The following is a 438,023-nucleotide window of genomic DNA, read 5'->3' on the forward strand; positions in this document are numbered from 1 at the left end:
AGCTGATGTTGATGCTTTTAAAGCATTCATGTCGTTGGATGTTTGAGCTGATAAATGGTAGGTCTGAGATCTCTAGATTATTGCAGAGTGCTTGTTCTACATCTAGCCAAGGTTCATCTAAGAGGGTGTGTTTTAGCCATCCTGAGATAAACTGAAGCCTGTTGGCTAAGAAGTAGTGCTGAAAGTTAGGCAGTTCTAGTCCTCCTTTATCCTTGGTCTTTTGTAGTGTTTTTAAGCTTATACGTGGGGGTTTATTTTTCCAAAGGAATTTGGACATACATGAATCTAGAGATCTGAACCAATCTTGTGGCGGTTTAGTTGGGATCATTGAGAATAAATAATTTATTTTTGGTAAGACCATCATTTTTATAGCGGCAACCCTTCCCATGAGTGATATGGGTAGACATTTCCATCTAGCCAGATCATCTTCTACCTTCTTTAAAAGTGGGATATGGTTTAATTTAGTTAGATCTGCAAGATTGGGAGAAACATTAATACCTAAATATTTTATATTTCCCGATTGCAGTGGTGTAGAAGAGGAATTATGGAGGGAGCAATTAATCGGTAGAACTGTAGATTTTGACCAGTTAATTGAGTAATCTGATATTCTTGCAAAAGAGTTTATCAATTCAATCACCCCAGAGATATTGGTTTGTGAATTTTGGAGAAAGAGTAACACATCATCCGCATAAAGGCTGATTTTATGTTCCACGTTCTTGCATTTTATGCATTTAAATACTGAATTCTGTCTAATTGCTGCTGCTAGTGGTTCAATAAAAATTGCAAACAGTGAAGGGGAAAGTGGGCATCCCTGCCTGGTGCCCCTCAAGAGACAGAAGCTGGAGGATGTCTGGTCATTTGTTCTAACACAAGCTGTTGGGGAATTATATAATATTTTTAACCAGTTTATGAAAGAGGATCCAAAACCAAATTTGTGTAAAGTTGCAAATAGAAATTTCCAGTTAACTCTGTCAAATGCTTTTTCTGCGTCTAAAGAGAATATTGTAGTTTCTAGGTTTTTACTGTATGAGTAGTCTATCAAATTAAGTAATCTACGTGTATTTGTTGATGAGTGCCTACCTTTTATGAAACCAGTTTGGTCAGGATGAATTAAGAGGGGGGTTATTTTCTCCAGTCTCTTTGAGAGAGCTTTGCAGATTATTTTAAGGTCTACATTTATAAGGGATATTGGACGATAGCTTGAGGGATATACAGGGTCTTTGCCTGGTTTTAGCAGGAGATTAATGTTTGCAGAATTCATATTTGATGGAAGTCTGCCCTTTTCTTTAATTTCCAACAACGTTCTGTAGAAAACTGGTGCTAGAATCGACCAGAATTCTTTGTAGAATTCTGCAGGAAAGCCGTCTGGACCTGGAGCCTTATTATTGGGCATACTTATCAGGGCTTCCTGGAGTTCACCTGGTGTCAGTGGTGAATTCAGTGCCATTGCTTGAGTATCTAATAATTTTGGAAGAGTTATGTTGTCCAAAAACTGATCAATTTCTTTTTTAGATGGGTTTATTTTTGGTGAATACAACGTTTTATAGAAATCCCTGAAAATGTTGTTTATTTGTATCGGATCATATATTGTGTTCCCAGATGAATCTTGAACAGCACATATAGTTGTTTTTTCTTTATTTATTTTTAGCTGGTTTGCTAGAAATTGACCGGATTTATTACCATGTTCATAATTTTGTAGGCGTAGTCTTTGTACTAAGAATTTTGTTTTTTTATCAATTATCTCATTTAATTCTCTGGAGAACTTCAAGACATGTTGGGAAGGTAATTTATCCATTTAAATCAGCTGTGATGGATCTAAAACCTGCAGGGACACCGGCCCTCGTGGACTGGGATTGGGACCCCTGATGCGTGGGTTCTCTCCGGGTACTCCGGCTTCCTCCCACCGTCCAAAGACATGCAGCTTGTGGGGATAGGTTAATTGAATAATCCAAATTGCCACTAGGTGTGAATGTGCGAGTGAATGTGAGTGTGAATGGTTGTCTGTCCCTATGTGTTAGCCCTGCGACAGACTGGCGACCTGTCCAGGGTGTACCCCACCTTTCGCCCTATGACAGCTGGGATAGGCTCCAGCGCCCCCCGCGACCCTGAAAAGGATAAGCGGAAGCGAATGGATGGATGGATGGATATATTTCAATACATTTCATGTTTTACTTAACAATAGTATATTGTTAAGGATCACAACATGTGCATTAAGTGCTTACAGTTAACTGATTTTTGATAGCTGATTCACACATGAGGTGTTTAATGTATTTAAAGCTCTTATTTACCACATTTACAAGTTACAAGCTTCTTCATTATAACATGAGTATACTTTAATGTGATACGTGCCTGGTGTTCAAGTTTACATGTTTAATCCTGACCTGCGATGAATCTTTATTTTCTGCAAGCCAGAATCTAATGTAAATTATCACAGTATTACAAAACAAAGTACATAATAACTTCATTCATCTGTTTAAAAACAAATTGCATGACTATAGGAAGTGTTCCACTCAGTGCTGTCTCTTTGTGTTTTAATGAAGCCTTGTCTTCATTTTTGTCGATGAAGGTGACAGTAATCCAAGCTGAAAGTATTCATTAAGGTTTCATTTTTAGTTTGAAAAAGGAGTAGTTGTATGTACTCCTTATATGTACACATATATATAAATATCTTTTTAGGTTAGTATAATTATCTGTTATTTAAATTTGTGCACTAACTGTAAAATTGTTGTCATGACCCTGTGCCTTCTCGGCTGACTGTATGGCTACAAGTGTTTTTGTTGTGCTGCATCTCCCTCTCTCCCCTTCCGCGCACTGCGCTCTACCGGGGTGGAGTCATGACGGCTCCAGCCCCTGGCTCGGACACCTGCAGACAATCATCTCACTCACTTCTTAAGGCGGCTGCTGAGAGTGCTTCCTCGCTGGATTATTGTGTAACACTCGTCAGTGTCATCACCTATCTGAGCCTTTTTCCGAGTTTCTGTCGTGCTACTACTTACCTGCCTTTCCTCTCTGTGCCAGATTTCTCGCCAGCCTGAGGACCGCCGTTCGGTGACCTAAAGACCGGAGCCCGAGCTGCCTGAGCTTCAGTGGATTGTGTATATAGCCGTTCCCTTCCCGTGCCTGTGTTCCCCGGAGACCCTCTTCCTGTGCCCCCTCACTTGTATATACCCGCACCTGGTGTCTACGTGTAAATAAAATTGTGAACCTTAGTGACGGTCTGCCTCCGAGTCTCTCCTGAGCCTGACAGAATAATCCAGCCACCGCTATGGACTCAGCAGGCCCAGCCTCGGCAGCGACAGCCCCCATGTCTCTGGAGGAGCTTCTGCACTGACACGAACAAATGCTAGTGAAGCTCAGCGGAGACGTGGTCTCTAACGCAGGCCTTCGCCCAACGGATTCCGCTGGCCGAGGACCAGCCTCCTGCGGCCCCTCCCCAGGTAACACACGCTCCTGCCATCACTACAACAGCCACAGCTACCCAGGCTGCTAGCGGGAAAATGGGAAAATGTGCGGGATTTTTGTTGCAGTGTTCTATGCACTTTCAATTACTGCCCCATGTGTTTGTTTCTGACGGGGTTAAGATCGCTTACGTCACCCAGCTACTACGTGATCGAGCCCTGGCCTGGGCCCAGGCCCAGCTGCAGGCTTGCCCCGGAATGTCTTATGACGACTTCCTGTCGCGCTTCAAGTCGGTGTTTGATAAAGGCTCTAGTATGGAGGCAGCTGGCTATCGTTTGATTAATCTGAAGCAAGGTAGGCGAAGCATGGCTGACTTTTCTGTTGATTTCTGGACCCTAGCTGCACAGACCAAATGGGGACCTGAGGCTCTGAAGACCACTCTGTTAAATAATATCCGCGAAGAGCTCAAGGATGAGATAATGATGCGGGAGCTTCCTGCCTCTCTGAATGCTTTAATGTCCCTGTGTATTCAGGTGGATGATCGCCTGCGGGCGCGCCAGAGCTCACGAAGGCAGTAGTTTCGCGAGCCTCTGGCGTCTCGGGAGCCCCAACCCGACGCACGGGAGGCTAGAGCGTTTGGAACTGAGGAGGAGGTACCCATGCAGCTGGGACGTTCTCGACTCACTCCTGCGGAGCGACAACGCCGGTTTTCCGCGGGTGAGTGTTTGTATTGTGGTCGCAAGGGGCATTTCATCTCTGCCTGCCCGGCGCTGGCAAAAGGAGGCGCTCGCCAGTATTTGAGAGGGTACTGGCGGGCGACCTGTCCAGCAACAAGCCTCTTCCCCGTCTCTTGCTGCCTGCAAAACTCACCCTCCGGTCGTTGTCCCATTCTCTCTCTGTGTTAATTGACTCTGGTGCAGAACAGAATTTCATTGATGCGTCCCTAGTCTCCAAGCTCAACATTGGCACACGGCCACTGCCTCATCCTCTTCACGTGTCCGCCCTGTCCGGTCACCGGTTGCCTGACATAACGCACATCACCCTACCTGTCACACTCACTCTCTCCGGTAACCACGTTGAGAACGTTTGTTTCTGTGTGTTTAAGGCACCAGTGACCCCGCTTGTACTAGGTTATCCATGGCTTTCACAACACAACCCACACATCGACTGGAAGAAAGAGCAAGTTATGGGGTGGGGTATGGGCTGCCACATGACCTGCCTTCGGGCCGCCACGCCGTCTGCTCCCTCTTCCCCACCCGGGAAGCCTTCAAAGTCGCCAGAGCTATCTTCGGTTCCTTCCGTCTATCATGACCTCGCAGCAGTTTTTAGTAAGGATGAGGCAGGCTCGCTTCCCCCACACCGGCCCTATGACTGTGCCATTGATCTTCTCCCTGGGGCGCCTCTCCCCTCTGGCCGCCTCTACAGCCTCACACAGCCTCACACAGCCCGAAAGGGAAACCATGGAGAGATATGTCAACGACTCTCTGGCTGCTGGGTTAATTTGCCCGTCATCCTCCCCCGTGGGGGCAGGATTCTTCTTTGTTGCAAAAAAAGACAAGACGCTCCGGCCATGTATTGATTACCGCGGCCTCAACAAGATCACTGTAAAGAACAAGTACCCTCTCCCCCTCCTGAATTCTGCTTTCGAGCTACTCCAGGGGGCCACGGGTTCAGCAAACTAGACCTGCGAAACGCTTACCACCTGGTGAGAATCCGGGAAGGAGATGAGTGGAAGACCGCTTTCAACACGCATATTGGACACTATGAGTATCTCGTTATGCCCTTTGGCTTAACCAATGCGCCCGCGGTCTTCCAGGCCCTAGTTAATGATGTTCTGAGGAATTTTATTAATCGATGTGCTTTTGTGTACCTAGATGACATTCTCATTTTCTCTAAGTCCCAGGCGGAGCACGAGAGCCACGTGAGGCAGGTCCTGCAGCGCCTCCTGGAGAACCGGTTGTTCGTGAAAGCGGAGAAATGTGAATTTCACGTCGACACGGTGGCCTTCCTGGGTTATATCATCTCACGGGGGGATCTCAAACCTGACCCCGAGAAGGTCCGGGCCGTGGTGGACTGGCCTCAACCGCCGAACCGCCAGCAACTCCGACGGTTCCTAGGATTCGCCAACATCCGCCGACGCTTCATAAAGGACTACAGTAAGATTGCCTCACCTCTCACTGCACTTACCTCCCCCAAAGTTCCTTTTCAGTGGGACCTCTCTGCTCAGGAGGCTTTTTCCCTGCTAAAGGAGAAGTTCACTACCGCCCCCATCCTCCGTCAGCCCAACCTCAGGCAACCGTTCGTGGTGGAAGTGGATGCTTCGGACTCTGGAGTGGGAGCAGTTCTGTCGCAGCGATTTGAAGGTACGCTCCATCCCTGTGCATTCTTTTCTCGTCGTCTCTCACCCGCAGAACAGAACTACGGCATCGGTGATCGGGAGTTGCTAGCGGTCAAACTGGCCCTGGAGGAGTGGAGGCACTGGCTTGAGGGCGCGGAACACCCGTTCATCGTGTGGACCGACCATAAGAACCTTGAGTACATCCGGTCCGCCAAACGCCTAAATTCACGACAAGCCAGGTGGGCCCTCTTCTTCACAAGATTCAACTTCTCCATCACTTACAGACCAGGGTCGCGCAACGTGAAGCCCGATGCACTCTCCCGTCAGTTTTCCAGTACGGAGGGAGACTCCGATCCAGAACCGATTCTTCCAGCTACCTGTGTTATTGGCACTGTCACATGGGAGATCGAAGCTCTCGTGCGCGAGGCCCAGGATACTGACCCCGACCCGGGCACGGGCCCCCCCGGTCGGTTGTTTGTCCCTAGTGCTGTCCGACCTCAGGTGCTCCACTGGGGCCACACTGCCCGGTTCACCTGTCATCCAGGAGCCCGCCGCACCATCACCTTCCTCCAGCGATTTTTCTGGTGGCCCTCCTTGGACAAGGACGCCAGGGAGTACGTTATGGCGTGCACCACATGTGCCCGGAACAAACATCCCAACCAACCACCCGCCGGGCTTCTTCAACCGCTCCCCACGCCAGGACGGCCCTGGTCCCACATAGCGCTGGACTTCATTATGGGGCTCCCACCATCATCAGGTAACACCACCATCCTCACTATCGTTGATTGTTTTTCCAAGGCAGCTCATTTCATCGCCCTTCCGAAGCTCCCTACAGCCCTGGAGACCGCCCAGCTGCTCACCACCCACGTCTTCCGGCTTCATGGCATTCCGATGGACATCGTTTCAGACCGGGGACCCCAATTTACCTCTCGGGTTTGGAAGGAGTTCTGCATGCAGATCGGCGCCGCGGTCAGTCTCTCTTCGGGCTTCCACCCTCAGAGCAATGGACAGGCCGAGCGTACCAACCAAGAGCTCGAAGCGGCACTCCGCTGTGTCGTCTCTCTCAACCAGACCACTTGGAGCGAGCAGCTCCCCTGGATTGAGTACGCCCACAACTGCCTGACCTCTTCAGCCACTGGACTGTCGCCGTTCGAAGCCTCACTGGGCTACCAACCACCCCTGTTCCCGGCCGTGGAAGGTGAGCATACCGTCCCGTCAGTACAACATCATTTCTGCAGGTGCCGCCGGGCCTGGCGGTCCACCCGAGCCGCTCTGCTGCGGACGGCGGAGCGCAATAAGGTGCTCGCCGACCGCCGCCGGGTCCCTGCACCTGCCTATACAGTTCAATGTTACTGAACCAACAGGTATGGCTCTCCTCACGCTTTGTTCCCATTCGTGCCGAGTCAAAGAAACTTTCCCCGGCATTCATCGGTCCGTTCGAGATTGAGGCCCTGGTCAATCCAGTATCCGTCCGTCTGAAGCTGCCTCGCAACATGCGTATCCATAATGTTTTCCATGTCTCCCAGGTCAAGCCCGTGCTCTCCAGCCCGTTGTGCCCTCCTTCCAGGCCCCCTCCGCCCGCCCAGCTCGTGGATGGGCAGGAAGTGTTTAATATCACCCGCATTATGGACTCTCGGCGGCGGGGGAGGGGCGTTCAGTACCTGGTGGACTGGGAGGGCTACGGGCCGGGGGAACGTTCCTGGGTGCCCCGGTCGGCGGTTCTGGCTCCTGGTCTGCTCCGCGAGTTTCACCGGCGGCATCCGGGTAAGCCGGGTGGGTCGCCGAGGGGCTCCCGTTGAGGGGGGGGTACTGTCATGACCCTGTGCCTTCTCGGCTGACTCTGTATGGCTACAAGTGTTTTTGTTGTGCTGCATCTCCCTCTCTCCCCTTCCACGCACTGCGCTCTACCGGGGCGGAGTCATGACGGCTCCAGCCCCTGGCTCGGACACCTGCAGACAATCATCTCACTCACTTCTTAAGGCGGCTGCTGAGAGTGCTTCCTCGCTGGATTATTGTGTAACACTCGTCAGTGTCATCACCTATCTGAGCCTTTTTCCGAGTTTCTGTCGTGCTACTACTTACCTGCCTTTCCTCTCTGTGCCAGATTTCTCGCCAGCCTGAGGACTGCCGTTCGGTGACCTAAAGACCGGAGCCCGAGCTGCCTGAGCTTCAGTGGATTGTGTATATAGCCGTTCCCTTCCCGTGCCTGTGTTCCCCGGAGACCCTCTTCCTGTGCCCCCTCACTTGTATATACCCGCACCTGGTGTCTACGTGTAAATAAAATTGTGAACCTTAGTGACGGTCTGCCTCCGAGTCTCTCCTGAGCCTGACAATTGTAACTGTAACTGTAATATTGTTATGGTTGCATAATGACAATAAAGAGTCTTAAGTGTTTTTTTTATTTAAATGCCAATATATTACATGACCTGATATAAATGTTTGTGTCCATGGTTATGTATCCATTAAAAAATGTGACTAACTGTAAATTTTCTCCAGTAGCAATAACAAGCCAACCCAGTTATTTGTAGATAGTTTGTGCAGCAGAAAATATCATATAAATAAATGATGTGCAGACCTATATCTGACATTCACTCACATTTTGTTGTTGTTTCTCCTGTGAGAAATATTTTGCTATAAGGATGCTATAACCAGTTATTTTAACACGTCCAGAGGCAAACTCAATTTTGCCTCTGGACGTGAGGCAGATGGCGAGCCAACCACTTTAAAGAAAATCACCACGATAGACACGTACACACTCATACATACGTTCACTTAGAAGGACCTTTGAAGTCAGATGTTACTGAACCAACTCTTAATTCTTTAAAGGGCCCTGACGAATACTTGTATTTCATTTAAGTGTGCACACTATTCATCCTATTTCTGACAATTAGGGTCATTTTTTCGATTTTTCTTATGCATTATAACAATATAAGAGCGGCTACTCAGAGTCATTATTACTGCTCAGCTCTTTGGCTCCTTACGAATTTGGTTTCTTCTGATTCCAGCCAGGTTCTTGTTACTAGTTATTGTGCTGTAATTCACTTTTACATCTCTAAAATTGGTTACAATAAAGTCAGCCCAGTGACGGCTGCACTAAACAATTAGGGCATGTGATACTGCAAATTTTGGTATTGATCTGATATCAATACCAATACAGATCCTTTTAACCTATAAAAGCAGTAAATCATAATTTTTCAATTTCAATTTCAATTTCAATAATCGTTAAACCGCTATCATTTTAGTTTTCCACAATAATTAGATAACACAATACCTTTTTTTCTGAATACTATCATCTCATTTAGTGCGGGATGAAATGGTATAAAATGTGTTTCCTAAGGAAAGTGCAAAAAAAAAAATTTAAAATTCCACCCATTTCTTATTGGTGCAAAAGTGTGCCATGTTGACCAATAAAAAATTATATGCCAACATGAGGGATTTGGTTATTTAGGAAGAGGGGAGAGTTTTGGGAATGACAGCGAGCTTTGAGATGTGAGAGATTTGTGATGTTTCGCATGTCCGGAGTTTGTAGTTTGGGTGTTGTGTTGTCTTGTGTGGTCGATGTGTAGTGTAGCTGTTTGTTTTGTTTAGTGCTTCATAACAATGAGGGCAGTAGCGATTGTCACAGTTTCCGCTAAAAAGCCACCGAAGGCAGATTGTAATGTAAACACCGTCTCCAGGTGGAAAAACAGGAGGAGTGATGCACCTCCTGGCGTCAGGCCTGCAGGGTTTAGGCCTGTGGTGTTCTCACATGTTTAATGTAACTGAAATGTTTAATTATCTGGGCTAAAAAAATTAAGTTATAGACTATATTTATATGAAACGTGTATACTTACTGCATTTGATGTGTTTTAAGCATATATAATGCATATTACAGGATGTAACACCAGCATGTGTAAAAGCATGGCTTTCATTTTGTCACCCCATTTGATTTCCGTGCCACGCTAAGAAAATTTCTCTAAATCCGCCCCTGCATTTAACAACATTTCTCAGCATTCTATGGATGAACAAGATCCACCTATCTTTAAATGAGAAGATTTGGAGGTACTCCTCAGTATGTGGCTTCATGGCTTGGTAGGGTGATACATTTCCTCCACATGATGATCTCTGGTTTGAGACCAGGAGGAGACAGTATACCCAGGAGGATTGTGTCAGGAATGGCATTTGATTCAAATCAAAGGTGCAAATCTATCTGCTGTGTCAACCCCTTGTGAATAAAGGGGCAGCTGGTAGAAGTTTAAGATGTACTCCAAGGCAGGTTTAGTTACCTTTGGACAGAACGAGGTCAGCTGTTTGCACCACCAGTTTTTCCCCTTCAGCTAACTGGGTGCTGGCCTTATATTTAGATCACAGACAAAAACACGGCATTAATCTCTTCTATGTCGACTTATTCTTTTAACATCTGCGAAAACCAAACCATGTGTTTTCACCATGATATAATATAGGTATAATTTTTAAGTAAGCTCAGACCGTGTGGACCACTATAATAATATAGCTCAGTCTGCAGAGTGGTATTAAGCTCAGAACGAAGCAATAAAGATGTTCAATACTTCATATGTATTGTGATAATCAGACACTTTACTATTCTACTTCACACAGAGATTCTGCACAAATGGGCCTCTTTAGACTTAACTTATTTCCATATTTCTGCTGAAAATTTGCATCTATATGCTCACTTTAATCAGGATGAGTCCATTTTGCACTACATCAGGACTTTGTTCTATTTCCCATCCACTTCTTGAGTAATGATGCGATCTGATGGATGACTAGTCGACCCTTTTGCTCTGAGACAAAAAAATAGGAAAAAAGGAGAGGAATGACCAGAGTCTCTGGCCCTGTCTCACAGGACATTGGTGCACTGTTTCTGTGGAAACCAGCAAAATGATAGCATATTTTACCCAAGGAAGGTCTAGAGCATATATATGTGCTCATATATGTTCTCAGGACGTAGCATAGTGGTGTCATGGCCTACAGGCAAAGATCGTGTTTCGTAAAGAGTCACCTCAAAAACTGACACTTGAAGCTGAGACTAATCTTAACAAAAGGTGAGCCATTTATTTCAAGGCTTCACTAAAATACACGACAGAAACCAAAAGAAAAGTGAGACTCTTACTAACAGGAAACTAAACTGGGCAAATCTAAACACTGAGAACAAAGAACATGGAGTGTGAAATGTGGAACACGGAGGGAGAAGAAGTGATGTTCTTGCACAGGATAAGGGGAGACTGCTACACAACAGGAAGATTAGGGACGTGGAGGCAGCCAGAAAAGCAGGAGGAACGAATCAGGCATAACGAGACAGGGGAAGCGAAACTGAACACAATGCACTTGAGATGAGGGACTGACAAAATAAAACAGGAAGTATCACGCACACCAAGACTCAGACAAGGATACCCAAGCATGACACCAGCACAGTGAAAAACATAACCAAACATGGGAAGAAGAACATAGTAAAGGAGACAGAACATAGGGACATGAGAAGGAGAGGGGGAGGGCCAGGGAGCAGAGAGTGAGGGACACAGAGAGAGGGAGACAAATGGGGGAACGCTAAGGAACAAAACACAGAGATGAAGACTAAGGCTGATGTGGTAAAGGAGATACTGTCACCACTTTGAAGAACACTTACAGCAGAGTGTGTGACAACTACGAATGTTTGGTTACAACTTTATGTGAAAATGGAACCTTTTAGATACATCTCTGCACTGGGTTATATTTTATATTCAGAAAAATGCTGTTTTGTTGCTGCGATGATGACAAGTGTTGAGAGTGTGTTATGCTGGGAGATGTGAAAGAAGACTTCAGACTTTCCTAATCGGGATGAATTTGCATCAAAATATGGACTATTTTTGGTCTGTGAGCGACAGCAATTTAGCAAAATTTGTCACAGTTAAATTTGTGTAAGTAGACAAAACAAACTGTTTTAAATGCCACAGGTTTCAGACCAACTATTTACTTGCAACTGAATATTTCAAAAGTTAGTTAAAGCAACGCTAACTGAATGTGAGTTGTAGACAGGCTGACAGATGAGGTCAGGCGGAGTCTCCATGGACTATGCTGTATGATGCACATGACACCGTGACCTATAGTGAGAGTAGGGAGCAGGTAGAAGAGAGCCTGGAGAGGTGGAGGGATGAAAAGATGTTCAAGTGAACTGTTGATCAGCGGTTAGGGAGAAAAGATGAACGAAAGTCAATAGAAGTTAGACAGAATGCAGGTGTGTGAATGAAAAGGATGCAGGTGAAATGGTGAAGAGGTAGTGAAGGTGGATGGGTTTAAATACCCGGGGCCAAACAACGGACAGTGCGCAAGAGGCATGAAGAAGAGAATGCAGACAGGCAGGGTGAAGCAGGTGAAGAGAGACGGGCGTGACAGAAGGATGGCAGCAAGAGTGAAAAGGAGTTTTTACAAGATGTTATTGAGGCCTGCTATGGTACATGGCACTAGCAAAAAAGATAGGAGGCAGAGCTCTCAGTGGCAGTGGCAGAGTTGAAGATGCTAAGATTTTCATTGGATTAGAAGTGGGTATATCAGAGAGACAGCTCAGGTCGAGTGCTTTGGAGACAAAGTTAGAGAGGCAAGGGTAAAATGGTTTGGACAATTGCAGAGGAGGGATAGTGGATACATTTGGAAAGGGAGCTGCCAGGCATGGGGAAAAAGAGGAAGACCACGGAGCAGACTCATGGATGCAGTGATAGAGGACATGCACAGGGCTGTTGTGACAGAAAAGGATGATAGGAATAGAAGGAGACGGAGGCAGTTGATCCTAACGTGAGCAGATGAAAAAAGAAAGACACATAAAGTAGCACTATTTGTTTGGGTAATTCATAATTATCAAATCAGTAATTTGTGATGAATAGTCAGCTCATGTAAATTAACAACTTAAATTCCTTGGTGGTTTAATAACTGAACCTCTCACGTGTGAATAACTAAATTGTGGTCTGTTTTACAGATTACTGTGGACATAGAAGGGTGAGACTCTCAGACACTTGAAAGAGAAAAGGAAATTAATCCTTTTTAATAAAGGCAGTGACAAGGAACATTTTTTTCTTGCATAAAACAAGACAGACGAACTCTTCCCCAGTAAATCAAGCCTGAGTATTGTAACAAATAGGCTTGTACTTGTTAGCAATTAAGTGACTTACTCATTGCAGTGGGATTGCATTAAAGCGAGTGGCCTCCATTAATTACCCCTTAAACATCAGATTAATTTGCAGCCTAAGAGTTTTAGCCTAAACAACTTTCTCACATCTCTACTTACATCTCACTCACCTCAGCGAGGTCCGGCGGGTGGCATTTAACTAAAAAAATAAATTATCCAGAAATGTGACTCATGCTGTTTCACAGTTGTTTGTGATTTCAGCCCTTTAACGACACAGAAACACAGGAAGAACTGAAATGACTCCATCAGATCCAAGTCAACAGGTTGCTACTTACAGATCGGTTCCTCGTGTTCTGATAACGGGCACTCTGAGATCCAAAGTGCTTTTGGGAGTGGGTGGTGTGTGTGTGGTGGGGGGGTTATTCATTAGCTGTCAGCATTACTCATGAGTTAAAGTGAGGCTATGCTCAACATTTTTTAATTAAGTGCATCTTAATTAATGCTGCTCGCCCTCCAATTGAAAGGTGCTGAAACGATGTTCACTGGGTTCCATAATAGACGATTTTCTAATGGCATGTACATTTTGGGACGGTGTTAGTACACTGCACAGTTCAGCTGACAGGAACATAATAAAAACAGCTACATGTGCGGAGAAACATAGGCTACATTATGCCTGTACACAGTCACATGCAGTATATCGATGGGGGTCTGCGGTAATAACATATTTGCCCCAGAGCAAAAACAAATATAATAACTGCACATGTTGCTGCGATGTTTCTTATTATTAGCCCTCTGACTAGGAGAGTTGTTAATTTCAGCTGTGCATTAATCAGATGCCGATGTCCTAGATGTGACTAAGAGCGAGGTGAGGACACGGCATGTGCGTGAGCCGAATGACGCGTGACTCACGGCCGCTTTAAATGCTTATCATTGAGTTGTCGAAGGTGTTTGGTGAAAATCTCCCCACCCTGTCCCCCCTCTCATTGCAGCGCTAATCACAAAATCCGCCCACTCGCAGCACCCCGAGCACCTGAAGAGTTGTTTTAGATATAATTCCGTGTTTCAGCACTCACCCTCAACGCTTTTCAGCTCTGTTTGTGGGCAGAAAGCAGTTCATAAAAAAGAACAAAAAAGCTTTCATTAAATGCTACTTGGTTTTGTTTTTATTTCATTTACATATTTTGTTGCGTTTATAGTAAATGCCAAATGCACCAGCATGTTTTCCTGCCTGACTGTCTTATTAAAACACTTCACTTTAGATGCTTTCAGGAGTTTAATACTGGTGCAGAAATATTAAACTGCTTCCTGCCTGGACTATACAACAGATAATGATGAAAAAACTATAGACATAACCAAGAATCCAATGAAATACCAGAGTAAAGTGAGGTCAATTGTGCCGACTTCATACATAAAACCTTGCAGATAATGGAGACACATTTTTACCTCAAAGCTTTATCCAGCGATTTGAGAAACCCTCTAAAACATCTAAACTAACCCAATGAAATCATAACTCGAGCACGACTCACCGTGCTTAACAACACAGGCAGTATATGCTTGTGAAATGTTTGTACATGGCTGCTTAGGTTTCATTTTTTATATAGGAGCTATACATGGATTTTGCCAACTTACTCACAGTGTTCTCTATCTGTCTCATTTAGATGGTGCAGATGTCTGAAAACATAATTTCACAGCTCATGGGGTTTTATTTGAGTTCTGCACTCCTGTTACCTCGTTTGTCAGGGTTCTCACCGATTTCATTTTTCAGAATGACATCAAAATAAGTGTTTTTGGCTCTGTACTCATAATCAGATCTCCAGGTGTTTGTATTGCTTTATACACTCAGCAAAATGGGCACGCCATGATTGTATGTGATGAGTATGTGTATGAGGAGCATTGTTCATCATCAGGGGGAAAAATAAGTAATTTCTCTGTGATGATTTGCCGTACAGCTACTGGATTTTTTCCTTCTTTTTTTTTGCTTTTCAGACTTTTTCACAAAATGAAATGCTTTCGTGTGCTTGTGTTTTTAAAAATGCAGTGATATGAGGGGAGATTAAGAGAGATAGATGGAGCGGGAGCATGAAAGAGCGGGAGATGGAGCGAGACGAGAGTGAGTGAGTGAACGCTGGCGCTGTAATCCTTCTCATCTTGGTGGGGAAGTTCTGTGTTTGAACAGAGAGTGACGAGGCAGGGCACAAACCTCCAGGATGGATCTCTGAGATTAAAGTGCCCCGATCGCTGCACTCACATCACATCCCCTAGCATCAGGGGGGAATTCATTTACTCACACAGAAAGACGGGGCAACTGAGAGTGTGGAGAACTGACAGAAAATGGAAAGCAAAGCCTGTCTGGAGGCTTTGTAGGAATTGAAAGCAGTTGAACTCTCTGAGGGCCTGTGGTTCAGCTAAGAGACGACATACTGAAGGGAGACGCACGGCGCTGTATGCAACTTGACTTATGAGTATGTTTTCTTACCTCTACAGACAAAACGACAGCACCATAACCGTAAAACCTTTGGAGACAGTACAACAATAAAAAGCTTAAAGTGGGCTTATATATCCATAGAATCAAAAATGCACATCCAAAGAATGTATTTTATAGGTTCACTGGCTATTTGGCTCTGCAACACTCTGATCAATAGCGAGCCAGGCATATGTAAGTGTATGGTAAGAAGTGCTGGGGGTGTTTTTTGTTATGGAATTATCCTAAGGTGACACAAGCGCCTCACTCTGCACTGCATACTGTGTTATATTCACTGATGGACTTTTTATTCATTTATTCAAATGTATTTGGTACCCAGGAATTTTCCCACTGTGAACTGATAAAAATAGTCTGCATACATATTGGATTCAAGCAAAATGTCAATAATTAGCCAGTGTCAGAAATATCAACTTACAGCTTGCTACTGAGTGTCAATTATACCAGTAATGATGGAGTGAGTGAATGAGGGAGCGATTTCAGCTCTGGTTTTTACACACCCACTCATGCCAGCTTCATGCCATGCCATTTAAACCATTATAAGTAGCCTGGAATGAAAAAAAAAAAATACCATTCAGCTTCTGACTTGCAGCTCAAAAAGGAAACTGTGAGGAATTTATGACAGCAATGGTATCGCACTTGGTGACAAGAACTGCGTGCATGTCAGCAAAGCTTTGGCAGAATGTCCTTAAATGTACCAAAGCGTGCAGTTACATTAAAATGCAACCCAATATGACACTGATTCAGTTCAATTCAATTTTATTTATATATCACCAGATCACAAAAATGTCAGGTGCTTTATACAGGGATGGCTGTAGCTCAGGAGGTAGAGCAGGTCATAAACTAATTGGAAGGCTAATAGATGTGGATAAGATACTAACCTCAAGATGCTCTCCAATGCATCCACCACAATATGAATTCATCTGAATGTTGGATAGAAGCATAGAAAAAAGAGCTTAGATGAATGGGTCTGAATGGGTGAATGAAACATGTTGTATAAAGCGCTTTGAGTACTCAGGTATAGTAGAAAAGCGCTATATAAGAACCAGCCTATTTGTACTGTAAGGTAAAGCCCTTACAGTAATACAGAGAAAACCCCAACAATCAGATGATCACTTACATCTTCAACGAGTCCCTGGCGAAGTCTGTGGTCCCCACATGCTTCAAAAGATCCACCATCATCCCTGTGCCCAAGAACAGCAAACCCTCATCCCTGAACGATTACCGGCCAGTTGCACTGACCTCGGTAGTAATGAAGGTGTTTGAGAGGCTGCTGAAGAACATCATCTCCTCCTCCATCCCAGACACCACAGATCCGCTGCAGTTCGCCTACAGATCCAACAGATCCACAGAGGATGCCATCGCCCACGTCCTACACACCACTCTCAGCCACGTGGACAAGAAACAGGGTAACTATGTGCGAATGCTGTTTGTTGATTACAGTTCAGCGTTTAACACAATAGTGCCCTGCAGACTGTTCACAAAGCTGAGGGATCTGGGACTTAACAGCCGTCTGTGTGCATGGGTGTTGGACTTCCTCACTGGCAGAACTCAGGTGGTGAGGGTGGGCAGGTGCTTCTCCAACAGCATCACCATCAACACAGGAGCACCTTAGGGATGTGTCCTCTCGCCACTGCTCTACTCCCTCTACACTTCAGACTGTGTGGCCACCCATGGCTCCAACACCATTGTGAAGTTTGCTGACGACACAGTGGTGTTGGGTGCCATCTCCAACAACGATGAGGCGGCCTACATGGATGAAGTGAAGAATCTGGCATCGTGGTGCCAGGACAACCACCTCCAGCTGAACGTCAGCAAGACCAAGGAGCTGGTGGTGGACTTCAGAAGGGGTCAGCACAGAGACTACAAGCCCATTATCATCAATGGAGCTCCAGTGGAGAGGGTGCAGTCCTTCAAGTATCTTGGTGTCCACATCTCCTCAGACCTGACATGGGCCGCCCACATTCAGGTCCAGACCAAAAAGGCTAGGCAGCGCCTGTATCACCTACGACAACTGAGGAAGTTCAGGGTCTCTCCAAAGATCCTCAGGATTTTCTATACAGGCGCTGTGGAGAGCATCCTCACACAGAACATGACATCGTGGTTTGGGAACAGCTGTGTGAAGGACCAAAAAGCTCTCCAGAGAGTGATCTGTACAGCAGAACGCTGCTGCAGGATTGCTCTCCCCCCCGCTTCAGGACACCTACACCAGGAGATGCCGAACTAGAGCAGCGCAGATACTGAAGGACCCGTCCCATCCAGGCAACAAACTGTTCCAACTTCTGCAATCTGGTAGAAGGTTCCGCATCTTCCGGGCAAGGACAGAGAGACTCAAGAGGAGCTTCTATCCCCAAGCCATCCGTGCCCTAAACACACACACCCGCCCTCTCACATCATCTATAATTGACTGAGACAGGACTCTTCCAGACACTAAACCAAGGCACAATGTACATTTCAATTCCTTTAATTTTAAATATGTTTATATTGTCTATCCTGTAAAATAGTCAGATGTCTATTCATATTAATGTACAGAATTCACCTGCTTGCTGCTACTACTGCACATTCACCCAATGTATATATATATATATATATAATGTTCCTCCTCTACACCCCCCCCCCCCCCCCCCCCCCCAATTTGCACATGTCGAGGAGCGTGTCAGGCTACATTTCACTGTGTGTTATACTTGTATAACTATGCATGTGAGAAATAAAGAACCTTGAACCTTGAACCTTGATCCTGTATGAGAAAGCACTTGGTGAGAGTGGGAAGGAAGAACTCCCTTTTAACAAGAAGTAAAATCTGAATAAACTCCAGCAGAAACAGGCTCAAGTACAGGCAACTATCTGCCATAACTGGTTGGGGGTGAGGGGCGGGAAAAAAGACACACTGTGGAAAACAGCCAGAGATTAATAATAACTAGTGATTAGAAGCTAAGTGCTGTATAAACACAAAGAGTGAAGAAAAACTGTTGTTGGAAAAGCTCGAACAACAAAGACCTATCGAGGTTCAGGGTCGCCTGATCCAGCTCTAATTATATAGTTCATCAAAAAGGAAAGTTTTAAGCCTAATCTTAAAATTATAGGGGTTATCTGTTTCCTGAATCCAAACTGGGAGCTGGTTCCACAGAAGAGGGCTCTGGAAGTTGCAGGCTCTGCCTCCCATTCTACTTTTAAATTTCCTAGAAACCACAAGTAAGCCAGCAGTCTGAGCGTAAAGCACTCTAATGAGGTGGTTATTCAAGACCTTGTGATATAATCCATTTAGTCCATCTTACTGAAGTTGTATACGCTGTCTGTGTCTGGTTTCACTTGGTAACAAACTACTGTGAAAATATACCATAATACATTTGGATTCTAATTTAAGCTGTTTGGAATAATGTGAGTTCACATTATAATCTACAGTACATATGTGGCAACACTTCATGTTAAGGCCTTTACAACAGCTATTGATTAATAGCAAATTTTTCCTTTGTATTAGCCCTTATTATATATTAATAAACTACTATATGTTAATAATAGCACCACAAACACTTTAGCTGTTTAAAAGACACTGCAGAAGTACCCTGATAATGCATGTCGATGATCACAATCAACAAAGTGTTTGCAGTTATGTCTGCCAGCAGGGCTGCCTGCAACCGTTGATTAATAGAAAGAAAATCACCCATTTCTCTATTTGGGTTGAGTAAATAAAACATACAAATTCCTATTTGTTCACAGAACCTATTAATACAATGAAATCATTACTAGCTCTAACTTTAATTTATGGTTAAAATTAAACTGGGAGTTAGTAACAGTCCTGTTTTGCATTCGAGTTTCATTATTTTAGCTGTGGGGGAGAAACCCGAATCCTACTGTGTGTCAATGTCTCTCTCTCTCTCTCTCTCTCTCTCTCTCTCTCTCTCTCTCTCTCTCTCTCTCTCTCTCTTTGTGTTTGGTTCTGTGCGTAATTGATTTTGTATTATTAAACTTGCTTTGAACTGGAGCAGCTTTGCGGCACCTCATATGTCATAGGTGCGCCATGGTCGAATTTAGGGATGGTAACAGGCACATTAATAAGAACTTATAACACACCACAATGAAAATAAAAACCTGAATTATCCAATAACAACGACTCACTAATCCATATTTGTTCCCTGTAACAAGAGCCTGAAAGCAAAGACACTAAAAGCAAATCAGACACTCTTGGGTTTTGTTGTTGTTGTTTTTTACTATGGTGTTTGCATGTGCTCACACAGGTATAAGAAGAGGTCAAATCAAGCATAATTAGTAACAACAACAACAGTATGCTGCGGGCTTTAAATATAAATACACAGCATAGTGTGTATGTTACTTTGTTACTTTGTAGTTACTTTCATGGTCCACTACAGGTGGAATAAATACACAGTTTACTTTCATTATTTATGTTTTGACATTTTTAGACAAAAGAAACAAACATATAGGACAGCAGTGTATTAGGTATTAGCATAAATGGGCAAATTCATAATGTATGCATGTTTGCTGGTAATCAGATCGTTTTACTGTGTGTGTAAGTTGAGCAAGGAAGCTCTGCATTCCCTCATCTGTCGGCTTTCGTGGGTGTTCAGGCTGTCGGTCTATTCTTTACATAACTTCCTCTTTCCCACGCTGTCAAACTCAATACTGACATCATTTCTCCGGTCCAATAATTTTCTTGCCTGCCCTCTGTGAGCGAATCAGCCTCTGTTCTGCGCATTTTAAATCTCACTGCTCTCTCACTGTCATTCTGCCTGTCAGACTCTCATTCGTGCATCTCGCGTACCTCCTCCCATGGTCACTCAGAGCCCCATCTAAGCCTCCGTCTTCCTCTTCACCACCATCAGCGACTAGACTCACGGGTGGTCTTGTCCTAATTCCTGCCATCGCTGAGAGTCCGTTCTACTGTGACAGTTGGTTCATCAGAGTCTAATCACCAAAAAGCTTATTAATCAAATTCTGTATCTCATAGAATCATGTACAGTTTTTTCCAAATGATCTCTCCTTATTGAACTGATGATGGGAAGTTTCAGCTATCTGAATGCAAATGGAAGAAGAACTCGAGGCTACAATCTGATGGATAAATGCAACTTTGAAGAGATCTGAACCCATTCATGAAGTGTATGTTGTATCTGTTATTGGATGATTACAGTGCAGCCTGTCAGAATCAGTAACTGTTACCTTGCAGCTTGTGACAGTGTGAGCCCATAAAAAGAGGGGAGACACCATTCCCCAGAGGGCAGTCATAGCGGCAAATGACTTGTGTCTACACACACCAAAAATGAGCGGATACCAGATGTGTTTTTATGGTATTATCATGACTGACAAAATAACTTATCTTGATCAACTGTATTGACGCACTCCTCTGTAGTGGTGGAAATTTACCGCAGGAGCTCGAATGGCCCTAAATTATCTTGAGCTCTTCCTTTCATGCTGCAACTTCCTGCAATCTGCTGACCTTTCATCTCAAACCTCCCAGTTTTGGCACACAATAAGCCCTTCACACTACAAATCCCCAGGTGAGCTCCCTTTGGTTTGGGCTAGTCTCTGAACCGTAGAGGGAGTAGACTCCCATGCTTTCTCAGACATGGTTTTGAGTTTCAGCTGAGGCACATGGCAGTGATATTTCAGTGCATTTCAGTGTACAAGTGAAATAGCTCTTACTATTATTTTCTTTTCCTGAATGACTTTAAAAAAGCAGTGTGCGACTTCATTACAACTCTCATTAAAAAGACAGTCAGACTCTTGCTTATGATTTTATGTTAACTCCATGAAAAATGTTTTTTTAAATTTATAGTTTATCCATTTAATGACCTGGTGAAGTTAAACCTGGTAAGTGATTATATACATTTCCTTGGCAAAGCAGGGAAAAACAACCTGAAAGGCATCGACTACCCTGCACCATTTCCTCTAAGCAGAGATAAGAGAGCGACTCACTCTGCATCAGCCCTTGTGTCTGAGCTTTATGAAAGCAGCCTTAAGCACTTTCAGGTTGCAAATGCGTACGTTAATGTTTAAACTTTGCATTTTTCACACACGCAGCAGGCAGTGCGGTTGTAAGTTTAAAACTGGAAGACACTGAGTGCGCAATAAGACACAACAACAGCCGTTCTGTAAAAAACTCCCACTCACCACTACACATTACACATGACTCATCTCTTGCTGAAACGTAACGCAGTGTGATTCTGTAAGACTGAGGCCAAACACGGTGAGACCAAGCAAGCGCTCATTCCAGCTAGACATGTTATATGAATGCCATTATTCAAAACTCTATTGTTGCTCTGTTGCCTGCAAAATCCTGCCCCATCGCGATACTCACTACGCGCCATGAAGCAATTAAAATCACTGATGTGTGGCTCAAACTACCAGTAAGTGCTTTCTTACTGCCTGCCACCTGTAATTAATTAATGGCAATACCATAAAATCAAAGATGAGTTTGAGTCCACAGGGTTGGATTGGTGTTATATATATTTAAGAGCTTATTTCCTAGTACGGTACATCACCGCTTCTTTTAACAACGCTGCAAATGTTTGGTATAGTTATAATAGTTTGATGCTTCCTTTGGCTTTTTTTAGTTCCTAGTCCAGAACAAATTTTCAGTAGGTGAGGTGGGTGAAGACTCTTTTTTTAGTTTGTGCTGTCGTGTGCAGCAGGGTTATTTTCATTAAAATACTAATCTAAACTAATCTAAAAACTAGGGCTAGATTTTGTTCACTACAATAAAGATAAAAACTACACTTTAGAAAAAATTTGGAAAACTATCCATCCATTTGCTTCCACCTATCCTTTTCAGGGTCGCGGGAGGTGCTGGAGCCTATCCCAGCTGTCTTAGGGCGAGAGGCAGGGTACACCCCGGAGTACCCGGGGTGAACCTATGCAAAATCCACACAGAAAGACCCTGGTCTGATGGTGGAATTATAAAAAAAATACAAAATTATAATAACTCTGGTGTGCAGAGTGTGATTTGCTATTATCTTGCTCAAATAAGCAAAACCTTCCCAGATTGAAAAAAATTATATGGGGGCATTTGTTGCACCAGAACCTACCTGTATCGTTTAACAACCAATCATGTTTGCCACGTGCACAAGTGCACGTTTATGGTAATATTAAACTGGACTTACCACATTAAGCCCATAAGCTTATTGAAAGCTTGTGCATATATTCAAATTCTGTGGCACAGTTTTACCTTGTATTTTGTAATGCGGTGAAGAATCTTGTTCACTTACGATGCTTTTTAGAAAGCCCATGTAGTGATGTCCACTGCCTGTTTTTAATGTGGTGCTGCCTGAAGGTGTGAGGATCACAGCCATTCACTGCTGGTTTTCAGCCTTGTCCCTCATGGACGGAAATTTCTGCTGCTTCTCTGGTTTTTTAAATCACATTATATACCCCAGATTCTTTTTAAATGTTATTCCTATTTATCTGAATTCTTGCCGAATTTTTGGCACAAGTAGTAAGTCACGTATCTTTACTTCTGACAGACTCTCTGGGCTGCTTTTTTGTAATACTTAATCATGTTACCTCATTAGATACTCCAGCAGGATTTTGCCAGGCATTCCTGTCACAAGTTTTTCAGAAAGTGTTGCTCACATTAAATGTGCAACAAGGTTTTATTTAAAAAAACATCTCACGCTTAACATCTGAAATGTTCTGTTTGTATTATTTTAAATTAAACATAGCCTTTGAACGGTTTGTAAATGACTCTTCTGTTTTTATGAATTTATGCAGCATCCCAGCTGTTTTTTTTTCTTTTCTTTTCGTTATGTGGTTGTAACTTAGCTGATACAAAACACAGATAAACATTAGAAAAAACAAGTTTTAATTCAACATTTTCCCCAATTTTGCCCAAAACATGCTTGTATCTCTGTAGCAGAAATCGGCAAGCGGTAAGAGAGCACTCACCAGCATTCTGAGTAGCACATTTATGAGTTTAAATACTTCAGATTCCAAAAATGCGGCATAATGGAAAACACTATGAGACCAAGTTATCAAAGCAAAAAAACATTTTGATGGAAATGCGGCAGCCTTGATGTCTGGGTGGAATGCACTCATGCACGCGTTAGATTGGTAAGGCTGTGCGCTATTTAAACTATTCTCCACAGGTAAGGAGGTGGGAGAGTGTGCACCTGTCAAACAAACAAATGAACAACCAAACAGTGAGCCTTTCTGAGGACTTTTTAAAGTCTATTAAATTTCAATGACTGATGTGATGCCACACCTACCAACCCAGATCTGGATCTGTCTAACTGGTACCAAGAGGTTTTAGAGGCTAAATGGTGATATTTATGAGCATTTATTCTCCTCAAAATATTCTGATGCGTAGCTCCTCTGTTTCTGTTAGATATGCTTGGCATACATCTCTATTTTCTTAGGCACATAAATCACTGCCAGGGAGGGTGCCTAGTGATGACATGCTCTCTTAATTAGTCAAAGCCACTGCTCCCAATTTTCTGTCTGCTTAAGCAGTGAATGAAGCACACACCCAGATAGGCAGCAAAGTTGGACATGACACAGTCAGTGCAGTCAGACTGCACCTGATGTGTGGTGCCACTGCCACTGCAGGATCTTCCTCTGCTCAACAGCAGATATAAAAAAGGCTATCAGCATCTTGTTCCAGTGCCTGGGCAGAAAGACATGATAGGAAAGTTGGCAGCAGTATCTTCTAATTTTCATGCTTTTGCATCACCTCAGATGCAGTGTTTTGTTTTGACTAAAGCAGCAGTAGTTGTTAAGGATTAAAAAAAAATGCAATAATGAGCTGCAGTTGCATCTAAAATCCAAAACTATTTTTAGTTCTTGCTGGAGATAAAAAGTCAAGCATATCACATAAAAAGGCACTCTAAAGATATACGTCTCCGCGGCAGTTTAATGCCCCCAGAACCATAAATAATTGCCCCCGCTCATTGTTTATGTTTATTATACTCAGCTATGTCTTTAGGGCATATAAGTAAATTAGTGTGTGAGCCTGGCCTGCTCACATAACAGCTTCTGAGTAGTTCAGCAGACAGATGAGCTGAGTCCTAATGTGGGAAACTTCTCAAACCTATAGTCACATTAGAAAGTCTAAAGTCAAACTAGGAAAGTTGTTATGAACCTGAATACATTACATTTTGCTCGCTCCCAGCTACATATTCAGATTTATAGACTTTGCATGAGTTGCAGTTCAAAATAATCCTTCTTTATCTCATACTGGGGTTAGTGCAGCCCCTTAGTACGTGAAAATATACTTTAGCCCCTCGCCTTTTAAAGCCACCCTCACTTTAAGTCTTCAAGTGAAACTGAATGTAGAAGATGCTGTGCTCTGAGCCAGAGCTGTGCATCTGAGACGACGACATTAAAGATATCTAATATCTCTGACTTAACACAGATCAAAGGAACAACCGTCTGAAAACAAGAATTCATGGATTACATCTGCAGCTAGTTCTAACTTCCTCATTCGAAACTCTGGGCCTTGTTAATGTGTGTCCTGTTTTGTAGGACAGAAAACTTAAAAAATAAAGATAGGTCTCAGTTTTATTTTAATTCAGTTTAGTGATGGGGAGATATAAACATCTCCAGGGCTGCTCTATTTTATTTTATTTTATTTTAGTTAGCATGCTGGAATTTGCCTTTTTTATTGAAGGGCTGTTCAGCTGCCTTTTGTAAGCACGCTGCATATTTTGCTTTTAGCATGCCTCTAAGAAGACAGAGTGTTGTGGCCTCCGCTCTGCCTTATTGACTTATAGTTTTTGGATTATGTCCATGCCATAGTGCTGAAGGGCCTGCAGGTCTGCGTAATCAATCTCTTGTACATTTTGAACTTAATTGACTGATTTTCTCTGGACATTCAATGCTGGGCGGGATGATGATCGGTCCTCACAAATCTCAGTCTGTATCGCTGCTCTGGGAAGCTAAATGCAAGGTAGCTGCTTTGTCAGCAGTGACTGTTGATCCTTAGATGGAAAAACATGTATGGGAATACAAGTGAGAAACATATAGATAAAAAGCAAACAGGCTTTTACTTGAAATGTCCATTTTACACTTTCTCTGTATATGAGTAATGGTGTTTGTGTGTATTTTGCTGTCTGTATGTATTACTAGTCTGATTATCTTTGCCAAACCAATCACGGGAGCAGTTTTTAAACTTGTTTAATAAACGTATAAATATGAAAATTCAAATATAGTTACTCAGTGGCATTTTCATCAATACTGCAAAGTGTTTATTGAGTTTGTGAAGTAATTAACTGGTTCATAGTTGTGAAAGAAAGTATTCAGCGTATTGTTAGTGTGTGTTGTAATAATGTGTTGCTCGATCAATACAATTAAAGGCTCATTTAATTGCACACTGTGGGATGCTGAACTGTCACCACAGCCCCCCCCCAAAAAAAAAATCATGCAATTATTAACAGTCTTTTGCAGTTTATTAGTTGTAAGACTGGCTTCAGTGGTTAAGTAATTAAATCATATTTATCTGAAAGCTCACAGATCTGTCAATGCAAGAAATGTGTGAAAACTGTGTGCAAAAGAGGCGAAGCACTTGCATCATACCAGTCATCATTTTTGCTGATGTGTGTGTTCATTAAAAAATACGGGCAAAAAAAGTTGCTTTTATGTTTGATTGATGATGCTTCAGAAATGGCAGCGGCTGAAGGAGTAAACAAACTAAATACATGGTCAATATACATAAAACGGCAGATAACATGAGAAAATCAGTCATTTTTCTGTGTTTTTCCTGCATGTGTTTACTCCTAGTGGGTGCATGTGCTGATGACAGCTACATTTTTCTCAGTTGAAATCATTACTGCCGTCTCTGAGATGTTAACTCAGTCTGCAGTCTTCCTCAATAGAAGATTAATGATAATGATTTATTGAGGTAACAACAAACACTCATGTAAGAAGATTTCTGACTTAAAATTTAATATTTCATCAACATTAAAATGTAATGGCATACACTGCATAAACTAGAGGCGCTTTCATAGAAAGCAAAATGGTTAAGCATCCGCATTAACACACGAATGTCTGGCTGATTACTTAACGTATTCAGAATATCAGCCTTCAAAGACATCAAGTCTTTGCTGATTTTACCATCGCAACCTTCTTTCCTTTTAAACTTTGAGTGCCTATTTATGACATGTTCATCCACTCATTCTGTATACTGTCTATTAGGGGTGGGGGAAAAATTGATACTGTGTAGTATCGTGATATTTTGTTTGCTAATAATGTATCGATACAGGGACAGCAGAAATCGATATTTTGTTACAAACAATTTTTTCTCTGAAGTCAACATGCTCTGGAGTCAGAGCATGTTGACTTCAGAGCATGTTGATCCTTTTTCTGAGCAAGAATCCTGACATTCCTTCACTGTCCAAATGTGTTAAACTTTTTTTTTTTGGCAGCAATAAACATGACAGTTTACTTATTTTAATTTAAGACATGTTTAATTTTAATTAAGTTTAAAACTTTTTTATTTAATGTAAAATTATATATATTTTTAAATTTACTTTCAAATTCTTCAGTTGCTGAATGGGCTGCATAGTTTTCATAAATTGCATAGTTCAGAATAGCTATAATTGTACCAGATGGTTGCACTCAGTTAAGTTGGACTAGACTGTAATACAAACCGTTCAGTTTGTCAACAATAAAACTGACTGAAATGAGAGAAAGACTGAGTGTGAGACTTTGATATTAGATAAAATGAATATTGATAAAGTTTACCTTTATGTGCAGAATTTAAATATCGCAAAATATTTAAAAAAATCGCAATAATATCGTATCGTGCGTTAAATATTGTGATAATATCGTATCGCAAGTTGTATGGTGATTCCCACCTCTACTGTCTATGGCATTGGCACTTGTCAAAATGGATGAGGACAAATGATCCTGTTTGTATTGAGCCTGGTGCAATCAAAGAGCTGAGTACTGCTGTGATTCACGTCTGATTAACTGAGGACACGGTTTCTGTGAGTCACTTCTGAAAAACTTCAAACCTTTAAAAAAAAAATACATAGTATACATGTGAGAGAACAAGAAAGAAGATGAAAAAGAAGGAAGTACTGCCACAAATCTTTGGTTGTTTCTCTTGCTTATCAAATAAAAGCAGAAGAAATGTTGAATAATCAACGTGTAAATATAGGAGCTGTAGTGCCTTATGTCTAGTAGCTGCTTTTTCTATATATGATTGCTCCTTCCTCTGACAGGCTTTGCTGATGGATACCACTTAAGGTGAGTGCTCTCAGAGACAAATCTCAAGACTCAGACATGTACCTGTAAGTCCAAACAGCTGACTAGGCAAGTGAGCAAAGCCACAAGTTTAATCCCAAAAAGTTGATTCTCTTCATCTGGACGTAGCATTTTCAGTAGGAGAAACATTTCATCAACTTCATGATTCTATCACACCATCTGCAGTGGCTAACAAGACACCCAACACAAGGCCTCATCCTGTAGATCTGTGAGCAGTAGAAGGTTCTTGCCATTGTTGATGGATATGTATTGATGTACCTGTCCTCCCAAGAGCTGGTGATCAGGGCACAGACATTCTGGATCATGGAACTCACCTCAGCTGGCAGCAGTTATTCTCTCAAATTCTCCCTGTCGGCTGTCACACCACGATTTACTGCTGCATCCCTCCACCACTTACATTTGAACCAAGACTGAGAAGCAGCATCATCAGACAAACTTCCTATGCAGAAGGACTCACAGAGGAGTGTCAGCTTGAGCTGACACTTGCAGCAAAGCCCTGGAATACATGTGTAAGGGGGTCTGTATTTTGTGTCTGGGCTGTGGGAACCTCTTCTGCTGTTAGCCTTTGCACCTGTGGTTATTTCACCCTGCGACTCAAAGAAATCCAGTGCCCGTGCCGTGCTTGCAAGTCAAAAACATTGCTAGCTAATTAGAATGCTAGCACGATGAAATATGCAAATGCACACATGCCCTCTTTCTCCGGCAGAGAGGTCAGTAGGCAAGACAATAGAGAGGCCTTCCGGGAACTTTCACTTTCATTGCTATTGGACTGCTGTGGAATGTACAGGCAGACTCTGTGAGTTGCTGTTCAGTAACCCCGGGGGAAGTTTTCTTGCAAGCGATGAGGTGTAGATAAAACGTTCTCTTCCTCTTTTCCTTGACTTGCTTGTACACATCGTAGGATACCTCGGGGTGGCAGATCTTTGTTCTGTGCTCTTGATGCATCTTCCAGAGCAGGGTGGCTAGTAAAGTGCTGGAGCTGAGAAGTGTATGCCCGGTACTTTTAAAGGGGAATGCTCAGACCTACCTGAATGTGCAGAATGTGCAGAGATATTTCTTCAGGTGCTGAAATAGAACCTCAGGGGGATTAACCAAGATGGAAGCACAGAACATGCAGTGAATGTTTGAAAAAGAAGGGGCAGGTAAGTCATTATAATGTACTGGCATGAGCAACTGCAGGATATCCACTAAGTGTGATGAACGCGTCATTAATAGACTTGAGCTTTCCAAGCTGTGCCAAGCTGTGCCAAGCTGTGTCAAAATGCTGTGAAAAAAAGTAGCTTAGTGGTTGCTGTGAAGAGTTAAACAGTTCAGTGAAACGTGCATTTAGCTATGTTTTTGTCAACTATAGTAGTAGTCTAGTAGTCAACAACTACAAGACCTGCTGTGCTTTAAATTATATCCTCCCTTATATTCTGTCACTGTGGAGCAAAGGCAAACTTAATTTGGGATCGCATTGGAATGAAATTCATAAAAGCTTCTCTGTCCTGTTTTCAGAAGAGGTCAATAAAACCATGTAGAGCTCAAATACACTGCTCATGACTCTAACGGAGCCATGTTTGCATAAGCTATTTGGTTTTGTTGTTGTTTATGGCCTCAAGGCAGGCTGCATTATGTCTGTGGCCTTCTTTGATTTTATTTGTATAAGAATTGAACACCCACACTGTCCTGGCATCTAGATTTTCACAATTTTTATTTATTTATTTATTTTTATCTATGATGCACACCAATACACGGATATGGAAACCATGCAAACATGCATACATTTCCTCTGGCTGTAATATCTTTTTTTAAAATGTAATTTTTAATAACATATACCTCCTGAAGCCTTTGTACATTAGGATGTTCAAAGTTTATTTTTTCCCACTGAGATCAGTTTCCATTTCAGCTTTGTAAACCGGCGGTCTGACAGTGACTTTCCCTGGCCTGACGTGAGGAAACAAATCTGCTGCACTGTCAGCTTGACAGCAGCCTATGCCAGAGAAAGGCAAAGTGAAAGGTCTGTCAGGGCCAGTCAAATTATTTCTCCTGCCCTGATGCACTTGCAGACAGATAAGCTGTCCTTACACACTTCCCCTCCTCAACTCACCTCTGTCCTCCCCAGGCTCCGTGCAAACACTCAAAACCTGTGATTGATAGAAAAGTGCAGGCACAAGAATATTGTCAGCACTTGTTGCCTGGCAGAGGTCTCCATCAGTGGCATAGCTAACACAGGTCCTCCATCCATCGCTGAGAGACTCCAGACATCACAGGTCTCCAAACAAATGTCACAAGAGTCACTCTTCCCTGTATTTCCATTGTGTGCGCTGTTATGGAGTTCTGCCAAGTGCTGACAGACAGTCAGTGCGGACAGGAAGACACTGTGAATATAGAGGAGTTAAGCCTCAGTGTTGACATTTTGAAAATGCTTGTTTTGTTGTTGGCCCGCAGTCTGAAATTGTGGCTCATCCAACCTTTAAGACCCCTGTGCTGTGTCTGCAGAGATGTCAGCGCTGTTAACAATGTGTCAAGCTCGCGCACCGGAGCTAAAGAAAACACATCCACCTTCATTAGGTGCGCTGACTGGGAATATGATTAGTAATTTTAGTAAGGAACTTGCTAGGACTGATTTCTAGCGCTCAGGCTTCAGCAGGGTCATAAATGTAATCAGTGTTTACAGTTTTGTGGTAAAAGTGCTCCTCCAGGATCCATTTGCTCTGAGTGAAGTTAACATGCCGCTGTTACTTGAAAACCGTAATTCACATTTACCAGGGCTTTGGAAAGGAGACTCATTTGTCATTTATTTATCATATGACACACATGTAAATGGATTATATAGCTGAGGCTTAGAGTCCATTCTCTCCTACTGCTCCTCCACAATCCCTCATCCCTCACTCCCACCGTCTTCCCTCCTGTCACCAGAGCTGTGCTCATATCCATTACACGACTCCACTCCTGTGATAAATCTGTCTGTCAGCAAGACATCATAATCAAATTGTTCCAGAGGTCATTTAACATTGCAGAGGAGGGACTTCACTTTAGCCCTTGGAAGATCCGGCTTCAAATACAATTAATGTGTCAGAGATGAATTGCGGAATGAAGCATTTGCAGAGAAAATGAACTGTCTTGCCGACTGAAATAGCCTCGTTATGGCCAACTGTGTCACTTTATCTGCTAACTTCCATCTCTGGTATTTAGTTGCTATTCCTGCTCTCACAGTATCGGTTGTTTTAATAATAATAAATGATAAAGCAGTTGCTGATGACAGATTCGAGATGACTTTTAGGGATACTGCACCAAGTTCCCTATATTCACACCAATATACAGAAATTACAGTACAATCACATCGCTAACAAAAAAGCTGCACATTGATTTTTGTAACAGTGCACAAGTTGGGCCTATAAATACAGGTGGGGTCTTCTAATGAGGCCTCTGCATATGTATTTGGTTTCTCTTTAGAATTAAACTGAGTTTTCCTTGCTGTACAAAGCCTGCATGTTATTAAATACCTCAAACACAATCACAATGTCAGAGTTGTGCTCCCAGCTGGGAGTGTGCTTCAAATAACTGGATATGAAGGCAATTGGTACACATGCCTTTTACCTTTGTGTTTTTATTCAATTCACCATTCCTGGAATATCTTTGCTGAGCATCTCTGACATGAGGATTCTCCACAGGGTTACATTGGACTCCTTCTAGTACTACTAATAACAATAATAATCACCATCATGTCCACTGGTGATTCACATACACGGTTGATACAGAATAAAAAGGAAACATGCAGATACATGCAGATGCGACTGTCCTCTGAATCTGGACCTAAATTATCTGGTCAATTAACTGATTAGTCAGTCAGCAAAGAACTAATCACCCTTCATCACATTTAAGAACAGCGTCAAACATTTCCAGTTTCTCATGGGAAAATGGTGTTTTCCTTATTTCATTAAATATCTTTATGGTTTGTGCTGTTTCTCAGAAGGCACAGAAAAAACAGATTTAAATGTCTGTATACTCAAACAGTCACATAAATAAATAAATATTAAATAAATGAATCATCTTTAAGCGTTTGCATCGGTTTAATGCGGCACATCTGTTGGCCCATGTCTGCCTGTATTGCTGGATGAGTGGGTTCTCCTTGATCTTCTATTCTTTTTGTCATTTCTACTCTCCTTGTTTTCCATCCATCCAGTGTATCCCAGCTGTTGTAGAGTGGGCAGATGGCCAGTTTAGCTCCAAAAAAGGGAGAAAAACAACCATTCATGCTCACATTCACACCTATAGCCAACCTACCACTTAACCTAACATGCATGTCTTTGGACTGTGGAAGGAAGCTGGAGATCCTACAAAGGCACAGGGAGTACATGCAAATTGAACACAGAGAGGTGGCTTGTGGATTCAAACTCAGGACTCTCCTAATGTGAGGCGAGGTCACTATCCTCTGTTCCCCATTCTATTCTCTCATATTGTCTTCCAGCTTCTTTTATTGTACAGCCAGTTCCACCTTATCCTGTATGTTTTAGGTGGGTCTTCCCCAAAGCCACCACTCTCTGTAGGTCCTATTCTGTTTCAACGCTGCTCTGCTAAGTTGCTTAATCTAATTCAAATAAACAGAATACCTTCATTACACAAATCCTTCCCATGAATAAGCAGAATAAATTGTATTATTTACGTATCACTTCTTTGTCGAGCACAGATTAAACAATATTACCAGCATTAAGTAATTATCAGCTGCATTCTAACATAGCTCCCCTGAGTTTACAGTGCAGACCTATTTCTTCTATTTCACAGGGCTTTGCCTTCTACCAGGTTACACAGGTTTAGGGAGCTGAAGCTGAACAAATACATTCTTTATGACACAAACAGAGTGCAGACTGTGCAGACAGTCTCTGTGCTGACTGGCTGACCTGTGCTGATTGCAGAACTGCTATTTCATCATGCTGTATTACTCATTCAGTTCCTGGGGAGGGAAAAAGGAAAAAAGGATGCTGAGTTAGGTCAGAGTAGACAGGTGAAGACACTGTGTGCACTTACTTTTAGCTCAGCGGCTAACACTGTGATAGTGATATGCACATGTATACTGAGTAGTAGGGGTGCAACGATACACAAAATTCACGGTACGGTTCGATACTTTGGTGTCACGGTTCGATATTTTTTCGATACAAAAAAAATGTTCATGCCTTTTTAATTTGTCATTTATTAAATTTTCACGGCACATTCCGCACCACATCTCTGTGCGTTCATCATTTGTTTGAAGCCAGCTCACCTCCTGCAACTACTTTTCCGAGAATACGTGCTTCTTTTGTGGTTCGGACTCCTTCTGACATTTCTTTGGAGGTGGAGGAACATCACAGTAATTGCTTAAAGGAGTTGGCTTCTTCGACATCTTTAAGAGTTCTAAACAAATGTCTGTCCTCCTCCTGAAAATCTTATGTACGCAAACACGCATTGCAACTTCTTATCTTGTGCGCGTTTTTTTATTTTGACAGCGAATGCGCACCTGCGGACCACTTATGTGCAGCCCTGGTTATTTAGCTCATCATATCGCAGCCACAGAAATTCTTTTGTCCATGAAACCATAAAGCTGCACTTTCTTTTTGCCTTATAGTCTGATTTGTCATAACTTCTCCGTTTTGTGGTAAGCTTTTCTTTGGCGGTCACTTCTTCACCCTGACCTGTCTTATTTGGCTCAGCAGAACTAAAATATAAATCCTGCTGCTTTTACACACGCACTCACATAACGCTCAGCGATCCTCTGCGTGATCAACCTCTCACATGTTTAAGCTGCCGGAGATTTCACTTGTCATGTTTGCATAGTAAGCTAACGATTGATAAGACGATGTCAGAGAAATTGGTGCGCAAATTATCGTCACTCACCAATCAGTGCTGTTGCTCTCTATACACAGTTCGCGCGATTGCAAAGTGAAAGCAAAAAACAAGCGCAAATTCAAACGCGATTTCAATATGTCACATATAGACAGTGGCTCACCGATGCCAATGACATAATTACCCAGCTACATTTCAGCAAGAATGCAAAAGCATTGACATATATTTTTCTTTCCTACGATAGCCCGACGGGCAGGGAAAAGATAGATTTTGGTAGCCCGACTGGAAAAATCGCTAGCCCCGGGACGTCGGGCTAGCGATTTTGCGAGCCCTGTATCTGATTGAGGAATCACTCATCTTTGGAAATGAGAGTTTATTACAGAGAAATGGCTCTTTCCAAAATAAAAGCTACACTATACGCTTCTTCTGGGCTATATTCTCAGCAGTATATTAAAGATATCAGGTCCCCATAAGGAGAATCATGTGCTAACGGCTGTCTAAATGACTCGGGTAAAGTTTGTAGCATGCATGCTTGTTGTTTTTGTCTGCTTCCACTTGTCTTTGCACTAGGATGATGTCGGCGTAAATATGCAGTCATATTCGTTGTGTTCCCACTAGTGCTGCCGGCGTAAATCTCGTTGAAATGACGTTAACGCCACAACACGGCAAATCTCCGTTAACGAGCTACCCCTGATCACCCCGTGCATGGGGCTGGACGGCCAACACGTTAACGAGCTAACTGCGCTAACACACTAGCTCCCACCCATGTAATTGAGCATTGCGTGGCACATCCAACATACTGTTTTACTTTAGTTCATGACGCGCTTACCTTCAGGGTCATACGTCACATGAAAACCAAAATAATTCCAAACGCCAGATCTGAATGAGGGTGGGGGAGGTTCAATTTGCCATGCTGCAAGGAGAGCTTAACTTCTGTCTCACTAGCTTGCCCTGCGCTCAGTGAATCTGCGTTTGACTACTCCGCCTAGGCTGCACTGTCGAGCGCAGATCCACTGAGCGCTCAACACAGACAGCATCGTCAGAAGGAAAGTTGATAAAATAAATTTAAAATTTTGTATTGTTCGATACATATGCTGTCACGGCTGCCGAGGCGAGCCGTGTGGAGTTGGAAGAAGGACCCAAGATGCAGGCAGTGGATGAGATACCGGCGGTTTTATTTACAGAGGTGTAGTGCCAAACAAACAGTGGGGCATAACAAATAACTAAAGACACCTAAACTGGGAGAACTAAAAATAACAGACCTGGGAGCATATGACGGGATGAGAAGCAGAGAGACGCAGACGAGGAACAGGACACCGTGGAACACAGGGTAACAGACTGACACGGAGTTACACAGACGAACCGGCAACAGGCAGGAAAACACACAGGGCTTAAATACACACACCAGTAATCAGGGGATGAGAGACAAGAGGGCAACACAGCTGGGAGGAATCTGGGCTGACGGGACAGGGGAAACGTAAACTGATCACACTCACATACGACACGGACCTTCACAATAAAACAGGAAACTCAGACACATGGAACCAGACAAGACATTGAACTAAACAGACAGATTCACAAACAGATGGGGTGACACCATAGACAGACAGATACAGACGCAGACTCAGAGGCAGACCGAATATAACACAGAACCTAAACAATCATCTAGAAAATGATAACAAACTAAAAGCGCTGGGTCACCGACCCAGGACCATGACAGTACCCCCCCCCCCTCCCCCCCTCAAGGGCTGGCCCCAGACAGCCCAGCAGAAACACAAAAACAGACCAAAACAAAACAGAAAAGGACCCGACCAGGGCGGGCGGAGGGGGCCCAGGACGGAGGGACAGAGTCCAAAAAGGCCCAGATGGCCAAGTTCAGGAGGCCGACCATGCGAATGGCAGCGGGGCAGGTCCGGATGCCGGCCACGCAGTAGGCAGTGGCGCGGAAACAGTTCTGGGGGCCGACCGTGCAGACAGCAACAGCCGCATGGAAACAGTTCCGGGGGCCGACCGTGCAGACGGCAACAGCGGCGTGGAAACAGTTCTGGGGGCCGACCGTGCGGATGGCAACGGCGGCGTGGAAACAGTTCTGGGGGCCGACCGTGCGGACGGCAACAGCGGCGTGGAAACAAGTCCGGAGGCCGGCCACGCGGAAGGCAGTGGCGGCGTTCAGGAGGGCGTTCAGGAGGGCGTCCACGGTGGCGGAGATGCCCAACAAGCGGCCTGGCAGATGACCGACGATGTGGAGGTGGTAGTAGGGGACCTGAAGGCTGCGTGGCCCCTGCAGCCCCAGGTGAAGCGGAGGCTGGACCAGATGAGGCGGAAGCGGAGGCTGGACCAGACGAAGCTGATGAGGACGCTGAAGCAGAAGCTGGACCAGGCGATGCTGATGCTGAAGCTGAAGTTGGACCAGGCGATGCTGATGCTGAAGCTGAAGTTGGACCAGGCAACGCTGATGAGGATGAAGACACAGAGGCTGGACCAGACGAGGATGATGAGGATGCGGAGGCTGGACCAGACGAGGATGATGAGGATGCGGAGGCTGGACCAGGCGAGGCTGAAGCGGATGCGGAAGCTGGACCAGACGAAGAGGCTGAAGCAGAAGCGGAGGCTGGACCAGGTGAAGAGGCTGAAGCAGAAGCGGAGGCTGGACCAGGCGAAGAGGCTGAAGCAGAAGCGGAGGCCGGACCAGGCGAAGCAGCTGATGAGGATGCAGAAGCGGAGGCCGGACCAGGCGAAGCAGCTGATGAGGATGCTGAAGCAGAGGCCGGACCAGGCGAAGCAGCTGATGAGGATGCTGAAGCTGGAGCCGGACCAGGCGAAGCAGCTGATGAGGATGCTGGAGCCGGACCAGACGAGGATGAAGCAGTGGCTGGACCAGGCGATGCTGAAGCAGATGCTGAAATCGGACCAGGCGAGGCCGAAGACTCTGAGGCCGCAGCAGGCGAGGATGATGAAACTGCAGCAGGCGAGGGTGATGAGACTGCAGCAGGCGAGGGTGATGAGACTGCAGCAGGCGAGGGTGATGAGACTGCAGCAGGCGAGGGTGATGAGACTGCAGCAGGCGAGGGTGATGAGGATGCGGAGGCTGGACCAGGCGAGGCTGAAGCGGATGCGGAAGCTGGACCAGGCGAAGAGGCTGATGAGGATGCAGAAGCGGAGGCCGGACCAGGCGAAGCAGCTGATGAGGATGCTGAAGCAGAGGCCGGACCAGGCGAAGCAGCTGATGAGGATGCTGAAGCAGAGGCCGGACCAGGCGAAGCAGCTGATGAGGATGCTGAAGCTGGAGCCGGACCAGGCCAAGCAGCTGATGAGGATGCTGAAGCTGGAGCCGGACCAGGCGAAGCAGCTGATGAGGATGCTGGAGCCGGACCAGACGAGGATGAAGCAGTGGCTGGACCAGGCGATGCTGAAGCAGATGCTGAAACCGGACCAGGCGAGGCCGAAGACTCTGAGGCCGCAGCAGGCGAGGGTGATGAGACTGCAGCAGGCGAGGGTGATGAGACTGCAGCAGGCGAGGGTGGTGAGACTGCAGCTGATGGCTGGACGGGCTCCTCGGGCCCCCCAGCTGACGAGGCAGAAGGCTGGACGGGCTCCTCGGGCCCCCCAGCTGACGAGGCAGGACACTGGACGGGCTCCTCGGGCCCCCCAGCAAAAACAGTCTCAGAACCAGTGGGCACTGGAGCCCCTGGCACACACAGAACAGAACCAGCAGGTGCGGAGACCTCTGGCAGGAACGCAACAGAACCAGCAGGCACACGGGCCTCTGGCAGGAACGCAACAGGACCAGCAGGCACACGGGCCTCTGGCAGGAACGCAACAGGACCAGCAGGCACACGGGCCTCTGGCAGGAACGCAACAGGACCAGCAGGCACGCGGGCCTCTGGCAGGAACGCAACAGGACCAGCAGGCACGCGGGCCTCTGGCAGGGACAGAACAGGACCAGCAGGCACGCGGGCCTCTGGCAGGGACAGAACAGGACCAGCAGGCACGCGGGCCTCTGGCAAACACATAGCGGCCTGCAGCTGCGCAGAGCATTGACCCTGCTCAGGCAGCGACAGCCGGGTGCAGTCCTCAGCTGGCTTCTTAAACTCCAGGGGTCCAGAGTCTGATGGGGGCTGAAACCCAGCCTCTGGGGAGGCCCTGGAGTGCATCTCAGTCTCAGAACTGGCCAGCCTTTGAGGAATGTTGACATTATTATTAGATTTGTCTCTCTGCTTGGAATGGATGGGCGAGGAATAGTGTCTTTCGGGTAGAATTGACTTATATTGTTTTACAGGTGAAGCAACTGACACAGGATGCAGGGCTGGTGGCTGCTGAACAGGAGGCTGAACTGAAGGTGACTGACATAATGGTTGTGATGACAACGGTGGTGAAGTTGGAGACTGAACGGAGGATAAAGCTGATGATTCTTCTGCCAACTGAGCTACAGACCGGGCTATGGATTGTAACATGGTTTGTAATAAGTCCGGCTGTGACTGTAATTGAGCTCTGGATTGTGAGGCTGAATGTGGCGGAGGTGGCGACTGGGCTTCTGGCCGGGCGGCTAACTGAGCTTCTGGCCGGGCGGCTAACTGAGCTTCTGGCCGGGCGGCTAACTGAGCTTCAGGCGATAAACAGTTTTTGTCCTGTGCCATACAGAACATCACCCCTGAGTAAAAGGTCCCACAGTTCAGACCAACAATACTGTCCTGTCCACTCACCACAGCTGGCCGCTCGGAAATCCCCAGGTCCGACTGTGGCGAGGAGCGTCGGCAGCGTGAGCGCCGTTTCCCCCTTGAAGGCTGGGTTGACGGGCCGGGCAGAACATCCTCTGTCAGACCGGGCAGTGAAGCATGAGTTGCAGGGTGGGTGGTAGCAGCCGGGGGGTGAAGACGGAGTCCGTTCAGAATGAAGTTACACAGACGAACCGGCAACAGGCAGGAAAACACACAGGGCTTAAATACACACACCAGTAATCAGGGGATGAGAGACAAGAGGGCAACACAGCTGGGAGGAATCTGGGCTGACGGGACAGGGGAAACGTAAACTGATCACACTCACATACGACACGGACCTTCACAATAAAACAGGAAACTCAGACACATGGAACCAGACAAGACATTGAACTAAACAGACAGATTCACAAACAGATGGGGTGACACCATAGACAGACAGATACAGACGCAGACTCAGAGGCAGACCGAATATAACACAGAACCTAAACAATCATCTAGAAAATGATAACAAACTAAAAGCGCTGGGTCACCGACCCAGGACCATGACATATGCGTACCGAACCGAAAGCACTGTATCGAACGGTTCAATATCGATACGAATATCGTTGCACCCCTACTGAGTAGTACACCTATTCTTCCTGAATGGAGATGCATCCAGTGTAGTCTAGATCAAACTTAATCATGAGCTTCAGCTGCTGAATTAGCTTCTCTCTAGAGCTGAAAATTACAAATTAAAAAGCTAAATAACCAGTAAGCTGTACAGCGCCAAGAGCATTCAAAGTAATAAAAATGTAGCTCCAGAAAGCATCAGGCCTTTGACTCACACATATATTTTCATTTATCTGTGCGGCCCATTAGGACCTCATCAGCAGATTTATTGTATGATATTGCTAAATAAATCAGCACAGTGATGCCAAAGCAAAGGTTCAACAGTTCACATGGTGATTATGGAGTTTAGTTTATAAAATTAACAATTACAAGGTTTGGAATTTAATAGTTCAAATCATTTGATAATGACGTAAATCTCTTTCACAGTTCATGTCTGTGCCCTGAGCCCTGGAGCACCACCAGCAGTTCTGTTTACAGAAGTAATTTTTTAACCTTCTGCTGCCGTGAAACACCTCGACGTTGTTCCAGCACTTTCACTGAATGAGTGAACTGTGATAAAGTTTGCAGTGATGCACTGTGCTGGACCGGTCACTCGTTGACGTAATCTGTTACATCAAGCGGAGCAGACACCAATTTATATTTAAGGTGATGATACTGACAAGATTCACTCACTGAATTTGATCATTTACTCAAGCTTTATAGATTCTGTGAGTTGGAAATCAGCGATGTAGCTCACGTAACATCTGCTTATATCTTGCTGAATTCAGTTTGGCTGAATACACAAAGAAGGCAATGATTATCAGCAGCACAGGTCAGACGATCACAGTCTGTACACAAAGACAAATCAACTGCAGCTCACAAACAAGTTACTATATCACTTATTTCCAAGTAATTCTTTTCCCCCACGCTGCACAGCTACGCCTGCTCTTAGGATTCACCCACCTGCCAAATCCCTCTTTTGACCTGCACTCATGGCTGTTTGCAGCGCTATTGTTCACTATATTGTTTGTACTTCTCTCAGGCATTTCCAAATAAGTGATTCATGATATTCACAGCCAGCCTTATATAAATATATGTCGACATAAGAGATGCTAATTTGGGCTGAGCTGTTGTTGCAAAACAATCAAGTTCTTGCTTAAACTTTTGAACCGCTTTTCCAAAAGGTCCATTGTTTTCCCTTTTGGGAGCAATTACCCCTCCACATAAATATGTTGGCTGGATAGCTTTTACAGTATTTGTAACACGGACTGACAGCATGCATTTGTTGGTAATTGCTGTTTATTTATTCCCCACTGTAGGACAGTTCTGTGTAACTTCAAAACAGAAGTGGAAACTTCCAATGGGGGCATTGTGGGTGTGGGTTACTGCAGGAACAGTTTTTCCAACATCAAGGCCCATGTCATGCTTGTTTTGAAGTGAAATAAATATTTACAAATGAATAATTGATTATATCTGTATTATTTTGGGGGAAGGAATAAGGAAATGTGCATGTTTTGGGTTCTTCAAAGACATACCTAATGCATAAGTAATGCTTTCTACTTTCAAGTGTAAAGTCCCACTTTTGCCTTAGGTATTTCGGTTCCCTGTGTTTGCATCTTCCCCTCCATTCTCCGCAAACACAAATCAGAGTGAAATGAGGAGAGGAAAGACATGGAAATGCACATCAAAGACGTGATCGTATGACACATTAAGTATCAAATGGCACTTCTCCTCATTAAAACATTGCATGCTTTCTACTTTTGGCAGCCACATTTGCACAGCCGTCAACAACACGGTGACAATACACACACACACACAAAATGAAAACCCGCTGCTGTCCTCTGAGGTCATGTCGAATTATTCGACTGCAAAAACGACAAGTGATTACGCAAAAGCTGCCAGCCCTCTTGTGGCTTGTAAACAGGTCAGCAGGTATGGGGCCATGATGGCGGAAATGTAATTCTGTTGAGGAGATTGGATTCAGGCTGCTTAACCCTGAGGCAAAGCTTAGCTCTCGGCGTTGCACATCTGTTTGGACATTAATTGGCTCGTGTGGTTCAAGAATAGCACAGCAGCGAGGGGGGGGGGGGGGGGGGGGGGAAACAGAATAATAATAAACTGAGTGTGGCCCTTTCCTAATCGATGTTATCCTTGAGGCCAAACTCAGAGTTACAAGAAGCAATCATGAAAACAATGGCAGGTACAAGAGTGATTTTGTGGGACAGCAGCTCTGAAGATGGGAGGGAGGGGGTGGGGTGTTAGAGGAAGAGGAAGGCAATCTGAGGCAATGGTAACATGAAATCTGGCAACAGTGCTGTGCAAAAGTCTAGAGCCCCCATTCACATGTACAAACCTACATGTGAATAAGGCAAAAACAGAGTTTGTACAGTTTTTACAAACTTAAAAGTCAATATTTGCTACGACCACCTTTATCCTTCAACACAGCCTGGACTCTCTGAGGCAAGCTTTCTTGTAATTTCTTTAAATAGTCTTCAGGAATAGTGCTGTGTTTATGAAGTTTGACAAGATCCCCAACGCCACTGGCTGAAATGCAGCTCCACACAGAGCTTCCATCGCATTTTACAGATGGATGTAGATGCCCAACTGTTGTTCCTCTCTCCTGACTTCCTCTGTACCTCCTCACTGGCATACATCAGCCTCCCCCCCCCCCCCCCACCGTTTCTTAAGGACATGTTAGATACTCATCATCCTCTGCAGATCGATTTTAGGGCTGCCACTTCTTCTTGTGTCCTCTTTGTAATCTTTCCTCAAATTTTTGAGGAACACACTGCATACCAAGCCAAGTGACATAGGTCAGTGTTACTGGCTTATTCACTAATCTGAAAATAGTCAGCTACAACAACTGGTCAGAAAATGCCCAAAGAAAGTCCTTGAAGAACTTCAGAAAGCCTGGAGAACTATCTCTAAAAAAATATTTAAAAAGTAGTACAGTAAATTTGCATTTGAGCTTAGACATAAAAATGAATACTAACTGAAACTGAATTAAAAAAATTCCCATTTTCATGCTAAAAGTTGTGCCTTGAAACAGAAAACAGGCCCATGCTCCTCATTGCTGCTTTCAATCTACTGCCTCACCTCTGTATGTTTTCCTTCCAAACATTAATTAAAATGCTACTGCTGAAAAAACAAAACACTGTTGTCTTATCTCTCACAAAAATGCAAACAACCAACTGTTTCTTTTTTATAGTGTGACTAATTGCTGGCTGGAGTATGCTTGGAAACCTCTTGATTTAGTTACCTGAGACGCTCACAGTGCCTGGCAAATTATCACGGGGCCTCTTACAAATGTACTATCTGTGTGGATGTAGCTGTGCTTCAGAAAATGCATTAGTGGAGAGAGATGTAAATAGAATTGAGAACACAAGTGGAATGATACTTTTTTTCAGCTTCAGTGAACAAAACTGAAGAAGTAGAAATGTTACTGTAGGTAGCTTGGAAGAAAGCCAGGACAATGAGAGCAGGGCTTCCTATATTCTTAGTATAGTAGCCATACCTAAAGGACAGCCTTTTTTATTATTGCATTCATAAATGACTGATTTATTCAAATAATGAATAAAAATGACCCTCAGTAATTATTTATTAATTAGTGAGATACATTGTATAATTTTGAGCTCAGTTGGGTTTGGAAGATATTTATTCATTTCTTTCAGAGGGGATTTACTCAGGACGATGCGTGTGTGGGTGTGGGCGGTGTTAGAGTAAGATAAACAAGGCTGACTTATGTTAAGGTTGGGCTAAGTGTTAAGGTTTATTAAGCATTCGAAAAAAGCTATGGAATCCACAGTAGGTCCTTACAACTGTACAACCATAGCATGATGCGTGTGTGTGTGTGTGTGTGTGTGTGTGTGTGTGTGTGTGTGTGTGTGTGTGTGTGTGTGTGTGTGTGTGTGTTTATGTCTGTATGATTGCCTTTAAAAAGTCTATTCGAAGAATGCTGCTGATTGGACAGTGTGTGTCAACAGTGAGCACCTGCATTGACTTCTGTCACGTCAGAATTGGTTTTGGTCCGAGGGGAGTATGTTGAGATCCACTCGGTCGATTATTTAGCTCACCCAGGGAAGTGCATATCCTGCCAACGCGAGCACTCAAGCAGAATATATATGAGCCAAATGTCTCTGTGATAGTGACTAGAAGCCAAAGAATCATGTAAGCTGCCAATCACCGGATCCACTTTATTAATGACAGTTCAGCGCAGAGACCTGTAGGGAAGAAGGTAAGGTGAGAAGGTTACATTTTTACTTTCAACGTTTTATTAAATTTTTTATATTTTTATTGGAAGATTTAATTAGGAACCCCATAAAGCAGGAGTCCTAGGCGGCCAGCCTGAGTTCTATACAGCCTGACTTGATTTGTTATAAGGAGACTGCTGTAATAGTTGCCAGCATAGCTCATCACACTGCAGAAGCCTGCATCAACTTCAGCACCATGGACAGATCCTTGAACCTGAGCTGTAGCTTTACACTGTATGACAGATTCAGCTCTGAATAAATATCTTAATCAATAGGCTGAACTGCTTTCATCATAGTAAGTAGAACATCTCATTTAATAAAACACTGGCTGACTCATGACATCTAAGTGTGTTGGATATAATGAAATATCATTTTAAGTCCACTTTAACGGTATGTTAATGGTCTGTAGGGGTCCGTGTGGCACACAATACGGCACATTAAAAAAGCAAACGAAGGAATGGTTGTGACTGTATCATAATGTGGCGTGAAACATTCAACATCATTATTCTCAGGTAAAGATCTGCTCTGCTCAGTACAACGCTGGCTCCCACCCACGGCACAGACGAGTTTATTAAAATACCTTTCTGCTCTCACTCCAGCAAACTGTGTAATTATATTCATAGAGGAGATTTTCTTGCTTTTTCAATATTCAAGGTCATTTTGATGGAAAATTATGTTACATAAATGAATCGTGTGTATTTTTTTTTCTTGTCTTGTTTTTTTGTTGTTGCAAACTGCAATCTCTGAATGGAAGCTATTTGCATGAGCACTGAGTGTTTGAGGAAAATTACTGTCTTCTGAAAATTAAAAGAAAAAAGTCAGCAATACCTCTTTCTATTTGCAAGACCGAACCAAGATTTTACAGATTTTATTTACATGGAATCAACAATAATAGGACAATAAAAGTGTGTACAGTCAGACTGAGAAGTGAGGTGAAAACCTGAACCGTTGTTGTTGTTGGAAACAGTAAAGAAAGTAACTGTTCCTGCATTTTAAAGACAAATAATTCCAGATAGGGTTAAAAAAAAATATAAGAGTAGCAGAAAGCGGAGAATCACAGAAACCACACAGGTCTATTTAATTTAGATGACGCTGGGTGGAGGAAAAAAGGGTTCTGGGTAGCTGTGTAACAGTCTGAAAACAGAAGCGCCACGAGCAGTGCAAGATGTCCAGGGTGATGACCCTAGAAGAGTATTCTAGCTATAGACCTAATGAGGCCTGCTCACTAGTGTCTTATCCTTATTACTTTTGGTTATAATGAGGGTCAGGCTGTTAGGCCATTCAGCTCTGATCACCCTTATTAGGAACCAACAGAGGGAGAGACAGAGCGAGAAGAAAAATCGAGTTTGTTCACAGAGAGAAGAGGTTTTATACTCCCCTGGTTGTGGACATATGTTTTTGTCTGGACACAGGATACTTTGAAAGCCTCTGTTTGATTCTGTACTAGCAATTAAAAGAGGGAAGAAACTTGACACTTAAACTGGGCTTCTTACACGCCTGCACGCACACAACTGTCTGCCACAAGATTAAAACCATCTGTATAATGTTGTACAGGTCAACCCCATGCCCTGTATTTTTTGGACATGTGACCTCTGTGAGGGTGGAATTGGTCCTTAGTTTTTTGATGTGACCTCTGGGTTTTGCTTTTTGTTGTGCTCCTGACGTTACTCCTGACCCACTCTCCTGTACTTTCTTATTCTCTATTTGGCTGTTTCAACGATCAGTGAAGCAAGTTGTGTTACTGAGGCTACAACCTGAAAAACACATGGAGTAATTCTGTTGCTGTGATAATTGCTCAATAAGAGTGTCTTAACATACAAGACAATCAAAGTAGAAAAGGTGTGAAGGAGCAAAACAGATTATGAAAGCTGAAGAAGTTTGTCAAAACCTTGACATCATCACAATTCAGACATTTTTTATTCCTAACATTTAAAAAGTCACCCAACAAAAGATGTACAAAACCTGCACTAATGCTGGTGTGTAACATTTCCTCTAGACATCACCCTCCACGCACACATTCCTTTCCAAGTACTAATAACTTTTTTTTTCTTGTCATTGAGATATCATTGATATGATGACCTTGAACGCTGACTATCACAGATGAATGTGCATTAGCTGTGCATCAGGCGTCAGCCCACACATCTCCACTCCTTCTCCGAAAGCTTTTATCAGTGTCACTTGATCCGGAGCAAGGTGAAAGTAGCTGCAGTCTAGAGGGTCTTTGTGGTTTTGGAATGAAGGAGGACTGATGCCCCCACTTTGAAAAGCCAAGATCAAAACAAACTCTACAGTAGGCTACATGTTGGCACATCAGTACTGTGTGGCATATGCTGGAATGAGTGCGCCTTGAAAAGAGAAATATTCAGAGAGCTATCGTGCTTTGCTTGGGTGGAAACTTCAAGAATAGCGTCGAATAGCTAACATACAGAGGACGAAATGTACACTTCAGACAGGTGATATACAGTAGAAGAGGAAAGAGAAGAAGAAGAGGCCAGAGCGCCTTTACTTTCAAATTACAAAAAAACCCTTGAAGCACGCTCAGGAGCACCAACTGGGGAGTAATCCTGACTCTTTTCCATTTGGAAGGAAAGGCAAAGGCATATGGTAAGGCAGCTGGTTGCCTTCCCTAACATGTGGGGATGGCGTTGAGCACAGGGTGAGAGGGTAAATTTGCAGAGGACTGCTCTGGATCTTTGTCATGATGGGCTAATTACACTCTAATTACAACCTGTAAACGGTCACTTGAGCGAGTGAAAAACTTGTGATTTTTTTTTGGCCACTTGGAAGCAGTTAAAAAAGTTGCAAATGTAATAACAAAATATCCGTCTATTAAGCCCATGCCTGAACATTTGCACCTTGATTACTTACATATTAAACAGAGACATTTATATAGCGAATCGGATTTGTGATGTGGCTTTGCTTATCAATATTTGTGAAATTACGTTAATACGATGTTATCCTTTATTCGCCGCCTGAAGGGAGGGAGATTGTAATGGGTTCAGTGTGTTTGTCTGACTGTTTATTAACAGTCTAGTGTCCACAGTTGTTATAGATATCATTTTGAAATTTTGTGTGATGGAAAATACCAATAACAGCTCGAGCTGATTTAATTTTGGTCAAAATCGGGTCAAAGTCAGTAGAAATCAGTGGAAATCACTAAAATTTTTATATTACCCACAATTTTTATGGATTGTTTTCAAGCTTTACAACAAAATATTAGACCTTGGGGGCGGCATTACTACCTAGATTGGCTAAGCATTTGACCTTGACCTTAATTGCTGATGCCCAAGGTCAAAGCTGACCTTGAAGAATAAGTAATTAGTAATATATCATATGAAAGGATGTGGAGAGAGCTGTACAACACACTTTTTATTTTTATTTCTTCATTATGACACAATATTGTCATAATAAATAATTGACAATAATGCTGTAAAAGACTGTTGTCATCATATTGTAATAAAAACAGACTCAAGTTAGTATGTTTTAATAATAACTTCACAAATATCCCATTTTTAGAGTAGGCCTTGCCCCGAGTGCTCTTGTCTCACTCCGTAGTGATTTTCTCTTGGTTACCACATTCCTGTACAACACCGAGGTCTGCTGCTCTCCATTTCAGCCACTAGATGCCTTCAGTCTGCCCTGACATGCCATGATCACCTGAGCGCTAAGACTTGCCAACACAGCTGTTCCCGTTGCCTTGTTAGTGTTAGCTCAGCCGCTACTTAAACTCTACCAGCTTCTTTCATGCTGCTTTGTCAAAAGAGCTTCTGATCATCCAGTCACTGCATCTACCTGTTCCCGCCTGCCATCTTTACCTGTCTGTCATTAAACTGACTCGACTTTTCCTGCCAGCCTGGACTGCGTCCGTATTTGGCCAACAGCCCTGTTTTCTGTACACACTCGATTTGACACACACACAAGTGACTGGACATGATGAAACAACATGTGCTTTACATCCTGCTACAGAGTCACTCTGTATTTTTGCTATATTACTTTTCCATTTTACATCTCTGCAGAATTACGGGGTGTAAATGGAAAGGCGGTGTGTGCTATTTTGCACCAACGCTCATTATTTTCTGAACTAGTTTCTAATGTTGTATTTATTTGCAACATATTGCTGTATATTTTCTATCTCTCAATCATATTTCCAGTAGTAGCTGGCAACAGTGAACTTAATGAGAGTAATATGTCCTCCTTGTCTTCATCACATGACAGGAGATTGGGCTGTATTGCTTTTAGGTAATTCATCTTCCAATGGGGAGATGCTGAAACATCATTTCTTTTCTTTTTGTATGTTTTCATGCATTCCTAATTTATTTTATGTAAGCTTAGATGCAGCATCTTAAAAATACATGCACAGTAAATGCCACAGCTTCCACCGAGAAAGACGAAAAACAGAGTTATTTCAGTGTGAGAATAGTGTGGATTGGTCCTTGGATTGTCTCTTGGTATTGTTTGACCTGTGGGCTACCCTATTGATTGAGTTTTCATTAGTGGTCCGTGACTCCCAGTTGTTGTAGGTATGTGAGTGAGGAAAGGGCATGTGCGTATTTGTTCATATAAACCTGAGGATTTCTGAACAACCATCATCCTTTGAGCTGCAGAGAGGCATGTTTAATATTGACTAACTCACGGAAGCAGAGTGGAGGTAGCAGCCCGAGGCCACCGTATCCTGATGTCTCCTCTCTAAAGCGGGGAAATGAAATAGGATAAGTGATGGAAGGAAGATGCCACTCATCAGGCCTGGCCCCACCATCTTCTTATCACCAAAAGCAGCTCGTGGCTGGAGGGCCCCACACAGATGAGAACTTTGGTGGTGCTGTGGCCATAGGGCGTCCACCAATGCATTCTCAGGCTATGAATGATGTATGACATCTGAGCGGAGCTAACTCAAAGTCAAAACAGACTCAAACTGCTAAAACTTGTGGTTATTTGAGGTTAAAAGTTTTGGGGTAGTCTAAGAAGGCATATGGCGAGCGCGTGAAAGAGGCCAAAGGTTAATTACCTTTGCAGCGGTCTGTTTGATGGACTGTTGTATTCAGTGAATTGTGTTTCATGAAAACTGAACAGCAATCCTGCGTCTCTATCTCTCCTCTCCCTCCCTCTTTCTCTCTTGGTTTCTGCATTGCAGAGCACAGCGGTGTGGGAGGATATTACCACTGGCATTGCAATGGTGAGTTGACCAATTTCAAAACACATCTGTTCAATTATACCTGAGAACCTCGAGATAATTAACTCTCTTCCCTCTGGCTTCTGCTGAATTACTATTGATTCCAGCAACTTAAGAACCAGCCTAAGCTCTTCTCTGCGGGATTGTGTATGCAAAGAGATTATAAAGTCATAAACTCGTCGTTTGTGTTTTTTCAGCTTCGAGATCGTCAGACTTTGAAAGCTTAATGAGCGCATAAAACCATTCATCGAGGATTTTATGGAGCTAAGGAATGAATGTGAGAAGTTTAACAGCTCTTTTAAACAGAGTAGCTTGTGCAGATAGATGGATGGAGAGACAGGCAGGGCGAGCAGTCCTTGAATACACCATAGGTTCAGTCTAATCTCTGACTGGTCTGTGTCCTATGGGCCACATTATTAGTTACCCTAGAAACGAGCTGCATTGAGTTTTGTCGTTGCAAAAGCACAAAGAAACCCTACCTCACATCTTGTCATAACAATGCATGAAAGCTGTTGCCTTTGTGAGGACTGAAGTGCAGTTGCACTAGACCCGTTGCCATGGCAGCCTTCCTACAATCACTCCAACAATGACTAATAACTTTAAAATGAAGTGCTAATTGTTCAGAAATGCCTTCATATAATCGAGGGAAGTGAAATGAGCAAAACTGTAGCCACTCCATCGATGGGGACCGGTTGCCGAGATTCAACACATTTTTTAAAAGCATATTTTGAATCAAAGAAGCACATAGTCGTTCAACGAAATATTTCCTTTTCAAAAAAACAACCTGTGCTTGATTTGGTTGCATTGATTTACTCTCAGTTGCCGTGCAAGTACAAGACAGTCTTCCCAGAAACGATTAAAAACAAACGTCCTTCTCAGAGGATGTTCTCTGGCCTTTCTATTATATTGATGTAAGGCTTCTTATTCACCAGTAAAATAAACACGTTGCCATTACTTCAAACTGTGCAGATGGATTTCAAACTTTGTTGCTTTTTCAAATGATACAAAACCCAACAGAGAGAAAGAAAAAGAGTGCAGCCATCCGTTTCTTTCAGCAAGTAAAAGTCTCCACCATTCTCGACTATAAGCTGTCTCGTGAAGAAATAACCCAGATAGAGGTTTTCATCTCTGGAGTGTCTTCGCATTGCACAACTTCCCTCTATGCTCAGCTCTACCGAAAATCAATTTGCACCCCTCAGAATTAACTGCGTCCAATTTCCACAGATATGTTTATTTCATTCACTCCAAATGAGATTATGGACCAACAGAGTGACCCTGAGAATATCCTTGGCAAATCCATTTCTTGATGCATGGTTGAGTCTGTGTTTTGCGCGTAAGGTGGAGAATAAAAGTGCTCTTTTTACTGTGATACTCACATAGCAGGTTTAATGGCATGTCAAGTAATTGCTGCTACTTAGAGTTTCTTTATCTGACTGACAGCAATGTATTGTGAGATGTCACTATCTGTTATCAATTAACAACATCTCTACCTGATATCAGTATCTAGTTTGAACCCGAGTCAGCCACGTGTATGTACACAAGCAGCTGTTGTCTGTTCAACAGTAAGGCGCTGTTTTTGAAGAGTTACAGATAGTACAAGCAACTAAATTATTGCAGTGGTTACTGAAATACCTGCTGCAGCAATCACGCTAAGTGCACAAAGCTGCTCAAAGATTACATTTGGCCTGGAAATACTTAATTTTATGCATTATGAAAGTGCAGCTGAGAGGTACCAACTGGCAATTTTATTTTTGGAGGTGACAGTCTCGCTGTCAAAGCTGCTTTCATTTACTGACTGGTAGACAGAGTGAGAGCGACTGTGCCTCTGGCTATTCACAGAGCGAAAAACACCCCAACGTACGAGCAGCAGTGCAAACTAAAGACCCAGTGATGCCCCCTCCCCCCACTACTTAAGTGCCAGTGGTGCAGTGCCAAGACCTTAAATTTCTCTTCCAGTCCTTACATAAATCGTGATTATATGATTATATTCAATTAAAATAAATACTCATAATCAAAGCTCAGCTACCTGAAAACATCTGCTCCAAGATATTTGTGTTTTTTTTTAAATCATTCAAAATCAGTTAGAATGCCTCCAAAGTCACGAAGGAGGATGCAATTTTTCTCTGTATATAAATTGCAATTATAAAACAGCTTCAGCTATATGGAAACTAAACAGATACCACAAATCCATCAGAGCTGCAGCTTCTGAAGATTACAGTCCAAACTGCCTCAGAGAACCAGAACAGGGCGAAGGATCAATTCCTACTTCATTGGACACCAATTTAAAGTCACTCAGAGTGATTCACTTGGCTGCAGGGGCAGGTCCAGGGGCCCTTGTAATGAGATTCATGCTGCTTCTCCCTATCTTAAGCCAGCACTAACATCCTGGTTACATTTATCCTCCACACTCCCTCACACATCTCATTTGCCAGCGCATCGCTACATTAAGGTGTGTGTTGCCAAAAGGAATGCTCACAAATATTTTGTGAAATTGCGTCAATACTTTCTATCAAGGAGAAGGCGAAGGGGATAAGTTACTCGGTTTAAATGGGAGGGAGCTGTCGGCTTATTGAGACGAATTGGTCCTAAAACGACTCACTTCCAGTTTCGGTGAGCGTACTTAAAGAAAAATAATTAGCTAACGAACTCATGAAGGTGACTCATGATGCAGAGGCACAGCGTGTGTGGAACTCAGAGCTAGAAAACATAAAATCTGAAATCTTTGGAAGTTGTCACATGGCTGGAACTGCTTGTCCATGTGTGTATTTGTGTGTATTTGGAGCGTGTGTATGATTACTGAGACCCACTGAGAGCACCCCAGTCCACCCAGAGGGGTGGCAGGGGACAGATGGCAGGGAGGGACGAGAGTGGAAGCTGCCAAGCAGCATTAGTCACACCCATTACTCACAGACTTTGTGCTGGCAGACAACAAGTGCATGTGCCCCTGACGTCTACATAGCAGGAAATTCTCATTAACAATTTGCTCAGGAAGTAACAACGGGCGAGCAATTAGAGATGGGCAAAGAGGCATTCGAGAGGAAAAGAGGAGGGATGAGGAGTGAGACCTCCTCTCTAGTGTCACCGGAGACATCGTCATCATCATCACTATCATCATCATCATCATCGTCGCTGTGATCAGTCCCGGGCACGATAACAAACTCAGACTGAGAATCAATGCCTAACATGCACAGAAACTGGTGCCACTGTGCAGAAAAGCGACTAATCCCCACACGCAGCCTGAGATTTCCCAGTTTCTGCTGCTTCCATCTTCCCTTGTCTTTTGAAACCATGAAAAAAAAGCAACCTATACAGTGTTGATCCCTGCCCACAGGAGTGTGATCTAGGCCACACGTTCATTTTCCCCTTTTAGAAGCCCGTTAATGAAGTCACAAACAGGCTGACCCAGTGGGACGTACCCAGCCTCCTCTGCAAAGATGGAGGGAGACTTGAGGACTAATTGGCAGCACCCTTGTTTCCAGTGTAATTGCACTTATCTAGCGAGTCACCTTCGAGGGTCATTAAGAGGCTCTGGATTAATTGAGCAGAGCATTACGGAGTTGAGGAGAGAAAGAGAGAGAGAGGAGCCAAGCGGAGCAGATATTTGGCCCATTACGCCGATCGCAAAAACTTTCCCCGTGTCTGACATGTCTGCTCACACGGGACGCTTCCAATCAGTCTGCCTTAATCGCTCCTCTGCTGTGACTAACAAATGCGGGCTACCGCCTTCTTTTTATAGAATTCTTAGTGATCATTATTTCACAGCCCTACTCCCACCAGCACACTCTAATGGGTCAGATACACCGTTTTAAGAGCGTGATGGAGTAATGACAGTGCTTTTAGCCTGCTCATGTGTGAGGGAGTGTGTGGAAAAACAAGCTGCAGAGAGGACAGAGAGAAATGTTTCAAGTGGGGTGTAAATTATGACTATGAGGCAGCGTGTCTGAGAGGTGAGCGCAGTGCTGTATGCTGTACAGTATTTTTCGGTGTGAAAATTCACATTTCTCATCACATCAAGGGCACATGGAGCGCCTGCCAAAATAGAACTGAAGAAACCAAAGTGTAATGAAACTCAGTGCTTGGGGAAATGGCTATTGTGTGTGTGTTTTGGCTTGCTTTAATGGTACACTAGAAAGAGATGAAATTTGTTTTCAAGGTCACTTGTGTTAGCTTCCTGGTGTGTAGGCAACACTCTTGCCTCGCCACGGACATATCATGAGAAAATGAATCCCTGAGCACAAATACAGAAAAGGCCCACCATCCTTCCTGACAGAAGTATAAAATGATTGCAAACAACACGGCTGAGGGTAATTGTCTCTCTGTTTGCAGCTATTTAGCGCCTCTTTGTCTTGCTTGCCTTTAATATATTTTGTGTCTTTGTGTTGTCTCTTTGTAGTGGAACCTTTGTATTCATTTAGCATCTCTTTGCTGTAGTTTTTGATCTCTTTAGAGTGTTTTTGTTTCAGTATGATGTTCTTTTGTGTCCCTGGGTTGTTGCTTTCACTACTCCTTTGTTATTTTGGAGATTAGGAGAGTCTGTTTGACTCTGGCCCAAAGCCACAGACCCACACTAACACTGCAGTATGCAGATATTATTAAAGACAAATCCTACAGCACACAAGACAGAGCCTGTAAGACAGCATGGTTCTGGTTTGAGCATTTAAATGTTTCTGTAGTCTTCATTTCAATTACTACATTTGTAATACATTTTCCTCTATAGTGGGCAGCATGGTGGCGCAGTGGTTAGTACTGTTACCTCATGGCATGAAGGTCCTACGTTTGACTCCACCACCTGGCTACTTCCTGTGTGGAGTTGGTGGGTTCCCTCCAGCTTCCTCATGCAGTTGGTGACTCTAAATTGCCCATAGGTCTGAATGGTTTCCCCTGTGTCAAACTGGCTGCTAAATGCTTCTTGCTTTCAAACTTATTAAAATATTTTCAACATGTATGTTCCCCTCTAGACACCAGAATGGGCTAGCTGTATTCTCATTACAAAAGAAGGTGCTGTTGTTGAGCAAAATAAGTTTTGTTTTCAGAGCTGTTCGTGTTTCTGTGAACAAAACAGTCATAAAACTTGGCAAGAGGTGCAGCATGGGAAAAATAAGCTTAATTTTAGTGCAGATCCCAATCAGAGGGTAGGGTATCTGCTTGTTATTCAAATGTATGTGTCAGGAAATGGTAACAAAAAGATGGCTGCGTTCAGGGTGCACTTTAGCCAAAAAGCCGAAAACACAACAACTCACAGCCATTCCTTTCTCGTGGTTTCAAACTGGGCTAACAGTCTGCAAACATTGTGATTGTCTTTCAGGTCATAACGGCGCAGACTAGTGGATGTAATCTAATCAAAGCCGGCAGTAATGTTAGCCACATCAGCCTGAAGATTTCCCTATTGTTGCGTGGACACTCATCTAAAATGAAAGTAATCGACTTTGCGGATGCTCTTGTATTCGAGCTTGCAGTCAATAACAGAACATTTGGTGTGTTCTGCTTGTGGTCGAGACGTTTTAGAGTTAGAGAAGCAGGTCTGCCGAGTACATAGAAAGGTGAACAAAGAAAAAGTTCACTTTCTTTGTTTAAATGTGTGGAAGGAAGCTACTTGGATTGGATATGAATATATGTTACATAATGATTTAGATATGTTATGGAAGAGCCTTGTAGTAGACCCTGGGTATTGTGATTTTTCATCCCTATTTATATAAAACACTCAAGCAAAGTGAAAACCCTGAGAGCATAATGCAGATTCTTGTGATGCAACTTTTTTTTCTCCTTCTTCAAAACTGTGGTTTGATTTATTCAAAATCCAGAGCCCAGGTCTAAAGCCGAAGCCTGGCATTTGGTCAATGTCAAGGGTTGGTTAGATCAGCTCTTCGTTTTTGATGGCTCAGCAGGTCAGTATTCTCTCCCGTGAGGCTGCTGAGCTTACAGAAGTAGCCAGTCTTTCATGCAGTCAGTATAACTCTCCAAATATAACAGAAAGCAGAACCCATGACAGCATTTTCCTTTGTTCATTTGCATGCATTTGAGCGCTGGCAGTGCATAGCCGGTGTTGAGTGCTTGCTGAACAAACTGAGGAGCTTAACCTTCTCTAATGCTTTCGGATTGATGCATCTACTGGAGTTCTCGCTTTTCTCGCGTCTTTGTTGTTTGTTAGTACGGCTGGATTAGGCTGGTGTCTCTGCTGTTTGAGGGAGAGATGGATGCTGATGGGCCTGACCTTTCATTTGCGTGCACCACCATCCAAGTGGAGAGAATGCTTGTCAACAGTCGGTGTGTGCGAGCAATATGTTTGTGTGCTCGCTGTAATCGCTTACTAAAACATCCGTTGCTTTCACACTGGGAAAGAGTCAGAAGACAGACGAAAAGGGCATATTTGTGTTCTGCCACTTTGTGCAGCAGAGGGGGGAAAAAACTGTAGGACAGAGCTTTGAACAACTGCATTGTACGAGAGACAGAGAGAGAAGGGGGGGAGAGAGAGAGCAAGGAAGAGAGAGGAGCATTGGCTGTAGCAAAATGTCAACATGATAAATCCAACCTTTACAAGCAGTCTCAGCTCTAAGCGAGCTTGTGTCCCAGAATTAATAATCAGATATATCAAATTGTTTTAGAATAATTAATTCACCATGGGCTGTCATATATCCCCACTGTGGGGTCTGTAAATCCTGCTTTTAAAAAAAGTTATGGCTAATATATACACCAAGTGCACCCTGTGAGATGCCTTAGGGGGGGAAAGGTGCTTTTTATTGGTGGAGAGGATGGCGCTTGTTAAACAAGCCTCGCCAGAGCTCGTCGGGTGTCAGGCCCACGTGAAAGAGAGATCAATCTCTCCAACCTGTGTCGGGCCTCTGATAGATGAAGGGGGAGAGAGGGAGGGGCTGTCATTGCTTGCGGTGCTTTTACCACAGAGACCAAGGCCACTGGTTGAATTTTGCAGTTCCCCCACTGTAACTCTTTAAAAAAAATCAAACTCGAGGAATTTAGAGTAATCCCTGAACATGCACGTCAATGAAAGCGCAGCATGATGCACTGCTTTTTTTTTTGTCTTGTGCAGGTTAAATGACATGTTGGAGCAACCACTTGAAATATTTATAGTAATGTGTGCTTAAATCACACTAATGATTTGTTTCTGCTGCCTCAGCAGAGTCGGGATTGTCTACTATGCAGAAAATACACCGGCTTTACGTTCACATGTCTTTTGATCAAGCTAAATTGTATTTATTGACTGAGCCCTTGTAAACCTTCTCTGTGTAGTATATCACTCAGCAGGCATCAGTGCACTGTAGAAGCCTGCATTAGTAATGCTGATCAAACTGTTGTTGTAGAGCTATGATGGGGAGTTTACAGCCCTAATATTTATGCCTCATGTGCTTAGAAAAACTATTACATTAGCCAAACAGCCTTTCAACTCTAAAGTGTAGAAAATGCAAGCTCACCAAGTTACAAAAGTGCTAGTTTATAATTTTCACTAGTACTTTTAATGACATGAGTAGATGGAAAGAGAAAGAAAACGCTTTTATCAAGGAAATACACTTTATGCATCATTACAGTACAATCTGTGAATGTTACAAATTGGACATCCATCCATCCGTCCATCCATCCATCGCACCATTTATCAGACATAGTCCCATAAAAGGCCTGGTGTCTATCCCAGCTGTTACAAAGCATAAGGCTGGTATCAGCAAGGAAAAGTTACCATGCCAACCCAGGACTAACACAGAGAGACAGAAAGCACTCACACCCACTAATTTAGAGTAAAAATATTAATCTAACATGCATGTTTTTTGACTGTACTATTCAGCGAGGCACACACATTCACAGGTGGGTTTCTTCCTGACTCTTTAACTACCATGTTTTTGTTTTTTTTAAGCCATGTTAAAAAAAAAACCCTAACAAATTCACTGTTCTTGGACTGTAGTTTGAAACAATAAGATCTATTCGGGGCTTAATGAGTGTTCACAGAGCTGCACAGCAGGGGGCAAAGACTGATGGCTTCCATTGAGATAAAGGTAATCTTATTACATGGCCATTAATAAAACATCATTCATTAAGTGGGCTAATAAAGCTCCCATCAGTATTGTTGACTTCAGCTGATGCAAAATCGATCCATTCAGAGAAATTCAAACTTCAGAGGACATTCGTGATTAATTGTAACCTTTTGCTTGAATGGAATATCATTTGCCAATCTCGCTCGCTCACCACTTCGTCTTGTTGCTGAAACTCCAGGAGGTGGTGATTAAGATCTGCACTCACCCACGTCTTTGTCTTTTACACTAAGATCTCAGTCCGCTGGTGAAGTTTAACTACTCCAGCTTTGTCTGCTAAGGAAGACTTTCAGAGGTGATAATTTCCTGCTGCAGATAAAACGGTAAATGCAGCTTACCTAACTGTTCGAGATGATGTGGGAGTGGAGGAGGTTACCGGGAGTCAAGAGAGAATAGTTCAGAAAAACATAATGGTTGGATAAGAAGGCAGATTAAGAGATTATCCATTTTACCACATCACATTCGCCGGACTTTCTCTTTTTTTTACATGCAAGAATGAAAGAGAAAAATATAGAATTTAGCTCAATCACTGGGATACGTTTGGGCTGGATGGAATAGAATTTCCAAGTAGCTGAAGGGAATATGAATTGAAGGTAATTTTATGGTTGACATAGCAATTTTTGGTCAGCCAGTGTCTAGTCTGAAGGTGACAGTACTGCAGAAAGAGAGAGCGAGAGAAAGAAAACAGAGTATCTTGCTGTTGGCCATGTGTGCATTTCTGTGCACTTGCACACATGAGCATTAGGCACAAAAGGATGGAGTGCAAAACAGGCATAGGTGTGCGTATCCATAATTGGGTACACACACCAGTCGCGGTGTGTCTGTGTCAAAAGCCCCTGGAATCAGGGATGTTTTAGATTACACTTAATCTTGCCGTAATAAGCTTTTTTGTGTCAGCCTCATAGTGATGCTGCGCTTCCATTGTCTGTGCTGAATAGATGACAAGATAAAGCCACAGAAATGAAAGCTACAGGAAGTGATGTCACAAGCGATAAGCAATAACAAGGACACCATCAGACACTGAGAGGCACATAATTTGTGTCTCCATCTTTAGAAATAACTTTCTTCCTTTTTGTCCCTGCTCTCTTCCCATAGCGTCTCTTATCTCACAGCATTAATTAAACCCACAAGGGAGTATTTTATGATGGACATATAAACCTATTTAAAATGGAATTAAAGATGTTATCGCATTGGCTGAAATAATGAAATGCTTTGGGGAATTACAATCACGGGGCTGCTCTCTCCTAGGTTCTCTGCCTGAATTAAAAGGAAACAAGCCCTCCACGCTGGAGATTACACAAGCCATTTGACTTGTTGCTCTCTGGAACTTTGGTGTCTATAGCTAGAGCGATGAAAGATGAATCTCTAATCACTGTTGCATTCATCATCCATTTATGCATAAGAAGGGCATGCTTCCGAGGATGATGGCCACTGGATTTTGCACTTGCAGCAAATGGTCCTTAAAATTTCTCAGGTTGAGAACGAGAATTGTCCAAAGCTAATGACAAGGAGGATATTTTTGTTAACAGCCCACTTTGATCTATTCGTTGAGAAGATGGTTAAATCAAGAGAAAAAAACAGTAAGGGAGTGCCAGTCACATGAAGCTATTTTTAAAAAAATAACAATATTAGATCCCAAATAATCAAACCTCTCCATCCAGGTCTATTACTCCTACTCGGTCATGGCAACCCCCTGTGAAACTTGGTAGGCTCTGTTCCATTACTCTCTTTCAGCACTAATGACACTGAGAGTTCCTGTCTGATGCACAATAATGCAGTGCTGGCAGAGGGCGGGAGGCAGTGTGCTATAGAGATAACCAGTATCTCATTAACAGGAGCACATTCAGCTCCGCTGCTCTTCCAGGCGGGTCTAAAAATAAATAAATAAATAAAAATATGTTGTGATAAATTCATACAAAAGGTAAAGACTAAAATAGTCAAAGTGACCTTTCGTGTTGTACAAAAAGCGGAAGCTGCAACTTAAGCAAATCTCAAGTTTGAGACAGTTAACACACGAGGAAATGCGTTTTTAGATTTGAGGAACTACCAGTGGCTAAAGTATATACAAAGAGACACTTAAATTCTATTATCTCAACAAAGACGCAATCTGATATAAGGTAATGTGGTCAAGTTGGCTCCCCTGATGGTGTCTTCTCCTTCATGGAGGCAATTTGCACTGTCTCCAGGCTTCACGTTTCCCTAACATTAACTGCACGATTAAAAACTCATTTCGGCTGTAATTCCACAGTTAAGCACCTTTCTCTTCCTGTGTTAGGCTGTCTTAATCCTCCCGGTGACGTATGTGCCCCTGCTTTTCATAAGTCACTCCAACCTGCTGCAGAACCAAAGTTTTTAATTAAAAGAAGCAAAAAAATCTGCTAGAGTAATAAGACACCGCTAACTACAGTTGAGAGATTTGCACATTTGAAAGCATTTTTCATGATTACTAAAGGAGACTTAACGCCGTTATTGTTCAGTTTCAATTTAACGCTTTACTGTTGCATCCATTATACAAGAATAAGGAGTAAAAGCAGCAGTGGTTGTCATAATATGAATACTATTAAACAATAGTAATGGACGCTCCACTACAAGCATCTCACATTCACATCAGCAGATGAGGAGTTAACACCATTAGGGACATTAAATAATGTGCTGCACTCTTGCACTCAAGGACTGAGTCATCAAATATTCATGGAAACCAGTCCGCACTGGTGTTCTTTTAAACACTTTCCTCAAGCAGATGCTTTCCCCTCCTTGCTGGTTCATAATTCAGGTTGAGTTTGGGTGACGCACATCCTCGAGGCCTGGCTGAACACTGTTGACATTAAAAACTAAAAAGTTGACTTTGGGTTTAATAGCAGACTCCTTCTGCCTCCTTGCTGTTGGGAATGTAAAAAAACCCCAAAAAACCCCAACTGGCTGGCTCCCCCGGCAGCTCCTGTCCTGCGCAGAGCCTCAACCAGACAGAGCTATCAATATCTTCGATTTCTTTCACCATCTGATATGTTGTTTATTGTCAAGTCTGGAACATCGCTGGGTCTCTCCCTTGTATGCCTGCACTTGAAGATTCATTTAACGCTCAGAGACAGTGTGAAGTGTATCGTATCATCACAGGAGTCTAAGAGACTGTGACGGTGACCTTGGGAAGACACTGGATCTTATTTCTTACTCTGTGTCAAAGGAGGATGGTGTGGTGGGAGCAGTGATTGTAGCAGTACCTGTCTGCGTCTATATGTATGTGTGCAGGTAGTGACTTTGAGGTGAATCACAGGGGATGAGGAGGGAGTTAGTGCTCCGATAGAGTATTGCTACTCCATTCTTCAGACGTCGTAGAGATTTATAATTTGGATGTAAGCAACGGTAGCTGCAGTATTGATCCCCCCTATAGTCTTTAGGTAACACATGCACACTCTGCAGAGGAATCATACATCACTGCATTGAAAGAAGGAACAACCGCCATCTCTCATAAGAGCGCAGTCAGGTAATTTTTTGCCCGCGGCATAGAAAGTGAGCCACTTCATGACTGATGACAGTCACACTGTGCAGATGAGGTTTACAAAAGAAGGACTTTGCAAATGCTTTTCTGAGATGTTTATAAGAAGCAATGCTAGGGGTCACTCTAAGCCTCCATATTTGACTGCAAAAATCCCGATCTCTTGCTATGGACGCACTCACAGTGCAGTTATAGAGAAAAGCAAGCATTCGCATTACAAAGTTACATCTGCAGCACATTCAGTCTGGAGGAGAAATCTCATTTCAGTCAGACGTTCTTGCTATGTTTTCTTAGCTGTGGATAAATGATAATGGAAAAGAATCATCAGAAATGATGATGATCAGCGCTCAATGTGCAATGAGAAACTTTGCAGTGGGAGAACCATATTAACTTGCCAGCTCATGCACACATATTGATCTATGGAAAGAGTTCACCAGCAGTGACCTTCATGATTTGAGGAATATAATTAAATATGCATTATTACAGACCTTTACAGTGATGCTTATGGATGCAGAAACATTTGAAAAATGTCAGGTTCTCTCATTACTGTATTGGCGATGAACTCTTGCCCAGGTCTAATGGACCTGAAGGAACAAACACCGTCGAATGTGGCTTAAGCGCTTTTCCCAGTTAAAAAAAGCACATTTTACCAGCCTGAGATTACATATTTTCTTATTTTTCTTATTTTTTAAATTTTTTTTTTTATCTTAGAAGAGATTTAAGAAGTTTTTTCATTCTACCAGAAACATTTAAGTGGTGGCTGTTAGATATGATAATAGAAAAATTTATTTAAAAATGAAAAGAAAAAGAAATTGAATAGAATTAAATTACAAAGCTTTAAGGACTAGATATTGTACTTCTTGCGTGTTATGAAAATACACTTTTACAATTATAAAGGCGAATTTTTGTTCATGCCTGCAGGGTATGTTTGGGAAAGAATCAAGAGCCTGACATATCATAAAAAGGAGGAAAACCAAACAACAGCAAAGGTGTACAGTGAAATAGATAAGAATGCTGTGGAAAGGATGAAGCTTATCAAAGAACAGAAAGTTCTTATTTCAAACGCTCTGTGTGTATGTTTTATCTCTCTCACTAGAAACGGTCAAATGTGTCTGCATCTGTTGAAAACATAAGAAAACGCCTCTCTGATTTGCTTCCTTTCAACTTTTTTTTTTTTTTTTTTTTGGTTTTTTTAGTTTATTTAAAGACTAGTAAAAGTTAACTTTTTTTTCCCTTTAGGGCCCCGTCTATTGAAAATTGTGGTTTTTCTCAGTGTTAACATGCTCATTTGTTCTTTTGATATGGTAAAAGAGATCTTTTAGTGTAAGCATTTTAGTGTCATGTACTCTAAAATGCTCACACTAGAAGACGCCCCTTTTGGGATCTCTGCAAATTCACCCGTGAATATCTCTCCCCAACTAGCACCTGGCTTTCATCTCTATATATCAGGGGTGGGGGAACTCCAGGCCTCAAGGGCTGGTGTCCTGCAGGTTTTTGATCCAACACAGCTCATTTATATGGCTAAATTACATCCTCAGCATGTCTTGAAGTTCTCCAATGGCCTGGTAATGAACTAATCGTTTGCTTCAGGTGTGATGACCCAGGGTGATATCTAAAACCTGCAGGACCTCCGGCCCTCCTGCCCAGCCTGGAGTTCCCCACCCCTGCTATATATTGTTGCAATTTGGGATTTTCATTTTAAGTGTAGTCAATTTTTAAAGGAAGAGGTCACCACATACTCAAATAATCATTCTGACCCAAAAGCTCAGGCTTCACACTGCTCCAAATTCTTGGTTTCAGTTATTTTTTTCTACTCTGAGATCTATGCAATGTCAAAGAGAGGTGCAATTCTTAATACGGTCATTTGGTAACACCCCTCTCGCTGAGTAGAAAACTCTACCTACCTGTCGTTTACACCTGGGGTTTGTGAGGTGAAGCCAATTAAAAGAACCTTGACTAAAGGAGAGGATAGCCTTAAAAGGAAAGGAATAGAAACTAAACTAAGGACTTCCAACATGACCCAGTTTAAGATAAATAATAACTGAATTATGAATCATGCAAAGCTACTGTATTAGAGAGCAAGAACCTCTACGTTTAGTCTTCTAATTAACCTAAGCATGTTGTTTAGCACTGTCTATCTTTGTGAGAAAGTGGAGCTTTCTTGTAGTCAAGAGGAATAGAGAGGAGGTCGGGATTAAGTTGCCTCGACATAGATTTGTGCATATTAAAGGAGGCAAAAGAAAACTGTTGCTTCTTTTTCTTTTTAAGATGAAGACAGATATTTATTTATTTTTTACAAAAGTGATTTTAAAAGTCCAATCACAATGAAGAAGGGTGAGTTTTAGTGGTTTAATTAATCACAGAAGAGGGAATTTAATATCAAGGTATGTTCAAGTTGCCTGACAGGCATTCTTTACGGATTCCACCTAAAAAGCAGATAACACTCAGTTAACCTTCAAACAGTGGAAATAAAAACACACATGATACGAATCTCTATCTGGCTCTTGTTTCTCTTAATTTCCTGTTCCGTTAGATTGGTTGATGAAAAATAGAGAGATGCCATCACTCACCACAGAGATACAATCAAACTGGGCATACATGTTTGCTGGTTTATGAAGTATTGATGAATGTCTGCTATCCAGAGGTCGCAGTGCCATGTTTGCCCTATGGGCTATTGATATATTTTGCTACGAGCAAATTGCTCTTTGTAGTCACAAAGGGACTGCATGTGTTTGTTAATTAATAGTGGATTAGATATTAAAATCCATGACTGTAACAAGAAAGACAGGTTTTAAACTGTACTGACTATTACAATTAAGGTAGTGTTTACATGCGTGTCATTCTGTCTATAAATGCAATGGCTCAAAAAGTTTTGAATGAATTCGAACAAAAAGTTGTAAGGGTGCAGAGTGGGGTCATGTTAACAATCCATTAAAATTTGCCTTCCATCCACCAAGGTCTTCAAGGTCAGCTTAATGATTTATTAGTCCAAAACTAACAAACAAACATAATAATTTAGAAACTATGATTCTTAAAAGTGTGGCGTGTATTGCCAACAAACAGAAAGTACCATATACAGATTGAACATATCCCACATTAGAGAACTAAGCAACTGCCATTGTTCAATACCATATAGGCTTATAAAGAGTCACATTTGACCTTTGATCTCACTTTACACTTCACATGTGCCAAGACTGAGAAGTATATATACTGCCAGTGTTGGGGAGTATACATGAATACATGTACCGCCGTTACGTATTTAAAATACAAAATATGAGTAACTGTATTCAGTTACAGTTACCGTTTAAAAAGGTGGTATTTAGAATACAGTTACTTTGGTGAAATAAATGGATTACACGGCTGTATTTTCCTGTTTCATATTGTGGCGGGTCAGGACTGTTTGGGTTTTGTTTGACAGCTACGTTCTGTTGTTCCGGACCATGGCACCGTTACGGTTGCCATGGTTACAGGGTGACGCTCTCTGCACTGTGTGTTTCCTGGGGGAGAGAGCGCCTTTTTGTTGTAGTTGTACTAAGCTAACAGGCAGAATGCTACAGGCATAGCCCTAAAGAATGTAGCCTCATGGGCAGTGTAGTCCGTGCTGCAGGGAGAATGGACTGCCATACCTAGTGATGTGCGATACCACTGATTTTCTTTCCGATCCCATACCAAGTAATATTCAGGGTGGTATCGACGATACTAATGCGATACCGATACTTTGTACAAAAACTTATTTTATTTATTGTATCTCAAATTATAGCATCATAATGATTACAGGACATCAGATTACTTGTTCTTATCACTTAATAATGCAGAGTTCATCATATAGAAATAAAAAAACTGAAGTTGTGCGCTAATTGAACACCTTGCCTGCCTGCAGCACTAAAGGACTCCGTGAGAGACGTCTGTCTCCCCCTAGCAGCACCTGTCCCTCTCCTCTTCAGTTCGCCTCAACATACCCTCGTCATATTCTGTGATATGATTTACTCTGAGGTGTTTGACAAGGTTAGTGATGTTGCCACAACCATACATGCCAACCCTCCCGATTTTTCCAGGAGAATGCCAGAGCCACCATTCTCCCGAATTTCTCCCGATTTTCTACCCGGACAACAAAATTGAAAAACCATATCGCAGAATTCATAGCGCGGCCCAGCCAATTCCAGTTTCCAACAATAGCGGCAGCGACTTAGTTTTAATATTACTCTTATTTCTCGTTCTGGGTCGCAAATTTTTTTTAACATATTTTCAGGTGAGAATGTAGCTGTGTAAACTTCAAATATCTAAGCCGATCGACACATTGTATTGTATTGTATTGTATTGTATCTTTATTTCAGACATATACAGAAAAAAAACCAAAAAAAAATATATACACAAGTACACATACTTGCATTTACAAATACGAATATATATGTAAATACACACACGTATGTGCTCAGAGAAAACAAAACAAGAAGAAATAAATAAAATAAAACAGAGTCTAAATGACATGAAATGACAATTATTAGGTCTGAAATGGAGTAGGAAGAAGTATAACATACTTATTAATCCCTACCCCATGCTCAACATTCTATTGAATCCCACTATTCACCTAATTCCCATCATCACTTACCCCACACAATAAACAAGGAGAACATGTATAAACATAGCTACAGTGATAGATATCATTTAGATACAATTTAGCATAGTTATATATACAATGGGTGATCAACTTTATCAGTTTCATATTCTTCCAAAAGCAGTTTTCGAAACATCTTTATAAACTGACTAATGCCTGAACATTGCTGTAGGTCCACAGTAAAACTGTTCCACAGTTTTACCCCATAAATAGTAACACAAAAGGTTTTAACCTTTGTCCGTGCTTTAAGAGTCTTCAGATTTAATTTTCCCCTCAATTCATAGTCCCCTTGTCTGTCAAAAAACATCCTCTGTACATTTCCTGGTAACATATTGTATCTGGCTTTGTACATAATTTTTGCAGTATTATATTTTATAAGATCCATAAACTTCAGAATTTTTAATTTCAAGAACATGATGTTAGTATGGTCTCTAAATCCTGCTTTAGTAATCATCCTGATTGCTTTTTTCTGAATTTTACATAGTGGTTGAAGTGAGGTTTTGTATGTATTTCCCCAGATTTCCACACAGTATTCCAAATATGGCAATATAAGTGAACAGTAAAGTACCCGGAGTGATTTGGAAGGAAAAAAATGTTTAACTTTACTCAGTACAGAGATGCTTCTTGACAGTTTAGCTTGTATATGCTTCATGTGAGGTTTCCAGCAGATTTTGTTATCTATTATCACACCCAGAAATTTTGTATCAGAAACTTGCTCTACTTCAACATTGGTCCCAATACTGACCCCTGTGGAACTCCGCAAACAATGTCCAGGCACTCTGATTGATATTCACCAATCTTCACAAATTGTTGCCTGTCTCTCAAATAACTCCTGACCCACTCTAGCACCACTCCTCTAATGCCATAGTACTCCAGTTTATCAAATAATATTTCATGATTAATTGTATCAAAACTTTTTTTAGGTCAATGAAAACACTAACTATGCATTGTCTTTGATCTATATTGTTGGTGATATTTTCAATTAGTTCCATTAATGCCATAGATGTTGATCTATTTGTTCTGAAACCATACTGACTGTCCATTATTATTTTGTGTTTATCTATAAATTTGTCAAGTCTATTAATGAAAACTTTTTCCAGTATTTTTGAAAATTGTGAAAGTAGAGAAACAGGCCTATAATTTGTGAATTGGTGTCACATTGTTTTCAAACCCCCGCGGTCTTTCACTACTCGGGTTAAACATGATATATAAGTCACTTTGATAACTTAAAAATGTTATTGTTTGGCTTTTTCAGTGTTTTATTTGTTCGTGAGTAAATTGGTTATCCGGTTGTTCAGTCTGACGTCACTAGCCGTGTCTGGGTCTAAACTCCGCTGCAGGTCCATATATCAAACGATCACTGTGGCATTACTGAGAGTTGAAAAACTGTCTAAAGTCTTTCATCTTTAATAAAATGATCAGCGTTCTGCTCTACCAGGTGTAACAATTGAGTTTAACATCCAGGCATCCATGAAAACTGAATTTATGACATTTAACGGAGTTAAAGTTAGCAGGGAGTTAGCTCGCTAGCTTCTATCTAAATACAATATAGCATGTCCTGACTGCGGGGTTTTGGAAACAAATTAAAACGTGCTCTGTTATCACTTCCAGCATAAATGAAGACAGAAAACTAAACAGCAGTGACGTTTGTAGGGTTACTGAAGTTGGGCTAGCTGGTATATAATGATGTGCTACGTGACCGCTAGCGATGTTGGCATAATATAAACAAGCTAACTTTTTTTCCACTGATAAAAGTTAACATGAGTGTTCTCGGTGGTCAGAAACAAATGTAATCGCATGGCAGGATGCTGTAAAAGGACCAAACTTCAGCCAGGAGAACAACTGAGATAATCCATCCACAATACGAGGTTAGTCATTCATATACTGCTGCATGGGCTGGGCTGTAGTTACATCCTAAGGTTTCAAAAACTGAGCTTAAATAAATGATTAGTGGTAATAAAAGCCGAGGGAGGTCAACAGGGATCACTGACTGTTTTAGGAGCTTTTTGAGATCAAATAGAAGAAAATACATAACATTAAACATGTTAACAACACAAAAGCCATATTAAACGCAGACTACTTTAGACCCGGAAGTAGGATTCGTCGCGTCATCACTGAACAACCGGATTAGATTAGATTAAATTAAATTTAACTTTATTAATCCCTCGGGAGGGTTCCTCAGGGGTTTTCACACAGCTGAATAAACGTCAAACAGAAAATGATTAAACAGAAGAGTTTACGTCAGCGCCCGGTTATATTTTTGATAGCAAGGAGCAGACAGCAGAGTTTCACTTCACCGAGGGAGCTCATGACGTACTACCCGGCTTTCTTTAGACCACGAAGGCCGGGTCCTCAGGTGGAAGCAGCCTCTGAATTTGGACACCCCCGCTGTTTCCGGGCCGGCCAATAATAACGGTGACATTTAACATATTTTATCCGATAAATAAACCCCGTGAAATGTATTTAACACCCCCCCCCCCCCCCCCCCAACAGCCCTTTTGAATGTCTCCCTAGTATGGCCACAACACCTCACTCTTGGAGCACTTTTTTGCCACATGTATCGCAAACCACGTCTCAGCTGTTTGTGGAGGTAAAATAAGTCCGCACATGACTCCAATTACGCTCAGCCATTGTTGTGAGTGCACGCCAGCGGCTGCGAGACATTTATACAGCATATTTCGCACATGACTATGAAAGGCGGAAGAGGAAGTAGTTCCTTTGAATGTAGACAATCCGAATGTTATAGTTTCTTTCCACTGTGTCCCTGTTAATGATAAACTACAAATTTACTCTAACTTACTAAAATATCGATATTTTAATGTGAGAATCGATTCTAGAACATAAATGATTGGTATCGGAGGAATCGATATTTCGGGATCGATCCGCACATCACTAGCCATACCCGTTATGTGTCTGTGAGCGAGGGAGGGAGAAAAAGGAAAAGTACGAGCTGTCATCGAGCAGAAACGGGAGCTGGAAGCATGTAAATATAATAATAACCACTGCAGCCAAAAAGAGAGCCTCACGAGCCCAGTTGTAAGTATGCTTATAAGACTCGACTGTACGCTGTGTTCGTGTTTTCAATAAGTTCCGTTGGAGCAGCCTTTTAACGCCGCTCTCTGTCTCTCGCTAGCAAAGTTGACCCAGACAACAAGCATGCTGTAGGTATTATACTGCGCTGCAGTTGTTTATGTCATGGAGATCTAATAGACTCCAATTTGTTCATATAAATGGAGAGTCCTCATCACACACTAAGGTTCATTTTGGAGTTCCACAGGGTTCAGTGCTAGGAACAATTACATTATTTACATTATACATGTTTCCCTTAGGCAGTATTGTTGTGATATTTTGATACCATTGTAGCATTTACAGGATATTGTTTTATAGTGATATTATACAGGAAAACTGTTACTCAATAAGGCCCATTTACTAGTTGTTTTTCTCTTTCTCTGTGACCCAAGAATTAATGTGTAAGAATCACAGGATGGTACCTCAAGGTCGAAAACACCACAGAGATCACTTCCTTACTCCCATCCTCCCTTCTTTATCTCCTAGAAAAGAGCTTGTTAAAGGCCAGGTGGTTTGTTTCAGAATTCACTAATGAAAGAATTCTGTATTCTATGTCTAGGAGTGTATTTTGCTGGAATGATCATAAATTGTAGCTGAACTGATAAACTACACAAAGGATACTTCTTTGCTCAGAAGGCAGGAAGACGTTTCCTTATTTGGTCTGTACCGGTTTGAACTGAGAATCTGCTGACACACTAACCTTTTTTTTCCTCTATATAAACTGTTGTATACTGAATAAACCTTTGAGTTGATTTTGGAAGAGCAACCTGAAGCAGTTTCTGTGTCATTTTGTTCTCCCAAGCTACTCCCGGCGCTGTAACTAACCTGCTGAACGGCATACCTGAGCTTACTTTGAATAATTAATTATACAGAATTCTGCTTATCGGTGCTCACGCCTTGGAGGAAACCCGATCCATGGAGAAACCCGGGACGGAGATTTCTTTCAAGTATTATCAGAAGGCATACATTTTCACTGCTATGCAGATGATACACAACTTTTTCCATGATGCCAGATAATGCACACCAATTAGTTAAACTGCAGGAATGTCTTAAAGACATAAAGACCTGGATGACCTCAAATTTTCTGCCTCTACATTCAGATAAAACTGAGGTTATATACTCGGTCCTAAAAATCTTAGAAATATCTATCTAGCCAGATTCTTACTCTGGACTTTTCCGTTTTCTTTATTGTTAGGGCTGGATCAGGTGACCCTGAATCCTCCCTTAGTATTGCTGCAATAGGTGTAGGCTGCTGGGGGATACCCATGATGCTTTGAGTATTTCTTCTTCAGTCACCTTTCTCACTCACTATATGTTAATTGACCTTTCTGCATTAAATTCTGCATTGAATCATACTTGTTATTAGTTTCTGGCTCTCTTTCGCAGTGTGTTTTTTTTGTCCAGTCTTCCTCCTCTCCCCACAGCAGATGGCCGCCCCTCCCTGAGCTGGGTTCTGCTGGAGGCTTCTTCGTGTTAAAGTGAGTTTTTCCTTCCCACTGTCGCAAAACTGGTTGCTCATATGGGGTCATATGATTGTTGGGTTTTTCTCTGTATGTACTATTTTAGGGTCTACCTTACAATATAAAGGTATAAAGGATAGAAATATCCATGCTAAACTCTACAAAAGACATTTGACTTGTTACTCTCTCGAACTTGTCTACAGCCAAAGTGATAAAAGGTGACTCTCTAATCACAGCTACAATCATCATTCACTTATACATAAGTATAAGAGACAAAAGAATGACAAGTGGGATATTTTTGTTAATTGGCCAATTTATTCCATCCAATGTGGAGATGGGTAAATCAGAACAAAGAGTCCAAAATGAGCTGTGCCACTAACATAAAGCCTTCATTTTTTCCCTCTTCCAAATTTAAGTGCCTTGTAAAATATACTGCCACTTTTAAAAAAAAGTTGTCTCTCAACTAAATCTTTGTGATTAAAATAACTCAAATAAAATGAATGTGACATGTTATGTTTTCCTCCGGAGTGTTTATAAAAGTTCAGCAAACAGTACCGCTTTAGACATTTCTCTCCCTCCTATTAGTTTCTTTTTCTGGCTGACTGTCCGCACATGAATGGTCTTGAGTCCTGGTTGCTTTCAAGAATTTACTCTAACTTTGAAGACTCAAAGGCTTGGTTTTGAATGTGTGTGCTGCATTGAAAATGTTTTTCACAGTCTTTTCTTTAATAGCAAATGTGTATGGAGGGGAAAAGTCTTTCTGGGTTCATGGACAGCTTATACCCAAAATGCACGCAGATATGAGCCTCCCTTGTTTTTCCTATCCTGTCACTATGTGCATGCTGTGACCCTGAGCAGAAGCACGTTTACTTAGTAAAATGAAAACTGGATAAATGGATGACTGGATGGATTGATACTGCAATCATTTCCACTGATCATAATGAGAACATTGTGTTCTACATCATACTGCAGCTCCAGCTCATACTGGGTGGGTGAAATGACACACGCTTCACACAGTCATAACTCAACTGGCATTTAATGATGACTTGAATCTGATTTATTTGCATTTGAAACTTTGACATATATGAGGTTTGAATGGATGTGTAAAATGACAGCTTGCTGTTTTCACCAATAAATGATGGCTGCCTGTTTTAGTAAAGCCTAAAGTATAACACATTGCAGCTTCTTAATGCACTTAAATAATTGGAGTGATTTAAATTAAATATTTTATGCATGTGCACAAAATGCCAATGAATGCCACTAATGAACACAAATGAAATGAATGCCACATTCATTTCATGGAAGAGACTAATTTCCATGACACAGCTACCTTTCATTTGTTATGCTCACATAACAAAGGACAAATTAACAGTTTTTACATAGATGTCCATATTAATGCTCCCACAAAGATGAAAAATACACTCACTGCCTTCGGACCCTTCATTTCAGCTTTCTTACAATTTTATTTTTCATGTCCATTCCCAACTTACCTCCTTGATCATAGCATGCTGCTAGCAAAAAAAGCTGGCAGTACAACATGGAAATTCAATTCTGGGAAATGAAAAGAATATAATTATATGTTAAGGGGGGGGGGGGGGGGGTTCGAGTTATCTTACTTTTGACCGATTTCACAAGAGTTCTGGCAACTTTAATTTCCTAGTTCACCAAATTAGCATAACGTTGTGAAGAAACCCTCCTGTTGCCATGGGGTGGGGACCAGTAGTGGGAGTATAGTAGTTTGTCACTCCCCTGCATGAGGTTAGGGCTGTATTTCCTCATGGTTGCAAACTGGGGACTTTTTGTGTGTTAGAGAACTGTGACAACCCTACAACCTCAAAATCCATTAACCTTTCAAAGATATTTATACTGCTATGATTGTATCCAAGGAATGCTGAAAAAATTAAATAAATAGGACACAGCTGAAAGGTAGCTGTGTGTTTCAATGTCAGCATGTTTACCTAACAAGTGAAAAGTCTTTGGTTCACAACTGAGAGGAGACACAGTTGGAGGGAGATCACAAGCTAATGTTCAACCCGTGCTCGTCGTCTCAAGCAGTGGATAAGTGGAAGGTTTGCATCTGGAGTAAAAACATCTCTCATGCTAAATATGCAAAAAATAAGGGATGGTTTTATGTTATTCACACTAGAATTTTTCTCTTTATTCAACAATAAATTTCTTTTATTTGAAGGTAGAACTGTATTTATTTTTTTCTTACAGGAATAATGTAATTAGGTAGCTGAAAAAAAAAAGTTAAGTAGCCAGAACTCATACTCACATAAAATAAAGTCAACAGCAGTCAATAACTTCAGAAAACTCAAAGATAAATGGCTTTTACCATAAAACATTAAGGCAATGTTTAGGGTAATAATTATGAGGAGGGTGTGGCTTAAAACACACTCACTTAGTAACCTAAAAATACTTAGCATTAAACCTGACTCAACTGCAACATTAGAACAAGTAACCCTCATCCACATGCCACATATCAATGTAAAAACACCAATATTACATTTACAGTATAAAAAAAAACATTTGGGCAGTGATAACAATAAGATAAGTCAGAAATATAATATGGAGCAACATTAGGAATGCAAGACAAACTTAAAATAATTTATCAACCTTACCCTTTGATGTTAAGGTAAACTGCCTTGTTGTTTTGACGCTGCATACTTTCTCTATTCTCTGTTAGAGGAACTCCTTCAAGGGGCTCAAGAGTCAAGTGTGAGTCGTCATCAATTATTCTGAATATGATCAGATTTCATCTTTCCCACCATAACTTGGAGAGCACTGGTTTCTCTTTCGACCAGTGCACCTGGCTATAGCTTGTAACAGACCTTAGTAGTGTGTAGCACCCTTGTTATAAAGTAAGGCCGAGAGAAACTGTGGTGACATTCATAAGCTGAAATGTTCCTGTGTAGCAGCGTGCAATTTACAAGGCCTTCTAACACTATTATGCTTCAACCTCAGCTCATCTGAACACTTTTGCATTGACAATAATAACTCGTTACCTTGCACTTTGCTGTGGCTTTGATAACCTACAGGAACTCTTTGCACATACAGAGAAAGAGAGAGAGATCTACCACCCACAACACCTGATGAACTACACCCACACAGGTTAACTAAGAAGGCCGCCATCCTTCAAATACAATATCCTCAAAGTTAGTTATAATTTCTTGGAGTGAGCTACTCTTTTGAAAATTTTAGCAAAATCTGCTCAAAAATGTGCTTGTGACATGCCCCCAAAATCCCAGATGTAAAGGGGACTTGGTGTGAAAATCACCACATCTCTCCATTCTCTATTCTACCTTCTGAAGGTGCTGCTACAATGATTCATCAGTGTGAGGCGAGACGTTGTGATGTAAAGTTATTTAAGATCAGTACTGTAGGCAAGCAGCTGTCAAACAGAACGGCAACGGAGAAAAGAAATGTGAATTGTGTAACAAGTGGAAAAATAAGAGAAATAGAGAAAAAGCTATACAGCTTTAGAGCCCTCTCTACCATTGTCCTTGTGTCGGGAATAAAGGAAACACACGTAACCGCTGACTTTCTTTGGTGGTTACAGGCGGTTGTATAAACCTTAAAGTACGCTGACCTTACCGGGTCTAAAATGACATTTTCTAACATCTGACTCTATTCATCCACACTGTTTTCGCAGATACACATATAAAGTCAATTCTGTGGTTAAACAAACATCCTTAAAGGATCTGCTCAATATTTATGCAATACAGTGTGTCGGTATTATGAGCTGATTTGGCAGTAAATGACTGTGCTGTAAAGACGCATGGGAATAAATATGCGACTGCATATGTGTGTGTGCCGAGGGTAGATAAGGGCAAATTTTACACCTCTGACACTTTTCCCTCGGCCAAGCTTCAAATGACATGGAAATTGAGTTCTAGAGACTCCCCATAAAAGAGATACAGCTTGGAGGAGGGAAGAAGAGACTTACTTGTCTATTTCCCTTTCTATCAGACAAAAGCCATGCAACATGGGAGGAGAGATCCCTCGTGCAGCAAAAATGCTTTTTAAAAAGGAATGAGGGGCTAGGCTAGCTTCACTCCCGAGGCTTCTTTGGGGAGTGAGTCCAGGGTGCTTTTTGGACCTGACTGACTGACACCAGGGATGGAGAAAAAACAAAACAAAAACACAGGATAGCAAACAGCCACCAATTCACATGACGTTTGTTTCAGAGGCAGAAATAATGCTTGAATGAGCTAGCAAGTTCATTTGAGTACATTTTCACTTACTGGACAACAGAGCTCCTTTTACGTGACACAATCAACTGTGCTTTAACACAGGTACTTATACATGCTATTACAGCACAATGGGGATTTAATTACCCACCACATGGTACCCCATCCACTTGCATTTCACACCAGCATGGCCACTCAGGATTTTAAAAAAAAAGAATAATAAAAATTAAAGAGGGAATTAATGAATAAAGAAAGTGCAGTCTGATTTTCTAGACTCCCTGTGTGGAGTACGGGGCTGCCTGTGGAATACCAAATGGTCTGAGTAAGATGGTATGTGAGAGGAAATCACTGTTTAATATGAGAATAATGTCTGTGCAGAGTGTGACCCACTGACTTTTATAATAGAACTGTAAAGTCTTCTGCACTGCTCTGAGAGTTAGGATGTTAAACCACAATGGCTGAGGTCAACCCATTGAAATGCAATATTGAGTATGTATATAACCTTACTTAGGAGAAGCTAATGTTGGTGTAGGTTCAATGTGGTAATGAACCCACCCGTCACACAGTCACCACAGATATTATCTGTTGAGTAATTGGCATGCAGAGGTCCAGTTTGTGGTGAGGAATGCTGAACTGAAGGTTTCTGGTCAAGACACACAGATTTACCGCTGAGAGGGCTGCATACAAAAACACTATGCACTAGTTATAGTGTGATCTGGGTGTGATTAAAACTTTTAGACCTGGTCTATTTTTAGGATTTTGGCCCTGGTGTTTTGACATTTTATACTACACAGTTTAAGAAAGAAAAGGTAAGGCTTATTAGTTTCACCAAACTACCTAAACTGCACAAGCTTATTGCTGCTTCCTGTTTTAACCTGATGCATGCATGTACCTTCTAGTTTGGGCCTCTGGAATCGCAGAAACACAATTTAATTTGTAGTATTGCTAAAAGTACTAATAGGACCCCTAAAAATGAAATGATCATAACAGGCCTAATGAGCAGGACTAATTGGGTTTGGCAAGAAGCTAGAGGAGAAATGATCGTATTTAAAGATGTGGAAGATTCTAGTTACGAGAGAATGAAGGAGAGAAGAAAGGAGAGAACCCTTGCAATCTAGCTCATGCAAGCTCCACTGCTTCATACACACATGCATACATCCAACACACCTTCTTGGGGGGAGGGGAGTCAGACAATGACCTGCTGAGATCAGGAAGAAATCAGCAGACAGCTCCACCATATGTATTTGAGCAGTGACACATCTTTTGCAAATGCACCAGTTTAAACCTCCACAGTAGATTTCAAAACTATCAATATGTGACTGATTTGCAGCTTTAATGCAAAATGTTTAGTAACATTATTGCATTAACTATTTGGGAACTGACTCAAAAGTAATTGGAAACACCAACATATTTTTAATATGATGACTGTTTTTAATAGTTGGCATTCGATGACTGTCTGAAAGGCTACAGCCCACAGACATCACCAGATGCTGTGTTTCCTCCCTCGAGATGCTCTGCCTGGCTTTTTTTTGCTGCAGCTGCCTTTAGTTGCTTGCTCTGTTGGGTTGAGATCAGATGACTTACTTGGACATTGGAGGCTATCCAATTTTTTTGCTTTTAGAAGCTCTTGGGTTGCTTTTTCAGTTTGCTTGGGTCAGTATCCATTTGCACTGACTCACTCACTGTTCTGGTTGAATCTGAGTGTAGCCCTGTACACTTCACAACTCACCCTGCTGCTACTACTAGCAGTTAATCCTGGTTTTTAGATGTTTTCTGGCAAAGTCTAATCTGGCCTTCTCTCAAGGATTTCAACTTGTTGTAAAATGACAGATTTTTTTATTTTAAAAAAAGATTTCTCTGAAAGGTTGATTTTTGGGTTTCAACCTCCTTCATTGGCATTGATATCTTGGAGCTGCCAAATGCAGAAATCAGCTCCAGATCTTTTATCTGCTTAATTTATCAAGGAACAGTGAGGCCTCATCTGGTCACCTGGTTTGTTTCAGTCAATTGTCAAATTACGTTTGAGCTGTGTAAAAATTAAATTACTGCACTTCAGTCATAAATTTATTGCTTGTTTTAAAATCCACTGTGGAGCTCTACAGATGCAAAGTTACAAATTTTTTTATCAATATTCAGACGCTGTAGCAAAACAATAAATTAATTCAACGCTTAAAAAAAACCCATTTATGCCAAAATGCTGAATTTAGGTACTGTAATTTGATTACTGTTAATTTTGTACAAACAACTACATTGTAAAATTTTAAATGTAATAGAGGAAATGCAAATGTGCTTGATTTCCCTTCATGATAAATTATTTCAGTAGATGAATAAACCTTTGATTTTAAATATTTTTGTTGCATTTCACTCACAATTATTCCTTCATGTTTACTAAGTGAAAAATACTTTGGTTGTATTTTATTTTCTCCTTGTATTCAGTTGTGTATTTTTTATTTTTTTTGCCCTGTTCACCATCAGTTACTTTGAGGAAGAGGTTATTGAATAATAAGCCAACTGGAATAATAAGTAATGCATACAAACACAACCCCCAAGTTGTATCAAATCATTTCTTTCCTTTTATCACCTCTTCCTCCATCCAAATTAAGCAATTAAGAGTGTGAGTTTAAGAGTGACATAGCTATAAATTGTAAACAGTTAAAGAAATACTTTTGTTAAACTCCCTGTATTAAATGTCTGCACACAGTCAAATATAGATTTTTTGATTTAAAATCCGCTGTGAAGGTGTACAGAGGCAAAATTACATAAGCTGACATAACAACTGAAATAATAAGCAGTGCATATGAAAATAACCCCCGAGTTGTATGAAATCAAAATTTTCCTTTTAACAAGTTCCTCCAGCCAAAATACATGATTAATGCGTTTAAGAGTGACATGCCTCAGTGATGGTCTGAAAGGCTTCTGCCATGGCAACAAGCTTTAATCCATCAACACAAATGCTGAGCTGCAGGGTTTAGTTGAACACATACAGTAAACAAAAATCTTGCCAACACAGAAAGGGGAAGAAAAAAAACACACCCTCTCTATCACTGATAATGATCCACAGCAATTTAGAAGGCCAGGAAGCAGGGAAGTTTCTCCAGCAGTAAGTGAATGAATATTCTTTAAGCACCGGAGAGTAATTCACTAGCTGGACAAACTCCCCTCGTGGAAGACAAATGTGTGTGCATAACGCTGGGGAACATTTGCAAGCAGGAGCTTCCAAGGAAGTACCCACTCTTTATTTAATATACTCCTCTCAGATGGATTGAAGCTGCGAAGCTTAGCACAGAAGCACAGGTATTTTTTTGATTAGAATTCTGGGAAAAGTAATATCTAATGATTTATCCCCACTGTCAGCTGATGGGCCAAACTTGGCTTCCTCCAGACGTATTGACATCAGTGATAACCTAAAAGATCACGTGCGCCTGAATTCAGCATTGCTCGGTAACAACATCCGGAAGGACAGGAAACAATATAATCTCAGGTCAAAACAAACTAAATTTAAAAACAGCCCAAGGCGGAAAAAAATGTCTTGTGACCTGATATTACCCCCTTTTTTCTCTCTCAAGATTGTCAACTGCAGATAAAGAATACAGCCCTCATAAAGCCAAATTCTTCCATACACAGTAAAGTCCTTAAATTGTGTGCAGTGGACCATCGTTTCCTGCAGGGAGTCCGTGGAGATAACTCTATGCCAGTTAACAATGTCCTCAACCGGCCGGCCATCGGTTGCTGGGTGCTCCCAGTGCAGGTGAAGCCAGAGTGGTGGTGAGCAGCTGTCAGAGAGGCCTGTAATTGGAGCCCATTGCACCATTAGTCCTGCCCATTAGGCCTGTTATGATCGCTGTCTGTCTCGGCTACACTTCTACAGTCACTGTCTCCATTTGACCCAGGGCACTCCCTCTTATACAGGGACATAGCTGAGACTTAATGACTTGTCACGTGCCCACCTGTGACTCTCCGGGCTGACGATCCAGCATGACACATTCCCCCGCATGCTGTCTGATCTGTAATGGTCTCCATCCATACAGGGAATTGGAGTGTTCACCCAAGGCAAAAAGGGAAGAAAACACTGAATGATTCTGTTCTGCCGTTTCTACACAGGCGACAGCAAGTGAAAACCCTCAGCCCAGAGAGAGGAAAAGCAATAGAAACGGGTGGTGGTGAAGGACAGTTAGTGAGATGTAAGAGCTGGGTGTGCAGTAGACATGAAATCATCAGCTGTCAGTGCAAATGATTTGCTCCATGCAAGAAGTGCTTGCGCAGCCACCATTTGGATGTTGTGAAGAGCAAACTTTTCTCCTCTTTGAACTTCTTTGTAGAGAAGGAAATCAATTTCAAATATCAAATAAATAAAACAAAAAAAAAGCCCATCTAGTTGCTGTTGCTGCTGTTGGATATATTCCTAAACCTGTTCAGTGTTGTACAGCTCTTTCATTTAATGCATCTGCTAATGATCTTTCCATCCTCAACTCTGTCAAAACAAGATAATCTCAAGCATGACAGCTAGAAATCTAATTGGAGCTAAAACGTGTTCCTGGAGCCAGAGGGATATTGATCTTTTCCTCATTCAGCTACTTTGTGTACTGAATGTATTCCTGCCAGGACAAACAAATGGTGAATGTGCAGGGTGTGCACCAGGGCTCCTGACCATCCCACCTTCCGCTGTAACACCAGAGTTATTGTGGCAACTTCAGGCTCCATTAGGGGAAAGAGCTGAGCTCACTATTGGCAGCCACCACAGAAACTAAGCATTTTTAAGCAGACTTTCAATACCTTTGAGAGAGAACGAAGGCTTACTTTATACTTGAGAAAATGGAGTCAGAGTGGTGGTTATGTTGGCACCATCCACAGTCCCTGGAAACCACTTTATTTCGCGTGGTAGGAATACAGATTAATATGCTCTCTTTACTTCAGAAATGGAATGGGAGTGCATTTTTAACATTGCTAAAGAAGCGAAAATGTGTTAAGACTTTGCATGTCCTATTTGTAAAGCAATTTGCATCTCTTTACAGTCATTTGAGTCTCTCTGCGGTTGTTTTGCATGTCTTTGTGACCTGGCCTTTTGACTACATGTAATTGTTTCTACAGAGTATCAGCTCTGAAAAGTGTTTTTATTCCATCTCACTGTGATTAATAAAGAAAAAAACAAAATGTGCTTAATAGCTTAGCTGCAGTGTAAAGGTTATTATTCTGCAATAACATATAACAGCTGGTCATTCAAAACCAATTTTGATTTTGTATTGCTGTGCTGAATTTGAAGTCCTTTTTGGTGCATCGACAATATCTCGCTAAAGAGAAGGGCCACTGACGAATCTGAATCTGATTCGTTTTGCCAGTAAAGGTTGCTGATTGCTGTTCAGCCAGAATCCTGCCTGCCACACATCGTTTCTTTAAATTTAGCTTCCAAGGAGCCAGACTTTCTTGTCATTTTAAAAATGTTCTCCGGGGTTTGCCATTCATTTTCACCTGACCATTTTCAAAGTAATGTCTTTTTGGATGTTAAGCTCCTTAACACAAATCTATGTGGTATTCGAGCAGCACAGAACCAGTTTTAAATTTCATCTTTATGCGCTTTGATACCAGCAGCCTGAGAAGAAAACACACCATTTGTTTCCGTTTTTTCAGTTGAATCTATCAAAAATGCCAAACATAACTCAGTTTCTCAGGCATACAATAGTATTTTTCCAACAATAAGCTGATTCCCTTGGCATATCTTGGTATGGTGTGCAATGCGTCTCTAAAGAATTTCAGAAAACTGGACAAGCGCAGGACAAAAGAAGAAGGAGCAGATCTAAAAACTACCTGCAGAGGATGAACAGCATCTGAAAATTATGTCTTTAAGAAATAGCAAAATATTGAACAAATCTTATACAGGACTCGAGAAATGTGTCTGGCCCTTCAGTCTATCTACTCTTCACTGAAACATCATAAGAGTAGATTCAGTGGAAGAATTGCTGTAAGGATTTCTTAAGGAAGGCAAACAGGGAGAAAGGGAGGTGGAGGTATGCCACATTACACAGGAACGTGGCTGAAAATCAGTGGTAGCAGGTCTTATAGGGTGATGAATCCAAATTTAAAGTTTCTGATTGAAATTCTTGTAAATACATATGAAGGAAATCAATAGAGAGATACAAGACTGAGTGCCTACAGCTGTCTCTAAAACACAGTTGAGGCTCTGTCATGGTTTTGGGGCTGTGTTCTGTTTGAGATCTTGTCAAAATTGATGGAATTGCAGACAGAAAAGTACAGTCTCTCACGGTGCTGGGCCTGCGAGCCAGCGTTTGTGTTTAAACTTTTCAGTTTTGTGAGTTCATGATTGATTTTTGGTTTTTGAAATGGTTTGTTAGTTCGCTTTAGCATCCCCTTCCTTTTTTTTTTTTTTTTTTTTGGCCTGTCCCGTTTGGCTCTTTTGCCATCAGAATTGTTGTCTAAAGGCAAAGAAAGATGCCCAACGGATTTACTTTACCAAATTGACCATCCCAGCCTTGCCATAATGGTCCATTTGATTCTCCTTTTATTGTTTATTTTATTTTCACTTACTGAATACGGGACAGACTTGACTGGGGGAAAGAAGGGGAGAAAGAAAGAGGGAAAGAGAAACAGCTGAGAAGAGGGACGGGGGAGAAGGGCAAAAAACAAAAACCAACAGAACGGGCAGAAGAAAAAAAAAGAAAAAAAATGCATATATCAATCACCTGGATCACCTGCTGAGAAAGAAAAAAGAAAACAAGCAGAAGAGAACAAGAGTAATAGAATAAACAGCATCACAATGATATATGGGAATATGACAGTAAATACTAAATATTAAACATTATTGTGCAGCACATAAGATCAACAGAACACAGTGTGCTTTGAGGTAGGAGCCAAAAAGGGTGTAGTTTGTGGGTGTGATCACCCGTGTGTACCCCTGTGAGCATGGACGCGCTTGTTTTTTTAAAAGGTTCCTTCATGTAATGATCTGCTAGAGGGTGTCCCCCACACCCTCTAGCAGATCATTACATGAAGGAACCATGAAGGCCACAGCCCCGTCCTCCAGGGCATGAAGCAGGTATGGAGGAGATCAAAACTCCAGACATCCAGAGGCCCCCAGAACACAAGAGACCAAGGAAGACCAACAGAGGGGCAGCCGCGCCACTGTCCCAGAAAGAGCTGAGGAGAGTCCCAGATGAGGGCTCGCTCAGCAGCCGCGGAGCAGAAGCCAGGGGGAGTTGCAGTGACGCGCCCGTGAGCTCCGCCGGCAGCCAGCCGTGCCTGAGTGACCAAGCCCCAGGCCGAGAGGCCGGGGGCACCCCACCTCCGAAGTGGCCCGAGCGAGCCCCAGGCTCCAGGCCCCGATAAGCGGCTGAGTGAGCCGGTGTGTACCTGGACGCCCATCCCCAGACACAAAGAACCACCAACGCACCGATGTCTGAGGGAGTCCGCCACTGGCAGGGGAAGTGGTGGTGGGGGGAGATAGGCCTCCAAACCTTGGAGGGCCTGAGATGTCCCCAGAGAGGTGGCGTCTGACACCCAACCTGACATATAGACACAGACATACAGGCACACACAGATACAAACATCCATTCCCACCCTCATGCTCTCATATGCACTTACTCCACACTCAACCAACGTCGAGACAGACATAAAGAGACGCTGTACACACGATCACACTCCCCAAGCGTACTCTACGAACCGGGTCTAGGTACCCTTGCCCCTGGAGGGGGGAATTGCACCCAGACCCAGGTGGTGTTACCCTTTTCCCTGCGGTGGGGGGAGGCAGACCGCCCCGACTCCGCAGCAGCAGGGAGGCCCCACACTCCAGACCGCAGTCGGACGTCCAACTCCTCCTCCTAGCCCCCCCGCTCCAGCAGGTCGCAGAGAATGGGGGTGAGAGAAGACTCCAAACCTCCCTCCACCCGCTCATTGTAGTGTTGATGCATGTGTGTTCTAAGGTGCATTTAAAACCCATGAGGGCATGGAGCTACTTGCCAGAGAGCAGCAGGTAAGCGCATGGTCCCTCCTGCTAGCCCTCAATGTCTACGTGTATTTAAAATTGAGAGGTGGGCAACGACGCGAGGGGTGAGGTGTACACCCTGATGGTAATTTGGACTCCGTGTATCGTGCCCACCCCCAAGATCCTATATGTATGTGTAATGAGAGTGTGAGTAATGTGAATGTCTAAGTTGTGGGATAAAATTGAGGCAGAGGCAGCCAGAAGGGGACGGGGGGGGGGGGGGGGTAGCCTCCTCTGCACCCTGGTGACATACCCCTACTCCAAGGTCCTGCATGTGTGGGTGGTTGTGGTGGAGCGGGAAGAGGGAGGCAGCTGGAGATGGGGAGGGAAGGAAGGGAGGGGCAAGTGACCCCTTCCTGGGGCCAGCTCCCCCGCTGACCCCAGTAGGCACCCCCATACTCCGCGACCCGCCAGGGAAAGGGGGCCCAGGCCCATCCAGACCGGGGCCCAGTGCAGCAGTGCCTCCCGGCCCCACAGAGCCCGGGACAGTCCACCCAACCCCACCACAGAGAAAACTGCACCCACCCCACCATCCACTCATCTTCCAGACTACATAAGACAATAAATGCCCAGGCTGAGATCTTCCTCCACCTCTCCTGTATCTCCCCCTCCTGCAGAGAGAGTTCCTGAAGATAGGAAAGTTCCTGCAAGATGTGACAATCTCCCCCACCAGTTGAAGAGCCCCCCAGGTGGCTCGACGCACCGGCGGCACCCTGCTCCAGGGCTGGGCCCCCATGCACCCACCCGCCCACAACCCCGGCAACACACCAACCAGGACCCAAGCCCCCGAGGCCCGGCCCGGGCCCCAGCCCAGAGACGGAGCGCCCCCAGAACCTCACGCCCATCCCGGACCCACCCAGGGGCAGCCAGGCTACCAGGTCAGTAACCCACATCCGTCAGCACAGACCCTCCCCTAGCCCCGCTGCACGCAGCCGCGAGGAAACAGTCACCTGAGAGCCAACAGAGCCCCTAACCGGACATGACCGCTACCCCGGGTTGAGCCCCCCAAGGAAGATGCCTCCGGGGAACCCCCCGACGCCCCAAGCCTGTCCCTACCCCCACACCAATCACAACAGTGAAGGCGGGACCAAACTATGACCCCCCGCCCCCACTAGGTGATGGAGCTGATCAAAGGAGCCCAGAGCAATTGATCTGATGTGGTGGCAGAGGCTGTATCAAGACTAATGTAATCTAATAGATAATTTCTATATTGGTTAGAATTAAGATTATTTTTATTTTTCCAGTTCATGAGGACTGTTTTCTTGGCTATGCATAGGGCAGTGAAAACCATATGGGCGATATTCTTTTCTGAAGTGACATTATCTAAGCTGCCCAACAAACACACTAAGGGGGAAGTTGGAATGTTACATTTCAGACACTTCGATAAGTCTTCACATATCTCGCGCCAAAACTTCTGAACTGGTGGACAGAACCAAACAGCGTGGATATAATTGTCCGGTGAATTGGTTTGGCAGTGTGAGCAGTTGTTGGTAGACGTAAAGCCCATCTTGAACATCCGATGACCTGTATAGTGCACTCTATGTAATATTTTGTATTGAATTAATTGAAGACTGGGATTTCTAATTAGATGAAAGGTTTTTAAGCAAATCTGAGACCAGAAGTTTAGGTCTAAGTTAACTGATAAATCCGCTTCCCATTTTGCAATAGGAAGTGATATTGATTCCTCTGTTTTAGAAAGCATTCTCTATATTTTGGATAGTAATTTGGGGGTTTTAAGAGTAAGAAATTGAACCACACTTGGTGGTGTTTGTAGTTCAACTTGACCCGGTTTAACTTTCTTTTTTACTATGAATTTAATTTGTTGATATTCTAAAAATCTTTTCTTGTTGATCCCATATTGTGTAACTAGTCCGTCGAATGAAATAAATTCTGTTCCTTCTAGTATATGTTCTAAATATTTGATTCCTTTATCACTCCAATCTGAAAAGTTTATCATATTATTGTTTTGTAATATGTCAGGGTTGTTCCAGATAGGTGTACGTTTGCATGGGATTAATGAAGACGCCGTCAATTTTAGAAACTCCCACCATGCTGTCAGAGAAGAGCTGATGTTGATGCTTTTAAAGCATTCATGTCGTTGGATGTTTGAGCTGATAAATGGTAGGTCTGAGATCTCTAGATTATTGCAAAGTGCTTCTTCTACATCTAGCCAAGGTTCATCTAAGAGGGTATGTTTTAGCCATCCTGAGATAAACTGAAGCCTGTTGGCTAAGAAGTAGTGCTGAAAGTTAGGCAGTTCTAGTCCCCCTTCCTGTCGCCTGTCAACAGTCAACAACAGTCAACAGCTTTATTCGTCACATGCAGGTTGCCCTGCAGTGGAATGGACCCGCCCCCCGACCTTACACACACAACACAGACATCACATGGGGATACAGGTCAGAGAACAGTAACATTACAGAAAACCACTGAAATGTACACTACAATGTGAAAGTACAAGAGGAAAAAAAGAGACCTCTACTCATGCTGGGCTCCTATGGGAGGACAGCATGAGAACAGGAAACAAAAAAACTCCTCTGCACAGAAAGCACATAAATGTCCACAGCACAACAATATGGAGCACGTGACAAGCAACAGGGTTGGATAGTGGGTGAGGAGTAATCCTAAGCAAACACAGCAGCCATCCTGCCACAGCGCTGTCTCTCCAGCGTGGGCCCAGACCCGCTGTGTTCTCCAGGAGGGAACAAGCATCGAAGGCATTTGGGAAGGGGGGGGGGGGGGGGGGATGAGTGAGTGCTTATCAGCCCAGGTGGCCTTGGTGGAAGAACAGTCTAAACACAGTCGTTATCAGGGAGTTTTTGTTCAGCTCCAGCCTTGAGCCCGCAGCTGGCGCCGAAGGGATAGCCACATTATGATGGTGGTTTTCTTTAGTGTGAACAACTCATAAGAATTTCAAAGCTGTTCTTAACAGTCCAACACTGGTCTCTCAATCTGCTGTTGGAGAGCCGCGAGCTTCTCCATGATGTTATCAAACTTGCGCTCCGTGGTCTTGTCATTCTTGTGCTCAAAGAGCAGATTCTGAGGACTCACGACCGCAGTGAGCTGCTCCAAGATGTGATCCAGCTTGCGCTCAGAGGTGGTATTATGAGTGAACTTCTCCAAGATGTAATCCAATTTGCACTCAGAGGTCTTATTCTGAGTATTCATGGCAGACGTAAGCTTCTCCAAGATCTTATCCATGCTGCACTCAGTGAGCCCATTCTGAGAAGTCACACCTCGTCCCATCGTTTCAATTCCAGCGGGCAGCCTTGTGGGGGTTTGGACAGCCGGTTCCGCTTTCTTAATTCTTCGATAAGCCAGGGCCAAGCCAGCTCAGATCAGCAAGAACCCTGTTACCATGGTTCTGAATAGAGATGGCACGATACCACTTTTTTATTTCCGATACCGATACCGATATCATAAATTTGGATATCTGCCGATACCGATATGAATCCGATATAGTGTTTTTTAATCAACAAAACTGTTTTTTAAAATATCTTGCTGCATTTTGTATAAGTTCATACTCAAGTTTAAAACAACAACTACACTAAAGCTATTCTGTTATACCTGTATGCAAAAAAAAATATTTCATAGTTCAGCAATACTGATCAATCTAATAAACTTAAACCTACACCATCCTCCCTATTCTGGTATTTTAAAGAGTACTTAGCATAAATATTAAGCAACCTAACTAATAGGGTTCCAACTCCCAGCAACAACAAAAATAAATAAATAAAAAATAGGGAACCACCCCTCACGCTCCACCTCATGATGCTTAATCGACGTAATCAACCTTAATTTGATGCAGTGTGAAAAAAAATGCACAGAAATCAATTATTTTTCAAGAAATATTAAATAGATTCAACATCTTTCTTCAACAAAATTGCAGACTGCACAGATGGTACCTTCCCAAAGGAAAAAGTACTATAGCTTACTAGGGTATATATATTAGACTTAATAGTCACTATATACAGTAATTGACTTCTATTCATTTTGCATCAAATTAAAACTTTGGGTGTCAGATAATTGTTTATTAAAAGCTAGACATTTTAAATGAGAATAAGAAAGAAAAGTATGTCTTTGTGCCCCCTTTTCCCTGTTAATGCCCTATCGGCCCCCCTGGCTAAACTTTGCTAGATCCGCCCCTGCACAGTTACCAGCGTCAGCTACGTAGAAAAAGATCCTCGAGTAGAAACTAATATTAAATACATTCTAACAACAGCTTATCAAGCTTAAACGTGCTGCTGTTGTTCAGCCGCTGGTTTCCTCTTTCTGGTGCAAAGTGGGCCAAAAGCAAACTAGAGACACGGACTCGCGACAGAAAAGCCGATCAGCTGATCGTTAAGCAGTTTCATGATCGAAGTAGCAGCAAGAAGAGGCAGTCGCTTGTTAAGCTTAACGCAGGAATGCTTTACAAACATTCAGAGATGGACTTACAAACTTGCTTTACTTCTCTCGGGATAACTTTGTCGGAGATGAAATCCCGGGTTGCTAGCGAAGCTCCACATGCTATCCAGACCACCGACAGGTCCCCATGCCACAGCCGCTCTATCACGTGATGCATACTGCTCCGACGTGCTAACGTTCTGAGGTGAGTTACGGCGTGTTGCAAGTTTTGTGAGGTGCTTTCGTGATATTTAATGAATCGGATTACATTTTTTATTTTTCTCCAATATCCGATCCAGTAATTTAGGTCAGTATCGGACCGATACCGATACGTAATATCGAATCGGTCCATCTCTAGTTCTGAATAGATAGGTAGATATCTTCAGCGTATTCGATCAACAGTCCCTCCAGGCACACGATTCTCTATTTCTGCCACCTGTCCATCATGTAGCCGGCAGGGAAAGTCCCTCCAGGTCACTCAGGCTCTCCTGAGCCCAAACTTCTCGTTGAAAAAAGGGTGTCAATAACATTCAGGGACCAGTTGATTAAATCCATAATTCTCTTTTAGGTTTTAGAGAACAGACTGTGAGAGAGTGTTCCAGGGAAAAGTAATACAAAAAACACGAGACTAGACAAGGACATAAGAGGCTAAGCAGGGAAGCTAAGGGAGAGGAGGAGAGGAGAAAAGTGCGACCGCCTTCGCCAAGAGCCAAACGCAAGTCGTCCTGTTTTTCCTTTGTCAAGTTAACCACGGTTTCTTGTTCAGTCATGTTCTGTTTTTGCTCCCCCTTTCTGTTTCCCCAGTCAGTCATGTTTCTGTTTACCCTTCTGTTCCTGTCGAGTTTGTATGTCTCAGTCTCTGTCTGAGAGATTGAGTTGCCTGTGTTACGTTGATAGTCCCTCATTTACCTCATGTTCACTTTAACTTCCCTTGTCTTCTTTCTTGTGATTAGAGTCAGCTGTGCTCCCACCCTTTTCCTCTTTCCCTTGTTACCTGTGTGTGTATATATTGTCTTAGTATCTCTTTGTCCTTTGTCACGTGGTCCCTTTTACTGTATGCACGCTCTCCTCCTATGTTTTCCAGTTCCTAGCTCCTTCCTTCCCCAAGTTTTGTATTTCATATTAAGTATCAGCAATAAAGCTGCCTTTCTCCTGCACTTGGGTCCACAACACACAGATTTTGATCCACCATACAATACCATCTGGAAAAAATCTGAGTGGCAACAGTTTCATTTGTCAGCACACTGCCAATGGAGTAAAAAGATAGAAACACACACAGTGGACACTATCAGTCATGGACCGGCATCCCCAGAGCCTGGAGCTCAACATTAATGAAGCAGTGTGTGAACATCTTGACAGAAAACAGAACAAAAGGCAGCCAACATCCAAAGAAGAGCTTTGGATGTCTTTCAAGAAGCCTGGAGAACTATTCCTGAAGACTACTTAAAGAAATTACTAAGAGAGTTCAGGCTGTGTTGAAGAACAAAAGTGGTCATACCAAATATGTACCTTCAAGCTCATTAGCATTATACAAACTCTGATTTTGTATTATATACTGTAAACATGGTTTCATGTGTGCCTTCTTACTGCTACCAACTTAAATATATTTATGTCCTCATGCAGGCCCACATTCCTCTTTCTCCCATTGATTTAAACTTCCATATTCACTCAACTATAAAACTATGAAACAGTAAAATTTCATTCAAGTGCTTCTCTCTGAAAACCTATTCATCCTTTTGTTTTGGTTGTTACTGTTACAACTTCCAACTAATCAGAATCCAAAATTTTAAATGGCCCTTGTCTAAGCACGCCCAGAGCTACTGGTACGCAGCTGCTGTGTAAACATCTGTTGTAATGCATCTATGTGCAGATGCTAAATTGCAACAACTTTTCATAATTTACATTTAAAGAAACAACAAAAATATTACATATTCTCCTCTTTTTTTCCAGTTTTGCACTTCCCAAATATGCTGACAGTTCTTTATATGTACTTAATCATCCTAAGAAGTGTTTTCATCAATTTCAAGGTCTCAAAGTCCCACTAACACAAAAGTGCCCATTTTTCATGTGAATAAAAAAAAAATCTGTCAATCTTGTCTTATTAATGTTTAATGAATCATTCTGGGAAAGTACATTTAAAGACACTTCACTTGAACTCACTCTAAATCAGATTATTAACTTCACTGAAGCATCTGACAGGTGCAAAGCTCTTAAGATGTGACAGTGTGTCTGAAGTGCAAGAGGTTTGACGAAGCTTGTGCAGATCATTGAGTGGTACATACCGAAACTTAAGCTCTACAGGAATTGTTGCACTGACGACGGGTATTGGCATATTCCATCACAGAGGAAACAAGCCCCGCGAGAGGCGGCCTACACACAGACACGTCTTCTTAGCGTGTGACTGGTCCCAGCAGCATGGTCAGTCGTGACATGTCCAGTTTGATGGCTTGAAATAGCTCTTGTCTGTTCCAGTGAGGATTCACAGCTTTTAAAATATGTCTACATGTCACTTGAGGCACTAATTAAGCACTCCTCACTCCAAATACAAATATGCAGGCCACATTCACACCTGCTATGGCAGCACAAGCACTCCAATGCACACACACACACACACGCACAGACGTAAAGCCACTTTTATACACACAATTCATTGCCCTCCCCTGCCATGAAATGGCTGCAGGCACCTCTCCAGCATTATTCATGGGAGTTGATGGGTCTGGACTGGCACCTGCTCAGACCTCCTCTGGACCGTTGTCCTGGCAGGAAGTCCCTTTGCTTCATGTCCCAGTTGACCTCTTCATCTCGTGTAGCGATTGTCATTAAGGAAATCATTGTATCCAGATCCCAGATGGCATGTTAGGATTGCTGGCAAGCCCACTGATTATGGAGCCGCCCCACTGGAAGGTCTCAATCTTTCTGCATGAGCTGGATCTACAACATGTTCTCTCAGCCTTAGATGTCTGAAAGATTTCGGATTTCAGATCCTTGATAAACCTTTCTTCAAACCTTTTTTTCTTTTTTTTAAAAACAAGTACTGTTCTGTCAGTGTTTGTGTCCATCTCGGCTGTCGTTATTTATCTGAAAACAAACACAAACAGAAAGTGGTTTTAAATGCTCCTCCCCAAGTGAAATCTGATTTGAGTGAATCCTGACAACAGCCCAAAGCAAAGCTGCTGTTTATTAATCCTCAATATGGGGGGAAATACAAAGCAGCCAGTTTAAATAAACACAATCGGATCAAATAAGAATAAGTCAAAGTAAGTAAAAAGAAGAAACAGGGGTGTGTTCAGCTTTTTTTGATCCTATAAATCTGGTCAAAGTACTTACAAGCTTGCTCTTGTCTTGTAAAGCAGGTGTGACTGGTCTCTGCAAGATGGCGCCGGTGTGCATGGCTGACCGTCTGCGACCTCGACTGCGCCTCGGCGTAGTACTCTTTGTTATTTTATCCTTGGTTTTATGTTCTCTAGGCGATTGTACGCTAATAACTTATGATAGAGACACACTCCTGAATCTTCGGTTCTCCTGTCCTCAACGACTGGACAGTTATGGGACCATGGGTGGTGCCACTCCCCTGCCGCCCGTCTCTTCCATCAAAACGACCTACCTACCTTTTCCCTTTCTGCGTAGGAAACGCTTCAGGAAACGGGGTAGAAGGAGTGGTGCCCGCGTTCGCGTCAAGGCTTATATTAGAGCCATGGCTATGGATTACCCTTCTACAAGTCGTGAGCTGTCACGATTTATCTTCTACTCCAGGAGCCGCTTTGCGGCTAAATTGTTAAGTCATCGTTGGATATGCCCTGTTGGCCCTCAAACCTATCCTACCTGCCCAGTGGCTATTCACTCTGCTCGGTCTTGGATTACACCGCCTGGCCGCGGTGTTCAACACAGCAATCTCAACACCCTGCGATGGGCTACCGCTTATGACCTAGCTCCCCGGACTCGGATGGCTTTATTTAATGTTAGGTCTCTTTCAAATAAGTGACTTTTTCCTCACCACGGGACTGGATGTTCTATTTCTGACGGAGACATGGACTACTCCGGGTGAGTTTATCCCCTTTTCTGAGCTTCTCCCTCCTGACTGTGCCTTCTTTAGCTCACCAAGGCTCACTGGTAGAGGTGGTGGCCTAGCCTCGGTTTTTAAAAACAAACATGAAGCACGACTGCTACCCTCCCCAACCTATTCTAGCTTTGAAGCTCAGTTATTGGAATTGACTGGCCCTCGGACTACTCTGTGTGTTGTGGTTTATCGTCCGCCTAAATACCACAAGATGTTTATTTCTGAATTTGCTGACTTCTTGGGATCCATTCTTTTTAAATATGGTTCTGTTATTATTTCTGGTGATTTTAACATTCATGTCTGTTGTATGGATGACCAATTGGCTAACGATTTTCTAGCACTAACTGCTTCTTTTAAAATCTTACCCAGTGGGTGAATGAGCCTACCCATGTTAAGGGCCACACCCTTGATTTGGTTTTTTCAAACGATGTGGATATATGTATTAAGGAAATCAGAAACACTGGACTTTCCGACCATTCTCCGGTTATTTTCGATCTTGACCTTGGCAACACCGGATCACGCTTTGAGGCTCCTCTTTGCCCTATGCGTACTGTGAATGCTGATACTCTGTTGAAATTTTCTAATTCTTTTGTGAACTTTTCATTTACTACGTCAGATTGTCTTACCCCACATACGCTTGAGAATTTCGCCAATACTCTATTAACTACATGTTCCTCTATCCTTGACATTGTAGCACCGATCAAAATGAAACGCCCCAGAACCTACTCACAATGTTGGTTAAATGATTCTGTTCGCGCCTTACGACGTATGTGTCGACGGGATGAGAGGAGGTGGAGGAAAGATAATCTCCAGTCATCATATGACATTTTATGCATTAGCCGCTCGAAGTTTCAATCAGCTGCCAGAACGGCTAAAGCAGCTTTCCTATCTAAAATTATCACCACCAATGGAAACAACCCTCGAATTTATTCAAAATTTTCAACTCTGTGGTCAACCCCTGCCCCTCTATGCCTCTGCCGTGCTCCCCGGGCCTTTGTGAAAAATTTTCAAGTTATTTTTTGGATAAAGTCGCATCTCTTAAATCTACCCTTCCTTTGGTGACCGACCGTATGCCCACCCCTGATTGTTCTACTACTTTTTGTCAATTTGAACCTGTTTCTCTTTCTACTCTGAAGCATCTAATTGAGAAACTGAACAATACTAATCTTGTACATGATGTTCCTCCATCCCGTATAGTCAAGGATTGTTTTAGTGCAATTGGACCTTGTCTATTGTCCATATTGAACTCCTCCTTGCTGTCCGGCTATGTACCATCAGCTCTTAAACATGCTATAATCCAACCTGTTCTTAAAAAAAGTAACCTCGATCAAAATGATTATGCCAATTATAGGCCGATTTCCAAACTTCCCTTCGTGGCTAAAATTCTTGAGAAGGTAGTTCTGCTTCAACTTCAGACCTACCTGGATGAGAATAACATTAATGATAAATATCAATCGGCCTTTAAACAACACCACAGCACTGAATCAGCACTGCTCCGAGTTTTTAATGACCTTTTACTAATGGCTGACAATGGACGCCCCTCTGTCCTAGTGCTATTGGATCTTTCATCGGCATTTGACATGGTTGACCATAACATACTATTGGCGAGACTACAGCACACTGTAGGCATCAAGGGCGCTGCCTTGGATTGGTTTAAATCTTACCTCTCCGATCGGCTCTCTTCGGTTCACTTGGCCACCACCTCCTCCTCCGCTGTACCTGTTTGCTCACATCACTCCCGTCCTTGCTGATCTGCACTGGTTGCCTGTGAAATTTCGTATTCAATTCAAAATTCTGTTGTTTAGTTTTAAAATTACTAATAACACAGGGCCAAGTTATCTTAAGGAACTCCTAAATTCATATCTTCCTACGAGGGCCTTAAGATCTTCCTCACAGTCATTGTTGGTTCAGCCCAGATCTCGCTTGAAGTCTAGAGGTGATCGAGCGTTTGCTCTAGCTGCACCTGAGCTGTGGAACAATCTCCCGATTGGCATCCGGGCGTCTGATTCTATTCAATCTTTTAAATCACAGCTTAAAACATATTTGTTTGAACTTGCTTTTTCTACTAGTTAAATTCTCGCCTCGCTTCTTGTGAGTTATTCTATTAATGTGTCTGGTTGTTTTGCGTTGTCCTGCACTGTCAATGTTTTCTATCACTGTGTTTGATGGTACAGCTTTACTCTGCTATAGCTGTGTGCTATAGCTTATTCTTATTAGTGGTCTTTACCTGTGAACATAATCTCACACTTATATGACTCTGACGTTATAGTGCTAATTATTTTATTATTTTATTGTTGCGTTGTCTATGTTCTCTATCACTGTGTATGATGGTACAGTTCTACTTTGCTATAGCTGTGTGCTATAGATTATTTCTATTAGTGGTTTTTACCTGTGAACATAATCCCACACTTATATGACTCCGATGTTTTAGTGTAAATCATTTTATTGTTTTATTGTTTTATGTAAAGCACTTTGGCATGCCCCTGGCTTTTAATGTGCTCTATAAATAAAGATTGTTGTTGTTGTTGTTGTTGTGAATGTGTCTCTGTATTATTGTAGTGTCTTTACCTTATGAATTAAAGCACCTTGAGGTGACTGTTGTTGTGATTTGCCACTTTATTAACACAAAGGAAATGAATTTAAAAATTACATTTCTTTCACTGGTTTTATGTAACACCATATTTTCACCCGGCACCTTTGTCAAACAGAAATAGCAGCGCAAATTTTTTTCAGAGCTCAACGGGAGATTACTGCAGTCGTTGTCTCCTCAATATACGTGTACTGATGTGTCACTCTCGCTTGTTATTCATTAATTTTTCTTCCATTTGCTTCCTCTCTAATCTTTCTTGTGAAAAGTTCCACAGAATATATATCTTTCTCACTTGTTCCTCTTAGGATCAAATGAACATGAAACTAGGCAGTTCCTATTGATACTGGGGCTGTTTTACCCACAGCACAGCTGAACACTGAACACAGTGGGGAGGAAAAGGAAGACGTATCAAAGATGGAGGCCACAATGACAAAGGCAATGCATTTGATTTTCAAAGGGATGCAGATACCAGCATTTTGAGATCGCTTGACCAGGACTGGCCTTTCCACTCTCTTACCTTTCATCTCAAGAGCTGTTCCCAGAAAAGAAATGAAGGAAAGCTTCTCAATATTTAAATGCATCCAGACCTAACGAGTTCGTGCTTTTATTCAGATTCGATATGAATATTGAAAACCCTGCTTCACAAGCAACAAACACTGGTCTGAAAAAGGCCTAATGGACCATGTTGTCATTGTCAGCCATCCGCTGAAGGATGAAGAGTCCTCTTCCTCCGCCAAGACTTCACTGAATTGGTCGACATGGATTTATTTTAACATTCATCTCAATTAAAATCGATCATTTTCAAACAGCGATATTGTAAAATGGCATGATAAATATGTCTTCTGAGTAAATGCATCATCTTAAGTAGATCTCTGTTGTTCGATCGGCGTGTTAGAGGTTGAAAATGAGAATAAATGGGCCACACATGCCACCCAAATCTAGGTAGAAACTGCAGAACGTGATACTAAATGATTACAGTATCCCTCTGTGAGAAACCTAGTGTGCTTTCTATTTAACTGTAAAATCCTGTTCCCCTCATACATGTAGGCATGTTATCTGTTTCATGTTATACAGGGAAGCATGCTGAATGTTGTCCCTGCACAGGTTCAGCTCAGCAGTGATTATCAGTTACTCTAAGACGTCATGATGCGATTCAAGCAGCATAATTATACACATTCCTGCAGCATTTAGCAGCAACTTCAAAGGCTGAGAAATGAAGTCAACCTGAATGTGGCAGGAACTAAGGAACTGCAGTTCCTCTCATGGCCACTTGAGGTTGGCTCCACAAAGCAGTCGGTAGTAGATATTAACATGTCTAGATGTCTGAAAAACTGTTGTGATCTTTAAAGGTACAGTGTGTAAAAATTCACCACTCGATGTCAGTAGATTCTGCAGTCTGTTTCTTAGTTTACCAATTCAAGTGCATAATCCCAGTTAGGATGATTCATAATGAACAAACAACTCTGGCAGTCATTCATTTGTATTAAGTGTAAACTGTTAGTCCGCTGTTTACCTCAGTTGTCAACAAGTCAGGTGTCCACATCTATTTAGTCTGGAGGAGGCTGTAAAACTTTGTGAGAGGAATCTGATACAAGTCGATGAGTTAGTGAAGATCACTTCTGTCCAATGACAGCAATACTGAGATGACCTGTTGAGGTGAGGAGGAAGAAGAGGAGGTAGAGATGAGGGAGGAGAGAGCAGTGGTGGACCAGAAGAAAGGCATAATGAGAGAGGTGATGATGAAAACATGTGTACAAATATTAAATGGACAAAAATAAATGTGGCTGGTCTTACGCCATATATATAAAAAAAATATTTTACTGTACCTTTAATAGCTAATTTCCTCAGTCATAACAACCGTAACAGGTTTGATTTTTATATCTCTTTTTTTTTTCATGTTAAAAGCTGTTTTGTGATGTTTATGATTTTTAGAACATTTTTATTATGATTATCTGACAAATAATAGAGTTTACAGTGTATATGTTAGTATTGAACAGTGGCTGTCAGAGTTTGTGGAATGCACTGTTACAGTCTACCGAGTCCATAAGTTCAGTTAGCTTAGAGCCCCCTCATTTCACATGGTGTTTTCTCCCCCCAAAAAAAGATCATTGCAAGAGCATCTTCAAGATTTAATGATCGTTGATTAAATGAATTCAAAATACGCAGAAAATTAAAATATAAGCAGATGCTAAAGTATGTTGGAACAAATCTATTGACAGGGTGTGTACAGGGAACAGTGGGTTGTCTGATTTTACTTATCCCAGCGTGTTTGATTCAAAGCTCAAAACTGAAAGCTAACCGACAAGTACATGCATTCAAGGTGGCTGGATCCTCTTACTTTTCCCCTAGATTAGCATTTAGTTATATTTTCATCTCTTTCATCTCCTTTTAACTAAACACATCTTCTTAACTCCCGTGAAGCTTTTTGCATAACTGGAAGCTTGTTTATCAGTGGAATTTCATGCAGAGCTGCAGCGGTAATCTAAAAGCCACATTTGCAAAGCATATTTTATCATCTCAGTGACACCCATTTGCTGTCTAAGTGCTGCAACCTGATTCATTTTGTGGTATTTGTGGTACAAAAAGAAAAAATATGCAAATGAGAATTTGCTTCTTCCAGAAGTACAACATTTCAATAAGTAACTGACTACGATAAACATGTTAAGATTGCTTGAGTGTAAAATCGTGGCCCAGTCTGTGATCCAGTTACAAATGGGATGTTATGCATGAATCACTGCAATTATTCTGTATTTCCTGCACAGTCAGTGCATAACTAAAAGTCAAATCAGGACACACTTATGAAGGTAGCTTTTAAACACAAATGTATGTGCTGTTTAGCTTCTTGCTATGGTCAGCTAACTATACAACTGGGCCAACAAACAGAAAACACTCTTGAGTATTTGCTTTTCCATCTGGTAACTTCATCTTCAACGAGTTTAGTGCAACAGGCATTTCTCCTTAAAAAAAAAAAAGGCCCAATTGTGACGAAGGTAAATAGTACAAGGCAGCAGCAGTTTGGTTTACCTGGACGAGGGCCACCTGAGAGACAAAACTACATGGTAATTTGATTTCAGCACATGCTGTTGATAAAGGCCTTATGCTCCTCTCTACTGCTATGATTTCATTTAGACGCATAATGCTGAACATTAATATCAATACGTACACTATTGATTTTTCCTCTCTGCTTGCTTTGAAAGAGAGGGGGTTTTAGAGCACAGAAAGGGGGATTCAATTGCACTGAATTTAATTTGGTGGTTTCATGTCAGCATAGATATCCTGAAATTCAGACTTGTCTGAAGCCCTGCTCAATATCCTTGCCTGACCCCATCCTCTGGTTTCTTCTCCTCAGAGAGAGCTGCATTAGTGTGAAGGAAGGAGAGAAGCTCTGATCTCTCTCCTTCCTCTGTCTTTTACAAATTCTCAGCTACCCTTACCCACAGAACCACAGCGGGTCTCACAAGGGTCAGTGTTGCAGTATATCCATAGAGAGAAAAGGCCGAGGATGTGGGTGTTCGATGGAAATGCAAAAACCCGGAGTTTCCTTTGGGTTTAACAATGAGCATGCTGTGCAAATGTCAAAGGTGGTTTGTGTGATTGTTTTGATAATCAAAATTTCATACTTTACTTGAAGATCAGCATTTTCTTGCCCGAGGAGGTTTATATAGGATTTTAAAGAGAACTGGGCTGGTGGTTGGTGTGCCGAGTACTTGCAATTGACGTTGAAGGTAATGCTGACACCTCTTTCATCAGAGAGCAAACTGAATCCCGATATATTCCTCTGAATGTGCATTCTGTTAATTGGCCACAATTATAATTAATGGATGCACTCAACAAAGAATATTAAAGAACAGATGTTTACTCAACCTAAGTCAATAGTCACAGAAACCTCCAATTATGCCCCCCCCCCCCCCCCCCCCCCCCACTGGGAACAAAGATGCACCATTAATCTGGGCAATTGGCAGTAGATTGAATTGATTACCATATTATAAGGAAGCTTGGTTATTATTGCCATAACTCACTGCCGATTAGCAATCTTTTGCAAAGCAGAAAGAGACAGAGTAAACATGATCAAGATCTAATCACATGACCAGCCCATATTCATCTTGTATACTTGATTAAGTCAGATGAAAAGAGAAATCCAGGCAGAGAAGAGAGTGGGTATCAATTTCACGATATGAAAATAATTTCCATAGACACCCCCTGGGTGGTGAGAGGCTACCGCGCAGCAACCTGATTGGATACCATTAATCATGACCAAGCAGTCTATTGTTGCAGCAGAGCATGACTTCAACATTTATGCACAAACAAAACCCCACAGCCAAGTGTTTATCAAGTGCTGCCTTCACGGACGTGTCCAAAAAAAGAAAACAATTTCTCTCCCGCACAGTGAAAAAAAGTAAAATCGTGAAAGAGGCAGATTCAAATTCAAATTCACATTTTTATTTGTCACGTACACAGTCATACACAGATTCTTATAATTCCTTCAAACACCTGACGAGGAGATTTTCCTGTTTCTAGATTTAGCAGCGGTATGAGTTCAGACAGCGAACATATGGAGAATCTTCGTTGATTTGCGCTTCTGACTCGCTTGAATTGAGATGTTCCCCCTTTGTGCTCTGCCTGCATGATGAAGGCTAGCATGTGAACTGTCGTCCTGTAAAACTGTGCTGGATGCATTCTTCTGACAGCTCTCTCGCTTTACTTTGCACCCGTACCTCCCTCTGTAGCCCTCCATTTCACACCACAGAGGTCAGGGATTCTGTGTGTGCGTGTGTGCATATGTGTGTGTATGCATATGTGGAGTACTGTGAAAGGAGGAGAGTAAACGGAAAAAAAAACAAGCTGAAGTGTGTGTGGGGAGAAGCTGTCTACCTTCTCAGCTCCTGATGTTTGTCAGGCCTGTGGTGTTAAAGAAGTCCGACGGTATGTCCCCTACCTCACCTTGCTGCAAAACAGGGCCTGATATCAGCTTTCATCCACACTACAAGTGTGTGACGGGTGCACATGCTCTATGTAACAAGTTTGGGTTGCCCCCCCCTCCATGTGTTTCTATGTGGATGTACGGTATATGTGTGTAGCTGCTCTGTCTCGCGCACTGTTTTCCTCAGCTATTCAATATTTATCTTCTGTATGTGGCGAAGGTTAGCTTGAGGATGACTTGAGGATTAATGCAATCCTCAAACAGAATATAACATGTCAGGTTTTCAACATTTCTCTTCCCCCCGGTGACCAAGGATGGTTGTTATAAAGGGGAGTGATGGGGTGGAGTGGAGTCATGCTGCTGCACTTTGAGGTTGCTTTTCTGTATTATTTTGCACATGATGTATGTAATAAAGCAGCAGGAGAAACAATAACACCTTTTGGTTTGTTTTTAAAATTAGAAATGATTGAAATCACTTTGAAATCATGTTGTAACTTAGACATAAATATGAAAAGGTCAACGATTCGCTAATATTATTACTATTGTTGACGTATAAGCACATCTTGTCCACGCTATTTTCAGACCTGAAATAATTATGTGGGAAAAATTAAATGCTAACAATTTGGCCTTATTATACTCCCCCAACCCCCCAGCCGATGTGTTCTAGTCTTTCAAATGTAAGAATTTCAGCTTTTCTGTGTTCATCCAAATGAAAAAAAATGTGCAAATTGATTTTTTTTTTTTATTGTTTTTCCAACATTTTATAGACCAGAAAATTAATTATTTTGTCTACAAAGTGCTCAGCACATCACTGAAAATAATTTTTAGTGGTGACTCGGGATATTTGTTACTGGTATAACACGCAGCTTTTCTTTCTTTGAAATATGAAGCAAAACACAGAAATTCTTCCACTTTCAGTAACATTTATGGAATCTGATGTTACATGCACACACAAAAACACCCACAAAAAAACAGAGCCTTAGATCACCTAGGCCAACCTGCAAACCCCTGTACACAGATCAAGCTATCTCAATACAAACCCACATGAGCTTTTGTCCTTCTTGTATATGGGATTAGCAAAGCTCATGCAGAATTTGGTTTTAATTTGCTTTAGCCCACCCATGGTCCCTGCTTCATTTGGAAGCCATTTTTTCCCACCTCCACCCCAGTTCCTGCTTTTCATGCTGTGTCTGACTTAATCATTGTCACGTCTGTTATCACTGATGATGATTTTGTTTTATATTGGCGGTCTTGCTGCTGCTCTCCCTGCCTCAGGCTTTCCAGATATCCTCAGAGCAAAACTGAACTATACCACCAAATGTAAACTATTGCAGATGAAAATAACACTCATTTTAACTGCAGTAGTCCTGACTGAAACACTAGTTTGTGCTTTGCATACATAACTTCATTTCATTGGTGGTGGTCTGGTGATCACCCGCTAGAGGTCATATGTCAAACATCTTTTTATTTGCCATTTTATTACTGTGTTGAACAAAAAAAAGAACTGTAAAGCCAGTAAAACCTTCACAGTCTCCTCCTCCACCAGCCCTCATCTACACGTTTGAGCCCCACGCCTGCTTGTCCCAGCGCAGGCTGCTGCCTGACAGGCAGCAAACTTGGTTTGACAGGTGGCCAGGCAGTGTCACAGGCTCACTGCAGAGAACAGTGCCTGTCTCCACTCATTTCCTCCTTTCTGCTCCCCTGACCTGAACCCCACTGCTTCATACCTCAGCTTACCCCACCCACCTTCCTGCTGGGCAAACATAATGCCAGAAATGGAGGCTTGCTTTTTGCAGACAAGCTTTTTTACACTAATGCTTCTCTGTCTGCTCTTTGGTTTTGTTTTAATGTATGTGTTTGTGCTAAAGGTAACGCAAAAAAATTGAATTATGGATTAATAAATGGTGGAAGGAAGTCTCTCAAGGTGTAAAGATAAAAAGGTACAGGTACGAAAGGACCATGAAAATGTGCCCTCAGTGCCTCTTGCAGAGCTTTCATGAGAAATATTTGGGTCATTTGCTTTTTTGTCAAGGTGGTTTTGTGATATTCTTCACTGTATGCAACAAAATGCTCACATTCATCGAAAATGCAAATCTCATAGTAAAAGGTAAAAAAAACAAACACAAAAACAAAAGAGAAAGTGTTTGTGTAACAACTCCTCATTACAGCAGAATCATTATAAATGAGACCAAGCTTTGTTACAGACCGGATCCCACGAGTTCTGCCGGTTCCATTTTCATTTGCTGTGATCTCTCCCAGCAGGAAAGGGTCTTCATATGCAGGCGGTGTGGTTTATCTAAAAGGAAACTGCTAGTCAAATGAAAGCACACACGCCCTGAGTTGATCCACTGCACTGTATCTCAGCATTCATCCCTTCAGAGCTGCCTTTTCACTCTGATGCGTTCCTCTGCGTCTCTTTTGTCTCTCCCTGCAGAGTGAGACACTTTCCTCGGCCTCGGCTGTAATTGATTTTTATGTAAATTGAGATCGGTCAGGAGATCAGCAGATTACCTCCGCATGGTTTTTCCTCATTCCCTCGCAAACGCACGAATACAGGTGTAAAAACGCACTGACACGCATGCCACTCTGTCTCCCACACACACACACACTGTCACATTTACCCGAGCACGATTAGACCGTTGCCATGGAAGTCTTCCTAATGAGGACTGAGATGACAGTTGAAATTCAGACATTATAATGCATCACAGTGGAGGTCCCAGGAAATTGTTCAATCTCAAGAGAGGGGGAAAAAAATCTGGTTGACTCCTCTGTGTCCGACAGAGACAGTTAAATGGCCTTAAATCAGCCTTAATTTGATGTTTGATCTTCCTCACCCCTAAAGCATAATGGCCTTGAATATGTGATCCTGTCCATTCAGGGCAGGATGAAAGCATCTTGATGGCTCAGTCTGCACAAAGGTGTACGGTTAGCAGGAACATTCACCATTCACATGGCAATGAACTAAATGGATGTGGTGCTGCAGTGAGCTCCTCGGAGGAAAAAGAGACGTCTTCCTACCCCAAAGCACTTTTCAGATATATGTGTTTTGAAAGCACCTTTTCACAATATTTCTATATTTCAGAAAGATAAATTAATGTTCAGCTCAACCCCCTCCTCCCACACCGTGTCCAGCTCAGTGCCAGTATTTCAGTGCATTGTGCAAAAGAGGAATCGTCAGCACGAAGACATGCAGAATTTTGTAATGCTGTAGAGTTACTTCTGATTGCATTCCTACATACATACTCAAGGGAAGGCGGGGTCACCCTGCTAATGGAAGAACTCATCAGTATGTGCTGGGGTATTTAGCCGAATTAGCCAATCCTCTCATCTCTGAGGTGACCCTGGTGTTGGGGTGAGCGTTTGATGTGCAGCGAATCTCTGCAGTAATTACTGACTTCCAGCGGGGCCGTACCTGTTGGCCTTGTTGGCTTTGTTTATTCCGTAATGTTTGCACCAAATGAGTTTGAACGCTTTTTAGATCAAGGCAGATGTCATGACATTCAGATGCATTCAACCGTATTAATGCTTTGACAGATAAATTAGTGGCATTTTTTTTATTTCAGTCCTCGATCCTGCGTGACTAAGAAACTTTAAAAAAAAATTGATAAATAAAAACCCAAATACAGTTGTCGTAGCAACAGCTAGCCTGTGCACATAGGCTTGTGTTAATGCCACATAAACACAAAACAATCCTTTTGTTGCATTTTATTTATGCAGTTTCGCACTTGTTATCCGCGTCTCTGTGACATTTGTGTAAGAAATAAAATCACTCTGCATTTTTGTTTTCACACTCCGTTTTCTGAAAGTAGTTTGAATAGCCATGCTTTTTCTCTTTCGTCTTTATAGCGAGACATCCTGAGGCCATTATAGGGCATATGAAAAACTACCCTTTTCTCCATTACTTTGCTCTAATTCAACCTCTTCCATCCATTGTTGCTTACACATATCTCACTGCCTCCTTTCTCCCAATCTCGCCAAGAGAATATTTAACCTTGGCGAAGCTCAGGGAACAGATGGTGGGCCCTTATGTGTGTCCGGCATCATCCTCGGCTAATGAAGTGATGTCTCAATAAACACCTGACAGTGGGTCAAACCAGCTTGGACATGAAGGCTGCCAGTTGACTAAGCAGGGAAACACTCCCAGTTCCTTATTGTATCCACATTATGTTGCCAGCACATGAGCCCATCTTCCCAAATCAGACCAGCCATGCCCACTGCCGCACCTGCAGCCTTACATACTGACAACAAGCAGAGCGTGTGCTGTGCATTCACAATTCTAGACACATTCAACAAATAGCTAAAGTCGCTATGCTTAAATAAAAACTGTAATTAAAAAAAACACTCCTTGGGCTAAAATGATAACGTTGTTTTGATTTTGGCACAAGATTGAACTTGAAAACGTGTCGCTCATCACAAACACCTTGTTGAATATATGACAGGAACAATGAAGGAAGTTAGGAAGGCAAAAGGGGTTCAACCCAGGACTCAACTGTACCTAACAAAGTGGCACAGCATGCATTCTCTGTTCTTGACCTGCTGATCTTGCTCTGCTTCCAAAGAAATCTTTAGCTGCACACTACAAATGAGCCTTTTAAAAATTCATATTGTGAAAATAAGAGGCATATTTTGCATAAAATATCAAGAGAAACTCGCACTTTTTAATAAAGTTGATTTGGATTTGGTGTATGGTGTCACGCCTGGTGAAAATAACACTGACATTGGATGAAATTGTTTTGCCTCATACTGGAATATTTAATCTGTGAACCCATTCATGTGATTTGGACAGTTTTGAAGAATATTATGTTCCTGAGAAGTTGTAATTAAAGTTCCCTACCTGCAAAACTGTGATTTTAACAGACTTTTAAATCTGCTGTCAGAGATCAGACGTCCAAACATTTTGGGGATTTAACACAAGCTTTACTCCTGAGGATCCTTATTCACAGAGTTATAGTATCAAATAGCTAATGATGCTATGCTTAATTAAAAACACCAATTACAAAATTACAGGGGCTTTTTTACCCTTTAAAAGAATAACCGTTTAGAGAGATGTAAGTAATTAGTGCCCCTTTGTTTGAGGCTTTTTGAGTTTTTGTCTATTTACGTTACACGCGTGTCGTGTGGCTGTTTTCAACAAAGATTTACTTGGTTTCTCTGGCCCCTGCTGAAGTGGTACACCATGGAAAGACCTTTTGTTTATGGTTTAGTGTGGAGCATGTGGCTATCTTTGGATAACATTTAATCTATAAAAAAAAATCTTGTTTTCAATCTTCCCTGTTTCAGTTTGACTTCAGAACCAGCCAGATTTTCCTGTCCTGCTTTAAAAGCAGGCACTCTGTATTGAGCAAGGTAATTTGAGCAGGAATAGTTCCTCTGAGCTACTTTTTTTTTTATTCATAAAATATACTTATGCCGTGTTTTAACTTTGAGGTTTTCTGCCCAGACTGTTGCTTTGGTAATGTTGCTTTACACATGCTACTTAGGATATACTTTAACTGGTTGTATTTAACCTTGTACTGCAAGGTTGGGTTTTTTTTTTATTATTCATTTTGTCGCTAATCATTTGATCTTTTGAGGCTGATATTCAGCATTATATTCTGAGAGCACTGCAAAGTTGAACTCGTTCGTTCTTTTCTTTTTAGGCAGTGGGGCTGCTTTTGTGAAATAATAGGAGTCTGCCAACAGATCCTTGCATGGAGTGGTCTCCTGTAACAGATCACAAATCTTTTGGGTTTCTGTATAGTCTGTTGTATGGTTGTGTGGATTGCTGATGATTTTATTTTGCTATCCACCTGTTTAAATTGTTTAGTTTGTGGTCAGACATATACAGTGGAAGGTATTTTCTTGAGGAAAATAAATCAGGTTTGTTTTTCTGCTCAAGTAGTTCTGAAATAGATCTCTTTGAATGTGCACAGAATATACTGTAGTACAATTAACTTCTCAATTTCTATCTTGTCTGTTTTAAGGCTTTATGGGAAACAGGAAACTATAATGGTAACTATGCTGCTTGTGATTAACATATCCAACTGCTTGGTTCAAGGTTGTTGTTTTTTTTGTTTGTTTGGGGTTTTTTGGGGGGGGGGGAGAGAAATTGAAAAAAAAATTTAACTAAAAAAGATGCCTTTAACTGCAGGAAGTGATGTGTGACTGTCTGGACACAAGATCTCTGGTATCCCGTTGTGTCTGGCATCAGGATTTTGGCACTGGATCTGTAGGTTGTAGCCCAGCAAACATCATTATGCCAAAAATGGTTGGGGGTCAAAAACCAAGGCAAGTTTATTTGTATAGCACAATTCAACAACAAGGTGATTCAAAGTGCTTTACAGAGACATTAGAAACAAAAACAAATAAAAAGCATGATTTAAAATTGATTAAAACAAGCAAACAAACTAACTAACTAATTAACAAACAAACACACAGACAAAACAGTATATAAAATCAAAACAGATAAAATCAGAACAGTAGATAAAATCAGTAGTTAAATGTAAGTTTTGAAATTTCAGCTTAAAAGTGTGGATTTGGTGCTTTATTCAAATGCAGCTGAGAACAGGTGAGTCTTCAACCTGGATTTAAATAAACTGAGTGTTTCAGCTGATCTGAGGCTTTCTGGGAGTTTGTTCCAGATATAAGGAGCATAAAAGCTGAATGCAGCTTCTCCGTGTCTGGTTCTGACTCTGGGAACTGATAAAAAACCGGATCCAGATGACCTGAGGGATCTGGAAGGTTCATACTGGGTCAGGAGGTCACTGATGTATTTTGGTCCTAAACCATTCAGAGCTTTATAGACCAGCATCAGAACTTTAAAGTCTATCCTCTGACGGACAGGCAGCCAGTGTAAAGACCTCAGAGCTGGACTGATGTGGTCCACTTTTTTGGTCTTAGTGAGGACTCGAGCAGCAGAGTTCTGAATGAGCTGTAGTTGTCTGACTGATTTCTTAGGTAGACCTGTAAAGATGCTGTTACAGTAATCAAGCCTACTAAAGATGAATGCATGGACTAGAAGGGCAACATAGTCATACACTATTATAAGATGAGTATCCAGGCGGTGATGCTGTTTACAGTTTCAGTAGTCATCCAGTCAGGCTCATTTACAAACCAGGGAATGTTTATCATCTATTTGCTATGAGGGGGAAAAAAACACGTGTCTGTATTTTTTTAAGCACAATTATTTGACAATAAACTGGACAGTAGGGCTGGGTATCCTCACTGATTTCAAGAATCGAGTCGATTCCGATTCACAAGGTCCTGAATCGATTTGATCCACGATTGATTCGATTCAATTTGAATCGGGGAAATTTTGCTTCAGACAGTCAGAAATATTATAATTCTGATCACTTATCAGTACATATCCATATTTTTATATCTATAAAGTATAAAAATATGGATTATAATTTTTTTTATAATAATATATTTAAAAAGCTGACAATTGTGAGACTTTATCAGAGGTGTGAGCATCACAGCAGATGCCTTTGTGTCAAAGTAACTGAGGATAAAACAGAGAAAAACATGAAGGCGATTTTCCTGGCCTGGGATTTTGTAGCAGATAACCTTAAAAATATTCTGCAGTAGATCAAAAACGAAAGAAAACTATTAATCAACACATGAACATTACATGATGCTGCTGAAGTAAAGCAGAGCTAAGTTACAGAGGTTTTAGACAGAGCCAAGCATTTTGCAATTTTGCATAATTTTAAAAAGTTTAAATTTGTTCAGTAGCCTATCGAACAGCAAAAATGAGGCTTTCTTTTCGGAAGTAAGAATGTAAAAATAAGTAAAAATGAAGGTTGTGAGTTTGACCCACTTTATGGGACATGGTTTATTGAGGTCATTATTATTGCTAGAGCTGTTATTATTATTATTATTATTATTATTATTATTATTATTATTATTATTGTTGTTGTTGTTGTTATTATTGTTGTTATTATTATGAAGAAGAAGAAGTAGAAGAAGAAAGCAATTATATCACAAAAATGGCTGCTGCTGTTGGGGTGTGTTGTTTTCATCAACATGTAGACCTAAAGCATGTACTAAAAAGCTAGGTTATTGGTTTAGTGAGGTAACTTCAGGTTTAACACTGGGCTTTCAGTGATTCACTTCTTACCAGGTTATATTACCATGATAACCTATTCTCCAGGGCTAACATGCTCCAGAAACACTTATGGTTGAGATAAGACAAGATAACTAAACCAACACGTGCTGACCAGTCAGATAACTGGAAAATGGTGTCATCATTCCATAAAATCTCTTGGACCTTAGAGTATGAATAGTAAGAGGGCATTTTAAAGTCTTGTCTTTTAATGAAAAGCTCCTTAGATTCTTAGAAGTTCATTGTTTGCTCCCCTACCTACCACCCTACCACTTAAGCCTTGTACTGTCATAAAACGTTATGGTCTTATGAAAGGAGTTAGGACCCAAATGCAGAACAAGGCAAAGTTGTTGTTTTGTTTTTGTTTTTTTTAAGTGAGACAATTATTTGATTGAACAGAAGCCCCAAACATAAAATCCACAAATGAGTCAATAGAACAAAGGAACAAGAATGCAGAAAAGGAAATGAAGACAGAGACTATAAATATACTGAAGGTAACAGGGGAAGAGGAAACAGGACAGAAACTAAACCCAGCTCAAAACAATAAAGATAATGAAAAGTAAAGAGATGCAAAACTAGATAGTCACAGAGGACAACTAATTTGTGAATTTGTGTGTGTGTAAAAAATATTTACACGACTGACATTTTTCCATTGTCTGTATTCAGACATATGTCATTAAACACTTTGGTCAGAGCGGCTTCAGTGCTGTGGTTCTGTCTAAAACCTGACTGGAAGGCATCATAGCAGTTATTCTGTTTTAAGAAGTAATTGAGCTGTTGAGAAACTGCTTTTTCAATGATCTTACTTAAAAATGGGAGATTTGAGATCGGCCTGTAGTTGTTCATTTGTGTCTTGTCAAGATTGTCCTTTTTCAGCATAGGTTTAATTACAGCAGTTTTTAGTGGTTCCGGAAACACACCTGACATTAAAGAAAAGTTGACGATCTGTAACAGGTCTGACTCCAAAGTCTTTGTGACCTTTTTGAAAAAACTTGTTGGCAGGACATCTAAACAGCAAGAGGAGGAGTTCAGTTGGCCTAAGATGTCCTCCAGGTCTTTGCTGTTAATAGGGTGAAACTGTTTGATGGTGTTTAAACAGTTTTTCAGTGGACACAGTACATATCCTGAATATGCTGTTGATGTACCGATTGCTTGTCTAATCTTTTGGATTTTGTCTGTGAAGAATTTGGCGAAGTCATTGCAGACCATGGTCGAATGAAGTTCAGCTGCCACTGACACAGGAAGGTTTGTTAGCCTGTCAGCTGTAGAAAATCAAACTTAACACTAAACCCAAAGACTGAGAAACTATATAATATTCGAAACCCTGGGTCTTGCCCTAGAGATTGTGGTCTTATATTAACATTTTTAAGTAGACTAAGGCAAGTTTTTTTCAGGGTTTATTTAATGTAATTAATTTTGTTCTTTGATCACTTGTAGATCACTGCACTGCTGGAGATGCAGCTGAAAGAATACAGATGAAAGTGTCTCATGCACATCAAGCGCAATAAGCAATTGTAAGTCTTAATGTCTCAAGTTGTGAATTGTGATACTGATAAGACTATTAATGCACACAGCCAGCATTTATAGAACTTTCCAGTTTTGCAGAAGCACCCACACACTTATGCAGCTTTTTATAATAATACTTTTCATTAACATCTCACATGTACTCACATCCTTGGCTGCAGTGGCAGTGGTGCTTTCAGCCTGTACTATATGTTTAGCTTCTTTGCATTTTTCTACTCCTGTAGTTTGATCAAAATATGCCATTAGACCTATCGTTTTTATGACTGCCCATGTGTATCCAACATCAGCACTTTCATCTAAACTTGTGCATAGCTAGACTGAAAAACCCTTGATTGATTTTCTCTTGATGTGACTGTTTAGCGTGACTGATCATGTGAGGCTAAGCTAAGCCTAGAGTGAGATATCCCGTGTGTTTAATCTGATTGTAGTACAGGTCCCAGGACACAAGGTTTCTTTTCAGTGTAACATCATCATTGACTAGACTGTCAGTGATTTTAATGTTGTGGTCTATCAGTTTGTATAACACATTCTGCAGACAGCTTTCAAAAACATGCTACTTGTGAACATAAGGTCTCATAAGTAAAGGTTCACAGAAACTGCAATTTTTTTATTAATTTTTTTTAGCAAGAGGAAATGAGTAGATGGATTTTCTTGATGCCTTTACTTTAAAAAAAAAATGTGGATCAGGAAGTCATTTGTTAAGTTTCCAGTATGACATATGGTGTCACAGAATGTGACACTGATGCTGAGACAAGAAATAAGCTGAAACATGCTAACAGTGGCAACGGAAGAAATGCAATTAAGCCGTGATCGCGACTGCAGCTCTCAGAAGCACACCCGGATAAGCTACGCGAGTTAGATCAGTGCTGTATTTCAATTAGTCATTTGAGCTTTGAAGACAAATTCTAACAAATTATGCCTGTTCATCTCAAAACAAACGGACACACACACACACACACGATCCCTGAACCATAAACTCTGCCGCTATGATACTAGAAGAATAACAAAGACCTCGTCTCTTGGCTGCTTGCATTTAGAGATTACCTTACTGATAAAATATGGAATACTGCACTTTCCTGTATTTATGGTTGCTCAATAAACAGCAGACGTGGGCTAATTCAGTTCAAAGTGATTCACTGTCGTCATTATTCTAAGGTCATGTTGCATAAAAATTTAGCCTCCTGTGTCTCCAGTCTGTTATAAAAGGAAATCAAACGATGGCACTTTGCTGCATTTATTTTGGAACTGTCCTCAATTCTGGTCAAGATTTATTTTCTCTCCTTTTTTGCTTTTCTGTGGTTTACCACTATACACTCTACTGACAGAGACTTGGCTCTCCTTGAATGCTCAGAGGACTATTTAATTATCCCTCCACACGTTCAGCTCTACTGATGAGCACGGTGCTGAGCAAAATTATAGCCAAAAAACAAACAAACACACACACAAAAAAAAAAACAAATATAACAAACAAAAAACAACTTTGTTTTTCTCACAGACTCAACCTCCAACGTTTCACAAAGTGGTTATACAGTTAGGCACATAAGTATCTGGGCAAGGGCGCAGTCAATATGTGACAGAAGTGCAGACTTTCAGCTTTAGTTAAAGGGGTTTACCAAAATATTGCATTACCGGTTTGGTACTTACAGCCATTTTATATGTAGTCCCTCAATTTTCAGCAAGTTTTTAAACACTTGTGTTCCTCCTTCCTGTGCTTTACATTATCAGGAGCTAAAGCAAGCTGTCTGAGGTTCAGTCCTGACACATCACTCTTCAAATCAGGGATCACTCAAACTCACAACATCCCTCTTAAAAATGTATCTTTTAATATTTCTCTATCTTAATCATTTAGATTTTCAGTTACAGTAATAAGTCTAACAAAGCTAGACTAATTAGATTAATAGAGAAGGGTGTGTAAAATATTGCAACTTTTGAATATACTTAAAAGGTTTTTCCTGTTCATGCAGTCATTGTTTTTCCTAAAATCCTCCTTGCAGATCAAGCCCCTCTTTTGTCAGTCAGACTGCCAGATGGCATGGGTAGATGGATGACAAGATAGGAAGACAAATGGGTCTCAGACTGTCACAGAGACCTTTCTTTGTTTTAGAACTGAATATAAATTGGCCTGACTACAAGAACAACCTTTGTCGATTGTAACTTTATTTTTTAGGCTTATGAGACTTCTATACTCTATAAGGGATGACGCTGAAGTCATAGTATTGTCACCCATGGGGGGTTTTTAACCAGAAGTGACCATATTCAGAAGACAGGGTGGAGACATTTAAAGCCTGACTGGAAAAACATACCTCTCCTTGATATAATTCTTTTCAAAAGGATAACCTGTACACTGATCAGATGGTTTGTACATAGCTAATAACACCATAATGGCCTGTGGAGAATTAAGTGACTATGTATTATGAGAAAGGCTGAATGGGAGCACCGATGTACTTGGAGTTAGCTTTTAACATTGGCTAACTTTTCAGTCTATTACATAGTCTTTAATTAGGCAAGTTGTTACATTAGAGTAGCAGCTAAGCTAAGTTTAAATGTTTAGCTAGTATGATTTAAGCAAACTCAAACTGGGCCTTTGCTAAGTAATGCAAACTAGCTGTGCAATGGCTGTAGCTCAGGAGGTACAGCAACAGGTAGAGCATCTATGGAAGTGTGTTTGTATGAATGCGTTTCAATTGATGAACGAGCCATGCTGTATAAAGAGCTTTGAGTGCTCAAGTACAGTAAAACAAACAGTCCAGTTACTATCTCTGTGGGGCCACTTTTTCTATTAAGCAACAGCGTAACATAAATGTGTGTCTGCAGTGTGATATTTTAGAATATCAGCAAACGCCGGTTAAATGAAAACTGCTAAAAATGCTATGAGTTGTCCATGTTAATATTCTGTTCTCCTTTACTAGTATCTCCAGCATTTACAGTCAGAGAAATAATTATAAACAGTCTAATTTTTTATGGTAGTTTCATTTTAATGGAGAAAAACAGAATATCCAACAAAAAAAAAAAAATCATGTTACATAAAAATTATAAATTGATTTGAATGTCAGTGAGTGGCTATTTTTGATCGTCTATTTGATATTCATGCACAGTGCACCAGAGAAAGGCTTTATTGTCATCAGCTGATCATTTGCACGCTGTCATTGTAATTTGTCATATTATAGCTCTCATACGCCTACTGTTTACATCTATAGTAGTTTTTAATTAAATTGCAGACCTTTCTTTGTGCAAGGAAATATTTTGCTTGTCGGTGCTGCTGATCTATGCACACGTTGATCTCTTGAAACCACAGCCTACTCAAAAAGAAAAAAGAAAAAAGAAGGCCTACAGCTCATTAATTTAGAACTGCCATACAAGGATACTGTCAGAATTATCTTGAAACTAATTAGTAGCTGGTTGTCAGTCTTTCAAATTTGACCCTTTTCAATGAGCAATCTTTATGATTTGTGACCTGCAATATCCATCCTAGCTCTTCCAAACATATCATCTGCTAGAATAAGTGAAAATAGTACAGGCATGTATGCTGTGGAAATGTTTTGACTAGCACTTCATTGTTTTATTGAGAATTTTATGCAAATGTGTGTGAGAGGTTATTATTTAATAGCTGATCTCCACAGATTTTATGTATGTATGTAAAATTGGGATTCTTTTTCTTCTAATACACATAATTAACTGAACCCAACGTGTGCACTGATGTGTTTCAGCTGACTGACTGCTCTGCTTCAGAACGATATTGAAAATAAAGCAGTAAAGTCCATTGCTTAGTTTAGTTTTATCAGTAAAAATGCTGTCTCGTATTATCCTGGATGCTGAGACAAAGACTCATTTTGCCCATGTCAGAAGTTTTTTAATAACTAATAACTAATTATAAGTTATTAATTTTAGTACAATGTGATCATTTTATAAACTCAAATTTTAATATTCATGTTAAATTATCCCTGTTTGGGAAGTTTATATATAAAAATGCAAATGGACTGATTCTTATATAGCGCCATCTACTCTCCTGGAGCACTCAGAGCACTTTCATTTTTTGTGTATTAAGCTGAAAAGCTTTGACATGGAATTGAAGCTAACTGTGCTTTTTGCCTTTATCCTCTTTTCTCAAGAAAGATGGGTTTGATGTACAGCAACTTTTCTTTTTATGCTCTATTCAGACTTATCTTTTTATGTCCTGAGCTGCTTTTTATGAGTTTATATCCTGTCATCTTCGCTGAGCATCCCTCAGGAGTTTTACCTTTGTCCCCTTTAATTTTCTATTGGAAACAATGCTGGGGCGCAGATAATTGGCTCAGCTGCTAACAACTTCCTTTGTCCCTACTGCAGAATTTACTGTACTAAGAACATCTTAATGACAGACTGAGCATGATTTTTTTTTTCTCACAGAATGGCCGTACAGTCTCAAGCTCACCGCTGGCACTTCCCTTCTGAGCTTTAGAGATGGTAAGAAAACTATTTGTCACTCAGCAGTAGACCGCAGACTGGGGTGTATAATTACCACTTACTGCACAATCAGCTGTCTTGTCACAATCGGTGCCAGAACTCTTCAGATTCACATTGGAACTGCTGAAGACAGTTTTTGTTTTCTTAGACACATCTCTAAGTTTTTGTCCTTTTTTGGCAGTTGCTTTCTATTTCCGCATTTTTCTATTCTCACATTTATAATAGGTCTTTTTGCTCTAATAGCAAAACGCATAATTTAGTGTTACAAATAATTTGTTTCCTCACTGACGTCTGTAGTTTTCTCTTGCACGCCTCTCTGTCTGCTCTCCCCTGCCTTCGCCTTCTTTTCTCTCCCTGCTTTGCTGCACCAGCATTTTGATAGCAGATGAGGTGCAGGGGTGGCAGTTTTAATGGGAGGTGGGGGCTTCAGACCCAGATGAGAACAGTCAATACTTCATATCTCCACCTGGAAGGAGATACAGAGGGCAGAGCAATTCTAATAGGACAAGATGTATGACACCCATATAGAGTTTTAAGCATCTTGCCAATGGAAAATGCTGACAGCGCTTGACACAACAAATTCATTAATTTCAACATTTGCAAATGGAATGTGGTTTCTACAAAGAAGGCAACACTGGCAGCACAGCAAATGAAAAATGGAACTCAAGGACAGCAGTGAAAGTGAAGCCACATTAGCATAAATCAAATAGTCAAACTTTTACATCTTTGGTTGTTCTTGTAAATAGTAGCAACCCTGAGCAACCCCCCCACCCTGCATCAGACTATAGGTGTGATTATGTGCTGGTGGTTTCAGAGGTGTGTTGTAATGAAAGTGGATGGCTGTGGATGAAAGGGGTGTTCCCTGCCTCGCTGCCAAGTCCCATTCTTCCACCTGAACTCAATCAGCCATTCAGCCCATGTAGATAGAGCTTACTGTTGGCTTCTCATATTGGCTTCCATTGCCCAGAAAATAGCTCTGCAATCATTTCACATTCCTTCCCATATCCCTCTCAGGTTGATTACATCTGCTCTCATTCATCCCTTTGCCACTCATAAATGAACTACAGTCTTATCAGTATCGCAGGATATCAGCTCTGAATGATGTGATGTGATCGATTTTAGTCTGAAGATCACGGCTGCTCATGAAGATGTTAATGTTGTGACCAGATTGCGCCTCGCAGACTTATTTCTATGATAATGCACTTATTCATATGCCTTTTCTAATATTTCCTTATAGCAAATCAATAAAGGAGCACGTGCCGACTGCATTCCCTACCAGACAAAGAATGTTGGAAATATGTACAGCTTGCATGCATACATTGAACTCAGCATTTATAGAAATGACATTATAAAGGTTTTCAGGGAAACTGTGGCATACTGTATGCCTAACACAGCATTGTATACTCATTTTCTGTCAAAGTAAAAATAAATATCACCTGATGCGTGTAAATGAGAATACGAGGACAGGGCTGTGAAGCAAACAATACAACAATCTTCCCATGAAATGATGTTGGATACACTCTTTGCAAGAGAATCACAAGCAATTGTCTACACAGCAATGAAAAGAGGAGTAGAGTCTATTGTACCTGTCTTTGTCTGGCCCCGGTTAAATGCTGCTGGTTGTGTTTGATCTCAGACGCCTGCTTTTGGCTCCTTTGCAAGGCCTTGCCACTTGGGTGCTGAACTGCTTCATTCCAGTTGCCTGTGTTTGTTTGCTTAACGCCAGGCTGTGCTTTCACACAGACATAATTAAATCAACCCTAATCCACTATTTATGGATTCTGCTCCTGAATTATTCACATAACAGTTTTATGTGTTATTGTATTTTTTTTCTTTCTCCAAGACAGTTTGAACTTGCGTGGCTGCCGTTATTGAATATACCCTCCCTCAAGATTGCTTTTTTATTAATTAATCCCCCCTCCCTCTCGTTCTGCAGTAATACACAATGCAGTCATGTAAAAGCTGTGCTTGCAATTTTTTTTTGGTTGCTTAAGCAAGTATGAATTGGTTTAATGTAACTGTGCTGCATGTAATAAGAGTAATTAGACACTCTTGAGAGTACATCAGCTTTCAACAAACATTTTAAACATTGAAATATTAATGTGTACACATGCACATGGCAGTGATGCACCTTAGTTTTCCAGGGTACAATACATTCAACACATTGAGCCTTTCAACAGATCAGCAAATCGGTGTCTGTTCAGTCTGGAACTGAATCAGCTAATCTGCTGACCTGTCCTCAGGAGGCAAAGGACAAAAATCTGGGCCTGTCTAGCCAGGACTCCAAGATAAGTACACTGAGGCCAAGACTTCCTCCATCAGCCTTTATTGTTTACTTAAATAAATAAATAAATAAATAAAGCTAATGAAAAGATAACTCACTGTTACACAAGAGCCATTTACATGGACTGCTCACTGCATGATGCTGAAGTCTCTTCAAAAGTTATTGTCCAGCAGAAAATGGAAACTCGTCAAGTACTAAAACCTTGGCTACTGAGTCAGCATACTTTATGAAACCTAGAGTTAAGACTGGAAGCTACTTTCAACTGCTCGCTTTCCACAAAGGGTCACCACAACAGGAAGCGCTGCATGTTTATTTTGGCAGAGTTTTACAACAGATGACCTTTCTGACACAACACCCCAAGGGGATTTGTGTTATCAGCTCCAGTTGAACCAGTGACCTTTGCTTGATAAGCAAATGTGTAAACCACTACGCTATGGAGCTACTCAAGTTAAACGTTCGCATTTAAATGTGAAAAAATAAAAGTGTAGCGTTGGAAAGAACTCAACTTGCATCCTTAGACTATTTCTAAGCAGTGCCGTTGCACAGCACACAGAGCATTTCTACATATACAGATATACAGAGAACATATATATAGAAACAGCTGGTGAAAGAACTATATACTGCTTTGAATGAATGTCAGAATTTCCAACTGAATCACCACATCTAGTCTGATTTCCAATTCCTACAGTCAGAGCAGCCCCACCAACTCCGACTTAACATTGCACTGTATCACTAGTGACACATCAATGGCTCCGCTTTGTTAAGAAACAAACCCCTCAGGTTACCAACCGGTTGCAGTGCAAACAACCATTCGTGGCTATTCGCAATCTAGAATCATAATTTAACCTCACTCCACTAACTGCACATCTTTGGACAGTGAAATCACGAAGACACATGGAGAACATGCAAACTCCTCACAGAAAGACCTCAGCCAGGTGGGGGAGTCAAACTCTTGCTGTGAAGCAACAGTGCTAAGCCTTGCGCCGCTGTGCTTTTCAAGACAATTACATTTTGAATACGCCTCAAGGCATTTTATATTATTTATATGTGCAGTAATGCCACACATGTGGCGGTGTTCTCATGCAAAAAGTGTTATATGTTACGTGCAATGGTGTTTTGTGTGAATGACTGTCACAGTAAGGGAGGCGCTTAATCTCATTTTATTTCATGTACTTTTATTAACAATAAAGATTAAGATATAAGATCTTTTTAATTCACTTGGTGAAAGCGGGAAGGAAAAACTCTCTTTTAACAGCAAGAAACCTCTGGCAGAACCAGGCTCACCAATATTTGTAGGTGTATATAATTTCACCTAAAAGAAAATAGCATCTTAAAGTCTCACCCTGCTACAGAGGCTTAAATAAAATGTTATTGTTACATATTGTTACACAAGTAAAATGTAAATACTGATTATGTCACACTTATTTATTTTGTCTTCCCAATAACATCCATTCTTGCATCGCAACATCTGCAACATATTTTCAGTTATTTAAATTAGCTGAAAAAGTAGTGATTTGATTTCTTTGAAATACGAGAATCAGGACATGAACTCTGGTCTCCATCCCGACCACCTCCCTACAACTAGTAAGCGGTACATAAATTAAGCTTTTCATACTACATGACTTTACTGGCAGGAAACATAATTGTATTTCTGCATGAAAATATACACAAATAACCTAAGCAATTAAAAAAAAACACTAGCTATAAACTTTCTTAGACTTTAACAAATCTTAATTAGGTAAAATTCTGCGTAAATATAAATATATAAGGTGAAACATATTATGGGCAAGCCGGTGCAGAGGTTCCACTCCTCCTTCACGTCACAGTGGAAGTCTGCCAAGTGGAAACAGACAGAGAGGTTAATTAGGTGGAGTAAATTCTGATGTTCCGGTTCAAATGAAAATCAAATGACATCCACTGTCATCCATCACCATCGGACCGCTCTCTGCGCACCTATCAAGCAATCGTAGCATATAATGAAATGGCAGTCAAAAGGTTAGCGATACAGGCATCTGCAGGGGCTCGTGCCTTGTGTTAAATATTGAGAGTAGCCTGTAGCATTGTGTTGACAAACTGACCCATTTTTTGTGGATGTCTCCTTAATGTTTGAAATCTACAGTAAAGCCCCTGTGGAGACAGATCTCATGAAAAGACTTTATATTCATTTTCCATCTTCTGCTTGCTTTAAGGTGTTGTGCAGGCATTCCCGACATTGTTTTACTGATTGATCATCTGCTTCCTGTGATCTTCAGATGTCTCTGTTCTGCACATATCAATATTTCATTCATTCAAGAGCAGCACGTGTCATGGTCCGCGGCCCGGCGTCCGGGGTGCTGCTGGGATGTCCACGCCCACGAGCGTGGCTGCTAACCCCACACCTGCATCCCATCCCAGGCGATCACCAGGTGGACTATTTAATCCTGCCCTACCTGCTGCTCCACGCCAGTCCGTAGTCGCCTCTCAGCGGTAACGTACGCCTGCGGAAAAGAACTCGTATGACAAACTCTCCATCGGACCTAACACTGTTTTTTTCCCCTGTGTACCCAGATCACAACTCGGCGTGTTTTTTTTCGAGCCACCTGCCTGTCCACCTGTCCACCTGTCCGCCTGAGATTTGGTTCACATTCAGCTTCGCCGTCTCGACCCCTTTTGGAGCTCCACCCCCCTCTGGTTCACTCGGCCCGGCTATCACCGTGAGACGCACACTCCACCTTCCCTCGTATGCTGCCTTTTTTTCCGCACCCCAGTAATCTGTCTCTCTTTTTGTTTTACAGCCTCTCACAGCCCCGCTCTCGGCGTTCCCTGTGCGGTCCCTCGGTTTCGTCTGGTTTCATCCGTTGTTTTTCTGGCTACCCTCACGGGACACCTTTAGTTGCAATAAAAATTACTTTCTTTATTCGCTCCTACCCTAGTGTGTGTGTTCTGCTACTGGATCCTGCCTGCGCTCGGAACTTCGGTTCATGACAGTACGGACTGGCCAGTATGGACCCAGCAGATCCACTCCGCTCCGCTATTAATAAACAGGGCGCTATCCTCGGTCGCCACGATCAGCAGCTCCAGTCTCTCCAAGACCGTTGTCAAGAGCTCAGTGACACTCAGAATAAATTACAAACTAGGCCGTCCGACCACGTGCACCGCGGCGTGTCGCCTCCGCCGCTGGAACCCTTCCACGGGGAGCTGGACCTGTGTGGGGGGTTCCTTTTCCAGTGCTCCTTGTTTTTCAGTCGCACGCCTCACGCGTTCCCCACGGATACTGCTAAGATCTCCCACTTCGTGGGATTGTTACGGGGGCGTGCTCTAGCATGGGCTGAAGCCTACTTAAATTCTCACCCCATTCGTGATTGCGATTACGATGACTTCCTGGAGGAGTTCCAGGCTACGTTTTCCCCTCCGGTATCGGAGGACGATGCCGCGCAGAAGTTGCTGGGGCTCCGTCAGGGGCGGCGCAGTATTGTGGAGTACCTAGTTGAATTCCGTACTCGAGCGGTCGCCGTGGGTTGGCCCGATTCGGCTCTTCGTGGGGTTTTTTTACGGTCATTAAATGACCAGATGAAGGACCAACTAGCTTTTCACGAGGAGACCAGATCCTTTGATGAATTGGCCTCCCTCTCCCGTAGGATTGACAGACGCTTGCGGGAGAGGGATGCCGAGCGGCGGTCTAAGCCTATGGGCTCCGTATTGCGCCCCGGGTTTCGCGTTTCTCCACCCCCGCCCCCAGCTGCGTGTGCGCGCTCTCCGTCGCCGCCCCCGCCTGAACCCATGCAGATCGGACGCTCTCGGCTTTCTCCGGAGGAGAGGGAACGCCGATTTCGGGCTGGAGAATGTCTGTACTGTGGGAGGCCCGGTCACCGCATCGCTGTTTGCCCGGTCCGCCCAAACGACCCGGCCCACCGGTGAGTCCGGGGATACGGGTGGGCAGCACTCTAAGCACTACTAGACCCCGATTGTTACTGTCCGTTACTATCGTGACTTCTAATCAGACTTTTACATGCCCCGCGTTAGTGGACTCCGGGGCGGAACAGAACCTTATGGATGAGAAGCTGGCTAAGAGGCTAGCTGTGTCTCTTACTCCACTCGAACCGCCCATCCCTGCGTCTACATTAAACAACCAAGTGTTTGCATACATAACTCACCAAACCGCGCCTGTACGGTTAATCACATCAGGTAACCACCAAGAGCAACTGTCCTTTTTCACTTTTCCTGCTCCTGACACCCCGCTTATCCTAGGCTACCCCTGGTTACAGAGACATAACCCACACATAGATTGGGCCGGAAAAAGTATCGCGAGCTGGAGTGTGTTTTGTCTGGCGAACTGCCTGAGGTCAGCCGTTCCCTCCGCCTCAACGGAACGGAGGCCCGCCCCGCCACCCGCGCCGGACCTCTCTTCCGTGCCCCCCGACTATCACGATCTCCAGCAGGTGTTCAGTAAAGATGAGGCGCTCTCACTCCCGCCTCACCGTCCATATGACTGTGCTATCGATCTGCTCCCGGGAGCTTCGCTGCCCTCTAGCAGATTATACAACCTGTCTCGCCCCGAAAGAGAAACCATGGAGAATTACATCCAGGAGTCGCTAACTGCAGGACGTATTAGGCCGTCATCCTCTCCCGTGGCTGCGGGTTTTTTCTTCGTGGGAAAGAAAGACGGGACGCTCCGCCCGTGCATCGATTACAGGGGGCTGAATGACGTCACCGTCAAAAACAAATATCCCCTCCCACTCATTAGTTCTATTTTTAACTCACTCCAGGGAGCTACGGTCTTCACCAAACTAGATCTGCGGAACGCCTACCACCTGGTACGGATACGTGAAGGCGACGAGTGGAAGACCGCCTTCAATACCCCACTAGGGCATTTTGAATGTCTAGTGATGCCGTTCGGGTTAACGAACGCCCCGGCGGTTTTTCAAGCCCTAGTCAACGACGTGTTACGGGATTTCCTGAACGTGTTTGTTTTTGTTTACCTGGATGATATTTTGATTTTCTCCAAGACGCTCGAGGACCATCGCATCCATGTGAGGAGCGTGCTACAACGGCTGCTCGAAAATAGACTGTACGTAAAAGCGGAAAAGTGAGTTCCACGCCTCATCCATTTCCTTCTTGGGCTACATCCTCGCTGGTGGGCAGGTGAAGACCGACCCGGTGAAGATCAAAGCAATATTGGAATGGCCGGTTCCGGAGACACGAAAGAAGCTTCAGAGCTTCTTGGGGTTTGCGAATTTTTATCGCCGTTTCATTCGAAACTACAGCCAGGTGGCCGCGCCTCTCACCCAACTCACCTCACCCAAGGTGTCTTTCACATGGTCCCCTGAGGCCCACGCAGCCTTCGCTAAATTGAAGCGATTATTCACGTCCACACCCATTCTGACCCATCCTGACTCTTCTAAACAGTTTGTTGTTGAGGTCGACGCATCTGATGCGGGAGTCGGGGCGGTTCTTTCCCAGCGGTCTGGGCCCCTGAACAAACTCCGGCCGTGCGCCTTTTTCTCACGCCGACTCACCCCCGCAGAGAGGAATTACGACATCGGCGACAGGGAACTCCTAGCGGTAAAACTCGCATTGGAGGAATGGCGTCACTGGCTGGAGGGGACCGAACAGCCCTTCGTTATATGGACGGATCATAAAAATCTACTGTACCTTAGAACCGCCAAGAGGTTAAATCCCCGTCAAGCTCGCTGGTCCCTATTCTTCGCCCGCTTCAACTTCACACTCTCCTATCGTCCCGGGTCACGAAACATCAAACCCGATGCGCTCTCCCGTCTGTATTCCCCCGACAGCGAGGCGCCCCCCCCCCCCCCCCCCCCCCCCCCCCCCGCCACCATCCTGCCTGCCTCCTGCGTGGTGGGTGCTCTCACCTGGGAGATTGAGGAGACCATTCGCCAAGCGCTCCCGGGGGACCCTGACCCAGGGACTGGACCGCCGGGACGGCGCTTCGTTCCCGCCGCCGCCCGGGGAGCAGTCATCCACTGGATCCACACAGCACGATTCGCGTGCCACCCGGGCGTGAGCAGAACGGCACGCCTCCTCAGCAGACACTTCTGGTGGAAATCGCTACTACGGGACGTGAGGGACTACGTGTCTGCCTGTGCCGAGCGTAATAAATCATCCACGAAACATCCCATGGGCCAGCTCCACCCACTCACTACTCCCCACCGGCCCTGGTCTCACATCTCGCTCGACTTTGTTACCGGTCTCCCCACCTCTTCTGGAAAATGTGTCATCCTCACTGTTGTGGATCGGTTTTCTAAGGCCGCCCACTGCCCTCGGCTGCTGAGACTGCCCAAGCGTTAGTCACGGAAGTCTTCAGGCTCCACGGAATTCCCCTGGACATTGTCTCCGATCGCGGTCCCCAGTTCACCTCACAAGTGTGGAGGACCTTCTGTTCCATTCTCGGCGCCAAGGTCAGTTTGAGTTCCGGTTTCCACCCGCAATCCAATGGGCAAACTGAACGCCTTAATCAGGAGCTGGAGACTATGCTGAGGTGCGTAGCCAGTCAAAACCCCTCCTCCTGGGTTACTTACCTGCCCTGGGTGGAGTACGCCCACAATACTCACACCTCGTCCTCCACCGGCTTCTCTCCTTTCGAAGCGTCCCTCGGGTATCAGCCTCCGCTCTTCCCGGAAGAGGACCTGTCCCTCTCCGTCCCGTCGGCCCCTCATCACCTCCGGCGCTGCCAACGTGTGTGGCGCTGCGCTCGCCGCGCCCTCCTGCGCGCAAAGGAACGACAGGCGCACTACGCCGATCGTCGCCGCGCCCCAGCCCCTGACTACCAGCCGGGACAGAAGGTTTGGTTGGCTGCTGGGAACATCCCGCTCCGGGGCACGTCCCGCAAACTGGCTCCCCGTTTCATCGGGCCGTACGAAGTGGACCGAGTCATCAACCCGGTGGCAGTCAGGCTCCGGCTTCCGGCCTCTCGGCGTGTGCATCCCACGTTCCATGTATCTCAACTTAAGCCGGTCCGCCTCAGCCCCCTGTGCCCTCCTTCCGAGCCCCCTCCTCCCGCCCGGCTCGTCGGCGGCCATCCGGCCTATGCGGTCCGGCGGATCCTGGATGCGCGCCGGCGCGGGCGCGGCTGGCAGTATCTTGTGGATTGGGAGGGGTACGGCCCCGAGGACCGCCTCTGGGTCCCGCGCTCCTTCATTCTGGACCCTCGTCTCATCTCTGCTTTCCGTGCTTCTCTCCGCAGGCGGGGTCCCGGCCGGTCACCTGGGGGCGACCCTTGAGGGGGGGGTACTGTCATGGTCCGCGGCCCGGCGTCCGGGGTGCTGCTGGGATGTCCACGCCCACGAGCGTGGCTGCTAACCCCACACCTGCATCCCATCCCAGGCGATCACCAGGTGGACTATTTAATCCTGCCCTACCTGCTGCTCCACGCCAGTCCGTAGTCGCCTCTCAGTGGTAACGTACGCCTGCGGAAAAGAACTCGTATGACAAACTCTCCATCGGACCTAACACTGTTTTTTTTCCCTGTGTACCCAGATCACAACTCGGCGTGTTTTTTTTCGAGCCACCTGCCTGTCCACCTGTCCACCTGTCCGCCTGAGATTTGGTTCACATTCAGCTTCGCCGTCTCGACCCCTTTTGGAGCTCCACCCCCCTCTGGTTCACTCGGCCCGGCTATCACCGTGAGACGCACACTCCACCTTCCCTCGTATGCTGCCTTTTTTCCGCACCCCAGTAATCTGTCTCTCTTTTTGTTTTACAGCCTCTCACAGCCCCGCTCTCGGCGTTCCCTGTGCGGTCCCTCGGTTTCGTCTGGTTTCATCCGTTGTTTTTCTGGCTACCCTCACGGGACACCTTTAGTTGCAATAAAAATTACTTTCTTTATTCGCTCCTACCCTAGTGTGTGTGTTCTGCTACTGGGTCCTGCCTGCGCTCGGAACTTCGGTTCATGACAGCACGTAAAAACAAAACATCGATTCCTGCTTCCAATTTGAAAATCTCCTAAAAATTTTATACGGGTGATTTTTAGAACGGATTACATTTTAATGAAGCTTGCCTATCTCGGCCGCGTTTCATTTTCTTGCTGTCCATCAATTTGATATCCGTGTACAGAAAAATCCACCAGCCTCGAATCTTCAGGGAATAAGTTATCGTTACAGCATCCTGTTCACTATATAGTGTTGTTTTCAAAACACCTAACAACGTAGACGCCAAAGTTTATTTAATATTTCCTCTGCTGATGTTATATAGTGTGTTCCACTGATATTGTGCGGATTACACACAACAACCTAAACTCAGCGCAATTGCACAGAGTGTAGAACAAAATAATAACCTCTCGACAATATTCTGCACACTAAAATTATTCAAGAGCCATTATTAGATACACACTGCCGGCAGCTGCAACATTGTTTTCCTGAAAACCCTCCAAATATTTTAGAAAGGCGTCATGCCATAACACATTTTTGAAATGCTATTCTCTCCTCTTTGTGAAAGTGTTAATTAATCTGAAGGGTTTGTTGATTTTTACCGGGTTGTCACATAACTCGGGAATGTCTGTGAAGTTTTCTCTTTGGTCAGCAAGAGGAAAGTTTCACTGCTTCCCCAAAGCTGACAGTATTTGTTGCAAGATCAGTGGCATCCCTGTGAATTGCGTAGGCATGAATGCTTTTCTACTGTGTGAATATGTAGGCTTATAGTGGAGGTCGCGCCAGGTCCTTCTAGTAGGTAATTATAACTGGCAGCTGGCTGGCCCATCACAAATGATGCAGTAGCAACTATGGCCAAAGTATGTGTTTGAATTGACACATTGTAACACTGCATGACAATTTGACAGCTGTTAATGTTACTGATTAAGAACAAGATATATATAAATTGTATACTGTAAACTACAGTCTTAAAACATTTACACAAAGTAATTCTTAGTTCTTCACTCGGGGCCAAACCACTAAACTGTCTGTCCTCTGGGTTCAAGGATCAAGACATATAAGCTGTAAAACTGTTTGTAACATCTTCCACCAGTGGGTGAATTGACAGACATCTGTACATGATGGGAACCTTTTGTATAGAACACATGCTGTGTGTAACTGTAGTCTTTACAGATAGTAAAATCTGATCAGCTGTATCAGTAAAATGAATCTTGAGTGGATTAAATTTCTTCCTAATTATTTTAGTGGTGTCAGATGCGATCATGTACTAGTTGGTCCTAATTTATGCAGGCAGGATCATTAAATTCCCAATGAGCCCTTACAAATTTTGTGCCTCAGTGATAAATGCGAGAAAAAAAGAGAAAAAAAAAAGAGAAAAAAACTGTGTTGCTTTAAATGCGCAGTTCTTAAAATTAAATTTGAGTGGAAATATTGTCTCCTAGAGCATTTGGCTTGTGGTAAGAGAAAGCCACGAGAGAGAGACACTAGAGGAGAGATAATCAACTCAGTCTCACAGAAAGATGTTTGAAAGCTGGTGTACTGGTCCTCAGAGTTTGGGAGTTATTTAATCTTGACCTGTGCTGTGGCTCAGGATGTAGCATGAGGCATCTGCTAATTGGAAGGTGGGTGGTTTGATTCCTGGCTCTTCCAACCTGCATGTCAAAGTATCCCTGGGCACAATACTGAACCCCAAGTTGCCCCTGATATAGCTGTGTGAGAGTGTGAACGTTAGTGCTTTGGCATATGAGTGTGTGTGAATTGCTAAATGAAGCTCGTACAAAGAAAAGTGGTTTAGAAATGCGCCATTTAAGGACCATTTACTGTCATATGACCGTTCTTTAAGAAACATAAGCCCATATGAAACTGATGTATGTTCTCATGTGGCACAATAAAAGGTTCTTTTCTTTTCTCTTCTTTTCTTTTCATTTTCACTTGTTCTTTGGTTCAGTCCAATGTTTAAGACGATTTCATCAGCTTTGGGGAAAAATCATAGTTTTGGTTATTAGTCAAGTCTAATTTCCATTTCGCCTTGTTGATAATGCCATACATGCACTGATCTTCCCAAAAGATGTAGGTAGCCATCTCACAAATTTACAGCCTTTGTTGTGAGAAACATTACATTTTGTGCCGCAGACCAGTGCGAATTACTACTTCACACTTTTGCTGTGAGAGTGGGCTGGCAGATGACATAGAGTATTATGTTGATTTTTGAAAAGGGAAAGAAGCAATACAAACCCTGCAGCAAACATACATTAAAATGAGACTTTGTTCAAATGTTGCTGCGCTGATTTTTATTATTTCATGAAAATAATCCACCCACCATCACCACCCGCCTGCAGCAGATATCACAAAACTGCCGTATCTTAATGACATTTTGGACAGTGAAAATTTCAAGCTGGGAGCACTTTCAAATCTTTTCATAGACCTCCTCTGCTTTGTAGGCATCAATTAGCCTCATTTTCAGATCCTCAGTTGTTCAGAGGATCCCATGGCTGTTAAGTGTTGCCACAAGATTTAAAGAGTCAGAACTTACCAGCTCTGGACCTGCCAAAAGCTGACAATTCTTCACTTTCCTTTCAAGTCCTAATTCATCAATTAAGGCCTAATGAGATAATAAACCTCTAAGAATTTTACAGCGAAACGAGAGCCAAACTTTTGCAAATGCCGCAGATGGGATTTAATTTCCCAGTGTTTGTTTTTTTGCTGCAAGGTCTGTATATACGTCTTGTCACCTCTTAAAATCAACTGAGGGCAGGCCGAACGTTTGCATATAAATGTAACCCGTCACAAATGACTGCGCTAGGGGAGAAAAAGCAATTCATGAAATAACAAATGGAAAGCAGAGTTTGTCTACTGCGAGGTGTTCCTACTGTAAAAGAGAGCGGGGACGCATTTTGTGAGATTTGTTTAATAATTCAGCACGGCCTTAAACCAATTCACTTCAAATGCCCAGATGGTATTTTTATTAGGCAAATGCTCCATACTTGAAAGAAATAATTTCCTCACCTCCCAAAACTGGCAGGGGTACCTACAAGCCATGACGAATTCACTGTGAGGAGAATCAGTCGTGCACGTCTTAAGGGTCCTAATTCACCAAAACAGTAATTTCATGGATGTATCTGTGCTAATGCCACAGAGGCAGATTGAAAATTAGTGCTTTGGAGCCATAAGTAAGATAATCTGAGCCGAAGGATGGATGTGATCTTCCTTACTGCGTCATTCTGAGGGGAAGTCGCACGGTCGGGCCATGGTCACGTTATGAACAGTGCTGTGTTTGACTAATTAGGTTTAAGTGTCGACATGTAGCCTCGGCAGCCATCTGAATGAAGGGAAACTTCTCAGACTTGGGGGGAAAAAAGTCTTTTTCCCTGGAGGACCTTCTATGATTTGGTTTTTTTTGTTGTTTTTTTACAAGTAAGACTTGCTGTTTATTGCACAGAGTGTAAGTTTAAATCCTTGTCATACAGTTCCTCTGCCAAGATTTCCAGAGTATAATAAAAGCATAAGCACAATACCCCGAAGAGAGATGAGTGGAGTGTACTTCTCATATCTCTGACCTTACAAAATCCTGCCCTCTGGACAGAAACACCAACTGAGCTGTAGTCAACTACACTAGGAGTGCTTCCTAATTATCAGCCTCAAGCAGTTTGTTTTGAAGATACCATTTAAAGGAAAGAAACCGAAGAAGAAGAAGAAGAAAAACCTGTTCAGAGACCAGGTTTTTCTCAATACGGAAGGAGTATGAAAATGAAGGAGTATGAAAATGAATGGCAGGGACAGGGGCTGTGTTGATTGACAGTGCAATACTGTCCTATTCCTTTTGATGAGATTAAATTGTCATGACCTCTCAGATATGGAAATTGAGGCACCGATGTGAGGCTTCGGAAATGTCAACATTATTAAACCAGTTAAAGCACTTAAAGGTGCAGTTAAGTCATTTCTCCTGCATTTTTTTGACTAAATATGTATAAGTTTATTATACTGTATGTAAATTCTAAACTTTATTAATAACATAAGCTCCCAAAATGGAGTAAGACATTTAATGCTGACGCCAAATTTTATTTTGTTGCAAATTATTATTATGGAACATGGTCATTAGGCTAAAGTAGTCACCCTTTTAAAAAATAAAATAAAATATGAAGACCTATAACTGGAAATGATTTATAGACTTATAGACATATTTCCTGTAGGTGATCACAGAGGCTCCTGATTCATTGTACTATTTATTTGAACCTTTCACTCACAATCAAAGTCTTATCCCGCAGTGGCCTATCACAGCTGCTTTAATAAAAAGCTAATATCTCGGGGGCTCTTGCTATACTTATACTGTGGATCAGGGGCAGAGGGGGTAAGTGGTGTGTGAAATAGACTCCAGTTAGCTGATGGACATAAGAAAGGGCTCGGATGGTTGGTTGTCACTCACACAGCCAGAACCGCTTTTGCTCCATCTGAAGTTTAAAAAAAAATATGAATCTAAATTGGCTGGAAAATGCATTTTTCTACCAATAGATCCCAGAAGTGGCACGGGGCATCATCACACAGAGTCATTCGGAGCAAAGACGGTGCACACCGCCTTGCCTGCTCCGCCGTGCGGTAGGAGGGGTTGTAGTGACGCTGTTATCCAATGGGCACCGGCTTCCTCCGGACGGAGCGCAGCGTCTCTGTCTCAGCGGCACTTTTGCGCCAGACAAGTACGGTCGGCGTCTCACTCAGCAGTGGAGAAGCGGAAGACAGCGCTCCGGGAATTACTGAGGTGTATTTGGCGAAGAAGACTAATCTTTTCCTCTTTTTACCCCCCACCAACACGCGGGTTTTGCAAAGATGAACGCTGGCTGCGTCATCTTGGCGTGCACCTTACTTGTGGGCGCATCCTCGGTAAGATGAGTTAATTTCTACACGTATAGTCGCCCTAACAGTACGGTGGAAGTGCTGCACTGCTGTAGTGCTTACTTCGGTTTTTGCAGCGCGCTGCAGGGGCGCTCGAAAGTGGCCGTTAACGGATCAGCTTTTGCGCTATGATGGCAACACGATTTGTGTAACAGAATCCCGTGTGGCCCATTTGAAGTTGGTAATTATGTCGGCTCTCACTGCAGTGGAAAAGTCACTGATAACTCTTCGCTTGCCTCCACATCCTGTCGTCCACATAAACTGCAGTGCATTATTGCAGAGGACAGTGGTTTCCAGAGGGGCTTCTCGTGCTGCGTGCTGCGATCAACTTCGTTTACGCGCTCTAATGTCTTCTTTTGTTTTGAGTTAAGGGTTTAGCGCCTAATTACGGACTTCGATTCAAGAGGCAAATGAGCAACAGTATAAATAGCTTATATATATTTTTTTAAATATCCAAACTCAGTCAAATGATGTACTTATTATTATGGGGTTTTGTTGAGGTGTGCTGATAGCAAAGCCGAGTTAGGGGTGGGGGGAGCGCAGTATAATTTCTTTAGAGTAGCATTGATGGTGCGATGAATAAGGTGCATCCCTGGGAGTGCATTCTTCCTCCCCACTGGATAACGTGAGCCTACGGCTATGTCTGTATGTCAGCTATATATTTAAATGCACTTGGCTTTCACACATGCGCACAGACTTCAATCAGCGTGCAATGTATATATTTCATGTTTGAACATTTCCAGCTGGTCATTCTCACCATCTTTCTAATGCTCATTAGTCCTGCCACTTATATTACTTTTCTTTGAGTTTCATTATATTCAGAATGTGTGGATCACATTATTGCCTTAATCATGATGATTATGGTCCTTGAAATAGTGTGTCACGCATTCAGGGTGTAGTCCACCTCTTATACTCCTGCTTCTCGAAATCCTATGTAGACAATAGAGTAGGTAAAGATGGATTAAAGTAATTTATTTCCCTTTAATTCCTAATCTAAGTATCTCCCGTGAAGCTTGATGTATCTTTACAGTGAATCTAAGCAGGTGCCTGCAGCTCCAGAGTTAGATTTCCACACTGTGACGGTCTGAATTTCAACGTGCTGTAGTCTGAAACAAATCATTCACTGTGGCAAGAGAGACTGTGAGATTCAATATCAACTCAAAGAGGCCGTGAGATCAGCTTGTGACCCTGGTGGCTGCAAGTCAATTTGCCAATCTTAACAGGCTGCCTTGTTTTATTCCTCAGGGGAGTAAGGCAGGCCAGCCCCTCAAACCCCCGTGCAGACCAGGCTTCTCCCAGAACTTCTACACGGTGATTGTCTCAAGAGACTTACTGCACGGCCAGAGCATTCTCAAAGGTAAGCCTGCCGCTGCTGGATCTCATTTACCGTCTGATGATAGTTTCTCTTCTTGGCCCAGATGTGTTCCTGACTAGTGTGATCGAATGAGTAGGTTTGCGTATACTTTTGCGAGTGGTAGAAGGAATATATTATGGTGCGCGAATGACTTCCGACAATGCAAACTTGCCTGGGCAACCTAAGAAACCCATCTCGAGCACAGGGATATCATTTTATAATTAAGCAGAAGGCTTGGGGAAAAAAAACTCGCCATGCCATTAAAAATGATGACTGTGTGTGTAACGCATTCTGTTCAAGAGTTTCCATGTGGTGTGACGGCGTATTGATAAATGAACAATTGCTTTACACTGCTGTAGTAAAAACAACACATTTGTTCTTTGTTTGATTGACTGAGCAGCGAGATCACAGAGCAAAATAATCTTAATAGCTTCTTCCCCTTTCTGCACGTTGCAGCTGGAATGCTCCAAACCTTCTTCTTTTCTTTCCACTTTTCATTGTAATATGTTTTCCGTCCTTTTTCTTTTCTTTCTGTTTTTTAGAGGAATTCAATTCTGTTGTTGTTCGCTCCATTTCTTTTCAGTGGAGGCAGTGTACTGAATCTACAGAAGTTCATCTCCTGCCATTTAAAGGATGCTCTTTTTTTCTTCAGTGTGTCTCTTCTGTTTGCTGGTGCATCCTAACCATATTGGAAATGAATCCCCCACAGCCATATTCCTGTGTCCCAATTTGCATAACTGACAGATAAACAGCACCTTTGACATTTGCTGGATGTGCTTCTATAAAACAGAACTTCAAAAATTCTAGATGATGAAATTACCCCCAAGACGAGAAGAGAGGAGGCCGTGAAGTTATATTACTTTGGTATTTTGAGCATTGCGAAGCTGCACCAAGTTCCTGCTATGAGAGTTCAGGGACTTGGTTTTTAAATTGGGCCCAATATTTAGGTTGTTTCACATTTTCTTCTCTTTTTTTTCTCATCCGTTGCAACTTACATCACTGTTATTCATACTTGTGGGTAACAGCTCAACAGCAGTGTACAATAAGCTTACCTCTCCCCTGACACTTTGCCTTTATAGCCGAATATTTGTCTATTGTTATGTGAAATGCTATTTGCCAGGAGGAAATGACATTCTCATTGTAACAGCTGTTCGAGCATTTTCTGACTGCAAGGAAAACAACTGAATTATTCTGGAGGTTATTTTGTTATTTAGGTAGCTGACAAGGACAGTGCAGCTGGTCAGTGGGGAGCCAGTTTGCCTGAAGGGGCTCAGGGCTCAAGGTTTCAGCCTGTTTAGAAATGGGCTCAGGCATCCTCACTGACCCAAGCAGTATTAACGGAGAGTGATATGTATCCAGACTAGAGCAGGGCGATATGGCCAAAAATATTTATCACGATATATATTTGAAAATTTGCGATAATGATATAACTGACGATATAATTGATGCGAGACAAAATACAACTCCACAACATTACTAGCGCAAAAAGACAACCTTCCATTTATTTTCACGTAAACAAGAAGCTGGTTTTTATGTACATTAAAGCTTTATAAAAATGTAACAGTGCAAATGCAAATTCCTTGCTGAAAGTTTAACCCAAAGGCATTTCCAGTAGAAATGGGCTGACATATCCTGAGCATAACCATGTATAATATCCACTGAAGTTAAAAAGAGGTGCTTTGCAACATTAAACTGCAGTGTGCAGTACGCATTTTTCGGACCATAAGGTACACGGGATTATAAGGCACATTAAGCGAAACAAAGCAGTCAGATAAATCAAACTTTATTAAACTCATTCTTCTTGCTTCCTCCACTTCTGTACCATTGATTCATTAATGTTGAATTCTCTGGCAGCTGAGCTATTCCCATGTTGTTGCAGTATATTAATGACTAACCTCGTATTGTGGATGGATTATCTCAGTTGTTCTCCTGACTGAAGTTTGGTCCGTTTACAGCATCCTGCCATGCGATTGCATTTGTCTCTAACCATGAGGAACCTTCACGTTAACTTTTATAAGTGGAAAAGTGTTAGTGTTCGTCCTCCAGCTTCACTGTTTATGTTATGCTAACATCGCTGTGTCGCTAGCGATCACGTAGCACATCATTATATACCAGCTAGCCCAACTTCAGTAACCCTACAAACGTCACTGCTGTTTAGTTTCCTGTCTTCATTTATGTTGGAAGTGATAGCAGAGCTGTACGTTTGAATTTTTTCAGAAATCTCTCAGTCAGAACATGCTATATCATGCTTAGGTAACTAGCGAAACTAGCGAGCTAACTTCCGCTAGCTTCCTGCTAACTTCTAACTCCGTTAAATGTAATAACTTTTGTTTTCATGGATGCCTGGAAGTTAAACTTTATAGTTACACCTGGTAAAGCAGCAATGCTGATCGTTTTATTAAAGATCAAAGAATTTAGACAGTTTTCAACTCTCAGTGATGCTGCAGTGTTGTTTGACCTGAAGTCAAATATACGGAGTTTGGGACCCAGATTACTCCCAGATTTAAGAGCATCTTAGTCCGACAAATACGACAATAACGACGGCCGCTTGCATGTTCTGCAAAAAAATGTGCTTTGTTGTGTATCTGACGGACAAACACCAAACCAGTTCCACATCACGGAAGTTGCACCATTTTTACAAACCAACAATCGGCCATGTGCGTATGAAAACAAAGGCACTGCGCATGCGCGTTTTACTCCCATTCTATCGCGATATTTCATTTTCCTATCGTTGCCTAACATTATACCGGTATTACCGTGAACGGTATAATATGGCCCAGCCCTAATCCAGACAGATATTGTATGTCGATTCCTCCTTTATGCTTGTGGGTGTCTCGGGGTGTGGGGGTGTTACATGCATGCGATTCAGCCTGGTGTACATATTAGCTGACGCTTGAATTCGAGAAAATGTCACAGCAACGCTCAGCTGCATTAGTTTGATGTATCTTACGTGGTGCGTCAGCTCCGGCTTTGATCCATATCGCCTTTGCTTCAAGTCTCCGTCTCTCACTGTCTGTCTGCGTTTGTTCTTGGTAAAAATCAATCTGAGAACCATATTGTCTTCCTCAAAACTGCCATTCAAAAGGATATAGCTGCAGCTGCTTAAGTTCTCATGCACCGCCTAATGTGAATTGGCTAGCGTTACTTAAGGTTTGCATTCTATACAGTGGGACACAATGTGGGAGGAAGTCTTTAATAATAATGCCACAATATGTATAACCTGAATCTGTCACTTAACAATAAAAAAAAAAAATGAATGGATGTAGAATGAAATTAAAGGAGGGGGTGGGATGCTCAAGAGCTGGCTATGGGGGTTGCTGGACTACTGAGGTCTGTGTGGCTGCTGTCTCCCTGGAGAGATGGACAGTGAGCAGTTGAGGGAAGGACCAAAAAGCTTTGGCCCAGCAGGTGCAGTGTGAACCAGGCTTCTGTTTCCAGTCACTGAACAATATGTGTGCCTCTCCTCCTTTCATGCTGAGGTTGCAGGGGGAGTTGTCTTTCTTGTAGTTTATTGTTTTGATGCTGTGTGGGTAGTTTGGCAGGGCTACACAGTATTTTCCTGTCAAATTCATTAACAACAAACTGCATTTATTTAAGACTTTTGAAATGTTTTTCTCTATATTGTAGATGCATGCATGTGGCCATTTATGACCAAGACCCGCAGCGTTTGCTTAAATGTCCAAACTGGTGTCCTGTTACACTTTCTGTTACTGTTGACAGTTTTGAATTGCACACGTGCAGTAATTAAAATGAATGGGCTACCTCCAAGGGACCCACTGATTTTTAAAAATCTATTTCAGTATAGACCAACAAAAATATAAATTGTAGCGTTTTTAATTTTTTTTAAAAATTTTTTTAAATTTTTATTTTTTTTAAGATTTGGATCCGCTTGTCCCCTTGCAGGGCCAATGCTAATCAATACAAAGATATTCAGGGTGATAACATTTATCCTGTGAAGAAACAGTGTGGTCTCTTCCAGAATGAAAATGACACCATACATAGGATGTGAGGGATATATCATATTCTGCGGGATTGGCAAAAACAGATCGCAACCTAAGTGATCACCAGATATCGGACCAACATGTTAGACAGCGCTCTCTCCCACCTTTGTCAAAACAAACACACACACATTGGAGTTTAGGGTCTGGTGGGGGTTCCACCTTTCCAAGAGAGGGCAGCATCTCATGACCCAACACTGTCCTAGAACATCTTACGCTCTGTTAATGTTTCACTCATCTGTATGCACATGTAGTCTGTTTTATTTGTGAGGATTAAAGAAATAACACAGAGTAAAGGTTGAGTAAGGTAGCCACACTTGAACTGGCAGTTCAGCAGAGTTCACATTTAATGCCTTTAAGCCATAGCCTATCAGGGGACTCCGAGCTGCAATTCTATCTGCATTGGATGCTTTAAGAGTCCATGAGGGAGGGGAGTTTTCTCAAGCCACAAAGGATTGTGTAACCCTTTCTTTATAGGAATCTATTTGGCATCACCCTATATCTCACAGAGAGTCTTCAGGAGTGTCATGTTTCCTCCTCACTCTTTTTCATTTGTGGAGTCCTGCACAGGTAAAACTGGAATATTCACTAATAAAGCAGGTATAATAATATTTTGTATTGCAGCAATACCTTCTTTTCTTAATGCTATGATATCTCAGATTTATCTTTATTGGTCATGATTATTATATTGGGAATGAGAATGAATCAGTAGAGTGCATGTTTTTTTTCTGGATTTGACAAAATAGAAACCAATAGACACTCTCTAAACACATTCTGCCATTAAAACTTGTCAGCAGTTATTATTGGTATGGTTTAATATCCTTGCAGCTTTTCTGTACTTCCTCCTGTACAGTACAATGCAAAAGTCCCAAGCCTTTGATGTAGTCTTCAGGAGTAGGTCTCCAGGCTTCTTGATGAACACTCAAACCTCTTCTTTGGATGTTGGCGGCTGTTTGTTCTGTTCTCTGTTGAGATGATCCCACACTGCTTCAATAATGTTGAGATCTGGACTCTGGGGAAGCTGATTCATGACTGTTTGCTTGGGATCATTATCTTGTTGAAATCCTATTGAGTCCATTGCCTGTCAGATGTTTTCTAGATGGTATTGCATGGTGGATCAAAACCTGACCTTACTTTTATGTGTTCTGAACTCCTTTAATTTTGAAAAGATCCACATAACCACTGGCTGAAATGTAACCCCAAAACATAAGAGAGCCTCCACAGTTTTTTACAGATGGCTGTAGATCCTCACTGTTTACGTCTGTCCTGACCTCCTCCATGCACAATGACAAAAATTCAGAAATTCCAAATTTGAATTCATCACTCCATAAGACCTGTGGCAACTGATTTTCAGTTTTGCAAAGTGCCTGATGACGCAATTTAAAACTGGTTCTTTGCTAACTTGTTTGCCATGTGTGCACAAATCCCGTGAGTTTAGGTTTTTTTTTTTTTAATTAATTCATAAAGGATTCATATTTCAGCCTTAAGTGGCTTTAAAATAACAAACAAACAAAATCCTCTGAAAATGGTCAGGTACAAGGACTGGACTGAGAATGAGCAAAAAAGCAGCCAATGCCCAAAGGAAAAATTTGAAAGACCTTCAGAAAGCCTGGAGAGCTATTACTCAAGACCACTTTAAAATATGACAAGAAAGTCTGGCTCCTCGGAAGCAAAGTATGAAGAAATGACGGGTGCCTCCAGACTTTTGCACAGTACTATAGGTAAAGTGAAATGTCTGCTCAAGTACTGAAAGGTCATTGTAGAAGTGCAATGCATCATTCAGTGTCCTCTTAAAACATTTTTCACTGGCTGAATAGGTTAAAAAGGCTGTTATTGCTTTGAGGTTGACCACAGAAGACCTTTGTTTAACTAAATCACAAATCTCTGCGCTGCCGCAAAGTTGTGCTGAATAAATCATCCCATGCTCCCGTGGATAGGTTTATCTGAGGCAGGGTCAGGATTGGAGGGGAAGGCAGTGGCACACAGGCGAGCAGACAGGCAGGCCCTGAGTTGTGGTCCGTGCAAATTCCCACTGTGGGCAGATAAGCCGTGAAAAGAAATATTCCAGTGATTGCACATCACTGTGTAAACCATCACCACGCTCCAAGAGCCGGACCAGTCACCTAGGAACACGCACAAAGGGGATGTGGTCTCAGCACAAAAGAAATTGATTCGAAATACGGTTTGGTCAGGACGCTGTCTCTTTAAGTCACTGTGAGAGCATACTTGAAAAGACAATAGTGATGACTTTTGCCATTCCAGCAGCACAGTGAACACCACATATTTCTCCCTGTGTTAGCAAGATATGATTGATTCAGTAGATTCCAAAATATCATATTTTTAAGCCTCACACTGAGGAAGACCACTTTATTGTGGGCAAAGGAAAAATAAAAGCACAGTGATGAAAACTCACTGTTTGTGGCATAAAAACATCAGGATAGACGTGCGCTTTATAATGTCATTGCCATGTTTTCACTTCCCCTAGACGATGAACTCGGAGATGAACTTGGTTATGAAAAAATATAATCCACAATAAGATGTCTTTCCTTGGTTCCTTCATCCTTGGGTTTTTAATTTAAATTTGGGTCTTGCGGTGCGTACAGGAGAAAAATTAAACACACCGTCCTTTAATCTAAAAGATTAATTTAAGGAGGATTCTGCCTTCATCAGCTGTACGCTTTCAGCATGGATTTCCTGTTGTTTAATTCCATCTCTAAAAGTTACACATACAGAATGGCTTGTAACATGACCCCAATTAGACTACAGCAGGAAAATCTGGCAAGGAGCCATATCTGCTTTGAAACAGCCAGCTCAGCGTTTACTCTAGCATGGAGAACTTCTGACTCCTAACCCACTATCCAAAGTGACAGGGCTTTCATAAGTACGTCCAGACCCAAGAACTGGGGGTGAGTCGGGAGAGGGGGGGGGGGGGATTATGTTTCCAGGCATTTGATAAGCGGAATGCCATTTTCCTTCTGACTCACGAACGTCTCTCTTGTCCTCCGGAGAGTCTTTCATCTCTGCAGCCAGGACCTGCAGTCTGTGGCGAGCTGATAGAATACAGGTACAGAAGATGAGCCACATCATTTCTCTTTATCTCGCCTGCCTTCTTACCAAACCAAGCTACGCTCCTATATCCCTCAAACTTCTTACATACATGCTGAGCCAATTCCATCAAGCAAACCACCCAAGATAAAGGACAAGCCACAGCACAATGCTTTTTATCCTGTTTTGTAGTCATTTTATCTTCGGAGGTAGTAAGTAAAAAAGGGGCTTTTGATAGATAGGAAACTGGCTGTCGGCAGAAATATCACCGCTAGGGCCTATTTGTGAATTTTAATAGCGCTAGTGGACTGATCTTGACTGTGCCCCTCTTAACTGTATACTACTATTTGTTTAGTCTCGTGGTTAGTCACTGGGTCATGGCCTCTACTCTCATGGAGTTTCATTACAACACAGATAGCTTCATTGCGGTCCCGTATGATGCCCTCTGAGAGACGGCCGCGATTCATCTCGAGCTCCTTGTGTTTAGATGGCGATAAGCTGTCAGAGACAAACCCAACCCCTTAGACTCCTGCTGCATTTTAAGAGCACCGTGCAGTCTGTTTGGTACGGTTATGCAGTAGATCTACATTTCCTGACAAAATAGCTAATTGTGCCCTGAATACCGACCTTCAAATGGAGCTAACCACGATATTATCAGACCTGTGATTGCATCTGAAAGAGCTGGCGGCCGTGGGTTAAATCATAGAGTGATTATAAAGAAAAAAGGAAGAACTGGGCACTTCTGATGGTGTTAGCCAAAAAGAAGTCCTTGGCAAGGGATTAACGGATAAGAAATGAGGCTGCGTTGAATGGAGAACTGGAGACTTTACTACTGTATTTCAGGAGTTGAGACAAGGGCAGATTTACACAAAAATATTCATGGGAAGTTTTAAGTATTTCTCAGAAACTATTTCCAGATTACACTTTGACCCTCCTCAATAGGTTTTTCGCACGTTATCAAAGTAGTTTTCTGAAGACGTGAACATTACCTCCATTGCTCATCTCCTTGTCTTCTGGGAATCCTATTTGCATTTGTTCTTGAAAACCTTTTTAATTGACCACCCTCGCTCACAATCAATGTGTATTAGCCCTTTGCATCTCAGTGCACTTTAACGATCTGTGGCCTTGATTAAGACTCCTTTTTGTTGCAGGGCAGAAATGAACTATTATCCCACTAGGAGACCTCTGTTTCACCTTTTAGCTGCAAGTGTAACCCAGAATGTAGCAGTTCATTACTGAGGTTTTTTCCCCCTCCTGCCCTCTGGGCTTGCTGGATTTACATTCATCTAAATACAAATCAGGTGTTCAGTATTGAAGCGGTGAATCTTTAGCTGAAATTATTTACTTGCATATTATTATGCTTGTTTGTATTATCATGACAAAGAACACTTGAGTGTTATTTCAATGGATTATTGGATAGATAATAGTGATTACAATTAATACTACACTAACCCAGCCAATGAGTTGGAAAAGAAGGGAGTGAGAGCTCAGTGCAAGCCTTGTCTGCTTGAAAATAATGTGGAAAAGCTCAGTTTGAACCGATTTTCTGTTTTTGCTACCCGTCGGAAATTGTGCCTTTTCAAAGTCGTGATTGGCTTTGAGTCATGACAAACTTTCTTTTCTTTTCCTCCTTAGAAATGAAATCCGCTTGGCAATAAAAAAGCTGAAATTCACGTACTGTAGACTACATATATTCTCTAGCTGACCCCTGTGAAGTCGTGCTTGAATGTTTAGTGTCGTCTGTGCCACCTTTGAGATTGTGTATGTCTATAATTACTCTGGAGTGGATCTCGTTCAGAGGAGATGATTCGCCAGTCTTCGCACTCATTCAGCGCCTCTCCCGGACACCAAGAAATCAAGTGGAGGATGAGAGTTTGAAAGAGAGAAGAAGGAGAAGGAGGTTGAAAAACAGCATTCTTAAGCACCATCTTTCAAACGAGCTTTTTGTGCACTTTTGAAGGACACCATAACATTTCCATCACCTCATCAAGTTGCTGAAGCGCAGCACGGTGGCACGGTGGTTAGCACTGTTGCCTCACAGCAAGAAGGTCCTGAGTTCAATTCTACCATCAGCCCGGGGTCTTTCTGTGTGGAGTTTGCATGTTCTCCCCGTGTTTGCGTGGGTTCTCCCCAGGTACTCCGGCTTCCTCCCACAGTCCAAAGACATGCACATTATTCAATTAACCTATCCCCACAATCTAAATTGCCCATAGGCGCAAATGGTTGTCTGTCCCTGTGTGTTAGCCCTGCGACAGACTGGCGACCTGTCCAGGGTGTACCCTGCCTCTCGCCCTATGACAGCTGGGATAGGCTCCAGCACCCCCCGCGACTCTGAAAAGGATAAGCGAATAGATGGATCAAGTTGCTGTTTTAGAATATGTGTTTACTGATGTCTACCAACCAGAACTCTCTGGTAGGCAGACAACCATGCCTCCCTGTTTTCTTGCCCCTCCTCCACTCTCATGCCTACGTCAGGGGCTCAAAGTGACTTATGGCTTCTCAGTTTCTTGATGAATTATGGCCAAGAAGTTTGACCTTGTGCCGCCACTTGACCTCACATGTCCCCCAACAGTCATATCCCCAGTCCAAAGCACTGGAAGAGATGAAGAACATGGCCCAATCAAAGTGATTTACGTCAGGCTAGACTAAAAGCATAGATCCTTCTAAGCTGCTAGTCTGTATTGCTCTGTACAGCCATTTCAGAAGCTATGGGGTTTTTGCTTAATTAAAAGACTACACTGTCAAGATGCCTTTGTTCTACAAACTCTAATATCAAAAAGGTCCTCGCCCGAGAGAGGCTTGCACTCTACTTTGTCCTTTGGATTAATTCAGCTTGGAATCTATATTTGATCAGGGCACTCGCATGGTCTTGTTTTTGCTATATTCTCTGGTTCATTTTTTGTTTAATGGGTAAACACACAGTATATTTTGTGTACTGGCCGTGTCTGTGTGTTTGTAGGCAGTGCTCCATCCAGAGGGTGATTATTTTAAATGGAGAAATTAAAGGATTACAAATCAGCCCTGTAATCCAGCTGTCAATCTCATGGCTCATTAGTAAGCAAAGGAGAGGGATGAGGGAAAGACAGAGATATGCAGCACACTGTGAGAGAGGCATACCTGTTTTATAGCGCTACATCTGACAGTCACCCAGAAAGGAATGTTGTCTGCGTTTTTCTGTTAATTAACAACTTTCGTTGCTTTTCATTACTTTTAAAAAGAAGGATTGTTTTCACTGTGATTTCGACTTCAAAATTCAATTTGTCACCTGCTGTGCAAATGTGAAAACATTTTTTTTCGCATATTTGGTAAAATATACTAAATTAAAATAACACAGGCTGTGACATTTCGAATAGAAAGTGTTCGATTTTTACGACCGATACTGATAAACAGGTTTCAGCGATAAACAATATTTCCTGACATTTGCTATGTGTACTTATTTATTGATTCGTTTATGTTCCGCCCTACTCTGCTCGGGTCAGCTGCTCCAAAGACATGTTGCAAAAAAAGGAGGTTGCAGAGTGCCCTCTAGTGGACAAACTATGCATTATCTACACTCATAACATGGTTGAAGGGTGTTTCTACAATCTTTACTTTTTACATTTTTTTTATTAGTTGTCAGAAATGCAATCCAGATCTTCAAATAGCAAATATTAGTTGATAATATTCGGATAAATTAGCTGGGCTCTAATTTTTAATCATGTTAAACTGTCTAATATAGTTTGCCGGTGTCGTGTGTCGTCTGGCACTGGAACTTTGGCAGCGGGTTGTGTGGGTTTTCGGGGTGGGGTGTCTGATTCTGGTGTATCTCACTCTTAATCACTTTGGTGTTTTGTTACATTTGAAGATTAGGTTGACGACTTGGGTTACTTGTGGTTTTCCTCAGCAGCTTTTGCACTGTGGTGTGGTGCATTGTCCTGCTGAGAGGAGGTGGCTGATCTGCATATGGTGGTGGTGGTGTGGGGGAACTTGGTCTGCGACAACATGTAGGTTTGGCAGTAACATTCACATAAATGCCAATGGCCCTCCAGATTTCCTAGCAGAACGCTTTATAACAAGATGTTCAGTGTTACGCACCTCACTGTCAGTGGTTTTAATGTCGCTAATGTTGAGTGCTGCTTCACCGTAGCTGCTACTCACAGTTGATGTACATACCGCGTATGTGTGTGTGCGTGCTGTAGATTAGCCTCAGAGTTAAAAGATATACAGCATCCAAACCATTTTTCACCAGGCTCTGAGGCACATAAAAGAAACGGTTTGGGAAATGATGGCACCGTAAAAGAAAATAGAAACACAAATCTTGACTCCATCATGGAAGGAAGGGGGGAAATTACATTTCCTATGGCGGTGACGCGTTTTGGATTTGATTGTATCAATTTGCTGTCTATTTTGATCTAAAAAGAGGGCTCTGTGAAGGCTTATTTGCTCCTGCACAGTTACTGTGAATACCCACTGCTGGGAACTATTCCTCACATAGTTCTTCTCATTTAATTTAACATTCCCTGTCATCTGTCTTTTATTCTAACATTTTTCATGGGTTGTACTTCAGCTATGTATTTGTCTCAGGTTAAGTTTATTTAAACTTTACACCTTCCTACTTGCACTTGCATATAATCTTGTAGTCACGATACAGACAAAGTGTCAAGGTGTGTTTCTGCTAAATTTGTGGCATCTTCTACTTCTATAGCTGTGACTGGCTTGATTTGCTGAAAAGATAATGTTGTTGCCACAGCATAGAGAATTTATTTGAACTTTCTGCAGGCAGAATGTTTCAAAGAGTTTATTCTGTCCTTGATTCAAGTGGCTGATTTGGAAATCCCAGTATGAAGAAATGCTCCTTCCTGTTGTGATGCAGATTTGATTGTGGGAGGCTGATGAATCTGCAAATATGGTTTGCTGACCAGAACAAACAAAAGAACTGAATCGATTCTGTATCCTGTATGCCCTCATTGCCAGTGTTAATGTCAGTGATGAATTATATTTTCCTTTGTTTTTATTACTGACTTTGTTTTCCTTCCGTGAACACATTATCTCTGCTATCTATCTGTCTGATTTCCTCTTTCTCAGAATCTGAGGGAGCTAATCTTGCTATTACTGCTTCCTTTGTGAATCCAATTTCTCAAAACTTACGTGCCTGATTTATATTTAGAGCCGGCGTCAAGCAAAAGGATCAGGTCACATATACAAACGAACGCGCTCCCGTACAGTACTGCAGAGGTCCCTGTAGATGTTTGCAGAAATGTTAAATGTGCTTTGACCTCCCGATGGTTTATTTTATACACAGCAATAATGCAGGTGGATTTGTTATTCTTCTGTGGAGAACAATTCATTACTGTTTTATATAAACCTTTTTGCACATTTTTTATGTACGTTTGTGGGCTATGTGGACAGGCACACACAATTGGTGGCTTAAAGCTGTGAGCAGTTTAAAGCCACCAGCATTCAACAGTCAGAAATCCACATGGAAAATCATTGTCATGCTAAAAATGTCCCAGGCTCGCACATAAACATGTTTTTAGTTGTCTCTGCATAACAAAATGTAGTGTTTCAATATGTTTAAGTTTGACTTTAGGCAATTTATGCTTTATTTTTAGAGAGGCTGGTAATTTGCGGCGCAACGAGGGAAAATCTGGGGTTGAGAACCCACTTTTTTTGATTGAAATGCGGGAGCAAATCAATATAGCCCTCCTTTTTCTGGCAGCGTGCACTGCAGACACACGCTGGTAGCATCGATCACCGCTTCAGAAGAATCACAGTTTTCCTCTCTCGCTTTGCTCCGCCTCTCTTCCTCGCTCGTTCTCGTTCTCTTGTGTCTTTTCTCTCTGAAGCCTCGTTTAGGTTTTCAGATAAAAATAATAGCTCTGAGAACCAACAGAGAAGAGAGGGATGGAGGAGGAGGAGGGGCCGGTGGTGTTGGTGACAGTGTTTGTGCTCTGCGCCACAACCCAGCAGTAAGACAATAAGAGGCACTCTGACTAACTGTGGCCTCTGGGAATAGAAGCCTTCTTATTGCCACAAACAGCAATTTAGCCTGGGTAAAAGAAAAACGGATATTACTGTGTCATCGTGATTACAGCCACCACAGGGCTGTGGTGAAGTGAATGATGGCTGTTTCATCCAGGCAGCTATTTAAATCCAGTGTCAAGTTTATAGCTGTGCAAACCAGTCTTAACATCAAGGCTAATCCGAATGATGACACGTCAGAGCTGCCACAGATAAGGAAATATGGTCTTGCACTGGAGTTTGTTCATATTCCTGTTTGTTCAAAGCACAGTATTTATTACACTCTTGTAGTTTGCATACAACAGTTTATGTCTCTGCTTAAGCATGTCGCCTTGTGATTTGTAGCCTACAGGTTACCGTTGTCCTTTCTAATCTGGCTGTCTGAATTCTAGACCAGAGGACATGGAAGGCTTTGAACGGCTCCCTCAAAGTATCATTATGAAGCGGAGAGTTAAACGTCCTGCTTGAGTAAGCTCTCCTGCCCTGCAGGGCTGTAGACCTACTGCGCATAACTCACCTGTCATGAATAAACATGCGCCATCCATGGCTTTCTGCTGGGTATCCTGATTTCGCGTTATGATTCACCGCTCGATTTGCATCGCTGTTATGCTTTTCCAAGTTTATATTAAACTACAGAAGTACCATGTGATGCTCTGACCGCAGCGATGGTCACGGCTGTTATTTTTAACTGATGGCGTTACATGCTCGGGTCAGGTTCGGGGTCCCGTAGAGCTCATTATTGTAGAGCTAGGGTGGATGTTGGCAACAAATCAAGACCCTCTTCCACTTCAGCCCTGCAGCGTGTCAGATGAAGTACGAGGAGGATGTCGGAGGAAGGCCTGAACATCACTGCAGTCGTATGTGATCCACATAGCAAGCCGCACAACTGTTTACTCTGACAGTGAGTAAACGACTGGCTTGTTCTCATTCTCCAGTTTTCAGTGTGACAGCTGTATAAAGAAGATCATTGAAAAAATAAGACAAATTGTTGACGCCACATGGTTTTCCTTTTTAGTGCTAATTCGAGTCGCGTGCATGTAGAGACGTGGTTGCACTGCGGTTTATGAGAGTGAGATTTGCATGTCTGATAAAGCCGCTTGTGAATCACCGCTATATATATATATGTATATATATATATATATTTTGTGCTGTTAATAGATTTTGAACTTTGCCCCATTCACATTTATCCTCCCAGCTTTTTTTTCTTCACACAGGTCGGGTGGGTTAGGTGTCATTTTAACACACACACACACACACACACACACACACACACACACACACACACACACACACACACACACACACACACACACCCGCGTGTGCGCACAAAGCCATTAAAGGAAACAGCTGCAGGTGGAAAAGTTAAGCAGTTTTTACTCATATTAGAATTTCAACTTAAAGCCCTACTTTGGGTTTTTACACATCGTCTTTGAATGTTATCATCTCATTAAATGGCTGTTACGAGTGGTTATCACTCCCATCTCTTATGATCATGTGATTGAGTGCGTGTTAAATCTCCACGGGGCATTTTGCACTGGCAACCTAGAAAATGGAGCTTTCTAAGCATAAGGTGAAACTATATATTTTAGCCCCTCCAAAACTGCCGCTCCACCCGATCCTACCCCAACTTAATGTTTACAAATTCGGTTTGTGAGGGGCAGCCAATGAAATGAAAGACAGCTTAAAGCCAGTGTTAAGGGAAGAAATGGTGAAACTGCACTGCATGGTAATGAGGACTAAAATAATAAGGATTCTTTTGAGCTGTGAATCATTCAAAGCTTCTCTACTAGATTATTTATAAGAATAACAGTATAACAATAAAAATCTACTTTAACTTAAAAACTTAAAAACACAAGGAAGCAACATTAGTTGCTCTTTCAGAGTAAACACCCTTTCTCGCGTACGTTTCCAGCAACATGCAAAACCCCAACAAAGTGAGACAAGCTTCTGAGTCTGTAAGTAATAGCTGATAAGATCGATTGGTGGAATTTTAATTAGCTGATAGCATCTCATCCACACCTGATGGCTTTACATCAGTAGCGTCATTGATAAGGCAGGTTGGCTGATGGCTTAGCATGCGTGGTTTTCTGTTACAGCTACACAGGCTGACAAATTCCAAAATGCAAATATAATCCTTATTCATGGTGCATATTAGCAAAATCTTAGCATTTAATTATCATCTGCCATTAAATGGGTAGATGTAAAACACTAACTTTGTCTTGTTAATAGGCGCTAACGGTGACAAAACGTGAGCTGCACCCTTCCAGTACTTGTCGATGCACTTTTCACAATATTCTCTTAATCACGAATCACCTCCAGTCATTTTCATGCTTTAATATGCAAAAGCCTAAACCACTTGTCACCATATTTTAAAAGCATCCAAGAGAAATCAGGGACATCTCAGACATGCAGACAGATTCTTATGTTAATGAATTAAGGCAATTAATGAAGTGTGAAGATGCTACTAAATTGGAGACACTCCCACGCTGAATAGACACACACACACACTCAGACAAAGAGACAGAGACAGGAAGACAGGATGATTTTATTTACTGGTGTAATTCTATCAAGCATCATCAGAAACGGGTCACACATGGGTCATGCACTCTCCTCTCCTCTCTTTCCCCACGGAAACCTTTTAGATCCAATTTGCAGTCGTCTTGTGCCCTTGTTGCTTTCTCTCCTAGCTTCAGAGTATTCACCAGCCTGAAGCTCTGTGTGAACTTCTCTTCACACTCTAGAGATTGTATCTGTCATTCCGGGGGGAGATGGAGCAAAAAGGGGATAAGATGTTGACAGGGGATGTCCCTCTTCACTGTTCTATTGAATATATGACACGTGGCACGCGCACACTGTGTATAGTTCTGCGTGTACACGTAATATGTGTGTGCTTGGATGCTTGATCTTACCCCTATTTTCAATAATCTTGCCACACACCTCCACAAGTCAGGAGCAGGGCCCTAGCAGGCTGCATTCTAAATACTCTCAAGGCTGGAGGCAAAGCAACATGAATTTCAATGAATTATTAAACAGGATTATTTATTTACTTCCTCCGCGTCCTGAACCACCTAACTGGCAAATCTACATAGCATTTTTTTTCGAACCTGTGGCACATTTGTATGCATAATTTACTCTCGTGGCTGAATATTTTCTTTAGGATGCCAATTTTAGTGCGTTTTCCCTGCACCTTTGGGAATATTTGAATTGGTGCACTCCTGAAATTCAAATGGACTTTGATTGTACATTAGGTTGTACTCAGCTTGGTGAAGAGATTCATTGTGAAATGTCAGCATAATTTCTTCTGTGGTACTCACACAGTACCTGTAAATTTTGGTTTGTTTTAGATTAATGGCAATCTGTGAATCGAAGTGGTATTGTGAGGTGGGCGAGTTTGTGCCGTGTGTGTGTGTGTGTGTGTGTGTGTGTGTTGGACTATGTTGGCTGTAGGAAAAAGTCATGAATAAGCGAGCAGAGGACTGGAACCCTGCCAGCTTGTGAGACTCCGACGCACTGCAGATGAGCCAAACCTCCATCCATTCACACGGAGCGCTTCGTGTCGGGGTGATGACATTCTCCCACCGTCAGTGCGTTTGTCGGGATTTGTGCGTTTGTGTCGTCAAGTTTCTCTTAACAGATATTGCGCCTTTTTAAAGGCACAGTAAATATCAAAAGTAAACTTAATAAGCAAACAACCCTATGAAGACTTAATGAGAAAATCTTGCTAATCCATGGCAATCAGCCGTATGTATTTATAAAGCCCTGCCTTGGGTCATTAACGGCACAGCACACATCAAACATGGCACCTTAATAAACAGCTACCAGCCCACGTAGAACTGAAGCTCAGAGTGTGTGACCTACGCAAATAGCGCACAGATGAAATGTACATCAAGGAAAATCAGATGGCACCATCATCCCTGCTGTCTGAGCATATTCCAGTGTGATGTGGAGTAGGTGTTAGGTCCAGGACAACACGCCTAAAAGTGCAGGGATGAAGGGAAGTTGATAGAGAAGGATGCTTCTTATATCGCTGGTTCGGCTGCAGCGTGAGCCTGAACTGTGACTATTTTGTATAAGGACTGAATTTGTTACGATTAATTAGACCCGTCAGGGATAATAAATGCATGCATTTGGTGTTCTTTTCTTATTGAGGAGCTGTTGTCGATTTAACTGTACTTTGATTACACACCTACATACTAAATGCTCTAAAAGAACAGTCCTTTCAGCTAGTCTTCATCATTAGCTTTGCTAATTATTTTTTTACTTATGCATTTATGCTCACATTGTGTTGCACATGAATGAAATGGAAATGCAAATGGATACAGCCTAAATTTCCTCAGTGGTAGAAGTTTTAAAAATATTTGACATTCACCTGTCAGATAGTTTTTTCATTTTGAAGTCATATTTTAAATGCAATTTAAAAGTTCAGAAGTCAAACTCGCTGTTCAAAGATATGCAAAATTCTGAGAGGAAAAAGACAAAAGTGGAGAACAAATTGCTTTCTCTTGGACTGGAACCCAGAAACCATGTTTCAGAGGGAGGGAAAAGGCACAGAAAGTCAAGAAGCCCTCCACACAGAGGAAAAGCAAACTTGTGTACAGCTGTAGAGTAGCACATGACTTTCATCAGGTCCAAATGAAAAAGCTCACTGTAATAATCCGGTTTTGCGTTATGATAATGATGCATCGCTGGTATTTCTTGCATTTATACGGAATATAAAGATGAGACACTTCTATTTCAAGAAAATAGGCAGGTATGATGTTATCACAAGAAACAGTCCAGTGTTGCTATGAATAAAAGATAAAGTCAAAGCCTAACTGAGTTTTGTGGAAATCATTTGAAACGTGGTTTTTGGACAGAAAATACTGCTAAAGAGGAAACTCGTAAGCCACAGCTTGATGCTTTTTCCGTAAACAAAAGGTTTCACTGAAGTTGTTGAAAGCTTTTACAAAACTTGTAAAAAAAAAAATGTATGAACCCAACCGCACAGTTTTATAACGGCAGATCAGACTCTTCTCAGAAAACCACTCATTCTTCTACCTTTTTTATTTGTGCTCACATGCGGTAGCCTCCTCTGCCCTCAGAATCTCACAGTGACGAGTTTGTTTTCTATTGTAATTAGAAAAGTTTCTTCTTATCATGACTTAAATGTTGCAGTAACCTTGTGTCATTATTATGAGAAAATAACTGTCCTTTCTTAGCCGTACACTGCTGTGTAGTTTAATCAAAGCTTCTTCAACCACCGTCTGCCACGCAGTTGTTCAAGGGAAGGAATACGTTTCATCTGGCTGCTGAGTTTCGCACAGCTGGTGCAGAGAAGACCTCTGACCTCTACCTCTGTCTGACTAGGCGAGCCAGCAGGGTTCACATCATTGTCTCTTCCACATGTACAGTACGAGGTTGAGTGGAACCATGGGAAGTAGTTTGATGTGTGAGCTTCGCGTGATATATCCGATGGTGCTGAGTGTGGGGGCTGGGCTTTGGCTGCGGCCTCCCGTGGAAGCTTCACCTCTGAACCATTTGCTCCTGAATGTCGTTTTTTGAAGTCCTGGGGGAAGGTTAAGTGCTGACAGTTATGTATAATGGCTTCCTCGGGTTATGTTATGTTTGGGGAAAGAGCTGTGCTGCGTTGTCATTTGTAGCCTTGTAAATGCTGTTGAATCAAATCCAGCTGGGCTGAGTGCTGCAGTGCTCAGGTTACACGGCAAACATAATCATTAGAGAAACGGTATTATTCAGCCCGGCATTGTGCTGATGCGCTCTGACATAAGGATATGTGAGAGAAGTTGCATTAAAAAATCTCAGAGGGCACCTCCCTTTCATCACATGGCCACGCACTGCACCATCCACAGCAGGGTCTAAACAGAGGAGGGCTGAGCTGATGACATGCTGTCGAATAGAAACGGAGTTTAAGAACTGAGCTGGGTTAACACAGGCGGACAACAGCATTGCATCTGCTGCTCTGCATTCCTGCTCCTTTATCCAGCCTCTTTCACCCTCTTTTTTTTGTATACCCTTTGCTTTTTCAGTGTCTTCAACATCATTTTTCTTCTCGCTCTGCTCTTTGACATTTACCTCCCTCCTCATTACTCACCCCTCTCTCTTGAATGCTCTTTGGTGTGGTCTCTTGTCTAGCTTTTGTTGAACCATCCTGTAATGCCTCTGCCTGTTTTATTTGTTTTACTGAATCAAGGCCACAACAGTGAGCTCTGACAGGCCTCTCCATCATGCTCGGTCTGGTGATTGATCTCAGATGGGCTTCATGAGACTAAGGACTTACGAAACAAACAAACGGGGTACGCACGAGATGCCCGTGAAGCGTTTTGCACACACAAACACACGCTGTCGCACCGTCATACTTCTCCCGGCGATAGTTGACGTCAAGGTAAAAGCTAAACGGTGAAAGTGAAATAATTGAATTTCTATGCTGCCTGTTGTTTGATGGCGATGAAGCATTTTCCAGCACGTTTCAATGTTATTAGTTGTGAGGACTCACAGTAAAAGCCCTTTTATTCACACTTATTAAGATTAGCCTCCATCAGCACATTAGCATGGATGCAGTGGCTTCTTGGCAAGAGCTCTACATCTTACATCCAACTCAATCATTTATGCTGGCCAGTGTTGGTGTCCAGCACCGAAAGATGGCACATGGGGAGGGGGAAGGTGGGGGCAGCAGCCTGCTCCTCAGATGTCCTCAATACATTGGTATAAATCATTATGGTTTTGAATAAATCCCATGTGCTGTGTATTACAATATTTCTTTAGAAATCTTTGGAAATTTTGTCTATGCAGCTCTGCACCTCTCTAAATCAGATAGCATTGATCCATCAAACCCTTTCAGCATCATTACCAAAGAGGAAACTTCTGCAGTTACCTCTGTTTGATTGCTACAAGAGCGAAATGAGATCCAAACTGCACGGTGGCCTGCTTTCTTTTGCACACAGGTGCTCCATTGATAACAAATGATAACAGTGGATTCTCAGAAGGTTGTTTGAGCAAAACGGTCGGCTCATTCGACGGGCCTGCAGTGGTACAGCTGTCAGAGTCAGCACTGTATTAGTGAGCATGTGCATACAGTGCAGGGGGTTTGTGTCTCCTGTGATAGAGGAGACACAAACCCCCTGCAAAAGGTAATGAAAAGAAACGAGCGAGGCGCAGAGGGGTGCAGAGTCAGACCTGAACAAATAGTCCCAAGACAAAACACCGAGCGACTAGCCTAACTATTGTGGGGCGATCGTGGCTCAAGAGTTGGGAGTTCGCCTTGTAATCGGAAGGTTGCCGGTTCGAGCCCCGGCTCGGACAGTCTCGGTCGTTGTGTCCTTGGGCAAGACACTTCACCCGTTGCCTACTGGTGGTGGTCAGAGGGCCCGGTGGCGCCAGTGTCCGGCAGCCTCGCCTCTCAGTGCGCCCCAGGGTGTCTGTGGCTACAATGTAGCTTGCCATCACCTGTGTGTGAATGGGTGGATGACTGGATATGTAAAGCGCTTTGGGGTCCTTAGGGACTAGTAAAAGCGCTATATAAGTACAGGCTATTTATTCACAAACACTTTGAAAACGAATGATCTGAGTGTTAATACTTTTTTCTGATTGAACTCAGTCCCACTTTCTCTTTAATTTTCTTGCTCCGTTCACTGATGCTCTTTGACCTTTGGCATATTTCTTGCATAAACACATTCCATTAACAGCAAGTTACTTCAAGCAGATAATTTGCAGTCCGTTAAGGTTAACTGTGTTGAACTCGGATTACTTCCTAAAATTTCTCATAAGGACATTCACGTGTGAGCTTTCTTATGCGAGCTCTTATTTCCATATGATATGAATTCCCTCTGGGACCCGTTACGGTTGCTCAGTGAAATGCCACTGAATGTGACATTTAGACCACTCAAAGTGCTGTTTCATTTCCGTAGAAAGGATCTGGAATTTATATGATTAATCTCTGGCCGTGTCCTTATGAGGGCTCTTATATCCATAAAACGTTGAATCTGGAACGGCAGTCCCTTTCAGGGCAAAACATCAATAACTGAAACGCTAAGTCATTACTCTTTAATTGAATTGAAGTTGTACTGTTTTTCCTGGTTATTTGCTAGAACACTGGAATCACTTCTCATTAACATGAACTAACATCCACTATATCAGGCTTTCGTCAATTCAAAGCAGGAGTTTGTAGCAGGGTCTTTCCTTCCGATCAGCTGTGATTGACACATGACACCAAGGGGGGCGTGTTAATGAAATCTGGTCTTCATGCTCTCCGGTTGTTCAGTCTGACGTCACTAGCCGTGTCTGGACCTAAACTCCGCTGCAGGTCCATATATCATTATGGCATTACTGAGAGTTGAAAAACTGTCTAAAGTCTTTCATCTTTAATAAAATGATCAGCGTTCTGCTCTACCAGGTGTAACAATTGAGTTTAACATCCAGGCATCCATGAAAACGGAATTTATGACATTTAACGGAGTTAGAAGTTAGCAGGAAGTTAGCTCGCTAGCTTCTATCTAAATACAATATAGCATGCCCTGACTGCGGGGTTTTGGAAACAAATTAAAATGTACAGCTCTGTTATCACTTCCAGCATAAATGAAGACAGAAAACTAAAAAGCAGTGACGTTTGTAGCCAAGGGAGGTCAACAGTGATCACTGACTGTTTTAGGAGCTTTTTGAGATCAAATAGAAGAAAATACATAACATTAAACATGTTAACAACACAAAAGCCATATTAAACACAGACTACTTTAGGCCCGGAAGTAGGATTCTTCGTGTCATCACTGAACAACCGGATAGGAGCGTGCACAGCTGAGGAAATAGATTTTTCAAAAACGCATCAGAGAATCTCATGACAACAATATTTCCAGCTGATATTGTTGATATCCAACTGAAACTGATAACTTCTGACCAAGTTCTGAACAAAAGTAATTCTCAAAGTCTACAATCAAGAGACGACTTCTTAAACGGACATAATAGAAGGTTTTACAATAAGGTCCAAACTGCTGGTTACACTTGAGAATAAGAAAACATACTGCAAAAGCAAACCAAGAGTTTTCCAAGGCAAAGAAATGGGATATTCTTTCACGGCCAAGTCAGACAAAAGGTCTAGAGTTCAGGTTGTCACTGGCTGCATAAAATGTCGATCCTGTTATCAGAAACAATCCTTATATTTTAAATTATGCTACTTGGGTTACTTTTGAGGGGAACTGTGAATGCTATACTTTTGCTAAACCACTCTGCACTTCAGTCACATCTTGATTGCTTGACATTGCATTGGTGTGCAAAAGGGGGTTGGGCGACCGTGGCTCAGGGGGTTGGGAATCGCATCTGTAACCGGAAGGTCGCCGGTTCGATCCCTGGGGTCTCTGTCCTGGTCGTTGTGTCCTTGGGCAAGACACTTTACCCTACTGCCTACTGGTGTTGGCCAGAGGGGCCGATGGCGCGATATGGCAGCCTCGCTTCTGTCAGTCTGCCCCAGGGCAGCTGTGGCTACAACTGTAGCTTGCCTCCACCAGTGTATGAATGTGAGAGTGAATGAATAGTGGTATTGTAAAGCGCTTTGGGTGCCTAGAAAAGTCCAATCCATTATTATTATTAAAAACATATAGACCAAACTGTCCAGTCCCTACACTGACTGAAGCTATCCCATCATAGTCTGCAGGTTTGTCTGTGGACGCAATAATTGGAATGTTTCTCCCATTTGTGGCACCAGTGAACAGAGGGTTAACAGGCTACTACTGGCAGTGGGTTAGATGCCCTTTTAGTAGGTTTAACTGCATTTAAAAAGCCTGCATACACTCTAATTTTGCTGTAAAAAGGGTATCAGTGAGGGAACGAGGACGAGGGCGGGGGGGTTGGTGGGATGAGGGAGAGGCGAGAGGCAGAAAGGACGAGCGAGCAAGATAATGAAATTCCCACTTGGCTTGTCCGTCCACGAGCTCGGCACATTAATGAATGAGCAGAACTCGTCCGTCGCTCTGGAATTGGAGCGCGCACACAACAATAGCCCTGTGCCTAACGAAAAGCAGGGTGCAGGACTGCTTCAATTTGCTTCTGCTCTCCCACAGAGCTTGGCATTCAGTAGAGCATTCCTTATTCAGAGAAAGCATCCATGGCAAAATAAAACTAGTGCCATCTGCCCCATCTCCCCTTGCTTCCCGCCACAAAGCAGATGATTATCAACTGGAGGCTGCTCTGCTTCAGCGGAGCACTGGAGCATTGCAGCCAGCAACCAAAATATCAACTGTCTGCATTTGGAAACTTTTGACAAGTCACAGCCTTCCCCATTTTACTTCGAGTCTCTCAAAGGAGCTCGTTCTCTACACACCAGATTCAGTGACATTTAATGCAGTACAATACTTTTGGAAATACCATGTATAATTACAGTTTATGTATCATTCTCAGTCCTGGTTACCGTATGTTTTATTGAAGCAGAAATCCTATAGTGATGATAACGTTCTTCTTTGAGCCCAGTAACGCTCTGTGCTTTCTCTTTCTTGGCTTCTCTGTACAGAAACATATTTATAGCCAAAGGAAAGCCAAAGACCCTACAGGACAATAGAGATGGAGACCACAGGGGTCCATTCAAACCCTCCCGTGCTTCTCTTTATGGAAAGTGTGTATCTCAGCAGGCTGCTGTGTCACATGTGGTGTGCAGCCGATAGAGATGCACACTAATACACCCCTAGCTATGGTTACATGTATTGATGTTGTATTTTAGTAGATTTTCAACACAGGTTGCAGTTTTCAGAAATAAGTATGAGGCTAGTCTATTTTTTTCATCTTAACAAAATTCAATTAAGAAACTTAAAACAACAGTAAATTAATTACCCTCAGAAGTATTGCTATTGTATGTTTAGTGAAAGCCTGACACACTGTGGCTTCTTCCTCATTTCATTGCTAGACTGTGCTCCAGGCGATGTTTCCTCTTTACCGTTGTAAATATTTGCTAACTTGCCCAATAGGCAGATTAAAGTATAATTATGAAAGTTAAAGTATGCATTTTCCACTCCTTTTAATGGTGTATCTTCACGCCGCTGTCCTTTAAAATAAACGAGTTGAGCGCCACAGACAGACTGAGGGATTTAAATGTTGTTGTTCGGCTTAGTTGTGTTGGTTTGGAGCCTTTTTTTATTGCCTTTGCTGACAGTATCAGAGATCATCTCTGTTATGGTACTGGCTTGAAGTCACAGTATTGGTACATATAATTGTACTGTTATTTTCTAGTAAACTCGCACACTGTTTCACTCCTTCTGGCTTTATCTTTTGGATAATAAAACACAAAGAAGCTGAGAAAGTCCTCAACGCAAACATGGAATACAACAACATCCATTCAAAATAAAAGCGTTCTTTCTTTTTATAGAGAGCGGGACATTCTCTTTTCTTATCACCCTCACAGTGTTTGAGGCACGTCTATGTCCTGCCTGTCATTGTACATCCAATGTCCATCCTTTCATTAAATGGATTTTCAATATAAAAGAATCCCTCCCCTCTGCCCTAATCCGATTTACAGCCTAGTCTGCCTTTTAAAAACCTTTAAGTCTACCGCTTGGCTTGGCTAGCCTTTTCTTTTTTGTTTTTCTTTTCTTTACATCATAGATCTAGGAGATAAAGATGACATGAGAGGGACAGAAAGTGGATCACAGTGATGAAGAAGGACAGCTGGGATGGAGAATGGAGAAGTAGAGGCAGAGAATTTAACTAGCATGCAAACACAGCCGCTGCAGATACCACAGTCTCTCCATTGCTGCTGCTTTTCCTCCCAGACTGAGGAGCTTAAACTGAATAGCTTAAGTAATGATTTATCTGCCATTCATATGAAAAATGGAATACATGTCAACAGACAATACCATTGCATACTGTAAATGAAATGTGTTCAGAACCCATAGGGGGAAAAAAGGGGGACAGGAAAGATTACAGAGAAATCATATCAGGGGATTATCAGTGCTTCCACCCATGTCAAGCCGGATCATTCCTCTAGGTGAGCTGGAAAGATGGTAGGTTACAAGGATTAGAGCAGACAATAAGGTGCAGTAGGAACAAGAAGGTCACATAAGAAGGATGACCCAGTCCTCAAAGGGATGTTTTAGACAGGTCACACATTGTGAAAACAGCATGCTGCCTTTTTTCATTAAAAAAAAAACAAAAACCCAAACTAAAAAAACACCTTTACATTCCTGTTACTGCATGGTGTGCTGCAGTGCTGCTTTTGGTAATGCCAGGTAAAAGGGCCCAGGCTGAGCCCAGCGAGTTTCCGGCTGTCACCATTTGTGTCATTTGTGAACTCTGAGTGGGGAGTGAGGTGAGAGTCAGGTTTGCTTCAAGCCATGAGGAGGCACTGCACGGAAGATATTCACTACCAGTCCCCCTTCTTAACACTTACAGCGTATATGTGTGTGCATGCATGCGTAATTTTGCATGTGCACAGGCACAGTGGTAACACATCGCTATTTGCATGAGGTTCGTATTCATTAACAGTTCATACAAGAGAGCATAATTAAAAGCTTGCTGTGTTTGTAATTACCCTGTAGCACCTGTTCCCCCACTGCACGTCTCCTCTTCCCACAATGTAACACTCACATTTTCTCATAGGTAGTGTGAAGGCTCAGGGGCACAATTTATTCTTTAAAGTTAGATGAGATTCATAAAGTTGAGATTTGACTCATTAAATCAGAAGATCAGAACATGAATAAATGGGAACGCTGGGGCAACCCAAGAGCAATGCAAATGCAAATAGTGAAGGACACAAATATTTAAATGTGGCAAACACAATATTTATTTCATTGTTGAAAGTAGGCAGCTTAATGGAAACTAAGCGTTACAGGCAGTGCAATAAAATATTTCACATGGAAAAATGTGGAAACACGGCACACACATGCAAGTGTCACAAGAAAAGAGATAACTGGACCGTTAGCTGCCCTCTAAAAGGCTCTGCATCTTTGATGAGGTGTGAGGCAGTGTGTGAATGTGTGTGTTCGTACAAAAATATGTCAGAGCACAGGAAAGCTTTTCACTCAAGAGCCCTGATGCATAGTGACACCTTCATTTAGTGCTTTTGCAGAACGGTGGTAGTACCAAAGGGTCAAAACGGCTGTAAGGATTCATCCTGGGACTTTGCCGAGCTGGTTTATTGAGTTAGGAGCAGTGAGTGTGGTGAAGGGGAGAACAGAATTGTAGGATTAAAGGAATGGCGATGGGCTGCCAGATGATGTTTCATTAGGGAAGTCATTACTCACCTGGGTTGCTGTAACTGTCAGCTGTAAAATTTTCCTCGTCGTGTTGGAAGAGGATGGTTAGAGAAAACAGAAAAGGACGTTTTTAGGGCAACTGGGGTAGCTGAAGGTGGGAGCTCTGAAACAGCTGGAAAAAGGTACTTCAGCGATTTTATACTTTTATAAAATTAGCGAACTCAAAAGATTCTGATTTTGAAAAGTCTTGGCTGCTGCAGGGGTTTAACGTAGCATCTTTTGCCCATCATAAAGCATACTGTGTGACACAACAGTATGTGAAACTGTGAAATTCCACATGCACAGCTGTCACCACTCTCCAGCTGTCTCCAGAGAAAAACAAATATATATATATATATATATATATACAGTATTGTGTAAAAGTCTTGTGCAAGCCCCATTTTTTATATTTTGTTTCCAAAGAGGCAGACTTTCTTGTAATTTCTAAAGTGATTTTGATCAATAAATGTCCCGGCTATCTGAAGGTATTTCAAAGTTTTTCTTTGGACCATTCCTTATTTTTCCCACTTAATACTTAATTTACACCCCCCCCCCCCCCCCCCCCCCAATTTTTTAAGTTGGTTTATGTTGACAAAGCAAAAAAAGGAACATGACTCAAAAGATGATCGTGTGTTGTACCTACATATAACAATTTTGCAAAGAAATAATTTTAAATTGTATCTTCAGACACTTCAGTCACAAAAACATCATCATTTGTTCCCATTTCTTAAGCTGCATCTAATCAGAAGATTTCACATTTTGGCAGGCATAAAATAGTATTTTTGCTTTAACAAAGTGATTCCCAAAGAGCTATTAGCCAAAAACCTGGCATATCTTGGCAAGCTGTGCAGTGTGTGCTTAAAAAATTTGAGGAAACTGGATGATTGGAAGGCAAAAGAAGAAGTAGCAGACCTAAAAAACACACACTCTCTACAGCAGATGAACAGTATCTTATAGTCATCTCCTTAAGGAAAAGGGGGAAAAAACAGCGAAGACTTGAAACAGGACCTGAGAGATGCATCTGACCATCTACTTTCACTGAACCCTTATCAGAAATGGTCTCTGTGTGTGTGACTGTCAAGAAGCCAATCTTAAGGACAGAAAAGAAGGCTGAGGTATGCCAAATTATACAATAACTGAACTGTTAATAACTGGGAACAAGCTTTGTAGACACATTAATCCATATTTGGAAGTTTTAGTTCATATTTTCAGGAGAAGGTCAGTTGTTGGTGATCTTGTCAAAACTGATATGGTCAGTACGGTCAGATTTTGATCCACTATGGAATTCCACCTGGAAAGCATCTGATTGGAAACAATTTCATTTTTCAGCACAGCAATGATCCTGAACCATACTGCCAGTGCAGTAAAAGCATACTGGAACACTATCAGTCATGGATTGGCCTCCCCAGAGCCTGGACCTCAACATTATTGCAGCAGTGTGGGATCATCGTGACAGAGAACAGAACAGAAAGCAGCCAACATCCAAAGAAGAGCTTTAAACGTCCTTCAAGAAACTGGCAGAACAATTTCTGAAAACTGCTTAAAGAAATGACAAGAACACTTGTCTAGAAAAGTTCAGGCTGTGTTGAAGAATAAAGGTGGTCACATGACTTTCAAGCCTGTTAAAATGGGAAAAACTGTTTTTGACTTACATGCTATACTTCCATTTTCCTTTTCACTAGGAAAATATGAAGGACGGAGTTGTGGTTCAACACTTTCGCACAGTACCGTCACTGCTGCACACCATTACTTTTTCTGGCTGAAATGACAAACACGATCGGTGGTACATCAGCTTTGACAGCTGATTTTAATGTTGTAGAAGTTAAACTAAACTTGTAGTGTGTCGATTAATGTGCTCACACGGAGATTCTGTGAACTCTGACAAAGGCTGTTGGAGAACAGACGCATCGCTTTGTTACATCATTTTATATCTGCTATTCAGTATTTCGACAGAATGAAGATTCTTATGTTGAAAAATGATCAACTGCTTGCACTAAATTAAATACAGCAGACTCAGTGAAACCTTTTATCCATCAAATCAATATTTTTGCTCATTAAACTCACAGCTGTAAAGCAGCATAATCCAGCTTTTCTTTCTGAATCAGAAAACCGATATCATTCTACAGCCACTGTTTCATAACGTCTGCTACTGTCACTAATATATATAAATTATATTGTTGTTAAATATGTAAGGTTCGTTGCTGTTTATGCAACGCTCATTCAGTAGCACCTCTAAAAACTTTCATATTTCTGCCTCGTTGTCCAACAGCAGGTGATTATAGATGTAAACAGAAGGTTTGAATTGTAATTATTAAACACTGTTGTGAAAGTGAAATAAATAAATTGAACTGCCTCACACCTCTCGAAAGGCTTTTGCTTTTAAAGCGACTCGTTAGGCAGGCTATCACTTGTCACCAAATACGCCTGGTGATGGGGGTTAATACCATGCTTTTCACAGGATAAGTACTTCTTATGATATGCATTCTGAACTCGATGTGCAAATTTCATGTTAGCCTTTAAGAAATGACAGGTTCAGTCCTGAACGAGAGAACAGAAAAAACCCAAGAGGGGTGAATGGGAGTAAATGTGGTACATATTAAAGGAGCACACAAATGGGAGGGACATGGGAAAACAGATTATCCAAATGGGTAGATTGACTCCTTTACTTCTCAGTTCAAACCAGTTCTGCCCTATCACTGACTGACAGTGAATTCCTCTAGAAACTTAAAAGGTCAAAGGTGGATGAGTAATGACTAGCCTGCACAATTACAAATGGATAATGGCTCCCACCTCCCACCTTCCTCCTAATCTGATGGCTTTGCAAAGCAAAGCTCGGTAATGACACTCGTTTCATTCAGGCCACAGTGGGAATTTCTTTCAGCTGTCTAGCATGATAATGACCATTTGGCCAATTTTCTCTCTTTTATCAGGCTTGAGCTTCCTTTTTGTCTGAGACTCAAAATGTCTTCTCAAGGTGGAAATGTCTCCTTATTAGACATAATTTAACGCTATATCTGTGCCGAGCTGACAACGTTTTTAAAACACATCTTTTTCTTCAGGGCCTCAAAACAGCCTCAACACAAAAAGGGATGACTGTGACAATGTCACATTTTAGTGGATGACGATAAAGCTTTTGTTTAGTTTTTTTTTTACCCCCCTAAATGATGACGTACGTCCTCACAGCTGCAGTCGGGGAGCAGTGTCGGTGAAGTCTGGAGACGTGAACTTCTCTGACACCTCTAGTATATGCCTGCTCATTTTGAATGTCAGTATTACAAATTATAGATCGTGCCAGCTGTTCTGAAAGCAGAACCATACCACAGAAAGCAGAAGGTGATGGAAGGGGAATCTAACTTGCAGAGACTCAGGGGAGACACATTTGCTTTTCTGTCACACACAAAAACTTCAAAAATCGAACATTTCAAATTGTTTTTAATTTAAAAATGTGCATTTTGTAGTTGTTTGGGGAAAAAAGTGCTCTAAAATGTCCTGTGCAGTTGATGTAAGCAGCTTTCTGTTACTGTGACACAACATAAAACACTACCTAATGCACCATCTTAAATTTTAGGTCAGTGTTTTTTAGTATTTCTTGTTTTCCTCGCTGAGAGCAATGGAGATAAACCAGGGACAAAGCACCAAGGGTGTGGCGTGTGAACAAGGCCGGCAATCAAGTCTGTCTGAAGAGACTAAATACATTCCCTCCATATTACCAAGCAGCTCTGGGAGACAACCGCTCTCATTGTTTAAGCCCGCGGCAGCCTTGGAGGCGATGGTCGGGGTGACGAGTATCAAGTTTATACAGGGGATGAATAGAAAATTTGATAAAAGCAACAAGTGCGACCCCACTTTCAACCATGGCGCGTTCATCTTTCAGACTGAGGCAGGAAGGTGAGAAGAGGAGCCTTGGAGGCCACAGCAAGAGAGACGGTAAATAGGCAGGGAGAGGGGGTGAAGCAGAATACCATCACAAAGCCTGGCATTATTTTAGTGGACCTCCCTCTCCTGTGGGAGACTTGGCTGAATGCATCTCTCCAGGGGCACAAACTCAGTCAAGGCAACAGTGCTCAGCCATTCATTTATCTGAAGAACAAGTAGAATGAGTCAGAGAACGAAGCAGAATGGGCGCCGGTGAGAAACGGCATCTCTACACAGACTCAAATTATTAGTCTGACAAGGAAGTTTTAACAGATGACACTACATATTGAACATGTGTCACCACTAGTGACACGGCAGCGTTGGTCTTACTCAGACCAGTGTCGAGGTTATAAAGACGCGCAAAGCTGTAATCCTGTTGGGGCTCTTTAGGATTTGATGTAAGAGCTTTCCTCAGTGCTCATCCTTCACTGTAGATCCTGTTGATGTTGCAAATTGTTTTAGCCTCTTGGCTTGGCGAGTGTTTCCCTGGCCCTCCTCACTGTCTACTTTAGGCTGGCAGCAGCACAACAGGAGCTGTCCTACTTATAGATTTTTAGGCCTTTTTAATGCAGTTTTTGTGCGATGCAATTGTTCTTGTTTTTGGCTTTTTCTTTGGTGTGCCTACATGCACTACACACTGTGATGCAATCACACGTGATCTTTTTGATAGATCCCAGCGTGCTGATTTGTTGCATTTTCTTTGAAAACATCTGACAGTGAATCCTTGAAGCAGTAGTAATTTCCAGGTCAATGTGAAGTTAAAAACACCAGGTGAATTCTGCTGAATTATTCTCTTCTGTTGTTCGTACATCAAAGGCAGATTTTTTTTTTTCCCCCAGTCGCCTCTGGCCACGTGTTTAAGCAACGCCACAGCTAGTAGACCGTTCTGTCAGCTGTTTGAGAACTCAATAATATTTACCGAATCGCTCAACCAGGCTGTAGCCTTAGCCAGGAGGCCGTAGACTCGCATAATGTCCTACCGCAGCCCCCTTGCCCGCTCCCTATAGCCTGGATGCCTGTTAGTACACTGGCAGGGAACAAGCGCTTTAGCCCACCTAAGAACAGGTGATCCTTCACAGATGGAAGAGGCTGCACCCAAGGGAGTTCACGCTCTATCGTTTGCATCTTTGGCTCATAAATCTTTTATAAAAGATGTCAGTTTTGCTTACACAGAGGGGAGGCAAATGCCCCTCAGGACCAGGATGAAATACAGGTACAAAAGGCTTCGGCAAGCTTTAGCTGGTTTGCGTGTCTGCCTGCATGTGTGGGAACGCGCAACTTTCTTTGTGTAACCCTTTCTTGATTCTAATTTGGTGCATGCTCCCTCTTAAATGCGCTTATCATGTGTTACAACACATTTACCATACTAATAGCGATGACCATTTAGATGCAAATGAGCAAAGGCTGTTTTGGAATGTATCCAAGTCCCCTCCCCCCTCACATTACACTGGATTCCTGAATCGCTTAGTTTGAATATGTATTTATTCTTTGCTGGGGAAATATTCTACTGCACAAAAGTACCAGTCTGTGTGTGTATGTGTGTGCATTATTCATTCACAGTGACATATTTAGATACACATGCATTTAGCTGAAGACAAACAGAATGACAAACAATATTCCATTTAAGATGCTTAGCAGTGTGCAAACAAAAAATCCATCCTCTGTGTCCTTGTGTCCTTTACTTCTTCGCCTCCCCTTCTGTGTGCAGCTTTTTTTCTTTAAAGGAAGTGCTGGCTCATGGACTGTCTGCCGTATCGTGGCTCTAACTGCTTGTGACATCAATGCTGTTAGCTTTGATCTAATTGTCTCTGGCAATTTTTTTTTTATTTATTTTTTTATTGGGGAGGAACAGCAGTGAAATTTAATACATTTATTATGAAACCGGGACTGTCAGGTAGTCGCACAAATACACGCGCAAACACACACACACACCCGGCTTGTGCCGTTCCCGTCGTTATTATTCTGTCAACACCACATTGCTGACGAGCAGTTGGCCTCCCTAACCTTTGCGATTGTTTTGATTTGTCATTTGTGTAGTACATACAGCATGATGAATATTTTACCTTTGGTCAGCCCAGAAGTAGACGCGAATGAGGCCTGTAGAGAATAATGCGGATCCGTGTAGACAGCTGTATCCTTGTTCACACTGATGTCCCACATCAAACAAATAGGAGACAGAATTTGAATGCAAACATGTACGAGCCGAGCCGCTTCGAGGCTTCCTGTAAATGTCAATGTGCGTTTATGCATGAAGAGAGCCGGCAGGTCCTCCTGATAATTTCTGCCACCCTGAAGTCATTGTTGCCATGTAATTGTATTTGCGCAACTCACCTGTTTGCTGGGGGAGTGATACTGGCACTGTAAATCAAATTATGTCGTTTATTCCGCTTCTAATGAGTGATTTAATGATATAAGTGTGTTGGGCTAATGCCAACCTGCGGCCATAAGAAAACAGCGTTCTGCTAGGGCTGACTTGAAAGCCAAATGAGTGCTATTATTACTTGTGTGCTGCATGAGTGGTCATGATGAACAGAAATTAATCACACAGCCTTCCTCCAGACTTTGGTGTTTGTTTCTTTAGTTCCTCCTGTCTCACACGCGCGGCTTTTGTTGATATTCACTTCTTGCATTGGGATGTCTCTGAGTCTCCTTTTAGCTGTGAGATAGCCGGTCGGTCTGCCTCCATAATTTCTGAGGTTATTGTTTGTAACCTCTCTCTCCCATCACTAATCTGTCCACATACCAGTTCATCAATTATAATTACCAGCTGTTTCCTTGTAATAATGCCTCATAGTCAGAGATAGAGCAACGATGTGAAAACACATCGGCTGTATTAAAGATCGGCGTTAGTTACTCTACCAGAATATTACAAGCCTTGGGCTTGTATGGCATACAAACTGCCACCAGATGAAGAAAAATGCCTAGTTTTATTATCACATTTCCCTCAAGCAGCTTAATGCAATTTTGCGTTCATCATGCTCCTGTAAACTTATATTGGATTTGCACTGTATGCCATGAGATGATTAGCAAACTTGCACACTTGAGATCAACACTCAAACTTGGGAAAAGCTGCTCAGGTACTACAGTTGAGTAACTTCATCAAACAGAGGGGTGACTAAAAAGTGTTTTCTCACCGTCCAGCCTTAAAGAAACCAAAAGGGGGTTCAGTAATGCATCTTTTTCTCTGTTGAGCTGAGAGGAAAGTGAGAGTAAATGACTATCGATTGGCCAGCCGCAGGGTTGGGGTTCGTGGCCTGCTAACTGCTAGTCTGGATGAGTGGCTATTATTAGCATTGCTCAACATGTCGTGCACGACCCAGGTAAGTGGCTGTCCCTGACAAATGCTGTTTGCCAACCCAGTCCATTATCTGTGGGAGCAGGATGACCGCTGGGCCTCACTGCTAATATGCAAGGAGATGCTTATCAGTTCAAATTAAGAGGAGGCCTTCCCAGAGACCAAGCGATGTAATTGTTTTTGACAAGCCACAGCCCTCCAGCCTTGAACCCTCCAGAGAGAAAATAGATGCAACTCTTCACATGGGTGGAAGCAGAGGGAGAAAGCTGAGACCAACGCTCATGTAAGATGGCTTACATCATAGCGTGTTGAGTTAATTATCGATTTCATCTAATGGTCCGTCGCAAAGATGTGGATAAGATCGTTGTTACATGTGATCTGATATGCTGTCAGATCTATTGTGTTTTCTAATGACTTGTCAGTGATTCATCCGATGTTTCAGATTTCACAGATATATATAAATGTTCAGCTTATATGTAAATGACTGACAGCCAGTTTGTGAGAAATAACACATTATATGTCATGACTTGATTGTGCAATCAAAGTGCCTTGTAATGTGTCAGTGAACCATAATCACCCGGTTTTAAAAGTGAAGTCTTGTGTATCGTCTTAATAGTGTGTGGTCTGCTAGCTACTTTAAATATAAAGCCCTGTTTTTGCAGTGTTGAACAATCCACGAGGTTTTGCAGTAAAATGGGCCATAATTTGCCTGACATATTTATGTATGACTGGTGTAGTTGCGCAGCAGACTTTCCAGGAATGTTTCTATGAATACATCTCCATCCAAGTGAACATGTTTAAATGCTCCTGATTCCCACACTGTGAGGGCTACAGCGCTGACAGTATAGGTCAAATGTAACATGTGACTCTTTTGAATGTCCGTCTTTGAGGGGATTTGAAAACATGCACATATTTCTAGTATTTTATCCATCCATTTCGGTCGTTCATTCGGTTGTTCCCAACTCTGTGAGAACCTGGCTCTGCCCTGGGGCCTCCTCTCGGTAGAACATGCCTAAAACGTCTTGCCTATGAGGCATCCATGATGCATCCAAATCACATGCATGAACCAACTAAACTGGCTCCTTTCGATATTGAGGAGCAGCGGCTCAACTCTGAGCCCCTCTTGAATAATCGAGCTCCCCACCCTATCCCTAAGGGAGGCAGCCAACCTTTGAAGGAAACTCATTTCCGTTGCTGGTATCTGCGACCTCATTCTTTTGGGTAGAGCTTGTGACCATAGGTGAGGGTAGGAACATAGACTGACCTGTAAATCGACAGCTTCACTTTTATGCTCAGCCCTCTTCGATGCATCCAGGGTTGCCGGACCATCTATTTATCAATCTTGCACTGCACTCTCCCCTCACTTGTTAACAAGCCCCCCCCCCCCCCCCAAAACAAACAAACAAACAAACAAACAAACAAACAAACAAACAAACAAATTAAAATTAAAGTTTTACACTTGGTGTAGCAACTCATCCTGGACTTGGAAGATGAGATTTGAGATAAAATTTGCTTACCTGACTGGTTAACAGAGTCTTCTGAGATGTGAAAACCACTCACACAGTTACAGATATTGCACATCAGCAATCTCCTCTCAGCGAAAAGTGCTAAGAAAGATCAGGTTGATGGGCACAAATACCTCTGACAGTCTGTCCCTCAGGGAAATGTGTTTACTAATTGTTTGTTTTTACTGGCTATGGTACACTCCATTTGTCAGTATTTATGACTTGGAAAGACAAAGCGACAGCTGGTGCTTGAAGAGACGGGACAGAAATGGTATGTCTTGCAAGATTGCACATAACTGCTGTTTCAGGTGTTGCGTTAGAATTAAAGAGAAGAGAAACAACAGGGTGTAAAAGCGAGACAAAGAAGTGAGAGGATTAGAAGATGCAACGATATGCAGCCACTGAAACACAGGTACGAAACCTCTTGACTAGACATCCATCTACGAGTCACAGTATGGGCTGTCTTTTTACTGCTGATATGTAAAATCTGAAATTTTAGTGTCAGCGCTCATTAGTTTGTTTTTCTCATCTCGGTGCCAAGAAAACAGACCCAGTTTTTTGCATTTCCTTCGAAATTTTTTTGTTGAAGTTGCTTTTTCGCTTGAGCCATATGGTCGGGCCCTGTTGCAAGCTGTTCAGCTGAATAGGAAGACAAAAGTTAGGTACCTAGAGACATCATTAAGGCTGAGGAGGCCTGTTTTAAAAGTTTCAACAGCTTTGAATAGAACATACTTGTTGATTTGGGTTTTTTTTTTTTTTTTCCAAAAGTGTTTTGAACCTTACAAATCAGCTACCTGTATCTGTATGTGCCGGCATAATCATCAGAATTAAGTGCGAAATTCTGATGAATAAATGCTTTTTTGGGTTTTTCATTTTTAGTTACCGTTAGCTCTCTGGTAATTGTCAAAACTTTGATCGTGTTTGGAAAAATAGGCTCCGAATGATGACAGCTGATGGGTCTCAAAATGTTAACATTTATCACACATGCACACACGCGTGCACGCACACACGATGTCCCTAGCAGTCTCTCTCCAACGCTGAGATCTGAAACCGATTTAATATCTGTCATGTCCCCATTAAAATCAGAGCGTTAATTACACCTTATAAAAAGCCTGTCATGTTTCATAATCCCACAAGCAGCAACAATTCAAACTCAATCAGCCACACAGGTCTAGCATTGAATTAGCGCACTGTCAGTCTGTAATTGAATAGTTGTCCAGCCCAGGCGTGAGGCTGCCAGTTTAAACATGTTTATTATTCCCCATCTAGATCTTATATCTGACCTTGAAGCTTTAGAGGCTCATTCTTTCTCCTGGCACATGGTCTGAAGGAGGCAGTGAGCTGCCAGCGTGCCAGAGGACAAGTGCTGTGCTGCGCACGGTTGAGATGCAGATCACGTTAGGCTGCCTTTGGCTGGCTGGCTTCTGAGAAGCAGACTAGTGCTCACACATCTGACCTGGTTGTTTCTCCCTCGGTTCATCTGTTTGTTCTGCTTCATTCTGTCCACCTACATACAGCAATTTATTTCCTGTATGTGTCTTCGTCATTAGTAGTTGTATATTCCCCACGGACCTCTTCTACAAAGCAGAAAAAGAAAAAGGAACGCTGAGAAGAATATGTTCCTTTTAATAGTTCAATTCCTACTCTGCATGTGCAACAGGATACAAACTAGAAGCACTTGTAGTTTCAAAATAGAGCTATCCTCCAAAATCAAAGCACTTTTACTTTAATAACATCCTTTAGGTTTAGTAGTTGTAGGAATATTTTTCAAATCCAAGTAAGTATGTGTGCTAAAACAAGATTCTGCAACCACACTAGCAAGATTTGCACTTACAGTATGTAAATTTTGGACCTGATCATAGTGTTTGATCAGATTATTATAAAATGAATGCATCATGTTAAAGGGTGGGAGTGTGCACCAAATCAAATGATAAAGGATTCCTGTAGATATAGATTTGGTGTGAAGCTCAAAACCAAAAAATGGACTTCATTCTGTAATTAGAGATATAAAAAATCCTCTGTCTTGTAGATCAAAAACATTTTTAGCTCCTTAGCTCTTTCAAGACAATCCTCCCCCTGTTGATCAGTGATTAGAAAATTTGAGAAATTACTGCGAGGCTTTTGCCGTCCTTGGTCAGACACAGCGGTTCCCCTTCACTGCATTTGTAAAGCAGACTCTGAGGCTAGAGGGGAAGAATTGGGAAGGTCAGAGAATGTGAAGTGCACACAAGCAGAAAATGAAAAGAGAATCAGGTGGACCACTTAGACTTATCACCTGGCTGTGACCTGCCCATAGCCTCCGTGGCAAAGGCAGAATAGGTTACAGTGTAAGTAGCTGTCATGTTGATGTCTGTGGCTGATCGGGAGGAGGGGTTAGGGTGAAGGACACATCACACTGGTTTCAGATATCAAAAAAATCACTTTGACATGATTTAAGATGTCACACGTAGTCATCGTAATTTTTTTTTAAATTTGGAAGTAGATCGTTAATTTTAGAAGCGTTGAAATCGTCAGCTACAGCAGAATTATACAGTGACAAGTCATTAAATCAAATTTATTTTTCTCATGTTTATTTGTTGCCCGAGTCATTGTTAAATATTGCATCTACAAAAGCGGCTTCCATTTTAATAAAAAATGAGCTAACCTAATTAGCAGAAATGGATCTAATTAAAATGTTACGTAAATAATGTTGTAGGGAAAAATTCGCGAGAGCTGGTGAGTTCTGTTTTTCTTGTGCAGTTCAAACAAAAACATGATCTAAGTTGACTAAGATGACCTCAGGTAACAATGCATCAGTGTGAGGAAGGTTAAGAAGTCATTCTATAAAGTTTGGGGCTGTAACAGTCCACTGAGAGAAATTATAAGCAAAACAAAAATAGATCAGTGCAAAGAGCCAAAAGCAAAGCATTAAAAGTAGCAAAAGAAAAAAAAATGAAAAGGGATTAAGAGATCCTTCAACCATTGTGGCTGCAGTGAATGTCATTGTGCATCCATCAGTAACAAAGACCAGGGTGAATAGAGATGGCAATTACGCAATGGGAGCCGGGAAGAACTTTTGCTGTTAAGGAACAGGGCCTTTGCCTTAGAGCATCTGGGCAAGCCCGAGGGTCTAAGACCTACTCTTGACAGATTAGACCAAAATTAGATTTTATTTGTCAAAAATAATACTTTTGACCATAATTCCTTATCGTCCCTCTAGAGAAAGTCTCCACGTTGGTTTATCACAATCAAACATGGATGTGGGACGCATTTTTTTCAAGTTAGCATTTACTTTATTCCCTCACTGCTTCCCGTCTTATCCCCCTGTGTCATTTGCCCCATGTTATGTTCTTTCTTGTGTCTGCATTTTCCCCTTTGGTTATAGTTCTCACCCACCTTTTTTACTTTGGTAGTTTCTTGTGTCTGGTGTCTTGTGTTTAGGTTAACTTCCTATGTGTCTCATTGTCTTTGATTATCTTCACCTTGTTGAAGTGTCTCTTAAACTCCCCTCTGTTTTGGAATCAGTCAGTTTTGGAGTTTCTCGTGGACTTTATGAACTTTTCACCAGCCAAAATAAAAGTTTGCCTTTGGTTTAGATTTCCCGTCTCAATGTGTCTGCATTTCAAGACAAACACAACTGAAGACAAGTATGACAATTTGGACAGAAAATGGATATCTATAAGAAGTATAGCAAGATTGAATATGTTTCAATAAGTTGGTGGTTCTAAAGCAGTTATGCTATGTAAAGTGTATAAAGATGGCATTTAGTGTTTTAGATTAGTTGAGCAAAGTGAAGTCTTGACCTAAATCCATCTGAAATGCTTGGTCATGCGAGAGAGCCCACAAGGGGTAAAATTCCTGAAGGCAGATCCAAAAGGCTCATCAGTAGCTAGGATACATTTACTTGGAGTGATTGATGAAAAATTAGATGCCACATGGTGTTGGCAGGGCTATAAGCTGCATGAGAAGCAGCTGTGAGCTCATGAGAAACACTGTGATGGTTACCAGATTGATTTTCGTAAGTCCTGCTGGGATGATGGTGAATGTTGCTTCAAATGCGTGGGACACTGGTCCTCCTTGAAGAGTTTTGAATAAGTGAAAAACATGGACTGTGATGACTGTGCGCCTAAACAAAAAATCTTGATCTACATGGAATCTCACCTGAAGACACCACGAGATTCTGTTGACCCTTTACTGCCTCAAATTTGCAGGATGTCCAGGAGCTTTTCAGCAAGTGTGTGCATTTGAAAATGTTTCAATACGTTAAGCACATTAATTTGAATTATAAATGTCCTACATAGAACATTAGATGCCACATGGTGTTGGCAGGGCTGCCAAGTTTCTTATTTCTCCACATTTAGAGTTATGTTTGCATGTTTGCAACATATACAGCAAACATCATATGCCAGGCCAACTTACAGTATTAAGTACTGTGTGAGATTATAGCAGTGAGAGCTCTGTTCAGGTCTGGGAAGCCCAATGTCGAGGTTTAGTGCAATGTTTGCATTACCCCCCACCCCGCTCTTTGTTGGAATTAGAGAATTTTATAACTCAACAACCCCAAACAAATTAGTTACCTAGTCCTCATCTTCAAATTCTATTCTCTTGAAAAAATGAAAACACGTGTGTTATTGTGGCTGATTTCCCAGAGTACGTGTCTCTTTAAAACGATGAACACTAAGAATAATGTCATCTTAATCCCTTTAAAAACCTAATTAAGACCCCTTTACATGGTTTATACCCTATGTCAATTAGAGATGGTGTTTTAAATCAAGTGATGGACCTGTTAATGTAATTAGCTAATAATAAGGTTATTCAATTTTAAGTGACAGCTATGCCTCTGTTATCATTGTAGATTGCCTGTGTTCTATGCTATAAACAGACATTTAAGAGATATAGCAGCAGGAACTAAAGCTCCCCACATGCTTATATAGCACTACATCATGTCATTACATTTAATCTTCTCTCTCCCACAGTTTGTGTTTGGCCCTGTCTCCCTGTGCTCTCCTTTTTCTTTTATCTTCACTTTCTTATTTTCCCTCGGCCCCCGGCAGATGGCTGTCCCTCCCTGAACCTTGTTTTAGAGGTTGCTTCCTGTTTAAAGGGAGTTTTTCCTTCCCGTCATCACTAAGTGATCCCTTATAGGGGGGCCATTTGATTGTGGGCTTTATCCCGAATACGGTAGAGGGTTTATCTTACGGTACAAAACTTTTTGGCACTATATAAATGAACCTGAATTAAAATGAATTTAATTCCAAAAGGGGATTCAAATTCAAAAGGGGATTTGCTTATTTTATAAATTACACAAAGGAAAAGGACAAAAATATGCATTAGATGTGGGTAGTTACATTAGTAGATATACATTGGTTGAGGGTGAGGAGGGAAAACTTGGTGTCTACTCATACTAGGTATAGTTGGCTTGCACTGGGTCCAAACATTGTCCCTACTCCACTGCTGACCTGTATTCACGCTGCGCTCAACGATCCAAGCCTGAGTGCCCTTCAGATTGTCTCGATATCTCAACTTCACTCTCTCAGAATCTCTCTAGCTCACTTTCTCTCTCTCACACACACACAGACATACACATATGCTTTTGATAAGGGTTCCTGCATAATATGAGCTTCAGGATTTTCCACATTTTGTGGGTTAATTGGGGACATTTTAACTCTGTGATTTTCACAAAGGCAGCTAAGAAAGTGTTAGAGTTCTGTTTTTGGTTGCCATTAGTGATCACACTACATGTGTCTCGGGCTTAAGCGCAATACACATGCATGGATGTATGGATCCCGTGGTGTTTGTACACCTTCAAACACTTTGAGAGACCTGCTGACCGTCTCTGGCTACTTCGGCTTCCTCCCACATCCCACAGTCACAAAGACATGTGGAGGTATTTTGTCTGTGGATGTGAGGTAGATTAAGTGCATAGAATAAAGCACTGTACAAATGCATGGATAAATGTGGCTTGTAGTCAGGCAGTTTGAGTGGTTGGTAAAGTAGAGAAGTGCTATATGTTAATGCCAGTCCGTTTCCATTCGTAATCCATCTGTACATGCCTTAAGCACACACACAGACATGCACACACACATGTTTTTGCCCATCACCCTGCATTTTTCTCACAGTAGCTTTGTGTTAGGTGTACAAGAAAGAAAAAGTAACCATGCAGTTTTTTGTAAATTATATAAAACAAAAGAAGTTTAAAGCTACTGCCTACTACGTCTCTACTATTAATGTATGTACTGTGAAACCACAGTGTCTGATCAAAAAGTCTAAATCCTGTCATGGCTTTCACCACAGAAGAGTGTGTGAAAATGAAAAGCAACAGGTATTCTTTTCTGCGATGGTTGCGTAACCCTTGAAACGGTTGCACTGAAATGAGAACCGCTACAAGGAATTTCTTTTGTTTGCGCGCACTAATGTTACGAGAGCTATGATTGGAGATTTATTGTAATCAGATTCCATGTGCGTAAATATAATAACCATGTATGGCTCGCTTGTATATGCAGTGATTTTTATTCTCAGTATGAACAAACAAACTAATTTAGCAAATATGCAAAAGCAAATATGACAGAAAAGCTGAGGTTGATAATATAGCTAACGCTTTTAATTAGCTTCAGTAATGTTTTCAAGGTTCTCAAGGTAAACCTGTGACGTACCCAGAATGATGTTTTGACACCTTTTAATTGCATTTAAAGTCAGAGGCCGTGTAATTACTGGAGTGAGCTATAACTGAGTAGCAAAACGTTTAAATCTTGCACAGGTTAAACTATTTCTCAAAGTATTACCTTTTATTTATTGTACTCTACTTCTTTTAACTGGAAATTTCATTCGGTAGTTACAGATAGGTCTTTTGCTATTGTACATAATGACGCACTTCCCAGAAGAGTTTTCCTTTTTATACCTTCTTTCATCTTGAGGATCTTAATGTGCACATAACATTTCTAATGGAGGCCCTTACACAAGGCAGAGTTTCTTCAAGTGACTGAATCCTGTAATTCTACTTACTGAGACCTTTTGCACTCTTAAAAGTGCTCAGAAGTAGAGTGGATTCTTAGACATAATCAGGGATCACAGCCATTAGGAATTTTTACCGTATGCATACATGCAATTTTGTTTCCGCCGACCTGCAGCCTAAACCTGAAGACTGTCTTTTGACTGGAAAAACGGTTTCTGTACACCTACACACTCACAGCACCTCTCTCTCTCCTCTCTGTGGCAGTAGTTTTTTTCCCTGCTGTTGCCCATTCACTCATGGATGAAATGAAGTATCCTGTGCCGTGTGGATGGATACCTGCCCAAGTTAAACTCAGTCTGACAGGTTCTAATGCCCTGGTCAGTGTACTAAATTAGGTATTGGGAGATAGTGAAGGCTTCCTCTGCTACTATTCCCCATGGCCTTGGCCTCTTTTTCCAGTTATGCAATGAGTTCAGGGACTCTTCGGTATTATCAAATGTTGCTAGTGAGGAATCTTCCCTGTAGTTACCTGCCGCACAATGTATAATCTGTCCACACGGTTACAGTGGCTAAATGCATCAAACAGCTTACTGGCTGTGGTGTGAAGTTGGCTGGCTATTTGTGACTTGATTGATTGAGATGGATTTCTGTAGGAGCAGCCTGTGGAAATTTAAGTGTTCAGTGGCGAGCTGAGAACACGGGCAACAGAGCAAATCATTGAGGCAATCGACCAAAAGCTCTGCGGTCAATTTAAATGCGAGAAACCTAATATGGAGACAAAACTTGCTTTGGTTTGTGTCTTTTGGGGGGTGGGGCTGAACTCGGTTCAAAACTTTTCTGCTCCCCCCGTTCCGTGCACCATCAGCGTGCATGCATCCATCCTTTCCTCCTCTCTCCTCTTGTGCAGTCCTGTGGTAGCATGTTTAGCACTGCTGACATGAACAATGGTACCATTGCCTCTGTCTTGCTGGAAGGAGCACCTCGACAATTCACACTGATTGTTCTCAAATTGCCCGGCTGGGAGAGTCAGCTCTTCTGTTTGATGCTTTAAAGTGCCTCTGATTCCACTGGTGCAGGTATTTCCAGCTTTCACAGATTTTTCAATCCTACCCACCCACCCCCCCACCCCCACTCCCGTGATTTTTAGGGTGAAAGAGTGTAGTAGGGTTTTAGAATATTGACTCTGGAGCTCAAGGAAAACAAAGCAGAGCAAAGAGGAGCCGGTGCACAGGAGTTTTCTTCTCCTTCTGCAGTGTCATCCATCTTAAGCTGAATTCATCACATTCTGCAGTCATTTTTCTGGAGGAAAAAAAAGAGGTTTGCCATCTCTCATCCCAGAGCTTCAACTATTGCACTACAGTGGAGGATGCATTATTCTGCTTTGTTGCGGTTGCTTTACAAATGCTCAGTGTTACGCTAACTCACCTCTACAACTATTATCTGAATAAGCCCATAAAAGCTATGACTGCTTTTTCATCCTTTGAATGATTTGCAATGTTGGAGGAGTTTCCTCTTATCCAGCAAACTTCCTCCTGTTGTTACTCGGAGAAAAATATTTATGCATCAGAATTAAAACCAAAATGAATCTTTGATTAGAATTAAAAACGCTACCTGTTAGGTGCTTCAGCACCCACCACACAATAATAAGATGGTGATCATAATTCTTTTAGTTTGCTTATTTCACTGAGAAGCGATCTGCCGCAACATCTGGTTTCCATCATTTTCTGACACTTTGTGTTTCGAGTGTTAATGGTCTTGATGGTTAATTTTAAACATGGAGATAAAGTGTAACACATCTGTCTAAAATGAAGTTTAATGGAACAGATCCCAGTGAAACAGACATCTGTCACCAAGTGAAAGTCTCCAGATGTGTAATGATAATTGGACCACAGCGGTAGATTTGTCACACATTGCAGCATCTTGTGATGGAGCAGGATGATTCAGCTCCAAGCAGCTTTTGCCACTGACTTGTGATGAGCGCAAAGTCGAGCGTGTTCTGTGCAGTTGGAGTGTCCAGACAGTTGTGGTGATGAATGCATGTATCATCGGAGCTGTGAGTGTGACAGGTCTGCCATTACGTGAGAGTGATAGCTCAAATGGAGCACCTATAATTACTGACCTGTCAACGGAGGCAGCCCGACTGCCTATCCCATATCCATGCACTTTAATTGAAAAACACCAGCTAGATTGCTGCATTAAACTCCTGCGTTGATGTCTGCGAGGCTCTTTGTAGAAATATGACGCGTGCTGGTTAGCCCCTGCAGCAGGTGGTGACAATGATAGTAACAGGACTGGTTGGTAAATGATTTAATTCCCACTCGGCTCTGCTGCTGTGTGGAATGTGAAGGTGAAGCTGTCATGCAGGATGAATACACTGAAAGCACAGACTGTATGTAAAAGATCTAAGTAGCTTCTAAGTTAGAAAAATGAAGCCAATGTGGACGTGCACCCTGTTGACCTCTAGCTGCAAAAAAAGTACTGTGAAGATGAAAAGCAGCCCACATTGGACTCGCTTGGCTGTGACCTCAGTTAATGACTTTAGGAAAGGGCTAACTTGTGATTGGTTACACATGAATTATACTTCTGCGTCAGATCAACACCATTGTAACTTGTGTCATAACTCTATTTTAACTCTACACCACAACCTTCTACCTGATGTGCACGTCCTGAGGAATGTAACTACACATCGGGTTGACGGATACCTCGACTTGATTGATGTGGAAGGTTGCAATGGAGGGATAAAAGGACTTTCCAGTTGCACCATCAGTTAGGATGTAGATTTCCTGCAGGAGTCTAAGTCAAGCTTTAGAGCCACACCTCCTTTGTCATGTCATGTTAAAAAAATGATGGAAACAGTCAAAACGCTCAGCTTAAGGCCTTAAGATTTCACTGTGTCTACTATTATAAACAGTCTGTGATTTTGAGTATTAAAAACTGCACCAGTAGTGTTATTTAAGGCTTACCCATAACATTTTCTTCAGTTTTGGCTAGCCACTCATCCTGTTTAACACAAGAAAGTAGTTTAATGTGCTGCATGTTCTGTGCCACTTCCCATACTGGTATTAAATTTTTGGGTAATGGAGCATCTTTAACTTTCTCTTCTTCTGTGTTACAAAAGTTAATCAGGAAACCATAAAAATGCAAATATCAGTGGAAGATAAAAAATTCCAGCACTACCATCTGCATATGTGTTCCCTAAATGACTAAAAAGGTCATTCAGTCATTAAGTTAAATAAGATTATCAGTATGTTTGCATACACATAACAATGATGCTTTGTCTTTGGGGTCGGTGTTTGTGTCTTCTGTGTATAGTTGAGTTTAGCACTGCATCCATGCACATGCATGTCTTCTGTCCGACCTTTTGGCCTACCTCTGAACCCATTATCTCTGACAACGCACCAACACGAATGCCCTTCACCGTGCAGGCTTATCACCTGCCACTCCTCCCCTGTCACCTCGTCTCAGATTCAGGACGAGCTCGGCTGTTCCCCGGTGCTCCTGTTGACCCTGCCTCTGTGAACAAGACAGAGACCTTTTGAAGGATGTCCCCGCCTAATCCCGCCACCTCACCCTGCATTGACGGCTTGTGTTTATCAGCCGAGCAGGTTAGGCTTGAGGACACTCTGCATGAGGGAGAAATAAATAGACAGGAAAAATCAATATGAGCTGCATCAGTGGGCTTTCACGCTTTAAGAAACAGGTATTCGGCACATCATTCAGCATAATATCTCACCAGAATGCGTTGTTGAATTTGAGGTCGAGTTTATTCAGCGGTGGATTTGATCAAAAGGTTTTAATATGGGCTGTATGATGTGCAGTAGCAAGCATCCTTTAGTTTATTAATGTGAACAGAACAATAAAAACAAATCCACAATATCTGCGCCTTTCAGCAAGTTCATCAAGGTTGAGGAAGTTGATAAAACTTTATCAAATTGAGTCAGCATATTCTTCTTTTCACATCCAAAAAGGCACAAAAGGCACTTTTACATTTTCTTCAGTCTTGCTGGGACCACGGTGTAGTCCTCTGGGTTTTGCTGACGGGGCAGAATTAAGCTGAAGCCACTGTTAGGGATGTAAAGCTGCCTGTGTTTATAGGTGACTCCCGTGCTGCAATAAGCCAAGCTGCTGCATCTACATGATGCGCTATCAGATATCGAAGGCTTTTTGTTTTCTTGTTGATAAAATAACCACACCTGCGGTCAACCCTTCTCAGGCTTCACAGCTTCAGACATTTGCCAATATTGTTATACTGCATATCCTGAAGAACAAAAACCCCACAGCAGATTGGTAGGGTAATTGGCTGTAAAACAGCTCTGTAACATAATGGAGGTGTCTAAGTAATCTCAGAGCTGTTAGTGACACACTGAGATGAAATAACCTGTCATAAACCGCTTGGACAGGGTAGTGTGCCACTTAGATAAGATTCAAAAAATGCCCTGAGTTGAAAAGCCCCCCTATGAGACTGTCTTTATGTGTACACTGGATTTGTTCAAAGCACCATCTATATTGATCAGATAAAAGAGCGGCTGTGTAGACAGGACTGAGTTTGAACAAAATTTGAACAACAAATTTTGTTGCTATAGTTTAGCGTCTATGCTCTTCACAGCCTTAGCGTTGTTTTCCTCTAAGCTTGTACGTTCTCCTTGATCTTTCATATTCACTCACACTTGTTGGCAAATAGGTTTAGTCTTTTTTTTGTAATTGCCTACTACCAAAAAAACACAAAGAAAAGAGATTCAATGTCTGCTGTTTTGAACGATCTGAAATATGTGCTCAAACCCCACACTGGACTTCTCTGAAAAGTGAGAAATTAATTAAGCTAAAACTTTAACCATTAAGACTCATTTTTCTGTTCGGGAATGAAGATAAATAATTTCAATTTGATTAAAGAGCTTGCGTCTACTAGTGGAGTAATCATTAAAGAAACATGAAAAAATTATTTTGGCACTTACCAGTATTGTTGGTGGTGGTCTAATGAATTTGTTAAACATTGTATTTGGAAAAACTTCAGTAAAAATGAGTTCCGGGAGGAATTTCTCCTCCTGGAAATCGTGGCCAGGTTACTCTCAAAATTCTCAAACCTTCTTGTGACCACTTTCATGTTGGAACTATTTTCTTTCTCTTGTCTATATCCATTAGCCAAAAGGCTGGTTAGACAAATGGCACTACAGGCCAGGGAAAAGCATGTTTAATTTTGATTTTGTTGAAGCGCCATTTCACTTAAAAAGCCAAAGTAAAGCTGTGTTGTGTTGCATCGGGGTTGTGCAAAGTTACCTGTGGCTCTAGCCTCCGAAATACAGACCAGAGCACGTACATCCCTGCCAAACATGGCACTCCTAACCTCAGTGTGATGAAAAACTAGTTTGAAAGATATTTTCCTGTAAGTCTGAACCAAATCCCCCAGCAAATGCATTCTCAAAACAAATCCAGTGTGCAGTGCTACAAACGTGCAGTGTTTTGCACTTAGGGGTATGTAAAGAGATCTAAATGGATGCTGCAAAAGAATGGCTCTGGCCAGGCTTTCCTTTTTAAGGCCTTTCTGATGAATAGCAAGCTTGGTTATTCTCTCAGTATGAGACTCTAATAAGCCCAGGGACCCAGTTGAGGCCCAAAAGAGAAGTTCTATTTAAACCAATCTAAGGGAGCACGGAGCATGATTTACGATGTCGGACTGACTGCAGTGCTGCTTCTTTCTAGCAGACCCCCCTCTGTAGCCAATCACAGTCAAAACATTCAACACTTCCTGCTATGGCTGACTGTGGACCCTACATGGTACCACTGCTTGCACTGTTGTCACTGCCTCTAATCTATTTGATTGATTATGAGCCTAATCCCCACATAATTCTCTGTGTTTTGTCCCATGCGCTTACTATATGGAGGTACTAAAAGGCTAAAGGCACTGTTAACCATTTCCTGTGTTGCAGAGGGTTCGTTTCCCCCATACATATCTCGTATTGGATTACATATTAGGAAACTATGACCTGTAAAGGTCAGATTTAGGTAAGCCAAGCGTGTGATTTGCAGCTACCATCCATTGATGAATGTCACCGGCAATGGTTATACATCACTCAAGCTCATGTTGCATGTACTGAAGTAATGGAGCTGTCTTTATGTGAAACACGCTTGACTTTTCCTCAAGGGACTTTCACTTTTAGCAATATGAGAGAGAGCTTGGAGGGAGAGACTTGTGGCAAAGTGCAAATTGCATTGCAGGAAGCAGGTAGAGAAATATCAGTCAAAGCTTATTTTCATACAGTTACAGTATGCTTCTCTTTTCTTAGTAGTTGCATCATACAAACTCTTCCCAGTGGTCATACCCTTGAGGTGATGACAGGTTAAGTCTTTCAACCTGTTGCTATTGTAGAAAAGATGGCACTGCAGAAAGAGTTGTGAACTCTGACCAAGCAGCACGGACAGCATCTGACTTTTGTTCAATCCGGCTCCGAGCAGTGTTGACACAAAATGACTGTGTTGGAGTGGCAGACAGTAAGAAAAAGCCGAAGAGAGGCAGCGTGTTATCAGACCAGCATAGGAACCAAGCCACTCAGAGTGATAACACAGAAAACACATTCACATCAGACAAGCTGCCTCATCCCTGGTCTCCCACTATCTCCTCTTCTCCCCCTACTTCTTTTGAAATAGAAAAACAGTCAGAAAATGACAAATTTGGATTTGCTAGCCCCCGAGTCTGCGCTGGAATGAGGTTGGAAGAAATTCAAGTCCTGGAAGAGAAAGGACAGTCCCTTCATCTGGACCGATAAGGTTTTGTGGGGTGAAGAGGCACCTTTTGTGAACGTGAACACTGCCACAAACTGCTTGAGGATATATTTTTCCATTTACTTTTCTTAGCATACAAAATGAGACCTTCAGCTCAGTCCAAACCTTAGTTAGTAGGTGTTTCATTTCTTCAGATAAATATTTACTTTGCCTAATACAGGTAACTATAGCTTTGCATATATTTTGTGTGTGAAACTCTTTAAGTTAAACTTCTTCATCTTGTTGGATGATATTTCTTCAATTCACACGATAAACCTCCCAGCTAATATTGATACACAGCGATCCATCACCAGACTTCATTAATGTTGGGACCATCAAACGAAAGTAAATAGGACAAATTTAGAAGCACTTCATCGCTCTTATTCGACATGTCTGACTACCTGTCATGCGGCAGTCTACCAACTCAATATCTGTAACAGTGGGGAGGCACTCAGACATGAAAGCAGCAGTATTAAAATGCTTCTTTAAAAAATGGAACAAAGTCACTCAGCGTCTGATGTCTTAAGCGGATTGAGAGAAAATCCAGCTGCCTTAATGTCAGCTCAACTGTCTATGGAGTATAGTGAGTAGTAGGCTTTGTGGATGGCGATGTTAGTGAGGAGTGGACTCAAGCTGACAGCAAGAGGTGAGAGGAGAGGAGGGGGGAGGAAATTTGAGGCTTCTTTTAATGGCGGCAGGTGCATTTGAACTGACTGACGTGGCTTAGAGGAGAATCAGAAAAAACAGGTGCGGTTCAGCGATTGGGGACGCGGGGCCTAAATTCTGCACTCTCAAGGAAAAAGGATTTTAATTGGTTGTGACAGAAAGACATGACAGCACTTCTGCTTGCTTGTCAGAATTATTGCGAATTAAAACGCTTACGGAAAAGGTAGCAGAAGTTTTGACGGCATAACACATCGTTTACATGTGAGTCACTAACGTGTTCGTAAGCACCCTCCTAATTATTTGTGAGTCCGCCTGAAGCGGGTGTACACGTGTGAACGCGGTAAAGGGCTCGACTTAATCTCACAATCGCACCACCAACAGACACCGTGCGGCCGCAGTTTCTAATGCTTGTCCCACATATTTGTCGTGTTGCGGTTTACAAAACAAAATTAATCTAATTTTGACTTTTGTCGAAATGACAGCAAATCGCGTGGATTATGGATCCTCAAGGAAAAACCCAGCAGCTATGAGCACAGAGGAGCGAGGAAGACTTTACTCAGCTGACTTTAACAGTTGGAACCGAGCGAGCTCATTCTTTGCCAGGGAGCTGAATGCATTACCAGTACCAATGCAATATGCAAATTTTGTTAAAGGAAATGTAATTTTCCAGTCCCCCTTGTTGATTGCACTTAATGCAGCTCGCAAAGAGATGGTGATTTAATTCAATATCTGAATGCCACTAATTTAAATCAAGGAGCAGATTAATCTGCGGCCATTGTAATGCATAATGCAAATATTTGAAGCATATGCCTTTAAAAGGGGAGGTAGAAGGGAGCCAGCAGGGGAGGAAAACGCGCCTGTTCTGCAGAAACACCACCTGTGGTCATTTACTTACCTTATACGTCAGCTTATTTCATGTGCATCAGACACATATGTGTACATTAAGCAAATTAGCAACTGTTGAACTAGAATGCATCAGCCTCATAACCAGGTTTACGTACTAAGACTTACAGTCTAGTAGATAAAAATTTGAACCAACAGACTAAAAGGAGCAGAGATGCTAACAGCATGTGATGGGTGTCCTGCTGTAAATCTGGCCTAGCGTATAATGTGTGTTAATGTTAGCTGGACCTCCTGGGTTGCTCTAACATGGGGCTGAATTTTCCCTCGGGGATCACCGACTTATTTCTGCCATCCTTTGCACAATCCACCGTATGCTGATGCATTATGTTTTTCATTATCTGTTACCACTTTTTCCCCCCTCTTTCCCTCCCTCCCTATCTCACTCGCTCACACCTCCCACAGTTCTGGACTGCATCTAACAGGGCATGGTGATTAAAAGAAATGTCATTGCATTCATTAATAATTCCACTGAGTACTGCTGCGCTCACTGTGCTTACTCAGTCATATCGGGCATCTTGGAATTGTTCAATTGCTGTACCAAATGACACTCTCTGTGCCAGGATATGTTATACAGTCTCTTAGTTTGTGTGTATGGGTTTGTGTGTGTGCTCATAATGTGTGTTCGAGTGTGTTCAACCTCTTATTTCTTTCCTTACTACTTTATGGGTTCACTCTCGATAGACTGTGCAGTGTTACAAAAGAGGGAAATGGGTCCTCACAGCTGGTCAGTCACTCGCTCTCTCCCTTACTCACTTTCTGCTTGGCCTCTTTCTTTTTTTTTTTCTCCTCCGCCCTCCTCTTCATCACTATTTCTCTTTTGCTTAGGAAGAAGGCCACAGCTGGCCAGATATCCACATAGAGCTATGCCTGAGGGAGCCCCACGCAGCTGGCGGATAGTGAGGTGCAGTAATGGAAGTGTTGGGGTGACGTAAAGAGATTAAGCACAATGGGGTTTGAGTGGTGCTGAGATTTGAATGTGGTGATATTCATTTTGTGTCCATTTGTTAAGTTAATAGTTCTACTGTGTAAACGGGTGTAACAGCAAATGTGTAGTGACAAGGTAATAGGCAAAGTATATCATATGTAATGCTGATATCATGTTCCGTCCAGTTGTGGTTACAGACTCTCTTGTCACCTACATGCACTGAGATGTAGTAGATGGTTGTGAGTGTTTGCAGTTTCAGTAAAAATGATCCCATTGGACCACAGTGTTTTTCTTATACAGTTACCGAAACGTACCCTAGCTTTAACCATGAAATGGTTGCAGACACAAAATGGCTATGATTTTTTTTTTTTTTTTGTCATAACAAACACCGCCTGAACCAGAAAACACACTTTAGAGTTGTTTTGCAAGGACTTGTCTATATTTATGTATAACAATAAAAACCCACTGTGGCAATTTTCATGTGGGAAGAAAAAAGAATATGTAGCTTGACAGTAAATCTAAGCCTAGTGCAGACTGACTGTATTTTCACATGTAATTTCTTGTGAGCGTGCTGAGATCTCTAACAACGATGTTTCTGTCAGGTGTGTTCTCTCCTCTCGCTGCTTCGATTTAGTGCTATTTCTGGTTGGCACATTGTGGTTGGGTTTAATGAAACACATCTTTGAGCTGTGAATCAGGAAGCCAGCTATTAATACGTTATAATATCCATTGTGTTCATTCATTGTCAGGCAGAGAAATGGACTAGTCTGTCTCGCTGCTATCGCAAGATAACATTGACAGCTGAAGCTAGAGGTGGACACAAGCCTCATAGTAGTCAACATCTGGGCTACACCTGCTGCAGATATCATTTGCGATGGTTAGAGTTTAATTTACCCAGAACTATTACTTAGGCTAGTAAATTTAGATAAAGATTTTCAGTGCTTCAGTAAATAGCAGTGAATTTGTATTAAAGCTGAAAAGTCCCAAAATGTCACAGAAAGTAGTAATTTGCACCTTCCTGGTTGCTTTTGATTTCATCTTTTAATTGTCACAGTGAGTCCTCGTTGCTGTTGTGTTTGTGTGCTCAGTGAGTCAATCAGCGAGTCCAGTAGCTTGTGCAGTTTCTTCGCAGTCCTCCTTCTTACTAAGAACACCGAGTTCTGAGGACGCTTACAAATAACCAGGACAAGTCGAGGCCAATTTATTCACTCAGAGACATTTTAAATGCTTGAACTTAAATGTTGCTAAATAGACACAGAACTTGCTGAATTTCTTCTACTTCACCAGAACTTTTTACCTCTCATTTATCATTTATTTATGTGGATTGAGGTTATTTGCTTATTTTTGAAAGTAAAAAATGTAACAGAAAAAAGTAGCAAAAAACCAAAAAAAAAACACCCCGAAAAGTAAAAACGAATTTTAAAACATAGCTTTTCGATAGAGCCTGAGATATTTATCAGTGTGTTAATATTATTAGCTAGTATTAAATGTTTATTTTATTTATCTATAATGCTGGTAAATGAAAACTAAAAAAACTAAGAGATGGGAGAAACCACCCTTCAGATAAGTTATGAGTGTTGGGCAGAGTGTAAAAGAGTGAATGAATAAATACACATAACAAATGTTGGGGAATGTTCTGAAAATAAGAAAAGTGTCCAGTATATCAGAATATAGGATTGTTAAATGACCAAATATCAGTATCGGTATCCATGTTATGAATAACATAATTCATCATTCAGGCTCTACTTTATGGTCTGCAGGTATTTATACTTAGCCAGTCAATATCTCACAGCACATCAAATCTCATTAGTTGTGGCAGTCTTATATTTCCTACACTAGATTCAGTTTCCTACCTACCTATTTGATTGCTCTGTGTTGCTGCTGCATTAAGTTACTGCTAATGTCAGTCTAATAATTCCTACTGCTGTTGCTTTATATTAAAAGCGGCCAGAGATGATCACACCACATTTTCGTCACCGAGGTAAATGCTATTCACCTTCAGATACTACAATATATAGAGTCAATGTTAGATAAATGTATATTACAGAAAGTCTAAGATCTTTATTTACTAGCAATAGTTATGAAAAAAGATGAAAATACAGAACCAGTTGGCGAAAAGAGGAGTTATTAGCAACTCCATCCATCCAATCAATTCTTCTTCAGGTCACTAGCACATTCAGCTCCACAGCATCGAAATAGCAAACGGATCATAGTGCGCCTGCATCTTTGACTAGCCCCACGTGCATGTGTGAGGAGGTGGTAGTGACCTGGTGAAATCTGGGGTCTCTGCAGCAGAACAAGGGGAGGGCAGGAGGAGTCGTCGCCTGCTGCCGCGCTCTCAGCTGGAATTCCATTTGTCCCCTCACCGGAATGAAATGGCATTGATTGTTGGCTCAGATGTCTAGCAGGAGGGTGGGGATGGGAAACAAGGTAGAAGTGGAGCGAGGGGGAAGGGTATGCGGTGAGTTTATTTGTCACAAAAAGAGGCAGATGGGCAGGAAAAGAGACATCTGATGGAGATGGGGAAAAAAAGAGAACAGAGGAAAATGCAGAAAAAGTGCAAGGCTTTTGCTAAATCCGTGCTAGCCCTTAAAAGGGAGAAGAAGAAGAAGAAGAGAGAGAAAGGGGAAAGTTTGGGGATAAAAGAAGCGAGTCTGGGCATCAGTGCTATGGAAGCAGGTGGTGGCGGCAGGCTCATCCTCAGATCTTTCTCAGTAGGATAACTCATCAACATTCTTTCCACAAATGTAACTATTATCACAGGAAAGGAAAGATGGGACCTGGGTGCTCACAGGGACTAGTAGTCATGTACTCACGCCATTGCATCTTTGAAAATGGTTTGCTTCTACTAATTTTTCTTGAACATTGTACCACTCTATAAAGAGAATATAGAAAAAAAAAACATCTCTTAATACAAACTGACATTTTATTAGTATATTAAATATTAATTTGGTGATGATGTCTCAGACACATACTAAAGCTGTCCTCATGCTCTTTACTTAGCTCTAATTAGTCAAATATTGTTTAGAAAATCACATTTAGAGCAAAGAAGAACATCCAAGGAGACGATAACGACTCGACATTCTCAGAAACGTCACATATGAACCCCCTCTGCTGTTATTCACTATAGCAATAAACAACTAAAGTATGCATAATGGTGTATAATAAGCACCTTTTCCTGCTGTTTCGTGGCACCTTACTCATGCATTCCAGCTAATGATGAAAAGAAAATCTTTTTCGGTTATTTTCAAGTGTTCGCAAAGCATAAACATTGCGTCACCTTTGACCCCTGTTTTTTTTCTTGTCTATTATATTTGTGCAGTAAATCTAATAGCTGAATGTATCCCCTTTTTACAAGAACTGCAGAAATAAATAATATATTAAATATAGATAGTAGTAAAAATTTTCATTAAACAGTAGCAAAATGTAAGCATAGCTCTCAGAGCACAGGTTACTGCACACAGCTACCCCTTTTTTGCATTTGATAAAATACATAAAGTCTGTCTCCAGGAAAAACATTATTCATGTAAATGATGCTCATGGTTTTGTTCCTTTTTACGACTTTTAAACTGTGCAATGTGTGCTTATAGCGACAGTTAAACTTAGGTCATTATTTTTCTAAATTCCAGCTATTTTTGTGTTTTTAACGTTTTCTTTTCTCGCAATCGATGAAGCTTTGGTCATTGAGGACTTCAAGTTACTGCTACTGATTTAACTGGAAGAAGCAAGACCTAAAGTCACCAGCATTTTCAGCTAACAGTGTTATTGTATAAATGTATGTGTAGCTCTAAACACACAAACTATTTTCTGAAGTTTGATCGGTGTGGCTGAGGGCCACCAGATTTTTAGCTTTGGCATAAATTCAATGTCTGAGGGGGATAGTGGGCTAGACTTTTATTGGAGGCCCTCGGTGGCACAAGACAAAATATTTTCTGCTGGTGTCATCACTCTTCTGAGGCTTGCCACTGTGCTAATAAAGAAAATGTAGGAGAGGCTTGTTGCAGATGTTTTGAAAGAGTATGAACCCAAGTCACGATCTTTTCCTAAATCTAATTAAACAGCAGCTAAGATCAAATGTCTGGTAATGGAATTAGGTTTAACTCACCTGTTTAATGGTTAGAGTCCTTTCATTCTCGCACTGCCAGTTTTCTGATGGTTGTGGGTAAAGCTTATATGGCTGTATGCTCCTCCAGAGCACTCTCCTGACACTAAAAGCGATACCCAGGTGAAACCTATTTTGTTACAAGATTCTAAATGTGAAAGTTAAATTCAGCTAAGCTTTGAAGATGTCCTACTGTGTAAGGTCTACATGCAGACAAGCCCATCTGTGTGTGTTTCAGCTTAAAGAAATCGTGATGCAGGGAATTCTATAGAACCAAAAAGCCTCTATAGAGGACATCAAAGGAAAGTGGTCAAATGTCTGCTCTGGGAAGTGCAACTCCTTATGCTGCAGTCCTCTTTCTCTCTGTCTTTGCTTGCTTTTTTGTTTGCTTTTTCTGTCTGCCAGCCCAGACTGTGGCGTTCCTTCTCGTCTTTTCTCCAGGGAGATTCAGTTGACATGCCGCGGGCTAAAGGATATTTGCTCTGCACATCAAGTAAGCATCATGCTGCTGTTTCTGTGGACAGCCCCAGAAAATGTGAAACAAACAAAAAAACAAACAAACAAAATATATGGATATACTTACTAACAACAATTCTCTATGCTAGAGCGACACGAAGTCACTGGTTTAACGCTGAGGGTTTATTTCCTACCTGGTTAAAAAGGTTGAGCAGGACTATTAGCTATCAGATTTGTTTTGACACTAATATTGTTGAGCAAATAAATGTCATGACTACACTATCAGAGCAATAAGACGCGGACTCATGCAGTCAACACATCCCGACGTCAAATATCACCCACACACACCCAGGCGCAACCAATAATAGCCTATTTATTTTTTATTTACTTACCAAGGATTGAATCTGGCAAGTTGGTTTCCTTGTGCATGAATGAACAGCAGTGTGTGTGTGTGTGTGTGTGTGTGTGTGTGTGTGTGTGTGTGTGTGTGTTTGTTTGTGTGTGTGTGTGTGGGTAGGTAAGCCTTCATAAATGTGAATACATGTCCAAGATTGTGTATGCATAAATGAAAAGGGAATGAGGGCTTAATTACACACAGAGAGAGAGAAAGAGCATGTGATAACCTGATGGCTCCACTGCATGGAGAAGAAACATTTCTCCCAGTTGGAACAGAGCCTGGGACTCTGGATAGATTAATAATGAACTGTGCATTTATAATTCTGCTGACTCATTGAGATACAATATCGCTGCAGCAGGGGGCAACATCTGTGGTTTTAGTAATTTATTTATTTATTTAAATTCTTTTTCCTTGTTGGAAAAAGACTCTTGAATAGCCGAGCACGGTGATAGAAGTAATGAAAAGTGAAAGGGTGGGGTTATTACAAGGTCAATCCCATTAAGAATGCCTGAGGATGAATGTATGGGCCACAGCTGCCGGGCATGTTGGGGTGTGCCCTTCATCAATCACCAACTTTTATGGAAGTATGGGAGAGCTGATTGGTTTATTGCCATATTTCTGAAAGACTTAAGTGAATGACAAATTAGGAGGGGGAGAAAAATACACAAAAATATTTTGGTTATTATTAGTAGCAGCAGTGGCAACATTGTAACAGAAAATAATGTTCCTTCATTACCATAAAAATGGGCATTGTAGTTTTTCTTTAAAAAAATAAAAATAAATCCACATTACACACCATTTTCCTACCGTTTATTACACCAGCTGTATTAATCCCCAGCTGAAAATAGTCCTCATCAAATTCGCTATTTACTCCTGTTTCGGCATTCTAAGTTAAAATGTGTCACTTTTATGTGACAATTTTAAACCCTTACATCTGCTCAAGGAATTACCTCTGTCACAGACAGTCCTGGGAATTGAGCGCTGTGGAATAAAACACTGATTATTCGAGTTTTTAATGCCATTTCTGGCAATTTTCAAATAACACCAGCTTTATTATCTTGCTGTAGTGTGTGAAAATTAAGCCTTTGTATACACTTGTTGACTTATAGTCTGATCATATAATATTTGTCATTTGCATATATTTAATAACGGGTTTTGTTTTCCAGTAAAATTATACACCATATTATATGTTATTATATGCATTTCCCAGTAATATAGCAGGTGTCAGTTATTTCTTCTAGCAGACAGCATAAGCAGACACAAAGAGAGCTGCTTGAATTCATGAGTATCTCCATCTGTGTAAAAGGTTTTGATGTGAATCTCCTCTGGGAAGCAGCTTAATAATAACACGCCAGCAGAATGCATGCATCTCCTACACTCCTGCACCATGAGTGTGTTCATGATTTAAGAGCACATAATTCAGTTTCTACACCCAAATTGTGTATTAGCTAGGCAACATATTATCCAGCAGTGCAAGTGTTCTAATATGCATCTATAAGACTGCTGAACCAGTACACAAACAGATGACAACTATGATTGTTATCTTTCCTTTTATTGATGTATTGTTAATGCAGTCAGTGCATTGCTTGTTTAACTTAGCCGACATTACATGTATTATGGTATTTTATATTGGCCAAATTTATTAAAACCTTAAACAGACTTTTATGAAGAATACAAAAAACCCAGAACATTAGATGTCTTTCTTTCTGTTTGCAGTTTAAATTCTTGGTTAGCTCAGCTGACAATTATTAGATGTGCCATTATTCTTCTCTGCTTGCTAACAAGTTGCAAATTTCTTTTCGTATTGACCCAGCCATATCAGTAACGCATCCTTCCCTCTCCGCTCGACCACCCATTGGAACCAGCTAGGCTTCAGGGAGAAGACAACCTCTCCAACGGCCAATTACACCATTAATTGCTTATCAGATCCAATTTGGGATTGCAGTAAATGAAGCAAAGTATTCTCTGCTGTCTGTGAGAGAGCCCGTGTGTGTATGAGCATGTGTGTATCTTACTGTGTTAGGCTCAACGCAGTGTGTTGCCCCTGTCATCCCCAATCAGTGGAATTGAAACATCTAATTGCTGAGCTCCCACTCGTTTGCCTTCCAAAACATTCTTTTGTTTGCCTAATCAGGCACTCATACACACCCTAACACAAACACACACACGCACGCACACACACACACACACACACAAAGCCAGAGACTGTGATGCATCAGGGCTTCCTTGTGGATTCACTTACACATGCCACATGCATTTGGAGTGTGAAATATAGAAAGATGAGCAAAAGTGTACATGTGCGCTGACAGGAGGTGATGCAACTGATGAGGAGCATTTCATTTCATAGTCGCTGTCACGGGTGAATGTGCTGCCACATCCTTTAATTAATAAAGGGGCATTAGAGAGCCTCTCCACTCTTAACCTCTTCTGCCTCTAAGTTTGCTTGTAGCGCTAAGTATGGATATCCCTGACAAGATTAGCTCGCCTTTGGTATTTAATTTGTGAGATCTAACTTGTTTTTTTCTTTTTTTCCTTTCATTTGTTTTTCCCAGTGAGCTTCCTTTAGTCTCACTTGTGATAGATGTTTAAATAAATAAACAGCATTGACGTGACTTGGACTCCTATTGATTTTGCTCATCCCGGGCTTGTAACCCAACCAAACTCTAATGAACCGTGCGAAGATTGGGCTAATTTGACCATGACAGGTGAAAAGTTCACCCTTCCGCTCTCCTCTCTGGCACACGATCTCACCTGGGAGAGCACACGTGGAAACAGCATTTAAAGAGTCATGCACACGCACACCCATTCATCAGCAAACACAATAACCTGGCTGTTTACGTGATGTTGCATAGTACCTGCAATTGACTCATTGAAGACGTAACCGTCGATGCGTTCACTGGTGGTGTGTCAATTTTTTGATAGCGTTTCTGATTGATTTATTTTCTCAGGGAAAGTGAATCAATGGAAATCTCATTAAGGTGGAAGGTAAAGGTCACGGCACATGTGTAAACGACTGCCCCGGTGGTTCTTAACACAGTCTCTATGTGGTTTCTGAGATATATAGAGTTTGCGGTGAGGTAAACCAAAGTTTGCTTTGTTTTACAAAGCCAGAATGTTCCAAGCGGATGTAGTGATATAGTGCTGCCACCTCTTGTATTTGTCACAGAAATGGTTGCACAACACAGTGATTCACTCCCATAAAGGATACAAACCACTTAAACCACACAAATTGTGAGGCTTTTTTATCTGGATGGATTTCATTTTAATGACACAAGAACAAGTGCCGGGCTGAGTCATGGTTTTCTACAGAGCTGCCTCAGTTCTTCATAGCATTGATTCAACAGGGTGCTGTGAATATTCCTCAGAGTTTGGTCCATATTGGCTTGATAGCATCAAACAGTTGCTGCAGGTTTGTCGGCTGCACATCCATGAGGAGAATCTCCCGTTCCACCGCATCCCAAAGGTGCTCTGTTGGATTGAGATCTGCTGACTGCTGAGGCCGTCTGAGGACAGTGAACCCATTTGGATGCACTGTAAAACCTAATTTTGTGCTTAATAAAGAATATTAAGTAGACTGAACTTAGTTTTTATCAACTTGTTATTATAGCATTCAGCACAAGTTACCAGTATTTTTTGTTCAAAAAGCTGATTATTAGAGTCGGCTTAAAATAGAAAAACTAAGTAAGCTGGAAATTTGGCTTTTTAGTGTGGGAATGTAATTAAGTACATTTACTCTATTCTGTACTTAAAGAGTTTACAACTCACAAGTAGCTTGCATTACCTGAGCTTTTGGCTCCCGTTTGTGCCTCTCTGTATTTCTGCTTCGCTATATTTTATATTTTACTTCATTATCTTACAGATTATATTACTGTTGGAATTTTGTATATCATCTATATAAAACACACCAATAAATCACCCAGCTGTGCATATGGGTACAACTAAAATTATTAATTAGTTAATCAATTATTATTACACCATTAATTATTATTAATTAGATTTAAAAAAAACAACATTTGGGCCAGTATTGCAGATGCCAATACTGATACTGATGTTTTTAACCTATAAATGCACCTAAAGTAGGAGCAGTGTATCGTGACTTATTACATGAATCATCATAGGCTTTCAAATTCTGAACACATTTTAATGATCACTCAATCACTGTGATTCTACAATAATGAGTTAACACAATAAAAAACACAGCTTTCAGCATTGTGAAACTGTTTTTTGCTTTTTCTGGAGACCTGAAATTTAAATGTCTGTCTGTCTCTGTCACAAGGTATGTTGTTTAAATGTGCAGTGGGCTGTAAATAAAACAGACATGACAGTCATCATTTTCATAACCGATGTTTGAGGTATATTTTTTCATTTTACAAAAAAAAGAAAATTAAACTGTTATTTCACACAATTCAGTGTGCTACATAGTGCACGTGGAGGACAGAAACCAAAAGAAAGTTTTCTATAGTCACTGTTGGAAACAAAGTATCGACCCACACTAGCATCGAAACAATACCAATACCTGAGTTTTTATCGATACTATCGTTATTTGGATCGATCTGCCTGCCTCTAGTACTGGTCTTTCTGGAATAGTTTGAGCAAACCTGGCTGCAGTTGGAGAAGCTTCAGCTAAAGTGGTTATTGTTGGCATGGCACGCTGATTTGGTGAGTAAATTGTTTACTCTTATGCAAACTGTTTTTGTGCCTTCTTCGGTTTAACACCAGGTTTGTGAGCTTGCTAGCTAGCTAGTGTTAGCCTAGCTTTCTTATCACCAATGCTTTAAAAAACCTTTTCAGTGAAATTTACTGTTGTTGGTTGGTACAGTTGTGGCTGATTTTGAACATCTGTGGCATCTGTTAATGTCAAATGTAGCCATTTTTTTTTAGCAACATAAGCAAGCTGTTTTCACACTTAACCAACCAACATTTCTATTTCAATGCATTTTAAATAATAGTAGTCATATTATTATTTATTTTATTAAAAATTGTACTTTGATACAAGTTTTGTTGTGAAAGTCAAAGCCAAATTAAAACAAAAATCCTTAAATTAGATTAGTGGCATTTTAAGTGTTTAAAATCTAGGTTGTTTTAGCTGAAAATAAAGTAATTTAGCCTTCTGAAAACAGGTAGAAGTCCACATTGAATCACTGGAAACATTTTTATTATTATTTTATTATTATTTATTTTTATTCATAAGTACTGTATACGTTAGTCTAATTTGGTTGTATGAGATGTACATTGACTTTCTAAGTATTAAGCTATAGTGATTGCACAGCCATTAAAAATCAAATCAGCTACTAAATAATTAGCTGTTCATTTTCTGTCTCCTTGTCTTTTACTTTTTCAGAGATTTTCTGAGTTTATAGAATTGCCATTAGACTGTTTCTTTGAGATTTCTTTGGGGCTCTCTACCATCACTCCCCACATTACATCAAATTCTTGCAAGTCTAGAAAAGGAGCTGTTGGACAGAAAGATGTCAACTGAGTGGTAACTATTTTGGTTTTCCAATATATTAGTGATCTTCAGTGCCATTTATATTAATCATGCGGAAGTTTAATCATACTTTAGACCAACCTGTTTTAATTCTCGTTTGATTTCTGCTTTGGCTTGGGGAAAGTGTTTCTTTACTGATCTTTTCCTGTCTTCTGTTATTAGACTGCACTATGCTGTTGTCCTTGAAGGAATTCCAGTAGGGCTTGGTGTAGACTCCAGGAAATTATAAAGGACATGCTGTATAAGTATATACAAACAACAATAATTTGGTCTACATTTCTTAAAAGAGTTGGTGCGTGAAGTTGAGGGATACTGACCTCATTAAAAAGCTTGGGCTCTCTGTGACTGTATGTTCTGCACACTTGGATGAAGAAAGGAGCTGAGGTATCATCTGATCACGACATTGTGGTGAGTTGGATCAGGTGCTGGGGGAGGATGCCAGATGGACCTGGCACACCCAGGCGTTTAGGGTGCATTGGGGACCCCTGGTAGAGGCCCTAGTTCAAAAAATCTGACTCCCAGTTCGACAGCATTCTGAGAGTTGTGGGGGACATTGAGTCAGAATGGACAATATTTTACACCTGCTGCAAGGAACTCTGGTCGCAAGGTGGTTGGTGCCTGTTGTGGTGGTAAGGCCTAAAAAGAGCCATCAAGCTGAAGGAGGAGTCCTATCGGGCTTGGTTTGCCATCATGTGGTGGCCTCCATCTCTCAATGGAGCAGTTCACAGCCAAGTGTGAAGTGGCGGGAACAAGAATCAGCACCTTCAAATCTGTGACCATGGTCCTCAACCTGAAAAGGGTGGAGTGCCCACTCTGTGTCAGGAACGAATTGCTGCCCCAAGTGGAGGAGTTTCGATATCTTAGGATCGTGGACAGGAGTGAACTGAGAGGGGAACGAGAAATTGACAGATTGGAGCCTCAGCTGGAGTCATGTGGACGCTGTACCAATTCGTCATGGTGAAGAGGAAGCTGAGTAAAAGTGAAGATGTCAATTTACTGGTGGATCTACATCCGTAGCCTTGCCTATGGACCTAAGTCATAAATAGTGATTGAAAGAACGAGATTGCAAATACAAGTGCCAAAAATGAGCTTTCTCCGAAGCGTGGCTGGCCTCTCCCTTAGAGAGAGGGTGAGAAATTCAGTCATTCAAGAGGGGCTCATAGTAGAGCTGCTACTCCTTCACATCAAAAGGAGCAAGTTAAGGTGGTTTAGGCATGTCCCTTGTGGAGGAGGCCCCGGAGCAGAGCCTGGACATGCTGGAGTTCCTTTGGATAAGCAGGAGGGGGTGGCTGGGGAGAGGGAGTCTGGGATTCTCTCTTAGGTTGCTGCCACTGCGACTTGGCTGCGGATAGGTGGAGGAAAATGGATGGGTGGGTGACATAATTGTTTTTATCACATTTATAGTATTTTTTGGCAACAGTGTAATAATGTAGCTTGATTACAATTTTGTGTTTTAAAGAATATGATTGTTTCCTTTCAGGACACCAGGAGAAACGAGTCCTCCGTCACAGATGATTTGTTCAGTGAAGAATGTCACATGCAGGCCATTGCATCTCCAACACTGCATCACTTGGGACAATGCTAAAGACTTTCATCACACACTTACATTTGGATCACCTAAATCCATGACAGTCATTCAGGCTGTAATGCCTGGACTGGGAAACCGAAGATAACTTGGTCATCTTAAGTACGCTTTGCTTAGATTTTTTTTTTTTTTTTTTTTTTTTGAGGCAATGAGTTCTGGGAACTAATTGGATTGTACAGTGTACCCATAATGAATAAGTTGCCTAACTTAATTGTTTTAAGTAAGCTTTACTTCCTTTTTGTTTAAGGCAATGAGTTTGCATAATGTTTTTAAGCTCTGGGAACTAATTAGATTTTACAGTGTGTTCAAGGAACCAGTCTGAGATGGTCTGAGCTTTATGATAGCACACATCATCTTGCTGGCAGCAGACATCAGAAGATGGGTACACTGTGGTCATAAAGGAATGGAGACAGTCAGCAGCAATACACAGGTAGACTGGTGTTTAAAAAAAAAATAAAATGCTCAAATGGTACTAAGGGTCCTGAAATGTAGCTAGATAATACCCCCTACACTATTACACCACAAGCAGTCTGAACTATTGAACCAAGGCAGGATGACTTTCATGCTTTTATGTTGTTTACACCAAATTCTGACCGTACTCTGAGAATTGTCCTCTAACCTCTGGTATCAACAAGACATTTTCTCCCAGAGAATTTCCGCTCATTGGAAATTTTCTCTTTTTCTAAATATTCTCGATAAACCCTACAGATGGTTGTGGGGAAAATCCCAGCAGATCAGCCATTTGTGAAATGTTTAAAGTCACTTAATGTCCCTTAAAAAAGTACTCATTCCGATGCTCTGTTTTGACTTCAGCAGGTCGCCTTAACCGTGTCATGCCTAAATGCAATAACATACTGTCAGTTGAATGGTTGAGTAAACATTTGTATAAATGAGCAGTTGAATAGGTATACCTAGTAAAGTGGCCAGTAAACGTATGTGACGGATATCCTTTGCACTGATGAGAATCAGGGAAATTTATCACCTAAATCAGCTTTATGGTGCAGTAAAGTGGTTTTCAGCTCATTATTTCACTTTTATTGGACACTTTTTAACTCTTGGTTGAATCTTATGTCTGCCATAACCCAATTTCAAGTTCCAACGAGCTTTTGTTTCCCAGAAAAAGGTCAAGTTAAGCCCGCATTTCACTTTATCCACCTACAAATATTGCAAACATCAGAAGAGCCATGCAGATTTAGGGACCAAAACAGATTTAGACAACACTCAGTGGTTTTCAATTGCTGTTTTCCCATCTGAATAGAATGTAAATGTGTCCCTTGAACGCTTCATTTTCCTGACATGGGTCAAAAATTTGTTTTTTAAGGAATTTCAGACCACACAGTGTCCAAATATGTGAATGTACGTGCAAATGTAAGCCTACCAGTGATAAATCCACAGTGTGTTCACATTGCTCTTGTCCAGCGCATGCTGTGGCACATTCCTGACAGACAGACCTTGAGAAGAAATGCATGTGCGATGATAGACACAAATGAGTCAAACTGATTGCCACAAAGCTGCATTTGTTAGGATAATATTTCTTTACCTGGAGAGTGCAGTGACCACTTTTCTTGCCTATTTCATCAGTTGTTTATATATTGCAGGTTCTCACCAAATGTTAAGAACTGGCACAAGCTGACACTTGCAGCTACTACACTTCAAGGCCAGACTGGCTTTGACTTTTTTGAAGTGTGTGGCTATCCATATACTATTGATATCATGTCTTGAGTTTTTCATTTCTGGTAGAAACTGTGGTGAAGTCTTCAAGGGAGTCCAGGGTGTTCTTGACTGTCAAAAGACCCCAGACCTCGATAAGTCCCAGTGAACTGTGCAAACCAGTGCCTGAGGGAACTAATATTTCCCAGACTCAGTCCTCCTAGAAGTAGAGTGTTTGGTCAAGAGCAGTTACTCATTCTATTCCCGTACCTCCTTGCCTACACTCATTTCCTCTCTTCTTTGGTGTCTCTTTCAGTCTCTTGCTCCACTGGCAATGTGACAACTGAACAATGATTCATATGCACGGAGTGCAGACTGGAAGCTATTTCAAATGTCTTGTGAGCCTCATTGAAGTAACTCAGTACCCCCCCCCCCTAAACACACATACACCCACCTTGCTGTAGGACAGTTGTGCAGTTTTTTCAGTGGTGTGAAGCCAGTAGCATATGAGGAACCAGAGAGGGAGAGAAAGCTGGGATGTTTACACATCTCAGATAAATGACTGTGCTGTTTGCTTTAATAACCACACTGAATGCAGAGACACATGTAATTGCTTTGATGTTGCTCTGATGGCTAGAAATAATAGCACTCCCCATGATTATGGAGTCAGTCAGGTGCTGGAGGTATACACACCAGGCTGTGTGCACACAACTGCTGTGCGTGTAACTGTACTTGAGAATTCCCCCATCCTTCACCTCCTTTAGTTTTTGTCTGGGTTCCCACCCCAAGGGCTTGATTTAGATGAAATGTCACTTTTAATGGAAAATTTGATGGAAACAAAACAACAACTTGGAATATTGCTTGTGTAAGAAGCAGGAAGGGAGGCAAGTGCCAGGGTGATGTCAGTGGCAAGGGTTGTTTCCCCCCTGATTGTACTCTTTAGGAATTCATTGGTTGCTTCTATGATATTAGTGTTGTAGCAAATGTAGCCCCCAGGCAGGCTGGGCAGCCGGCATATTGCTGCTCTTTATAGATGAGCGTGCCAGGAGGAAATACGCTTGCAGTCCGGCCCTGCTGCGGACTCACTTTGGTCAAAGCTAAAGGGGAGTGGGTGGTTGCAATAAGTGCTAGAGTAGCTCACTGTGTCTGCCTGTTGTTCTCTTCTTTTTCGTACACTTTTCGTCATAATGGTTTTCACGTCATGAATCTGTATGGGCTGAACTCACATCAGTGGGACACAAAGCTCTCTGGCATGCAGGCATTATCTCAGTCGACCAACTGCAGTATACAAGCTGCAGAAAAACTTCATGTATGTCTCCCATGGAAACAGCTGCTCATCTGCATCAAACCAGTGGGTATTTGTTAATGTCATTGGTTCAGCAAATCATCAGGGCGCGCCACGGGCAACTCCGGGACCTCTTTTGTAGCAACGGTTCACATATAAACCTCAAAATCAGTTGCTCAGTGTGGCCTGTCATGTAGTTTTGTGTTTCTATAGAAACTCAGGCCACACAGACTTCCCATTTGGCAGCATGGTAATTAATTTATCTCTATTGATCTCTTGTATACCTCAAGCCTTTCAGCAGGGTGGCTTGAAAGGCTGAAAGCTGCATTGTTGATTGAATGCACAGTCTATCTTCAGATGCGATCACAAATCAGTCCCCATAGGGGAATAGCTGGGAGTAGGCCAGATTGTGTTCTTCCATGCTGCAGTGGTAATGATTCATTTCATCCTACAAGACACAAGTAAATGTAATTGCAGGTTTTGGTACTGGACAACAGCCTCTACTCTGCTCACAGTCATGTGGACTGATGTGGCAAAAACTCAACTGCGCTTATGGCCCTGGACGCATATCAAGACACCAGCTTATTCCCTATATTTTGCTTCTAGTGCATTTTGACACAGAAGAGGCAAGATGCTTCAGGTTCAAAATTTTATAATAAGCTGTTCCTGCCAGCTCCCAGCAAAGCTTGACATTTGCTCAGAGCAGGGCAAATAAGGATAGACGAAAAAAAAACAGAATATTTGCCTAAGGATCTTCAACTCCCTTCCTGCTCCACCCCGCCTCCCAATGTCACCCTCTTTTTCATATCTTTTTTGCACTGAAACTTTTTTCTTTCCAGGTATTTTGTTTTTCTTTGGTGAGTAGGAGGGACCCCTGGCAAACAGATGAAGAGAAATGATGTTATGGACCTCTCCAAAACATCTCAGGGAGTCCAGAGGATGTCCAGTACAGTGCAGAAGAGAGCGTTTGCATAACAACTACTGTATTCATTACAGACTGCGCGAACACAGAGGCAAAATCTAAAGTCGTGATCCTGCTTCATGCCTTTGGAAAAATAGAAACTTAACTTGCAGTAAACTGGATTTCAGTCTCTTTATCTCTTCTCTTATGTTTCCCATCTGAACCCAGGGGTGCGGCTTTGGGAAATAAATAGGTATCAAAGAAAGGAAAATGAGAGAGAGGCGGAGAAAGAGCTTGAGAAGAGTGATAGGGGCAGTAATACTACAAGACAACTCAACGGGAGGCAAATAAGTCGAACTAAAAGCAGCACAAGCAAGATGGAGAAGGCAAAAAAAAAAAAAGTAATGATAGCTCACCTTCTGTCAGCCTCCGTGACAGAAATGACTTGGAAGTTTGGAGACCGGCGTTGTCATGGAAACTGATTTTTGTACTGCTGACAGGCGGGTGTTTTTCCTGCGGATGACAATGCCCACCGATAAAGATGTCATCCTGAGAAAAATAGGTGTTGGCCATCAATGGACCTGAGTGCTGACATTGCTTTTGCTGCAGCCGTATTGTCCGGGGCTGTCCCCCCGAGGATTCTAAAGGCTGCTCGTCCATTGTGTTTGAATTTGAAGAGTGTTTCCCATGGGGCCTGTTTAAGATAAGACACTAAAAGTCTTCAAACATGACATGTCACAATTGTGGCAAAAAAGATACAGTTGTGCCTTTTAATAATTGATGATGAATGTGAAGTTACTCACTGTTGAAGCATAAGATAGAAAACCCGATTATTGTGAATTCAGTCCTTTACAGATAACGCATTCAAGGTGTAGGATTATCAAACTCAATGATGTTAGAGCAGAATTAGAGAAAAGGGTTGCTTTGTAAGCTTCCTGCCAACCCTCACACCATGAATCTACCGCAATATTCCAGCTTCTTTGTTAATGATCAGCACCAGCGATGCGCTGCGTGTTGGATCACACTCTGTCCTGCTATCCTTGCACGAGTTTCTGTGCTGGAGGCAAATGTCTTGTTTATCATGTCCAGGCTGTTGTGCACGGGGGCCGCATTTTTAATTAAAAGTTGTTGTAGCTATCTCTACAACATTGGGAGGTGTGATCACTGCCTGTCACTTCAGCTCAACACAAACATGTTTATTTTTGGTCCCAGATTCATTTAATGGGCTTGTCAAAACTGATGAAAATTAGGGGAGGCAGAGGCGGCTGATAAGCCCCTGTGTTATTAGATGGGCTGGAACTGTTGTTTGTCTCCCTTCGTTTGTCCTGCGTTGATGCTCGAATGCGCGAGTACAACTAGCAAGCAAGCTGAAGAAAAATTACACAGCCCTGCACAACTGCTAATTCATTCCCAGACATAGAAAGCAAAATGATTAAAGTTTGCATGGCTCAAACTTTAAAGAATAAATAGAGGATTTCACACTTGTGGCTACTGAAGCAGCGCCGCAGTGCCTCTGCGCTGCAGTCTGCTCGATGATTTCTGAAATGTAGAGCAGCAGAGGTAAATAGACATGGGAGCAGACAAACTTTTTCTCATATTCGCTTGGGTGCTTTTTATCTTTGATGTCCCTCCCAAGCACACACACACACAAAAAAGCAAAAGTCAGATCTTCCCAAAAAAATTCTCAGAGGGGCGGGATAATTGCGCACCTGTTCTACACGGTGTGCATCAGTGAGAGAGATTTGTAAAGAAAAAGTCGGACTTTTTGATATTTATCTGAGGGGATGGCAGTGTCACTCTGCTCTGCATGATGACAACTGTATTTCTGTGGTGGCAAAATAGTGGGCTGGTTTTTGCTGTTGTGTTGGAAACGATCAAATTGCTGTTTATTGGCGGTGTACAAGACTAAACTGTGGAGATGATGGAATTTTACTGCTTTCCTGCGTCTCTCCACAGAGGGTGGTTTTATTGAAAAGCACCTCTCACTGAGGTAATGCAGACAAATGACAGCTTGACGCACAAATGTAACCTTCCGCCCCCTGTGCGAGCTTTAGTTGAGGGCATAATTGCATTGTACTTTTATTGTGTTTGTTTTTCAAGTCAATTGCAATCATATAAAAATGCAAATACTGCACATATGGAACACGCCTGAGTCACTGAGCGGTAAATAAAGGAGCAGGTACTCTGAGAACAAAAGAGAAAGGGGGAAAAAATGAGAAGAGTGATCACATGTCAGTGGGACAGAATCATCACAGACCTGCTGTTGGCTGCTGAATATGTCGTTCACCCAATCTGAGGAAAAACCTATGAAGGGAAAAGTGAACCGAAGCAAATTAAAAGTTAGCTGATGAGGTGGATCAACTTGTAAATCTCACTCAGTTGGACAGAATGTGGACACACTGAAAACATAAATACCATAAAAAACAAGAGCTGCCTTAAGTGCTGTGTACCCAAACTTAATACTCGCACTACAGCAGAAGAAGAAAGCCACTAACATTACATTTACATTTACAGGACATAATGCAGTCATGGAGGAAGAGAAAGGAGAGGATTGAGGATTATTCTCTTTTGTAAAAAGTTGGTATGTTCGTATTTGACTGGATCAGAATGTACATGTGATGGGGTCTTTCAGAGCTTTGTCCTTTAAACATTCAGTTAAGATGTTATCCGAATGAGTTCCATATAGCATCACTGCAACTGCACGCGCACACACACACACACACACACACACACACACACACACACACACACACACACACACACACACACACACACACAAACACACTTGAGACAGGTGGGGAAGCCACAGAAAGTGCTAAAAAGCAAATACCCTTAAGTGCTACCGTAGTCCTTTACAAGAGGGGTTTGAAATGAGTTCTCTGTCCACTTAGTGCTTTCACTTATCTAAGTGCTCTGGTTGACCTTCCCACTGTCTCACTTTCCAGAAGCAAGTTTATTCCCCTCCCCACCCCCGCCCAACTCTATCAGGGTTAACTGCATGCTACCATTTTCCTTGAACTCTAGCCAAAAACAGTGAGGTGTACCTAAAGCAAGTCACTATAGACCCGCTTGAAACCTTTAAGTGCAAAAGCTCAGAATTTTGTGGTCATTCATTTTTTCCATGCTTTTCGAGAACTACAGAAATAAACTCATTACTCTTTCTATTCAATAGCATTTTACAGTTACACACTTAAGTATTTTAGATCATTACAACAAAACAAGATTTGAGAAATCATGAATGGTATCAGTGATTAAGCCATGATGTTTAGAGACCATTTTTTTACAAGAGTACACAGGTCGATGAGAAATAGAGTGGTTAGTGCAAGTTCACAATCTTTCCACCTGTTTTTTTTTCTCTCTCAAAAAAAGCTTCCACCTGTCAAAATCCTCTCACCAGTCCTCTAATGGACCAGTTTACAGACCAGCTGTGGTAGTCTCCCAAGTCTATATCTTACAAGTCAAAAGTTTATAAAATCAGTGGGCAATGTAAATAATATTTATTATCTCGTTTGTAAGGTACCTGAGACTTTTTGAATGTATTAGGCAACGTGTGAGCAGTCAGCTCTTGAAGCTGATGTGTTAAAAGCAGGATAAACAGGCAGTCATAAGAGCAGGGCAGATATGAATAGAGTGACTTTGTCTGAGCGACTTTGACAAGAGTCAAGTTGTGTTGGCTAGACACTTTCTCAGTATACTCTGATTAGTACCTTTCAAAATCAGTCCAACAAAGGACAGCCAGTAAACTGGTGAAAGGCAAATGAGTGCCTAAGGCTTAATGTTATATGTTGGGAGGAAATTCTGGCAACTGTCACACATTACTAAAAGTCTTTAGGTTGCCTTAATGCAAAAACGTGTCAGAATACGTGCCTTCAAACATCAGTGTAAGGGACCAAATTCCTGCCAGCTAGTTTTGTGCCCTTGCTGACCCGTGTCCACTTCTTAAATTAGCTACAGGCACGGCTGTCTGAACTGGAACCAGAAGCAAGGGCTGCTGGTCTGATGAATCATGTTTTCTTTGTCGTTCTCATTTTAAACCATGCACATCCTTTCATGGTAATGGTGAAAGGATGGGCAATGTGTTTAATCCAAACTAAACAAAATCTCGGTGCAATGACAAATCTGTGTGTTGAGCTGGATAAACCAGTCCAGTCCTTATACGCCCCATCTAATAACCTTTAGTGCTTGCTTCTAAAGGTTGTCCCTGGACACCTTTTGAGGTATTGTGGAAGCCAGAACTTTTTTTTTTAACAGCACAATGCAGCAGGGGGATTCAGTGTGGCTGATCTCTGTGAACACCTGCCAAAGTACTCACAACCACCTTTCTTGGAAGTTTCCACTTAGTAGGTAACTTCAAGACTTTATCCTGCCTGATAAATCCTTGGAATCAGGAGCCTAGTTATTGGTCAGGACAGAGTTGTTTTCAAACGTGACTGCTATTTTTATGCCAGCTACAGACCTCTAACATTTTTCACTACACCTTGCACACAGCCATCACACAATAAAACTAAACACAATTAAACTAAATTAAAAATCAACCATTTGTTGTGGTTCCTGCTACAGTACAACTGGGCCCATATCTTGATGACTCACACTGTAAAATCAAAGCCAGCCCCACTGTTACAATTGGCAGTGACCCTGGATTCCAATATAAGAAATGTCTTAAATCATTATCTCCTTGCAGTAAACAACTTGCACATTTTGTTCTCTCTGAAGAGCAAAGATTCTTTACAGCCATAAAGAGGCTGAACTCACAGACTCACTTCTTTAAACTGTCCATTGCAGTGCTTATTGTTTTGCTAAATACTTGTGAGACAAAGCCAAACAACCTGTTTCAGATCCACTCTAGCAGCACTTTGAAAGAGCAGTGTGTACATGTCGGCACGCATCTCGTAATGTATTGTGCAGCTCCTTCAGCAGACTTGTAATAGAGCTCTAACAGACCCAGGGGAGATTGTTAAAATAGTGCGGCAGGTTAGCTAACGCTAGCAGTGAAGTATTCCCATGTGGGGATCATCAAAAACACACCTAAGGGATTGATGGCAGTCTTTAGCTGTAGTCCCAGTAGTCACACATTGGACAGATATAACTGCGAGGATGAGTCCTAGGTGGATGTGAAATACTTCACAGTGCTTGCCAGCTGCTAGTTGTCAATAGAAAGCAGAGGATATGATGGGTATGTGAGGTGGGTTGGTTGCTTGGTGAGTGGAAAGCAGTGTTGGCTTAATGGTTAAATGGGGTTTCAGGGAAGAAGTAATAATCTTAAAAAAAAATGGAAAAAGACTGCTCGGCTGCTGCCGAGGGGTAATTTCTGTCTTATCTCTCATCATAACAGTTGAGGATCTAAATAATATATTAATTTCCCAATATGTAGAGCATGTGATTACAATGGAAGGAGGGAGAAGTAAGGGGGGAAAAGCAGAAAGGTTGTCGGCATCTGCTTTTTTTACCCTTTCATCAACTTCACAGACTCTGTGGATCTACAAGGTGTAACTAAGCACCTTCTTATCCTCCCCAGCTCCAACTCTTGATCTCCCCAGGCCCTCGGCCATCCTTCACTGGTCTTAATGACACCCGCTTATTTAATTCAGGTTACTTGGAAATTAGATTAGTGTCGATAGAGGAGGACGGTGAGACATAGAGTGGAGCCAGAGAAAATGAGAGGGAGAAAGAGTGTCTTTGCACTTCCCTGCTTCTTCAGCTCCAAGTGTGTGTGTGTGTATTTTACAACACGTTTAATGCCATTGCACCCAGTTGCTTGTCATTGTGTCACTGACTCCGTCCTTACTACAAGAGGTCCGTAGAGGCTTCAGGGAAATGGCAACAAAGATGATGCTGATGAAAATCAGTAATGATGATGATGATGATGATGACAGGCTGTTGATGTCGATGATTGGTAATTAGATGGCATCAACAAAATGTGGCTGATTGCTTCTTCAGTGCTGCTTCTTACTTCATTATGTTTGCGGCTCTTCCATTGGTTTCCACCAAACAGCAGCGTCAGACTCTGCGGGCTCGTGGAAACACTCAGACAGCAGTGTGTGCTTGTGTGCGAGCTCTGCTCGCCTCTGTGTGAGCGCAGTCAATTGCCCTCCAGCTCTGACACAGTTCACTGAGAGGAAGCTGTGACAAGAGACTTTGTTTCAGACATATGCTCAGTGTGCCACTGTGAAAAGGGAAAGCATGCATGCACACGTGGAGTGATTATTGTGTTCCGAATTGCCAAACGTTTGCATTAAAACACAGAGCTATACATAAATGCACACACTCAGCTAAATGCAAATTGTATGTGATAAGCATACACACACATTCCCAGCAGAGATACAAGCCGGCTACAGAAGAGCACTTGGCTGCCTAAAGCCCCTGAAGCGCATGTCAACTCCTCCCATCATCCCACATTGGGGCTCTGCATATTAACTAAACATCTGGCTGTGTCAGCACCAGTTCATCACAGTAGGGACCCCTGCACCCACTCCCCCTTCTTTTGCCTCTGTGTCTGCATCTGCCGAGGAAATAGAGAAAACCGTGCAAAGCGCAATGTGATTCACCGTAGCCCAGTGTGTATGAGTGAGCATCAGACATGCATATTCATTTGGATTAATTTTCAGGCAGAAGTTGAAATGGCTGGCTTTGACTGGACAAATATGAACAGTTTGGATGTCAAAAATAAATGCAAGCCAGCGTGTACCCACAAATGCCAAACGTCCTCACACAGGAGATGTTTACATGCTGATATGAAACCACCCACTGGGCTAGAGCAATTAATGGGCTGCTAGCAGTGCATTAACATTAAGGTTGAGTCACCCCATTTAATGCATTTATCCTCCAGGGGAAAGTGGTTTATTGTTAGCTGAAGAATGTACAAATACCTTTGATACAAACCTGATCCATTTTATATTTAGGATGTAACAGCACGCAGCATACATTAATGCATGCACTCTGCACTACAAGACTCATCTGGCTTCTGAGGTTGATTGCTGGCCAGGTGGGAAATATCACCAAGGCTAAACAGGCTAAACATTTGTAAAGGAGGAATGTTTGTTTCATTTTGTTAGTACTCCTACTGCGGATGTACTTTTTTTTTTTACTTTTTCAGTTACTTTTTTTAATGAAATCTTTTTTAATTATTTATTGTAACACTGTTTACTCAGTTCTTGTTCCATATTTATACTGATACTCCTGGAGTATCACTGCATGACATACATACATATTTGTTTACCTCCTGGGTTACGGTGCAACCCCTCGTTTACATCATACTGTACAGAGTCAATAGCAGAGCATGCTAAACCCAAGCTTTCCACATGCATGGATTAATGGCACATACACTCACCTCATTATTCGTAACTTTTGCCATGTTTGAGGTATGAGGATGAGGAATGTAGTAGTCGAGCTCGTGACAGGCACTTCTGATTTGGCACACTTAGATTCTGGCATCTCTATAGAAATACTCTCAGTCTCTCTGGAGCTTTTTATTGTAGACGATGTGGTAGAAAAGATTAGTGCAGATACATTAGTTAGCAATGACGCGTAATGTGTGTTACAGGTTGTGATCTCACTCAGGCCTGGTGCTTGTCAGTTCACTAAGTTATTGTCAATGTATCCCCAGTGCAGCTTTGTAGTTTTGAGTGCAGCGCACGTAACCAATGGTTATCTTTGAAGAAAAGGGGCCTTTAGTGATTACAGTGTATTGGCAGTTGGGTGTGTGAAACAGCAGTCTCCTGAAGTGCCCCATTACCTCTGATTTAAAATGTGTACAGAGCAACAGGCCAAGCAATACAGTCCCTCCTCTGACAATACCAATAGCATTCTGCTCACGGACAGGAGGGCAGCAGAAAGAGAAAGAGGCAGATCATGAGAGAGAAAAGAGGACTTATTCAAAAGCAGACACAAATTTTCTACCATTAATAACATTTTGGGATTAATGCATTTATTTTTATATCTGGATGTGGTCAGTGGATCAGTGAAAATTGTTCTTAGGAGTGCTGCATTAGATCCAATACAGAGAAAAAATACTACTTCAATTGAAAACCTTTTTTTTTCTATGTTCTATTTGTTGAATGCAAGTGAACAACACTAATCCTTAACATTCATTCTTTCTTATTTTAACTGAAAGAGTGCGGTCACACCTGGTGAGAAAAAGTAACTCTCTTGGTTGTTCCAGACTTATTAATCATCCCATCTCCTGCAGCCATACATACAGATTTATTGCCAGTCTGCAAAACACATGTTGTCACCAAAGCCCCGAGAGCTTTCGTAAGCTTGATTCACAAACAATAGCACTCAGCTAACATTCTGCTAATCTGTGACATCAGGCTGAAATATCAGCATTTGTGTTTTTTTTTTGATAAACCACAGGGAGTCATGTCTCGTTACACACACTTACACCTTCAAAAACGAGATTTTCTTTTGTTACAGTTGTCACCTCTATTTTAAATTTGAGCATTTCTTGCCTTTTCATTACAAGTTTTATAAAAGTATAATTTTATAAAACTTATAGTTGTATAAAGACTTCTATAAGTAAAATTTACAGGTGAAGAATTAAACATTTTATTCAATTTGTTAATTTAACTGCCCGTTGCACTACTTTCATTAAAGAAAGGTTTACAAACCTAACCAACAAAGGTTGACTGTCATAGCTTATCTATGTCTTCACCCATTCTCGATCCAAAGGGAATTTGTATACGGGGCAAATACGTCAACTATTAAACGATAGAGTGGGGCATAGTGTGTCTTGGGTTAAGTATTTTAACAAGTTGCTTCAACTACTTCCTTTCCACCATGTAACCACATCAGTTATTTCAATCCACCGTTTGCTTTTCTATTAATATGGAGTGTAGCCAGCGATGCTCAGTGAGCCTGGTTGTGCTTGATGGTGCATTTTTGCTTCAATTGGTGAAACGAGTTTGCTGTTTTCATCTCTAGTGGGAATAATTTTCTTGCATATTTTACAAAGTATTGTGTTTGTGTTAGAGGTTGTTGGAGTAGCTTACTTTTTATGAAAACATTATTGTAGGCTGAAATGTGGCTCTCACTCTCAGACATGCCAGGGCTTGCCTTATTGTTGTGCAGTAGGGGAGCTAGATGTGAAGCATCGCTGTATCATTGATATGACAAGATGTAAAATCATGGACGACATGATATTGTCAAACTATGGCTGTGTGGCAGGATTCAAATTCAGGCCTGGGGGAGACAGAACATAAACTTAAAGGGCAGCTTTAATGCTGAACTGTACGAAAGGTAGCTGATCAGGAGTAAACAATTCAAAAACTTGGAATCTCTGGGGAAACATGGAACAAGGAAACAGACAACCCCAAGGGAATATGTGACAAAGTAATACAATGTAACAAGTAGAGAGGAAACAGGTGGGAACACAGCTGAGGGAAACAAATATAAAGACTCGAGAGGAAGTTGTACTAAACACAAGACAATCACCAAAGTAAAACAGGAAGAGAAACACAACTGAATAGGGAGACAAGATTAACTTGACAAAACTAAACAGTGGAACAAGAAAGACAAAAATACAGATAGCTATACCAACAGTAAAGCTATTAGTATGGAGTTAGCTGTGTTTCCTTTCTAGGATGTTTCTAGAATGTTTTGTTTGTTGCTTTGACCGTGCCCACCCTGACGTTTCCTACCTTCAAAGATAAATAAAATAATCAGTTGTTGTGGGGGGGGTAACACCAGACTGATGGACACAACAAAAATGAGACTTGGACACAATGGAAGAGAGCTAACGCCATCTGAAGCAAAAGACTACAAATAAAACTGAGCTTGAACATGAATCACTTCTCAAAGCAATAGTAATCAACAAGCCACAAAAACCCAAAGATACATTATATGATAACCCTGTAAGTCCTTTTTGCTCTACAAGAAGTTTGCCAAAAGTGCTTCAGTCTTTAAACCCTGGCATTATGACCTGAAAAGCTGATAGAGCAAACATGTTAGCAAATGGTCGCTTACGTGTTCAACAGACAGACCCACATTAGCATTTGTTTGATATCATCAAGTGTTTCCTATTAGCTAACTTTCCTTGTCTGTGTATTAGGCGGGTAGTCCCATTATTACAGCAGTTTTGCCGAAGACAGCTGCCGAAATTATGCTCAAGTGTGGCGACAGTGCATCAAAGCAAGAACGTTGGAGGGCATACAGCCAGATGCGAGACTATTAAGGGACAGAGCAGAGTCAGGTAATGATTCCCTGTGTGCTGGTTGCTATAAAGGACTCCTTGACTATTACACATACTCATTTGATTCCTAGTTGAAATTATTGATTGGTGCTGCTTACAATACCCTTGGCTGTCAAGGATACTTTAATACTAATCTCTGTCAACAGCCACACACATCCAGCGAAGCAAGAGTTTTGCACAGCTTCTCTAAATCCGCGTTGATTTATTATGAACATTTTCTCATTATTTTGAGAACAAACGAGAGAAGAATCACAAACAAACACGTACGAAGACTTACCCTTTCTTGTGTAACCACCTGTGTGGAGACAAGCTGCTGGCCATTACCGGGGATAAGTATCTGCTGGCAGGAGTTTAATGTATGAATGTAATATAACCCTGTATATCTGTTAGTTTACAATAAAACCTCTTTAGGTGGTAGCAATGCTTTATGCGCTGCACTGAGAGTTGAAAATACAGCTACAGTCTCCACAAAGGCCCTATTACCACAAAATGTTAATGCTCCATGTCGTTATGCTTCCATTCAGTCACTTCAGTACAATAATTAATCAAAATAAACATACAGTGCTTGACAATAAGGCTTTTATATTCAGCACTAATCAGACAACTCATTAGGCATTAATGAGCCGACTCTGCCTGCTCTTGTCATGTTTGGGGGAACTTTGGCGCATGGGGAGAAGTGTTTGAGTGTGTGTTTGTGTGTTAACTTGCTGATACACATTAGCACACATGCTCCCGCATGTACACACATAAAGACGCGCGCACACATCCAGCACTCCTGTAGTCCCACTCCAATTATGGCAGCATCTCACCCGGGAAGAAGCCCACTTATGCAGCATTCACTTTATGAATAATTGATTGTTTGTGCCAGTGTTATATTTGTAAATACACGTTTGCACTCTGATTAATAGTTTTCTAGACATATTCATTTGTTGAATTTGATTAGACTCTTAAATGTATTATTTATTAGCTGCAATTGCTCTCCGGTTATTAGTCATCACCACTGCAACAAGAAGATTTGGCATAAGGATGCATCTGCATGCAAACAGTTATGCTTGCATCCATTCACAGTCAGTCATATAGAAGGTGTCTGGGTATGCGTGTGTGTGTGATTTGACACATTGAGATGCTGTGAACCCGATGACTGCCTTTAAGTATGTCGTTGCATCTTTTTTAAGGCTTACAGCCGTGCTATTTGTAACTCTAAACATAAAAGGTAATTAACCTGTCGTCGTCATTCTTTTAGACTGATCAGTGTACCTGAGAATTAAAGCCATTTTTTCCACAGAAAAAGCATCACACATGCTAACCTTAAAAACAAGACTTTTGCAGACTAGTGCGGAGAGGTTATCAAACAGGCAATGCCAGTGTAATTAGATTTTTTTTTTTTTTTTTGTGCGGCTTCAAAATGTTTTCTTTATGTCGCTGATAAAGGGAATGTGTAACTCCGACCTTTTGGGTGAATTTTTGTAATATGTGGGAGTTTGCATTATCGCTTGCTTTGATGAATTCTTTTCACAGCCACAGTGAGATTCATAAAGAGCTAGGTCAAATGTGTTGCATAAGTTTAAAAAAACACACACAAAAAAACCCCGTAGAAACGCAGAAAAGAATACAGGCAGAGCAATGCGTTAGTGACACATTTGAATTTATTTGCTGGAGGGCAAATGTGACACAGCACAAGATCGTCACTGTGAACGACCGCATATGCACCGTGCTGCTGCTGTATTTCTGTTTTTGAAATCAAAAAAGAGCCCTGGTAGAAAAATAGTCTTTTCCTGGTATTTATTTACCATTTAGTCAGTGCCTAACTACTGGCATTTAACAAAGGACAAAAAATTTAAAACCATGCTGGCATGTCTAAATTATTGTCACAACATTTGGCGCATCAGCTTAGCTAGACACAGCCTTCAGGCAGTGTACGTTCAAGCTATTGGAGATAAGAAAACCAAAGAACTTATTTTAGATTGTGAACGTGACTGTATTTTTCAGTCCATACTACAAATTACTTTATATTTTCTATTAAGATGGTCTATATTTAATTGCTAGCAAGTGACAAAAGAAGACAACATGAATCGATCTGTCGCAATCACACAAGGTAAAACTCGTATATAGTTTTCATTTTGCTGTGAATAACATGGTGCTAGTATACAAGGTAGTGTGCACATAACCAGTTACAGTAGATGCACAATCTAAGCAGGTTGTAAAGTACTGTTGAAATCTTACTAATAATGCGCATGCGTATTTTTTTTCTTGATAGAATAGGCGCAGGTGTTAGTTAAAAGAGAAGCTCTGTTCTCTCCAAGCACGGTGACATTACAGAAACTTATTCTGGAATTCAGCCAGAATGATTGTTTTGCACTGTGAGATACTGAGCCGTTGTTGGAAAAGTCCCACACAAAACACACCTAGGTATTCAATTCTGCCAAGTGTTTTGAGCTAATCTGCCCGGCTATGATACTCTTCTCAGGGAAAACTTGTTGCAAACATGGTTGATTAACATCTTCCCGACCAACAATTAACTGTTGCGTTATTGAAATGCACAGTTTGGCGATCTCAGCAATCTGGCGTTCTCAGCTTCAGTCTGTAAAGCGATCGAGTGAGAACAGTTGTGTAGTTTTGCGGAGCCGCGAATGGAATGCATGTTGAAGTCTCCAGGAAGAAATCGCTGCCGTTGTACTTTTGCTGAAAACCTTGAAACCTGTTGCAAAGACGTTGTGGGCAAATCCCCAACAGCACAGTGGGGCAGGTTGTCTCACAAAACTGACAGACACGGTGCATCATTGTGACTGTACACGTGTGTGTACGCCAGTGTGTATTACTCTGCTCCTAGGGAGTGCTAGCAGGCCAACTGAAGACGGAAGGAAAAGCAGCACTGCTCTGCACCATATGCCAAATATGAGACTGCCTGCCAATTTGTGGGGGATACTGGCAAGTGCTAGCAAGGCTGAATTCTTGACAGAGGGAGATGAATAATTGAACATGTGCGAAGCGAAGTTCTGTTGGGATGGAGTAGGGTGCCTTTATACATGGAGAAAGGGAATGGAGACAGTCAGAGCGTCTACAAGCAAAGCTCTCATTTAGATATTGATGTGGCTTTTTTTTTTTCTTTTTTTGTAAACATGTCAAAAAGTTGCAGAGATTTTAGATGGACTTGAATGGATTTATGGAGAGATGTGAAAGAGGAAGAAAGCATAGCCCATTGGCATCTGTGTATTGTGATCATATGAAGCAAAACCAAAGCTAACATGTTAGTGTTACAGTCTCACTGAAAACACACAAAAATACATACATTTAAAAAAAACAAACACACACACACGAGAAATTGTAACTTCATCAGTGTGTTTCGTGTTTTAATAATTTAGCAGACACACTACTGCCGAACAGCTCCAAGTATATTCAGCAGTTGAACAAACCTATAGGCTCTCATACTTTCCAGACCTCATTCCTTGTAAATTACTAATGGAGTGAAGGACCAGAAGAAAATATTTTATCTCATATGCTTAAGCTGTATACATTACAGCTTTGTACATCATTTCAAGGTTTCATGTTAAAAATGGGAACAAATTGCAATAAATTGTACTTTGGAAGACATTAAATAACAGCTGCATTCAACAGCTGGTTTAGACTAAGTGTGAAAAATGCATCCTGGCAGGTTTCAAGAGGTGATTACATTTAGGATGTGAGCCCTGTACCGTATGTTGTGTCCTACTGTTTAATATGGCGCCATCATTATAGGAAGTATGTTGTCTGGGCATTTTTGTTTTTTGCACTGGGGGAGGTTCACATTTGATTTCAAATGATCCTTTAGGGAGATGTGACAACATAGATCTACCTTAGGCTTTTGTAATAAAGGCCTTTAGGCTGGTCCGTGCATTTTTGATTGAGGGAAAAATATGTATTCTCTAACGGGTTGATGAATGGTTAATGAAGGTTGCTGTAAAAGTTGCGCCTTGTCTTTCCAAAAGCTGCAACTTTTACTATTCTCCCATTCTTGTTTCTTTCTTTTTATTCTTTGTACAGATAGATAATATTAGTCATTGTGTGTGAGATGTCCTTAAAGCTGGAATGAAGTAACCAGTTGTATCTCAGAATATTCAGCTTTAAGGCTCTCCAAATTAAAATTGTAAGCCAGGAATGCAAATTTGAGCTTTGGCGATCAAATCTCACTAAGAAACCCCGCTTGAGGACACCAGGAGGGGAGACAACTGTGAGGAAAAACAACGGGAGACTCCATGGCTGTTTCTAGTCTATCTGTCACCAGGTGCCAGCGTCTGAATAAACATTGCCCACAATGACATTGCGTAAATGTGTGTAATGTGAATATTCAGTGTTCTGTAATTTCCCCGTGTTTCATTGAGTGAACACAAGAACAACATAAACATCACAACAAGCATTTGAAGATAGTGATGAATCCCACTGCTTGAGGCAATGACAAGAGGTATAAGAAAGAAAACAAACTGTATTCTGGGTAAATGGTGCCGCCTGGATAATAGACAGAGACAAATGTGAGAGACTACGCAGTTGTGACAGCAAATTTTCTCCAATAGTAGCCTTACGTTCTGTATATGTCACTGTCCGGCTATTGCCTGTGACTTTCCATTAATCCTGAGAAATTGATCTGTTTTGTTCTCTTGTTTAACGGTGACTTTGCAATGCCACTTTTACTGAAACCTATTATGTTCTAATCATCGTCTCCTCTCTCTTTTCCCCATGTCCTTTTTCTTCCCTCTCTTTCTCTCTCGCTGACAGATACCACCCTGTCCAGTGAACGTGGTAAGTACTGCAGCCGCACGCTCCCGTGATTTTGAGCCATCTGTGCATGGACTCCGCCAGCGACAGAGCAGTGGCTGTTTGCGTTAATGTGGAAGGAACCATTCTCAGATTTTAGTCTCAGTGGGGGAGCGACGAGCCATAAACATCATTTGCATCACTGGGAAGCTATTCTCCATCACATTGCATGTCACAGCAAATGTTGAAACGAGGAGAGAAACATCAAGAGAAAGCAATTATGAAAGCAGCATCCTCAGACCCATGTGGCCTATCACACTTTGAATTTTGCATATTTTCCCTGCATGCATTTTGCCTCGACCTACTTAGTCAATTTACCCCCTTTTGACTCCAATAGTGCTCAATAAGGAGCATCTTTTTTACTTTGCGTCCTTCCAGCTATAGTGGAACTCATCTCCATGTAGGTGAAATAGAAGTGGATAGAAGTCCCCGCTGTGCCATTATTAATGTCTTCCTGTAAAATGTCTCGCCTCTTTATCAAATCGGCTGAATGTCTGAGTCTATCTGCAGTACTAGCTTTGTTTATATTTCATATAAATATGTGTGTGTGTGTGTGTGTGTGTGTGTGTGTGTGTGTGTGTGTGTGTGTGTGTGTGTGTGTGCGTGTGTGCGCTTTCTGGCATTATATCCAGTTTTGGGTCACCTGTGTCGGCCACTTGTCTTCTCTAACATTGCTTTCTATGCTCATTAGATGTTCCCGCTGTACATGTGTGAGTACAGCGCTAATACAAGAAGTCATCATGTCGCATTTGCTCTCCAGCGTATCGTTTATAACTTGAAAATGTTGAGCCAAAGCCGTGCAGTGACATCACGCGATATAGATACAACTACTGTGTCTGGTCTTTGAAACATCAAAGTGGCAGGAGGGAAGAGAACTTGCAAAGTTGTGGTTTTGATCAAGCACTTAAGGTTTATTTTTGTGTGCCTGGTTAACCTCTATTTGCTGGTGGAGGAGACGATGATATGAAGCACAGAGAAGATTGTGTGATCAATTTTTCATTGCCAAGCTAGCAACCGTGCGGTGCTTTTCTTTTGTTTTGTTTTTCTTCTTCCCCCAATCCAGTTAGGCCTGAACAAAGAGCGGGGAATAAGAAGTCACAATGGGTAAATATTTGTATTCGTTCTGAGCGTAATCCTTGATGCTGACCTCATCTCTGCCTCTCTTAACCGCCCTGCCGCTTTTACATTAAAACAAACGCACAGGTTCTTTCCTCTTCTGCACCAACACTTTTCTTTTCTGTACTGCTGAGTGGACGCATAATGTGAATGATAGTTCACAATGAAACACCCCCAAAAATAATAAGTAAAAGGGAAGTAATGAATGGATTCCAAAGCAGCTGAGAGAGAGGAAGCAGTCTTAAGGCAAGGTCTGTGTGCCCTTGGAACCTTTATGAAGTGCAGTCAGCAGAAAGCCAGCCAGCAGATTGCTTATCACTCAGGAAAGAATACATCATTCAAACCATTCACTTGTGGTTTTCATATAGGTGTAATTTTGGATGAACACAAACACATAACATGCAACTGCGGTGCAAAGTCATACTTGAGCTCCATCCTTGTGCCTACCTGTGCTTAGCAATCTCGCCCTGTGTCGCTAGCAGGGGTGGGGCATGTTTTTAGTCATCTGATAGGCCTCTTCAACATCAAGTGCCTGCTCGCACATCCTCTTCTAACTTAATTGGCTGTACCTGAGGCGGGAGGGCAAGGTGTAATTGTGATAAAAGAAAACGCTGTGCTCGGCTGGTTTTAGTACCTTTATCTATAATCTCCAGATTGATTATGGTTTTTCTGCCAGCCGTGCAAATTGTTCATCCCAATAAACTGCACTAGAAGCCACCTTAACTCTGTCATGTCCAGAGCAAGACACATTTGTATAAGGTTAGAATATATAGTAATCTGGAACTTTCAAGTAATTTCTTTTAGGTGTGTGTGTGTGTGTGTGTGTGTGTGTGTGTGTGTGTGTGTGTGTGTGTGTGTGTGTGTGTGTGTGTGTGTGTGTGTTTTCAGGTATCAGGATTAAAAATATTACGTGAATCTGTTTTTCTTGGCCAAATATACAAGGCTATATTTCCCTGTTCGCCTTAAGAAATCAATGTTTTTCTTTTCTAAGGGGTTCAAATGAAATTTAAATTGAGAAGACTTGATTGTCTTTTTAAACAGAAAGCAACGTATTATTTTCCCTGTTTTGTTAAAGGATCAAAACAAAATCCAGATATAACTGAATATGTGGACTTTAACTTTGCTGATTAGTGGATTTCTTTTCCCATGGGACAGAGCCAGGCTGCCTTTCAACCCATGTTTTCTGCAAAAAAGTTTCTTGTTAATTTAAAAACTCTATATTTTTATTCTTGGTCTCTGCAGATCATCCAGTTTACAAAATCAGACATTAGACATCAGTGACATTGGCCTAAAGACCCATCCGTAAGCTGCTAACCCGTTGGTAAGGAAAAAAGTGTATTCCACAAACACTTGGAGAGTGGAGACTAAAGATGTCACCTCTTGAACTGATAGCAAAACAGTGCTGCACCAAAAACCTCCTTGTGACTGCTATTGCTTGCTAGCAGATTTCCCTGGTTACCTGTTAGGGCTGGGTATCGTCACTGATTTCTAGAATCGATTCAGTTCCGATTCACAAGATCCCGAATCGATTCGATTCAATTTGAATAAGAATAAGAATAACTTTATTTATCCCGAGGAAAATTCTTTTGTCATGTACATGCTCAAAGCAGCAGGAGAGACAGAGGAACAGATGATTAAGATATATAATATATACAATAAGAATAGTAATATACAGTAGTAGGATAGTGCAAGACATAGTATCAAATAACTCTATAATAAATAAAAAACTTAACTATCAGTGCAGGCGATTCTAGAAAGTGACAGTATTGTGTATTAGAATAAAGGGAGTAGCAGCGTATGATGGGGGGATGAAACAAATATTCAATAAGGGGAATTTTGCCTCTGAAAAATTTTGAATCTGGGAAATTTTGCCTCAAACAGTCAGAGATATTATAATTCAGATCATGCATCAGTACATTTCCATATTTTTATATCTATAAAAAGGAAGTTGACACTTGCTCAAAGGTGTGAGCATCACAGCAGATGCTTTTGTGTCAAAGTAACTGAGGATAAAACAGAAAAACATGAAGGTGATTTTCCTGGCCTGGGATTTTATAGAAATATTCTGCAGTACATCAAAAACGAAAGAAAACCATTAATCAACATATGAACATTACCTGATGCTGCTGAAGTAAAGCAGAGTAAAGTTACAGCGGTTTTATTAGAGACACAGCAACGCGTTTTGCAATTTTGCATAATTTTAAGAAGTTAAAATTCCTTCAGATGCCCATTGAACAGCAGAAATGAGGCTTTCTTTTTGGAGGTAAGTAAAAGGAAAAAACAGCGGCCGACAGCGCTGGTGGACTTGTGCGTAATAAGCAAGCGAATAATGTGGAAAACAGATTTTTAGATGGGAAACTGTTCCTGAAGTACACTGAGAGAGAGAGAGAGAGAGCTGTGCATGAAGTGTGATTTTATTGTGGTGGAAACAAAACAGCAAAAGTCAGAGGAAATTCATGACGATGTTTATGAGAAGCTTAGTTTGGATCTTCTTTTGCTGCTGGTTCAGTCAATATTGTTTGGAAAGAGATCAAACCTGCAGCTTTAGAATCAGCGCAAAAAGGGCGTAAACACAAAGCGCGGACCCGCCCAAACATCCGAATCAGCGAGCTGTCAGCTTTCAGCCCCGACCGTGTCCGTGCCGTCGGGTGAGAAAGGCACATCTCACTGATTTTGATCCGTCGGCGGGTCCGCGACGGTTTACGTCTTTGTGCAGAATCCGTATACCTGCTCTCATTTAGTGTTTTAGCTGTTTGGTGGTTGAAATTTTGTGAGGTTTAACCTGAGATTCTGCGGTGTCGGGCAAAAAAAATTTATGTTAAAAAATCGATTCAGGATTTTAATGAATCGATATCACGTTATCCAAGCCAGAATCGATTTTAATCGATAAATTGATAATCGAAACCCACCCCTATTACCTGTAGCTTTCATGGAAGACACCGTCTTGTCTGCAAACACTTGTTAATTAAATAATTAAGTAAAATTTGACAGCAGCCATCTTTAAAGTTGAAGTCGTGCATTGCTGCTTAAACCAACACGTTTCTGACTTACCTACTTTCAAGGTGAACAGTCTCCATTTCTGGTTTGCATCGCACTCTTCATAGTTTCACTACCACTTAGAGACTAGTTGGTAAGTCTTTGCATCATCAATCCAGACTAGGGGCGATAAGGGAAACCTGTGGGTGACTAAAACAAACACAAGAGGCTTTCGCTATAGCACTTTATACCTCATTGTGGTCAATTTCACATTTTGGGGAGTGTAGCCGTTTTCCCCTAGCAGCCGGTGATACCAGGGAGTCCTTGATCAGTCTCTAGGCCGACATGAATGGTGCTTTAGCAACTGATTTCAAAATGACTGCCAGTGTCCACCAGCAACCACTCAAAACCAGTCAGCGGATACTTATTTTTCCCCTAGTGACTGGTGGTTGCCAGCCTGCCGCTAAGCTTGCGTGACTGGAGCCTCAGCAGATTTCAAAGAATAATTTCTAATTTGCTTCAAGCCAAACGTTTTCTGATTGTCTGTCTCTAACAAGTCTGCCTTTTTAAAACCTGCCCTTATTTGGAAGTATGAAATGTGTATATCTTGCTTCTTTAGCATGCTTACTGTTCTTAAATTGTCTTCTAAAATACAGGTGAGATAAACTGGTATGTTACCTTTATTACCGTTTGTTTTAAAGCAGGTGAACAGTCTTTAAACCTTTCACGTTTGATGTGATCGAACCAAAAAGCAGAGAAAACCAAAGTGAAAAACATGGGTGGAAGAGCAGTTTATCACAGAGATCACTATCATCTTTTCAGCTAACCCTTGGGAAACAAGCAAGCCTAATTAATTCCCAAAGTTAAACAACAGTTTCTTCCTTTTTTTAAAATGGAAAGTCACTACATATGTATCTGATGTGCCTATTGAAGTCCTTTGTGTATAGTTTCCGTCTCTCCTTCATCCTTTTTCACTGGTTTTGAGTGGTGGTTGGGGCTGAAAGAGCACCTAATGGGCTGCGAAATGTCTCCAAAGCCAGAGCAACAACAGGAGCTAATGTCTCAAAGCTCTTCTGAAACATCACAAACAGTGAAGAACCCTGACAGTGCAGAGAAGAAAGGGGGGCATCCCTGGTTTCCTCTAATGTGTCAGAGAGGCCATTTTTGCCACTCTAATTGTAGTGAAGCTTTCTAGTGGCTTTGGCAAAATGGCGTAATTACCTACTGGAAAGGATTGGACTCCACTGTTGGCTGCACATTGTAGTGTCTCTTTTTGCCATGAAATGCAAGATCCCAGTTGTAGCTGCTCTGACATTTGCTAGTTCAATCTTGCAACCGTGTTTAGTAGGCGAAATTCAAGAGTCTGTTACCGACTGGCCGCTGTGAAATCCTACAGTGTGCTATTTAACCGAGACAGGATGGTTTACCTGCATGTAACCTGAGAGCCACTGCTTTGTAACCTAAGGGATGCAGATTCACAACTTCCCTTATTTGCGTTAATTGGAACATGTGTTTATTTAAATGGAAGCATATTTAATGACATGCCGAGCTTGTACGGGTTTTATTGTATAAAAGACGTGATGTTAGAAAAGACCTTGATGCGTTATCCTAAGTAATAAATGCCTGTATCGAGGAGAAGCTTGGTTGAATGCAATTCTTGATCATTCACAAGTATTTTCTCTTAAATGTGGTGAAGCGTGCAGCCCCTTCTGCTGCTCTTCCCCCCTCAGTACCAATTAAAGCTGTTTTTCTGCAGCAGATCTTGAGCTGATGAAGACAGCCACTAAGAGCTCTTGAAGTAAAGTCACACAGGGCCTGTATGGCAGATGGTTTGTGCAAAGAGAGAAAGCAGCAGAGAAGGAAACAAACAAGCATAAAAATGGCAGCCTGTCTCCATCGAGAATTTCCTATTTTCTACCCAATTTAAGACATAGCATTTCCAAATTTTCAAACTTTTCCTCAAAACTGCTGTCAGACCTGCAGGAGTCCAGGGAAAACATAAGATCCTGTTCTATGGAGAATTGTTGCACGCCATCTTCTAAAAACTATCGAGACAACTCAAGTATTTCTCAGTTGAAAAAAAAAAGAAAGAAAGAAAAGAAAAGAAAAGAAAAAAGCAAGATAAAAAGAAAGTGCTGGGAGCTGCTTGATCTTGTGGCTTTGACCAGCTCTCCCAGCTGAATGGAAACTAGCTTTGCTCTGGCCTTTTGCTACAAAGGCGGAGACGGCAGAGACTCAAGGCACAGGGGACAGTGCCTAATGGCTACAAGTCCGCCTTTCCCCACTGGATTACATGTTTCAAAAAGATAAGGCTTGATCAGTATTTTTATGGAGAAAAAGCCTCTTTTTGTGATGCAGATGAGAGAAGACAGGAAACTTGCTGGAACCAATGGGTCTAAGGCTATGTGCTGAGGTTTAGAGCACACAAAGCAGGAAAAATAGATCACACACACAATACTTTTCTCCAGGGTCAGACCACGTTACTGTGCAGTCTGTCTTTTTTTTATAGCCACATGTGTTTGTGTTGTAAGAGCACATGATAAAATAGCCAGTGAACGTTGTCGCGCTTTTGCCATAGAATCATAGAACCTGCTCGCATCTGCGCCTCTGTTAATGTCTGCCGTCGTGTATACTTGACCAATTAGTTCACACTTCATTTTAACATCCAGTCTGAGACTAATGAAGCCACATTTCCTGGGGTTAATTATACCAACATTATGTGATATTATGGGGAACAGGAAATGGCAAAGCACGCTTTAATATCTCCCCCTTTCATCATCACCTCCCACTGTGGGAGACTTTCCCCTCTCCGTCTCTCCCTCCACCCCTTTATCTGTCTCTTACCTCTTCTCTGCTTGGTACTTTTGAGGCACATCCCGCTTTTCTCTCGCTGAATAGCACAGTAGCATTAAGAGCCTGTGAGACAAGACTGGTCCGGGCAAATCCCTACGCAAATTAGAGTGGAGAAACCATTATTAAAGCCAATTGCCGATGCCTGCTACTAGCAGTTAGGTTACGCTGTTTCTTGAAATAAAAGGCGAGCAGTTTTTATTCCCTCCTCGCCCCACCTTTTTTTGTTTCCCCCTCCCTGGCAGAGTTGCACGGTGGAACTGTGTCATTCAAGTTCTGGCTTGGAATTATAATGTGTTACGGAGCTGACATTCGGATGAAGCCTGGACCTCAAAGAGGCACGCTCGTGATTGGCACCCGGGCTTGCGCAAAGAGCATTAGGTTTTTCGTTTCGGAAAAAATAAAAGTCCTAATATTTTGCTACGCATTTTACCTCAGACACTCAGGTTCGGAGACACACACAAAATACTTGAGTTTGCTTTCATGTGACGTATACTGAGGTGATTGCTGTCGCTGGCTTTTAACTCTTGCATTTGGTACTTTTCTCTGTCAAACGGGTATTTCAGCGAGAACGATTTGCCTGTCAATCACAACTGTATCTCAGTATTCCTTACTTTCCTGCTCTGAGGATGCATTGAATCTGCACACGCGGGTGTTGCAAATGAGTGCGCATGCCGCGTTCATGCTTGTGGGTTTCTGTGAGCGTGCATGTGTGTATACATGCCAGGAATTTTATAAGTACTAATCTGTCACTTCTATAAGATTTCTGCTGGAGCTGACTTCATGCAGAGAATGTCAACATGCCAGCTGACAGAACCTGCTGAGTTCCTGTTTCCTTGACGTTTATTGTAGCTGCACTTCCCTCTATGTTACCAAATTACTTTAATCGACCTTAACTTGACACGTTAATATCATTTCAATTCTTTTTTGCTCTCTTCCGCACTGCTTTACTGGATTTTTTTAACCCCCATTTAGTGGCAAATTTGGTATGTAGAGCACATCCAGTCTCACTGGGCCCTTTTCCATTAACGACATAACATTGTAATTATTGCTCATCTGCACTTGAAAGTAGACGCCATTTAAAGCGATAGAATTCATCAGTAATGTTGCCACAGTTAAGCACATTACACTTTTGTTAACGTGAATAAATGCTTTTAGTGTACTAATCTTACTAAATGTTTAATCTATCCATTTTGTTACAATAGAACGGCCACCACAGAGAAGATGTTCCTCTTTTAATCTTGAGGGTGTAGACACTGAAATAGCTCCAGGACTACAATGTACTGGAATGCAAAGTATTACCACTTCTCTTCTTTTTTTAAAAACAGAGACAGAGCAAGAACTGTGAAACACTGTAAAGTATTCTCCCTGGAAAAGAAAAATGAAACTGGTGTTTTCTCTGAAGTATGAAGAGGCGTCTGTTTTTTCTCACCTATGACAAATTCAAATTTCCTTTGCTCCCTTGTCACATAACTGTCAAGATCACTGTGCTCTTACAGTTTTCTCCCTGATCATCCAAAAGAGCACATTTACTATCCAGCTGTGAGCCAGGCACTCGAGTAGTAAATGGCCATTGACATTTTAAGCATAGATGAATTAGGCCCAAACATCAGCTTCTATTGTTTCTGCTTCTCATAGATCCCCATTGGCCATTCTTTTAAAACCATCCCTGGATGGAGCAGTCTGTTCAGGAGGAGGCAGGGAGCTGTGTGACACAAAATGCATTTTTTTGTGATGAGCACTTGTGTAATGTTGTTGTATTTAAGTCACCATCTTGCTATTTAGCCCCAGTCTGTGTGTGTCTGGTGGAACTCTGTGGATGCCAGTGCAACTTTTATGATGTTCACACTGATGCAATTGCATCAGATGCCTTGACAGCTGCGAGATGGGTTATCATGCAATTGAATTTTAATTATTTTCAATTATGATTTTGGCTCCCCACAATTAAATGAGCATGATTGAGTGATATTTAAAATGGGTGTTCTGCCATTAGATTGCAAAGGAAAAGCAGGGTGCTTGCATGTGTCAATCACAACCGTTCCCTACAGTGACCAGCTTGAAATTTCCTGGGCTAGTCTAGACGGGTAACATTATGTTAAACAAAACTGAAATGTCTGGAAGAGCAGAAGGTTAGGGGTTGTGCCGTTATCATCGGTGTTTGGCTACAACTGTAGCTTGCCTCCACCAGTCTGTGAATGTGAGAGTGAATGAATAGTGGCATTGTAAAGCGCTTTGGGTACCTTGAAAAGTGCTATATAAATCCAATCCATTGTTATTATTTGGAAATCCTTCAAGTTTAGGCCAAATGATGTTAACTAAAAAGCTATAAAGCTAACGTACTCTAACATATGAAAATACACCACAAGCTGCAGCATAATTAATGCATGAAGGCCAAGAAAAACACTGCAACGATTGCTAAAGCAAATCATCCAAAATCAACTCAGAAGTACATAACAGTGAGCTCTGTGTATCCATCTAGTGCATAAAGCTGGTCTTAAACCAGAGCAGTCGCCTTCCATTTGGACAAAGATAAGTGTCCACCAAGCATCGTGACTACTGATGGTTTTTGGGAAATGGTAATGGACAAATAACATGTTGGGCACTTTACTTGCGGGTACTGTGAATGCAGTGAAAGACGTATTAAACCTGATTCTTTGATCCCCATGATAGAACAGAGAAAACCCGACTCAGAAGTGGTCAAAACATTTAGAATTCTTTATTCAATCATCTTCCGGAAGAGAGAGCCCTGCACAGACCAAAGGCAGATGCAGAATCTCTAACATTAGAAGCTAAAAATGTGTCTCATATAAGTGTTATTTTGGTACTTTACACGTCACACACAGCCTCGATACAAACAACTCCTTATATGTTACTAGTTCCTCTTTTTTCTGTCTGGTTTCCTGTTTTTATTTATATGCTTGTACAGCTCTACACTAACTTCCTGTTTTTCAGTCTGGCTGAGCACTTAATTTGTGAGTCAAAAGTGGCCTTGCTTTACACGCCTTTATTATTAAAATACACAAAACAATATATATTTAGAAAATGAGCACTAAGAATATATGTTTATTCCATAACAGACGTTACATTTGCCTCTAAGTGATGTGCTTAGATCAGGTGAATATACACACACACATAATTATTTGTACGTGAAGATGATTTGATTAACAGGAATGTACAGTAACAGTCTAAAAGTGAATCATATGTCCCGTGGATTTAATTCCTTTTAAGTTTTGGTATCATTTTTCTTTCATCATTAATATTTTTCATGCTTCTATTATGAGATGCACCCATTAAGGTGACTAGTGGGACCAATTTTGTTTTGATGCAAACATTTGTACAATAGCAGGAATGTAACAGCGTATGGATGTTAAAGCAGTGTTATGTTTATGTGACAGTGCAACAAAAACACTTTTGTCACTAAAACCAGAGAACAGTGATAACACATCATTCTGATCTCAATATTGATCAGAATCCTTGTACAGCCCTTTCATGCAGTTCTGCAAAATATGGTGATGCCACCCTTAGATTGACTTCTAACATCACACCTGATCTGAACTCTAGTGCCAGCATTAGGTCAAAACGTGTAAGTCGGGTAAAACTTTCCACATACATTGGCTTATGATCCAATACATCCAAAAATAATATTACCATCATTTTATGTTTATGTTTTATGCTAACACTGTTGCCTGTGATGATGAAACATCAGTACTAGTGTTTGTGAAATAGGTATAACTCTGGGTTGTGATATGTAAAAAGGCACCACATATTTCCCAGGAAAAGAAGAAAATTATTTGCCAACCGCAGCCACCATAGAGTGTGCGATATAAAAGAGAGATGTTACAAGCTGTGGATTATTTTTAAAAGCCTTGGTGTAAGTATTTCAGTCAGTGCCATCAGGGTTTATTGAAATGTCAAGAGTGGCGGATCTGATGCCAAAAATACTGCACTACCATAGACTCGTAATTCACAAGTTAGCCACATCCTTAAATTATTAAACTAGCAAGTGAAATGAAACCATAAACCCCATTAGGAGGTACTGGAGTCAAGAGGCAACATACATAAAGTTGTAATGTGCTCGATTTTATTTTTTCTACTTTTACCTTGCACACTAAATTGCACTAATCACTAACAGAGCCATGTGGTGGTTTCTTCTGTGTAAATGTTGTCTCTGTTTGCAATTCAATACTGCAACTCTACACTGGGTAGTTATTGTCAATAAAGGACTCGAGGTAAAGGGACAAGGTGGGAATTGAAAACTAGAAATTGCCCTGAATCGAAGAGAATTTCTTTAGAAATAAACAAACAAAAACACAAACTCCAAAAGAGAATTGGTGTGAGCTGAGAAAGACACTAAACAAGTAGGCCAGCTTTTATAGATGAAAGGCCCGGGTGAGATGCATTAGCTGATGGCTCTCCCGGGTCGGCTAATTCTCCTCACACACACGCACGCGCGCACACACACACACACACACACACACACACACACACACACACACACACACACACACACACACCATCTGAGCAGCGAGGTTCCACTTTAACACCTACAAACTACAAACTGGTCTGATTCACCAGCTTCAAACTCGAGACCGACTTAGTGTAGAATTACATGTGAATCGTCCATGAGGTTATAGTTATTGTTATATTAAACTTCCTTTAACATCCCCAATTCAATAAAAATGAATGAGATGCTACACATGAAACGAGGATGTCGTCCATAACTTGTGGTTATGTTAAAATTGAGAAAGTTGGACTTTTTTCTTCTTGACTACCCAAAATGAACCTGTTTTGACATTTCCTTGTCGTCACCATTTTCCACGCCTTATCATACCAGTGCCCGAATGCATTTGGAATTGATTGAACTGTTTCGCCTTCTTGATATTTTTCATGTTAGAGCCAGAGGAAAGATAGCTTATTGCTGGATCAACCTTTCCAAACAGCACCTGTACAAACTGTTTTTTCTTTTCTTCATCCCACTCTTTTCCAGCTCCATCCATCTCAAAAGCACCCTCTGTAGATTAGCTCTGCACAGCACCGGTGGAAGAATGAAGCCAGCTAGAATCAAACATTAATCAGCTGCTGTTTTATAAGACAGAGGGAGCCTGCTCCCCCCCCTCCTTCTTGCCCTTAGCCTGCCCTACCACCAAATGTTAATGTGACTGCCATTACTCATTTATGAGCTGCTCCCTGCTCACTGCCCAGGGCTTGGTGTCCAGGTCCAGGCTTGCTTGCGGGTGCACACTGCAGGTGGACAGCTGTGCCAGGGCATTCAGAAGCAGCAAGGCCAGGTCTGTTTTTAAAAAGAACTGGCCTGGAAGGTGGAGCTTTTTTTGGTTTGTGTTCAGCTGTCTGAAATAGGGTTGGAGAGGTAGTAGGCTTCAAATGTGATGTTGTACTTACAGAAAATAATAGGAGGAGTGACAACACAACATTTAGAAAAACAAAGCAGTCATCAGAACTAATAGGAGCATTTACTCACGTAAGATCAAATCAAAACTGTCCAATTTTTATTCAGTAAATGGGCGATATAATGTGATGTATTCACATTTTGCCTGTTGAAGCTGGACATAAATCTTGCAAAATTGCCTTCGTGGTGAGACTAAGTACCTCACTATGCGCAGACAGGCAGTGTTGAACAGTTAGAGCTGAGTGCTGGTTCTTCGTATCCAGGACACAGAGCGCAGCAGGAGTCATCCTTATTCTTAGTATAGCGACATCAATGAAGGAGAGAACCTCTGCAAAGTGAGACACGCAGACAATCGTTCCTGACGGTGTGCAACGGGGTTGCTTTCAGTGTCATGTTGTGAGGCAGAAAGTAATGAAGGAGGGAAGTATGGGCTGTACACGTGTCGAGACCTGTTACAGTACACAGTATGTGTGCAAGGAGAGATAGAAAATAAAGTTAAAGCACTTCTAACACAGTGTGTCACAAGCAAGCAGTGCTTTTCTCGAAGCTGACAGTGACAGTTTGGTACAGTATCTTGCACAAGAGGGCAAGGACTGACGCACCGCAGTGTTGTTACCAAGACTGGGTAGGCTTTCTGTGTTCCTGTGGCGTGCATGTCAGAGCAGGTCGAGTCCAGCGCATTTGTGTTCTATAATATTTTGGTCATTTCATTTTGTGAGGGCATCCATCGTGTTCATCTTTACCTGTGCCAAAGAGGTTATGTTTTTAGTAGCATTTCTGTGCCTGTCATTCTGTCTTTAAACCCAGTAGGTTGAAAAGTCTTGAATGAATTCTGATAAAACTTACGGTACAAGTGCAGAGTGGAGTCATTTTAACAATCCATAAAAATCTGCCTTACAGATCTTCAAGGTCAACTTAATGAATTACACAGGTCTGCAAAAAACAAAAAAATTTTCAGCCGCATGGGATGTTTTTGGTAAATTTGAGGGTTTTTAGGGTGCTGTATCCAAAAGGATCTTCTTTTCCCTCCATCATGTACAGTTTTTTTGCAAAACATGAGGAGTTTACATTTTTAAAAAGTTACAATAAATTACAATTAAGGATGCATAATATTTCAGAGATCCCTTACCTTTCGCTATTAACAAAATAAACCTGTTGGGACATGATCATCTCAATTCGTCGCATTTTCTGTTTGTATTTCTCTTGAGTCTTGCTCTTAGAAATATTAAATGAATGTAACAAATCATTTCGGATTTTGGATGTGGTTTTTGACTCAAGTATAGGATACCAGACTAAAAGGGAAATTGTACGCTTAATTACACTACAAACATGAGTTTTGCAAGAAAACCTGACGAGATGGAATTTTGAAAATCCCGGTTTCAGTGAGTAAAAATCTATAAGAAATAGACAAAAAAAATAGACAAAAAATCCTACGCAGTTTTTTGGTTGCAGACCTGTGTTATTGGTTGAAAATTGACAAAAAGTCTTGTAAGAATCATAGTTTCTAAGTTATAAGTTGTGGTGTGTATTGTCAGCATGTAGAAAGTACCGTTAAAATGTCACATTTGACCTCTGACCTCTCCTTCAAGGTCAACAGATTGATCTGAAGGTGAAAGTGATAATAATGCTATACAGAGCTATTGTTTGCAATGACAACATATAGACATACAATAAATGATATATGGGGATTCTAAATAACATGTTACTTTGAATCTCTGACCTTCTGTTCAAGGTAAAATGAGGTCAAATATTCATAAAATGTATTTTATCTTTAAAACGATGCTTAGAATTCCACTGCTTTTTGCATTGGCAACATTTAGGAAATGATACTGATATGTGTGGATTCTAAATATCACATTATAGATGTCCTGTTTGTCCTCTGACCTCACTTTTACATTTGATATTGTGTTACATCTTTAAAGAAAGTGTTGCCAAGAGAGAGAAAATGAGTTGCCTAGTTAGTTGGAAATATACTGTAGTATGATATTATATAATAAGCTGAAGTTATTTATTTCCAGTTTGCAAATCAATACCTGCCATTTCCTACTCCTACATGAAAAATATATACAAACTAGGGCTGCTCAATTAATCGAATTTTAATCACGATTACGATCTGGGCTTTCAACGATCATTAAAAATGACTGAGCCGATTATTGGCCCCTCCCTCATTTATCCGCGACACCTTAAAGGCCGGTCCGTGAAAATATTGTCGGGCATAAACCGTCCGTGGCGCAAAAAAGGTTGGAGACCGCTGATTAAGAGGACCCGAGGGAAGCTCGGAAAGCTAAGCAGAAGTTATTTGGAGAGGAGAGTGACTGCTGTTGGTTGAAAAGAGAGGTAAAAAAAACTTCAGTGGTGTTGCACACTATTTTATATTATTTTTTAAAGTCATTGTTAACCCTTTAGATCCGGTCAGAGCAGCACGCTCCGTTTTGCGTAACTATTTTTAAATCCCTGTAGAACCTGGACCGCCTAAGCTAGCGCAATAATTTGTTTTGCATATGAAACCAGAGGAGTTGTACTTACATCTGATGCCATCAGCTTGTCCTCGGTCACGGTTTCCTTCCACATAAAGCTTTGCAAAAACTGCATAAAAAGCCTTGCAGGAACAAAAACATAATATTCCAGAAACACGCTTTGCCGATCCGATCAGCTGTTCGTAACACTTCCCACAGTTAAACAGACGTCAGCGCGAACTGTCACATGTCCGCCATTTCCTGCCCGAAACCGGAAGTGACGTCATTTTCGCGGAAATTGTAGTTTTTTTACTTGTAGGCCTTAAAAGCCTATACTGGTCATGTTTGACTTTTCTGAATAGTTGCTGGGATGCTTAGAATTCGAATTGCACTGCTGGAAATAGTTTATTTTGATGCTGTTTTCTTTGCAAATTTGCATCATAGGATTGTTTTTTCGTTTTTCCTGCAGTATATAAAAATTGATGTATCTCCAAAATAAAACTATGAAGACACTCAAAATAAATTTCCTGTTGTAAACTATTTTTTGCAACTTTTTTGTATTTAAAGTTTTGAAGGATAAGCCTCTTAAATTTCTCCAAGTAGAAATATATGCAAAAAAAAACAAAAATGATTTTCAATTTTTTTTTGTAGTTTATTGCACTTTTTTGCAATTAATGTAGTTACTATGGACTTAATGCATACATATTATTAAAATATGGGCTATAATAGTTGTATAGCAACTTGAAATGCTCCCACAAATGGCACTACAACATGTAAAAATATAATATAAGCTCTGGCGGACTTGGTTCTATGGTAGGTCTTAAAGGGTTAAATAAATATCGTCAAATAATCGAGATCTCAATTTCAGTGAAAATAATCGTGATTATCATTTTTGCCATAATCGAGCAGCCCTAATACAAACTATAATACTATGCCCTTTAAAGTAAATACTGAGTGAGATGCTCTCAGCGGAGGTTTGTACTCTCTGATGGCTTCTTTTTATCGTATGCTTTACAACCAGTCAGTAAAAGAATTATTCTAATTGCACTATTATTGTCAACTTGAAAGGATAACGATAAATTCTTTTGTGTAAAATTAGTAAGTAGTTTCAATCCTTTTGTAGCTCTGCCAAAACAGCAAGTATCTGTTGCATATGTACTGTAGAATGAATGATGCTGAATATCATCAAATGACAGCGATTAATTTGCGAGTATTGCAAAACATGTGTGTCTGCTATGATTTGATGTTGTTAGTTTTCTATTACTTGTGAGTCTCTGTGAGCTTTTGTGCATCAGCGACACCAAAGACGTTGCCTGGTGTGAAGTGGCTAATGATTCAAGAACGCTGCAGATCATCACACAGTTGTGGTTTGCAGGTTGCTTTACTCGTTGCCTCGCCCTTTCCTGCCGCAGCACTAATATATCAATAGAACTCAGTTGGTTACTGTCCAGAAGTCCTTCTCTGTGTCCGTGCATGTTTAATGCCTTCACTAGAATTACTACTCTCGCCCACGTGTTAGCTTTTTAGTGTTAAAGTTCCTCTGTACTCAGCGATATACAAATAGTTTCTCTCTTGAACATAACAGGGAGCTTTGAACAGTATTTTTTTTCCTCCAATGCTGAATATTTTAAAAATAATCAACCTCCAATGGTGTAGCTCGGTCTATAAACATCACCGTTGCACATGAGGAAAAAGCTCATAGAGTTTCATATTTATTTTAAGAAAACTTGCCCAGGGAAGGCGTCTTCTCCTTCATCCCACTCTTGCCTGTGGAACTTTGTGCGTCTGTGGCCTTGGGGGGGTTTTCTCAGCATGCGGCACAAACAGGAAGCATGCAGCCTGTGGCTAAAAGGTAGATGCTTCTAGTAGAGTGTTACAACGCACACATACACACATATACTTCTCTCCTATGGGAGTGCTAATCCCCAAGAGATGAAAGAAGGTTCCCACTGCTCTCTGATCCCTGTGTCCTGCTGTAGCGGTTCATTTGGTGCCTGGCGGAGAGAGACGGGTCCGGTTGATGCTCCCACACACGGTGTCCTTGGCCGAAGAGCAGACAGACTTAGGCCAAGCCCCATGCTGATCCAGAGAGTTCCCCTATTAGAAATCAATGTTCTTTTGACACCCCTTTCATTTAGGTTCTCTGTGTGGTGTGTCTGTATCACCATGGAGAAAGGAAGGGGGGAAAAAAGGAAGCAGAGAGAGACACAGGGAGAGAAAGATAGGGAATGTGTATGCATACTGAAGACCTCTTCACACCTTAATGAATGATGTTTTTTCCTCATGGGAAGCCAACTGTTAATGCTAGATTATCTCCTCTCCTCTTCATTATAAGAAAGAGAGTCTTCTGCTGAACCTTAAAGCTTTGGAGTGGTGCAAAAGTTCACTTAGAGTCCATTGACCATGTCTACTTTCATTGTGTTTACACCTGAGCAGGAATTCCTATGTGGGTACGTGCATAGGAAGTATAGCCTCTGCGCTATAGGCACAATAAATTGTTAAATAAAAGCACTTCACTGTCCTTAAATAGGAAGGAAGAAGGGAGATATTTCCTAGCATAAAGCTGCTTTACCTTCTGTGAGGATAAATTTAGCGACAGCCCCCGTCATCTCTGACTATACATAGAACCGCTGCCTCTTCTACTGATTGATTAGGGTCTTTGTGGTCTTTCTGCTCAATGTCATGAATTTTAAAGAACAGATAATAAACTATAAGGGCCCTTATTCAGCACAACACCACTTAATAGGAAAATTGGCAACCTGTGTCCTCTCCATTTAATCACAAATACAGTCCAGATGACTATCTTTAGTTCTGATTATATCCGTAATCCTCTGCTTCAGTGCCAGTCTAAATGGGAAATAAAAGAATCAGCGGTGAGGCATTGCTCAGTTTTTCTTCACAAAGGTCTGTTCTTCTGCACCTGAATGTCTTCTAAGGCCCGACATTTAGCCAGACCTGCATAAAATCTCATTGTTCTCTATTGTGTGTTTGAGCACTTTGAGAGGGAAGAACAAAGGAGTCGTGCCATTTTGCGAAACTGTAAATGCATGTGAAGAAATTAACCTTGGCTTCTCACAATGTTTGTCTCCAGCTTCGCTTTAGTGTTTAACACTAAACATGGCGTGTTTAAATGTGAAGGTAATACTACGGATGCTGTCAGCAATAACAAAAAAAAATATGTTTAGCAGCCTCTGGCTTGGTCAACACATTTCCAGACACTGAACCTTGTGATATGTGAACTTTTTGTAACTGCATGTTGCTCTAAAGTCAACATCTAGGGCGACATCTTTATGGACGAATATTGAATTCAGTCTTTTCATCCTTCAAAAAAATGTCAAAGAAAAAAATAGACTGATTTGATAGAAGACGTATACAGTGGCAGAGCTCCAGGTTCAGTTCCTGTATACATGATCTTGTCTAATTAATATATATGTTTACCACAGCTTTTAATTTTCTTATCTCACTCAACAAAAGGAAAAGCAAATTTCCACACTAGCATTACTGTAATGCAAGCAGTGCAATGTTAACTGAGTGGGAGACAGGTAGGAACTTTGCAAAAGTCGAGAGATAACAATACACGACCTCACTGTATAATATTAATGATCACCATAGCTAATAATGTGACAACACTACTTTGATGTTAAAAACCATTTCCTTTAGTAGTCCGATAAAACTGCTGCTCGCAGAGTAATGAGATAATCCGAAAGCTCGCAGCCTAGTTTCTAATGTTTCATCCTGTTTTGCTCCACTCTTTCATCCCCTCTTTCACCCCCTCTTTCACCTTTGCAGAGCACACCATGCCGTACTTTAACCTCCTGCTAAAACAGGTGGCACTTGTTCTCTCTGCAAAAAGGACACCTTTGTGAGCTCATAAATAACAATGGTGAGCGTTAGGGCCTTGTAGAACACATGGGGGCGGTCACCTCCACACAAGTAGGGCAGCGCTGTCCGTAGAGGATTGGGGTGCATCCTCTCTCGGTCTATCCAAAAGTGGCTACCATCAGCAGGTTTAGAGTATGAGGCGCCTGGTTAATATTTAGGACGAAGCACGCTGAACATTAGTTTTCCCCCAGGCTCTGCTTTCCTCTCTTTCTCTGTGGTGCCAGCTTTTGCGACAGGTGTCTTTTCTGGCCGGGATGTGATAAATGAAAAGCTGTTTGTCTGGAGCAGAAAATTAAATGCACCCTGTAGGGCAACAAAGAAAGAAGAAAAAAAAAACCACACCGCTTCCAGACGTCTTGAACTGGATTAATCAGATTGTAAAAAGGTGCTCTCTTGAGACCTTCATGAAAAGAACTCTTCCATTAGTCACTCATTAACAACATAATTAAGTACTACAATATTAACTTCCGAGATGAATTTTCCCTTTTGCTTCAGAGTACTGTGATAAGTCATTTTTTATGGCATTGATTAAACCCTCAAAACTCCACTATGTTCATCAGAATGAAATATATATATATTTTTTTCTTTTAAAAAAAAATATAACTGCAACTACAAGATTTAAAACGGTTACTTTTCACTGGAAGGGATTTTATTTTTTCCAACAAGTCGCTTTTCCAAAAAAGTCATGTTGAGGATTTGTTACAGTTTTTGTGGTGTTCCACTGTGACGCTTCATTTTGATGACTTTTTGTGTTGACGCGATACGTAGCTTTGCATTTATATCAACACGTAAAAATGTAAGTTTTTTGGTGGTTTTTTTGTCATCGTTACTGTTGGAGTTAATGATGCTGAGAGAGATGGGCACCGCTCTGGGGTGGCTGGAGGGATAGAAGACACGTACCTGCTTTCTCCTGAGACACTCATTAAGCAGCACGGTGTTCACATCACATCACATCGCTACTTGGGTCGGCAAAGGGCTACGTTTGTTGCTTATTCATATTTCACTCCGTGCACATGCAAATATTTGCCTTGCGGGGCTTAATAGCGGGCCTAAATGGTCTCTTCAAAGAGTTAGAATAAGCAGCGCCTTACCTTGTTACTGGTGGTTGTGAGATGGTAAATGATAGCACAGTAACGGAAATCGTTGCAGGCAGCTTTCTCCAGCCAACAAAGTCCCACACCATCGCATAAAAATATTAATAGATTTGACATTTCATGACAGTATTATTAACATAAAACTAACATGTGCATTTATAAACAGAAGTGCTTTTGTAAGAAAAGACTTTCTCTTGGAAAGGGAAGTCTTTTGCTTAAAAGATTTTTTTAAAAACCTGTTTATATGCTGCATTTTTACTTGGAGAGCCCATGCGTTGCAGTGCAATCATGCGCACACATGCACACATGTACAAACATGCATCCTTATCCTGTCCACCCCCGCACAAAATCACCTGGTAGAACAGAGTGACCTCGTTCTGCCAGAACCCTTCAGTCATCCACAGTGCCCACACACATACACACAGATACTCACAAACAGTGCACACACAACCCTTGCCTCTTAGTTGGCCGTGTTGAGTGCAGGCTCCCAGCGAGCACGCTCCCTCAGCGGATCTGTTAAACAATTAGCTCAACAGTGAACACTGTAATGCACATAATATATACACTAGAAAGGTTAGCTGGCATCATACAACCTACAACATCCTATATTAGGGTGATGACAGAAAATGATGACCCATTAATAGGGATGGGTATCGTTTTATCCGATACCAGTACCAAACCGGTACTTTTGAAACAGTGCCGGTGCTTAAATGGTGCTCGAACCGGTGCTTAAAGAATGGAGAACACAAAATTGGTCCAAAAACCTCTCATGTTCAGCTGTTTTTTTTGTAAAAAGATAACAATTTTAGACTTTTCTGCAGCTATAGGGGATTTATGGCATCACTCTTGGCTGGAAGCAGTGCTTAAACAATTGAAAAAACAAACTTTGTCCAAAAACTTCTCATGTTTAGCTGTTTTCCACTTTTTCTTTGGTCACTTTAGCCTTTTTGGCCAGGGTGACGGGAGTATCTGCCATCGAACAAGAAGACAGCCGCATGTAGCTACGACGGTGTTTGCTAGTTCATTTTACCTGCATTAATGTAATAACGTGGTTAGCCTACTCAACGTAAATTACACACGAACAACATTAAGCTACTCACGCAGAGAAGAACTGCTGCTGCTGCTTCATCATCCGTCATCATTTCTGCTACACTGGCAGGGCTAGGGGCCAGGACTCTCCTCTTCGGGTTTTTGGGGGATGCTGCTCCGGGTCAGATAACAGGCAACCCACGCACAGTAGATGTGCACGGTGTGAGGTCTCGCAGCAAGCTATCAAATACGGCGCATTTCTCGGCTTTTAACAAAATGCTATAGGGCTTTGGAGTTGACGTCACGCCGCAATGCATTGTGGGAGCACGGCACCATTTTCGGGGTCTACGAATCAAATCAAACACCGTGTTGGAACGACGATTACAAGATGCTTAAAAGCTGCTCAATAGAGAATGGACTGTATAGAGACCGATTGCATCCAGAGGCGAAGCGGCGGTACTTGCAGAAAATAGCGTGCATTGGAAATGTGGACCCGTATGAAATACGGCCGTGGAGTAGAAACCCTGAAGACCAACCGCTATTGACGTAGCCTGATATATTTCATACCTTATCTGTGGAATCAGCGCGTACAAGTCGTCATTCAAACAAAGGTAAGTCAGCTCGAGTGCTGCGAGTGAAATGCGTTTGATTTCCCTGCAAACATTCACATTAGTGCAGCATAAATTCATTCATGAGGGGAAATTACAGTGAGAACATGTGGAGGCTGTTAGAGGGATAACATAGTGAGTTCAGTGCATTGATGAGACACTGTCCTGAAGGATTTAGTTATTCTCTATGGTTAAAGAAATTGCAATGATTTATTAATGTTTATTATAAATAATTCTAATTATACATCTTGCGTCCATGTTTGTATCCTGTGTCACTAAAAATACATTTTATTTTAGTTTTATACATTGATTAATGACCTGCAGAATCTCCTTATCATATTAAGTGATTCATAATTGTCACTTTATGCTTTCTCCATCTCTAAAGTGATGACATCCTTGCATTACATACTTTAGGTTCATTTTCTGCTGGCAGGTTTTTGACAGAACAGGCAGATTTAGACTATAACCTGCAGCGTTCTATAGATGGACACATAAAGAAATGAAAAATTACATGTATGTGCTAACTTTCTTGACACTTTGTTACATTTATGATAAAGTAGATAAAACACATTTGTGTCGGCCTTGGCTCATAGTTCTTGTCTTTAAATGAACTTTGTCTGTGTGTGTTTCAGGTCCTGCGCTCTCAAAGACTGAATGAACCAGCATTGCAGCTATGGGTCATTGTGAGCATCACAGGGAAGGTTGAAGTCGCCCACTGCAGCTGTATGGCCAGAGTCGCAGAGACCTGCAGCCATGTCGCTGCTCTTCTGTTTAAAGTAGACGGAACAGTGTTGATCTGTGGCACAAGGACTGTTACAGATGAACCTGCATACTGGGTTTTGCTGGGTAATATTACCAAGATACAGCCAGAGGTTGGCCATAAGATAGACTTCTCCTCTTCAGCTGCCCAAAAAAGGCTCTTGATCAAAACATACACAGACCATCTGTAGTGACAGGTAAAAGGAGCCTCAAAAAAGAAAAACCCCACCTGCTACTGTGGAGGAGTTGTCACTGCTATAATGCCATGATGTTTTATCTAGGGGTCTAGATTTATGCCTGAAGTGCACTGCCGTGTAAATAATTTGCATTTACTGAATATGTACTGACTGAGTCCCACTGTTCAAATGTTGAATAAAGAAACAAACTAATTTTTGCCTCTTTTTTATTTTATTTTATTAAAACCACTTTATAGAACATCACATCAGGTACAATGTAGAATCCATGTCATTGATAGTTTACAAATGACAAAATGTTCACATAAAATCATGAGTGTTTACATGATATCACCCACTACTAACATTATTTACTGTATCTTTTGAAAAAAATACTGCTATTTATACAGCAAAAGACTTAAGAATATTTAACAGGAGCAGGTTTCATTTTCCCTGGTTTTATTATGACACTGTTCACCAAAACGCAGCAAACCTTCACCATCTTATCCAGAAGGGTCACCTCTTCACCCTCACATGGAAGAAGTAATCTGATTGGCATGGTGGTATGTTTGAAGCAGGTCCCTCGTGTAGCGCTGGAAACCAGTCCCGATGTTTCATCCATTTCATCGGCTGGTTTGCTGCAATAATGCCAAATAATTAGCAACTCTATAAATAGAAGGTAGTTCTGCAAAATCACTCAGTAGGATGTTTGTTCTAATTTGCTATGAGCTCAGAGCGCATAGAAAATAAAACTAATAGGCTATAAAGAGTGATATGAACATATTTAGAACTTACCGGAATGAAAATGTCTGGAGCACCAACAGATATTTGGAGATGGAAGAGATCTGCACGTCAGCTCGTCTCACAGCTGCTATCCAGGCTGGACGCCTTCGTTTGGTAACATCGATACACGAGCTGCCTCATGTTGCTTCCGGGTTGGGAAAGAATGAAAAGATAAACCATTTTCAAGCTTATTCCCGTGCCGGTCGTGTGATCGAACATTGCAGCCGACCACACAGCAAGAACGAACCATGGCTATGCTTTCGCTCCTTTTTCACTTAGACCCCCAAAATGGCGGATCGGGCCAAAATCCTTTCCACGCCCACCCCCGTGACATCACGCTCCAAAGCCCTATACGTCGCCAGGTGTTTCATCAGATTCGAGGTGTTTCCTCCTTTGCACAGTATCACCTTATAGCACTTGTTGCAGGCTGCTGAGTTTGCATCTTTTGCTGTGAAGTACAGCCAGACTTTGACCGCTTCGCCTTGGGCATTTTTAATCTGTAGCTCTGCTCTAAAAGAACGTACGTACCTGGGCCCGCCTACGACGCTTGCAAAGGTAAAATGATTGGCTAGAATCCAAAGTGTATGACATCTCAAGAAAAAAAAAAAAAAGCACCGAAATAAAGCACCGAAATGTGCGCTGCTTTTCGGTCTGGCTACCGGATACCGGTACCCATCCCTACCCATTAATGAGTTAAAAGGAGGTGTTTTCAAGATTTTAAAAAATTCCCTGATTGAAATCATTTTTGCCAAGCATTTTACTTTGAGATATATGTATGGATGTCAGTCACCTTATACCTCATATTGTAAAATGCCAACACAGTCATAATTGTGAATTCAAACTTAAAAGATTGTTTCTACATGAGAAAAAAAAACTGTTCCTGAAAAACTCAGTTTTACTACTATTCCTACTATACATTCACCATCACTGATTTGCTCACTGCCATCTTAAATAAAAGACACTAAAATACCAACTTAAGATGCGTTGGGTGAGAGGACACCTTTACTGTAGACATAACATTTCCTTAAAAATAATTAAAGTGCTTTACTTTGAAAAGACTGGATCTAAATAAACACTCCAGTGTTCTCAGACTTTGAGACAAAGCTGTTGCATCGCATCCTGGCAGCTTTTCACCTTCACTGCAGTTTTGCACATTAGTTTCAAACTCCATTCAGTGAAGTGTCACATCACATTACACGTGGCAAGGATTCAACTTTATCAGTTGTAGTCAAACACGTTCATACTGTGTGAGGTGTACAATGGCGATAAAGGATACTTTTCATCCATGGTCTTGTCTGGGGTTTTTTATGTTTGTTTGTTTTTTTTTAACTCAGTATGACATTTGGCTTTAGCGTGAAAACTGAGGAAGAAAAAATGTGCACAATGCAGACACACTTCCAAGCAACAGCAAGGTCATCGGAATAGAAACAACTCGAAATGACTGAGGAGACCAACATGAAAAGCTGCTTTTTGAGTGTAAAATTGCAGCACATTTAAGTGATTTGAAACAAGGCGTCTCACACACAGGTTCCACTGAAAAGCGTGCTTCTGCCAGAGAGAGAGAGAGGAGCTAAGGCTATTGAACGATGCGATTCATTGTGCTGCTATGCTCCGAGTAGGTTTGCTACTTTAGTCTTGCAAATCCCAGTATCAGCGAAATGCCAGGTTTTATTCTAACCAATCAGATGACAGGAAACATATTAAAATCACATTTTTAACATGAGCTACTTGATTAAAAAACACACACAATGCATATCATAACACACCGCTCTACACTGAACAGCCATGACATTAAAACCATTCATATGTGTCATATGACATTATCATCTAAACTTTGCCGCAGACCTCAGACGAGCATGATCCACAGAGGTCTCGCCCTGCCAACCAAGACACCTCAAACGATCTTTTAAAAAGTTCTTTAATGGAAAAATTGGTGATTTCATATCAGAACTGTATCATGATGGTTTGCTTGTATGCCAAGTAATCTTGTCACGGATTGTCTCCACGCTATTCAGACCCCAAAAACACTAAAGCTGGCTGTTGTCATGCTAATCCTCATAAAAACAGAGATACCTGATATTATGAGCTTTTATCCAGCCCATTTATAATCCGTCGTTTCTGTCAGAATCGCAGAAACATTTTGTTGCCTTCCAACTCAAACGTAAGCGTAATCTGCAATGACATGTTCACACCAATTAAATCTGGTTTCTGCTCACTACATGGTACAGAAGCAGTTCTACTTAAAGTCACCAACAACCTGCTCCTCATTGCTTCAGCCTCTAATCCTTCCTGACATCACTGCATCTTTCGACACAAACAGCCAGTGCCGCTCCTGTCCTTACTCAGCATCACTGGTACTGCCCTCTCTGGATTAAAGTATTATCTGACAAACAGACAACAGCTTGTAGCACTGTACTAGTTAATAAGACTTCCTCCAGGATGTGCATGTTTCCTCTTCTAGCCATCCTTTACTGTACACGCTCCCCCTCTGAACCCACTACTGTTACACTGACAGCATCAAACTCTACATCTCCACCAAATGCATCACTGTTACATTTTAGTCCACTTTTTCTCCAGCTGCATTACTGAAATGAACCGTGGATGCAGCTGTGATAAATCATCGATCTCAAATCCTTCACCTAAACCATTCATAATGTCTGCATCACCACTGATAACTCTACACATCCTAGACTTTGGGGTTTTTCCTTCTCTCCTTCGAATATAGCATCAATCAACTCCCCTGAGGTGCCTTTACCAACTTAAAAGCACAGCTAGTTTCTGTCCATCAGAAATCTTTATGGTAAATCGTCCAAAGTCGTATGTAAACACCGGAACTCTGCTGCACACCTGCTCGCTCACATCACCTCTGTTCCTTCACACAACAGATCTATTTGAAAGTCCTTCACTTCTCTCGCAGATTCCTCTATAACCAGCTCTCTCTCCTACCTAACAGACCTGCTCCATAACCACACTCCTTCCCCCAGCCTCCGTTCCTCTCATGCCAAGCTCCTGTCAACACCACTCAGGACTAAGCAGCAGACCTGAGGCGACAGAGAATTCTCTACAGCTGCCCCCTCCCGCTGGAGCTCTCTCCTCAAACACATCCCAGACTGCAGCAATCTGTTGTTCAGAGAACTACTCCAAACTCCCCATTACAGGAGTGCATTTAGCATGTGATTCATGTTGTCAGACAAATGGTTTTCTATTATTTTTGATTGCTTACAATTAACGTAAAGTGTTTAAAGAGTTCTTAAATTCATCTTCTCTTTCTTCTTGTGCTCATTGTTAATATTACGTGGCGTGCATCCTTACGTTTGACAGATGAAAACATAAAAGCAAAACACAATCCTATTTAAGAAACAAAAGAATGAAAGAAATGTTCAAGCTTTGAGGAGACAAAGCCCCCATAAAAAGTACCACAACATGCACTGGCATTGTCTTTTGAGTCTTTCTTTAAGCTTGTCTTCACATTTGTATGTCTGTGCAGAAAATCTGCACCGTCAAGTATACAGAATTAAATATTTGCAGCGTACCCTCGGCTGTACAAACCGCTATCACTGAGAAACTTCAAAACATTAGTATTGCAAATTAAGTTCTGAAGTTTCTCTTTTTTTGTGCAGCTTCTCGGTGGATTATGGACATTTTTTCACAATGAAAATCACATAATTTGGCAGATATTGAGTCAAAATGAATCATTTTTCCAGTCGCATTTAAGTCAAGATGCCGGCAGGCATTTTTGACTCATTCAGCTCACACACGTGTTTGCCTCATCTCAAGCAGATGAGCATCATCTACAAGCTAAACTTGTAATTATAGCAGCGATTAAACGGGAACACAGACCAATGAGCTGAATAAGAGTTCCCCACCTTAAGAAAAATATCCCAAGAAGTCCCAACGCTGCTGGAAAGTTTTAGAGGAAAGGCTGCATTTCTCTTCAACTGACACAGAGACATGAAGATGATGACATTATCGCCTGTTGAATGACAACTTGGCAGCGTGTCGGAATAATAATTAAAAGAAAAACATTACACTACAAACAATAAAAACGATAGTTATTATCTATTGATTCAGATGAGCTAAAGAGGACAAATTCACAGCAGTTTCAGCTACTTGAAATGCATATTTGAGTGTTTTCATCAAGAATTTTTTTTCCCTGTTAATTGCACTTAATGCCTCTTTGTAACCATGGCTGTTGTGTTTACATGTGGTTATGCATGTGCCCACTGTCCACTCTCTATCTGCATCTGTGACTGTATGGCAACGTTTGTTACTCGGGTCTTGAAACAGAATTGCCACCGTGATGTTTCTTTCAGCCGTCCTCCAACAATCACAGCAGCTTAAATGTAGTTCTTTGTTTCCTGTTTCAAAGCAGCAGAGCATTATGGTCTGTGTAGCACAAACACTCGGAATGTTAACAGTTTTTAGATTTTTTTTTATTTTTTTGCTCTTTTTTACCTTTGTGCCTTTCTTAAGATCCCTGCTGTCTGTATGCCACAGAAATTACCTCACCACGAGAATTTCAAGTCCGCTGTGCGGTTTGCTCATTAAAAGTTGATCAGCAGTGGATCTGACCATGATCTAACAGCTTGCTGATCACGTTTAACTAATTTGTGAAGACTCTGACTCACCTGAAGGTGAGAGTGGAGAGGAGATGGTTGAAGCAGTGATAGGACTATGGGCTTCTGCAGCTCCGTATTTTGGTCTCCCACAAAGACTCGCAGCAGCCAGAGGTGTGATCCTGTGACCTACACACCATGCCACCAGATATGCACTGCTGCTGATGGATGAAATCGCGCAGCAAATTGTGAGAATGACAAACCTGCATGGGAAACACTCAGTGGCTTATGTGGACACAGAGGAACTGCAGGTTTATGTAGAGATGCTCATTTTGAATGGTGTTTAGAGGTCAAATAATTAATCAGTTCAAATCTGGAGGATGCTGCTGCAAGCCGATCTCATCAGCGAATGTACGGGCAGTGTGACTTTTGCACAGACCGAATAGAAAAGAGCTGGCAGAACCATGTGGGGTGTTACATGCAAAGACCACAGTCTTTACATTTGCAGCGTCTGCTCCACCTCAGCTGGAGTCCCTCTTCTTTAAAGGGTCAAAACCAAAAAATTATAAATAATATTCCGTATTTATATTACAGGGTGAAATAGTTTTAAAAGACTGTGCAAGACTGTGTACAAACGATGTACAAACTATACTTTGGATTATTTTCATTAGGATGAGCACAATAACAGTAGAGCCACGTAAACATAATGACCTTTAAAGAGTTAGAATAAAAAGAATTATAATGAATCTTTGATATATGTATTTCAGACTGAAGTGGTCTGAAAGACTGAGTCATTTAAAGTGGAACAAATATTACTATATAATATTTTTACAGCAGTTTCTGGGAAGGTGGCATTTTTTGTCCTTACTGTAAAAATAGTCAGGATTTTTAAGGATCATCTAAGGGTTAAGGAAATGTTTCAAACTCTTTTTATGCCGGTGTTGTGTTTCATTATTCCATTTTACTCACTCTGGTCTATTTGATGCTTTTGCAAATACTCATCATGTCAGCATCACTGTTTCTCACCTCTTTATCCTTCTTTTTGTGCCCGATCACAAACACTGATTTTCCTGCCTCCCTTTCTTTCTCTCTGAATCCTTTTTATTTCCTTCTCATATCTCTCTTAGTTTCTTCATCCCGTTTGTCCATGCTCTCTTTACTTTTGATTCTCTCCCTTATTTTTGCCTTGAAAATTGTGCTTGACATGTCAGGAAGAGTTTCTTTAATAACTGTGACCTATTAACTGACAGTGGGGACAGAGGGGAGAATATTTGTCCTGAAAATATACATGATCCCATTTTTTGTAATTGTTCCGTTCTCTGACTCTCTCTATCATTGTGTTTTCCTCTTTATTTCTCTTACTTGTACTCCACTAGATAAGGGCACCAGTGTTGTATTTTTTTCTGTCCGATTCTCGTTTTTTTCACTGATCTCAGCTTATCTTGTACCAAAGATAAAACAATGACAGGAAGGAAATGGCTGATCCAACATATTTGTCCTAATTAGAAATTGATATCAGGCAAGTCTATTTCTTTTCATCTGTAGCACACTGTTGTAAGGCAAACAGTACAACAGTGTCGTGAGGCTGTCTGCCGGCACAGAAGCTGCACTGGAAAAAGTTAAGTGTTTTGGTTGCTTCATATTGAATTAAACACAAAAACACATACTGTTTCAATATTTGACCCTTTAAGTGGAGGGATATAAAAATCCTAATCATTACTGGGGGTTTTTTCCTCGCAATAACCTGCTAATGAGCAGTGTTGACATTGTAAACACTCCTGCTGCAGTCAGCGACAAAACCCTGGTTCACTACATTTTCAAAGATGAGTTTTTCTTGTTTCTAGCATTTCCCCCTCAGCTTTATCTTGTCTCAAATTAGCCCTCATAAACATGGAAACTTTTAAACTTCTGTTAACAAGTTTAAAAAGATTAGATAACAAGGTGGCAACGAAAACGCCGCTGAATTAGAATCTTACTCTAATATGCAAAATCTCTGTGTGTCTGTTGGTGAAATACACAGTCAGGAGTTCAGCAACCAACCTTGACACACACATCTGAAGGTCTTTATCTATGTGATTATGACGTTGTCATGTTTGCCTAGTAACTATCTACCAATGGGTTAAAATGGCGTATTGTGATCATTCATGCAGCATGCACCTTATAAAAGTAATGTGTCATTTTAATGTAAGTTAATGAGAGTAGCATGCAATATATATGGATATGTGCTAGTTCTTATAATGTACCACTACTAAATATATTATGGTGAATCTCCTATTAATATATGTAATTAATATTTTCAAAAATAATGAAAATCTGCACATTGAAAGCTCCACGCTGTTTGACAAGAATGTTTCCCATAGCAATGGCGCAGCAGCTTGGGCTGGGGGTTACTCCACATCAGCGCATTCTCAACCCAGACTTGTTAAATAATTGACACTTTTGTCAGGAACCTCTTCTTCTTTTAAGCAAAGTGGTACCACTTGAGCTCCACGAGGAAGAACAAAAAGCAACAAAAACACGTGTTAGGAGCCAGCTCAGGTGGGATAATCACTTAATCGCACATCTCCAACTCAAGGACAAACTAGTCTTACTTGGGAATGGATTTTTTAACTCTTTTATTTCTGACTTTTCCTTTTCTGTCACTGTTTGGTTTAAATTGGGAACTAAAAAGTTGTGTGTTTAGGTTTAGGATCTAAAACTAAGGGGGTTACAATACATCCTTACAGTGTTAAATGTTCAACTTCCATCTCAAATAAGCTTCAATGTTTCCTTGGTTACATCCTTTGACAGTGGCAACAGCAATGGAGGTTTTAAAACATCTGTTTCACTTCATGTTGAGGATCTAAAGTTGACTCAGAATCATAATACTTTTTTAATTCCTAAGGACACTGTTAGACTCCACTGCATCTCAAAACTTATGCAGGAGGCGTTTTGACCAAGTGTTTCTTTGTGACGACTTGGGAATGAGAATGGGACAAAGCACCCCCTCAATTGCAATACACAATAATACTAAAAGCAGTAGTTACAATAATTACTCGATATATGTTATAATTACAGTGCTCTGAAAGTCTTTATAGCTTACAGCTAATATACCAATATGAAAACCCCTTGCTAGTAAATGTAAAACATAGTTTCAGCAACGTTGTTGGCATGGAGACATATTCAGAGTGAACAGAAAAGAGCAAGAGCAGTAACAAAACATCACGTCAGATGTTTCTGAAGAAAAGGTACATATGCATTTATTCTGTACTTATGTAAGACTTAATGCTCAGTTTAACTCAACTACTGGAAGGAATTTACAAGGAAGCAGATGAGGTGCTTTTTATATCTAGCTACTTTGTTCCAGTTTTCTTGTCAGTGACTTTTTACCTTCTTAGGTTTCCCTGCTTAAGTCTCTCACGCATCCCCTCACGATGCTCCTTTTTTTTTTTTTTTTTTTTTTTTTTTTTAAATGACATCAGAAACAGCAGTATGCGACATTAGGGGAAGAGAGAGAAAAAAAAAAAAAGAACTCCTGGGTCACCTGTATGGAGAAAAAAAAAACAAACAAACAAAAAAAACAAACAGAGGAGACAGCAAACAACAAAGAGTAACATAATAATAGAGAAAACAAAGCACCATCACAATAAACTAGCTAGTCATAGATATCAATATTTACTAAATAATAAACGATATTGTGCAGCACGCAAGATAGACAGCGCACAGTGTGCTTTGAGGCAGCAGCCAAGAAAGCTTTAGTCCGCGTCTGTGAATACCCATGTGTGCATACCTGTGTGGATCAGCATGCTTGCATTCCAAAGGTTTCTCCATGTAATGATCTGCTAGGGAGTGTGGGGGGGCCACAGCCCCGTCCTCCAGGGTGTGAAGCGGGTATGGAGGAGATCAAAACTCCAGACATCCAGAGGCCCCCAGAACACAAGAGACCAAGGAAGACCAACAGAGGGGCAGCCGCGCCACTGTTCCAGTAAGAGCTGAGGAGAGTCCCAGATGAGGGCTCGCCCAGCAGCCGCGGAGCAGAAGTCAGGGGGAGTTGCAGTGACGCGCCCGTGAGCTCCGCCGGCCCCCAGCTGTGCCTGAGTGACCGAGCCCCAGGCCGAGAGGCCGGGGGCACCCCACCTCCAAAGGGGCCCGAGCGAGCCCCAGGCCCCAGGCCCCGACAAGCAGCCGCCAAGGAGTGAGCCGGTGTGTACCCGGACGCCCACCCCCAGACACAAAGAACCACCAACACACCGACACCTGAGGGAGTCCGCCACCGGCAGGGGAAGTGGTGGTGGGTGGAGATAGGCCTCCAAACCTTGGAGGGCCTGAGGTGTCCCCAGAGAGGTGGCGTCTGATACCCAACCTGACATATAGACACAGACATACAGGCACACACAGACACAAACATCCATTCCCACCCTCATGCTCTCATATGCACTCACTCCACACTCAACCAACGTGGAGACAGACATAAAGAGACGCTGTACACACAATCACACTCCCCAAGCGTACTCTACAAACCGGGTCTAGGTACCCTTGCCCCTGGAGGGGGGAATTGCACCCAGACCCAGGTGGTGTTACCCTTTTCCCTGCGGTGGGGAGAGGCAGACCACCCCGACTCCGCAGCAGCAGGGAGGCCCCACACCCCAGACCGCAGTCGGACGGCCAACTCCTCCTACTAGCCCTCCCGCTCCAGCAGGCCGCAGAGAATGGGGGTGGGAGAAGACTCCAAACCTCCCTCCACCCGCTCATTGTAGTGTTGATGCATATGTGTTCTAAGGTGCAATTAAAACCCAGGAGGGCATGGAGCTACCTGCCAAGGAGCAGCAGGTAAGCGCATGGTCCCTCCTGCTAGCCCTCAATGACTAAGTGTATTTAAAATTGAGAGGTGGGCAACGACGTCAGGGGTGAGGTATACACCCTGATGGTGATTTGGACTCCGTGATTGTGCCCACCCCCAAGATCCTATATGTATGTGTAATGAGAGTGTGAATAATGTGAATGTCTAGGTTGTGGGATAAAATTGAGGCAGAGGCAGCCAGAAGGGGACGGGGGGGGGGGGGGTAGCCTCCTCTGCACCCTGGTGACATACCCCCACTCCAAGGCCCTGCATGTGTGGGTGGTTGTGGAGGAGCGGGAAGAGGGAGGCAGCTGGAGATGGGGAGGGAAGGAAGGGAGGGGCAGGTAACCCCTCCCTGGGGCCAGCTCCCCCGCTGACCCCAGTAGGCACTCCCACCCTCCGCGACCCGCCAGGGAAGGGGGGCCCAGGCCCATCAGACCGGGGCCCAGTGCAGTAGCGCCCCCCGGCTCCACAGAGCCCTGGACAGTCCACCCAACCCCACCACAGAGAAAACTGCACCCACCCCACCATCCACACATCTTCCAGACTACATAAGACGGTAAACGCCCAGGCTGAGATCTTCCTCACGATGCTCCTTGCACAGAATGCATGTTGAAATATTTATAAATCACACTTTTCTCCCTTATAGAATTACACCCAAAGTCATTTTAAATTTCAACTATTGCAATCGCAGAGTAATGACAAAAAATTGACACTAGACTAAAGTGTCCAAAAAAAGATAGAAAATACAGCCATTTGAGGCAATTTTGGGCATATCATCAGCAGACCTTCCATATATTTTTGGTTATTTGCAGTTAGTGAGAGCCCAGATTGCAGATTCAGAACATGCAGGTTGGATTATACATTCAGTGTGGCCTGGGAAGTTCTCTGCATCCCCCAAGAGGAGCTTGAGGTCATGGCTGTGGGGGACATCTACACTTTTCGCTTAGTTTGCATGGATGGAACAAAACCTTTGGTACTTAGTAAAAACAGTCCAAGCAAAACCTTTGCAAGGTTATGAACCTTAATTTGCCTTCAGCCAAATTGACCTGTTTGAAAGGAAACAGATTTAAACTCTCAGCGCAATGATTCCCTAATGGATATACACGAATGAAATTATATAGCTGATGTTTATTCACTACAGGAGACCTTGCCAAAGAGACTGTTATTAGCAGGGTTCTATCTTTGTATATTGTAAAGCCTACTGTCCATTTCTCTTAAGCTACCTAACATCCCTGAAAACAATGAAGTGTGTACAATGAAAGCACATTGGAATCTGCCTTAATAAATATCTACGTTAATCTACAACAAATTTGATATTGAATGTCCAACCCATAGCACAGAGAGAACAGTCCAGCTCCCGCTTTGCTGTTTTATCTGTGCAGACACACTGCTGCAGGAGAGGGAGAGTTTCTATGGTGAACCTCATCCTTGTCTAACACTGAATAAGCTAGGTAACTGTAATTAGCAGATGTAAGGATGGGCACAATTGAAGTTAATTAAACTATCCATCCATTCGCTTCCGCTTATCCTTTTCAGGGTCGCGGGGGGCGCTGGAGCCTATCCCAGCTGTCGTAGGGCGAGAGGCAGGGTACACCCTGGACAGGTCGCCAGTCTGTCGCAGGGCTAACACACAGGGACAGACAACCATTCGCACTCACATTCACTCACAGTGGCAATTTGGATTATCCAATTAACCTAGCCCCACAAGCTGCATGTCTTTGGACGGTGGGAGGAAGCCGGAGTACCCGGAGGGAACCCACGCAAACACGGGGAGAACATGCAAACTCCACACAGAAAGACCCCGGCCTGATGGTGGAATTGAACTCAGGACCTTCTTGCTGTGCGGCAACAGTGCTAACCACCGTGCCACCGTGCTGCCTAGTTAATTAAAGTAAAAAATAAAAAAAAATCACTGTAGTGAAATTGCTTGACCCCTTTTACTAATCTTTGCTGTTATAGTTCTTTAAACATATAATTATACTTTTTCAAGCCGTTGCAACCAAAAGAGTTGTAGCTTGTTTTGAAGAAAACCTAATAATATGGAATAGATAAAATCCCCAGTGTTTAGTCGTAACGAGCTGGGCTGGCATTACTCTGAACATATCATGCTGCTTAAACAGGAACATCTGGGTACACAGATGGGTAATTGCAGTTATAAAATATTACTCTGCAAATTGTTGTGAAACGATTCCATCAAATGCAGGTATGGAAGGTATATTCCAGTGTTTAAGTACATTAAGAAAAATAACAGAAAATTAGCCATTTGTCGTCATGTTGGGGTGGCTGTAGCTCAGGAAGTAGAGCAGGTCACCTACTGATCGGACAGTTGGTGGCTCGATCCATGGCTCCTCCAGTCTGCATGTGAAGTATCCTTGGGCAAGATACTAACCCCAATTTGCTCTCCGATGCATCCATCGGAGTATGAATGTGTGTGAATGTAGTTAGACAGCACTAAGTATAGAGAAAGTGCTTGTGAGAATAGGTGTGACTGGTTGAATGTGGCATGTTGTATATAGCGCTTTGAGTACTCCGGGAGAGTAGAAAAGCGCTATATAAGAATCAGTCCATTTACCATGTTTATTTACATGCACCAACTGTGCCGGAATCAAATATAAATAGTAGACAGATTTAACTAGCATATCACTTAGGCCCATTGCTTTCAACCTGAAATATAAAGCAAAGAGACTGTGAATAAGCACACTAACTTTCAATGTTAAGTGCAGACAAACAGACATTTGAAAATATTTTCAATTTCTTTTCTCATGTAGAGACGTCCTTGTGTTTTGACACAGATCCCTCTGATATTTTTTTTTCATCATATTGAAAAAGAAAACTGTCAAAGAAAAGTGGAAAAAAGGATATTTAAAGATTTATGTAGGAACTAGTAACATGTACACCTACTGTAGACACTACAGGGTGGCTACACCCAATGCTCACTACTAGTACTATAGTATACCAACAGTATAATGGATACATTAAGTAGTTAATAATGGTTAATTCATGGCTATAGAATAATAAGCTGCATGATATTTGGATCTTTGATGCGACTGAATAATCTTGCCACAACTCTTGAATAGTTTCACATGAATAGAAGATAAATGCAGCCTCAGAAGTTTGGAAAGAGTTTAAACAGTGAAGCGAAATAAATACGAGACGTCCTCTATGCACTGAATGCATCATGGCCTCTTGTGGTCATTAATTGAATTCATGATTGCAACAGTCTGCGTATGAAACACCATTTTATTTTTTTTGCTTTAGTAGAGTGCTGACAGAGCAGAACGGTATGTGTAAATCTCTATCAGCTGTCACTTTTACAAATATTGGAGATTTGGTGAAGTTTTCTTTTATGATATGTAAACCATTGATCTGATGTTTATTTCTATTAGATTTTGAAAGCATGGCCAAAAATAATCATGCATTTGCCGTTGTCCTGATCTGCAGTTAGAAGTGTTCAACTTCATTTGGAGAAATATTTTCTAACTGTTGTTCAATCTTTTATAGTTTCCGAGGACCCAATAAGATTGTCCGTCCAATGACTTCTCTGAACTGCCACCATGACGTTCACGTTTTGGGGGTTTACTGCTAAATGCTGAATGGTTTGCCATAAAGTCTGGTTCAGGCACTTATGTCTCCCCCAGGAGGAACTGCAGTAACACTGGTGATCCTCTGCCTTGCATGTAGCATCAACGTTATGTGTAAGTCAACAGAGGTTGTGTGAAGACTGACAAAAGTACATGTGGGTGCAGGTTAATGGTGGACAAATGGGTAAAACTGTGTACTCTATAAACATATATATTACATGTTTACATATTATTTTTGAGAGGTGCTGTTTGTGTTAGGTTTTTGTAACTAAACTACTTGATTGAGCCCTTTTATACTAAGTCGCAAAATTGTGACATCACAGTGGAGTTTAGTCCTAATGAAGCATTAATCAAATCAACATGGAGATATCAGTTTGTGCTTGGTTTTGTTGCGTGTTCGACATTTGTGAACTAAAGTGTTTGAATGACAACTTAATCCTTTTTTGTTTAGTCCAAAAATCGGTTTGGATTTGCAAAAGTCCAAATCTACAGAAACAGACCTGATCCTATACAGCAAAACCAACAGACAAGTCCAGACACCGTCGGCTGTCTCCCACTCCGGCCAAATGCCGACGTCTGCTCTTTTGATAGTAGAGCCCTGAATTTTTAATGAGCCTTTATCACCATTCAGAATAGAGGAGCAGAAAAAGCACTGGAGCCGCTCAAGTCAATTTCAATATTCCTGGATCACTGTCTTTGCCTTGTTCTCACCGTGCTTTCATTATCTCCACCTCCTTCAATTTAATTTTATCTGTGAGTAATCGAAGGGGCCAGTAATTGAGGAAAATGGGGCAAAAGAATTCCTTCTCGCGCGCGTGTGAGGAACAGAGGGGAAGTTTGACTTGGCATGCAGACAGGAGACGGGGAAAATTCACACACCACAAAGAGTGCTCCTGTTTTTTTTGTTGTTGTTGTTTTTTTTGTTTACAGCAGCCAAAGATGGACTCATTCTTCCCTTTGCTCTCCGCGTCTCGCTTAAGGCAGGAGAGAATGGAGAGAGTTTGAAGAGCTGACACAATGAGTCAGAGCGAGGCGAGAGTGAGTGTGAGGCAGAGGGAAGGGTGGTAAAGGTTTAGGCGTCTGCACTGACAGCTTTCTCCTGCAGCCTTGACAGAGCTTTGTTGAGGATCCCGGGTTTCACCGCTGCTGCCGCCCCGGGGTTTCAATGATGTTGCTGCCGCAGTAAGCGCCCAGACCTGACCTTTTCATACACACCGTACAAATATCCATCCTTCACATCGCAAATGCCCCTCCCCACACAGACACGCAGATACACACACCCTGTGTCATGTGTTGCCAGATGACCCCCGCACTGTCAGTAAAACGTCATCACAGACCACTTCTCCCATGAGGCAGGAGCTTGGCGGAGCAGCGGCGAGGATGGCCATTGCCATCTGTGCCCCTGCAACAGATGCTGCAGACAATACAGAGACCTCATGTGTCACACCGTGTTTCATACACAAGGCTGACTGTAATGCCCCGTGCAGGGTATTAGTTCGGGTGTGTCAGCACGGTGGAAATTGGTTGACTATTTCTTTTTCTTTTTTTGCTTCATACCGCAAACTAACTCTGACATATTGAAGCTGTAAACCCCATTCTGTCTCTCTCATTTCTCTTCCCCGCGCCTGACTGTCTCCCTGTCTGTCACTCCATCATGTCTATCTCTCCATCGCTCGCCGTCTCTCCTCCTCTCCATCTTTGCCTCTGCCGTCTCTCTCTCCCTCTGCCGCTCGCCAACTAAGCAAGAGCATGAAAAAAATGACCAAACACGCCGGCTGTCTCCGAATTCATTTTTAAGCCCCATGCGCTCCCGCCTTCCTCCCCGTCTCTGCCTTTCCTCCACCTGCTATATTCCTCCTCCGCTGCTCCCACACAGGATTAAGCTTAAATGAGAAATGTATTGTTTCCTTCATTCACTCAAGTCAAAGAGTAATTGAGTTAATCTGTCTGACGTCTGTCTGTTGGGGAGCAGCAGATTACTGCCTCTGTTGGCAGAGATGGAATCATAGCTTTAAAAGATGGAATAAAAATGTCACTGAGTCTTTAATGACAGTCAGCTTGACATTTCCCAGCAAGCTTTTCATGCGAAATAGTCAGAATTGTATTTCCCCCCCTCTCCCTCTACAACAGAGACAAATGTCATGTCATCCCATTTTTTTTCCATCATATGATGTCTCTAAACCTTTATGAACACTTTATCAACTCGTGTACTGTAAATCACATAATATAGCAAAGATTTTGACTTTTGCGTTGGCAGTTTTAGAGCAGAAAAACTGTGGGTCAGGTTGGTGGGAGCGATAGGCTTCTTTACATGATATCCGTGTCATCATTCTGCAGGTCCCCCCGGGAAAATCCAAATTTCTCTTCAGCCTAAAACAAGCCGACTTGATTATGTTGACATTCAAGTGAAGAGATGAATATTTGTCATCTCTTCACATCTGACAACCTTGCAAATTTGCCTGTGTGCAGGAATTTGCTTATCCCACCTAAACAGTTACTATGCCAGCATTGCAATAGCACCTAATGGATTCCACTGCTCTGTTATTGCTGAACACACACATAGTTACGGGGTGAAAGACAGCCTTTTTCTTCTGTGCGCAGCAGAAAGCTTAAGTTCAGTTTTACAATTCCTGGCAGCATCATTTGATTTCATTTTTTTGCAATACTGTAAACGTTTTTTCCTGGAGGCTTATTCCTTCATTGTCTGATTGGAAGTGAGAAGAGATGTGTCAAAAGCTAATGGGGGTCTATCGAGGCGCCGGTCCCAAACTCCTGTGCTGCATTTGTTGGAGGAAAAAATCCTCTGATCGTATACGTATCGCTCAGATGAGGGCAGCACAGTGGAGCGTTGGTTAGCACCATAACCTCACAACAAGAAGGTTGTGAGTCTGACCAGCAGCATCGAATCAGTGTTTGGGGTCTTTTTGTGTGGAGTTTGCATTTTCTCTTTGTGGCTGTGTGGTAACGGTAATACCGGTATAATGTTAGGCAATGATAAGAAAATGAAATATTGCGATAGAATATGGGTAAAACACGCATGCGCAGTGCCTTTGTTTTCATACGCACATGGCGGGAAAAGCATGGCGGCGACGGAGGATGAGAAGGGCGAAAGCAGGTCGGTGAATGAAACAGATGAACCAGAATTGGTTTGTAAAAATGGTGCAACTTCAGTGGTGTGGAACTGGTTTGGTTTTTGTCCGTCAGATAGCCACCAAAGTTTTTTGGGTTTTTTTTGTAGAACATGCAAGCGGGCCGTCGTTATTACCATATCTTTTTTGGACTATAAGGCGCTCTTAAAAGCCTTTTACTTTCTTTAAAAATCGACACTGCACCTTATAATCTGGTGCGCCGTATGTATGAATTCTGGTTGTGCTTACTGACCTCAAACCAAATTTATGTGGTATACGGCGCTCAAAAATCTGTCCAAAAATGTTTTACTACAACTTTGGTAAGCTACGAAGCCGCGCCGCTTCCTGGATTGACGGAGCATTATGGATACTGTAGTCAGGAGCCTCACAGAGTGATACGTCAACATAATATTACCGTATTGTGTGTGTATAAGGACCCAAAATGGCACCTGTTAAGAGACATGCGTATAAAGCATATTTTAAACTCAGGGCTATCAGTATCGGGCAGTAGAACATGGGAATAGAGCAGCTGCGAGGGAATTCAGCATTAATGCATCAATGGTACAGAAGTGGAGGAAGCAACTGACTGTTTTGTTTCGCTTAATGTACCTTATAATCCCGTGCACCTTATGGTCCGAAAAATATGTATTTGACTTATTTATTTGGCACACTGCAGTTTCATGTTGCAAAGCACCTCTTTTTAACTTTTGTGGATATTATACATGGTTCTGCTCAGGATATGTCAGCCCTTTTCCATTGGAAATGCCTTTTTGGTTAAACTGTCAGCAAGGAATTTGCATTTGCACTGTTAAATTTTTATATGGCTTTAATACACATAAAAAACAGCTGCTCGTTTAAGTGCAAAGAAATTGAGTTTTTTTTTTTTTTTTGCACCAATAAAGTTTTGGAGTTGTATTTTGTCGTGCGTCAATTATATCGTCAGTTATATCGTTATCGCAAATTTTCAAATATATATCGTGATAAATATTTTTGGCCATATTGCCCTGCTCTACTGTGTGGGCATGTTGGTTTAATATGATTCTAAACTGGCCGTAGATGTGAATATTTCTCTTCACGCAAACCATTATTCTGCTCAATACAGTCAATTCCTCCTGTGTATTTCCGGCCACTTTTTCACCACAGATTTTGAATTTGTCAGAGAATAATGTCTTAATACAAGGAAAAATAATCATAGATCTGATCGACTAAAGGACTTACAAACATCAGCAGATTCCTGAAGAGAGATCGCAGGAACTATTGGAATGTTCAATACTTGAAGGACAAATATATTTGTTGCTGCTGTGGTCAGTTTTATTTTTATTTTTCAAAGAGGCAACCCAAGAGGGAAAAAAGTCCCTGGATTTATTTGTTGTATTTTTTTTATTTAAAACACCAAGTTCACAACAGGTAATTAACACATAATGCACTAACACAAGAATATATGCTGGCAACAATTTGTGTCAGTTTTGTTGGTTGTGTCACAAACCCTAGGAAGATTCCCCGCAGAGGTCTAAAGCAGCCCTTAGTCCTTAGACTTGTGACTGTCCAGGGTGTACTCTACCTCTTCCTGATAGACTCCATCCTCTCTGGTTTGGATAACCGGGAGAGAATGAATGGATGACTGGACAGATACATAATGTTTATGAAAAGTAGCCAAGAAAGCTATGTGTTTTGCATAGATTCATAAGCTAGAGGACTAGTGTTACTCTCATTTTCGAATGGTAAATATAAACCAACAACTAGTGCCCAGTTAGCTTGCTTAAGCACTGGAATGGGAACCAACAACAGGGAATCGGCTGTTTCTGCCCAAAGGCGGCAGAATCTGCAGGCACCTGTACCGCTTATTATCCAGCATATTTTACTTTGTTTGTGAAAAGTATAAAAGCAACAGTTACTAAAAACAGGAAATTATATCACATAAACCTTTGCATGACAGCATTTGTATTAATAGAAAGTGTTAATTAGCAAGCTTTAAACACGATGCTGCTGTGTTTGTTTTTCTCTACCTGTTTCAATGTGTTTTCCAATTCTTATGCAAACTAAATACAAGCACTTATTTAGCTATTTAACCCTGAACAGAAAAGAGAAGTACATTTCCCAAAATGTGAAAGTGTGCTTTTCACTGTTTTCGACAACTGCCTGCTTGTTGTGTTCCCGTATTATTGATCATGAGGTCATTTTTAAATCTCTTCCTCGCCGTGGCCGCCCAAATCAAAATGTCCCAGACTTGATTTTTAAAACATTTGTCTACATCTTTATTGAATTTCTCGACCTGTGCATGTCAAGGTCTCTTCATTACCAAGGTTTCCTGTGTGTCTGTGCTATGACTCAGATCCAGGCAAACTTTAAAAAGAGTTAACAATGAACCAGAAGGCTGAAAGACCAAAATCTGGCCTACATTGACTCCTTCAGCAAAGGAGAAAAAAAAGCGAAAGCATAAAGTCTCTAAAGTGAATTGAAAGATCAGTGGCACAAGATATAAAATGGAGACAAAGAGGATAACACGCACGCATACCTTCAGTGGTGCCGGCACACCTCCATGTGAGTAAATATAAAGTGGATCAGTAGAATTAAGTTTCCTGGAGGAGCATTTGGCAGGCTGAGTAGGAGAAACAGGTGCTTCTGTTTAGAGGTAGATGAAGAAGGAACCCTCTGTTTTCCCGCTTTCCCCCTTCCCAACAGTAAACATTAATTATCCTGACTCTCTAACAGGTAGGAATTTATAAAGAAGTACTGCACGTTGAATGCTTAGCAGTTATGGAGCCCGTCCTGCGCCACCTGCCCCACTCCAGATGCATCAGCATTTTCTCTTGCCATTCCCTGGGCTTTTTCTCCTGGGTCTCTGACAGCGATCAGGGGAGTTGTAGCGTCGCTGAGCTGAACAGTGCTGACAAAGCCAAAAGGCTCTGCACTTCAGGCTCCGGAGTGGCTGGATCGATGTAGTGCCATCACTGTGGCCTGGGGGAACGGCTGCCACCATCCTTCATACTGCACTGGATGTCCTCATCTGCCTCTCTGTCACCTCTGCGCCTGCAGCACGCCGGCGAGATTTACGCGAAGCAGACATCCCAAATTCAGACATACGTTATAGGTTAGCGAGTTACAGCGCATAACACAACGCTGTTTGGTCAGCTCAGATAGGCTCTGCGTCTGAGACGTTCATCATTTGGAAAGTTTAACACCTACACTGACAAATAGATGCTGGCAAGAGAGTCAAACTCAGTTTGGATTTGGCATGAAAGTAAAGCTCAGCAATTAATTTGGTATTTTAAAGCCCGAAGCTGTGATTGCTGTACGGCTGACTCCTCCACCGCAGACCTCGTTTGCATAGTGATTTGCAAGTCTAAATATACTTTTCACACTTACAATTATTGCTTGATATTGTTGTATTATCGCAGCACTTAATTTCACCTTGAAAGTTTGCGAGAATGTGCAATGTTTGTAAACACGGTGAACGGGGGGGGGGGGGGCAGATAAACAGAACAAGACTATCCAGGTGATAATTACAGCAGCGTATGTCAGCATAATGAAGACCCGCGCCTTCTAAACAGCTTCCTCTGGATCCGTGTTTTAAGTCTGCGTTGCTTTTCTTTGACTCGAGACCTGTGGCAAGGAAATGGGATAATCATGATAGCTGAATAAAGAAAACTGACCACGGACTGAAATGAAAGGAAACCTTATTCTTCCATGCTTTCAGTGCTGTTAAACTGCTAATTTAATTTTGCTGCTTTGAGAGACGGGTCCTTAGTGTGCTGTTGTGTTGTGTATTCAGAACTGCTCTGGCTGGTTGGGTTTTAGATCCTCAAGCTTTAGCTGGTGAAAACAAAATCTATCCAACTTCTCCAGGGGCCCCAGAGTAAAATTTTAGAAGTGGTTTGCCAGTCTGGCAACCAGCCATCAGCTTATGGTTGCCAAACAACAGAATGAATGGTGCATATTAATTGTAATAGGAACGATTATTGTTCTGTGTAATTATAGCCAATATTTAATTAATGGAAAATGATACCAGGATAATTGAAACATATTTTACTTAATATCTTACTTAGAGCTTTCTGAATCTCTAATCTTGTGTCCTGCTGCTTTTCTTTGTTTTTTAGAAGACGTGTTTTCAGCATTTTTAAGCCGACAATAAATCAAGAAGACTCCACGCTGGAATTTTTCAGAGTAATGTATCAATTTGTGAAAAATTAAATTAGAATTTCATTTATAAATTCAAATTAAAAAACAGTTACCTGCTTCGGAGATGGATTAAATTAAAATTTTATCAAGCACATCAAGTAAGAAATACCAAGATTTTTTTCTTATTTTTTCGGTTTGGATAATGTAGTAAACGGTTCTGTTGAAAATGGAGCTTCATTCATTTTATTTTTCATCTGGTGGACTGACCGCTTCTGTCTGCGGTTCATCAACACTGCCTTGCCTCCCATGTGAACATCTTTTTATGTTCAAACAGAGCTGCCTCCACAGGTTTTTTCTTTGTTTTGTTTGTAAGAGCGATAATCCATTAAACAGCAGCACTCTTGAATGCTAAGGCAGAAGATGTACTAAAGCGAAAAGATACTCAGGATTTCTCAAGAAAATTGTCAATAAAGCCAAACAGTGGCTTTGATATGCTAGGTAAAACTCTGAGGGTTCAGTCAGGAGCAGATAATGGACTCGGCTTATAGCTGCAGAGAACATAAACAGATAAAACATGTCCACTGTATGACCTACTTACAGCTATGCTGCACGTGCAGCTCCTGACTCTCAGGAACCTACAAAATCTACTTCGGATGTCACAGCACTTACAAATTTCTAATAAATAAATAAATAAATATGACATTTCTGTGTTTTTGCAGTACGGTGCATGCTGAAAGCTCACTACCACTGATAGTGAGCGTTCAAGACAACAACAGCACAGCAGTGATGGAGTTGGTGGTTTTGTAAAAAACAGGGGAATAAAAAAGATTTTTGATATTTGAACTTAACAATAAAAGAAAATCAGTATTTTGTACACACACTGTTGTTGGACGGGGCCGCCCACAGGCATTTACAAATGCCAAAGTATATTTGGCAACCTCTTTTAGTATTTCATTTTTTTCATCCGTCCAAGAGAAACACTCCATCCAAGATCGATTGGAAATGTCCTGCTTGTTTTCAAAGTTTAGGAACGGCTAAACATCCAGTCAGCAGGCTGAGCGGGACACACCGGCTCCCCTTAAAAATTACAGTCCAGTTTTGAATTTTGGTTGTATCTTTTTAATGCCTCCATATATCAGTGAGCTACTAAAAACATCGATCTCTGAGGTCTATTAGATCTGTGTTAAAGACAAAAGGTGTCTGTGCTTTTGAGGTTGTCATGCCAAACTGGACCTAAGATCCGTGGACACACATGAAACTAAAGGCTAGATTTTATTTAGCTTTATCTATTCGTACTATTTTAATTGTTGTTTACCAGTTTCAGTATTGTAAATTTGGTCCTTGAAAAGCTCGACACTGCACAAGTAAACAGTACTTACTTCTTGTCATTCATCTGCCTCTTTAGAGAGTCTCATCTCGCAGCTGCAGACTCTGGAGACGAGCTGAGCAACTTCTCACACATGATGGCTTATTTATAAAATGTAGTTTTATTGTTATATTTTTGGTATTGGATTTATTGTACAGTATTTTTGATTTTTTGCTTGGTGGGTCAGATACATTCAGCCCTAATTTTCCATAAAGCTAATTGCAGTAACTGAGTAGTTAGTAACTAAGTAGGAATATGACTGGCTCTCCAACAAGCACCAGTAGAGCTGCTCTTTTTCTGCTGCAAATGGCCAATCCTGAAGCAGATTTTTTGATGCCAGCCAAAAGCACTTTCAGGCAAGGCAAGAATAGCCCACATCCTATATGGTGAGCTGCTTAAGAAGAGCAATTAAGCCTATACCCATTACTTGTGTGATAACGCATATACCCATTCTCACCTGATAACCTAAACAGCCTGATTCTTTAATGATTAATGACTTGTCTCCAGCTAATGTTTTTTTATCACAAGGTCATGAGTGATGTATTATCAGTTAATGAGAAATACAGAAATGTCTAGTGCGAGAGAGGCGGGGGAGGAGGTAAACACACACACTGAGACACTCTCATTTGACCTTTCAGACGAGTTTTTTTCTGACCTGCGGCGAGTTGTCCTGCAGTGATAAGAATAATGGTTTTGGCGCCATGGTCCGGGGAGACCGACCTCCCATTCCACCCTAGTAGATAGCTGAAAAGAGAGGTTCATCTTTTTCCTATTGTGCCTTCTACATCTATAGCGACGAGGCTTAATACTGGCCACCTAAGGGACAGCTCTTATGCTCATATTGAGGACCACTGCAGATCTCTGATAACTGTCACTAGGGGACCTATATGGGAAATGCTGGAGGAAAAAAAGACACTTGGCTACATTATTTATAAATCATGCAGCAGAAAAATGTAGTACAGACTTAAGGGGAAAAAGTACTTTTATGGCTGGATTGTACCATTCTTGTGATGGGATTTTGAGACATGTTGACTTTCTCTAGTGGGGGAAAAAAGGCGCAATAGGAGTCCACTGATATCCTTCATTATTTAATTTCACTTTAGGTCAGAGCTTCACTTGAAGCAATGAATGAGTGTGAAAGAGTCCTTGTTGAAACTCTCCTGTCACTATCACTGTGATCTCCGCATTTATTGCACAGCGTTGGGCTGTCGGGGACATCAAACGTTTTAAAGAGGAAAGTGGAAAATGTTAGGTGCAAATGTATTAGTCGTGTTTTTAATTGAGTTTTCTGGAACAGGCCAGGGTGACTTCAAAGCAAATAGCTGTTGAAAGAAACTTAAATTTTAAAGGAAGGCTGTGCTCTGGAAGATTCAAGCTTTTTTTTATTTTTTATTTGAGTACATATGCAAATCCAAGCTCAAACTGGGACTGTGCAAATGTTGATTACACAGGATAAAATACTTTAGCTACAGTGTGGTTAGTCATAAATGCTTGCTTTTATCATCCACCGCGCTATTTACGAAGCAGCGTACTGTATATTTGCTGCTGGCTTTCATTGAAAGCGCGAGATAGTAATTTTATATGAACAATGGATGAAATGAGTGTGTACGGCGATGTCGCTCAAAGTGACAAACCCTCAAACAAAGTCAACCATCTCTGCAGCTTCCCTCGCTTCTGTGGTTTTATTCTTTCAGCCTGTTGCTTCTGGTTTTGCAGTCAGCAGCTGTATTGTCTTTGTTCCTGCTCTTTTGCTGTTCTGTTGTTCTCATAAGCAGCGTTCCCAGCATACACTCAATTGGCAGCTGTGTTCGCTAACACAGTCTTACTAACTAATTGCACGCTAATTTCTCCTTACAAAATGCCAGAAAGATCAATACTGTAACTTTAACAAAGTAGATTATTGACTAACTGATAGATTTACTTACAGTCTGTCTGTGTTTGTGTGTTTTCTTTCTAAAATTCCTTTTGTTTATTTATTTCCGTGTTAACTTTACTGGTCTTCACTCGAGTATGCCTTTAGAAACACTGTTCCGAGGAATCAGCTTTGTTGGTTTGACATTAAACGTAAAATGGTTTCTCTTTGAGCCTGAAGCGCAAGACATTGATTCCTGTTTTGACTTTATCTCTGAGGCTTATGGCACAGTGTTACTGGCTGAAAAAGCAATTATCTCAATAATGACAACATTAGCACCCAGCTCACAACAATTTGCTCTTATAGTCCACGTGTCTGTGATCAGGGACATTTAGTTTGCAGGCTCGGTTAAAACCAGAAACCACATTTGTTTGCTGGTTGACCAAGAGGATACTTATTATTCAATTCCCGTGCACCAGAATCGACATAAGCTTTTCAAACACAAGTAAACCCACTGAAAAAAAGGCAGCTGACATCTGTACTATTGCCAGGGAAAAATTTGTTTTTCCGATTTCACAAACCTTTTCCAAAGCCGTGCTGCGTCATGTGTAATTAATAGATATTTTTGGCTTCTCCACCCTGTGTTGGGCAGGTGTCAGGTGTTTCACAGTGTCTGTTTGCACTGAAAAATGTCACAGTGTGGATATAAATTCACACAGCTGACAGACAGCTGCCTACCACGGTTATACCATATTGTCATAACGCTGACATGTCATACCATCGCTCTTGAAAAAATGGCCAAAATTAGCAGGTCCACCAAGGCGACACAATGAGCTATTTTCCTTTGGAAAGACAAAAGGAAGATGTAAAGTGGGTGTTTGTTTGTTTTTATTAAATATAAAACAGGTTTTACTTTCACAGAATGACCTTCTCCAGTTTCATGTAGTAGCTGAACAATTATTATCTTAGGCTCTATGTTTCCATCACTCCTTAGATCGAACGAGGTGAAAGCTACCTGCTTTTGTAATGGCAAAGATCTTTCTTTTAACAGAAAGTGCACGACGTAGCGTGGCAGCTACGATGGCAGTCAGCGTAGCTAACTTTTGAAAGGGTCTCGATCTCCTTGTCTAAATATTTCCTCCCTGCAGACTAATGGCTGGCCATGACCTATCGTTTGCCCCCAAGGGCTTTGGAGTAGGAAACAGGATTAGAGAGAAATGGATGAGAGCTGTGGATAATGAAGGAGATCTGTCTTAAGTCTAATCATTGGCTTTAAAAGGCAAGATCTGTTGTAGAGTGAGGGTGCAGAGAGAAGATAAGAGCAGAGTTTCTTCTTGTGATTACACCCTTTTTTTTTAACAACAATTGAACATCCAGCGCGTTCCCATTGGAAGCTGCTCCATGTGCTGTTTTATTCAGTCTAAGCGAAACACCTTCTCCTTTAATTTACATAAATGTGGTGAAAGTGTAGTTTCGGTAGACTTGGATGAGACACCTCATTATTGAGATGTACTGATACACCTTTTATTACACAAATTTACTGTTGCCTTTTCCTCTGGCCTCCATTCCCCAAAATTAGTCTGTCAGGCCTAACAGAGATTTCTGTTTCTTTCTAAGTGTATATTTGTAATGCTAATTAGGGCAGTTGTAGGGAATCAAATCAAGATGCTGAACACAGCAGCTAAACAATCACCAGGGAAGGATGCAAACACTTTTATGCTAATAAAGAGGGGGAAAGATGGAGAGAGAGAGAAAAAAGGACCCACAGAGAAGAAATGGCTGCTGATCGCCTCAGTCAGCAGTTGAGGGTGGAGAGAGAGAGATGAGAGGGAGAGAGAGAAAATGAAAGAACGTTAAAAAAAAAGGTAGAGAATTAAAAGCTGATTACCTAGTGAGTCTTTGGCTTCTATGGGGACTGAAAAGGGGGGTGGGGAGTGGATGAGGTAAGTGGGGGCTTGTGCAGAGGTAGTTATATTATTTATTTTAAAAAGGTGCTTGAAGGTAAACTGGCTGAAGACCAGTTAAAACTAACCAGATAAGAGATGCCACAGTTACATAGATGTTATTTCACAAAGAAAGACAAGACAAAACGTCTTCTTTGAGGATTTCATTATCGTCGTTATCCGGTTGAGTGAGGAGCACTGATATTTCCCAGAAGCCTCTTCTTTCCCCGTGATCCTTGCCCCTAGTTTGCTCACATTTCCTTCTTTGTCACTAGGCCCAGCTGAGGTTCCACTGCCTTTACTTTTGGCTATGTGCAATTATTATATTGTACCGGGAGATAACAGACGCTATGTAGCCTTGAGGCACTTTCTTCACTTCACCTCCTTAAAAGCGATATTGCTGTGATAAAGCATGGCTCTTTCTCTGCTCACGCTAAATCGAAAGGAAAGCCTTGAAGGCGAGGTCTGGTGAGTGGGAGCTAGATGAAAGAAATAAAAGAAAGAATCGGTTGATATGTTTGTGCAGCTTGCTGCGGTTCAAAAAGGAACATTTCTCATTACCATAACACTCTGGTATGGGCCAATAGCTCAATCGGGGGAATTTTTTAGGCGCTGTTTGTTGCCTTGATGCAAGTTTTCTGCAGAGGGTAGATTGACTGGGAGACAGATTTCATGGACTTGGTCTGATCTGAAATGACTGGGAAGCTACTGATGAGATGGTCAGCCAAAAGGTGTGCAAAAAATAAAAACAGAAATAAAAAATTGAGGATAGTGTGTGCTCATTAAACACAACAGTGTGAAATTTAAACATCTGCCCAACCTCAGTTAGACGCCTGACCGCTAAAAAATTTCTACCTGAAGAAACTGAAACAGTACAAGAAGGAAACCAGGAAAGGCACAAAAAGTGTTTCCTGGTGTGTGTAGACATCAAAGTTGATGTGAGAAAAAGAATTTAAAACTATCCATGATCACTAGGCAGTTCAGAAATATCTGGACCTTTTTTTGTTTCTGGTGAAACCCAGTAGGGACAGACTTGCTGGTTAGTGGGGGGTAGAAATGGGAGTGGTGGTTTCTCTAACACAGAGAGCCAGACAACCACATTCACACCTGTGGTCAATTCAGAATCGCCAATTAACCTAATAAGCACGTCTTTGGACTGTGAGAGTACCTGGAGAGAACCCACAGAGGGTGGCACAATGGTGCAGTGGTTAGCACTATCACCTCACAGTAATGGCTAAAAATCCACTGGCCTGCTGGGACCTTTCTGTGTGGACATTGCAGTAATAATTACTATCATTTTTAGCAGTGGTAGCAGTATTTAGTTTAAAAGTAGCTCTACTTGTGTTTGTAGAAAATGAACAATTTCAGCTAAGAAAATATTGGTGAATCGTGGATTTCTGAAACAGTTTATGTACAGGTTTATATACATGCACTGCTTGAGAATGCGGTCGGCACAGTGTTGACGACACCAGCAACTTGGCATCTTTTTATTTTTAATTTTTTATCTTGGCATAACCATTGAGAGGGTTAATCCCAGTACACCTCTGGAGACTTACTGGTGCCCCCTAGCTGCAGCATGCTTAGGTAATACCAAATCCACAAACAAAACCCCACACACACACACACGTCTCCACACATCTCCACAGTGGAGAAAAGCTCCTGGGCTGAATGGTGGTGTATTAATCACATTGACGCCTGGCACTGCGATCTGTGACCCAGTCTTTTAATTGCATCCGCTCTGCTTTGCTCTCACTCTCCCTCTTTATCTTGCCTTTTTCCCCTTTCTCATTCCTCAAGCCTCCTCATGCCTGTGCCCATGAGAGGAGACTAATGCAAAGATAAGAGGAAGGGCTGCGGATGTGCAAAAACTCAATGCTCTAGCCAGAGTTCACCCTGCCAAAACTCACCGGACAACGAATGTAGCAGCACTTTGACATGCTGGGATATTAAGCGGGTAGCCCCCGCTCTGCTTCATCGCAAAGTGAGGCTAACCGTGCAAAATGTTAACGTACAAGCGAGGCGGTGTTTGGAGAAAACAGATATCTGTGAGGAAACCTCCATCATCATTGAAACAGCGCAGAGCAGGTGGCCCACACAGCACCCAGATTGGATGTGTGGTTGCATGACCTACAGAGCTGCATTAAAAACACAGCCTGTATTGTGACAGGCCTTCTTTTACATCTGTTTCTCCACACCTGTGGGAAGTGGGAGGTTACAGAAGATAAGCAAAGGTGTAGTGGTGGTGAGAGGGGAAGGGACCAGGGCGGGCGGGGTCGTGGGCGGATTTTTTGGCCACGCAGATGAGACGGTGTGCTCTGAATGAAACAAGGTTTGGTTCAGCTCCCTAAGAGCAGCAGCAGCAGATAACAGGGATGCCGTGTTTAAAGAGTGAAACATGAGCACAGGCACAAATACAGGTTGACAGCACCTGCTCTTCCCACGCACGCACTTTCACACCTTTGCGGGACACAGTCAACGACACCCATACCCATTTATGCATCAGCGGTAATAATCGTATATGCAAAGAGCTCATGTCGCACACTCCCACTCCGATGTCCCTCTTCTCTCTCACTCTGTCTCTTTATCTCTCTCACGCTGGCTCCCTTTCACGCATAAGCACACACCGCGACACACACACTTGAGTCGCTGTGGTTTCTTTTTGTGAGAGCGAGCTGTCAGAGGGAACTGTGTGGGCTTTTGTTAAAACAGAGAACTGCAGAGGCAGACAAATTCATTTCCAACTGCGGCAGGAAAAAAAAAAAACGAAGCCTTTTCAGGGAAGTCACATTGTACCTGCAGTGTTTTAAAAACAGCAGCATGTAAATTGAATTAGTTATAAGCATTCCTGTGGGGGCACGGTGGGCTGGATTTCAAAAAGAGTTTCGAGGGTTGTGTTGTACTGCATGGGGCGCCTCAGGTTTTTGAGTACAGATGTACAAGATGCTTCACTTTAGGGATAAATCACCACATCAGAAAATATATTTTGCATCTTTACTTGCCAATCATGTCGGTTCCGCTGCAGATACTTTACCGCCCACTGAACGATGTAAACTTTTCTCATTCCCTGAATCTTGTAGGTGGAAAGAATATTACAACTCGGATTTTTCTCTAGTAACTTACTCTGGATGGATATAATTTAGCTTTTAGGTAAATACCTTAGTAGTTCAGTCTTTCTCTTTTGCGTATATATATATATATATATATATATTTAACCTGTGCTGGAGGATTACATGCACCTCTGTGGGTTGTTTCAATAAAAGTTTCCCTATGAGAACAATTAAAATTGCTCAGCAGTCAAGCCGAAAACAAGGCTATTTCTCTTAGGTGCTGAGAGCTGACCTTTTAGGGATGAAGTGTGTTTTTCTTTTCCTTCTGAGGCTATTGGTATCAGCAGTGGATTCTTATGTGGAATTTAACGGCATAATCTCTTAGCTGGCAGTTTAAGCCTCTTGAATTTCATTTCACGGAGGCGCATCAAACGCGGTTTATCATTAAAAGTGTAATTAGTTTATTGCAAGTGTCTCTGCTTTATCAGCGTACTTGAAAACAAATGCTCAGCGATCTTAGCATTTATACCTTTTGCTTAGCTGGCAATTAAAAAAAAATCAAGCTATCACTTCAAATGAAGTTTTGCACTTTTGCCAAAATTAAAAGTCACGAAATTCAGCTCATAAACGCATGGCCTATTTAATCACTCACAGCGAGCACATGCAATTTAAGCTACATAGGCCTCCGTCTTCTTCTTTTTCTTTGACCTGAAATTATTATTTGTTGGCATGCTTTTCAACTCCGTACATACAGTATGTTCCGTGTTTTTACCAGTGTTCGTTTACTCATCAGTGGGCTCTGTGCTCCTGTCTATCACAGCCTCAGCCTGGCAAAAATACTGTTATTTGCAAATTGAGTGGGTGGCGTTGATTTTCCTGTTGGCTTGAGGAAAACAGTGGGGTACCAGAGGGAGTGTTTACTTAGCACTCTGCCATGACTGTGATGAACAGCACCTTAACAAAAGCAGAACCATATGCTCAGTCTGGGCCTGTTTACTAGCTTTACACACAGCAGACCAAACTGTCAAGTAGGTCTCAGGTGACACAGATGAGATTTTCTTTAGGGTAAAAGTGTAAGTGTGTACATTGGGGTATTTTACAGTATGTTGCAGTCAGGCCCATCTATTATGCACGATGCATTTGTTGCCAGTGGCCTATTTTTTTGATGCTCTTGCAAATCTGTATTTATTACAAGCACAGCACAGATCAAATCAGGAGCAAACGCTGTGCATATGGGCTGAGGCGTGCAGATTAAAAGCAACAGTGATAGACAATAGAATAATAAAGGTTCTTCCATAAAGGCACGTCTATAAAAGACTCTAGAAAAGGATCATTAAAGTCATAATTACTTCTAAACCCAACTATGAAGTTTGTAAATGCTTAATTCACACTGACGCGACCTTTATTGTGATTTATTTATTTATTTTGCACCTCCTTTTAGCTCTGTTGTTTCTTTCCCCATTCTCTCAGCTCACTTTAACAATGGTAATAACTGTCCCACCACGGTGCCCATTTTTATGTCTGGCTGGGATATTGGCACAGACTGGCTGTCCCTCGTTGCGTCGGGGGAGAAAGTACCTCAGTCTGCGGGGAATACAAGAAGGGAGTGGAGAATGGATGAAGAGTGAGAGGAGGTTCAGCGAAGAGGAAATAAGAACAATGAGAAAAGGCGAATGAGGAGCTGTGACACTGGACTGCAGGGGAGCACAGGAGGGAGGAGACGGTGACAGGATGTGAGGGGAGGCATTCACGGTCGACAGGTGAACACGGTGTAGGCGGTTGCATGTGGATGCGCAGAGTGACCTGCCATCCGCATTATGCGCATGTAATGTTTCCATACAAGAGTTGGATTGGACTCCTCTGCGGGATTGCGGTAGAGCTACAAGCAGGAAGAGACAAAGAGCATAAGTGCCTGTGTGTGTGTGTGTGTGTGTGTGTGTGTGTGTGTGTGTGTGTGTGAGTGAGTGTTTGAGTGGAGGACTCAGCGGTCGGTGGTCACGGCTGCTTGCCTGCTCTGTTTTACCCATTTCTGTGCTGCACCCGCTCTGTTGGACAGCATGTTCTCTGCCATGCGAGTCTAGAGAAAAGCAGCTGAGCACAATGACACCAACTTCAGCAGCCTGCCAAACATCTCTGTGGATGCCCTAAAAATATACGGGAGTCACAATTTGTGCACATGCACTCAGAGAAGCTTACATGGGGATGCACGGCGTAACGTTTTCACACAGAAAGCCAACAGAAAAAGAAAAGAAAAGCGAACGCACTGTACAGATGGCAAACATACACAACCTTGGGCTTGTGGTTATCACACCCTGATGTAGAGGGAAGCAAGGCAAAGTACAAGGCCACATGCTTTCATATACACAGAGAGAAAAAAAAGGGCAATTGACGCAACAGATCTTTGATTCAGAGGGTTGTTGCTGTAACCAGCAAGGCACAAAAATTGTCCCTTTCCTGCAGTTTTCTTTTGCTCGCTGATTTGCAGCTCCTGTGTTGGGGCTGTTTGAAGCGGCGCTACCAGATGTCCAACAGAGTCTAACAGAGTGCATTAGCCAAAACCCATCAGTGTCATTGCCCATTTGTGTTGTGCATTATTATAGTCGTCTCCTCTATCTCCTCCACTCAACCCCGGTGCTCCACATAAGCTGATCTAAAATCAGCATTGATTGTGTCTGCTGTAAATATGTAGGTTTTCTTTAATTAATAGTGTTTCAGGGTCATCAAACTAAGAAAACAGCCTCGAGCCTCTTTTACATTTATTTGTCTGGAGTCCAATTTTTCATACAAAGGGATGCTGCTGTTTTCCGAGCGTAAAATGACAAAGTAAATTACATGCAACATTAACTCTTTTTGTCTTAAAAACTAACGATTTCTTTTAGGAGCTGTGAAAACTGCTCCGACTGGGGGTTTATTTTCTTTATTTTGCTAAATATCTCCATCTTCCTTTTTCTAGCATGCTACAGTATCTTCCTCTCCCCCTTCTGCTTTTATGATACAATCTCTCTCACTCAGCCACACATACACACACACTGAGTTTCACTATCACTATCTAGTTGCAGCGTTGTCTCTTTGCTGCCGCTTTCATCTCTATTTTAACAGCGTGGCAGATCAGATCCCACCACCTGATTTGAATGTGCTTTGTGAACAGGAATTTTAATGAATAGAAAACCGTTTATGAATATCTCCACACTTAGTAGATGTGTCAGGAATCAGGGTCATAGTTCCAGCCCCAAGCGGGTACACAGCGTTGAATGGCAAACTGAGAGCTGGCCCGATGCCCCCGAAAAAGAATCAAAGATACAGCTCTAATAGTGTTCCACAATGGCAGTGCCTCACAGACCACATGTGTGTTCCCATGCCAACTGGCACCACCACAGCAGCATAAAAGGCAGCAGATTCAGGCAGACCCTTAGAGACCTCAGCGGTTTTATTGCATTAACATCAAAATTAATATATGCACCAGCTGAGGACATACATTCTCACACTAGCTGCACTTTGAACTTACTCCTACGTGCACGCACACACAGGAGCGCACGCATGCACGCACGCGCGCAAATTCATAAGCGGTGCCTTGCGCTGCTCGCGTCTTTAGGCCTCTCTCTTCTCCAGCTGCACCACAAGAGACCTGTCTAAGTGACAACAATTAGCCTGCTCAGTTCAAGCTAATTGAAGTCATTTACATAATACATGTCTGCCATCACAATTCATCTGTGCACAATTCAAGCAGGTCTGTGTCATATTGTCACAACCTGATGTTAAATATCCCCTGCATTGATAAATGATGCCTAAAGCGAGGCAATCATTTCGAACAAAGCTTATCAGTCACATAAGAACGTTCTCTACTGGTGTGTGTGTGTGTGTGTGTGTGTGTGTGTGTTTAATGAAAATATGGATTGCATTTGCCAACATAGACAGATGCACACATTGTCAAAACTGTGTTTACCGTCCGTCCCATTACGCGTGCAATTACTCAGAGGTTTAAAACAAGCGGCCTCATTTGTGTGATGCTAAGCTGCAGTGGCTCAGTAGATCTCATGCTTTATTAGCCTGTTGTTTGGGAGCTGCTTTTGACAGGATGCTGGGCGATAAATTAAATAGATGGCTTGATAAAAAGCTTGCTGTGCAGAATTCTTCATGCTGGATTTTTGAGAAATCGCACTGCCACTGCTCATAACAGATGATCTGTTCCCTGGGTGATTTATGAAATCAATTTGTCTTGTTATCAACAGCCAGAGTTTTGCTGATAACATCATAGCACATGCATTTCAACTCGGGGGTAAAGAGAGACAAAGGATGGCGTGTGTGTGTGTGTGTGTGTGTGTGTGTGAGCACGCACACACGTGTGATAAAGTAATAGACATGTTGAAAATAATAATCAGTCATTCTCACTTTTGGTGTCATTGCATCATGCTGTGAATCAAGTGGAATTGGTGCCTTGAGTGTTTAATTGAATTTGGCAATGGAATGAAAGGATTTTCCAAACTGTTATGTCTGTTGGTTTCTCTTTGTGTTTTGTGTAGTATAATGGCATATTCATGTCAGCTGTCACTGGAGAATCCGCACATGCACTCAGCAACCCAGTAGCATCTCTTCTCTGTGTCTCCATCTGATCTGCGCCAAGCATTTACATATGTAAACACCCCAACATCCCATCCAGCCTCCCATAATGCACATTGGTACATTACTCTGAATGCAGGGATAGTAGCTTGTGCGTGTGCGTGCAAACATAAGCTCCCTTTCTTTTGTCTCAGTGAAGCAGAACCCACCAAATGTCATTAAAGAGCCTTGCTCCACGTGAGCATTTCACTCAGTCTAGTCAGCTTAATGTATCTCGACCTCATCCTCCCGTTTCCCCCTGTAGAAGCAGAGGGAAATGCTATTTTGACATTGCGTAGTTTGGAAAAAGAATATGAAGAAGAATTAGGCTCCCCTCTTCCCCATGTGTTCCAGTTCAGGAGCAGATAAGCAGTTTGTTTTGCAGAGGATGTCAAAGCAGGGAATCAGAAGTGACAGCAGGAGGGATATTTCAAGATACGTCTTGATGGGTGCCGGTTAATCTTTAGCCTGCCAGATGTGTCAAGGATTGGCAAACACTTTTTTTTGGAGTAAATCTCACTGTGCTGCTTGCTAATTCTGCACCTCTTTTGCCTTTCCTCCGCAGTAAAGTTTGAGGACTGCCAGCGCAACAGAGAGGTCGGCTTCGTCAGCAGCGACCCCAACTTTAGCGTGCGGCCCGATGGGACTGTGTATGCCGAGCAGGAGGTGGGCAACCTGTCAGAGCCTGTCCAGTTCATGGTAACAGCCCGGGGGCTCCATGACCCACACATCTGGGAGACCACTGTTAAACTGGCCCTGGCTGGACATCCGCATCCTTCGCCATTCACAAAGGTAATAAGAATCTGCAAAGACAAATACAGGGTCATAACCTTCTATTACACTGGCTAATGAAGTGGGTTATTATCACAAGATTGACTATTGACAAAAACAAAAGAGAACGAAACAGGACAAAACAAAGGTGAAAGGTGTTGGGCTTGAGTAAACTTTTATATTTGGATGGCCCGTTTTACTCTGCTGTATTCAGTTAGCAATGGGTACTTGCTGCACCTGTAAGCTGTGAAAACTAAATCTGTCAGTTGCCTTAATGGGTGTCTTTTGGCCAGTGATTATTTTTAGCAGTTATTACTTGCAAAGAACAACATAGCAACATTTCTTTCTTTCCTTCTTTCCTTCTTTCTTGTCTATCTCTTGCACCTCTAGAGGCACAAAAAAGGCCATGGACAAAGATGTCATTTTTGCAGTTTTGCCTCTCTATATAACTACATTGGGTTTCAAATCAAACAGTGATTGAAGTGAAGACCTTCAGCTTTAATTCAAGGGGTATTACAAGAATTTTGCATTAATTGTTCAAAAGTTACAGTCATTTTTGTACATAGTTCCCTAGCGACAGAGGCTCAAGATTAATTGGACAAGCTACCATAATTGTAACTATAAGGATTGTTTTTAAGCCTCGAACCAACGGACACCACTACACTGTGTTTCCTCCCTGGAGATGCACTGCTAGACTTTTACTGCAGCCACCTTCACTTACTTGTTTGTGGGTCTCTGCATTTAGTTTTGTATTTAGAGACTGAAAAGCTCCTTGGGTTGACATGAGATCACGGATCAAGAATATCCGATGTCTTTGCCTTGCAAAGCTCAGGTTGTGTTACCTTTGCAGTGTGCTTTGGGTCATTATCCATTTGGACTATGAAGTGCTGAACAGTTTGCAGCATTTGGGTGAACATTAGCAGAGAGTACAGTCCTGTACACTTTACAGTTTATCCTGCTACTTCTATCAACAGCCACATCATCAGTGTTTATCATGTTTGATAAGTAATGCAGTACACTTTGGATCACGACCTGTTTCTCTCATCATTCTGATACAAGTTAAACTTCATTTCATTTGTGCACAGACCTTTCTTTTTTTGCAGAACTGAGAGACTCACTTGGGGGTTTCTATCAAAGTCTACAAATCATATACCTGCTTCCTCAAGGGTGTTTTTGACTCAATAAAAGGCTATGAAGTTCTTTTTCTTGACCACAAAAATAATTCTGCGATCATCCACTTCAGCTGCCTTCTGTTGTCTTTGAGGCCCTTTTAAATACACCAGGTTTGGAAACTCTCGAATAGGTTTATTTTATTTTGGGGTTTTATATCAGCCTAATGATGAGCTTCCTACATAAATCACCACAAAAAGCTATAAAATACAAATTTGGCTCTTTGCGGCAACTTCAGATATTGTCTGCTTCATTTGCCATGAAATAATAAGGGAGCAGGACCCATCTGGCCATGAAACTGCTTAATCAGTCAATTGTACAATTAATTTAGAGCCTCTGAAAAGGGAGGATTGTGCATAAAAATGGCTGTAATTCAGAAACAGGTCATGCAACAAAAATGTTGTTAAACCCCTCGAGTTAACGCTGAAAGTCTGCACTTTAATCCCAAAATGATTGTTTGATTTAAACCCCATTGTGGGGATGTTCAGGGGCACAACTGCAAGAATTGTGTCATTGTCCAACAAATAATGTATTTTATTGACTTAATAGCTCTGCATGTAGAGTGCTTGTGAAGAAAGTAGGTTATAAAAAAAACAAATCGTGGAAGTATGCGTGCAACAGATGTTCAATAAACATTTCATGTAACATGTTCTGCTGCTCGTCTAATTTCAAGATTGGAGCAACAGACTTGTGAAAATTAACATGGTTGGTTCAGTCTAATCAGCCAATAAACCGTGATTACAGATCTTTGCTTTAGTTTTCAGCTTTAATGGCTTACAAATGTTGAGAGCTAAACCTCATTATATTTAATAAAAAATATTCTGAAAGGATTTAGATTTCATAAGCTGATTTGAATCTGGAGTTGGTCTCAATAAAATGCAATCAGCCTGCAATCCAATTTTTTTATTTGTTTATTTTTTGCTCAGATATGCTTTTTTTTCATTAGATTTTTTTTCATTTGACTTTTATTTCAAAGTATCTCTGTGATAAAGGTTTCTATCCTTTGGTTAAGCTGAGGGTGAAAAGCAAGATCTTGTGTTTCCAGCTGTCTCTAATGTAAGATTTTAATCACAGTTTATGCACAGCAGTAAAGATGTAGTGCTTCGCTGTACGTGACAAGTAGACACATGGCCCTATTTGCTAACAAAGACTGTAAAGCTAGACGGGGCAAATGTATGGCCGCTGTTACCGGCTTCCACTGCTAGGCTGCACTTTGTTGAGCGACGAACCCATTATCGTTTTTCCTGCACTACTTGTTGAATGCCACTGGGCTTAATGTTCAGTCATGTTTCTAATCATGACAAAAAGCCCAAAGACTCATGTTGCTAAAGCAATTCCAGAGTGGGGATTAAAATTCTGCCCACTCCTGGCAGTGCAATAATGGAGACTGGGAAATAATTGACATTGATTGAGTTAATGTTCCACTCTGGTGGAGTCTGCGAAGACCAGGTGATGTAGTTTGAGCGTATAATTATGTTCTTTGCAACGAGGAGCTGGAGAAGGATTCAATAATTGAACAAAAAAATAAATAAATGTGTTTTCTCTAATCACATGGAAATTTGAAAATCAGTACAGTGTGCATTCTTCGCTGCAGCCGTGTTTACATGTGTTCCTGTCACTTGCTCCTCACTTGATATAAATCGGGTGGAACAGTGCAACAGTAAAATTTAATTCCAGTCTCCTGAGTGGGAAATTGCTCCTGGGCCCTGAGGAGAAATTAAAGTAAATAATTGTTTCATCAATAGCATAGTCTTGGAAAATGTATTTGTTAAAATAGGGTGTGTACAATAGGGTAACTTTGAATAACAGACACACAGGTGAAGGGATTCCCATTTAAGGAACCAAAAATATGGAAAAGATTATGCTTCTCACTGTTTAAATTCCATGTATTCAGAGGGGGATGCTAGGGATGGGGTGAGTTGTGTACCTGATATCCCCCCATGTTGGTGTTGTTCCAGGATCATCTTGCTGTGATGTCATAGATTTGCTAGTATCAAGTTAGGTTTCCCATTAACCAAATTTAGGTTACTCGTGTTGGTTTGCTAGTGATAGTTTTTATGAGCATTAGCTAACTTCTTGGCTAATGCTAACTGAATTCTCAGACAACTTCACTGGTCAGTTGCGATGTTGATCCTGGACCAACATTGTTATTATGATGATGTAGATATGTATTCATTTTTTTACATTTGTGAAAATGCTTAAGAAACACTCAAATATTTGTATTTTCTGACAATTATTTTGTGGTTCAGGCTTTAAAGGGTTAAAGGGAGCAGCCAGAAAAAAAAGAATATGAAGAAGAAATGATATATTTTCAGTACTTGTCACACGCGTCATACTTGTTTGTCCTCGCTGACATCTACTATTTATGACTAGTAGGTATCAGAAAGGACTCATCTGGGTTTTAGTGTTAGCTGTCACACAGACAGAAGGTAGAGAATTCGCCCAGGTAACTGACAGAGTTTGATTTGAAAGTGGCCTCCTGTGATGTTACACAACCCCGCAGATGCTCTGACTGCAGGCGAGGTCATGCTGTCCAGTCTCACTCCTTTAAGCAAAAACTTGCTCGAGCAAACTAGTGCAGAAACACTCAGAACTTAAGTGAGAGACAAAATAATGACATTATTGTTACCCGAAGCAGTTTCACAGAAATTTATGCAACAAGACTGAGAGCCCATAGGCACTCTAGTTTTTAGTTTTATTCTGAGTTTAGGCATGAGCGAGATGGCTCTATTAGTCCCAAGTTGTCACACATGGATACTCGTAAAGCATCCTTTGGCATTATGTTTAAACACAATGGGTGAGCATCACTTTTCAGTCTGCAGGGTGAGTAAAACAACATATTGTAATGCAAATCAATCTTTTCCTAAACCTAAACAGTTTGTTTAGGTTTAGGTTTGTTTGTTGTTTCTATTGGTATACAATGTACTCACAATTCGAAGTTTTTAACTCCGGATCCGAGCTGGCCGAGTGAGATCTCGAGGGAGAACAAAGGGAAGCGGCGGCGGCCTAGAGGGAAGCGAGCCGGCGTCAGGAACAGGCTGAGAGCTCGTGCACACCGCACACCTCTGCCTAGCATCCTGCTCGCCAACGTCCAGTCACTGGAGAACAAGCTTGACGACCTCAGGGCCAGGATAAAGTTCCAGAGAGACATTCGGGACTGCAATCTCCTCTGCTTCACCGAGACATGGCTGAACCCAGCGGTGCCGGACCACGCCATCCAGCCGGCCGAGTTCTTCTCGGTTCACCGCATGGACAGGACACGGGACTCGGGGAAGTCAAGGGGAGGCGGCGTGTGTTTAATGGTGAACAACAACTGGTGCAACAGTGCGAACGTTGTTCCTCTCACACGCTCCTGCACACCAAATCTGGAACTACTGTCCATCATGTGTCGTCCTTTTTATCTACCTCGGGAATTTAAATCGGTCATTGTAAGTGCCGTTTATATTCCACCACAAGCGGACACGGTCACCGCCTTATGCGAGCTGCATGAGGCACTCACACAGCACCAGACACAACACCAGGACGCTGCGCTTATTGTGACGGGGGACTTTAATAGCGCCAACCTCAAACGCGCAGCGCCGAACTTTTATCAACACATCACCTGCCCCACCAGGGGTGAAAGGACACTGGACCACTGCTACACTACGGTCAAGGACGGCTACAAGGCACAATCCCGCCCTCCGTTTGGCAAATCTGATCACGCCGCCATCTTCCTCATGCCAAAATATAAACAAAGGCTGAAACAGGAAGTTCCGGTTCAGAGGAAGGTCGCGCGCTGGACGGATCAATCGGTGGCCGCGTTACAGGACGCACTCGATGACGCAGACTGGGGCATGTTCAGAAACAGCTCCGACGATGACGTCAACGTGTTTATGGAAGCGGTTGTGGGATTCATCGGGAAACTAGCGGATGATACCGTGGAGACAAAGACTATCACAACGTTTCCCAACCAGAAGCCGTGGGTGGATAAAACCATCCGCAACGCTCTGAGATCCCGCACCGCTGCCTACAACACGGGACTCACAACGGGGGACATGGACCCGTACAAAGCCGCGTCATATAACGTGCGGAGGGCGGTGAAAGAGGCGAAGCAGCGCTACGGGAGGAAACTAGAGTCACAACTCCAACAGAGTGACTCTAGGAGCCTGTGGCGGGGACTAAGGACAATAACGGACTATAAAGCACCAACAACCGGTATGACGAACGCGGCCGTGACTCTGGCAGACGAGCTGAACACTTTCTATGCTCGCTTCGAGGCTGCAGCTAAGGTCTCCAACAATGCTAGTGTTAGCGGCACTAACGGCTGCAGACAGGAAGATACTGCCAGCACCGGAAACGTGCTCGTCATCTCCGAGCATGAAGTAAGGAGAGCCTTCAAAAGAGTGAACACCAGGAAAGCAGCAGGACCAGACGGCATCCCAGGTCGTATCCTAAGAGACTGCGCATACCAGCTAGCTCCTGTGTTCACTGAGATATTCAACATCTCTTTATCTCAGTCGGTGATCCCCACATGCTTCAAAGAGTCCATCATTGTTCCTGTCCCGAAGAAACCCCACCCTGCTTCTCTCAATGACTATCGCCCTGTAGCCCTCACCTCAGTAGTGATGAAGTGCTTTGAACGCCTGGTCAGAGACTTCATCATTTCTTCACTACCAGACACACTGGACCCACTACAGTTTGCTTACCGTCCAAATCGTTCCACAGACGATGCCATCTCTCATCTCCTCCACACATCACTCACTCACTTGGACACTAGAAGGGGGAATTATGTTAAAATGCTCTTCATAGACTACAGCTCTGCATTTAACACCATAATTCCCTCCACACTCACCACCAAGCTGGAGCATCTGGGACTCAGCTCATCTATGTGTCAGTGGATCTCAAACTTCCTAACTGGCAGACCACAGGCAGTAAGGATGGGCGGACATGTCTCAGCCTCCACCACTCTCAGCACTGGAGCCCCCCAGGGGTGTGTTCTGAGCCCCCTGCTGTACTCTTTGTACACATATGACTGTGTGGCCACTACCAGCTCCACCACCATCATCAAGTTTGCTGACGACACCGTCGTGGTGGGCCTGATCTCTGATAACAACGAGACGGCCTACCTGAAGGAGATTAGGAATCTGGAGAACTGGTGCCAGAGGAACAACCTCCTTCTAAACGTCAGTAAGACAAAGGAGCTGATAGTGAACTTCAGCACTAAGCAGGAGAGGAACTACCAGACCCCGGTCATCAACGAGTGCCCAGTGGAGAGAGTGGACAGCTTCAAATACCTCGGAGTTCACATCACGCAGGACCTGTCATGGTCCTGTCACATCAACACCGTGGTGAAAAAGGCCCGACAGCGTCTCTACCACCTCAGACGCTTGAGAGACTTCCAACTGCCCTCCAAGGTGCTCAGGAACTTTTACTCGTGCACCATAGAGAGCATCCTGGCGGGAAACATCTTAACCTGGTTCGGGAACAGCACCATGCAGGACACACGAGCTCTACAGAGGGTTGTGCGGTCAGCTGAGCGCACCATCCGCTCCGAGCTCCCTGACCTGCACTCAATCTACAGCAGGCGGTGCCGGACCAAGGCCAGGAAGATCGTGAAGGACCTCAGCCATCCCAACAACAGACTGTTCTCTCTGCTGAGGTCAGGAAAGCGATTCCGCTCCCTGAAGACCAACACAGAGAGACTGAGGAGGAGCTTCTTCCCGCAGGCGATACGGTCTCTCAATCACACCACCACACAGTACTGACCCACACATATGGTTCTTACACACACACTGGACTTTCTGGACATTGTTTTTGCACAACACTGGTCACTATATTCTTCATTTCCGGTTAATACTTGTACAGCTGCTGTTATTGTGTATATATTTATTTAGATTTAGATTTCTTCATACATTCTTATATAGTTCTATATTGTGTATTTTGTTGTACAGTTATTTTATTTTCAACTTTAATTTATATATTTTATCTTATTCCTTCCCAGTTAAATTTACCCTTCATTCTAATTTGTGTTGTACAGTTATTTCATTTTTAACCTTAATTTATATTTTATTCCTTCTTAGTTAAATTTACCCTTTTTAATTTTTCATATTTATTTCCTATCTTATTCATAGCCTTTTCCTTTTTTGTTTTCTTTAGGTCACGAGCAGTTGTCCAAGCATTTCACTACATATCGTACTGTGTATGACTGTGTACGTGACAAATAAAATTTGAATTTGAATTTGAACAGCAAGTGAAGCTACAAAGCAAAACCAAACAAGTCTTTCTATTGTGAGAAATTGCAGTTTTTCTAACTCTTTTCCCCATAAAGGTGACATCTGACGACCGCCCCTGTGCCCTAACAATGGGTTTTGACACCTCAGTATATATTGATTTGATGACCATTTGAATAGTTTCCAGGTTTTTCCAAGGGTAGCTCTACTAAGCTGGATAGACAGAGATTACCCTCACAAAGTTCTGACGCACACCCACTCTTTTTGTTCTGGAAGCAGGCCTGATATATGACAGAAACCGCTGAGTTCAGAAAAGAGATACAAGGTTTATTTCTAGTAGGCGTCCATGAGGGAAAGAGTTAAAGGAGGGCTGTTATTTCAAGGCACAAAGGCCAAAATGTTTAGCGGCTCCAGTGTCACCTGACAGAGCAGCAGAACCCACTCGCTGACATGTTCACAGAGACAATGATTTCATTTAATAATTTAAATTACCTTTTTAAGATTGCCAGGTAAGTTCACTACCATGTACAATTTCACACTAATCACAGTGCAGTGCAGTATATTTAGCCTCTGCATAATAAACGGTGGCAACAATAGCAAAGAATATAAAGAGCTCGAGATATCCTCGTTTATCCCAATGGCGATTAAAAGACACACACCTCAAACACCAGCTCGTTTTGTTTTGAGAGGTGCACTGGTGTAACAAATCGTGCTCTTGGTTCATCTGCACTCGGATGATCTGGCTTCATCGCTGAATATACTTTGGCTTTCTTCTCCTGCTGTGCTCTCTTTGTTGTATAGCACCAGCGAGAGTGCGCTGATTTGCTTTTAATAACCACCTTAGTATCTCTGTTCTGTTTCAGAGGCAGAAATTATCCTACCAGGAATGTGCTCCACCCGTTAGTTTTAGCATTTAATTTTCCCAGTGTACAATACCGGAGCAATTGAAGTATAGAGCATCTTTGGCCTGAAAGCCCTTTCCGCTGTGTTTATGTACTCAAGCTATCGCACCACACACAGGTAGGGCCTCTCGTTGAGTGCTCTCCAACTCATACTGATTTCATGGCACGTTGGTTTGCCTTCTCCACCAGCTTAGAGCCCATCAGTTATGCACCACTGGATTTGGAGTCCACCGGTTGCCGGAACAGGTTTTAGTGCTTATTTGATTTGCATTTTAACCACACTCTCCTCAGAAAGCCTCACCTGTTCAAGGTAGATTACAGCGAATGCCGAGAGCAGGTTGGAACGTAGGACCCTGGGGTCCAGCGGTCATTGAAAACAGCGTCAGGGTTGGATGCCTGCTTTTTTTTTCATTCTGCTTTAACTTTGTGATTAAAGCCTGATGATGTTGACAGTCCACCCTGGAAAGCTGCAACTCTCAACAGTCAAAGAGAAACAACTAAAATTTCAACTTTTGTTTTCTTTTCTCTTTTTTTTTTTAGATGGAAAGTTTTATTTTTAAATGTCTTTTTTTCTTCAATTTAGGTTTTGATAAAAGATGTCAAAGAACATTCGTCTTATTGGAGACTAGCGCTCTGATGTCTTTTTGTATTAATGAAACTAGAAGGGAAACTGCTGCAGTAAAAAAAATCAAAAGGTCTGAATCAAATGTTTCAGAGCAGATATATCAGTGAGCACACACGCTTATTGTATGGCTCTGCCTGTTTGTCAGACTGATAACCTCCAGATGTCAGCTTCAGGGCTCAGGGACTGCGGGCTTGAAGACTGCCCCAGCAACACGAAACATGCCTGGGAGCAGAGAGGTGCCAGCTGGCCCTGCATGCCTTTGGGTTTCAGGAGCCTCCGGCACATCAGAGGCACACTAACTGACTCCTTGTTATGTGTTCGAGCGCACAATCACACACACTGAGACGTGCAAACTCACAGACAACTCACCACGCACATATGTTCATGCATTATTTTTACACAATTGCCCATGTGCGCACATGCATTGCACATTGCATTAAGGCTGGGACACACAATTCTCCATATGTGCGCACAGGCATGACTGAACTCACTATTCAGACCAAAAAAGAAAAATCCCAAACCTAATGTGCACCTAGTTCCATGAAAGCCCACCGAGAGCGTGTTCCAGTTTTTTCTTTGTAATTTCGGGTCTGTCAGGATGCCAGCAGCCTGTCATCTGCTATGCTGTTTGAAAATGACAGTCACATGCAGCCACTATACTGATATCATCCACAAGCAGGCTTACAATAAAGGATATCTCCCTTTGGTTGTTTGTCACTCTGCCTGACTGTATCTCTTATTCACTTCTTCATTCCTTCCAAGGAATGTTGAGGCCCGACCGATTGGAATTCTTCAACCTTGTTATCATCAGTAGGCAGATCGATAAAGAGTATCCATTCATTTATTGTGTTTTCTGCTGATAGCCGGGAAAGCAGATAAGGGTTTTATCATAGGAGCAGCAAACCAAACTGAACATAGCTGAGGATGAACTATGGCACATGTCATAACTGACCGTATACGCCTGTATAAATATTCTCAATCATCATCATTCCGTTTGGAGAGTCGGGCTTTTTTTCTGTTGTATGTTTGTCATGTTGATATGCCGGCTTATTTTCCCTTGTTTTTGTTTTTAACAGACATTTGCTAACACACTCAGCCACAGAAAAACTCTCAAATTCACAGACAGAGACTAATTCCACCTGCCTACCGTGGATGGGCCTGGCACACGCTGCCTCCACTGCGCCAGTTGGTACCTGTGAGTGTTTTGGATGAGTGAAGCTAGAATGAGAGCCATCTTATCTGGGAAACACATCTGGTCCCCTCGTTCTTCTTTCTGTCCCCTAACCATTCACCCCTGGTTGCCCCGCTTCCCCTACGTGGCGTTCCGGCTAAACCCTCAGCCCCTGCTGCCTCAGAGCCTGAGCTTGAGCTTACGGTCCAGTTCTCTGAGCTGTGAATGAGGGAAGAGTTAAAACAAAAGATGAAAAATGTTCACTGTGTTTGTTCGGGTGTAGCTTACAGTCTGCCTCCCTCGCAGGGAAAGCAGATGTGCGCTGATAGGATGAACTGCCGGCCTGCGTTTGGCGTGGTAACTCGTCTGTTTGCTCGTGCGCACACGTCCCTGTGCCACTGTGTTGTGTGTATTCCAGGTGGGACGAGCGGGAGGATTTCCACTGTGCTTCAGGTGACAGCGACACACTGCCAGTGAATGTGTGTGTGTACGCGGGGTGCAGAGACAACAATAGGATTATAGGTGGATTACAGAAATATAGCCATATTACACAGGAGGACACCATAGAGGATCCGGGGAAAAACACTCAGTCTTTTACACACCCTTCTAACCCTTATTTCACCAGGCAAGATGAGTAAGAACACAATCTTCTCTCTGCAGCCATAGCTGGGGGAGGTCAGTGCAGTGTGGTGGGGTGTCTTCGCCCATGCACTGCAATGTACAACTTGTCCCCACCACTGTGGTCTGTATGATGTTTGAAAGTGCATCAAAAATAAGAGAACACACACTCTCTGAGAAACAGAATACTAGTCCAGAGCATAGACATGATTTAGTCGCTAGCGACTGTTCTCAACAACACGAAAATAATGATTAAAAAAAAACAAAGACAAAAGGGTGCTTTACTATTTGATTTGATGACAGAGTTGTGTCTGGGCAAAGTGTTGCATGGGAGGACAGGGATGGGAGGAAAGCATGTCTGTCTGCAAAAATCTGTGCTGGGATGCAGACAAAGCACAGCAGCTCTATGGACAAAACCCAGCTATGCAGCCTGGGGGGAAATCTCACTTTCTGAGGCAGAAGCTGAGGACTTGGGCAGGCTCAGGTGTCATGCCAAAGGCAGGAATTGTGATGCAGCCGCATTCATAGGGATGTTTATTTATATTTCCCAGTGCCTGCCTCCATCACTCTCCTAAAACCTGTTGTTACACTGACACCAGGTATTTTACTTTTAGCAGAGAAAACTTTTCATTTCACAGCACTTTGTAAAATCACCTTCAAGCCCGGCATGGCAAAAATAATATCAAATGAAAGATTACGCAAAATTATTCAGTGCAGGACATAGAATGGCATGATATATTATGATATGTGTGGCATTTTCTTTTCAGATTGGCATTGAGGAAATGCTGTCAAGAGTCTGGGACTCACCACCCAGGGTTATCAAGTTCCTTCGAAAACATCAGAGAGGCTCCTCTGCCAACGGGCTGAGGCGACAGAAGCGAGACTGGGTCATCCCGCCTATTAATGTGCCTGAAAACTCCAGAGGACCTTTCCCTCATATGCTTGTCAGAGTAAGTGACAGTCTGAGTAACTTCAGCAAACAATGTGTCTTCTCCTGATGTGAAATATGTTTGATGCACCACAAACTTTTGTATAGTTATCTTTGCAGCGAAAAGCTAAGCTTGAAAGAAGAACCAGGTAGAAGCCATGTTTTCTTTCAAAGTACTTACCGAAGCAAAGAAAGAGAGAAGACTGGGGATTATTCTGTAGTATCTCTTACAATCACCATGAGGTTGAGAGATTCTACATTTTGAGATTTTCTATCAAGCACACCCAGCGGGTAAAAAAGCACAGCTCTTGTCTCTGATTTAAGTTATGATGCCAGGTAGAGCTGGGCGATATATCGAGTTTTTGAAACATATCGATATATTTTATACGAGATATAAGATGTGACAATATCCTTTATATCGATATAGTCTATGTTACGTTATAATTATAGTTGTGGAGCCGCAAGTTTGCCTCTCTTTCGTCCACTTTTGTCTCTACGCAACGTTACTCCGCCTCGCCTTCACTGAAGACAACTCCCCCTCCTCCCCCATCGCTTCACGTGCAGGCAGCGACAAGACGGACACGGCAAATCTCCGTTAACGAGTTACTGCGCATCGCCCCATGCGTGGGGCTGGACGGCGTCAACGTGCTAACGAGCTAACCGCGCTAACGAGCTAACAGCGCTAACCCTATAATCCTTTCATTCTCTCAAAAGTTGATAGCGCGCCTTATGTATGAATTCTGGTTGTGCTTGATGGCCGCGAACCGATTTTATGTGGTACACGGCGCTCAGCAATCTGTCAAAAATGTTTGAGTACGACTTTGGTCAGCTACGGAGCTGCACCGCTTGATAGATTGTCGGCGCATTACGGCTACCGAGGAGCTTCGCGGAGTGATACGTACTGTGCATCAACGTAATATTACCGTATTGTGTGTGTATAAGGACCATAAATGGCACCTGTAAGAGACGTGGTTATGAAGCGGATTTCAAACTCCAGGCTATCAGTCACACAGTAAAACTTGGGAACAGAGCAGCTGTGAAATCTGTCTGTCTTTGTTATTACGCTCAGCGTCTTTTAGTTTACATTTTGACTGCACAATTGTGAGCTCTTTGTTTAGCACAAAAACAACCTTGTTTTCTTTTATTTATGGAGCATTATTTAATGAATGCTCATAATTTAATTTTGAGTAATTTTTCATGTACATCTGTGCTGTATGTTAATAAAAGTGCCTGTGTGACATCTGGGACACAGCTTTGACTAAGAACTCTCTTTTTGTTCTTACTTTATGGCTTAAAAAAAATATCGAGATGTATATCTTATATCGCCATCCAGCTAAAAAATATCGAGATATGAATTTTGGGTCATATCGCCCAGCCCTAATGCCAGGTGATTTGTCTGCTGTGCTTCTGGGGACCACAAAAAAATCAATTTTTTTTTTTTAAAAAGGGGGAAAAATACCTTCTTTGGAAATAGGGTTGTTTAAAGGAGTAAGTTTTTAGGGCTATTGTAAGTCAAATATGCTTACATCTAAAGTGATCACTCTGGGAGAAAGTTAGAAGTGGTATGTTTTTCTCACATGGGGCAGGAGGCATAGGGAGGTCAGAGAGGTAACAGAAGAAAAAGTCAAGGGAGGAGAGCAAGACCTCTGCCTCGAGGTCAGAGTGGAATAAAACTGAAAACAGTGCTGATCTGGCTTTTTGTTGACTTGTGTGAAGACTAAGACGAGCGGCATTAAATGGAACGTGAGCTGGGGTTAGGCTGTCGTGAGACAGGTTAGTTTTACCCTGCTGAAGATGTGTTGTTGCTATAGCAGTCCTGTTCAGTACGACAGGAATTGCAAGTTTAAACATTTGATGTATGTGTTTGGCTGAGGAGCCAATGGTGCGAAGCTACCACCTGCAGGATTGTGACCGAAAGCCTCTAAGTCAGAATCCTGCCTAGATGCAGTGATATCCACAGCGCTGTGGAGCCGTTCATGACTGGGACGGCCAAATGATAATGTCCCCTCTTCAATATCACACTCACGTTTGTGGAGAACCTTGTGCTAAATAACTTGTGAACAACCTTGTAACAGAAGGTGACTTAACCCAGTATCTACCCAATGAAAGAAACATTAAATTGCAAAATATTTTGGTCGAGCTCTTTTTGAAATGAGCAAAAATATAACTTTCTTGCTTGGTTTCAGAAGAGCAGAGCTACAGAATACTTATTTTCTCTCAGTGAGATTTCTACATCTTCTGATGTAGCTTTTCCACTACTTTTTCACATCACAGTGCATCTCTTTGTGGGTTATAGATTCATGTTGTTATCTAGTGTACAAGGAGCCCAAACACTTTTTAAGGATGGATTGTGGACGAAGATGCAGTCAGTTTTGTTTTGTTATTGGGACGGTGTTGTGCACATTTCAGTTCTTTAGCTGTGACATGGGGATAGATACAAAACATGCAAAATTTTGCATGTAAAAAGCTGCGGATAAAACACTGAGAATGCAAACAGTAAAGCCAAGTGTCTCAAGAAAGCCAAGTGTCCATATTTAAACAATTTCATTTCTAAGACATTTTTACCTTTTATGATGCTGTGAGCTTTAACAGTGTTTTTATCAATTCAGCCTCCAGCCCGTTTTTGTCTGTGCGTGAGCTCAGGTCTCTATAAATTAGACTTTGTGAAATTTGTGCTAATAAAGCCTTATTTGAATATGTAGCAGAACTGACAAGTTTTTGTAAACCAGTTTCGGGGTTTTTGGCTGCTGCACTGATCCCCACTCTTTTACATACACGGACATCTGGATTTATTAAGGGTTTATATACAGCACCCAGAGAGCAAATATCCACCAAGGCAGCTCACACTCCAGGCAGTATTTACTTTTAAGGGAACAGTATTCTTTTATATATTGATTTTGTTTTCTTTGTTCTTTTTAAGTGCACTTTGAGAAGTTAGTGTGCAGTAAAACCAAATGCAAAGTACAAGCTGCTGTTATTTGCCCTGTTTAAACCTGTTTTAAACATAATTATAAAGGCTTGAGGAACTATTTTGTTTAATATTACTATGTGGCTATAGTGCATTTTTAGCATTCATTTCATTTGTTTAGTAAAATGTGTTTAAATGTTTAGTTATAAATAACAAGAGAAAAAAGTTTTGATCACAGGTTAGGGTTAGGGTTACAACAAGAAATTATACGTATTCAGGAACGGGGTACATGTACATCGTGTACTCAAAAAGTATCCAGTGCCAACATGTTCTTGTCAGTCTAAAAACCTACGATTTAAAAAGATTCATATGGCATTATTATCACTTTGATCTTTCTCTCTTGAAGGAGAGGTCAGAGGTCAAATGTGACATGATATTTTAAATCTTCGTACTGTACTTTCTATTTGCTAAGCATACACACCACATTTGTAAGAATCATAGCTTCTGAGTTTTAAGGCTTTCTGTCAAATTTTGACCAATAAATCACTGAGTTGACCTTGAAGCCCCTGGTGGATGTAAGCCAAATTATAATGGATTGTTAACACGACCCCAATCTGCAGCCTTACAAAGTTTTTTCCCGTCAAAACTTTTCAAGTTGCCAAGCTTAACCCTTTAAAGCCGGTCAGAGCGGGCACGCTCCATTTTGCGCAACTACTTTTAAATCCCGGTAGAACTGCAACCACGTAAGCTAGCGCAATAATTTTTTTTGCATATGAAACCGGAGGAGTTGTACTTACATCTTATGCCATCAGCTTGTCCTCGGTCACAGTTTCCTTCCACATAAAGCTTTGCAAAAACTGCATAAAAAGCACTTGCAGCAACAAAAACATAATATTCCAGAAACACACTTTGCCGATCCGATCAGCTGTTCATAACACTTCCTACGTTGGAATAGACGTCAGAGCGAACTTTTGCATGTCCGCCATTACCTGCCCGAAACCGGAAGTGACGTCATTTTCGCGGAAATGTAGTTTTTTACCATCAGGGCCTCATGAGCCTATACTGGTGTTTTTAAAAGTTATCTTTGACTTTATGACTTTCTGTGTCATTTCTGGGACGCTTAGGACTCATATTGCACTGCTGGAAATAGTTTATTTTGATTCATATGCTGCTTTTTTGCAAATTTGCACTATAATATTGATACTATCGAATTTCCCAGAGGAACACACCCGAGGGATTAATAAAGTTCTATCTTATCTTATCTTAATATTTATTTTTGTTTTTCCTGCAGTATATAAAAATTGGTGTATTTCAAAAATAAAACTATGAAGACACTCAAAATAAATTTCCTGTGGTGGGAAACTATTTTGTGCAACTTTTTTGTATTTACAGTTTTGAGGGATAAGCCTCTTAAATTTCTCTAACTAGAAATATATGTTAAAAAAACAAAAACGATTTTCAATTTTTTTGTAGTTTATTGCACTGTTTTGCAATTTATGTAATTACTATGCACTTAATGCATACATATTATTAAAATTTGGGCATTAACAGTTGTATTGATGTATAACAACTTGAAATGCTCCCAAAAATGGCACTACAGCATGTAAAAATATAATATCAGCTCTGGCGGACTTGGTTCTATGGTAGGTCTTAAAGGGTTAAAGACAGAATGACAAATGCTACCAAAAACATAACTGAAACCATAACCTCCTTGGCAGCTGTAATAAAAGTGTTATCAGAGCCAGAATACACAAATAAATTTAATTGTCACATGGAATGTTTTGATAATAATGAAAAGGAAGATGTGGGTTTTGATTATCAGGCCATCGACAAACAAGCGGGCTGTGAATACACTTGTGGAAGGCATGAGTAATGCTGCTTCACAGTAATTCAGGTTATTTAAGGTTATTACAGACTTTGATCAGTGTGAGTTGTGAACAGAGAGGAGGGAGCAAACAATAACAACACGAGGAAGTACGTTTATGATCGTGAAGTATCAGCTCTTGCATATCTGTCCAATGTCTATTCTGTGATTCAAACTGGAGCTCTGTGAAGACTTTTACCAGTTTGTCACTTTTACTGTTAAAACTTTGAGGTCGCTTCAGGCCATTCTGGTTGAATGTTAGCTTGTGTGCTGAAGTACTTTATTCCAGTGCTGAATTCTGTCATACGTACAGTACAGATACCTCTGTCTGTGCAAACAATGACAAAAACAAAGCGCAGTTTAACCAAATAGGATTGCCGAGGTTTTTCCACCACTACCCTAGACTACATAATCACATGTTGGCTGTCAAATTGATTTTTAACCCTCCAAACAGACCTTTGCTGCTGAATTTGTTATGAAGTCGAACATGAAAAGGAAACAGGGAAATGCATGGAAATGAAAAATGAAATGAAAAAGTAATTGATTTTAAAATTCAAAACTAAATTTTTACTTCTCTCACTCTGAGCACATTTTAGAAAAATAAGGCATGTATCGCCGGTCTAAAGTAATGATTCCAGTCACACATTTCTCTTTCAATAATACCAGTTTTAGTTTGAATTGTAAGCATTTTTTTCAGAGCACATTTGCTGTTAGAGCCCCGGGACTTGAAAGAATTCAATTTTACTCTGCAGCCCATCTACCACTCTGTCATTCTCTGAGTAAAATGTCACAATTCTCAAAATCAAAAGGAGAGAATTTGACTATACTGGTATGTAACCAGTCCCTAATACGACCAGTGCAAAACAAATAAGGAAAATCTAAAGCAAGACTCTCGTGGGGGTGTCACACTCTTGTGGCTGAGTGCTGGTTGTCTAATCTCTCCTCACTCACTGCCTCTTATCAGTCACCAACACAGAGATGCAGCTTTTACTACCATTTCTGACACACACAGACACACACTAACACACACAAAGTCCCTTACGCCCATTTGTACAGTAAGGCTTACACTTCAGGATTACGGAAATCGCCTTTCACAGGCGTGTCAGCTAGCATGGAAGCCCTCAGCCTCACACACAAGCACACAAAACAGGGCCGTGAAGTGTCACAGGAGGGCCCAAATTGTGCTGCCCTGCTGGAGAAATGGACCCTCTTTTATCCCCTTTTCTTGTTGGATTAAGGCTTTTCTGCATACTTGTGACCGCGTCAGTGCTGAGGTTGATCATGCTCTTACATACATTGCACCACAGTATAGATGTGCCTTATCCCTTGGCCGGAGCGGAAAGCAGTGCACCATAAGGGATGCGACTCTCTTGGTCTGTGCGCTTGTCTGTCCCCGGCTCTCTCTGCAACATATTTCTTCATTCTGACAGGCTGCCGAGGAAAGGAGCAGGGGGGGATTCCGTGCTTTATCTCGCTGGTCTCAGAAGTAGCCAAGAACAACCTTTAAAGCTCTCACACTTGATTTCAGGACACACTCGCTCTCTTTGAGCTTTGTCCTCTCGCGTTTCTACACTCAAGCTCTCACGTAAAGCTTCATCGAGCTTGGAAAGACCAATTAACCATTGGTTAATTTTACATTGTGGGTCACATACAACCCACTTTGATCTTAAGTGGGCCGGCCCAGTTAAACTCCCCTTTCGGTCAGTGTAAAGAAATTAATGTAACTAAAAGAAGTGCGATTTCAGCAGACTGTCTCAGATTTTGTACATGATAAAGTAATTATTCTGTAGTAAACGAAAGCAATCTGTCAGCATGACAGCTTAGATTTAACTGTAAAATATACATTTGTTAACTGTGTATTTAGCTATCAGTTACACTGGTTTAATATACATGCAAATGGCCACAGGGAGGCCTTAATCATTAGAAAAAGCTTCAAAATACAGTCAAAAGTTATGCCATTAGTCCAGCAGGCCAGATTGGAGTCTTTGCTGGGCCGATTTTGGGCCCCAGGCCTTATCTTTGACACCTCTGCACTAGGATATGTGGTTTGTGCCAGTTAATCATAATTTATAGTCCATCTGTATACACGTTTCTGTTCTGACAGAGGGAGGAGGGGGCTATTTACCAACTAGATGCACGTTTACGCGGCCCTCCAAGACCCTGACTGCTCTGTAGTTGAACGCAGATGATGTAAGCGTCTGCTGAATGTTAATTGGTTGACAATTGGGCCGGAATAGAGCAGGGAGCAACATTGGAGTTCACCAGGAATCGCAATCAAAAACTTCAAAAATAAAATATACAGCATGAAAAGCACAGACAGTGGCTACAGTGGACACGTTTCATTGTGTTTGCTACTCTGTTTCTCTTCAGCAGTTTTTATGTCACTGCATAACTTTACTCTTCTCTGCGACTTGCTGACAGACCAACAACAGCACAAGCAAGAAAGGCCAACAGACCAGTCTTACTTGTGCCACATACTTTTTATACTGCCTTGATCTGGCAACAAAGCTTTCTGCAGGCAGGCGGGCAGTCCTCGGACTGGAGCGGACAGTGAACGTGCTACCTCTGCAGGATCATAAATGCTGCCTTAGACGGCTTTAGATCCAGTCCCTGCTAGTTTAAATCTTAATAAATATTTAGAAAGAATTCCTCATAGCAGACGTACATCATGCTGGGACGTGCTACATTTACATCCAAGCTAAACAGAAATTTATTCTTCAAAATCATCAAAATAAATTTACATAAATCCGCAGTTCCTTCTGTAAGTGCTGAGCAGCATTGTTTTTCGGGTGTCCATGCTACTGTAAACTACACCATGCAGGTGCTTGCTAAAAATTTGACAATGGAAACTCCTGCTGGTGGTCTGTCTCTGTGTGTTAGCCCTGCGACACACTGGCGATCTGTCCAGTGTACCCCGCCTCTCGCCCTATGGTAGCTGGGGCAGGCTCCAGCTCCCCCCCCACGACCCTGATAAGGATAAATGGAAGAGCATGGATGGCTGGATGAATGGATTTAGTCTTATTTCGTTAATCATTCATACATACACTCATTAGTTATTCATGTTGTGTTTCATATCATTCTCTCATTGCCAACACCATCACACTGTTAAAGGTTTGATTGCAATATCCTGGTTCAGTTGCTCAGAGCCAATTTTTCTTCATTGAAACAAATGGAAATGGCTCTCTCTGTTTCTCTGTCTCCCTCGCTCGCTCGCAGACACCAGTGGCGTAGAGGAGCTCCGTTCTACTGCAGGCCATATTTACCTTGACGTGTGCGTTTCAGTCATGAAGAACTTCAAGTGGTGCAGCTTTGATGGCATTGATTTACCATTGTGTTCAAATGGAATATGCTTCAAAGCTTTCGCTGTCAAATTATTTGACATGACAGATGTAAGTGCAGTGGAAATGAAGAGGTTGAAAAACAGCTTGAGTTAAATGGATACCAAGGTAGATAGCAAGAATTACTCCCTTTTTTTTGGAGGAACTGAATAGCGGGGAGGACGGTAGATGGAAAAGGGAGAATGGGGGACAAGCTGAGATTGAAACAAAAAAGAAGAAAAGAAAAAAATGGAAAGTCTTTCGAGAGTGCTGTAAATCTGCGGGGTGAGAGAGGCCAACATTAGTTTCAGGCCATTTGTGGCATTCTCATCTCAACCGTCTCCTGCAGCACCTACACTGGGGCCAATGAGGCAAAACTGATGGAAAGCAGTCTGAATATAGGAGAGAAAAAATTCCCCTTTTCATTTAACCAGGCTGCAAATATTGGCTTCTTCCCTGACCCACGGTTAGGACAATGAGTTGGAAATAATTGGGCCGAGTGTGGACAGTTATTTTTAAATGTGATTGCACAAGCCAAGAGAAAACATGACAGAAAAATGTCTGTATTTGCTGTTTCTGTTATGGCGCATTATTCTATACCATTTATTATTGCACTAAATTTCACTGCAATGATGCGTTTATTACATCTTCTTATCGTACGGCAACATTTGAAAGTAAAATTAAGATCTTGTCTAAACCAGCTTCTCAGTAAGATTTAGTATGTTTTTTAATAACTCACTCATATATTCTAATATAATATATATTGTAATATACCATAGTATCATAAGTGTCACAGACTGAATAACTGCAGTAGGAAGTAAACAAATGTTATGTGTGCCAACCACTTCAACATCCGAGTGACCTTTACTTTTAAAACCAAAGGAATGTCTGCTTTTTAATGGTATTTTTGTAACTAAAATCTGCGTGTGTTTATGTGTTTATATTTTATGTGCAGGGGAGAGAGTTAGCTCATTTGTAATGACACTGTAATGTCTGTACAGTTGTTTGCTCAGTACCCAAAATGAAAACACGGTGGTGTATTTACAACCTCGCATTGCTCAGTGTATTTCATTACAGCTCATAATGAGTTTGTAATATGATTTTTGGATGCGCTTGTGTTGTCTGCAGTTTTATTGCATCTTTTGTGCATTGAAATACATTGTGTCTACTTTGTGTGTCTACACACCTTGTGTATTCACCATTCTGTGTGTCAGTATCCCTGTAACCAGCTTTTGGCTGTTTGCGTTAGCGGGACAAAAGGCACCTCTGTATATTAAATTATTCAAAAGCTGGTTTATCTAAATTTAACACTTGGCAGAAATCCTCACCTCCCCAAAAAGTTTGCACACTGATTACTTATTCCCTGCAGCCCACTTTCTAGATGGAAATCACTTGTACTTACATCCATTCACTTCTGCTGCTGCCGGTGCTGATGGTGGGAGCTTTCAAGGATACTGTAGGAAACCAACTTTAAGGCAAACTTTTCAAATTACCTACTTTAGCACTTCAAACTAGGGCTGCTCGATTATGGCAAAAATGATAATCACGATTATTTTCACTGAAATTGAGATCTCGATTATTTGACGATATTTATTTAACCCTTTAAGACCTACCATAGAACCAAGTCCGCCAGAGCTTATATTATATTTTTACATGTTGTAGTGCCATTTGTGGGAGTATTTCAAGTTGCTATACAACTATTATAGCCCATATTTTAATAATATGTATGCATTAAGTCCATAGTAACTACATTAATTGCAAAAAAGTGCAATAAACTACAAAAAAAAAATTGAAAATCATTTTTGTTTTTTTTACATATATTTCTACTTGGAGAAATTTAAGAGGCTTATCCTTCAAAACTTTAAATACAAAAAAGTTGCAAAAAATAGTTTACAACAGGAAATTTATTTTGAGTGTCTTCATAGTTTTATTTTGGAGATACATCAATTTTTATATACTGCAGGAAAAACGAAAAAACAATCCTATGATGCAAATTTGCAAAGAAAACAGCATCAAAATAAACTATTTCCAGCAGTGCAATTCGAGTTCTAAGCATCCCAGAAACTATTCAGAAAAGTCAAACATGACCAGTATAGGCTTTTAAGGCCTACAAGCAAAAAAAACTTCAATTTCCGCGAAAATGACGTCACTTCCGGTTTCGGGCAGGAAATGGCGGACATGTGACAGTTCGCGCTGACGTCTGTTTCACTGTGGGAAGTGTTACGAACAGCTGATCGGATCGGCAAAGCGTGTTTCTGGAATATTATGTTTTTGTTCCTGCAAGGCTTTTTATGCAGTTTTTGCAAAGCTTTATGTGGAAGGAAACCGTGACCGAGGACAAGCTGATGGCATCAGATGTAAGTACAACTCCTCCGGTTTCATATGCAAAACAAATTATTGCGCTAGCTTACACGGTTCAGATTCTACAGGGATTTAAAAATAGTTATGCAAAACGGAGCGTGCTGCTCTGACCGGATCTAAAGGGTTAACAATGACTTTAAAAAATAATATAAAATAGTGTGCAACACCACTGAAGTTTTTTTTTTACCTCTCTTTTCAACCAACAGCAGTCACTCTCCAAATAACTTCTGCTTAGCTTTCCGAGCTTCCCTCGGGTCCTCTTAATCAGCGGTCTCCAACCTTTTTTGCGCCACGGACGGTTTATGCCCGACAATATTTTCACGGACCGGCCTTTAAGGTGTCGCGGATAAATGAGGGAGGGGCCAATAATCGGCTCAGTCATTTTTAATGATAGTTGAAAGCCCAGATCGTAATCGTGATTAAAATTCGATTAATTGAGCAGCCCTACTTCAAACACATCAGGATTTACAAAAGTATTGTATATTCAACAACAGCCATGGTGAAAAAAAGTGCACCCTCTTTTAATTTTAAGGTTTTGTGTATAATGACAAAAATAATAATAATGATCTGATTCTCATCCGGTTTTAAAGTTTACACCGTGTAGCTTGTAGAGCCACTTTAAGTAGCAAAACCCTAAAATATGAAAAAAAATCATTTTCAGAATGACATATCAGTCTCACATTGGTGCTTCTGTGCTTTGAGTTTGCAGGCATTTGTTTATTCAGAGCTCTCTGGTGATCCTGATCGCAGCATCAAGCTGAGGTCGAGATTTTTCAGTGGGCTGTTGCAACACCTTGATTCTCTTCTGCATTTACTGCAAATGTGCTGGTGTGCTTGGGATCACTTTCCTGTTGCATAACCACAGCTTTAGCTGTTGTACAGATGATCTTGCATTTGATTCTAGAGTAGTTTGGTATACAGAGGAGTTCTTGGTGGACTCAAATCATCACCCCTCCACCTGGTATGATATGCTGAGATGCTGTGGTTATTTTTACAGTTTTTCTGATCATTGTACAGTCTAACCTTGGAGTAAATTTGCTGGGACATCCACTCCTGGGAAGATTGGCAGCTGTTTTGAACGTTTTCCATTTGTGAATAATCTTTCTCAGTGTGGAATGATGGACTTGGAAATGGCCCTATAAGCCTCCCCAGATTGATGAGCAGCAGCAATTGTCTCTCAAGATCACTGCTAAAGTCTTACCTCCTTGGCATTGTGTTAACATACACATGAACACTTCAGACCAGCAAACTGAGAAAACATCTGCTTTTATAGAGTCGGTCACAGTTAATGAGCCAAATAATAAAGTGCATTGGTTTGGCAGCTATTTCCCTATTAATTCCTCAGGAAGTGGTAACGGGGTACTTACGTTTTTCTTACCTCACATCTGCATTTTGTCTTCATTTTGTTCAAAAACACGAAGTGTTGTTTTTCATCTGAGGTGTTTTCGACTCAGTTTTCAAGAATCAGACGTTCTGGTGACTGTACATAAAATCAGCTGGTTTCGGCTGATTGGCGAGAAGTCACATCTCATATGAACTTCAGTTCTTGAATACACTATGGCTGTAATTTATATCTATGTCTTTATTTACACTGTTAGCGCCTCTTATGAGGACAGTGCTAACAAGAGTTGTCAGCTGACTCCAGGTTACACTAATGAGGTGAAAAGAAATTAATATCCGGAGAGATTTCTACTCGTCTCAGACATGGAGCATTTTTGAGTTTTACTCTGAGATTGCATAAATGTAGAGCCTAATTGGATTAAGCTCTTTAAGTGCTGCAGTGGTTCGATTTTGCAGTTTCCTACAGAGTGCTTCCTGAGTCCCAGTCATCACATTATCTGTCCAAATTATTACCCCACCGCAGTCGGCTGTGTAACATTTTTATATAATGTAATTAGAATTGAATGGAACAACAAACATCACGCATTATCCTGTAAGTGTAAAGGTGAGGTCAAAGATTTGAAATGTCTCCACTGTTGTTTTCTCGAGCCTGTCTATTGGTGATAAAAACTCGCTTCAGTTTTTAGCTTCAAGGGGCAGAGTTTGTTGACATGTCTCTTTGGTTTAAATCAGGACATCGCTCACTCGCTTTTCCCCTGACACAATTCCTCAGATTGTGTCCCAGAATCCCAGAGTTTCATCCATAATGATAACACGCAGTTTCCAGAAATAAAGTTCCCTTAAATGTAGTTCTGCATACTTTACCTTTTCCTAATGGGGAAGTGCTGTCTAACCCAGCTTCTCCAAAAGATCTGCCAAAACAGCTCGCTTGTTTCCATCTTCTTAGAGTACAGGTCCTCCCTTTGGAGCTGTCCTGAAAGTATGATGCACTTTTCAGCTCTGGCAGATGATTAAATTTTAGAGGCCTTAGACTGTTTGCGCCATTTGATCCTGTTCCTTCTTGGCCTCATTACTGCTTTCTGCTCTTGGAACAACTCTTTCATGAGTGTTCAGCTCATAATGTAACTTTTAAAAGTTTAGGACTAGAAATCTTTGTCATGAAATGATGCATGCTACGGAAGAATGTTGCAGCTTTGCTTTCTTCTCGGTACTTTCTCATGGAAAATCATTGTCTGTGATTTAGAAGTGGCCACATATAAATAGATAAATATCCCATAAAAGAAACTGTAATGCTTATTTAATCAATATTTATACGGGCAGTGGAATACATTGCTTCTGTAATTGGGTTAACCCACTGAGAATTACCACCCAAAGCCTCAGTTCCACTCAGCTCTGCAGAGCATTTTAGCATCCTGTTTTATAGCCTGCATCTTTAATGTTTACATTTTCTCTCACCAGTCTCATAAACCTTGTTTCAAGCTAGAACCAGACACCAGAACACCAGGCAGTCAGCATTACCTGCTGGCTAGATTTGCCCGCTAAAGAGGCAGATGAGAGGAAACATCACAGCTTCATTCTTTTTTCTTTGGGTGCACACTATCACCACTGAATAGTATTTGAAATAGCCGTAGATTTTTGGTGCGAGGACAGTTCAGTCTGCCTTTGTGAGATTCAGGAAACGCAATCTCCGACATGATAAGTGCAGAGAATTTGTGTACAAAGGAAAATTGTGCACAGGGGGCTTTTCTTTGTCGCTCTGTGTCTGAAGATGCGTGTCTGTCCCTCTGCATTGTCCGTGCGTTTGAGTGAAAGTATGTGTCTGTCATTCTCAGCATCCCCAGTCGGACAATTAGAAGGTGACAGTCCCATTAGAGCTGGCCCGCTAGTACAAAGGCTGAGTGCTGTTGTGAGTGACACAGAGCTCAGCCTCTCACTAAATAACTGTCAGTCTGCCCTCGTCCACTCTGACCCCTCTGGCAGCCTCCCTCTGAGCCACTTGAACTCCCCTCTGGGCGCTCATTGGCAGCCTTGGCAGCTCCCTGAGCCAAGCGTGGCCCTCCTTTCAAGGCAGGCCTCTAACTGATTGGTTGGACGCTGCTAGCCTTAGGCGTGCCAGAACGGCTTTCAACTGGCCTCAGGGTGCTGCTGATTGGCTAGGCTGTCACGGACGCAGGTCTCCTGTGGGAGCATGTGGCAGCAGCTTGGGTTTATGGGATGCAATTTGACAGAGGAGGTAGATGGAGGGGAAAAGTGCAAGAGCAGCAAAAAGCTCCCTGCTCCTCCCTCCCTCCATCTGTAGCTCTGTCTGCTAAAGTACATCTCTTTGCTGTTTGTTCTGCTCCTTCCCTTTAGTCAGCCTTCCAGCAGCCAGTCATGTCTTCACTTATAATTATCTTTGTGGCAAATTTCTCTTTGCTTGGAAGACCTATAATACGCTTTACCTATCATCCTTATTTTGAAAAGCCTAGCGTAGTGTAGGAGACTATTACTTTTTAACGAGTTAAATCTCTCTGGGGGTCTGCGGTCTGCTTGGGGTGGGGTAGGACAAGTACGTCAACCTCTCCGCCTGTTTCATTCCTATTGCAGAATTTCTTTCTAAGGGAGACAGAATAGTTGTATTTGCTCTGTTCTTCTCCCACGCTGCGAATCAGGGAATTAATGCCATTGTTAATGCAGAGAGACCACTGGTACATTTCAACAGGATTCTCGCCTCTTGCAGAGCTCATCTAAATCGCCTGGCTAATGCTGTAATTGGGTTTGTGAGTCACTTCTTAACTTCCATTAATATTTGTTCTCCCTCTAATTGCCCCTTTTTCCTATCCTACATTTCATTCCTCGGTCTGGCTAATGGTCTGAGGTGGAGGCAGTGATGTGCGTGCGAGTGTGTGCGCTTGACAGAACATCTAATCTATTTTTGAGCAGGTACATGATGTTAAAGCTGTGGGACTTCTTTCTCTTCACTGGTTAATGATGAATGGCATGCAGGATGGTTATGGAGGATATTGGAGTTTAAGAGGAAGATGTCAGAAAAGTTCACACTCCAAATTTGTGGAACCACCCCCAGATTCATGATCCAAGTATACTAAGGATGAGAAATATCTGTCTTCCAAAGACTTCCCATCTTAAGGAAAAGAAAAAAAAGAACACTGTTTGAAGGTTGTTTATTGGATATGCTGCTGGCATTCTGAATGCTTTCTGCTTTTCATTAAAAGACATGTTCCTTGACGATGCCTCTGCCTTCTCAGAGATTTTCTCCTAAGCTTTCCCCCGCTCTTATCACACTCACCTCTAACTGGATTGTCTTTTCCTCTTATATATCACATTAAAGAAAAAGTTCCTCTGGAGGGAAAAAACATCACCCCCGAAAGGCTTTAGCCTTGTTTTCTTAAATTGTCAAGAAAGGAAAAAAAAACCTGACTCTATTATCTTTAAATCCAAATCTCACTCACAGAAGTGTTACCTCAGGAAACCTTAAGAATTCAAAGGACTCAATTCAATTGACTGTATTAGAAAGTGAAAAAAGACCAGTGCTAGTACCGGAGCAGACGAACCTTTCTCAGATGGCAACCCGGCTCGTTTGTATTGATGGGACTCTCACTGCTTCCTTTCCACTGAGAGCAATGGGAGAATGGGGCACATGGGGCTGAGAGACAGACAAACTAATACGCAGCACAAATACAGACTGCACATCAAACGAAAGGAAGGATGTGTAAGGCAAAAAAGAGACCATATTCCAAAGCTGTAGGAGCTCAGTTCATTTTGTATTCAGTTTCCGATCCATAATGGACTACCCTGCCTTTGTGCTGTTCTTTATGAGTATAAGGGATAACTGTGTGCGACGGTGGCTGTCAGTGGCTCTCGCTTGAGAGATATTAAACCTGAGCTCTCTGCAGCTTTCCACTCACAGGGCGCCTATGTGACTATTTTTAAAATCATCTGCACCATTCCCTTCTCATGACGACACTTAACTGACAGGTTTTACCCCATTTGTCGCCACTCTCGCACGCGCAAGGCTGTTATTGTATTCCGCAGGAAGAAAAGTTGGGAGGCTGGCAAAAACTTGAGGTCCTACATTCTCTCTAATTGGAAATTTTGTTTCCATTTTGTCAGCCCATGTTTCCATTTCTTTCATCCTTCACTTTCTTATTCCCTCCTATTTCATTTTGTTGGATGTTTGTGTGGATGGCCTATCACACTATTTGAATTCCTCTTCCCCATCAAAAGCAGGGTACATCAGCTTTGAAGAGTGACAAGCACACAGCGGGAGGGATCAAAGCAATGCAAAACTGAAATTTAAGAGGAAGTTAAAAAGCATGTAGTTTTGCCATTTCCCTCATGTTCAACAAAGAGAAAACAGATACTGTATAACAGCAGGAAAAGATGAGACATTATCAAACACAGCGATTTTCAAGGATGCCTGTGTAGTTCTCAGATGCACAGATGCTTTTGATAATGCCGTTTAACATAGCAATTCGTCCGTTCGCAGAAACGCGGGTTGGGAACCATTCCCGCGCCCCTATGACTGCAAAGGTTTGTTGTCAGATCGGAATACTTTAACCCAAGTGGTGACACCAAAGTCAGACTGCTTAAGATAAGAAAATCAATTGTCTTTTCCAGCGTGGCAGTGTCATTTTCTTTCCTTAAAACCACTCAGTGAGGTGCCACACATGCAATGAATCTGCTATGAAAGTGTAAAAAAAGGGAAAGGGAAACCAATGAAAGGATATTTTAAAAGAAATTAAATAGCTTGCCAGCAATTCCCCAAGTCAATGGGCAGCAGTGTAAAAAGGCGCAGTAAACCAAATACAAATGAGACATATGAGCTTGCAGCTGAACCCACCACATATTCACACTACTACTTCAGGGAAATGTGAACTAAGCAGCAACACCATCAGCGAACAAATGAGATCTAATTATCTCTTAAAACCTGGCTGAAAATGCTCAAAATCTTATGATTGATTCCCGTTTATGCTGAATCCATCAGCTCCTTAAAACAGAGCACCAGTCTACACTATTTCAGTTATAGATGACAAAACTATATTGTTATGCCCTGTGTGCACATATGTGCCTATGTACAACTTTGGCTACAAACTGAGACTAAAAGCAACGACGACTTGTCACTATATACCTACGAGGCATGAAGACAGTAAGTAGGTTCTATTAAAGGAATCCTGATATTTGGCAGATGTTGTCTTAACCGTGTTTGACAGCTCATGTCTGTGCCCTGAGTGGTTGGCATCATCTCCCCCCATAATGCATCTCAGCGTGGAAATGTCATTACTTTGGCTTTTCCTGCATTTAACTACTTCATATTAACCATCCTTCAAACTTACAGACTTTATACCAAACTCTAATAACTGCTGTGCAGTAGGTGTTTTGATATTTGACTTTTCGTGGCATCGGTGACATTTACTCCTACCAAACATTATAAATAGACGACACTGACATGTTTACCACTAAGCACAGAATATTAAATGTGTCTGCGTTGGGTAGGGATCAAGAGAGAGAACTGGAGCGCAAGCCCCATAGATAAGAGAGTTAAATATAAAAAATTAATTTGATGCAGCTGTAGCATAGACAAAAGAGATGAAACTAATCATAGGCAGTCACAAAAATAAGATTCAAGGGGGAAAAACAACGCTGCATAATTTACAGTGCATTTGATCGTTACCTAGATACAGCAACATCAGATGCCCAACACAAGAGGGAAATTTAGATGTTTTTCAGTCTTATTGTCACTGAATCAATTTATTAATTATGAGTCATGGTAAGTTTTTATTTTAGAGAGACAGAGGCAAGAAATAGAGAGTCTGTAATTCCTTATATGTGTACACACAGAGAGATGCATAGATATAGATATATGTGTGTGTCAGCATTATTCAGACCTTCAGATCCATCTGTTGACCTCGAAGGAGAGGTCAAAGGTCATATGTGACATGATATTTTGTCAACTATATGTTGACAGATCACACCAGGCTTGTACTATGAGATTAAGATGCTGTAGTTTAGCACAGGTCATCTTCTAATTGGAAGGTTGGTGGTTTGATCCATTCTGCATACCAGAGTGGGCAAAAAACTGAACCCCAAGTTTCTCTCCAGTGTGAATCCTAGAAAGAAAAGCATTTAGGCGTGGAAAAAAGTGCTATGCTAAATGAGGTAATTTGTGGGAAGTGAAACCCTCAAGGAGATTAGAAAAGAACCAGTCCATTTACAATAATAAGTTTTAAAGACATTATGTCAATTTTCAACAAAATCATTAAGTTGAACTTGAAGATCTTGCTGCATCTATGCCAAAATATAATGGATTGTTTACATGGCTGCACTCTACACCCCTACAAAGAAGTCATTGAAAACCTCTAGTGCTGTCATGTTTACAGACAGAGTTATGATATGCATGCAAACACTACCAAAAACATAACCTCCTTGGAGGATGTAATTAGACAGTGCTAAACACTTAACTAGTCACCTGGCTTAGCTATTGTGTTGTAGCTCATTGCACTAAAGCTTATTTGGGGGAGTAGCTCTGCAGCCGACCAAGCAAGCTGCCTATGTAGCTGTGAATGCCGGTTTGTTTACACGTGAACATTATTTGCTATTCGTTCAGATATATGTGATAGAAGTAAGAATGCAACGACTGGTTATTTTGAATGAGCTCTGATATGTGGAGGCAGTGATGAGCAAGCTTGAACTGTTAGCGCTGATTTATTCTAGCGTTTCTTCTTAAATCAGTCATTTTTAAAATTAAAAAAAAACTTTATTGATTCCAAATTTATTCTGGTTTGGTCTTTCCAAACCACTACAGCAGAGGTAAGATGAGTAGCACTAATTTAACCGCCCACTGTATGTTCACTGTCTGTGTGGGACATTTGCACGAGTACAGGGTATGCTTTTTGGACAAGCATTTGCTCAATTAAAAAAGTGATCATTAGTGGCAAACAGCACGCACCATTGTCCTCATAATAACAGTATATTAATAGGAGAGTGTTTTTTAAGCCTCCCTAACCTGTGGGGGTCCCTTTAATGTGCCCAGAAGGCAAAGCGAGGTGACTGAGCCCAGAGCAATAAAATATAGAGTGAGCCTGGAATGTGTGAAACCAAAGGATTACAACACAGGCCTGAAAGCATGGATGAGACATAAAAGAGGCCATCAAAGCGTGTAAACCATAGAGTCCCATTATTGTGTGACATTAGCCCATGGCACACATAACCCTTAATGATCCCATGGGTGCCTGCGGCACGCTGTCCTAATGACTTCCTGGTTAAAGGATAGTTGTTTCCTGGGAAAGAGAAGAATAGCTGCACACGTGCGTGTCCCTTGTACAGCAAAATCCGGCTGTGTTCATTTTGCAGCGTTGCTAGAAATAAGTTAGACTCGGAGTAAATAGATGAAAAACAGAGTGCCATCAAATAAACACCAAATTAGTCCCTGTTTATGTCGGCATCAAACTACTTATGCAGATAGGGCGATCATACAGGGTTGGATCAATTAAAGGAGATTTGGACAGACTGAAACTTCACAGTGCGCTAATTAGGCAGCCAGCCGCTATGCTAAATAAATGGAAATGTATTCCTTTCCGTTTCTTTTCTTCTATGTGTTTGCGTGCCTTGTGTCACCCCAAGGAGTTTAAGCAGAACACTAATTCTTCATCTAATTTTCTCCAACTCCCATTGCTTTCGCTCTCTGTGTCTCTCTGCCTCCATCCCTCTCCATCTTTCTTCTCACGCTGATAGCTTGTCTCCCAGGATCCTAGCAGTTGTCAGTAATCAAGGAAATCACTCTCAGAGAGCTACAAATAGGTCACTTATCTGATGTCTGTTCTGATCTGACTGAGACAGACAACCAGTTAAGTCCCTTGCATCTGCCTCTCCCTGCTATTTTAAGTGTGATTAGTAGCCATTCGATCTACTAGGAGGAACTGAAATAACAAGGAGAATTAAAGATGGGGATAGATAGACACTGAGCGAGAAAGCAAGAGGAGGACAGAAATCCCTGCTTTCATCATTAGCATTCTATTCAAATGGCTCAATTGAGCAGTTGTCACTCATGGGATTCCCGGGGCACCGAGAAACCGCGCTTCTTCATTTATTCAATTTATTGATATAAAGACTCTTCATTAAGAGACACCAACAAATATGACATCTGGTCTCATGTGGCCTTGATGTGGAATTTTAAGAAGGCATAAGAGCAAAAGGCCGCATGATGTGTAAGAGTTCCTTTGTCTCCTCTTGGGGCTATTATACTGAATTGCTAACTGCACTCTCTGAGCTTTGAAGTTCCGCCGAAGAAACAGATTGCTCGCAAACACACACTGTCGGTAAGTAAACGTGCACAAGTCCGCATGCAGACTCGCATACCCGTGGCAGGTGAAAATTTCATGATTCCCTCATGACGGCCTTGTGAATTATTGAACTGAGCTGGTCCTTTTGATCCACGCATTGGTGCACACAGAGAGAATCTCTTACCTGTCAAACACTTCACTAAACTCACATACATGACTACAAGCTGCTTCTTATCCACCCAGGAAATGTCTATGCTAAAAAAAAAGAAGAAAAAGCCGATTCGGGGTGGTAAATTTTTCTTTTTCTTCATCTTCTTCTTCTTCTTCTTCTTTCTGGCTGTCCCTGCAGCTTGAGCAGATGTTTGTTGTTTGCGCGTGTGTGTATTTCTTCTGGTTTTGAGCACAGAGCCCTTAACGTGTTTGTCTCCTTCACAGATAAGACAGAAGATTTCACAGGCACGTTCTCATTACTGAAATGCATAATGCGTCTGATCTGCTCCACATTATCTGTCTGTTATCCAAACAAATGACACTGATGATGAGGGTGAATGATCAAATTATGTTATTGTTTATGCCATAATTTCATCCTGCTTTGATTGGCAGATAGTGGGTGTTGTGAATAATAAATGCAATTAGTCCTACAGTATCTTCGTGCTCCAGTGATTAAATGCCAAATGGAACCGCCTAAGTGCACAGATTGATAGAATTTTTACAATATTGTACATTACACCTGAACCTGCAGCATCCACAAATGGATCCTGTGTGAAGCGAGCTCAGGAAATGAAAATTGTGAAAGCTACAGAGGAGCGCTGCACCGTGGGTGTGGGAGCACCACGTTCGAAATTAAGAGAGAGGGTATCATGTTCAAACAGAGAAATGTTTTATGCAGCAGCCACCGTCACCACTGAACGGATGAAGTAATTTCATTTTCATGCATGATCTGCAGCCCCACAGACCAGGAAAATTGCATAGGAGGGGGAAGAGAAAGATAGAGAGAAAAAAGAGTCAAGACTTCCCTTTTCTTCATTTCTCCATTATTCCCTCTGACTTGTAACCATAGTGATGGTTCAGTCCCAATAAAGTAGAAAAAAAAAACCAGGAAACCCGGCGTTGTGTTTAGAACGTGAGTTTGAAGTCGGAGGAAAGATTATTTGATTACCGCTGCAGAGCTAAAACACCAGCACCGAATTTAATTGGCAGCTATCCCGATTATTGATTGATTCTCTCGCTCCGCCTCCCATAAACCCTCTTCCTTCTACACTCACTAAAGTCTCACTACGGTCACTCAAAGCCTGCGTCACCTTAAACACATACGCACTGCACTCTCTTGCACTGCTGACATTTTTGGAAGTATTTGTACTTTTTCCTCTGTTCTACTCTTTTAATATATATTATTGGAATAAAGCATTGCAGCTTTTTTCCACTACAGTTAATGATTTTCCGTTTTTCTCTGTTTGTCTACAGTAAAACTTGCATATGCAAACTTATCACAATCGTATATAATAGATTAAATTAGAAGAACAAATTATTGGGCCATTTGTAATACTTTCAGGAATTTAATGAACAAAATGGTTAATTAATTGTTAAACACTTTTAATCAGTATTGTCAGTTGTAGCTTTGCAACCTATAATCAGCAGTGTGGCCACTTAACTTAAGCCCACCCTTAATCCTTGTAAAATCCCAGGGAAAAGTCAAGGTGAGCTAGTTATTGACTATTGTAATCAGTCGTTTGCACTGCTTTGAGACAATCAAGATGTTTAGCCTCTTATCTCTCACCCAGTACTACCAAGCAGGCATCCAGTAGCTGAAAGTTATTGTACAACATGACAACAACTGCAAACATACAAAAATCTTTTTTAAAAAACCCCAAAAAACATCATTTTGCTATGTTTCACATTAATAACAGTTTGGGTTTTTTTGTTGTGAGTTCTTATTTAGTTTAACCACTTTACTCCCATGAAGTTATTTTAAAAAATACTGAGAAATTGGCTGGAAAGGATGTCATTTCATAAACATCACCAGTGGTAATTCTTTATGATTACTAGCTGATTTTTGTTGTAATGTGCAGCAATTAAATGGAAACAAGCTTCTTCCTCCTGCTCCCTTATTCACCACAGCAGGTAGCACAATGTGTGGGATTTGACAAGTTTTCACACCAGATGTAGTTCCTGACAGGTCGCTCTGAGGCGTTTGGGTCTCCTCCCGGTCTTGAACAAGGGATCTGTTGCTTGTTTAGTAAATGTGGAAGCCTCTACACTACAGAGACACACCAGTAATCAAGTGAAAACCAAGTGGGCTGTTTTTTAACATCTTTTGTTAACATGAGCTCTCAAATGTCCATCCCTGATAGAAATGCCCCTTTCAAATAAAAGGTATGAATTAGCTATATAAGTAGTATTTAACTGTACTTTAGGGTTAGTATCTGTAAGTATTTGTCCACAGACAGCCAAGCCTGTCCATGCTACTGGAAGGTGTAACTGCAAACATACAACAAGAGAGAAAGGTGTAGTATGATTACAGAGTTATAGGGGATATGTGTAAATATTTTATTTTTATAAAGTTTGCTAGTCCAGGCCCAAACTGGCCGGATTGCTGTTGATCTGGTTCTTGAGGTTATTCATCATTTATCTGTGAGACTTGTCCTGCAGATGCACAGAAAAGCCACAGTCTTGGTTTGCTGCTGGCAATGGTAGACCTCGTTCTGCTTCCTGGGAGATCGCTTGCAGCAATCTACCATTACCAGCTGCAGTCAGTATGGTGGAGTCTGGGGACCCATCGGGAATCTTTTGATGGCTAGGCCTCTGGGGGCGGTGGTCAGTTCTCGGGATTTCCAGTGTTGATATCCGGATAGTGAAAAAGTGGAGAAAAAAAGTCTGTTTTTTTGTTTTGTTTAACCTAAAACAGCTAATAAAAAGCAAAATTCAAGCTCAGAGAAAAATGGAGTACCAGTGGTGTAGCTTTTCAGTGCTAGAGATACTATCTCACAGGAAGTGGTGTCATGCTACGTCTTTTTTCTTTGCCTGTGACTAAATGTGTAAAAGCTGAAATGAGAAGAAATGTAAAATGAAGTCATTAATCAGTTTCACAGTCCAGGAAAGTCTCCATCAGAAATGCTGTCATTGTTGGACATGAAGTCATGTTGATTCTTTTTTTCAAGGTTTCTGCCATAATTCAGACACATGCCATAAAATCTGCCATAAAAGTAAAGAAAATCAAAGATCGGACAAAAATCTGCTGGCAGTACATCTATTTCCCCTCAGTGCACATTGTTCAATCTTCCATTTTCACCTCTGGGCTGTAGGTTCAAAGACACAAAAGAGAGTTTTCTGTGAAAATGTTATCATCAATGTATCTATCAAACATTCCACATACTGTTAGTTTTCTCACAAACTTTTAGTTTAAGGTCATAGTGTGTTTTTGACAATTTATGTCACATACTGTTCTGCTCTGAACATTTTGTACTTTTTGTTGCAATTGCAGGCAAAGCTTGAAAGGACTAAAAAAAAAAAAAGATTTTCCTCTCTGTTCAACTTGCTTCTCTGGCTCTGTCCTCAGATCCGCTCCGATCAGGATAAGGATGTGGGCATCCGCTACAGCATCACCGGAGCAGGCGCTGATCAGCCCCCGAGTGGTATCTACAACATAGATCCCATCAACGGCAACATGTTTGTCACCCAACCTCTGGACAGAGAAGAAAGAGCTTCCTTCCATGTAAGAAAGAAATGTCTCTACTCGCCTGTTTTTGTTTTCTCTCTAGCTCCAGTTATGTCTGTCTCATTATCTCCCAATTATCCCTGAGGAAATGTGCCGGGGCCCATCTCTTCCCCATCTACCTTTCCTTTTAACAAGTAATGTCGTCTGCCAAAACTAAATGACAAGTCAGGGTGCATTCAGAGCAATCACTGCTCTGATGTACAGTACCTTCACATCAGCCGCTCCAGGAGTTAATTGAAGCCGAAATCAGCTATGAAATGAAGACTGGTTTGACAAAACCCACTGCCGCGGAAACTGCCATATGGATTTGGGTTTAGCAGTGCAGAGTAGGAGGATTTGAACACACAAATGCAAAGTGATGTGCAGGTAAATTGTTGTGCACGTTTGTGCCATCAGAGCTAACAAGCTTGGCATATGTGTGTATGAGCTGGTATATGTGTGTGTTTCTGTGTATGGCATGCTGATTGATAGCTGATTTACCGTTAGTGGGCTCAGGTCTTCTTTTCCACCTCTCTTACTTTCTGTCTGTGTCCCACTTTCCTTTTTGCACTTCAATCCCACACATTGTTGCAAACTTACCTCATGCACTCTGAGCAGCTGCGCTGCTCATTGGGGCAGGCTGACAGCTGTATAGTTAGCCTACATGTGGCCTAGTGATTCCCTACCACACTCACGCACACATATGCACACAGAGAAAACCAGATGATTGGTCTCTCTGGAACCTCGGGTTAAACAGCTTTTCATATGTGTGAATTAAATATGCAGGGCCACATGAGGCTTGTGCTAATGCTAGGCCATTGGTTCATATACTCACATTACAGGTTTCAATTTATCTCAGCAAAGACTAACACCTCCACTTGAGGTGAATGCCGGTGTCAGAGTCACAACTCCTGCGCGCCTGTCAGAGTGATGGATGGCTGAGCCGCCGATAGAGCTAATTCAAAAGCATGCTCCTGTCTCTTCAGGAAAGAGGGGAGGGGGTGCCTTCATTGCATACACTCAGCATTATGCCAACAGTACAAACTTTGAATGTATACACACAGGCATGCACATAGATATGCATTGGTAAATTCCACAAAGCTCTATGTGATTGTCTTCTTGATTAGTTTGTCTTGCTTTTCTCATGCAGATGATCCTCTTGTTCCCTCACTTGCTGCATTCAGACTCTGGTCACTGCTGACTGTGTATGTGATTGTTGTCTCTCCATACCTGCTCGTACTCTCAACCAGCAAATTGGGATCAATAAAGCAGGCAGGTTATTGGTCCCTGGGAAAGGACAGCGGCTCAGTAAACAGTTCTTATTTGACACAACCTGTAGTGAAAACAGCATGTATGGTTGAGAGCACTTCAAGTTGAATGAACCTCCTATTTAGACACCGTGGACCCATGCTGCTTGTGATGTGATGTATGATTTACTGCAGGAGAATGTAGCTAGTGATCGACCCACGGGAAATTTAGTCCATGACTTTCCTCCTTTTAACTTGATAGGAAGTTCCCACCACTACTGTGTGCCCTCATAGGCCAAACTTTGCTTGTTAGTTTTGGGTTCAAGAGAAAAGAGAGACAAGGCTGCTGTTTTTGACTAGCACCAGGGGGAAGTGATCTGTGAGGTGAGGAGAGTGGGTGTTAGCCTGAGCTTCAGTTTTGTAATACAGACCTACTGTGATGAAGCAGGGCACAAGGAGAATTGCAAGAAGAAAAAAAAAAACCCAAATGTGCTTTTTTTTCTTTTTCCATCTTTTGTTGCATGAATGCATGCACTGAAGCATACAGGAAGGGTTATAATCTAAAAGATCCGGTCATGGACAGCTGGTATACAGCATTTTTTCAACTGGCCTCAAATACAAGTAATTTTCTGGAACCATTATGCTTATTACTGTATTTATATTGATATTGCATTCAGCTACAATAACAGCGCTGTGAGGCTTGAAATGGCAATGCTAACATGTTTATGTTGTGACGCCATGATGTTAACGTGTACTAAATGGCTTTAAAAATAGACACTAATGGTAATGTAATTAGTTTTGCAAGCATTTGGAGTTAAATCAATGAGCTGGCCACGTTTTTTATGCCATTCCTTCTAAAGCATGTTAAGATGTCTCAGTAAATAAGTTTAAACTTTGACCAACTGCTGGAACTCGACTTTAAAAAATCAAAAGATATTCAGATTCATTAGACTTTATCTTCTAAGCTAGGTTGTCTTAAACCCATGGCCTCCAAAAAGTAAGTCTAAGCTAAACTACAACTGAAATCATAAGTTATAAGTGTTATTGTGAACGAGGTATAATTAAAATAGTGTAAATGCTTATCTAACTACGTGTCATGTGAGCACGCGAAGATCCAACACAGTCAAGCGAACATTAAACACTCTTTGCCAGCTCCCTAATACAGAGTGTCTGTGTAGAGTTTGCCAACATGGGCATAGCAACATTATGGAACTAGCACAGGTAACTGCCCGCTAAATATACAGCAATTGGGTAGCTGCTCTGTGCCCTGCTTCCTGTAAGAGCCACTCATGCAGCAAGCTGACCAAATCCAAACTGAATATTTCATCTACACTATCTGCTGTTCCATGCAGCACGTGAGACAGAAAAAATTCCAACAATATCTTGATCTTCATGTTCATGTGAGGTTATGTATGACACATCTGTAAAGGATAACTCATGAGCTTAATATTCCATGCCTAATTAAGTGAGCGCTTCTTAATTTTAAGTTAATGCAATGGATTTGGTTTAGATGACTTGAAAATAAATCACCTCTGAACAGCCTACTGGTTATTTCTTTTGGCGAGATAAGAATAGCGCTTCACAATATTAATTTTACATGTTATGAGATGAAGATCTAAGTTTTTCCTTGCAACGCTCACGCCTCATACATTGGACTGAGGCATGAGTGTTGCAAAGTTAATTACTAATTAACTCTCAACATGAACATTGGCCAGAAGTCATTAATCACTACATGAGTCTTTATCATGGCGGACTGTTGCTAGCTGAAATGTAGCACTATTCTCAGTGAGTATATACAGTTTATTTACTCATGTATACATACATATATTGTACATAGAGTACATATAGTGTAGGAACTAAAGAGAAGAAATTATGTGATTTTGTGACAGGCTGCTGGTAACACGATTCTTAAAGCTACAAGGTAACCTTGGTCTCAGAATCTTAGCAGGAAAAATAAACACTCCACTTGAAGCACCATGCTAGTATAGCTATACATTGGCTAAGGGAGCCAATGGTGCAAAGTACAAACTGTATTTCTCCTCTGTGGTTGGTCCAGTCATCCTAAAGCTCACGCTGCAGAATACTGATGTTGCTTTCCACACATACATTTGCAGTTTGCACAAGGCACACTCATCCAGGCCCTGTGATCACATTTCCAACCCCGCCACTGAGCACACAAACGCAGAGACACATAAACAGACTCCCGAGAACATACGCAGGAAGACACATGCAGAAATGTGAATATATAAACGCTGACACATATAGAAATAAAAGAAAATGTGCAGGAATATACACACGCACAAATCTGCAAGCAGAAAGGACAGAACACACACAAACGAAAACACAGTGTGACACGAAGACAAAAATACACAGCGGTCGCACATACACACCAGTGCAGTTGAGGCAGCCACACATATCGCAGTCGCACATATCACAGTCACACTTTCACACTGTGCAGTGTTCACAGCTGAGAAAACAGATTGGGCTTGTTTGTTTGTTGGGTCTCCTCTCCATGTTTGTTTGCTGTGCTTCAGCCAATGGAAAACTAGCATCTTGAGGATCATTAAGTGGCTAAAGAGGGCTCTTTTGATTGGCTGTGCACGCCTCCCCAGTGTGTAATCTTCCTGCTCGTCGGCGTCCGTGTTAATGTGTCTAAACATGTGTCTGAATTGGTGTTTGGAATGCTCAAGCAGTTCGGCTAGGGTTCGATGAATCCTTGACAGACAGGCACAAAAGCCGACATGATCGGTGGTGTTTTGGCAAAGGCAGGTGCCGCCATTCAATCTTTCATGTCGCCCCACAATGCATCACGGTTTCCTGTAAATAGGCTGACAGGAAGACCCTCCTCGACTGTGTGCAGACAAAATATTTTGCTGCCAGCGTGTCTGTTTTAGCCAGAATGAGAGCCCTTCTCCATTTAACAAGCCAAGCTGTGATTGATTAACATTTCTGCAGAGGATACGAATGTGTATGCAATTGAATGAGAGTAATGTAAGTCATGGTGAACAGTGCCAGTTTGGTTCCAGGGCTATTACAAAGCTTTGCGTTATATTAGATATCATTAGAGGGGACTGGTGGGGAGAAGAGGGTGTGTAAGAGCAGTGGTGGAGATTAAGACATTCCACTGCAGATGATGATTGCTTTTGTCAGTCTTGCCTGTTCAAGCCCCCACACCTCCGCACTGCCTCTTTGTATTTTCATCTCTCATTTGCTTCCACAGGACTCATTCACTCTTCTCTTCTCTTCGTCCCATCTCATTCGCCGTTTTTTTTCCCGCCCCTTCTTTCTTTCCCTCTCTCCTCTCTCTTTCTCTCTTCTCACACTGTGAATTGTCAAGGAACAGCTCATCAGACGGAGACATCCATCCAAATGGATGGCTTTGTCAGAACAAACTGAGACAAACATTCTCCCTGAACAAAAAGAAACCACAGCTTGAGCAGCAACACCTCTCTGATATTTTTCAGGCCTCTGGCTGTGCTAACAACAAAATAGGTGTTGTTTGTGTGTTTGGAACATTTCACTGCTTTGCCCCTGTCTGTGCTGTTGTGGTCCGTGCCAAGGTACCAACAGGATACTCATGCCCTGTTGGCAGACATGAAAAAGAATATTTGCAGATTATATGAAGATGCCAATTAACAAAGTCGAGGAAGCTGTTGGTACTGAGGTTTTTCCTTTCTGCAGAATCTTTGCAGAGTGTCTTATGCATCAATCCGATGCCTCGTTATCAGACTTAGTTGAGCTATATATGGAATATTCATACAACCTTAAATGCTGTACTGAATGCTAATGATATCATTTTTTTCTTTCACTTGGGCCTTTTTATAGCTGCGTGCACATGCAGTGGACATGAACGGGAACCAGGTGGAGAACCCGATCGACCTGTACATCTATGTGATCGACATGAATGACAACAGACCCGAGTTTCAAAACCAGGTGTATAACGGCTCTGTGGCAGAAGGATCCAAACCAGGTACCAATTATTTCTACTTGTGATGAGATCATGAATCTAATACAGTCTAATGTGAAAATGTAGATTATTCAGCCATAATGTACAAAAAGTTGTCTGCAGTCTTGAGCAACTCATTTTTTAAGCATTAGTTCTCCAGACTTTTTGAAGGTCACATTTTTTCTTTAGACAGTCCTTGTACCTGACCATTTTCACTGGATTTTTCTGCTTGTTTGTTTGTTTATTAGGTCATTTTAAACTGCCATATACATTTTTCTAGCATAAAAAGTCACCTAACTCAAGGAATGAACCTGTGCTGTCTATACACATATCTAGCGACTCAGCAAAGAACCAATTTTAAATTGTTACCTTCAGGCATTTTAGCTTAATTTGTCCCATTTTCTTTAGTTAAATATATGAAAGGATAGATTTAGGTATGCCAAAGACAGCACAGTTTAACATGAAATATTAGTTTTGCAAAGTATTTCCCAAAGAGGTAATAGCTAATAATCTGGGATACTCTGAACTGGTAATGGCGTGTCTGTAAATGATTTGAGGAAACTGGGCAAGTGGAGGACAAACGAAGAAGTGTCAGGCCTAAAAACTGTCAGATGAACAGTATCTGAAGGTCAAGTCCTAAAAAAAACACCTTACACCAGCGGTCCCCATCTTTTTTGCACCACGGAGTGGTTTATGTCCGACAATATTTTTACGGACCAGCCTTTAAGGTGTCACGGATAAATACAACAATATAAAACCAGTACCAGTACCAAAAAAAAGAAGATTTATTCATTACAATGGAGATCTTGTCCAAATTGATGGATTTATGAACACAGAAAAGTACAGTCATATTTTGAGCAACCATGCAATACCATCTGGAAAGCATTTGATTGGCAATAGCTTCAATTTTCATCATGAAAATTATCTCAAACATACTGCCAATGCAGTAAAAGCATACCTGGATAGAAAAACACACAACATGGATTGGCCTCCCCAGAGCCCAGAATACACAGATATAATGTACATCGTTTTGAGTTCAGCGACTTACAAGAAATATATGTCATCATCATGCTGGTGAATCTGTTTAGAAATCATAAGAACAACAATACAAACAGCTCAATGTTAGAAAACATGACAAAAAGAGTAGCGTACTCGGCTCTGCATTTAGACTTACTTGTTATTACACTCACAGTTGTGATTAGAGAAAATGAAAAAAAGAAAAGGTTTTATTTGTCTGCTTCAACAGTGCAAGGTGTGAGTGCAAAATGTTTGTTACAAAAACAGAAAACAAGATTTAAATATCCTGCCTTCACCTTCAAAGTCTTCACCTTCAGAATTCACCTACCCTGCTTACATGATGCGGCTCCCTCCAGCTTCATCCTTTTCCTAAAGATGAAATACAATTTCCAGAGTCACTGCCTGACACATTGGAGACGATCCAGTCAATGGCACAAATGGTCAGACCTGCACTTCCAGGAAGCAATCCAAGTTTAGCTAGAGTACTGCAGCGCAAACAGTAGCTGGATGGTAGAGGTGGGCGATATAACCTAAAAAATGATATCATCATATTTCACAAAAATTCACAGTAATGATATTTGTGAAATACTGAACATTTCAAGACTGCAGCTTTGATGACAGACTACCTAATACACAGTATGAGTGCATTACTGCAAAGTACCATCAGCAGCATTATAGTGCAATAGCAATGACGCAGCATAAGTCAAATGCAAGCACAAAAATAGCCAAGGTTGTGCATTCCCTGGAAAATTTAAGCAAAACTATAACATAACTGCTGAACACGTGAACAATAACAATAACTAAAGTAACTTCACGTCGTAACGTCTCAGCACAATAAAATTGTCACATAATAAAACTGAAACTGAAAAGTGGACATAAAGTATTTTTTGCTTGAGATGTCAGGTCGAGTTTTTTAACCAGCTGCTTAAAGCCCTCCTTTACCTGCAACCACGTCAGTGATTTCCATCCACGGTTTACTGTTCCTGTCATACGGAGCATTCAAGCGATGCTCCTGTCTCACATCACCAGCTGCTAGCATCTTTTTCTTGCATACCATCATATCATAACTGTGCACCCCTAATACCGATGTGTTATACATACAATCTGTTTTTAGGGGGAGAGTCTGGGAACTCGACTGAACTCTGGTTAAGTAGTTTTAAGTCAACAGCTTTATTTCACTGAACTAATCTAGTTAATGTGCTGATCTGAAAAGGCTGCCTTCAGGCCTTCAGACACAGTATAACAAATACAAAAACTACCTGTAGCGCTAATAACTGTATAACTAATAACCCTAATTTGTCAAAGGATGGGGCAGCTTCACAAATTCTTATTGTTTGACTTGGTGACTGGGGCTGGGTGAGGGGTATAGGTGCTGTAGGGGCTATAAAATACCTGCGAACACAAGTCTGTAATTACTTAATACCCACTTAATACAGCAATCTCAATCACTGCATGGAAAATCATGACTCCACGGCCCTTTTTGTCATCATACTGTGCTCTTCTCAAGATAACTAATGTAGCAGTTCATTGGAAGCTGTGCGGTAGCCATATTTACATTAATTATTACTGAGACTTGCAAAAAAATTTGTTGTTTATGGGCCCTTTTTACATTAGCTTATAAGATCAATGTTTCACCGTGACTCTTGGCTTTTTCTCGTTGGTTTAGACAAGGGCACGTCGGCGAGATATTTATGTTACAGCATCTTGGCTGGATGCATCATTATCAGATTCTGCAGAGCATGGAGAGATGTAGAGCTTCTCTCAGAATCAGGGAACAGAGTTGCGGTCAGTGCGAAGCCAGAGACAAGAGCAGAATGCACAATGTCTCGACTGGAAGAACTCCTGTTTTAACAATCAGACCCTGAGGACCCGTGTTTGTCTTCACAGCGTTCAGATATTGTTCTGCTGCAAGTTTAATCTCAGGGGGATTTGTAAACAATATAGGAACGCATGTTGCGCATGTGTATGTTTTGGACTGTGTGTGTGTGTGCACGTGCACGTGAACGCTGGTTACTCCTCAGTGGAGCGTGGGTCTATATACAGAGCTCCTAATTAGCGAGGGTAACCAGACATTCCAAAAGCTACTTTCTTTGTTTTTCACTCTGATTCTCTCTGTGTAGTTTCAAATGAAAGACTGCAATGACAAAAAGTGTTTGAATTCAATATTGCATTAAGCCGGGCAAAATCTGTGATACCAATTAACAACAAAAACGTTACACTCTGTACAATATAATTGCTCTGCCCTTCATTAAGCAATCACTGCCAAGTAACACTTGTTTGCGGAGCACACACTGTTAGGTGACAAGATGGGCTGTGTGTTTGTTGTTTAAAAAACAGTCATATTTCACGTGGAGGAGCACGGCCCCTTTTTGTTTTCTTTTGTACAGTCATTCGTCTGAAATTTGATGAATTTTAATTAGAAAAATAGACCGCGTGTTGGTGTAAATGCATGTTTAGTCGAAGAAAACAACGATTTATCTTCAGCAGAGGTTCGAGACATACTTTTATACTTTTCTGGTCCATTTAAGCGTTTAATACATCCTCAGCCAGTTAAATCTTTTACAGCCTATTAATAGATCCAGTCTAGGATTCCAGTTAAGTGCTGCAGAGCTTTGCTGAAGTTAGTTTTTATACCCACTATTTCTAATTAGCGAACCTGGCAGACAGTTGAATGTGCAGTCAAGTGCTTTTGAAATATGTATCCTGAGTTTGACTCAAATCTTTTTGGGGATTTTTTTTGTACCCACTGGAATCACTAATACTTTAAATCACTAAATCTTAAGGCAACAAATTAAAATACATACATTTGATAAAATAACTTAAATCTCCAATACAAATAGAAGGTGCTGTGAGTTTAGCAATAGTGTATTTGCACTGGATTTTTCCCTTTTTTCGTTTTCTCACCTCGTCCCACCTGTTTGACCTGTCTTCATTATTTGTGGCACTTCTTCTTGCTTGCCGGTGGATTATATCATGAGGAGATGCACTTTTACATAAACTGACATTTTCAGTGATTAACAAAAAAAAAGACCGTGAAATCTCTCAGGTGTTGCCCAGAGTGACACACTATCTTTCCATGCTGGCAACAGGTGGAGTGAAGCCTGTCACAACACAGCAGCTGACAGGTGCTGCTCTGGGCAGCAGTGCTGCTGTACACAGTATCTCTCAGTATGCCTCGATCTCAGTCTCCCAGTGCACACAGCACATTTAAAAAGCATTAAAAGAATTCCAACACATTTTTCCACAAGTGCAGAAAAGTTATGCTCATATTTCAAAACAATATTGCCACACCAAAAAGAAATGATGTAAGTTTTTATGTGACAGGTTAAGACTAAAAAGCCTGAACTATGAAATAAATGCCAGAAAATTGGCTTATCTTAAACAAATTAAAAAGATATGAGGTGGTTATGGTTAAAAATATCGTACAGTGATGATGTAGAGGTTGGTAACTATGTATCAAATATGATACACTTGGCATTACAGGGTTAAAACTTGACAGCACACTCAACTTTGTGTCCAGAGTCAAGCTGAAGTTTGTCTGTAATTTAAGAACCTGCAGGCATATTTTCTCTCATGTTGATGCTCTGAAGGAGAGTTAGTTTGTATCACCATAATGACAGATGTTTCCACAGCTGAGTCTTTCAATGCTTTGGCCTCATAACAGTTGGGTTTTCAGCGTAAATTCTTTAAACAGCTTAGGTTAAACTGTCTATAAGTGTGCCTTTCGTCTTCAGTATGCACAATAGAAAATGTATGAGGCAGTTCAAATGGTTTTGTAACGCCACCCCTAAAATGCAAAAAATTCACCTGAATGCATCAAGCGCCGGGTGTATCACTTTCAGCATCGACAGATGCAGCTATCAGAGGTTCTCTGAAGCATTACAACACACCCTCATAGCTAGCACTGTGCGAAAGCCATCAAAGAGGAAGTCCTACAGGGAACCGCCCTTATCGCCGTCACCAGATGTTACTGTTAGGTAGAGATCTGATCGCACAACCAGGCAGGATCAGCTCTGAAATCCACACAACTGACACTTTCTGTCACCAGGACCTTGCTCAGCCCCAACAAACCTGTGAGTATTGGAATTAATTTTTTGCAGGTAATCAAGTCTACTCATGCAGTGCTCCATATTCAGCTTATGTCAGCAAGGAATGGATAGAGCTGAGTCTGAATATAAAGGCATCGAGTAAAGCTTGGTGAACCTGCTACTCCTCATGCAGAATACAATAAAAGAAATCCCTGCAAGCCTCCTGTGGCTAAATGCCTATAAGCTCAGGCTGACATGCATATTGAAAAAACAACAACATACATATCAAACGCCAGTGTCATCAAAAAAGGACACTAGAATGGCCTTACACTCCAGAAAATCTCTGAGACTGCAGCATGAGACAGTCCTTACATCGTGTTAAGTGGGCTCAGATAAAGATTTGTCATGATGGCGTGACTTCTTCAGAAAGCTCTTGTGTTCTGAGGCTGCGGCATACTCAGAACATCTGCCCTGTGATGTTCTGTCCTTCTGCGTCCCTCCCCCGTCTCCCTGACTCTGACAGCAAGTTGTTCCCTTTTATGGACCCTCTTTCTCAAAAAGGACTACTGAAATGAGAGAGGAACATCAAAAACCAGCAGCAGAGTGCCTTCTCTCACAGTCGATTTACCCTCCCGTGAGGGAGGGGATGGGGGGGGCTGGATTCCCCCCCAACGAGATTTAAGAGAACTTCCCTCTTAAATCTCTGTATCTGGGTGGGGGATGATTAGAAACTGGCATAGGAGCAGGGAGATGTGGTGATGGAGGTAAATAACAGTGCTGGGGCTCAGTGGTGTTTCAGTCAAGTTTGGGGTGTGTATCACACTGTGTTCCCTACTGGCAACAGGCGGAGGTTTACAGTGCCACTCCAGAGAATACATCAGGGTCACGTGAATTTTTATTGACACAGAGGTCCTGCGGTTAGCACTTCCGCCTTAAAAAAAAGGACAGTTTGTGTCACATAGCGTTTTATTTGTTTTACCAGTTTGTTCTTACAGGGCAGGAATGTGTAGTAGAGATTCAATTTTAACTTCAGAAACTAGCTATGGGTAAAAAAAATTCTTCTAAAATCATTTTGTACTTGAACACAAGAAACATGTTTCAGCCTCTCAGCCAGACTAATAAACATTCTCCTAAAACCTCAAATTTCCTTGGTGTTCTTTTGTAATATTGCAGCCGTCAGCTTTCGGCTGCTTCTCTGATATGTTATGTTTTCCAACCAGGTGGGATGGCCGCTGGCTTCAAATAGTGTGATGCTCCTGAGCCTAAAGCAGATTCTTAAACATATTGTTGGTCTTTTCTCTTTCAAGTCAAAATCTCCGCTGTAATTTAATCGACCGCACAGCTCTCTGACATTCAGGGCGTGCATGCATCTGCAATCTGTTACCCATAAACCATCTCTTATGTGTGTTTGCAGTGAATAAAAAGCCTTCAGAGTCACAAGAGGTGCTTTCAGTTTTTAAATTACGGCTTTGTTTATTTTGACTTGTAATGAAATGTATTGCAGTTTGTAAAGATTAATGACGTGTGAGCAGCAGCTCTTATAACGCTTTGTCAAAGACTACTTGACCTTTAACCAGAATGGATCAAGCTGAGAAAGTGCTGGCTCTCTTACACTCGTGCCAAGAACTGTAACACAAGCCCGATTGAATCGAAACATTTTAACTTGAAGCAGAGGCTCAGTACATACAAATCAGTCCAGATATCTGGCAGGAAGGTATGCAAAAACACACACACAGACGCACACAATGGGAAAAGGCAGAGTCAAAAAAAACCCACTAGTAACTAGGTCAAATTACCTCCTGGAGAACACAAGGCTGAAACACTTGACACAAAGGTACTGAGACTGGCACCGAGCGAGGGGAACGTAAAGGGCCCTTTTCAGTACGCTAACACATCTCCTCTCTTTACTCACTTGCATCTCTTCCTCGCGTTTTAGCTAATCCCAGCAAGGATGAGAGAGAGGTGCAAGAAGGAGATGCAAAGAGAAGCGATAACACTGCCAGATGAGAAATTCTTTGTTTCCATACTGCTGATCTTAAATGACATCGCTTATTAATGTCATGCTGCACAGCCGGATCACCTGTCACAGTGACTGGTACAAGTAACCACAGAGCTCTCTACAAAATGCAATAATTCTTTACTCATTAGATATTAAGTTGAATAACTGTGACTTATTATTAATAGTAATGTAACAAATTAATGTGTGGATAAGTAATAATTTCTTTCAACTTCCTAATTGCATTGTTGTTACGTAAGGATAAACTGTGCCTGTGTAAGATTTGTCACACACACAATAGCTTTGAGCTGTGATCTGTGTATCCTTGTACACTACAAAGTAAGAAATAAAGTGAAAGCAATATATAAATACAGTCTCTGGCCTCATGTGGAGGTGTGTGGCATTGATGTAAGATTTCCACAAAAGTAGTGTCCTCGCTTTCTTTTGCAGGACCTCATCTTGGCTCGCGGTCTCGCTCCCTGATTCCTTGTGCAGCATTTAAAGACTTGCACGATCCCTGATGGTGAGGGAGATGATGACAGGACATAATTTCTTAAAGCTCTGGTAGAGTGTGAGAGGAGAGTGACACAGGAGGTGACAGCACCAGCAGGAAACATGGTGACAGGATGAGATGGCAGGTGTAAACAATTAGAAAATAATAATTAGCACCTAAAAGCAAGAAAAACCAAACCTTAAACAGCAGAGTGGGATGGAACAGGATCCCACAGCTCCCACTTTTACCCACCTGTGTTTTAAACACCCAGCTTTCTCACAGTACCAGTTTATATAAACCCGATGACATCATCTTGCTCTGCTAGAGAGAAAAAAAATATGCAACTGTTTTTGTGGGTTAAGTAGTTCTCACAATGACAGGTTAACTGATCTCCATGTGTAAAATCAGTGTGGTGCTCCTCTTGAGAGCCAGCTAATGCAGCCGTTATTAGTACACATGATTCAGCCAGGACACTTTTGGAGCTATCCAAGCTTTGAAAGTACTCTTACTGACATCTCACCAGTGTGCATTCAGCGAATGAATCTGACTGTTTTTGCAGCTGGATCCCTGGACGCCTGAAATAACTTCCCTCCACTTTGCTATTCTCTTGCTCGCCTGCATAATGAGCAGCCTTTGCTGCCTGTCCTTCGAGCACAGGCTTCTGCCTTTGTGGTCCTGGATGAAAGTCGACAGGAATAGATCAGCAGACATGGCTGGAGTGATGCTCATCACTCCCGCCAAGATTCACCAGGCTTAAGGCTTCTCTCTTACCTTCCTTACCTCTCAACCTCTATTTCTCCTTCTGGCTCTCTGCCTGCACTGCCCGTACTGTACTGTACAGCAGCCACTCTTTGCTGCTGAAACGAAACCTCTATCTTCCCTCCACTGATTAGAATTATTATCCTCTTGTATCGTCCATCCCCTGCCCTCTCGCTCCCCGACTTCCCCTTTATTTTTTTCTTTTAGTGGTCTTTACAAACTCTCTCACCACTATGCTCCTCTTTTATTTCGTTTTATGCCCTGCAGTTTCCACCTTTCCTGCCTGTCTTTGTGTGCACCTCGCCAGTCCTGCTATTTCTGTCCATCTCTATCCTCCTTTTCCCTTTTTCTTTTCTTTTTTTTTAAACTCCGTCTTCTCTCTAATTGGAAGTCGGCTGTTGACTCGGACTGATTAATGTTTAGGCAGCAGATAGACCTCACCAGTGATCTCTGGTCACGTGATTGGAATGGCCAACAATATATGCGCCTGCTACCAAATTTTCAGGTCCAACGATTTTAGCAGGAAGGCAATTAGGATTTGGTATTAGTGTTCAAATTAAATCGGAATTAAGCAGGCTCAGAGTTTAACCCTTTCAGCCATAGCCTTTCCTTTTTTGGTTCTGAAAGCCAGCAATCATCATATGACTAAATGAAAGCTTCATGTGTGAACATGTGATTTCTCTTGTGTTCTTGTGTGGAAGACTTCAGAGGCTGATTATATACCGATGCCCCTCGGTGGAATATCGCTCATTGTTTCCTCTTTCCTGTCTTTCTGCGGCCTCTCTTCTTTTCCTTGCTGTTCGACGTGACAAATCCTGCTTTGAAAATTAATGAAGTTTGAAATAGAAATCGAGGCTACAATTATCCCGTCCATGCACGGTGTCACAGGAATGATGGTGCCATCTAGACCCAATTACAGGAATGGAGACACCTGTAACGGCTCAGACCCACAGGGGACCGCTGAATCTGCCACCGATCCGGCGGCTTCCCAGCTTCAGCTGAAACATTTAAATTTATGCTTTGGAAAGAGTCCAAGTCAAGCTTGGTGTTTCTACTTCTGCTTTAGAACATACATGACACGTGACCAGTTTGATTCACTTTTGATATGACAGTTGAACATTTGTGATTAAGTGCCTGCTCAGCACGGCACCGACCACCCACCACCAAACCCACTGAGGTAAGATTAGTCGCTAAGCTACTTTTTTGATCCCCCTCACATGAAAGCAGTGACATGTTTTTAAAAGAATCTAAATGAATATTAAGTCAATAAATTAGGCCGCGTGCATCACGCCAAACGCATCACCACTCTTCCTTCATTTCTTTTAACGCTTCAGCTCCTCCTCGCTTTGTGTTTTCCACTACTTACACGCTCTTCTCATTTAACCATGTTTGTGTTTCAGCCATCTCTTCTCTCTGCTTTCCTCCTCCTGCAAGCTGACAGCCTTTTTTTTCTCTCTCAGCGGCAGCAGCAACGGCAGCAGCAGCAGCCTGTAAATGGCTGCCTGATGGAAAGTGACATTTTCACAGAACCCTGAGAGGGAGGCGAGGTGATCTCTCCTCTTTCCAGCACCAAGTGCTCCTAATTGCCTGGTCACATTTGTGAGCCCAGCTGACAAACTCGTGCAAATCAATAATTCTGCTCGGGGAAGATGCAGGGACACAGGGCCTCTCACCCTGAAACATGCTGAGAGGACACAAACACGCACATGCATACTAATGCATACGTGTGCCTGGAAGGAACTGTGGGCTCATACACACCCTTCCTGCACACATCCTCGTGAGCACTCCCTCTGCCTCTCTACCTCTGTGCTGTCTGGCTTAAATGGCAGTGTTTATCTGTGATTCTAAGACAAATAGGGAGAGTGTATTGAAGCATTAAGGGCAGCGACAGCGCTGCCGAAGGCTGAAATAATGGCTGGTGGAAGTAGCAGAAGACCCGGTGCTCATTACTAAATGGACTCTGCAGAGGTGGAAACTTTGCCCCGCTAGTTTGAAATATATAGACCACCAAACAGCGCAGCTTTAAAATGGGAGCTTATTTAACAGGTTTTGTTTGTGTGTTTGTGCTGTGCTCTGTAATAGCTCTGACTCTAAAAGATGTTTGCCAAAGAACAGTACGCCACAGCAATTTGGAAAGTCTTGATTGACTTGTTTCAAGTTTTTGTGTCTTCTGAGTCTTCACACGCCCGACTTCCTTCTCTTTGATACTTCAGAAAAAATCTTTAACAAACAAAGGCACTTGAAAAGCCCTTTTTTTAAAAATTTTATTTTAATGTATGCCTGCTTACTTTTTCTTTTTCCCAGCCTGACCTCTTCTAGTCAAGCAAGCATAACGCGTATATCCGCTACAGTTTTGAATCTTTCTCTCCGCAGGCTCGTCTGTGATGCAGGTTACCGCCACAGACTCGGACGACTCCACCACAGCGAACGGCATGGTGCGCTACCGCATCCTCTCCCAGAGCCCCCACAGCCCCATCCCCAACATGTTCACCATCAACAGTGAGACTGGAGACATTGTTACGGTGGCAGCCGGCCTGGACAGAGAGGTCAGTGTAAGCTGTGCGTTCTGTGCTCCCGTTACTTACATCGAGGATTCACTCTGCATCTCATTTGTGTCCACGCAATAAAACAATTATGAAGGTTCGGTTATGTTATCCATGTTTAGTCACATTCTTATATACTACTAAAGAATAAAATGTTGTTACTTTATCTGTTTTTCTACCTAATTTTCTGTGTGTTCATCAAAAACAGTCCCAGAACAGTGATGGGCCTCGAAATTAGACTATCACTACTTATTACAGCAACGTAATAAAGATTCAGCATTCGCGAGCACACGAGGTGCCCACTGGGGTGCATGTAATGTAAAGTTTATCATCAGAGTGTGTACACAGTGCTCTGTGCGGATGTCCTTTTGCCCTCCACTTTGTTGTGGCAGGCAGCCATTATATTACAAGGGCACCGACTGTGTGTGCTTCCTCCAGCACATTGCAGCACATTAAAAAATAGCGCAATCAGAAAGGCAACCATCCCCTCCTGTCTGTGTGCATTTTTGTAAGGCAGTATAATCCCATCCCCAACTTTTAATGGCATTTAGTGTGTGATCTAGACTCAGTCCACATAGCAAGGTAAGCGGCTTTGTTGTTTAATGCAGGCCTAGGCGAGACCTACGTTATCCCATTTTGCCAATTGTTTAATCCAGATTTGCACAAGTTCATACTAGACTTTACTAGTTGTTTAACAGTTGCTTAACTTTTACAATGAGCTTCCTTGACTTCTATATGCATACTATGCTTTTTTTTCTGAAACAAACAAATGTATAAAGACCCGAATAAATAAATCCACCTGCAAATTCCCAAAATCTAATTTTAATCGCAGATTATAACAAAGCCTTTAAAAAAAAACAAAAACAAGTCAGCCGCATTCCCCCTTTCACAAATGTCAAACCGAGCACAAAATTACCTCATTAATTTTGATTCATTTGCGTTTCTGCTTATTGTGTGTAAATAAAAATGACCGGCAAGTATCTCAGCACGCAGAGCAGGGCAGGCATAATGGGCGCGTAAATCCAGCACCTCTCTGCTGACGAGGTCGCAGGAGTGTTCTTTTCATTGCCTTCGTTTGCCTCATCCGCTGTTGCCGTGTCTGTTGCTCGCTGTGGTACTTTGCCAACCCACACACCACCGAAACCACAGCGCTATCCTCCATCTTATCCTGCTAATGAGAAAGGTCACCGGGGGTGAACTTTTGTTTTTCCCAACACCGGGTTACTATGGGCAGCCACGTTTTATCAGGCGTTTCGTGTTGCAGACACTGTCTGCACAAATGCTCAAACCTATCCCCTACACCGGTGCTAAAAATCGGCAAAAACATTCAAATTCATATGCCTTCATTATGGGGGATAATCTCATCCCCATAACTTAGTTGGCTGATTTTATTGCCGGCATAAAAGCACCACTGAGTGTGTCTCATAATGTTTATATTCTGAGAAATCCCACCGGTCCCGCTCAGCGCTAAACCTGGCCAGCCAATACATTGAGAATGAAAAACAGGATTTTACCAGCAGTACAGCAAGCGTATTTAGAGAATAATTATGGCTAAAATATCAAGAACAGAAGCAGGTTTTGATAACAGAAGAGACAATACATCAATGCTTCTTCCTTATCCAATTTTTATATGGAGCTGGCATGGCATGATAGCGTGGCACATTTGTGGGACAATATAAATGAGTCTAGTGAATGCGGGCCAGGTCTGTGTCCCTGTTTCCAGCTTGGCCCAGGCTGCGGCAGTAGCAGCTGATGTGAGTGAGGGAAAGCTCATTAATCTGGACACATCAAGCCAGGCACAGTCCCACCTGCCTGTGATCCTCCCACAAAAAACTAGGACACACCTGGGAGTTCACCCACCTGCTGTCAAGGTCATCAACACAAACAAGCACAGACACATGGGCACACGCGCGCATACACCCGTGTCGTAAATAGGCAATGCCGCTCATACCGAGTAAGGAGGAGCAGCGAAAGCAGAAGAATGAGATCCCAGGTGTTGCACGGGGGGGTCTGAGCAACCAGTGTGGTATAGGCACCTGATGTTATGCAGAGTCATGGGCATTCATACTACTTGTATTGACAGTGAATAAACAGTTTGCGCAGCGCATATCCCCGCCCATTTCTCATTCTCATTTCTCGCGCTTTAACTAATCTTCTTCCCTGGTTCTGGCATCTAATTAGGATATTCATGTGCTAATTAAAAGGTGAAGCGGCGGCTCGTGTTGAGGAGAACGGGAGGTTAGCTCGGTATCACCTGCCTCTGACACCGCTTTACTCCAATTATTCTGCCTCACTCACAACAACCCTTAACCCTCCACACACTCCTGCCCACAGGCTCATGAGCTAAATATAAATACAGTAAGCACAAATGTTTTTATGTCATCGTCCACTGGGTTTAAGGCACTTGCAGTTTCGTACATGCATGCTGTTCTAAAAAAAATATGGATGAAGAAACAGTCTTCTAATGAAGTGCAGCTCGGATGCAGCAGGTAGCAGAGTGGGCCATTTCAGAGTGCCACAGCTGGCACGGACACTCTCCCTTTGCGCCCTCTCCCCGTGGCTTCAGTTCCTCTGGCAGGCGTAGCTGTTTCCTTTCATTACCCCAGGCTGTCTCAGTCTCCCATGAGCCCTGGGTTGGAACAGTCTGGTGTGGCATGGTGCTGAGTTGCCAGATGCCAGCTCAACATTGGACCGTCTCAACGTCGATTAGGACATCGCCTGGACTGCCTCAAGGACATGAGTGCCCACAGCCTGGCTCCATTAGGATCTGCAAAGCCCAACTGGGGATGTAGGCTGAGAACTGGCATCCGATATAGTCCCGCAGCTTTATCGCCTCTGAGTTGCTGAGTTATGTTAATTCACCTTCTTGCTCTGGAGCTCCAGAAAGTGAAGCCATCGGAGGATTGTGAGCTGGATGCTGAATGAAAAGTATTGATGCCTGTAGGGAGATGTTGACAGTTTGTAGTCAACATTCAATCAAGAACAGGTCCGCTCACTATCTGCTTTATTATGTGGAGCAACACGGTGCTGAACTGGGCCACATTTGTCAATTCTTTGCTTCTCTAGTCTTCTGTCAGGACTTGTCGTGTCTTGGTAATTTTATTAGAGATAAATCTCTAAATCTCACTGGCCTACACATCTGTACAATATAGCTCACATTACCCCAAAAAGTCAGGTTGTAAGCAGACAGAAAAGGCGTTTGAGAGAAATAGAAATGCAGTTTCTCTGTTTCCATATAATGCTGCAATTGGTAGAAGAGGACTAGAGAGACTGAGAAGCATCCCAGCGCATATTAACACATTATAAGGAATTCCAATAATTGCCCCATGAAAGTATGATTTGAGAGAGGAAAAGCCCAAAGGCCTCACATCTTAAAGTCTGTGCATAATATCTTTAGCTAAACCTGTACTAAATAATACGTTTAGTTGATGTCAACAATATCCTGCACACCACAATGTTTCTGTATTTCCCGGCCGTAGATTTTCCTGATTTATTGGAGAACCAAATATTCTCACATCCGTTCTTGTTGAATCAATAAACAGTCTCAATATCCGAAAGACTAGACTCAGATGAAAGGTGTTTGCCCAGTACAAACTGGGAAGTGTTGCTCTCTTTTTCAGACTGCCTGTTAGGACGCCATTTAGGTCCAGACTGAGATATCTTGACAACTGCTAGATGGATTGTTGTGAAGTCTTTTTAATATCCATTGTCTCCTGGGATAACTGACTTTGGTGATCCCTTGACATTTTCTCTGGCATTGCCAGCAGCTCAGAGTTTTCTCTCATGTAATGAAATATCTCAAGCTCCGTCAGATGGATTTGCACACTACAGACGTTGATGCTTCCTAGATGATGTGTCCCGAGGATTTTGATGACTTTTTCTTTTTCCTTCTCTTGAAGGTAAATTTGAGTTGCATGTATGGCGTGCTCCTCACTGATATTTTCACTGGGGGTGCATCGCTGCCTGTGCCGATCACAGGTATAAGTGTGTAGCTAAACACCTAAGGCGAACTGAAAGTGATATGCAAATCCGATTTTGCAAAGTTTGCACTGAATTCTCACATTCGGCTACGAGCCTTGATGTTGACACACAGCTTTGTTCAGCTAAACAAGCACTCTCTCAGCACACAAACACACCTAAGTCAAGCTGCCCTGTTTGCACAAAGAGGTGATTAGAGACAAACCTAAACAGTATAAATAATCAAAACACAAGATATAAGCATGGAAATAAGATTAAAAAGAGCCGTAAATATGACATTTCCACCAAACTTTTTTTATATGTTTATAACATGTTGGAGCCAAAAATTTTGCAATAGCACGTGCATCATGTTCCTGTTTGTTTAACTGATTTCCTGTGCAACCCAACTCACGGAACCTCTTGCTCAGTATCTCTGTTTTAGTCTGGCAGATTGTTATATTTGTGACTCAGAGCATTTGCGCTGATTGCGTAAATGTGGAGGCATATCTAATCAAGTAGATTTAGAGATTGTATCCCACATGTACCAACATGTACCTGAGTCAGTGTTGCACTGTGTGCTGCTGACAGTGAGTCTCAGCTGGCTTGTGTCTTCAAACCAGTGTTGAGCCGTTCCTGTCCTTACACCAACCCGAGGGACCTCCATGTGAGTGAGGAAGAGAGAATAAGATGCATGTTTTTTGGTACTAACAGGGGAAAAATGTAAAAATGGAGAGTAGCTGTGTGGACTGCGAGTTTCCGCACGTCTACTTGTAACTATAGATTTCTCTGATTTTCAGCGGCATCGGTGTAAGAGAAGTGAACTGGAGCAAATTGAACTGAACCCAACTAAAATCTAATGAAATGGAATCGAACAGCATCAAATCAAATTGTGTAAATTTAATTGATGTCAGCTGGACTGAGTGGAAACTGTAATGGGGTTCAGTGACACTGAGGGGGTTGCTGAGGTGGTCGCTGGGAGAGAGTAGTCAAAGGACGACAGAAGCTGGTTTTCGCAGTTTTAGGCGTGTACTGGGCCATTTGAGACAGATTGTAAGTGACAAGCTAATGACCCTGGCCACTGGGAGCCCAGTAAGCCAGAACACAATCTGCAAACGACGCATTTACAAAAGCAAGTCCTTTACTCATCTGGTTGCGGTCTCTTTACCCTCTTTAAGTGTGCCTTCACAGCATGTCTGAGTGAAACTGCACGCTCAGATCAGGGACAGTTCGCTACTGCGTGTGTGTTGCTAGAGGAGCACTCCTCTCCACTTGCCTTCCCAGTTCTGACCAGGATTTTCCTCGACTTTGTTCTTGCTAAGATTGCCCCACTGGACCATTTGCCTCCTAAGAGCCGCCAGCTTTTTCCACTTGTCCTGATGGCTGCCTGGCTTGATATGTTGAGTAGCTAACATTGATAGCCTGAAGCCATTGCTTTCCTCAAGCTCCGATATAGTAAACTTACCTAATTTGGTCCCTGTGAAAAAAGGGATTGAGTGTTGTTGTTGTTGGCGGAGCTCTGTGTGCAGGTGTTTCTGTGACCTCTGATGGTTTTAAGCTTTTGCAGATTAAGTCAGTGACACTCGAGAACAGCAAGGAAGTCTGGACTGTTGCTGCTGGTCAAGCTGTACTTCCTGCCAGTGTTGGACTCTAATCTAACAGAGAGATTTTCTGTTCAGTGCTTCCATAGGACTCATTAGAGAGCCTTTTACTGTTTTTTTTGGGTAGCCACTTTTGGACAGCAGAAAACGCTTGGCTGTGTGCGCGTGACTACATGTGTGTGTGTGTGTGTGTGCGCCCAGCGTGTAAGTGTCTGAGTGTCCCACCTGTTCCCACTCACTGGAACGTTAGCGGATGTGGACAGATGAGGATGTGCGCGCTAGCAGGGCCATAAACCCACAGCTACTCTCAGATGAGTGATATAACCCTGCAGGATAGAGTGCATCAGCATCATCCGCTACTGTCTGAGAGCTCCACCTGCTGGCTCAGGTCCAGGCTTTTTTTTTCTTCACCTGACCAAGAAAGAACCGTCCATCAAAGCTTAAGCCTATTAGCTTCCTGCAGCCATCTGGTGCTATTTCTAGACTGATGTATGTGACCGGATCTAAATGAGTCTGCAGAGAGACACATTCATTGGATGCTCTATTTACTGAAGCTCTGTATGAGGGGAGATGGTATTGATATTTCATTATGAGTCTAATAAAGGGCAGCCAGTATTGAGTTTTCATTAATAGGCTTGGTTTGGTGCAGATTAACATGTCTGTGCACTTCATAATGACTTGGAGGGATGCTAAATGACTCCAGCTGGCTGTTTTAACAGGTCTGAATGCTTTGATCTAAAAATCAACTGCATCCTTCACTATTGAAAAAAGAAAGAGTGGGAGGGAGAGAAGGCAATGTAGAGATATAGTGTGAGATTCTGGCAGAGATGCAGGGACAGAAAAAAATACACCAATCTAAGATAGCAAAAAAAGATAGGAGGAGATCAAAAGAAGCAGGGAGTGTGCATTAACAAAGAACACACAATAAACCGGGGTGGGGAGGACATGAGTCAAAGAAATTAAAAAGTAAAGAAACTGCTTTCTAAGCAGAAATCTGTAACTGCATTATCTATAGCTACACGGCCTCTGGCTCGGTTTGTTCTTGTTCCCTCAAAGAGTCTGTCATAAGTGCCACTGGCCATCAAATTGCTAGAACTTGTTTCCTCAGCACATATTGTAAAGGTAGCATAGCAACAAATGAACATTAGAGCACTGGTAGAACTCATTCTGGATCTTCAGCAACACAGCAGGCCCTGTGAAACGAACAGTGCCCTGTCCTTGACGTTCATTCCTCCCACAATGGAGGCCTGAGCCAAGTGGATTCATAAAAAGGGAAAGAGACTGCAAAGCCACAACGCAGAGAGGCTTATATGCTGTCAGGGTGGAATCACACTCACACAGAGACCTCTTTCCAGTGCTGAGTCTAGGGACAGTCTGAACTTTCAGCACCATGGACAGTGTCGCTGCAGTGTGGATGTATTCTCTCTGCGGGGTTTTTTTTGTATCTAAAGAAAGCTTCGTGTTTTCTTTTTGTTTTCCTGGTCATTGCACTGTACTGTAGCAGTCTTTACCGCAGTGCACTCTAGGGTGACACCCGCTCGCACGAAATAAGGCCCATTCACCTTCTGGTATTATCCAAAGCACCGTGGTGCATCTTAAAGTGGCAGCACCACCATTAAAATGAGTGATGATCCAACTCCATTCTCTCAGCAGAAAGCCAAGACTTTTAGTCAGTAATGGATGGGCCTTTTAACAACGCATTGCTCCCTTTCTGCAACTTTGTGTGTTTTGTTTGTGCATGTGTGCTACTCGCTATCTGGTATCGAGCAGGTAAAGTCTTTGAGCAGACTCCAGCTACTCAGTTGTTCCAGTAGTTGGTCAGCAGTAAATGAATAAATGTTTACAGCTGACCAACTACTGTAAATAAAAAAATTTAAAAAAAATAGTTGGGCAGGCATGTACAAGAGCTGAGAGGGCTTTCATTCCAGTGTCAGTGTGAGATGGAGAAATACTTTCTGTTTGTACAAGGATTTGATGACTATCGTTTGTCTTTTCCTGCTTGTTTTTACAGAAAGTCTCTCAGTACACCATTATTGTCCAGGCCACTGACATGGAGGGCAACCTGAATTTTGGACTCTCCAACACAGCCACCGCCCTCATCTCTATTACAGACATCAACGACAACCCGCCTGAACTGACAGTGAGGACGGTGAGTCTTGTCTGCGCTCGCAGACTGAAGCTGTACTAGCCTGCTGTATGGGGTTGTATGAGCCTTAATATCATTCTATTTCTGTCCTATTGTTTTCATGCAGAATACACTGAAAAAAAGACCGTGTTGGATTTACTTAATTCATTAATGGACATCGGTTGCACACAACTGTTTTGCTTTGGCAGAAACTTAAACAACTTAGTTAAATCAACACAACTTATTCATATTCAGTAAACCTGTGCATTTTGTGTTGATTAAACGTGATTGAAACATGTTTAGATGAAGTAAGTTGAACTCTTGGAATATTTTAATCGTTCACGATTTCGTCATTTTATTCCAAAACTAGTCAATAGCTTTTACCCCAATACTACTTGGTCACTTAAATACTACATGTTATCTTCATATTACATAATGTTCAACAAAGTCTAGAGTCTGGTTAACATAAAAATGAAATGGATTTACAACAACTACCATCCGCCTATCTTTATCCAAGTTGCAGGGGGGCTGGGGCATAACCCTGAAGTGATAGATTTAAGAGGCAGGGTACGCCCTGGACAGCTCACCAGTCTATCACATAGAGACAAACAACCATTTGCATTCATGGGCAATTTGGAATCACCAATCAACCTAATTCTAATAACTGCATGATTTTTAACTGTGGGAGGAAACCAGAATGCCCAGAGAGAACCCAGTGCAAACTAGCCAGATTGCAGATTTGAACCCAGGACCTTCTTGCTGTGAGGCAACAGCACTAACCACCACACCACCAATCCAGGATTGGTAGGAAAGCTATGATAAACCACAATAAATAGCGATAACATATGTGTGGTGTATGTTGTCTGCTTCTTATAACTCCAGTGATTTTTCCTGCAGTTTGAAATCTCATGTGATCTTGTGAATTTCATGAGTCCAGCAACTAACCACTCTTACTAGATTGTATCATGTCATCTCAACAAGAACAAATTAAGTTCATACAAATCCTACATGATTTAGTTACCTTCACCACGGAAACATGAAATTATTTTGTTCAAATTACAAGTTAGACTTTTGTAAATGTAACAACCACCCAAGGCGGCTGCTCGACTTGACTGAGATAGATGCCTTCCTCAAACCGCGATCCAAAGCTGTTGAGATGAAATCACATGCAGTGGCGAGAGATTTAACATTGCTATATTATTGACTTACTTCACTCGAACATCATATGAACAATTTAATCTACCCTCTCTGCATATCATGTAGTTTCTACACTAACCTTTGGGTCAAAAGGTGTCATCCTTTGCCTTTCGACCCTCATCTGACATTTTAATAGCTATATATTTAGTTGCCATGCTAACCAGCTGTTCTATAGACATGCTGTTTGTTAAGCCTGTAAGTGGAAACGTACGTTCAAACGTTTTTGTTTTGAAAACACACTGTCTGGTCAGTGTCAACAACCACACAGTGCAGCGTTAGCGCTCGTAAAATGTTAGCGCTACCGAAGCATAAAAAAAAGGAGGGGAATGCGACCGTGTACAACACTTTGAGATGAGGACAGATCTATGAGGAGAAATTGGTGCAGAATACAGGAGAGTGACAGGAGATTAAAGAGAGGCAGGAAAAGGAGCTGAATGAGATCAGTTTTCTTTTCCTGCTCACATTGCCTCGTGTAGTTGGAATTTATCTGCAGGCATCCACCCCCAATCCCTTACACCGCCACACTGGCCTGACAGGAAGACACGCTACAGCGGGCCCACTTTTCTAGAACAAGTGCTTGTGTTGTTAGTTGTACATTTGCTTAGTTTTAAGAGTTCGAATGACTGTACGACTGGAACAGGATCAAACGCTGACCACAGTCTGATAGACCTACAGGGCCATGGCTGCGCTTTATGTAAACATTTGGATTTCTATGATTCCAAAGAGAGACAGATGCTGTTTTCAGCAAAGCTCAAAGGCAGAGCAAACAGTGTGTCAGTGTCACACACTGTGATCCCAGTCTCCTCAGCGGGGCCGTCGTCAGCGTGCGTGCCAGTACAGTTCCAGCCGCATGCTCTGATAAGAGCTCCCCAGCTGTCAGAGGTAGAGCTCAATGAACGAGGCTGCCGCTCTACACATAATGGGTCTACGTCCCCCTCCTCCCCGTCTGCGGTTCTGGCTCCTTTACCACAAAACTGCAAGCCCACGTATATACATTTTTAACCCATACAAACTGTGATATATATGTTGTTTTTCCTCAGCAGGGACTGGACTATTTAAAGGCTACAAAAAGCCAGAATTTGTTTTAGTTTGCTGAAGCGAGGATGTGATCTGACGTTTAGAAAGTTTCCCAACCCTGACTCTCACCTCAACATCCACACACAGTTTGCCTACAACACTCCTGCACAACTGCAACAATATGTCTGAGCTTGTCAGTAAAGCTTGAGCTCACCATATTTTGGTGTGTGTTTCTAGTGCTGTAATGTATCAGCGCAGCACATTAACACATTAACAGCCACAGCAGAGAAGTTGTTTTCCAACAGATGCCATTTCCACTGCATTGTCAGTCTCTACTACTTGTTTTGCTTCCCAACATGACTTAGAGCGCTTCAGTAATTATTTGTCTATGACAGACCCGAGAAGAATTCATTGCTCTCTGCAGGAGGCATAGAGAAAACATAAGCACGTTAATTAAGTGAAATTGCTTGCGGGGGTGTAAACCAAGCCGATATACTGCATCTAATTTGGAAAAAAAAACAAAACAAAAAAAACACCAAAATGTTTTATTCATTTCACCACATGTGCCTGAATGTGTAATGTCACTGCTATGTTTGGCAATATGTGATGAACTAAAAGACAATGCTATTGCCACAGTAGGTCTAATCAAACAATTTAATCAAGTGTACACTCTTGTGAAGTCACAATCAAGCACTGACTCAACAATAATTAGGAGAAGTGTGAATTTTACAGAACATTTTTTTAAGTATGTTTAGGACAATTTAAAATGGGTGTTTTGCCACACAAACTGTTAAGCAGAGTGGCTCTGAGTCCATAGCCTACCTACTGTACTGACTGCAGCACGTGTAGCATCACATCTTCACTTTCTGAGTAGTTTATTTCTAAAAGCTCCCGTATTTTACCTTTTTTAGCATAAATTTGTACTTGCGAGATCATAGCTGCCAGGGTTTTGTCTTAAGTCATGTAATATGTGTACTATACCATGTCTTATCAGTATTTGGAACTGTTTTCAGTGCACCATCAGGGACACAAAGAGCTCTTTAGTATTGTTTTGCTCTAGCTTTAAAACTAAATACTGCAGTAGCAGGTTTGTCATCTGTGGAAGTCACCACGTTCCCCCACATATTTGAATATAGTCACTGGCAAGGATATCTCTCTTCTAACTAATAGTGTTTATGGAAGTGAGTAGAGACCAGCCACATAGTAGTACGCCAAACAAGAGAACTTGTAGATGCTCACATACCGTGGAGGGACGTTAAAATTCGTGCCTGCACCTTCAAACTTAAGATATGAAGGATCATACCTGCTTTATTTTTAAGTTTTCTAGCTTCTTCCAGAGGAAACAGACGTGGAGGCTTCTCACTGAGCACTGATAGCTGTGGTAAATGGTTGAATGAGAGCCTTCCAAGCAGTAGCAGACACACGCTGGGTGGCCACGGCCATTGTAGGTTATAGTCTAACTATTTTAATGTTTATGATCTCTCTTGGCTGCCTAAAACACATTTTCCCTGTAGCACGTAGCTAGGATTATGCAATCTGCAATCTACTGACAATTTTACACATTGTAACTTTAAAATGTCAGGTTTTTGCATTTTCACTATATACTGTGCTACCACATTAAATGTTTGTATAGTACACAACATTTAAAAGAAAATATGAATTAAAGAAAAAAAGTATGCTTATTAACAACTTGTACAGCTGATGTGTGAGTCCAAGAATGGTTGTAAATTTAGCCCGTCCATCATTACGTTTTCTTCATTGTTTTCCTGACAAGCAAAGGGAGAGCACAAAGAGAAGGACAGGAACCGAATACGTAGTTCAATCCCTGTGATAAACACTACATCGCTGTTTAGCCGTGATATAAAGGATGTCTCATACTGGGTAAGAGCTTAATAAAAGATAGGATTGGCTATTGTTGTTAGAAATAATAGGTTGCTGAGCCATTAGACTTACTTTTATTCTGAGCTAAACGTATTAATGTAAGCATATTAGCCTAAAATCAGAGGATGTAGTGCACAGCTATTGACTATAAATCTTTCATGCAGCCAGAATGCAAACGGTTTGGATAAACTGTGTGATTCATAATTTACACCTGTAGATGTTTCAGTATTCACCTTCATCCCGCTAACTGTCACTCGTAGCCGAAGTGGCCTATCTTGCTTTTAAGCCAAAATAGTCACGGCTTCAAAAGATCAGCCTCTAAGAATAATTCATGTTTAAAAAGAAAGAGCAAATGAAGTTTGTGTGTGAATCCTTATGAAGCCAGAATTAGTTACACCAACAAAAGCCTTTTATTCTATAACTGAAATAAAAGTATCATAACTTCTTTTCCTTGTAACTCAAAAAGAAAAAAATCCTACGGAAACTCTCGAGTCTGTGTCTCTCGTGGCTTATCAATAGGGCCACATTGCATCTCGGAGAGTGGCCATTTAGAATGGGCCATCCTCTATAGTCAGGAGCATTGTGCATGCCTCCAAGGGAGCATATTCCATTTGGCGCTCTGACAGCGTGGCCAAACAAGCTTGGAAGGTTTGTGGTGGCGTTTAGGCTAAAGCCCAGGGTGAAAATAGAGGAGCCCATACACCGGGGACTCAGAGTGCATATTTAATTTGTTTTGTGCTTATCAGCCCAGCAGGGGGAACAGGAGAAGAGGAAGCAAGGAGGGTGGGAGGGAGTGGAAGAGAGGAATCTGTTGGTTTGGATGCTGCTTTAATCCCACGATGATGAAGCCATTAAAATGAACAGCAGCTGGCAGACTCACACCATAAACAAGCTAACGCTTCACAAGAGGAAACACTGATTATCATGTGACATAAGAGCTTTCGCTGCATGTGCGTGTGTGACTACCTTCGTGTGCTCAGTAGCCAGATCAATCCCAGTAGACGGGGAACTGTATCCTATTGCACTGTAAAGTCTTCTTTCGGCTCTGCAGCTGTCACCAAGTTTCCTCCAGAGTTAGTTCAGAGGGGAGTTGTTTCAGATTGCAATATAATGAAGATCATTAGCCAAAGATTATTCCTACTGCTGCTTTAATTACAGTACTTATCTAATTGCTTATTAAGACCTAGATTTGGTGAATGCACAGAATCTAAATTGAATGGGTAAACACTTAATTGAACAAATCCATTAGTTTAAATAAAGAGTTTCATACGAGCAAGCGTTGGGAGGAATACGGGACTGCATTAACATAATGGAAGATATGATTCTCTATTAACCACATTTAAACAAATATGTCTCCTGGTTTATCTTTTTCTTTTCCCCTATGTTGTCTTTCTAATTCCCCCCCATTTGTTTTGCTTCCACTTTCAGTTCATGTTTTAATGTAATGAGCATTATTGGCTTGACCCTAAAAGCAGTTTGTTTTCATAATAACAATTATGTAAAATGCTAAAAGATTGATGATGGCTCCAGAATGTGCTTAAAATCTCACTAAATCAAGTTATTAACATTCATTAGCTGACTGCTTGAGGAGTATTAGCATAATGTTTCCTCTGCCATCCTCCCCTCCCTCGTGGTTCACGTGCTTCTTTCCTTCCTGGTCCCGCATAGTTTTCCGGGGAGGTTCCAGAGAACAAAGTAAACGTGGTGGTGACCAACCTGACAGTGGTGGACCGGGATCAGCCCCACAGTCCTAACTGGAATGCAGTCTATCGCATTGTCAGCGGAGACCCATCTGGACACTTCACCATCCGCACCAATCCCATCACAAATGAGGGCATGGTGACAGTGGTCAAGGTAAAAAATAAGCCTCCTTTCTCTGCACGCCGCCCTGATTGATGTGCCGAATGTTTGATAATTCTTCAAAACGGAGCCATACAGTCGTTCCCTTTATTATTCAGCTCCGCATCTTGTACCGTTCCACCTGCTGTGAAGTGCCAGATGCTGTGAAGTGCCAGACTGAGGACTATAGTTGCGCATTGTTTTTCGCTTAATTATATGTCATTTCTTAAATTGGTTAAAAATTAGAACTAATTTTGCAATCAGCCACGCTCATTTTCCCCCAATCGCTCATCATTAACTTTTCTGTATCGCTTTCTCCCTTCCGTCTCTCTCCCGTCTCTGTTTTTTTCTGTAGCCCGTGGATTTTGAGATGAATCGTGCCTTCATGCTAACTGTGGTCGTGTCCAACCAGGCCCACTTGGCCAGTGGCATCCAGTCCTCGCTTCAGTCCACAGCAGGTGTAACCATCTCTGTGCAGGATGTGAATGAGCCGCCTGTCTTCCCCGTCAACCCAAAAATGATTCGCTTTGAAGAAGGTGTGCCAGCAGGGACCACTCTTACCGTGTTTGCGGCTCAAGACCCGGACCACTTTATTCACCAGACTGTCAGGTATCGCACTTTAAAGAACATCGCTTTAGCTTAAAATGCTTAAATTATGTCAAATTCTGCACTGATGCCAATATTTAGTACTTGTTTATTTCTTTTGTTTTTATTGCTATTTATTCCCCCGGTTTTTAGCCCGTTACCACATCAACCTATGTATGAAAAAACACCGAAAAATTATTTGTTTAAGAATTTCATTAAACTCCATGCAGGATGTAAGAACTACAAAGTGGGACAAAATGGACTGGTGCTTTTGTATACCCTTTCTACTCACGTTGGGAACTCAGAGTTTTTTACTGTCTCATTCACCCAGTTGGACACACAATGCTTTTACCTACATCTGAGCACTAACACACACACACATGCACAAATACACTGCAATGGATGCATCAGGAAGCACCTCAGGATTCCACAGGTGCCCCAAAAAAAGTCCACATGCTGCTAAAATCCAGGATCAAAAACAGGTACTTTTAGGCTGACGCTCTTTCAACTGAGCTATTTTAGCTTGTGCGTCTTATTTGGCTGTAGACGGATGGAAAGTGTCTTGTAAGTTTATAAATCTGTGCTTGTGCATCTAAAACCCAATAAAATGCATTTTCCGACCTAACCACTATGAAGTTGCAAAAACAAACCGAAAAGAAAACTTTTCTATATAGTATATTCAAAGCCAGGGATATAAGCAGATTCAGAATATATGGAGTTGTGTCCAAGTCTTGTACAATAGACTGAGGGAGTACTTGATATTCATGTAAATCTCCAATATTTTGCCTACACTGTGTAGGTGTCTTCTCTGTCACCACTGTTTAATCAGAGCCGATCGCTTTCTTCACAGTTTATGCCTCTTCGGTGACATTCTCAACTGACCCCCCCACCCACATCCCAGTTACCTCCCTGTTGCCAGGCGACTGGTGTGAAGAGGTCATCCTATAATGAGTTGGACACTGTTTGTCTGCCCTGCTTAGATCCCTATCTTCCTCCTCATTGATCCCTCCCTCCATCCTTCCTAACTGGGATGACACACTGCGGGCATCATGCCATCCAGGCATTGACCCTATGTGACAGAAACTCCCACATGCTCACTAAGGTCCGGCAGCACTGTTCCACTCCATCGCCAGCTCCAACGAGAGAGATTGATTTTTCTTAATGTCAGTAAGACGGCCACTTCCACTGAGAAACCCAGTGGAAATGTTACTGAATTGATAGCGAGGGAGGTTGTGGGAGAAGTACACACACACACACACATATATATATATATATATTTTTTTTTTATATATATATATACACTGCACAGAAAAGTGAGCAATAGCCACATCTCAGGTTTCCTCTCCTAAAAAGACATGTCATGCAAACCAAGTGGGCTGAGCTGTTCTGCCCTTTTGCTCCTTTTTTTCTCTCATCCAGCCCTCCTTCCCGCTCCGACCGACCCTGTCGCTTTCTTCCCCGTCAGTCTGCGTGTCTGTTATTGATGGGAGCTCAGAGCTTCTGTCTTCTCCAAAGCCGCGTGCCAGCAGACACTCAGCTCACAACAGCCCCGTCTGCACTGCTGATGCTGCTGCTGCCGCCGCTGCTGTTTTATTCCTTTTGGGTGACCTCACTTGAACCCCCTGCACAATATGTACAAAAAAGAAAGAGAAATGCGCAAGAGCAGACACACAGCCACACGCTAAAGTACACAGGAGGAACCGCCAAGTATGACTGAAAGGCCTCTGTGTGAGCAGTGGTTGGGAGAGGAGCCAGATTGTGTGTTTTTTCAAATGTTTCTGAATGTTATGCCTTTTTCTCTCCTCACGGGAGGAAAGAAAAATGAAGATGATGTGAGGCCATGTCTGCTTGCCAGATGATGTTGTTTGATGTGCTTTAACTGGTAGCTAAACGCTAAATTAATGGGAGTGTGTTCTGGTATTTATTTTTGATTTTTAGATATTAGCCCTCACAGCTGAGAATATGTCCTTAAATCTTCACTTATAAATGTCTTAGTTTAAAGCTTGGTTCCAGGTTTAAAGGTGTATTTCATCAATTCATCTTATGCTGTCTAGAAAGTTAGGATCCTAACATTTTCATTCTGCAACAACGTGCATGACGTCTGAGACTAGATCCTCCATGCCTCTTAAATGCAAGCGCCGTGTGAGAGATTTTCTGAGCAAGCTGTTCCATGACAGCAATCCTGATAGCCATGTTTGGGATTTGGAAGATGTAGAGCTGCAAAAAGACTACTGTCAATGCCAGTCACAGATATGGATGGTATAAAAATCAGTTGTCATCTGCAGATGTCTTTCACATAACAAACAGAGGTAATATGACTCTTTCTGCTGCAGCAGCAGTGTGATGTGATCCTTATAAAATTGGGGAAAAGAAACAATCTTAACCGCCTTTTTGTTTAATTGGTATTAAGTAAAGCTATGTTAATACATTAGGGTTAAAGCTTAAGGCGTGATTCTTGTCAGAAGGAAAAAATCCAATGAAGTATAGTAAGATATTTCGCTCTGCCAGCTGGAGGTGACATCTTGTTGGCACAGGAAGGAGATGAGCGTGCCAGGCATCCTGCGCAAATACCATAATGTAACCTACGGGGCAACATCACACCTTGGCTAACACAGCATGACAATTTCTTTGACTAGAAATTCTGTTTATTTTCATTTGCTTGTTTGCTTTTCTCAAGGAAAAAATAAAAAAGCTGTTAAAAAGCATAATGATAATGAGTGCACCTGCCTGTCCTCCTGCTTATCTAATTTATCTGTTTCATATGTGTGCCAGCCCAGAACTGTGTGCATCTTTAGCTGTAGGTGGAGTTAGTTTTGTGGATGCCTGTGAGCCTCTGGCTAACTAGTGTCAGCTCTCAACAGACTTCTTTTAATTAAGCCCCCTTTCACCAACTAAGCTTATTCAGAAAAAAAAAAGCCTCTGATCTCTCTCACCGCCTCTTTTTTTCTTCCTGTGTCTCTCACACCAAATTCCTGTCATTATGCTGACGCGCATACACACACGTGTGCGTGCACACACACACATATTCACAGTACCAACTAGCGAGAGTTCTTCTTGTCCGGAGTTAACCATTTCTCATTAGACCTGAGGCACTTCCTGCGCTGTGCAGCTGTCACTTTCAGTTTTGTGGACGCTTCAACCCGTGACTCCGATGAGAGCTGCCGTGGCGTTTGTGTGGGTACTAAGAGCTGTGAAGTTGTTAAGAGTGCTGCTTGGCTGTTCCGCATATGGGTTTGGGTTTTCATCAGTCTTCATGCTAATGAGCTGCAGCTATGATTAGCTCGGTGAACATATGTTCCACTCTCCATGTCACTGTAATATTTTAAAGGTCCTTGGCTGGTTTTGCTTACTCGGGTAATGAACATTCAACCTGATAATGGGTACTTTGGATCAACAAAATAAAAGATTCAGAGCCGCTGGCATTCAAGTAACAGTTGGTATAAAAGTCATTATGTGGCTCTTGTATGTGCGTATTTATCTTTGGATTTAATGACATGTCTTTATTTTTCCATCTCTGTGCATGCAGGTACTCTAAGTTATCAGATCCAGCGAACTGGCTGAAGATTAACAGGACCAATGGTCAGATCACCACCATGGCCCTGCTTGACCGGGAGTCCATATATGTCAAGAACAATGTGTACGAGGCAACATTCCTGGCATTCGACAATGGTAAGTCTGGTAAGTCAGGCTGACTGTATCAGTTGTGATGATTTACAGTAGCATGTATGTAACAGTAGGTTGCAGTGGCATGTTTTAACCATCTTTTGCAATCTTATCCACCTCTTTGGTTCACATTCACATATTTCAGTAGCTGTTGGATGAATTCCCATGCAATTTGGCCAGAGAGTTCCTGAATTATAGGCTTAGATTTGGGGTTTTAACTGGAATATTTCAAAGAATTTTAAAAGGACGGAAATGAAATGTCAATATTATCAGGATGAACTGTTAGAGCTTTGGCCATTTCATAGTGTGATTTTTAGTCTTGCTTGTTTCCAGTGATCCCAATATCAAAAAGGTTTTATTATCACGCATCATCAACCCGAACAGGTCACAGCATAATCAAGTAATGTTTTCTCACACAGAGTTCTTCCTTCTTTGGCAGGGATCAGATATTATGACTGGGATTATTAGGATTAGACTTTAAGGTGCATCTGTATTATATTATACTGTGGCTTCCGGGAAGGTGTTTCTATTGACAAAACAGTTTAGGGTGATTGCAGAGTCTTAGCAGTGGCTTGCATAAAGCAGCTCTCAAATCAAGTCAAGTCGATTTTATTTGCATAGCCCAATATCACAGATTTGCCTCAGGACGCCCTCTGCTATTACACCGTGGATATGGTTAAGAAAAAGCAATCTAAATTAAACTTTGATAGGGAAAAAAATAAACAAATGGTGAGCACAGAATAGTGCACGGTACACAGTGAATTCTGAACATGTTGGGATGCTCTGTAAAATTGAAATAAAATCAGAATGCAGGGATTTGCAAATCTTATAAACCCATATTTTTTCATTGTAGCACATAAAAAGGATATCAGATTACTGCTGCATTAAAAATATTAACTCACCTTGAATTCAAAAACTTGCGACAGAGGATCAAAAGGCTGAATAAGTAGATGGTAGTAAGAGAAACAGATGGAGTAATGTTCTTCAGCTAATCAGGTTAACTGGCAACAGGTCAGTAACATGACTGAGGTTCGCCAATCTGCAAATTCTGGAACAGTTTCACAATAATGTTTCACAGTGTAAAATCCAAGACTTTGAATATCTCATCATTTACAATACATGCATGTAATATCATCAAGAGTCTGAGAATTTAGAGAAATCTCTGTGTGCAAATATCAGTATTGGATGTCAGTAATCTTTAGGTTGAATTTGAGATTTGTTACAACTGTGCAATTTTCCTAGCAAAATATGAAGAAACGAGGTTTGGCTCAAGATCTTTGCACCGTCATGTAGATGTGCATAGGGCATGGGGCGACGGGTGATTAAAAATGAGCAAACATCAAATGAAAGCTCCATGTAAACAAGCAAACTGTTGTGAATTTGCAGCACTGAAAATCATTAGAAGGAAGCTGTAAGGGTTAAATATGCCATATACGTGATACTTTCCAACCAGACGCTGTATGTAGTGCAGATAAATTGTGAATGATTCATACACTGCACTGTATAAAGTATCTAAAGCCGCAGTGACCTTCATGCTCATGTCTCTTATAGAAAAAAGGATCTGTCAGGGAAGGTTCTGTGTATCTGTTTCTGCTGCTGCAACAATGTATGAAGACAAAGAACTGAACCACTACAAATAGAGATGCTTGCCCTGGGTGTAAGTAGGAGGGACCCAGGTGTTTTTACTCTAGTGAGAAATGAGGGATTGGTTGCCCTGAAGCACACCAGCTTAAGCTCAAAGTGTTGACTGCCTACCGATTCTAGAGTCCAGTGTCAACAAGGGGATATATTCCACTTTGATTGAAATTCTCTTTACTTATTCTCCTCAAGCGAAGCGTAAGAAGCAACAAAGCACCCAGCCAATCATAACAGACAAGACGGTCGATAAGCCTTGGGGCCCGGAGCAACAGACCTTTACATAGTTGATGCACCAAGTTACTGTCTGACAGTGGGAAAAAAAGTTAAAATACAGCACTGATGAACTGCTGGGGTAAACTCTTTCTATGCAGCACTGCTTTAGTCATTTAGTTCAGTTCGCTGAAAGTCTGAGAAGGAAGCTGTCGATTGAATACCAAGGCCACAACAAATTACTGTTTGTTTAACAGAGCGTCGCATGTGGTTCCTTCATCTGTAGTTTGGGGGTTGCACTGCTATGGAGAATTGCATTACTAAATTACATTCATTGGCCTCTTCATTAGGTACACCATGCTAGTAGCCAGTTGGAACTTCTTTTGCCGACACAACCGTTTTAATCTATTTAGCATCCATGATGTAAAGTCCCCGTTCCATCAGATTCCATAGGGGAACTGTTGGACTGAGGTCTGGTGACTGTGGAGGCCATTTGAGTACAATGACCTTCTGCTGCTGTAGCCCATCTGCTTCCAGGTTCAACGTGGTGTTCTGCATGCCTTGGTTGTGATTAGGCTTTTTCAGCCCATTCTCTGTAAACCCTAGAAATGGTTGTGCAGTATAATCCCAGGAGATCAGCACGTTCTGAAACTCTCAACCCAGCCTGCTTAAATTACCTTTCCTCCTCATTCTGATGCTTCAGCAGGCCGTCTTGACCATGTCCACATGTCCAAACGCAATGCTGCCCTGTGTAAGCATCGTTTTTAATCTGTTGCCACAGTTGCCGTACATACAGTCTGAGAGTTAACACCGTGCACATTAGAGTTCAACCTCATTACACACATTTTCACTCTTTTGAAGTTGCTCTAGCTTGAGACGGACCGCAGCACAACTTCAAAATCAATCTGACTTTTTGACAGCAAGCAGTACACTTGGAAAAACAATGAGGTGCTCGTTCCCAGCACCATGTTGTACAAAATCAAGTGAAACAGTGGCAAAAAAAAAAAAGTATATTTCTAAGTCAGGAAGACAGCAGTACTGTAATCAAACCACATTGAAGGTTTTTTTTTTTTTTGCGCTGTTAACAATGCAATAAACATCAAAAACATTTCTTCTAACCTTATTCCGTTCTGTTCTGGTCTGGCAAGCAGAAGAAGTTATTATGAGCTTGTACTTCTGGATGCAGTGAAGGGGTTAGCATTTGAGTTGTTTCCCAGTAGGCTTTCCAGAGTGCAGATAACAGCAATCTTTATGTGAGCGCTTTCCCCACCAATGTGAGTCTCGCCTCGGCTTTTCTCTGAAATACAAGGACTAAAACATTTATATGTCCTTTCATTTGCTGTTTGGTGTTCGGTGCTCCACTACAGATGTATACAGCATTGTCCCTCCACGTTCACCCACTTGTAAACAAAACGTCTTGTTTTTTTCCTTCTGTTGATTCTTTGGCGCCCATCTCATTTTCTCAGTTCCACACCTGAATCAGCTCGAAAAATGAGGCAAAAATGGAACGAATGTTTTGCCGTCTTCTGTAGCGTTCTCGTCAAACTGCCTTTTTTGGGGGGCTTTGTTCTCTTTCTCCAATCATTTCATCTTCACTGCTCTGCCTCACTACTATGTTGTTATCTCACCATCTCCTCCTTTGATCTCTCTGTCTTCTCTCTTTCTTCTTGCCTCCCCTCAGGTTCGCCCCAAGCCAGCGGGACAGGAACCCTCCAGATCTACTTGATCGACGTAAACGACAACGCGCCCGTGCTGATACCCCGGGAGGCACAAATGTGCGAACGAGCACGCCCCAACTCTAGGATCAACATCACAGCTTCCGATGCTGATGCCGACCCCAACATAGGGCCGTTTGTCTTTGAGCTGCCTTCTTTTCCTGCAAGCGTTCGACGAAACTGGACCATTTCCAGGCTGAGCGGTATTAGTCATTATACACTGTGTTTAATAAAGTTTGGTCTCGCGAACTGGACCCTTGTGAGGTTCATTTTTAAGTGCTGTGGGGAAATGACACATCATCATTCTGAATGAAACCATAAACCTCTCAGCAGAATAACTGGCAGCATTAATCGGGGGGATCGCTATCAGCTATGAGAGAAGTCCAAGTTTAACAAAATGTCTCACGAAGCTCACAGTGAGAGATGTGGGTGCCATCCGCTGTTGACGTACGATCTATTGTTTGTGACAAATGAGATCCATTCATCTCTCTGTCCCCCGAGCATCCAATCTGTCACCTAATCCACCCAGATGGATGTATCACAGCAGTTGTCTTGAGGACAAATCTGATCACATACCTGGATTCTTTCCCCGCTGAGGCTCTCGTCTTAGCTTGACTGAGTGATAAATGCTGTAGGTTATACAGCTGTACATTTCAGTTTTATGTACAGTCATGTGGAAAAGAAAGCTTTCACAGGATTTGTTGCACTCCTGTGAAAAAAACATAGATGTTTCAGTACTTTGTAGCATCGCCTTTAGCAAAAATACCTTAAAGTAATCGTTTTCTGTATGACTTTATTAGTCTCAGTCATCAAGGAGGAACTGTGGCCCAGTGTACTTTACATCGTTGGTTCAGTTCATTGAGGTTTGGGGGAATTTATTTAGCTCTCCTAAGATTCCATATTCAGGTTGAAGGTGGACTTTGGCCCATTGCAGCAGCCTAAAATACTTTGGTATACAGAGGCATTCATGGTTGATTCAGTGGCTTCAAGGTGCCCAGGCTGCAGAACAGCACAAATCATCACCCCACCACCACCGTGCTTGAGAGTACGACAGCATTAGGTGTTTGTGCTGCACTGTGCATTATGGTCAAATATCTCCAGTCATGTAGTTTATTCAGTTTATTAAACCTAAGTTGTGCTGCCATGTTCTCCTAAGAACCCTTCCAAACAATCCACACTTGTTTATTTTTAATTATACTGTTATTACATTTGACATGCTAACTCTTGCTCTGCAGGTGACTATGCTCAGCTGCGGCTTAGGATTCCCTACCTGGAAGCAAGTGTGTACGAGATTCCCATAATTGTGTCAGACTCGGGAAACCCTCCACTGTCCAACCGCTCTGTAATCAGGGTCAAAGTGTGTCCGTGTGATGATAATGGGGACTGTAGTGCCACGGGAGCCGTGGCAGCTGCTGGCCTTGGCACTGGGGCCATCATTGCCATACTCATCTGCATCATCATACTACTCAGTGAGTACAACAAATACTGTCTGATCTTTGAGAGCTGCATGGTTTTAACAAAAATCAACGTTAATTATTGGCAAACAGTTGCTGTTCTTCGTTTTAAAATAATCTTTTTTTATTGTAGGCATGGTTCTGCTGTTTGTGGTGTGGATGAAGCGCAGGGAAAAGGAGCGGCAAGCGAAGCCCCTGCTGATTGACCCTGAGGATGACGTCAGGGACAACATCCTCAAGTATGATGAAGAGGGAGGAGGAGAGGAGGACCAGGTACTGTGAAACATGAATTTTCAGCTTTTTGTTTAGTGATGGTGTTTACTGACTTAAAATCCTCTGAAATGTATTGTTATATTATCTGACTTTACACATGGGAAATTTCTTTGGTCTCTACAGTGCATTGACAAGTAACAAGTGAAACAAGCTCTAGACCTGTTCATGCATGTGCAGAAGCCCTTAGACATTACACTAAGGAGGTGCATATGTCCACTGCAGTCAGATCAGACATTAAACAGTGTTTAACCTGCCAGCTCCACAGTACAAAGACTGTGTGATGTCCAGTTGCATCTGTTTGAGAACAGCGTAGATAATTGTCCAGTGGATTCACAGCAACTGAGTGTACATCCTGTGTCCTGCCTTATTGATTAAATCATTAATAGCGTTGTCTAGCAAATGTCAGAAAACAGGGAAAGGCAGTCACAATTACAACACACAGCTGAATATTTACCACAGATTCAGAATATTCATGTTATTTCAGCATGACTGGGCAATAAAATATTCTGTGAAATCATGCATTCATGCATAAGAAAGATAAGCATTCATACTTGAGGTTAAACCCTGCAAACATTTGGCATTTTTTCCAGTAAAACATTTGCAAGAATAATTAAGTTGTGGTTTTCATGAAAATATAAGTAATAATATTTACAATCAGAGGTCTCTATGTTGCTGTTCTATTTCGCCACCCAACATTCACCTCTCTTCAAAGAGAGCAAAATGAAACCTAGAAACCAAATACTTCAGCAGGGTTAGACAAATAAACGGACACAACAACAGGCAACAACAGTGATCCAAAAAAAACAAAAAGTCAAAATTAAATAGAAATTAAAAACTCATCAGAAAATACAAAACTATACTAACTCTGCACTAAGCTGTGGCGGACACCAGTGTGCCGAGCCAGAAACATGCAGGAAGAAGGAACATGCCTCCACCAATGCCCGAGGCCCCACCGAGACCCAGCAGATGCCAGATAGCCCATCCCAGTCCCACTCAGGCAGCACGGACAGCCAGGAGGAGGAGTCCACAGCTCTTCAGGAGCTGGGAGACAGCAAATAGACCAAAAGCCCAGGAATGACACCAGCCGGCACAGTGAGGGTGCCAGGGCACACACAGGAAAGCCTAACCACACAGAGCGCCTACCCAACCACCCACACCTACAACCCCTCCACTCCTCGACAGAGCAGAACACTGCCATGAAGCTCCTGGCACACAATCTTTGAGCTGACTATAATGACAAGGAAGTTAATGACACAGCAGAGCATTTTTTAAGTATACTTAAAAAATGCTCTGCTGTGTCATTAACTTCCTTGCCCAGATAGCAAGGAGACATTGAACAGATGTTGATTTTCCATCTGAACCATCAGAATCGTCAGGATTGAAATGTCAACACAAAACCAATGTTGAAACAACATTGAAATACTGATGAAACCTGACACTGACATTGAAATAACATTGATTCACTGTTGTTCTGTCATCGTTGATTGTTGATCTATTTATAGTTGACAAGGTGACAACAATCACGTTGAAAAACCATCGATTTATGGTTGAGCGGGAAATTAAAGCTGCTACCACTTGGACTATTCCGCAGCACCCCTATCACATTGGTACATCCCTCCAGGTAACCATTGTCTTGTACAGTAGAGCGGGACATTAGATTTACTCTCAGCGGAATTGACCGGAGAAGGTATCAGTTCATGCACTGCACTGGCCTGCACCACGATTAGTATAAGGTAAGAATGAATGACTTTTGTTCTATTCGTTATTTCCACGGTTGCATTTGAATAACAGTAAAAAAAAACAAACAAACTTGTTAATGTAAAGTTTCGGATAAAATGTGGGAGCCCGAAATTGTGTCTACTTTCATCTTACAATCCGGCAACAAATAAATTGCACTGCAAACAAAGTCTATCAACAAAGAAAACATTTTCGTTTCATACTTTTCCGTTATATTCCCTTACAAAGCTAGCTTTAACGCTTCGAGGGTTCCTTTGTTCTTGCCGTCGCCTCGGCGCTTGACCCAGACTTTCGCTCTGTAGTTGCTTTTTAGCATAGTACTACAAAAAATTGTAAATCTGTGATATATGATTGATAAACGTAAAGGTAACTGTATGTGTTCAATGACTTTGTTACTTTTAATGATTGGTGAGCACCCGCTTCGATTCGCACTCAATTCAAACTTTACGCTGCACGCTCACCTAACTTGCGTTTGCACCTTTTGTCCGCACGTAAACTGCGTTTAGCATGTGTGGACGAGGAAGACGGAGAAAATGCAGCGTCAAAGGTGTGCGCCTATTTTGACGCCACACTGTGCGCCAAGTTTTTGTCTCGGTGCCATGAATTCCTACAATGGCAGACTTAGACAAAATACTGTTAATTTTATTATCTTCAGTGTTTAAATGCTTACATATACGGGTTTGCTTGTAATTGTTGCCTATATACATTTTAAGCTATTATTTATTATTTAGTTCAATCAATAGATCCAAGTTTTGTAGTGACTATGAAATATATTGTAATTATCTGTTTCCTGTTTATCCTAGACAGGGCAAAAAAGGACTCCAAATTAAAAAAAAGATAAAAATGAAAGACTGGTGCATTGTGCAGTTTAGCACTGGTGGTACAGAAATAGTCCCTAGATCATGGATAAATGGGGAGAAATTGTCATGGCCTCCATATCCTCCGTGAGACACATTCAGGATCCACGACGCAGTAAAGAGGAGAGTTCATCCTGGTGCAACATGGCTCACCTATGCACCAGTCCGACTTCTAATAAGCCATGGTGGGTATCATCTGGATTGGTATTGTATAAATGTAACAATAACAAGTTTTTCGTGTCCTAATTTATGTCTGGCCATACATTGTGTTTGTACTTCCAGACACATTTCACGAAGCAGAACGCAGTCTTCAGAAATATCTAAGTGAACACTGTGATATGTCTGACCTTCAGTCCGAAGCTGAAACTCAGACCAGTCATAAAAGAAAGCACAAGTAAAACTTTTTTTTATTTCACAAACATATCTTTGATTGCTAAGAATTTATGATCTTGTCTTTTATACATATCTGTGGTGCTTGCATACTGCAATATCACCACATAATATAGTCCAAAAAGTGGAAGCTTGTAAACTTTTTATAAATGCAAAGCCGTGTACACTTGTGCACTTCAAAAATTCCTTGTATACTGTACCTTCTTGCACATCTCCGTTTCCTGTGTGTGTTGTTATAAATCAAACTGTAACTTTAGGAAAAAATATTCCAAAAGCACATTTGTAATTACTTATGACCATTTTCAACTTTTTTTCTTTAGACCAAATCCCCTGTACACAGAGGATGAGCAGCCCACAAAAAAATGGTTTCCCCAGGCCCCTCGAGTGAAAATACCAGGTAATAAAATACTGTCTAGTGTCTTTGTACATATCTGTGTGTGACACAAGGAAACTTTTGATAAGTTGTCTGTATTCTTAAATACTTAAAAAAAATTATCTTTTTCTGTCAGACCTGACGAGAGCTGTTAACGAACTCCGTGAGGAGGTCAGAGCCATCCGCAATACCGGCTGCAATGAATCGGTAGATGCTGGGGTACTGCCTCTGGATTTGCCCTTGCACAACATTGAGGAGCTAAACAATGCAGAGGCAGCTCTTCAATCACAAGAGGCAAATAAGGCAATGGTAAGTATATAAAGGTTATGTACACTTTGTAACTATAAAGTGTAATAGCTGTCAGATGTGATTTAAATACATAACAACGGCCTGTTGATTAAACACACAAGCACTTGCATACACATTTAAGACATGAGACACGCTAATTCCATCTCTTAAAATGTGTCTATAGGTGAGACGCTTTGCCTTGATTGGAGCCTGACGCAGCAGTTAGGGGCAAACTCTATGTCTGAGTTTGTCTTTGCACAAGCAGTGCAGAAATGGCTCCGATACGCCCCCGATCGTTTGGGTAGTGCAGGACGCACATCATGCAAAAAATTACAAACTTCTGTGAATCATGTAAACGTAAATAGGAAACTGTCTTTTAATAAAGCATTTAGCAAACGAAACATGCCTATTGACCTTTTTTTGTTTATTTTTTTTCTCTGTTACATCACATGCAATGCTTTCTTATTTTAGGATATTAATATTGACATGATACATTGTGAGACATTTGGGTTTTTTTTATAAAGGGTGTCCAATTTAAGGAATAAGTACAATTATGTGTTTAGGTGGTTGAAGTATTGATGGAAACATGCAGTAGTTTAGTATTGGTTAAAATACCTATAAAGAAAGGTAGATTTCCAGTCATGATTTAACTGTTGTTTTAATAAAAAGCAACTGTGCGAAAGAGGTGGAAAATCAACACCATAGCTCAACAGTGTTTCAATATCAGAATCTGACATTGTTTCAATGTCAGCAGTATTAGAAAATATAACGTTGAATCAACGTCAGGTTTCAACATTGATTCAACATCAAAACCTGACGTTGTTTCAACGTTAAAAAAGGGTGCAAGAGTGACGTTAGGTCAACGTCACACTTCAACGTTGATTCAACGACACAGCCTGATATTGACTCAACATTGTTTCAATGTTTCCTTGCTATCTATATGCACCTCTGCATTCGATGTCATTGCCCTGTAACTCACATGGTCACTGTCTCTTTGCTGTGGTTCCTAAACACTTCCACTTTGCAATAACACTATTTACAGTTAATGATGAAATATCTGAGAGGGAAGAAGTTTTACAAATCGACTTGTTGTACTACGGCTCAAAATCTCATATCCCAATGTAAGAATTCTATCGTCCTGATAACGATATAAATCACAAAATGTAACATTTTCTGTAAATTCTGTGAATCTCGGGCAGCTCGACTGCACGTCATGTAGCTGGAGTCGAGTGTTTTAACCGATGCATGAAACGATACATTTTTAGACATAAATTGTAACGGCCGCCGTTTTCTTTGTGAGTATTTATTACACGGCGTGCTGCGGGGAAAAGCCTGTTCTAATGTTTGAGTCTAAAGTTTATTTTTTAGCACCTGGCGGCTCTTTTCTACTTCTCATCCGTAAATAATCTGCTCTTTCACGTGATTCAGTTTATTTTGAAAGGTCTCAACAGGATCTTGAGCTTTATTGTGAAAGGTTTATGTGGAACATAAACAAGCGGACACGCGAAGGTGTTACCGTCGCTGTTGCTAACGACAACGCATAAAAACAGGCGCTTGTCCGTCTGTAGTGTGGTTATATTACATATAAGAGAAAGAGAGCACTTTAAGAAATTAATACAGCCACTACAGTGACCATCAAAACGATGAAAAAATATTGCCGTAAACAGTTTATTTTGCAACACCTCGAAACAAACGATAGCGTAAAATGAAACGATAGATATATATCCGATATATATCATTATATCAAACAGCCCTATGTTGTACCGTACTCGAGTTCATTGAGATCTTTAGCACATGATGTAACCTTATTAGTAATTCAGCCTCTGACAGCATCAAGTAGATTGCAACATGCAAAAGCCACTGACTAATATGTGCTGAGGAAAAATAAAAATATTGTTGATGCGCTTTTTTTTTTTAGCACAACTTTAGCATTTCCTGACAAAAACTGAAAGCAAGACTTCTTTGCTTTTTTAAGGTCTTCAAGTGGGTCATTCTTTGATCTAAAAGAAAAATCAATAAAGTCAGAGGCCGCAGAAGATTAGCTAGCACAACAGTAAAATTAGAGGATAAGAGGATAAACTTTATGGAGAATAAATACACTTTTCCAAATGTGAGTCACGCTTTCAGTCTGTCCTTCCACTTATGACACTCTTTTCTTTTTGCCCATAAACACCTACTCCACACCATTATCTCAGATCAGATTTTCATTTTTTAATTAAAAAAATCTTTCGACAATGAAGCCTTTGATTAATTCATAAATATATTATGAAGTATGCCTTTTTTTAACATGCTTTTTTACTAAGCTCAGCTATCTTGTCCCACACCTGTGTGAGACTTCTGAAGGCAACACAGGGAGCTTATCAGCCAGTCATATTCATATTTATAGCTCTGAATTACTTATTTCTTAACAAAAAACTTGAAAATGTCAGAGCTGTAAACGTATTTGTAATAATCACAGGACATTCATCGGCTGTGCGTCATTTAGTTTTCCAGTTCATCATCAATGAAATGAGCATAAACTGGAACTACAAGTTTACAGTGTGCTCAGATTACTAAGCACATGAATTCAGCAAAGGGAGTTATTGTGTTTCTCATAAAGCCAAAGGAACAGATATTACCTACATTATCAACTACATGATGAGGGAGCGGACGACACACTGGGGAACACGCTTTAACAAAGAAATGTGATAGTAGCACATAAAGCAGTATACAGTATATCGCCATGAATAGCTCTAGGGGGCTACATCTATGAATAGTTGCTAGCGTTAATGCTACTTGTTCCATTTAAGCAGATTTTGGACAGAATCTGTGTGTGCTGTTCTGCTGTTCTCGTTGACAATGGAAGTTCACAGCTGGATCCAAAAAAAGAAACGGAAACAGCTCCGGGGAAAATGCTCACATTCAAAAGTCACTCTCTGATGGGCGTCTGACGCCATACCGCATCATTTCTGATCAGTGTGAAGCATGTACTGGCTCTTAAAACAGTACAGTATGACATTCAATATGCAGTAAAAGTACAGAATTACTTTGGAGTCTGGATTTGCACAGCTTGAGTCTGCCGAGCTGCAGGTTTAGAAAAGAGCTTAAACATTAGAAAGCCCAGTAGCACAGTTTCACAGCGGATCAGCTCTCACTGATGTAAAATGAGTGTACATCAAAGTCTTGGCAAAGAGACCTGCCCAACAACTACATTCCAAGTTGTACAATGAGCCTGTTCCCAATAAAAAATGTGCAGTATTACATGAGCTTGCAGTTAGAAAGCAGGTTATTATGATGATTATTCTAATCCTCACCCGTTTTCCCCCGTGGATTTTATGCAGGACTACGACTTGAGCCAGCTGCAGCAGCCGGAGTCTCTGGACCACATCATCAACAAGCCGACAGGGGTGCGCAGGGTGGATGAGAGGCCTGTGATTGCTGAGTCGCAGTACCCTGTCAGACCCAGTTTGCCCCACCCTGGAGACATAGGCGACTTCATAAATGATGTATGTCCAAGTTTAAAAACCTTTTTTCTGAAGCTCTGGTGTCGTGTTCTCATAGCCGCCTGTGTTTATTTTGGAATTAACAATGCCTCGTTGATGTGTTATAAAAGGGTTTACACATCAGTGGTTTTGAAGTTTGAAACATAATCTTTTTAATGGCCAACAATAGTTCATTACATATTATTGGTTTACATGTGTACTTGATTGTACTGGCATCGTCAGGGGCACCGCCAAACGTGCTTGCTCTCAGTGTATAGCATTCAGGCTGTGATGCAACATTAAAGTGTTCATGGGCGAATGAGCCAGATGAGATTTTATTTTTCATTTTATTGCACCTTTTACGGTCTAGCACACTTAACCTGTTGCTATGTGAAAAACGAGCTCCTCCATTATATTTCTGATGAGCAGCAGTTATTGGCCTAAGCCCAGTTTTACTAATTGAGCAGATAAAGAGGAGGTGCTCAGAGTGGGAGTTCAGCCTTTCTTGTCTTTGTGCCTCCAGGGTCTGAGGGCAGCAGACAACGACCCCACCGCTCCTCCCTACGACTCCCTGCTGGTGTTTGACTACGAGGGCAGTGGTTCCACCGCTGGTTCTGTCAGCTCGCTCAACTCCACCAGCTCAGGGGACCAGGACTACGACTACCTCAACGACTGGGGCCCCCGCTTTAAGAAGCTAGCTGACCTCTACGGAGGAGGGGACGATGACTGAGAGCGGCGCCGCGGGGCTGGGTGGGGTTGCAGATGGGAGAGGCGGGACCGGCTGGATGGACGTTGCTGTAAAAGCAGCAAGGAGTGGCCAACTACACGACGCAGGCTCCGTGTGAGGAATGGACCCATACATGGGCTGCATCCGTTTGCTCACAGCAACCAGGCCCGCAAACATGAATTCCGCTGCAACGCAACTGTATTCTGGCTTTATATATAAAAACTTTTTTTTTTGTTGTGGCAAATTTGTAGTGTGATGTTTCGTTTTTCATTTTAATTTTCTTTTGTTTATCTCTCACTGCGCTGGATCCGGATGTCCCAAGGCGGTCATGAGAGACAGGAGCAGTGAATTTGTGCTTGGATTCATTGTTAAAAAGAAACAATGTCTCTCGCTTTAGTTTCACGCTGAAGAGTATGTTTTTGGGGAAGACGCTCTCTGACTCTCTCTTTAACTCTGTCAACTTGAATTTCCTTAGAACAGAAGCACTGTCATTTTATAAAGTGCCTTTTGTGGTGTGTTTTTTGTATCAGACTCCTGCTATCTCAGGATCGGTTGCCGTTCGTGCAGTACAGTGGAGACACTTCCCCCATTTCCCGTCGACCACCCCCCAACCCCACCCCAAACCTGCGCTCCTCAAACCGGCCCTGCCTGTCAATCTCCTCTCCTTTTTCACAGTGGTGCACATGAAACAACCCCAGCCGCCAGTCCCAGGAGGGAAGGACACAGCCAGGGCATACCATCGGATATCGTAACCCAACAAATTATGGCCTGAAGGAACCCACTAAGAGTCGCTAGAGGGAAGAGCACCCTCTTTTCCAAAGGTCTCCGCTGAAGTCCAACTTTCACATTGTCAACACAACTGCAGCGCCCGACGCTGACTTTGTGTGAGACCATTTTTAAACATGTGGGGGGGGTTTCTAATTTAGTGGAGAATGCCTGCCTTTCCTCTGTGGACACACAAGTTTCAGAGCCTATATGTTGAGACACTTGCCTGCCCTGTATGGTTTTGTGTTGCTTTCTCCACAGTGTAAAGCTTACGTAGGCATGATCTGATTAATCAGTGTAAGAACAAGAAACTTGAAATGACTTGGAACAAAGGTGTCTGAGGAAGATTGTTGGTTTGTTTTGGGGGGGGGGTTGTTTGTTGTTTTTTTTTTGGGGGGGGGGGGGGGGGGGTCGCCTTGAACATTCCCGTTTTTTATAGCCCAACAAATGTATTAAAAGGTGCATGATTTTTTTTTCTCCAAATGTTTTACTCCAAGCACTTGTTACTCTGTGGTGAGAATGTGAAAATAGTCTGCAGAAGCTATATGAATATACTCTGTAAAAAGACACTGAGAAAATAAAAATACTGTAAGATACATATTTTTGAAGTATTGACATAAAAGTTGCTGCTCTCTCTCTCTCTGTGGCTCTACGGTGAGCTTAAGGGATTTTTTGGCCCATTCGTTTTTAATATGTGGGTATTTATGTTTTATTTTTTTTGTCTTCTGTTGAAGCATATAATTGTTTTTTTTTTAAGATGCCTGCTTATACTTTTTTTTAATTCCATAAAATACTTTGATCTATACTTTTTTTCTTTTTCTTTCTAGTGTATGAAGACATGCTCTTTCCATTTCAGTCTGTATTGTCTGTGACAGACGTGTTCCTTTTGTTGGCTTCTGGCCTTGGGACACTGGAACGTTCATTAGCCACGTCTGCTGATAGTTGTTCAATTAATCAGTGTGCTGCAATTCTTTTATTCATTCATCTAGATACTGAATGTGCGCTTCAGAAAATAAACAACACATGTTTTGAAAGCGTGCCATCATTTTTTTTGGAGGTAAATAAGGCATCTTATTTAGGACGGGTGTCAACAGTGGGAATAAAAAAACTCCCTTTTACCAGGAAGTATCTCTGGCAGAACCAGGCTCAGAGAGGGGCAGCCATCTGTCGTTACCAGGATATTTAAATTTCAGTGGCAGCCAATCAGAAGAAAGTTGTGCATTCCCTTAGAGAAGAGGAACTAAAATGGTTTTAGACCGACCCTGTGGTGAGCGGCTGCACCACTCTCACCTACTTTATTAGACTCCAAGAATAAAGACATGCAGCTGTAAATGAGCATGATAGTTCTCCTTTCAAGTCAGTATTGGTACGACTTTATTTCTAAAGTGCTCTGTAAATATTGGATTTTTAGATTTCTGCCATAAGACCCTATGACAGTACCAAAAACAGCACTGTGGCAGAAAGCAATGCACCAGTGCACCCATGCCTACTGACCGCTGATGTTGATGTTGCGCTGAAAGCAGCACACATTGGTTTTTCATCAGGATTGTCTTTTTTTACTATGATTTAAAATATGAAAGGACTCTTCTAGCTTTAAGTTCACTGCTTTTCCACCTTGATTTGCATTTGAATCGACTGGTTTGTATCTGCACTCGGAATTGTTACACCTACTTCATTTTTCACTGTGGAATAATGTATTTTTAAGTGTTAGCGTCATGAAACCAGCCTCCCCGGGGGATTATGCAGTTAATCTTTGACCTTATTGCTTGGATATGGCTTCATTTTCTAATAAAAAAAGAAAAGAAACATACCCACTATACATGTTATTGCATCATAGAGGAAGGATTGTTAGAGCAGTGTGTGGGGTCAGGAAGTATATTTGTGTCCATTCCTGTGATTTCAATTAGTCAGCTGAAGCGCCAAAAAGCCCACTGGGGACTTAAAGGGATTTAATCCTCTCTGGCTGTGTGTCTATCAATTAGCCACACCATTAATCCCCACGGCGTAATCTCATTAGATAGAGCGCCTTTAATGAGACACCCAGAGAGAACTCAGAGAGCCAGGCAAAAAGAGAGAGCGAGAAAAATGAGGTGGTGGCAAGATGCAGGTAGGCCGTGTTGAGAGGTGATTAGTAGGATGGAGGAGAAGGTCAGCAGAGGAAGTGAGATTCAAGTAAGAACAATGCATAACATTAAGAAAATTGTTAGGGAAAAAAAGATTAAATATGATGGTGTTAAAAAGAGTGATGCTTCATGGCCCGCTGTGGCCAGAAATTAGAGGGCTGGGCAATGAGGAGGTGAAGAAGACAGGTAGAGGTGAGCAGAGCTGATGGAACACGCTGAACTAGTTAATGAGAGGTGCTTTGATTCCCTGAGTATCCCAGTAATGAGAACATAAAACTAAGTTAACCTTTTTCTGTAGTACAATAATGAAATCCTCTATGAACCCAGCAGGGTTGTGGACCTGTGTGCATAAGAGAGCCATCAACAGTGGGCTCTGCTGCCCTGACATAATAATCAAATTGTTAAACAGTCCTGTTGGTCCTAGCCAGGTGGCAGAAAGGATGATTAACTTCAGGGGAGAGATCTTTGATGGGCTTAGAAGAAGTTCACTAGGTTTGCTTGTGGCCAAAGTGCAGCGTGAAAGAAGAAAGCAAACTCCCGTTTATCACCCCCACCCCCTTGATAAATGGCATATATAGACTGAGAGCTTTGCTGCTGGCTTGCTGCCGGTGCCTTGTGTGTTGTAAATAAAGTTCTCTTCTTCAAACATGTCCAAGCCTGGCTCTTTTCATTTCCTCTCCATACAGCTAGTGAGTCTCTTGGGCAGGTGCTGAGAACAGTCCAATCTTAAAAACATGACCGGATGTTGGTTCTGTTGCCGGCTGCGTGATCAACTGTTCACAGTTAAGTGTTAATGTTGTTATTCAGCACAAGTACCACGCAGGACGGGCAGGCTCTGTTGGCTGAGCTTCTGCTGACACCACTCTGAGCCTGCTGCTATTTCAGGACTCTGTCTAAAATGAGATCAAAGCAGCAGAATAAATTTGATGTTTCTGCTTAAGTGGGGGAGAAAATACCTACAACCAGTCACGTAGGATACGGATGACTGATCCAGTGTAGACGCTGTACAATTACCAAGACATGGTTCCCTCAGCAATCAGGCTTCAAACAGTGCACTTTGAAACAGCATTTGAAAACAGTATTTCTCAGCATGTCTTATAAATAAAAGAAACATTTTAATCTTAAAATATATCTTAGAGTGCTACAGAGTAACTATGTGCACTGACTCCCTTTATAAGCCCACATTTTAGAGGTATATACCGCGCTTCATTACATTTATACGACAACTAGTTACTCATTAGCATTTTACTTCTTATCCATGGGCTATTTAAGCAGAATGAACTAAGAGGGTGCGTTGTGATGAATTATGATAACCCTCAAAACTCATAAATGCTAATTTGAAAGACTGTGGTACAATAATCTTCACAGCAGGCACTTCAATTTATCCAAATATTAAAAGTACCTCTGAGAAATAAAGGCTATGTTGTATACAAGTAGTCCGGACCCTGGGGGGACAAACAGGTGCTTGAAAGATGAATCTGTTCACCGTGAAGCTGGCCGCTTTGGATTTGAATGAAATGTCAAATGTGACAAATAGTATTTGTATTGTGAGTCATTTTGAAAGATATTCATGTACCCAAAAGATTAACTGTAATCAGACTGGTGATCCTTTTAATGTAGTATCATTCATTATGACAAATACTATAAAATGATTATTCTATTCTATTATTTTGTACAGAAATCACAATTTATAAAGTAGCTAGTAATGAATATAGTAAACTGGAAGTACAATACCTCCCTTTTAGATGTATTAAGAGCTCTGAATACATCTAAAAGTACATCCAGTTTAATATATTTATTAGTAGGTACTTTGTAAAGTGGGATTTATGTACACAAAATATACATTCAATGGCCACTTCATTAGTTACACCTTACTAAAACAGGGCTGGACCCCTTTTGCTTTCAAACGTGTGGCCTTCTGCTACAGCAGCCCCATCAGCTTCGAGTGCTGGTGTGGTGCTTTTCAGAGATGCTCTTGATTGTCACTTAAATCCCCTTTCTTCCCCATTCTGATGCTGGGTTTGACCTCCATCAGGTCACCATGGCCATATCAACATGTGCAAATGCACTGAGCTGCCATGTGATTGGCTCATTTTCATTAGCAAACATGTAGCTGATGAAGTAGCCACTGTTCTTGAATTAAGTCAGTTATTCAATTAGTCAACTGACAGTGGATTTGTTATTATTTTTGATAAGTGTTTGGAACACTTGAGACTCATGAATCTCAGAATTTGATTTTACAAGCTAAGCAGTCATTTAATCCACAGTGAAACTAACCATTAGTTGCACTTGGTTACCAAATAGTTCCAAATGAGCTCCTCCTCAAACAGCAACAGCATTAACAATAATTAAACAACAATAAAAGAGTCACAGGACACTTTGTTCTGCATTCAGCACTTTTGCTTTTAATTCATGTATATTTTTGTCGAAGGACTTTGCTGATGATAGAGCTAATTAATTAATTAAGTAAAGGGTGTGAATAGTTTCTCCACCACAGGTTTCTGAGTGCTAACATGCCGGCCTAGCATTACAGAACCAGTCATGGACGCAGACTTCCGGTTGTGTTGGGCTCGTACTTGGGGATTGTTTTTTAACTCTCTCAAGGCAGGCGTTGCAGATTTGCAACAGTTAAAAGCTAACAACCTGATTAACCCACATACATGTTTTATGAGTTTATGAGTTATGAAGTACCACTGCAGGTATTCTTTTGAGCATTAGCAACAAAAACTTAATTTGAGCCTGAGAGGGTTAACAAAATGACCTCACAGCAACAAAAAGGTTCAGTTGCTGTGATTCCAGTGCCGAAAGAAGACATACTTGGGATCCTTGGATAAACTTTGCAGCAACACACTTGTACTGCAGTAAGATTCTCGGATGTACTTAAATATTTACACACAAAGCTCTGCTTAGTTGTCACAGTGAGTAGGCTCCTAATCAGCAGGAAAAACAAAACATCCGATGAATGACTTCTGTGGCTCTGAAGGGAGTTACAAAGTTAACGTGGTTTGGGCTTGAGACTTAAATTATTTAACAGAAAGTCTGTATTACACCTAACTAGGTGTTGCTTGATGGAAGGAATATAACATGTGTTGTGGAAGTTTTCCATTTAAATAAAGCCTGCAGACGAGCGGTAGCTAACATTCTTTAATCAAAAAACAAAGAACTGAAAACTAAGCTTGTGGATAGCCTGCATGACCGCGGGGCAGACGGGCAGCAGAGTCTCACTGAGCCTAGCATGGCTCTCAGTTAAATACCTTCTCCAGGAACAAAAGGCAGTACACAGCTGTTTCACACCTTAAGGTTCACACTCCCTTGCTACCTCCCAGAGTCCTCAAAGAGACAAAAGTTTCTTCCTGTGGAGTGGTCTGCTTCCCCCAACTTCCTTACTAGACCCCCACCATTTGTCTTAATGTATGAGTGTGAGACTTGTTAAAATCCAGTGGCACCAAGGCATTATACAATAAAATAATGTGATTAATACATAAGTAAAAGAAATTCCTATACACATGACTTAGGACTGAAATGCATTTTGAGAATCCAAGGTGTTTGGAGCTGAATAAAAACATTTTCTAACATTTTTTAATAGCTGAAATTACTGTCCGAACACATTCCCAATGATAAGCACGAACAGTATGATATAATATAATCTCTTGAATGAATCATGGGATACGGTTTGTTGCTAACAGCTGTACAAGAACATACAAGAACGTGCTGCTACTGATGCTCAGCAGCTCTGCACAGGCCAGCGTCTCTGTGTGATTACATGCTAGAGTGCAGTGGGAAATCCGAGCTGCATCCTCAAGCCGAACAGCTGTTCCAATCAAGTGGATGTAATTCTTCACCTCAGCCACAGGTTAAGTGCCTTCCCCAGGACTCTGGCTACATCTCTAAATGGTACGGGACGATTCCTTTGCAGCCAAGTCAGTCTCTGGTGTCCTTCAGGGTACAATCAAGCTTACATTCCCATCTGCCCCTCCATTTCCCCCTGTCAGCATCACTTGAGGAACACCAGAGCTTACTATGAATAATGCATGTATAGCACCATCATTAGTGTGAATAAATAATTGATCACAATACATGTGGAACATAGTTTATCTTGTAGATACAACAATAACAAAATAATTTTACTACCACTTCAGGTCTTATGTGTAGACTACTTACACTATGTATAGGGCATCATTTGTGCATGTTTCATGGTGAAGTCTACCCAAAGAAAAAACCTCTGTACAATTCAGTCATGCCTCTGAATCTTTAACAGGGCTTAAAGGTGAGTGCTTGTGCCTATAATTGACTGGTGGTCATTTATATATATTTTAATATTTGATTTCTGTTTTATATTTGCAGAGCCTCCGATTAATGTGCACTAATCCACTGCTTCCCATCATGATTTACAATTTAATATCTCAAAATTGTTTGTTTGTTTGTTTGTTTGTTTGTTTGTTTGGGGTTTTTTTTTTGGGGGGGGGGGGGGGGGGCATTAAGATATTAATCCGCAAAGTTGAATATACAGCCAAACTAATGATAGTCACATCAGCCTCTTATTACTTTATATCTAGTGCAAATAAGTAGGTGTCAGCAGCAGGTGGTTCAGGCCTATCCAGCAGCTGCTCCATCAGAGGGGCATCAGGGAGGTTGGAGGCTGGGTCAGTATCTCAGTTGGAGATGTTCCCTGAGCATCTCCAAAACAAAGGTTTTGTGGTGTAGTGCCGTACATCACCCTACTGGGGGAGACTGCTGCTGTTGGGGTGTGATACTAGCAGTGGGTGGTAGTGTCAAAGAAACAAACGAATGACTGTCAGGTCAGGAACAAAGATTTCCTGGCAAAATGTTGTATTATAACAAGACAATGAACATTAGCTTTGTGACTTTTTCAGTGGATCAGTGTATACAGCAAAGCACTGTAAACTGTCCTGCAAACAGTCTGGCAAGGCACATAAGTGCGTCTTTAGATGCAAGTCACCAACGTATGTACACCCCTTGGTGACTATTCCTCTTCAAATTAGAGATGACTTTGTAAACAGAGAGGCTCTTCCTCTGTGGGCTGACAGTACCTGCTGCCTGGCCTGATCCAGCTCCATTAAAGAGGCCAACAGGCTATTAACCCCTGCGTCAATACCGCACAGGTTCAGCCTCGCCTACAAACCCATTTCAGCAGCGCTCATAAACACTGGCCTTATTATAGTATCTCCGGGCCAAAGCAGGCTGCCCTGCATGACCCCCATAACAAAAGAGTCTTAAAGGCAGCATTAGCTTGGGTGGGCCAAGGGCACAAACACACATGAACTGGTGATGTGAGGAAATGTAAACTAATGAACTGTTGCTGCATGTTACATTGGAAAGTTTCTTTCCTCAAGGGAGGGCAAAAAAAAAAAAAATCTCTTTCATTTGAGAATAAAAGTAGTTATGGGCTAGTGGGTTTGTGCATCCTAATGGATGATAAAGTGCGGCGACTGAATCACACTGTGCCACATCAGTTCATTCAAATCACATTTTTATGTCCCTCCTGGGAGGGAGTTTTATTCATAAGCTCAAAGCTTAATCAACATTATGCAAGGAGGCGTTGAAAAGGAAAAAATTGATTAACTGACTTTTACTATTGCATTTGTCTCACAGCATGAATACAGTCGGATTATGAATGCGACTTTGAATTCATTTGGCTGCAAAGTAACGTCAAAGTTAGAAATTTCACATCCCTCTTATTCATGTGGCTATAGGGGTCTTACCTTAATAAAGAATTTCATAGGCTTCAAATTCTTGTAAGTAATGGGGGCTAGGGGACCTTTTATCAGCCTCTAACCATCATTAAAACTGAGCCCCTCTACAAGCGTAAACAAGCGCAGACTTTTTAGACAGGAGGCTTATCATAAATGTGCAAGAGGAACACCCTGCTGAGAGGCACTATGAGATCAGTCAAATCCCATCTTGGAATCTGACAAAACTACCCACAGCTACATAACAGTGAAGCATTCAAGAGCATGCGTGCACGCGCGCAAAACTTGTTTTCAATTTATTATGTAATCTCACCCTGGGGTGAAAGAAGGATGACAAGAGTTGGTGTAAGAAATTAATAACAGCCCTCTTTAATAAATGTCATGGAAGGAAACAGTGATGTCACTTCTCTGCTCTTCCCTCAAGCAGGCTCAGGGTGTTTACCCAACACCCTCAGGTGCAGCGACTGAGACGTCGCTAGGCAACCGCGCCATCACTGTTGTTGCTCTGCCTCTGGCACTCAAGTGGGAGCTTATGTGGACTTAACTCTGAAAGAGCAGCAGTGTTGAGGAGTGGAAGGGGGATTACATGGAAAAATATTGGATTGGGCTGAGGCACAAGGGGCAAGGCCTTACCTGAATCACCACCGCCACCAGACAGAGGGACTGTCACGCCACACTGGTTCTGTACTCGTGGCCAAAAGCTTGCTTTTTTTTTTTTCTTCACGTCTGTGCTTTCTCGCAGCAGCGCCATGCTTTTATATTATTAACAGCAGACTGCATCTCCTTCTGATGCCAAATGTTATGCAAAACACCAAGTGAACGGCAGTCTTAACTGGAGGTCTGTATTGCGGGTGTAAACATATGAACACATGAACTCTAAACTCACCCAAATGTAACCAGGATTTTAAGTATTAAGAGGAACACAGCCTAGCAATGAGAAGAAATGAGCTATTGCCATCTAGTGGCTTCCAGATCAACTTTCATTAGAAAAAAAAAAGAAACTATGGTTCATAACCACTGATGGATCCAAATATTATTGTTCCCGTTTGGTCGGCACAGATACGAAAGCTGCTCCTAATCAATGTAACATCAGGCTACTGTCCCAGTGGCAGAATGGCCTAATTACTTCCAGCCTATGGTTTATAGTGAATGTAGCAGCTGATGTGGCAGCTGTTGCCAGTGCACTGTGTGGGCTGATAATGGAGACTGACTCGAACAAGACAGCTCCACAAAGAAGCGGACAGACTGGTAGCAGACTGCGTGCATGATTTCATTTTTGGGTTAAGAGCTGAGTGTTTTGCTCCTGGGAGTTTTGCTTAATAGATGGTTGTATAGCCCCGTGGGGACACACAGAGTGTGGTACATGTGGCTTTACAGATGTTAGAGGATTAAGTAGAATTATCTGTGAACAGGTAGAGTAAGAAGGAATTAAAGGCATTTAGCTCAGAAATATCACTACCAAACCCTGTGTATAGCCAGTTCCAATAATGCAATGCTGCCCCCTAGTGCCCTACAAAAAAAAGTACATAAGAAAATTATGATTTATGACTCTCAGAAATCACTTTAAAGACGCAACCACATCGATTACTGTAAAATCATTATTTATTCAAACTTTTTAATAGAGAAAATGTGATTTTCTTACTGCTGTATGCATAAATTCTCAATTCTATACAAAACCATGTGTAAAACTAGGTGTACCATTTACAAATATACAGGAAGAAACTCCAGTTTTTGAAGTCATTGATACCAAAATCCTAAGGGGCTGTCCAGTAGCACACCAAAATAAAAGCAGGTAAAGAAATGATTGGAGAACACTGTCAGTCACCATTAGAAGAGTAAAAATGTGTTGGTGGGCAACTACAAAAATAGAGTTTCAGGTAGATGTATGTTTGGTATAGCAATACAGGTTAAAAGCCTTCAGAAATCTACGTTTTAGAAATCAATACATATAGAACTAATTTTAAAAGTAACATTTGCAGATTCAAAACAAGAAAAAGAAAACAAAGAGCACCCCTGGCCTTCACACACTGAAAGCTATACACTAATTTTTAACATGTCCTAAATGCACATTTTGTTTGGAATTTAAGCTACATGAAGCAAATGAGGTGTGACATGAAATTAAATAAATAACTAGACATTAATTTAACCATGAGTTTAGTAAATAAATACAGTGGAGGGAAAAAAAATCAAGTAAAGTTGACAGATATTGAGTGAGCTACGGCTTCATTAGTAACACCGGGGCTTGATTGCTTAGGGATGGCTGTATGGCTTATACATAGGAAGGCAACTCAGTAGGTTACACAGTTTGGAGTTCAAACTAATTCTGCAGAAACCAACACATAAAAATCAATCATCAATAAAATTTCTTGGTGTGTCTAATAAAACAAATGATTTCATTGCTTTCAAGCCTAATATGCATACAAACGTTTAGAAAATAAACTGTACTATGTTACAGTGCATAATTGTACAATATTTCATTTACTCATACAAAAAAAACTTCTTCTTAAAACATATTCTTTTTTTTGCACCATCATGACAAAAGATTAAATAAAAAGGGTCTCGGTCAGTGACTGCTCTGAAAGGAAATAGGCATTATATGAGGAGGGAGGTAGAGAGGCCATCCAATATGGCTACTATTGTATTTCAGGTAATCAGGTGTATCTGATAAACCTTATAATGTGCCAGGTCGCCTTTTCTCCTCCTCTTCACATACAAGAGTCTCTTATGCTCCCTCTCTGTGGTGGGAGCTGTTGGTCTCTCCATACACTTCATTGTCTCCTGCCCGCCCCCTCCTCCTCCTCACCTCTCCTCTTTGACATCAAGCCTATTTGAGAAAGCCCTTGTAGAGGAAATGGGAGCGACTGGTAAATCTCTCATTCTCCAAACAGAAGAGCAGGTCCCTGAGATTGACGCGCGTGATGCGCTGCCGTGTGGGTCTGGAGCCTGATGAAGCAGGCCCACCAGACAGAGAGGGACCTGTTCCCGATCCCTGCAAGATAAGGGAGAGGGGCATAAGAAAGGGAGCGTGTGACATCTGTTACTGGCGGCAGCAGAGTTTAATGACTGAATGGGTTTGCACGTGTTCACATTTATCTGGATATTTTTTAAGCTTTTCTCAGTTAAATAATAATGTTAACCAATATAATATAAGCAGATTAAACAAAGGAGAGAAGTTTATTGCAAGATTCTGAAATTAACCAGAAGAAATAGACTTTTTTTAAACTTTTTGACTGAAAAAAAAAAAAGGTGTAATCGTGTACTGTAAGGCACTGACAATATAAGAGAGATCAAAGTAAACAGACACAAAGTAAAGAAATGATGATAGGATAAACCACTTTCTCAAGGACTGAGATGTTGGCACTTAGTTAAAATTTTAGAACTTTTTCCCTCAATTAGATCAGGCTGGAAGGTTTTAGAGAAAAACCCTGTGTGCAGGAAGCATAAGGAAGCACTAGTCACAGTGTGAGAAACAACAGTGGCTGTTCCATTGTCTTAAATGAATTTATCTAGTGACCTGTTTACATGTGATCTATCAGTTGACATTGTGCATGAGTGTAATGCTCTGGCTGATTTAATGACAGGTCTTATTCTGTTACTTTCTCAGCAGTGCTCAGATAACTGCTAGCAGGTTTTTGTCAGGCTAGAGTGGACTCTCAGTGACAGCCTGTCACCAAATTAACTTTGTCTGGCTCTAGCGATCTCCGGGGAGAAAAATGGACAGTTATTGCCAATGTTAGCCATTTCTTTATGACAAATATATTATGCAGAAAAAAAAAATCAGGAGAAGCAAATCTTCTTAATGCACCCAGTGGAATCTGAACACAAGGTAATACGCTATCCATCTGGCACCAGCTATGACATATCCAACCTTTCTACATAACGTCTGTGCCATTGAGTCGTGCGGTCCTCTGTTCTCTTTTTGTTCAAGCACCGTAGCAAATACTGCCCTCCACAAGGAAGTAAACCAAAGTTCTACATAAACTCAAGATGTCACGGTCTGTTATTAAGGAGGCTGTCAGATAAACATCCACGACGACTTTCTGACAGGTATTTATACACACATTAATAAATTTATGCACACATTTATACACACATAGTTTAATTTATAACTATTCATCACATTTACAAGTCTGCCCACTGGCCACTTCATTAAGTACACCTGTTCAACTACTTGCTAACACAACTATTAAATCAGCCAATCATGTGGCAGTAACGCAGTGCGTTAGGAAAGTGGACGTGGTCAAAATGACCTGCTCAGATTCAAACTGAGAATCTGAGTGGGGATGAAATGCGACTGAATTGACTTTGAACTCTGACAGACAGGCTGCTGCTCTGAGTATTTCAGAAACTGATCTTCTGGAATTTTCCAAAACAACCATCTCTGGGGTTTCTACCAGGCAGTCCTCTGGACAAAAATTGTTGCTGCCAGAGAAGAATAGCCACACTGCTTTGAGCTTATAGGAAGGCAACAGTAACTTAAATAAGTACAAGTTACAATCAAGGTATGTAGACAATCATCTCTGAAAGCACAATATACTGAACCTCGATCTAGATGGGCTGCAGCAGCGGAAGCGCACACGGGTGCCACGCCTGTTAGTTAAGAACAGGAAACTGAGGCTACAGTTCACCCAGCCTCACCAAAACTGGACAACAAAAAATTGAAAAGATATCATTCAAATAGTAGGGTCGGAATTTGGTACGAACAACAGGAAAGCATGGATCCATCCAGCTTTCTAGCAACAATTCAGACTGCTGGTGGTGAAATGGAGTGGGGATATTTTCTTGGAACACTTAGGGCCCCAACTGACCATCATTTAAACACCACGTCCTCCCCTTTACAATCACTGTATACTAGGGTCGTGACTGGTGATGGCTCTCTAATCAATCAATGATCTAATTTCCCAACTCATGCAATAAATTAATGTCATTTTTAATATCATTATTCTGAGATTGATAATAAATTAAATCTACCAAGCCACAGTTTGATCTTGCACCCCCAGATATAACCAACGCATGTGCACAGATGCACGCACACACGTCTGGACTTCTGCACAGACACTGGTCTCTTTCCCCCCACACCGGGCATGTTGTCAGGTTGAACGGGAAGATACAGTAGAACTGTACATGTGATTGAACGTGAACTTCACATCCCAGATGTGCTCACAAACCTGCACTAACTATGTGATGCTATCCTGTCATTATGGCCCAAAACCTTTGAGAAATGTTTTCAACACCTTGCTAAATCTGTGCAAATGAAAAAGACAAAAGAGATTTTCTTGTTTTATGTCACCTCGGCTGAAGCAGAAGAGGACGGTGATTCCAGATTCCTCTTCTTCTTCCTGGGGCCAATGGCTGCCAGAGCTGTCAGGTTGGCCTCCCTTTGCCTCATTTGAGCCAACTCCTGCTGTTGCATCTATACAACACAAACACACACACGCAAATTCATCATACACTACATAAATATAGGGAAACAAACTTTGTGGACAGTCGTCTTTTTATTGTACCTCTTTTGCCTTCTGCTTGAGACGCAGCTGTTCTGGATCCTCTTGCCGAGCTCGAGACTGCAGAAACACAAGAAAGATGCAACAAATTAAACAAAGAAAAAAAAACTAACTAAGAACGCATTGCACGCAGGGAAAAACAACAACAACAAAAAAAACACCTAAGACCACGTGGTGCAAGCACTGAGATCCATTCAACATCAATGTAAGCCTGTAGACAAAATATACTGATATCTGTCAGCGATGCTGTACCTTAGCTGCCTTCAGGAGGATCTCTCTCTCCTGCTCCTCTTTTCGTTGTTTCTCTAACTGGTCCAACTGCTCGAAGAATTTCAGCTGAGTACGAACATCGCTGCTCTGCTCATGGTTGTTATCCTCCTGCCAAGTGAAAGAGGTGTTAAGATTTTATATTAAATAGGCTGTGTTCCAACTCATTTACTGCAAGACATACCTATCATTTGGACATTAAAACCAAATGGAAAAACATTTTGCGGCTACAAACCTTGAAAGTGATGTTTTTCTGCTGGGCTACTTGGGAGACTTTTTCAAGTAGGTTCTGAAGATGCTGTTGAGCAGCGTGCGAGACGTAGTTCACCACCTCAGGACCGAGTTCTGTTACACCATACCTCCTACCTGGAGCAGAAAAACCACAACAGTGTTATGAGGCTCATAAAACAACAAACGTCGTATTGGATTTTGCAGGCATCTGAGTGCTAAACCACGTGACTTTATCTTGTCTTCCATTTTGGACGTTGATAGTTACAGTGTAGGATAAAGTGAATAAGGCCGCAGTAACACCCACAGTGGTGGGTGACCATCTGGTAGCCATCCATTGTGAGGGAAAAAGACGGGATGAAAGTTGTTGCTCGAGGTTGATTGTACCTGGGAAATCTAGTGCTAAAGCCCCTAGAGACCATTCAATGACTCCTGACAATGATTCGCTCAACAGAAAGCGCTTTGAGTGTTCTGGTAGAATAGAAAAGCTCTATATAAGAACCGGACCATTCACCATTTACCTCACAAGATGGCAAAAACCTTGCAGTTACTTTGGTCACTAGCAGACTTCCACGCAACACTTTCCAGCTACTTTCCGAGCTACAGTATAACTGTGGAAAGTAACTGGAAATGTTGGCTCCAACACAAAGGCAAACCTTTTACTTTGAAGGAGAACATTGTCTAGTCTGCTTGACTAGTACTTAGAAAGTATTTGCAGACAAGTCGGCAAACTTCAGGCATTTTTGGCGTTCTAGTAGCTTATCATAAGAAAGATTTTAGTGCAGCACCCTGCTTGTGACCATTGTCAACCTTCCAGGAAATACTTGCAAACCACTCAGGGAATGCACATTTTTCGTTTGCAAATGGCACTTGTATTACATCCAATGTGGTGGACAGCTCAAAGAATGTCAGCATCACTTGAGAAACCTGTAGTGTCTCACCGATCTCAAGCATTTTCCTCTGCAGTACGGCACAGGAGAGAAACGCTTCGTCCTTACAGGAATGCGTCACCGCTCCCACTGTAATGGAATTGGTGGCGAGGATATTGGCGCTCTCTTCTGACAGGTTCACTCCGGCCATGGAGGCTACGTCATTGATGTCATCATCATCTCTGTCAATAGACAGCAAGTAAAAAAATTCATCATGAAATTCATTCATGAAATATGGCGCACAATACTAAGACTTCAAAACTATCAATTCAATTTTTAATCCCGTTTAGAGCCAGCTAGAGTTTTTGAAGCAATGAAAAGATGCATTGACATTTACTTAAGCCTTTAATTATTACTTAACTATAGTTGCTGGTTTTCATCTTTCATGTAAACCTTTTGTTGATAACAAACAAAACTAGAAGGACTCATTTAAATGTCACTTACTTGAAAGTACCACCCGCCTCTTTGAGCTTGTTTTTTTGAGCTGGGGTCAAGGCTGCAACAAGGACTTGTTTAGAACCAGGCGGCCCCTCTGGCCTCAGGGGAACTAGCAGGAACAAAACAGATTAAGTACATTGACTCACAAAAAAACAAATACTGCGAATCACCCAATAAAAGGTGCACATGCACAAATACACACATTCAGAAGTGTTGTTAGACTGACATCCTCACCTGGTTGTAGCTCCTTAAGGTGGACCTGCTGCTGTCCCAGCACGATGTGACTAGGGGCCTGATTCCTGAGAGTCATCACGGGGGTTGTCGGAAAGGTTACCTGAGGTCTCAGAAGTGCTCTTTGCTGCTGAGGCTGGAGAACCTGAAAGGGTAAAAGTTGAAAAGTATTATATTGTACGCTGTATTATTGTTATTAAGTAAATAGTGAAACTCCTTCAGAACTTCTTGCCATCTCATTTTTATTTCACACATCTGTTAGATAAAGCCTAATGTAGCAGTGGTGACTGACTGGACTTTTTTAAGACATTTCTTGAAGACGTTTAACCTCTCATCTGAGAAGTTTCTTTAGTTTCATGAGAGGAAAAACGTCTTCAAGAAATGTCTTAAAGAAGTCCAGTCGCTTTTCTTTCCAAGCTTCTTAGGTTACCATGACCTGGATGACTGAGAACCTTCACAGACATATTGAATATTTTGTAGTGTAGAATTTCTGAAACCGTTCTAGATGAGACTTCTACATTACTCTGCTGCTAGTCTGAGTAAACTATGCAGAATTCTCTCAGATTTACTGGGTGGCTTCTCCCACCTTTCTGCCCAGTTCATTCATTGGTGCACTACAACATCAATAACCAAATAGCCATTAAATATGATGTGTGCAAGTCAGCAGTGATCAGATGCTTGGAGACTTTTTTAGCCTTTATCTTCACCATGCTTGGCAATGCTTTGGTCCTTTATTCCTTAAACAACTCTTTTCTTTTGGTGAACACAGTGATACTAAACAGCTAAATGAGGTCTTCTCCCGATTTAAATAGGTGGAATGCCAGATTTTAAGATCGTCTGCTAATTAGCACCTCATCTAATAAGTATCAATATTACTTCAAAGACTTTTTGGAGCAGAATAAGCAAGAATTCAGAAGTCAAGAAAACATCATTTCTGTGTGTAGAGGTTTCAGTTTCAATGCTCTACAGAAAGAACGCAGCATTTATTCAGTGAGGTGTAACGTCAATTAAACATCTTGTAACATCTAACTGGAACAAGAGCTACCTGAGTCAACATCTAAATGAATTTTACTTACCAGTGAGGGCATTTGTCCTGGTTTGTTAATGCCTGGCTGGAGCAGGGGCCTACTGACTGGTGTAGGAAGGCGAGGGGCTGGGCTACCGAGGACCACTGTAGTAGGAGTGGTAGAGGTGGAGGAGACTGAACCTGAGGCTGGCTGGGCGAGCTGACTCTGCTGGATGAAAGCTGCTGAGTCTGGGGTGAGCTGCCTCAAAGCTGGGAGGCTTCTCTAAAAAATGAAGACAGTTGGACAAATATTACCCTTACAATACCCTTATGTACAAACTTAAAGGAAATGCACACACAAAGCCTCGCATTTTAATGGTCACTGTAAAAAGATGCAATAATTATACTTACCTTGAGGAAAGGCACAAGATAAGGTTGGGGTGAGGAGTTGAGCTCTTTGTACAATCTGCTGGTGAACTCTTCAGCTTCCAGTTTGCCCTCCTAATAAAACACAATAACATAATGACAGCTGAATGTGGGTGACTGTACCGTCTGTGCGTCCAATCTAAAACACAATCCAGGAGTTTTTACACAAAAAATACATTCAGAATCACTTCCAAAAGGTCTCTCTTTCTCTTTTTTGAGTTGTATACATAGGTGGTATGTATGTGTTTGATGTGCACCCACATCAAACCCATCCTATCCCCTCCTGCCTGCCTGCTTCTCTTAGAAAATGAATCTCATACTAGTGGGTGTTTCTCTCTATTTAAAAAGCTTATGATGCATTTTGTAATGATATCAGTGTGGAGAGAGCCTCAGGTTTACTCACTAGCAGATCCTTGACCAGCTCCCTAACAGTGGCTGCAGTTTCTGTGGATTGCTTTCCACTGGATGCCAGCTTGATCAGTGTGGAGAGGAAGTTCTTGCATTTTTTCACATTCTCAATTGTCTCCTGCCAAAAAGGAAACAGAAAAACCCAGTTAAACCCAATTTAAAAAAAACAACAACATTCTGTTATACACCACAGTAACTTTAAAAAAAAATTTAAAAATACACTACAATAATGTGCAAGTCGTCTTTTCTTTAGTCCTCATTTCTTTACATTTTGCCAGGAAAATGTGTGCTGTGATTTATTAAAATGTGGAAATTCAATATTTGGAATGACCGCCTTTTATTCTTCAACACAGCCTGAACTCTAAGGTAAGCTTTCTTGTCAACTCTTAAGTAGTCTTCAGGAATAGTTCTCCGCTTCTTTGAATGTTGGCTTTTTGTTCTGTTCTGTAGAGATGATCCCACACTGCTTTAATAATGTAAACCTCCAAGCTCTGGAGAGGCCATGACTGATGGTTCCAAGTGTTCCTCTATCCAGGTATACTCTGGGATTATTATCACGCCGAGTATATATTGATGACAAATTAAACCTAAAATTTTGATTCATGACTCCATAAAACCTCACAAATTTGACATACACTAAATTGCCAAAGGTCTTCACATGCATATGAACCAGAATGATATCCCATTCCTAATCTATAGAGTTTAATATGCAGCTATAGCAGCTTTAACTCTTCAGAGAAGACTTTCCACAAAGTTTAGGAGAATTATGGACATTTTTGACTTTTTTCCAAAAGTGGATTTGTGAGGTCATTAATGTTGGACAAGAAGTCCTGGCTCAGTCTCTGTTCTAATTCATCCCAAAGGTGTTCTGTTAGGTTGAGGTCAGGACTCTGTGCAGGGCAGTCAAGTTTGTCCACACCAAACTCACTCATCCATGTCTTTATGGACCTTGCTTTGTACACTGATGCGCAGTCATTTTGAAACTGTTCCCACAAAGTTGAGAGCATGGCTTAGTGCTGCCACTCTTTTGTCCTCCACTTGTCCAGTTTCCAGACGTTTTTTTAGGGCACACTACACCGTATGTCTGGTTTTTAAGTTCAGGTAAGCTGTAAGCTACCGTTCTGGGAATCACCTTGTTGCTGTTAAAGTACTATTTTATGCCTGTCAAACTTTTCTGATCTTTGACATTTTTTCTAGAGTCAACTAAAAGAACTGGGAAGAAATGATGTATTTCCGTGGCAAGCTGCTAGTAAAAAAATGCCCAAATATACAATTTAAAATCAGTTCTTTGTCAGGTTGTGTGTTATGTATAGACAAAACACTGGTTCATCCATTGAGTTAGGTGCTTTTTAAAAATCCTTGAATGGTTTATAAATCAGTGTTAAGTGGCTTAAAAAAAGAAGAAGAAAACATTTCCCTCTTAAAATGATTAAGTCCAAGGACTGGAATGAGTGAAAAGCAGACAATGTCCAAAGAAAAACTTTGAAAGACCCTCAGAAAGCCTCAAGAACTATTGCTGAAGACCACTTGAAAAATGACAAGAAAATCTGGCGCCTTGTAAGCAAAAGATAAAGAAATGAGGGATGACTCAAGACCTTTGCAGTAATTATATGTCTAATAGAGTAAATGCATCACATGAAGTATTATAAACTCTACAATACACAGCAAAGCACAGTCATCCAACTCCATTCGATCTATTGCAATTGACACAACTCACTTTACTGAATGCTACTGAGGTAACTGTGGTCCCAGCTGTTTGGCTCACTGTCCTAGAGGTCATTCCGGGTACTGCTGCCCCAACTGAGCTCTGAAAAAGGATAAAGTTATGTCATTTGGATTGCTGAACTGTTTCAAAGACAGCTATTTGCATCATTAGAGAACAGTATGAGATTTAAAGCCATTTCACAGTTGCTCAAGTAAATCATTCAATCTTCAGGTTTATATAAGGAAACAGGTGCACTTCTCTTGCAGCGTCTCAGCTGGGCGCTCTTCCTTAAAAGAATAATTTCAGTTTGCTGCTTCACTAAGATATTACTGAAAGTCTGGACACCAATAACCATTGTTCTTTTTTTGTCGTTCATTACTAGTTTAGAATTTGCAGAGATATTTCTGCGTGTGTTAACACATAACTTCCCAGGTCGAACAAGGTCCACAAGTGCCAGATTTCCCAATGCCATGCATGACTAACTCAGTGTGATAACTGGTTATAACTGGTGAGCAACCTCACTGTACATCATCCCACATAGATGGAAGCGAAACGACAAAGCTGAAGGTAAAATGACAGTAATCCTAGTACAGAAGTCATTTCTCTTAAACTTAATAAAGTGAGTAATAAGCAAATGTCACATTTGTAGATTCGTGTTTGCCAGTGAAACAGCTGTAATCATTAAAATAAGAAAAAAAGACTTCACACTCTGACTCAAATGCACTTAAGAGAAATGACTTGATATTTTTCCCTCTTTTTTCTCTATTAAAGCTCAACGTGACCACTGAAAAACAGTCCTGCAGTAGCATTTGTATAACAGTCCATGAAAGTAAACATTAAGCCAAACTACTAGAATTGTGCTTTCTAACTGCTTTTACACCCAATATAATATTGACTTAATAGCAGTCATTCTGGCATAAAGTAGCAATTAAGTAAACTAAATCTTGCATATAGACATCTAAAAGTAAAATCCATAACATAAATTGTTCGCATTTTGTATAAACACAATAACTTCTAATTAAAAAGCAATTGGGGGGTTTAAAAGCATTCCCTATACACAACAAACAGACGATTCTCAAAACACTGTAACTTAAGTAGGTTTCCATTGTATGGCCTATGTGCCTGAAAATATCATGCTCTGAATATTATTTCGTGTCTCTAGCTCACACGCTATTACAAAGAAAATACTGCAAAGCAGTCACATCAGAAATCAAATATGTTTTGCTGCCAACCGACCTGAAGGATAGGTGGTCTGTGAAGAGTAGTGGTTGCAGTCAGTGATGCAGGAGCTGGACCGCCTGGTCGGATGATGGTGCTGGGTGTCACTTGTCTGCTGATAACAGTGTTTCCAGGAGCCTAAGTGGCAAAAAGCAAAAGTTGACGAGCAACATCCAAGTCTATAAAAAGTTAAAATGCATGAATCTTGCAGCTTTACAAGGCTTAAGACCAATAATAAGATCCACAATGCTGCTCCCCATGTACTGCAAGTTATGCAATCCAATAGTCTGCTCAACAGGTGTTTTCATCAACTGTGTGCAGGCTGAACGTGGCCTGAGTCACTAATATGAAGTGAAAGATAATTGTTGTGAAAATGATGTTCTTACCTGGCCTGGAGGCACATTCGTTGGTGTAGTGGCCCGAGGTGCCAGGTCTCCCTGCGCCTGGGCTTGCATCTGGGCCAAAGCCTGCTGAGGAATCATCAGCAGCTGCCCACTGTCACTCCGTACAAGCACCATTCCTGACACCCGTCAAAAAAAGAGAAAAAAGAAAACAGAAAATAACATACTATAAACATCAACATAATAACAGTAACCAGCAAATAACAAATGAGCAAATTAGTGTGACTTAAAGACTTCAGTGTGCTTCTCGTAGTAAGTCTGAGGGCACGCAAGTACTATATATACTGTCCTGGGATAACATTGTTGCAATCGTTCAGAAAGACAAAAAAGGAACTAAACTGGTGACTCAGTTAAGTGTGAAACAAATGCCTTATCAACTAACTCCACTCACCCGGTGGAAGCTGGATGTTATGGATACTGGGTTGCCCCGGTGTAGCCTGGGGTAGCCTTGGGGCCAGCATCTGAGGTGCCAGAGCTCGGATTCCGCCAGTAGCGGCAGCTGCCGCCGCAGAAGTCCGGGGAACGGTGACGGCGCCGGGAGTGACAGTAGGCTGCGGTGCCGACTCTGTTATTGTTGTGGGTGGCTCTGCCTTGATGATGTGCGTCCCCGCGCTGATGGCCACAGAGCTGGAAGGCTGGCCGTTGTTTAAAAGTGGAGTTTGCATGCCGATACCTGTCTGACTCGATGCACTGGCCGCCACAGAAGGGCTCGCGCTATTGTTTCCATTCAAAACTGCACCCGACCCAACGGTTTGCATAGGCGTCCTGACGAGTGTCACAGTGGGTCCCGTTGCTTGGCTCACAGGCTGAGCTGAAGCCACAACGCTCTGAGAGTTCATGAGCGGGGTCTGAATTACACTGTTTGAAGAGGGGGGCATTGTGACACCGGCCAGCCCTTTTGACAACACTGGTCCACTGTTGACAGCTGTGACAGATATCGCAGCGCTGCTGCTGCTACCAGTGCCACTTGTCACTATCGTCCCCCTGAGAGTGGCAGCGTTTCCTGAATTGTGAGAGTTCATAGTTTGGCTCCCATTGAAAGTCTGCGCCGAGTATGAGCCCACTTTCCCCTGATGATTAGGGAGAAAAGTTACGCCGCTACTAACGACAGGTGTTTTGCCAGGGTCGTGTCCCGTGTTGGAGTCCGTGCTGGCCGTCGATGCGTCCATAGCTGAACCATGGGGAGCTCGTTATGTAGAGACCCCCCGCACTTCAACTTGTTTAACAAGGCGCACAAACAATCTTGAATGCAATGGGGCAAGACTATGTCACAGTTGCTGCTTTTCTCTGTCAGCTCCGGCGATCGCTTTCCGTTTACAGTAGGAGAGACAAAGAGAAAAACAACATTAGTAGTTTACAGCGTACCTGCTTTAGCAATCGTCTTGACCAAGTCCCAGCTGGGCATTAGCTCGAGCTACCCCCTTGTCCCGGAACTATAGCCATGTAATTACCGGCAGCCTCGTCCCTAACCCAGTGGTTGTTGTGACACAAGAACGACAGTTGTGAGACTACAGAACGTGCAGAATGACAAACTACCGCTTTATTCACCCCTGTGAGTAACAAGAGCTCTTCCAGCGGGCCAGAGCCAACCGCCATCTTCACACTCTTGCGAGCTTGTGAAAAGTGAGGTACTTACCGACTGACGTGCGCTTGCGCGCAACAGCTAAAAGTCTCCGAGCAGGGACTTCTGAGAGCTGTGATTGGCTGCTCCACGTGTAAAAGGCGGTACCAATGGCTTCAGCTGTCATTCCAGGGGCTGCTCGAGACGGAACAACATCGTATCGGAGATAATCTGTTTTCGTCAAATGTTACACTGTCAGCGATGTGTTTACACTAACACGATAACTATTCGGCTGAAGAATTTCAATATGTGTCGTTTGGTAGAAGAATAATTGGGTTTGCGACAAGCTAACAAACCGAATTTAACAGGTTATTCGCGCTCGGTGCGCTGTGCAAGATGGCTGCAGTGTTATAGCCGAGTGAAGTTGCTGTTATGATGAGGCGTTTGAGGGCGCCCCACCCTGCTTTAGAGAGGAAATGTACAGTGCAGTCAGCCGGTCATGGGATTTAGAACTTCTTTTTTTTGTTTTTTTTAAGCGTACCGACTGCTATGAATGCCAGCGAAAGAGCAAAGTGTGTTTTGCTTTCATTTTTGTGTTGAAATAAAGATCCAGACGTGCAGCCGTTTTCCTTTCCAAAAATTATTCAGCAACTTTGGCAGCAAACTCACAATGACTCAAACATGATAATTATTTCCACGTTTCGTGGGGTTTTTTGTTTGTTTTGTTGTTGTTGTTTTTAAGGATTTAAGTTGCTCCAAAATTTAAAAGGGAGAATAATTTATAAAAAATAATATTTTTCCTTTTAATATTTTAATACAGTCTAAATGTTTTATTTTAAATTTTGTTCTGACCTCCAAAAGAAAAAAAAAATATTTTTAATTATTTGTAAGCAGCTGGAGTAATGTTATATAGTTTTATTTATATATTTTTCAGTTTGATAAATTACATGTCGTATACAATCACCATTATTAGGAACACCTTGCTTGTTCTGGGTTCGACCCTGTTTTTACCTTCAGAGTTGTCAAATTCTTTGTGGCACAGATTGAACATGGTGCTGGAAACATTCTTCAGGCTTTGGGCCCATATTGATGTAGCGTCACAAAGTCACTGCAGATTTGCAGACTGCACATCCACACTGTGAAGCTCCCACTCCAGCACATCCCAGATGTCATGTATTGGGTTGGGATCTGGTGACTGTGGAGGCAATCTGAGACCAATGAACCCATTGTAATGTTTAAGAAACTAGTTTGAGATTATTTGAGCTTTAAGCAGTTTCTTATCCTGCTGGAACCATTAGAAGACTATACCTTCAGTATGTGATCATAAGGGAATGGACATGGTAAATAATGATATTCAGGTAGTCTGTAAAAAACATGCTCAACTGGTACTAAGAGACCCAAAGTGTGCCAAAAAATATCCCCCACACCAGTACACCAGCAGAAACAACTACAAGGCTAGATGGATTCATGGTGCAGCAGAAACTGAGCCTCATGCAATGTTTTTTTTTCGCAGTTTTTCATTGTCCACTTGTAGTGTGTGTATTCTAGCCTCAGTTTTTTGTTCTTAGTTTACAGGAGTGGCATCCGGTGTGGTCATCTGCTGCTGTAGCCCATCCCCTTCGAGGTTTGAGGTGTGTTGTACATGCACTCTTCTGCATACTCTAATTGCAATGAGTGGTTATTTGAGTTACTGTTGCCATCCCATCAGCTCAAAGCAGTCTGGCCATTCACCTCTGACCGCTAGGATCACCAAGGCGTTTTTTGGTTTCTTCCTTTTTGTTTTTTCTCAGAGGACTGCCACCAACTGGCTATTTTCTCTTTGCAGACCATTCCCTGTAAATCCTGGAGATAGTTGTGAGGGAAAATCCCAGATCAGGCCACACTCCAGCACCACCAACCATGCTACGTTCAAAGCCACTTGAACATCAGTAGGTCATTTTGACCATGTTTACATGCCTAAATTCATTAGGATGCAGCCATGAAATTAGTTGAACAGATGTACCTATCAAAGTGGCCAGTAAGCTGGTATATATTAGTATGTATATCAGGGGTTGGGAACTCCAGGCCTCAAGGGCCGGTGTCCTGCAGGTTTTAGATGTGTCCTTGATTCAACACAGCTGATTTAAATGGCTAAATTACCTTATCAGCATGTCTTGGAAGTTCTCCAGAGGCCTGGTAATGAACTAATCATTTGATTCAGGTTTGTTGACCCAGGGTGATAGCTAAAACCTGCAGGACACTGGCCCTCAAGGCCTGGAGTTCCCCTACCCCTGATGTGTATGTTTATTGAAGTTAAACGATCCTGTCCTATACCATAACGACAGCAAAACAAATTTTTAACCACTAGCTGCTGGTGAGTTTGTTAGTGGACACCTCAGATCTGTTTGGGCTTAGCGTTTAACACCAGTAAGCCCGCTTCCAGTTTTACTTAGTTTAACTCCACGCTCTTGCTTTTGTAACTAGCGGTGTATGCCGACTGAGTAAAGAAACTACCCCCGTTTTACACACAGCCGCAAAGAGGTGCAGCCCTGCCAATCTTATAAAGTGCACAGGTGCTTTCCATCATGCACACTGTGGATTAGTTAAGGTGTGTGTGGCGTGGCTTCTCACTCTGTAGGTGAAGTTTGAGCTGAAAGCATATTTTTACTGCAAGCATGAGTGCCGGAGGAACTCCTTACATTGGCAGTAAAATAAGTTTAATATCCAAGGCACAGATTCGTTATGAGGGCATTTTGTCTTCTGTGGACACAGACAGGTCCACAGTTGCTTTAGCAAAAGGTAGGTTGATGCTTTACAAGATGTGGCTCGAGGCTGTGTTTCTCAGTTAAGTCTTAAACAAAATTTGCTGCAGTTTAAAAAACAGCTGACTTGCTTTATGTCACTTCAACATATATTTTCCCAGTTAAATCTTACGGCACTGAAGACCGGCACACAGTTAGACCAGTGCCACCCAAAGATGAAGTTTATGAATTCATAATCTTCAGGGGCAGTGACATAAAAGATATTACTGTGTCTGAGCCACCAAAACCACACCATGGACTTCCTCGGGACCCTGCTATTGTTCAGGTGAGTAGGTGAAGGAGATTCAACTTAATTTTTTCCTCACTGTAGATTTATTTGAAATTGATAGAAAGTTTTGCAAAAGTTCATTTTTGTCTTTATTGTTGTGGGATCAGTCATCAATTGGCAGCTCCTCTGCAATGTATCACCCACGCTGGAGTCCTTACAGAGACATGATGCCCACCTACAATCAGCTGGCTGCTAGCTCTCTACTCAACCAGCAGTACAGTGCAGCACTGGGACTAGGTACAGAGTTCTTCTCAATATAACAGAGGATTTGTTATATATTTATGTTTGTGTAAATCTGGGTTTCCAGCATGGAAAATGGTCTTGCACCACTAGGCTTCTTTGTGCCCTCTCAATTCTAGGACTTTCAGGCCAAGCCAGAAGAGCCCCTATGGTTGAACAGGCTGTCCAGACCATGCCTATGGTCAGTGCTGCACAGAAAAAGGGAAAGACTACAACCCAGCCACAGAACAAACCGCTGGTGCGTCCAGTTCAGCGGTCTGGACAGGCTGGTGCCCAGGTTCAAAAAGAGAATATACCCACCAGTAAGTGGACTTTAACAGTGAACATTTACTTTAACATCAGTTGACTTCATTGCACTGCTTTTAAGTCCACCACGATAAAAAGAAAGATTATCATATATCATTTTAGGACAGGCACCATCTCAGCCAAGTGCTGCCTCAGCTGAAGGCCAAAATACAGGAAACCAGAAACTAAGGCAGAGACAAGGTATCCACATTTAAAATGTGCATTGTGAGCTGCTAATTCCTGAATGGCAGTAGGTTTGCTTGACTCTTTCTGCATGAAAATTAACTGCAATTATATTTATAAAACCAAATTTTGCCCATCTGCCTGGAAGCATTAAATTACAAAATGAAATGTCTCATACTAGATGAACTGGTTTGAGAACCAGTTTTAACGTGTGTGTGTGTGTGTGTGTGTAAATTTCCCCTTCCCCTCTAAATGCTTATTTGCAGGCAGCCGCAGGTCCAGGAACAGAAGCAGAGGCCAACTAATAGTGAAAAACACAAAGGCTTCAACTTTGGCATTTGAGTCAGATTTTGATTTTGAAAGTGCAAATGCTCAGTTTAAAGATCTTACGAAGCAAAATGTTGGTATGTTTTAAAGATCACCAATCAATTCAGTTTTATTTGAGGTGACAGAAACTGAGCTGAGTATATACATGTATTTTGCAGTTGATAAGGAGTCTTGGGAGACCCAGGATAGCCCTCCTGAACAGGAGGAGGAGCCTCTCAGAGATAAGTACTATGACAAAGCCAAGTGTTTCTTTGATAACGTCTCATCAGACCTCAAGCCCAGGTGACCTAAACAGTTTATTTGTAATATTTGTTTTGTGAAGCTCTGTAATATACTTACTCCCACCCTACAAAAAACTGTGCGTTTTAGGAGGACCACCTGGGCTGAGGAGAAAAAGTTGAACATAGAAACATTTGGAGTTCCTGGTCGCTTCCTGAGAGGCAGAGGATTCAGGGGGCGTGGACGCAGAGGGCTGAACGCCACTGAGCAGCGAGCGCTTCCAAAAGTTGGTAGTGGCAGAGTGTGAAGGATTTCCTTTTGTTAAACTGTTGTACATACTGTAGTTTTTGACTTGTTTAAGAGGAACCTCCTTGAGTTCAAACCTCTGCAACAGCACTCGGTGAAGATTTTTGTTTTGTTTTTTGTTTATCCCAAATGCAAATTTGTATTTTGGATCCTTACATGAAATGGGAGAGCAGTTTCTTTTAATCCAGCAACTGTGCACTTAAAAAAAAAAAAAAAAAAAGCAATATTGTTACTTAGTTTGAAACATGCGATGTGGAATTTGTCGTTTTTTTTTTTGTGTTTGTATAAAGTTACACATACTTGGCTGTTCAAATGTAATCCAAATGGGTTCTGAAGACAGGTTTGTCAAAATGGACAACTGTACTTTTGTGGTTTGTTTTGGCTTTTGCTTGTTTTGGGTTTGTGTTTTTTTTTCTTTTTTTCTTTCCCCAGTTTGATATAAAAACTGAAGACGCATGTGGCACAGTAATAAATATGTGATTAACAATATGGCTCTCTTGTAGCATTTCTCCTGCAGAAGTTGTCGCCACAAACCCTTTAGTCTCTCCTCCTAATAGAATATAGGAATTGAATGTTCTTCCTCACACTTGGAGCAGAAATGTTTACTACATGTCGTAATATCTTGAGTCCTGTCGTTGTGTTGGGCTGCAAATAGAAGTGAGTTGGTGGCACTTTGGGCCCAGATCTTCCAGTGTGTCCTGATATGAACCACCTTCAGAAATACTGATCCTATTCAGCTCTGAGATGGCATCGGAGTCCCCCTCCTGTGCGTCGATGTGAAGGTCTCTGTCGAAGTCCCCTTTTTTCTCTGGGAGTGAGGTTGTCTTCTGTAAAAGGTGGCACATGCAAATGTGCCAGCAGTGATTATTTTTATTTTTAAATAATGCAGCATAATGGACTAAAGACTACCAACCTGACGAACTGGCATGAGTTCAATGGACTCCGTAGCACAGCTCATGTTTTGTGATTGGAGGACGTTCATGTTGCCCATATCATCAAACTGCATAAAGAAAGTTCACACATTTCTTCATCTCTGATTTCAAAGTAAAAGATTACAAACACAAATCTCTGGTGTTCTACCTGATGGCTGCTGTCATAGCCAGTGGTTATTGGAGAATTCCCGTCTGACTGAAATTTGAAAAAGAAACCATTTAATATTTTAAGATCCATTTGTAAGACATCCTTGATCTTCTATGGGTGTGTACAACCTGGTTCTGAGGGTAGCTGTGTTGGTAGGACAGGCTTTCTCTTCTTAAATTCTCACATGGTGAGTGGATTTCCTGTTGGGAAAGGGTGACAAGACCAGGAGGTGATCTATAGAGGAATCTGTTCACACTTTGAGGGATGCATTTACAAAAGTGCATGCTCCATGGAAGAATGACCTACCTTAGGTTGTGAGTCCTTGACTGTCATGCATATAGAAGCCAGTTGGTGAAACTTTGGACCCAGATCTTCCAGTGTGTCCTGAAATGAGCCCTCTTCAGAAATACTGATTGCCTCCAGCTCTGGGATGGTGTCTGAGTCTAGCTCTGAATAGATGTGAAGCTCATCGTCTAGCAAGTCCCCTTCTTTCTCCCGCAGAGAGGTTAGCTTTTGTAAAAAGCGGAACATGTCAAAAGCAAATACAAATATGCCTGAAGTGATTTGTTTTTTAATGGTACATGCTCATACATTTTTATTAATTTTTTTTAAAATAATGCAGCATAGGAGATGTGACATACTTAAGAGACTACCAACCTGATGAACCTGCATGTCATTAGACTCCGTAGCACAGCTCACGGTTTGTGTTTGGAGGACGTTCATATTGCTCATGTCTTCAAACTGCACACAAAAGGTTCACATTTCTTTATCTCTGATTTCAAAGTGAAAGATTACAAACACAAATCTCTGGTGTTCTACCTGATGGCTGCTGTCAAAGCCAGTGGTTATTGGAGAATTCCAGTTTGACTGAGATTTAAAGAACAAAAATATATAGTTATTATTTTAAGATCCATTTGTAAGTCATCCTCAATCTTCTGTGGGTGTGTACAACCTGGTTCCCAGTGTAGCTGTATTGGCTGTATTGGCTTTCTCTTCTGAAATCCCCAAAGCGTGGGTGGATGGACCTCTGTGTAAAATCCTGTTCAAAAGGATGACAAGAGCAGGAGGTGATCTATAGAGGATTCTGAGATGCTTTTACAAAAGTACATGCTCCATGGAAGAATGACCTACCCTAGCTTGTGAGCGTAAACTCCGAAAACTGCCAAAAGTCTGAACTTCATTCATACCCACCCTTGCTGAATATCTCCCATTTCTCATCCCATTCAGTGGAATATGGAAATTAGATTGATTATATTGCTCCATACAAACTGGTTCTTCCATAATAGTGACAGGAATCTAAAGAAAGAGAAATGGTTTATTGATATTTCCCTTTAAATGGGTCTTTGGCATGGATGCAAATGTTTCTAAACAGTGACCTCGCAGTTGTCTCCTGGTGCCTCAGTGTTTGATTGGAGGAGGATTCCTCCTGAACAATCTTCAGGCTCCATAGTGATAAACTCTCTTTTGGACGAGATGCTGAGAGCCAGCAGCAGCAGAACTGTCAAAGAGTAAAATAAAACTTATACTGGGTTCTTAGAGATGTTAGCACACATATCACAGTTCTCCTACACTAAAGTAAACGGTGTGTTTCTTACACAGAAGAAGTAAGAGTGAACAAATTATTATGCATAAAGCATAAGGGCCAATGTTTATTTCAGATTTCTGGCGAATTCGACAGTTTGGTGTCAAAGTGCAGCCACATGCAGTCACACTGAGGTTGTAAACTTTAAATGCTCCCTGCATGTCGGAGATCTTTAGATGAATTGTGTGTTGACCATAGGACACACCGGGCTCCTTCACCAGACCAGCTGTGTAACCTTGAAGAAGAGATCACAAAATGATAGGATACTTTAGGAGTTCTGGCTTTTGTGCTTGTTTTTCTGTAATATGTCACTAAATACATGAAGGATGTTTCTACCATAACCAGGATTCAGTCTCCATTTTCCTTCAACATTTCCCAACAGTTCAAAAGTGAAAGGCCCTCCATAAGGGGCTTCATCTGGGTCAAAGGCCTTGATGTTGGTGGTTGTGGGGGCATCAGACACACACACATCCAGGCTGTCCACTGTTAGCTGTGGCACGTTGTCATTCTGGTCCCACACATGGATATGTAGTGTAGCTGTTCCTGTCATTGGTGGTATACCTGTCCAAGATGCAAGAAATGTAGTACAAAAAAAGCTGTTTGTGTTTTAAAAGTCAGAGTGTGTGTTTACCTTTGTCAACTGCATACACTAAGATGGTGTAGGTGCCGTTAACAACGTGTGGAGATTCTCTGTCGGGCGTCTTTATCATTGTGATGTTTCCTGTGAGGGGATCCACCGTCACCCAGCCAGCAGGATCATTTCCTACCTTGTACCTGTGGACAGATTCAGTGCACTTAGACAGAACTGAACAGCTTCAGATCAACGTTCAGAAATGTTTAATCAAATAAATCGCTTACACAAACTCTTTGGAATAACTGGAGTCAGGATCCACAGCTGTCACTTTATCCACCCAGGTTCCAGCGGGTACGTTCTCCATCACCACGACCTCTTTCACCGTCATGCTGAATTTAGGAGGGTCATTGGTATCCTCCACATCAATGGTGACTTTCACAGACTGAGGTTCAGCTGCACCAGAGGGATCATGGCCTTTAATGGTGTCAACTTTCCAGAGGCCTGAGGGCGTCCTCTCTTTTACTTCACAGGAGTAATATGGTGCCTCGTTTTCCACTGAGATCAGCAGCTCCCTCTGCGCCCCATTCTCAAAGTCTAAAGGCTGAAATTATACAACAGAGTTGCAAAATCAGTAAATTATCATTTATGAAATTCAAAAAATATTGTCAGCATCATTATATAAGAGGATAATAAATTTTTTAAAAAGCTGTGGGTGTCATTGTAATGTATAGCATGCAGTCAAACACCACTTACTTCAACTACTGTCAGGATCCCATCATTAGTCTCTAAGTCTGTTAGTATCTTGAAGTTCTCTCTCTCGTCACCATGTATGGTGTACCTGGCTCTCCATGCAGAGGTGTGGGGGGTGTCTTTGTCTGTCACGTGCAGCCTCAGAGGAGAGACCCCAGTCTCAAGCTCCTTCACTTTACCAGCGCCCTGTAGTTTGAATACAGAGTGTATAAACCTGTAGAAGAATTTCCCATTGCTAATACACAATTTTAAGTATACATTTTTTCTTATGTGTCTGTTATAATTTATGCAATTATAGAGTCAGTGTGGTCTATTCACAAGCAGATATGATTTTATAAAATAATGATTTGGTGGTTATGTAAAGTATGGAGCAAGCCAACTACACAATTTTATTAAAGTAATACTGTGTAAAACTGTGATTGCTTGATGTTAGTAGATCGCAGTCACTTAAGTTCTGTTTTATTATCCTTCCCAATTCAAGTCCATAATCATTAAATTTAGTCCAGCAACTTTCTCCTTCCCTTTGGAGCAGATCTGAATACACCCCAGAGTTTTTCCATATCTGTGGAAGGCTGTGAGTTCACAGTTTAGCTTAGATGTCGATGTTGGGTAAGAGTTCCATATGAGTTAGTGAGAAGAGAAGCTCTCTTCTGTCCAATGACAGCCAGGCTGAGGTGAAATGTTCAGATACGCTGGTGTTTTCTGTCGCTAAGTGATGCTATTAGCATTCATTAGCTACTGTTAGCAGCGTTAGTGAAACTTTCTTTAAAGTGAATGTAACTTGTACTCTGACACTTAGTGAATAAAGTCTCATATGATGTGAAAATGCACTCAAACTGTTTATTAGAGGGAAACTGAGTGAGCTTTCACAGCTTTCACAATAAGCAAATCTGCTTCTATGCATTTTAATGGATTAAATATGAGTTTATGAGAAAGTATTAATTTGGCATAAATAGACAATAATCTATATATTAATGAGAATAATATCATTTTTTTCTATTATAAAACATAAAAAATTACTGACTGCACCTTTAAAACGTAAACTCATTGTGAATGCAGTATAAATATGAGTTTATATTTATGTTTGACGAACCACCAGGGTGTCTTGCCTTCTATTCTGTATACACTACACTTAGGTATCAGGTTACAGGTGTGAAACTCCTGAAACTGGTGCTGTTTGGAGTTTGCAACACCAACTGACTGCCTACCGTTTGACCGCTGATGACTGGAAGGTGGTTGTTGCCATCCCGTACATGAATTACAACAGTGGTTGAACTGGACAGGCTGACTACTTCACCGTGGTCTTTGGCCTCCACCGTTAATGTAAACTTCTCAGCCACCTTAACAAAAGCAAATGGAGAGTTTTACATTAATAGGCTAATAGCATAACAATGTATTCATAGGATACATAGATCATAGTGTATCCTAGACAGTGGCTCCTACAGTAGTTAGACCATTATGCACAAAGCTTACGGGTGTTTTTTTGTATTACACGAATGGGTTTTTTTTATAATAAGGAAACATTTGTAACCTTTGTGATATTTGCAAAGAATCTGTTGCTGCTCAAAGTGAGCATGCGCATCTGCATAAATAGCTCCGTAAGTTTTACTTACTCAAGTAAAGAACTAGCCAAATCGTTCTCCTTACTCATCTTTAAAATGTTTCGTGCTCCTGACATATCAACAAAAGAGTCTCTTACCTCATGATTTAAACATCCTTTGAATGAAATGTATCCAGACTCATCAACGAAGACTTCAGTGTCTCTAACAATTGGAGACACAGATTTGATTTCATAGTGGAAGGTTGAGTTTAGTGTTCCGCTCTCGTCTATGTCAGTAGCGTGCACTTTCAAAAGATTGGAGCCTGTCGGGAAATAAACAGTTAAGGAGCATATGTAATACTCAGTGTTTAATTCAATTCAAAGGAAGAAGCACACACACACAGACACACACACACAGGGCTAGATAGATAAACACACAGACATGACTCACACAGACACAGTGGGGGAAATAATTATTTGATCCCCTGCTGCTAATTTAACTTTGCTCACTACATTAGAAATGAAGAGCCTCTTTTCATTTCTAATGTAGTTTTATTTTAGTGGAAAGAGACAGAATATCTACCAAAAATCCAGAAAAAACACATCACATTAAAAGTTGTAGGCACACAGATTCCAATCAATCAATCAATTACAGATCCTCCTAATCTCAGCCTGCTATGTATATGAAGTACACCTATCCTCAGAGTCATTTTCTTTCATTCCAACCTCTCCACCACCACAGGCAAGACCAAAGAGCTGTCAAAGGATATCGAGACAAGAATGGGCTTGTAGTCCACTCTTGCCCCATGGAGGTGGGCTGGAATGGACTACAAGCCCATTCATGTCCCCGACACCTTGTTGAGATGGTAACAAGTGGTGATGCAATTGTTCAGCAATGGAAGCAGTAAAAAAACGACGTGCCATTCTGTCTCTCACCATTAAAATGAAACTATGATAAAAAAAAATGTATTCATTTGTAAGTGAGCCAACTTACAGAACTAGCGGGGATCAAATAATTATATGTACATATATATTATTATTATTATTTTTTTTTACCTTGTGTGTTTTCCTGATCAACAGTAGTCTCATACAGAGTATTCTCAAAGCGTGGTGGGTTGTCATTGATGTCCTTTATGAAAATCTCAAGTCGTAACCTGGTAACCTGTCTGGTGTCAGTTGACACGTCCATCTTTCTGGCCTCACATATTAGCTAGACATCAAATGATACCATGAAGACTTAGTTACAATAGAAAATAAATAGTAAATATTGTGATCTATGACATGGAAAGATTATCATTAAGTGGTAAAGTTCTGTGACAAGAAGTTAAAATAATTTTTAAAGATTTTTTTTCAGCCTTTTTTATGCAACCAAAGTAACAAAATTTGACATTTCTAGTATGAAATCAGGTAAAGCTTCTGACAATATGCTGACAGAAACGTAAAGTGTAAAAACTGTTGGTTGACAATAAGCATGAGCATGCTTAATATGCACTCTCATTAATAGTAACTACTCCACAATAACAGGTGTTCACTGTCACTATGAATAATTTGTACATGAACAGAAAGACTGTGGGATCACTACATGTTGGCGTTTAGTGAGTGTTGATTCTAACCTCAAGTTTTTGCCACTCCTCATAGTCCACAGCCTTGTGGACGTACAACATGCCAGACTCTTTGTCAATGGAGATGACTCCCATCGGCACCTCATCCACCCCTTCTCCATAGAGTTGGAAGGTTAGTCGATTTTGCCTATCAATATTCACCTACAACACAACAGCAAATGTTTGCATACGTAAACGTCCGTTTTGTGATTTTAAATGATTTTATTGCTATGAACCTGGGCATGGTTAAATAAAGAAACGTGCAAGTATCAAAGGAATGCAGGTGTTAAATCAGCTTTAATCAATTAACTGATTATTTTTGCATTATTAGTATTAGTTTTTTGGTAGCTACATTAAAAAAGTTCACCTTAAAATTAAATTCACTGTGCATTTATATTCCACAAAAAGTACATTTGAAACGTAAAAACCTATACATAAAAGTTTGTTTTTTTCTGTCATTTTAAAGTCTTTCAGTTTATGAAATTTGGAAATGGACACTTTCCGGTTAAATTTCTCACCTTGCCCAACTCATATGGGAATGGCCCTGGATAACCCTCCTCAAGCTCAAACGAGTCAGTAGTCCATTCCCTCCTGTGACGGCTCAGCAGCTCTGAGCTTCTAGCACCTGATAAACAATAAACCTGGAGGGCAAACAGTCAGTCAAAGCAGGAATGTTAGGGGATGGGCTTACGGTGAAGTTATAATTTATGTGTCTGGGGTAATGAACTTCTTAAAAGCTCACTGATGCATAGTTGGTAAACCAGTTTTGATAAGGTGCGCACACACGCATTTCTGCAGATATGCAAAGGCTTTCCGAGTATAGCGTGATAAGAGAAATGAACCTGTTCAAAAGGAAGTCCCAGATTTGTATCGCTGAAAACAAAACATTAACTCCATTTTAGGCAATTTCAGAAAACGTTTTCAAGAATTTTGCCTTTCGTAGCCATGTGATACGACAGATGAAGAGATCCATTAGGGCACGCAGTATTTGCGCACATAATTAGCATGTCTGACAAAGGAAAAGTCAAAGGAATACAAAAGTAATTGCTACGTACCAATAAAAAGAAGTAGCGCATGACCTTTGTTCACTGCAGTCAGCTCAGAGTGAGTAAGGACTGACTTCAGTCAGCAAGCCCAGCCTTCTTTCCACACCCACATATGCAACCGTAAAATCCTGTTTTTGTACGCGCGTGTGTGCGCGCACGCGTGTTTCTATGTTTGCGTGTGTGTCTGTTTACCTGCCTTTCCATGGAACCAGCTGTGACTGACAGCTGGAAATCAAAATAGGACAAACTCAGTCTAACGAATAGAACCCGTGTTTTGTGCCTTTAGTTCCTTGACTGCTTTAGTTTGACGATAGGTTTGTTATGTGTGCTTTGTATTTAGTTCTACCTTCCTACTCTCATGGTCTGTGTTTAGCCGTCCTCCCACCTGTGTCCTCTTCCCTTGTTATATGGTGTGTTTTTGTCTCATTTTCCACTTGTCCGTTGTCCCATGCTCCCTCATGTCTGTGCTTCTCCTTGTTCTGTGTGTTTTGTAGAAGTTTCATTGTGTTGGATTCTTTGTTTGTAACCTGCAGTTATTTTGTAAGAGCTCATCATTAAAGCTGCTTTTTGAGATTAAGTCTTGTTTATACTGTGCATGCATTTTGGGTCCATCTCCTTCCTGCCAATTAGCGATCCTCGACAAAAAGCAAAAACAAAAGAGTTTGTACAATGCTAAACAGCTTGAAAGTCAATATTTGTTATGACCACTTTTATTTTTCAACAGAGTCTAGTTAAGATTTCTTGTAATTTTTTTTTTTACTAGTCCTCAGGAATAGTTCTCCAGGCTTCTTGAAGATTATTCAAAGCTCTTCTTTCAATGTTGTTTTTCTCTCTGTCAAGATGATGCCGCACTCCTTCAATAATGCTGGGCTGTAGGGAGGCCAATCCATGACTAACAGTGGAAATTTTTATTAAACCTGACAACTGGTAGTCATGTGGGTTCCGGAGCTCTACAGACTTCTAGCCTTCCACAGTTACTCCTGTGGAGAAATGTGTAGTGAACTCCACCACCACAGGCCAATACTTAGGGTGTGGACTTGAACTTGTGCCAAGCTGCTTTGCCTGGGTGGATTTCTGGCTGCCGGGCTGAGGTCCCGATACATCAATGTATTTTAATTTATTTTAGACTGATGTACTTTGACAGGGAAGAGCTGAAGCTTATTTTGACGGCTGTCGATATTGTTGTTTTGTTTATGTGTTTTATTTTACTGTCTCAGTAGGCACCTCATGTATTTATTGTATTTTAGAGTGGTTTACCCTTTTTATATATATATTGTTGCAGACAGTGAAGGCGCTGCATGGAAAACTAATCGTTTTTTTCTTTCCGATTTTTGCATGCACCGTGGTGAGCTTGAGTGGAGACGGCACTGAATATTTTATTTTTTATAGTGTTTTGTCCGGTTGGGGTTCAGGGTGAGTTGCCGTCCCTTTTAAACGTGTGTCATATGTTGATTTGTGTTTAACAGGTTCCCCACAGCGCTTATCCTGTCCCCCACGTACAATCATACAATTTTAAAGTTTTAACCGTATTTAATGAAGTAAAGCTTTTAATTGTTTTATACGGAAGAGGATTAGGGCCACTGGAAAAAAAACAAAACAATTCTGACTTTTTTCCTCAGAATTCTGACTTTTTTCTCAGAATTCTGACTTTTTTCTCAGAATTCTGATTTTAATCTCAGAATTCTGACTTTTTTCTCATAATTCTGACTTTTTTCTCAGAATTCTGATTTTAATCTCAGAATTCTGACTTTTTTCAGAATTCTGAGAAAAAAGTCAGAATTCTGAGATTAAAGTCAGAATTCTTTCCTTTTTTTCCCCAGTGGCCCTAATCCTCTTCCTGGGCCTCATCTGCAAACAATCAGCAGGAGGGCTTTTTAAACCAGCGCTGTCTGCTACTCCTCGCCAGTATGTTCTGCTAACTACAGTGGTAACTAGGCTCCACCTCTGCTCCAATTCTGGCTTCCCCATGTTTAACCTTGTTTTCCCTGTGTTTAGATCTCCTCTGACAACATATTCGTCCAGCAACTTCTTCTCCTCTGTTGCAGAATTCCCTTTGGATCGTTCCCATCACGACCCAGGTGATCAGTCTCTCCATAGCTTTTCCTCTGGTACCTGCTCTCTGCTGACACTCCATCTCTAGCCACATTCTCTATTCCTTCTCCTTAAATAAAGTCTTATAAATAGTTTAACCATGTGCTTTGAATTTGCATTTGGGTCTAAGCCTTCTATGGAGGGAATATCTCTTCACAGTAACATCTATTCAATTTTCTGTTCAATTCAATTTTATTTATACAGCGCCAAATCACAACAAAAGTCACCTCAAGGCGTTATATTCTAAGGTAGAGCCTACAATAATATTTACAAAGAAAGACCCAACAATCAAATGACCCCCTATGAGCAAGCACTTTGGCGACAGTGGGAAGGAAAAACTCATTTTTAACAGGAAGAAACCTCCAGCAGTACCACGGTCAGGGAGGGGCGGGCATCTGCTGCAACCGTTTGGGGTGAGAGAAGGAAGACAGGGTAAAAGACATGCTGTGGAAGAGAGACAGAGATTAATCACAAGTATTATTCAATACAGGGAGGTCTGTTAACACATTTCGAGTGAGAAAGGTGGATGAAAACGAAAAACGTGATGCATCACGGGAATCCCTCAGGAGTCTACGCCTTGCAGCATAACTAAGGGAGGATTCGGGTTCACATGAGTTGGCCATCAGCCTACTAAAAGGATACTGAAAAAACGTGTCGAAATAGTGTTAGTTGTCAGCACTTGTGCTGGTGGACTCAGAAATTTGCAAACGCAAGTATTCCTCTTCTGCCTCAAAATCCTCTCGGGACCACTTCCTCGAGCCTCCAGTTTCATGGTTGTCAAGCTCTTCAAGTTCATCCCCAAAAATGTTCATCATGACTGGTCTCAGAGTGAGCATGCACAGTTGAGCTTGTCCCTGAATCAGAGTTTGCAAGCCTGAGTGTTTTGCTGTTCTCTTCTTCATCTACACTCTCTGGGCTTTTTCGTGGATCCACCAGGCAGTGGTTCTTCTTTTATTACCTGCTGATTGATGTCCTCATCAGCAATATTACCAACATGAGAACAACCCTCGCTATCAGTGTCACAGTCAGAAATGAAGTCAGAGTCATCATCAGAAAACTCCTCGCACCATCTGATTCTTTTGTTCTTCATCCATCTCTCTAAACCTCCTCCTGGATACACCTGGCCGAGGGTCCTCTTCTGGGATGTACTGGTGAACATCCACACAGTCTTCAAATGCCTCATCAGAATCATCATTTTCAATGACAACAACAACAACAGCATTTTGGCTGGTGTAGACTCACAACTTTGGAATGGACAAAATGCATACAGCATAAATAAAACTAATTAAAACAATTCTTTTTATTCAAAACCGACGTCAGGATTTGGGTTGTGAGAGCGTCTGTGTTGAATGGAGAAGCTACATCCCATGTTCACTCTGATGCCTCTGTCTTTCTAAATGGAGGGACATAAACTGTGTGTGTATATGTAAGCGTGTAAAAACTGCAGATACTAAGAATAACAGCAACCGTATTTTGTCTATATCCGCCATTGTAGAAATTTATCTCATGTAAACAATAACGTGACCACAGCGTGATGTCAAAAACGGCACACACATACTCAGACGTTGCCTGAGTAAATCTCGTCCACACCTAAACGCAAAAATGTAGTTTTCAAAAATCTCCACCCTGGCAAGAGTTTTTAAAAATGTCACCTTTCAGTGACCCAAAATGCAGTTTACGTGTGGACGAAAGGCCCAAATGCATAGAAAAAGCTGCATTTTGAAAAATACCCGTGTACATGTGGACGTACTCAGTTTCTCAAAAAATCTCTCAGAAATTCTAATAGTTTGTTTGAGAAAAAACTGAAATTTCAGCTTACTTTAGTTCTTGGATGGTAATAATATAAATTACACAGCAGTTAATCCTCAGGAGTAGAAATTTCACTAAATAGTCGTCTTCTTTCATATGGTTGCAGTGTCTCTTCAGATTTGTGTTGACATGCTGATGTTTTCATTCAAAAGATGTTTAAATGATGCAGTGATGTCCCTTAAGCATCATAGACTGCAGAATACATATAGATTCTTTTTACTTTTAAGTTGTATGCTCAGATTTTGATATCTTTTATATGGAGACAAAAAAAAATACTTAAAACAATTAAAGAAAAATAAAGCAGTCAATGTGTTATTTAAATTTTTCATTTATTCTAATAGTTACTGTAAAATTCTCCACTAAGAGATTCATCTTGGACTTCTTGCGGGATTAAAGCTAAAAAATTAGTACACACACAACATATAATTCATTTCTTTATGCTTGTAAGGCAAAAATGAAGAGACTGCGCTGACAGTCAAAAGAGACGAAGAGGAACTCAGATACCAGCTATGCTGAAGTTTTCACAACATCACTTGAGTTTTGGAGGTAAAAGGCAAGCAAGGACCACGTCAGGGTGGAGTTTACAGATTATTTTTTCCACTATGAAGGTGCAGGTTGTGGGTAGTGAGATCATCTAATGTCATATAATCTTTAGCTTGAGATCCAGTATTCAAGGCAAGGCTGGATGGTCCATTTGGTAAAGTAAATCCGTTGGGCATCTTTCTTCGCCTTTAGACAATAATTCTGATGGCAAAAGAACCAAACGGGACAGGCAAAAAAAAAAAGAACAAGGAAAAAGAAATAAAAAAGAGAGAGATCCATTATTCAGGTGCCCAGTGATCAAAAGTTGATAGCCAGAAGGGGGAGACATTGAGCTACAAAGTGAGCTGTGTAGGGTGTAGGTGAGGTTTTCTGTTCTGTTGTTGGGTTACCACTTCTTAGTTTCACTGCACTTCAGCATGTGACAGTTCACTATTAGCGATGTCTGATTGTCAAAGTATTGATTAATTTTGCTGGAATCCTTCACTTGCCCCTATTCCTTATTGTATCCCTCCATGTATTTTTTGACCACATTAATCTCACCTTCCTCTGTCTTTTTCTCACACTGCTGCTGGGACTACGGTCCCTCCTGCTGCATTTCACCATGCTTGAGCCCATGAGACCTGGTTACCACCACTTCTTCCACACTAAACTCTGTTCTAAAAGCTATGTAGGCAAACAGTCAAGGTAGGGCCTGATTGTTTTAATTGATTTGATTAAGCAATCCTTTGACTGTAATGAAAATGAACCACTTGCAAAAAATAAGCATCAAAATATTGATGAGCATATTTTCCTTTTAGCAAATTCCATTAACAAAACCCCCCAAATAATTTCTCTGAACACTCTTCCAACAACCACACCAACCCATCCCACTGTACCACTGCATTACATGTACTAAATCAGTACTCATCCAAAGATTGATATGCAAAGGAAAGCTGTCAGTCCTCTTATTAAAATGATTTTGTTTGAGATATCACATGACCCTATTTTCCTTCTTACTTTGCATCATTATAATAAAGCTGAAAGCTGAATCCATTTTAATTGTGAGCAAGTACAGAGCAGTAAAAATAAAATAAAAATAAAAACAACAGAAAAGATGCAGAAGCAGAAAACAAACAAAAACAAAAAACACCACGTGTAGAAAAAATAAGCCAAGAAACCAGAGCTGGTTAAAGGCACTCAGATGTTTGCATGTTAAATTTGTAACTCCTGGTATGTTATATGTCAGGGTGTGTGGCTGGTGGGAGGTGGACCCAATTTGGAAGACTCAGAAGAGAAAGCGTGAACTCAAAACCAAGTTTTATTTCTGGTAAATCACAGAAAAAAACCTACAACATACAACAACAATCACCAAAGTAAAACAGGAAGACAGACACAAATGAATGGGGACGTCATGGTTCTGGGTTGTTGACCCAGTGTTTTTGTTTTGGACGTATGAATCTTGTTTGTTTATTGTTTTGATCTTGAACAGTGGGTTATAGTTCTTAGATTAGTTTTCTTGTGCTTATGAGTTTTCTGATTATGTTGTTTATGCCTTGTGATTCAGGTTGATTGTAGGTTATCAGACTTCCTTTAGTGTTCCCTTTTCTGTCTTGTCTTCATGTTTATTTATCTCTGTGTCCCTCGATCTCCCTCTCTCTGTCTCCAAGTTCTTAGTGTTTCCAGATTTTCCAAGTGTTTTTCCAGCTTAGTTTTTCACAATTTGTTCCTTTTTCAGTTTGGTTTTCTTGGGCGACCGTGGTTCAGGGGGTTGGGACGCTCATCTGTAACTGGAAGGTTGCCGGTTCAATCCCCCAGCTCTCTCTGTCCTGGTCATTGTGTCCTTGGTCAAGACACTTTACCCTACCGCCTACTGGTGATGGCCAGAGGGGCTGATGGCAGCCTCGCTTCTGTCAGTCTGCCCCAGGGCAGCTGTGGCTACAACTGTGGTTTGCCTGCACCAGTGAATGAATAGTGGAATTGTAAAGCACTTTGGGTGCCTAGAAAAACGCTATATAAATACAATCCATTTTTATTATTTTTGTAATGTTTGACAACCAGCCTTCTTTTCTCCGTGTGTCTGCATTTGGATTGTCCCCTCAGCTCCACATGCTGCCCGCAGATTGCGACAGGGGAGAGAAGACTAACTTCGCACATGAGACACAGGAGGACAAAACACAGACCTGAACAGAATACACTGAACACTATTTATACAAGAAGCACTGAGGCGGCTGGGAGATAAAGCAAAAATATAAACAATACAAATTATAATACCTCAAACACAAATGATCCTCAAAACCAAAACAGAAACCCTGAGTCCAAAACCCCATAACACCTTTAAAACTACCGGTAAAAACACATCTATCGTGGCCACAGATGCTCGAGATTCAACACAAAAGCAAGATCTCTTTTTTAAAAAAAAGACATGCTTTACCTATCATGACTAACTCCCAGTATGTATGTGGTGTAGGGAGTTTTAGGAGCTCTTCAAACCTGATTACTGTGGACACCACATAATCAATTCATTTTTATTTTGGCATTAGGCACAGCTCTGTGACAAAGACCCCACAACCTCCTTAATCTCCAGCCTCACCCCAAAAAATGCCTTTTTACGAGGACCACCTGGGCCAAATGCCACTGAGCAGAGAGCGCTCCCAAAAGTTGGTAGAGGTAGACTCTGAAGGGTTTCAATTTTCTTAAAACTGTTGTAAATACTGTAGTTTTCTACTTGTTTAAGGGGGACCACCTTGAGTTCCACCCTTTGCATGAGCACTCAGTGAAGATGATTTTTGGTTTTTTTTTGTTTATCCCAAATGCAAATTAGCATTTTGGATTCTAACATGAAAGTGACGAACAATTATAATCCAGCAACTGTGCACTTTTGTTTTTCTTTCCTCATTTTGATATGAAAAATGAAGATGCATGTGGCACAGTTATTAAACACATGTGATTAACAATAAAGCTCTCTGGTAGTATATCTCATGCAGAAGTGGTTGCCACAAACCCTTTTTAATTAACCCCAAATCTGAATGGAATAAAGGGATTAAATGCCTTCTTCCTCACACTTGAAACAAAAAATGTTTGCTACGTAACAGGATATCCTGAGTACTGTATTTGTGTCGGGCTGCATATAGAAGCCAGTTGGTGAAACTTTGGACCCAGATCTTTCAGTGTGTCCTGAAATGAATCCTCTTCCAAAATGTTGATTGTCTCCAACGCTGAGTTGGTTTCTAAATTCCCCTCCACTGCATAGATGTGAAGCTCATCGTCTCCTAAGTCCACTTCTTTCTTCCAGAGTGAGTACACTTTCTGAAAATTTTGCAACACGTAAATTATTATTTTTTGAATCATACATGCTCATATGTTTTGAATAATGCAGCACAGGAGATGTAACTTACTGAAGAGATTAGGCACTGAAGCAGTTTAACCTGCATGTCATTAGACTCCGTAGCACAGCTCACGGTTTGTGTTTGGAGGACGTTCATATTGCTCATGTCTTCAAACTGCACACAAAAGGTTCACATTTCTTTATCTCTGATTTCAAAGTGAAAGATTACAAACACAAATCTCTGGTGTTCTACCTGATGGCTGCTGTCAAAGCCAGTGGTTATTGGAGAATTCCAGTTTGACTGAGATTTAAAGAACAAAAATATATAGTTATTATTTTAAGATCCATTTGTAAGTCATCCTCAATCTTCTGTGGGTGTGTACAACCTGGTTCCCAGTGTAGCTGTATTGGCTGTATTGGCTTTCTCTTCTGAAATCCCCAAAGCGTGGGTGGATGGACCTCTGTGTAAAATCCTGTTCAAAAGGATGACAAGAGCAGGAGGTGATCTATAGAGGATTCTGAGATGCTTTTACAAAAGTACATGCTCCATGGAAGAATGACCTACCCTAGCTTGTGAGCGTAAACTCCGAAAACTGCCAAAAGTCTGAACTTCATTCATACCCACCCTTGCTGAATATCTCCCATTTCTCATCCCATTCAGTGGAATATGGAAATTAGATTGATTATATTGCTCCATACAAACTGGTTCTTCCATAATAGTGTAAAGAATCTAAAGAAAGAGAAATGGTTTATTGATATTTCCCTTAAAATGGGTCATTGGCATGGATGCAAATGTTTCTAAACAGTGACCTCGCAGTTGTCTCCTGGTGCCTCAGTGTTTGATTGGAGGAGGATTCCTCCTGAACAATCTTCAGGCTCCATAGTGATAAACTCTCTTTTGGACGAGATGCTGAGTCCCAGCAGCAGCAGAACTGTCAAAGAGTAAAATAAAACTTATGCTGGGTTCTTAGAGATGTTAGCACACATATCACAGTTCTCCTACACTAAAGTAAACGGTGTGTTTCTTACACAGAAGAAGTAAGAGTGAACAAATTATTATGCATAAAGCATAAGGGCCAATGTTTATTTCAGATTTCTGGCGAGTTCGACAGTTTGGTGTCAAAGTGCAGCCACATGCAGTCACACTGAGGTTGTAAACTTTAAATGCGCCCTGCATGTCGGAGATCTTTAGATGAATTGTGTGTTGACCATAGGACACACCGGGCTCCTTCACCAGACCAGCTGTGTAACCTTGAAGAAAAGATCAGGAAATGATAGGATACTTTAGGAGTTCTGGCTTTTGTGCTTGTTTTTCTGTAATATGTCACTAAATACATGAAGGATGTTTCTACCATAACCAGGATTCAGTCTCCATTTTCCTTCAACATTTCCCAACAGTTCAAAAGTGAAAGGCCCTCCATAAGGTTCTTCATCTGGGTCAAAGGCCTTGATGTTGGTGGTTGTGGGGGCATCAGACACACACACATCCAGGCTGTCCACTGTTAGCTGTGGCACATTGTCATTCTGGTCAGACACATGGATATGTAGTGTAGCTGTTCCTGTCATTGGTGGTATACCTGTCCAAGATGCAAGAAATGTAGTACAAAAAAAAAAGCTGTTATTTAGATTTGTTTTGTTTGTTTTTTAAAAGTCAGAGTGTGTGTTTACCTTTGTCAACTGCATACACTAAGATGGTGTAGGTGCCGTTAACAACGTGTGGAGATTCTCTGTCGGGCGTCTTTATCATTGTGATGTTTCCTGTGAGGGGATCCACCGTCACCCAGCCAGCAGGATCATTTCCTACCTTGTACCTGTGGACAGATTCAGTGCACTTAGACAGAACTGAACAGCTTCAGATCAACGTTCAGAGATGTTTAATCAAATAAATCGCTTACACAAACTCTTTGGAATAACTGGAGTCAGGATCCACAGCTGTCACTTTATCAAACCAGGTTCCAGCGGGTACGTTCTCCATCACCACGACCTCTTTCACCGTCATGCTGAAATTAGGAGGGTCATTGGTATCCTCCACATCAATGGTGACTTTTACAGACTGAGGTTCAGCTGCACCAGAGGGATCATGGCCTTTAATGGTGTCAACTTTCCAGAGGCCTGAGGACGTCCTCTCTTTTACTTCACAGGAGTAATACGGTGCCTCGTTTTCCACTGAGATCAGCAGCTCCCTCTGCGCCCCATTCTCAAAGTCTAAAGGCTGAAATTATACAACAGAGTTGCAAAATCAGTAAATTTTTCTTTGTGAAATTCAGAAGCTATTTTCAGCATCATTATATAAGAGTATAATCTTTGTTAGCCCAAAAAGCAGGTTTGACAAATATATATTACAGAGACGTTGAGAAAGTAGTTACAGAGAAACTGTGGGTGTCAATGTAATGCATGACATGTAGCCAACCTCCACTTACTTCAACTACTGTCAGGATCCCATCATTAGTCTCTAAGTCTGTTAGTATCTTGAAGTTCTCTCCCTCATCACCATGTATGGTGTACCTGGCTCTCCATCCCGAGGTGTTTGGGGTGTCTTTGTCTGTCACATGCAGCCTCACAGGAGAGACCCCAGTCTCAAGCTCTTTCACTTTACCAGCGCCCTGTGGTTTGAATACAGGGTGTATAAACCTGTAGAAGTACTCCCTGGTACTAGTACAAAACATGAAATGTATACAATTTCCTCATCTATGTTTATTGATATTACAATTTATGCAATCATGGATTCAGTGTGGTTGATTAAGTGTTTATATTCCTTGTAATTAGTTTGTGGCTTAGGCAGATATCATTCTATAAAATTATGATTTGGCAATTATATGAAATATGGACAAGTAATAACAACAACAATGTAACTGCATCCATGTTTTAGGCCTTAAACGCAGTATAAATGCAACTGAAATATGATATTATTTGCATATTTTATTCTTTCCACCTTTCACAATTTTTCAATTTACCTCAGTTTTCTTTTCTTATGTTTATATTTTGACTAATCAATGCCACATCACCATTGGGTCTTACCTTGTGTTCTGTATACACTACACATCAGTATCAGGTTACAGGTGTGAAACTGCTGAAACTGGTGCTGTTTGGAGTTTGCAACACCAACTGACTGCCTACCGTTTGACCACTGATGACTGGAAGGTGGTTGTTGCCATTCCCTACGTGAATTACAACAATGGTTGAACTGGACAGTTTGACTACTTCACCGTGGTCTTTGGCCTCCACCACTATTGTAAACTTTTCAGCCACCTTAATACAAGCAAATGGAGAGTTTTACATTAACAGACTAAAAGAAGAATAAAGAATTAATACTATTCTCTATATTTCCTCCCAAAGGAGTTGGACCACTTGTCACCAAATGTAGCTTACTGGTAATTTTATGTAGTACAGGAAGATAATTTGCTCATTGGAACAAAAGCACACATGAGAAAGCACTCAAAGCAAATATTCATATCTGCATAAATGCTTAGTTTTACTTTGTCTTATCAGTTACAGATCTAGCCAAACAGGAAATACCTCCGTTCTTCTTACTCATCTTTAAAGTGTTTTGTACTCCTGACATATCAACAAAAGAGTCTCTTACCTCATAATTTAAACATCCTTTGAATGAGATGTATCCAGACTCATCAATGACGAGTTCAGTGTCTCTAACATTTGGAGACACAGATTTGATTTCATAGTGGAAGGTTGAGTTTAGTGTTTCTCTCTCGTCTATGTCAGTAGCATGCACTTTCAAAAGATTGGAGCCTGTTGGGAAATAATAACTCAAGCTAACGAGCATATTTAATAATCACTGTGTAATTAAGTTCAAATCAAGGAGCATTTTTTGTTTGCTTGTTTGTTACTTTTACCTTGTGTTGATTCCTGAGGAAGATTAATCTCATACAGATCCCTCTCAAAGCGTGGTGGATTGTCATTGATGTCCTTTATAGAAATCTGAATTCCTAACCTGGTGTCCATTGATATGTCCATTTTTCTGGCCTCAAATCTTAGCTAGACATCAAAAGATATCATGCAGAGTTAGTTACAGTATAAAGACAAACATGATAAATTGTTGGACATTGGGAATGTAGTGTGAAAAATCATAATACAAATATTTTTCAGTTCTCTCACAAGAAAATGTGCTTTAAAGATGTTTTAGTGTCAATATTTTACATATCGTGTATGAAATCAGGGAAAACCTCATATTTACAGAGGATAATACATAATCTGATTAGAACTCAAATTTTTTGTCCTGCAAACCTATTAACAGTGACGACTCCACAATAACAGATTTTTTCATGGTCACTGTGAACAGAAATTCTGCGGCATCGCTACATGTTGGAGTTTAACATGTGTCGATTCTAACCTCAAGTGTGTGCCACTTCTCATAGTCCACGGCCTTGTGGACGTTCAACATGCCAGAGTATTCGTCTATGGAGATGACTCCCATCGGCTCCTCGTCCACCCCTTGTCCATGCAGTTCAAAGTATATTTGATATTCCCTATCAACACTCACCTACAACACAACAGCAAATCTTCGTGAGGTCAATTATGGTGGATACTACGGGTATTTTCTGGCAATTACATTAAAATGAAAGTTCCTCCCAAAATTTAATTGATTATTTTTGTATACTAAAAAAAGAAAGAGAGGACAAAATACACATTTGAAACACAAAACTGCGTGTACACTGTTAGTGGATTTTTCTTTTTTAAGCAACTGATCATAACTGGACAATGCTGTATGCTTATTTCCATTACATTCAAGCGATGTTCTACATTTCTACAGCTAATGTCATACAAAATGGGCAGCCAACACCAAGTCCAAAGTAAAAATATGTCATTCGAATTTGTCATTATTTATTTATGAAATTTGGAAATGGACATTTTCTGCTTGAATTTCTCACCTTGCCCAACTCATATGGGAATGGCCCTGGATGGCCCTCCTCAATCTCAAAGGAATCAATAATCCACGCCCTTCTGTGACGGCTCAACAGCTCTGAGTTTGCTGCACTTGACAAACAATAAACCTGAAAGACAAAGCAGGAATGTTAAGGTATGGCAAAAGGTTGTAGCTTTAATTTATGTACCTGCTTTGTTGGTAAACAGGTTTTGATAAGGTGAGCGCACACACATATTTCTATTGACATGCAAAGGCATTTAGCATGATAAGAAAAATGAAACCATTTCAAAGGAAGTCCCTGACTTTTATGGCTCATAACAAACCCTTAACTCCATTTTAAGCAATCTAAAAACTAAAAGAAAAATATATTTTGGAGGATTTTTTGTTGTTGTCTATAAGAAGATTTCAGATAACATCTGTCACGTGGCATCTCTCATCTGTCATTATGTGGCCATATGATAGATGACGAGATCGGCACACAAGATTTGCTCACATAATCAGCACATAGTTTTATAAGAAATAAAATGTAACAGAAATGTTACATACCAACAGGATGAAGCGGAGCATGGTTCTTGTTCAGTATATCCAGCTCAGAGTGAGTGAGGACAGACTTTTTCAGAGTAAAGAGACCCGGTCCTCTGCTTTCCACACCCACATACACAAGTGCAAAATACAGTCTGTGTGTGTGTGTGGTTTCATACCTGCCTTTCCATGGAAGAAGCCTCATAACCTTTAATACGTCACGAACGTTTTATAGTAACTGAACAATGCCAGCTTTGATCTTGCCTTTCAAATGCTTTATAGTTACTGACCCTCAGTGTGTATTCACTCAAAAATCATCACTCATGTGTGAAGAAGATATTATCTTCCCGCTTTTTCGGCATTTGATCCTGGGAATCGAACCAAAATTATAAAGTCTCTGCAAACTGTGATTGCTTCAGAATCCTTTAGTGATACACACCCCCGTCTGGTGATCGAGGATTCCCTGAAGTAGAGTTTTTAAAAAACTTGAAATATGTGAGACATTTAACCTCATGGCTTTGTGCCAAAGAGTCAAACACATACTTGGTGTTATTAAAACAGAACGTGACAACAATGATCACAAAAACTGGAAATAAAATGTGAATTAAATCTAGAACAAACTAGTCCTAGTCATGCCCTTGTGTTTCATCTCTGCTTTCCTGTTCCCATGTCCCCCTCCTTGTGTTTCATTCCATGTCTCCCCTGTCTGTCATGTGTGTTCTCGCCTGCCCGTCATGTCTCTCACCCTCTGTATCTCTTCTGTCTGTCTCATCCCCATGCCTGCTTCTTTCCTCCGGCCCCGTGTCAAACCGTGTGTCTTAGCATGTGTTTCAGTGTGAGTCCTGTTTTATTTTGACAGTTCGGTGTGTTTAGTTTTGCTTCCTCTGTGTCATTATGTCTATTCATCCAAGCTGTGTTCCACATGTGTTTCCACTTCGCTTTTATATATTCTGTGTTTTAGCCTTTGTTCATCGTCAGGTCATCTGCTTATCATGCTTATCAATAGTTCATGTTTCAGGTTTTCTTTCCCAAGTCCAGGTTTTCATGTTCCATGTTCTTAGTGTTCCCGTTTGCCCTTTGCTTTGCATGTTTTTCTCAGCCTCAATAAACGGCTCGTTTTTTTGTTCATTTCCTCCCTCGAGCGTCTTCCTTTTGGTCCACAGTATTAACACAAGGGCTGCCGCCACAGCCCTCTGACATGCTGAGGTTGGATCCAACTTTGAAACTAATCACATTGCACACTATTAACCTCTTAATCATGAAGAGGTCACATAAAATCAACGGTGCTGTACTGAATAAAGTGACAATTCACCACTCAGTGACAAAATATTTCTCCTACTGGAAACATCCAGATGTACAGAATCATCTTTTGGGGATTTTCCTACCTGGATGATTGAGCATTCACCAAGATATCTCACAGACGTATCATAAGGTACAGGTCAAAACCATTGGTATTCACTCTTTTTTGCTGGTAGATCCTACTGAGTTAACATCAGAGCTCATCATAGTACAGAAACAGCATTAGAGATGGTTATAAATGATCTTATTATCACCTCTGACAATGGATTCATCTCTGTTCTTGTTCTGCTGTTTGATACTATTGACTATAGACATTAGACATTAGAGCATGTCGTAGGAATTAAACGTACTACGCTGCAATGGTTTGAATCATATCTATCTAATATACTCCAATTTGTTCATGTAAATGGAGAGTCCTCTTCACACACAAAGGCTCCGTGCTAGAACCAATTCTGTTTACATCATACATGAGTTCTGCTCTCTACCTGAAACTCCTGAAGGAGAATGTACGGCCATCAGTTTATGCCCTGAAGGTCACGTGCACATAACTTCAGTTATGCAGCAGGACAATGATTCAAAACACAACAGCAAGTTCATATCCTAATGGCACAAAGAATGAAACAAAATCAAGGTTATGGTGTGGTCTGGTCAAAGTCCAGACTGAAAGCAGATTTAGAGGCTTTAGCATGACCTTAAAAAGTATTGTTCATGTTCAAAAAGCATGTAGTGTGGCTGAAGGAAGGGGCCAAATTCCTTCACAGTAATGTACAAGACTCATTGAAAGTTATCACAAATGCTTGATTGGAGTTGCAGTTTCTGCCAACAGTGACTCAACCAGTTATATTTAGGGGGCAGTTACTTTTCCCACACAGGACTGACACATTTAAGTGTGGAAAAATATGCAAAACAAATTTCAACTTACTGCAGAAAGCAAATGCACACGCTTGCTTTGAGCACTGTCTCATGCATGCAGGTTCTAACAGTGCATGCATTAAAATAGTGCATCTGGGTTTTAAGACTTGTTTGTGTGAATGACAGCAGATTTCTTGCAAGAATCACATAAGTTACAGAAGTTTTCCTATAATACGCAAAGACTATACCTGTAATACAATAATCTAATAGTAAATTTTGTGTACAATGATCTAATTAACTACTCTGGGAGGAAATGATAATAATGCAGTGTAGCAGACATACTAAAGAGACTACCAACCGCGTGTGGGACTAATAAAGGTTATCTTACCTGTTATCTTATCTGAAATGAACTAGTTCATAATGCCAAAATCCTCAAACTGCACACAAAAAAATCAAGTTTATTCAGCTCTGGTCTTAAAGTTACAAAGGAAAAAAATACAGAAGAAGAAGAAATAAAAACAACTCTCTGGTGTTCTGCCTCGTGGGTGCCGTCATTGTCAGTGGATATTAGATTTCAGGTTATCTGATATATGAAGAAAGACGTAGAGTAAAGAAACCAACACTGCTGCCCCAGTGACTTGGATCAGATAAGTGGAAGATGGATGGATGGATGGATGGATGGATGGATGGACAAAAGTATTTCTCTCCTTGTGTAGAATGGTGCATTTCAGAATCCACATGCATGGTTCCCACCGTGGGCTCCTGCAGCGACATGGCATCCGGTTTAGTTTAGTTGGATCATCATTTTGTTTCAATTGGATAATGACCCCAAACACACCTCCAGGTTGTGTAAAGGCTATTTGACCAAGAAGGAGAGTGATGGAGTGCTGTGCCAAATGGCCTGGCCTCCACAGTCACCTGACCTAAACTCAATCAGATGGTTTGGGATGAGGGTGGTTATTTCAAAGAATCTAAAATCTTTAAAATATGTTTTGAGTTATTTCAAACTTTTTTGTTTTCTACACAATTGTGTATGTGTTCATTCATAGTTTTGATGCCTTCAGTGAGAATCTACAAAGCAAATAGTCATTAAATAAAGAAAAACCATTAAGTGAGAAGGTGTGTCCAAACTTTTGAGTGGTAGTGTTTATCACAATGCTCCTATGGGGAAGCAAATGCCATTTTCCTTCCATATAAGTAGTAAGAGTGAAGAAACTGTCATGCATTAAAAAGCATAGTGGCCAATGTTTATTTCAGAGTTTTGGCGAATTCAACAGTTTGGTGTCAAAGTGCAGCCACACGGAGTCACACTGTGGTTGCAAACATCAAATGCTGCATGTATGTCAGAGATCTTTAGATGAATTGCATGCTGACCAGGGAGCACTCTGGGCTCCTTCACCAGACCAGCTGTGTAACCTTGAAGAAACGATCATAAAGTGGTGTGCTTGGCTGTCATGCATGTAGAAGCCAGTTGGTGAAACTTTGGACCCAGATCTTCCAGTGCGTCCTGAAATGAACCCTCTTCAGAAATACTGATTGCTTCCAGCTCTGAGGTGGTGTCTGAGTTCCCCTCCACTGCATAGATGTGAAGCTCATCATCCAGTGAGTCCCCTTTTTTCTCCTGGAACAATGTTAGCTTCTGTAAAAGGTGGAACATGTCAAAGGCAAATATGCCTACAGTGATTTTTTCAATAGTACAAGCTCATACATCTTTAAAAACGCAACATAGGAGATGTGACATACTTAAGACTACCAACCTGATGAAGCTGCATGTCATTAGACTCCGTAGCACAGCTCAAGTTTTGTGATTGGAGGATGCTCATATTGCCCATGTCTTCAAACTGCACACAAAAAGTTCACACATTTCTTCATCTCTGACTTCAAAGTAAAAATTACAAACACAAATGTCTGCTGTTCTACCTGATTGCTGCTGTCACAGCCAGAGGTCCAGTTTGACTGAAATTTGAAGAACACAAAGATATAGTTATTATTTTAAGATCCATTTGTAAGACATCCTCAATTCTCAGTGCGTGTTTACAACCTGGTTCCCAGTGTAGCTGGAACGGTGGGACAGGCTTTCTCTTCTTAAATTCTGATGTGGTGAGTGGATGAAGCTCTGCTTCATTTCATGTTGAAAAGGATGACAACAGTTGAACTATAGAGGATTCTGTTTATCACACTCTCAAGGGATGCTTCACAAAAGTACATGTTCCATGGAAGGATGACCTACCCTAGCTTGTGAGTTTAAGCTGTGAAAACTGCCAAAAGTCACCCTTGCTGAATGTCGTCTATTTCTCCGCCCATTCAGTGGAATATGGAAATTAGATTGATTATATTGCTCCATACAAACTGGTTTTTCGATAATAGTGGCAGGAATCTAAAGAAAGAGAAATGGTTTATTGATATTTCCCTTTAAATGGGTCATTGGCATGGTTGCAAATGTTTCTAAACAGTGACCTCGCAGTTGTCTCCTGGTGCCTCAGTGTTTGATTGGAGGAGGATTCCTCCTGAACAATCTTCAGGCTCCATAGTAAAAAACTCTCTTTTGGACGAGATGCTGAGTCCCAGCAGCAGCAGAACTGTCAAAGAGTAAAATAAAACTTATACTGGGTTCTTAGAGATGTTAGCACACATATCACAGTTCTCCTACACTAAAGTAAACGGTGAGTTTCTTACACAGAAGAAGTAAAAGTGAAGAAATGATCATGAATAAAGCATAAGGGCCAATGTTTATTTCAGATTTCTGGCGAGTTCGACAGTTTGGTGTCAAAGTGCAGCCACATGCAGTCACACTGAGGTTGTAAACTTTAAATGCGCCCTGCATGTCGGAGATCTTTAGATGAATTGTGTGTTGACCAGGGTACACACCGGGCTCCTTCACCAGACCAGCTGTGTAACCTTGAAGAAAAGATCACAAAATGATAGGATACTTTAGGAGTTCTGGATTTTGTGCTTGTTTTTCTGTAATATGTCACTAAATACACGAAGGATGTTTCTACCATAACCAGGATTCAGTCTCCATTTTCCTTCAACATTTCCCAACAGTTCAAAAGTGAAAGGCCCTCCATAAGGTTCTTCATCTGGGTCAAAGGCCTCGATGTTGGTGGTTGTGGGGTCATCAGACACACACACATCCAGGCTGTCCACTGTTAGCTGTGGCACGTTGTCATTCTGGTCCCACACATGGATATGTAGTGTAGCTGTTCCTGTCATTGGTGGTATACCTGTCCAAGATGCAAGAAATGTAGTACAAAAAAAGCTGTTTGTGTTTTAAAAGTCAGAGTGTGTGTTTACCTTTGTCAACTGCATACACTAAGATGGTGTAGGTGCCGTTAACAACGTGTGGAGATTCTCTGTCGGGCGTCTTTATCATTGTGATGTTTCCTGTGAGGGGATCCACCGTCACCCAGCCAGCAGGATCATTTCCTACCTTGTACCTGTGGACAGATTCAGTGCACTTAGACAGAACTGAACAGCTTCAGATCAACGTTCAGTTCATGTTAATTACAATTTTTCTCAGTCAATTTGGTGCAATTATTAAAGCAGAACAGTAACTTTCACTTCTCTTATTTTTCCAGGTATTTGCAGCAACACAAGGACCATGTCAGTCCTGCAGCCCAAGACAGAAAATAAACTTTTTGTCAAAGCAGAAAAGTGACTTTAAAAAGCCCGACTCCCTCTCACACTAGTTTGTGCTAGAGACCAGCAGAGCACAGCACGTCAATGTCTGCGACAATTCTGCCTCCCTCTTGCGTAGTAGTGGGAATGTTGACTTGGGAAATAATGGACCAGGTAAAGTGAGCCCATCTTAGCGAGCCTGATCCTGGCACAGATCTGCCCAATCGCACCTTTGTTCCACCAGCTTGTAGGTCCCAGGTTTTACAAGAGTTTTATATTGAGGCAGACCTTTTGGTGGCCCACCTTAAATAAGGATGCTCGCAAATTCCTCTTATCCTGCTTGGTTTAACCCATGGTAAATCCCACTCTTAGCCTCCTGCCTCCCCACCTGCTCCCATTGCCCTTGACTGGCCACCCCTGGCCTCATATCGTGGTAGATATCATTAATGGTTTATCCCCCTCTGAGGGCAACACCAGCATTCTAACCATGATTGGTAGTCTAAAGCAGCCCACTTCATAGAACGTCTGAAACTTCCCTACACCTCTGAGACTGCACAGGTAATGGTTAACCACGTTTTCCGTCTTTATGGTTTTCCAGCTCACATTTTTTTTTGACAATGTGCCAACTTTTTTAAAGCGCTAGGGGCAAAATTCAGATAAACCTTAAGACTGCCCTCCTGTGTGTCACATCTCAAAATCCTGCGTCCTGGAGCTCTCAGGTCATTTGGGTCAAGTACGCACACAGCACGCTCACTTCCTCTGCCATGAGGCTGTTGCCATTTGAAGTGTCTTTAGGTTATCAGCTGCCTTTTTCCCCCAACACTTGGGAAGGAGATGGTGGTCCCATTCCTGATTTTTTGAGAGTTTAGATAATGACGTTTCTCATGTGAGAATTGCACCAAATTAATTGAGAAACTGTAAAACCATCCCTTACAGAAAGTCTTTTGCACGACTGGAGTCAGGATCCACAGCCGTCACTTTATCAACCCAGGTTCCAGCCGGTACGTTCTCCATCACCGCGACCTCGTTCAGGGTCACGCTGAATTTAGGAGGGTCGTTGGCATCCTCCACATCAATGGTGACTTTTACAGACTGAGGTTCAGCTGCACCAGAGGGATCATGGCCTTTAATGGTGTCAACTTTCCAGAGGCCTGAGGACGTCCTCTCTTTTACTTTACAGGGGTAATATGGTGCCTCGTTTTCCACTGAGATCAGCAGCTCCCTCTGCGCCCCATTCTCAAAGTCTAAAGGCTGAAATTAACAGTTGTTAAATAAAATCAGTAAATTATCATTTATGAAATTCAAAAAATATTGTCAGCATCATTATATAAGAGTATAATCTTTGTTAGCCCAAAAAGTAGGTTTGACAACTATGTATTAATTACAGAGACGTTGAGAAAGTAATTACAGAGAAACTGGGTGTCACTGTAATGTATAGCATGCAGTCAAACACCACTTACTTCAACTACTGTCAGGATCCCATCATTAGTCTCTAAGTCTGTTAGTATCTTGAAGTTCTCTTCCTCATCACCATGTATGGTGTACCTGGCTCTCCATGCAGAGGTGTGGGGGGTGTCTTTGTCTGTCACATGCAGCCTCAGAGGAGAGACCCCAGTCTCAAGCTCCTTCACTTTACCAGCGCCCTGTGGTTTGAATACAGAGTGTATAAACCTGTAGAAGAACTTTCCAGTGATAGTTCACAATTTTGAAATATATACATTTGCCCTTCTTTATCTTTGCTGATGTTATTATTTATGCAGTCATAGAGTCAGTGTGGTCTTTTAACAATGGTTATAGCCCTGGTAACAAATTATCATTATATAAAATAATTACTTGGTGGTTACATGAAGTTGGGTTAAGACGAAGAAGCTCTCTGAGCATTTTTTATTTTTAAGAGAATAGTATTATGTCTTATATATATTCATTTTGTTTTCTTTGTTCTTATTAAATGTACTAATAGAAATTTGTACTGCAGCAAAATGAGCCATGGCTGCTTTTATCTGCAGAGTGATCGCAAGAATACTAAAAAGTTCATGTCTTAAGAATCTCACGGTTAGTTAGCAACAATGAAGAAAAACTCTCGCCTTATACATATGGAGTCACTTGTTATCAACATTTAAATGAAATAAATACTGCTAATGATGTCAGACTTTTGACACCATCTGGTGAGATCAATAGATAGGCAGCGTACTGGCTGGCTGCGTCAATACCTGAGCGCCTTAAACACTACAGGTAATATGTGACAAACGACTGCTTAGGCAGCACTCGAGCGCCTCTAACTATAATAATAACGTCTAATTGTCACATAAGCGAAGACAGTCAGATAAGGTTAGCAAGACAGATGTTTACTTTGATTACACCAAAATTATGTAGGAGTAGGTAGAAACAGATCCCAACCCTCCCCTGTGCATTGGTAGGACTAATGTTGAAGCAGTCACATCCTGCAAGTATCTGGGAGTTTAACTGGATCACAAGCTGGAGTGGTCTGCCAACAGATTCTTCAATGTATGCAGCAGGCTGCTCTATATGTTTAATCAGTCTGCTGTTGCGAGCACCATTTTCTTTGCTGTGGCGCGCTGGGGTGCAGGTACCAAAGCAAAGAAAAAACTCAGGAAGGTAGAGTCTGTTGTTGGAATAAAGCTCGCCACCCTGGAGGAGGAGATCAGTGACAGAATGCTGGTAAGTCTGCTGGCAATCACGGACAATGACTCCCACCCCCTCCATAACACACTGGACAATCTAAAGAGCAGTTTCAACAATAGGTTCCTTCAACCTCGCTGTCTGAGGGAACGTTACAGCAGCTCGTTCCTTCCCACTGCTATCAGCTTGTTTAATTCATCCACTTAGGTCAGATTCACACATGTGGAACAGAATTCATCACACCTCAATGCACCCCTGTCACATTTGTACACCATGACGTATTTGTACACATACTTTTATATTTATATGTATATTTATACCTATATCCCTGTATTTATCTTAATATGTATCAGTCACAACTCTTTTTCTACACTCATTTTATATGAGTGCTTGTTTCTTATTGTATATTTGCTGCTATGACAACTCAGTTTCCCTCTGGGATTAATAAAGTTTCTCTGATTCTAATGGATAATAGGGACTGATTTGTAAATTATTGGAGATGAATAACTCGAGCTTATTATATAATATTACAATACAGTATATTTCTGACTAACTAGGCAGCTCATTCGCTTTCTCTGGACAATACTTTGTTTAAAGATAGAACACAGTTCAGGGTTAACGTGAATGAAAACCACATGTGAATGTTATTGTCCCTTCTGTTCTCCCAAGCTCTTTGCTGAGGTTTGTTTTCTTTCTCTTTCGCTCTCCCTCCTCTTGCTTTCTGTTTGTTTTTTTGTTTTTTTCATATTACAGTGTGGTACTCATTGTGGCTTCCCACCTTAGGCTACATGCACCTGCCTGAAATGAGCTTACCTGTGACTCATGTGCTCACCTGGCAGTCTTCACTGGATCGTTGCACTCTCTAGTTAGTGAAGCCCTGACTTTTGCTCCTGTTGTTTTCACCTCTCAATGCACTTTTCACTGTGCAGACCTTCACTTTCCGCTGGACCCCCATTTCCCAATCACACATTTGTATATAGCACTTTGTGGTTATTTCACTGTAAATAAACATGAACTAACTCCAGTTTATTCCAGTGAACATGACAGTGAGGTCAGAGGTCAATTGTGACATGATATTTAGATACAAACTAAGATGTGATATTCAGGATACAGATATACCAATATCATTTCCTAAAACACAGGAAAATTTTAATCTAAATAATTTTTGTTTGAAAGATAAAAGACCTTTTATAAAGGTCTGACCTCATTTGCCCTTGAAAAAAGGTCAGAGATCCAAAGTAACGTGAAAATTACAAAATACTGTTCCCTATATGCCGTCAGTACAAAGAATGGCAGTAAGAAACAGTTCTAAATACCTCTGTGTAGTAGGATTGTCATTGTGACCTTTAGGTCACTCAACTGACCTTGAAGAAGAGGTCAGAGGTTTAACACAGTGTAATATTTTAAATCTTTATAAGGTCCGTTCTACATGTTGTTAACATGACCCCACACCCTACAACGATTTATAAGAATTCATTCAAAACTTTTCAAACTATCAGAATGTAAGAATGTGAGCAGTACCAAAAACATAACCTCCATGGCAGATGTAACAAGGTAACTACATCAATTTATTAGGCCTTAAACAGATTGTGATGCAACATAAATATGATTTATTGTTAATTTATCCCTTTTTTAACCTTTGATTTTTTTGAGCTTATCCTGTTAAAGTGGTTCATCAAAAATTTAAGTTTCACTTGATAGTTCTGTATACACTACACATCAGTATCAGGTTACAGGTGTGAGACTGCTGAAACTGGTGCTGTTTGGAGTTTGTAACACCAACTGACTGCCTACCGTTTGACCGCTGATGACTGGAAGGTGGTTGTTGCCATTCCCTACATGAACGACAACAATGGTTGAACTGGACAGTTTGACTACTTCACCGTGGTCTTTGGCCTCCACCACTATTGTAAACTTTTCAGCCACCTTAATACAAGCAAATGGAGAGTTTCACATTAACAGACTAAAAGAAGAATAAAGAATTAATACTATTCTCTATATTTCTTCCCAAAGGAGTTGGACCACTTGTCACCAAATGTAGCTTACTGGCAATTTTATGTAGTACAGGATTATAGTATTAAAGTATTCATACTAGTGTATCCTCTTCATTTCCTCCCAAAGGAGTTAGACCATTGTGGAAAAAGTTGAGTGATATTCGAATGTATTACAGGAATGCTTTTTATTATGCCTTAAAACCCACATGCATCTGTTCATGCACTGTTACAATCTTTACAAACATCAGACAGTGGTCAAAGTAAGCATGCGCATTTAAATACTGCAGTAAGTTTTACTTTGTCTTATCAGTTACAGATCTAGCCAAACAGGAAATACCTCCGTTCTTCTTACTCATCTTTAAAGTGTTTTGTACTCCTGACATATCATCAAAAGAGTCTCTTACCTCATAATTTAAACATCCTTTGAATGAGATGTATCCAGACTCATCAATGAAAAATTGAGTGTCTCTAACATTTGGAGACACAGATTTGATTTCATAGTGGAAGGTTGAGTTTAGTGTTTCGCTCTTGTCTATGTCAGTAGCGTGCACTTTCAAAAGATTGGAGCCTGTCGGGAAATAATAACTCAAACTAAATATGACTCGGTGTATTCAATAATCAGCATGTAATTCAATTCAAAGGAAGAAGCATTTATGTAGGTTTTTTTTTTTGTACCTTGTGTTGATTCCTGAGGAAGGTTAATCTCATACAGATCCCTCTCAAAGCGTGGTGGATTGTCATTGATGTCCTTTACAGAAATCAGAATTCCTAACCTGGTTTCAATTGATTCGTCCATTTTTCTGGCCTGAAGTCTTAGCTAGACATCAAAAGATATCAAAAAGAGTTACTCACAATATAAAGACAAACATGATTAAATGCATGGACATTGGGGATGTCGTGTGAGAAATGATAAAACAGATATTTTTCAGTTCTGTGAGAAGAAGTTTAAAATGTTTCAAAGACGTTTTAAGCTTTTTTGCACATCAAAAGTATCAAATCAGGTAAAACCCCTCATGATTAAAAAATCATCTTTTCCCCCCACAGAACACATAAATAGTTTGAAATTCTGTGGCATCACTACATGTTGGTCTTTAGCATTTGTTGATTCTAACCTCAAGTGTTTGCCACTCCTCATAGTCCACGGCCTTGTGGACGTACAACACGCCAAACTCTTTGCCAATGGAGATGACTTCCGTCGGCTCCTCATCCACCCCTTGTCCTTGCAGTTCAAAGTATATTGGATATTTCCTGTCAATATTCACCTACAACACAACAGCAAATTTTTGTAGTTATGATTTGAATGCATCGCTGGTAAATTTTGACAATGAAAAACATGATTAAATAAAATGATGTGCAGGTGTCACAGGAATGTGACTGTCAAGACAGCTTATCAGTTTACTGTTTTTTCATAGTAACAGTATTTTGTGGTAATTGCATTAAAATTAACGTACGCCCATAAACTAAATTCACTGTTCTATTTATGCCACAAAAAGAAAATAAAGAAAATGAAGAATGTATAAAAGATGGAACTGTTTACAAAAAGGAATTTTTTTTAGTTGGTCATAACTGGAAACTGGAATAATTGGTCATGGTTTCTAGAAAGTGACATTGCTGCTGAGTTTCTCAAATATATTTTTTTCTGGAGCTTTTAATACAACAACACAAGTGCCATTTAGTCCTGTAGTGTTGTCCAAATTAAGACAATGTTGGATAATACCTCCCACCCACTCCATGACATGTTGGCTAGTCACAGGAGCACGTTCAGTGAGGGCTGAGATTACCAAAAAGCACCACTGAACGACCACACACCTGTGGCCATCTCCCTGTACAACTCCTCCATACACTGTAAACACTGCAATAGTTATATCCTTTTTTTCTACTCTGTAATATTTCACTCAACATTTTTGATATTATTTATAATCACCTTATCTATAATCAACCCACAAAATTTCCTCAGGGATTAATAAAGTATGCTGATTCTGATTATATTCAAGAAAATGTAAGCATCTGAACAGCCAATACAAAGAAAAGTGGCTCACACCAAAACATAAGTAGCACTAAAGGTAAAATTGGAAGCTTTCTCTGGTTGAATTTCTCACCTCGCCCAACTTATATGGGAAGGGGCCTCGATGGCCCTCCTCAATCTCAAAGGAGCCAATAATCCACGCTCTTCTGTGACGGCTCAGCAGCTCTGAAGTTGTTGCACTTGACAAACAATAAACCTGGAAGACAAAACAGGAATGGAGTTTAAAATATAAGTAATTTATGTGAGTGGAAAAATGAGCTTCCTTTGTGGCTGGTAAACTAGATCTGATAAGATGCACACACAAGAAATTCTGAAGAAATACACAAAAACACTTCAGACTGATTTTTAAAACTCATGAAAAACTTTAAATCAATTTTAAGAAATGTCAGAAAACATTATCAAAAGTATCTTTAGTTCCTTAAAAATAGTGTTTGGATAACATTTGTCACATGGCTACAAAAGCATTTTGACAAACGATGTACGATAGATGAAGAGTTCCATTAGGTCACACAAGATTCAACCAGATACCGGATTGTATCAAAAAAGAAAATGTAATACGTACCAATAGAAAGAAGCAGAGCATGATGTTCGTTCAGTACGTGCAGCTTAGTGAGGACTGACTTTTACCAAAGAAGAAAGACCCAGTCCTCTTCTTTCCACACCCACACAGATAACTATAAAATTTATTCTGCAGTGTGCGTGTATATACCTGTCTTTCCAGGGAACCCGCTTTTTGCCCTCATGTTTTGTTCTGGACACAATTTGAAACCACAAGTTACACAAGTTTCGATTTCAAAGCTTCACCTCCTTAAACAAATGTAGTTGATCAGACTAAGATTCAACAACTTTGTCCACAAAGACAATAATCAATGATTCTGCTGGTAGTTTCCAGACCAGAGTCTGGTCGGAAATTTTCCAGGTCACTGTCTCACTCCAGAAATTTTACATGTTGTTGCAGGTGATTCGCTTTGACAACCATGATAAAGGAACAGGACGTCGTCAACAGAACAAATTGCCCGCCACTCATGTATATCCCACGTCCAAACGTCACAGTGGATGTGCATCTGGTGGCTTGTAGGGAATGCTGCCCTTTCAAATAGTACATGCCTAGAAAGCACTGTGAATATGGCATAAACATATGGGCAACAATGTGATCCCAGGACAAGTTATGCCTGGAACATGTAGGCTTCTACTGAATCAAGTCAAGTTTGTGGTTCTGGAGATGATTGCAGGTCTCAGGGACATAAAAAAACTCATTTTTGATCAGGAACACAAAATTCTTTACATGAGATGAACACAACATGAGGGTTAATACATACAGATGTCTCTCTGGCAGAAAGGGGTTTGCTGCACAAAGCAGCAGTGATTGATGATGTTGTTGCTTTCTGCATTAAAGTTCTTTCGAGGCAAACTTCTCCTCCTCAGACTGTACACTGGTTCATAAAGTGCTGTTTTGAAAAATGGAGTTCGGGAATTTTACCGTTGTCATCTTTGTTTTTTTAAAGCATGATACGCAGGAGTGCGTTCAACTGTGAGATCACTCTGTATGCATAGCGTGCTGGTATGCTATCACTTCTGAATCAAAAGTAACCATAAAAAATTAGCAGTGCTGTATCAAATATAAATTGTAAGTGCTGCAGAAAGCAGAAATGATTGGCGATGTCTTTGCTGCTTTTAAAGGAAACTTCTCCTCAGACTGTTCATGTGTTTATGAACTCCTTTTGAAAAAAACAAAGTTGAGCAATTTAACGGTTGCCATTTTTGTTTGTTTTTTTAAACCATGACGACCGAGGGTGCATCCAACTGTGAAACTAATCACTTTGCATGCTGACATGCAATCACTTCTGAATCACAAAGTAGCCACACAAAAATAAATAGTGAAAACTTGAAAGTAGATGGTTGAGTTATTGTCTCCAACAGTTTTATCTGACTTTTATTTATCTCCTGTTTACCATTAGAGATCATGCAGACTTGAGGACTTTTTGGACTGCCTTCACAGCTTATGCTAAATCCAACTATATATAGAGTAAATACTGTGCAAAATTCCAGAGCTAGCCCTTTGTTTTGTATATAAAATGGAAACTAGGTCTAGGGATTTATTTTAACATGTGCAAAATGGAAATACAACAACAATAAGTTTACAACGACTTCTGAATATTGCTCAGGAATAGTTCTCCAGGCTTCTTCAAGGATATTCAAAGCACTTCCTGCTGTTGGCTGTTTTTTGTCAAGATGATCCCAAACTGCTTCAGTAATGTTTAGGTAGAGGTATGGGATCACTGCCATCTTGGAAAATGAAGCTGCTGCCAATTAGACACTCTCCAGATGGTATTTCATGATATAGCAAAATCAAGATCCTCAACACCATTGGCTGAATGACAGAGCCTCCACACTTTAAGCCCAACATAGAACAAGTCCACGAGAACTTATCTTTACATTTTTGCATGCTGTATTGCAGAGTTGGCAAAAGTACAGACATTCTGTACTTAAGAAGTACAAATACTACTTTTAAAAAATACTCCAGGAAAAGAGTAAGAGTAAGAAAATATAAAGTAGGGTCTATTTTTGTGCAAAGCTAACTAAACCTTGTGATATATTAACATAATGATAAAATAAGATCACAATTTCAATGTCACACGTTGTATAATGACTGCACCCACCTACAGCTCACTCTTTCTTCACTCCCACATGCTGAGGTGAGTTTTTTTTTTTTTTTTTTTTGGGGAGGGGGGGGGGGGGGTCTCCTGAGTTCGCTTATCATTTTAAGTTAATGAGTGACTTAAATCATACTTTGTTTTTTTTCAGAGTTAGTCCATGTGGCTCAAGAGTTGGGAGTTCGCCTTCTAATCGGAAGGTTGCCGGTTCGAGCCCTGGCTCGGACAGTCTCGGTCGTTGTGTCCTTGGGCAAGACACTTCACCCGTTGCCTACTGGTGGTGGTCAGAGAGCCTGGTGGCGCCAGTGTCCGGCAGCCTCGCCTCTGTCAGTGTGCCCCAGGGTGGCTGTGGCTACAATGCAGCTTGCCATCACCAGTGTGTGAATGGGTGGATGACTGAATGTGTAAAGTGCTTTGGGGTCCTTAGGGACTAGTAAAGCGCTATACAAATACAGGCCATTTACCAAGTGTGTCTTCAATACTGATTATTTGAATAAAATGAGAAACCTGTAAGCAATTCTCATTCTGACTGGATTTACCTATGATGGTAACAAGTTCCTGCTTCCTCTGAACCTCCTCCTCTTTAACACCACCTCTGCTGTAGTGCCATTTTTTTAGAAGCATTTCAAGCTGCTATATCCCCATTAAGTACAGTACATAGTAACTACACAAACTGCTAAAAAGTACAATAATCTACAAAGAAATTGAAAACATTTTTTTACAAGTTTTTTTGCAGAAATTTCAGAGGTGTATGCCTCAAAACTGTAAATGCAAAAAAGTTGTGGTATCTTCATAATTTCATTTTTGAGATACACACATTTTTAAAAACTGCAGTAAATACAAAAATAGTTATTACTGTGCAAAAAGAAAAACAGCATGTGCATGAAAATAAATTATTGTCAAAACAGCAATCAAAGTTCTAAGTATCCCAGGAACTACACAGAAAGTCACAAAGCCAAACACGACTTTCAATACTACCACCTTTGAAAGGCCCTGGTTTTCGCAGGTAATGGCGAAACATATAGCAATCTGTGCTGACGTGATGATGTTTATTTCAATGTAGGAAGTGTTTCTGGATTATAATGTTTTTGTTGTTGTGTGTGCTTTTTATGCTTACAGTCTGGTTCTTGTGTAATCTGGCACTCCTCCTTTTCTAACCGTTTCCCTTTCTTAAGAATGGCTTCGTGACAGACACTCTTCCATTTAGACTATTTTGATGAGGCGTCGGTAAACAGAAGAAAACAAGAGGCAGATGCTTCTGTCAGGTCCTGTTTTAGATCTTTGTTGAATTTCTTTTCCTATTACTTAAGGGATGCAGTGCAACTAAGAACTAATCTGATAATTAAAAGCTACACTTTTGCTATTAGGAGTGGCTCATGGTCAAAGTAGCCAAAGTAGCTGCAGCCCTGACAGCTGACATGTCGGTGTCACAGGAAGATTGTGTGCCATTTGTGGTGAGGACCCAAAAGCAGACCTGAACATGAAACCTGCAAAGTGAAACGAGAAAAGCAGACAAACTGACAAGAGACAAAGGGAAACTGACACCATAAATACACATGAGGGGGATTAAGGAAAGTAGAGACACATGGGAACATAGATAGAATGAATAGACATATCAAGATGAGGGAAGCGAAACTGAACACAGGATGAGGGACTGTCAAAATAAAACAGGAAAGACACTGGACTTCTATGCTCATGTTTTTCCTTATGTTCTGAGTTTAGTTGTAATTTCTGGTTCTCTTGTTCTCTTGTCCATTAGGTTTCCTTTGTGCCTTTGTCTTCATCTCAGTGTGTGTCGCTCCCTCGCCCTCTGTGTGTCTTCGTTGTGTTAGTGTGTTTTGTCTCCTGAGTCCGTCCTGTTCCCATGTCTGTTTCTTCAACTCCACGTGGCAGACAAAAAGTCAAGCCCATGTGGCAGACAGGGCTTAACCCTAGGGCCGGGGAAGATTGACCAGTGGCAGAGACTAAACTGTTCAGGACGCCAGCCATGTGACCAGCAGTGGAGACATGGTATGACTGGGAGCGAGACCAGTGATGGTGATGGAGAAGTTCTGGTTGCCAGCCCCCAGCTAAAGCAGGAGTGGAAGCCTTCAGAGGCCCAGAGTTGGCGGAGACTGCCAGCTCAGTCTCCGGATAGGCCCCAGACAAGGTTTCAGTCAAAGGGAGAAAGTTCTTCACATTGCTGTCTTGATGCATGCTCAATCATCCAGGTAAGTAAATCCCAAAACATTGTAGCCAACTTGTGCATGGAAGAAGTGGAAAGGAGGACTTTGTTATCCTAGCCTGGAACACCACCAAGTCATTGGTTCAAGTATGTGGATGAAACCTGGTCAAAAATCAAATTTCGTGCCTGAGATTTGATCATTAATCACATTAACTCAGTAGACCAAGACATCAAATTCACCAGGGAAGATAAGAAAAGTGGCAGGTAAGCCTTCTTAGATTGTAAGATTTCCATCAGCAATGGGGGACAATTAAAAGTTGATGTGTACCGTACGGATCAGTAATTATGGTTTGACTCTTATCATCCACTGGAACATAAACTGGGCGTAATCAGGATGCTACAACACAAAGCAAACACCATCCCCACAGAAACAGTGGCCAGGTAAGCAGAAGAACATCACATCAGGAGGGCCCTGAGTAAATGTGGTTATCCCAGTTGGACTTTTGTGAGAGCTGGGAAGGTGCCCAAAGAAAGCTCCAGCCAATCCAGGAGAGAAGGACAACTGCTGCCTAAGCAAAAACTCTTAGTGATCCTGTATGTGTCAGGAGTATCGGAACAGCTGAGATGGATTTCTTCTAAACACCACGTCTCTGTGGCTTTTAAACCCCAAAACATGCTGTGCCAAAAATTGGTCCACCCCAAGGTCACCCGACACAAACAGAGTAATGTAGTGCATGCTCTTGAGTGGCAGGAGGATTGCCATGATGTATACATTGAGGAAACCAAACAACCTCTGGCTAAGTGGATGGCACAACACAGAAGAGCTAACTCGTCAGGCCAGGACTCTGAAGTCTATTAACATCTATGCAGGCCACTGGACACTCTTTCAGTGATGAGGATGAACACATCCTGGACAGGAAGGAATGCTGGTTTGGGTGGGGAGTCAAGGAGGCAATTTCCATGAAAAGGGAAAGACCATCTCTGAATACTCTTTACATTATCTGTGACTGCAGACAGTGCCATATCAGGAGCAGTCAATCCCCAATACTCTAATTTTCTACAAAAACATAGGTTAGAAACAAAAACTTTGACTTTGTCTTCCTTTGAAACAAAACTATTGGACGTCATAACTTGCCCAGAAGCAACAGGCACAACATTCAGGCATGCTGTCAAGGAAACACAACTGAACTGAACTTATTCAGTTCAAACATTTTCTTGTCAGTATTTGAATTTCAAAGTCATATTCCAAACAAACATCGAGAACACTGGCTGGTTCAGAAACAAAACACTCAGTCCTTGGCACAGCAACAGAAGTCCAAACTTGTCTGCGGCCAATTCTGAAACAATTCTCACAACTTCAGTTTGGTGGTGCAAGACACAGACACTGAACTCTTATAGGGAACTGCAGTTTAGTATCATCCCGCCCCCGCTTCAGGGATAGCTGACAGACATTGGGTTACTCAGTACAGTGAAGGTAGCGGAAGTCCCGGCTGTGAAGAGATGTGATTGGACAACACAGTGTCGACAATGAAAATGAATGGGCTGTTATGCACCGGCCCATTAATTCACCCATTAGCCCGAAAGTGCATCAGCCCACCGGACTAATGCCCAGGACAGCAGATTACCAGTCCAGAAACCTGTACTGAAAAAGGCTTCGTTATTCAAAGCTTGTAAACACAGTGCTCTTTGGTGGCATCTGGTGGCCAAAAGTATTGTGGCGAGCTCAGACAAGGAGGAGACGGAGGTATTGTTTGGTCTTGCTTCCCGTGAGCTAGCCAGGGAGCACAGCCGTTTATTAACGTTTGCAGAAAACACTGCCGCTAGATAACTGCTCAGCGCGGCAACAACAACAACAACACACAGGGCGCCCTCTGACCCCAGAAGGACACACCGTCACAGCGAGAGGGCGTCACCCGTCGCTATGGCAACATAAACAAAACATAACTGTACAAACAGAACCCTGAACAGCCCTGACCCGCTACATAGCCCCCACCTAAGGGGTCAGTCGTCCCCGACGACCCCATTACCCCACACAAAGTCCTGCAAATGTCAAGGTGCCTTCTTTTGGCGCACCGGCCGGTCACGACCGGCGGGGGAAAAGTCACTCGGGTCAGAACATGGGGTGCCACCATCATCCCCTGCCCCGGCGTCTGCCGGAGCGAGTGGTCGGTATGGTGAGAGCCGGTCCCGGTGCAACACCACCATGCGCCCCGGGCCCGGCATGCGGATACGGTACACCACGTCTGTTAGCCGCTCCACGACCTCCGCCGGCCCTTGCCAGTGACTGCAGAGTTTGGGGGACACTCCTCTCTTGTGAACCGGGCAGTACACTCAAACCTTGTCGCCAGGCATGAAAACCCCCCCTCGGCACTTGATGTCGTAGGCTCTTTTCTGTCATACTCCGGCGCTGGCCTGGGCCCGGCGGGTGTAGTCATGATCCACCTGCAGCCGCTCCCTCAGCCTCCTGTAGTAGTCCATCTCTGGCCCACCATCAATCTCCGGCTCGGGGGGGGACCCGAACACCAGATCCACAGGCGTCCGGAGCTCCCGTCCAAACATCAGAGCGGCAGGTGTGCACTGGCTGGACTCCTGCACCGCAGTCCGATACGACCAAAGGACCAGGGGCAGATGTCGGTCCCAGTCCCGCTGGTGGCGGCTGGTGAGAATGGCGAGCTGGGTGGCCAGCGTGCGGTTGAAGCGCTCAACCAAGCCATCGCTTTGTGGGTGGAGCGGTGTGGTTCTCGTCTTCTCCACCCCCAGTCGCCGGCAGATCTCCCCGAAGACCTTCGATTCGAAGTTACGCCCCTGGTCACTGTGGAGCTCAGACGGGACTCCAAAACAGGCGAACATCTCCTCCACCAGCTTCTTGGCCGTCGTCGTTGCGTTCTGGTCCGGCACCGCGTAGGCCTCTGGCCACTTCGTGAAATAGTCCATAGCCACCAACACATACCGGTTCCCTGACTCTGTGACGGGGAAAGGCCCTAGGACGTCCACTCCCACTCTTTCCATTGGGGCCCCCACCAGGTACTGCTGAAGGGGGGGCAGTGGAGCGTTGAGTTGGGCCCTTCTGTGCCGTGCAGGTGTCACAGCAGTGCACATGAAGTTTCACATCCCGTCGACAGCCAGGCCAGTAGAACCGTCCCCTGAGGCGGCGGAGAGTTTTGGCGTTCCCACAGTGTCCTGCCCCCACGAGCCGTGGACCAGCTCAAGCACCTGTGACCGCAGCAACCGAGGCACCAACAGCTGCAGGAGATCTCTGCCCTGACCGGGGGCCCGCCATCTCCGGTACAGGAGGCCGTCGTGGGTCTCCAGATTGTTGTGCTGGGAGCAGTAGGCCTTCACCTCGGGCTCCTGTCCCGACACCCCCATCCAGGCGGGGCGTTGCGCCGCCTCCAGCCAGGCCCCCACCTGAACCAACGTCGCGTCGGCCTCCTGCTCCCGCTTCAGCTGCTGCGTTGTCAATGGGAGCCACCCCCCTCCGCCGGCTGTGGCCTGAGCAGTAGCCACCCCCAGCACCTCCTGGGCCCGCTCCTCCTGTCGCAGGCAGTAGCGGCACTCGACGGCTACGCAGGGCCGTCTGGAGAGGGCATCAGCGTTGCCATGCTGTCGACCTGCCCGATGCTGGATCTCGAAGTCATAGCCCTGAAGGACCTCCAGCCAGCGGGCCAACTGCCCTTCTGGGTGTTTGAAGTTCAGGAGCCAAGTCAGAGATGCATGGTCAGTGCGCAGGAGGAACCGGCAGCCATGCAGATATGGCTGGAAGTGCCGCACCGCTAGCACTACGGCGAGCAGCTCCCGCCGGGTCACGCAGTAGTTCCTTTCGGCTCGCCCCAAGGCACGACTGAAGTACGCCACCACCCGTTCTCCAGCCTCGTCCTGCTGGGAAAGGACCGCCCCGACTCCTACATTGCTAGCATCAGTGTCCACAATGAAAGGTTGCCGGGCGTCGGGGTAGACTAGGACTGGGGCTCTGGTGAGGGCCTCCTTCAGCTGTGCAAAAGCCGCAGCACAGGCCTCCCCCCAGCCAAACAGCTATCCCTTGTCAGTCAGGCGGTGGGAGGGGGCTGGCCATTGTCGCAAACCCCTTGATGAACCGACGATAGTAGGAGGCTAGGCCCAGGAAGCTCCGCAGTTCTTGGACGTTCGAGGGAGTCGGCCAGTCCCGGACCGCAGCCACTTTTGCGGGGTCAGTGGCGACACCTCGAGCGCTGATCACATGGCCCAAGAACGTGGTCTCTCTCGCCAACAGCCGGCATTTCGCGGGGTTGAGCCGCAGCCCAGCTCGTCGGATGGCACTCAAGACCTCGCTCAGGTGAGACAGTGCACTGTCGAAGTCGCCACCGTGCACCAACAGGTCATCCAGGTACACAACGCAGTGGCTACAAGGGATATCCACGAGCACCCTCTCCATCAGCCTCTCAAACGTCGCTGGCGCATTGCAGAGCCCAAATGGCATGACCCTGAACTGCCACAGCCCCTGTCCAATGGTGAATGCAGTCTTAGGCCTTGCGTCGGGGGCTAGCTCCACCTGCCAGTAAGCGCTGCGTAGGGCGAGGGAGCTGAACCAACTGGAGCCGGTAACGTAATCTAGGGCCTCGTCGATCCGCGGCAGCGGGTACGAGTCCTTCTTGGTGACTACATTGAGACGGCGAAAGTCCACGCAGAACCTCGGGCTGCCATCCTTCTTCCCCACCAGAACCACGGGTGCCGCCCATGGGCTATTGGACGGCTCAATCACCCCAGCCGCAGCCATCTCACGGATCTTCTCTTCCGCTACCTGCCGTTTTGAGAGGGGCAGCCGGTGTGGGAGCAGACGGATGGGCTGAGCAGAGCCGGTGTCGATGGTGTGCTGGACCAGACTCGTCTGCCTACAGTCTTTGTCACTGGCGGCAAAGATGTCCACATTCTCGTCCAGGAGGCACCTCAACCGCTGGCGCTGGTCGACGTTGAGGCCTACGCTGCTGCGCTGCCAAAGGTCATCAACAGACTCGATGGTCTCGGTCGAGGGAGGTTTGTCGGGCTGAGAGGCTGAGGCTGAGGCGAGTGGAGATGACCCAGAGACACCGGCATCCGAAATCTGCTGAGCGGCAGCTGCCCGACGCCTGTCTCGTCTGGTCCCCGCTCCCTGCTTTTGGCCGCGCTGGAGGGCAAAAGTCTCTGCGCCAAGAGTGATAGCCAGCTTCGCGGTGTCAACGCAGGCCCCCGAGCGGCTCAGCAGATCCAGGCCAATGATGCACTGGTCTTGAATGTCGGCGACGGTTTCTTCCCCCGCATAACAGTTTTCTCCCCCGTCACTGTTATCAGCTGGGTGTCTGTGGGCAACCAAACCTTTACCAGTGGCCCAGATGTTTCAGGGAGCACGCCAGGTCGTATCAGGGAAATGGTAGACCCCGTGTCCACCAGGGCCTGGCATGGCTGGTCCTCAACACAGCAGCTCAGGTAGAGTCCCTTGAGGTGCCCAACTCGGCCCACCACTGTGCATCGTCCTTGGAGGGGGGCAGGAAGCTGGAGTGGTGGTCCCCTCGCTACACCGCTCCCTCCTCGTTTCCCTGAGGCTGCGTAGTTCCTGTCTTCGGGGCTGGTGCTGGGCAGTCACGCGTCACGTGGCCTGGCTCATCACACCGGTAGCAGCGGTCGGTCGGTCGACGAGGACACCTCAGGGGCACCGAGGGTTGCAGCTGGGACATCTCAGCGACCTCCCCCTCCCCGTCGCAGTCTGCGGCTCTGATTTGGGGGTAGTTTCGGGGGGCACCTGCTGGTTAGGTCCTGAGGTGAGCACCGGCCCGGCCCTTTCAGCCTCAAGGAGCGCCTCACGGAGGGTCTGAGGCATGGCCAGGCGGACGTGTTGGCGTAGTCGCTCTGGGAAAAGTCCTCGCAGAAAAGCATGCAGGCTAAGCTCCTCACGGGCTGCTGCTGGAAACTCCGGGTAGCCACGACGAGCATACAGCAACACGTCTGCTGCAAAGGTGCCCAGGCTCTCCCCCGGTCGACGGCTCCGGTTGGTTAGCTGCTCTCTGCTCTGATCACTGGAGTGCCGCTGCCCAAATCGCCTCTCGAGTGCCGCGGTGAGGGCCTGGAGCTCATGCTGCTCTGCCGGGGCTAGGTCAAGGAGCATCTGCAGTGCATCTCCCTCTAATGCTAGCGCTAGGTGTGTAGCAGTCTCCTCTTCGCTCCAGCCACTATGTCTGGCGGCTAGTCGCACTTGTGAGAAGTAGGGCTCTAACGGGGTTAGCCCGTTGTATTTCGGTACCTTAACTGGCGTGGTAGGCATAACTGCTTGCCGTTGGGGGCTCGGCGTGTGGGTCGACAGAGGTAGCCCATGAAGCATTGCCCTAGCATCTGTCGGGACGGGCCACCGCCGCGGTGCGCTCGCGCCATCGGGACCCGTCAGGGGACTTACATGGCCGCTCACATCCTCTCTCTTCCATCGCCAGTTTCCCAAGTGGGGAATGTTCTCCTCGACGGCTTGCTCCAGCCTCTGAATGTCTCTCTCCATTACGGCGAGGGTGAGCTATCCTACTTCTGACACCAATGTGGCGAGCTCAGACAAGGAGGAGACGGAGGTATCGTTTGGTCTTGCTTCCCGTGAGCTAGCCAGGGAGCACAGCCGTTTATTAACATTTGTAGAAAACACTGCCGCTAGATAACTGCTCAGCGCGGCAACAACAACACACAGGGCGCCCTCTGACCCCGGAAGGACACACCGTCGCAGCGAGAGGGCGTCACCCGACGCTATGGCAACATAAACAAAACATAACTGTACAAACAGAACCCTGAACAGCCCTGACCCGCTACAGTATGAAGAGCAACTTGAATCTGCAAATTAAAATGAACCGCTTTATTGTGATTGCCTACTCAAGAGAGCTTTTTTTCTTTCCTTTTTTGGGGGGGGTAGATACCAATAACATCTCGAGCTGATTTAATTTAGGTGAAATCAGATTAAGGTCAAGGTCACACCAAATATATATTTCAATAACAACTTACCCTCAATTTTCTACAGATTGTCTTCAAACTACACAACAACATACTAGACCTTGATTGCCATTGTGACCTTCAAATTTCCCCTTGTGGGACTAATAAAGGTATCTTATCTTATTGTTAGCACCCGAGGTCCAAGTTGACCTTGGAAAAAAAGATTTCATCATTTTTTTTTTTTTTCAATATGATGTCCTACGATGTCACAATAATAACAGACTGTCATCATATTATAATAATAAAAGCAGGCTGACATCAGCATGTTGTATTAAAAAACATCATAAACATCAAAGTTTGAGTATACGACATCTTTCAGGGGAGTTGCATTCTCCGAGTGCTCGGTTTGTTGTTGTTGTTTTTGTTATATACTGTGTTAATACTGTATACAATTTAATCACCCACCTGTGAGGTCGAATCAAAAAACTATATGGAAGAGAGCCCCAGTAACTCTCACTCTTCGCTCTCACAGTCCACGCCTCACTCAGGTGTTTACATCTGTGTTGCAGACAGAGATCTACTGAGGAAAGAGACAAAGCTGAATTCTGACTTTTCCCCTCCCTCTGTATTTGGGGACATGGCTCAGCACTTGACTTTGATTAGAAGACCAGACTGACCAACCTGTGCACCGCCTGGATTGACTACAAGAAAACCTTTGACTCAGTGCCTCACTCTGGTCTAATGACCCAGACCAGAGAGGAACGCTGAATGTTTAATTAATCAATTACAAGACCCTTTTCTTAATATGTCAGGAATACTGAACATTTTACAAATGAGTAGATATATTTCCTCTTTGGTTGATATCCTTACTTTGAGCACTGTCTGATGCATGTAAAGATTATACCAGTGCACCTAACTGACTCCATGTGGGTTTTAAGACTTTGTGTGAGCGGCAGAAGATTTCTTGCAAATCTCACAAAAGATTTCCTTATAATAATATAGAAAAAGCTTACTCTTGTAAACTAAAAGTAGATTTTGGGTAAAAAGATCTGGTGTTCTTCCTGGTGGGTGCTGTCATACTCAATGAATATCAGAGGATTCCAGCTTATGCATATGCAACCTGGTTCCCAGAGTTTCCTGTATTGGAGAGATTTTCCCTTCTGAATTCCTCATGAGTGGATGCTGTGAAATACAATGACAGCGCAACAGGTTTTGTCATCATATTGCTTGAAAGGAATGCTTTCACAAATGTATGTGCTCCACAGAACAATGACCCAGAGGCACGCCTCCACTGAGACCAGGTCTGATGGGGCACTGGTGAACAGTAGATGTATCAGGCCACTGCTGGATTTTTTTCCCCATATTTCTTCAGGACAACCTTTTGATACTGTTCATCAGCTGTAGATAGAGTTTTAGGCCTGCCACTTCATTTTTCCTCCAGTTGTCTGTTTTTTGTAACGAACACATTGCACACCATTTCAAGACATACAAAATTTGGGAATGTCAAAATAAAATTTTATGTCTGTAAAACTATTAAGTTTGGCATTTTTCATAGGACATTTTTCATAGAAACAAAGTGTCTAAAGATGTGTTTTAAAATTGGTTCTCTGCTGAGTTGTCTGTTATTTGTAGGCACAACATTCCTCTGAAAATGTTCTATTACAAGGACTGGACTGAAAATGGGTGAAAAAAAATAAATGAATAAACCAAAGAACAACAAAAAAAAGAATATGAGTGGTGGCTCGAGACTTTTGCACAAAATGTTAGGCCCAGGAAGCGAAACAACCAGACGGAAGCACTGTTTGATACTTAGTTACAAGCACACAAAAGGTTTTTTTCTCTCTTCCTTTATTGTTAAAACTTTTAATTTGTTGTGAGAGGACAAAGTTTTGACTTCAATACCAGAACTTTAAAAAACATTACCAAATGAACACAGGTCATACTTTATCCAAATATTTTTGTTTCAGTTATTGCTTTACTTCCCTGCTTTGTGTTAATACTGTACAAATTTAATCAGCCATCTGTGAGGTTAAAAAGAAAAGTCTCCATCTTTACAGTTAATAGTCCCAACAACCCTAAGCTTAACTGATCAAACAGGAAGGTTGTAAATAGTGATCAAAGATAGTTATATGGAAGAAAGACCCAAACGTCTGTTTCAATAACTCAAGTCAAAGTCCGCTCTTCACTCAGGTGTTAACATCTGTGTTGCAGGCAGAGATCTACTAAGGAGAGGGTGTAATCTATGAAGACGAAGCTGAATTCGGACTTTTCCCCTCCTCTGTCTTTGCGGACATGGCTCTGCGCTTGACTGTATTGGTGTGCGTTTCCTCGCTGTCTGACCCAACAACAGGAGTGTCTTCCCCGTTGACATTCATGGTCTGGCTGTCAGAGGAAGAATTTGAAGATGTGGAGGACATGCGGGACTTGGCGTCAAGACTTTCAAGGACATGTCGAAACAGTCCATTACTGATTGCTTCCTCATTGTGGTTGTTATTTCCTAGGACGTCAGAGAAAAACACTGTTAGCGATGCAGCTGTGCCGCTGTGCATTTATTAAGGTTCTGTTCTTTACCTGGCAGCGGGGAAGTCAGCATTCCTTCTTCTCCTACGGAACTGAAAAAGACATCCAAACCCTCCTGGTCAGAGATGTCAATCAGCTCCATTTGATCCAACAAGTCCACATTCACCTCCATAGAAGAGATGCTGCCAATAGGAGCTGCAGTAAGAAGAGAAACAACAGTATGAAAATACTATTGTGCATTTATATGGCACATTTTCATGCATAAACACCAACAGTTCAACTCACGTCTTCTGTAATCTTTGATACAAAGGTGTGCCGAGGAAAGGTAGACGTCCACATCGTGCTGGAAGACCTCCTCAAAGAAACGCTGTCTCTCTCTCAGCTTGAGCTGCTGTGCTGCGTCCACATCTGGGAGCCGCTGACTGCGCTCGCTCTCCGCTGGCAATCACAAGAGAAGAAGAGGAACTCAGACACCAGCTCAGCTGAAGTTTTCACCGCATCCCTGGATTTATAGAGCGCTTTTCTACTCTCCCAGAGCATTCAAAGCACTTTATACAACACGCCCATTCATACAATGATACAAACACTATTTCTTTGCAGAAGTGCTTTCTATCTAACATTCATACACATTCATACTTCAATGGATGAATCAGAGAGCAACTTGTGGTTAGCATCTTGCCCAAAGATATTTGGCATGCAGACTCAAACCACCAACCTTCCAATTAGTAGACCAGCTCCACCTCCTGAGCTACAGCCACCTGTCATTTGGAGGCTGGGCCAGTTGAGGCCTCCACCACAGCAGGGTGGAGTTCACAAACTAGTTCTTTCACTCTGATGGTGCATGTGGTGGTCAGTAAGACCATCTCAAGCTAAGGATTGTTTAGCTTGAGAGCCATTATACATGTACTCAGGGGTCAATGTTGGTAGCCAGTAGGTGGAGACATTAATCCACACGTGAACTGTGAAGCAGAAGGATTTCTGTCTTTCAACTTTCAATAGTTAGATTATCTGTTACAAAGGTACAAGAAACCCCAATGAAAGTAACTATACAATAAAAAACTATACAATTAATCTGTGCTGATTGGAAAGGGAAGAAATTAGCAGAATTTTTCATTACCTCCTGTTTAAGATTTTATGTCTCAGATTACACACCTTAATTCTAAGATTTATTCATGAAAATGAAGAAATTAAGAATGTGAAACTAGTATGAATGTTGTTCATAAGGAAAGAATGATGCAAAATAGATCTCCCATATAGAATCTGTATAATGTCTGTAGTTCTGTTTTAAGTTAATGGTGCAAGAACAACACCGGTTTAAGCTTTGTGCTTCACACAGTCACTAAAAGGTGGCAGAGCTGCTATACATGTGGAGAGGCCTGGGATCAAACAGTCAACATACTCTGAGCCAAAGTCCAATACTCAAACATGTCTCATTTGAATAAAGATGTGCTTTTTATATACCATTTTTAGCATGCTAACTGTATCTACTTTAGCAGAAACTTTATTTATGTTCTTTTAGATGAATCGTATATTACAGCCAAATGAAAATCTAAAAGTACAGCAAACTAGATTCTGTTTAAAGCAGTGATTCATATCATTTTATCAGTTTCTGTTATAAAGAAAAAAAAAATCAAAGTGGCAGCCCTACTCTTTGATCAAACTAAGTTTAGAAGCAAGCTGTGGAACATTTGAAATCCTTTATCAACTTTATTAACTTGATATTTACTAGTCAAATGTAAGCAGAAGCCCTTAAGTAGCTTCAGTTTATCATCATAGCCCACCAACCTGATGTAATGTTAAAGTGATTGCTACTATAGCTATCTATTTCTGTATAAAGATCTATATCTCTCTATATATAGAGTTTTTAGTATGTAATATATCTAAAGCTGTCAGGAGGAGGAGGGGCGAAAACCCTGGAAGGAAGGAAGGAAGGAAGGAAGGAAACAAGGAAGAAAGAAAGGAAGGAATAGTGTAAGTATCAGAACGCATGACTTCGAAGGAAAAAATATATTAGACAAAAAAAAAAAAAAAAAAAAGCTGAAATGAGCGTGTAGAGGCGTGTAGATATCTTGGTTGTGTCTAAGTAATCGATCACTATATACTATACTATATACACTATATACTGTAACAGAAAAACAGACCAAAAATGTTCGATGCTTAGTAAAGACTCTGGATTCGTGATTCCTTGTAAGCTTTTACTGTGTAGCTGAGCAGACGTCACATCCAAGCAGCTTGACTCCAGGGGTGGAGACCTGGTGCTGTGTTAGACATTTTTTACTGTGTGGATGCGCAGTGCGCTATTCACTTAGAACCGGTATTGGAAACCCCCATTATTCAACAACACTAGTCAGATATTCTACAAACAAAACAAAACAAAAAAAATGCAGAGGCAATTAAGATGAAAGTCATTTAGCATTTCTAAACACCAGGAAAGAGCTGGATGAGACGATGGACACCGGTCACATGTTTGGATGCTAAATATGCATTTGGAGCCAACAGAAGACTGAAGGGAACATTTCACCTGGCCACAGATACTTATGAGATTGTTACTCCTTTTCCTCCTACTAGACTCAGAGAGAAAAGATGAAAGCATGTGTTCTACGTGTCATCACTTACTCTCAGCGTGCATACAGTAGTATGTTGTAATCATTAGAGCAGTGTCTGAATTTTGAGGAGCTCTTACAACTTGCAGGCAGGGGATTGAGCTAATTGGATGAGGCTTTCAAGCCATGTCCAAACTGGAAGTAATGTGAAGATTAGCTGGTCTTTGTTGAGATCAGCAGTCACAGCAGCTCTATAATTACACAGGCAAGTGATGGAGAACAGAAAGACAATGTTCTCAGGATGTTTACCAGGAAAAGGGGTAAAAAAAAAAAAAAATTAAAAAAAAAATCTTTCTCTGGCAATGTGAGGAGACTATCTTTGCCAAAAATGTCCTCATTATGAACTATAAAGACTTGTTGCATAATCACTTTAAATCCCCAAACTGCAGCACAAGCCTAAAAGCAGCAACAGGTTGCCTTCTTTGGAGTGCTGTCTCAGCGCAGTGCCCCCCATGAGTCACATCTGTGGTGGCGGAACGACACGAGCCTGTCACTGCAGCTCATCTCTGGCCCTCTTTGATAGAGTCCCTCCTGGGTACAGTGGCCGGGCTTGGCTTTGGGATCAGACAGGCAGACAGCTTTGGAAAACAGGAAGAAGACCATTCAAACCGCAGAGTGATGCTGACAGCACCTACGGTGTGTGGGTGTAGACACAGAACCCAGAAATAAAGAAAGGACTCTCCACAGCCTGAAAAAATTTCTAAACAAACTGGCAACAGAAAGCTAACAACATTAGCACAGGTGTTTGGAACAAGCATTCATCTTATTTTTACTTTTACATCAAGAGATCAGTTACATTTTTATGCCTTATTAATGTTTTTCAGAAGGTGAGAATTTGTTCAAACATCCAAAACCCCACTGACCAAGAGCCTGACGTGAGAAGGAGAACCCAATGACTTTGGAAAGTTCATCCAGGGCCAGTAAACAATAATGATCATTCTGGTGATCCGCAACCCTGAATTGGACAGGTGAAAAAGAATGTATGGGCATTATTTTTATTATTATAGTTAGTACAGCTGGTACAGACACGACACCTCTTTCCTGAAGCTTTCAAAACTTTTTTTTTTCACATCGGCGCATCAGTCACTCTTGCAGCGTTTTGCCTTTCCAGCATTTCTGTCTTCATAGAGACGTTTGAGGTCGTGGGTCTGTGATGCTCTCTTCGCACTGCACTGTTGCACAATCAGGAATGCCTTTGTCCTCAGAGCCTTAAGGAAAGCAAAGGGAGCTGAGCTGACGAAGCAAGATGTCTGTCACAATTAGGCACTGCTTGTCTGATATGTGTGTGTGTAAAAAGAGACCCTTATTTAATGTGACCGGCTGAGGACATCATGTGGGATGAAACACTTGATTTGTGCTGGCTGAACGATAATGAGAGCTTACAGAAAATAAACAGCATCTTTGGAGGCTGGGACAAAATTTCACTTTCCATGACAGGCAACAGGTTTAAGCAAACTGCCTATCCTGGAGGTTTTTTTCCTACTCTGTTAAGCACTGATTGATCACAGCATTGATTGTTTCTACTTAAAGGCTGAGGCACACGGAGAGCTAAAGGTTAGCTACAGATGTATATCCCCACATTGATTTTGCTTCACTCCTCCTGGTTCTTTTTCCTGCTGGGTAACCTTGATCAGTGGGCTTCGGTAGCCGCAGATGACCTAGTGACCTCTGCAAATACTCACACAGGGAAATCCTCGAAAGAAAACCATGGCCATGGTGTCCAGGTTACATATCAAGTCTAATTCATCAATTCATTCACAAGCCAAAGTATTTAGTTTCATATGCGGGAGGAAATAATTATTTGTTCTCTAATTTTTATGGTAGTTTTATTTTAATGGAGAGAGACAGAATATCAACATAAACATTTAGGGGGGAAAAAGAGAAACAAACCAAAACACATTATATAACAGCTATAAATTAATTTGCATGTCATCGAGTGAAATATGTATTAGAGCCACACCCTTTATAGAAACTCTCCAAATTCTTTCAGTTTCTTGGCTGCAGAAACTGAAAGAAAGCTTCAGCTCCCTCCACAGATTCTCTACAGGACTGAGGTTTGAAGACTGGCTAGACCACTACATGACTTTAATGTGATTCGTCTTTAGCAATTGTTGGCTTGGTGGATCACTGTCATGCTGAAAGACCCATCTTCAGTGTTCTAGCTGAGAGAAAGAGCTTCTCATCCAAGATTTTATAGCAGGTGGCTGCATCCATCGGCCCCTCAATACAATGAAGTTGTCTTGTACCCTTATTAGAAAAACAGCCCCAGAGCATAATGTTCCCACCTCTACTCTGCATTTCTCTTCATGCAAACACAGCAAGTCGAGATCATTAACAAGCTCCTCCTGTAGTTTTGATCCACCACCTTCCTCATGAATATGATCACCCTGTGTGGTAAGATCTTGCATAGATCGCCAGACCAAGTATGCTTGATGGTGATTTTAGATTCCTTCAATTTCCAAATGATCCAAATGATGAAGAAACGTACAAATTCAGTACGGGATCAATTAATTACTTCTCCCTCTGTACCACAATATGTTTGAAGTTCCTGCTGCTGAATGAGGCAACATGCATTAAACTGTCATTTATTTCCTTTTCTCATCCTTCGGTGGCATTTCTGATTTTTTTCTGCCTATTTTGATCTCTTCTTTGCTCCTTCCTCCTATCTTACTGTATGGCTTTTTTAAAATCCTGTTCTATCTCAATTTCTTTCTTTAAGCCATACTATTACTTTTTTTTTTTTTTCTCTTCTTGGAAGTGATACTATTACTTTAAGAATTCGGTTCAGTTTTCCTTTCTCCATCGTTGTCCAGTATACCATTCTTTCTGTTTCTCTCCTCATGTCTCTCCCCTCTGTCCTTCCAGTCACCCCCCTCCTTCCTTCCTGTCAGTGCCCTGGGACTTGAGGAAGAAAAGGTCATAGACCAGGGCTCAAGACCAGCTGGGCATGCAGAATGACTGGAACAGACAGAAGGATGAAGAAAGAGGGAGCGTGCTGGACATGTCCGTGTACTGCTCTGGCTTCCCACATAAACACAAACTCAGATCCTCCGCTCAGGCGGCAGTGGGAGAAAGAGTCCATTCAAATTCAGACAAAAGCAGCAATGTAAGAGAATGGGGCGGGCCTGTACTCCTTAGACATGATTCCACTTACAGGAAATCACTTTAGAAATTAGGCTAATTCATCTTATAAAGCCAATGAAAAACTGTCATCAGAAAGCTAGGAAAAAAAGATGCAACTGTAAGGACTCAAGTACCTGCATAAAGTTTTTTTAGACTTCCGAGGAAAAAAATGTGTTATAATATCCTAATGAAGCAGACTCAACAAAACACATCCAGAGTATGCTCTACTTTGTTCTACTCGACAAACTGAACAAAACAGGGCACTATGCGAGTGCATAAATGCATAAAGAAAAAAGAAAATCGGGTCAATCTTTGTATCTATTTAGCATCTGCATGCCACGTGCCTCGTTCCCCTGTGATGTTCTCAAGGACAGGACTTTGTAATGGCAGTTTACTGCACAAATAGTAGAGGCAACACATTGATCTGGAGGCTAAATGAAGGGATAGGAGGGTTCGCTGTCGCCTGGAGGCTGCCATTAGCCCATCACTGTTCTAAATGAAAATGTGAGCTCACAGGCAGGGGAAGGTCAGAGCAGAGCAGAGCAGAGGAAACAGGCCTCCCGAAACAATCCAGTTGTAGGAGCAGCACGAGCTACAACTTTTCAGTAAACAGCAGCTAAACAGAAAGCAGGAGAGAACCACATTTTCCTCTTCTGCTTTGATTATAGAGCAGTTTGCCAAACACTTGGATTGATTCCATTCAGCCAAGCCGAGGCTTTTTTTCTGAGAAGCGTTTTCCTTTTACAAACAGCTTGTAATATTGCCATTTAAATGGCTCTAGCGGTGGTACCTACCCTCAGCCCTCTGGCTCCTTAAATGAAAGTAGCAGACTGCAGTAGAAAAGCAAAAGAATTCAAATAACAGCTCTTGGCTCCGTTTCTGCCTCCCTCAAACACACTGTGCAATTGTAGTTTATCTACAAACGAGAGGGGTGACGACCATGTACTTCTAAACCGTGGGACAGATGTGAGGTAACACTTGTTTGGTCTGAGGCAACACTTAAAGACTGGCTGCCTTTTCCACCCAGACACACTTTAGCTTATCAGAGGAGAGAGATTTTATTTCACATGGACCGGTTCCCGACTGCGACAAGAGAGAAAGAGCGAGGGAGCAGAAGCAAAGGATGTAAACACATAAAGAAGGCAGAAAGCGAGAGGGAGAAAAGGTCAGGGAGGCTGAAAGGCTAAAACTGAGAAGTGGGCTATCTAAAGAAAAATGTGTTATATGATGGAAAGGGGTAGATAAAAGTAAGTTAAAGCAAGAGTTCGGTTTGTAGAGATGAAGAGACACAGGAAGTAATAGCTGGGCTCATTAGTTGTTATTTTTACTGATAGTCTCTTCCGACAGAGCAGTAATCTTAACAGCATCAGTGGGTTGTTCACAGTGCAGAGCTGGTCATTAGTGGATCAGTGTCTGTGGTAATTAATGGTGACTCAGTGGCTGGCTACAGGTAGATTTACCCTAACAGTGAGAGCAGTGAAGCAGTCTGAAATTACAACACAAGTATACAACTAACATTAAAAACATCTCGTTGTGCTTCTTCTTATCCTGATCAGAGCATACTGGTGGTCCCAGCAAAGTGTGAATCGCTGCGGTTTATGAAAACATTGCACTTTCCTTCCAAAAGTGCCTTGAACTGAAGTGGAACAACAACCAAAATGGAGAACAACAACACGGAGGCTGTGCAGTGTCTGCTTTACCTCTCAAATTATTTTGGGTTTTTCACACGGTTTTCTTTTTCCTCCTACAAGAAAGTGACATTTATTAGACTCCAGATGCAAGAGCAGTGAATTATTTATAAGTGTTGTTGATGTGTGTTTGCATGTCTGCTGGGTGCATGAGTGTGTCTTCATCCCAGGACAAAACAGTGTCCAGCACCATCCACCAACAATGACATCAGTGTTAACCCTCTCCTTCCTTCCCCTTTTTTGTAAACCCACAATAGGACTGTTTGTAGGTCAGTGCCCTGACCCACTGCCCTCCATACGTCCACCAGCAGACTGCCGCGAGTTCTGATCGACACAATGGGCTTCAGCGGATGACAAAGTACTGATGTACCCAGAACATTTACAAATCCTCTTATTCAAAATCACTCTTGATGAACAACACAGTGTTCAATTACTTAACCCAACCAGTCAATAATGCACAAATCTCTGTTGAGTGCAGCGGCAAATTACACGGTCTTACACTGAAGTAAACAGTATTAATGAGTTTGTTCCGCTTGTTAGAGGCAAAGTGTATGTAGAGTGACTGTCAACAGCCTGAATCAGGGCACGGCAACATAGCTGAGCTCAGAAAACAGACACTTTTTAAAAATCTGATAATTAAATCTGTAGGCACGCTCTGAAATATTTTGGGTACATCATCATCGTCATCCTGAACTCTTTTTCTGTCTTTATTAAAACATTGAGCGACGCTTCTTCTTTCAGTCACCTTAACACTACTCTCTTTTCTTCTTGTAAAGTCTCACCGCCTCTCCTCATTTTTGTGAGGAAGGTTTGAAGCAATTTTCATCTCAGCCGGGAGAATTGTAAGAATGTTTGGTTAAACCAAACAGTCTCTCAGGCACGGCTCGTCTGTTTGTTGAGACTCAGACAGGGTGGCCTGCAGTTTCTGTATAAACTATGAAAAAAGTCAGTGCGGCGTTATCTTGATGTACTGAGCACCAACTGCTGTACGGATCCAATCATTGCCTTTTTTGCACACTTGTTAAAGAATTCATGCAAGTTTTCTCACTATTTTAGTATTTAAGCTTTAACCCTTTGCAGACAAAAGCTGCACAAAAGGCATTCACGCAAGTGCTGATTTACATCATGTAGACTTTTGGCTCCTTTATCTGGAGCCTGGAAAGGAAACAGCTTTGGAGAGATTTCCTGGTCTACTGCACTTCAACCAAGCCGTGGGTGACATCTCCCACCAGCTTTGGGAAATCTTACCCAGGACATGGGAAGAACCAGACACTCATCTCACAGAAGTGATAGCCTGAAAACCACTGCCGTCCAGAACCACTGACACTGACTGAGGGCGCATGTTGGGAGCCAAATATTTTTTAAATAGGTCTCATCTGTCGTTACATAGTATTATTTAAGAAATGGCACTTGAAGAGCTGAAAGCGATATCACACTTGAGGTCTTCTGTTGTCCTTACTGTCAGCACCGCTCTGATTATCTTTGGCATGAGGCCGAACACCAACACTGACAGCTATACTGATGCTCACTAATGCCAATAATTAATCAGCAAATCACATGACAGAAAGTCAAAGCATTTAGGCGTACGGACATGGTCAGGAGGATCTGCTCAAGTTTAAGCAACAGACTGGGAAGAAAAGATGATTCAAGCTACTTTGAATATGGTTACGAGATATACGAGATGGGCTTGTCTGACTGCTTCAAAAACGGCTGGGATTTTACAGAGCATATTCCAAAAAGGAAAAATAATCGTTAGAACTGACGCTGTCTGATGGCAATTTTGTGGTTTGGTGGAATGGGAGAAACACGTCACAGAGGTGTCGTCCTATTGTGCCTTGTCTTTTTATATATCAATGACTAAGTCCAATATTCACAGTGTTTTTGCTCTGTATTTGGAGTCCACCACCATATTTTAGTGATTAACACACACTTAACACGTGAAAGATCCCGTGTTTGAGACCAGGAGGAGGTACAAATCCCCGGGGGGGGGGTTTGCATCGGAAACACCATCTGGTGTAAAAAGCTGCCAAATCAAAACATGTGGCTCCATCGGCCCCTTGTGAATAGAAAAGAAAAGCAGCAATTTGGAATCCACCACCTATCGGAGGAAACATCTCATTCTTCAGATGCTAAAATCTTAGCTGACATCCAGTAGCAAATGTTGTCATTTGAGGCAGCGCAGTTAGCAAACAGTCAGTGTTTAAAGCAAGGATAAGGACTGAGCGATTCATTTATTTTATGCTGTGGTTCTTAATTTGTGGATTAAACAGTCAATAGAATGTCAGGAAACTACAAAAACATGGCCATTACACAGTAAACCATTAGGGAAATTCAAACTCAGTTTTGTGTTCAATCTCTCAGTCTGGTATGGTAACCAGTCTGGTTTGGCAAACAGGAACAAACTGAACAGGAGTGTCAGACCGGCCGGAAAAAAATCACTGGTCGACAACAAACTTCGTTAGATAAGCTGTATCATCATGCCATCTTAAGGAAAGCTCAGTCTTTGTTGCTGACCGAAAACACCCCCTTTGTTTTTTAACTAATGTCCTCAGGATGACATCAGGATGCCTCTCGCTAGCAAAAAGGTGCACAAAGGATCAAGTGTGCCAAAAGCAATTAGCACTGTATACTGAATAATCTGATGCTGTAATGTTTTCTATAGTTGTACATCAGCTTTATATATGGATATGTAAGAATGTGGGCTGATAACTACTAATAACTAGCTTGGCTAATCTAACCAGTGGGCCTGGGGGCTGAACCAAAGCAGTGATGTGAATGTCACCTTCTCTGTGTGATATTTTCTGAGAACCATCTCATACCATAAAAGGCCATCAGATCCACTTTAATTTTCTTTTGGTGTGAATTTGTTTTCTCTCAGTGACAAACTGTTGCTGTTGTTGTGTGAGTGGCTCTGAACCCTGGAGGGATACACAAAATGCTGTTGAGCTGAAAAGTAAGGAGATGGATGTGTTGGAGAACTAATTAACGGCGCTGGTCTGTATCCTCAGGGCTACGGGGCTTACGCTAAATTAATGGGAACCGTTCAGACATCCGTGTTTTGTATAATCACGCGCTAACACTCAAAAACATTCAATTAGCCTAAAGCACCGACATGCCAAGAAGCATTGTTTGCAGCAGAATAATCAGTGTATTCGCAACATGAGAGCTCTTCTCACATTAGTGAGCAATGAGTCTTATTTGAGAATAATAACACGGTATTACGAGTGCCTCGCTTTGTAGCGTCTGAATCTTGAAAAAAGGAAACGCTCTTATTGGTGCATTAGCCTCGATTTATCAGTGCGATCCAGACTTAAGCAATAATTAAACCAAACTCAAGTCAGTTTGGTCCCAGTGACCTACGAGAGCAGCCAGCAGAAAGTTATTATTAAACCCATTTATGTGGACATAGATTCTGAAGTGTGAAATAAGGTGATTCTAGGGCCACGGCTATAAAGTGTGTCAGTGAGTTCTGCTACTACTCTGGAATAGACAGAGAGCATTTCCCTATAGACTCACCAGCTGGTCATTATGAAACGCTATCACAGAGATGTGTAAACATGTCCCAATCTCAATTCCATCACTCTAGGCAGGTTAGCATCCCCAGCCATATACGTGATATTCAACAGTGCTCTCATACGTAAACATTTAATTGTAGCTGTCAACAATTTTCTGCATAATAGAGGTTGTTCAGTGTAGTGCCACTTTCCCTTCTAGCTTAGATGCTAAGCTCCATTAGATAGCAGGGCAGCAAAGCAGAGACAGGTGTGCGTACTGTTTGAATCCCTCAGAGAGTAAACAATTAATGAAACACACAGTACATGATAAGGATTTCGTTTTTACGCCTCTAATTTGCTTATTAAAGAGCATCAACCTCCTCCATCTTATCTGGGTCGTGCCCAAGGGGACCGAGCTATGAAACATGGAGTATAGAAACAATTTCCTTTTTCAGCCTCCACATTTCTGTCTGCAGCATGCTCTCAACAGCTGGTCAATCCCTCACTTCACAGCACAACCCACAAAAAAAAAAGAAAAAGAAAAATCAGAATGTGATAAAGCGGTGCCGGGTCAGAGCAACAGATGGGAGACGTCTTTCTCTGGAGTTACGGCCCTGATCCTTTTTAGCCTCGTGAAATCACTGATCTCTTTGGGACTAATTCAATTTCGGATCCTATCTGGGTTGGTGTGTCCGTGAAACAAGCTGCAGACTCTGTGGCAGTGAGTCAACTCTGATGAGATCTGCAGGCGCAATCCCATTAGAAATAAGAGATCTTTGTCCGGGGCTGTGTGGTGGCCCCAATCCAAGGCTGCCTCAGTGTGTGTGTGTGTGTGTGTGTTTGTGTGTGGGAATGCATCCCTGTTCTTGTGCATAGAGAGTGCGACCTATTCTTTTGGTATTAGTGGACCATTACTCAGGGTGATGATTCAACATTCCTGACTGATTTTTGGCTGGCACAGCACTTGGACAAGTCACTTCGGACAGCATCACAACAGCAGATACTTAACCCATAGCCAGACCTATCCCACAAGCTTTCCTATTATATCTGACACACACACACACACACACACACACACACACACACACACACACACACACACAATGGTAAGAGAGCTCGAAATCAATTTATGATGATACTTTAATTTCTTATTTACAAATCTAGATTAAAAGATGGACTTTTAAAGACCTGGCGGCACATCACATAACCAACAAATCTGGGAAAAGCACAAGAGACAAGCAAGCCTACCAAATATGGAGAGGAACCCTTTTTTCTCTCATGCCCTGCATTTTTGTATCTAAAAATAAAAAAAAACGTGTTACTGGAGCAAACCTCTGGTCAAAATATTACCACCTGACCTGAAAGCTGATGTTCTGCAAAGAATAAGAGAATAAATAATAAAAGCACTTACAGGGTAGGCGTTTGTTGTGCAGGTTGGCTGACGAGGAGCTCATGTTAACTGGAAAGTTGTCAGAAACAGGTTGAGGCGCTGAGGATGACGGGTATGCGGTGGCTGGTCAGCCTTGTGACAGTTCAGCACAGAGCCAGGGGAGCATCTCCCACCTCTTCAGTTCTCACTCAGACTGCTCCGAAGTGACTGATGCGGGACTGCTGCCACCCTGCCGCTCACTTCCTCCTTCCTCCCCCAGTGGACTCTGAGAACCACTTGGACGAGATCAAGACAGCGGCTTTGTTAGGACGACCAGCTGACCAATGACAGGGCGGAAGGAGGAGCTGGCAGAGACGGAGAGAGCGAGGAGGCTTATTGAGAAGCGGGAAGGAGGGATTTTTATGTAACGGAGTGGAAAATACCGAGGAGAGACAGGCTCATGCCTTTTGTTATTTTTGGTCCTCTTACACCCCCTCCCTCCCCCTCGCCTCCTCCCTGTCTGCCTCTTGTTCCCTGTCGCGCTTTTATTTTATTTTATTTATTTATTTAAACCTGACTGCTTCACCTTAAGAGTCAGAGGGAGAGTTACAAAAAGTTCCTTAATAACTGTTTTTATGGACAAATTCAACGCTTTAGAAAGAATATTTTGTTCTCTATCAGTAATACTTTTTAAACTTAATAATGATGATAATTATGAGGATGATAATAATAAAAAGAAGAATGGTGATGATAATAATAATTATAGTTTTCAAGTGGCAAAAAAAGGACAGGTAGCAGTGTGAGAGAAAACCATCACCCAGCACTATGTCTGATCGTTTGTGTGTCCTGAGCACCGTCTAGTGGCCAAGAGGCGTCAGTTCCATGTTCTCTAAGCAGGACTTGCTGATTATACAATATTTGCATGCAGAGGCTTCGAGCAGCATTACATCACTGCCTCCCCCCCCCCCCCCCCCCTCTCTTTTTTTTCCAAAACACAGCATCGCACTTGAAAGTGGCTTTTAAACAGTGTCTGGTTTCAGATGCAAGCAGGAAAAGATACCGATGTGAGTCATTGCAAGAATCTGTACAACAAGAATCAGCACAATAGAAGCCGACTTGCTGATCATCCACAGAAAGCAAACAAACAAACGAGAACATTATCAAAAGAAAAAATATATAAACATATGTCTGGTCTGCATAGGTAGATAACAAACAGATATATTTAAACAAAAACAAAAAAAGATATTTCAGTCATGCGTGAATCGTGCAAAGGCATGACATTTGTGAAAACTGCAAACCTCTAACTCCCTGTGCACAAGCATGGAAACTTTCACTACTGAAAGTCACACTTGGTGTCTGTGCCAAGCGCTAAACTGAAACTGTAAATACAAGCTGTAGATGTAGCAGTTGGGAAGTAGTGGGAGTCATTGGCGATTTCTATCAATAAAAACATTTCTTTTCTAAATGTCAGTGGTTGTGGTGGTTTAGCCTGAATATGCTGGTTGTGGCAAAGGTATGCAATGCAATCGCTTAACATGCTGTGAACTTTCTCTTTGTGTGTGCGTATGTGCGTACACCAGTGGATTACAAAAAAAAAGAAGAAGA

At 41.9% G+C, this 438,023-nt stretch overlaps 8 protein-coding genes across 15 annotated transcripts; 3 read left to right on the forward strand and 5 right to left on the reverse strand.

The window, feature by feature from the left end:
- Nucleotides 1–125,699: 125,699 nt before the first annotated feature.
- Nucleotides 125,700–349,704, forward strand: cdh4 (cadherin 4, type 1, R-cadherin (retinal)). Of its 3 annotated transcripts, none has more exons than XM_085273226.1 (17): nt 125,701–125,928; nt 127,186–127,297; nt 209,238–209,261; nt 265,985–266,211; nt 277,653–277,835; nt 301,440–301,595; nt 306,650–306,794; nt 317,437–317,609; nt 325,173–325,310; nt 331,050–331,235; nt 331,576–331,829; nt 335,332–335,483; nt 338,998–339,234; nt 340,267–340,500; nt 340,619–340,758; nt 347,724–347,888; nt 348,388–349,704. In XM_085273226.1, exons 1-17 carry the CDS (start codon nt 125,875–125,877, stop codon nt 348,592–348,594), a joined length of 2,787 nt encoding a protein of 928 aa, XP_085129352.1. In that variant the 5' UTR covers nt 125,701–125,874; the 3' UTR covers nt 348,595–349,704. The 3 variants fall into 3 exon arrangements, with proteins under 3 accessions (XP_085129354.1, XP_085129352.1, XP_085129353.1); XM_085273227.1 differs by having other exon boundaries at nt 335,332–335,474; XM_085273228.1 differs by lacking the exon at nt 209,238–209,261 and having other exon boundaries at nt 125,700–125,928.
- On the forward strand, nt 342,081–347,863 carry LOC146573812 (uncharacterized). Its single transcript, XM_085273229.1, has 5 exons — nt 342,081–343,537; nt 343,635–343,746; nt 344,063–344,139; nt 344,252–344,424; nt 344,588–347,863. Exons 2-5 carry the CDS (start codon nt 343,691–343,693, stop codon nt 344,615–344,617), a joined length of 336 nt encoding a protein of 111 aa, XP_085129355.1. The 5' UTR covers nt 342,081–343,537; nt 343,635–343,690; the 3' UTR covers nt 344,618–347,863.
- Nucleotides 349,705–358,789: 9,085 nt separating the features above from the next.
- On the reverse strand, nt 358,790–372,168 carry taf4a (TAF4A RNA polymerase II, TATA box binding protein (TBP)-associated factor). 3 transcript variants are annotated; one of them, XM_085273234.1, is made up of 16 exons: nt 371,585–372,168; nt 370,340–371,254; nt 369,934–370,067; nt 369,566–369,685; nt 368,342–368,431; nt 366,620–366,742; nt 366,202–366,291; nt 365,861–366,073; nt 364,788–364,929; nt 364,560–364,662; nt 364,128–364,297; nt 363,194–363,324; nt 362,944–363,069; nt 362,695–362,751; nt 362,481–362,603; nt 358,790–360,179 (listed from the first exon to the last, which is right to left on the reverse strand). In XM_085273234.1, exons 2-16 carry the CDS (start codon nt 371,115–371,117, stop codon nt 360,015–360,017), a joined length of 2,565 nt encoding a protein of 854 aa, XP_085129360.1. In that variant the 5' UTR covers nt 371,118–371,254; nt 371,585–372,168; the 3' UTR covers nt 358,790–360,014. The 3 variants fall into 3 exon arrangements, with proteins under 3 accessions (XP_085129360.1, XP_085129359.1, XP_085129358.1); XM_085273233.1 differs by lacking the exon at nt 371,585–372,168 and adding an exon at nt 371,497–371,580; XM_085273232.1 differs by lacking the exon at nt 371,585–372,168 and adding an exon at nt 371,400–371,576.
- Nucleotides 372,169–373,798: 1,630 nt separating this feature from the next.
- Nucleotides 373,799–376,288, forward strand: LOC146573814 (protein LSM14 homolog B-like). 3 transcript variants are annotated; one of them, XM_085273237.1, is made up of 8 exons: nt 373,805–374,287; nt 374,412–374,575; nt 374,686–374,815; nt 374,938–375,120; nt 375,227–375,304; nt 375,553–375,686; nt 375,772–375,895; nt 375,983–376,146. In XM_085273237.1, exons 1-8 carry the CDS (start codon nt 374,164–374,166, stop codon nt 376,012–376,014), a joined length of 969 nt encoding a protein of 322 aa, XP_085129363.1. In that variant the 5' UTR covers nt 373,805–374,163; the 3' UTR covers nt 376,015–376,146. The 3 variants fall into 3 exon arrangements, with proteins under 3 accessions (XP_085129362.1, XP_085129363.1, XP_085129361.1); XM_085273235.1 differs by having other exon boundaries at nt 373,818–374,287; nt 375,553–375,690; nt 375,983–376,288; XM_085273236.1 differs by lacking the exon at nt 375,983–376,146 and having other exon boundaries at nt 373,799–374,287; nt 375,772–375,954.
- Nucleotides 376,289–376,300: 12 nt separating this feature from the next.
- Nucleotides 376,301–384,408, reverse strand: LOC146573815 (cadherin-like protein 26). Of its 2 annotated transcripts, none has more exons than XM_085273231.1 (21): nt 384,321–384,408; nt 383,784–383,906; nt 383,278–383,427; nt 382,721–382,874; nt 381,824–381,987; nt 381,333–381,464; nt 380,128–380,310; nt 379,659–379,975; nt 379,432–379,574; nt 379,137–379,361; nt 378,814–379,035; nt 378,595–378,716; nt 378,410–378,514; nt 378,171–378,257; nt 378,038–378,085; nt 377,876–377,959; nt 377,525–377,728; nt 377,347–377,418; nt 377,219–377,266; nt 377,052–377,138; nt 376,301–376,965 (listed from the first exon to the last, which is right to left on the reverse strand). In XM_085273231.1, the coding sequence occupies exons 1-21, from the start codon at nt 384,339–384,341 to the stop codon at nt 376,744–376,746; spliced, it is 2,913 nt and encodes a 970-aa protein (XP_085129357.1). In that variant the 5' UTR covers nt 384,342–384,408; the 3' UTR covers nt 376,301–376,743. The 2 variants fall into 2 exon arrangements, with proteins under 2 accessions (XP_085129357.1, XP_085129356.1); XM_085273230.1 differs by having other exon boundaries at nt 378,350–378,514.
- Nucleotides 384,409–391,814: 7,406 nt separating this feature from the next.
- LOC146573816 (cadherin-like protein 26) lies at nt 391,815–397,507 on the reverse strand. The gene is made up of 17 exons (XM_085275463.1): nt 397,487–397,507; nt 396,945–397,067; nt 396,407–396,556; nt 395,910–396,051; nt 395,642–395,805; nt 395,176–395,307; nt 394,479–394,661; nt 393,954–394,270; nt 393,727–393,869; nt 393,411–393,635; nt 393,088–393,309; nt 392,869–392,990; nt 392,624–392,788; nt 392,445–392,531; nt 392,312–392,359; nt 392,143–392,233; nt 391,815–392,035 (listed from the first exon to the last, which is right to left on the reverse strand). The coding sequence occupies exons 1-17, from the start codon at nt 397,505–397,507 to the stop codon at nt 391,815–391,817; spliced, it is 2,556 nt and encodes an 851-aa protein (XP_085131589.1).
- Nucleotides 397,508–401,042: 3,535 nt separating this feature from the next.
- On the reverse strand, nt 401,043–410,474 carry LOC146573817 (cadherin-like protein 26). Its single transcript, XM_085275464.1, has 15 exons — nt 410,454–410,474; nt 409,965–410,087; nt 408,978–409,127; nt 408,541–408,682; nt 408,270–408,433; nt 407,666–407,797; nt 404,692–404,874; nt 404,166–404,482; nt 402,908–403,050; nt 402,613–402,837; nt 402,290–402,511; nt 402,071–402,192; nt 401,844–401,990; nt 401,371–401,454; nt 401,043–401,252 (listed from the first exon to the last, which is right to left on the reverse strand). Exons 1-15 carry the CDS (start codon nt 410,472–410,474, stop codon nt 401,043–401,045), a joined length of 2,385 nt encoding a protein of 794 aa, XP_085131590.1.
- Nucleotides 410,475–423,433: 12,959 nt separating this feature from the next.
- LOC146573818 (dysbindin) lies at nt 423,434–436,724 on the reverse strand. The gene is made up of 4 exons (XM_085273241.1): nt 436,461–436,724; nt 424,427–424,579; nt 424,193–424,336; nt 423,434–424,118 (listed from the first exon to the last, which is right to left on the reverse strand). The coding sequence occupies exons 1-4, from the start codon at nt 436,501–436,503 to the stop codon at nt 423,862–423,864; spliced, it is 597 nt and encodes a 198-aa protein (XP_085129367.1). The 5' UTR covers nt 436,504–436,724; the 3' UTR covers nt 423,434–423,861.
- Between the last annotated feature and the right edge of the window lie 1,299 nt (nt 436,725–438,023).

The sequence above is a fragment of the Mchenga conophoros genome, linkage group LG5 (genome assembly GCF_057382185.1).
Source record: "Mchenga conophoros isolate Kocher_MC1m ecotype Shallow Benthic linkage group LG5, M_conophoros_male_GT1.1, whole genome shotgun sequence".
NCBI classification, from domain to species: Eukaryota; Metazoa; Chordata; class Actinopteri; order Cichliformes; family Cichlidae; genus Mchenga; species Mchenga conophoros.

Bases quoted from the DNA above. Each gene is read 5' to 3' on its own strand.
- LOC146573815 (XM_085273230.1), bottom strand. From the start codon at position 384,341: ATGCGCTACTTCTTTTTATTG. The intron at 378,086-378,170 runs GTTGTACACACC...TTTAAATCTCAG, and splicing joins ACAGCTACACTGGGAACCAG to TCAAACTGGAATTCTCCAAT. The intron at 377,729-377,875 runs GTTGGTAGTCTC...TTTTTACAAAAG, and splicing joins ATGACATGCAGGTTCATCAG to CTAACCTCTCTGCGGGAGAA.
- cdh4 (XM_085273226.1), top strand. From the start codon at position 125,875: ATGAACGCTGGCTGCGTCATCTTGGCGTGCACCTTACTTGTGGGCGCA. The intron at 317,610-325,172 runs GTCAGTGTAAGC...TTGTTTTTACAG, and splicing joins CAGCCGGCCTGGACAGAGAG to AAAGTCTCTCAGTACACCAT. The intron at 325,311-331,049 runs GTGAGTCTTGTC...GGTCCCGCATAG, and splicing joins CTGAACTGACAGTGAGGACG to TTTTCCGGGGAGGTTCCAGA.
- taf4a (XM_085273234.1), bottom strand. From the start codon at position 371,117: ATGGACGCATCGACGGCCAGCACGGACTCCAACACGGGACACGACCCT. The intron at 366,743-368,341 runs GTGAGTTGTGTC...CCTTTTTGGCAG, and splicing joins CCTCAGTAGCATTCAGTAAA to GAGACAATTGAGAATGTGAA. The intron at 360,180-362,480 runs GTGACATAAAAC...CTTATCTTGCAG, and splicing joins CCTCTTCTGCTTCAGCCGAG to GGATCGGGAACAGGTCCCTC.
- LOC146573817 (XM_085275464.1), bottom strand. From the start codon at position 410,474: ATGCTCTGCTTCTTTCTATTG. The intron at 404,875-407,665 runs GTAGGCAGTCAG...TTCAAACCACAG, and splicing joins CAGTCATCAGCGGTCAAACG to GGCGCTGGTAAAGTGAAGGA. The intron at 402,193-402,289 runs GTAAGAAACTCA...ACTCTTTGACAG, and splicing joins TTCACTTTTACTTCTTCTGT to TTCTGCTGCTGCTGGGACTC.
- LOC146573816 (XM_085275463.1), bottom strand. From the start codon at position 397,507: ATGCTCCGCTTCATCCTGTTG. The intron at 392,789-392,868 runs GTCACTGTTTAG...CTCTTTCTTTAG, and splicing joins CACCAGGAGACAACTGCGAG to ATTCTTTACACTATTATGGA. The intron at 392,234-392,311 runs GTAGAACACCAG...TTTTGTGTGCAG, and splicing joins GCTTTGACAGCAGCCATCAG to TTTGAAGACATGAGCAATAT.
- LOC146573814 (XM_085273235.1), top strand. From the start codon at position 374,164: ATGAGTGCCGGAGGAACTCCTTACATTGGCAGTAAAATAAGTTTAATA. The intron at 374,576-374,685 runs GTGAGTAGGTGA...TTGTGGGATCAG, and splicing joins GGGACCCTGCTATTGTTCAG to TCATCAATTGGCAGCTCCTC. The intron at 375,121-375,226 runs GTAAGTGGACTT...ATATCATTTTAG, and splicing joins AAAAGAGAATATACCCACCA to GACAGGCACCATCTCAGCCA.
- LOC146573818 (XM_085273241.1), bottom strand. From the start codon at position 436,503: ATGAGCTCCTCGTCAGCCAACCTGCACAACAAACGCCTACCCT. The intron at 424,337-424,426 runs GTGAGTTGAACT...TTCTTACTGCAG, and splicing joins TATCAAAGATTACAGAAGAC to CTCCTATTGGCAGCATCTCT. The intron at 424,119-424,192 runs GTAAAGAACAGA...CTGACGTCCTAG, and splicing joins GCTGACTTCCCCGCTGCCAG to GAAATAACAACCACAATGAG.
- LOC146573812 (XM_085273229.1), top strand. From the start codon at position 343,691: ATGTCTGACCTTCAGTCCGAAGCTGAAACTCAGACCAGTCATAAAAGA. The intron at 343,747-344,062 runs GTAAAACTTTTT...TTTTTTCTTTAG, and splicing joins AGTCATAAAAGAAAGCACAA to ACCAAATCCCCTGTACACAG. The intron at 344,425-344,587 runs GTAAGTATATAA...ATGTGTCTATAG, and splicing joins AAGAGGCAAATAAGGCAATG to GTGAGACGCTTTGCCTTGAT.